This window comes from Trachinotus anak, unplaced genomic scaffold (genome assembly GCF_046630095.1).
Source record: "Trachinotus anak isolate AG129_WGS33_773 ecotype Australia unplaced genomic scaffold, CSIRO_AGI_Tana_v1 ptg000031l, whole genome shotgun sequence".
NCBI lineage: Eukaryota > Metazoa > Chordata > Actinopteri > Carangiformes > Carangidae > Trachinotus > Trachinotus anak.
Genome location: NW_027273882.1, coordinates 968,577 through 1,477,273, shown reverse-complemented (window position 1 = coordinate 1,477,273; position 508,697 = coordinate 968,577). Strand labels below are relative to the sequence as shown.

The window sequence follows — 508,697 nt, the reverse complement described above, 5'->3', positions numbered from 1 at the left end:
AAGTTACTTTGACAAGAATTCCCGAACTAAATTTCTTTCCAATACGAAGCCGAACAGACTTTGAGGCTGCCATCGACTCATACAATGGGGCTACTTTAGTATTCTTCAGTATGATAATAAAATGACTGAATTGGCAATTCATGTCGTTCCAGGAGAGTTTTGTCAAGAGCAGCATGAAGAAAAAACAATTCTCTTATGTAAATCACAGAGACACAAAACTGGGTTTGTCGAGAGCCAACTGCTGTGGGCTTTCTCTTGTCCTCTACTTCAACACAAGTGAAAAATAAATAAAGAACTTATGTATTATCAGTTGATGTATTTTATTTTAAATGGGTCATAAAGGAGCAGTCCAGTGAACCTTCCAAACACTGCGTCTTTGTGCGAACAAACAAGTAACTTAACACACCATTGTATAAAATGGCCCATTTTCATGGCAAAATCAGTTGTATCAATTGTATTGGAGTAAATCCACACAACTTTGGTGAACTGCCACATGTACCATTGAATAATAGCAAGCTGTCTTGGTGGAGAACATTGCAGCTTCGCTGTGTAGCTTCATCCACTTTTATTTAACCTCCTCTGTTATGACAATGCTTCCCATAAGAGGAATGGTTTTCTGACAGATAAGAAATGAATGGATGGTCAATAAAAGACATGTGAACTTAATTTCCTGTTGCAAACTGACGGTAAGCAAGCTTCAATAGATTCTTTATTTCTAATAACAATTAACTAAATCCTTGAGGGGGAGGGGCGTTAAATAGCCCAACACAGAAAAAAGAGAAACTCTAGGAGCTGTTGTGAGTGATTGTTCCAAACAGACCAGTGAATTAGTGGATAGTTTGTTAGCTGCAGTAGTTCACCAACTAACCTTGTGAGCACTTACTGTGACCAAGCTCCTCAAACCAAATCTCTCCCTAAGACGCTCAGATTTCTCTGTGCCTTTTCGTGGTGTGAGCAGACTTTTACTGTGAGTGGCAGCGCGCAACTTCAGCTGTGGCAAAAGAACAACAGGCAGACAGGACATCTGAACTTTTATCCTCATTACATAACTCATCTTTCAAGGCTTTGTTTCCCTCATTAGCAATGGTGTCATCTTACTGAGAAATACTGTAGCTCGAGGTTTTTTTTAAAATTCAAATGGGTTTAAATTTTACTTGAACACATAAACTGTATTTTCACTTGAGCTCACAACCAATCTGTGTCATAGAGAAGCTAGTAAATGTTTTTAGCTTCACAGTCTGCTTTTGTAGTGGGAGCCATTTAAGAGTTGGCACGAGGCATCTGGCAGACAGTGCATCTTCATAATTTGCCTCATCTTGTGCCTGTTTGGCATCTCTCTCCAAAGGAATTAAGAGGAGCAGGCTGGTTGGATCCATCGCACCTGATTCCTGGATTCACCTGACTCCAAGATTTTTCAGCTGCAGCAACAGCAACAGAAAGAGGAGCCTCAGAGGGGGGAGTCAGTGCAAAGAGGTGTGGATAGTGTCAGAGGAAGCTGTGATGGCAGAGAGGGGCTCCATGTCTGTAATGATGGAGAGTGTGATAAGGGCTGCAATGGACAGAAATGCTAAAAATAGTCATTGGACTCCAGGCAGTGCAGACAGGCAAGAGTCAGGGTGAAAGTCGTGGGGGCTGGAGCAGTAAGAACAGGCATGGAGCTAAAAATGTTCACAGCATGCATGAACTCATTGATGGTGGCAGCAGGAGACAAGGCCGTGATGGTGTTGGCAGGCAGCCTCAGCGGCTGAAGGTAAATTACAGCTGGTGTCTCTTAAAAAAAAAAAAAAAAAGTGTCCAAGGAGAGAATCTGCAGGAATTTCAGAGCCGCTGTCGTGTTCCAGCTGCTACGATCACCTGAAAAGAAGAAATCATTTTTTTATTCTCTCTCTCTCTTTAATACCACTCCTTCAGCAGTCAGTAGGTTTTTCCACCTTATATTTGTAACTCATGTGGAAGGATTATCATGTGCATGGTGCTTCACCTCTATGACACTGCGTCCTTGATCACACTGCCTGACTAAGCCCTTCAAGAGCTTTTGAATACACCTGGTGTTAAGTCAAAGAATACAGATGAGCAGCGTGTACACATTGATTGACAGTCAACCCTGGACTTCCCTTTTGTAATTGTACTACAGCTAATGTCAATTTTAGCCTGTTAGCATGCCACTTTTTATCTTATGAGATGTTAACCTGATGAATTGTTAACTCTCTCCAGTAAGTTGCAGGGTTTTTTTTTTCTTTTTTTAACTGAATTCTTATTCAACACACAACATACAAATCATACAACTTGGAGCAGATGCTTATACAGTTACACATCTTTTAACTTTTAAACAATATGACATAATTCATCTAAATTGTCCATAATAGAATTTCTGATACATTAACATGACAAGTATATTATCAAGTTCCACACGATAAATTAACACAAATGAAAATAACTATAGCATTTGTCAAACATTGGAGTTTAAGCATATATTGTAGCATTAAAATAAAACAATGTACTAAAAATAAAAATACAACTAAAACTAAAAACAATGAAGTAAATAAAAGTAATAAAAGAAAAAGGAGTTGTGTTTCAGCAAACCTCTGTGCTCTCATCTGTAATCTCGCTGGGATTTTCTCCATGGTACAGACCTTTCTAACCCATCTCTCCATGCTGGGGGGTGTTGCAGCTTCAGCCAAGAGATTCTTATCATTTTCTTTGATATTAAGACCAAAATTCTCAATAAATAAATCAAATCTCTATCTCTCATATTATCAGGCAACATACCCAGTATGAAAAATCTTGGATCTAGACTAAAGTTAATTCCTAAAATCTAAAGGACATAAGAGGTCATGGGAAGTCTGCAGGGCTTTAAAAAAAGTCTCAAAATACTTAAGATTGCACAGATTTCAGTGCACCTGTTCATGCACCATGATCATGCACCACCTTAATCAATACAATGTGACAGAGTGATTTTTGGGAGCATCAGAGCAGTAAACAAAGTACTTCATCATCTTCAATGGTGACTTTTCTTTTTCTGTATTTGTAAATAGAGACGGAAAAAATGGACAGTCCTTGTTCTTTGCATGTTTTTATTTGGGAGTTTTGTGGGTTTTATACTTTTGTTATAGTTGTTGTGCATTCACATTGTGCATGTGGATTTCATTCCATGTTGTGCTGTTAAACACTGACTGCTGACGGTCCAGGATGTAGCTCTCCTTTTGCTCCCAGGGGATGGATTTGGTCAAAACGTAAAATTATATTTTGTATGTTACTTTCCTTTTCTAAGCTGTTGTCATGTGTTACTGACAGTGTTGTATTCCTCATTTTAACCTTCTTCGGTGCAAATTTTGCCAGTACAATATTCTTAAAGCCAAAGCTTTTTTTCCCCCCATTCACATTCTGATTTCAGTGCCAGTGTGCTGTTGTCGCCAAGATACTAAAGTCACTGTTTTGGCTTTCTAAATTGTATGATTTAAAGCATTACTGTAAAAGACCAACAAGAAAAAATGTCAAAATTACTCATGCAGCTTAGCATAAATAGAACATAAAGTCATGGATGACAAACCTCTTCTGGCTTCTGTCAGAATATTCCGTTTTTTGTTGCTTGTATGCACATGTGATAGATTGCGGTTACATAAGGCTGGCAGAGAGAGAGGCCGGTTCAGTGATTAAATTCGAGTTAATGTACATTGCCATGACAGTACAAGACAATTACACCTGCCATTCTGACACCAGACATCCTCAAAGGTGCACCATCCATTGATCTAACTTACCGCCACTTTGCACATGCTGTCCCTTGGTACATGTGTGATCTCCAATTAGTTGAGGCAATTTCCTTGTCTGGATAACATTAACATCCCTGCATCAATATTAAATGACTTGACAATCCATCTAGTCCCTCATTGCATGGCATACCCATAAACCTCTTAATCAAAGGTTATTTCCTGCCATGAAAATTGTGAAGAAAGTCACAGACTTGAGCAGCGAGTGTTTAAGGTATTTGATGCTGAACTCTGCAGATCGTCCCATGGGGGCCATAAAAATATAACTGCATAACTCTACATCTGTGTGAGGGTGACAGTTGTATGATATCAGCTCAGAACAGAGGAGTAGAGTCGCTCACAGTGATATCAAATGCAGACGCTTTCACTTGTCATATCAAACAACTTGTTTGCAAAACCCGCGGTAAATAGAGACAAACAGCTGTTCATGTATGGAGATAAATTAATTCACCCACTCTGTCTGAAGCTTTTTCTCCCAATGTCACCATTTGTAATTTTAACATTTTTTAAATAATTGTATTTATCCCATGTGATAGCTTAAATGATGGATAGACATTGTCGCCGGTCTACTTCCACATACACACACACACACACACAGACACACACACACACATTCACCCTTGACTCCACTCCAAAGTAATTTACAACTGGGATGGCTGCCATTTCTGAAATAGCCTCTTGGTTTGTTTGGAAGAGAAACGGCATACATACAGTAGCTGCAGCCAGAGGCTGCTTGTCTGTCAACAGTGAGCAAAACAAAGCAAATAATCTCTATTAATCATTTACAACTTATTCTCATCAATTATTTCCACATTCTGTCAAATAACATGCGCAGACATGAAGGTGCTGTGTCAACAATGGACTCACTACAGTCGCACATTCCTGGGAGCTATGACAGGCCACCCCCCTAGCTGTGAGTATCAGTGTTAGCTAATCCATCCAGAGGGGGTATTTATGTCTCTTTCTGAAACATATTTCTGCTGGCTACAATTCTGCTGAACCATTTCTTAGTATTCTCCATCCTGCCAGCCTTCAATCTTGCTTTCTTCCGCAGGAATCACAAATGTGAAGCCTGCTCTATCCACAGGGGGTGGGGGGGATTACAGAGGGTTTCATGCAGAGGAGAAATGTCTAATGCACTCATGTACCTTGCTTTGGCATTCTGACTGAAGCCTGTGTGTGTGTGTGTGTGTGTGTGTGTGTGTGTGTGTGTGTGTGTGTGTGTGTGTATGTGTGTGCTGTGAATGTGTCTTTGCGTGACATCCTGGAGATGTCTTTGTTGCCCCAAATAGCCCAGCAGAGCTGTACTGTACATTAACTGACAAAGTGTCAGGTAATGTACCTCGTCGTTGTAGAAGGGATGCCTTCAGAGATCCCATGCAGCTCTGAAAATCATCTGTGCGGACTTTCTGCTGTTTTACACCCTCTCATCTCACCACTGGGGTTCTCCAAAGCCCTTGTAGTACCCATCACAGTGACTGTACCCCACCTTAAGAGCCTCTTTGGTGACAGAATCAGGACAGCTCCACCGTCAGCAGCATCAAAGCCACAGCAAGACGGAGATGGATTAATAAGTAAAGAAAAGCGTGACAGAACAAGAAAGGCACCCAGATCACACAAAAGGCAGTAAAATCACCCGGGGCCTGGCAAGGAGACGAAGTTTTCAAACCTGTTTGTTTTTGTCGTGCTCGCTGAAAGAGTTCCTATGCATGAGCCTCTACCATCCCCGGAACAGCAGGAGCAGAGGAGGAGGGGCGGACGGACTGCCACTGCCAAACCTGCCATACAGAAGTTTGAAGAGCAGAAGAAGGCATGTGCTTGCATCCGCATTCACCCAGCATGCCGCTGTTCATTATTCCACCAATCTGTCAGCTCCCACTGCTGAGTCATCGTGGTGGCTCAGGAGGAGGGCAAACAAGCCCTTTACAGTAATTTTTGATGTTTGAGGACATGAATGGCTCATTGATTTTAAGAGGATATTTGAACAACACACATTGATATGCATGAGAAAAGACTTAAAGTAAGAACGGATGAAGCTTCATGCTTTGGAATGATAGTCTACCCATGACACTCTGGATTTGAATTTTTCTGATGTTTCGCCCTATTTTCTTCTTTAACACTTGTTCTGTTCCCTAATTCTCTTCCTGTCTGTCCCTCGCTCTTCCTGTTGTTCCTCCCATTCTAATGCATCCCTGTGCCTCCGTGCAGGCTTTGTCTCAGAATCTGAGGCTACCTTTTTTTATCTGAGGCCCTGCTCCCAGTATCAGAGTGGAATGAAGCCTCAGGCTCCGACACTTTATTTCCCCTGCAGTCAATCACACTGAAGTTCAACTCTATTAGTGGGATAAGGTTTTTTTTTTTTTTTTCTTTTTTTGGCATCAAGAATATCCTGCTTGCAGCGAGGGGATTATCAGATGCTCAGAAGTTTATGAGGCACACTGTTTATCAGCTGCTATCTGGTGTTTAAATATAATCTTTATGATATCTGAAAAACAGCTGTGAAATTTACAGAGCAGTGGTAAGGTCACCCTGCTGATGGGCTGTGGCTAACTGCTGCAGGAGTTGATCACCTTTCCTGCATCTCACTGGGGCGAGATCAGCCAAAGCCTTAACCCCCCCCCCCTCCAGTCACTCATGTCACAACAACCCAACAGCCATCACGGTTTATTACCAAATACACGAACAAAAACAAGCACATGGATGTACAAAATCACCCGCCAAAGCTCAGGTGTTTGTGTGCTGTTATGGGCTGGGATCATACCCTGTGCCAAAACACACAAAACACCGCACTCCCACACTTAACTTTCCCTGATCTTGCTTGACCCAGGAGTGAGGGAGCGGCGTAATGAAGCTAGCTCTGCTCCCTTCCTAATCTGGTCTGACAGGTCCTGACTCTGAGAGTATGATTAATGTGAGCTGCAGCTGCAGCCGGACGCATTTAATGTCATCTGCAATATCACCCCGCTCCAACAAATGAGGGCCCAAACGTCATAAATTCCTGTGGCACGTTGTCCATATCCATTAGCAAACAATTTATTGCAGACGCGACGTGAATTTTGTTGTTATTTTCTTATGCGGTTCCTTCGAATCCATCAGTCAGCCCCTGAGCCCTGGAGTGCCACAGAAAGTCAAAGAGTGATAGCCAGTATCCAGCTGCCATGAATCACTGCTCTAGTATTCACTCATTAACCAGGTGGCAGTTTGAATTTTTGTGTGTTTCTCCCCAGAGGAAGCAGCAGGGAGGCAGCCTGAGCATATGGGCTATGAGCATTCATACCAGAGTCAATCGTTATGGGGGCTGGAGTCTGCTAACTTGTGTGCCCACGAGTAAAGACTGTGATTGGTCAGGAGCAACTTGTAATGCGAAGGGAAATGTCATTGGTCAAGGCAGTGATTAATTCAAGGATGCAGCAGTCAGAACAGCTGTACTTGTCTCAGGATTCATGAAATATCATTAAAAAGTCAACACAGGCATAAAGCAGCAATCCCAAAGTTGGATCCGAGCCGTGAATCAGCAGATAAATTCTTATTTGGGAGAAAAACTTCCTTATCTTACTCACCTGTGGCTGACCTTGGCACTTAATCTTCAAGCGTTATGTTTGCTTGTTTGCTTTCTCATTTTCTGAAATCCCACCCCGTGCTGCAATCTTGATTATGTTATGCTCACCGTCAAATAGCCCACCTTGATGTGCTTTAAAGAGTGTGAAACGTTGCTTTTCAATTCCAGTTCTTGACATTAAATGGTTGACTCAGCACAGCTCCGAACGTTGGAGCAAACAAAGGAGGCTCAAATGGATAAAGTAGCACAAATTGCAGCCGAAACTGTCGGTGTTTCACAGTGATGCCCTGAATCTGGCAAGCTCCCACACCTCACGTAGAAACCACTTGCCCCCACCCCACCCCCCCCCCCCACCACCACCACCACCACCACCAACAAACAACTCAGCCTTGAAATATTTTGTCATTCACTGCACGTTCCACAGTAGCATGCATCTTAATCTGAAGAGACGGTTCCACCTCAGCTCGCTCACGATAACCTCCCCATTCATTGCTCCCCACACACACCTTCAATGAAAAGAGGGAAGCTCCCAGAAATAGCAATGAAAGAAGATGATTTCAGTGGCTGAATCATAGATTTAGTGGAAACAACTTGAGAGAAGGAGAAAAAAGGGAGAGGGGAAGAAAGAGAAGGGAGCAAGTTGAGGTGAGAAGAAAGGAAATGTGAAGACGCGCAGGGAGAAAAATAGCTATCGTGTTTGGCTTTGTGGTGTATTAACTTCTTCAGGCTGGGAGTATTAGAACTGAACCTTATTGCTGTTGCCGCCTGTCTGGTTAAAAACACAAGGAAGCCGTCCTTCAGCATTTGGGGGGCGGTGAACAGAATGTTGCGTCATGACAAATGGACTGGTTAAATACTCCACTCCCTCTCTATCATCTTGTTTAAAAAACAATCAGCCTGTTTCCCTGTTTTAAAAGAGAAATCCTAAGGGAGCACTCGGAATTTGAGAGACAAATGAGGTTCAAATCGGAAATGAAATAGTCTAGAGGAAAGTAATGAGTGGATCCTGCTTTCCTGATGAGCTTTATGCTGCTGACAAATTACTGGTGGACTTAATATCGAGTGCTGATAGACTGTGAGGTTCTGAGAAACTGTGTGGAGACTGAAGGCCTGTAGGCTCTTTTCACTTTCTCTATTGTCTCCCTGCAACATATACATAAGGCATGCTAGTAAAGACTGGCCTTGTCATTATGCTGTGTTTTTGTTGTCGTGGAAGTGTATCAGTCAGACTTTGTTTATGTCATGGCTTGTTGATTGTTTCAAGCCGACATAGGCTATATTTGAGTATTGTTGTATTTTCTCCTTATAGGAGGCACAGCAGGGCTTTGGGTCAAATGAAGGGACGCTGTGTTTGTTTAAGACTGAAAAAGGGACAAATAAGAATAACAACAGCTTCTCACCTTTTCCCTACCAGTGGGGGTGACAGAGCGGTGAGATGTGTGGTTTTTGTCCTCAGGCTGCCAGAAATGTCAGCATCACACACCGGTGGTCACCGGCAGAGGTGGCAGGAGGGAGGAGGGCAGAATGCTGATGAGGAAGCAGGAAAGAGCACAACATCTGAGTGGCTGCGCGGCGAAGACTTCGCCTACTGCACATACGTGCCCCCAGAGCTACATGTGTAAACAAGCCCATACGGCTGAACGCACACACATGCACGGACACAAGCAGTTGTGCTCCAGGTTCAAAGGAAATGAAATACACACACACACAGTATGTCCATGCACAAATGCATGCAGTAGCCTCAGTCTGACATCTGAGGCTCCACAGGCTGAGGACCGCCTGTCACAGAGCTGTTGTAGAGAGCAGCAGGAGCAGACAGAGCTTTCTGAGGGAGTTGACCTTTTGGCTGCACCTCTAACCTTTTGTGGATCACCTGCTCGGCTCAGCTTCATCTCCGGGGAGTGTACGCTTTCTTAAACCGCTCACAATCCCTTGTTAGCCTGCTCAAGGAACACAGTGTATTGCTGATGCAGTGGGTAGACTATATGGCTCATGGAGTATAGATAAATCAAATAAGGCAGCTCCAGGATACAAGAACTACTAGCACCATCTCAGATTCGATTACACCTCCAGGGATACCTCAGACTGAATAAATGCTTAAGATTCACATGCTCAATATTTTTAAGCTGATGTACCAGTGGGTCAGTCATTATAAAATCATGTATAGGGCCAAGCATTGTTCAGACTCTCAAAAGTTTTTCTTGAAACTCTACCTGGGATCACAAACTTTCCAAATGTGCAGTTGTGTAAAGAATAACCAATGTTAAAGAGAGGGGAGCAAAGGGGGAAGTTGGGTGATGTAGTATAAAGAATTAAAAGGAGGGTCGGTTGGATGGATGAGTCCACAAAACACAGACCGCTGTTTGTTTCCTGTTTGGAACCAATACTTGTTTGTTTTATCCAGGGCCCTTCCACAGCTTTAACCATGTTTTTATCACTGCAACCATGACGCTGAAAGTCCTCCAACCTTAGGGACATAATTATTTTAAACTAAGCCAGTCCTATGTGTCACATCAGAAGGTAGAGACAAATTATTTATATCCAGGGTCTGGACCCAGACGGTGTCCTCACTGGACCCAGACCTATAACCTATAAATCACTGAGAAATATTAAACTTTGGCAGAGAATTTCTATTTAAACTGGTGCACTTTGTGCCCTTACAGCACTGGTTTCATGTCCCAGGAATCTCAGACCAGTTGCATGCCTTGTAAGTCATCTGTGATGCAAGAGAGAGGAGAAAGGGAAGTGTTGAAGCTGTTCAGTTGTTAAGATGTGTTGAGATTGTTCATCATATGAATGATTGAGACTGTTAAGGTGTGAATTGAAGTGACCAAAAACAAAAGGAAACTCAAGCTACACTTTTTATTTCATTTTTCTAGAATTAAGCACTTTATTTTAAGATGCACATTTTTCAAAAGCTCTTTGTTATGTACTTATTACTTATTACAGCCCTTATTCCCCTTGAAATGAGAAAGGACCATTTAATTATTATTAGAGTACTTATTATTTATAATCCCTCCAGCTCCAGTTCTGGACAAGTGTTCCAGGCTTTTGCTTGAGGAAACTTTGTCCAGCTGCACCTCTTTGAATTTTAATTGAATACCTCTGATCTTCATGGTCATTCAGGCTGGAAAACTGGTTGCTCTGTGAAGATGTAAGAGATCTTATAAAATCAATGTTAACCCCTGATGACCTTCTCCTCTGTTCAAGGTGTCACAACTGAAATTACGTTTCAAATTTGTAAGTTGAATAAATGGAAACCCCAACACCTCACAGTGCACGTGTTCATTATGTGCCCCGCCTCCCTGCGTCCTCTCTGCGTTCATGTCGGCCTCATTGCCCGGGCTATCGCTGCCTTGTTGATCTGTCTGTGTCCCTCTCTCCTGTCTCTCTCTCGCCTTACTCCATCTCCTGTGCTGGTAATAGATGCTGGGACCTATTGATTTTTATCCCAGCTACTTCTCACTGTGCTCTGCCTGTCTCTTTTACTTATGCTGTGAGCAGCGCTGAGGTTTTTTCAGGTCAATGAAGGAGGCTCAATTACACTGCCTATTGGATCTTAATATTGGATCTTAATTTTAAAAATTTAATTCACGAGGTGCGGGTGACATTGAAGCTCTTCCTCTACACCCGCTGGAAGGAGTTTCAAGGTTTCGTTGTGAGGTCTTGTACTAGTGCCCCTGCTGAGTTACTTCAAGGACTAGCTCCTTACTAAATGATAGGACAGTTTGGAAATAACAGACCATTTGTCCCTTAAGCACCTCATAAAAATCCTTTAATGTTGTTTTCTCCCCATTAATCCAAAAGTAGTTTTAAATCACCACAAATTGACACCCTTGAGCAAAAAGGTCCGAGCTGCTCTTTAGAAAATGATGTCTCTCCTCCTTTCCTCGCTGCATGTGGTAATGAGGGGAAATTGAGCAAAATGTGTTTTTAATTAAAAAACAATAAAGCAGCCATATTTCATGCATGAAATTCACTTTGAGATTAACCCAAGATGCAACTGAGAGTGGGCAAGTCAACAAAGTCACAGATAAAGCATGAAACAAAAGGAGCAGGTGCAGTCCAGACATTAATCAGGCTGTCAAGGGGTGTCCAGATAATAATCAGAGACGACACACATCATGCCAGTGTGTAGCATCTAATTACTTGACAATCTCTAACTCTTGGACCCTGAGAGGGAAAGTGGATGAGAGCAGCACGAGTGCAGCCGCCCTGCTGCCTGGCGCCTCTAGGCTCTGTGTTTGAACAGTATGATTTTTCTGCTGCGCTGCAACTCAGTGATCATTACTCAGAATGAGAACAGATACTGTGGCTCAGCCAGGGACTATTGACGAGGGTTATTTTTACTATGGAGTTTGGCTTGAGGGAAAGGATAATGATTACAACGCATGTATTATTCTAAAAGGTTTTTCTTGTTGCCCTTTGCCCTGCGTATACAGTGGAGCAGAGACAGTTGCAAGGTCTAATATAGTCTAATACCCCGCAGTTGTTCAAAAAATCATTTGCACCTCAGTGGTCAATCAATTAGACTGCAGACCTACGTGTAACCGCAACTTAAATATCACATTTTAATGTATTCTGAAGATAAAGAGTACAAAACCAAGGGCCCAGTATGTACTGTCACTGTAATGTAAAATTTGATGCACTTTCTATTTCCGTAAAATGTTGAATAAATTTAAAGACAGGCATTAACAACATTGAATTATGTTTATGTGCTAAGGTGTGAAGAAGTGACATTCTTAAAGCAAATGCATTTGGTTCCATGTAAAATGTTTTTCTTCTGCTTGTTGCTTCCTCCAATCACGCTTGGATGAAAGTGGGTTGCCAAACAAAGTGAAATTCAATTTCAGCTCATATGAAGCAAGGGCAGTAATATTCTCCCTCAGCAGGTGATTCCAGCATGACATGTATCCCACATTTCACTACAATCCAAGGTTGCACAAAATGGGAGCCTTAGGGTTTTACAGTGAACTTAACTTACAAATCTAACGTGATGTAATAATAACACAAAAACCCAAGGTTGTTGTTTCCTCTTATCTAATGATTAAGAGGAGTAGCACCAAGTCTTAGATTTATTCAAAGATAATATTTGTTACGGAAAAATGGCTATCAAGGCCACAAGCTACTGAGAAGAATTAACATTTCATGAACCCAGGTTGTATATTAGAAAAAAAGTGATCTTCAACTTAATAATTCAAAGACGAAGGAACAACTGTAAAATCTTAAGTGTAGCAAATAAGTGTCATTTGAACTGCAAATAGCGTCCAAGATATATATCTGATAGTAAAGTCAAAGCTAGTTTTTACAATCAGCGTTTGTCACCAACACATATTGTGTATATCTTTGAGGGCTAACAAATTAGTTGAATAGATAATAACTTGCGAAACATGAGCAGAGCGAATGGTTTTTAGGCTATTTAAAAACCTGCATTGCTGCCATCCACATTTACGACAGCTGGCTGGCAGTCTTTGTCTTGCCACCTTTTGCTGGTGCATTGCTGCCTTTCCTCAAATCTTAACCACCACCAACAGTCTTCAAACTGTCAGTAGTAATGAGCGTCTGACTGTCAAACAGGGACCTGCTCACCAAAACATTGCTCCATAGCTCCACTGGTTAGAAAAAAAAAAAAAAAAAACTCCGTAAGGCACCTTTAATTGTGATTAATTTAATTGTTATTGTCAACAAATTCCACAGTAGTGTGGCTCATTGATGTGTGTTTTAATAATGTCGACAAAAATAGAGTTCTGTGGCACAGGGCAATAAGCTTTATCAGGATTTGGCTACACAGACAAAACCTGTTAATAGGATCAATTAATTGTTTTAATTAGTTTGGTCCTTTCATAGAATTAGTTGTGTTGAAATATGCATATAAAAGATCACCAGACTTCTCCTTTAACTATGTAAAATGAACCCATAACCAACAAGTTTAATTCAACATGTGGTAAACTTGTACATACACGCACATGCTTCTTTCCTGCTGGACTGGCTCACACTTCGAACAGCAGCGGAAAGTTCAATGACTCCTACTCTTGACCAGCAATATCATCAGTAATTTCTGGTTGTATATTTAACACCAGTGGACACAAACAAGACCAAAGGCATAAAACACATCTCTTCACCTCTGCTCCTTCATATTTCAATAGGACACACAAGGACAAAAGCGTGCAGTCACACACGCCCACACACGCACACATACATAGGTACCCTTCTTGTTATCAGGCTGCACTACAGTGGCTGGCAGAGTGAGTGATCTCTCTGTGTTTGTGTGTGTGTGTGTGTGCTTTTTTCGCTCGATGTCTCCTGCTCAGGCAGTTGGCCATAGCAATTTTGCAGGAGTGAACAGTGACCTTTGACTCCATTACAGCTGATTGGATTGGTCCCCCACCCCCCACCCACTGCTGGCTGACTGCCCAGCACTACACCCGGTAGTGACACAGCCAGGGCCACACACTGCCTTCAGTCCCCTCTATTTGCTCCCTCCCTCCCCCTCCCCCTCTATCCATCCGTGTATCCATCTACCTCACCTGTCCTGCTGTAGCTCCATCCTGCTCCCATTCATCCATCTCCACCTCTCTCTTTCTTCTCCGCGGCTACTCTTTCTTTTCCTCCCCACAAATCATCCTGGGGGCCTCTTAGACTTCTTCTTTTCCTCTCTCAGTGCTGCATCTCTCCCCTTCATCCATCCATATCTATCTCTAACCACTTCCTCACATCTTCCACCCCTCCACCTTTCTTTAAACACTACACGGCCGAAGTATGTGGATAGGATGTGTATGTGATTGTTCAACATCACATACTGTATCAAAAACAGGGACAATATTCTGCAGCTGTAACAGCCCTCTGTGGCGTTTTTTCCACAATATTTTGGCACCTGGCTGTAAAGATTTGCTCCCATTCAGCCACAGGAGCATTACTGAGGCTGAACACTGATTTGGAGTGATAAGGCCTGGATTACTCCAAAAGTGTCAAATGGGGTTGAGGTCAGGGCTGTGAACAAGCCAGAGAAAGGGTGGCTGCAGATCAGTTGGTAGAGCAGGTTGTGTGGTTTAATCCCTGGCTCCATGTGTGTCCTTGAGCAGGTCAGTGAACTACAGATTGCTTCTGATGTATAAATGTAGGCCTACTATGTGTGGAAAAAAGTTCTTACACTCCAGGGGACGCGCTTTACACACAAGATGCTGACACGTTACAACAGAAACGGGCTTTCCCCAGGCTGTCCTCGAAGTTGCTAAATGTAAGTTACAGCTTCTGTAACAAGACAAATCTCTGAGTGAAACTGAATATATGGGGAGGCTATAATAAAATGAGATTTAAAGAGAGACTGAAATCAATAAAATTGGATTGGATCACTTGAAATTATGGAGCAATATAAAGCTGTATTAAGTTTTGGAGCTGCAGACCACTGTTAGCTTCCACACACCCCTCCCTCACCTGCGTTGTCACCTCTGGAGGCAGAGGATGACTGAAAAATGAAGACATTTGACTGCAACCACAATCTTAGCTCATCGCACCATATCACATTTGATTGGATAACTTTATGTATAAAAATGTTGATGTTTCACAGGAAGATAAAAGAAGCTTTTTGATAAAATGGTAAAAATACTTTTTTTATTATACCAAGAGATAACTGAATAATTAACTTGGAGCATTTTATTTTATTTTATTTTATTTTATTTTTGTGTTTTAAATATTTCTGTTAAGGGTCTGAGCCCAAACCATCAAAAAACACCTCCAAACCAAAACACAAAAGTATGTTGACAAATGTGTCCATATAATTTTGGCCACATAGTCTATCACCCTCCTACCCTCCTCTCAATCCCTCTCTCTGTCCTCTTTGCTCTCATCTTTCTTCTTCCTATTATGACTCTCTCTTCCCATCTCTCCACCCTTTATCCCCCTCTCCTCCACTTCCTATCTTCCTTCCTCTATTCCGCTCTCTCCATTATCACTTGATGTCTCTCTCCCTTTCTCTCTCTCTCTTTGTGTTCCAGCTCATAGCCCAGAGCTTTGCTTCCTGGTTAAGGTCACTGTCAGCTTGCATTTATTGTGGCTCAGTAAATCCGTCACCCGAGCTGTGTCCATGAGTTCCAGCACACAATGCTTCCACCAGGTGAGTCGTGCAACAGCCAATGTCCGAAATCATGCTCCTGTGTTTTGAAACTATACAAATGGTTTTGAAGGAGGTTAGAAGTGTTGGAGAGTGTGACCATGGATGTGGTCTTTTGTGAAAAAAAAATTTAATAAATAATGAAAAAGCTGGTTAGCAAAAGTGTGTTAGCATGCTAGCATTTGCTGAATAGAATAGCACTTAGCAGAAACGACAGCTGGGGCTGCTGCGAATGTCATTAGTTTATCAAATATTTGGTTCAAAAAGTCTCGGAAAATGTAAGATTTTAACCTGTTGGTGGCGCTAGATGAAAGGCCAAGGGATCAGCATCGTCATAGGACACCCTGGATCCTGTGAAGGTCGTTGTTGAGTTACAGCAGTTGGGACCGACTGACATTGCTTTGGAAAAGAACAGTTAAATCTGGACATGTCTGTGATCCAGCACTGTGTCCTTTTCAGGTAGAACATGAGCTTACTGTAAGGCAGGCTACAGCACGTGATTACAGTGTTGTTTCTTAAACAGCGATGATGTGATGATGATGAAGAAAACTCCGCTGACACCGTCTTGCTTGTATATAAAGAGGTTTATTACAAAGAAGTCCAGCATCAAATCAAGCACCCTGGGTTGCCTGAGAGAGGAGTCGAAGCCAATGTGAATCTCCTCTGAATAACTGCTCTAACTCCCCATCTATATGAGTTGGTTGTCTTCCTAAACCTAAGACAACGTATGTAATCCATACCATAAAAGGCCTCAGTCAGAAGGACAGTCATCTTCCAAAACCCCTAGACCTAGGACCAAAAAAGGCCACATTCTCCTAAACAGAGAAGCACCCATCTCCTAGTGCATCCTCTGACTTGGGGCCCCTATCTAAACATACCAAACCCATAAAGTTACACATCCTATAGAGCCCCAGACACTACAACAGCAACAGCAATAAAGTGGATTTGTTGTTGCGTTGTGCTGTTAACAGTGCAATCACATAAACCCTGAAGGTACGAGAGTAAAAGAGTTCTCGGTTTTCGAGGCTGCTCATCACTTATTGACACAGTTGCTGCAGCAAGCAGATGCTCTTCAGGAAATGTAAGAATTTTTGTTGTCCAAGCTCTTTCCTACTTCAACAAATACCACTGTGCCACTGCCTAAAATACATTCATTAAATTACTGAAAAACCATTTATTCCTTTAGCCTGTTCAGAAACGTGCATAAGTATAAGGGCTGACTCGCTTCTCCTTCACTGGTGTCAGTTTGTGAATTTCCTACAAAGTAAACATGAATGGAAATCTCCTTCTTTTAGAAAGAGCTTCATGTATACAGGCTCTAAATAAATTACAAAGGAGGCTCTGTCATTGTGTGCAATGTATTTTAAATTAAAGTTTTATTGACCCTGACGCTACTGCGTATAAAAAACAAACACACTCACATAGGACACACGCTCACATAAAATCTGTCGAATTAATTTAACCCTGCATCAACCAGTTGGTGACTTTAAGTGGGATAATTGTGACAGTTTAGCAGCCTGTGCGGGAATGTGATTGAAACCTCACCTCTGCCAGTGTGCATTTACATTATTGTGTACTATACATGCATACTCATAGTTTTGGGCTGTGCTTTTATTTTAGGGAGTGAAGTGTAAGAAAAATAATGGTATACAGAGCTGAATTAAGTTAATGGTGCTGTAAAAGGTAACCAGGCGTTGAGGTAGTGACACTGCTTTCTGCTTCTTTATGTCCTCAAACTGGGATTTTGATGTATTATTCAACAGTGAATTTAAGTAAAGTGTTTCAAATCCATGTGGGTGTTTGAGGAACGCTTCTGTATGTGTATCAGGATCTATTATTCAGCACTCATTTCAAATAAAGCTATTCGCAATATGTCCATGCATGTGCGTCCTTGTTTGTGTGTAATGGGTCATAATACAGTGCACAGAAGTCAGCCTTGAGTTCATCAATCGTGGATTGCGGCTACAAGGGCACCGTTAATGAACCAGGAACTTTGCTGCTATTACTGAAATTAAAAACGCAGCGTGATCTACATGGTAATGAAAGTGTTAGCCGATCTTTGACACGGCTCCAAATGGACAGAAAACAAATATCAATTAGCTCCTTTAATCCTTTGATGTGTTTCATATTCCGAAGCAGTCGGGATGGGGGGAAGGGAGCTCGTCCACTTTGGCCCAACAAACCTTTTGTTGAGAGGATAATAGCAATGATAATGAAGCACTAATGGACAGACGAGGGATTTATTTTTGATAGCTGTCCGGGGATGATGATGATAATGATTTTGATTTGCATGCACTCACTGGGAGAAACCAGGTTACACAGGTAATTGGAAAATTAGCTGACATGCACTGAATTATCTAGTTACTGTAAATTCATTTAAATGCAGCAGGTCAGTAATCAGATTTCCTCCCAACCCCCGTCCAAAATGAGGTTAAGGGTTGGGATGAAATCTGATTATTGACCTTTCTTATTGATTTTAACTGACCTTTAAGTTATTTGTTTATTCATTTTGGTGTGAGAAGTTTGTGAGACACACAGACAGGATTTTACAAGGTTACCATGGCAGAAATATGGCGCCCATGCTACAGAGTAATCCACCAGGAGTGTGCGCTTGCATGAATCCCCGGATGATGTCAATGTGGTGGCAAAACTTGATCCAGGTTAAAATTTTTTTGCTACATGTTGGCAACCCCGCTCCACCACCGCACTGGCTCCATTCAAATGAATTTCTTAGACCATATAGTGGCTGATCTGTTTCAGTTTCAAATCGTTTTAAATATGAAGATGCATCACCATGTGATATAATCTCTTTTCATCTCTCCGATCTGCTGCTCTCCCTGTGTTGTTTGTCATGCACATGTGTACATGTAAGCAACAGATTAGAAACCCATACACATGGCCAAGAAATTGATGTTCTCCATGAGAGAGCTAGCTGGGGAAATCATGGCTCTTGCTGCCATGATTTTTAAGACATCAGCTTACTGGAGAAGGCCAGCCTGGTTAACACACTGCCTGAGAGAGGTGTGTTTGTGTTTTTTCTTTCAACAGCATAGCAGAAGAATCAGACTCATCACAGTAAAATGAGGTGGTCTGCTGAGTGAATAAGACACTCTGTGAATCAAATGGAAAATTAGCCTTGAAAATGCCTGTGCAGTTTGAGGGGGTGTCTGAATGTTTTTACAGTTTGCTTAACTGTTCCCAAACAGCCGGAACCGCTTTGAGAGCGATGGCTGAAAAAAACTGTGTTTGCCCGCACTTTCTATAAGAGCTTTTGTTTGTGTTTTTAGACGAGTGTTTGCTCTCTGTTGAGTGAGTGTGGAGGTTATCTCGAGCTGCTTTTGAGTTTGCCCTACAGTCTTTGACGAAACCCTAACTGAGCTTTGATCACTTCCCTGTCTCCTCTCTCCTTGGCCCGCTCTCTGCCATCCCGCCTTTCTTTTGTTTTTCTCCCCATCTCTCTCTCCTTTTTTCTTTCTCCCTCCCCTGCTTTATCCTGATCAGCCCCTCCTGGACCTTTCTGATTCCTCACTTTTCGTTCCCTCCCCTTTCTGAACTTATTCTCTGTGGTGGATAAGAGACAAACAGAGAGAGAGAGAGGGAGACATCAGTCTAGAAATCAAAAGTGCAGGGTGTTGCGTCTCCACATGAATTCCTACACACCTTGTAATTGCTGTCAGCGAGCCCTCCGACAACTCACTTAATTCCCTGCCATCCAATTTATGGTGAGATTGGGGAGGTGATGGGAAGTTGAGCTAAAAAAAAAAATTTTTAAAAAAAGCAAAGAGATGACAAAAAGAGTACGAAGGGCAGGAGAGGTGGAGCCCACAAGGATGTGGTTGCTAAGCACTGAAAAGAAGAGCCGTTAGTCCATTGTGTCCAAGTGCCGATGAACAAAAAGAGTGAATAATGTTTTGTAAAAGTGAGGATTTTTATGCCATTATTTCCCCCACACTCAGAGAAGAGAATCTCAGGATGGACCTGCAATTAGTGTAGCGCTCATTAATATTAGCGACTTGTGTGGAATGAGGTTGCTGAGGTAATGATTCTAGGTGGGAGGATTGCTCAGAAACTGCCATTGTTCACAGAGTCATTCTGCTACTCTGTAATTGGTATAAGTGCTGTCATTAATGCTCCACTGAGCTATATAATGTCTTTATATAGGTTCTTTTTTTGCTGCTGCTACACCTACAGATAACGCTGTAGCAGAATTAGACAAGAGTACAGCTGTAGTTTGCACGAGCTTTTGACTGTCCGCTCTTCTTGTTGTAATTCTAACAGCAAGGCTTAAAATACCACGGGCTGGAGAGGGATGCTGAGAGAGAGAGAGAAACAGGGAGACCTTTGCACTGGTGCTGGAGTGTGTCAGAGCTCTGTCGGAAAGGTAGAAACGATAAACAAAAACAGTGATCACCAGTACGTGCTGAACTCATAGACCAATCCACTCAAGGGTTGTAGCCCCACAGATGCACAAGCAGAGCCGGGATAAAGTTGGCAAAAAGGTATAAAATCAGCAGTGGTGTGCCTCTGCCAACCTGTCAAGTTACAGCTTACATCCATGTCTGTCCAGACTCATCTGTGTAGTGGAGAGTTTGAAGGAATTTAATGAAAGGTGTTAGTTGTATTTTGTCATAATTAGTGTATGAATTCTTGAGCCATGGCCAAAAGCTTGTTTTGTGAGGTGACAGTGACCTTTGACCATTGACCATCAAATTCTAACCAGGTCATCCTTGAGTCCAAGTGGACGTTTGTACCAGATGTAATCAAATTCCTTCACAGTGCTCCTGATAAATCACATCTTCGAGAATAGGGCGGACATGAGGTGACAGTGACCTTTACCTTGAACCTTTGACCTTTGATCACTAAATTTGAATCAGTTCTTTCTTGAATTTGAAGGAATTCCCTCACAGTGCTCTTGAGATGTCATGTTCACGAGAATGTGACATATAGACGTGCAGAAGGAAGGCCGGATGAACGGACAACCCGAAAACAAAATGACTGTCACCGATGTGGGTGGAGGCTGCTGTGTAGTCACGTATTCACAGCCTTTTACCGTAGGCTCCTCCGGAACCCCTGTTATTGCCAGAAAACTGGAGAAACAAATCAAAATGTATCCTTTGTTGTTTGGTCCTGTTTTTCTCTGCTTGTCAAAGCTGAGTTGACTTTTACAGACTTTGCCTTCCTCTGATGTCAACAGTCTTGAGCAATGATAACTTTGCTTTGGTAACAGCAACAAAAACAGGCTGCTAGCAGCAACCACGAGATCCAGTTGCAACTGTGGGATTATTTTTTACACATACATATTGTATGTACAATGTATTGTATGTACAGAGCATATGTACATGTTCAAAAGTTGCATATGTTCCATCCACTGAAACTGAAAAAATATGTAAACAACAGAACAGAAAGACCCACATCTTAGTTAAAAACATATTTATATTACAGTCGGGATTTTTTTTTACCATTTTATAATCATATTTTATCATATTTTATCATATTTTAGTAAAAAGTCTCCCTGCTTTCTGAATCGCTCCCATTTTAATGTGCTGTTTGCTGTAAATACAAGCTCAACATTTCTTGAACGTTTACCCTGATAAAAGCAAAAAAAGAACGGTTTTATCTGTTAAAAAGAAAAACTCAGGAGTCAAGACTGACACGTACACATTATACTGACTATTGGAGATTGGAGAGAAATTCACTCATTGATGATGACAACCCTGCTGATTTTAAGACAAATTATTTATTGGCCAGTGGGGCAAACTGTACTTATGAACCACATGCTTGTAATACTTTGATAGGTTGATTTTTTTAATGAAATGTTGTCATTGATTTTACAGCATTTGTCCTTTAATAGAAATTTGTGTATAGACATGTATATCACTGCCAGATGAGGTGACTCTGTCATACTATTGAAGCAGTGATGCTGTGAGCTGCTGTAGCAGAGGTTAATTTCACCCCTTTCAATGTTTTAAGAGAATTGACCATTACTGTGAATACTGGCTTTTATCTAAGACTTTCCAGTAAACACACATAAGTAACCAAGTCAACCTGCAGGCAGAAACACGAGGAAAGACACTGCTCCACTTGTATACATGCATGTACAGTTTAGTCAATATGCACACATTAGAGATATGCAAACAAATACACACTAATTGGCAGCAAACATGCAAACTCACACACAAAACACACTGTACTGATCCTGTCTTATAATGAGAGGTCATCACTAGAGTCAGGCTGAGGCAGAGTAGAGGGAGAAAAAACAGCCAGAGACAGAACTAAATCAACCCAGTGTTGTTCCTGAGGATAAAGTGACCAATCCCTGCAGTCCATAAAATGAGTCTCCCCTCTGGGCACTTGCTTCAGCTTTGATTAATATTCATGAGAACAAGCTGGTATAAGGGTGTGGGGGGGGGTGTTTACTCTTGTGAGGAGTCGGAGGGAGGGTGCTACTGTATCAGATGGTGGCTGGCTGCGGAGGTGGTCGGATAGAGGGCTGTGTAAGAGTGTGTGAGTGTTTGTGTGTGTTTGTATCTCTCCCTCTGTGGACTGTGACAGGCGGAACCAAAGACAAATGAAGAGGCTGTTGCCGTGGGGACAGGTGACATATGGATCAGCCAGAGAGTCAGAACACAGGGGTCAGAGGTCACAGATATAAGCTGTAAGCATGTGGATGAATGCCACTGTGTTTGTGTTCATGTGGACTGTGGTGGATGTGGTGGCTTGTAATTTACCCTAGGCTTACACTGATCCCTGTCCAGGAAAAAAAAAGTTAAAGTAGGCAAAGAAAGAGGTAGCCTGTAATATCATGCTGGTGTATTTTATAAGCAGCATGTCTTTAAAGCTGCAAAAGGTGAGATTGTTTTTATGGCATTTTGCTTTTGTTTGACATTTAGCACAAGTGAGGACGAGGAAATGTAGCAAGAGGATAATGACATCTTTAATGGACTCAAACAGGGGACTTAGCAAGTTAAATGGTTTGTATCTTAAAGGCAACAAACAACAACTGTGTTATGATGTGTGTCCCAATAACCCCACCTATTGTTTCCTACGTAAGGCCACACACCAGCAGTGTCAGGACGCTGCATCAAGAAACACTTTATTACATTTTATTACATTCTCCTCGTGGATTTGGCCTCGACGACCTTGCGTACTTCCTGTCTCAATGGCTTATCCATCAAATGACACAACATGAAGGGTGCCCTTTAAACTGCAGACACCCCCACAGAAGAAAAGCTTCTGAAAAACAACAAGTCATACATCCACAATTACAACGTCCAAAGATTCCCAAAGCATTATGATGCAGGGTTAATGACCCAAGTCTGAGTGACTACTTGTTAGTTTCAAACTAGTGATTTACTGAACTGGGTTGTGTCATAATGATTGTATCAACACATATATGTATGTGTTTTACAATCTGGTTATGGTAACCTAGCCTTAGTTATTAGGCTTATATTGTTTTTGTAATATGAGGGATGTTGAATTGAGAAAATATTCCCCATTCACATGATTATTAAATATTATAATCATGTCAGGTCAGATTGTTTACCTAAGATTTTATGTGAAACAACCTGTTAGTGATGTTTCAATCTCAACTTAGCAAACACGTCTTAACTAAGCTAAGTTTAAGCTCATGAAGAGCCAATGCATCTGGCTCTCGCTATATTAGCAAAAGCTGGCGCTGAGACAAGTTTTGTGTCACAGCTTCATCATTAGTGGTTTTCAGGCGCTCTGAAGTGTGAGAAACCTCCTTCTTCAGAATGTGTGATCATGGAGACTGAATGTTGTAGCAGGCTAGGCTGCAGGCTACACACCAAGTGTGCTGATGAAAAGCAAGTCACAGTCGATAAGAGCCCTTCTGTGATGTGGACACCTCGCTGCACGCTGGGATGAGCTTGGAGGACTTAGGCCATCAAATTGTCTTGAGGAATCCACCATCACTATCAGCCGAAAATAAATTCTGGGTACTTTTCTGGATGACAACATTTAAACTGTCTGTAGGGAGTGAGGCCTACATCACCCCCTCGACCAGGCAGTACAAGAAGAGCTTGAAGATATTTGTGGATTAGAGTCATTGTTACATGATTTTTTATAAGCTTGAGACTTGTTGTAAAAGCTTGAGTGTTTAGACTTCATGTAAGGCTCACTACATTTAGGTCAATGTTAAGGTTTTTTTCTTCTAGGAGGAAGAGGTAGTGGATGAACGGAGACAGCTGGAGGGATGGAAAAGAAGGTAGTGGGTGGGAAAGAGAAGACACGGCAGTGATAAAGTTTGAGTAGCAAAAGACGGTAAGGATTATAGTGGATCAAAGAATATTGTTCTAGGCAACGCAAAGATTCAGACCAGTGGGACAAAGGCAGAGACTGAGAAAGGCCTCCAAAATCTCAACACAAGGGAAACAAGTTTCAAAGATTTATTCAGAAGAAACTCAATTTAAATCATGACAGAAGGAAGGCATTGTAAAAACAGCACTTTACTGCTAATAGTAAAAGTGTGTGTGTGTTTTAGCAGGGGAACAGGTGGAATCTAAATGCAGAGGATTGAATGCAGATGCTACCAGCTGCAACTCAGGGATAGACGTCCTTATCCCCAGAAACCACTAGAGAGAGGGAGCTTTAACGGATGGGGGGGTAAAAATAGCCATGTCACTGAAACGGAGACCGATCTATGCTGCCAATATCGGCTCGCAGTCCTGTGGAGGGAACACGAAAACCAAACTGGCACAGCTGCCAACACTGTCTGGTGTCCCTGGAGTGTACAGCAACTTACCTTCACAATCAACTTGGACAGGTTTTTCAATTTGTTTTAGTAAATGCTTTCATTAAGTGTACTCTCTAAGATATGTGCCACTGTACTATCTATCTATCCATAAATTATATATACATCACGTGCTTTTTCACATGTGAAACATAATAAATCCACATGTGAAGCGTAATATTTCCCACGAGTTTCACCTGCACATTTTTGATAAGGAATATGCCTGTGATGCTTTTTAATAATTTCTCTGTCTCTGATTAAAGATGCAACAAAGTCTCATGCCAGATCTTACTTGGATCAGAAATACCTCACCTCCTGAGGACGCACCTGAATAAATAAAGGTTGCATTAGTAGAATAGAAACTAACAAGATTAAAGCCTCCCAGTGGAAATTCTTTTTTGTTCTTGTAACCCAATGTCAGTAATGTAAAACATAAAAGAACCTGTCTTGTATACATATTTTTTTTATTTTTCGTGGAGAGACAGTCAAGATGTCAATTCCGCACATGCTGGTGCAGCTAACAAAAAAATATGATCTTATGCCCGTGGCAGTGTGATGTGGGTCTGAGGTCAGGGCGATATTGTCATAGCACAGACTTCTTAGTTTGATTACCACTGGGGCGACTGAATGGGGAATATATTGACTGAAAATGTGAATGGGCAATCTTAGATATTTATGACCACATCTCACTCATGCATTCCTGATGCTGTGGGAAAAGGCCAGAGACAGATTGTTCGGTGAATGGTCTCGACTGCATGTGAATATATTTCTGTGAGACGAAATGTGTGTGTTGCATTTCTGTGTGTAAAGGAAAGAACTAAATGTGTAGGGGTGTTTTTCTGTACGAACGAGGGAAGGGTCAGAGGTTATGCTCAGTTGGTGTGTGTGTGTATATGTCAGTTTTGGCAACCCCATCTTCTATAAACCATGTATACTGCTAACCTGCCTTGCAAAATAAGTTTAGGAGGAAACATAATTACTGTCTGAACTGAGTCCACTGGTTATGTTTTCTTCCACTCTAGAAAGTGTGAGACTTTTAAGTGGTGGTGAGGATGCACAATGCCACATCACATGTTGTGCTTCAGGGCTGTGCTTCACTGTTGACGTTTTCAATACAATGTTTCCCTAGAGTTTCCTAAGCATAACCAGAAAGCCATTGTCTTGTTAGCAGGAGCAGCAGCGGACTAGTAATGAAACAGTTAATCCAGCAGTCAACAAATCAACAAAAGATTATTCTGCATCATTCTGATAAACGATCAAGGCAAGCAGCACAAGCTCTGTTTGTACAGCACATTTCCTCCACTGAAGAATATAAAGATATAAATGTGCTTTACAGGAAAAAGAAAAGAAAGAAAGAAAGAACAAGAGGAGAGAAAATGAATAATAATAATGTAATAATAATGGGAATAATAATAATTGCCAACAACAACAAGCATACAGGAATACCTGTAGATCTTTCAATTGCAAAGCATATGTTTAAAGGCAAGAGAAATAAGAAATGTTTTAAAGAAAAGATGTTACCAATGTACTTTTTTTTGATTTTGGACTATTGGACAGACAAAACAAGCAAACTGAAGACTTTTGGCCTCTTGGATCATTTGATGTGCATTTGTCTGACAGTGAAAGTAGTCATTAGTTGCAGTTCTAAATGGACAATTCTGTAGATAGGTTAATAACTATTTATGTCAGTACGATGTGTATTTGAATTGGACAGTGTCACTGTGCTTATGTGATGCACCAGAACAAATCTGAGCAAGCTTGAGTTGTAGACTGTCTCTTCTCTGCACACAGAGAAAAGTGTCATGAAACTACACTTATTAAAATGCTGCAGGAGGCTGGGGAGGGGTGGTTGCAGTTTAATTGTCAGCAGTGGATGCTGTGGCAGTGCTGAGCAGTGTGAGTGTTACAGTAAGCAGAACAAATGGGCACGTGAACAGTTTGCAGATGCATTTATTATAAATGCCTCACTATAGCAGTTTAGTTTTATATAAATATAATTCATATAGGAGACTGTTGGTTTTGGGGGTGTATGTGTGTATTGATTAGGGGGTAAAAGGTTTGTCCTGGGGCATCATTCTTGTGTGTGTGTGTGTGTGTGTGTGTGTGCGCGTGTTGGCTGATATGTGTAAATTGCATAATATGTGTGTGTTTGAACAAGGGACCCGAATTTACCGTTCATAACTCATTGTCATGTTTCATGGCGTTGAGAATAGCTTCTGAAAATAGAGGAGGGAAACACGCACCCCTGTTATTTTGTCAGTGTCAGTTGTTAGGTGCAGTGACAGGGATAGGTGGGGAGTTGAGGAAGAAGGGAGTGGGTGGGTGGGCGGTTGGACCTTGAATCCGAGCAAGCAAGCAAGAGACCAGACCCAGCTGAGCAACGGGCTGGCAAGGCAGGCGAAAATAAACAGCAGGCCTGAAGAATCAATTCAGCGTGCCTGTCAGAGGACTGTCAAACTCCCCTCCATGATGGACAGTCTGGATGTTCACAGTCTATTTGCCGCCAGGCTGTGGAGCGGTGAGTAAGTGAACCGTGCCGGGCCGAGCACAGACAATATGAAGAGGGAGTGTAGAGCAATATCTGCTGTTGCCATGCTAGATCAGCATAAACGTCAAGGCCACTCTGGCATGGCCTGAGGGGTCTTCTGGGGAGAGATATGTGTGTGTGTGCCTGTAGGTGGGTGTCTATGTGTGTGTGTTTGCAGTGTGATGCATAATTGTCGGTATGTGGTTGTAAGTGTAAACTGTTAACATAAATCAAGCTTGAAATCTTAATTAACTCAATCCATTTACCTATGTTTGATATGCTCTCACGGTGCATATATATATATATATATATATATATATATATATATATATATATATATATATATATATATACACACACCTACAAGAGCAGCTGAGATTAATGCACAGAAAATCCAAGATAGCAGTGCTGCAGCGAGTAATTAACAGTCGGTTTCTGTTCTCAAAATAATGCCAAACAACCAAAAAACAAACAGTATTATCTGTAATTATTCATAATTATCACCCATGTGGTAGCCATGCTGTGCCACCCATAATGATAACACAATTCTTTTTTAAAACTGTGTCTGCAGCTTCATAATGGAATTCATCCAAGTGCTGGTGCCAGATAATATCCTTCCTCAAATTGTGTATTCCAGTTTTATCCCTTGAGCTGGACTTGTCATCACAGTTCAGTGGTGAGTGGATTTCAATTTAGACTTTTAAAGACGAAACCTTTCACGTCAGCCTCCTGCTGGAGGTTGGTAATGTCAGCGTGGTCACATTTTACCTTGGTTTTGTTCACTTTGCTTTCAAAATGAAAGGCTTTTTTTAGTGGCAGTTTATGCCACTGTCAATTGCCAATATGTAATCTATAACTATAGTTAATAATTATGCAATCTGTAAAATGATAGTACTTGTTTGTAACTCTATTGTCTTTTGTTAAAAACATATGTATTCACGCAACAACTGATTGATCACAAAATTCTTGCTACGTCTTCACAGCTAACAGCTGCTTCTCTTAGCACATAAATCTCTGACATGAGGACTGAAAAAAAGCTTTTCATTCATGATGATGAAATCTGGAGTCACAATGAAAAATGAAAAACTCTCTGTTCTGAAACATCACAAATCTTCAAATCACACTTTACTGCAGACAGACCTGTGTTTGATGTTGATGTTGATGTTTCAAATCTCTAATGTCTCTAATGGCAGTAATGGGGAATCTTTTACCTTTAAAGATCTTGCATGGCGTCCATGGTACATGTGGTTTCACTTATTTTGGCTGTTTGGAGCTTTTCTCAGGACTGAGCTGCCTGTAGTGGAATGAAATATGAATATGAAATATCAGATCGATGTTAGAGATTGTGAAGTGAAAATCACCAGCCAGAAACCATGATTGGTGGCAGAGAAAATGTGATGACATGTCATCTATTTTTGTTCTGTTTTCAGTCACTTCTGTATTCGGAGATAGAGATACGAAATTTTCAGAAAAATAAGATTCTCTCCATCATAATTGAAACATAGGTGTTGATGTGGACAGTACTTACCATTCGGAAACTGTAATTACTCGTGGATGAAGCATGTGCTACATGCCTTGGTGTGTAGAGCTTTTAATGTCGCTGTGTCAGTTGTTAAATTGGTCCTTTCATTTAAGTTAATTAATTCAGAGTAGTATACATTAAGCTACATCTCACAAAACCCACCGGTTTCTATCATTTATGACATGCTACAAAGGAAAAATGTGAAAGAGGAGGACTGAAATCTCTATATTGTTAAATGTACTGATGATTGACTATAAAGTGGTTCTTTAGACCTTTGTCATAACAGACACTGTGATTTGCAACAGCGGAAGTGTAGCTAATAACATTAATGATGGTGTTCTCATGAAATGCTAAGCCAGCGTACTTAATTATTATTGTTTACACCTGCGTTTGACTGCTGTCTCTTCTATTGTATCATCTGTGGGGACTTTCCTTGAACCAGCTCAGCTCAGCTCTTTGTGATCTGCTAATTAGAGAACATTAAAATGTGAGTGTTTGCATGCTGCTTCCAACGTAGCGCCGAGCAAAAGCATGTAAGCTCGAACTCTTGCTGTTTTAATTTTATTTACTTGCACATTTCATCTCCTACCTCTTCCACTCAATGGAGCGAGACATTTTTGCTAAGAATTGAAGTTGTGTTCATAATGTGGTTCTGCTTAAGCACAGGTCTGTGCCTTTAGGCAGAGGTACCTCACTGTCTGACAACCTACCCACCAACTGATTAATGCTTCTATCACATTACTGATCACCTGATCCATAGCCCTCGAGCTCCCAGTACTACATATTCAAACTGCCATTAATTCAGACTAGTATACATTCAGCTACATCCCACAGAACTCACTGGTTTGTATCATTTACTAAGAGTGTTGTCAACCCTAATTTTATAACATGTTACAAAGGTTGCTAAGAAACAATGTTTATCAGTAGAGGAAACTTAGAAATAGCTCCTTTTAAGTTATACTGAGGAGAATTTTTTTTTTTTTTTTTTAACAAAGTTCATTTTTCATTCAGCACTAACAAAACAGGGATCCGCTCATAAAAACATTAATGAGTAGCACTACTAATGATGAAAGAAAACCACAGGGCAGCTTTAAGTTTTGGTTATACATACATATATGAAATAATACTTCATATTAAAAAAAGAAATCGAGGAAGACAGTGGTTACAATCCAAAAACACACTACCTTATGCGGCACGGATCGAATTACTCTGTTTGGGGACGGATATTGGGGAAAAAAAAAAAAAAAAAGAGGTCGATTGTCCTTTCCATTCTCTGTGGACCTCCCTCCCTACTTGTATCACAGGCTCTCTGTGGCCAGGGCGTTCATGCTCCATTGCTCTGGTCTGAGCGCTCGACTTGCTTTGGGAGTGTCTGGGTCCTGCAGCACAAGACAGTAAATCCTCCTGTGTCCTGATGGCTATTGATTAGTTATTCACATCCTACCTCCTGCCCAGGAGAAGCAGCTCTGGCCTCCTCTCTCTCTCTCTCTCTCTCATCATCCTTCTTTCCCTATTCACAGTTACACTTTTACCAGCGGGACCTCGCGCAGATATGACAGCGGACAGTGTATTATGCAGGATACAGGCACAGCCTCTGGCTTTTTTCGTCAGCATCTCCTCAGCTCAACAAATATCTTGCCTCCGCCTTTGTTTATCCGGCAGTATGACCGTCCTCCATTCCCTCTCTCTTTCTCTCTCCGACACAGTGTCTCTTCCACTTCCTCGCATCCCTCATTTTCTCTGTGTCACTCTTCCTCATCTCATCCCTCTCTCCTTCTCTAACCTGTCACTCTCGTCCGGTCTCACTGGGACGTAACGAGCGCTGTGGCTGTAATTACCACCCGCTGAGGGAGTGTGGAAGCATGCTCTGGTGGCGTGTCATCCCTGATCATGATAATGTATGCAGATGAGCCTGTGAATATATATCAAGTGTTTCCCCCCTCGGTGGAAGGCCTAAACTTAGCTGACCAGGCGTTCACCTTAACCACTCGGCGACACCGGTTGCGAAATGCTGAGTGAGCAACGCCGATGAACCCAGTGGCATAAACAAACAAAAAAAGAGGCAACCCTCAGTGGAGACCGAGAGTAGCTTCAGTAACACATAGCACATAAGCACAATAACACACAGGCTACAAACACATGAAAAAGAACAAACTTCAAACACAGACAACAAAGGAACAGGTCGACATGATTAGTGCATTTCTCTCTAATGAAAAAAAAAAAAAAAACAACGACTCATCAGCTTTGTGCTCATCTGCCCAGAAACTCACTTCCTCAGACACTAAAGCAGTGTCGAAGCATGGCAGTAAAGGTAATTTAGGAGACTAAAATTGCATCTAAGCTATTTATAACTGAGATATGAGTAAACAGTACACAACAGTGCAAGTTACAATCAAAACTCAAATACATCATTTTTATTTGCTCAGTATATCTCCATGCTTCAGTTTACTGTGTGTATTTACAACCCCTCCCACATGTCAAATTTCAACACGGCTTTTACCTAAAAATACGAGTGTAATATAGTTCCCAGGTGAAACTGGATTTTTTAAATTTTTTTTTTTTTACTGCTTTGACTCAATCTCAGCAGGATGTTGTGTTTGTGTGTGAGTTGGAGTGGTGTTTATGATTGTGTGTGTGTGTGTGTGTGTTTGTGAGCAGAGAAGGTGTGCATTTATGATTGTGTGTGGGTGAGTATGAACGTGTGCGTGCATGAACGCGAGAGGAGCAGTGTGTGTGATTGTATGTATGTGTGGGTGTGTGACAGAGGAGATGATAGAGAGAGAAAGGTTGTTTATTTAGGATTTTCTGTGTGAAAGTGGTGTTTGTGTATATATATGTGTGTGTAGGGGCGTCAGTGTGTCACTGTGTTTTGTGTGTGTGTCCGTGTGCAGGATGTGCTTCCCGGATTGTCACTGTCACTTTGTCAGTGTGTGTGTGCATGCGTGACAGGAAGAGGGATTACTGTATGTGTGTGTGGGTGTAAGTTTTTCTGCCTGAGCGTGATTGTGAGACAGAAAGAAAGGTATGCATTCTTGTCTTTCATGTGGGTGTGTGTTTACTTGAGTGATACATAAAGATATCTGTGTCCTCAGGATTTGAAGGGTGTGTATGTGTGTGTGTGTGTGTGTGTGTGTGTGTGTGTGTGCATGCGTCGTAGGATCCATAAACCGCCGATCCCTGATCTGGAGGGCTGCCCAGGAGCCTCTGTAACCCTCTCTTAGGTGGTTTAGGAAGCTATCGATTTCATAGCCCTGCTTTGTTTTTCCGCTTTCTCATAAATAGCAGATCAAACTGGCTATCGCCCCTGTTTGTTTTGTTCTCTTTCTCCTGCGGGCTATTTACACTGACATTTCCACCACTATCTTTGTTACATGGTGCAGGAAAATCATTTCATTTTTTCCGCACCTCTGCAGACTACCAGAGGCAATACCATTGATGGTGATGATGATGATGGTGATGAAGAGCCCAAGGACAGGGAAAATATGGAGGATGAAAAACTTTTGATGAGGACATAATGATGATCATAATAAAGTTAATGGTGTATGGGAACACAAACAATGATGCTGACAGTATTAATGTAGGAAAAATGAATATGTTGTCCATTTAAATGATGAAGGGTCAGCTCACCCAAATGAATATATATATTTTCTCTCCTCACTTATCTCTAGTGGTAGCTGTGCAGAAAGTTCTGGTTTTATTTGTCAAGAGTTTGACATATCCTTCTCAGAGATTTCTGCCCCCAACTCAGTACACTGGAGTTGAGTGAAATTTTGTTTGTGGTGCTCACAGCCTTTAAAAAAAAAATGACATTTAAAAAATTCAACAGCCAAGAAACAGTGTCACTGTGTCACTCAACAGAAATCTAAGAGGCAGACCTCTTAAAACTGTCACCAGCTGCTCCCCAGGTCCCCTCAGGCCCTGTCTCTGGCTTTGTAGATTGCCAGAAGACCTCTAGATCCCGCCGTAGACAGGCCTCCTGCTCGACCTCTTTCCATTAGAGCGGTCCTGCCTTCGTCCCTGCCTTCGTCCCTGCCTTCACCAATGCTCACCAAACCAGTTTCATTAGTCTGCTCTGCCTCCCGAGCAGCTCTGACTTTCTGTCTGGCCTCTGGGCCGTCCGCCCGAGGTATCCTGCTCTTTGGTTCTGCAGCCTCCGGGCCGGCCTCTGTCCTGCCTGCAGGCCTTCAGCCTGAGGTCTCCTGCTCTGCTCTGATTCCTATTATTAAAGATACTTTACTGCCTCACCCAGTCTTTGAATCTGTGTTTGGGTCCTCCTCGCCTGTGCTGTTATCAGCAAGTTGTGACAATAACCTGGACAAATAAAAGCCTGCCTGGCTGCGCAGAGAACACAAGATGATTTTAGGGTATTGTGGGTGGACTAACCCTTTAGTGGGTGTTTTAAAAGTTAATTCTGTTTTCCTGGTCTTATGATGTTTGAATTTTGAATTGCAAAAGAATAATCAGATTCGGCCTGCAGCTAAGGATTAATTCCATTTTCAATTCAACTGTCAGTTATTGAATTGCTGCCAATTATGTACATTACAATATACTAGAGCATAAGGTGACATTTGAGAACATGTAACTTTCAAATATTTGGCATTTTGCATGAAAAAATTACCTAAAGGATTAGTTAATTAGTTCATTGATTATCAAATAGTTGCAGATTCATTTTCTGTCATCAGTTAATTGACCAATCATTGCAGCTCAAGAACAGATAAATTAAAACTGAATCTTATGCCAAAGGAGCCCAGTCCACGTGAGCTTACATGCCACTTCTAGGAAAATCTAACTCTAAGCTCAAAGTAAAGAAGACAGTGGTAAATGAAATGAATTTCACTCTCAGCCTCACCCCAATCACACAGGTCACACTCTCCGTCCTCGGGGACTGAACGGAAGCCTCGAGTTTCCAGAGCCAATAATAATAATGATGATGAACCAATGAAGGCAATGACAAGGAGGTTAACAATGTAAACGTTGACTGATGTCGAACGGATCACAGGTTTGTTCATCAGCTGTTTGACGACCAGCTGACTAGACATGTCCAATCATATTCCTGCAGCACAGCTACTTTGACGTGCTCATGTTTGCTGCTGGCGGTGGTGGGGAGGGGGTTGCTCCCAACTGAATCCTTGTTGCTACTCTGATACTCTTGAAACTCCTTCATAGAGCAGAACCTTTTACTTCACATCTTAATGTATAATCACTCGCTATAACTGGCCAGTTTCTTGGCTTCCTGACGATGGTGGCGATGAAGGCAGGAATGATATTAATAGACTGATGATGAGGAGCAAGAATATGATGACAACGTAATGATACTGATGTTATAGCAGGAGTAACGACGTTTATAATGATGATGATGATGGCAGTGTCACTGCCGTTATGAGGCTGATGAAGATGATGATATGCTGTCTGCAATAATCATGACGAATGTGCTGTAGATGAGGAAGGTGATGAAGTTGCCAGTGGTAATAAGGTTTTTAATAATACCTGGTCCAGATAAGAGTTATTTTGGGAAGTGCGGTGTTTGTCTAGCTCACACTGGTTTCTTTCTCACATGTCACCGGTTTGGTATTTTGAGGATTTGACATGAGCATGACTGCAGCGAAGTGAGAAGAGGAGGTGTGTTGTCTTCTGTGCTATTTTTAAGGCTTTTAGTCAGAGCTATAATATTGGATTGTCATATGAGACTAGATAACGTCTGGGACAATTTTCATATCCTGAAATAGCTTAAATGTTGGTGTTTTTTTCTGGCCTCATGACACAGCACAGTTTTTTAACCTTAATAGACTCTTCTGTCTGAGTTGAATTAATAGTTAATGTCGCTGCCTGTTCGGCGACAGAGTAATGTCCTGGCTGATATATGTGATGTGCTCTCACATGACACCAGCATTACAGCCATGGTAGCGTCAAACTCAACGTGATTTCAGTGACGTTTGGATTGATCACAGTTGGCAGCCAACACCTCTGACAGATAAGAGGTACTATATGTGAATATAGAGGTTGTCCAGTCATAAAACATGTTTACGACAGTTGGGTTTCCATCCACCTGTTGTGCCCTCTTCTGAAACGGTTTAATGGCACCTGAGTGAAGGATTACCACCGCCAGCTGTTCATCTTGTCAAGCCAACGTTACAGTAGTGGATGCAAATAAGCATTAATACACATTTTCTTTTGCAGATTTTCTCAAATGTTGGTTAAAATTTGCTCTACGTCTGGACAGAAACTCATTTATAGGCTTTAGGGGAAAAAAATAACACTCGTGCTACTTTCATGTGACAGGACTTAGCTGGTATTACTCTGCGACATTTGCTAGCTTATGGTTAGAAATCAGCAAACTTACAATCAGTGATTTTCTTACCATGTGATCAGAAAGAACAAAAAGAAAAAACAACAGAAAACTTGATTACAAACTTGGTTACGTAAGGATTTCATGGAGATTATTTTAAATGACTGAATAGAGTTTATGAATTTTGTTTTTTTGAACAGTATTACAGTTTATAACAGTATTGTTGAGCGGCAGATAACAGCACAGCCCTGTAAGCTGGTTGGAGTGGTTGAATTTGGAGATTATGCATATCCTTAGTTTCACCATTTCAATGACAACATTTCAAGTCATACTGCGTTATGTCTCCCGTTGAAGCACTTACATGCAGCAGAGTCATCGTGCAGATTTACTTGTGACATGTCTCTGCAGTAACGGTGGCTTGTTTTCCTTGCCCGTTAACCCAGATTAGTCTATAAAACTGTACATGACTTTTCCTCTCAGTATTTTCTTGGGTAAATATCTTCTGAAAGCCTAAAACAACATTACATAATTAAAAGAAACATTTGGCCAAAAATATTGTGACACATGAATCTGTCACTATTACCCATCCATATTTTTGCTGTGTGATAATGATAATGAATTGGTTGTTTCTGATGAAGAGGAGGATGCTAGTGAAAGGATGTCAATGATGTAATGCAGAATATGATAATGATTACTGCTAATGATGAAAATGACTTGGTGAATGAAATACTTAAGAGTAAAGATGCCAGCACTAATCAATTCTGAATCTGAGGAAACAGAAACTACTGGCAGCCTAGAACTAACAGAGGCCATTCTGGATCTAAATAATCCCTGCAACTAAGCAGTAGCTCATCTCAGTGTCAGGGCAACAGCACTGAAAGACTGCTCCCTCATGATGAAACACATAATATGGAAAGTTGAACAGTAACTATAGTAACGATTTATCACAGTGTAAAATCGCTGATAGCATGAGGGTCCAAATCAGTTACAAAGCTTCGATTCATACTTGTATTTAGCTAATTTCCCACTGAATTATCATCCCAATTTATCTCACAAATGGCATCCCAATTTGTTTCTCTTTTTATGGGGTTCATTGGGGTTTTGAAGTGGGCCCTATTCGTTGCGGATATGCATCTCCAAGAACACAGATGCTGTGTTGTTTGCTTCGCCAAGAGCCTCGAACCCCCAACAGATGTGCTCATTTCCCTAGGCAAGGGGAAATGACATGCCTCTGTGCAGAATTTGGACATATTCCCCACTAATGATATAGAAATACACAGCTATGCAATTCTACTGGGGACAGATCCTGTCTCATTTGGCAACAATTTTGTTTATATGTATGCAGCCCCATGACTCAAACGGTGGCCTTATGGTGCTTTCGAATTTCAGAAGTAATTAAGTTGAAATCAGAAGAAAAAACACCCCGTGTTGTTGGATCCATAAGATAAAGTGATAATGAATGTGCAAAATGTGAGCACACATGCTCATAAAGGCACAGAACTGAGTCCAGCGGAAAGAATAACTGTGTCTAATGCACCTCATCTGCCATTGATTGTGGTTCCTCCAATTGTCCGTTGTAATTATTTTGTTGGAGCACTGCAGAGAGCCGCTGACCACAACCTTGCCCTGGGACATGCTGCCAGCAGCATAATAATAAAGCATGGCAAGAAAATTGAGGCCAGTCTCTTCAGTCTCAGGTCTTTTATTCAACATGAGTCAGATAGCAGAATGTGTTTGTATCATTTTGTGAAACCTAAATTAAATCTAAGTAGATGAGAGCAGGCCCCCATTCCTCAGAGGACTTTGTTTCAGTGTGAAAAGAAGAAGGAGGAGAATTTAATATGGCTGAAACGAGCATTTGTGTTGGCAGTGTTGATTGTCTGTATGAGAGGGGTTTAGAAGAAGCTAGGCCAAAATGAACCACTGGAGTGAGCTCTGGGGATAAGTTGAAGGATTAAGGGAAAAGGGGAGGACGGGGGAATGGGAAAGAAGTTTCAAAAAGAGAAAGAGAGAGAGCGAGAGAAATGAAGATGAAGTGAGGCAGAGAGAAAAAGGGAAACTGTCTAGAACATGTTGAGATGGAGGATGAATGTTTGAGGCTATAGCCTTTAAAAACTCCAATAAAGCCAGCTGGCTCCTGGCTGCATTGGAAAATGGAAAAAAAGGAGGCTATGAGTGGTGAGTCCAGGGGCCAGTGGAGCGAGGCGGGGCCCGGTGAGGCCGAGCAGTGGGGCAGCCGTCTATTGTGAGCGAGAACTCATTTACAATAGTTAAGGCGGGGTGAGTTGCATTTAGCTGGGCCAAAAAAGAACTGCAGCTTTCATCTGCAGTCTTCAGGACTCCAATTCATCATATGTTTGTAATAAAAGATTAGGTATTCACAACACAGAATTATTCATCATTCTCCTATGACATGAATATAGGCATGCTTTGTGATGTGCTTTTCCCTTTCACTGGCTATATGCATGACTTATATAAGGCGCAAAGCGTTGCCTTGAAGCAGCATGGGGTGAAGTTGCAGAGGAAATGAGTGTGCTGGGCAATGATATGACTAAGAAGATGCTCCGCTCACAGTAAACACCAATCCTGTCTGGCAGTAATGAATGAAGAATCCTGCTGTGGCCTCCCTGCTTCTTCCTCTGAACCTCCAGTATTAACATCTTTCTCAAAGTCAGGCAAAGGCAGCAAAAGCATCTAGTTGTGTGTTTCTGTTGTCAACCTCGCAGATGGAGATGTAACCTCTAAGCCAGTGTTTCTCAAACTAAAATAGAACTCATGGACCACCTAACTCCTCAAACATCCCCAAAACCTTTAGGGCCTAGTACTTGCCACGATACTACTTACAGTAGTTTTTTTTTTTTGATTTTGGTGGCCTTGCACAGAAGAATGTCACCTGGGACTGTTTTTTTTTGTTTGTTTTGTTTTTTTATCTTTTGGCATTTTAATGTCCTTATTGGATAGCACAGGGCAGCAAAGAGTCTGTTCAGCTGGGGTCTTAACCGGGTCTTAATAATTGGCAACCCCTCATAAAGTGTATAGCAACAAGTGGTGCTATTTATGTGGCATCAAAATTATCACACACATATAAACACTGGGTCATCAAACACACTATGAGTCTCAGTCGTGGTGACAACATTACTTGTAAAACTTAACACTTGCCTGTTGTGTCTGAGGTTTCATTAGATTTTCTTGTAATTCTGTCAACCATGTTTGATATGTTAATAGGTGTGTGGTTACATTGAAGTCCAACATCACTGTAAAACAGGAAATTCAAATTATAATGTTTGAATTTAAGTTGATTTAATAGTGCAAACAATACACATACAATACTCACTTTTGAGAAACACTATTTAAAACATATTATTTAAAACATATTTTAACAAATTGACTCTTTGAGAAAGGCTGCTCTGAGCCAATAGTTCCCATCCTTTTTGGAATGAGGCCTCTTGAAGAAATAAAAAGCATTTTTGGGAAGTGGAAGTGAAAAGACACACCAGTGAAGCTCAATAATCAACATGTTCTGTTTTTTTTTGTTGTTGTTGCTGTTTGTTTAATCCGTGCTCAAACAGAAATATAAAAATGACTCTGGAAGTATTTTTTGACAAAAAAATCCAGACACAATGGGTGTTCACGGCATCCCAAAGTAAGTTGTGTCACCATAGCAACATTTTTGGTACCACTGTGCCTGTACAGAGACCAAAATCAAAGCCTGTGCTAACCACCCATATCTGTTAACTCACTATATAATCAGAGATGCTGCACAGGGCAGATTGAGCTATATGGTCAACAGGAAAAGGACCAAGGACAAAGGCAGTGACTCACAATTCAGTGTTTGATTTCTCTTGTTGACAGATGGATGAAGGATGTATCCTATGTGACCGGACCATATTATTCTGCTTTGATTATATTCTCCACAGCAAATATGTTTACATTCTTTCATTTTCTTTGTGATATAGACCAGTGGTCCATTCTTTCATTCATGATGACAGAGGGCTGTCGTATAATGTTGCCTTCACTCTGAACAATCTCCAATGGCAACAGAAACTTGCAGGAGAAAACACAAGTTGGCCAGTTACACTTCTTGCAGTTTCCACATGGCATCTCTGTGGCTGCCTAACGTAGTAGTGACTTCAGAGCACACAAGCATAGATGCTGTATCTACACTCTAAACCCTTAACACAACACCATAAGTCATTGTCTATGGGTTATGACCGGTTATTCACTACCAGATAACAAAAAAGTTAGGATCTGAAAAATAAGATCACATTTTGTGTACTATAAATATGTTTTTCCACTTTAAAATCCTATTAATCATCTTGTGTTCTCTCTGATTTATCTGAGATTCCTTGAAGGGGGGGTGGGGGGGTCCCGACCACCTGGTTAGGAACCACTGCTTTACGCCACAAGCGTTTCAGGTATCTGCTCTAAAATCACAGTGCCATGATGAGCAACTACTCCCTCAGGAGCAAAAGCTGTTTATTTTTGGGGCAGGAACAACATTATCCAGGCCAAAAGCATCAGGCCTAAGGGTTTAATCAATGTTTGAATATATTTAGCAAAAAAAAAAAAAAGTAAATGCGAACCTATCCCAATTTTCTGATAACGTGACGTGTGGAGAAGTTATCAAGTGAAAACAGAAGAGAGTTATTTCCCTGCAAGAGTGTTCTTCCAGCATCTTCGTCTTCTTGGCAACAGGACCTTCTCACTGTGATCTGCAATTCTAGAGCTGGACGGGCTTCACTGGAGGAGCTGCCGTCACTGGTGCTGAGCAGTGCAGACAAGGCTGAAAAGGTGCTGTATGTGTGACTGCGAACGACCACAGAGAGGGCGTGAGTCAGGGGATTTGGCTTGAATTAAGAGCTTGTGCCGAATTGAGAGATGGGGTTCACCTCGCCGTTACCCATAAATTCCAAATGCTCTCATTATTAAGTGAATTCATCTTGTCAGAGGCCAGGACATGGCTCAATCCAAGCTCCAGATTGCCGTCCAGTTTTATCGAGTGGTGAGGAGGAGGGCGCCTCAGTCAGAGGGAGGAGATGCCCTTGCCAAACGAGGCTAGTGCAGTGACGGCCGCCATCGACATCTTTACAGCTTTATCCTCCACTGACTTTGCATACGCTTTCACCCCGTACCCTCACACTGTGCTGAGTCACAGTGATTTTGGACCAGGGATTTGTTTTGTTATGGTGGGAAAAGATTCGAGTGTGTGTTAATGTGTTTGTCCGCTCAGTGCATCCATTTATCTTGTGAAGTTATGCTTTTGTTCCTCTGTTTTTTGGCACCAGAGTTATAATGAAATGACAACCAGCTAAGTTGCTTTGATAATTTTAATATTATCCTGTTGTTCACTTTCCCTGCAAATGCACAAAAATCAAAGGGCAAACACAAAAACGCACTTTGTGTCGGTGCATATCTGTGGGTGTCTTATCATTAATCTGCGTTGCGTGCTCTTTAACATACCTATCGGTGGGAGAGGAGCCCTCTCTCCAGTTCTGCTGGTTAGCAGACTGAAGCCAGCATGGCCACCGTTGCATCCATGCTTGTCACTCTGGGTGTGTTATCATTAACAGAAGGCAGATAGCAGGGAGAAGCGAAACACGTGGCCACTCGGCCGTTGATTTGGCAGCTGCCCCCCCCCCCTCTCTGTCTGAACCTGTTTGGTGTGGTTTTCGTCTGTGTGCTGCAGAGTTCTGTGTGGGTTTTTTTTTTAAAGGTTGCTGAATGGTCTGTGTGATAAGCTGAGGGCAGGATTTCTTTGTGAGCAGGTTTATCCTCGGCTCTGTGTACTCTGCTAGAAGAAAACCATTTGCCATTTTAGTTAATTTTCTGTTTGTCCAGGCTCAGCTGGCCATTTGGCTGGGTCAGGAGTTTGATACAAAGAATACTGTAGCCAGATTTAAAGGAATAGTAGCTGTTTTTAGTAGCTGTATTTAAGAATGATGTTACTTTGGTTAAAGCATAGGGTGTTATAATGTTTTCATACTGTGAGAGCAGATGGTACCTTAAAATGTAGCCTGTGGAGTTATCATCAAAACATTGTGTGGATCCTTGTGGCCTAACAAGGATCATGGCAAATGCATTTTTTTCATCACATTAGCAAAGCTGACTTTTTTGGATTATAATGAAAGCTGCATCGTGCATTGAGCTACAAGTCTTCAGTTCTTCATTTTCATGGTGCATTGCTGTGTTTCTTGGCAGATTACTGCCAACAGCTGGTGAATGTGTTTTTTGATTTTCACCGCAGGAACTTTCAGGAACAAACCTTACCTGTGTTTTGAACAGGAACTAGAATTCAAATTTAATTTCTCAGCCATAGTTTCTGCTGCCAAAGTTGTCCCTGTTTCGTGTGGTAGAGCTTTCCAGTGGCTCAGAAACTAGGGGGTGGCGTTTATAGTGCTGACTATCTTTGATTGGCTGGTCCAGCTTTATTCAAACAGTAAGCAATTATAAAAGACACCTTTAGCTCCTGAGTGGAGTTCCTGTAGCACCAGTGGTCCTGAAGCAATCTGGCCAAAATGAGTGGAGATGATTTTTAAAATGCAACAAATGTGTTGTCAGAGTGGTGAAGATGTTTTTTTTAATTTGCTTCTGTTTCTTTATGTTGCAGTAGTTTGAGCTCTATGTCAATTTATTTTGAACGTTATCTTCTTTTTATGTTGCTGCAGGATGTTTTAAATTAAGAAGGTTTTAAGTCAAAGTCTCTTTACCTCTCACTCCTTAATTCTTCCACACCTTTGTTACCAAATACAGAGCATTTTGAAGTTCTCGGAAATAAACACACACTCACTACTCTCTGTGTGCCTGCACGGGCTTGCAGTAAACGCTGATGCCTGCCACACACGCAGTGCACACAACATAAACGATATCTCTCCAACCAGTCACTGCTGCTACACCTCCCATTTACAGCAAGAGATCTTCCAGATAACCCACTATCTGAAAAATTAGAATAGTCGCTCAGCCTGCTCCTCTTCAGCACATTCTTTAACGGCTGTAGATTTGTGACAGTCTCAGCCGCCAGGATTCAATTTAAATCTCCACTTGACATGCTGAGTATGAGGTGGTCCTTCAGAACAATCTTTCTTACGAGGGTGACAAGGATTTTCCACCAAGCGTAGGTGCTGAGTGCAGTGCCTGATTTGGAAATGCCCTTATGTACAGAGCTTGACCTTGCGTGCTTGCTTAACGATGCAGTCAAATGACTGGCATTTTTAAACTGAGCGCAGCTACTGATGAGTTTCGTAGTTGCACAGCTTTACTTCGTCGTCAAGTCTAAATGTCAGGCTCTGCCGCAGATGGAAGAGCTGGAGTCATTTAACATAGCTCACGACAGTAAACACAGGTTCTGCCATCAACCATGAAGTGCTACAGGCACAACAATTTGGGAGCAGATGTCAGCTGCAAGTAGAGAGCTCTTAAAATCACATATCATAAACCTTGAAATCTCCCAGCTTAGCTCAAAATACTGAAAGCTGTTGACCTCAAGGTGTAAAGCAGTGTGCAATCCAGTCATTCACCACGTTTGCTCTGCAGTGCAATGGCTGCCATGTGACTCAGCAGCTTTTACGAGAAATAAAGGTGTGAATCACACAACAGAGGTGAAATTGGAAATGCTGAGAAGTGCGCGCTGAAAATGAACAAATGCTGGGAACTCGCAGTAAGTCAGTACGATTAATGAACCCTTGTGAATGAGTGCTGAAATGTCTGACAGGCTGGACAAGTGTGTACAGCTTTTCACTTAACACAGAGGGGGGAGAGAATTTTGATTGTTTCCAATCAAGGCTGCAGCCAACATTATCAATTAATATATTGTATTGATTTTTATCCTTCAGACAGAAAATTGTCAGAAAATTCTTAAGGTGTGTCCTATTGCTTGTTTTCTTGCTTTAACAGCCGTCAACAGCAGTCCAGACTTCAATGATAAAAATGACCAAAAAAACAGAGAAGCAGCAAATCCTCAGCTTTTAAATGTTGGGGGCATTAAATGTCTAGTATTTTTGATTAACTTAAAGTAAAATCAGTCATCAAAATTGTTGCCAATTCATTTTTGTCCATCAAGTAGCAGACTTGTTGTTTCAGCACTATATCCACTACAGTTTCATGTTTTCAGTCAGGTTCATCATGACTTGCATATCACTCAAATCAATGCCAAAAATGTTTCCTAGACAAGTTTTGTTTGGATTAGAAAACAGTTCAAGTCTAACATCAGTAACAAAGAGGACTTTGAAACTCACTACAAAACAGACAATTAGTCAGTGAAGTGATTAGTTGATTGGCATCTATTTGATAATCACGGGAACATTTTCGAGGATTTACGGCTTTGCTTTAGCTTATGAGAGAAAACAAAGTATCTTTTGGTTTTGGACTGATGGTTGGACCAAACAAACAATTTAAAGACGTGATTTTGGACTTTGGAAAAACTAAAAGTGACAGCAGTTTCTCTGTATTTTCTGGTATTTTTTATCAAAATGATTGACTGATTGATTAATCAAGAAAATAATCAACAGATTAACCAATCATGAAAATATGATTACTTGCCACCTTAGACAAAATAAGAGATCTGCAACTCTGCTCCTGTCCTATACCCTATACAACTGTGTGACATCACTTTAAATGTTGGGTTTATTTATAGCGACGCTCTCTGCTTGTCACCACTGTACCTATGTATTTACACCTCAGTAATCCTGCCATCTTTGCACCATATGTATATGCTGTAATTAGGCTATGCTGCCATGCCAAATTCATACATGATTTGGATGATGATGGTGATGATGATGATAGTGGTGATGGTGAGCAATAAGAGTGGACAGAGATAAAGGCACGGTCCTTCAGGTATGGTAGAAACTGCAGTGAGAGGCTCAGCTCCCTCCACTGTGAGGGAACATCAGCGACACCTGCTGGCAGCGTGACAGCCATTAGCCAGCCTCCTGTAATCACAGTCTTGATCTAAAGTCTGCCAACAGTGGGGTGACACTTTCTTTGCTCAGCCGGTTTAACCACCAGGTACATTTACATATCTCCAGAGGCTGAGACGGTGAACATAACATGAAATAGCAAAGCACACAGGGATTACAGAGTGTACACAATGAAAGACAGAACTCCACTGATTGTAGTCCAACACAACATGTACTTTGAATATCATGACCAGCATGTCTGAATGCTGCTGTGTCCTGCTGGATTCACAGTGTTTTACGGGATTTTGATGATGACATGATGTAACACCGCCATCTAGTGTTTAAAAACGAATGATGACTTAAAGGTAGATGCCACTGAATATTTACTCTGTTAAAGGTTGCTTCCTCATCCAAGAGCAGCTTGTCGTACATAAAATGCATTCGGTCCAGATCTTCATATTTAATGTGGCAGCTGTTTTAAAGCTGTAATTATAATAAATGGGGGCTGTGACCTCATATAATTTACTTGGGCATGTAAAGTGAAAACTCTGAATGATTCAGAGGACGAGGCCTGGACAGGGGCTCTGCGACATGACATAGATCAGATATTTATTACGAGAGAACTTCACATTTGTTTTATTGCATCAGACCAACATGAGAAGATTTATTTACAGTACATCAAGATTGAGCAGGTATACAATGTTGTTAAAGGTCATTAAATATTCACATGTTGTATAAACACAGCAACAAAATCTGCATCTTACACCTTAAAAACATTTTTCCAAAGTCACACCATTTATTTAATATTCATCAAATGAACAAGCACTGCTCAGATCCATACATCAAGAAGATAAAAGGTTTCTGCTGAATACGCTCATGAGCTGCTAATGGCTCCCTCCTCAGGTTAAGATTCAGACAGCTGTGTCTTATTTCAGAGACAGAACATAAAGGCTTTAGAAAAAGGGATGGGATGGAGGCTATCTGTGTCAATCGAGAACAACCATTCCCGGACACAAGGACAAACTGTGACACCAATAATAAGCTATTTCCTCTGCCATCCTTACATGACCTTCACAGAAAATTCACAACTTCATTCATATGTTTCCAATGACTCTCAAATGACCTCCAGAGGATGAAAATGCCCAGGAGTGTTCATTTCAAAAGCTTCCTTTTAAAAACTACCTTTTAACCTTAGCATTTATTTAAAATATGTTGAATGCATATTATTTATCTCTAAATAATAACCTATCCTCATCCTCCTCTTAATCCTGTATTTATCCCTGTAAGACTTGACTATACTCTTCCTGTTCTTTTATTGATTTATGATTCATTTATTTTGAATTGCTTTGTCCAAACTCATGGTGACCTTCATTTCAAGCACTTTAAATGTAACATTAGTTTCATTCAGGAATATCATTTCTTTTCTAATTAAATATTGAAATGCAGAACGTGGTTTTGTTGGTGCAGCAAAACAGAAAATGAGACCATATGCGCTCCCAGTGAGAATCATTCAAAGAGTTGGAAGGAATTCAAATTAACCAAACTAAATTAAAATGTTAATTTTAATTTTAATTCTGGGGTAATGGTAAAATGAATATCCTTTCATTACACTGTATTAAATCAGATTTGGAATTTGCAAGATAATATTTAACAGATCTTCTTTTCTAATCGAAAACTGCACTTTTTAGGAAATGAATGCTATAGCGCACAAGTTCCTCTAATAAACTGGAGCCCCTCTGCAAGAATGACCTGCTGCACTTGCACATGTGCACCATGACTTCAGGCATGAAATTCCTGACACGCACAAAATGTGACTCCGTGTCCAAAGTGTTATGAAATGCATAAAGTAAATAAAATGTAATCAAGTGCAGCACAATCAGTGAATCAATACTAAAGTAATTTGCAATGCTTGCGGAAAATTGACTTTTGAGACATTACAACAAAATAAATACAAAATACAATACAACACAAAACAAAATAAAAGTCAAGGAACATAACTGCATTGATACGAAAATCATATTTAAGTCCAAAATTGCCATAAAGCAGTCACACTAACTGATTTACAACACTGTCTAATATCCCCAGTGAAAGGGGCATGGCAAAATGCTACGCTCTAATGGTGTATGTCATTTTGTCAAAACCTCAAATTGCAGGTTTAGTGGCATTAAATCCTCAACAAATGTAATGAAAACAATCAAATACAAACATACAAAACACACAACATATAACTCATCAGTGTCACTATTGTCAAAATATACAAATAGACTATACATGGTAGTCTCGACCTCATCCTATCACACACACAGAAAATTCCTCTTGCTATTAGTGGAAGCCACAGTAAGTCTCTGCATACCTCTCCTTTTATACCCACACCATAGCTGAGCAGTTGCATACACAATAAGGCAAAATTACAGGTAAAATAATGCAACGATGAACTCTGCTCCACTGCCAATCAGACAAAACTTTAATGACCAGTTTTGCTGTTTTCAAATGACAATTTGAAACATAGTTTAAACATATTCTCATGATACAGTTTCAGTAACATTAAATTATTGCCCAGCCCTACATTGCTGATTATATAGTATTACAGGCAAATTACAGGATTTCATCAGCTGCAGGGTAACATCAGTGTAGACACAGCCTTGCACAGTGCACACACAGTGAATCAAGCCTCATACACCTGTGATTATTTCTGATGAATAATAAACAAATTGCTCTGTTTTCCATCCAAATCCAACATTTTCACACCAACATAAAACCATGATTACGCTACTACCTGACAGCCTCAATAGCCACAAACATAACAAAATAGAGACCACTGCTTGCTAACCGATTAGCAAAGCATTGATGAGACGTCATAACAGGCTGCTGCTCTGCTCATTAAACCAGTCATAAACATGGGCCATAACTGAGCAAGCTGCCTTACCTTGAAGCAGGTGTTTGTTCTTTGCCTTCCTCTGTTCAGAATTACTCATCACATTCCGGGGCACTGAGCTGATTTGTCTTGCCTGTTAGTTCACTCTTTTGTCCAAATGTCCCAACCTGAGAACAAAAAGGGTTCACCTCCTTCAGGGACTGCTGTGTCTAGTACAGCTAACCTGTAATTTCCTACCTCTACGCCTCCCTGTTTTCACCCCCGTGACCTTTGAGTAACTGTTGTAGCTGCCTGTTTCTTCATTTGCTTTTTACAATAAATGTGTTGGTTCAGTTTCCACCAATGTCAGGTTTGGTCCTTACTGTCATACCCTAGCTTGGTTAACCCACCTTCTGAATTTTGCATAATGCAGATGTGTGACTTTATCTGTTAAAACAAATTGTCTAAAACTCACTACTCTCTGCTGAATGCGAGCCTCTTTACAAAGGACATCATCAGACCGTTGATGCCCATTCTTAACACACCTCATCACACGATCACGATCATACCCTGAGTGAAGCCAACATCATTAACAGCAGGCTTGGCTTTTGTGCTATTTACACATTTTTATTTATCCTTTTATTAATCCTTTAATTATCCAGGTAAGTCCCACTGAAACACAAGATCTCCTCCTCCTGGGAGTCCTAGTCAAGATGGCAGCACAAGTCGTGCTTAAACAAGTTGTGATAATGCTCCTGCCACAAATGAAAAATTTCATCTGTGCCACTCACATCATCAACGTTAGAGGGGCTTTATTGGGTCTGACCTCATTTCAAAATTCATTATAACTTTTAATTTGCAATTTCCATGCTAGAAAATCAGCCTTCATAATATTCTCATTTCTTAAAAGCGCAAACAGTGCGATAAGTCACCTGAAAGTTTTACTCCACTGGTTTATTTTTACATGAATAATAGAGCTCACTTACCAGCATGCCATTCAAATGTAGCCTTGTTTTCACTAAGGCCAGAACGGTCCAGCCTTCTACTGTTGCTGTTGTTCATTAAATAATGTAGGTAAAGTCTCATCATTATAGTGATATGATCTGTAGCAGCCAATCTCTATGTTAAACAGGGCATCAAGTCAATCTGTGATACGGTGTCTCTTCACTAGCAGGTGTAAAACTGTTTACAGGTAATGAGACTTTACTGAATAGATGATGAATTGTCCCCTGTGATATAAACACAGGTTGAGTCCCGCAAGCTTCAAATGTCATGTGGTTTAGAGTTCATCTCGAAGCCAGTGCCTCGCAACAACCAATGTTACAATATGAACAGATGGCTCACACTTAAGATTCCAGTTTATTGCAACCAATAGAGAGTTCAGATTCACGAGATCTCGCTCTCCTAAACACGTCTTTTGAATGCACAGGGTGTTAGTTACTATCCCCAAAATGCTCTTCACACACAAAGCTCCCCAGCCAGAATTGAAGTAGGCATGCTGCACTTACACGTTGTGAATAATAAACTCTCAAACTGCTCAGCAGTAGAATGCCCATGAAATATATTTTATAATTAAAATGTTCTTGGTGTCACACATTTCATAAAATGTTTTGGAGCACAGAATAGATTTTGGAAAAGCTTTATCAGTGCCATGATCATGCATTCCTTCCCAAGTGTTACAAATTGATGCTGGTAATGATATTCTAATGATACTCTAATCATATTTTAATTATTCTGTTCCATTTTGTTAGTTTCATAGCGTGAGATGCATTTTGTGGTATGAAAAATGACACTTGCCCCGGTGGGCTGCTTACAGACCTCTGAATGCCTGCCCACATCTTGGATTTTTTTTTTTTTCTGAAAATGAAATTGCATTCCAGTCTGATTACCAGGCTACATTTGCATACAACGTGCAGCATCTGGCTCTTTGTAATCCGTGCTGGTTCTGCGTCTTCCCCCTCCACCTTTTTCATCAGCTGAGTAGAGTTCCCATGTTCTCCTTTAGAAACTCTACCTCAGTATCTCAATCTGAAAAGGTCAACAAAGACAAAAAGGTCAGGAGTGATCGAGCTGTCTCTGCCCGGCTGCGAACACCACTGATGATGATATCAACACAGCGGACAGACAAAATTTTCCCGTGTATGTGGTTGGAGAGGTGAGGGCGGGGGCTTACCGGTGGACCACAAAGATGAGTTTATTTCCTCGAATGAGATAAGATTGGTTGATGGAACGAAACTGAAAAGGCTCTTGAGTCGTATTTCTTTGAACCACTGTCTACCCTTCCGAGAAAATGCCTCAGACTGACTCACCCCCTCCCCTCTTGGAGACAGTGCACTGTGTCCTTTGCACCACGCGATGGCAGTACTGCATCAGCTTTAGAGAGTCAGAACCACTAAGTAAGATGGAAAATATTTGTGTGCTAAAAGAAGGTGGGGGTTGTTATTGTGATTCAGCTCCTCGCCACAGGAGTGAGACTTCTCCGAGGCAAGCAGGATATTTTTCAAAGATGGATTTTGAAGCAACAAAAAGTGAAAAGCCTTTGGGTATATGAATTTGATTTAGTGGCTTAATTCTCAAGTGAGTCTGAAAAAGGGCGGGGGATGGGGGATGGGGGGTGGGGGGGTAGAAACACATCCACATACAGTAGTTCACAGAGAGTGGCACAGTAAATTACACGTTCATTGGCAACTAATTGCTACCTGAAAGCCTGTTTACTGTTACACAGCAACCATCCACACACAGGCCCCTGGCTTCCGCTTTTACTCAGAGACGTACGTGACCCCAACTCAAGTCAACAATTTATATGAAGAACACTGATGTTTATACGCACGAAACAGCAGCTGCTGCACTGACGTGCCTCTTATGGTACAGCAAAGGCGAACTTAGACGGAGGAGCATACAAGAGATGTCTTTGTTGAGTCAGTTTGAAGTTAATGAACTTCTGACCATCTCAAATTAAAATGAATGTCATGTAGTCTGAACCATGACAGTGAATTACTGAATAAGCAGGTCTTCACAGGAAGACTGCTGAGTGCGATTATGTGCAGCCTGTACAGGGGTTTATAACAGTGTGACTGATGAGCTGGTCTGAAGCCTTGCACGCTCAGGTACACTACACACAAACACACTGGCTAAACAGATTAGTTTTGCACAGGAATTATGTTTTTTTTTTTTTACAGCATATACATAATCAACCACTCAATAAGCTGTAGTGTAGAGTTGTAATGTGCTTTACCTTGCAAAGACTTTTGGTTCTCCTTTCCCGTGTATTGAGAAATCTGGATCTTGCTGGGACTGCTATTGTTTGATCTGTCATTATGACAACACTTTCACTTTCGATTTTTACCTTTGACCCTTTTTTTTTTTGTTTCCACCTGTACATACAACCAACCCAAAAACGCGTCGTCGGATGTAATGCTCTGCAACACGAAGTAAGTCGTTTTCCATGTTTCATGAAGGTGTTGAGGACGTTCCTCTTTGTGTAATAGATAAATTGTGTAATAACATCATCAGAATTTAGAAAATTGTACCTCAGGTGAGCAAATGAGCGGCGACACACTGCCTGTGAATCCCCAGTCTCCTCCACCCGGTGTAAAACTATATGCAGGATAGTTTGCTTCATCTGTCTAGACATACTCCCACTGCTCCCGAGTTTATCGAGATAGATAAAAACTATCGGATATCAAAGCTATTTGGTTTTTCTTATCGGCCAAATGAGAAGGAATTGAACTGTGCTGATTGTGCTGAGGAAAGTAGACTTGAAACCATTCATCTTACAGGTTGAAAAAGATGAGTAATGAGTAATGCCCTTCCGGGTCTGCAGGTAACGTGGTTAGTTTCGATATCATGAGAGGACTGACCAAACTATGGTATGTGGTATATGTGGCTCTGTCCTGCACTGATGCGGTGCCAGACTGAAGGTCGAACAGGGTGTCATCCTCCGGGGGGGGGGGGGGGGGGGAGTTGTGCCCTCGCCTCGGTGGCACTGGCTCTGTCAGTATAAGAGCCCGATGCAGTACAACAACCCGACACTGGTGAGCGCACTGCAGCTTCTCCCCATTCCAACTCCCGAGCAGGCTCTGGATGAGCTATAGTCAAGCTCCCCAACTACAGCCAGAAACGAGCAGGAAGTCGCGCCACCGTGCCTCCAAAATAAATGACACTAAACAACAAGTGCGAGGTACAGTCATTGTAGTTAGAACGAGACGTTTGTCTATTTAAGTAGAAAATGATTAACAATTGAACAAAAGAAATAAAAGACTTATAGTATAGGTCATTTATTATGTGGTAGCCTATGTTAAAGGCACAACACATATTAAATACCTTTGTCCCCAAGTACAAAACGGGAAACCCAGATTTATTTCCATTAGGCTGAAGAATATCTCACAATACTTAAGGGATGCTCAACTAAGAATTAGTATTTATTTATTTATTTATTTATTTATTTAACATTACTAAATTTCTAACAGAGCAATAAACTTGGTATAGCCTAGTTAGTTACTTAGTTACAACTTAACTAAAACTAGAAACACGCAGGCCATTATTTTGAAAAGTACTGACAGGATGTTAAGTCTCTCCCATCTCTGGTCTGCTTGACACCGGCCATCCAGCAGATCCCCACAGAGCAGCCTCGACTGCCGTACTCGGAGATCCCAGCTCCCCCAGTTCCTGTTTCCGCCGCAGCCTTTCTCCTCAGTTTTCGGGAGCAACAAATTTCGGCTGCCTCTGCGTCAGACCCAGCTTCCGCAAGCCCCGGTCGGATGCCGCTGGAAGCCGGTGTATCATGACAAGGTAGGTGATAATAATAACGCTCATGCATGGCGGAAATGTGGTAGGAGCGACGGAGGCAGGGCTCCGTCCATAGAAACCCCGCTACATCCCGGCCTGTTGACTGCGTCGCTGCTGGGATCGCGGTGGCTGAATAGCGGTCACGGTAGGCAGGAATATCTGGTCCCGTTATATCAGCACCCGCTTTCCTCGGATGTCTCTGCTCTGCCTCCGATGGACGTTAGGTGGGCGCTTACATACGCCGCATCCACATAAACTCACCCGCGTCCCCCTTTTTGCTGCTGAGAGAAGTGGGTATGTTCAAAACAATTTGGTTAACAGTGTACCCGCCTGACCACCAGGTTTAGTTAGCAGGAAACCGGAGCATTACCTGGACCGGGCAGTGTGGATGGGGACGGGGGTTAAAGCGGTTTCGGGTTGGCAGCCTCATTAACGGCTAAAGGCACCAACAGTGCTAGGAGCGAGTAGCCTGTAAGCTAGCTGCGTTTGTTTTCTGTTTGTCGTCGGCATGTGTGAGTTCGTGCGGTTGAATGAGAGAGAAATGCGTTTGACCTCCACCGTCGCACACACACCGTGAAAATAAAGACACATGACACAGGAGGTGTTTGACGTGTGCGTGTGTGTGTGCGTGTGTGTGTGTGTGTGTGTGAGTGTGAGTGTGTATGTGTATCCCTCCGTCTCTTCTCCTTCATTGTGTTTTATGTGTGGTGAACAGACAAAGCTGCCTGTGTTTCAGCCTCAGTGCACCGCTGCTGCCGGTATCAGGATTTGCTTTGTAATAATCACCACAGCCAGGTGTGCGTTTGTTTGCCGTATCTGGAGGTGTTGTTGATGTGTGATAAAGTCCCTCTGATATGTGATTATGAAATGAAACAGCTCAGATTGTCAGAGGAATCTGCCTCCCATCCCTTCCTCCTCCTCCTCCTCCTCCTCCTCCTCACACACGCACACTATAGAGCCCTGATGATAATATGGATGGCGGCACCCACATACACAGACAGTTAGTGTTTGTGGTTCTGTGTTCAGTGTGGCTCAGCTGACTGGTGGTGGTGCTGGTCAGGCCAGAGGTTCACTTCCAGCAGGGGCACCCATCAGAAGATGTATGCATCAGTAGTGCTGAAAAAAGTGCCACCAATTGGCTTGTGATACATGTGCAGCTCACACTGGGTGGGTGTGATATTGTCATGATCTCAGGACAAAAGCCAAAGTGAAAGCATGTCAACGGACAGTATATTGTGAGTCTCTTTTTAATCTCTCTAATATGACAAATTCAATGGAAAATCTTTGTATTTGATGAAGTATAGCTTTTTTTTTTTTTTTTTTTTGCTTAACTGTTGCGTTTCAGATCAAATTAATGTCTGCTGCAGATACAAAACATATTTCAACTCTGAAGCACAATGTGATTTTTCTTTCTTTGACAGCATAATGTCTGATAATAAATGATTGGCTCATAGTGTGGTGAGGTGCCACGATTATCTCCCAAGTTTCGATCCATTTGCAGCCATTGTCCATTGTGTTCTCATTTAAATTGTAGTTGCTGACAAGGGAGAAACTCCACACCTATGGACAACTAATGCATCATTAATGTTATCTAATAAAGTCAGCCTTGGTAACTGGAACCAGATTGATTGAGTTAGTAGCCCTAATCCATTCATGAATAAGTAAACAGGCATATATATTGCAGTGACAGCAGTCTATGCCACAGCAGGGGAGCTCTGTCTTGGATTCCAGTGCCAGGGACTGTGCTGCTTCAGATAGACGCCTGTTTGAATTCAAACTGCTTTAAACTGTCAGGGGGCAATTATTTTACATAAAGAAAAGTGACTCATGCTTTGGCAACAATTTGCTTTGATCTGGGCTTTGCCATTTTTGGAATGAATAGGCACAGCCATGGGTGGACCCATTTATATCAGCCTGAAGCAAATAATAACATCCAAGCAGTTCATTTTAGGCTGCGTAATTTTTGATGAAGCACTTAAATCAAATGGTAGCGATAACACTCAAACTAACCCTGGAAATTTACTTGGCAGGTTTGACGGTTTTTGCAGAATGCCTACCAGATTGTGGTGTTTCTGGTTGTTGAGTTGATTGAATCGGACAAATGTTGCGTTTTCTACCATGTACCTACTGTAACACATGATGCCGCATCTATAATACAGGAGGCTGTGCTTTCTAGAGAAGTAGCACCCCCTCACTTCAGCTGATCTATTTTCTCTCTCTCTTTCTCTCCCCGTCTTTCGTTTCCCTCCTTCTCTCTCTCTCTGTACTTTGTGCTTGCACTTTCCATGCGTCATGCCACTGTCTGTCTTCATTCTTGACTAATGAGTTCATTAAACATATTAGTGTGGTTCTGCCGAAGAGGTTAGATGCAGTGCGGTGAGCGGGAATGGGCGGTGACTTATTTTATAGTTTTATCTGTATTTAACACTGTGCACATTTGTCACGTGGCGAGCACCATTTCTCTGTTTGGTTCAGTGCAGCAATCCACTGCCAAGTGGAGTTTTATTTAAAATAGCACTTGGATTTGTTTTTCATTTCAGTTCTGTCTGCAATAACAGCCTGTCACCTGCACAGCAAGTGCCTCTGTTTGCATGAAAAGCCATTCTAATTTCAAGCATCACAGTGTTTTGGCTCAGTGTACAGTGTATGTATAATGCTTGATATTGGCTTCAGTGTGCTGTGTATACATCCCCTTTTTGCACCCCTGTTGTCCCAGATATATCCTTTTTTTTTTTCTGAGAATGTCAGACGGATGAGAAGAGAAGGCTGAATAGAGCTATGCAGGAAACAAACAACACATTTTGAAGTGAGGAGGCTATGCAAGACACGGCAAGGCTTGTAGCAAGCTGCAAAAACAATGCAACCAAAAGAGGAAGGCTCATCTGGTAGCATTGTTTTTGTTGGTATTGTTAATCTCTGTGCAGTGTATTTGTGCTCCTGAATTCCAGATAAAGTACTGTAAATAGAGCAGAAGTCATTGAAGGGAGGCTTTTGCCTCTGTTGTTCCTGCTTTGAGGAGGGGAAATATTGGAATTATTATTTACGGATACATGGACACCCAGCCATTTCTGAGCCTTATTATGAAAGACTTGGTCTGTCAAGACAAGAAAGATAAAGAATAGCTGGTTCATGCACATGGTTCAGTGAACAATCACTGTATGTCCAGTGTTGGCATTTGGTTGGCATTTATCATGTGAGACTAGAGTTTGGTGTCTGTTTTCTTTCTCCTCTGCCCTCTAGGCTTTTAAAGACACCAGCAAAGAGATATGAAAATATTCATTAACCTCTTAGGATGTTAATGACTTTGTGGAGAATGTTAATGATGTCTTGTGCATTAGGGTAAGGACTGTCGAGCTAACGGACTGCAGGCCACGTGCAGCAACATACCTGTAGTCTCTTAGTTTCTTGTAAGCTTGCAGAATGCAGGCTTTTCTAAAGGGCAAAATCTGTAGGAAAAAGGCCTTTGTGCCATCACTCTCATCCTGCTCTCATCTTGCCGGAAGGCCATTATTATCTGTATTGTAAGACAGAGTGTCTGTCTAGTGATCGTACGAGCCAATCACAGGGCGAGTGTGGGGCAGGTTTCCATGCAGAAAAGCGGGCAGGGCCATGAGGCTGCTGGAGCTCAGCTTGAGCAGGCTAGCCTGATCCAGGCTGATAGCATTCTCCAGCAGCAGAAAGAGAAAAGGCCCCAGCAGGCCTGCCCTGCTCTCTGCCTGTCTAAATGCCTCATTGCTTGTCTACCTGTCTTACTCAGCTGAATGTCTAAAGACAGGGTGGAAGAAGGGGAGATCTGAAAAGGAATTCAGTCAGACAGGCACAATAGGAGCTCGGCCCCATAGCCATGTGGCATCAGATTGGATTTGTGTAGGAACTGGATCTAGATCACATAATGCCTCAGCCACAGCTGTCTAGAGTGGGTTGGGAGGATGTTTGAATGTGTGCTGGGTTTGGGTTGAGGGGTAGCTCTGAGTGCACGCTGTCCCTCTCACTGTTGTTGTGACCAGTCAGAGATCCTGACCTGGACTTCCCCTCAAAGAGTATGTTACCCCAGCTCTGTTTGGCCCTGCAGGGAGGCTGCCCAGCCTGCAGTGCACTCACATCAGAGAGGATGTGTATTTGTGTGTGTGCACACTCACTTATGTGTGCTTGCTTTTGCTGTATCTTGGGGAGTTATTGCAGCTACAGCCTGAGCTGGGAAGTGGGTCTTACGACATTTCTTCTCGGCTCATTGGAGCCATCCAGAAATAGGCATGTACCCATCCACATGCAGCACTTAAATTCTCTCCTTCCCTTTTTTCTCCTTTTCAGTGTGAGGCACTTAACTACCCCTTGTTGCACAACCTCTTGTGTGCCTTTGCATTAATTTGTATCTATGTATTACATTTATATATATATATATATATATATATGTGTGTGTGTGTGTGTATGTATGTATGTATCTTCTCTTTCTGTGTATTTATTCTGTGTCTCTGCTCGGCATGAAGACAAGAAGAATGCAGTGAAGTTTGTGGCGCCTCCTCTCCATGAGGAACTGAATTCACATGGGTTTGACACACAGTGAGAATTTTTAGCTCATCTGAAGTTGCTGAGCGACTCACTGTGGGGCACAATCAACCCCCCCCACAACCTCCCTGCTCCCTGTCATCCAACCACCCACCTACCGACAAAATCCCCTGATGTTCGCTGCTCATGGCCCATCAAACAGCCATGTCAGCCCCTCTGAGTCCACAGCTCAGGCCAGGATCAGAGCAGGCATGGAGGGCTGGAGGAATTCAGGGATGCTGCTAAAAATTGTCAGCCGCCTGACAAGATACACTGTTTGGGTTTTATGTGCCCGACAGTGTCTAACTTAAAACAGGATCCAAACCTACTTCAGTCTCTAAAGGGCTTTTTCAGCATGGGAGCCTCCTAAAAGTACAAACCCACACTAGCGGCATCCACGGATGGATGGGACAGAGATTTGAAATGTAGGAAAGGCAGATGGGTATGGAGGGGAAATTAGGGGAGGAGACAGAGGTAGTAATTGGGACAGCTGTGCTGCTTGAGGCATAAGCAGTCAGATCACCCACCTCTTTCAAACCCCAACCCAAAAAATAAAAAAGAGAGCCAGAGAGCCAGATGCTGGCCATTAGGATCGCAGTGACAATCGCCCAAATTCATTCTGCGGCCAGAACACAGAATGCACAAGCCCACAAAGACGCACACATAGGAATAGAAAAGAACAAGACTGTGAGCTCATCTGACAGAATGGGTGCATTTCCCACTCTTGGGTAGAGAGGTTGTGTGACAGGCCTGCCTCTATGGGGTTGTGGATATTATTCTGTTTTCAACAGGAAGCCCAAATTCCCAGCAGCCTCTCCACCTATACCCACACACATGAGGGTTATTGAATGGGCTCCATTTAGCCAGTGGCATCTGATCCAGTGATGGCCAGTACTAGGTGGCCTGCATGTGACCTTCACACAGGTCCAGAGAGAGTTCAACCCCAGGCTCCTGGAAAGTGGGACCTGGACCATGATGAAAGGCCTGCATTATCATTCTCACAGGCAGGGGGGCTATTTATGTCATTGTTGTTATTCCTGCTTTCTGGAGGGTTTGTTTGTCATGGTGGGGTGGGGGGTGTGTTTGTGGTTTTTTGCTGTTACACTATTGATCCCCTAAGGGGTAAATTCATCTCTGTGACCTCCATTGAGAGGTCAGCATGGAGGGTCAGCTAGTCCTCTTAGCTGGAAGGGATTTGGTGTTTCACATAGTGTCCGCCCCCCCACCATGTCTGTGCCAAGTTCACGGGAGGTGAGGTGGTTAATGTGTGCGTGTCCATCTCCATATCTATCAAGGAGTACATTGTAAGTGTGTGTGGCATGTGCAGTGTGTGTTACTGATGGCTGGCGGCGTGGGGCGGCGGCTGAGAGGATTGTGAGGGATCGGAGAGGATTGGCCTGATTGGATTTCCGTTGCAGGAGTCCTGTCACCTGGCCCAGCATGGCTCTCTGGAAGACAGCAGGGTAGCAATCAGACAGCAGTGACACTGTGAATATACAGCAAAATCTGCATCCAGGCGCCGCAGATACAAACATCCATTGTACTGAACAGAAGGATAGAGTTCCTAATACCAAGTTTCAAATGTCTGCCAAATCCTTGATTCTGTTCCTCTAAGAGCTGTTAAAAAAATATTCCCTGTTTGGAAAAAGTCCACCTTCAGGCAGTTGGGAATTAATGTTAGTGGTTAGTTTCTGGAAGCAATGAATAGCTTGATGGCATTTTTCCTACTTGCTACCAAACTGACCAGATGTAGGGGCTGTAATGTCAAATTCTCTTATATTTGATCCTTCCAGCTCGTTCATATCCACTGCTCAGAATCAACCATAAAGACTTTATTTTCAAACATTTAAATAATGATCAAATGCTGTGCTGGTGGAAATGCATTGTTAACCAGGCAGTGATGGTAATTTCTCTATTTTCTCCAGTAAGTATCCTCAAAAGACCAGAATGCAGTGCAGCTACAAGACATTTTGTGTTCTGACTTGTGCACAATGCTCTCGACTGAAAAAAAAAAACCCTCTGATATGATTCCTTTTTTTTCCCCCCACTACATATAGGTCTATAACCCACAGATGAATAAACAGCTTGTTCCATTGAGTTTGTCAAGCCTTTTTCTCTGGGGGTTGTTGAAAAGCACAATATAGGAAATCACTAACTGGAGTCAAATTAGACAAGGAAGGCTGAGGGAAAGTGGGCACAACAAAATAGTAATTATAACAATTGCAGAACAACTCCTGGAGTGCATTGTTCGTCACATATTGATGATTCTCAACAGTGTAAGAGTATCTGAGGGTGGACTGTTCTTACAGCTCTCCTTTAGTGCTGACGCGGGTTTAATCGAGAACATCGACAGAGGATCAGGGCGGCATTTTCCAAAGAAGGGCTAGAATTATAACCAGAAAACTGAGCTGCTTTGAGTTGGACTCATCTGGTCATTAATTGTGTACAGCAGCACTTTGGTGGACAATTCTGAGGTTTCTAAAATTGTTCATGGAGCACACCCGCCCACAAGAGGCAGAAATATCTGCATGTTGATTGTACATACTGAGGAATCACGGACTACACTGTGACTCTCAGGAAATTGTACCTGTGGACAAAAATACATCAGCATCATTTTGACATATATTGCAGCATCATTGCATTTGAAGAATAAATTTGAGGTTATATTAACTGAATAGATGCGACTTCAGACATTTCCAGGAGCTTCGCCCTCGGACCGATCAGTGATGTCCACTCTCTTGTTGCTAAATAGTATTTCTGTGCATTAAGAAGTTCTCTGCGCCAGAAAAGTGTCATTCCTAGTTATTGATTGAGTTATAAAATGAATTTATAGTCCCCATGTTGCAGGCTTTGCATTACAGATATTGCATTCTTTGACACTGCAACATCAATATGGAATTTCCAGCCCTTGTACAGTACAGGAGGTTATTTGTAGGTTGCCAGGGCAGTTCATAGTGTAATTTGCATGTCTAGTGCAAAGTAACATGTGTTACCATCAAGACCTCAGTGGTTGCCAGGAGTTTTCTCTTGCAAAATGGATTTTTGCTTCTGAAATAGATAATTGTGAAAGTGAAAAAGGCTGCGCATTGCTGTGTACACAGAAGCCATAATGTTGAGGGTAAATTGAGCTGTACATTTGCTGGAAACCTGTGTCTCAGTTTGTCTCATTATGTTTGTCACCTTTGTCTGTTATTTCTCCTGCAATGTCACAATGCAGAACATTTGCTTTATAGATAATGGTCGAAAGAGACAGACCTCTTCCTGTGCTGAGTGCACTGTGGAGTCATGAAATGCAAATGCAAATTCACCTGTGGTGAAATTTAAACCATCCATCTGCATGATGTGGTCTGCCTCAGCATAGAGCTAGTGACTGATAAAGTGGAGGGTTAAGTGTTCATCTGGTGTCTCTGAAGCATCTGTGAGACATAGTGCGGCTGGTGGCTTCTTTTTTTTTTTTTTTTTTTTTTTCTTCATTCCTTTGCCTCTGTTCCCCCTGTTGTCCCTCTTTGCTCTTTCTTAATGTCTGGTGTGTTCAGCTTGTGTCGTAGAGGTCACTGGTTTAAAAGTCATGACAACTATAAACTGTGAACCTGACAGGTCCTCTTATCTGAACAGAATACTTGCACTAACCTCCCAGTCAGATTCATAGCCCACCCTCGCTTTGCCACATTGTCACTTTTCTCTTACGTATCCTGCTGCCTCTGCAAGCTTGTTGATGCCCCTCAGTCCTCCTTGTGCATCTGTGAGAGTGGCAGCAGTGGCATTCACCTATGGCAAAGCCTTTGGCAAATCAGCATGAGACCATTTGCATCTGACATGGCTGTCATGTAGCCCCAAGGCTGTTGTGCAAACAGTGTCATTTCCTCCCCTTCCTCTCTTTTCATGTTGTCGTAGTACCATCCTCCACCACAACCCCACGGCTTCCTGTTGCCAGTGCCATAACTGCAGAAGGGATTTTAAAGGTCCCACTTGGCAGACCCGTTGCTCAGTTTTAGTTGTGGTCTGGGAGAGCAGTAACAACTTGCCAGTCACATATCAGGACTCAATGAGATGACACAGCAGTCCAAGGCTTATAATGCTGTTTGAGCTGTGGGACAGATGGGGAGAAAAGGAGGGAGAGGGCAAGAGCAAGTGACTGACCACCAACTCAAAAAAAAAAAAAAAAGATGAAACATCCCTCATGGAAACAGCAGGAAAGTGCGACAGGGGACTGGATAGACAGGATGGAGGTAGTCTGAACCAGTGGGATGCATTCTGTCTGTCTATGTCGGTGGCCCAGAGCTAGTTTTGACGAGGATGGAGGAGACACTCGTGTGATGCCAGCCACACTACCAGGTTTTCAAATATGCGTCTGTAAAATAGCTGCGTGACAAGCCACTCCAGAAACAGAAAACAGCCTCTCCTAGCCTGTTTTTTTTCCCCCTTTTACTTTTCTTTGATCTTGTGACAACAGCAAAGAATTGAAGTTGGCACATCAAGTCAATGAAGAGCTTTTAACACCCAGCGAAGGCTTTGCCTCCTCGCTTTGATATGTGGAGTAAATTAAGGATCATTATAGATGAATCCAGTGTTATGGTTGTCCTCCGACTCTTGATATTTAAACAAAAAATAAACCAGTGCAGCCACCTGAACAGCCGCTGCTGCCACACTAGATGATGAATGAGGGAAGCCGCAAACCCCGTATGGTATACTGGCTCGTCATATGCATACCATTGAGAACGTGTTATTGAGAGTCATAATGGCTCCCTATAGTCGCTGCAGGGTAACCTACCCTGTCTGAATTTGAGAGCTAATTACATGTTTGCTACCGAACTACTTGTCCCAGTGAGTGGGTAAAGTCTTTACAGCATGGAGAGGGTCAGGCCTGGCTAAGGTCAAGCTGTGAGGGTCAAGCTTCTTCTGTATGCTTGCCCTTCTATTTGAAAGCTGACCCAGCCACTCGGCTGAAATAACAAAACGCCTTCTGCACTCGGTCTCTTTTTCCGTTCATAGAGGCATCATCTGCCTCACTCGGTCTTTGCTCTCCTCTGGCAATTGGCGCCCTAATTGAGGCACTCTTGAGCCATGTTTAGCACCGTGGCAACGTTGCCCTGCAGATAATCATTGTCTTGTGGATTAGCATAACAACAGAGGAGAGGCTTTGCTTTAATTCCACTAACACTGGACCAAGCTCCTTTGTGTCGGCTCGGCTGCCGGGCTTGTCTTAACTGGGATTAGAAGCATGGGCTCCTAGCGCCCACCAGGCCCCCACGTTGCGCTCATGCCCCTGCCTTTGTTCTTGAGTGAAACCTCTTCGTGCCCTTGGATCTCTCTCAACGGCCAAAGCAGAAAATCACGATTTTCACCTCACCATTGTGTTTTGAACCATGCCTGAATGTTAAACTTTGGTGCCCTGTTCCAAAACTTAACTTAAAAAGAGTGGTTCAGCACGATCTACTCATGCCCACTGAAAGCCAGCACATTGAGAATTACCCCCAGGTCCTGCCCTGGCCTTCTCTCGAAGGACTGATGTTAACAAGGCTATCTTTGTGTAGCTAAAGAAAGGTAAAAACATCAGCCAACTTTGTCCAAGCAGCTTGTGCTTTGCTTTACTAACTAGGAAGTAACTTTGTCCTTGAATGTGTGCATGAACCCAGCAGTCCTTCTGAAGTAAATGATGTGTGCAAGCACAGGAGTCACTATGCTTCAGAGAAACACATTCATACAAAGCGTCTTCTTGATGTGTCTTACATTGAAATGATTCATACCAGTTCCGAATGACCACCGTCAAATATGAAGAGAAAAGCTTGTCGTCATAGAGAGGGATGTGACAAGATAGTAGTGCACACTCTCAGACAGTCTCTCCTTGAGGGCATTTATGATGTTGAACTCAGTGAAAGGAAAGGAGTACCTGTGTGAAGACTGGAGGGGAGAAAAAAAAAAAACGACAGCTTGAGAGAGAGAGGTTCAAATCATGCAGACTCTCTCACTGACACACACCTGGCCAGTGTTTGCAGGGAGAGGGCGTGCTAGGCAGATTGCCATTTTCAGAAGGTTACTGAAATTGTTGGATGCCATCCCTCCAATTCTGACATAGTAAAGGTGTGGGGGAGGGGATTTCCAACCCTGTCTGATGATCCGACAAGCAATTTGTTTGAAGATCACTGATGTCTTAATCCTTATTGGAAATCATGAACTATTATACATCTAAAAAAACTGAAGAATATTTTTAATTAAAATCGTGAACATGTAGCTTTTTTTTTAACAAGAGTGAAGTGGCGTGCCTGGCTGGTTTTATGAGAAATGAGTCACAGTCGGCAGCAAGTGGGTTTGGTTGGCGGCAAGTGCAGGGAGAGAAGGCAGGCGTGCAGCAGGAGCGTGCCATGCTGTCCTATCCTGATCTGTTGGCGCAGCGCAGTAGGGGCTCCCATGGGAGACTGGGTGTAACCACTTGTCTGTTTCTGCTGGCAGAGGAGAGGGAGGGGGGGCTCAAGAGAGCACAGAGATGGAGGAGTGAAGGGGAGAGGAAAGGCGTAGGGGGGAGTGGGGGCAGCCGCTGACCCTGTAAGCACACGAGATTAAGAGGAATAATAAAAAGGGGTCTTGGCAGTGCTTCACTAATATGCGTGGTAATTTAAAGACGCTTCGAAAAGAAATGTCAGTGATGTGTGGGTGGGCACATTTAATGCGTGTGTGTGAGTGTGTGAGTGAGAGAGAAAGATGCACACATGAACAGTCTCCATGGAGGATTCCTGTGGTAAAGCGCTCTCAGTTTCTCAAGCAAACAAGTGGTTGAGGCGTGCAAAAGGAATTTCAGGCCCTCTCAAAAAGATGACCACACCATTGCAAAGCAGCTCCTTTGAAAGATTAGCAGAGTCTATATGCTTCTGCCACACACAGACAAACGCACACACACACTCCTTTGTCCCGTAGTTGATTTATTTTGTGGAATGGTGGTTTCACACTTTTTCTTGTGGCTGACATTATCTCAGGATCTTTTCCTTTGCCAGGCTTTTTTCCAGGCTAATTTACTGTGTTTAAGGCGACCAGCTCACCAGCCAGCAGTGTTTAATTCAGTTTAACTCGCGGTGTCAGTGCTTGGCAAGGCCACGGCAACACAACATAGCCGATAGCTCTGGATGGCATTTCTCTTCTTTAATACGAAGGACTCTTGTGGACTCTTCTGATCATTCTGTGACCCATGTTTGAATCCAATTTTTCAAACAAGACAATATGATTCAGTCTAAATAACCCACGACACTGTGGGCTGCTTGTGTTCGCCTCTAGTGTAGTGGGCTGTTTACAAGTGGGCAAGGGGCAGGGGGAGGGCGAGTGGTGTGAGGCAGGCTGCTGGAGCAGGTGACATCTGTGACCCAGCACAACAGTGGTGGATGCTGGACACATGCTCCTTCCTCAAAGGCTCCTGGCACCGTTTCTGCCTCGTTGGGCTCATGCCCCCACACGCACACACACACACACACACACACACACACACACACACACACACACACACACACACACACACACACACACACACGTGCCCTCAAACACACACGTTTTAAATACTTCATCTGAATGAATCCACTGTACATGAGGTTATCTTGAAAGGATAACCTTCAGCCAGGAAACATTTAGGATTAGAGACTACAGAAATCATTTTCACCTCAGTCTTTTTGTCTATCACAGCAACTGGAGAGAATTCTCTCTTTTTTTTTTCCCCCTCCCTGTATTTTAGACAGTTGACCTCCACTCAACAAGCTGCTAACAGCTACTTTGTGAACATGACAGACCGCCAAACATCAGGATCAACGGCTTACAGAAAATGACCTCTCAATGTGTGCAGCGAAGAGCTACTACTAGGTTTTTCGCACAAAAATCAAATAGAAAATAGGGCTGTTGCAGTAACTGCAAAACTGAAATATCGCACTGTAGACAAGGCAACCTCGTGGATGGAAAGCAACCGCCACAACCATGTTGTACACGTGTTGTTGTTTCTCTGACGATCAAACCACAGTACAGGAAATAATGAAGTAAGATAACTCCTCTGTGATACAACAACACAGGAAAGCGCATATCATTTTCAAGACTGAGAATGTGTACACACAAAGGAAACAGGTGAAAACAGGACGAGCCAGGGCGCATTGTTGCTGGCACATGTTGTCCACATATCGCGCACCCTTTTGAGCCACCCTAAATCACTGCGGGCGAAATTCCATCACTGCGACAGCCTTAATACAAAACCCATCTCAGGAATGGGTGCTGCCCTGTGCTCTTCATCTCACAGAGTGCGTACTGTATGTGTATGTGTGCCAGCTGGAACTTTTCCCCAGCTTCACAAAATGACAATCAGATGATTGATCTTGCTTGCTGAGTTATTAACCCATTATATTTACCAAGCCATTAGCTGCCTGATAATTGAACTGTTAATTAAAACAAAGGCTTTAGTTCCCCCTATTGACTCCCTAGCTCCCCTCACAGAGCTGAGGACCATTATATACAATAAAGAGCAGAATATTAACTTTCCATCCATTTTCCCTCCATTTCCATTCCCTGCCGGTGCACAGAACTGTGTTTCCAGAAATCCAGAAGAATCCACACACAGGGTTTTGTCATTACATGTCATGTTAGTACAATCTTACAATAAGTCAAAAAGTATTATTATTTAATATTCTTTTAATGCAGAACTACATGATTTACATAAAATACAGCTCTCCATCAGCTCTCCCCCCTCCATATTACCCATCCCCTCTCCTCCCCTCTCCTCCCCTCTCCCCGGAGGGAGTGCATTTCTCCTCGTGGTTTCTCATTGCGCTCTGATAAAGCAGACTCTGCCTCTGATGTCTCTTATCTCCTCTCATCTCCTGCAGTAAAGACCGTCTCTGTTTGTTTTATGCTTCCTGCCAGTTTTTCCTTTTTCCCTCTTCCCCCTACTCCTCTTAGGTGATGCCCAGTGCCCCGTCCCAGTATTGTATGCAATGGATCAAAACTGTCAGAATAATTTAATGGAGTGCTGACCTGCCACCTGACCCACGCTGTTTATCAAATTCTATCATATACTGTAGCTAGAAACCCCCCCCAACCCCCACCCTCCCATTGTGTGAGAGATATAGATTTGTTGCTCCATATTTCTGGCAGTGCAGCACTCCGCTTGCTTACTGCCGTTGACAGAGTGTGTGTCCAGTGCAGGTAATGCTTGGCTGCGTCAGGGTAATGCTGCTTGCTAGCTCCCATCCAGCAAACAAACAACATATATTATATTGGAGGCAAAGAGAGTGGTGATCACTGTTTAAAAAAAAAAAAAAAAAAAGGTCAAGATTGTGGCAAGAACTGCTGGCAAACAAAAACCATAAAGTTAAGTAAATATCCTAATTCAAATAAAGTGCCAAAATACATTTCCAGAAACTTTCATTAAAGGTGCAGCAGGGAAACATTTTACAGGTAATTCCTGGAAAAATCTTAACACATGATCAAAACTGTAAAATAAGTTTTACTTTGGAAGACAAATAAAAGGTCTCTAAGAACAGATTAAAATCATCTCAAACTTAGCAGTGCTTATGTGTAGATTTAATATAGTAAAGTCATTTTAAAAACCTGCAGAAGTACAATCTAAATACAATATTTCATGATTCAGTTTTTGTAGAATGAATTACAGTACAAACAATAAATGAAATACTACATTTGATATTTAAACTACTGTGCTGATAAACAGTTCAGAGCCACCCAGGAGGAATTGAAAAACTAAAACTGGCACTTCTCCATCTGTCTGTCTTGTCTCTTAGGGTTATTATCTCGATGATGTCACCTTTGAAACATGTGGACGAAGCAACAAATTGTGCTGTTGGGCTGAGCATGTGCGTTGATTAGTTATTACTCACAAGAGTTGTCTTCTGGGCAAACAATGAGGCGCTGGGTGTGATTCATTAAGTGAATTACAATTGAATTGCAATTGAAGTACAGTTGAATTACATCAATCTGACACTCACGCTGAGCTCCTCTGAGCTTTGACGCCGCTGACAGCATTAACACATGCTAGCAACACACAGCAACACTGGCTACTACATTGAATTATGGCTTAATATTGCTACTGTGCTACTTCAGACATTTAAAAATTATTGTTTGTTTATTTATTTGTCTGAAATGAAATTTAGAAATTTTCCTGACATTACCTTCACTCATTTTACTTTTAACAGACACATTGCCATGTATATGCTTGTACTCATTGTGACATCACTGATGGGCATGACCAGAGGCACAAGACGCCTGAAAATTCAACCTTGAGAGCAGCGCAGCAATGTATTATACATATTTTGAAACATGCATACTCTTTTCTGACATTTTAGTCATCAAATGATTAATAATATTGATAATAATAATAATAATAGTAATATAATAAATCCCATTTTAAACAGGTAGGCTCATTGAGATCGGGATCTCTTCACTTCTTTCAAGAGAGACCTGTGTGGAAAAATGCTGATACTGATTCGTTGGTTGCACCACTTCCAGAAATAGCTCAAGTATAAGTCTCTTTTATAGCCACACAGTTACACAAAAACGTAAAGAAAAAGAGCAGCTGTGGCGAAATAGCAACACGAGTAGCTGAATAAATCACTGTACGAGGAGCTGGTTAGCCATAAAGGTGGAGATATACTTTTAACAAGCTAAGCAAATAATGCCTCAAAATGATTAATTTAGAAAAAGCTGACTACAGGATGTTTGCACAGAGATGAAAAAAAGCACTGAACCTGGAAAAGGGAATGGAAAGCAAAGCAACTTTATTTTATATTTAATAGAAGTGCATATAAATCTTACAACCTGAGTATTTAATTAAATGGATCAACCAGTGAAAAGAAAGTCTGCATCAAACAAATGAATTCACAAAAGGTAACTCATACTTTGATACTATAAACCTCATTTCACCTAGTTTAATTTTTATCATTCTTTTATCATTCTCTGCATCGGCTATAAAGAATCTTCACACCAGTCATTTTCCCTCACAATGGAGAAACTGAGGGGGGTAAAGGACATATCAAAGGACACACAGTCTGATGAAGAGCCTTGGTTCTGGTTTGTGAGACAGAAAAATTAATTTTCTGATGCTGAGTGTGAGTATTGAGGTGCCTTATCACCACCAGCTGCTGATGTTTCAGATGCTGATGGTGCACCTGTGATGTTTTAGTCCAGCTCCGCTCTGGTATTGCAGTTGCAGGACCTGTTTGCAAAGGATTTGACTGTCTCCCTGTCCACACTGTGGAGTCTTAAGCCAATTCAAGGCTTTGTTTTCCTTCACTAACCCTAACCCAAATGCCTCCTTCTGTCCCCTAGAAACCACTCAAATTAATTTTTACAGTAAGTTTACCATTGGCTTTAGTATGCATGAACTCTGTTAGAGAAGGGCTCTTGCTCGAAAATAAAGGCGGTGGAGGATTGTAGTAAGTTTTCTCTCCACTTTGCTCTTTTTCCTTTTCTAGGTGAAGAATTGATCCCATTTCGTTTCACATCCTTGAGTTTAAAAATACAGTGTTGGGAAATTTGGCTTCTGTTTCCCCTTTCCTGCTGCATTATTCTATCATTCTCTCTTATCATATTTGTCATTCATTGTAGGGTTTCTGTGGCACATGAACACAAAAGGCTCGGGTCATTTGATTAATATCAAAGGAACAGTAGTTCTGTTTAGAGACACCCCTGTCAATATGATCTGACTCACTTCTGATATCTCATTTTCTCTCCATCTGTCACCGTCCCTCATGCTTTCTTTGTGTCTCAGCCCATTTCCCTATGATATTATCTGCTGTAAACACAGGCGGCTGACGGATACATTGAGTCGTATCAAATGACCACACAATCACCACCTGACAATGTACAGAATATTGTTTGTATTCAATCCCTCTCCGTCTCTGTCTCCATGAACACACACACACACAGACACACAGAGACAGACACTGGCCTGAGATCAGGTGTGAGTATGAGGTGGCAGTCTGCTCTCTCTGTCAGGTCCTCATCTCCCACCAGCCTTCCAGATGGCCATGGTGTCGGCACCGCACCTTCTCCCCACATGACACTCCCTGCATCCTCCCAACCCCCGCCCACACCCCCTGCTTCCTGTTACAAAGTATGCAGTTACAAATGAAGTGAAAAATATCTCGTACAAAATTCTTTCCATTAACCGTTAACCTTGTATTGATTATAGTTAAGGGATTTCTGGCACGGCTTCACCTACAGCACGTCCAAGGTGCACGGAGAAGGGAAATAGTCTGAAGAGGTCAAAACTTGAAAACTCAAGCAGCAACACAAACACAAAACACGCACAACAATGAAGTTGTTCTTTTTACTACAAATGGCCAGAGTCAGATTACAGATAGCTGTCAGTTAAATGGGAACATGAACGCTGGGACAGTGAATATGTACCTAGCCTGACCTAAAAACAGAAGCACTAAGCTATAGTATCTCTAAAATATACACTGATCAGCCACAACATTAAAACCACTCACCTGTTATAATGTTGTGTTTAGGCTAGGCTAATATTAGCTGATACTCTACACAGGCTAATAATTTTTATAAGCCTACGTGCCATTAATTATACACCAATAAATCACAACATTAAAACAGGTAACTGGTTTTAATATTGTGGCTGATCGCTGTGTAATATAATATAGTCTCCATTAACCTTATGACACCTTAATGGCCATTCCTGCATTTGCTTTTTACCAGCAAATAAGAGCAAACTATTCAAAAAAAAACCCTCAAATGGCTTAATTCTGTTTGAATGAGCCAAGCAAATCAATTTCACACTGATGTGACTGACTCAAAGATTGTGTAATTTAATCATAAGCTTTTGTGCTTTTTCTTTCAGTTGCAGTTTTATTAATTTTTTTTTTTTAATGAGCTTAGTAGCAAGACAAACAAAGATATATTTGAATGAAACACAAGGTTGTTAGTGTTGTTTAGGACTGTAACTAAGGATTATGTTGGCAACATAAAACTTTTCTGGCAAGAGCAGCAAATCCTCACAATTGAGAAGCTGAAACCAGAGAACATGTGGCTAAAAGAATGTCAAATATCAGTTATTAATAGACTGATTATTACCTTGTTGATCTTCTAATGAATTAATCAACCAATCATCAGCTTGAGTGGTGTTACCATTCTGTTTTGTTTTCTTTTTTTTTTTGTTTTTTTTTTCACCTCAGAGGATTTTTCAAGGGAAGGACCTACAGTACCACACGCTGTTTGTTTTACAAGAGCAAATGAAAAAGCTTTCACAAATAGTCTACAGATTGAATTGCTGTTGCTTTGGATCACTCAGCGAGAGCAAATACAAAAACAGACTTTTATTTTTTTTAAAACAGATCATTAAATTATTCAGTGGGAGTTTGCAGAGGGGTGCGCGCTCTTTTTCTGCAATGCCCTGTTTCACATTCACACAGCAGCTCAGAGCCGCTCTGGGAACTCTGCAGGAGAACCGCGCGCGCATTTGTTTTCTTCTTCTCGTGCTACAGTACAGAGCGGCCACACCGCAGCAGATTGGACAGCGTCCGCTTTGCTTGTGGATGCATGTGGGTGTTGAGGGAACGGTGGGGGGTGGGGTATTTATCCTCAGCTGGGCAACTTCTGGTCACAATTTCATCTCTTGTGACTTGTTGCTGATTTCCATTTTCCAGCTTTGATTGAGGCCATTCCTTCATCTTTTGATTCTGTTCCCGTCATCACACCTTTCAGTCATTATTGCTGCGAGGCTCAGCTATTCAAAAGCTGTATTCCCATTCACTCTCCGTGCTCCGCAGCATCCCTTTTCATTAACGTGCTCCATTCACTCCATGTTGTTCTCTATTAATACATTCCTTCCTTCACCCCCCCACCCCCCCCGCCCCGGTGAATTCCTCTGTACTGTATCTATAAACTCCCCATTTGTCGTCCTTATCACAATCATCTCCTGCTGCCCCTCTCCTCCTTTTTCTTTCTGTTCCCCTCCCTTTCAAGCTTCTTTATGCCATGTGCTCTCTGTACAACACCCCCACCCCCCACCCCCACCCCCTCCCCCTCCTCCTTGCATTTCTGTCTCTCCCTGCCTGCCTCCATCCTTACTGCAGGGTTGAATCATCCCCATTTCTGCTTGCCTTGTCACGTTTGGCCCCTGTGTGCATCTGTCCGGGCCTCATCACACGGCGATGGCACGAGCCGGGCTGACATCTCGTCGCAGCGCTAAGGGCCTCTGATGTCCATGACGCGAGCCCTGACCTGTCCCTCACTCCTCAAACCACTGACATCATCAAATCGGGACACATTTCTGCCCGGGAGGCTATTAATCGCCAAGCATGGTATGAGCCACATTTTTATCCATGCCATATCTAGATTAGAAGAAGGAAAGAGACAAGGGAATTTTATATCCGTGTCTTTTCCTTTTCTTCTTTTGTATTATCAAAAACATATTCTAGCTGGCTGCAGATTTTATACCTTTTCATGTAGTTCGCATCCTGCCGTCTCCTCACTTGGCATTCTCTGGCTGTTGTCGGAAAGAGGGACCACATCAGCACTATTCTCTTCAGAGCTTTCCTTCGCCGGGGAGCCACCGCTTCCACGCGCACTCCGCTTCAAACGACACACCTCAGATCACACGCGTGCGTACGCTCACATGCGCACATACACATTGGGAACAGCAGAACTTCCATCCTTGATGCAAAAGTGCACACAAATGAAAGCCCCAGCATCCTCCTTGGTGGAAAATTGAGTCATGGTCCTTCTGCTTGCATAAACTGACAGACAAGCCAAGCGAAAAATGGAATCAAAATGTCCCTATATTGGGGGAGTGTGTGGGCATGAGCAGTGGCACTGCGTGATTCTATAACAAGCACATGCAAATCACGTCAACCCGACCCCAGGCTCATTAAATAAAACATGGGCGTAAGGACAAAAAAACCTGCTTCTACTGTAACCTTGCATATTCATAATGAGCGCTCTTTCCCTAATGTGCAGTGCAGGGATGTTACGCAGGGTGACATTATGTGGCTGGGTGCTCATTGGGTGTGTGCTGTTGTTCTGCAGGGTGTAGTGCGAGTTGTGTCTGTTTTCAGATTTCTAATTTGAGAATAGAAGAGTCAGATGAAATTTTAACCCCGTCTTGCCCTGAGCCGATTCCTCAGCTTTTGCTTCCCTTTGCTGCTGATTTATTTGCAGTTACACAAAATTTGGTTGCACCCAAGAATGAGCTGTGGTGTGTATGCACAGCAACTATTTACAGCAACACTCGCTCTTCAGTCACAGCACAGAGAAATAACACTGAACACTAACACTGCACTGAAGAGTTTTCTTTGACGTTTTCAAAGGTTTTACAACTAGAGGTCATTGTGTATTAGAGCATAAAATACACAAGGTTACAATCAATGTTTGGGTGCAGTTCAGCTCTGATTATATCTACTTGGTGGGCTACTTTAATTCTCAAAGCTCTTCCCATGCTGTTTTGAGGTGTAGATTCCCCCCTACATTTTGCTGACTGATCCCAGGATGAGACTCAGTTCAGGATGGTCTTGAGTTTGACTCAAACACTTGCGGGAGGTGGGCAGAGAGGCCAGCGAGAGGCCACGATTAGATGCCTCCACTGATTATGGTGATCCCCCACCAGCCGCGGGCGCAGGAAAGTGAAAGAGAGCCCATTTAGATGAGGTCACGCTGATCCATCGCCCAGAGTGATGGGTGAGAGATCTGCAAAGAGGACTGGGACTGTGACAGACAGTGTTCATTAATGCTCCAGCCTCTGCTGTAGAGTCCAGTCAAGGGGCTTCACACACAAGCCCCCTCAAACACTAAAGCTCTCTCTCACACACCATCCAAGCAATGAGACAGGCGGGCTAAGCGTGGGTACTGATGGCTTCACTGCCTCAATTGATGGGTGCTTAGAGGGGAGTGAAAAAGGAGTGCTGGAGATATGGGCCCAGCGAGGCTGAGCGTGAGAGAGATGCAGCGGCGGGTCTGCTTTGTCGATGACTCTCTGATAGCCTGAGCTTAGCGCCACTTCTTCTCAACATGCAAAGCCATTACATTAACCCACATGCTGCCCAGCTGTTTCCATTAAACGCCTCATTCCTGGAAATCTCTTTAGCCATCACCAGATACACTGCAACCCTAATAAAGCGTCCTCACTTCCAGGTGCTGAATTATACTGGTAAAAAAGCCGTGTTATATTTTACAGATATTAGGCGTTTAGCCAGTGCTTGTGTTCAGAGTGAGTCACAGGGAGGGCAACGATAGAATTAGTTTATAGCCGTAAATTGCCAACATTAGAGAGAACCAATATTGCATAAATATCGTTCTCTAGGAGGAACTGGCATGGCTCTGTTGTGGCAGAATGTGATCGTGAATCTACAGTTGCTGCTGTGTGACAGACTTGGCAAGGCGCAGAGCAGTGTCTGTCACAGTACTGTGCCTGTTTGTACTGTCATTCAAATGTTTACCTCCCAAATACCCATCTGAAATGTAATCAGCAATGTGTGCATTGATTGTGAGCCTGTTTGGCGCTCTGATTGACTCAAACGCTGGACAAACAGGCTGCCAGTGGCTGCGAGCATCTCTCCTTAGATAAAAAAAGGACAAATGCTGACTGCAGGAACGTCACCCCCGATCTGTCCTTGACCCAGCTGGTGGGGAAGACGGTGAGAAAATGAGACTGTGTAAAGCAGGGTGCTCAGTGAGCAGTCTGCTGGATGCAGGTAATAAGAGAATAAGAGTCATTTTTTTTAGATCAATTCCAGTTTCATACTTCTTGATCATTCTCTTCATTCCTGTGCTGTTTTTCAAATCGCACATCATGCATTTTGTATCATTTAATGAGATTTACACCACTTACTTGCTTTAGTTGTTTTTCTCTGTCAACATGCAGGATCAAACTCTGGATAAGCACCACAGCCTTTTGCCACCTTTTGTGGATTTTTTTTTTTTTTAAAGCCATAATCACATAAAATCTATCGTCTGTTGGCTCAAACAGGGGACGTGCCCACAGAACAGCCACAAGACGTTTTGTTTAAAGGAGGGAAGCAGAAAGAGGAAGAAAGTTACTTCCTCCTGTCTCATTTCAGCTCTTGCATTGTTCTCAAACTTGCACATAAATATGACACAGAAGCTGGAGTTTCTCTTACATTTATAGTCTGATGCAATTTTGCCAAATGGATTACTGAAATTCAAAGTCTCTAGCGTTGTTTTATTTGACATTTTGAATTAAATAGGGATGAATAGATTTGGTAATGCAGATTTGGTGCATGCATGGAAAAGATATTTAAACTCATGCTGGAATTCTCCTTTAAGGCAAGTGTGATATTCCCTAGAGAGCACTTATCTGTTTCAAAAGTTGTAGTCTTCCTTCCCTTTAATGAAAAAGAAAAGACTTTCAGCTGCCTTCAACAGCCTTCATCAGGTCCTGTTATCATGGTTCGAAACTGTCATGCACTCACATTCTTTCAAGTGAAATGTACCAGTGTAGATCGCCTGGCTCTGCCTTCCTCTGGTTTGCACAGATCACGCTTCTCCCTCCACAGCCTGAGTGTGATCACATGAGACAGTACGAGGCGGGGACGAGACCAATCAGTCTCATGAGATGAGCCCATGCACGTGTGTCGACTGTATGCATATGAGTAGATTAGTGGCTGCTGGACATGTCACAACCGACATGGCTGATTTAGAGCTCCACTCAGTGTGTTTGTCTTGGAGCGGTCGGGAATGAAAACAGATCGGGTCTTGCTCCATCAGGAAAGCAGGGTAATGAATTCCAGGAGGCTGAGCGTGCTATCGAGTTCATTATTCCAGCTTGGTTTAGGAGTAATTACCATTTTGCATCCGAAGCCATTCAAGACTGGGTTGCTCTTGTCAAATTAAGCCAAGTGTGAACTCAGATAAATATTTGCATAAGCGTGAATTGCACAAGGTGGGACTTGGTGACAGCCAGAGATTGGTAGAGACATATTGGGTTGGGGTTTTTTTTTTTTTTTTCACATCCTTAGTGGTGGTGGTTTGCTGATATCCACATACATGCAGGAGCTGAGGAGCAGAGGGGATGTGTCTAATGGGCCGATGACCTCCAGGTCCAGGATGTGATGAGGATAACATCTCCTAGAGGCCTTATGTGAACTTGTGACACCCTTCTATTCATGCTAGTCTGCTTTCCTTCTTTCTCATAGACTTTTTTTTCTCTGTCATTTCATATCCTTGCATGAGATTGAATATGGCATGATCCTAATAAGCAGCCATGTATAGAGCCTACATCAGATAAGCAGACTCATTTAGGTCTCAGAAGAACATCATTAATTATAAAAAACAGCAGGCCCCTCTAGCTGTCTGTGTTGGTACACTCACTCCCTGACTTCCCTGAGTGCATAGTCACGATGGTGAATGCGCAAATGTATCCACTGCAAGAGTCACAGCCCAAGTCGTGCATTCAATTTTACTGAGAGGATTTATCAGGAACATCCCAACCGGCACCTAGAGAGAGAGAGAGAGACTGATTCCCTGATGCCTCTGATGTCAGTGATTCCCCACCTTTCCCCAGCAGGATTTGTAGTATTGACAGCGAATTTACAGCTAAAACTGGCACATTCTGGCCTTTTCTTCCTCAAAAAGGATCTTCAAACAACTCTTGCAAATTTCAATATCGTCATTTTACAGAGCCTAGCAGATTTAGCTAAAACTATTAATAGTTTGTCTTCCCAAATTTGCAATTCATAACCTGAAATTAATAATTTGTGTGTATTTCTCAGTAATTAATTCCCTCGAATATGTGATTTGTACCCTCAGATTTATCATCTTTGTTTTTTCCCTCTGCCTCTGTTACTGTGGCTTTAAAAGATGTGCGTTACTTAAAAGGAAGTCTTCGATTGCACATGCATTTGAGACATTATGAAGCTAAGAGAAATATGATTATGCCTCATTATGTTTAACAGTACATTATGTCTACAAGAGTTTTCTCTCTATTTTGTATGAAGCCGCATTAATGTTCTACCCATGATTAAAGTAAATAATGCATCCACAGCTGTTATTAAGCACACACGTAATGTAGCGGCAAAGACACATGCTGCTAAGAGGAGTAAAACATGTTTTTCCTGAAAGAGCCTTGAGCTAACGATCAGTATCACAGTATCACTGTGGTAGGAGACACATTCTGCACTGATCAGATACACAACAGACTGGAAATGGTATATTACCACAACGCTGACTGTGTGCAGTGTGAGTCCCCGCCCAATGGTATTTATCACACAGGGCCTTTGTTGTCTTGAATAAATAGACATATTACTGCGAGTCCAGAGTCCAGGCCACACTGCTGGCTAGCCACAGGCACACGCCCAGTGTCTGAGGAGGGAAAAATAACTTGACTGCTTGCAGAGATTTAAGTTAGATGGTACGATGGATTTCCGTCAGTTGAGTTCCTGAGAGGCTGTATGAGATCAATGTAGATCCAAAGGAGGGGGGTGGGTGTTACAAAAAGCCTGGCGGCCCTATATGCTCACTTTGCAAGCTGTGTAGGTTGTGTCAGTGCTTATAACTTCGATGGGAGGGTGAAGTGGAGCTATCATTAAAACGCTTTAAGGATAGCCCCCCCCCCGCCACAATTGGAGAGCAGAGCAGAGCCCCCACCTTGGTCAGAAAAACCATCAGGGTGTTTCTTTACCGGCGCTCTCTGTGTGCCCGTCATACACACATGTTTTTACCGGGCCATACAGGCTAGCTAGCATGGACGCACTCCTGCAGAAGGAAAGCTCTGACTGTCAAAAATGAATGAGACGAGTTTCATGAGCCTTTTAGGCAGTAATGTGGCTGCGTTAGAGAACGTGTGGTGTGGTGCTGAAATCTCGCAATTTTACTTGTTCAGTAGGCGTCAAGGGCAAAGGACGGAACTTACCTTTTTTTTCTTTAAAAAAAAAAAATAATACAGCGCACACACTAATGTAAGGGCCTCCTTTGTAACTCGTTTTAGATGGAGAGTATAACTTGGCCTTCAGTCAGAGGATTTTTGTCTTTAATACCTCTGAGCAGTTGGATGAGAACACCACAAGTTAGCTGAAATATGACTTTAACATTTGGTTCAGTATTCAAAAATCCAGATGGTTACAAAAGGACTCCGAGACAGACATTACTTGGCTTTGTGTGGAAGTTATTGTGAAAGCACCACAAACACAGCAGAAATGAAGAGTTTCCTAACTGCGATGATAGTGATGACACCCGCTTTAACAAAGGCATAACAAGATTTCAGACAAGTGAGTGAACCTTTTTAACCAGTGGTTGGAAGTTAACACATTTAGAATTTATTCGGAACGAGCAGTGGTAGAAAGTGTTGAGTAAGAGCGTACCAGGATACATTCTGCCTGGTGCATCTGACAGGTCAATAAAAAAAACCCTGCAAGTCCAAAACCTCTTTCTAATTAATGTTATGTTAATTTAATCACATTCACAGCAGCTCATCTGCAACATTGTGTTTGTAGCCAGTACATTTGTTTGGCTTTTGTGTTTATTAACACTGTACTAATTTATATATGTGCCCTGGAATACCCATGGAGTTTGTGCAACTGTTTCCCTCTGTAGATGTGACAGGAGGGGGGAGGGCTGTGCATTTCTTTTGAAGAGCATACCACTGCTGATGCACTACTGGGATTTGTAAACTTGAAATCACAAAGATATCTTTTTTCTTTCTTTCTTTTTTCCTCTCAGAAATGTGAAACTTGGAAAGAAATAATAATCTAGCGGATTTCTGCAGGGTGAATATGTAGTTGCTAGGCAACAGTTGTTGGCATTCGACAGGAACCCTCAAGTAGAGGAGATGGTGAAAGAGGCGGGTATGTTGGGGTGTGTTTGTGGCAAAACGGAAACATGAGTGGATCGAAATATCTTGTATGGACAAAATGGCAATTTCCCCAGGCCTGAAGTGGCTATGTTGTTTTGACAAATTGGCCCACATGCAGGACAGTTGTTTACCAAACCAAGGCCATTTGAACAGCGTGGCCCACCATTATTGCAGCCATTTCAGAGAGCACTTACTCCAAGCTCCCAACTTTCGAATCTTCTTCTTTTCATAGATTTCTAATAGATAGATTTCTAATAGTGATAATAGTGCTGTGCATTTAACTGCTGTGATTGCTACAATGGAGGGAGTTTCTACCGAACACACACCTGTAATTCTTTGCATCCTCACAACCACGTGTCTTTAACACCGCGCCCTCACAAATCTCCCCCAGCAGCAAGCCCATGTTCACCCTCTCTCATCACTGTTGTTTTTGTTTGTTCTGTCATCTTCTTTGGCTTGTCGTAGCCATTACCCGGCTCCCTCTGCCCTCTGGCTAGCAGTGAAGAAGTCCATGACATTGATGCAGGATTTTCTTAACACGGTTCCCCATCCAAGCCCATTTTCTTCGTCAGATTGGGAGTTTGGATATTTATAATCTTGGGGCACCAGCTAATGGTATTTGCAGAGCAAAATCAGTTTAGCGCGTGTTTTCTGTAATGGCTTTGACTGCGTGGCATTGCCAGCGGCATTGTCTTGAATGGTGGAAGGATGGCTCTAATTTGGGCTAATGGGTGACTCAGCCGTCATCATCATGTGTCCCTCAGTGGGCTGCAGATGGCTGGTGAGCCATGGGTGCAGCAGAGCCACCGTTATACACACACACACACTCGCACACACAGCACAACACAATGCATCAAGTCAGTGACACATGCAGCCAACGCTGACATTTGTAGAGCCACATCCAGTGAGGTGGGGGAGAGGATGAAATGAGACTGGCTCAGCTATAGGTGCACAAAACACAGAGGAAGAGGTTAATCAGTAGCCAAGCTAATCGAATCATTTGTCATCAGATTAGATTAAAGCACTGAACCCTCCCTCGGGCAATCATCTTGGGAGATAGCTGCGGATGTGTGAGGCACAAGTATCAAATAGCTGTGAAATGATAATGCATGGTAAGTGACTGCTCGCCTTTGTTCATACTCAACTTATCTGCACATGCTTGAAAATAGAGACAGGGCGAGCGAATCACCGTGGCAACTGGAAAGCAAGGTGGGTGCAAGGCAGGCAGTTTAACAGGGACGGCGGCACTTTGTGCTGGATGCAGGACTGTATGAGAGGCAGTGGTGGGGGGTGGAGGGTGGGGGCATCGAACAACATGCTGGATCCCCGGTGGGGCAGCGTCTGACTGAGTGCTGCAGTGGCTAGTTTACATTCCACAGAGTCGGCTAAGCTTCACCAACCTCTGCTCTGCTTAGACATGCACAGACTAACACACACACGCGCGTGCACGTGCACACACGCGCGCTTATATTTTCACAATTTCTCAGAAACATACATATTTATTGTTCCTGTATTCCTCCAGCAGTGTAAAATTCCTATACCGCCATCAGCCCATCACTACCTGTGCCACCACCACACAATCATATTTCCTCTCACATCAACCGTGTATGCAGATAACAAACCACCTCATCTATACTATCTAACCCCCATTCCCTTCCATACCTAAGTAACCTTGGCAACAGCGTCGCTTTGCTTCATTGCAGTGGAGGGCGGAGGGTGGAGGAGAGGTGGGTTGCAGCAAGGGGTAGTCAGTCCCAGAGGAGGAGCCAGCGAGTTTACAACTGTATAGAGCAGCATAGCCTTTCCTGCCCCCCCCCCACACACACACACACACACACACACCCTCCCCCAGCCCCAGAGACCCATTACCAGGGGTCAGGGCTCTGGTCTCGGGGCAGCTGCACTGTGCAGGCCTCTGTGTGCTACCTGTCAAAGATCAGCCGCGTGACCTGAGTACATATTGGTGGGGTGTGGGGGCCGGGGGCTGGATTCTGTGGAGGTAACTGGTGTCTGCCGTGTATCATCTGTGTGTGAGCTACTGAAGGAGAGAGCAGGGTAACAACAGCTGTTTGCAGATTCGGCATTTCTGCACACGTTGGTTTGCACTGGGCAGCTCATCCAGGTAAATGAACGGCCCCTCAGGTAAATTCTGGTTTAATATTTAATCTGGCGGCTGTGATGCCATTAACTGGTATTCACACCTGGTCTTTTTCAAACAAACATCTGAAGCTTTATTTCACAACTTTGCACACTGACAGGGTGGATGTGGCTCAGGAGGTAGAGCAGCTCATCTACTAAGCACCTAGGGTTTGATTCCTCATCTCCTCCTGTCCATGAGTGCACAAGTGTCCTTGGGCAAGAGACTGAAACCCAAACAGCCTTTAATAGTAGCTCACTGCCATTGGTGTGTTTGTGTGTGAATGAGAGATAATAAATAAAAGCGCTTATATAAATGCAGCCATTTGCCATTTATGATGGCTGCTGTAGCAACGAAAATGCATAATGTTGTGTATTTAGAGTGTAAACAAAGTGATGCAAGTAAAACGCTTCTAACCAGCTGCCTTTGTTTTGGTTGTTCGGAGGTAGAAGTTTTGAAATGAGTCATATTTTTTTCTCAAAGCAGTTGTAAATTGCTATTTTGTAGTGGTACGTTTTGTATGTTTGTTAGTTTTCAGTCACTACTCCTTGTTCAGCACCGAACACAAAACATCAAAACTTTATTTGAACAATCAAAAGCATCTCAAATAGAGGAAATTTGATCTGCCTTTTTTTTTTTTTCCAAATGTCGATTTTGTGATCTTTGGCAGCAGCAGTTGTATTTTACACAGAAGTCTGTGAAGATTTAAAGCTAAAAAGTAACTTATTGAACTACAATGATCATAATGCATTGCACTTATGATGCATGGTGCAGGGGGTGGATACTATTACATTAACACATGTAAACTGTAATGCAATAGAATGCAATAGCCTTGCAGAAAATGCCATGTGAAGCGCATTGTGTATAGTGTCATTTTCGACCATTTGATAAAAATCCAGCATAGTGTAATACCATACTAATGTGTTGTTATACTGAAAAATAATGAAAACACTCACAACATAATGTGATCCAGTACAACACTACCACAAACTACAGCCTCAGAAATTACCATAGAGTTGAGTCAACACCTCTCTGACACAGTATTGTATTACAACCTTCCCAAATGTACAATACATTGCAGGATTGTTGCGATGTGTTGCATTAGAATTTATAGATCTTGAAGTGTTTTGTCTACCTACTGTGTGGAGACAGCTGCCACTTAGTCCCATATTTTCAGTACCATGATGATGTGTGGAGCATAGCCTGTGCAAGATGCAATGGAGATAATTGACTGTACAGTATGTTTGTTTCACAAAGCCTCCGACGAGCAGTTGGGAGTATAATAGTCCAGTAAATTTGCCTGAGCAAGTTAGGTAACGCTAGTCTCATTAGCTTATAATAGAGTTAGAGACTCGGGTGCCTGAGCAAAGATGAGATATTGAGCTGACTAAATGAAATGTCAACAAAAATGCTGCCAAAATACTGCCCACTTCAATATGGACACACAACGGAAAATTGATGAAAACAACTGTCAAACAAGTTGTGGGCTGAGGATTTAAGAGTATTTTACAAGTCATTAATAAACATCTCCCACGCCTCCGCCCCCCGTCACTGAAACTGACTGCCAACAGTTGGGGAGTGCTGCATGTACTGCAGGTTTGTGGGCCTTGAGGAAAACACAATGTGCCTCTGTGTGTGTGTGTGTGTGTGTGTGTATGTGTGTGTGTGTGTTTGGGATGACAAATGTCTTTCTGTGAGCACATGTGCCTGTAGATTGGTTGGAGCCATGTACGCTTGAGTACGCATGGGCTCTGTGAGTCGCCTCCCCCCTCCCCTCCCCGCCCACCACCTCCTCTCCATTGTCGCCCCCGGCTCTGACGGAGCCACTGGAATCAAATCAAATCAAATCAAACTCATTTCATGCCCCCCCCCTCTCCTTCCGAAGAATTCCTCTGACGTCCCTGGCACCAACAAAAATGGAAGATGACATTAAGGCAATGTGTAAACATCCAGCTGAGCGCACATGAGGATGACACAGAACACATGCATGCAGGCACAGAAACACACACACACACACATATCACTACGTAAAGATAATTCAAAGCAGTAGCATGTGACAGGTTGTGTACATAATGATCCTTCCCATCTACCCCTGTAGTCCCACAATGCCTAGTTGAAAGGACCTGTAGCCCAGCATGTACATCTTTTTTTCCCCCAAGTCGACAGCATATAATGAGAAAGCACCATTATGGGTCTAGCAGGAGCCTGCGCCTCTATGCTGCTGCTGCTGCTGCTACCACAGTTACCCGTGAGGTCTTTCTCTTTGTTAGTTAAGGGGAAGAGCAGCCGCAGACGTCCCTCGCTCTCTGCTTGTTAGCCAGCAGTAATGACTAGGCTGTGGGGAGCCAGGCAACCAGGCCAAGGCGCTGGCAGCCCGTTCCCCTCTGCTGGCCCTCAGCTCACCGACAGGAAGGGGAACAGAAGCAGACACCACGGAGGACTCACTGGGAGGATCAGATTCGACAGACTGAGGAGGCAAGAAGGGAGCATAGGGGGGGAGGAGATTTCTACCTCCGGACAAAATGAGACCAACCTCGACCATTACCAACACACACACACACGAGCACATGGGATCCAGCTCCAGCTAGCACCCTTGCTGCTCACATGGCTGGCATTAGATCAGTGCTAGCTGAGCAGCGCTAAGATTGATGCATACTTTGTACAAAATGTGCCTCGCAGGTTTGTGTGGTTCTCCGGTATCATGTGCGGTTTCATTCACGGGGATGTGATTAGAATTTCTAAGCTGTTTGAATTGGAGACCTTAGTAACAGACGCCATGGGAGCTGAGGATCTTCAAAGACAATCAAACGAGACTCACTTTTATCTCAAGCAACAAAATGAAATAAAAAAACAAACCCCGCTCGTAGTGTTTTTTTGGTACATGAAAGAAGAAATTTGCAAATGCATTTCACAGTTGACTTGTTTCTGTGCTCTCATGTTTTTAGCAGTTTCCAGATGGTCCATGGTTATCTGTGATAAGTGATCTATACACACACTCATATCCTGTTTGCTGTGACAGAGAGGTATTATCATGTTGATTGTGTTTACGTTACACATGAGCAGATCAATAAATCAGAGGCAGACACATGAGCCATCTGCATTACAAGGCAATAAAGCAGCAATAACAAGGAACGGCCTGTTTGTCACCATGCCCCTTGCATGGCCACCATGAAAGGCGATGGATGTAGCTCTTGTATATGTCATGTAGTAATAAATGCATGGCTACAGATGTTGTATGGATAGTAATATACAGTTTAATGCACTCCATGGGCCCATAAACAATGATCAGAATGAGGGTCAGAATCTGGAGGACTCAAACGATGTTGACTGCAGATTTTTTTTTATTTTTTAACAAGCTGGCGTTTTGGTTTGCGGAGTTGAAGATGATACCATCGACACTGCCTGAGGCGTGGATTAGCCGTTGAGGAAGCATTTTGTTGCTCAGCTTGGTTAGTATCAGTGTGTTGCGTCAGGGAAGCAGTCAAGAGCCAGAGCAAGGGAGCAGGGAAAGGAGTGCAAATACAGACACAGGCAAGGCTAATTTTAGCAGCTCACGTCAAATTCAATGTATGAAATGAAGTATTTTGTCGCAGCGCGAGTGTGCTGGAGAAGATGGCAGTGGTTGTTTTTTTTGTCTTCATTGTTGTCATTATTTTACTATTTACTGCCTCAGCCCTTGGCCACAGTCTCCCATCCCTTTTGGTGGATTGCAAAAGTGCAACGTTGTGTGAAGATACAAACAACATCTGCAGCAGCGGCAACCAGGCACTCCCTCTGTGCCTCGTTCTCCTGCCAAGTCCGCCCACATTCTCTCTCATCTGCCCAGGCCATCATCCCATCTTCATCGGTCCTCGCTGTTTCCACTGTTGCTGCCTTAAAGAAGACCCATCTTTCATCCTGACTGTTGACACAGGCCCGCGCCGGTCCGCCACCGTGGATCCACTTGAATGTAACTGAGCTGGGCCGACTGCTGAGCCGAAACACAATAGGCAGTGCATTATTGATTATGTTTGTGATCCAACCTTGGTGCACAGGAATACCCCCCCTCCCCACTACCCATGCATAATTTCTGCAACATAAGACTGAATTTTTTCACCCTTTAATGGAAAGTTGGGTGAACTATAAGATATTTCCAATAACTCTGAATTCAGCATGCAACTTCAGCTCCCTCTGTTTACCCAGCGGTGGTTTCTTGTTCTGGGCCCGTCAAAGGTCAGCGTGGCAGACTTGAGAGAAACGGAGGGGAGAGTCTGTACAAGAGCAAGAGAGAGCTCTATTATAAATAGATGCCATCAATCAGGGGAATGTCCTTCATTTGGCATGCGTCAGTCCTGGAGGGAGAAATGCATATTCAATCTTGAACAATGAGTGTCATTCACACCGCTTTCACCAGACACATGACAGCTGTGCGCAGTGGATGGTTACACACTCGGAGAATAGGAGCTGCGAGCGAGCGAGGGGGTGAAAGCCCAATCATTGCACAGGGGAACTGAATAAGCATCAAACGAGGGTTCTTGGGGGGAGGGGGGGCAAAAGAAAGAAGGAAGATTGATGGACTTCCCTGTGCTGTCTAGACTAGTATCAGCACCCAGGCTTAAGACAACGGATGAGACACATGTATGATTACATGCATGTAACACTGGTATCATATCTGATGTGCAACATGGACGACATCGTCCTGGGGCCCGGTGATGGAGAGCAGCAGAGTCCCCACAGGTTGTCTCTCACTGATTCTCACAACTGGGCTGAGGGTAGTGTGTTGCAGTGTGTTGTTATTGAAACAAGAATGCAGCTGCTCCCAGTTGGATCACAATGTTCCGCCAGCAGTTGAAGTGTTTAGTCTCTCTCTTCACTTTGAGCTTTTACAAAGTCACGTTGTGCAAAATCCTGCTCTGGCTTTACCGAGCGCTAATAAGGCCTCAGCGGTGCCTGCGCTGGATAGAAGGAAGGGCCGGGAAGAGACGCTCTCCCGTTCGCGGCAAGCAGGCGATATTTATTTCACGATTTTCCTCAGTGAGAGACAGACTAGTAAGAGGTGGGATTGTGTGTGCTCACGTGATTGCATCAGCTCAGCGTAAGCACTGCCGAGGCACGCCGTGTGTTGAGTGTCTTTTCATCTGCTAATTAATTAAAGTGATTTGAGCAACAGTTTAGTGGCAGGGTGTGTGGAGAGCCGGCTGCTCCATTAATAGGGGTCAGGGGAAACACTGGGCCACTATTCCTCTTAAATCGTATTTAGGAAAGTTCATACCTTAGAGGGAAGTACTTTTTTTTTTCTTTCTTTTTTTGCAATCATTCTTGTGTCTGTTTTATTGTTCTCTGGAGGAATGCAGAGTTCAGCCATTTAGGGCCAAGCCCAAATGACTACACTAAAAAAGCCTCCGGTTATGAAAAGCTACAGAGGGAGTGTTTGCTCTGTAGCCTGTAATTGTCAGTTTCATTACACTAACAACCAATGGTATATCTGAGTCAAGCAGATCAAGGCTCGATGTATTGTAGTTAGTCTCTCCAGCAAAGCACTTCACTCTGATGACAGGATTGTTTTCCTACAACACCAGAATAAACTCCTGTTGAACTGCTGAAACAAAATCAGGCCAACTGTCGCTGCAGTGCTGTAGCTGTACCTCTGCCACAAGAAGAAAAAAAAAAAAAAAAAATCAAGCGAGGGTCTACACATGGAGCTGCAACAAGATCTATACGTTAACTACAAAAGACTTACAAACAGGTCACATCGAGTGGAAGGAGCATTCAGGCGGAAGCTGATGGGCCGGGCAGACATGCACACACAGTGCCAGACGTAGAGCCGGAGTGGGAGAGACGGAGGAGAAGTCAGGCGGACGAACGAGTGCGGACCCGAAGCAGAAAACACAACCTGACGGGGACGAGGAGTTCTGTCAATATGGCTTGTGTTGTGACGCATGCAGGCTGCTGTCCCAAACTCCAGTAATATCTGCAGCCAAACTCACTTTAATCCAAGCCGCTTGAATCTCAGTGTTGCATCATTAAGTCAGGGTAAGAGTATTCTAACATTTTCCAACCATCCTGACCCAAAGCGAAGCAATTAAGCGGGAAATTCAGTGCGAGCTTACCCGGGTCTGATCTAAGCAGGTCCCAGTGGGTTTTAGGTTAAAATGTCAAGCTCTAACAAAAATCTGCAAAGATGAGGAAAAGGAAATGGAATTAAGAGGAAGTCAGCGACCAGAATAAAAGCAACAGTGGAGTGGAGCCGCGAGTTGAGAGGAGGACAGGAGCGCGCCCGCGCAGATGCAGCCAGGCAGGAGTGTGGCACAAAAAAACACCCATCTCAACTTGTCAATTATTAATCTCCTCGTCCGCTCTAACATTTATTCATGCCAGTCGCCAGTCCATCACCGGGCTGATCCAGACAGACCGGTGCACGCAGCTGCGGGCAATTTCAAGGTTTCATTTCGGCTCACATGCATGTCTTTGGAGCGTGGGAGGAAAGTGGAGCACCTGGAGGAAGCTCGGAGGGGAGAGCAAACATGGAGGGTGAAGAAAAGACCACAGCTGAGAGTCGGGGGAGTTCTCGCCCGGAGGTGACATCCTGACTATGAACCACCAGGTTATCTTCAATTCTCACCTGCAGCACTGTCTGAAAAAAAAAAAAAAACAAATGAATGCAAGGACGGAGTCATTTTAAACAGCTCGTGCAGCGTTTTCTTTAAAATGGGCAACATTTCTAAATGTACACAATGCTGCTTTATTTTAAGCGGGAGGCCTTTTAAACAAGAGTCTTGGATGTTCTCTTGCAAACAGCTGCTTCCCCGCAGTCGCCGGATGCTTTGTCTGTGTTGTCTTGGAAAAAGCACGATTTTAAGGGCTGAACAGTGGATAAATAAATTTGTCACTTGTTACTGCTGACGTCTTTTCACAGTGTGGGGATTTAAGGTCACAGAGCAAAGGAGCCAAAGGTTGCAGACAAGAGAACGGAGGTAATGTAGCAGAGAGCGATGAATCGGTGGGAGCTGTGTGTTACTGCTGTTTATAGAACTCCTTCTCTGTATTAGTCAGGCCTCGAGCCCCTTGGGGGTACACTCTTCTTTCTCCCCCTCCATCTCTGTGTCTGCAGCCGTCATCTTTCTTCCGATTACCACCTCCCTGGCTCCCACTTTTCCAAGCACACTACTTTTTTTATTTTCCCCCTCTGTCTTTCTCTATGACTATTTTTCTCTTGGTGTTCTTGCTGTCTGGGCTGTTTACTTTTTTCCTCTTCCTTGTTCTCAGTCTTCCTCCTCCTCCTCTTCCTCCTCCCGCTGCTGCCCGGGTCTCTTCTGCCACAGCTCTCCTCTCCATCTTCTCTCCTCCACAGTCATTGCTTTATCATTCATGCCTCGGCCTGGGAGAGGGCACTTTTGCCCTGAGCCAGAGTATAATGGGAGTTAAGCGCTGACGGTAAATTCTGTCGCAGAAGATGAGTGAGGCGGAGGGGGGGTGGGGGAGGGGGTGTTCACGGGGTGGGGCGCACCACTTATTGTGTTGGAAATGTAACTTATTGCACAAGAGACCGCCGAACCCCCTGTTCTCGTCAATCTTGGCTTTTATTGGGAGATTGCGATAGGGGCTGAGGACAATTTTTCTCACTGTCTTCCTCTGTGGCTGGCGTCCCCTAAACTGCTGGCTTCAACCTCAGACACATTCCCTCTCTGTCTGCTCTCACTGCGTTGCCATTTCAGATTTCCTCCTTTTACCTTCCTGCCAGACTTGTCACTTGGACTCAGGTTCCACTCTAGGCCATTTCAGTGTGATTTTTGATACCTGATCACGAGTTTTACCAAAGCTGAGCATTCACATTTAACCTGAAAACGCCTATTATACCTCCTATGCGTGTATAGATACACAAATATATATAAATATATATACATATATATATGTTACATTTTAGACCTTTTTCCTTCTTCATCTAGTGCTCATTGTGGACTGCAGACAAGTTACATAGAATTGTAATCACCATGTGAGTCTGACCACTTCCAAGTCTCGTTTCAAAGGTCTGATTGTAATCTGAGCAAAATCCATATTCAGTGGATGCAGGCGTATCACATTATGCGTCACTACGTATTCAGATGATAAAAATCACACAATTTAGCAGCGTGTAACAGTAGCTGTTCCCTGTCCCTGTCCTGTTTAGTCCTCCGCCTCTCCCTCCCTCCTCTGGCTGCTGGTTCTCTATTATTCCTCCCTTTCGCTCTCCCTTTTCTCTTGTGTATTCCGTCACTCGTTAGGCCACGTTAAAGTGACTGAATGAAGGTTGGCGCCCTCTGTATGGGGTCACCACAGGGTCCCCTCTCTCTCTGCCCCCCCCCCACCTCTTGAGCTCGTCCCTGGCACCCCAGGCCGTGAAAGGTCAGCCGTCATTGGGACTCATTATGAGGAACAGAAACTGGAGCAGACAGGAAGTGTGTCTGCGTGTGCGGATCCGAGCAGCGATGGAGCTCAAGGTAGATGGATAACACGGACCTTGAGCTTCCCCTTTCGTGTTTCTCACACATAATGACGGTCAAGGATCTTTGCAGGAGCGCGCAGCCTGGCCGTCTCAGAGGACCACTGCTGTGCATGAAGTAAATGATCAGTTTGTAATGATGCTTAGTTCCACAATTTCTCTGCAACTCTCCCATCCCCACATAAACATTCACACACACACACACACACACACACACACTCTGACACTTAATGTCCTTTCTGCTCGAGGCATGATACATGCAGCTGCTTGAGTGGCATTGACTCTTGCTCTTTTCCCTTCTCTCTCAAGCAAGCACACACACACACACACACACACACACACACACACACACACACACACACTCACACACACACTCCTTCTCTGTTCCAAAGCCAGTTCATCACCCTCACTGACATGGTGAATTTACATCGCCGTCCTTGACCACATCTGAGCCGTGAGATCCACCTTCACTCGTCAGGAGACAGATTGGGTCGGCAGGTGGGGCCCCTGCCCAGGTCTGCGTTTTGTTTTTTTTGTTTTTTATTTGGACATAAAAAGTAATAAAACAGAGGAAGCATTGGTGCCTTTTTATTGCTAATCACACGTCCCTCCATCCCAATTAAAAACTTGTTTGCATAAACCAACAGCACAAACAAGCTGCACCCAGAGCCAGAGAGGTGCGTGTCATTATGTGTGTGTGTGCGTGCGTGTGTGTGTGAGTGAGGGTACATATCTCTGTGTCACCATGTGAGTGCGTGTGCACGTGTGAAATGCGTGTGCGCGTGTATCCTGCTGTCAGCGAATTCTCCACAGAGATAACCTTGAAGGAGAGGCTGTGTGCTTCGCTCTGATACTGAATGCCAAGCTACAGCGGGCTCAGCGGTTGCGTGGCTGCAACTTCTCTGAGACCTTTAGCCACTTCTGCGAGACTTAATCCCAAAGTTGCGATGAGGTGGGAGCTGCCTCCGTGCTGCTGAAGTGGAGGGAACTGCTCGGACAGTTGGTGCCCGGTGATGAACGTGTGTCGGCCTTTGAATACGAGACCTTCTTTGAAAACAGCTGACAAATACTTGATTCTGTATGGTCTCTGTTAACTGGGTCCAAATGACTCAAGTCCCCATTAGAGTCAGACTCTTACATTATCAGCACATGTTGATTTTCTTTATCTCTATGGCCGATGCAACATGTTAAGTGGCTCCTGGCAGAAAGTTGCTGTGTGGCCCCTACTGACCCCCTACCTACTGTCTTTTGTGCAGTGTGTTGTATCATTTGGATCCTAAGAGATCTGGCAACAATCTGGCTAATAAGGCAAAACCTGCTTTAGTTGTATTAGTTGTATTTTAGTGGTACAAATGGGCAAAAAAACCAATTGACCCCCCCCCCCCCCCCCCCAAAAAAAAAAACAACAAATGCTTCATTGGTCCATTTCTTTAATGTGTGATGTTTCATTTCTTTGACTTTTCTCAACTCCAGTGTGATATACACTATATGTGTAATAACTTTGGTTGCTATTTAACATTCACACTCACTCTCACTGTTTGCTTCTTGTTCAGCTGTAAAATACCTCCAAGTCAAATATATCTTAATGGCACAATGTTTGCTCACATTATGACTTAATGTAACAGAATAGAAAACCTGCTGCAGCGCTGTTAGTGGATTCTCATTATGCTAATTGATGGTGTTAGTATTTCGTTTCTCCCCCAACTTCTCCCCCAGTGCAGGGTTGTTGGCAGAACTTTAGAGAGGACATGCGTCCCAGTTCCCCCAGTACAACCCTCACCACCCTAATAAACATCTGACTAGAAGAAGATACCAGTAATTTCCTTTTTTTTCCCACATTGCACAATATTAATCTTTCATTATAACTTCAGTTGTATTTTCTGTAAATGTTTTCTTCTATTATGCCTTGTTCAACTGGGCCAATAACACACATATAATTCTTCATTTTATTTCAGTTGAGCTTATTTGTTTTACCTAATAACACATTCGTAGACTCTTAAGAATATCTGAATCAGCCCTGAAAAGCTCACCCTGTGTAATTTTTCTGTAATTGTAAAACCTAAACTCTCCCTCAGGATGTTAAACGCCCCAAATTCCCGTAAACAATTCTGGCGACATGACCTCGGTGCGCTAGGTGTTAGCCACGGGCCTTTCTGTGCCTATGTATTAAAACCCATTGCATTTAAGTTTGTGCGTCATGCCCTTTACTCTCCCGGCTCGCCATCTGTTTTCTTCTCTTTCCCGACGCTTGTCCCCACGCCAGGCTTTCTCTCTGCCATTTAGCCTAAGTTAATGGATTCCTGCACATTCAGCTTCGAATTGTTGTGAAGTAAACAGCAGCTCATGAAATATTCACCATTCTCCTGTACGTGTGTCAGGTTGTATGTCTGTCTGTGTCTGTCTGTCTGTGTGTGTGTGTGTGTGTGTGTGTGTGTGCGCATGTGCCACTCACGGGCACCCACGGGCATAGAGAGCACTGGGGGCGCCCCAAAAAGCCGAGGGAGTCTCTGCATCTCGGCTCTGAGCCAGCTGAGAAGCGAAAGAGAGCACTGGTGGTGGGAGCACTCTGCAGCTGAGTGAGTCAGATGTTTGCTGGTATTCATATTGATGATGAAGAAAAAAAAAGAAAAACACACACACACACACACACAGAGTCACGCTCAAAATTTAATGGTAACGTTTTTAGTGCAAATGGCAGGAAACAGGAGAGCAAACATTTAAAGTGGCAGTCCGTTTTCTATCTTTGTCGGATCCACCACTAAGTGTCTTTGGTTATGTTGCTTTCATTTAAAATGTATCAACTCTGTTCTCATGACGCTAGTGTGATGTGTCCCTTGGGAACTGGGTTAGAGGCTGAGAGGTCGCTGGATTGAACCTGCAGACCAGCTGAGAAAATAACCAGAAAAGCTGCTCAGTGATCGTTTATAGGATACTCCGGCCGCGCCAGGCAATAGCCATCAGGGTGAAATGAGTGCAGCTTAAGGCTGCAAAGGAGGCTGTTTCTCAAGAACAGCTTGCTCAGCAAAACATCCCTGGATAAGTAATGGTTAAAAATCGCTGCCACAGTTGGAGTTGATGTTTCTCTTGCTGCCTTTCTGGAGCTCAGACACCTGCAAGCTGCTTCCTATATTGTTCTCATAAGATAATTTGGAGAATCACGTCTCAAGCTGGTGATATGCCTGAGTGGAAAATTTAAAATGTTCAGAAATACATCTGTCCAGCTGTAGGTCACATTCAGCTCCGTCTGTCAAACTGAGATTTCTGCATCACAGCTATAGATGTGTAACCGTTTTTTTTTTTGTTTTTTTTTTCCCATCGGCATTCTTTCAGTGCTGCTTTGCATTTGCTAACTGTCTGCTTCCAGACACATGCACCGTATCTCTGCTACCAGGCTACATGCCATAACATGTACCACACCGTGCTGCGCGGGCCCCTCGGGGCTCCCTCCTGGTTGTTCTCGAGCTGGAGTGGTCGTGTTGGTGTAATAAAAGACGTCCTTAGCCAAGCTCCATGCATAATTCAGTGGTGGACCTCAGCGCGGTGCTTACTGCCTGGAGACCGGAGCCCGCTGATAGATGACCTCTGCTGCGGCCTGAGTCACGTTGAAGACTCACCAGCGGGACTGGAAACAGGTCATCTCTTCCGACCCCCTCAGGCTCCTGCGTGTTGCTGCAGCAGCACACGGGCGTTTTGTGACAGTGGTGACAGTCCGGCCCCGTGGTTCCACACACACCCCACTCCAGCCTTCACTGGCCGAGCCCGCTCGGTTGCCATGACAGCAAGGTGAAGGGCAATGACGATGAATGATGATGTTTGAAACTCAAGGTTGAGAGGAAGATTCAGGAAGCGAGTGTGTATGTTCCATAATGAACAGCATAGGCCCTCGTGTTGCCTCCACTGACAAAGGAGCAGGACTGCACGTTCAAAAGTTAGCAGTTAATTTTGTCCACGCCATCATGTTTCCACTTTCTATAACGGAGGAGGGGCTTGTTGGAAGAAATCGGAATTAAAAAAAAAAAAAAAAAAAAAGCCTCTATATGACTAACGTCTCTAAAACCCCACTGTCAGCATATCTGTCACACAGTCCAACTTAGAAATGATTGTGCCTCAGTGGGGAACTTTTATTTTTTTATTTAACTGACATTATTATCATTTCCATTATTTATGTAGCCCCCTGTTCGTGGCAACTCGAGGGCAGATGTGAGAGGTTTGAGGAAATGCAGAAATCTTCAGCGCTGGGCTCACACTGGGCTATATCTCTGCCGGAATATTACACTGTCAGATCTTCATCAGTGGGATAAATTGTAGTAGAGAATCATTTTCTCTTTAATCACACTACATTCAGCTGACACAGGACTCAATAGATGCCTCCATTCTTTCAGTTACAAAACATGGTAATCTAAAGCTATTGAATGAGGAACTGTGAGTGTGTTTCTATGCTTCTTTGCCACTTCACCGCAAGCCAAGGCTAAGCTGAAAGGAACGTTGAAAATGAACAGTAAAAACCTTCTTCACTCTTTTTCTGAAGCCATTGACTGGATTTCATAACCGTCATTGTGTGCAGTTCGTAAAGATGACTTTCATTTTCAAACAGAATTAACCAATAATCCCTCAGGGTTTGTACGTTCTCAGGTGGAGTACGTCTCTTTAATAACGATTGTTCAATTGCAAGTGGCTGGTCCCAGGTTGTGTTGCCTCACCTCTGCCCACTGTGTGCTCCAAGTAATGTGGCCAGATCAGCTCACACTGTTCCACAACCCAGACTCAAACATTAGGGTGAGTTTGCTTTTTCTATTTATGGTGCTAGACTGTGTAACACATTCGCCTCATGTGTGAGATCAGCAGACTCCACCTTCTTTTCCAACAATCAGAAGCCACATTTATGGCTTTTATAGTGACGGAGGTGTTTGTCAGTGTGCTTGCTCTCTTACATCTGATTATGCTGATCTTTTTTCTTTTGCCCTCGCGCATGATACAATGCTAACATTGTATTTCGGTGCTATTTAAATGTCACATCCATGAAAGTTGGAGCACTTGCAAAAGACAAATTTAAATAGTCAAAATCAAAGCAGCAGAGGGTGAGACAACCTGACTTTGAGTCAAGCTGGATGCTATGGTTCCCATAACAGAATATTTTATAGCTTATATGACAGGCTTTCTGTTAAATATTCACAATCTCTTGCCTATGTTTAGATAAACCTGACAATATCATGAGGTTTATTTGCTCAGACTTTGGACCAATCCCTTCAGAGCCACAGAGGACACTATACAGCTGTTACTACCACTGAGAAATAAACAGACCTTTATCAGTAAAACTGGTGGGCTGCCCCTTTAACTGTTTTAAAGCAAGTTTTACCCTTTACCTCTATTACCTTCACTGATATCCCTGGTAGACCATTGACTTCCTCATCCATGTTAATTTCCGCAAAGTTCTATGAATATACTAGTAATATATTTTAGTATGGGTTGACTTTCAAGTATAAGCACAACTAGCCACAAGTGTTATCTCAAAAAAATTCCCATATCCTATTTGGCAGCAGCTGCTCGCCTCATCCAACAATTTTATATTTATCAGTTTTAGTCGGCTGAACACAAACCTCATTATGGCTCCTCAAACACAGTGACAAGAGTTGTTGCAGTCTGCCTTTTAGTAAAGTCCCAGTCGTGCATTAGCTGGTGAAGTGCTACCCTCTCGCAGCTCTTATTTTCCATAATAAAACACAGCTCAGCACATCCTTGTGCTGCATGCATAAAGAGGAGCAACTCTTGTGTCAACCTGGGTTAGTCGCAACAGGAGCACTGGCAGGGAAGGAGCGCCTGCACAGATTTCACTAATCCCACATCATTCAATAAGAAATGAAGGAGGATAGTTTGCGCCTCATTGTTTCATTCGGGGATCCCAGCCGCCGAGTTCCTGGGCAGTCTGCACCCAGTGAAGCGTGAACCGTCTACGGCGTTACAGAGTGGCACCTTTTATGTCCTACATATCAACCAGTCTGCCATGGCGAACATGATGAGCTACTGTTAACCTACTTCTGTGCTGCCAGGCGAACTCCGGCGGGAACGCTTTTCTCTGTCGCTCACAGGCAGAAACGCCAGAGACGCCGCGACATGTCAATCAAACCCCACCCCACCACCGTCACTCACATATGCTTGGCATAATTCCAGTGTGCTGGGGTACACAATCGGAGATGATAGCACACACACACACACACACACACACACACACATCTGCCAGTCTTCATCTCATCACACTACTAGTCTCAGTTGCGTGGCAGGGCTTTGTTGGGGGAGTTGACAGAGAAGGTTGCATCGTAAACCCCGGCATGCGTCCATCTCTATCTCCCCCTCCGCTTTGGCTTGAAGGGAAGTGATGATCCAGGGATTTTTCCTCCTCTCTGCTCCATCGAGTTTCACCGCCTCACCTTGACAATGTTGCATTCTGCCACCGAGGCTACGGGGACGGCAGCGAGCACTCGGGAAGGAGGAGGAAAATGCTCTGGGAGAAGTTTTGGGGATTTAGTCGTCTCCAAACAAATCCATTAACTGTCGAGGCGTTAACTAAGAGTGAGAGAGAAAGTGTTGGGAGTTGCGGTGTGGGACGTTCCAGAGGAAATAAAAGATGTATTCTTGTTTGTGTGGTGCCCTCTGTAAGTGTGTGTGCGGGAGCTTCTGAGAGACTTAAGTGTGTGTGTGTGTGTGTGTGTGTGTGTGTTTGTGTGTGTGTTTGTGTGTGTGTTTGTGTGTGTTTGTAATGTGCAAGCAGGCAGGTCGTGGAAAGTGGAACATCCCTGTCCTGCCTCGACAGCAATGCAGCATAGCCCGGGGACTGCACATCACTATGTAAATGCAAATTGCAGTGTCATGCTGATCAATCCTGTAGGCTGCTGAGACAGGGTTATGTCGGGACCAGTCAGCAGCATCTTGGCTGCATCTGTCTGTCCGTCTGCTCTGCTCTCAGCTCTCTGCCTCCGTGTGACCCCCATAATAGACATGTCTCATGCTTTGTAATATTTGTCAGGCTTGTCCTGCTGTCCCAGCCCTTGAATGGTTTTAATTTGCTTCTGTTTGACCAACAAGCACATAAAGTATTTGCAAGACAAAACATGGTGCAATAAACTCAACTAACTCCCATTTGTTTCTTTTTTCAACAGGATGCAGCTGCAATAAAAGAATCCTTCAGGACTGGAGAGAAACAGCAAGCCGGTGTGGGACAGACTGGTCAACACGGAGCAGGGTGGAGGGGAGAAGACGCCAATCGAGCCACCAGAACACAGACTTCGGAGCGTGCTAGCCATGCTTTAGCACACACGGGAAAGGCTAGTCGATCTCCGGAGGAACACCCGCTGCCTTTTCTTAAACACTCCCGAGCCACAGACGCACGCACCACCCTCACCTGTCGTTTACCATCTACCATCCCTGCAGAGATGCCGATGCCAAGGTTGGCGCTGTGGCACTTGTGGTGACGGGGCACAGAGTGTGTGCGCACATCCGGCAGGCAGGCCGGCGGGTCGGTGGGTGTACAGGCACACCAAGAGGCATTTACGGGTGGGCGTGGTTGAACCATGCGGCCCTGGGCGGGTTCATGGCGTTGGATTACCCTGGTGCTGCTGGCCTGGGGCACGCTCCTCTTCTACATCGGTGGTCACTTGGTGAGAGACAGCGAGCACCCGGAGCGGTCCAGCCGGGAGCTCTCCAAGATCCTGGCCAAGCTAGAGCGGCTCAAGCAGCAGAATGAAGACCTGCGGCGCATGGCCGAATCGCTCAGGTAACAGCAAGATGCATGTTTTTAAAACTGAGCTGTGCTGCTGTGGGACAACCCCAGCACAGCTCCCACACTTCTTAAAACAAGTGTGGGTACGTGCACACTAGTTAAAATCATATCCTAATGTGGGTATGACACAGCATCTAAACACCTTACCCAGGTTTCTGATCATTGCCTTTCGGTCTGAGCTGCACTGTAGGGAGCCAGTAAAACAAACAAAAATATGATGATTAATTAAAGACATGATGGTTTACGCACTTAATAAAAGTGAAAGTCAGCTAATGTAGTGAACAAACTGTACTGTTGCTCTCTTTCTTACACAAATCCAGCAGAGTGGTGAATGCAAGAAGAATAGCTTTTTCAGTTCTGTATCTGCAGGTCCTCCTCGCACCAGTCAATTCTACATCAAAGATTTTCTCCTCACTGCACAAAACACAGTTGAACAAACAAATATAATTCACCCCTTTCGCTTGCCTGGTCAGTATACCTTTGTTTTTGAAAAGGCCGTGATGCAATGCATCATTACCTTAAGTTTCTGCTAAGTCCAGCAATTAAGTACAGCCTCTGGCTCCCCGGTAGTCCTATCAGAATCAATTTACATATACACGATTGTAGCAGTGAGATGATTGTTTCTTTTAGTTTTTGTGAAAATGTAATCAGCATGCGATTAACTCAGTATCCTCTGTGTGACATACATTTAAACAAATGTTGCTGCGAAGGTTCATCAAAAGCTGATCAGTAGTGTTGGAGGATGGATGCACTGTCACACACTTCACCAGATTTTGTTGTTATTTTGGCAGACAATAGCACATTGTACGAGCCCATTAACCACACAGCATCTTTCACACGTTCGAGCTATGTGTAACAGAGAGACAGATGGTCGTGCTCTTATCTCCGCACGCCGACAGCGTTTCTCTTTCCACATAAGCACTGGGCCTGTACATGGGTGCATGTGCGGGGACTGCGGCAGTGTGCCCTGGTGTGCGCCATATTAACCGGGAACTCAGGCTTCAGATGTTGCCATTGCTGCTCCTCCTGTGATATCCCGATTCACTTTGATGCAGGGCCCTCGTCGGCTCACACAAACATGAAAACGCGCGCGCGCACACACACACAGCGTTGCTTCAGACAGCTGGTCCCTGATTAAATCCCTTGCTTTTGTAATTATTCAAAATTGGCTCAAAAACAAAGGTGGAATTCACAGCATAAAAAAACAAGTGCAGCTTTCAGTCGACCAGTGTCCAGATGGGTCCCCGACACACTGCACGCTTGTTGCTTGTTATTGAGTTCTGTTGTTGATCTGGGACCGAGGCCTCCACAGTTGTTTACCGGGGCAGTGCTACTGTGTCTTCTCAAGTCCCTCTAAGCTTCAGCTAAGTATCTGGCACAGCAAGCCAAAAGCAGGCGGCCGGCTCGCTGAGGTTAAGCTCGATGAGCTATCGACACAGACAGGGGTTGGTGCGTCCTCTGTTCAGTTCTGTGCCTTTGTGCATGTACGCATGTGTGTTGGTCCGATACAGGCCCAGGAGAGAACTCCGCCCCCGCCTCATCCTGTACTGTCTCATATCCTTACACTGGAGCCCAAATAGATGCAAAAAAAAAAGCTGTTAGCGAGCTGCCCATCATTGCTGCCCCAGCCCCCCTCTCTTCTCTGTTCATCGCCTCCTCCTGTTCCTCATTTCGCTCCTTCCTCGGCTCCCTCCTCTTCCTCTGCCTCGCTACCAAACTGCTGACAGAGGCATGGCGCCTGGCCAGCCTCCAGCCTGCAGGTTGTCACAGACCGACTGACTGTGTAACAACTCACTAGCTCACTGATCGACTAGCTCAACGCACACTTTGTGCAGATTTCAGACTGAGAACACGAATCTCTGAAAGTTTTACAAGGTCTTTTTGCAAACACCCCACTGACATGAGATAATGAAAGCAGTATCTTAAGCACCTAACCTCTGCATTGGTGCATTCATTTGATGATGAGAGATTTAAACCTATAAAACTGACACTATTACACCTTTGTGTCGACTTGTTGCGCAGTAGAATCCCACTGCATCGACACTGATTTATAGTTCATAGTAGGATTTAACTTGGTTAGTGTCATTGCACCGGAGCAGCACAAGATGAATGTGTAAGGCATTGTTCTGCATTCATTATATATCTGAAGAGACCTTGTTTACATTGTCTCGTTCGCGTTACGATAGAGAGGGATTGTCATGCTGATGCAGTTTGACAGGATATTGATTTACTTGATCACATATTGCAAATTTCTGTAGCATCACTGACAAGATGAAGATATTTCGTTATTCCACCTGCTCATTGGATTCTGCAGATACTGCTGATCATGTTTTACCTGTTTTTGCTGACTTGGCCACAATTTGTCAAATGGAATTGTCATGTGAAATTAATGAATCCATCAATCAATGACTTAGACTCAAATTAGTTATCGCCCGGCTGGCCTGCAGCCTCACTCTGGTGATTCGGTTATTCAGGCCGCTCGCGAGTGTTTTGAGTGACAGACAGCGTGCCAACCTACCAATCACCCAGCAGCATTAATGAGAGGTGAGCACGAGGTCGAGTTGCCTCGGTCTGTCTGGCTCCGCCCTCTCTGCAGCTGTCAGTCACCTCGGGCACGAAGCCACGACTGCCGCGGAGACAGTGACACGCGCCAGCCTGATGGTGTGACATCGGAGGGAGCGAGGGGTGAGAGTGACAGCTGGGCTGAGCGATGAGGACCTGATCGATCCCCCCCCCTCACACACACACACACACACACACACACACACACACCGCCCTTCCCTCAGCCGTGCCAACAGAGGGATGGAGGGAGGGCAACGACGCAGAGGATGCGAAGAGGAGGGGAGCGTGATGGATGGCATGAGGACTGCACTAAGTAAAGAGCAGCAAGGAGGAAATGGAAAATGAGGGTTGAGGGGATGAGAAGAGTCGCAGAGGCCACAGCCATCGCACTAATCTGTTTTATATGTTGTTCCAGCCCAGTTCAGCATGATGGGAATGTTTGGCCTTGTACAATACCGGTGCCAGTGCAGCACACTGTTCTTCAATCAGTGAGTTACCACTGTTTCCACGGCTGTAAATTCCCAGCTGGAGTGGCCTGCAAGTGAAAACTGATGCAAAGTACTATTTGCATGTACAGTACCATATGACTCAGCTCTAGGACAGAAAGAGAGGAGGGCAGGATAGATGCAAATTTTTTTCCATGCTTCAGTGGAATAGTCTTTTAATGGTGCAGGCCATTGACCATTAGACCTCAGTTACTCTCCTTGTGTGTTTTGTGTAGTTTGCATCCAGCCGTAGTAGCTTGTAAAATCGTATCTACACATGGTGCTTTTTGCATGTCTACCTTATTTAGGTCCCTATCTTTCGAGTTGCTTATAAAATGTAAATGTAAGATGTAAAAATCGACATGTGGTGAGGCCACTGAAGGTAAGAGTGAGAGGACTCATTTATCCTGTAATGGTTTTAGCCCAGTGCGGCCCCACCGAACAGATGCTGCCACCGCTTCCAGACCTGAACTCCCATCGACCTGGCCGTCGCCCAGGCCCGGTGAGCGAAGGTCCACTGCCACACACACACCAGCCCCATTGTTGGAGCTGTCTGTGGTCAGGACATCTCTGTCAAGTAGGGCTCAGAGCGGAGCTGGCTCGCTCTGGATGTACTGAGGCGTCGAAGCATGCAGTGCAAAGAATGCGCCATTTAGAATCAGTTTACTTGGAATTACACCGTAGTCAGTGGACATGGATACAGCACAGGAAGGAGACACAGAGATGAGGAGATTAACTGATTAAACATCGTGCAGACACATTTACACAAAGACAACAGACATGTACACACAGGATAATACACAATAAATACAAGGACTTCATTGTTCCTATTGTTATTTGTTCAAACTCAGCATTCTTCACAGGTCTTTCGAACCAGTTCTGAGGTTTTCATGGTCCTTTTTCCACTCATTAATATTGTTAACTTGCCTTTTCCCACTGCCACATGCCTGTGGTTTATTAGCTTGACTTATTGGAGTCAAGTGGTTTGGTGAAGCACGAGGTGAGTTCCCAGGAAAGGCATGGAGCATGCCAGTCAAGTGTTTGATGGATCACAGCGCAGTGATCCACGCACATGCAGAGTATAGGAACAGTAAATCAAAGCTCCGTCTTAATATAAAGGCAAATTGCGTCAATGTAGTCTCCTTTCATCTACACCTCCCAGAACAGAACACTTTACATCTGCATCCATATGTATGGTTTCCCGGCCCAGCGCAGGTTTTCTTTTGAAGTCAACCAGAGTACATTAAATCTTACCACGGAAATATGTATGCGCCGCAGTGCCACCTAGGCCCCCGCCGTTCAATCTGCTCCGCCCAGCTCTGATCACCCTGTGAACTCCATGGTTACCGGGTGCAGGGGCGGGAGCCAGCCGAGCGACAGCTGGGGCAGCATTTCAGAGGAAACTGGGTTGCATGCTGAACCTCACCTGCTTTCCGGCTCAGTGCTTAGCGCCAGTGGGGCTCATCACCCCTTGCTTTCATAGCTTGTCTTTCACTTCGCAGTATCTCTCCCCACCTTCCCGCCCCGCCTCCCCCGGAGTCAGAGTTTTTCTCATCTGTTACCTCTCCTGTATCGTTTGATTAAGACGCTGTTGAATCCAGCTGCCTTGTCTAGTCTCCGCTTCAGGTCCTCTAGAGATACTGTCAGGGATCAGTTGTGTATTTGTGTATGGTGTTTTCCTCCTTCCTGTGTGTGTGTGTGTCTGTGGGTTTTTGTTACCACTGAGCATTTGGATATATTTTATATCTGCATATCTTGGCTGGGGATGCTTGTGTTTTTCCTGCACCAGCACTGTGTCTCAGCAGTTTATGTCTCTTTGGAGCATGTTAGCTAACCTCTGTACCACGTCTCTTCTCATTAGCCTGTGCTGCTCTGGCCTATTTCTTCTTCCCTGTTCAAGGAGATATCGTGTTGCCTTACAATACAGTTTTAGCAGCACTTAAAACCCCTGGGAAATGATGTCACTGAGGATATAGTCCCACTTCCTGTGCAATGGTGTAACAAGCAGGTTAGGGTGTGGCTTTTGGGAGATCTTGCTGAATATTGTTTGAACAGACTTAGCTGTGAGAATAGAAAGTAGATTTGATACAAGCAGAGGAAATGCACCTGGGTCTTATTTCAAAAGATCTGTGTCAGGCAGCTGAAATGGGAACACCACGGATTTCACAAAGAAAAGAAAAAGACATGCGTATAAATATCCGTGATGGAAAGGTTTATCCTTGTCCATCACACAGTTACATAACATAGGAGTTAAAATATCCTCCCTTTCCTCCTCAGTTATTTCCATGGCTTTGAAGCACAATGCTCAGTTAGTGCTCAGTGAAGTGAGAGGCCAGGGCTTCTCAGGGGCCGGGGCTTGAACATTGAAGGGGGGGAGCTGTGCAGCAAGAAGGGCTGTTGCAACTTTAAAAGTCTCATCTTTATGCCTGCCAGCGACTGATGTTCTTCACTCAGGGAGCAAATTGAGTTTGCATGCCTTGATGACTCATTAACATGGCCTTTGCAGCACTCAACCAATGCCCCTGTGCATTCAAACATATTCCATTTTTAATAGTTTTATGTAGAAGAAGTGATATGGTTTAATGTCAGTAGCAGCGCTTTTTTCTCCTTGGCTGATTTGAACTCAGTTCCGGTCATGTCAGATTGCTCATTTGTGTCTTCATTACATGCATGCAGTTGTTATTCATAGTTCATAGTTCAACACAGAGGTGTGAAAATTCTAATTATATCTTTCTTTCTATTTTTCATGGAGCCATAATTGACAAAAAAAGAAAACATTCAATTTTAACAGATTAGTTTATATTACTAGATTCAATGGACTGAAAATCATTTCAGCTGTAATGCACAATTAAGCTGTAAATTTACAAAGCCAAGTGACTACAATGCTTCTGTCACGCATGTTCACATTTAATCAAGAAATGGCCTCAAAAAGCTGCAGAAACCCTGAAGTGGAGTTGTTCTGCAGCGCAGTGACGAGGAGTGCAACGGTCGTCCGTGATCTGTATGTTTTGTCTTTTCAGTCGCTCTTCACACATCTGAGAAAGAGGAAGAGGTCACGGTGGTCACAGCTGCACTAATGCAGCGCACATTACGTGCAATAATCAGAGGGGACTTCCAGTGCAGCTACTGATAAATAGTCAGAGTAGAGTAACAAATTACACTTAATCTATTTGCTGCACTTGAACAGTTTCATGTAGCTGTAGTGTGTGTGTGTGTGTGTGTGTGTGTGTGTGTGCGTGTGTAATTTCTATTTTTGTACATTCTTTTTCAATCAAAGTCACAAAAGAATGGTGTTTCAGTGATATTCAGTGCGTCTACTATTCAGTGGATGTTGTAAAAGGATGTAGACCTCGGGTGTGTCTCACAGATGTAGATAGGCTGGACTTAACAGACATGGAAAATGATGCAGTATTTTGATCTGGAGCTCAAAATAAATAAACCAGGACAGGGCTCTGGGAAGCTGCACTGTGGTGTCTCAGCAAATGAAATAGAATTTTCAGTGGTGAGGAGTAAAAGTTGCCAGACTTCACAGCTCCGTCTTCACTGCTACTTTTAAGTCTAGAAACGTTCAAATGAAAATCACACCACCCGAGTCAGATACATACCGGACTAGTCAGTGAATGTTTAGATGATAAACACTTCTTCTCCAAACTCCTGCACCTTGTTAACAACTACAGAACTAGGTGATGTCCATATAAAATGGAGCAAAGATCTACAGATGTGTGGCCCACAGTATTTCTCAACAGATTTATCCAGAGACCAATTTCAGGTGATGGTGCAAGAGGAATTTCAGTGTTTGCACACTAACAGCCACCATGTTGTTTTTTTTGTTTTTTTGTTTTTTTGTACCAGATTGCAAATCACAAGCAAAGACTAATTCCAGCCAAGCAGGTGGTGTGTATCCAATCAGTTGTTGGAAAGGTTGATATTGAAGTCTGTATTGTACGGTCTGTTTTGAATGGTGCCTGTTTTGAGCTAGTTCATCCAAAGCTTTGCTACATCAAACTAAATAAAGCCAAAATTGTGGGATTGCTGAAGTCTGACAATTGTCCTCTTGTCTAGTTTGTGTTGCATTGGATAGATCATGTGTAATAACAGTTTTGTTTACAAGGGATCTGGACCAGTTGGTTACAGCGATTTAAACCAGTGTTTATTGGTTTTGAGCAAAGTAGTGTGTCAGAATGGCAAACAGCTGGTCACATTTTAGGATTTTCTGGTTATATAATTGGAAACTTTATGTTTGCGTGGTTTTGTGATTCAGGCAAAATAAGCAACTTGAAGATGTCAGCTTGGGTTTTATAAAGTTATGATGGACATGATTCGTTGTCATTGTTTTTACTTAATTGAGTAATTAAAAACTCAGAAGCTTTGTTTAGAAACAAAATAATTATTTCTTGCAGCACTTTCACTGAGTATGATTTTATCACATTCTTTTTCCTTTTCTTTTACGGGGATAAAGTTTTACAATTTTAGCTGAATATTTCTGCAAAGAATAATATTTTTTGCGCTCTCTTGCTTCAGTCAATGTAGACACACTCCCATGCTCACCCATGACAACCTCTCCTTGTGTCTCTGTCCCTCAGGATACCGGAGGGTCAGGCAGAAGCCGGGTCCCTGGCCGCAGGGAGACTGCGCTCCCTGGAGGACCAGCTAACCAGAGCCAAACAGAAGATCCACAGCTTCCAGAAGCTCACTGGAGATGGTAAGCAGGACAGCCACCTAGAAAGGTTGTGGGGAAGGATTTGGCACAGAGCTTGGACATTTTTTCAAGGTGCGGGGGTTGACTATATTTGGTATGAAAACCAGTCAGCAGCTCTCTTGTGAGCTTTCGCCTGCAGCGGGAATCTCAGTCCAGTCCAGCGTTAAACCTGCTGTAGCTCAGCAGCGACGATGACAGAGGCGTGCCGTCAGGTGGGCAGGGTTATGTGTGTGTCTGCCACTCGAAGCAGTGGTCAGAGGGGCAGGAAAGCTGTTGAGTGAGTGGGGAAATGTGTGAATGAAGTGGAAACAGAGTCAATGCCCCGATGGCAGAAAGGGAGAGAGAGGGAGAGGAGAGAAAAGACACAGACAGAGAGAAAATAAAGAAGGACATGTGAGCGTGGAGGGCAGCACAGGGTCAGTCTTTCCATCTTGCCGCAGGGGAAGAAAAAGCTAAAAATACCCTCCAGCTCTTTTTCCACCAAGGGAGGGAGCAAGGAAAGAAGAGAGTGTGCAAGATAGGAAAGTTTAAAAAAAAAAATTTCCTCTTCACCACCACCTCCTTCTCCTCCTGCTTGAGGCTGTCCTTCCCTTCCCTCGATCTTTTTTGTTTTTCTCCGCAGAAACCAGAGCAGGCAGCTGTGCTATCCATGTGGGTTACTCCACATTGTTTGGCTCGAGCCGGGTGTAGAGTTCCATCCTGTTGTTAGGACTGTGTGAGAGAGTACATGAGAGAGCCATGAGACACAAAAACTGTGATCAAGTGCTCCTTAATGAGGTCAAAGCAGCACCCAGGGACACAGTATGCAAAGGAACGTTTTTATGTTTACACCGAAACCTTGCTTTGTGCCATTAGCCCATTTAGTCTCACATAATCTAATGCTCAAACAATCCTGGTATCCTTTCCTACCCGATGCCTCCCCCAGGAGGGTTGCTGTGATGTTAAAACATCATCTCTTCATTGTTTTAGATCATACCTGTGTGTCAAATGTCACACCAACTTGTGTATCTTTGTTAGGTTTTGTTGTGAGCTGTTCTCTCTTACCCCTGCTGCAGGCCCCGGGCCCACTCAGGAGGAGCTGCGGAGAAGGGTGGAGAATGGTGTTAAGGAGTTCTGGTACTTTGTTCGCAGCGAGGTGAAGAAATTGGCCAACGTTGAACCCAGCGAGAGGCAGAAGTACGCCGACACACTCCTGCAGGACCTAGGACACCAGGAGAGGTGGGCAAATGTTTACTTGAAAACATGAAAAAAAAAAAAAAGTAAAATGTAGAAATATCAAAAATGTTTGTAGGAAACCAGAGTTATCTCACAGCAGGAAGTTAAAACAGATCTGGCTGGTAGAGCTTTTCTGTGTGCCGTTTACTTGTCGTCCGCAAAGATTTCCTCCCACAGTCCACAGTCATGCACATCAGGTCATTATGCCTCTGTGCCAGGGACAGCCAGAGCCAGAGACATAATGTTTTAAAGTTGTCCGTCCGTCCCTCCGTCTGTCCGTACATCCCATTCTCTGTGTAGCACCTTGATGGAACTTTTTCACATCTAGAACAAAGATTCACTTGGATTCAAGGATGAACTGATCAGATTTAATGGTCAAAGGTTAAAGGTTAAGGTCAGTGTGACCTCACAAAACATTTTTTAGCCATTACTCAAGACACAGCAATTATAAATTTCACACAAATGGTTCATATTTTATATGACTCTGGATAAACGGGGATGTCATCTGAAACTAGTCTGAGTGACGGACTCATACAACCACGAGGCGGTTATTCTAGTTTTGAAACTGAATTTCATAGAGGTGTGAAAGTTGGATGGATAGGTAATATTGAACATCATCCTTAGTTGCAGCTGTAGATGGATATTGTTGGTGCTTCTGTACAAGGAAGCTTGTAATATAAATATTAGTGTATTGAATCATCCCTTTGTTCTAGCGTACAGCGTTGACTCAAGAGTCATAGGCTTCTGTTCACTGACACTGCTCACTGCTGATGTTAAAAGATGAAACAAACATTTCCTAGGACGAGGACATGGAAACAACTCTTGCAGGGTTTGCTGAGAAGCAAAGGGCAAAGGTCATAGACACACTCTCTCTGTCATCTGGATGGTGGCAGGTTTCCACACGGCTCAATGAAAAAAGTCCTGTTGTCACTTAGCCAAGTGGTTCATTGTAATCCTGGTGAAGTGGCTTACATGGCCCATTGTCTTAGTCGTTGCTGCCTAAGCAGCTTTCCAAAGACTGATTCCACACCCTGTGCACACAGACATGCGTGTACACACACACATACAGTCTCAGACTTCTACATGCATTCACTTTCATCCTGAGCCGTGCAGATTTCTTTGCATGTGCTGCAGGCAAAGGCTGGGAGAGCCAGCACAGATAGGGACAGAGGTGGAAGGAGCAATGAAATGTTTGACTCCAATAAATGCACTGCTCCTTCATTAAAATTCTGCTCAAGAAGAAGGTAAGTTCCTTGTCTCCAAAATTTCCATAGTAAAATAAAAATATAGCACATTAAAAAAAAAAAAAAAAGTTTGCATTATGAGGAGCTTTCAGTTCGCAAAGTTTTACAGGAAATGGAACAGTGTGAAAGTTCACAGAGATATGCCAGAAAACGAAGTTCAAATTTCAAGTGTGTGCAACAGGAAATTAACATCTCTGCACCTACCAACAAATGCATCACTACACGGATACCAGTCTATCTACTATGTCTATCAGTAACAGAGACGGAAGTAAAAAACTCTACCGCAGTGTGTCTTGATACCAAGACTCAGTAAAACACTGGAAGTGAACTACAATAATCGAGTGAAGTTTCAAGATTAAAAGTTAAGTGCTCAGAACAAATGCAAGTCTTCAACATCTACATATTCATGACAACTGGGTAAAAAAAAAGGAAGTGAGGTTATTTTTTTCAACTACAATAATCCACTTGATCTACCACTGATCTGCTTCTAAAACAAGATCAAGAAAATAGAGAATGAAATATTGAATTATGGGCACAGAGCCTCTGACAATTTTTCATGGCTACTGCTGAGATAAAACTTCATGTTTGCAATAGTGAGGTCTATATATGTACTGTGTGATCTGGACTTTCTTAGAAAATAAAAGCCTGACTAAACACCTACAACTTAAACTATAAACACACTGAGGAATAAAAAAAAATATTCAGAAGAGGAAGAGGAACCATACTGAAAATTACAACTCAACACAATCATGCAACTCGGTAGACAGTGCTCAACAAATGGCCCATGATATGTCACAGAACAGTACATTACAGGGCTATAAATCAGTATAAATGAAATCAGCTGTCAAATAAACTTGAAACCTTGTCATTGCTCCCCCATTGGTGCAGCACTGCACTGCACTGCACTCAGATCTTTTATGCTCTGCTGCCAAAACCAGCGGCTGCAGCCTCAACATCTGCGGCTTGAGACAATGAGAAGCACTGGGGAAGCCCACAGGACCACACATACTTTATATAAACACAGACACACACACACACACACACACACACAAGAGCACACCCCTGATACATATGCAGGACGTCATGGACGTGTGGTGTTCCCCTGTCTCGCTGCCAAATCCCTCGGCGCTTGTCTGTTGATTCCTTCTTGTTAAGTCTTGCGGCCAGCCAGGTTTGCTTTTCCTTCCCACAGTGGGTCGGTGATGACTCCCCCGTGCGCCGCTGGAGGAGAGTTTGACATCCATCACACACAGTGGTTCCAGCTTCAAAATGGGTCAATGAGTAATGACACTGTCTTGCTTGTAGAGAAAGGTGCCACTCACCGTGCAGCACTGTTGAAATTCGGACGCGGTACATCCGTCTGCTTTGTGCGTGTGTATCTTTGCATGCAATACTGAATATATGCATAAGAACTCGAAGTCACACAGGATGTGACTGATTTGGGTCAAAGAAGTGAGTAATAAATTAAGCTTGCATAAGTGTGTGTGTGTGTGTGTCTGTGAGTGTGCGATGTGTTTGCATCTGCCCTTCACTGCATATATCAGAGCTCATGGGCATGTTTGTAAGTGGATGGTCACAAAATTTGGCAGTGTGTGACACGTACACAAATTCGCTGTCAGAGGCTTGCAGATGGCAGACCTAATCCAAGAAGGGGATAAACAACCAGAAAGACGTGGTTGTCATCAGTCAGCGTGACAGAAACAACACATTTTCTATAAATATCCTGAAAGCATGTTGAGCCTTGGTAATGTTTAACACGCAGCATACTGTTAGCATATGCTGTTTATCAAAAGCTTTTGTAGGATTGGGAGTTGGCTTCACAGTCTACCTGCTGGAATACACAAATCTGGATTCATAGCTGGATGAAGGAAGATTTCTGCGCGGGAAGTCACAGAGGCTGAAGTTCATTCATCCTGTGTCGGCACGTCTGGCCTGATTTTGAAGATGAGGCTTCGTGTCTGGACAGAAATAGGGTCACAGACAAGAGCTGCAGATCCGTAATGCGAGATGTATAAAATATGCAAGATCACTTAGTCAAGATCATGTCAACATAACTCGCCTGCATATTCAAGTGGGGCTGGACAGTGTTGATAAAATCTGTCACAGTAGAAACTGTTTATAGAGCCACTGCCCAGGTGGGGATGTCTTTGCCTGATGTTTTTGCCTAATCCAGTTCATGAAATCACTGAAAAAAACAAGGTATTTTATCACATTCATGCAAAAATTTTTGGAGCCCGTCTGAAAAGGACCCCTGGAAAACCCCTGGAACTTAACATGCGTAATTTAATTTTCAAAATAAGAGACCTGCAGCAGCTCGATGGACTAACATGTACTTCACATTCACATGATGTACCACACATGTTCAGAGCTGATAGCGATAAATAGATAAACAGGACCCTACTCAACCCAATCAGAGTGGATATCATTTTGACCGGGTCCTACTTGAGTTGGGGTGGGTTTCTGTTGCCGGGAACCAAGTGAATCCATGGAGACCCACGTAAACAGTATAAAAACACATTTCTGTCATCTCACACTATAAATATTTATGTTCAAGGAAACATTTTTGTCTTCTTCACTATGAATTTTAATTGACTTTATTTTATCCAAACACAGGATTTGGAATGTGTCTGTATACATTTCTGAGTGTGATTTTGTGTGTGTGTGTGTGTGTGTGTGTGTGTGCAAACTGTATGTCTGGCTGAAAAGCTGTAGTTAGTTTTGTATATTCTCGTCCTGATCTAGCACCTACACACCCACACACACAGATTGTAACAGCCAGGGTCGATGCAGTAAATACGAGCACTGGTTTAGGAGTCTCTCAGTCCTTGGTTTCCAACCAAGTTGCACTTTCATTTGCATGTTGATCATTAACATCTATCTGAATGGCTGCTATGGGAACAAAGTGCTTTACTTTACAAGGCAAAGTTATTCATCATTCCTGAGAATGTACACGTATGACCTCACAGCTGTTTGATCATGAACCTTATGTTTATAATTGGCAGCCTGGGCAATGGTTTTCACTTCACACTGATGCTTAAGAAAAAGTATTGGTGGGCTCATTGTCTGCAGTTATTAATGACCACATCTGGAGAAGATGCTGTTTTTGACACATGTAAGCCCAACAGAGTGCATCATTCAATGTCTATGTTCAGCTGGTTATTTGCGTGTGAACATATGTGAGCATAAATAAAGCTTTAAAACGTGTGTGTGTGTGTGTGTGTGTCTGTGTGTGTGTGTGTCTGCAGGTCCATCATGACAGACTTGTACTACCTCAGCCAGGCGGACGGAGTGGGCGAGTGGAGAATGAAGGAGGCTAAAGACCTGTCGGATCTGGTCCAGAACAGAATCACCTACCTACAGGTAACTACAGACACACCTGCTTCTCTCTCGCTCACACACACACACACACACACACACACACACCCACACCCGAATGTAGGCACAGATACATTGTGAGCATTCATGCAAATCTTTCCTTCACACATACAAACGCGCACATACGTTTTTAAGGATGTTTCACACTTGCTAGTCTCATTTGCACCATCCATCCTTTCCCAGAGGAGCAGGTGAGGGGTGTGATAGCAGACTGTTTCAGCAGCCGCATCTGACAAGCAGGATCCTTGTTGCCTGTCAGCGGTTTAGTGACACACACACACACACACATGCACCAAAACACACAGACACAAATGCAGACTTGCAAACTGACAGACATGCATATGCAGAAATGCGGAAACGTCTGTACAGTACAAAGTAAGATACAAATACACACAAAGGCACAAAAGGCACAAACGCACACACACACACACACACACACACACACACACACACACATACTCACTCAAGCAGGCAGATAGATGCACATATGCTTACAGCTCCACAAACACATACACAACCTGAGACCCAGGACACATCCCCCCCCCCCCCCTCCCCCCCCCCTTCCTCCAGCAGCCCCACTCCCCCCTCCCCAGCTCTGGTGCTGCGGGGCTCTCGGGTGGGGCGGTGCGGCGCAGCACCGGGCCCTGCAGCATTAATGAGCCGGTGTGTTTGATGAAGAGGACCCAGTCAGTCTGGCTGGGCGGAGACAGCACCACTAACAGCTGCTGTCACCACTGCTGAGGGATCACACCGCTCCACCAGCTGCCATCACTAATTCATCACACACACACACTCGGTCACTAGATTGATGCACATGCTTGTACACAAAGAAATGCCCTGTGTGTGTCTCTCACTATCTCACTCACACACAGTCCCTCACACATCTATATGTATACACACACACACACACAGAGACTCCTCCCTCCTGTCCTGCTGTCTCTGCCATCCGTACCAGCTTCTCCCTTCATTCCTGGTTTAACTAACTCCATCTCTGCGTCTGCTCCATCTGTCCACCCACAACACTGTGTGAACATGGCTGGCTTCTTCACATGGATTTCTGTTGGACATACTTTTCATCTATTTTTGCACTATGAGTCTTTATATAGTGGGATTAATTGGTAACATGCAAGATCAAGTTTTTCATCCTCGTTTCTTTTACACTTAATTTCCCAGAGATCACTTGTCACTCAATGAGTATGTCTAGTACTTTAAAGCTGCAATAATCACTATTTTTTATATATAGATATAATAGAATAATAATAGAGCGCATGACTATGTGTATTTGAAAGAGGCTACTCTGATGACCCCAAAGAGAATTATCACCAACTCTGCTTCAGCTCTACCAGCACAGCTACAGCATTTAGCGGCTAAAGAGCACAACAAAGCAGAGTTCGATTGTTGAACTAAGAGTCATTGAGTGGCCAGAAATGTAACTCCAGATTAATAATAATGCTGCTCCATTTGTGCTTGATATGTAAATAGACAACTGTTTGCTAAGGCCATATTAACTTTAAAATGCTATGTCAGCGCTTTAATACATCAGTCCTGGTTGATTTGGCAACACCTGTAATAAATGATGTTTATGGCAAGTTAGTTTTGATGATACAGGTCCTACAGTTCCATTCGAAATGGAACTTGGGGCAGCAAGCACATATTTAGCTGATAGTCTGTCAGAAATGTAGCAGAAGGAGAGCAATCTGTGAACACCTTGTGCGACTCGAATCCTGTGGCAGGAAAGAAAGACTTGGCCAGTAGCGATGAGATCTACTGTACATAGAGACAGAATGCAAAAGATTAAATGGCTGCTGCTGAGAAGAATTGCCAGCAGCTGATGGGGCTTGATATGATAAAAAAAAAATCTTGATGAAAAGATAACTCTTCTTGCTTGAAATTCCTGATGATGATATTTGACTTTTTTGGCAGCGGAGTTCTTTGGCAGTTCAGTCACTGTGGATGTTAGCGCTCACGTTAACTACAGGGCTCCTCTAAATGATGCAATGTTGATTCTTAAAGTGTAAAATGTGTCACAGTGTGTGCATTGTAGGTGTTTTTCCTCCATGAGGAAAATATAAAAAAAACTTCAATGAGCTGGTTATAGTGTAAATGTGCAACAGAGGGTAGCAAAACAGACATTTACCTGTGCAAAGTGTAGTCGTACTTTAAACATAGTCAAGAGTGCACAGCTTCCTTTCATCTTCCTCTGCATTTTTTGAATGCAGGCAACACAGTGGATAATTACCTGAGCTTGACATGCTATTTTTCATATCCAGTTGTTCTCAGCCGTGCTCCCTACATAAACAATATCACTGTGGTCTCTCTGAACTGCATCACATCACTCTGCCACTGCCTCCATGTTTCACACTCAAAAAGCACACAATTTAAACAGGCACTTAACCTACAGTACAGAGCGGTACTCAGAGGCTGCCTTTGTGCATGCATCTGCCATCATTATCCTTGAACTGAGTCTCCCAGCGCTTCGGAGTCATTGCAGCTTCATCATTATCAACTGGGGATCCAATGGTGGCCTCTGCGCCACGTGGCTCGTGCCGCACATCGATCTCGTGCAGACACGGCGGCTCGGATGCCGAGCTGTGTCGACAGAAAACAAGCTTTACACGGGTCCTGTTGCCGGAGCGCCACAGTAGATTATTAGTACAGAATGTTACTGTAGCTTACACCTGTGGGGCTAGTAGTGAACCGGCAGCCTGTAACTCCGAGGAAATACCTGTGTGGTTTGTTCTGTCAGCTCAATGGCTGCTCTGTTCATTGTTGAGCAGCAAAGATGGTAATCAGTTTTCAGCACATAAAGGAGCATCTCCTTTCCTTTCCTTTCCTTTCCTTTCCTTTCCTTTCCTTTCCTTTCCTTTCCTTTCCTTTCCTTTCCTTTCCTTTCCTTTCCTCTCATCTCCTCTCTCTTTCCCTAATTTCCTTTCATTGCATCTCTCTTCATAGCCTCCTGTTCTCTTCTTCATTTCCTCTCTTCTGTTTTTTTTTTTAATCCTCTCGTCTCTCTCCCTCTTCGCTTCCCTCTCCTTTCCTGCTCATCCCTCTCTTCCTCTTCCTCTCCTGCTAGTGTGCGATAGGCAGCGTTCACCGGTGGGTGCCGGGCGGCCTGATTACTGTGAACCATCCACAGCTGCAGCAGCCTAATGAGGAAAACACTCCCATCAGCCGGTAATTGCTGTTTAGGAAGCTGGTTGGCACGAGCGTTGTGGAGTCGCTCAGACTGGCTGCCGAGCGAATCACAACCCGCCCGGCGACTCATCGACAACACAGCATGTGTCACTCTGCTGGTTTCCATTTTTTTCTTTTTTTTTTAAATGTTTTTTTTATTTCTTTTTTAACACAAAAAAGAGAAATCCTTGTTTCTTCCCCAGCTTCTCTCATTTGGTATTCATCCCCTCAGACTTTGTATGATATTAAAGCTAATTTATGAGATGAGGAATGAGAGTGAGGTGGTGGTTGGGAGGGGGGAGTGAGGGGAAGTGGGGGGGACGGGCGGGGAGTGACAGAAAAGGGAAAAATAATGAGAATGAGCGCATGGACGGGAAGCAAAAAAAAAAAAGGGGGTTGTGAAAAGTGAAGGAATGAGAGAATGCGAGAGCAACAAAAAATGAATATTGAAGCGGAGGAGGTATTAAAAGATAAGGCCGGCAATATTATTGTCGACAAATCCCAGGAAAACACCTCAGACTGTTGCTTTCTTCTAAAGACTTCAATCTTTAAAAACTGGTCACAGATATATAGTTTATTTAAAAAGTAATTTCCTAATTTTCTATCAAAGGATGCTCAAACAGGAGTAAATAGTGTATTTGTTGGAGACTATATCAGCCACATACTAATATGCCCTATGTACAGCACCATGGTGGTGTATGTGGGTTTGACTCAAAACGGACTGCACTGCCTATGTTTACTGAATTGAAGAAACATGGTGCAGACACAACAAATAAATGAGCAACTGGATGACATAAGACAAAATATGGTAAAATATGTGAATATGTAAGGGCGTCACAGAAGTAGATAAAAGGAAGAAGCTGGCTGGTAAAGAGAGAAACGGAGAAAAAGACTGAGCAGGTAACAAAAAATTAGAGTGGAGTGGCGTATGAGACAGACAGGCAAAGGGAACAAAGAAAACAATATCAGCCATGTGTTATTACAAGTCAGAGAGCAGGGCTTTGAGAGGTACAAGACGAAGGTCAAGCAATAAAAAAATGTTGAAACATTCTTTCCTCTCCCTCTCTCCTCCCAGAACCCCCCAGACTGCAGTAAGGCCAGAAAGCTGGTGTGTAACATCAATAAGGGCTGTGGTTATGGCTGCCAGCTCCACCATGTCGTATACTGCTTCATGATCGCTTATGGCACCCAGCGCACGCTCATCCTGGAGTCCCACAACTGGCGCTACGCCCCCGGCGGCTGGGAGACCGTCTTCCTGCCCGTCAGTAACACCTGCACTGACCGCTCCGGGGCCAGCACTGGACACTGGTCAGGTAGGTACATACACACACGCGCACACACACCAGCACTGTTGTGAACTACACATAGTCATGGCCTCATTGCTGTGTGTGACAAGTGTGATCGGTTGCTTAATAATCAAATAACCCTCAGTCTATCCCAGCTAAAAAAAAAAAAATAGTGCCGGCCGGACCTCTCCTTTGTGCTGCTACAGCAAAAACAAAGTGTGAATTCCCTGCCCTAAGCACGACTATGCAATTCCTGTTAAAGCACTTTGGCAGCAACTGTAGCAGCAGCAGGTTACTGCTCAAAGGTTTAATTGCCAAGAAAGCCTGTGACTGGATTTCAGTAAACAACCCACTCCTCTGACCCACAGTAAGTTTCCACTGATATGCTCCGATATAGACAGAGGTAGTTGAGAATATGATTTACAGAAACTTTTTCTGCTATTTGTTAACCCAGGCTCCTTCCACTGTTCTGATTCATCACTTCCTGTTCAGCGAGAATATCTTTGATCATCGACTGAACAGAGATGAATTTCAGTGATTATAGCAAATGTCTTAACTCAGGACAACTGCACATTTTTCTGTGTTTCAGGCTCAGGTTGTGGCACAGACTGATGAAAACATCTCATATTTTCACTGTAAGAGCTGGTAAACATTTTCCTGCTGAACAACCACTTTGACATCGATATATAACTTAGTGTTTCAGATATCAGTGGTGGCCTCAAAGGAGTACCCTCTCCTTGAGCCAGGCGTTGGAGGGCAGTTTGCAGGTGAGCGCCTGATAGCAGAGCCTGTACCCCATGGGGCCCGGTCAGGCCCAGCTTTAAAAGGACTTGAGATTGCTGTCAGACGTGCCCACCGCTGGCAAGGTTATGTGCAGGGTGCATTGACTACTGGGAAAACAGGCTCATGGGACGCAAAATTTGTCCTTTCTAGTGGGAAAAGAGTCATGGCTTGTAACAGGAGGAGTGGTGACAATTAGAGTTAGCTGGGGACCAAGAGGTCTAGGAGAACAGGAGATTTACCTCTGTGCAAAGGCTCCAACAGTTGTCTGTGCCGATTGGCCAACAAGCAGAGCCATACTGGAGGGTCTGAGTTGGAGTTGCGTTGCCTGGGGACTTTATAGTTCTGCTCAGGGATTTCAGTGCTTAAAGGGGTAATGATGGAAAAACCCGGAGGCAGATGATTGGAGGGAATGGTCTGATCTGAACTAGAATGGTATTTATTTTTAGTCATGCTGGCGACATAGCTCCAGGGATGGCAATCTGGGTCCAACGGTCGATCAATTGGTCAGTCAGTCCAACACTTTAGACTGAAATATCTCAACAACTGTGTGAATGATTGCCAGGGGAACTTGTACAGACATTTATGGTCCCCTGAGGTTGAATCCTACTGACTCTGGTGATTATGACTTTTCATCTTGCACCACCAGTCGGTCATCATATGAAATATCTCACCATCCACTGGGTGGATCAGCACAAAACCTGGCACATACATTTATGGTTTCCCACACAGTGTATCCTAGTTATCTAATGAATTTTATTCTAGCTTTGAGTTAGATGTCACAGCAACTGTTGGATAAGCTTCCATCAAATTTTGTACACTCATGTTCCTCTCAGGCTGAATTGTAATAACACAACATCAGCTGTTCTTTATGTTGAGTGTACGGTAAACACTTTACCTGAAAAAGAGCAGCATGTTAGCATTTGGCGCAAAGCGCAGCTGTGCCTAGAGACAAGCCCGAAGAGTCCATAGTGTAACTGTAGACTCATAGTCTATGTGTAATTAGAATTCTGCACCATAGGTGGACTGTCCATAATGAACACCATGTTCACGCATGAGGTAGTTCATATGTATACCTGCTACCAGAGTACTTGAAAGCAAAGATCGATGTGTTTGTTTGGAGGAAATGGATCTCCCTACTAATGCAAGGGTAGCAGAATCATTTACGAATGCGATTGCATAGAGGTATGAGTTGAAATTGTGATTTTAATATGATGAATGGATAGTCCTGGCAGTATAAGTATGTTTGCCCCTGCTAATCTGACAAAACCAAAGCATTTGTAAAAGGAGATGATGGAGTGTTGATTTGGAGGTTTTTCTGTCGCTGCTCCCCTCCCCCTCCCTCTCTATCACTTTCTTTCTCATCTTGTTCTCGTCGCTGCATCCTTTCAGCTCTTCATTTTTCTCCTATCGCTTCATTTGACTTGTGCTCTCCTGGGGTCTTCTTTCTTATCTCCTGCTCTCCCAGCGCCTTCCCTTCCTTAGTCTTCTGCCTTTCATGTGTCCTTTTCCACTATCTAACGTCTTCCTCTAGTGTCTGACAAATAAGCTCCTATAGATCCATATATGCCATCTGGCTGCTCGTAGCCAACAGCTAACTCGCTACACACATCACTCCCGTCCTCAGGCCTCTTAGCATCCTGAATCCTCGTTCTTATAGAGTCCTGGAATTTGAAGAGGCAGTATTTTCTGTTGACCAAGCCAGCTAACTAGCTAGGCAGAGCTAATGTAAGCCTGTTGGGTACTTGGCTACGCCTGTGGTCATGCCTGTTTTGTTAACAGTGCAGGCAAGAGCTTTCCTCGGGGTACCGGACCACAAAGGGATGCTAAAGCCTTGGATTAATAAGTAGATATACATTGAATATCTCACTAATTAAGTGGAATGTTTTCCTATGTCAGTGGAATTACAGTGTTTGAATGTAGTGAATACTGATCTGCAAGCCCAGAAATTTGCAAGAGTAATTTTGGTCTTTTATTTTATGCGTAATAAGTGTTTGCTAAATACCATGCAGATGACTTCAGATGATAAAGGGTTTTGCACAGTGCCTGGATGGCAGGGACCTTTGCACCTTCAGGACACTGCTGACACAGAAATTCCTTGTTTAGTTTTTTGTGACTTTATGTGTGTTAATGTGGGAAATTGACTGTGTGTTAAGTATTTCCCCTCAGGATGTGACACATTTATGGACACGGAGAGGATGTATGGTGCATGCATCAGCGACAGGGTATTTCTGTCAGGAAAACATATAGCTTTAGAGGAAAATCAAAGATAATGATGAAGTCATCAGGGAACCTGCTGATTTTCTTTCTGCAAATGGGAAAATACAGAAAATAACAAGAAAATCCACATTAATATAGTCATAACATACCTGTTACCCCTCTATGTTTTGCTTTGTGTCTGAAAAAAGCTGTATGTTGATGTTACCAGGAAGAAAAAAATATATTTTATGACATTATCAGTACATAGATGTAGAACAGAAATTGATAAAAGTTAGCTTCAACCTGCAGCGTGACTCTCTTTTAGGTTTGGATATTGCTGAATTTTTTTTTGATACTGCTGCTAATACAATATCCATATTTTTGTTCTGACACCAAAACTATGAAAAATCTTTAGTAGCTCATGATTATGTAATGAGAATATTGTTTTATAAGTTTCACTCATCTTGTCTTTCTCTTGGCACTGGTGCAGATACAATATGCAAATTTTGGTTCTGACACCAAAAGATACTTTTTTGATGCCTGAAAATATGAGCATGTTTTTCTGCAAAGTTCTCAAATGTTCAGCGTCTACATGGAGACAACCTTATGAGACTCTAAAACTTTGCTTTTTTACAACTCTGACTGTATACTGAATCTTTCTTTATTAGATTATAATTATGTAATCAGAATATAAAGCTTGTTTCTTGTATATGACTGGATATCCTATGAAATTTTATATTATATATTGACATACAGTATATAAACCAATATGGACACTAGTACAGTACTTCTTCTGATGCCTTACTTTAAGAAATATAAACATGTCTTTTCTGTAAAACCCAAAAGCCAAAAATTCTTAAATGGGAAAAACAAATGTTCTCCAAGCACAAGCAGCTTCACCAAAACTGAAACTAGAGAGTCTGGGGGAAAAAAAAACTTCAGTGAAAATTAGCAACATTTTGATTTTAATTAGGAATCACAAATACAAATCTGAACCGATGTTCAATGCCAGTTTTTTGCACTTGACAGTTTTGGATTCTCTGTGCTATGGACACATTTCTGTCAGCACCAAAAGAAAGTGATGAGTTTTGATTATCCAGCCCCACTCTCTGTTTAGCCAACTGGTGCTTTTACTACAACTTTAGTGTTCAGTGGACAGCATGAGAAAACTCGGCACCACCTCACAGGCCTGGTAAAAGACTAAATTCTGAAGACACACAGGGGGAAACCAGTCTTCTTGTGGAACAATGGTTCGTTGATCAAAGGGCTAATTTGCCAAAGAGAGTGTATTCCTTTGAGGTTCTCTGTAGAGATATTACTGCCTTATGAGTGAGTCTGAGAGCGGCAGGAGAAACATAATGTTCCCTGCCATTTAAAGACTGGAACAGAATTTCTCTAAGTTCATAAACTCAGTCTCAAATGTATTATGAATGGAGAGGCTCCGTATTTTTTATCTGGATGGTGTCACTCTGGGCTCTCCAGTTTCATAGCAATGCTAATCTGAAATATTTATTAGGCTCAGTATGCATCATGGGTTTAAAAACAGTATAGGCATTCTGTGTCAGTGTCAGTGACCCATATGCTTTGAGTCATGGCGCATACAGGAAATGTATGCAGAGGCTTGAGATGAAATTTAGAGGAGCTTTGTGATCTAATTAAGTAGCTGTGGGAGGAAGACATTCTGCATATCTGTACATTTGTGCCAAGAAGTGCAGGCCTTGGAATATGCCCATTCCCCCTTATGTGAATCATGCCAATATTGTTATATAAGCAAAGACAGGCCTGGGAATATTTTTTCAGTTCAATATTTAATGCTTCTACCAATTTATATTCAGTTCATGCTCCAGCGTACACACACACACACGCACGCACACAAACTGAAGCCTCTGCTTCTGTCCTTGTTTTTTCATGTGTTTTTTTTTTGTGCACCCTTTCTGTGAAAGGCCATTTTTAATGACTCATTATGCCATTTATTTGGAAGTGTGTTGTGGAGGCTGTGTTTGCAGCTGTATTAGAGCCTGTCTGTGGCAGCTAAAGAAGCCACTTTAGTCTGACAGAACACGGACCCTCAAACTTATTTTTACATAAATCAGGGGTTTGCACGCGCTCAGACACACACACACACACACACACACACAAGAAAATAAAAAAAAAAAACCCTCCTCGGGTTTTAAGACTAAAACAGAGTGAAGGTTGTGTCTGCCAGGCATATCCCTTCTGGTGAGATGAGATTAGCTGGGGTTTTTTGTCTGTATGTGTATGTGTGTGTGTGTGTAAACGCATATTTCTTTCCATTGTTATGTTATTTGGATCCCCAGTACCGGACCACTTTTTTCCCCTGCTGTTCACCAGACCCCGTACATGCGCATGTTCTCAAGTGTGTACGCTTTTTCATGTGCGTTTTTTTGTGGGCATATGTTTTCCACCTTTGTTTACACATGCAGGCCTGCATCATGCACGTGTGTTTGCGTACAGATGGTTGGCCTTGATGTGTAGGGAGGTCTGGCAGTGCATGGGGGGCTTTCTGCTGCCTAGAGAGGTGACCTTCGTATTCAGCCCTGCTCAAACCTCTGCCCGGGGCTTCTGCCAAGCAGGACTCAGCCTGAAGGGGCCAATGCCAGACCACCACCCTCCCCACCCCAGCCCTCTCCAATCCAGGTCCCTGCCTCAGCCCCTGGCCCTACATGGCCTTGATTGAAAGGAGCTTACCTTGGCCTTTAAGCAAGGACAGGCAAAGAGCAGCTGTCAGTCACAAAAGCTGGGCTCTCTGAGGTTGGGGGATTTGGATTTATGCTGCAACAGAGCAGCAATGAATATAACAGAGCTTGAAAATAACTCTAAAATACCACCCTGCATCACAGCGTAATATGTTTTTATTTTTGACAATAATACAATGGTATTTATAATGTGAAAAGTCAGTTATGTCAGTTATTTGACAGATTAGGCCTCGTTTTAGACCTGATGTTGGCAGAAACTATGCAGAGAACTTGCTGGTGTCTCAAAAAAAAAAAAAAAAAAAAAGAATACAACATATTTTGTCTTACCTGAACTGGTAAATTGCCCAATAAACCTTTACTGGGCCTGAACCTGGGACATTCGCTTCATCAAGTCATCCTTAAATCCCCAGTAAGTCCCTTTAACCGGGACAAAGAAGTAAAGAAAACCTGCTGCTGTTTTTTACTTGGAATGTTTAGTCAATTGCAGAAAATAAATCACCAACAATTCTGATAATCATTTAATCATGTAGGTTGTTTATGAATTGAAAATGCTCAACAGTCAGCCCAACATTTGCTGGTTTCAGTTTAACAAATGTGAGCATTTGCCGCTTTTTCCTGCATTATAAATGGAATATCTTTGGGTTCTGGACAAAACTAGCAATCTGAAGTCAACTGTGTCAACATTTTAGACTAAACAATTGATGAGTCTTTAACTTGTGGTGCTGTCACAAAGGTGTCTCATTCTGTACCTTTGGCTCCCGTAGGAGAGGCCCATGATAAGGACGTCCAGGTTGTGGAATTGCCCATAGTGGATAGTCTCCACCCTCGGCCCCCCTACCTGCCTCTAGCAATCCCAGAGGACCTGGCCCCACGCCTGCATCGTCTGCATGGTGACCCCTCCGTCTGGTGGGTGTCCCAGTTTGTCAAGTACCTGGTGCGCCCACAGTCGTGGCTGGAGAAGGAGATCCAGCAGACCACCGCCAAGCTGGGCTTCAAACATCCCATCATCGGGTAAGAACACTCAGTTATCACATTTCAGTGCGTGTGGTTCAGGCCTCTCCTTTTCTGAGGTTATAAACACTTCAATAATAATTGCCTTGTTTCTATAGTAGTCTCTACATTAAAGTGCTTCACAATCAAAGCAAACAGAAGGCATAGGAAGAAGAAAACAAAGACATAGCTGCAAGCACCATGGAGGAATACAAACACAGCTTTGGGTGAGGTTAATACGAGGTTAATACAATAGTATTAAAAGTAACTTAATTTGATGGTAGCATTTTGTTTGGTTAATTTTATACCTTTGTTTATGCTTGGGAGGCATTTGCCTTTTCATTACTTAACCGCTTTACGCTCATACAGCTCATATTCATGCAAATCAACTTGAAAGAAACTTCATCACCGTGTTTTTTTCTAATAGCAGTGGTATGACACGGCTGATTCTACCTTGTTTTTAGGAATTAATGTGCCAATGAAGTTGTGTAGTTTCTAGTCCAATCCAAGCCATTTGATACTGAGGGACCAAATACCACTCTGATATATTTTTACAAAGCACTTGCAAAGCTACATACTAAAAGCATCAGTGACTGATTTTTAAAATCAGTAAATCCAAACCACACAAGGAAAAAGAAGCTTACTAGATGTTTACGACAGAATTAAAGATGAATAGCGTGGCAGCTTTTCTTTTATCTTCAATGGTCTTTGTCAATTAAAGGATAAGGATGGCTTTACTCAACATTTTTCTTATTGTCAACAAATCCCATGAAAAGACCAGAAACAACAATGAATTTATCCTACTAACAATTACTGTCTGTGTAGCCCAGGCCTGATGCAGCTCGTTCCTCTGCGCTGTAGACCACCACTGTTGTTCAGAAACTATTAAATAAAACATCAGTGAGCCACACTGTTGCACTGGTTGACATATTCCTTCATTACAGGGAACAGGGGCACTGTAGTTTATTTTGAGTTCACCATGCTGGTGCCATAAATAGTATTAATCCACATCAAAAAATAGCCCCCCCCTCCCTTTCAGAACCGGCATTAGCATGCATCTCGGGTGAGCCCATCACAAGTGGACAGCTCCCGGCACGTCAGTTCACACCTGGCATTAGAATGCATCTCCACATGCGTCTCGAGTGATCACTTGTGATTGGATCTCACTTCCCCCGCTCTACATGCAAATAAACACGTGTGCCGTGTTGTTTTAAGCCCGTCCAAGTATGACAGACAGGTGTGTTGTCAATGTGTTAGAGAGAGAGAGAGGGTGAGAGAGAGGGAGAGAGAGGGGGGGGGGAAAGGAGGGGTTGAGCGATCATTGCACTGCACACAGCTCCAGAGTGAAATAAGGTTTCAGCCATTAGAAACAGTAAAATATTTCCCGTTCATTATGAAACTGTGTTCAGGACTAATCAGACTGTGGCAGAGGACGTCAGTAGAGTAGACGGCCCTTCAGTGTGGCATGCATTCATGCTGAGGAGGACGTGAATGTCTGTAGCAAATAGGGCAATCCGCGCAACTGTTGTTGTGACATTTCGTTCAAAGCCACACTTGTCAACCTGCTGATGGCACTAGATGAAAAGTCAGGCGTTCGCCGAAGTCATCGGGCTTCGTCCTCTGGGCACCATGAGTGTCTGTGTAACATTTCGTGGCAATCCCCTCAATAGTTGTTGAGAAATTTCAGCCTGGACCAAAGTGGTGGACTGACTGAGCGACCAGCATTAGCACCTCTGGAGCCACGCTGCTACTGTGGCTAAAAATATAGAGTGATGAACAGTCGCTTTGCAGTCAGGGCGGTCTCCACTTCCCATGCAATGCAGCTCGCTGTCCTAATGTCTGAGCACACCTCCTAGATATTACTTTGCATGAAACTTGGCATAAATGGTGCAGATGAGCTGATACCAACCGTTCCAAATATGCCATTATTGGATCTTATTTCAGTCTTTGATATCGCCTCGGCTTTTAGTCTGACTGCTCAGTGTTGTTCCGTCCCCAGAGATTCTGCTCTCACCGTTTGAAACCGACTTGGGACTTCTTGCGTCCAGTGCAGGATAATTGGAAAGTGCTCATCAGTGAGAGACCCAGTTCCCATGAGGGCCACTCTTTGTGGAAATGTATGTAGTCACAATAACATAAGCCACTTTTGATAACAGTTTCCAAGAAATAGGTTCGACATGTTTCGCTGTTTATTTACTCGTTTACTTTTCTCTGTATCCCTGTCAGGCGCTCAGTCAACGAGCGTTCATGTGCTGTCTGCCAGCCTCTCTTGACTCATAAATAATTCCTTCCATCTTTGAGCAGCAGTTCAAACCTGGATCAAATAAGGCTTTGCAAATAGGCAAATAGACCCTGCAGTTGTTTTAACCTATCTTGTCTGGCAGATTGGGGGGAATATACCATATTAGGACAATGCACACAATGACACATGCTTTCTCGCACTGGGAAAGTATGTGAAATGACTTTCAGGTGCTTCACTGAGATTGTGTAAAATTTCTGCTTTATCCCACGGGGCCAACTCCACTCGCCTGGTAAAGGAGGTAGTTTTAAAACAAGCGCTTAGAGTTATTTTCTGGTAGTTTGTGAAGAGAGCCTGGTTTAGTTCTGTCATCCGCTTCATAAATCTCACATCCACGTGTTCATAGCCTATGTGCCAGCTTCCTTAAGAACTCTTCTTTTTCTCACCTTCTTCTTTACATTTGGCTGTGAGCCATCGTCACCGCTCTTCTTCTCTCTCGCTGCCCTGCTCTGCTTAGAGCTCACTCCCTCTTGTTACGCTTTCTCTGTCCGTCCCTTCTCTCAGATGCTCTCCTCTTTGGTTTTTACCTCTCGTCCTTTTCATCACCCGAGCAGCTGTCATCTTTCTTGCAGCCCTCTTTGACTCTCCTCCCCCTTTTTTATTCTCTTTTTTTTTTTTTGTCTGTGACTCATCCCAACTTTTTCAATCTCCCCCAGTCCTCTCACATCCTCTCATTTGTGATCGTTCCTCCGTCTTCATTTGTTCATACCGCTCCAAGATTGTTCAAATTTTTATATTTCACACTCACCTCTCCCTCATGTTCCCCAGGCGCAAGTCTGTACCCGCAATCCTCTTGCTCTCATAGTTTTCCACACATCTCTGCCACTGCTCTTTGTGTTTCACTCACACACACGCACACACACACACACACACACACACACACACACGTATCCACGTATTCTCCCTCCATATCACTGGGGAAAGGGTTATTGAAATGAAGTGCTGGGTAGAACAAAGTTTTTATCCCCTCTTTTTCCCTGCCTTTCCTCAGCTCTTGATACATCCACTCCAGTCTGCACTGATGTTTTCCAACAAAGTGCCTGTGTGCTTCTATCAGCACTGTGGGGGGAGGCAGTATATGTGTGTGTATGGAGAGGAAGGGAAGGGTGTAAAAAATGAGATTGAAAGTGATCCACAGCATCACTGCAAGAAAAAGGCGAGAGGGCGGCGGTGGTGGGAGATGCAGGGGTTGATGGAGAGAGTACCATGAGGGACAGAAAGACAGCTTGTCCCCAGAGCACCCAGCAACCGCCAGACGACCCCCACACTCCTCAGTCACCAGCACCACTCTCTTGCTGAGGTTCCCTTAGGACACGAGCGGCAGGAAGGCTGGAAGCCACCGACTAAAAGCAACTATCAGCACAACTCCATCCTGCCACCATTTAATGCTGCCTAATGGTAGCAAAGGCACTCAGAGAGAAACAGAAAGTAGGACTGCTGCTTCTTCTTCTTCCTCTGCTGCTGCTGATGCTACAGCAGCGTTATCACCATGGTAATATGGTTACCAAGAGCTGAATTCACTGTATGTCTTATTATATCTCTTTTCAGATTTATTCTAGGTGACTAGAGTTTGCAGTGCACTGTATTATAAATCACAGAGTGTTAAACACAGCAAAAAAAAAAAAAAAAATTTAAATAATCAATAGCATAAAAATCAGATGTGGGTGCATAGGCACAAAACAGGCTAATTTCACGCAAAAAAAAATGGGGATGGAGTGTCTTAGTAATAAAAGAATGCATCAGTTGTATGTTCTGAAAATTGAAGCTTTCATTAACTGTTTTCTTGGGCCTCCTGCAGGGGCAGCGGAAACAAGATGGAGATATTTACAGATTATCACCTTTTAAGTTGATAAGGGAAACAGTTACTTATTTACATGTTATTCAGGTATGGAGTTACGTTCATATTAATTTGGGTTGTGTTGTGTTGTGTTTAAGTGTAATATTTTACAGGTGAAAACAATTGAGCAACACCATAAGAAGAAAACAGTGAGATGAAAGATGTGAAAATGCTCCATAGAGCTCAGAGGAACTGTAGAGTCAATGATAATTCTTTATCACCACAAGCAACCCCTTTCACATACACTATCATTTTTAAATAGAAAATATTGTTTAGTGCATGATATGACACCACTGGGACAAAGAAAGAAAGATATATGATGTGCATCAGATCTCATGGCGGTTGGAGTGATGTGACAGCGCTCTGCATCACCATCATTGAAACACCAAATGGTGTTCATCCCTCTGGTAGAGTCCCACACACTTGTACAATCTGTACTAGCTAAGAGCACTGAAGCTGCTGCGGAGGCTCGTGGAGGCCCAACACCTTAGGAAGACACTTTTCCTTTAATTTCTCACCAATCTGTAGTTATGAATAGTAAAGGTGAATCAGAACAGTAAGTCTGACATGTTTTAATGTGAAAGTTGATGTTGCACAAGCAGTGATTCTACAGTGACTCATCTTCTGCTAGGAGGCTAGAGTTGCTGTTGCCTGAGTTGCTGCATAGGCACCTGAGCACTGAGGTCACCATCAAACAAATAATTTATTCACTCTATATGCTATTGGCACAATCTGCCAGAATCAGCACTCGCTGTGTCCGGTGTGGGTGTGTTTGATGTCTTTAATGTATGCTTTTACGCCCACCGTGAGGATTGCCCTGCCTCGCCAGTGCTGTATGAACAGAGAGAAATGAATTGAATTATTGTGGCGGTAGTGTGGGAGAGTGCTGTGGCGGGGACTGAGGGAGGGAGGAGATTGCTAAGAACTAAGCAATGCCTCAGCGTGGCCTCTGCTGCTCTGACGGAGAGAGAAAGGGACAAGACAAAGAGGGTTCACAGGAACAAAAAAAGAGAAAGACACAGCAGACATGAAAGAAGCAAGGAAGCAGGAGAGAAGGACCCTGACAAAGGATGGAAAAGCCTGGAGTCGAGACCTCTGTCCGATCAGAGAGACAGGGACTGAATGAAAGACTCCAACACCCCCACCAACGCTCACCCTCCTGTTCTCACCTTCATTCTTTGGGGCTTCATGCCACATAAATAAACTCTATTTCTCTGTCGAGGCCCCCCAATAGTCACTGATTGATCTCTGGCCAAGTGGGAGAAATTAGGTATAGCTTGTTTATTCTCTTTCTCTGAACCCATGACTCTTTCCTTTTTTTACTTTTTCCACATCTACCTCTCACAAAAGAGTCAGAGGCAGCCTGGATGTTAGAGAAGCTGGTTTAATCCCTGAGGCGACTGGGAAATCCTGAATGGAGGGAGTAAAAGACTAATATTCTCCAGCAAAGTGCCTCTAAAACAGCTCCTGACCCTGGATGTTCCGGTGGAGCTGCTCCAGCAGTCGACAGCTGGTTGTACTGGGTAGCTCCCAGGTGGAACTTTCTGAATGTGGAGCAACAGGAGGAGTGTGCTTGTACATGTTCGCTCAATTTTTCCCTCCGCTAAGTGAAGGGTTTTTTTTTTTATATAACCATTAGATTTTTGAAATTTCATTTTCTCCTTGAGGCCAGAAGTCACAATGCAGATGTGGCTGGGTAATTTTGTAATTGAATAGTTCTGGATGGAATAAAATTGTGTCTCAGCATCCATCAGTTTGAGGGATGTGTCAGAGGAGGAAATGTGTCCGCTCTCGCCCATCCTTTGTTCTGTTTTCTAGCTGTGCTCTTTTTCTCATATGTACAGCCGGTGACAGCAATCTCTCTTTGTCCTTGCTTACTGGAAGCGATGAAAAGGACACTGAAGAAAAATACAGTTGTGTTGGTTATTTCTCTTTCTGTCCATCTCTCTACCTCTTGACGTTTCCTAAACTCATTCTCTCTCTCTGTCAATGTTTGCCTTTTTTTTTTCTTTGTGTTTTGTCCCATCATTTTTTTTTTTTTCCCATATTTATACCGACAATGGAAAGATTCCTCAAACATGCTGTTAAAGCTCAAGTGCTGTTGCTTTTCCTGATACTTGCTTTGAAAGAAAAAGAAATAGCCTCCTGTTGGTGACAAGTATTACAACAAGTGTTACAAAAAATGAATTGACCCTTTTTGTCAAAACAGTGTAGAGTTCCAACCAGGTTCTGTCAGTAAGAATAAAAAAGCATCACTGTCAATCCCCTTTAACTTCACCACCATAGGTTTTTACAGAAGACCCTCAGTGTTGTGATTCATTTATCATCTCATTTCCCTCGATTCTGATTCGTTTGTAAATCATCTGCTTTCTAATGTAATGCTTCAGGACATCCAGCAAAATGTGCGCTCTTGTTGCACAGCTGACTCTAGAGCAAGCATCTGCAAATCCTGTGTGAGAGAAGCAAGTTTTACATTTTCACCCAGTAGTCTTTGTGTGACTTAGATTTCCTGAAAGCGTCTTAAACACTGAACAATGCAGAACAGTGGTGTCACTCTTAATTTAGGATAAGAATAGGTGCAAAAACGACAGGTTCTGCATGTCTAAGCTTGAAGGCAGCTCATACCTAAATGCTGTTTTGCTTTACAGGCCAAACAAACTTTGCTTTATCGTGCAAAACGGGAGACAGCTAAAGGAACAAGTATAAAATCTTTTTTCATCAGGATGGAAAATGTTAATAGGACATCTTTTAAGCTGATACTGTAAAACAGAAGCTGACAGTTTTAACTGTTTTTAACCAAGGTATGAAGACGGATTTGTTTGGTGCCTAACTGGTAATACATTTTCCAGAAGTTTAGCACCCAAGCTATCCAACTGGAATAGATAAAACTTTAGGGTGGCAACTAACATTTCTTTTCATTATGGATGAATCTACGGATTATTTTCACAATTAATCAATTACTTGTTTTGTCTATAAAATGTCAGCAGATTATGAAAAATGCCTGTCTAATGTCTTTTTGTGTCCAACCAATGGTCCGAAGAACTCACATTTACTATCTTAGACGCAAGAGAAAAAAAAAGCCTCCATTGGAGAAGATAACGCAAGATGTTTTTCTCTCTTTTTGATTAAAAATGCCTTAAATGATTAATTGATCATCAAAACTGTTGCTGGTTCATTTTCTGTTGTTTGACTACTTGATTAATGGACTAATCTTTGTAACCTTAATACATTTTCTTCATCTTGAAATTGAGAACTGTTCCTTCCACCATCCAAACACGCCAACGAAGTGCACTAGTGCATCATATTATACCAGCACCACCAGAAGCGTGTTATTGCTCCTTTATGGATTGAGCGCAAATGCCAAAAACACAACACTAATGAATAAACAAGCAGTAAACACAATTGAAAAGCTTCTCATTTACAGTTGTTGTTAGATACACTACCAGTTTGTAACCCTATGTGTGTCCCTGTGTGTGTGTGTGTGTGTGTCTGCAGAGTCCATGTGAGGAGGACAGATAAAGTGGGGACGGAGGCAGCCTTCCACCCCATAGAGGAGTACATGCTGCATGTGGAGGAGCAGTTCCAACATCTGGCCCGACGCGTCCACATTGACAAGAAACGAGTTTACCTGGCCACCGACGACCCCTCGCTGCTGCAAGAAGCTAAGACCAAGTCAGTGTCGCGGGGTGTTTTGTGTGTGTGTGTGTGTGTATTGTGTGTGTTAACATTCATTGTCAGTTTGTCTGAATACACTTTTGTCCATATGCATATCTAACCAACCTGTGTCCTCCTGCCTTACTGTCCCCTCCAGGTATCCAGATTACGAGTTCATCAGCGATAACTCCATCTCGTGGTCAGCAGGCCTTCACAACCGCTACACCGAGAACTCGCTGAGAGGAGTCATCCTGGACATCCACTTCCTGTCCCAGACCGACTTCCTGGTCTGCACTTTCTCCTCACAGGTCAGTCCACTCGCCCCAATCCGTATTTTAAAGACAACATACAGTGGTATTTTGAAGTGTTCTTGTGTGAGAGGTTGTGATGTTTGGATGAAAGTAATCCAGGCTAATGTGGAGAGCTGATTGAAGTTATGACGTGTGCTTGTTTGGAGACTAGAAAGCTGAAAGTGGAATAAAATGAATATGTTTTAATATTTTCCTTCATTAGGGGGTGTATATTGTGAACTGGATTTCCATTAGATTGTATATACTCTCATATGACTTCCATTATGCAACTGAATACAAATACAACTCATGGTCTTTATCAGTGGATGGCTAATGCTCAGTTGTCATGGAGATGGCTCAGTTGTTATCACATGACTCAAGTGCCACCACCTGTTGTCATGTGACCAAACTTCCATGCCTAAGAGATGTGATAACAATTTAACCATTAAAATGAATTCTGCTGATGAAGGCCCCCCAAGGAAAATTTCTACTGGAAAACTTCCAGGAAGTAGACCTTAATATAAAATTGTATTTTTTTGTCAAACTATATCTTATGGACTCTTTTTTTATGCCTCCATGCTGGCAACAGCCGTGGCCAGAGGAATTAAGTTTACAGGTTGTCTGTCTGTCCCATTCTTATACAATACAAAATTACACACAATAATTAACTGCAACTGGACTGGCTGGCAGAGGCAGTAATTCTAGTTTGTCCTTGAATTAACATTAATGATAATGGCAAATAACTAAATGACAGTTTATAAAGAAGAATAAGAATAACCAAGTACCAGCAATAAACCTTAATTCAATTTTGAAAGCAGTTGAAGAAGTACAAATAAAACTTGATAAAGCAAAAATAACTTGATGACAGATTCTAAATGGGGCTATAGAAAAAAAAATCAGGTCAAATCCTTTGTTTTAAAATGGCCTGTCAGAGCTGCAGTAAATACAATTATCAGTTGACGTTTCCAGTTTGTCACAAGACTCTCTGATAATCACAATCATGTGACTGTCAACAACCTCATTGTCCCATTTTCTCACATTCTCACATGTTCCAAACCCTAGAAACAATCAGCCCATTTATTACAGCTTTGGCATTACAATGGCATTTGTCATCCATTATTCTGATCATCTCAGCTTCTGAAGAGCTGTTTTATAGCCAGTTACAATGTGGAGTGGATGGGCTTCCTGCCAACCCTAAAAATAATGTGTTAGCCACATAATTCCTATTCACACTCTGGTCTTATTAGTGCACTTCAAGGATCTGACTAGAATGAGCACATTTGATCCCTCTTTAAGCAGGACTAAAATGAAAGGTATATGTCTTACAGTGAGAAGTCCTTTTGTCCCTCTATCAGAGCGCTCACATACCTCTGCAGTCGTCAAGACAAATTCCTCTCATTTATAAATCTGAAAATGAAAATAATCCCTGCTTCCCTTTCTGTCTCAGGTCTGCCGTGTGGCCTATGAGATTATGCAGACGCTACATCCAGACGCCTCCTCCTTCTTCTACTCCCTGGACGATATTTACTACTTTGGAGGTCAAAATGCCCACAACCAGATCGCCATCTACCCCCACCAGCCACGCAATAGCGAGGACATTCCCCTGGAGCCCGGCGATGTAATCGGCGTGGCCGGCAACCACTGGGACGGATACTCCAAAGGCATCAACCGCAAACTGGGCCGCACTGGCCTCTACCCTTCCTACAAGGTCAAAGAGAAAATCGAGACTGTGAAGTACCCAACCTATCCAGAGGCAGACAAACTGCTCAACTCTCAAAAGAAGTAAAAGAAGAAATGAAAAAAAAAATAAAGGAAGAGAAGGAGTGAGGAGAAATGCGCAGACTCCGATTCCAGGGAAGGAGGCTGCTTTTGTACAGAGGAGAGAGACATACCTAGTGCTTAAGCTGAGAAGAAAAGAAAAAGCCTGTACCCAGGGGTGATAGGAATGAGAATGCACTCTGTGTGTTTATGTGTGAGAGCGTGTGTGTATGTATGTATGTATGTATGTATGTGTGCGCGAGCGTGTGTGTGTATGTGTGCACTTGTGTAAATGCCTGTGTCAGGTCATGGAAGACTTGCACCCTACCACTACTCCCCCGCCTGACGCTCTGACGTCGGGTCTGTAGAGATGTAGACGTGAACATTGATTTTAAATAACGCAAGAAAACAATTAAAATCTACACAAACAACCGACCAAGCTCACTCTCCTGAGAAAAGACTTGGACTACTGTAGGACTGGCACACCCCAGAGCGAGCATCGAATCAATGACTGAAGATAAAAAAAAAAAAAAGACAAACTGGAAAAAAGTGTTTCGATTTTTATTTAATTCTTTTCAGTGGTTTTGATTCTAATCTTGCCTTTTTTTTTTCTTTTTCTCCTGTTTTTTTGTTTACTGAATGTACTGTATCCTCCTCTTGCCATGCTCACCGCTGCCCCTCCCCTCCCCCCCTCCTCCCTCTCCACTCACTGTGCTTCCTCCATCTCGTCTCTACACGTGCAATTAATTTTATAATACCATATTGTGCTTTTATTGAGTGTTTTTACCGGTCTTAATTTTGTGTGTATGGGGCTTGTGCATTGTATACTGTACAGTGTGTGTGTGTGAGGATGGATGCGTGCGTGATCAAGTGTGCCTGTGTGTGCTGTTTTAAGTCTAAAGGGGCCATGTCACGACCTGGTGCCTGGTTGTTGGTGAGCAGTGTGTGTTTCTATTTCTGGCTTTTCCTCCCGACTGAATCGTGTTTGTGTGGCCAGCAGGAGACTGGCGGTGACAGTGGGGAACTGTCCTCAGCCCCCCAGCACTTGGAACAATGATGATCTCCAGTCACTGAGCTGGTGACCTCTAGTGAACAATGGTAAGATTATGTGGAGTACGGTGAACTCATGGTGCAGGCACACACTCAGACACAGGAGCCGTCCCGAGGCTCACCAAAAGAAGCACTCCACTGATAATGTCCTACTCGGCATCTCTGCTGTCTCTTCTGTCCATCTGTTTGTTTGTTTCTTTTTTTTTTTTTTTACGTTTAACATTGCTGTTTTAAAATAAATGAGGAAAAATATGCCTACGTTTAGAAATGATAATGCTATGTCATATCAACCTCAGAGTCCCCATCATGAAGGCTTTTTTTCATAACTTATGTTCTTGGGCATTGTCTTTGATAACCACAGATCGAATAAACTTGAGAAACCAACACGGCATTTTTACCCTCAGTCTGATTCTGTTCACCACCTGCTCCTCCATCTCTAAACAGGTGACACCTGCTCGTTCAATCATGCTGAAAATACTTCAGATACATTATTCATATTCCAAACTGAGAATGAAGGTATATATATATATATATATATATATATATATATGTGTTTGAACAGTTGATTTCCTGAAGGGTATCTATCTATTTTTGAAGAGTAAAAGTCATTACCTGAAGTTCATCTTTTGATATTGCCATAAAAAGGAAGACCCTGCTTCTAAAATTGATATCATTTTTGGCATCCTAGGATTAGAGCTACCTTCAAAAAGCACCGGTATTTGTTTTATAAATCATTCAGTAAGAGCGTGAATCCATTTTTGAGTCATTTCAGAGCAAAAGCTCTTAAATCTGTCTTTGATTTACATTTCAAACTGAGGACAGAGATCAGTGCCTTCAACAGAGACATCACCACCCTTCATTTAAATATGCCTCATGACAGCTACATGACATTTCTGCCCCAAATACCAAACATTTTTCCCCATGGAGCCACATCGCAGGTACGTCATTAAAGCACCAGTACACTTCCTGCTCTCGTCAAATGTCCTACTTCCTACTTCCTGCATGTCTAAATCGTTTATGATCTCATTCTCTGTGTCTTATTTAAGGGCTGTCTTGTTACTTTCTTACTCAGGGGGCTCAGGGAGTTTCATTACAGATCCCTCTTTAATTTCAATGCTGATCTGCATGCTTCGTTGGGTACCCATAAGGAAAGCTACGGCAGTGGTAGCGGAGATGAGCTTTTTGGTGTGTGCAATGGAGAATAATAGTTTTATTGCTTCTTTTTTTCCCCTGCCTGACAACAATCCACAACCAATTTAGCTCACATTGACAACACATTCACAATGCGGACGCAGCATATAGCAGTTCATTGAACATCTCCTTTCATTGAGAAAAGAGTCCCTTGTGGGCTTTATAAACTCACGCACTAACTGGAGGACACTTTAATTAAAATACACTCATTGCTGTCACTGTGGCCTGTAACAGTCGTTTAAGAGAGATGTTAGTTCAGTTAATTATTCCGTTAATTGGCCACCGCTTCTGATCGAGAGCATTCAGGCTTTTAATAGGCGAGTTTCTTTCTCTGCATTTGTGCCACAGCGAGGCCTCCAATGTAAAGTTCCATGTTGACAGTTTAAGTGTCCCATCTCAGAGCCTCACCCGTTTCCAAGGTTTACACATTTTCAGGCCTGTCTTAAAACAATACTCACACAGCAATAGGTACATAGTTACTGGTTGCTTCCTCTTTCCCATACTGGTGATTAAGAGATCCCCTCTAAGGTAAATACACTGTGAGAGATGGGAGACAAAATTAACAGTGTTTTCTTCCTGAGGTGCAGTGAAGATGTGGTAATAAAAGAGGGAATTTTGTGCTAACGAGAATGCAGCCACGCTAGCAGCTCTATGAGGCATTACTCAGTCACAGCAGTGCTTTGACCTAAATGCAAACATCAGCATGCTAACACAGTGCCACTGCTAACATGCTGATATTTAGCAGGTTACAATTAATAATAAAACTACAAGTTTACCATCTAGCATGTTATATTAGCATGCTAACATTTTAGAACAGCTTATTTTGCAGGTATCTGTTCACAATAGGGTTGCCAAAGTCCTGAAATGGAAATACGGATTAATTTAATAATATTTTTGAAATAATTATTCTTGTCCAATTCTATTTTTTTTTTTTTTTTTATTCTCTAATTATAATTGTAGCTTAAATTTCTATCAAATTTGCATCAGAAATGAGAGGGTTACTGTCTCCAGGCGAGAAAAGGTCAACCGGCTCACTCATTAGTTAGAAATTCATAGACAGAAACTCTGCAGCCCTCACAGCTGGTGTTTGTTTGTAAGGTGGCAGGTGAATTAACCAATCACATTCACAAATCAGTGGGTGGGACCGAAGATCATTGCCCGGGGCGCTCCTCAGGGCTCAAGGTTGCAGCCCTGGCATGAGGGAAATCGCCATTGGCTTTTCCGAGAGACGCGCTTCCTGTTCTCACTCGAGCCTCCTGGGGTGAAAATTCAACACAACATTGTGGGGACGCTTCCAATTTGTAGGCAGTGAAGTAACGAAAACAATCATACCCAACCCCCCCCCCCCCCCCCCCCCTGAAATTGATTTTCACAACTTGGAATATTTGAATGAAAACCATTTGACAGACAATTGGACTTCACGACCGCTTCAAAGGTAGGGGCATGGAGGTGTCACCGTTCACGACGCGGTACATTTCAATTAATTATACTTTTGTACTCGTGGTTACCGTAAAATGAACTAAACGTTGAATGTGGAGAATTTATCCGAGCTAACGACTTGTTGCATGTCAATGTTGTCAAAAGTGGAAATGTTAATATCTTTTATGCCTGTTACTACTCTGCTTTGCACAAGCTTTCAATTGGTCGCCACTTTTTGTTTTTGCTCCATGTAGAAAACTGTAGTCCATTATTTATCTCCCATACATTTGTATTGAATTGAAGCAGAAAAATAGATGACAGAGTGTATCTTGTACCATTTCAAAATGGGACACGTCTTTTAGTTTTCTGTGTATTTTACTGGGCAGCTGGCAACCCTAGTTCACAAACTTGGCTAAAACCGAGCCTGCTGAGGCCTCATGCTGGCTTTGGATTTAGATTTATTTCCTTTGGATTATGTTCAATATCTCTTTCAGTGGAGCTATGTTTGGAAGGGAATGTTTCAGGGTGTGTATAAAGAACAACAAACAAGTGAACAATAACTCTTACAATGCACATATGGGCACGAGAGTGTCGTTTTAAGGCAGATTAGAAAAAATGTGAACCTATCCTTTAATGCTCTGAGAACACAGACCGACATTTCAATGTGGCTGTGTAAGTCTGATGGAATTCATATTATGCAGAGATAAGTGGGTACGCCATCGCCTTGTGGAAATCCTAATCTTGTAAAGGGCAGCTGAATTAATTCTGACTGACTCATGAAAAAAAAGGGAGAGGAAATGGAAATGATGATTGTAGTCCCGTCCGGCTCCAATCAGTGCTCTGTTGGCGCAGCGGTAACAAGTGAAGCCTGCCCTACGGTACCTGGAACACATCAAAGCTGAGGGGAGGAACTCGAACAAGAAGCTGTCTGGTTTTCACAGGGCAAAGAAGATTGTAGGGTGTCAATCTTTCTCCTCTTCACCTTAAATCAACTCAGCAATCAGCCGCAGTTTGGCTTATATTAGCTCAGTATTTTTAATCCCACCTGTTATCTCCACTCAGTAGAAACCTGGTTCTATAAACCTGATTCTTGGCACAGAGCAGAGCCAGTGTAAGCCGGGGAGAAGCACAGCATCACACGGAGGAACAAAGGCGTTTTGTTTGGCACATGTACTGTACTTAAATGTGATCTCTGCTGTGAATCCAGCAAATCAGTGTTTCTGATAGAGTGCTGACACACCAAAGGACAGGTACATTGTTATTTTGAAAACGGGTACCTCTGCAACAACGTTTTGCTACCACATCATCTGTCTTTATGGATGAAATGAGGGATGTGTCTTTTCTTATTTGCTTCACACAACAAGTTTAACACTTTAACAGCTCAAGAGCAAACTGATTATGTTTGATCACTGGACCTTTGCGATGATTTTGGACATAATATTTTCATCAATTTGTTGCATTACTGGACCTTCAACAGATTGTAGTGAGACGCAGATTGTTTTTACAGAGAAGCTGAAAAGACGAGTCTATTCTATCGATGCTGGCAGTCCATGTTAATCTCATCCTGCAAGTACTAAGTAATAAAATGTGAAACAGATTTCAAGTACCTAATTAAATATCACTCTGTTGAGAGTAGCTTGCTGATTTTTGTCGGAAATGTCAGCAGAACACACTGACAACAATTTCATGAGTTGCATGTACCAACGGTGGAGTTGTTGGCAGTTTCATGAAGAACACAGCTGGTCTGAAAGCTCAGTGATGTCGCACAGATAATAGAGCCGCAGTCACTCGACTCTCTGTAGCTTCCTTTGTTGTGAAACAGACAAAGCGCTTTGTATCACCGTCAAGATGAAGCCCGAGTGTGTTATTAGCACTGGGACTATGATGTCATAATAATGGCACAGTGATACATGGTAATGATTGCAGTGAATGTAGTATTGTGATAGCATGTGATAAGGTTTTAAACGATAATTGTGGTTTATTAGAAAACGTAGGTCTTATTTTAATAGCTATAGGTTTGGTCATTATTCATTATAGTAATTATTGAGATCTGGGAGTGGGCAAGAAACATGAGCAGTCAGACAATTGCGCTTCAAAGCCCCTAAAATCTTCCCTTCAAAGTATTTCTCTGTAATATTAAATATTCATGACTGAATAAACAGAAATCCCCTCCCAAAAAAACTACCACATATATATGCATCGGTAAAAATAATCCAATAATAAAATATGTAATAATAAAACACATCACTGGAGGCATTCTACAGGCACTTTTTGCTAATGATCATTTTTAACTTTTGCTTTACTTAAGTATAATTTTGAGTGCAGGACTTTTACTTCTAAATGATTATTTTTACACTGTGGTATTTCTACCTTTTTTAAAAATCATTTATGGCTGTGATACTTTGCTGCTGAGTAAAGGGTCTCAATAACTCTTCCACCCCTGCTTGTATATGTGTATATAAGTATACACCTCCACACAACATTAATACGGCTGACTGTATAAATACCAATAAAAGAGCATAAATCGTACAAAGTGTGGCAGCAAAAAGTCTAACCAAAAGCTGCAGCTTTGCTCTCGGCTGTGTTACTTTTATTTGAACCTCTGTGTAAACTCAGAGACACCCTCACAACTGCCCAATGATGAAACATCACCTGTCACACACACCGGAGAGAAGACTAGCTTTCTTTCATAAAGCCTCTTTATGCAACGTGAACATCCTCAATTATTGAGTTAGAAGTCGCCAGTCAAAAACTCGGCTTATCTGCTTCGTCAGGATCGTGTAAGTGTGCCTAGATCACATTTGATTGACGGTGACCAAAAAAAACCCACTGTTGTCAGGTCCTGATTCTGAAATGTTGCTAATTCCTGACTTCTCTGCGTAAGCGACATGAGAAGGTTTTAAGGCCCCTGGGATAGGCAAGTTATTTTTGAGAGAAAATTAGGCAAACAGGAGAATTACTTCCCAAAATCGTTTGATATAATTAATCAAACTAATTGCAGTTTACAAACTGACTACTTACTATTTTTACCGACTATTTTTAAGTTTTGTCTGCCACCGAATGTGGTTTCTCGCCTGAAGTGGGAGGTGGTGATTGTTGCTTGGCAAGAGCTTCAGCCATCATTGTCTTTATAATACGAGAGGTTACAATACACCCTGAGAGAAACGCTTTTAAAGGATAATTGTAGTTTATTAGAAAACGAGAAACGCTATGTCTAAACAGCAGATTGGAGGCTACAGTGAGTCGCTATCGGAAAGCGACCAGACTAATGATCAATAAAGTGGTAGATCAGTGGTAAACAGACAGTGCAACGTTTGTTACCAGGCCATAAACAAACAATGTGATTTGGCCAAAATAGCTAAATACTATAACCTTACAGACCAAATAGCTATATTTGTTTAGTTTGTTTTACATCCCATTCGCTCTCTTGTTATTCTCTGTGTTCTTTCTTTCTGTAGTTTGCTAAACAGAACAGAGGATGATCGCACCTGAACCAAAACCAATGTGATTTGTGAACATGCAGATGAACCTGCAAACAAACTAATGAGAGACCCTGTGTCTAACTTTATTTTCCAGTGTGAACAATTACTCTCAGTAATTAGCTGCCACCACTGCTGTGCCTGGTTTAGATAATCTGGTTAAACTCTTGGCTTGTTGACAACTTGTCTGAATGTCTCATGTTTCTTGCCCCACTGGACTTTGCTGGTATCTGGGAGGGCTGTAACAACGGAACAGCAATTAGTTTGTGGAGTGCAGCGTTATCATAACCAATACAAATGATGGCCAAAGCTCTGGGAGTAAGACCGAGTTCTAAGAAACCAGGATATTCCTTCAAAATGCAGTTTTTCATACTGTAATTCTGCCTGGATAGTGATGTCACATTTTACAGTAATCTAATGGGCTGAATGTCGATGGGGCGTCTGCTCTACTGTGCAGCACAAAGACTAATGTCCCTGTTGAGACAACTACTATCACTCTGTGTGCCCAATGTTAAGTCTGCTGCAGCAGCGGTGGAGAGGAGAGCCCACAGCTCCAATCCCCACCCCGCCCCCCCGCTGCTGCTGCCTGCGGGGTTCAGCCCGCTGTGATGACCATTAGCGTCTGGCTGAGGCTCCAGGAGATAACAGGTGATTTAAGGCCCTGTACCCCAACACAGCCAGAGAGAAATGGCCGGCTGCTGCTTATCTCCCCCTCCGCCATACTCCACACACTTTTACATTAGGCTCCCCTATTCAAAGCCATCTGTCTTCCCAGTCAGGGTTTGATAAAACCGCCTGCATACCTCACGAAGCAGGAGGAGCGGGCGACTGAGGAGACACGCACCGGCACTTCGCCTGCATACTTATACACACAGCGATTCAGAGGAGGATCGTGGTGGAAGTCGACAACACCACACTGGCTGAATACTTTATCCACGCTGACTTAGAGCCTGGGGCGACACAGTGGGACTCAACAACAATAGCTGAGCGCAGCACACAATAGATACTGTACCTGGTTGTAAAAGAGAGACCTGAGTGTGTAACATCACCCCTGGACTAATTGCAATTCAATGGTCTTGGTAAGATGAATGTGGTGGGGATAATAATCGCCTACGGCTGCATTACATCAACCATTCATGCACAGTGCCAAACACTAATCACAGCAGGTGCACCAATGAAAGCTCTGGAGATGTTATCATTTCTCAGCAGAAAAAAAGCATTATGTGTTGTGCAGGGCTTTCTGCCTCTGAGCAGTTCAGCAACAATGACAGGAATATCATTCCCACTGATTGCTCAGAAGGCTTTGGCATGTCTATAGACTGGTGATTAAATCTTAATGCTTTAACATATTGGGCAGCCTCCAGCAGGAAAAGGGATTATTTCATCCCCGTTGGATGTGCATATGTGAGGAAATATCCTCCATCCGTAGGGCACAAGAGAAAAATGCTTGTTATCTTAAGGAAAACGCACTAAAGATCCAGAGGAGACTGGATGTAAAGATGGAGACGTGGAGCAGGAGTTGTATAATTGACCTCGTGTTTGCTGATTTTCCCACTGTGGAGGCTAAGTGGGCAGTGGCTGTCTTCCTCTGGTGTCTGCTGTGTAATTATGGTGTCATTGTGTGACAGAAGAAAAGCCTCGGCTGCAGCTAAAGGACTGAAAGTTCTCATGTGTCTCGACATAAACTGAGAGTGGACTCTCTTTACTCTCGCTTTACGTCCGTCTCTAAGCTTTATCTACCCCCCTTATCCCCCCCTTCTCAGTCCTCCATCTCTCCTTACTCCCTTTAACCTTTGACCCCTCAAAATCTGATGACCAAGCACAAGTGAAAAGTGCATATTGCTATTAAGTGCATTGCACAGGGTTAATACTTTCCTCCTGATGGCAGATTATGGCCCAAGTCTTGAGTGCATGTCGTCATTGGCGGAGCTGGGATGCTGTCATCTGAGTGAGGAGTGAATCAGAAGAGTTGAAAGACCTCATTCGAGTCAGTTTGACCCCTGCACCCGGGCGATCAGGCTGGACTGGTGCCAACGTGGCTCAGCGGCTAGGCTGTGAGGCTGTAATTTTAGCTCATTGCTAACATGCTAATGTTAGCAGGTATAATGTTTACCACGTTCACCGTATTAGTTTAATGAATTAGCATGCTAACATTTGCTAATACTCACAAAGTAAAGCTTCTGTGACACCAGAAACAGAAAAACAGCTAGCTGGGTGCTCAGCATGTGGCCAAACATTGATGATCTAGCTTTAGTTTTTTTGTTTTAGTTTTGTTTTGTTGTTTACAGTTTGTATACAGTATGTAATCTGACACTAATGTTATGTTTTTCAACAGACATTTTCCGTCTCACTCATGGATATGGATGTTGACAGAGGATCTGTGAAAATTGGCTTTTTTTTTTTTTTTTTGCACATTAATCAAATGCTCACTAGATATTCAGCTAATTATACTATTAAACTATGACACAGGGTCACAAAGTGAAGGGCTGGTCTATTGAAAATAGTTAATATCAGTGCTTGTCAGTTATTTAAAGAAAAGAAAAATCATTGAGCACTTCACAAGATTGAGCAAATAGTACATGAACACTGCTGTGGTGTCTCTGCTCAAAGGCTACAGGCAGCTACCGGTATCATTTAAGGTGTAATGTTTTCTTTTATGTCATTGCATGAGTAGAGGTTGTGAATCAGCACACCTTAAATATCAATATGATAACTTTGACCATACATACCATACTTTTTTTCTGGGTCATTTGCATTATACTACATAAATTATAGTGATTATTGGATCTTCAAGCACTTAAAGAAATGTATATGAATTTCGACCGATTATTCAAACCTTGAATATTCTATTTCCTCGCTTGCAGAAAAAAGTGGTGGATCGTTCCAGAGTCAGAGTCAGAAAGGTTCCATCCCTAAAGCCGCGCCCGTAGTATGGCTGAAACAATCACAACTCCAGTCCCTGCTGTAGCCAGGCTAGCATGCCCATCCCTGTCTGTGCTTATTTTGGCTGCCTCTCTTCACATGTACCACACATTTGTCTCTGTCTCAAATGAATAATGTAGAAAAGCAAAATTTTAATTGCACAGCATGGAGTATGAGAGTTGAAGTGGTCTTCCATTAACACCATCGAAATGATGGACTGTGCGTGTGGCATTTCAATGGAAAAGTAGCCACTTTTGCCAGATGGCACCCAACCAGCAAAAGCTTTATTCATACATTTCTCCTGCTATGATAAATTTACTGCCAGGCTTTTTTTTTAATAGACCTCCAAAAAATCTCAACTGGCCCGAATTCCAAGAAAAGGTTCAGTGTCAGTTTGATTATGCATAGTTTAATCATATGTTAATTCAGGCACATGTCTCTGACATCACCCCACAATTATCCAGTTAATATTAGAGGAAGCAGGTGTTTAAGGAGCCTTGGATGAAAGGTATTACCTTTAAGCCTTATTATGAATAAGCCCTAATGTTCCCATCCATGTTAGTCATCACAGTAATTCTACAGAGGATATTTTCTCCATCACTTAGTTTTGTTACTCTTTTTGGGCAGGATTAAAGGAGGGTGCTTTTAGCTATTTACACAGTGTAACTCAGATTTTTGCAGATAACCGTAAACCTGATACCTGAGCGTGTTTTGTTATGTTTGAAAGCACAGTATTCTGTCCCCAGCCTCTCCATCCCTCTAAAGTCGGTTAGTGAGGAATGTTCTCCTGTGAGACACGAGCGTGTAGTTGTGGCGTTTGAAGCTTGGCCCTGTGAAGGTTTTATAATAATAATAATAGTCATGGAGTCTGAAGCTTCGATTACACTTGCTGTTAGATTACTGCCTCGAGCTCCAGTTTCCCTGTGATGATGGCCTCGCCCTTGACCCGACACTTACCTGCTTTGCTGTGATCTTAGCCACTGTCATCTCGGGTATAGTGAAGGCTGCAGTCTCTGTGTGTGTGTGTGTGTGTGTGTGTGTGTGTGTGTGTGTGTGTGTGTGTGTGCATACATGTGTGAGGACAAACGCCTCTGCTGGGAAGCATGCAGGTGCACATATTAACACATGGCTGAGCTTTTGTACACATTTGTGGGTTGTATTCTTTTTTTTGATGACCTGAAGAAAATGTTATATTACTTTCTTTTATCCCTGTCTTTCATCCCACCCGCCTGATCCCTCTGAGTTGCCTCGAGCCTGCGGATTGTGCAGTGGCTTGTATTTCATAGTGGCCTTGGTGACTGTTTTCAAGATCGATGGCCGTTTTTGCTCCATTTTTGAATGATATCTAGGGGACATACAGCACATAACTTTCTGTTTTACTCTCACTGTGGTGTAATTTCACTCTTGACACACATTACAGTCAGGGTCACATCACATTTTCAGCCGGTGTTTTTCCTCATAAATTAAAGCATTCAAACCGAAATGTTCTATCGATTAATTAAACATTAAGGGATATCACTTTAACTGCAGTTTCAGTTTGCGTTTTGAATTGAGAGCATAGACAGTAAATTAACCCAGCTCTCACATGTGGCGTTCATGGTGTTTTTATTCTCATGCCCCTCATTCAGATCAGTGAGACCTCGCCAGCCACCCCTGTCGCCCTCTCTCAGCGTGAGAGCAGGGTGAAATTATGAGCAAGTATTTATTAGGATGCCTGAGCACACTGTTCATCAGCCGCACAGCAGGGGTTATTTCATTTCCCAAGTTTAGTGGAAAATTCAGTTTATTCATGTCATCCCAGATGTTTACCAATTTACTTAACATCCATAACGCATCTGCAATACCCTAAAGCAAACAAGCTCCCCGGTTAATCATAGGTTACTCACTGAGAAGCCGGTTCTGTCAGTTTCCGTGCAATATGACATAATCCTAATGTCACCCAGCCAAAGGGGCACACAGCGGAGTGTAGGAAAGTGCACGGAGCGCACACCTTTTTACTCAAAGCTCTTCAAAGGGTTGTTTCACCCACATTACAAAAAGCATATTTTCTCACTTACCTCAAGTGATATCAAGCCATGCAGGTAGCTTTGGTTTTCTTTGTCCTGGTTTTACAGTCATCTCTCTGCAATTTTACCATCCACCCTGACTCGGCGGATGTGAGTGCAATTTTGACTGTGGTGCTTACAGCACTGAAAAACTCCTCCAACTCCTGATATTTTTTATTTATTTTGTTTTTATTTTTTAACTACATTGCCACTTTCAAACAATAGTAGGCAGTTAACGTTACAGAACTGAGCCACCTCAAGATTGGGCTTAAACTCAAGTATATATACCTGTACAAAAGATGGAGTATCACCTTGCAGGAGCAGGGCATTTGTACAAATACGTCTATTTGGATATGCACACAGGTGCATGTACAGGCACATGTTCACAAACATGAGCATACATATTTCCACCTGTTTTAATCCCCCAAATTTTGCGACTAAACAGCACAATCCCCTGTGTAGCAGTTTGAGGATGTTGATTATGCTAATGACCAAATCTCACAAGGCAGCATTCATCAAGTTTGTGCTGTAAAGAGGGAGGGAGTGTTGTGAATCCAACGTCCAACACTTGCATGAGTAAACCTCACAGAAAAAAGCAACAGTTTTTTGTTTTTTTGTTTAAGTAAAATGATACCTTAGTTATATTACCCTGCTTAGTTATATTTTATGTTTAAATATACACCTGGGGTCAGGGGTTAGGGTTATCTAACTAAATGCGCATTCATTCACATACATTTCCTGAACAGAAATCTGAACATTGGATACAAGCAGTTTCAAAATTCTTGTTTCATGTCTTTACAGAGGGGATTTTTGAATCTTACTTTATCTCCCCATGAATCAGAAAATACTGTCATAAAAAGCCATAAAAAACTAAATTTTCCCCATGTTTTTAGGAATAAAATGTTACATAAATCCGAGTATGAATGATATATGATCCAGCCCCTCTCTAAAACCCTTCAGAATATAGACAGGAATCAAATTGGAAGGTTTGATGGATGCAGTAGAGATTTCTGGCTCAGAGTGTAAGAAAAAAACATTTTGAGCAAACTTCCTTGAAAGATATGTGATGTAAAATTTCATACATTTTTATTGGAAACCACTATTTACCACTACTATAAACACAATAGCTGATACAAAGGAAATGACCATGCTTGGATCCAATAACACTGTGTGGCTTTACAACGATGCCTGTGTTGACAGCGATCAACTTTTGGTGAATTTAGGAGAAATCTACAAGTGCAAAAAAAAAATAATAATAATGCAAAGTGCAGTAAAATAAACACCTCCGTGTGTTATTTGGACATTTCTTTCCACTAGTTTGAAAGAAGCAAAAAAGCCCAAAAACTCAAAATTGACTAGTGCATGGAAAAAAAAAGTCTCTCCTCAAGCTGTGTGAAGTTTACTGTGAAATAGTCAAACCCAAGACTAGATGTTTCGTTTATCATTTTATGCACATTCGGTATATTTGGCCATGTTGGGATGTTCACTATTTCTATGAATGTGATAAATATTTCATGAGTTGGTAAGGACTGACTAACCTGCAGGTTTAATGAGTTAAAATTCCCATGAGTGTGTACAATGTTCTGCTAGTTACGCACTTCTTCAAAAACAGGACACTATATATTGACTTCACTTTGGCTTTTGCAGATCAACATAAATATTCTGTATCCCCGCTGTAGACTGCGATGGGCACATACTGTATCTGGCAGTTCGGCTTGAGTAATGAGATGCAAAGCGTTAATGTACAGGACTGTGTCTTCAGATTGTCTCAGGGTGAATTTAGTTGAGGCTTTATTCATCCGGGGAATGTTTTTTTTTTTTTTTGCTGAGCAGGCATGTTCTTCTGCATACTTGTTCTTTTTCAGCTCAGCTGTACTTCGCAGTCCCAGATTCCCACACTGGGAGTTGCCCAGTGCAGCCACAGCGCTCCGCTGTCCGATGCTGAGCGGCTTCACTCGGGCAATTCACTGTCAGATTTGTTGCTTAAAAGCACCTCAGCAGCAGTTAGTGCAGTGAGGTAGAGCCTTATTCACTCACTGACAGGTTTCTCCCCGCTAGTCTGAGGGAGCCAAGAATGGTTTGTCTAGCCTGTGGGGGTAGGACAAGACAGAAAGCAAGCCTCAGCCTCCTTTTAGATTAATAATGCAGTGACACTATTCAGAGTCTCCAGGACTAATCCAAGCCCCTGAGAGCCCCACAGTATGTTGGTCCCTCCATGTAAAGGCTTTTCCTGCTGTGCCTTGTGGGCCACCGAGGTGGCTCACAGCTTCTAACATGGCACTAAAATCCCACTCTAGCCATCCCAACAGAGCGCCTGCTCTATCTGCTGTGTGCTGCGGCTGGCTGCAGAGAAGGCCTGCCACACATAGGTGTCATGATCAATATTCCTGAGCGTGCCCGCCAAGGCCCCTCTCAGATGAGGTAAAGACAGATCTAATCTGCTCTGTGTGTGTGTGTGTGTGTGTGTGTGTGTGTGTGTGTGTGTGTGTGTGTGTGTGTGTGCGCGTGTGTGTGTGTGTGTTTGAAAGAAAGAGTGTGGTGGGGGGGTGAGACAGAGCGAGTAAGCAGGAGAAAGACAGATGGAGTAAGAGTTAGATGGAGAGAGTTCGACACCGACTGAACAGCCAGGCTCCATTGGAGATAAATGTGGGGGGATGCACTCTGAATAATTTATACACGCCAAAAATAAAATCAAAAACCTTGTTCTCGCTCCTCACAGATAGATGAGTTCCTGGGGATCCCAGGAGACTCGGCAGACAAAGTAGTGAGGGTGGGGAGACTGAGCCGGGACGTGGCAGCATGCAGGTCTTACCTTTTATCCAGACACCATTAGTGCACCGTGAATCATAACTGGTTAATGAACATTTATATTTCATCACTGAATTCGCTTTGGTTCATTTGGTCTAACTGGTATGGATTTGGAGTTGAATAATAAAACAACACAGAGGCGATCATGCATGAGCATAAATTACACTAGGTGCTCACACCAAGGTATGTTTTTAATGTGTCTGCGCACAAGCAAATTATTTAAATGTCAAAAACAGCGCTTTGATATCAAGTTGATTGTTACTCAAGAGCATCTATGAAAGCAAATACTTTATTTCATAAGGCTCCTTATTTTTTGTGTTTGACCAATATCAGTTGTGTATACATCTGAATTATTTAGTGCAAATGCAGGATGAATGCAACACACAGTGGCACATAGTGGCAAACACCTAATTTAAAGGGAGGCTATATTCTGTTATTGAAATGTTGTTGCATTTTTTTAAAAGTACAAAACACAGGGAAATTTAATTATCTACATGATGGATAAATCAAACAAAATATAATCGAATAAAACAATGTGAGGCATTGGACAAAATGAATCACATTTTTAAGTGATTAAAAATGTATGTTGTGTGTGTATTTGCAAAGTGGATTCATGTATCTTTTTAAACTTTGAATGAAATTTTACACCAGCTTCATTCCACATATTAACAGTCTCTGAAAAAATAGAATAAAAAAATCTTTTTTAAACCATGTAATATAAATATCCAATGCACTCGAGGCACAAGGAGGCCCTTAGGCAACTGCAGGTCACTCAACACATATCAGCTAAGTGTATATGGGATGTCTTCTTGACCAACAACAAGCTTGATAGTCTCATGAATTTCTAACCACAGGTTCAGACCCTCTGGGCATGCCTACAAGAAATTGATCAGAGTGCTATGATTGTCCCTGCGAATCCAGAAACATATTCGTTTGACCTTGCAGAGAAATAGAAAAAAAGTCCAGTAAATCCTGTTTAACACCTCAAACTGGACCATGTTCTGCTTAGATTCCTCAAACTGTCTCATCATTGGTATATTGTAATAAATCTGGTTCTACTGAATTAATTATGCATTTATACAAAACAAAAAAAGCATAGCATACACATCCTGAACTGTCAAACTATTCCCTTAACAGACATTTATGAGGGATAATGGCTCCAAAAAAGTAATCCCAGTGGAAGCGAACGCCAGGCTTTTTTAGCTACGCCAACATTACGCTGCTGTTCAACTGAAACCCAATGAGAAGGGCAAGAAATATGAAAGGGGGACGCCAAGCTCTTGCTGCTGGCTGAAAAAATGCCAGACTTCCCCTTCTGTTTTACGCTCTTACAGGGAGCATCAGCCGAGCAGCATCAAATCCAGGGATTGTCCCCTGGCAACATGGATGTCCTGTCATCCAGCCTCAGGATTTCTCATTGTGCCCTTTAGTCACTGTCCAAATTCTCTGGTCACAAAAGGCCTGCACAGAACAACTGCGACGTGTCACAGCCGGCTCTACAGGCGGTTTGTGGTGAGACCGCTGCGGGTATCTCTCGTACCAACGCTTTCACTTACACACAGTGGAAAAATCCTGACAATCTGATGGATTATCTTTTATTGTACATTTTACCTGCAGAGCTGGGCATCCAGTGGCGTCCATCCTCATTTCTTACACATAATCTAAAGTGAATCGGCCTCCTCTTCTCTCAGCCTCTCTGTGCCTACCTGACAGAAGGGGATAACAAAACCATAGCTCTTCTCAGGGTTTATAAGATTTAAGTTGGAAAAACTTACACATTCTCATTTAGTGTTTTATTTTTCCATTTTTCTTGTGTCACAGGAACCTACTTTTCCCTTGTAAACTAGCATCAAACATACTGATCAGGCATGAACTATAAGCATTATAAACAAAATCTGTTCTTTGTGAAGATGCATTTTTCATCAAAAAATGCTCAAATAGTTTCACTTTTTCTTTAACTGATAACATGTAATTATTTCTATATGGCAACACCATGTCTTCTGAAATGCACATTTGACGCCTTCATTTACTGTAATGGTCTGTAATGGTTGTCATTTTAAATATACTTCCAAACATGTTTATTATATTTGTCAATATAATATGAATGTTACAGTAAGTGTTATTTATGTAACATCTATAAAAGAAGTAAGGACTAGACTTGGTACTTACTACTTGGAACACCATCAATGATAAATTCTTAAACTCCAACTCTGCTCAGAAATAAATCAAGACAATATTTATGAGGAGAAGCAATATTTTAATCAAACAGAATTTGGCTCCACGGTCAATATTCATTCAATGTTGCAACAGTTTAGTTCCAACGAAAATACTCCACCATCATATGTCAATGTTTTTTTCAGTGCACATGAAAAAATGGGCGTTCAAACATAAAGCTAATCACACAGTGTAGTGTTTGAGCTCTGCAGTAGCTACACTACACTATCAAGGCGAGCTGGGAGTCAAGTACGTAGAGAACATGTTTGTCCTGATTGATTTGCATATTTATAGCAGACTAGAAAAATGCTCTTAAAACTGAGCAGGAAAAAAGATGAGACAGGTTAAAAAGGGGTTCAAATACCAGATCCCTAATTGATTCAAAACTTAACCTTAGGGTCCACACACACACACAGGTCCACACACACACACACACACACACACACACACACACACACACACACACACACACACACACACATTCACACATTCACACATACTCACACATACTCACACATAGATGCAGGTAAACAAAAGTATGCAGACCATAAAATCCAGCAATTAATGCAAAAGTAGTAGGAAAAAAAAACATAACAGGACCATCAGTCTCTCGCCTTGTTAGTGGTCCCATAAGGATACAATGCTCATTACACACCACAGGACTAAACTGATGGTGGATAAAAAATTATTTTTTGATCTTTACCACTACAGGAGCAAAAAAAAAACATAATTGTGGCCTGAGGGGGGCTGATAGAGGAACGGCCATGTGATGTTCCATAAATGAAAGGGTTTGTCGTCTGATCGTTTCAGGACAACTCTCGCTCACATACAGCTCTCAGCCTCAGCTGTGCTTGGAGTTGAACACACAGAGGGCACAGTAACATATCTGTATCTACGAGCTGTTGAGATCTGGACCAAAATTCTGGACCAATTCTAACCAACTTAGGAAAAACCGGTTAAAGAAAATGTCATCAGCTGGTCAAAAATGGTCACATCTTTGGGCTCCATCTTTGTGTTGAATTTACAGCAGCTGCATGTGGTTGTGGAAAACCATATTGGATGAGGAAGATTATCAGGGGTAAAAAGAAGACAAATTTTATTGCGTGAGCCGTGGACAAATTGAGCTGCTCGCATGACTTGACTGACTTGGTACACATTTAATAAACCATTTTTATGGAGCAGAGGTAATGTCTGTATCTCTGGTCTTCAGATTTATTATATTGAACTGCATGGTTCTGCCGCCTGAAGATAGGTTGCAATTTAGATGAGTGCTAGTCCAGACAGAATTACAATAACTGGTAAGAGGATAAAATGGTAAAATATGGGAAAATTGTCTCTCTTGTTATTAGGATGATAACATTTTCCAATTATTTAGCTTCAGCTGACATCACAAACCCGACTACCTCATAAGTGATATCATTACTATCACTTTCGGTTATTACTAAATCCAGGTACAATTTGTGGGAGTGTGAGGAATTTTATTTTATTTCTTTTATGTACTACCCTAATATATATATATGTGTGTGTATATATATGTATGTATGTATGTGACACTTTTACACACCGGGTCAGAGTTCAAATTGACTGAACTGATGCAGAAATGCCTCAAGGCCACTGCAGGCTGGCTTCAAGAGGGTCACCAAAGAGATTCGAAGGAAACAGAAAGCAACAGACCGCCAGTGGTAAGGTTCGTGTCAGGGAGCACATCCTTTGAACATTTCCTAATAATTCACTCCCATATTCAGGCAAATCTGTGCATATTGGAACTGCCTCGCAAAAACCCTGGAGTGATGTCAGACGTGTAGCAGACATACAAGGAGCACAATTAACGCTCTTAAACAGTCATTCGTCTTCCAATTACCTGTGGAATTTACAAGCTACACATCAAATTTGTCTTGATATTTTGATGTGGCACATCCACCAGAGAGGTGGTGGGAAATTAAGATGAATTCAGCAACAAGAAAACCAATAAACGCCGCCGTGAAGTTCCCCCATCTTCCTTCTCACATTTCGAGGTGTGAAGACGTTCCCTGTGGGCTACAAGACAACACTGATTATCCAACAAATCATGTGAACCTGGGTGATTAGGGATATCAGGTTACTGTGAACAATATGAAAGCTTTAATTGAGCTCTTACCTCCATGTGGATATTCACAGTAATCAGGTGCAGTTTCCCCACGTGTCAGGTGCAGGGTTTGACCGCCCCCCCCCCCCCCCCCCCGCCCCCCCCTCACAGAATCTGTATCACATTAGACAGTTTTCCCTTTAGCCTTAATGGGTCACTGAGTCATTTAAATTTACAGATTTTCAATATTGGATTTTTGTCCCTAAAGGAAAAAGGAAAATAATGATTTATTGCAGTGAGGGTTTTAACTGCTGCCTCTACTAGAATCCACTGAAACTAGACCAGTGGCAGAGTCTCACTGAGGCCCTGGCTGTCTTTGACAACACTGAAGGAGTCCTCTCTAAAAGCACCAACATCTGCTTTCTCAGGACTGTTTTTATAAAGTCTACTTTAGAGAAATGTGCTCTAAAAAAAATCACACGATAGGTGAAAGAATTAGTCTGAAATGTCCTTCACGTGGACATTTTTTATTTTTCTTTTTTTTCTGTCAGCCCCTCCATCTCCTCACCCCCTCCTCGCTCTTGCTGGGATCTGCTGAGTGTGGGGGCACACATGTTTTCTGCTTACAAGTGGGAATCCAATTATTTCATCTGATGCTCAAGTGCTGACTTCACAGAGACACAGAGCGGCTGGTCGCCTGCTGGACCCCCAGCCCTGGGGACACAGGGGAGTCCGCCTGCTGGGGGCATGGCCCTGAGGTGTGTGTGTGCAAGTCGGTGAGTTCTCGTGTTAGCTGCATTGTGGGGACAAGAAGTGGTTCACACAGTCACATTTTGAGGACTCAACTCTCGTTGAACTGTTTACATTTGCCGTAGAAACCTCCTCGTGTCATGATGTTGTGGTTTGTTGTACTCTCCTCTCTCGGATGCAATGACTGAAGTAGTGTTTTGTTGTTAAACTTCCACAAATCCTCTTAGAGCTGAGGTCAAGGTGGAGATTGTTAAAGTGCCTGCCTTTGATTGCAGAGATAAATGTTCTTAATTCATTAGCTGGTTACTTGGTTTACCTGCTGTCTGGTGCCGGGCAGGTACAGTAGTGTACAGAGTGTTTTTTGGTAAAAACTGTGCGTCAAAACAAGGCTGATGAGAGGAGTGACACTCAACCAGAACAGCAAAGTTGCCAAAAAAAACCAAAACAGTGAGCTGAAAGATGCTAAAACAGTCTGGGAGAAATTGCAGACTCAGACAATGGTTCTCACTGCTGTGTAACTTATTTGCTGTTATGTTAGGAAGGAAGAAGAGTAGTCAGTGTTTGCAATGTAGTGCTTAAGGTTGAAGTGATAGTTCAGGTTATTTGATGTGGCGTTGTGTGAGGTTATACATAGTCAGTGTATTACCTGCGGTAGAGTTGCATCAGCTCGCTCTCGGTTTAGAGACGTAGTCCCGACACAGAAGCTGAGCAAAGTGCTGCTGTGGACAGGGTCAGCTGTAAATGTGTTTTTAGCCACTTTACAAAAATGCCCACAGAAAAAAGCCAATATCAGTTGTGTAGTTTAGGCTTTGCTTTAGTTTGCATACTTTCATCGTTTTATCTTGCTGTCAAACAGTCCTTTTCCTTTGGATTTCAATTTTCTACGCTTAGCTTGATCTGCAGCATGATACAATGTGCGCTGTAGCTGCGTTTGTGTGTAGTAATACAGTAGTTCAACAATATAAGTACCTCACACAGCCCCATGTCAAATAGCCCAAACTATCTCTTTAATGTAATTTTATGTACACATATGTACTCTGTAAATATTTAAATGCTTTACACTTGAAAGTAATTAGAGTGTTTGAATAAAGAGTTTCAGGTGTGTAAGCGAGCAGAGTATTTTTGCTAAATACGGACCACCACTCACTTGTACATGAGGCTGTTTGTTGGCTGGGCTGGTTGAAAGTTAGATGACTCATATGTACAATAACACAGCGTGTGTTTATTTCTGTGTAAAGGTCTGCATCTGTTTTGGGGGGGGTCACAGGCGACGCCTGCAATGTGGGAATGGTACGGTTCATTAAATCAAACCTACAGAAGTCAATGCTGAAGAGGTGTGATAACACACACCCGTGCTGTATGAATCATACATCATCTTGAGGGTTACTGTATAGGTTATGGAATTACCAGCTGTCTGCCTGTTAATAGCTTCCCACATAAGTGGTTGGGTATTACATTTAGGATGTAGCAAAATGCTTGTGGTTATGAAAGATTTAATGAAAAGTTATTTTCCAGAATATGTATTATTAATACTAAGCTGCAGATGTGGATATGAAACACATCTTCTCCACTTTGCCTGAGCTGCTGTAATCTACCTGTCCTTCCAGTTTGCTCAACCTCTTACAATCTTCCCCCCCGCCCCCGATTTCTCTCGTGTGTAGTGAAAGTGTTTGACTTTGTCCGACCATATCTCATAGAAAGATAAGGCGAGTGCAAGTCAAAGAGCAACCTTTAGTCCACAGACAGGACCTTCATGGCAATTCTGACGTCCATGAAAACTGAGGCTGATTAAGTCTCTTTTGTTCAGGCTCTTTAAACTCAGAGGAGTGTTGGCTGCCACAGTGTTATGTCGTCCTATAAAGGCTCTTCCCACACGACTGTTTTCATTTGTTGTGTCCGATTACACCTCTTCTTCTCTTGACTGTGGGAACATTTTAACACCGTGGTTGATTGACATTTCCCTCACACTCTGTTAGCTGTGTTGCACCTCTCAGGGCAGGGGCACTTGCAACCATTTGTTACACTATAACACTGGATATCTCACTGCATTTAACTCTGTGTTCCACCTATTGGATTTCAGAAAACCTAGTGGATTTCTGCCTGGCAGAAAACAAGCGTGCTAGTTAGTTAGAAATGGAAGAATCAGCTTCAACACAGGAAAATAAAACACCATTAAAAGGGAGAGGAGATCGTTTCAACACGGCAGCACTGTGGACAGACTTCTCTACCAGAGGGAGCCTGGTGGACAGAGTCAGTTTATCAGGGAGATGGGCTACATCTTTCTTTTACCAGTTTTAAGTTAAGGAACTTTCCAATTATAACTCAAGAGTTGTTAGTTTTATAGGATGATGCTTGACTTCAGGGGGAAAAAATACAGTGCTTATTAGTTATTTATCAGTTTCATTTCTTTCTAATTCCTTGTTAACTGCTCAGTATTTTGTACAGCAAAGTTACTGGTTTGGTTTTTAGGTTTGCTTGTATTTGATTAATATTTGCTGCACCGTGTTTTTTTTTTCAGGTTGGGTTTTGCTTTAATTTCACATTTTTCTGGTTCAAATGTTGTTGGTTTTTTTTCAAATTGTGTCTCAGGTGGTGTCTCATCTTTGTTGTATTTTCAGCCTGGGTTATAATATATTATCATTATTTTTTTTTATTATATTATTATTTACTCTCTGTTTCATCCTCACTTTAACCATCACTCTTATTTTGGCTTTTTAAATTGATACATATACACAGTGGTTCATACACACAGCCAGTCTCTTTTCTGTGGATAAATGTGGTGAATAGATGTTGGCAGAACAATGGTAAAAGCCAAAGTTATTGTCCAGCCTGACAGAAGAGTTGTGAGAGCCTCTGGTGGCTCCTCCATCTCCCTGTTAAAGATGGATGACCACGGTTGATGAGTGGGGTCTGTCAGACATGGTGGAGGAGCCTGATGAAAAGTTAACTTCTCTCAGAGCAGTTAAGCTCTTGGGAAGTTGGTGTCACACCAAAAGATGAAGTAAGAGGTGGACTGCTGATTGGCTGTCGCAGCGTCTCCGTCACCGAGCGCTGCAGCGACGGCGTCGTGACCGGTACAGTTAGAGTAGACGACGAGCAGAGTCACCAGTGGAGAGTGGTTAGTGAGAGATGAGGAGGACACAGCTCAGGGGGGGTGGAGGTCCCTCAGGTTTAGATTGGTGATGATAAATGAGGATTTGCTGCGACTCGGTCTGAACACCAGTGGAAACACAGTGGAAATCATTGATCTCTTCACCGTGTTTGACAGAAGCGTTTAAGTTTGTCCTGCAGAGCTTAATCAGAGCAGGACCTGAGGACCCAGCCTCTCTGCTGTGGTTTCCATCCTGGGGTTTGGGACCCCCTGAGGGCTCATGAGATTACCTAAATAAGAAAGAAAAAAATACACAAATTAGGTTTGTTTTTTCATGTGAAATACTGAAGATGTTCACAGCTCAGCAACAGGATGTGAACAACTGCTTTAAGAGGTCAGAGGATAAATCTGACAAAATGATTAATTATCATTTTCTCTCATATGTGCTTTTATTTTGTGAAATATTAGATAGTTTTAAATGCTCAAGCCTCTAAAAAGTATTGAAATAAAACAATGCGGTAAGGTAACGTCACTCTATGGTGATCTGTTCGGCACTCAACAACATGGAAATGTGCAAAAGCTCGCTTATGGCTGATGTACATTTAATACGTTGGCATGTTGGGGCCGATAAACACAGTCTAGCTGTCAAATTAATGCAAATGATGTGAGGAAAGCCATGAAGTAATATTTTGAGGCAAAATGTTTATCTTTGCATTATTCCCTTGAATGTAACACATGGGAATAAACACAGTAATGATGTAAGGGTTGAGTTCAAGTCGTAGTAAATAACAGAATTACATTCTGCTTGCAGCTGCCACTTCTTGGCTTGCCTGCACCAGATATGTGTTTCAGGGTAGTCATCCGTGCCGAGAGGCTCAATGCACCTTCCAGTTCTATATAGCTATGACCTTAGAAGTCAAACAGCTAGGCGATCCGTAAAAATAGATTTGATTCTTGTTTTTTTTTCTCTGCACATACCACCACAGATCAGCGCTGCATCCTTTCTGCTTCAGCCACCGCCCGCTTCCCAGCAATTTTAAGTCCCTCCACCTTCTAAGCCTCTTCCTGTATTAGGATTTAGATTTATGTGAATTCAGCATGTTGCGTCTATTCACTATGAGTATATATATCCATTTAACTGTTGTGGATGTTTACGAGCAGTGAGGGGTGGGGGGGGTGGAGTGGGGGGGTGGGGGTGGGGGGGGGGGGTAAGCTCAGAGGACTTGCAGTATCACGGGAATAGAGTCTTGCAGCAAAATAAATACATGTTATCGCAGAAACAATTGAAGTCGATAGACCCAGAGCAGTCCTTCTCTGCTTTCATATCAGATAAGGCTTTTTATGTGTCTGTATTTTCCCCTCTCACTATAGCTTTTCATTAATTTATTGAGTTTTTTTTTTCCCCATGTCACCTTTTGGAAGGCCTTTGACACTGTTTATGAGATGAAGGGCTTTACACATAAACTTTACTGACATTATCTGTGCTTGTCGAGGTGAACGCAACAGCATCGCATCGCTGCACCTCTCACAGAGTGGGATCATTCAAATTAAGCAGGAAGGCATTCGTTTGACTTTGCCAGTGTTTCTTCGTCCACGCAGTGTGTATGTGTGTGTGTGTGTTTGTGTGTTTTGTTTTTTTTATAGCGGTACACACATGATCTCGTGCTCCTTCTACTGTCACTCACCTGAAACTCGCAGGAAGAGATGGAGGCCTCCACCAGGAAATAATCCCTCATAAACATGTTGCCTCTCAAAACTTGTCACATCCATATTTTTATATTTGGGCCATCTTTGTAGCTGAGACAGCAGTTAACTTCAAGAAATGTTTGACAGCGTGAAGTCAGTTTTTTGAAAAGCAAGAAATAGAAATGCCATAAAATGTAATGCATTTCACACTGACACAGGGATCGTGACATAAGGTACATGTGATTAAATAAGAAGAACACGTTGATGGAAGCATCAGTCCAGACTCTGTTTTGCTGTTCTCTTGGTCCGCGGCTGTATTCAAATGTTAACATTCATCAGTTGTGTTTTGAAGTTCTGTCCCGCAGTCAGAAATGTGAAATCTGTTTTTCCGGCGTGGTTCTGACAGTTGGAGAGTTGTGAAGTCTGATATGAAAAATCTGGAGTCTTTCCACGACAGATCCCCAAGAAATGTTTTCTGTGTGTTCTGGCTCAGCAAGATATACAACCAGGAACTCTGTGCTCAGACCCAAAGCAATAATATCCTCTGTGAGATCACACTGATCACTGAACACGGTGCTGGCTGGGACACATTCTGAGCTTAGACCAGAACCAGACTCAGGAGGAACAGCGACAGAAAGGCCAGATGAACCTCGTGCAAGCATTTTTTTTTAGTATTTTCAGTGTGTGCTCATTTATTCCTCTATTAAATGGAAATATTTTTTTTTACTTTTTATCTGACAGCTGTAGTTACTCGATACTTTGCAGATAAAGATTTCAGATGAAAAACACATGATGAGCTTTTAAATTTCATTTACTTCATAGATTAAATGACCTAAAATCATAAAAAGTAGTGAAAGCAGCTGAAAGCTTTAGTTCATTCTTGATCATGGAAACTCTAATATGGCAAAACACAACCTCAGCTCAAGGTCCACTGAGCAGCGTTTTACACAGCTTTCAGCTGCATGTCACAGATCCTCTTTAATGTATTACAAAATCTAAACTCAATGTCCACTTACCAGCTACATAAAACAAGTATGAAAAGCACAGATCAAAACACAAATACAGAAATCTCTCGTGTAAGCTCATGACTGTGTGTTCGTGTAGGACCCTTATAATCAGAGACTGATGAGGAAAACATTTAAGCTCGGCTCCACCTGGACCAGCTGCAAAATGAAGCTGTTGTTTACACATTAAGGCATCAGTTATGTAACAGCCTCCTTCATAAAGTACAATACCTTTATATATTTTGTTGCAGACACTTTTACTAAAATAGAAAAATAGATGCAAGGCTTTTACTTCTATATCTATGTCTACTTTAGCTCAAGCTAAGGATTTGAATATTTCCTCAGCGCACACGTACGCAGGTGATCTCGCTGTGTGCCAATCTCTCCCTGTGGAGGTGGCTGAGAAGGGAAGAGGCTCCAGCTGCAGCAGCAGCAAAGTGTGGGAGTGAACTGTTCACTCCCACACTTATCAGAAACTGAAAGGCTGCAATGTTCACCTCTCAGGTGTACGCACAGGTATTTCCACCCGGCTGCTTTCCGTCTGTCGTGCGTGACAGGTGCTCAGACGCTGGCTCATAATGACATGGTTGTAGGGCCTGAGCAGGTGACAGAGAATGACGGCCAATCTATCGCTCATCTGTCCCCCCCACCACCCCCAACCCTCTTTCATACACACAAACACATGCACACGTGTCCTCTTCACTGTTTTCTTCACCCAATCATCTCAAGTGCACCACGCTCTCAGATTTGTTCCTTGTGCCTCCTCCTTCTCCTCTTCCTCCTCCTCCTCCTCCTTATCCTGCTACAACCAAGGTGGCTGCAGGATGAGACTCATGATGTTGCTTTATGGCACATAAATCAGCGAGAATATTACAATGAAATCTGTAGGTTCTTGTAAGTAATTTCACATCGGAGTGATTTATAACACAGCGGTGGATTGAGACAGATACCTGGAGGTTCGCAGCAGAGGGTGTCCTGGTGTGCTGTGAATATACAGTACATAAATATAGAGTAGCAAAACGGGAAGAAGGCACTTGTCCCAGAAGTGTGTTGCCCAACTGTTAATTAGCATTTGAAAGATTTCTTTATATAGAAATTTTAATGTTTTCTAACATCGCAGCATGGGAGTCTCAAGGGGAATTCAGCAACACCATAGGATTATGTTAAAGCCATCTAAGTATTTCATCTTCATTTCTGAGAAGTCATCTATTCTAGTCTGGCAATGACTGTAAATGCAGCATCCACAGTAGCCATTTGTATGGTAATTCCTCATTGTTGCAGTTGGAACCAAAACACTGCATTAGATTTTTTAGATTGACCAAACAATCACACACAATCCTAAAGTGCACCGATTGAAACTGCTAATGTGTTATCAGGTTTCTACAAAGTGTAATCTCGAACTTAGTGGCCCAATCAACCGTACATTAGGTTCAATTTGATGTTTTATAACGAAAATGCTCCTTGTGGGTCACAATTTGTGTATTTCAATTATGTAATAGTTGGACATTTTGGGAAGCAGGCGTTAAGTATATAGCTAAGGCTAGGGTTAGCTTAGGTTAGACTGGAAAGAAGGGGAAACAGCTAGCTAATAATTAATAGCTAGATTAATAATTAAAACTTTATGTCTCGTTTGTTTAATGTAATAGCCAGGAAGTCATTATATAAACTGTCTACCCTTACAGATCTAACAACTGGGAAATTGTGTGAGCTTTAGTGGTGTAGGGTAACTTTGGTTTTAGCCAGGTTAGCTGCACCAGGCTAACGTAATCACCTCCAGGATTCAACTTGACATGACATGACAGTGATATCAGTCTTCTTATCAAACCCTCAGTAAGACAGCACATTAATGTGTTTCCCAAAATGTCAAGCTTTCCCTGGATTTTTTTTTTTTTAATGTAGCCTACACAGGCTTTAAAGCATTTTTTTTGTTCATCTTTTGTACTGACGATTCGGCTGTGATAAACCAAAAGTCGGCCACCTTACATCGTCGTCGTGAAAAATGACTTTTACCTGCAGAACCTTGGATGCCTGAAATAACTGCACCCTCTTTGTTACTCTTGGATGTATTCCTTGACAACACGCTTTTTTTTTTTTTTTATTCTCTCTCATTTGATGAGGATGTAATTCTATGAGGAAGAATCCAGTTCTCTCTCTATATATATATCTGGTGTTTGGTATTTGTGTGTGCATCCATGCATGCTTGTGGGTGTGATCTTATCAGTCAACGGAAGCAGCCCGACACTTCAGAGGAACTCCCTGTGCTGATAATCCTTCACGGCCTGAGAACAAATCCTGGATAAAGTTGGCTCTAACCCCCAGCCTACGTTAACCAAAGGTACAGGGAAAGACAAACTGCTTGGCCAGACCACAGCCACGGATCACATTTTACATTTCAAACACAGACATCCCAGACGCCGGCATGAGGAACACTGTTTGCTGTCAGACCTTGCTAAGTTATGGCTGGGGGCGGGGGGGGTGGTAATGAAAACCCTGGCGATGGCCGACGCTTGGGTGAATGGAGGTTTCCTGCGCTTTGGTGCGTTTCATCCAGAGTAATGAAAATTAGGTCCCTCAACACCAAAATGACCCCAAAGATGAGACAACCCTTTATCTTCCCTTTTTCATCCGACAAGGATTATTGATTCATGAATGTAAATGATCGTTCACAGTTTGATGTGCCCTTGAAGGTAGTCTCTCTCTCTTCATCCTTTGAATCTTTTATCGAGCCCATGTTAGCTGCAGTTGGCTAAAAGTAAGCATGATGCTGAGGGTTGGGTTGGGGGGAGTAGGGTGGGGTAGGGTGTCTTCATATTCTGCAATATTCATACCCTCCTGTATTATTTCAGCTTTTTTCCACCTCGGTAGTAATTCCACTTTTGCTTTAAATGACAGTGGGAGCTGGTTCCTCCCTGGCAGCTCTGCAGTGTTGATAGACATCAATGAATCGTTTTTTTTTTTGTTTTTTTTTTTTGTGCAGCCATGGACTAATCTCCTAATAATGAAGCCCATCTGTGGCAGTGACAATAAGTACCAGCACCTTCACTTTGATACTCAATCTCGGTTGACACAGACGGCATCATATTGCTGGACTAATCCACTGTCCGATGTCACGGCATCCTAAATCTAATTTACCATTCCATTTGGGGCCCAGATATTGCTGTTGCCAGTACACCTGTTGATTACTAACACTGCTCTCCTCATGCACCCACCTGACGGTACACACACATGCTCACACATACACACACACACACACACACACACACACACACACCCCTGCCGCCTGCTCTCCCTAAAATGGTTTCTCCCACATAGTTTCCATAGCAACAGTCCAGTTTTAGTGTTCTTTTGTTTTTCCACAGATGAAGAGTGGCTAATTTTTCAGAATGAGGGTCTTTGATGATAAAGAAAGCTAGGTTGTGAGATTTACATAATGAATGGATGCCACGCTAGATCAGTCACCACCTAGCACTGATGATTGCTTTTTGATGAATTTCTTTCCTCCCTGTCCTTAGGTACCTCAGCTGCGGCAGCCCATTGTGTCCAAAAAGAGCAACGCTCACATTCATCTATTTAGGTCACTCTTTGTCTCTTTGTGCCACCGTAGCCTTAAAATTGTAGTCAAATTGCAAATACCCCGAGGGCAAATGTCAGAGTGTCACTAGAAGCCGTACACCATGGTCTTCATAAGAGGAAATGGCCCCATAAGTTTCTGTTTCCGTGTGAAGTAGTGCTTTTGAGGTCACATAGGCAGACTTTGTACCTTGGGCTAAACTTAACACTTCATGCTAACCTTTTTCTCAGGCCTTGAACTCCCTCTCACATTTCCCTTTTCTCATCTGCCTCCTGCCAAGCGCAAAGAGTGCGTTTGAGTGCATTTCTGTGTGTGTGTGTGAACATGTGTACATTCATATATGTTTGTGTGCATGGGGTGGGCGCTGTCCGGAGAATGGGGGACTTTAATCACACTCTGACAGAAGTGTGTGGTATTGATTTGTGGCTGTTTTGTGAGCACTGCTCCGGACCCTATGGGAGGGACATAAACCTCTCTATCAAAGTGATGTCCCCACAGGGGTTGCACTGCACAAACATACTACATCCCATTTGTGTGTGTAAGAGCATATGTGTGTGCGTGTTTGGGAGGAAAAGGGGGTGGGGGTACAAAGGTGAACCCAAGGTACTCGTTAAACCACTCCAGCACTCACAGGGGAAATGTATAGTTCTCTGCAGATGGAAATGGTCGATTCCACCCCCGGAGAAAGCAAACCTTATAAATAAACAAAATTGGGATGAGGTTCGCGTTTCGGGGCACAAAACATTGCCGCATTAGTTAGGTTGCACTGTAACACATCTAGGGAGTGGGTTTCCTCACAAGCAAGCATCCCGAATCTTTTGGCCTGGTGTATCCTCGCTTTGATAAAAGATTTCCCCTTGCTCCAGTCAGATGGCTGAAATTACATGACCCCTAACGTGAACTGGTGCCAGTGTGATCCGATGCTTCTCTGTAGCACTGTCTCTTCTGCCTTTGTCTTCTCCAGTTCGCCACCCTTTCATACACACCCAGACAACGCGCACACACTTTCCAGTCACTCTCTAGTTGTGCTCGCCTCAGCAGCCAGGGGGGCTGGAAATAAGAGCACAAAAGTGAGACCCATCCTTCCTTCACCTCCTCACTGCCAAATGGATGAGAGAAAGGGACTGTGTTTACTGCCATGGCTAATATCCTCGTTAACACTAATCTGTGGGGAGTGTGAGAGACAGAGCGAAGGAGGGAGGCTGCTCAGGAGAGAGAAAGAGAATGGACGTATGGCTGAGGAGTGAAAGGGACTATGGGGAAAGAGTGAAAAAGAGAGCCAGACAGTGAATGACCAATGGACTTGTTTCGGCACTTGATAGCTTCCCTGATGGACTGTGATTGGCTGAGTAACCTCTTCCACTTCAGGCTGGCTATACTGCACACTCCCCTACTGTATATTCAACACAAACACACACACCAGCATGCAGATTCCCACATACATGCAAACAAATGTGCTCATTAACAAATCAGTGAAGCGGGCAGGCATCCACATATAATCTATTTCTTCATTAGACACACAGCCGGTGGATCATTACACTAAGTACGCTCTCTGACAAGCTTGAACCTTGAACAACAGCGAACCCTGAGTGGTGCAGTTCCATGCAACATTCAGGTGTCCGTGCTTCGGTCCAGAAACACAGTCTCCGGGTTTAGTTTTGTGGCCTGAAATAAAAGCAAGCACTCTGTTGGTGCAGAGTGTAAAGATGCATCTGACAGTTGGGATTTAATAGGACACATTAAAACAGGACTTTTAATTTGGCTGAGGTTTGTTTTGCTGTAGGAAGTAGTTCTTTCTGTAAAATGCCTCCGTTAATCAGATAGTTAAAGTCCTCAGTTTATATTGGATAAGTCCAATTCAAAGATGTAAGACGGCTCATAAATGTATATCTCTGATGGCTACAACTGTTTATATTGACAAATAACACACAGCCTGAAGAGTGTTTTGCAGCAACTGTGTTATTTAGTTTCTGCTCTAAGGGGTTTTTTCACATTATGTGATGCCTAATTCTACCTCAGCTGTTCTTAAGCTGCGCTAAAACAGGCTCTCTCACGGCTCATTGCTCAGTTAAAATGATAAATGACATAAACCAAAATGAGCAATACTTAAAAACTACTCCAAACACAGATGGAACCGCACAGGCCCAAGCTTATAATTTCTTGATGCTCTGCAGTACTCAGACTAGTGCTGAACGTCAAACTGTGCATCGATATGGAGGCAGAACGTCAGCAGGGATGAGAACAGTTTGGCTGTGAACTTGACTGGTCCTCCGTCTTCAGCCATTTCTCAAACACAGCCAAACATTTTGTTTTCATTGTCTCCCATTCCTGATCGCATCACTCCTGTCAAAGCAGAAAGCTGCTTTTCTTTCAGCTATCATCCCCACAGATCCATGTCACAATTTCAAATAATAAATTGAGGACTTGGACAGAAAATGTCCCCATGCAGCCGTGTACAATCATAATGTCAACATGACTGTGCCCATCTATTGCATTCTCCACTGTAAAATTCACAAGCAGTGCCCACACGCTGGATCCACTTCTAACAGCTCCAACTTGAACTTTGACAACATGTTCGCCGGTAAAATAACAGAACAAACATTAGTCACACATCACTGCCAGAGCCTCCTCATTTGCTTTGTCATGTTGTTATTGTTGTTATTACTTCTGAGTGGCAGAGGTGTAATGACCTGGAGGTTGTTAACACTGAACTACGGTTGTGTTTTATGGTCACAAATGCTGTCAGATTTATATCGTTCTGCATTTAAGGTCACGTGTGATAAATCCCAAGGACAAAGGTGGAAATGTGATTGCGAGGTTGTAAAACACTCGACGCTGTGCTTTTGTTTGCATGTGTTTGCTTACCGGGTTGTTGATGGAGGCTCAGGTAGAGGGCGAGGGGTGCAAGAGCCACAGAGTGTTTACTAATTAGATGTGTGCTGTGACATTTGGAATTTTAGCTCTTTTTTAGGATAAAATACAAGACATTTGTGATGCAGGAAAAACAGCTACCCACTGCTCTGCTGCTGCTAAAACCTCGGTCGTGGCCAACATTGGAATGACCTGCGTGGTAAAAGCCTCATGAAGCCTGTAAACACTAATTATTTTGTTAATGATTGAGACATCAGAAATGGTTGTGGCTTGAGGAGTCCAATTGACTGTTTGCTTAACCCCTCCCCCGTATAGTGACTGTCCAAGCACTGGCAACCATAAACACACACAACAGGCGCATCAAGCTTTTGGGGTCAACATGTCAAAGTGGTATGTACAGTATGGGACACTGATAAGAGCACAACTTGACATCTAAAAAGACAGAATGATGCTCCTGGATACCAAACGCTTAGTCCTCATCCTGGAAGCCTGTTCTCTAGTAACAGTAAGACATAGCTTTTGAAAATGCTAGCAACATAGCTTCTTAAATTTGCGTGGCTTGTCCAGGTATGTTTCTCTAAGTTATAGTTAGCATCTGATGACGTAACAGTTTGATCTGATGACATTCTTCTTAACCAGCCCTACCCTGCAAATCCATCCCCTCAGCTGGAGAAGGTGCTGACGTTTTACTCAGGACTGGTAGACTTTAGCTTGTTTTTGTTGCATCACTGCTACACTGAGTTAGCATAATATCATGTATGTAACTGTCAAAAGCAAACTAAAGCCAAGAACAGAAGAGGAAACGGGATTATCAGTGTGTTTGTATGCTGTTAATGATAGCATACCCAACTAGCTAGCAAACTGCCTTCGGTACTTGCATTACTTCCATGGCCGAATGGAAGCATTTCATTGGTTAGACAAGACTATGTTTGAAATTACAGGACTAGAAAGTAGTTTTATTTAGCTTTTAATTGAACCTGTTCCAGAAATTACTATTAATTTTGAATTACAAATCTGCCACCTTCAGTGTAATGTGTGGATGCAGACACAGGGCAGGGTTTAGCTGACTGTCACTTCTTTCTTATCGACTGTTTGGAAAAAGTCTCTGGTCTGTTGGAAAAATGGATCGGTCGTCTTGTGTGTGTGTGACTTGTGGTCATGTTGGAGAATTGAAAGCCTTTGTTATCAGCTGACCCTTTTAGAAGATTCACCATGAGCTCATCTTGACGAACAATTGTTTCTTTTACTTATCAGCACATTTACATTAGTGAGTTAGTCAATAAATCTATGGTTGTGTACTCAAACGTCACCGTGCCATACAATCCATCTGTTCCCTATTCATTTCATATTCACTTGTTATTTTTATCCCATGTTGGGGAGCGTTCGATTTCATGTCTCTCACTGATTTATGTTTAATGAACATCATTGATTTATCCTTATCAAATCTTCATTAATCACCATGAACTGACTGTCTCAGCGTGTGTTCATCACGGTTCCTCCACTGAAACATGGTCAGTGGAGGAAATGGATAAAGAATATTTAAATAAACCTTATGGCGTATCCATTATTGGTCATTCAAATCATGTCTTCGTTCTGGTCTCAGTGCCATCAAGGGGTTCAAAATGGAGGTTTGTCCAGCTGTGTGCACTTGCACTGGCTTCACATCATCAACACTGGCATTACAGAGTATGTCTTGTTTTAAAGCATGTGTGGCTGCAGTGTGGCTGAAAAGCCAGCAGACCACAATCACTCTCTGGCTCTTAACAGTGTTTCTCATGCTGCTCCTCTGGGGTGAGAGGCACTCGCAGAATGTGTATTAAGCTCCATCTCTTATACTCTGCATGCTCCAGCACCGGGAGGATGGGGCGAGCATCAGCGCCAGGACTGAGTCAATATTAATCTGCCAATATGAAAGACTGGATTATCACTGAGGTCGATTGCCCAGGCCTGATGTTAGAGAAGCGTATAATGGAGGGGGGAGTCGGAAGGAGGGAGGACGAAATGGACGGGGCTGGTTGAGGGCAGGGAGAGAGATAGAAAACTTCCATTGCTTCTGCATGGTAAACCATGTCACATGTCTTGCAAGTGAAGCGCCCTGAAATTGATTTGAATCAAGAGGAAAGAGTTACAGCAGAGGGCAGAATTACAGGAAGGGGAGGGGGGAATATGAGGAGGGAGCCAAGGACACTGGAAAGGTGGCTGTCATAGCATGAGCCCATCTGCTGGGTATCAGTGTGTATACATTACTTATGTACTGTAGGTGTGTGTGTGTGTGTGTGTGTGTGTGTGGGGGGGGGGAAGGTTGAGGAGGACAAAACATAATGTTGGCCTCAAGGCTTGAAGAAAACAAGCAGTCAGTTAGCGGCTTAGTCTCCAAAGAAGAACTTGGAGGTGAAATTAAACTTTTTGTGAGGTTTTTAAAACCAGTCTTGCCAAGAGCTTCGGCCATCATTGTATTTACAAGACGAGAGGTTATATTATGTCCTCCGAGCAGCGCTACTGTACACAGCAGTGACATGGTAAGTGATGACACAGTGCGATCAAGCTGGGACGCAAAACAGGATGATTGTTTTTCACCACTGAGGACAGCTCTTGGGGAGTTGATGCTGAACTTGTAACACTTCCTCTAGACTTGTAAGTAAACAGCTGTTAATGCTAATGATGGCTATGTAGCAATAGCTAAACAAAGGTCCTTTAAACTGCTTTGTGCATTGTTCAACATAAACGTGTAAAAGATTTACTCATATTTTTTCTTTCAGTATTTAACTTAAAGTGGCTATAATCCATATTTTTGTAATAACCATGGGTCATGTGACTGCTTGTATGTGAAAGATGCCACTTATTGCACGGAGCCGTCCCTGAGGACTGGACTTCCCCTCAGCTCTATGGAGCTTTAGCCTATAGCATCTTTCAGCTCATTATTTTTGGTTTACCAGGTAATACAAAGTATGGTTGGAGAGAGTTGGTGCTTTCCAACAGTGTGAGTGCACAGCTGGGTCTGTTTCTGTGTCCTCTCAGTGTGCAGTGATGGCTCTGAAGAGCAGTAAAATGTTCAGCAGCACAGCCCAGATTGTGACCTCCTCCCAGGCCTTTATGCCTTCTCATCTCCTTCCCTGCTGAGATCACTTCTGACTCTTTGTCCTCCTTGACCTACCGCTGAACTGTCCCTCCATTACCCTCATCCTATACAGAACCCTCCCCTCACATGCACACCCTCCACCCCACAGGCTGTTGTCCCCCTGTCCCAATCCGTCTCCACCTCCCCTCCTCGCGCCTCTTCTGGGCTCAAGAGATCTGGCTCCAGCTCCTCGACAGCCATCTCTGCACTGCGACACTTAGTTTCCGTCCGTTGCCTGCTGCCCGCCTGCTAATCGGGATTGGTGGGGAGGAACAGATCGCTGTGAGACATGGCTGTCCTCTGGAGCCCACATAACCAGGCCAAGGTCACTCACATCACTCTTGCTCTACCGCTGCCCACAGCAAACATGGGAGAAAGAGAGAGCAAGGGATGCTGGAGTTAAAGGAAAGAGAGATAACACTGCTTCTGAGCAGAGCTTAGCAGCTGTATTAGGTCTCGTGAATTGAAGAGAACACAAGTCAATAGCAACGCCGGAGTTCATTTTATTCCTCAAATTAGCAATTTGAAGGAAAACACTGGAATATTATCCTCATATCACATGCCTATTTACCCCTTTTGATGAAATATTCAGGCATGTCACTGTGTTTGAGTGTAAGCATATAGGTAACCCATTTTCTGCTCTCTCCTTGATCAACACTCATCAATAATTCACTCGTGGCCCATTAGTTTTTGTGAGAAATGCCGGGGAGCAAGTTAAACTCGTCAGGAATTCATTATTGAGTGCAGAAGCATATGGCACAAGAGCAGCTCTCATTGAGGATAGTTACACTGCACACTTTAAGCAAACAGTTTGCAGTTAACCTTGAGATAATATTTACATCAATTCCAGTCCAGTGTCACAGCGGATTGTTTGGAGTGAGTAATAGAGTACTCCCAACACTTTTTACACATTTACAAGACACACTTACAAGAGCTATCTCCTCAGATCTCGGTCAGGAATTGTTATGGTATTGTGCCATTCAGCGGCCCATTTCCCCCCAGAGCTGACGATGTGTTTTATGGAATAAGTTGAGAGATGGATACTAAAGTGAGGGCCTCTGTCAGAAAAGCACACAGTGTTGTCATCAACAAGGCTGTTCTTTTTTTCCAGCCCATTGCCTTTGCTGTAATTTGCACTCTCTAGCGTTCTCCCCTCCCTCTCCCACCATTATTTCAGACAATGTTTTAGAAATCACAGCCAGTTTCCCAGCCAGTGTTCACACATTTGTCATTACATGTCAGCAGGGCCTGGGGATTTTGCTGCTTCACTTGGCAAAAAGCAATTGTGTGCGTCAAGCTGCGGCTCTGTCAGGGAGGCTGACACACACCTGGAATGAAAAGGGCTTCTGGGTAAAGATGCATCCGATGTTATTAGGTTGCGTCCTTGGTTGTAGAGTCCAGCCTATTTTACATGTCCCACCTGCGAGTTTGTCTCTTTTGCCTGGCTTTCATCCATATGCTTGTCTCTAAGCCCTCTCAAGGCCTGAGCATCCCCTCTTCCTCCTCAGCTAAAGCTCAAACCTTAACAGGCTCTGGCTCTCTGCCGAGTCCTCAGTGCTGTTTCAGAGCCCAGCTTCCAGGTCCTGTAATCTCCCTTTGGCTGTACGCACTGGATTGTCACAATGATTTCTGATTAGGTGCTTAAAATGATTGTATTTTACCGCTGGAAGAGTGTATAGAGTTACATAATTAAGTACCACTGGATGGGGACCAAGGCGCTGAAATCTCTTTTGACAGCATAATCAGAGTTTTAAAGGAAAACTCCATTTTTTTTCTCTTTTGCATAGTTTCATCTTTATTATTGGTTATATAAACATAGTGCAAAGTAATAGATGAGATATGGGGACAACATGTCCAGCGTGGTGAGAAACAGAAGCGATAAAGCAATCAGTCAGGTTGTAAACAAAGAGCTAGATAATGTAGCCACTTAAATTTGAGGTAAAACCCTAAAGCAAATGTACATAAAATGCTTGTAAGCATCAATATTGGAAGAAGCGCTTGGATACTTCATAGACAGAGGTAGCAATAATACAATGTGAAAATACTGATACAAGTAAAAATGTTGACAATTCTACTTGAGTAAAAGTACATAAGCACACCCAGGAAAATGGCCTTAATGTTCTGTTAAATTATGGAGCCCCTAAGGTCCTGAAAGGCAATAATATGTGCCCACATCTTATTATCTTGTCTAATAAGATTGTTAAAAAACGCATTTTTCAGGATAGCAAGGGCTTTCCTGTCAGATTTATGTTTGAGAGACCCAGCGTAGCTTTGCACAATTCTAACTGAAAAGGTAAAATCAGCCACATTACTGAAAACACCCACGTGGGCATGCAGGGCCTAAATGCATCATTTTATATCCGATGATGTTTTGTAGGCCTAAGTAAAATCAAAATAACTCATTCCTGTCAAATAAATGTTGTGCAATAAAAAGTACAATATTTCCCTCTAAAATGTACTGTAGATGTATACACTGACGAAAGCTCAAGTAAAGTACAAGTACCCTAAAACTGTACTGACGTACACTACTCCTTGTACTTATTAAATAGATACCTAGCACTTATGCTACTGCCAAATGAGTAAATGTAAATGTACTTTTTTACTTTACACCACTGGTAATAATTTCTCATTTGACAGGAAAACTGTTTAAGCTCACAACTACTTAAGGTCCAGTCCTTGTCAATGTTGAACAAGGAATGGATGTTTACTATAGACACTTTGTGTTTCGTGTTACGGAGTACTTTTATTTTGTCCTCCAAGTAGCAGGGGCACATTATTTTTAGGCTTAGTCTTGTACTTTTAGAGTATTTTTTAAAATCAGTCATTTCTCTTTTACCCAAGTATTTTTCACCCAGGTCCAACAAGGTGACTGCCTGGGCTCAGCTGATATTCTGTGACACATTCTGTAAATGTGTAGGTTTGTGCAAGGCGAGTGCAGGGTGCAGTCACACCCGGGCCAGACCTAACATGTGGTGAAAATTCTGTAAAAGTGAAGGTGGTGCCATTATGGGTGGTTGTTTGTACCCTTGTAAAAAAAAAAAAAAAAAAGAAAGTAGTATCTACCTTAATTAATTGCTGACTTAATGCACCACCCGGCCAGCACTGCTAAGTGACCCAAATTAAATCAAGCGCACCTGAGGGGCACAGTGTTACAGGGTCAAGCTAACATGCTCACAGAGGATCCTCCGGTGATGACAGTTAAGAAACCTCTACCTTTAGTGAGGTGTGTGGGGCCTTTCTGCTGTTCCTGACAGTCCTTGTCATAGAGGTTCAGTGGACTGGTTATATTTTGCACTGAGAAGCTGAACCTAGAGCAGACAGTGGAGCACCTCATGAGGCGGAAGGCTTGCAGAAGTGCCTTCATGCAGGTGAGAACAATAACAGACTTTGTATCGAGGCATAGCTGTTGACATTCTCTGGAGGGAGAGAGTTACAACAATCACTGTGTCCAGAAACTGTTCAGGCACTCCTTTCCTTGTGTTTGTGGGCTGCAGCTGCTGTAGGGTTTATATTGTTTATACATCTCCTGTTGTGTGCCTGAGTGATGCCTCTTCCATGGTTTATTTATTAAGAAGTGACAGGTTACTTACTCACTGCATGTTACACCTGCTGCGGTTTCCATATTGCCTACTTTTTGTTTACTGTCAGATGAGTTTGTGTAATGGTCTGAGTTTTGTCTGCTTTTTTGGTTAATTCTAGTAAGACTATACTGAGGAAGGTGGCTGTACATTGTCACTGATAATCAGTTGTGCATAGGCTGTTAAGTGCCACCTGCAGAGACAAGGAATTTATTGGCCTTGGTGAAACAGTATTTACTCTTTACAGAGTTACTTTTTACTTTTTACTTTGTACGCAAGTTATTGTCTTTAAAGCAACAGGGTTTTTAGTTTAGTTCAGTGTTTGGGAGGTTGTGTGTCCCCGAAGCTCATCAATAAACTTTGTAAATGCGGTATTATTTAATATCAGTCGGAAAATTCTCTTCAAGACTAAGGCTCCCAACCTGAGGGTTAAGACCAGACAAGGTCTCAAAAGACTCTGAAAATGATAAGCAAGGTAGGAAAATTTTAAATTAGAAAATTAATTTTTCAAATCTTTTTTTTTTTGTGAAAATCTGAATAGTTTAATCTGTTCAGGTTAAAAACAGTGAAATTCAAACAACTTGTAAACTGTAGACGAATGCTAATATACTTTATCTACATTTATAAAAATGTAAAATGTGTGCGTAATATCTGTATTTTGTGGTGTATGGTACAGTCTGTGCACAAATCCAGTACCTAGCCTGATATCTGACAGCAGTTAGAGTGCTTACTGGAGGGGGAGACTTGATAATGGGGTGCCAAAACAACAACGTGGCCCCAAATGTCAACAACACTAAATAGCTCAGTGCTGACGTTGGGGAAGGGAGTGAGAGCCACACTCCCATCACTGAGACGGGTGCAGCCGTGAAGGCGGTGAGCAGCTTAAAGAGCCCCTACAGGGTGGGATTTCGCAGCAGCCTCTCTTCTTGCTATTTCTCAAACAATACAGCTGTCAAACGGGCCAGGCGAAGCCTCAGTAGATCACACGGCGGGCAGCAATCTCTCCCACTTTGCTATCGCATGCAGGTCCAATCCATTACTGCCACTGGAAGAAATACCAGAGTAATCTGATCACAACTGGAGCTGATTATTTGTGGGGATTACTCAAAGCATGTTTAGTGGAAAAAATGCTATTTTGATTGTGAGCATTTGGACAGGAACATAATCTCACACATCTTGAAACAATAGCTGTAGATAAGACTAATGAAGTTGCAGCTTGAAAACTGAAATAAATTGCTTTTCTGCTTGTGTCTGAGGCAGAGGGGCACCAGGCGTGAGTCAAAATAAGCACATTTCTGCAGCACGTTTGTGCACGAGCGATCACAATTCACACCAGGTAATGTTGGTCATGAGTCTTGGTTGCATCCGAAAAGAGCAGGACCATGAGGCAAGATCACAGACATGCCAAAGCCTGAGAGTTAATTAGTGGCACAGATCTTACATCCACAGTGGACATTTACTCCACCCACTCGTGGCTAAGGCAACACATTAATTGGGTCAGTAGAGGACTTTGTGGTGGCAGGGTGCCACAGCAAATGCTTTCATGTCCATCAGAGATCCGGCTCTCTCAAAATAGTCTGTTTTCACCGCTGGCACCACACGTTCACCTCTGCAGAGCTCAGACTCAGGCTGTTACCTACAGGTTGTATCAGCAGCCACTGACACACGCCGCTCAGTCCACTTTACCCACCAACGGCAACATAAGTGATGACTATTTGATTGAAAAGGTTTGTTTAATTTAGTGCCAGACAAGTAAACATTAAACTGGAGTGATATTAGTCACTTCACACAGACCCATGCACATATGCGCATGGGCCTACTCGATACATATTAATGTGCAGCACCCTTGGCACGATCAGCGGCTGACGGCATTAATATTCCCTCTGATTTCCATGCACACGGGCATTAAAATACTGCCATTAACATCATTACCGCCATGGAAATATATCAACAAGTCATGTTGAATTAGTGTTAATGTGCCCGCTGACAGGGCATGCGCTCCCCTCCACCCAGCTGAAATGCCAGCATGCTGTTTTCTGCTCAGCCTGGCAGGAGGCCTGCTCAGGCTGCCCACTCATGACCCTCAAACACTTGCTGTTGTCAGGGAAATGGATCTGCCTTTCTGGTGCGCTAAGTTCGTCTTTTTTTTTTTTTTTTTTTTCAAATTGGATTAATTGGAGTAATAGGAGGTTGTCTTACGCTCCCTGCCATGCTTTTTATCTCTCACTAATTGCTCTCGCCTTCCCTGCCTCCCTCTGTCTCTCCAACTCCAGACAATATTTGTGCTTGGTGTCTCTTCCCCTTTCTTCCACACCCTCTGTCAACCTTTTACACAAACAATCTGTGATCTCTTTGTATTTTTTTTTTTTCGTACTTCATCAATCCATTGTTATCTACTGAATAACTGCCCGTTTTGTGATGGAAACCGTGCTTTTCACACACTGGTATTCAAAAGAGGTGCTTATCTCACTTCCTGGGCAGAGCGCTGCTCTCGTTCTGCTCCTCCAGCTCTGTGCACAGCGAGCTTTCATACAGGCCTGTTAACATCGTCCAGAATGAAATGTGGACATGCAGAAAGAGACAGAAGGCACAACCTCACATAGCCTCACATAATTTACGATACACGCAAACGAGACCGACTCAAGCATGAGCCAGAACTATTCACACCCTGTGTTTGCTCTCCAGGATGGGAAGAAACTTGTTGCCATGGCGAATGCAGGGATGTGTGAATCACTGTTTGACTTTGGCATTTTCTTGACACCAGTTGAATGCACAAGAACCAGTTGTTTGGTCATAGTCTGGTTTTGCTGTGTTTATAAGCAGAGCGCAAATTATACAGTGACGTGACATGACAGTCGGGGAGGGTGGGGGGTGGGTGGGGGGCTGGGTACAGTGTACACAGTGCAGACATGTGCTTCAGTGAAGTGTTACAGTTCTTACAGTGTCTTGCTTGTTTAACTAAAGCTGTCAGATAAATGTAGAGCAGTAGAAAGTACAATATTTTCCTCTGAAATACAGTAGAGTGGACGTATACAGTATAATTAAATGGAAACTTATACAATTACTTCAGCACACCACATGTTGTTTTCATATTAATCAATTACTCAACCAGGTAACTCCTGATTTCCTGAGTGAAAATAACGAGGGTGTGTCTTATAGAAGCTGGTATCGGAAAGATAAAAGACTAACACCACAGCCACACTAAAGATAGAAAGAATGGATAATTAGCTTCTGCTGCTTACATTAACTTACAGTATCGGCACAATGCACAGGAGCAGAGAATTGAGGATACGAGCCGTTGTTTGGAGTGAGACAGGTGGATGAGACGTTGAGCTAACATCAAGGTTAAGAAATGGTGTGGTCCACTATAGGCGTGTCTGAAATTGTATCACAAGACTCTTCCAGGCATGAATATAGGAAATATATTGTAGTATTACTCTGTTGGGAGGGTCCAAAACTTAATCAGGGAGATGTCAGACCCCTCAAATCCACCCTGTAATTCAAATCATTGATCACTTTGGCAGTTTGGGAAATTTTCTCAAACGATAAGAATAGGTGGATTTTTTTCTACTTTTGGACAGAACCAAGCTACCTGGTCCCCCAGTTTCTATGCTAAGCTAAGCTAATTGACCTCTGGCTGTGGCTTCATATTCAATAGACAGATACAAGGGTGGTGTCAACCTTCTCATCTAACTCCTGGCATGAAAGTGAATAAGCTTATTTCACCCCAAAAGTGTCAACATAGGATAGTAAGTTGAATATTGTCACGCTATTGGTTGGAAAAAACAGGCAATCGAAAGACATCAGCTTGGGTTCTGGGATGCACTGGACAATGAACCAAATATTAGAGAAGATAACTGGGGGATTCATTAATAATTAAAGTCATTGTCAGTTGCAGCCGTATTACCTATACCTGTTTTGTTTTGCACAGACACCTCTTACACAAGCTTTATGTTGAATTTTACAAGCACTGAGCCTTGTCATCAACCAGATTACTCAGCTAATCAGGTTAACGAGGAACTTTGACACCAGCAACAAAAGACAAAGTCCACACAGCAGCAGTTAAATATTTGCGTATAACCCACAGGAAGAGACAGGAGCTTAACAGAATATTAAACTCAAATCAGGGGGGGCGAACCCACAGTGTCACCACCACTCTTTTACTGCTCGGCCCTTTGTGAACTGTATATCTGCATTGGCTCTCTGAGTCTGAAGATGGGATGGGGGAAGTGTTTTATGACTTTAAAGTCCAAATAGGGTTTTCTGTCTCCCTCACACACACACACACACACACATACACACAGACAGCCTCACTCACTTGTAACAGCATGTGGGACAAATTTATGTCCCGAGTATCCGACACTTGCTGATGGTTAAAAATGAGTTATACTCAATGAGTTATAAGATGCCTGCGGTCCACAGGCTACATAAATCCTGGACTAGGCCATGTCACAGTGCCCAGCCAAGCCTGCTCTCGCTTATTAATAGCAATTTACCCACCTTGTGTTTGATGCAGTGCGGCTCTGGCTGGCCGGTCCACTGCAGGCCGCTCCCCTCTGTACTCCACTCCAGGTTCAATCCCCACTCCAGCCGGCTGCAGCCGGGGTTGAGGGCTACACTGACACCTGCTGGTCACTGGTGGTACCTCAGAATGAAACAGCCTCTGTCTCCATTAACCCATGCAGTGATCCTCATACTGGAGTGATGATAAAAATGTTACACGGCTAAAGGCGCACACCACAGCGGCTCCATTCATATGGTGATTTGACCATTAGCCTATGACTCTGGACAAATGGCAGCCCATTATTAAGGTGTGATGGGGGAGGGCTAAGCCTTTAAAAGTGGCTTAAAATCTCCCCTAAGACATTAAATCATGTCCTACTTTCTCTCCCTTTTAAAAAAAAAAACCCCATCGTTGCCTTTAATGAATTACAAGACTGAGGCAGTCCGCAGAGTAGTGTCCTACTCTGGTTATAATACGTCTTGTTCACTCTCTTTCTCTCTCTCTTTTTTAAACAGGGGCTGGCTACTCATTCAGTCACCATTTAAATATGAAGAATCATATGACTGAGTTGCCTTCTCTGTTAACTTCCCCTGCTCTTCCCCCTCCCCCCTTCAACACAAGGTAGTGGGTGCATTAAAATTGATAGTTGGGAAGCTGTGATTTGAATGCATATCTTGTGCGCATATATATGTTTGTGTGTGTGTATGAGTGTGTGCTTGTATGTGTTTGATTCCCCAACTTGTAATGTAAGTACCCAGGTTGTTCAGAGCTATTTCCCCCCTGGGGCCTCTTCATCACCACAATGTCTTTTGCTCTCCCCCATCATCTCTGTGAGCACTCATTTTCTTTCTCTTGTACACACACACATACACACACACACACACACACACACACACACACACACCACACGCGCACACATAGATTCTCTCACACATACACACACACACTCTCCCTCCCACCAGGTAAATTAAAGTTATTGGCTCTGAGGCAAAATAGTAATATCAACATGTCATCACGGGTGTTTTTAATAATATCAGCAGGATTATATTGACAGAGAGGATTAAATTGTTTTACACGGAAGATTATAAGTCCTTGGAGGGGATGTGGCATTGTAAGTTGCTGTTAACACTTAATGCATTCCCATCTCCTACTTAATGCACATCACTGTCTCCTCAGCACACATTAACATACTGTAATGGGCAGTGGTTGGAGGGATCCACTATCACCACTATTTCAATAGGATACCACTTAATAAACATGCTGTATTGATCCTTTTATCAGGCCATGGTGAGAGACACTTGTGGTTTCAGTAACATGAGCTCAGGTTCAGGTCCTAACGCATGGATCCAGATTCATGTAGTGTCGTTTATACTTTATTAATAGTAAATGCTCATCTTACAGTCCCACTGAGTACGTCCTATTGATATATTTAGAACTGCAGAATAGTCACTTTGTTCTTGTCCTCACACCGACCTTCTCAATTTCACTGCAGAATATCAATTTTAACTAGTGATTAATATGGTATTGATTCTCAAAAAGAGCAAAATCTCCTCTCAGTCTTGGTAAAACCACTCTGCCGCAGTGATCCGACCCCCAAGGGCGGGTTTTTAGATTTACTGTAAAGACGATTTAAATAGATTTTTCCCAGAGAGTTTCGCTACTTTGCAGTTTTGCTACCTTGCAGATGCAGCTTTTGTAATTTGAGGTTTATAGAGACATGAGATACTGACAGACAATTCATTTCCACGTAATTGTGAAGGTAAGGAAGTTGTCTAGTCAGTTGTCCTCGGCCATCTGCACAGGGTGAACTGGCGACGTGTGATCGGAATGCAAGTCCAGGCAGAGTCTGGTGACTTTATGAAATAATAACACAAGGTGGTGCTCTTGTCCTCTGGAAAAAGCCATTGTCAACCTGATGCTGGTGCTGTATGTATGGAAACTGAATGGTGATGATTATCACTTACTGGCTTTCTGATGTGTTTAGCTGTTTGAATAATGCAGTGAATATTTATTGAAATAATACAATTAATAATTCAAAAAAGAATTTTATAAGTGAACAATTTATGATTATCTTCACAACTGCGACAACATAGGCTGCAATGTGCTTCTTCAACCTTGAAATGATCAGAGTGTTCAAAATAATAAATAATTAACGATTCAATGAAGAATGGAAAAAAAATTACATACAACTTTTACATAATATGGGGTGTCCAGTGACACATAACCACAATGTCCCCGACAAAGAGCTGAAAAAATAAACTGAAGTTATACAAATGTTATTCTATTCTGACTCAAGCTTTCTTTGGTGATGGAAATGTCACAAAATAACCTCACAAGACCAACTTCACCGTAACAGTTACATTAAAACTAGGGGGAAACATCATTAGGTATTATTTCTGTGGAAGTATAACGCCCCAAAACTTGGATAATCAGCTTCATCAAGACTGTGTGTGTGATTTCATCAGTTTTGATGGACAGTGGTGTCTCCATGGCAACTTAAGCAAACAGCCCCACAACTGCCTGTCACCAAATTTCAAATCAAATATTGTTTAATCCTGATTGGCACACAGAGATAGGTGGACTGAACCAGTGAGAAGTGCTCACAAAAAGACTCAAATCTCTCATGTGAATGAACCAAACCTGGTTTAACTTTGGCAGAAATCCAAAGAAATGTGGGATCCCATCATTGATAGGAAGAAGCTGTTAAGTATTAAATCTAGTCAGTACGATAATAATTTCTCAGGATGAAATAGTGTCAAACCAAACAAATAATAATGATTTGTTTTTTTTTTTTACTTGATGTAACCTTTCCAAACTAACGTGTCTCTGATGAAGTCATCCCAACACAGAGACTGAACACAAAGTCAATGACTTTGGCAGATAAACAATATATTTTCAATGCCCCAAGAAAATGATTGAATGGTGTGATAATATTAGTTAAACAATACAGTGCCAATATAATGTGAGGAGAAAGAAAGTGTTTGCTTTCTCTTCCATTAGGCGGGCAGGGCTCAATATTAGGACACAGTGCGTGATCCGTCTCAGTCGGCACAGCCCTCGTTAAATCGTTTAGAAAATTGCACAGGGCCGTTTTAATGTGATTAAGACACAAATTGAGCGCGCTACCCACCTCCTCCTCATAACTCCTCTGTCTCTGGACGATGCAAATGTCAGGCATGTGTAGTCGGAGAACAGAGGGAGGGGAGACAAGGATGCTGCGCAGCAGTCCCCTGCATCCTTGACCCAGTCGGGTGGGAAGCCGGGATACAGCAGAACAGCTTGGTGTGTTTTATCCAGCAAGGGTGTGTTGATGTGTGTGAGGGAGAGTGTCTGTGTGTGTGTGTGTGTGTGTGTGTGTGTGTGTTTTTTTTTGTTTTGTTTTGTTTTGGGGAGGGCAGGCAAAGCTGGAGCGTCCCATAGATGTGAGTGAAGCAAAGACACCCCCCCACCCCACCCCTCTCCCCTTGCCTCTCTCTTCCTTTCTGTGGCCCTCTGTGGTCTCCCGGCCTTCCCCAAGTCATTTCAATCTAAATGCAAATTTCATCAACCTCCCACTAAAAAGACTGATATTAGTATCAAAGCCAATGTGTTATGGCTGTGTCGTGTGGACGTGTCACTCTCAATAGCATCTCCAGCGCAGAAACCTGCCAATCTCCCTCCACTACTGAGAACGGATCTCAGCTTTCTTTCTCTGTTTTCCCCTTTCTCTCTGTTTATGCTTCTTTCTTCTCACCCCTCCCTCCTCTTCCTCTCTATTACATTCTCACTCAGCAGCGCTCACGCTCCGGCTAACATCTTCCCTTTCTGGCCACTTTGATCACTCCATTTTCCCTTAACTACGCCCTCTTGCAACCCCTCATATTTGGCCTCGTCTAACCTTTCCTCAAGAAGCCCTCCACATAGAACCTTATTAGTCCTCCATATGTTGCGTTTTGCCTCCCCAAGCCCCCTTGCCCCTGCTCTGCACCAAGCAGCTCGATGGGACTCTGCACATGCTTGCAGCCCAACAGAGAAACACAACAGAAATACACTCAGCTCCCCTCTGCAGTCGCACACATCTCTCCCCTCTCCCCACCCCTCTCCCTCCCTGAAAACGTCCATCCTCCATTTTCCTCTCCTTCCTTTTCTGTCCTTTCTCTCTGTGTTTGCACTGAGGTGAGGTGAGGTGGAGGTCCGGGATGGAGGGATGGATGGATGGATGGAGAGGAGAGGGGGCTGAGAGAGGAGGCAGAGCGCCCCAGGGAGGCTGCGCTCCAGGGGTTGTTAACATGCAGGTTGCATATTTCTGAATTGCAGAGCAGCCTTATCGCGCCGTGCTGGGTCACTGAAGCACTTCCTCTCTCACTGTGTGCGTGCCTGAGTGTGCACTGCTTGTGTATTCCTGTGCAAGTATGCTCTCACATGCATGTCTGCATTCGGGAGCGCACGTGTTCTTATGTGCATGTGCCTGCATGTTAATATGTGCATGTGTGTATGCAACTGTGCTGGCAACAGCAGGAAATGTGAAGCTCTGATGGGGTGGGATTCTCTCTCTCTCTCTCTCTCTCTCTCTCTCTCTCTCTCTCTCTCTCTTTCTTTCTCGCACTGCAGCAAGAAACACTCATCAAACTGCAACACGCATCTCACAGAAGCCCTCAGATACAGCGGCAGCAGCAGCGGCAGCAGCAGCGGCAGCAGTAGAGCCTGGGCCTCCTGTTAACACACAGACATGACACAGCGACAGCCAACAGCTTAACACTCTGCTCCCCAGCTGGCTCTGCTCTCAGGTGGGCCACTAAGGTCTGCCAGATAAAAGCTTGCACTGCAGGGTGTTAGGCGTTCTAGCCCGGGGGGGGGTGACTTCCTGTGTTGCTGCCAGTCTCCCCACCTCCCCTTTAATATGTGGTGTCCGTGCCTGTGTGCCTGCCTGGTGTAAGTTAAGGATTCCGGCCTATGTGTGTCCTTGAGAGGTCAGACGGTGCTTTGGGCTGCATTGCATGCTGGGCCCATACATCTTCAACATGCGCCGTGCTCTAAATGAGCCTCTCTCCTTAACATCTTTTTCACGATCCCCTTCCGTTTGTCACAGCAGAGCAGCGACACTATTTTCATACGCGCCGCTGTCGTCATTATCCAATAATGCGATGTCGTGCGGAGGTCAGAGTTTAGACTGCAGGGTGCGTGCGTGTGTGTGTGTGAAAGGAGGATCACGTACTTGTTATGGTGGAGATAGCGTGGCTTCTACTAAATGTTTAATTAGGTCTGTTTCTGTTTTGACCTTAGTAAAGTGTTTTTGAGTGCAACAGAGAGACGGTGTAGGGAGAAGTATGCTTGCAGTAAATCCGCCACATTTGTGTTTTGCATAAATCCTTGAGCAGTAGTAAAAGAGAAAGTCAGTATAGACATTTCAGCACAGGTTACAGGTGGTTATGAGCCTTGAGATTGTTTCATTTTTTACATTTAAGAATAAAATATCATCAAAATCAATGCAGCAGAACCAGACACATTTATTATATTATATTAATATTTGCAATAGTTCTCTCCAAGAGCTGTAGAAAAAAAACTTTGATGTGTAAATTAATTATCTTTTGATCCATTGGAATTATTTTGGGATCCCTTGGGGGCCCCATGCTGGGAGTCAATCACTAACAGAGGTAATTCTACACTACAGGGAGTAGTGCTGCTCTGTGGTTCCAGCAAATGCTCCAAAAATTCAGATTTTCATCCCAAATCATTAATTTCTGTCCCAGTGCGCCTCCCTCCACGTGCACTCATGCGTGTCCGTTAATGTGTGTGTTTGCTTGACCGTGTGTGCCGCAGCGTTTGATGTATTTGCGTGAGAAGAGGAGAGGCCCGGATCGGGGGGGAACGCTGTGACCCGTCCCTGGGGTCTCTCTTCATGACTGAGTGGACTTGCACTTTGCAGATTCAGGTTCAGATACGCTGCTTATAATAGACACACTTTAGATCTTAGCAACCAACATTGCTCTTGCCTTCGATGCGGCTCAAGGTTGAATGGACCATGTGCTTGTTGAGAATATAACATGTCTGTGCTAAACTACGAACATGTGCATCCTGGGTCCTTGAGGAGCACTCTACCAGAGGCAAAGCTCTCTGCTCCTGCCTCAGCTGGCTCCATTGTTGATCTCTGGCCCCTGCAAATGCATTACAGCAATATATATGCCACATCCAGGCCAGTGTATTTTCTCAGAGGAGTCCTTTTCAGCTGCTGATATGGCTTAGCTTAAATCCCCTGGCCCTGTGACGACACACCAACGCAAATGGGCCACACAGAGTCGGGTTCAGGGTTTAGAAAGCAAAGGATGAGCGAGAGGCTGCTAATTATTCTTGCCTCTTCTCTTTGTTGTCAAATCAAAAATAGCTACATTTTGCGATCGCGAGCTTGAAACGATTAGATTCGGACTTTTCTAAAAACTCAAAATGGATTCAACATCGGTGCGTCCGTGCACTTTCTAGACAGCATTCGTGCCTGCATGTTGTTGTTGTTTTTGAAAGCTGACCCTTTTAGGATTAAATATTTAAAAAGATGACGTTGTCCAGCTGGCATGTCACATCTTTAATGCTCAATATCTCAGCCTTTCACCCAGATTAAAAAAACATTTCAATATCGAAGCACATCAGAGATAATTAATGTCAAGAATATGTGTCTTTTGTTTCTATTAGTGTCACAGTGATGATATCCAAAAGAGGATAAAGGCACAATCTGTGACACCAAAATTTAAAACGCAGGCTATTAACCTGCTATTAATTCCAAATGAACTGCAGGTCAAATCTAAGTGCATTTTTACACTGTTTTTCAAGCTGTAAAACGTTTGATTAAATCAGTGATATTTGCTAATTTTCCATATGATCCATTCAAATAAGACTAAATGTATCTTTGCTGATAAGATAATAAATCTTTTCCTGCTGTTCTTCTCACCTCTCATATCGTCCTACATTTTCTTCCACCTCACTTTTCCCTCTTTATCGCCGTTCTTTGAATGTTTTGTTTTTATAGGTTGCGTGTTTTCCCTTTCCTGCATCTTATCTCTTCTGCGTGGCTGGCTCATTTTTCCGACTGGCCCGGGTGTGAGTCAGGGCTCCTGCGGTGAAATGGGAGACCACTCGGGGGGCACCAGGGGTGACGGGGACGAGGGTCCGCACACGAGCCGGACGGCAAGAGAGCAGCTGGGTGTAGAGCGGACCCTGAGGCTGTTCTGGTGGTGTAGTTGTAGGAGCAGAGGATAAAAGGTGTATGGAGGGGGGGGTTTGGGAGGGGTTACCTGGGCTGGGGAGAGAGGGCTAACTGCATGGTTGCTCCTGTGACTGACAGACTGGTCGGCTGATTGACAGGCTAACTGGCAGAACAAGGAGCATGTGGGTTCACAGCTCTGCGCTGCTGCCAGCAGGCATCAATGAGGCTCTGAGGTCCACCAAAGGCCTGGATGAGTAATAAGTCATGTAGCGCTGGCTGCTGTGGACATCCTCCGCTCCCTGCAGCACCTTCACCTGAGGGATGGAGAGAGGAGGAGGAGGAGGAGGAGGAGGAGGAGGAGGAGGAGGAGGAGAGGGAGGTTTACAATTGGAGAAGGGAGGAGACAGAAGAGGACAGATTAAGATTAAGAAGACATAAGAGACTTTGTTTGTCATTGATGGCATAAAAAACAAATTTATGTTTAGTACCTTTCAGAGACCAACAGCAACACACTACAATAAGAAAATAAATTAGATAAGAGTTAAGGGAAACAAGGAGGATAGAGGGAATGTTTGGGTACATGCATACTCGTATTTCTGCACATGCATGTGTAGCTGTATACGTGTCTACGTTTACATGTGCTCGTGTGTGTTTGATGTTTGGGCTTCAGGAGAGAACTCTGTGCAGGAAGGTGTCCGATCTAGTCAGGCTATGCTACTGATCCCAGGCCGCTGACTCTGCTCCCAGGCCTTGTCAGGTCCAGCTCTGCTCTCTCGCTCTCTCTCTCTCTCTCTCTCTCTCTCTCCTCCAACTTTCTTACCATCCCCGCCAAGCTGACAGCTTGGCCCCAACAGCGCGCTAACCACATTACCTGAACTCACCACAGTCATTATCCTGCACTGGATCCACTGGAGCTTGAAAGTCATTCCAACTTCTCTGCTGGTAGAGGTTAATAGGTGTGTGGATGTGAGATTACATCCCAAAGGCCACGAGGCGTCCAGCAAATCCCCAAATTCAATTCTTTCCTGGGAACAACTTCGAAGGACAGGTGCCAGAGGGTGCTTTCCCCCCCCCCTCTTTTCTTTTTTATTCAGTTCACGCTCCCTGGACTTGCATATCAGATTTGATGACAAGAGACAGCCACAAGTGTGCGGAACATTTCTGTGCATCTGAAGGCATCAACAGTGCACCTCCACTGCTGGAAGAGATGATTCTTCATGGACTGAACCTTAAATGACCTAAAAACAGCTTCTACCTCCATTTGAAAATGATTGGTTCCATATAGAACGCGCCTTTTCTAATTTAAACATTATAATATTCAACTATAACTGAATAAATGTTATTCAGAACATTTATTTTAAGTATATGCTTATTTACTTTTATACAGCTAATAGACATTTGTAAAGTAGCCATTGGCTGCTGTTTTGTGAAGATAAACATCTGGTAGTATTGTAACTTTTTTGCCAAACACAGGGTTAACCACTGCACTTTTTCAGTGAAACATTTATCATAGCAATAAATGGATAGTTATGTCAAATATGTGCACACATAAATTCAAATAAAATAAGATTTTATAGCATTTTTATGTAGCTTTGCTTCAGCTGAATCCATCCATACAATGGCAGAGAACAGCACAACTGGCAGGTGTCCAGCCTTTCAAATAAAATCAGTATAGATCTGATAAATTGGCAAATTGAACCCTGTTAGCAAGTTCATGAATAAAATTTGAAGTCTGGTTGGACTCGCATGGTTTGTATATAAAAACTAAATCTTCTGTATAGTCCTAATAAGGCTCAAAGTTCAATGGTTTTATCAAAAAGGGCATCAAAGGCTAACCATTTATGGCTCAATAAAGAAACTCGCTAAAAGCTAAAACTCGCTGGCTGTGTGTTTAAACCCCTCTCTGGCTGTGTATCAGCCGTGGTGCTGCCTCATGTAAAGTTTCATCCTATACTCTGCCAATTTGCCCGAGATTGCGTGTAGCTGTCAGGGCGAGATGTGTTCAGGACGTGGCGTCGACACGATGTGCGAGGCCAGCTGTGCAGCCACGGAGAGTACGGTCGCTTACACAAACATTACATCAGACGTGTCACTACGAATGGGCAGGGAGGCGGAGATGGATGGACGTGTTACCTTCACTCTGCTACAGTGCAGCTCAGACAAAATGAAGGCCAGGCTCGCCAGAGACGTTGCACAAAATGACAACACTTTTTTACAGCCTCATTTAAAACCAATTAGAATCTGCAGATACACACAAGAGGAAGGATTTGATGGATTCAAAGGTGGACGTGGATGTTTTTGAGATCCATAATTTAGCGGCGGCCCCTTCCTAAACTTCACAAAAGTCCGAACTGACTGATAATCACCGGCAGGAATCCGGGAGTGCTGAGCCCATTAACAAGAGGAGATTTTTTTGCTTTAAGGGCAGAAAATCTCTATGTTTAACTCCTCTGCATTAGGAGCCAATTACACGGCTGAAAAAAATGACCCGGGGTAGTTTGGTGTCCAAGGTTGTTTGTGCTGACATTCTGCTTTTCAAATGCCAGTCTGTTAATTATGCAAATGGACTACAAGGCCCCTGTATAAACATATACGTAGGCCCCTTTATGTGTACACTGTGCCATATATCCTGCGAGTTATTAGAGACAGCCAGCCCTTGTTTCAATATTATGAAAAAAAAAATTGAAATATGAAATGACCCCTCCAGCAGCAGCGAGCCTCCCTCTCCAGTATCCCTCTCAGACTCTCAGGCCCTCACTCTCCTCCTCCCCTGTCCTCTTTTTCCTTGTGGTGCAGCTCTTTGCGCAGCGATGCTATGCGACACTGGCCAGCTTTAGAGAAGGCGAGTCCACATTGCATTAATTCTGAGCAGAGAGAAATCCAGTATCAGATGTAATGGGTTTGATTCCAAAGCCCTGGGGCGATGTTCTGCGCTGCTGTAATGGTGGTGGGAGTCGGCAGAGATCCTGCACTCATCAGAATGCTGCCTAACGCACGCACACACACACACACACACACACACACACACACACACACAAACGCCTTTCCTTCTCATGTCTGCTCTCTCATTCTTCCCTTCTTGTCTACTCTCTCTTCATCTCTATCCCTCCATTTCTCTCTCTCCTTGGATGACCAGAGGTGTACTCTTCCCCGCCTCCGACTCTTCCCAGCCTCCTCACCATGTTGTTGCCTAATTACTGTCTCTAAACAAGGGACTTTGTCCCCAGCAGTCCTGAATTAAGTGTCTGCTGCTCATTCACAGATGGATAATTGTTTTGTTTTTTTTTGTTTTTTTCCTCTTCCCTGCTGACTTCTCCTCTTCAGCTGAGGCCAGATTTAGTCAGGTATTCTGGAGAAGGCATCATGGGATAATGTCGAATAAGCCTCAGGGTAAGTTTCCTTTTTCTTATTTTGCTTTTTTTTTCTCCTTACTTTAATTGAGGAGCAGCCTGCCATCATGAGCAGGGCACCTTTCCAAGACAACATATGATTGGTTAAAGGACTAACAAGGCTAATTGTCGCCTCTGATCATTGTCATCACATTGTAAGAACTCCTTCAAAAAAAAAAAATGAATATACTCTTTGGTTAATCAAACGCACATCAAGTGCAGTTTGATATTCAATTAAATATTTGACCCATATAAAATGATGCGGTACAACATTGGAGCCATAAAGAGGTGTTTAACTTAGTGGAACTCATGCTTTATCATGCATTTAACAACTTTAGCCTGGTGTTTTCTTTTTAGGAATCGGGCTGGCTCGGGCTCACTGGGGTGGAAGTAAAGCTTTATGGCTCTTTGGCGACCATGTCTTGCATGCTTTATGACAATGGATGGATGTGCACCTTTTTCCGCTCTCTTCACAAGTCCAGAGAGTTCAGGGGAGAGTCATGAGATAGAAGCAATAAAACAGCATCCAAAAATATCTCCTGTAATCTTTGCTGTTGAATAAGTTATCCTCTGTGTGGTGTGTTCACACTGATGCAGAGTACGGCTACTGGCCTGGCCTCGTTTCCATATCGTTTTTTGGGGGGAGGTTCTCCCCTCTGCCACGTCTCAGCAGCCTGAAGACAGGGCTTAAGCACCTCTAATGTTGCATAACACACACACACCCAGAAAAAGATGCTGTCCTCTGGTCGCTCCACCCCTTCCCCCACTGCAGCTGGAGCCTTTGGGGAAAAAACAGGGGCTTCCCTGGGATCACCACAAAGATGAGGAAGCCTACGTTTACAGCTCCCTCCGTCTGCTGGGGCTCCCCTTATTATTGTGATGGATGGCGAGGGAAAAGGGGAGAGCGGTGGCCCTGGCCTCCTCATCACCTACCCATGAACAGCGAGCAGCTCCACCGATGGTGAGGTAATTACACCGTCATTATAATACGCACTTGTGCACAAGCGTACACACTCTGGCACTACATAAACACAGTGCTCCACACACCAGATGGGGTCCACAAAGTCTTCAGCCTGATGCCTCCCTCCCTCCCTTACTCCATACATCTCTGCTTCTCCTCAGCTCTCTCTCTCTCTCTCTACACCAACAAGGGAATTCCAGCCTTCCAGGAAAGCTTGCCAGCTCTGGACCATGCATGTGTGTGTGTGTGTGTGTGTGTGTGTGTGTGTGTGTGTGTGTGTGAGAGAGAGAGAGAGAGAGAGAGAGAGAGAGAGAGTGCTTCTGTTTGCTCTGTATGAAGAAGCATACAATGCCTTGGTGCATGCTGGTTCTCACCATTAACAGGGCCTGCTGAGCACTGGGCTCTCTCCATCATTGACAGGCAGACAGATGTGGATGCTGTCATGATGCCACGGAGCAAAATCTCCTCACATGTCGTGGTCCAGCAAATTAGTTCCTCTCCACAGACACAACAAGGCTGGGTCAACTTATAAGAACAGTTGTTGGTTTGACTTAACATATTTAATTTTTTTTTTTTTTTTACAAAAAAACGAACTGAACCTTTTCAAACAAGTGATTTTTAAAGCAGCTGAAAATCTTATTTGTGTTAACCTCCACTGGTTTAACTTCTCACCTTGGAGCAGTGTCTGTTAGTACTTTGTGGCATCACCACGGGGTGTGGTTACAGGTTACTGACACACCCCTTTTCAGCCTGGTGTTAAAGCAGTAGTTTGACATTTTGGGAAATAAATTGATTCACCTTCTTACCTTGAGTTAGGCCTCACTTATTCTTGCTTGCGGACATGTACACGCACAGCTGTGGAAACCACGGACATGAAGTTCTTTTTAGTTATACTCCACATGAAGTTTGTGCACTACTGATCAAAAATCGAAACGGCTACAACCATGCAAGAAGAATTACACCACATGTGGTTGACTTTGTGTTCTTTTAAAGATGATTTGTAGAGGTGAGGGTAGCGACGGACCTCCTCACAGCCTCTCCTCAAACTCAGCGTCCATGATTGTTCTCCGGCTGATGCACATCTGGTACGCGTCCACCCTCCGATGATGAAATTTAGGTTATGCGGACCCTCGTGTACTCGCAGATGTGGAAAGTACAACACTGGCTTTAGACCACTCTAATTTCTGTGTGGTAAATATGACGCTCCAGCCAGGCTAGCTAAGCTTAGCCTAAAGAGTGAAAAGTGAAAAAACAGCTACCCTGGCTCTGTCCAAAGTTTGAAATGAATTCTAGCTACACCTCTAAAGCTCACTAATCAACATTTTATGTCTTGTTTCAAAAAGAAATTTGAGGTTTTACCCAAATTTAATTGGCTGTAACTGTTCTGGTGCGAGCAACAGCCAGCTTCCGTCACAGTGAACTCACCCCAATGGAGACGCTGCACAGTACCGCGTGACCAGATACATGTCTACACACTCCTCCGTGTAAAAGCTTAAAATTTTCATTTTACATCGTTTGTGTGCAAATAGTAGGCATATTTTTATAACTTTGCAAGAAGGTTGTTTGCAGTTTTTATGCTAAGCTAATCTCCTCTGAACACTTAACACACATGCCTGGTGTCAATCTTCACATCTGACTTTTGACAAAAAAGCAAATGAGCTTCTTTCAGAAAATATGGAATGATTCCTTTAATTTTGCCAATTTCTGCTCTGTTGCTAATGCTCATATATTTATCTTAATATGCATTATATATGTGGGTACCTGTTTGATATATTATCTGTGAAGATAATTGGAAAATGTCATTTTAAATTATTTGCATTATAGGGACATTATTTCACTTTGTTCCTCATGTTTATGTAAAGATCAATAAAATTATGTTTGAAACAATTTGCTGTGACTGTGTCTGCGTGTGCAGGACTGCGGTAACACAAAAATATGACTTAAAACTTTTTTTAAGCTCACAATTAGCAGTCAGGAGAGCAGCAGTCACAACAACAGTTTTTCTTAGCTAACCTGGGTGGAATTCGCATTGTGTCATAAATTTATGAACAGATGAGTCGTTGTCCACCTCCTTACATTGTAGTGATTTAGTGAGTGAATTAGTACAGTAGGACAAACAGTAAATGGGAAATAAGGGAAATACTGCATCAAAATACAGCTCAGGTTAAGACATCAGATAAGCCCTGAGGGTCTATTTCATGTCCTTGGCAGACACACACCTCTTGTTGCTAATTGCAACACAATGGAAGAGGGAATTGGTGACTATATAAAGTGTGGAAATGGTGTCAGTTCTTTTGGTGAGGTCATCGGACACAGACATGGCATTGAAGTGAGCCAGTCAAGCTGGAAGAGTTGCCCCATTTCTTGCCACGGTTGCTGGCTTACTCATGTACGTGTGTTAGTGAATTATGCATATTGATAGATTCCCAACTGAAGCTGGAGGATGGGCATTTTTTTTTTCTTCCATGAGAATAAACAAGAGAAATTATACACCATGGAAGTGTGCAGCCAGTCTATAAATAGCAGTGGTGCTTTTTTTGCCCGGGGATGTAGATGCGTTTTTACAGGTCAGACTGTGATCTTCTCTTAAGCCTCTGCATTGAGACGTAGCCGACACATCTCTGGGGTGCTGTCGCCGGCTCTTAGAGGGGTCCCTTTAATCTCTGAAAGCAGGGGTGCATCTCATCTAGGAGAAATCAGTGGGTGGGGGTTGAGGGACTTTTATGGGGCCCCAAGATGATGCTTTCCAGATTGGAGAACTGATACTGTTATTCATCAAGGGGTCAATTTAGAGGCCTCTCAGCAGAGGAGATCAAAAAATTCCAGCTTCAGAAAAATGGCATCAGATGAATGACATGAGAGAACTGAGTGGCATCTGCAGGCGGACTGCTAGTCTGTCTCCCCTAAAAGCCTTCACAGGAAATCAATAGTGGTCTCCATAAGAATTAATCTGGGATCCACACTACTACCATGGCAGGCGGCCAGCTGAGTGATGTGTGCGGTTTAAACGGCCCCCGCATCCTGCCCGCTTATCTGTAGGTGTCCCGATGATCGCTCGGCTTTCTACTCATCTCGTCTGGCTGTTTTATTTATTTCTTTCTACATATATATATATATATTTTTTCTTTTTTTTTTTTTTCTTCCCTGTATCCCAGCCCTCCTCCATCGCTTCCTCCTCTTCCTCCTCCTCCTCCTCCTCCTCCCCTCCCTCTCCCCGCTAAGTTCGATGCGATCGGCTCTGGGCCCTGCCGTGAGTCCTCGGTGCGGGCGACAGCGCTGCTGAACATGGCGTCAGACGGGATGATTTTAACGAACCACGACCACCAAATCCGGGTCGGAGTCTTGACAGGTAAACGCAAAGAAATCCCCATCGCCTCTTTTACACATTTCGCTCACATTTTCCACGGCTTCATTTTCCGCCGGCTGCCCGCCCGGATCTTCATACATGTCGGCTGGTTTTCGCTTGGTGGTGGCGGCGGCGGCGGCGGCGGTTCTCGGTCTCGGTCTCTCGTCGGCTTTTGCAGCCTCTTGAAGGCGAAGCTGATTTTAAAGCCTCGCTTTATTATTATTATTTTTTTTGCATACCCCCCCCCCCCCCCCCCCCCCTCCCTCTCTCTCTTACCGGTATGCATAAGTGTACATGCTTAAATTACACCCAGCGCTTATGCGGTGGAAGCGGGTAAATGTGAGCTCTGCATTGGTTTGTGTCCGCTCATGTAGCCTAGATTTCTTACCGAGCCGTGTTTTTTTTTCCCCTGCTGAAGAAGAAGAAGAAGAAGAAGAAGAAGAAGAAGAGCTCAGTTTATGTGCATTGAATAATTCATGTCCCTATCTGCGTGTCAGAGCTGAAAAATGACAGCTGACCGTGTGTTGTGTTCGCTGCCGGAGACGCTCAGGATATAGATTATAGATTACATTATTGACACCCAGCTGACCACAGCGATTTTTGTGAAGTGTTGCTCACGACAGTTGCTGCTGAAGGTGGATGTGGATGTGGTGGTGGTGATGATGATGATGATGATGATGATGATGATGATGAGCGCATCCTTGGCCTATTAAGAGCACTGGGTGATGTGGGAAAATCAGTGGAAAATGCGTGTAAGAGGTCGGATGTGGCTCATTTTGTGAATGACAGCGCGGACAGAGGAGTTTACACGACACATGACCGCGGCCCCGGCTCGGTGTGGCGGGGCTCCGGTGAATCCTGCTCACATTCCTCTAAATGCAACGCGATGACGGCGCGTCTCTCACTTGCTGGGGACGTGATGCGCTTGCATGCAATGTGCGGCTGCGAGGCGGCGGATGGTGTTAGATCTGGTCGCTGCCGGCCTTCATATTTTTTTTTCTGTCTGTGTGTGTGTGTGTGTGTGTGTGTGTGTGTTGCCTATTGCTTTGTCATGTTTCTGATCGTCAACCATCAAATCCAGCGGTGGTTGTCATGACCGGAAAGTAGATGAAACAGGATTTTTTTTTTTTTTTTTTTGTGATAGCAGGGTGGTGATGGTGTTGGGGTAGATGCATGTCCAGAGGAATATCCCCCTCCCTCCTTTCCTCACACCCCCCCCTGTCCATCCTGTGTGAGGCTGGGTCGATCAATATTTCATGAAAGCCGTGATCTCACACATACGGTATTCCTCCATATGGAAATCCAGCACGGAGGAGGTGGTAGGCGATGTGTAGCGATGGAGGAATGACTGTGTAGACCCTCTCTTTCTCTCTCTCTCTCTCTCTCTCTCGCCTGAAATCTGCCAGGGAAACCCCCACCACCACCAACAACACCAACACCTCAACCACCCGTCGTCTCCTTCAGCATGCCTCCTCCTCCTCCTCCTCCTCCTCCTCCTCCTCCTCCTCCTCCTCTCCTCGCTGGAGGAGAGAGGGAGAGCGCTGTCCGTGGTGCTGAAATCCAGCGTCACTCACAAATCAGTGCGGTACTGACCCTTCCTCGGTAAATACTGCATCACATAGATACACCCAGGCATGTCGAGGAGGATTAACCCATCTGAAGTCACTTTTTCCTCCATCCATCATCTCCATTATTCCGTATTTCGGGCTGACACCACTGTGTGGAACTTGGGAGAGTATGTGAGAGAAGATAGGTCACTAAGCTTTGGTGTTTGATGGGAGAAATAAACATGCTTGCCCACTTGCTTTTAGTTTAGGTAGGTGGTTGTTTGCCTAATATTGAGAAGGGGAGGTCAGAGCGTAACCCCAACCCCGGTTTTTTTAACACTACATCAGTGCCCACACCATTATCAGAGGGGGTTAATTTCTCTATGTGTCATCAGTCACTTGAACCCCCATCTGTATCCTCAGCAAAATGACAGATTGCCAGTTTGATCTCACTGTGCGGTGTTGACAATCCGCGCATACATATGCCGATGTTGAGACGCGCAGAGACACAACCGACAGGCTTATTTGTCTTTTTGATGTATTCGCGTGTGTATATAGAATAGGAGGGCTGGCACTGTCAGGGTTACAAAGCAGCAGAGAAGTGAGGGTGGTGGTGGTGGTGGTGGTGGTGGGGGCGACGTGCAAGTTGGCATTAAGTTGCCATGTTTTACATGACCTTTAGCCTTTTAAGAATGTAATCAGGACAGGATTACTCATGGCTACAAAGATGTACTGTGTGATTCCCTCATTAGAGGGGAGGGGGGGGTTGTGATATGATGTATTTTGACAGCAAAAGCTCCCCTGCCGAGCTGCCGAGAGGAAGCAAAGCTCCAAATATTCAAGTTGACTGGATCTTTCTTACAACGCAGAACCTTGTCGCCACACCTCAGTCTTGTACATCCACAGTGTTCAAGCCGTTAGTCTGCCGTGGTGTGGGGCCTGTGTGAGCAGAATGCTAATGCAGCCTGAAGCAGTGCTCAATCTCCCTCCCTGCCAGGGTCAAAGGTCATCCGTCCACTCCCCGCATTCGGTCACAAGGGAGCAGATGAGACCTTGGCTCACCCTCTCTCCATCACTTAGCCCCACATCCCTCTAGACAGGTGACAGAGCCCAGGGGACAGCTCTGTTTAGACCCTGGACACACAGTGCAAGGGAGGTGAGGTTGGTGTGTGTGTGTGTGTGTGTGTGTGTGTGAAATAATGTATGTGTGGAATGTGTGAATTAAGAGGTATAGACCCCTATTTGCAAGAAGAGTGAGGTACTTGAAACAGGATAATTGGGGTGAACATACTGTCACTTGTCAAAGATGTCACACTGAAAGTGTGAGCTTTGTTAGGAGTGGATGAAAGCTTCTCATGCTGTGCTCAGCCTATTGTGAGATGTGTTTGTATTTTCTTATTTATTTATTTTTTCCTTCCACCTGTGCGTACGTGCCTGTGTGAGTGTGTGTGTGTATTTTGATGCATGAGTGCTCAGTGCCCAGTTTCTAGCTGTCAGTGTTTCTTCCTGTTTAGCATGAGTTTTAATTGTCCTATGTCTCTCTCCCTGGGTCCGCCTCAGGGTCTGGGCACTCAGCTACACACTCACTCACTTAAGCTAAATATGCGTGCCTGCATTGCTTGATGCACGTGTATTTGTGTGTGCAGAAATACAGCCGTGAGTTAAGGTGATGGCGAATTGTTCCCTCAGGTTTGTGACCACACAAACACATCAAAGATAAACTGCGTTTTCAGACATATTCATTTCCTTTCTTGTAGAGATGCTGGTGCAGCTTGGCATGATATATAATATGAATTTACATAAGCACTTTTATTGCTTTTAAAAGGTGACTAAAGAGGCTCTGGGAGGAAAATTTGAATATGTTTTTTAAAACTAGACTTTTCTAGGAAACTGTGTGATGACTGTGCCCGTCTATGCCGCACTCTAATATTTGCGCACATATGAATAGATAAACATTGCCGAAATGTAACATGAACTGTGTGTGTGTGTGTGTGTGTGTGAAATGTGTGTGTGAGCCTTTTGCATGTGCGGTATGTGGGTATGCATGTGACTCTGCTCTGCTCTTTGTCTTTGTGCACAAATACTGAGCTCTGGCTGGAAAACACAGCTTAGCAAATCCCCCTAGCCCCAAATATAGCTTCTGTATGTATACCTCCCATGATCATGCGCCGAGAGAGAGAGAGAGAGAGAGAGAGGCTGGCAAAGGGAGAGAGAGAGAGAGAGAGAGAGAGAGTGCTGCAAAAGGCATTCAGTGGCTTTTAATCTGTATAAAGCCGGTGTGTATGTGTGGGACCATACAGTATTATTACACGGCAGCGCTCCATGCATGGGCCACGGATGCTCTTGGATGTGTGGCTTGATTCACAGCCCATAGAAAGCCCCATTGATGCTGGCTGCTGAGAGTGTGTGGGTTAACTCCAGCCCTTCCTCAAAGAGACGTGGACACACACTCTCAGCACAGAGCTTCCAATGAGGAGCTAGGGCAGGAAAGCTCCACTCTGCGACAGACAGCACACATTTTTCCTCTCTCCCTCTCACCCTATTCCCCTCTCTCTCTCTCTCTCTCTCTCTCTCTCTCTCTATCTATCTGTCTCTCTCTCTTCCATTTTTTTTTTTTTGCTCTTTTTCTATCTCCCTTGGTTGTAACAACTGAGAGAGGCTCAGGGATGTGTGGGCGGCTCTCCAAACTTACATGTCTATCAGAAAGACACGAATCGACAGCAGACAGGCTTCCCAAAACAACCACATTTAGATCGGTCTCTCAATCCCTCTGTTAAGTAGAACTAATTCTGTGATTCCCCACAGAATGGGTGGAAGCTTTTATTTTGGCGTTGTGGTGGTCCATTTCTTACTCATACGTGGTCTGCATGTTGTTGGTGTGTTAAAGGCATGAAGGGTTGTCCTAGACAGCAGCCAGAGAAAAGGTTTTTGGAGCATCATTTTCAGAATATGCACATGTTGTGTCTGCAGTGACTCCAAATCTAAATGTGTGTTCATAATCCTTTGGTGTAGATCACATGCGTGTGTGTGCGTCTCTCTGCGCGCGTGTGTGCGTGCACGTGTGGGTTTGCGAACATGTATGCGTGCTTGCTCATGTTTTCGCTTGTCTGGCTGCAGATAGGATAATAACTATTTAATCTGCTTTTCCACATGATTTGATCTCTGGAGTTGGTCCCAAGCTCACCTTAACAGCTCAGGGGCTAAAGAGGCTTGCTAGAGAAACAGGAGTCAAGTCAGCGAGAGGCGGGATAGCGTGCCAGAGACACCTTGACCAAAACTAGGAGACGCCGTCATCTGTCTCCGAATGGCGTGGGTGGCTGCCAGGTTATGGAGCTATCTCCTGTCAGCGTCTCTGCCTGAGTGACTCAATCCACTGTCTACACTGCAAGTCAAGCGTTTTACAATTAAAGGAAATCTACAGCCACTGATACCCTGTGACATTTTGCGTTGCTGAAGATATTTTGTGATTGTATTGTGATTTGGTTCTATTTTCGCCCCCCCCCATCCTGCCTTGTCCGCTTCTGTTCTCAATGAGGAACCTACTACATTTCCCAGAATACCTTCGCTCCACTAGTGTTCAGGGAATGTGTTTCAGCTTTGGCTTTTACATTTCAGTGGCACTACAGCAGAACTTGAGCTCCATTCGATAAAAATTGAACCTTTTGCTTAACACAATGTGCAACATGTCTGATGGCTGCATTGCACTCTGATCTATTTAGGCCTTTGTTGTTAGAGAAATCAGATATCATGGATTCTGTTTGTATTATTGTTGCAAAGGACACCATAGTGAGGCTTATTGTAGATTTTCTATATAACAGAAATAGAAATGGTGCCTCCAGCTTGGCCTCACGTCGCAACAAACACTACTGGCTATTTTACCTGGGGGGAGGCCAGTGAGGGATCATGTGGGATTATTGACTATTATTATTAATGGTTATAGTTTTAATCAAAGCTAAAAACAAAAAAAATTAAGGCAAATTGCGATTAAAATGGAATGAAATCGGTTATTGAGGTTCTAGTTTTAAACATGAAAAATATTTGTAACACATTCAGTGAATATCATTCAACATCAAGTATATATTTCAATATGCTGCCATGCTGTGATGTTTTGTTGATACTAAAGAAATGTATTCTTGTTAATATCGTGACGTTGAACCCTCCTGGTTAAGATCCTTGCTGTCTTTTGAAAACACTTCACGCTCTTCAGGCCGACAGAGCAGTTGACAGTGGCAGTGACCACAGCACAGATGATTTTGCCATTTAAACCGAGTGAAAAACAAAATACGCCTCAGAAACATTCTGCACTCAAACTCATTTGCAGCATTTGTAACATCACATTGTCTGGATTCGGCCTGTTATCCAAACGGACAAGACAAAAATACACTGAAACTCCAAAGCAGACAGAGGATGGACATCAAATGGATGTTATTTTGACAATCTTTAACTTTTTTTTACTCAGCAATGTGATCTTGAACAGAACAGATTGAGAGATCAGGCAGGAGTTTCTCGTTTAAAGACACAGTCCCACCTGTATATCTGTGAAGTCATAGCCGGCTCCCTGACGGCCACCAGTCTGTCTGAGTTCCCATTAGCATCACAACGCTATTATTCCTCCACATTTTCCACTCTGCTGACGATGAGACAGCCAAACGTAATATCCTGACACCGCTGACATCATGACTCTATAACAAAAACACAAAATAGATGTTAACATTCGGTTCACTGGTGATATAAAGATACGTGGTTTGGATGGGAATCAGAGAGCCCCCAGGCGTGTGTCTACCCACTAGCATGATTTTATTCCTCCTTTTTCCTGCTTTGACCCAACTGTGTGTGTCTGTCTGTGGTTGAATCATCTCTAAGCTGCTACTGGGGTGTTCCCATGCAACAATATGTGGGCATCTGTTCAACAATATGCTTGTTTGAGAGGGATACATTTGGAAGACAGGACCTAAATTGGGGGGGGGGGGCACACAAATTGGGCATACACTTGGGCATTTCTGATCCAGTTCCAATTTTTTAGATAATTTTAAGCCAAATCTGATTGATTCTTTTGTACTTTTGCAGACTTTCATGGTTTTTACCTGCATCAGCATTGATAATGTTGGCTTTGAACGGGCTGTAAAATTGGAAATGTTAATAATATTGTAATCCTGAGGCCCCAAAAAGTGGAATTGGTGACACTGTTAGAGAATTTTGAACATTGTTACGCAAAAGCCTGGATGATTTGTCTGCTGTTATTTGGACTCTAGAAATGTCTGAGCTCTTTGTTCACATGTGGTCAGACAAGGATTTATCTTTTGTATGGGTGGGGCTCACGCTGTACCAGTTAAAACACGGGCTGACTCCTCTCTCACTTGCTTTTTCACTCTCTCTCTCTCTCTCTCTCTCTGCATCACACACACACACACACACAGCTGTCACAGTGGACAGCAGTAAGGAAGGCAGACCATATGACCAGAATAGACAATACGGGATCAGGGACACGAACACAGAATGAGAATTAAGTCTTCACTGCAAAGGAATTATTTTCAGCGTCGAGTAGTGGGGAGTGGAGAGTGAGTCGGAGCGGGGGGGGTGGGGGGGGTGACACTCCTCCCCTTTGCACACACCCCTTGCTCTCTCTCTCTCTCTGTCTCACTCTCTCTCTGCTTTCATAGCCCATGGAAATAATCCTCCCTCACTGTAAATAGTCTTTAATTGGGATGCGAGTTACAACAAGAGGCAGACGGTATTTGGCGGACAAGGAGCAGAGTCTCCTCCGCTCTCGTACGCTCTTGTCAACTCTCCAGAGAAGAGCTCCATCGGGGCTGCCTGGAAAGCTATTCCCAGACTGGATGCGTAGGTGTAGGAGAGTTGGTCGGTTCCCACTCCCTCCTGGCCTAAAGCAGTGTTACAGTCTGTCATTCATTTGAGGTGATAATCACAGGAGGCTAGCGTAGCCAAAAAAAAAAAAGAGGAAGATTGCGCTCAATATTTTTTGGGAGTAAGCAAAAGAGCAAGAGAAATGCTGCTGCTTTTTAGTGTCAGCACTTATCTTGTTTTGACAGAAAAACAGGCATTGGACATGCAGAGCTCGAAGCTATTGTTTTCTATTTTTGTATTGGTGATAAACAGGAAAGACTGTTCTGAAATGAGTTGTAACCCCCTTCCAGCGAGCCGTTGATGGGCGGAGAGGTAGTTACACCCAGCCTCTTTATATATGATTTATATGTGCAACTTCTTTTTACAGCCAAAAAGCTATTGAGAAGTCAAATATTTGTAACCCAGTGGAACTGCTCCAAAATGAGGCGTCTCTGTATTCCTCTTATGCAAATAATGTTATTGCTCTTAAATGGACGACTTGACGCTTGTTTAGTTTAGGCAGCATTGTTTAGAAGGTTTTCCGCACAGGTTTTCTTCACCTATGCTGATAGCGCTCTTATGATTTGCATGTATATTGCGTGCAGTTAGCCTGCGTCGTCTAGCATAAGTTCATACAATGTTTCCATTAGCGGTTGGTTTGTTTGGAGTGGACACAAAAGCAAAAGTTGTGCTTATAAAAACAAAAGGTGTATCGGAGAGAGATATGCTGTTGAAATGGCTCCTGTCTAAACAAGTCTTCACCTGTTCATGGGACTTTGGCGGCTGCTGATTGAAGCGGCTGTGTCAGGGTCTACCACGTCCTGACAGACCGTCCCTGCTGAAGTCAAAAGAAATGATTCCGTTTTTAGGCAATATGTTATTAGGGTTATTGAGCTTTGTGGAAAACGAGCATCACTTGCATTTGTAGAATTTTTCGTCTTACTTTTTCGTTTCTGATGTTACCACTGAGAGGTGACAAAGATGGAAATTTGCAAATGCTACACATAGTAGCTTTAGATGCACCTCCTCAGAGAAGTGACCGCATGTTGGGGCATAGGAGAGATACATCTGCACTTTCTGTAGTTTCCTGTGAGTTTCTGCTGCTTTCTGGTTGGTTGACAGTGAAAAGAAACATGGAGCTGTTTAAAGAAACGCTAATTCATCTTCTCCTTTTCAGTAACGCTGGACAGATTTTCAGTTTGTGTTCTCGCAAAGCCATTCCCTGTGAGAGGTTTTCCCTTCACAGTGAATAGTTTGCGTTTATATCGTGGCTGTTCTACAACAGTAACACTCAAAGCTTGTTTTTCTTTTGCTCCAACATTTTGGGAAATATTTTGGGGTTTTCAAAATCTTTCATTCTCTTGTTATTGTGCAACGTCTATTCAGCGTTAAAATCAAATCAAATTCTTTTATGTTTTTCTCAAAATTGATACATTAATTGGGAAACTTAATCTCTTAATTACACAGCACCTACTGAGACATTTCAAAGAACCTTTTACTTTCGAGACAAAAGGCATTTCCTGGTTTGTTTTTACCCTGGAGAGACAGCGATTGGGTCCCCCCTCCTTTGCTCGGGTCGCTCCATTGCGATAACCTGTGCAAAGAGAGAAGCCGCTGAGTGATGGCGATAGAGATCGAGATAAAAGATACAGCGGTGGGTTTTAACTGATGAGTCACTCTTGTGGTCTGCTGCCACTGGATCCCGTGTCCTGGCTTGAGGTGTTAATTAGGGCTGGAGGGACGGAGCGAGCGAAGGATGCAGGAGGACGAGGGAGCGGAGGAAAAAAAACGTAAAAAGGAAGAAAAAAAAAAAGAAGTCATTGATTCATCAGTGGCCTCGTGTGCTGCGGTGCTGCCTCGCGTCTTTATCAGTCCTCATCTAATAGGTGTCTGAAACGTACACCTCTCTCATGTTTCACTCAGGGGAGGAGGTCAGCTCGCCTGTATCCAGCATCTATCACGGGCTGACTGGGCGCTGATGTCACAGGGGCGCTATTCATTGAGAGCAGTGGCAACACTAACAATGTGAGCAGGCTCAGCATTACAGTGTTTCCCTTTTGTACCATTTTAAAAGTGAACTTGACCTTGTATTTAAACTGTATCACCACACAAATGGCAACAAATCGAAATGAACGCATTAGTTTGCCTACAGTCACACCATGAGGGCCTGGGATGTTTCACCTGGCCGCTGTTGCTGTGGAGATAAAACATTGCTGAATTAATTAATTAGACACATGAAACTTTTCTTTTCCTTATATATAAATGACAAATCAACTTTTTTTTCCCAAATGTGATCAGATTGTTCTTTAGCCTGGGGGCCCCTTTGAGATGGGTTACATTTACTGCTCACTACTGAGTAATTGAGTGTTGTGTACAAAGTGATGCATGAATGAGTGAGCGGATGGGGTGATCTTGGACTCTGGATCTGTTGTGGTCTTTAGTACATAGTTTATTTAGAGATTTAGTTAAAATCTTTCAAACATTAAAGGAGCTATCTGTAAGTTTTGCCATTGCTACATAGCTAACGTTAGCATTAGCAGCTGTTTACTTAACAGTTTAGAGCTAACAAGTTCAGCATCAAACTTCATTACTTCGCTCACCAAGAGCTGTCTCCAGCAGTGGAAAGCTATGCTAATATTGTCTCTGTAGCGTCCTTTCTTCTACTAAAGTTAGCCCCGGCCCATCTTGTCGCTTTCTGATAGTTACGTAGCGCTGCTCAGAGGGCGTATTATAACCTCTTGCCTTGTGAACACAATGATGGCTGAAGCTCTTGTCAAGTGACAATCATCACCAACCGCTCCAGGCAAGAAACCACATTCAGTGGCAGAGAGAACTTAGAAATATCCCCTTTAAGATTAGTCATCTGATTTTCAGCAGCTCTTGGGTGCAGTTTGATTTTATGTCTTAAAGTTCAGGTAATGGCAGACGGAGACACAGGTTAATAAATTGCCCAGTGGAAAAATGTTGATCTGCGTTGTTCAGAGTTAAATGAGCTGAATTTTTTACATATGAATGAAAATGTACTTGTCATGGAGAACAGAACAGTTGTATAATGTCCTCTGTGGCTCTGAAGATCATGCCTGTTAAAAATGACTCAGAAGGGTAATACTAATCACTGGAGTACTCTTTTTACATATATAGGCTTCTGTTCTAAATGAGTGGTGGAACACCTTGCGACTCTAACTACTGAGTGGTTAAATGTTACAGAGCAGAGCGGACAAATGGGTTTTGGCAGCATATTTTCAACTTGCACAAATCCACCAGTAACTGAATGATTATAATATTAAATGTGGATCAATAAGATATTGAAGCTCTTTTGCGCCACATAGCATTTCTTCCCCCACCTGGACTATCATCAGTGACAGAAGCTGGAAGGGGTGGAGGGGTGGGGGGCCGAGAAGCAGTGCTGCTCAGATCTTCTATGTAGTGCAGGAGCTATTAAATCTGCTTCACTGCAAGAAGAGACGGGGAACTTCATTTATGTCAACATCACTCAGGTTTTCAGTATTTCGACATTTTGTTGTTGTTTGCCAAACAGAGAAACAGTGGGGTGTAGTTTGAAGAGGGTCGAGGTGGAATACAACAGACAGAAGAAACGGCACAAGTCAAAGTGAAGTTATGACAACTAAATAAATTGCACAATAAATGTAACATTTTTCTCCCAAAAGGTGTGTGCATGTTTGCAAAATATATCCCCCCTCATATTCATTCATACACGCACATATAACACACAGTAGAAAAGCTTGAGGTTAGGAAGCTTCACTCTGCACAACTTAACATGAGCCATTCATAAGAGCGAAGATGAGCGGCTCCACCAAGGAAGTGGAAAAGCATCGCCGGACTGAGGCGTAGCTCCGTGTGACTTCTGGCTGTCACCCTTGGCAACGACCCTTTCGCTCCTTCTTGACACGCTGCCAGGATGTCCATTGGCTTGACACTTGTTCAAACCTCCTCCCTCCATCCATTACTCCCTCCTGCCTGAGGCCACGAGACCAGCCACGTCGAGGTGCGACGCCTTGATTGATGTGTGTGACACATGCTTCTGGGAACCACCGTGGTCTGAATTGGGGAGAAATGTTTCTATTTTTGAACCAACAGATGCAAAGGTGACACACTGAGGAGGGAAAAAAAGAGGCCAGAGTCAACGTTGTTTTTTGATGGTTCTCAACTGAAAAGGCTTTTCCCTGCAGTGTTTACAGTTGCTATGGAGCAAACTCAGCGATAGCATTCATAATTGACAGTAATTATATCAGTCATTGGCTTGCTCACACATTCATATTTACATCACTCTCACTAATCAATTCCATAGCAATGATGATTGAAATCGAGTTGGACGAGTGTGACACGACTTGGGACTCGAGGGATAAATATAACGCATTCGCTGTCCTCTTTCCTATTCATATATCACATTTTATCTCACGCCATCTCCCTCTTTCTCGCTCGCTATTTTTGTCACAGTCTCCTCACCTCTCTTCCTCTTTTTCTCAGTCCACCTTTCTCACTTTTTTACCTCTGCTGTCTGTCTGCACTCAACTCGCTCCATCTCCCCGGCAAAGTGAGGGAGCGAGCAGTACGAGGGGAGCATGTACATGTGAATAATGGAGGAAGCCAGCTTCTCCCTAACGAGGTGTGTTTGATGGCCGACCTCGGCCCTGTGTGTGCGTGCGTGTGTGTGTGTGTGGTCAACGTGTTCTCCCATTCCCCTCCTCCATTATTCAGCGTCATGCCTTTCCCGTTTCTACCACAGAACCCTTTCAGATCATAGCACCTGGGAATCAAATGTTAATAGACACCCGTCCACACACTCACACATCACAGCCACAAATGCTCAACACATACGCACGAGAGCCAGTTTGATTGACATGAGTTGGCATGGCTCGACAGCTTTGCTGCCCTTTTGCATCATTTATGGTCTTACAACAGGCATGACTGGTGGTTTTTCAATCTCAGCACATGACTGTTTACATTTGAAAGAGTGAGTCAGGGAGTTCCTCGCTCACTTTCCTCTGTTCTGCTTCATTGCCCCACCTGCTCTTTTTTTTTTTTTTTTTAAATTTTGTCTTCTCTTATTGTGGCAGCAGATTTATGGAGAGAAATTAGTCTCGATGCTAGTGACCCACTTGGAAATTCCACAGGAAAAGCCTGATGTCCAAGTTAGCTATCAGCACCTAAACGCGAGATCCAATTAGCCAATCGGCAGCAGCTATTTCAATATTTGATTGATCATAAAAAATGACAACCTTTAACTCGTTCGAGCGGCACATATATGAGGATTTGCTGCTATTCTTTGTCAAGTAAATTGATTATTTTTTGAGACTCTTGGTCAGTCAAAACAAGCAATTTGAAAACATCACTTAGATGATGAAATTATAATTCACAGTTTTACTAAATGATAAATTCTTGCTTATTGGGGAATTTTATGCCCTTATTATATCGTCGACGATGGAGAGATGACTTAGAAATGAGTGGGAGAGAGGTAGGGAAGCTGGACACAAACGGGGGGATGTTGCAGTTTTGCATGTAAATATTTATATTAATATTATATTAATAATAATATATTCATTATAAACAAAAAATAACAAGCAGTTTAAGCAATAATGAAAATAATTGGTAGTTGCAGCCTAGGGGGTGGAAAGATGCATTTGTGATTGTACCTACATATCACATACATTTGTACATCGTTGACAGCGGAAATGGGACTTATTTATCGCCATGCAAATTTGCCTAATGATTAGAAGTCATAGGTTTCAATTCCAACACAACATCACAGTCAAACCAATCCCTGCAAAAACTCCCTGAATGCTCTGACTCCTCCAGGGGCTTCCCTCTTGGTTGCCCCCGCACTGACATGTACATGTATGTGTGTCTCAGTGGAATAAGTGATGAGATGTGTGAAATATGGCAAGTGGAGCACTCTATTAGGCAGCTTCCCCCCCTCGCCTCCAGGCTTCCCTCCCGCCTCGCAATCCACAGAGGCCGGGATAGAGAGACGTCACAGAGGCTGCGTTGATGCGGTGGTGGGACGGAGTTAGATGTATTGAGGGGTTTAGGTTTCAAACAGCTGAGCCTGAGCCAAACCACCCACCGCCGAAGAAGAAGAGGAGCAGGAACTCCTCCCTGCGTCAACCAGCTAGCATTAGCCCTGAGAAGAAGGACGAGTTTCCAACTGACTGTGTGTGTATGTGTGTGCGTGTGCGTGTGTGTACATGTGTGAGCTCTGACAGTGGGAAGCTGCAATGTAATTGCTGACACTGTCCAGAGGATTGAATGTAATGAAGGTAGCTGCTTACAGGCTGCTTCATTAGTACAGCCAGGCCCGGGGCACTCCCTGTGTGTTTGTGTGTGTGTGCGTGTGTGTGTGTGTGTGTCTGTGTGCGTGTGCGTGTGTGTGGGCATGTTAAACTCAGCATCCTGGGAAATAAGGAGAGTCGAATGGGTCGCGCACACACATACACACATGTTATTACCACCCACCCACTCGCACATTAACAAACACATCAACAAGCCCTGGCAGTGTGTGGAATGTGTTGATTGTAACTTTAATCCATAGGAGTTCATTTCCTCTGTGCGTTTGCTGCGTAAGGTATGTCTCTCTCAACAAAGGCACTCTTCAAAAGATATTACTGTGGGGTAATATAGCAACACTTCCCGTGTCAGGCCTTGTCTACCTTTATACAACGCTGCATGTTTGAGGTCATGCAAGGTGTATTAAGATGTAATGGGATTAGGGATGTAGGGCTGGAACTAACAATTACTTTCATTATTCAGTCAATTATTTCCAAAATTGACTGATTAATTGGTTTGTCTATGACAATGCCCGCACAGTTCTCCAGAGCCAAAGGTGACTTCTTCAAATTTCTTGCTCTTCTGTTCAACCAACAGTTCACAGCCCAAAGATATTCAATTTGCAATTTTTCTAAAGAAGCTGAAAACAGCAACCAGATCAGATTTGAGAAGCTGCAACCAACAAATGGTTACCATTTTTAGTTGATTAAGATGAAAGAATAATTGTAAAATTTATCAAATTTTGTTAGTAAATTAGTGCTAGTGGGATATGCAGCACATGTTATATAGAGATATACTCTAAAACAAACAATGGACGTGGCATACAGTTTGGCACGCATAGGTCGATGTGTTCACACGTGCAGTCTGGGCATTCAGTTGACAAAATATATGTCACGCATATAATTTGGTCTGAAAATGACTTCATCACTCATTTCAGCTAGTGCCCCAAAACAACGTATACTTACTTTCAAGTGACACAGTCTTCCAGCTGCTGGAGTAATTATGACAGAAACAAAGGAGGAAGTGAGGTCACATTGTTGTTGTCATTGTTATGTTATTGTCACCTTGATGAGGAAGGTCCCTGCACCAGATTTAACCCATAAATCTAACAAGTTGTTTTAGTGCTTCAACTGAAACAAACATGCATTGACCAACGTCACATTTTATTGTTCATTCTGGAGGATCTGTTGCACTGACGTCACATTTGAATCAGCTGATTGCCTTCATTCATGCTTTACAGTTACTGGCTGATTGATCAGGTATTTGACTACGATTTCAACCATGTTCATGCAGCCATTATAACCTTAGCTTAGCTCAGTGCTGCCTGGTGCACCGCTGCATAGTTTTGGGTGCTGCAGAGTTTCACTTTGCTTTGTTCCACTGATTTCACGATGATTGTCGGGCACAATGTGCAAAAGCCGCAGCTGTGCTGATCGGGCTTTTGTTTTGCCTTTTCAGAAGAGGGGCTGGTATGAAATGGGATTTATGGGCAGAGAGCCGGGGCTGGTCATGGGGAGGTCAGCCCAGTAGACCAGACGATGCCGAGGCTGCCATCTTCGCCACATGGGGACCCTGTGGAGATGCAGTTTAGATTAACTTTCCACTTAGTGAACAATGTGTCACTTACAATATGGTGGCGTCTCCTGCTCCAGAAATCGGCTTGACAGCTGCACCTCTTGAGACGTATTTGTCCCATTCAGGGGTGGGGTTGTGGGTGTGCATTTGCCTTGCCCATCAAACGATTCCCCTGGTCAGCATGAATGTGGTTCTTAACTTTGATCAGAAAACTAGCCTTGATTCTAAATGGCCATCTGTCAGCCTTACCTTGACCCATGAGTGTGACTGCAGTCACACCATAAACCTTGACCTCAGTCTATCACCGTCTCTGCCTCTGATCCTCCCTCCCATCCATCCCTTGAGAGGAAGATCACAGAGGAGCAGGGAGAACATTAAGCTTCCTCCATGAAGACCAATCAATGCCTGATCTGATTAGGCCTCAGCACACATGTTCCACTACATACCCTAAAAGCCAACAGATAAAAAAAAAAACATTGCTAATGTTACCCATTAGCTATCCATTTCAGAGCTTTAGTCATATTGAGTGAAGTGAAATGAATGAGCTGAGTGTTTTCCATGCAGATTCATGCAGCTCGCCCAAGGATGCAAACACTGGAATGTGCAGCTAAGCTCTGGTTGTACTGGTGCAGCACTGGGTTTCCCTGCATCAGCAGCTTGGGAGGATGAAGGAGGAGGAGGAGGGGAAGGAGGAGGGGAAGAGAGACGAAGGGATGTGGAGGCAGGAGGGGAGAGGAGGGAAGCTTCTAACGGGAGGTATCAGAAGTGTGCAGCTATATTGATGCCAGTGTAAGCACATTTCTATTGAAATCAATAGAGCTGCTCTCAAGCTAATTTTGGCGTCTAACAAGACCTGGCTCATTAATGGAGCAGCCGTAGATAACACACACAGAAACCGAGCTAAGTTGGGAAAAAAAGGAAAAGAATCTGCCAGTTAGGTGTGAATTCATTTATTTATTTGTAATACTGTCAGCCTGTAATGATTCCAACCATCTTGTCTTTTACATATGTTGTTTCCTCAGCTGCAGAATTCTACAAATCAGTCAAGAGTAAAGGGTTAGTTCACACAAATTACACAAAAACATATTTACGTACTTACCTGTAATGGTATGTAGCCATGCAGGCAGTTTTGGTTTTATTTGCTCAGGTTTGGAGAAACCTGTTTCTGAGACTGCAATGGAGGTGGGTGGAATTTAATCAGTGGTGATTATAGCTGTGAAAAGTTGCGTTCAATAAGGTATTTTTGCAGAAACAAGGGTTACACTTAACAATCCACATTCACAAACATAGTTTTAATTCAAACTACTTTCTGCCGTTTAAAAATACTATCGACAACATTTTCAGTGGTTTGTAACCAACATTTTTTTCTGAGGGCGAGAGTCTAATAACTGGTTTCTTTTTCAGATGTAGCTACGACACTGACAAATCTCTCATCAAACCTTTCATCTTTCCTCCCTCTTAACGACAACAATGAGCAATGTAGATATCACTGATGTAGCAGCCTTCTCCGATTTAAAATGACAGATGTCACCAGTGGTACATTTATATTGGATGTAACTCATTAATGTCAGTTGTGTAGCAGCTAAAATGAAACTTTTACCTGTTGTCTACAAGCTGTACGCAGCCAAAGACTGTTTGTCAATTGTAAAGACGTATCACTCTATGACCACCCCAGTGTTTTTGTAGTTCAACAGGACCATCTGAAGTGTGGACTCCTCTCTAGAGACATGATGCTGTCACATCAAAAACAGGAGAATTTCCAAGTGAAGCTTTTTTTGCCGATAAAATCAATGTTTTAACCATGTTATGCAATGATATCTTCATTATTTATGGTTGCCTGGGAAAACTGAGGTGTAAAAGCATGTAGTCTGCACCTGTAATTTCAATGGGTCAGATACATACATTTAATCAGCACTTGACATCTTCTGCTGCTAATCTTATTTTCAGGTTGTGAACATTAATAAGGCTGCAACCGAAACCCATAGGTGTCTTGGCTTCTCAACCAGCAAAAGGTGATTAGAGGTGATAGATATGGTTAGAGTAAAGACCTTGTGTTTTAGTATTTACAAAACCTTAGTTACTTGTGAATGTTGAAATCTAATACGAACCACAGGAGTGTCTCCTGTGATAGCGCCCCGTGGTAGCAGGCATACCAGATCTTGGTTTTCATATGTTATAATAATAAACGAGACGACTGTATCGAGAGTGGTGTATCTACCTTTGTCGCCATGGTTATCATGATAACGGTCATGTCTTGGTTAGGTTTAGGAAAATCTGGATTTGGGTGAAGGTTACAATAATGGGTCATGGTTACAATAATAACAACATGGTTAACTTTGTCAAAAGGTCATGGATAATAGAAATGTGGACTTTGTTGCTCTATATCCCACGTCACCGCACTTTTCTCTTTGCTCATGTCACAATTACTTCGGCTGCTTGATGTCGCCTAACAACAAACTGTAACTATGGGTCATAATAACCAACTGCACCTATAGGCTCTTCTTATTTTTTTTTTTTTTTTTTTTTTTTTTTTTTTTTTTTTTTATAGGACAGTCTCAATTTCATTCACTTCAACAATATTGGGGTGAAGGCAGAGCACTTGGAGACACATATTCCAGCATGACTAGATACAATTATAGAATATATAAGTGAGAAATTCTATATTTTCGTAATGTAGTGAACTGATCCTTTAATTATTTTGAAATTCATATCCTATATCTATCCTTTATGTACTGAGGTGGCTCACGTGCATCCCTACTGAGAACCACTGTAGCATCATTATCACTTACATGCTTCTTCTTCCAAACTCTTCTTTTCTCACTTTCACCACCTTGGTGCCTATTTAACTATGTGCTATTAGTCAAATGCTTCTTCTGTCTCGCACACAGATACTTCTAACGGCATCCACTGGTGTTTAAAGCACTAGATGAATGACTGCACTCATGCATTGCATATACAGTACAAGTACTCGTGCTCAAAAAAACACACAGTGCACATTGGTTTTGTGTGCATGTGTGTGTAAACAGCTGTTGGAAATGCCACGGAGAGCTGGCTTTGCCGTGGGCCCTCTGCCATCCAAATGTCATGCTACATGGGGGAAAAGCTGCGATACCTCATCCACCCGCAACCACACAACCTGCCCAACCTTCACATACTGCATGCACACACTCCTGAATGGCTATATGATAATGCCGCGCTGCGCCACAGACACATTCATCACGCCCGTTGTCATTAGAAACAAGCCTCATTATACTCAGAGCCTGTGATTTATGATTAATATCTGCAAGGGGTGTGGCGGATCGTCAAGCCCCCCCAATACATTGATTCCATTGAACAAGAAAAACAGTGAAGGGGGAAGAGGATGGGGTGGGGACTGTTAAGGGGAAAATGCGAGTGTCTGAGCGGGGGTGATGTTGGGGCTGCAGGGGCATTCTGGTCATGGCGTGGGAAATGAGAGGAAGGAGAGGTAAAATAGAAAGAGGGGTGTAGGGTGCCACATTCAAGGTCCCTGTATTCCCTTGTGCCGTAAATTGTCTCTGGAACTTCTCTCCGTGGCTTCATTAGTAAGTGTCTTTTCAATATTTATGGCAGTGTTAATAAAACATCAATACGCGAGGCCGTTGTGGAAGGCTGCAGGCTGTAGGGTGCTGCAGTCTCAGGCTTTCCACTGATATTTGGATGATAAAGAGAGGTTCAGGTGAGTGCTATGCAGAGTGTGAGAAGTGACTGAGAGTGGGCTGACTGGGGTAGATCACTGAAAGCAGATGGCGGATAGTTTTTTGGACGTACGTTGCATAGTTTAGGGTCGTACGTAGAGCGGGTGAACGCAATATTCTCTGTTTTGACAGCTGGTGATTGAGATGCTGATTTAGGGTGGGTCTGTCTTATTTGATGGGGGTGTTTGTGTGTATCACTGGGTCCTGTGCCAGGGTGCTGACCACTGTAACTACACTGGTATTGGAGTACAGCCTCTCATGTTTTATTTATTGCAGCAGAAAGTGACAGTAAGAGGAGCTTGGGTGAACGCTCAGGGTCAGCACAATCCTTCCTGTTGTTCTCACAACTCAGAGCGCAAGCAAGACTCAAATGATCATCATCAAAGTGAATTCACTTTTTCAGTTAATCACTTTAGTCAAAAGCAGTTTCCACAGCCCAAGGTGATGCCTTAAATTCCTTGTTCTGAGCAATGAGGAGGCCAAACCCCAAAGATATTCCATTTATGATTATATAAAAACTGAGAAATGTAAGTGAAAGGGCCCCTCTCTCACTGCCACTACTGAGGTGCCCTTGAGCACTCCAAACTGCTCCAGCAGCTGCTCAGTACCCAGAAGACTAGATTGTGATCGTACTGGGCAGCTTCCAAGTGCAAATGTGTGTAATTGTGTGAGCGTGAACTGGGTATTCCTGAAACAGAGCGTTTCAAACAGACGCCAAACAGAGCTCTCACTGTGACCGGTGAATGTTTGAGGTTTGCGCTTGCTAAATGACTTTGTCAAAATCATTCTCAATCAGCTTTCTGTTGATTGACTGATTGATTAAGTGACTAATTGTTTTAGCATAAGTCACACACACACAAACACACACACACACATCCAAAGGCTTAATAAAGCCTGTGTCCATACACACCTAGTATTAACATGCAGAATGCATTTGGATACAATAGCTGGGTAAGGAAAAATGTTACTGTGTGTATAAATGCACACAGAGCACAGTGCAATTAGAGTGTAATTCGATCTGCAAAACAATATCTGAAGCTGGCCAACCATGTGGAAATATAATGTACAGTTAAGCCACAATTCTTTAAAAAAAAAAAAAATCCATCCAGGAAGTTGATAGGTCACCTAACTCCACCTCTTTCTTCCCTCTGAAGCTGTTTGTCAAAAAGCTCCAGATGAGCCCTTCCTCAGCAGAGGAAAAGTGGAGTCCGTAGAGCAGCAGCAGCAGCAGCAGCAGCACTTTCCTTGGTCAGCGACACCCCGTGCTTTTTGACTAGTCCGCCAACTGTGCCTTCCTACTTTGGATATTGAGATCCGATCACAATCTAGACAGAGCTGAGATAAGGAGAACACTTATTAGGTGTTAATGCAGAGGCCCATGAGCAGATGTCATTATCCAGATAACGTGTCCAGATGAAGATTGCATGTTAATACCACGTGTAAATGGGGTCTTAATGATTCTTTCTCATACTTTGCATATCTAAATTTCTGACCCTTATTACTCTCCTCCAACTTTTGCCCAAATGGGCACTGATAACAAATTAGAGAAGAATCAATCATTTTGTGATACGAGAAAGACCGAAATCTCCCTCTTTTCCTCTCATCTGCTCCCCAATGATTATTATTTTTTCCCCTGCATCTCTCTTTTCTTGCCGCCTTCTACCAGTAACATCCCCATCTTCCCATTTTACCTCACTACTCTGTTTCCTATCCTGCTCTCTCTCTCTGCCCTCCCTCTTTGCCTTCAGAGTATTCCCACCACTGCCCCCCCCCCCTCTCATCCAGTGTGAATTGCTCTCTTAATCCTGTCAGGGTTAGGCTCCAACTCACCCTCCCTCAACTGCACATGTCCATCCTACCACCTCTCCTCCTCCTCCTTTACTCACCCTGGGATGGGGCTGCCTCTGCTCTCCAGGGAGACAGGGAGGGTAGGGGGGGTGGTGGGGGCGGGACCAGGGATGGGCCCAGCCTGTCTGCCTGCCTGGGACACAGCTGTGAAGATCAGAGCTGTCTTTCCCTCTCTGTCTTTCTTTCTCTGCACATCTGGTGTATGTGTGTGTGGCGGGGGGGGGGGCGGCCAGGCCATGTTGTGCTGTGCTGTTTTGTCCTTGGCTCAGTATGGTTGCCGGATTTTGGCCTGGCTACGCTGGAGTAGGTTTGGATTTGGGATGCGGATCGGCCCACTGCTGTACCCACACGGATGAGCCATGCTCCTCTGGTGTAGTAAGCGATGGTTATTAAGCCGATAGAGTAATTATTAGCTGCAGTATTAGCGTGGGCCCGGTGCATTTTTTTTGGGCTGTTTCCCTCCGTAGTGTTCTTCAATGGCTGGCTCGGCAGTAGCAGGTGGAGTGTCGCACTCCCTGCATTATGTAACTTCACCCCAATTTAGATCTGACTTCAAATAAATGAAAATCAAGCCGCTGGTTGGCTCCTTTCCCCGCGGATATAAATAGCATTTTCAAATCTTATCTAGAAAAGTGTTGTAGAGGGGAGATGCTTTGAAATGCAGCCCGACGATTAGGATCCCATTGTTCCGCTCCACACCCCCTCCATTCTCCCGGCTGCTTACAGTAAGCCTGAGGATCTGTGTGTATGTGCCTGAGCGTGTGGCTCTGCACATGTGTATGCATTCATCTGCATCACAGTGTGATTGAGATAGTGGCTAATGGTGAGATAGCAGTTGCATGTGCATAGTGTTTTTGGGCTTGAGAGTTTGTGACTAACGTGTGTGTATGTGTGTGTGTGTGTGTTGCTGTTGGGCGTGTCTTTGATGATGGATGCTGTGCTTCTGCTGCTTACCCCACTGCTCCTCTCAGAATTAACAAGGTTGCTAAGATACAGTGGGTTTATATTAGATTAGGTTATCTGCTGTTATTTCTGTTACTATATTTTACCCAGCACTGTGAAGCCTTTATTAATTTGGAAATTTACCCTGCCATGGAATGAAGATGCTGGTATTTGTGCACCACTGCTCCTTTCCTCTCCTATCATTTTCTAGCTAGGAGGGGGTTGTAGTACCAAAACCCCCCTAGTTAGATGTCTACCCCACCCCATTACAATCTGGAGGCGGATCCATACCTCTATTCATCATTAAGCCCATTTAATCCGAGGCCTGGGGCCCAGTGTTTCCATTTAACACAGAACAAGCCAGTAAAATAGGAGACAGGAGGCAGTGATATCACTTTGGTTGAGGCTTATTGGTGTGCAGAGGTGTTGTCCCTCCCACCAGCAGATGTCAGCCCAATCCAGTGTTTGACCTCCATAGTAGCTTCTCCAGGGCTGGAGGGCCATTGGCACTGCTGTTAGCAGATAAAGAACAGGAAACAATAAAGATGCCAAGTGGGCTGCTCAGACGGAGAAGGCAATGCTCTGCAATCCCTCCACTGGTGGATTTGCAAATTTCCCGTCACACGTGTAGATGCACTCATCCATTTCTTGGACAAAGTGAATTGAGCATTTCAGTCAGGATGAACTACATTTAAATTGGTAAAGCATGCTGAAACATGTTGATGCATATGTGACAATTTGAGTGAAATTGAGATTCACTAGAACTTCACAAAGTGCCCAAAACACTCAAGACAGCTAGATTTGCGTATTTTTCAGGAGGGTATAGTGCCACAATGACAGATATGCAGTGTTATAACTGGACTGGAAGCAGACTTGGGCACAAGAAACTCCAGGCACTACGTCTCATGCTCTGATTTGTAGTGCAAGTTGTGTCAAATTGCTGATCCATGGCAAGGTGTCCAAGGCTGTGTGTGTGTGTGTGTAAGTGTAAGTGTGTTTGTGTACCTGGAGAGAGTGCATGACACTGTCTATGTTAGCTGTGGGACAGTTTTTTATATATGTGTGTGAATGCATACACAGGCAGTGTGTTGGCTGTGTGTGTGAGAGAGTGTGTTTGAAGACCTGCTATAAGGGAAAACCCCATTAGCGTGGGATCCCAGGGAGATAATGAGTGCTGACTGCTTTATGTCCTGGAAATGATTGAGTGGAACATAGTAGCAGTTTATGAATCCCCTCTGCTAGTGGCTGACAGAGTGACAGCACATAACTTGCTTGCTAGCTAAGCTCCTGTATTACAGATGGGCAGCTCTAGCCTGCTGGCTAACTTAGAGTATACCTGCATCTGAAATAGATGCTTAGAGTACATGCTAACTGTACCTGGATCACATACAGACCAAATTTAGTCTGCTTGCTGACCTTGGTATCTGTTTCACTGCACTTTGCCTGCGCAGACAGCATCTGTCCTACTTGTTAGATGGACTGTAGCCGTGTCCCAATTCCATATCACACACTAATTCCAGTAGGTTGTAAGTACATAATGTCTGTAAACTAGAGTTCACTGAAATGCACAATGCAAATGGAAGAGCTACTCACAGCTGCAAAATATCAAAACCCATTGTGGATGGTGGTCAAACAGCCGCAGGACGAACATTTAGTTTTCTGTTTGTTAACTGTACTTGTCAGGGTCCAAAGTCTCAGTTTGATTTACTTCAGTTAAGTATAGTTTACAGTTTATGCCTAAAAAGTAATACATTCTGTATCCAGTTATTATGTAGTGTGGACTGTAAGTAATCTGGCTATAGTAGCTTTAGCCAAGTTACCTGTATCAGAGAAAAAACTATAGCTTTCTAGTTAATGCAGCTACTTTTTTTTTTTTTTTTTTTTAACCGTTTGGGGGCAGTAGAAACAAACTGTGACAACACAATTGTTTATGCAACATGCAGCAATTATTGAGAAAGATTATCATCCATTTGGAGTCATGCTTCTGGCCTTTTAGCTCTGTTTTTGGTCTCCACCACCTCCTGAAGGCAATATCTGGTTCTCAAGCTTCCAAATACTCCATTTGTTTACCAGCTAATCAGTAACTGTGTGTTTTTGAGCAGATAGTGTACAGTGGTTTTTTTTGGGTTTTTTTTTAGAGCTTTATCATTGAAAACAGCTGCCCGCTGTGGTCAACAACAGCAATATGAGAGCGGTGAGAGTGCACCAAAAGACAGTAAAAGTTGTGTAGCGGACGGCTGAACAATGGCCGGAGACGCACTAAATCTCCTAAAAAGCTGAAGGGAGCTGCGAATTCAAGTAATAATTATCGAAAGGTTCGTCACCACGAGCTGCCTCTTTCACACTGTCACACTGTTTTCACACTCTCATTTGATATTTGATACAGTATGTGTTGTTATTATTATACAGAATCTTATTCAAGGAAGTCCCACCTTGAAGTGACAACACAATTCATGTTGCCACAAAACACTATCACATGCACTTTTTTCTGCTCTCATCATCTCTGCAGTGAACGGACGTGTGGACAGTGAAACAGAACTTCAGCGTTTGGTCGTGTTGTGCAGACATTGGCCGTGTACACGTTACACTGTATTACCTCCAGGAGAGCCAAGATGTGGAAACAGTGCCTTTACCTCTTGTCCTCCCTATTAGGCAATATTTCCCTCGGTGTGTTCTTTTTTCATTTTTGTTCTGTATTGACATTTTTTCCTCCCTGATCACCTCTCTTCTCTTTGGTCTCTTGATGTCTTCCCCCGTGTCCTGATCTCCCCTGCTCTGCCACAGCTTAGCGATTAACCCTTTAAGAGCACGTGTGTTTGAGTTAGGATGTGCACGTCCAGATCCCATGTGTGAACAGTGTTGCCCTGCATAATGCTTCTGAAGCACGGGCCTCCCGCTCTCTTCCCACTGCTGTAGCCCGGGGACATCCAGGCTTCTGCACACACACACACACACACACACACACAGGTGGAGGCAAATATAAGATGACAGGAGTCAATACAGGCATAGGCGCTGGAAAATAGATTTTAAATTGACAAATTATCACAATTACAAAGATGCTGGTGTCTGTATGAGATAGTAACTGTATATCTCAGGCGGGTAACGTCGGTCCTCAAAGTGTAATTATCTCTCAGCAGTTTTTAGTTGTTTTTCTTTGTTGGATTTTTATTTTTTTTATTATGTTATTGCAAAGTATTTTGTATTATTGTTTTTGAAAAGTAAATAAGGATTGTGATTTGCCTGATAGAGCAATAATGAGTCAAAGTTTATTTTTGACCTTGGAAATAGTAGAATAACAAATGCAAAAACTCTTAACTCATGCTCCCCTTACTAGCTTATTTGCAGAGCTTTCACTCACTTCTTATTATTATTAATTAGCCCAGACAAATACAAGCTGATGAAGACATAGAAAAATGGACAAAAACAAAAAGGTACTCCCTAGAAACAAAATAAGACACACTGAAGAAAGACAGTGCAGTTACAACCTTTGGCTGCACGTAATATCAGGACTATCAGGTATGAAAATCAGATGCACTGGCTCGAGCCACAATTGCATTCACGCGATGTGAGCGACATAATGTGAGGTGTTTCTGACCACAGAGCAGCAGCATGATATACTGGTGGTCTAGAGTCTCAACCGGTCTCATCTCTGACAACCGTCTGTCTGTCTCCCAGTGACTGTCCAGCCAAGTAGAAGCATTGACCTTTAGCTTGCTGTGTACAGTGGGGAAGAGCGCCCTCTGGGGCGGCACAAGGGTCACTGCATTGCGTCTTGACTTCCGTGGTGACCTGGGAATGGCGCAGTACTCGCTTGCTGCTTCGCTTTGATTCTAATCCATCGGAAGGGTTAGGAGGCAAGCCCAGTCGCCCTCCACTGTGATGAGGAAATCCCACGTCGCTCCTACATCGCAGCTTTCGGGGACACCAGAGATGGTGCAGTGCACAGCGGCATTCTGGGGGGTGGGGGAGTTGTTGGGGATTTGAAAGCTAAGCTGCTGATTTACCTGGAGAAAGGTGCATGGGTGGAGCTTTGGAGATGGGAGGGAGCAGCGTCATGAATTCTTGCGCACCTTTTTCCCCTCCCCTCTCACTCTTCCTCCTCCATCCTCCATCCTCCCTCCCTCTTCCCCCTTCTCCTCCCCTGTCTTCAGCTCTTGCACAGGATCACATTAATATTCCTTTGAAGCCTGTTTCAACTGCAGTCAGATCTCCCTCTCTCTTCCACTCTCACTCCTTCTCTCCCTCTTTTTGTTACCCCCGTTTTTCTCCCTCTTGCTTTCCGTTTCTCTTCCGAGCTATTGTTTTCTAGAAGGGATCGCTTACCCACCATCTCTACCAACCAGTGCAGCAGGGAGGGGCATTTTTATTACCTTCAGTCAGGAGTTCCCCTTGTTGCACACATGCACGCACGCACACACACATGCACGCAGACACACACACACACACACACATAGAGGGGTGGTGGGTACCGATGCCTTTGACAGAGCGTGTTGATTGGTTCAGAATGGTTGCTGCCTCTTGTAGGAGAGTGGAACGGCTATTTTTAGATCAAGGGGTAGCTGGGAGAGAAAGACTGAGGAGGGCTCTGTGTGTGTGTGTGTGTGTGTGTGTGTGTGTGTGTGTGTGTGTGTGTGTGTTAGTAAGGAATACTGCAGTCTTGAAGGAAGTTCCCTCTTTACACACACACACACACACACACACACACACACACACACAAACACACACATGCACTTTTGCAGCAGTGCCCCTCTAAAGCCATGGTGGTGTGTATTCCATGTGCTTGCTCCCCTCTTCCTCTCTTCCCTCAACCTTTTTTCTTGCTGTAAACCGCGCGCAGTCTTTCTGTCTCTCTCTTTTTTTTCTCCCTCTCTTTCTCTTTCTCTCTCTCTCTCTCTCTCTGAGCTGGCTCGGTGTGCAAATGTCAGCACTCTCCCATTTATTTGCCAGAGCCCAGAGCAGCGTCCTGCACCCTCTGTTTACCTCTGTCTCCACAGCGCTGCCCCCTCGCTGCTGCCTCTCTCCTCATCACCCTTTCCTCCTCTCTCTCTCTCTCTCCCTCTCTCTCCCTCTCTCCCCCTCTCTCCATCCTACATCCTTTCCTCTACCTCAATCCCCCACTCTCCTCACTCTCATCCTGCCATCCTTCCCCGTCCCTCTCTTCAGCTCTGTTGCATTCCTTCCCTCTCCCTTCCTTTTCCACCCCGCTTCCATTTTTTTACACCATTCTTGCTTCACCCATCTACTCACCCTATCCCTCCGCCCCTCCTCTCGTTCATGGATCATGGCACTTCATCATGACATTTCCAGTCTTGTCTACAACTAGCGCATCAAGTTTTTGGGATTAAATCCACTGCACCACAACCACAACCACCATCACTATCACCCCCCCTCCTCCACACCCTCCTCTGGCGCGTCATTTTGACTCTATTTTAAGACACGAGTGTGTCCGTTCACGTTTGGCCCCGTCAGATCACAAAACACCTTGTCCCTCTCTTCATCCTCCTCGTCTTGTCTCTTTCTGTCTCCTCTCACTTTGTTTTTTTTTTCCCTTTTTTCCATTTTCCTCTCCCCATGTCTCCGTCTTCCTCCCTGTCTCACTCCATCCGTCACTCTATCTGTCTGTGATCACCACGATGACTCATGTGGCTCGCACCTGCTCTGCAGTCGAGGGGCCGCCATGGGTTTTTCTTTTTTTTTTTTTTGTAAGGAGAGGTTGGAGATGATGAAGGTGTGGCCTCACATCGGGCTCAGTGTGATGGCAGAAAGTGTGCAGGGTGAGGGTGGGATATCAGCTTATTCACATAGTGGCTATATTTCATTTGCAATATAGCCGGTGTTGAAAACATGATGCAGAAGAAATGTAGCAGTTACACCAGGTGTAATTTCTATACTCAGGCACACCTGCCTTACAACAATTGAAACTGACAAGTGGAGCTGGAACAAATGAGAGCATTCGATTCTCCCTAATGTAGAAACAGCGGACGAGCCCTGTATTTTTAGTCAAGTCACAGATGTGAAGTATGGACCAAAATGTAAGAATGAATTCAGAGATGTTCCCAAAGTAGCACTTGGAGTGGAGCCTCTTGGATGTTGTTCCTCTAGTTTTCATCATCACTTCAAACAAGGATCAGTTTTGGTGTGTTTCGTCATCTTCTGCATTTGAAGATCAGATCGTGTGGCTAACCCTGATACAGATTAGAAAATAAGGAAATGGCAGTTCCTCTTAGAAAGTGATTTCTTTTTTTGGAAGCTAAAAGATTTCAGTTTCAATTGTATGATACATTTTCTCTCGTTACTTGCATTCATGAGAAAGAATCATTTACCTTTTGGAAAATGCCTGTGATGTAACAAAAAGCAATTTGTGCTTAAACCCCTCATGTATTTCATTTTAGATGTGCACTAACTTTTTTTTTTTTTTGCCTCTCTCTGTCTCTGTCTATCCAGTGAGTGACAGCTGTTTTCGAAACCTTGCAGAGGACCGCAGTGGCGTCAACCTCAAAGATCTTGTGCACGATCCCTCCCTGTGAGTATTGGCTTTTTTTTTTTGCTTTTTTTTTTTTTTACAAGATAATTTAACCTACAGACAGAATAAAAATGTTTGGTAACACTGTACCTTCATGCTTGTTTAATCCAGAGCAACGTCCTTTGACTTACCTTCAACCTACCGCACAGCAAAGATGCACAGGCTCTCTGCATGTGTGCGTCTCTGTGTGGAAGCCGTCTTCTTTTTGTGCTAGAGCGTAACTAAGAAACTAAAAATATCTCTTCAACACAACATGTCGGGGCTCGGTGTCGCCCTATGGAGAGAAATTCCCAGCATGCATGGCAACAACAAAAGAGCTGCAGCACTCTTCTGTTTAAGGATGACTCTTGGTAGCTGCAAGAAGTCATTATTTGCTCAGAGAAGCTAAAGGAGGTGAAATCAACCATTGTTTTTATTAACAGGGATGAGATCAGGGACAAAAGTGCATGTAAAACACACAGGAAAACAATAATCTCCATCACAAGTGAATGTTAAGAATGTGTCCAAATGTGCAGAGTAACATAATTGTGATTGGCCCCAGTGCAAATATTTTTCTCGTGCCCTCTAACATCCTCCCCCTGCACACAGTGTGTCAATAAGCATAGAACAAATGGTAGAGCCCAACAACTCATTATAGGTCTGCACAGTATGAATGAATGAATGGATGACGGCACCTGATCACTCAATCACTGCATTTATAGAATTGCTCCATAAAGAGAGAAACCTGTACTCACCCATTAGAAGTTCATCCGCCAGGCTTCACGCTCAGCGCTCACTATGGATACTTACACCACTGGTGCAAACAGGCACATTGAACTGTTCTCTGGGCACCTTTTCTGTAGCTTTAAAAAGGATATTTTAGGTTTTCTGTTAGCTCCAGTCATAAAAACACAAAATCATAATATCATAAAAATCACTGTTCACATTTATCCTTAAAGCTTCAAAGGTCAGGGTTCAGCGCAGCCAGGTCTTTCTCACCAAATACAGAAAACTATTTGTGTTCCCCAAACTGCACTGAACTATGGTTTTCTGTTATAGCATGATGATTTCCTTTGACTGGTACTAAGTGGCCGAAACAGTACCAGACCATAAGTACACCTCCCCACATGCTTTCGGCCATATACTATATATATTTCAGCTATAGCGGACCACAGATTTATAAGTCGAGTTCAAGTGATGTTAGCAATCAATCAACAAGCAATCAATCAACAATCAATCAATTATAATCTTTTTATATCACTGCACATATCACATATCACGTATCACACATCGCCTTTCAAGATGCCACCTCAGCCTGCGACTCAAACACTGCAAACCGTGACCCCAACATGCAACCTCAGACACGCTTCTCTAGACATCCGAGCAATTCTCCGCACAGCCATTGATTTGCTGGAGCTCCCCCGCTCCCCTGTCACAGCATTACACCAGTCAATATCACTGGATATCACCCCACCCCACGCCACCCCACCCCCCACTGTGGGACCCCCGGACTGATCCACACTTGTCATGTCCTTTACGGTATGTTTGTTTTGAGGCTGATGTGTAATGCGTGTGTCAAGTCTGTGTGTGACACAGAGAGCGAGTGTGAGGGGGTTTGCTGCCGTGTCACGGATCGTCGTGTGTTTATTTGTACGGTGGGGTACACTGGAGAAATTGAATAGGCAGTTGATGTTTACTGTCTTCCTTATGTATCTGTTCGTGCACACATGAATCCATGTGTGTGTTTTTTGTCAGTTTTTATACACAGTTTCTTTACATTAAACGGCAATTGATTGGCAGTGGCTTTATTCACTTTATTTCTTGAGCTATGATTACTCAGTTTTTATGCTGTGAGCAACTTGTTTTAATGTTGGGTTGGTCTGTTGACTTACAGCATTGCCTTAAAGAATGGACATACAGTAGCTGTTTAAATGTTGAAACCAAGCAGACAGTTACAATCCTGTTCTTACTGATTTCCTAAGAGACGAAACACACCAGCATTCAGTTTGTTATTTGGCCGTCACCATCTTGCTTTTTGAAACCAGAAGTAACCATATTTGGACGAGAAGGTGGAGCTGAGGAGGAGTGAGGGGTGGATCTGACCTGCTCTGTACTCTATCCTGATTATCAGGCAGGTCGACATGTGTGGTGCAATCACACAGTAGTCAAACCTTAATGCATACCCTTCTTTATCGTCTATTTTCCTCTAATTGGGACCATAATTTAAAAAACGAACATCATGTTGTATTGAGGAAGACTTGAAACTAGTGATTGAGACCATAAACTCATTAGGAGTTTTTTCATTTTGTACATTTTGGTGTTGCTCCTCAGATGAAAATCAAAGGCATACATGTACAACTTTGTCCATAAATTGTCATGATACATCAAGATCTCCATCCTCATTTAGATTTATGGGTTACAAATGGACTCCAAAAATATGAGAAGTTGATTTATATGATTGAATATTTGGATATAAGTCAAACAAAGCCTTTTAATTCCACTTTAATGACACTGCTACAAGTGATCATCAAATCAAAGTCACATAAGAAAAGGAGATGTGATCGGCTGTTGACAGTTGATGAGAGGTTCAGTTGTCTCCTACTTAGAGTTTGCTGATGTAAGGTTTGTTGGCTTGGCTTCATTGTTGTTGAGCTCGACAGGAAATGAATGGACTTCCAGTGATTGCTGATGATGTTGCTCAGTGTGAATGCACACTTAGGGGCTCTGTGGTCCACTCGTTCCACTGAAAAGACACTTTGGATGAATGCGCTGTGTAGCAGTGAACTGATAGGGTTACGCTTGGATTAAACAACGTGCTGTTAGACATTAAAACTGGACACCAGGACAGGCTGTCAGTGTTAGCGTCCCTGTCTGCTCTGCCGTGTTGCGGGGATGGTAGCTGATGCAGACGCGCTCTGGCTGACCTCCTCTGGCCTCGAGATCCTCCACGCCATGTTAATCCACGCCACACCACGAGTCAGCGGCTCCATCAGGTTGACCAGCTGGAACGCTGTGCCCTCAATGTGCCACTGCTGCTGTGACAGAGACACATAGGCGGAAAACAGAGAGAGAGAGAGAGAGAGAGAGCGAGAGCGAGAGCGGGGGAGGGAAGGAGGGAGGGACTGTGGGGCCACAGCAGGACACGTAACATAAACTGTAATCATAGCATCTCCCAGGCACACAAACAGGTATACACACACTGGCACACGCAATCAATCAGCCTGCCCAGTTTGGCATTCAGGAGCATCCAGAGGTGTGTCAGGTGGAGAGAAAAATGATATGTGGCAAAAAAAAGAGAACGAGTAACAGAGGGGGGTCAAACAAATGATACCTAGACTCAAGGACACACAGATGAGGCAGAGGTGTGTGTGTGTGGTTGTGTGTGTGTGTTCGTTTTTTGTTTGTATCGCTACCTTTCCAGTGTGAGTAAGTACTTTTGCTTAGCCTCATATATTTTTGTATGTTTTTGTGTGTGTGTGTGTGTGCGTGTGTGTGTGTTGAAGGTTGAGCGAGCCTCTCTCCTGGGCTGCGGAGCCAGCTCTGTGTCTCTGCCCTCCAGCTGCTTGTGCTGCAACAACCTTTGTCAATCTTACAAAGTGTCATGGCTAACAATAGTCAGAAGTCAATCAGATGGACGACAGTGAGGACACACACAAACACATTAACACACAAGCGTGTCAACTTTCTTGAAAGTATTTATACAGTGTTTAATGCTACGTTAAGCAATCTTCCAAATGCACATCAGTAAGTGCTTACAGTTGCATTCTTAAAGCTGCTGTAATCAATATTTGTGTATTAATAATGGATGTAATGACTATGTGTAATGTGAAAGTAACAAATCCATAGAGAATCATCCCCCAACTCTGCAGTTCCCCTCGTCTCTACAGAGCATTTTAGCATTTTTCAGCTCATTGTTTCGGTTTTACGACCTCAAACTTTACTTTTTACTGTTCTGTCTTTTTTTTCCTGTTCTGTTCTGTTCTTTTTTTTTTTTGGTTTGTTTGTGTTTTTTGCTCACTTTTACCATTCATGTTGATGTTATTTCCCAGTGCAGCAGGCAGCTGTTACCTGCTGCACGCACACCAGGTTAGCAGCTAGCAGGCGAACATAGCGGAGCATTTAACAGCATTCAAGAGCCAGGAGTTGATTAAGTAATAAATGATCTTCCTGTGTATCTTTTGGATATGTAAATAAGAGAGTTTGCTTATATCAACTTTAAAAAGTGATTATATGTGAGTGTTGTATCAGCGAATGCGGACATATAGCTGCCTCTGACTGAGTTTCATTCTGCACAGGTTTAAAAGGTTTTTTGAACTAAACAGTGCAACCTGATCATATACTATATGATTATACAACAAAAGCTCTTTGGTTAAGGTTCGGGAAAAATTCTGGTTTTGGTTAAATGACGATGAACATGTTGTTCCTGGAGTCTCTGTGAACTTCAACTGTGTTGAACCAGACTACAGTCTTTTCCTAGTGCTGTGGGTGTCTAAACGTAATGATAAACAGTTACTACAAGTGGATATTGCACTGCAACATTGGATATTTTGTTTGAAAACAAATGCATAAGTGCAATAAATGCATCATCTGTGAACATTTTCCTGATTCCTTCAGTATCATCATATTTGCAACTTGCCAAATACATTAATTAACATCATTTCCTTATTATTTCAACAGAGAACATAATCTGGTCGCAATTACGTTTCCATTAATCTCTATTGAATCACCACCCAACAGGTACTCAGTTCAGCCTGGAGATTTGGTTCAAGATTCGTTTGTACTTACACTACACGTGCATGTAAGAATGAGTCCGAAAAATACAGAATCTGAAACTAAAGTCATTCAAAGCAAAGACTGGATTTTTTTACTCCCTGCAAAAAAACTGATATGTTGTGTGTCACAATAAAGTGTGAGGTTCTGCCTTCAGACCTGTAGTTTACATTGCAAGTGAGTGAAGCACACATATGAGCCGTGTTTGTTCTGCCACAGTTGTTAAGCTTGTTGTTTAGATATACGAAGTTTGTTTGATGTGTGGTGTAGCTGGGATGGTTTAGAAAATGAAATGAGAGAGGCGATGGCGGATCTGAACCAGGATGACATTTATTCTGTAAATAAATACAATAGAATAGTGGAGTGGTCTGCAGAATATTTCATGGTGTGTGTGTGTGTGTGTGTGTGTGTGTGTGTGTGTGTGTGTGTGTGTGTGTGTGTGTGTGTGTGTGTGTGCATGTTGTTTAGTGGCTGTGAGTGGAATCATGGGAGTGGAACCCCTCACTGAGCACTCAGGGCTCTCATCACAGTAGGGGTTTGAAGAGGTGGGCTAGTCCCCTCCTCCTCCTCCTCCTCCTCCTCCTCCTCTTCCTCCCCTTCCTCCTCCTCCTCCTCCATCCATCCCTCTATCCATCCTTGTACTAGCTAACATGTTGAGAGGTGACCCCTTGAGAGCTTTCCTACATACGGACGAACCAACAACTCAGCTGTAATGGGCTCGACTCCACGCTACTACTGGGAGTGTGGAGATGGCCGAGGCTCTCGCCTCCTCCTGGATGGAGTGTGTGTGTAAGACATCAGGAGAGAGAGGGAGAGAGTGAGATTGAGTGCCCTGTACAAAGAGCTTGTATTATTAATGAAATCACCCTGGCAGATGGGTCTCATCTTGGAAGTGTCCCACAACCACTGAGATTTGCAGCTGGCTCGCATGCGCACACACACACTTGCACTTTTCCTCTCTCTTGCTAAGTGTGCCTCTGACAGTTTATCCCTCCTTTTCCTCGCTCTTTTCACTCTCTCCCTCTCCCTCTCATTCTGCCTTCCTCTCTTTATCCTCTTCTCTGTGCTCGTCTTTTATTCATAGAAAGATTTGGCCGTGGCATCCGGGCTTTCAGGCCAAAACTACTGTCATGCCCACCCTCACCCCCGCCACCTTCACCTCCCTCTTCCCCCTCCCCTGCCCCACTCTTTTCCCTTCCATTCCTTCCTCCGCCCGCATCAGGATTTGTCCACACCTCGAGCAAAAAGCCTTTATTCCAGGCTGACTACCTTCGGCCGGCGGTTTGAAGAAGAGCTTTATATGTCATAACCCCCTCCACCCGCACCCTCCTCCCCCGCAGCAGAAAGAGACATAGATGGGTGTTTGAGATTAAAATGTTGCAGGCTCTTTCCCCTGTAATAGGCTTCCCTCAATTCAGATCACACCCACCCAAAATACAGCCAAGCACTCTCTCTGCAAAGAAGCCAGTCATGCTGAAACACACATTCATGCACATACTTATTTACAGTATGTATATATACATTGTAGAATATTTCATGGTTTATGCATGTACACTCATATATATATATATATATATATATATATATATATATACACAGATACAGTAGATCTGCAGTATTTATACAGATACTGCAGATCCTTTGTGTTTATATATGCATGTACTTGCATATATATGTGTGTGTGTGTGCGTGTGATCTGCCGTTTCATTTCACTTCATTCGTTCAGGATGAAATGGTGTACATTGTTAGCAGGTTTCTATATTATGTTTTGTCCCAACCAATCAAGTAGAGAGTGACATGTCCATCATAGTGTAATGTGTCAGTTAAAGAGTTGTTTCCTTTTTTTTTTTTTTTTTTTTGGTGTTTTCATCCTTTTATTCCACAGATGACAGTGAAATGTGGAACGAGGTAGAGGCATGTGAGTTAATTCTGTTAATGTACCACAACAACCTGTGTTGATGGCATCCATGTTTGTTGCCTTTTTTTTTTTTGTGAACACAGACAAACAGAATATTCACAGACAGTATATACACATTTATGTGCAAACATGCATGTGTACACACACACACACGCGCGCGCGTACATTTCCACATACAGCAGTCCTGCAACAAATCCTCCCTCATGAAGGTTATAATGTTCAGTGTTTGTCGAAACTGTTGGAGAGAGGTGTTGATTCAGTTGTGCGGTCATTCTGGAGACTGCAGTTTGTGTTGCTGTTGAACTGGGCTGTGTTGTACTGACGAGTGTTTCTATGGTTTTGTCCACCCCATGTGTATCAATGAGAGTCGGCTAGATAACAGACACAGGACAGAAACACATGTGTGAACACATACTGTATGTGTGCACATGTGTATACATAAACAAGAAAACACACACAACACTTACAAGTATATCTACAATTAAACACATGGTACATATGCAAAGATACATGCATATAGAAATGCATATATAGCCCAGATGTGCTGTAGTTTGTGTATAAACTACATGTGTATCAGTTTGGAGCCCCATATGTAAAACTATCTGTAGTTCTAGACAATACACGAGAGCTGTGCATCCATATGTGTGCACTCAACATGTGGTGCACACAAATAGACACAAACATGAACATATATTTCAGTTATATACTACTACACTTACCTACACACACTCAAAAATGTCCAGTCAACAGCACATTGCTGCTTTCGCACAGAAATGGCATCCCCCGAAAAAAAAAGGAAAAAGAAAGAAAAACAGAAACACAAACATTCGCTGGCACACACAAACTCTCACTCACTCTTTCACGATGAACAACACAGCAACTAGAGGCTTCAGACAGGAGGGGTTGCCTTGGAAACAGTGGGAAGGAACCCTAGTTATTTGTGTTGAGCATATTTTCATTTGGGCTGAAACAGAGAGGCATAAAAACCCCAGGAGAGGGAGAGAGGTGATTTGTCCTGACAGCTCCTTTACTCTCCCGAGGTGTAACACAGACACACACACACACACACACACACACACACACACACACATAATCAGACGAATGCACATGCATGAACACACATACACACAAACACATACAGAGATGCCAAACCCCCCCTCCCTTCCTCTCTTGCACATCAAGAGAAGTAAATCACTCGTGCCATCACAAGAATGTCAGCAGGGGAGTGTGTGTGTGTGTGTGTTTGTGTGTTTGTGTGTTTGTGTGTGTGGATGTTGTGTGTGTGGATGCACAAGTTAGTGGATGCTCCGAGTAACCCTGCATGTGCAGTGTTTCATGAGAAAGTACTTCTTCGATGATTCTTTCTGACTTCTCTGCCTCAGAAGCAGACAGCTTCTCTCTGAGTTGCAGGCTTCGTCTCCGTGCATGCTTGCTGCTGCAGTATTTTGGTGTTGTCTTGCTTAGTGCGTCTCTCTGCTGCTCCCTCGCTCAGTTTGAAAAACTGGTGTGAAGCTGATTGATTTTTTTTTTTTTTTTTAGTGAATGATATTTCCAGGGTGCAGAATTTACTCTTTGCACCTGAGTGTGTGAAGAGTTATCGTCTCCGTGTGGGTTAAAAAAAAAAAAGCATCTGAAAGGCAGAAAAATAGTGGATGCTTTAATGTTCATGAAGTTCATGGGTATTTGTCTGAGGGAGGGTGTTTAAGTGGCTGACGCGGAGGGGAAACATGATGCAGTAGTCTCCCAAAAATAGCACTCCTTAAAAAAAAGAGAGAAAGAGAGAGAGAGAGAGAGAAAAGGGTTACATAAGGGGTGTCTGTGCAGAGCCTTCACCTTGAGCCTGGGGTTGTTGTTTTTGGGGTGTCATACCCAGACTGGCCACAGGAGGTCACCATGGCTCTCTGTTCAGCAGCAGCTGCAGCGGCTCTGTCCTTGTCAGAGCTCCCTCTTCACTGGGCCATCCTGTGGAAAATCCTTTCAGGAGGGGATGTTCAAGGGCATTCTCTCTCTCCTCCTTTTTTGCTGTTGTATTTCTGCCTCTCACTCCTTCCCATCACTTTATTTCCACTGTTTCTGTCACACTTATACTCCCTGTCGTCTACTCTCTATTCTCTCCATCACTGTCTTCCTAGGCCTGCATTTTCTGACATATGTAATAATGGTGTAGGGTTTGGTTACAAGGCCAGAGAGGCTGGAGGGCAGAGGATGCTTAAGTAAAAGAAATCCATATGTACACATATTTTGGGGTGTGTGTCTGGGATCAGTCAGGATTTTAGAGGGGTATTTTCTGCTGTATTACTCTGACAAAGTTAGAGATGGGCAACAGTATCCTAAGCCTGCACCTTAACCCGCTGATTCACTTGGACATTCCACTTGTGGCAGCAGGGTGGTGTTTGTACTGTACAGACAAGAGAGACTGTCCGTCAGCTGGTCTCCCTGTGTTTAACTCCACTTCTCCACTTCTGCCAAAGGGCTGACTTTTGACGACATCCACTGCTCCTTAGCTGATGGTTTTGACCGCCCTGTTTCGGGGCGTAAGACGAGAAGATTTTCTGTGTTGTCTGGAATCTCATACATGGATGGCTCTTGACGAGTGATCTAATGACTTCCTTCCTTCCTCAGGTTGGGGGGTATGATCGCAGCCTACAAGATAGTGCCAGATGAAATAGATGAAATCAAGGTATGTGTATTTTTCTCTCTGTATCTATCTGTGTACAGTGTCTGTCTGTCTCTCTGTCTTTTTATCTGTACTGATGATTTTCAAAATTAGAGTTAACCATGTATCCGTGTGTGTGTGTGTGTGTACGTGTGAACCTACAGGAGACTCTGGTGGATTGGTGTGATGAAAAGGAACTTAACCTCATCCTGACCACCGGAGGCACAGGCTTCGCCCCGAGAGACGTCACACCAGAGGTGGGTTTAAACGTTTCTCTTAAGGATGTGTCAATCATGAATCTATCCATAGAAAGACAATGAATGAGCTGAAATGTGACTGCGGGCATTTTGAAATATGCTCTCTCTAGTATACAGTGTACTGCTCCAATATATGAAGTAGGTCTACCTGTCATAGAAAATCACCTGTTGCATTTTGATGTTGTGGGAAAAGTACTGACCGAACATGTTTTGCTGATGTTCAGGGAATCTTTCTGTTCGCTTTAAACCAGCTCATGAAAACATTTCTGTGCTGTCTTTTTTGTGTTTGCTGTGTTTCAAAAGATTGCAAAATGAAGTTTGAGAGTTGTATTTAGAAAAAGCCAGAAACAGGTTACATAAGGACACTATCATATGAGGGAAGTGAAACCGCTATGATAGAAGCATGATGACAGCCACAGCAGAAAGGTAGATCCCTCCTGTTACCTTCTGGGCTTTATTCAGACATTACACACATGTGTTGCCGCACTGATTAACACATATTGTAATTAGCCCCACGGTCACATGGGAAATAAAGAGGCAGAAGTTTGGTCTTTATTAACTTTTTGGGAAAAAAAATATGGGATTGTGTTGCAAGTAATTCAGAGATAATTGGTGGCAGGCCTCAGTCTGGGTGTGTTTTTTGTGCGTAGTTCATATTTCAACTGCCAAATTATAAAAATTGTGTACACTCGTCTGAGTAATGGGAGAAACACAAGGGTGCATTCACTTGAACCATTTCATTTGACAGTTACATGAAACAAATGAATTGTCATTGCAGGCTTCACAAAGTTGTTTAATGCCATTGTGGTCACCATCAGACACAACTGGCTTTGTGTCAGACAACATAGACAGTTAGAAAGATAGATTCTGACTCTATGTGCACAGTTTATATGGATGCACACATTCTGTCATGCACATAGACAGTCTACTACAGCACCTGTCTCATCACACGGCGTTGTTAACCGTACAACATATTAAAAGATTAGAACCTTTATTGGATTTACACGGCTCCACTTCGCTTACATGTACTCAACCAACCTCACTCTCACACACACACACACACACACAATTTGGCAGCGGATGAGCTGTGGTTCTCAGTAGTATCATTGGTCCTCATCAATCATGGCAGACAGCAGCAACCTTCCTGGAAGGGGGAAGACACGAACACACTGTAGTCACTGATAATACCTGCTATCTGATCCAACCCTGTGTGCTGGAGACAGCGATATCTCTCTGTCTGCCTCTGCGTGTTTGAGGGCTGCACAGGACACAGATGACTGTATTGTGTGTAGATGAAGGCAGGACAGAAGCAACAGATTACACTTGTCTCCTGATTTATAAGATTTATGTTTTCATGTCATTATTCATTCTAGCACTTATTCATTCTGTCATGTGGAAATGTGTCTGTTACCTTATTTTTCTGTGACAGTAAGCACTACATGTTGCTGTGTTTCACATTGCATCCGCTAACATAATTGAACAAACCATGTCTTGACTTTCTGAAGGCAAAAAAAATCCTTATCTGATCTGACCTGTCTCCTCCCTATTTACTCCCCCATTAACAATCAAGATTGATTTAATCTTTGTAATCAAGACAGGAATATACCTCTTTCTTGGTCATCCTGGGCAAATAAACAATTTATTGTTGATTGACAATGAAGAAGTGGTGGTTTTGCTCTCTTTGCAAGGACATTACTGCCTCAAATGTTACTAAGTAACTGATTGCTGTTGCTGGAGTAAAGACTACTCATCATAATGATGCATATTCCATTCAGTCCTTACCCTCAGGATCATATGAGATCATGCTGGTTTACTTCATCCTGAGAGTCATTTTATTGGTCATGTGTTTCTCTGTAAAGTGGTTGAAAACCCATATACAGGAAATGCATTACCAAATTAAAAGTTGAAATAGTGTCAGCTCCTGCCTGCGTTGTTTTTGTTAATCTGAAAATCTTCTTAGTGTCAGGTCAGAATGGTTTTTAAGAGTTTAATTCAAATTTTACTCCGCTGTGATTTCGTATTGCAAAAATGTTATTCTGTTTTGGTTACACACTACGGTAATGCGTTAGAGCTTACAGATGCATGCTCAGGTATTTGCTTTCCTCGTGTATGTACATGGATTTCTGGTGAGTAGCACAAGAAGCATCATGTATGGGACTAAATTTTCCCTTAAAAGAAAAAGGAATTTTCAGTGCATTCATTTAATCAAGGCACTGATCTCAGGCTCTATTTAAGGCCTCTGTAGATTTCATCACATACCCTCTATGAGTGATTCTCCTGCCCTTGAGATACAAACCTCCACTGTTAACATACACATGTAATTAAGACGAAACCTCACCCATTTTTTCCTAAACATGAATCTGAATGTGAACTTCGTCTGAACAAACTTACATGATGCATGATGAGGTATAAATCCAGCCTCATTCCTCCCTCCTTCTCTCTTGTCTCTCTCTCACCCCTCCTTGGTCCCACCTACGCTTATTCCCTTCTCCTCATCCCTCTCTCCTTGTCTCCCTCTCTCCCGAGTCCAAGCCCACGATGCTCATCAGTGGCTCTTCTGCTTTGAAGTCTTCTCTCTCCTCTCTCCCTCGCTAATGGTGCGTTTGAAGTGTCACTCAACTCAAGGGCACCCAACACACACAGCTGGAGGAGAAGGCGCTATCTTCTCCGCTATCTCTCTGCCAGGAACGTGCCACATCGACTGCAGTCCCACAAACGTATACGCACCCACACATAAACAAATACATGTATTTCACATATCTCTGCAAACTGACAACACCACCGTCTCTGGAAACCACTCGTATCCCACTTCCAAATCCAAATCACACAAGGGCATACAGCATACACAGCACAAAATATGATAAAGAGCCGGCTTGCCCTAAAAGGCCCGGCTGTAGGAGAAACTCATTCATCATGAAAGTGTTTAATTGCACAGAGCCACCAAGAAAAAGACATATTCCTGCATTGATTTCAAAGATTAAATCAATCCTGATTGCTAATGGGGGGAGTGAATAGGGAGGAGACAGGTCAGATAAGGATTTTTCAGCCTTCGGACAGTTGAGACATGAATTGTGCAAGTGGGATTGTAAATCAATACTTGAAGGGCGGTCCTGGTGTTTTGAGTCAAGGCATGCATTCAGGAGGTTATTGTAGAAGTGTGAGACTATTATCTACATGATTTCTATTGTTTTATTCATATATAGTTTTTTATTCTTAAATTTATCTTTGTAACGTTGTTAAAGGCGGAAAGAGGAAAATTGTTTGGTTTTTTTCCCAAGTAAAAAAACTTGTCTAACATAAATTCCCAACAGTTACAGTATTTAAAGCATATTATTTCTGTAGTTATATTTACTTTAAAAGCTGATGCTGGACTTGAATTGACTTGTTCCTTTAAAATATATTGCCTGTTTTTCTGGGGGGTTTTTTTCATAATGACATTTATAGTGTACTGACTTTCAGTTGCAAATATTTTTTGTTGTGAAGCATAAGCAGGCTTTGTACTGCAGTTTGTGGAATGGACATATTGCTTCATTTCAATTATAAAACAAGTAGCACACCCAGTTTTTTCAGTTTTCTGAAGCCCCCAGTATAACCAACATTGGATCTGGTCTAATATGTGTTTTGAAAATCTAGCAACCCATAAATGTATTGTAATATAATGTAATGTAATTTAGGGCATACAGCATAGCTACGAAGTTGATTGGCTTCTGCTTGACCATGTTTGTCACCTATTGGCGACACATCAGGGCATATATGTAATGTAATGTAATTTTACCTTTGAGTAATACAGTCTGTGTAGAACTTGAACTGAATCAGACGGAGCCTTGCATTGATGGTACATGCATTTACGAAGCCCAACCTTTTGTTCCAGTGGTCATCTGCTGTTTTCGTTTCCCAGTTCTTTCTCCCAGCATTTTTCATACCGTCCATATTCACTTGTCCAAATCCTTGCAATCTATATTATATATATATGAATCTTAATAAGTCTTCACAAAGTGTCTCAACTGCAGGTGCCTAAAGAAATCCATCGTTGGTAGCCCATACTTCTCTTGAAGCTGCTGGAACTATGCAAATGTACCCAGAATGTATAGATCCCCAACACTTTAATTCCCTTCAAGTATCCATCCATAGTAGTGTACCAACTTTTATTCAGAAGTAGTTGGGTTTTAGTTTCTAAATTTCTCTGATTTCATTCAAGGAAAAATACTAAATGACCTCAGAACACTCAAATGTTTTAATCATTTACTCCCATTTGCTCAGCTTCTACAAAGAAATAACCTTTCTAGTCAGACAGAGTGGTATGTACCACCTACAACTGCTTTCCTTTAACCCAGCAGGATTATGGAAACTTGGTGGAGGGTTGAATCCATTAAATTTTGAGGCCACTCTGGATAATTTCCTATAATTTTATTTTTTTTTCTCTGAAGTTTGGTTTCTTTGGTTTGACAGTGGCCTCGGCGGAGGCCTGAGCTCTCTCAGTGGCCTTCTGGTTGGAACATTGATTTACAATCAGGCTACCTTATTACAAGTGAACCAAATTTTCAGTCAAGACGAATATTTCTGTGTTCATTCTGTTTTTCTGTGTTTGAGGAACAAATGTCAACATCCTTCCCTTTACAAAATCTTTTTGTAGTTTGCATTGGATTATACTCTCACCTCTAATGAACACCACCCTGCTTTTCTTGGAGGAGGAATAGCGCAGGCATTTTTAGCTCATATGGCACGCCTCTCACCTTCCCAAATAAACCGAGCTGAAGGCGTAAACTCTCCAGTGTTTGGATAAATAGGTCCAAAGCTGAGTTAGACGCTATGATCAAACTCCTCACAACCCTCCTCTCCTTCTCTCCTTTTTTCTCCAGGCCACAAAGGAGGTGATAGAGCGCGAGGCTCCAGGGATGTCTCTGGCAATGCTGATGGGATCCCTCAACGTCACACCACTAGGCATGCTTTCCAGGTCAGGAGCACAAAACACAACCAAAACACATACTTTATACATTACATTTCATTTATTTCTTCAATCCCTTTATTAAGACACTGACATCTAGTCCTCAATGAGACAAACACAAACACACAGGAACTCACAAAAACACACACTTTATGTAAGTAGTATGTGTTGTTTTTCGATTTTTGTAACTCTCTCCATTTGTAAGGAGCATAGCATTTAAAACCAGTGAAAATATCCTGTGACCTGACATTATCATTCCTGTATTTACATGTTATTAAGCTAAGTTTTTCAAGTTGAAACTTGTTGATTATTAATGTACAGTCCAACTCCTGTGTGTTGCTGAAATCCTGAGGTGTTTATCACCTGTAATTATCTATAGCATGCTGGAATACACTAAACTGAGGCTTTAAGGTGGAGGGAGAGGCATGTGTTTCTATAATATCCCTGTAATAGAGTGTATTCGTTTGCACTGACTCACTTTTTTCTTGCTGTATTCATCTAAACGTTCCTCTGTGTTTGTGTGTTACAGACCTGTGTGCGGTATCCGAGGGAAGACGCTCATCATTAACTTACCAGGAAGCAAGAAAGGCTCCCAGGTAGGAAACACTGCAAACTGCTGCAACAACAGCTTTCTCCTCTTAGTGTTCGGCGTAGTTGGGCCTGCAGTGCAAACTGAGGTAAAAAGAGATTCCCCTGACCACCTGTGTGTTTGGCGAATGGGCGGTTTGATCCCTGACTCCCGTCCCCATGCCCGAGTGTCCTTGAGCAAAATGCTAAACCCTGATAGCTCCTGATGGTTAGACGGGAGGCTACCTTTCTCTGCTGTTGGTGTGTGAATGGGTGAATGAGAGGAGATTGTAACGTGCACTAGATGAAAGTACTACATAAAAGCAGTCCAGATAGAAAGTGGACACGAAACTTAAACACAAAATCTAGGAAAAAGTCACAACATCATCTGTGTACAAACAAAAAATGTGGATACACACCAGCCCCCCCCCCCCCCCCCCTCCATCTGTCTCTCTCTCTCTGCTGTGCTGACCTGCACATCTGTCTCTGTCTCGTTACGCGCCCGCTTCTCCTGATCGATTTTAGTATTTCTTTTAATCAATTACGCCACCTCTCCCCCATCTGCTGCCATATTAGTGTCTCCCTCATCAACCCCCAGTTAAAGTTAACGGCACAAGCAGCCCATTGCAGGCTTTTATTACGATGATCTCCTGTCATAAAGATAACAGGGAAGTCCGGCTGAGCCAGCCAGACGAAGCCCCTGATGTCAGAGTGTGGGCTATGCATCTTTTAGCTGCTCATTTTATCTCTTTGGTCTCATTTACACTGCAGATACAATACGGAGTGTATCTGCATATCGTATCTGGGTCGTACAGGCTTCAATCACACCCTTGCATTTACTCTAACTATATCTAATGATGTGATGTTGTTTTGTCCTCTTTGTGAGGCAATAATTAAAAATGATAGAAGTGAGGATATGATTTTAGCCTGAGGGATAAGAAACCTTCCTAACTGATCGACCAACATCTTGACTTTGAATGAAAACTTTTAGTGTTCCATGACTATGTAAATTGTAAATTTTATGAATAAATGTCAGGAGGGAACACTGAATCCTGTAAGTTTAGAGTTTGTTTTGACGTGACAAACATGTTTAAAGGGTTTCTACAGCGATTTAGCACTGTGCTTTTATCAAGTGTCAGGAGAGTCAGGAGAGACAGCTTCCCACAGGGACGAAGACTCTTTGACAAGGTAGAGTCTCCTGCAGGGAATGTTAGGGCATGAAGATGATGATGGCTCCTTGTCAGGCTTTTCACAATGCTAATCACAGCAGCACAAGCAATAATAATAATAATAATAATAATACTTATACTTCTAGTTTTTAATCCACTTGGTCCAGAAAAGCATGTCAGCCAGAGAGGGCCGCTGTACTCCAGCTCATCCTCGCTTCCTTACACCTCTAATAAGTGGCATGATGATGATGATGATGATTATGACGATGACTTAACAAGCAGCGACGGTATTTCTGGTTTTCCCTGCACCGGTGGCTTTGCTGCGTCTCTCTGTTATGGAAACAGATTTTTCATGTGATGGTGACTCCATCACAAAACATTTTAACTTTTGGTGATGATGCTTCCGCCCGCAGTGCTGATATTTACCTGTGGGGAGGACGTTTATACCCACTGTGATGACATTTCTACACACTGCAGTGACATTTCTGTCAAGTGGGACAGATTTTTTATTTTTTCATTAGCATGCACTGAAACAGCAATGATTGCAGTTTCACCCTGCTGACTGTCATATTTACATTGCTGTGGGTACTAACGTGACTTGTTAATGTGCATTATTATGTACACACTTGAATTATATTCATATCCTTGTTTCAGGACATTATCTGTCACTAGCTGAGAACTCATCTATTCAAACCCTTTATCTATTTGTCTATGTATGTGTCTGTGTATGGTGTATATGAAGCCTACGGGGATGTTTCTATCTGTGTGTTTCTTTACTGTGAAGATATTTCTACAATACTGTGGCATGAACAATGTACACACCGTGGGAACAAATCTCCCTTTTGGGACAAAAACTAAATGCACAGTACAGCTCAGTACATCTCAGGCCACCATAGCCCATATCTACTTTCTCTAAATGCTCTGTTATCGCACCCCCTCACTTTAAAAATATGCTTCTTTTGTCACAGGATTAATGAAAGTTAGTGGTTACCAATCACAGAGCTGCAGACCAGTACCAGGCCATAGAACATTTCCTATGAGGCACTGGGGAAAAATATGATTTCAAAAAAATGAAATATGAAACAGAAACAGTGTGTTATAATATCTTAAACACTGTTTGAGCTCTCCACACACCATCATCCAGTCCACAAGTACGTTTTCAAAATAAAAACATCTTTTGGGGTTTTTTTTTTGCATGTGATCTGGTTAGCTATAAACTGAAGCATGTCCCCCTGTTGTACCAGAGAGGTGTCTAAAACATAAATGTTTCTTTCTCTCTTATTCCTACTCTCCATCTGTTATTATTTACTGTCCCTGCTTCTGTTTTTCTCTCATCTCTCCTTCACTTTTTTTGTCGGTCTCACTATATTTTCGATTCACTCTCTTGCTGAATATCTGTCTCTCTCCTACTCTGTCTCTCGTAATCTCTCGATCTCCCTCACCCTGTGTCTCTGTCTCTCTTTTTCTCTCAGTCTGTCGTCCTCTCTTCCCCTCTTCCTGCATCCCTCTCTCTTGCTTGTGTTTCTCATCCGCTGGCAGTATATCCAGGGATTCTGCTCTTTAGTGTTCTTGACAGTTACTCTCCTCCAGGACAAAACAGAGAATAAGAACAGAAAAAAAACCCACTCCTGACGTACCTAAAAAAATTTCCCCGGCACGCAATGAAAGTAGAAAAATGGGAAAGGAGGAATGTCTCCAGGCTCCTTGACACCATCCTCACTCCTTCTTTTGCCCAATCCCTCCCCACTTCACCCTGACCCACCCAGCCCTCCTTCCCATGTCTCTCAAAAACGCTCAGATGTGGGCTTCAAACACACCAGGGAAGAGGCATATACAGTCTACTGTGTGCTGAGGGGTTTGAGCTGTGTGTGTGAGGGAAGGAGGGGTACGAGGTGGAAAGGTTAGCTCGCGGCTACACAGCAGGGCTGGCGGTCAGGTGGTTGACCCCTGAGATTAACCCATTCGACCTCTTTTATCTGCTGGTCTGAGGAGTCCATCTGTTCCCCTTTTTGTATTTTTTATGCACGATGGTGGAGGATGCTGTTCCAGTCAGGCATGCATCCTCGTGTGGATCCATGGGCCTTAGATGCAGTCAAACCAAGGTTAACATCGTCATATCTAATCCAGCCTGTGGTGTGCACACATTAAAAAGGGGGACATGGAGCGGAGAGGTTGCTCCAAAAGCCCATCCGCAGCCAGCGTAGATACTGTAAAGCGTGGGGGCGATTTTAATAATGTATCTTGTCAATGCTTAAAATACACAGGAAGATAAATAATTTCACAGATTAGCGCTTGTCTTGGGAGTGAGGAGAATGGGGCGTTTAGCATAGCCGAAGAGCCCACAGGCACACTGACACACAGAGAGACACCGGAGAGGGAGACAGGGATGGAGGGAGGAGGCTGGTATAAATGTGGCCAGAAGGAGGCGCTGTCATCTGCTGAGGTTGAGAGGGAAATCTTTTCTTTTGATTGTGCTGTCTCAACCAGCGACACCCACTGTAATAGTAACACAGAAGCATTCTTCTTCGTAATAGTGTATCATAACATCTCTTCTCTGATCTCCTCTCATTTTATTTTGATGTAGATGCTGTTTCTTGTTAATGCGAACTCATCTCTCCTTTCATGTTTGCTTGTTGCCTTGATAAATTCAGGATATTCTGCATTTCCACAGCACCGATTCAGCCCATACTCATGTCACACTCAACAATCTGTTGCTCTTCCTTTTTTCTCTCAGAGCAAAATTTGTTTTTGCTCACTAATTATTTCCAGTTCTTCAATTCTACTTTGCCTTTTTTTTTTTTTTTTTTTTTCACGGATGTTTCACATTAAAAGCCTACCAGCAGCTCAAAGGGCATAATCTCTCCCGTTCCTCTGAGGCTTTTAATGTGATGCTCTCTAACTTTGAGAATGCACACACAACTCCTCTGTGGTGCACCGGGCTTTAAGATGTTTGGTGAATAAAGCATGGTGTACTTGAGATAGGCTGTGAGGCTTTTACTCTGAAACAATTGCAGGAGCTGAGTTTCAATGGCAGGAGTTAGAAAAAATGGCAAAGTAGAGGAGATTAGTGAGTGAATACAGTATTTCTGTCAAAAACAGACACTGAGAAAAGCAGCGTGGTGAGTATTATATAAGTCTTTTGTTGCACTGATACAGTTAGTGCTGCGGAACAGGTAGTAACACCGCCAGAGTTATTTTACTGGCCGTCTTTGGGGATATTATTTATCCATGCTGGCCACTGCCCAGCTATCATTTGAGACTCTGCCATTATTTGAAGATCAGCTTAATTTGAGAATTTAAGGTATTTATTATTTACTGCTTTTGAGTCACATCAGTGACTCTCCAGGAGAAAATAGCCCATCTTCTTCTTGGCTGCAAGACAAATGTCCATGTCACCCATAGTTTATCTCACTGATGGTCTTTCTCACCTTGCACAGGAATGCTTCCAGTTCATCCTGCCGGCATTGCCGCACGCAATCGACCTTCTGCGGGACGCGGTGGTGAAGGTAAAGGAGGCGGCAGACGAGCTGGAGGACTTGCCGTCACCACCGCCACCCCTCTCACCGCCGCCCAACAGTTCGCCACGCCGCCAGACGGAGGACAAGGGCGTGCAGTGCGAGGAGGAGGACGAGGAGAAGAAGGACAGCGGCGTGGCATCCACCGAGGACAGCTCCTCCTCCCACATCACCGCCGCATCCATCGCCGCCAAGGTATCAGGACGGAGGAGAGGAGAGAGTCCACGGATCTGTCTCCATCCATTTCAAGCTGTCATCTTTACACGTCCACACATCATTCACACAGTACAAGCATGTTTTAAAGGTGCTGCATGTGGTATTTTAACATCAATGAGTCATTGCTGAAATAATTACGAATATTATTGAAATGAACTACCAGGATACTGAGAGTGTCAGAGAGGAAAAAAATCTGTTCTTTTCTCAGCACTGAGACATTGAGGAAACAAGCAAAATTAACATTGCTGTTTCTGGGAATGTGTTATTTTTTTAGGATTTATACAATTTGTCCTTCTTTTATAAAATGGGACAATCTGACATATGCATTTTATTTCAGCTGTGTGCAGTTGGAAGATAGGAAGATGGGAAGACAGGTCGCCCAGTGAGATTAGTTTAATTTAGTTTTGGGACCTGCCCAAAAGGAAATTGGAGTAGGCTTATAATGCAAAATAGAAAAAATACACAGATTATGTTGCTCTGTGGATCTATGGCAGATGTTTTTAACGTGGCTGTCAATACATTTAAACACCAGGTAGTGTACTGGTTGATGCACTCCTTGATAAGACTGAGATTAGAGAGAGCATAAATTACAGGATGTACCGTTGTTAGATGTGTGATTAAGGTTTGAAGAATTTCATGGCAGAGATGGTCTCTGCTGAAGGACTGTCTCTTATTATACCAAAGGTTTACAGTTACTTTGATCATGATATAGTGATGTTTAAAAATGCTACAGGTAGCACCTTTAAATGACTGATTCACTGTTTTTCAACCCTCACCTTAATATAAAGTCTCTGCTGTTGCTTTCTGCTGTGCTTAACTACCGTCCAGCTGAGCAATCATTAACACCTTCAGAATCTATGATTAATCTGTTTTTCAAAAACAGGAAGTCACAGTCAAACATTTTTCTTGCTGTGTCTCATTATTGGTGCTAGCTGCTCAACCTGCTCCACATCTGACAGTCAAATGGGACGGTCCATTCTCAGAGAGACCAGACGTATTCAAGTGCTCCACATGAGCTTATTGAGTTTCTTCTTAAAAAGCTGCCAAAGTAGAAACTTCTGTGATATATTAAAGTTACAGTGTGAGTTGTGATATTTTAATTAAACACATGATGGACAGTTGCAGTGTACCAGGTCAATGGCCAATGTGGTAAATCCGTAAATAACCTCAATCTATGAAGCCCCGTCATTAGCAATGTGTGCAGACAGCGCACAGGATCAATGCCTTGGTTGAGTTTATCAAACCAAGATACAGTATTTTCCAACTTTACAAGTTGACCAGAACCACCTTAATGACCCTCAGTATTTATCTGGTGCACAGTGGATTATGGATTTTTCTGACGCCAAACGCTGCATTTCTCGGCAACATTTGGAGGAGCTGTAGACAGGGGACTTGTCTTGTTGGTCCATTATGACGTGTTTATTCCAAAAATGTGGACTTGTGAAACCACCACCCCAGCACCTAAAGCAGGAACTGAGCTTTCTTTCAGATTTTGTTGACTTTATTTCATGCATCTGCCAGAAGCAGATGATTGCTTCCTGTTATTAAAAAATGAGATTCATTATAGTTATTAAAAGTAAATCTTGAGTTTAGAAAAAAACCCAAAACTAAACATATCCTTTTACATATCATCATCGTGTGTGTCTGCTCTGTCCACTCACATGTAACATCATACCCATCATCCCATCCTGCCCCGGTCTGCAGCCTGGAACTGCTTTAAGGCCCTGTTGTCAGGGTAACATCCCACCTCACTGTCCAGTCACAGATGGATGTTGGTAAGACTCAGCACCCCGAAATCTCAACACCTTTATTTGTCTTTCATCTGCATCAGCTCATTCAATTTTAACAACCACATTTCAGAGATGATGAAATATTTGTCCTCAGGCCTGGTTTGTGAGTGTGTGTACTATATACTGTACACAAGTTTGTCGTGTGTGTATATTTTCCCGTGCATATTTGTGTCTCCCTGGATCTTCAATATCACCATGTGCATGTGTGCCTGCATATGGGCATATGGTATGTGTGGTGTTTATATGCACGTGTGTCTGTGTGCGTTTGTGCGTGTGATCTCAGATCCCAGACTCCATTATCTCGCGGGGTGTGCAGGTGTTGCCCAGGGATACAGCCTCTCTCAGCACCACGCCCTCGGAGTCGCCCCGCGCACAGGCCACCTCCCGCCTCTCTACGGCTTCCTGTCCCACGCCCAAAGTGAGTCTGTACACTCACACACATTCACACAAACACAGATTCATCACTGTCACACTTATATCCTTGTGAGGACTTAAAGTTGAACCCTGGCCTCAACTTCCATCATAAACACTTCCTGTAACCTTTCTCCTTAATCAACGCTTCCCAGCCTGGTTGCAAGCTAAATCAGATGCATGGCAACAAGATTTATCCAACAAAAACTGCATAAGAGTGAGGGGCACACTTCCAAACAAAGATGTTACATGTTCAGTTGTCATGGAGATGATTAGTTTAAAAAAAAAATATTGAAAAAATCTTAATGTTCACTTTTTTCTAAGAGTTAGATGAGAGGATTGACACCATTTTCATGTCATGTAGCTAAGCTTAGTCTTAGTATAAGTTTACGTAAACAAGGGCAAACAGGTGACTGACCTACACACACCTCCATCAACACACACACATGCACATACAGTACACACACAGACCTACAAACCCTGCCCGAGTCCATTTCCCCACAGCTCAGCCCTTCAGCTCAAAAGTATCTCTGCAGAGCATTGTTATTGTATCTATACAGTTTGCTATAGCATGTACAAACACGATATAATGCAGAATCACCATAATAATCACAGGATGTTGTGTTTATCCATTTACTTTTTATTTTATTTTTTATTTTCATTTATTTTTACTTTTACTTATTCTACCTGCTGAAATGTGATTTCATTTCTATTTATATTCTTAGTTTTAGATGAGATAATCTAATGTAGAATTTCTAAACAGCGTCCCTACATGCTCACACACACACACACACACACATACACACACACACACACACACACACACACACACACACACACACACACACTAACACACATTACACATGTCACACTCTGTCCTGTTCTCTTTCAGTGTTTCAACTTGGCAGAGTATTTTTTGTGTTTGTTTCAATGTGTTTTATATGTGAAACCCCTGTTGTTGTTGTTGTTGTTGTTGTTGTTGTTTGTGTGTGAGTGTGTGTGTTTTTGTATGTTTATGGAGACAGCAGGTTGTGGGTTTTATGCTTGGATGCATATGCTTACAGTATTATTCCCTAGGGTTTAATTCAACACATTGCAGTGTTTGTAACTATGTACCCTCAGTCTGCTTTGTCTGTCCCCGCTTCAGTGGGATACTTCAACATTTTGTCCACTTGTGTCCCTCCATTTTTCCCTAAAATTGTCTTAATGCTCAGTTTTGTAACCACAATCCACCACATGTTGAGACCACCCAGTTTACTTTGGTGCCATTTGGTTACAATGAGGAGTGTTAACTTGTTTCCTGTTTAACTGAAGTACACAACTCTTGATGCCAAATACGACAAACTGTAATATGAAATGTCCAAGTATCCTTCTGTGTTTTAACTGATCTCTCCTGCAGGTTTTTAAAATGCCGAATGGCGTCATCTCTCTCTCTCTCTCTCTGTCTCCCTTTCCTCTCTCTTTCACCTCATCTGTAAGTGTCACGTCTCCATGTGTCTCCCGGACAGCAGGCAGGTGCCATGGGAATATATGAGGGGGGTTGCCATGGGAACAGAGGGATGGGATGTTACTGGAGGAGGGAGGGCGGGTGCATGGGTGGGTCATGCGACAGAGGAAGCAGCCAGAGCTCTCTCGCTCTCTCTCTCTCTCTCTCTCTCTCTCTCTCTCTCTCTCTCTCTCTCTCCAGTCTCTCCCTCCCCTCAGTTTTTTGACATTTGTAGAGCGGTGAAAGGTCAGTTAACCCTGGCAACACATTTTTAAAAGCCTAGACAGAAATGTAAATATTTAACTATTTACAGTAGCTCAGCCAGATATGAGAATAACGTGGATGTGGAGGACAGAGCCGCAGGAAGTGAGGTGGCACCGTGAGTTTGAATTCTCAGGTTTGAGCCAAAACCGTGGTGAGGCTCAAACCTTGTGAAAATTTCCATACAATAGAGTAAAGTACTCTACAGCTGCGTAACGCAGTATCATTCTGAGACATTACTGTCGTATCTTACTGGCGATCTTGTGCCCCAGTTTGGTGCTAAGCTCTGTTTCTGGACTCCTCAGTTAGTAGATTCTTGTGATTTCGTCTCTGTGGTAACTGCTGCTGGTTTATTTTGTATTGCATTAAATGCACATTGATGATGATGATGGCAAAATATGAAGATTTTTCAATGCAGTACTGCTTTCTTTCAGCTCTCTCCCATTGTTTTCCTATGGTGAGAGCATAGTTATCAAACATTGCAGCAGTGCTACTTTATGGTGTCATATGCAACTTCTCAGTGCGTTCCTGCTACGTCATGTATGTTGTCGCAATGATTGCAGTTCACTCCACTGATGGTGGTTAGAAAGCCTCAGACTGAGCTGAGAAGTTTTTGACCTCAGCTGAGCTACAGAGTGTGAAGCTGTAAATAATTGGACAGTGGGGAGCTTTAATGCTGCTGCTGTTGTCCCAGAGCTGCTGCTGGGTCCATGGATGCAGTGAGATAGACCTCTCCCATCACCCCTCCTCCCTCTTCCCTTCCCTTCCTTTACCCCTACATGCAAATACACACAAACACCTGTCTCTCCACTGAAGCCCTTCTTTGTCAATGACCCACTTTGAGCGTCGCCAGCCTGTCAAGATCACATACCAGCCACATTAGTCAGCGCTTGTGTGTGACGTGCTCGTCTGGACACGTGTGTCTTTGTACATGTGCAGATAACAGACAGTTAATGGCTTTTCTAGGTATAGCTCTTAGCTTGTTTGGATACTGACACAGGCTGTTTCCCAGCGACAAGCTGCCATATGTTCTTTGAAATTCCCACGTTGCAAGCGGCTGCCGACAGTATGTACACAATGTCCCCGGAGCCAGAGCCAGAATGGCTCTCTTCACTGATGCATTTCATGTGCCACTGTGGGCTGTGTTAGTTTGTTAGCTGGGTCTTGTTGGCAGCGCTGCGTGGTGGCTTTGAGAAGAGAAGGTATGGAGTAGGTCTTAATCTTGTCACCGCCAGAGCTGCTGCTGCTGCTGCTGCAGCTCCCAAACAAGCAGGCCCGACGCCACGGCTCACAGAGCAAAATGCAAGCGAGGAAACGCTCTTCTGCCAATCAGAAACATGCATAAATACACACAAGTGGCATTTGTCAAGTCCTGGAATTGGATGTGTGTGTGTGTTTTCAGGTGCATGGCATGTGTGTTCAGCAAAAGTGAAGAAACTATTAAATGTCAGTGTTTGCACCTGTGTCTATGTGTGTATTTTGCACTCATTCAGATGCATTAATGTTGTGTGTGTACATGTCAAAGGAGCTCTGTATGGTTTTGCTGTTAAGCATAACGCTTGTATGCAACACAGAGGAGTGCAGACTCAGAACTCATGTCCAAACCTGTCTGTCTGCAATGACACACACACACACACACACACACACATACTTGTACTTCCATCTTTGTGAGGACACTCATTGACATAATGCATTCCCTAGCCCCTTACCCTAACCTTAACTATCAAAACTGAGTGCCTAACCCTAACCCTGACCCTAACCTTAACCTAAATCTAATTCTAACCATAACTCTAAAACCAAGTCTTAACCCTCAAAATGTGATTTGAAGGTGTCTCAAAAAGTGAGGACCGGCCAAAATGTCCACACTTTCCCAAAATGTCCTCACTCTGTTAGTAAAATACTTTTTTTGTCCTTACTATGTAGCAAGTACAAGTACACACACACACAGTAAATTTGGATGCACAAAATCATCCTCAAGGGAGAAAGTGTCTGTCTTATTCTCATATGCAATGCGCGCACGCACGCACACACACACACACACACACACATTTACAGCCCACAAATGCAAGGAGATACAAAAGGATTACAAACTGAGCAGCTCTACAACCATTCATGTAACCAGATTTTCTTTCTCTGTCACACTGTCTCTTACTTGTGCACACACAAGAAAGCACACACAGACAGACACACATATACACACACACACACACACACACACACACAAGATACAGAGAGGGTAGTTGTACCCTTCCACTCTTGTGAGCATTTAGTACAGTTATGTAATGGTGAGTTTGGATTAATGAAGCATATGGGAGAAGGGGGTTTGACTCAGAGAATGGCTGACGGTGTGTGTCTGTGCGTGTGTGTGTGTATGTGTGTGTGAGTGGGGTTGTGTCTCCTGCTCTTATTCTCACTGGAGCAATATTGGTTAGGATTTCTGTGTGCACTCATTTTGCCTCTGAATTTTATTACTGCGTTGAATGTAGCATGTTTTTCATCAGGTAATGTGTCATGTTTTCACTATAAGAACTATTTTATAAGCTCAAAACATCATTCGTGGTCCTGCATTTTAAATGAATATCCCAGAGTGGAGACTCATTTTATATCTAGTGAATAAAAGGTGCCACTTAAACCTCTAGTGAGCCTCATTTGGAGAAAATGAGTCTATATTCAGTGTCTGAGCCAGCTTTATCCTTAGTGTTGGAGTTCCTGTCTGAAATAGAATTAGTTTAGGTTCAGATTAGACTCCCATCAAAGGGCATCTTTCATATTTCTGTGAGCCTGGATGTTACTCTTTTATTTTTGTCCTTTGTCCTTTGTCTGTTCTTCATAGTAAACTAGTCGTCCTGAAAGTGCTGTCACACTCAAGTTGTTGTAGAAGTGAGTCCACTATGTTAACTACAACTACAACTACAGCAGTTTCCAGGGGACTACTTTCTGTGCTAACTTTTGGTTAAACTTTGTTTAATGTGTTCAAAAAATTATTTATGATAAATTGAAGTTTTTTGGAAAGGACCTGATTTCTACTTTATCCTGAGGCCCTGTTTAGTAGAAGGACCACTTGTCAAAATCAAGTATTAATACCATTTAATAATATATTTTAGTCAATATTATGAGTTAATTGTGCAGATTCTTACTAAACTAAGTTGGGGGGCTCAGATCACATGTAACGCCTGCCAGCAGGATAATCCAGCCACAGACTGGAGTCTGTGTTTCCCAAATCTTTAATAGAGTTGATGAATAAAGTGTTGTTACGATCAATAGTTGAAATGGACAAAAATATGAGAATAACACGCAGGCTGACAAATACTGGCATGTCCCTTTAAATCAAGCTTATTTACTGATTGAAACTATGTAGGACTGACACCGTTGTGCTGGGGGTGTGAAATTGCAACAAACAAATAATTATTTTAGGTTATCAGTATTTCTTTTAGACATAGAAGTTATTCAAAGACATTTGCTCAATTAGTCAGTTAATAATCAGTTAATTTAGACTCTAAATAAACTCATGGATTGAACTTTTAATGTGAGTTCAATCCATGAAAGCCGGTCTTCTGCCCTTTCATCTCTCCCCTCTCTGTCAGAGTTTTCACCTTGATGCATCTGCAAGTGCTCATATTATTTATGCTCTGTGTGTTGTATACTGTTCCAAACATCCCGTCAACTTGACTGATATTGGCATTTATTTTGATGAAAGTATACATTGCTCTCGCTCTCTCATGGTGCCTTTGCACAAACTCTTTCAGGCGCTGGGTGTGCACCTAGAGGACACTGCCTCACTTTGCACTGATCCTATAGCTTTTTTTTTTTTTTTGATTAATGGCTTGATGTATGGCTGTGGAGCCAAGGCTTATGGAAATCGACTCCTCTGAAATGTGGGAACTGAGTCACAGTGCAGCAGTATTCATTCAGCCCACGCCACGTGCATGACCTTCACCGTGGACGTGTTGCCTCTCCGGTCACCGCCACAAGCCAAAGCAAATCCATGTGAATATGCACATGTGTGCGAGCAGTCAGACTCATACACAAATATAAACACATGCGCACCAGGCTTGTGATAGCTGTGCTGCTTTGACCATGAGTTGGGTTTGCTAGTAAAGAACGACATTGTTGCTTTCTAGTTTATTATTGTAGTACATGTAGATATTTTATTATTAATATTTTAGTCTATAAAATGTAATAAATAGAAATAGAAATAATAAAAATTGCCAAACACCCAAACCTCACCCTCCTGGCGCTTTAAGCAGATACAATCCCACTGTTTGTTTTAAAGTTTGCATTGTTGCAATTCAGTATTTGGTTCATCTAGATTCAGACTACCTAGTTAAAAGAAGCAGCACAAGAACAAGTTTGGCTATTGAACAGTCTGACCCCTGCAGGATTTTGACAGCAGTCAAAACAAATGTGACAGTCAGGGTGTGTGAACCAAGCATGAAAAAAAACGTACATGTCATTTGGCCTAGGCCTGATCTGCACACTGATCAGAGAACCATCGCTTCCAAATGAGTAGTGACAGAGGATCATTGACAAGAGTGAAGTGATCAGACAGAAGGAGATGAATGAGATGGCCCGGCTGTAAGCGTAAGCACCGCTCCAATGTCAGATCAGCCGGCCGTGGTGTGACGGATCAATCATCCACTGCCTGTACAGAAGACATGACTCCACACTGTCCATAACTATCAATCTGCAGTAGAAAGTGAGTGTTTGTGTGTTTGTTTGTGTTGTGTGTGTGTGTGTGTGTGTTGTAACCTTCTGTTCCTTTGGTCCCACTTTTGAGCTATGAGGATGAAACAGAGTGTGATCTGCTAATGTCTGCTGGGTGCATGGCTCTGTTAGGCTGCACTGTTAAGGACGTTTGCTGGCGATGTGTGTGTGTGTGTGTCTGTCTGTCTGTCTGTCTGTCTGTCTGTCTATCTATCTATTTTTGGGGGAAATCACATATAGGAACTCCAGTCACACTACTCACCAGTCGTCACCAGACGTCTGCCTTTACCTCCCCCAACCAGCTCCATGATATAGTCCTATATTCTTCCGCGTGAGCAGACCATATAGAGAAGATGACAACCACCGCTTTGCAAGCTGTGACCTTGAAAACCTCTACTGCCACATAAGTCACATTAGAGAAGAGGGGAGCAGATAACAAATGTAAATATGTTCATCGAGTTTTCTGTCAGTTACTCCTGCGCCTACAGCAACTAATCTTTATAGGCAGAAGCAGGGGCTTTGTTGATTTTCTTTGGCCTTTATTTCACCTCTTGGGTTACACACAGGCTACTTCCCTGCCCTCTGATTGGTGGATGTTTGAACATGCAGCGTGAGAGGAAGACTGCAGGCAAGATATAGAGCTGGGATATAATCAAACTCCTCTGCAGCTTATTCATTCAGTTTATATTTTTGTTTCGAGTCAATATTATCATAAACAGATGCTAGAAGTGAAGATCACTCAAAGATGAGGCAGTAAAGACCTTTTTGCAGTAAAAGATACAAATGTAAAGTATAATTCTCTCTTGACAAAAACCAGATGAGATTTTTTTTGTTTTAATGGTCTATTAAAAATACCACAATGAAGCACAGCATAATTAGAAATAGCATTTTTAATTATTAAAGCCCGATAACCAGTTTAATAATGTGCATGTGTTTATTGATTAATGCAGGAAACAGAAATCTGATATTTTCTTTCTTTTTTTCAGACTTGTGAAATCAAACCTACATCCTTGCAAACAGGGTAGTGACCAGGAATAATTACAGTCTACACAGTCACGTCACTTGAAAACTAGGGGAGATTTGGAGCAACGTGTTCAACAGCTTTCTCTGCCACCATCATGCAAACAACAGACGAGGGACTATTTTTTTGGTAGAGTTGAGTTTATCCATGAGTGGATACCGCAGTGAAGCACTGAAGCTGATGTGGAGGCTCACAGTGGACCTACACCCTACTAACACACTTTATATTTGTTACCTGTTTAATAGGTAATGGAACACATGGTTGTTTGCAGATGCTGCAGGGTCTTTTCTCCTGTGTTTCCACGACACTCGACTTTGTGTATGTGCAGGTGTACAGTGCTGCATTGAGTGAGTGAGTGAGTGTGTGACTGGATGTTTTTGTTGGCCAGCTTAGTTGAGGACATCGAGACCTGGCACAGTGTGATGCTCCAGCACTGTTTTACAGCCTGTGTCGTCATTCCTTAAAGGTTTATTCCCCTGTGGAAACGATAGATAGGACTTGTTATATGCCTTTGTGATCTACTGAAATTCTTCAAGCTCGGTTTTACCTGACACTATTGACCGCTTACGTGTCTGTTGGCGCGCGAGTACTACGAGATATGTGTTATTGTCCTCCTCCGGTGCAGTAAAGCTCATAAAAGTGACTCTTCGTCTCCTGGCCTGCTGGAGGTGTGGAGGATTTATGATGGAGTGAGTGAGAAAGAAAGGCGAGGAAAGAGAGAAGAGAAGGAACAGAGTGGGAGGGAGTGAAAGAGAGAGAAAGGGACAGAGAGCTAATGAGTTAGAGAGGACAAGGAACTGAAAGGGAGTGGGAGGTGGGGAAGGGGAGATGGATCTAAACGAAACTGAAGAAAGTGGGAACAGAGGACAGTTTGGCCGGCTGGGCCCACGTCTTTGTCCCACGTGTTTGTCTGTCTGTATTCATCTGTCCATCCCTGAGGGCAAGTCCAGTATAGCTCACCTCACATCAGCCTTACACCTCTCCTCCTCCTCCCCTCCCCCCTCCCCCCGACTCAATCATCTTAAATGAGTATGAAAACGACAGAAACAGAAAGAGAGAGGCAGAGTGAGGAGGGAAGGAGTGAGAAAGAGCGAGGGCTGAGAGGGGGAAAGAGTCACATCCGTTTCTATCCTCAAAAAAAAAAAAAAACGCTTGTGGGAAATGCTCACACGCTCACGCACACACGCTCACACGGGCGCGCGCACTCACAGACCTCAGTCATGCGTGTATGATTTAGCGCAGCACACAGCACCGTATGTGCAACCATATACCCTCCTCCTCCTCCTTCTCCTCGTTCTCCTCCTCCTCCTCCTCCTTATTGTCTCTTTGACTGTTGCATCTCCTCTCTGCTCTTTCGCTCTCTTGTGTGTCTCTCTCACTCCAGCCTTCCCTTCTTATCTCTCTCTCTCTCTCTGTCCTTCTCTCTCTCTCTCTCTCTTACTCTCTCGCTCACCCTTCCTCACTCACCCTCTCCCAGTTAGTGAGTGTGTAAAAGTGTGTGTGTGTGTGTCTGTGTGTGTGTGTGTGTGTGTGTGTGTGTGTGTGTGTGTGTGTTCTTGTGTGCATGTGCCGGGGAGCTCATTCTGTTCCGACTCCAGGCAGAAGATGGTAAGTAATGTCTTTCCTCCTGCATTTCTGAGAGAATGTTTACAGGTTTTTGAGTGTAGAGGGCTGTGTGTGTGTGTGTGTGCAGAAGTTATTTGTGAGCCTGTTTAATAAGTGAAGGATTTTGTATTATTAGCTGAGTGGGCATGGGGGTGGATGTATTGCGAGTGCAGTGTGTGTTTTGTAAACATAATATGTGCTCTTGCATACATATCTGTGCATGTGTGTGCTGCTGCTGATGTTGCTGATGGTGCCTGAAGGAGGTGTGCTGTCAGGCCATGGATGAGTTTAGGGGGTGAGGAGGGTGAGTAATGTAGCGATGGGACTGCTGACTAGCTTTAAACTAGCAGGTGGAGGGGGTGCACGATGAGGAAGAAGGGGCGGACGATGAAGGGGCTCGTGCGCCTGATATTGTGGCCGTGGTGTTTCTGTGGTGTTAGGAGGTGGCGGACACGGTTACATAAAAAGACAAAGAAGAGAGGATGAGCGTGAGCGAGAGAGACACTGGAGCAATCTCACAGGACTCCACGCTCCCTCAGTGTTTAAGTCATGCAGTCAGCCAGTCACTCTCTCAGAAACAGAAGCCACTCCATCCACATGTCCCCTCCTCATTTAGCTTCTGCTTTTATCCAGAGCTCCTTAAAATTTATGCAAGAGCAGAATAAGAAGCCCCTTGATCCCAATGCCTATGCTGTTATTCCTTGTCCCTGGAGTTATCATGCACTTCCCTCCAGTCACCAACGTAGCAGCTTAGCTGGAGCACTACTGTAAATGGAAATAGGGCAGTATGGATGAAGAAGTGTGGAAACAGCACCTTCAAAATCCATGACGGCTTTAAACAGCTGACAAGGAGAAGTAGCAGGGTATTGATGTAGCTGTGGCGAATGACTCTACCGATAGCTGAATGTCAGGTACAGCGATAGATTTGCAGCTTTATTGATGCTATGTTACACACAGGTTCCCACAGTGTGGGGAGAGCAGGTCCGTGCAGGCCAGTTAATGCCTTTTTATGTCTAAGTTGTTAATCCCTGCTATTTTACAGAGACAGTAAAACGCTGATATAGTTTATGTCAAGACAGAAAAATCCAATCTAAATCCAAAATGATATTTATTATATTTCAATTCACCAAAAACCCAAACAAGAATAAGGATGCAATCAATAGTAGTTAGCTTAGCTTAGCACAAAGACTGGAAACAGCTAGCCTGACTCTATGCAAAGGTAACAAAATCCAAATATAGAGCCATTAAAGCTCACTAATTATCTTGTTTACTTGAATTGGTACAAGTGTGAAAACATTTAGCCATTAGCCATTTTACAGACGATCATATGCCAGACTGTTTCTTGGAGGTAATGACTTCCTGGAGTCTCTGCACGTTGTCTGGTGAGCCCACTGAGTGTCTATATGTGCAGTGACATTAGACAAAACATCATCCGGCTGCTGCTCTAGAATTAAGGAAAATGTGAAACAACTGAAAATACATGACACAGGTTTTCTGGCATTGGAGACACTAAAATATTCATTTTGCACTGACAGATTTTTCTTTTACTTCTTTTAAGAAAATAAGACTTTAAAGATTCAACACAAGATGATTTCATAAGTTTTCTTTTTTTTTTTTTGGCAGAGCACTAAATCTTTTTTAAAAATCTGCTTCGTCCAATCTTTACGTGGCCTGAGGGGAAATTATAACATGCATGTCAAAGCTGGAGCACTTACCCTCCTCTCTGTTAACAAGAGAGACAACAGCTTTCAATAAGTGTATGGAAGAGACAGTGTGATATAAATTTAGCTGTGAAGAATGATTCGAGCCCGTTAAATGTCAGGTGTATGGGGACGGCGAAGGAGAGACATGAGTCATATAGAAAACAGGATGTATTATAATATGTGTGATGTATTGTTGCAGAGACCGGATGAAAGTAGCTGCAGCCAGAAGGAAAGTGCTCTTTTGTCTCTGATTAATGCACACATATTGAGCCCCCTCGCTTCCTTTATTTGGCTCGCAGTACCCATAGACCATTTGGGTCAAATTGCTTTAGGCTTTAAGTCAAAATCACTTCTGCTGAGTCCAGTGTGCTTGTTCATGTGTGCACGGAGTGTGTGCATTAGATGGGGTTTTTATTTTTTTGTTGTAAAGTCTAATAGATATGACAAAGTGAGAAAGAGTCATTAAACGTGTGCTCACATGAACACGCAAGCATTACGGACATGCATCTGTATATGTGTGAAGTTTGCGTGCATGGTGTGCGATATTATATTTGTCTTGAGTTACTCACGCCCACTGACTCTGAGAGTTTGCCTTGAGGGCGATGGAGAGAGAAAGGAAAGAGTACAAGAGAGCTTTGAACAGCAGAGAGACAGAAAGAGTCAGACAGAAAGAGAGGGAGCAGGGAGAAGACAGACAGGAAATGAAAGGAATGGACGAGACCGTCCGACCAGCTGTACTGAGCGTGCTCAGTCACCATGTGATGAGAAGCGGGGGAGACTGGTGAGCCGCATAACATGGGCCTGTCAAATCAGCTGTGGTAGTGCTCACTCTCCGCCACGCCGCCAACTCACTCAGTAGCTCATTAATTTCTAATACATGTAGACATGGAGACGGCCACGGGAGGGTGGTGATGAATGACCGGGGCTGGACGAGGGAGCACGCAGCACATGCTCCCGGTCAGCTGGGGTGGTTTGGCTTCTGCATTGTGAATTCCTCCTCACCCTTTATTTATTCCGGGGGGAGCAAGTTTTTGTTTTCAATAATCCGTTGTTTTCAAAGCGTAGGCACAAAACTTAAAATAAGTTGAAAGCACTGACAGCACTCACATTTCATTTGACAAGCAAAGACGGCAACTCATCAGAATCCTGCACAGTCAAGATCTGTGATACTATTCAAAAGATGTTTACATTGATCAAACTGATTCTGTAATTCCGTTCAGATACAAGAAATGTGTAATCCAATAACAGACCATGAGTTTCTCACATAGACACTGTAGGTCAAAGGATTGCAACGTCACTCCATTTCTCAAGACTGTTGGTCTGGTTTTCATAATTGAGGTTAATAGTGAAAAGTAACAAAGTGTTTACTCAAGTACTTTAAGTTAAATTTTGAGTGTTATATCACCTCCACCTCTGCCTATTGCAACATCACAATTCTGCTTACACGTCAATGCATCAGTGATAATAATCCAATATTATTATATATAACAACATAACACTGATTCAATTCAATTGATTAAATTTTTTTTGTATAGCGCCAAATCATAATATACATTATCTCGAGGCACTTTACAGGGAAAGGTCGAGACCTTACTTTGTTAAAGAGAAAAACCCAACAGTTCCCACAAAGAGCAAGCGCTCAGCGACAGGGGGGAGGAAAAACTCCCTTTTAACAGCAAGAAACCTCCAACAGAACCGGGCTCAGGGTGGGCAGCCGTCTGCCTCGACCGGTTGGGTTTAGGAGGAGGAAAGGGGGGGGGGGGGGGGGGGGGGGGGGGGAAGAGAGAGAGAGAGACCAGGAACAGCTGGGTTGGTAATGGTGTTATCAATAATAATGACAGATTACAGTGGTTAATAGTAATGATGAGAGAGAGAGAGAGAGAGAGAGAGAGAGAGAGAGAGAGCCCAGTGCATCATGGGAATCCCCCAGCAGTCTAGCTCTATAGCAGCATATCTGATGATCTGATCAATCTGATGTGTGAATACTTTAACTACTGATTCGTTTGGTAATATTTGCTGTTAATATTTTGTGGCTTTCACTTAAGTAACGTTTTGAATGCAGGACTTGTACTTGGTGTTTTTAAATTATGGTTACGCTACTTTTATTTACAGTAAGTAAACTATCACATCACTACCAATGCTCTGAATGGATCACACTAACTTTGCTCTCGCTGCCTCTGTCGGCGAGGTTTGGAAAACGACATCACAACAAGTGGCAAACTTTTCCAAATAAACTTCCGTTTTCCATAAATCGTTTCAAATGCTTGTCTCATTTGGCTTTCAGTGTCGTGAAACTATTTTGTGGTTTGAAGTTGTTTTTTACATTCGTGAGGCAGTGGTGGACTTTGCTATGTATATTTCCTCCACATTTTGCATCACATTAGAGAAGTTTCAAGTTACAAGTTACAAAACAGCAGTACAGGCCTGTATGCTGTTTTAACAGAAAGCTGCAGTCTATTGTACAATATTTATGATAACCACCCCTTTGGCAGAAAACTCACTGCAGCAAATATAAGTGATGGAAGTGAAGAGGACAATAATGTACATTCAGTGTTATTGAGCTGAGATTTCTCTCAACAGACTGTTTCCTTGCTGCTACAGGATTTAGCAGAACCTTGTTTAGTTCACTCCTGAGTTTCAATATGTTACCGCCTGTGGTTTCCTGCCAGTGTCCATTATCTGAGTAGTGAGTCTGATGAGGGCAACTACTGTGAATCTGCAGCATTTCAATTAGGAGGGATGGGATGACACTCCCCCCTTTAAGGAGTCAATTTATCATTTCATCTAAAATCTTACTGTTTGACGAGGAAAGGTCGGGAATCGTATAATGAACTTCCTCGAGCTTGGTTTTAATGCCAGCTATTATTTTGTTGTGAATAGATGTGATATTTTTATAATGGCTGTCCGAGTGATATGTCGTATTTTGAGTTGGAAGGTTTTTGGACCAGCAAGAAACCTCTGCTAATTCAGAAAGCTAAGCTTGTGTGTGTTTTTGTTTTTGAAATTTTGACCGTAGCGCAGCTGTCTTGGGCATAGCGCATGAACGGCATAATGGCCGCAGGTAGAAAAGAAAAAGAGAAATCCAAACTCTGATCACCTCTAAAATTTGATATAACCACATCAAAATGTCAGGAAATCTATGGGCAACAAGAGGCCGAAACATAACCTCCTTCCAGCCTCATTAGTGGAGTTAATAAAAGTCTTCATGTGCCTTTTGGTGGAGGCATTGTTATTAAAAGTGCCTTACCACAGCATGAATGAAAATGGTCCAATCATAGGTGACCCCAGTAGAGCAGTTATAGGTGATAGAAATAAATTATGTTGCATTTTCCTGCCTCATTTTATTTCCCGTGTGATTTCGGTTTTACACTGCGCCATGTTTGATGTCTTCTGTGTGCAACTCGATGGGACGAAGGGATATAAAGTTGGGAACATTTTGGATTAACAATTGGTGCCTGCGCTGATTGTAGGGCTCACTTACAGAACTGTGTATGGTGGGGTTTGCATGTTTTACCAGTTACAATCGATTGGACACTGTTAATTTTTCAGTCAATGTATGACCTAGCATAGCGTTAAATACTGGTGGAAGACTGCAGGTTGTTTGTGATATTGCAGGTGATTCCAGCGGTGCTGTTTTAAGACTCGTCAGACAGATAAAAAGAAATGCATACGTGTGAGAAACTGATACATTGATACATCAAATCAAGACTTGAAACTCAAATTAGCTCTGTGTTTTCTTCATTTTTTGTGTTATACTTCAAGCATAAGTAAACACTGTACATATGTCTCCCACACTGAGACATTTGCGCTCACACGGAGTGCTTACATCCTGGATTAAGATGAAGTGCATACGCAGGAGTGGAATAGTATACTGGCAATCAGTCAGATCTCAGGAAGGATTTACCAGGAGGATACTATGAACTAGACTGTTTTAAAAAGTGTTGACGTGCAGGTATAGACAGAGGACATGTGGATTCTCTTTAGCTGTCAGGTCTGTTGAACATAAACACTCACACTCCACAAACACACTTTAATTTAAGATGATAAGAAATTGACACAATGTTCAAAATGTGTGATGTTCCCTATGAAACCTGTTCTCCTATTGTTCTGATGGGGAGTGAAACCCCATGCAACTCCTACCTGCTGTCCTGACCTGACCTGTCCTGTCCTGTCCTGTCCTGTCCTGTCCACCATGCCCTTGGCTGCCCCCGGCCCATCCGAGATAGTCACACAGAGACCTGATGTCCTCCCGAAGTCTGCTCCACCCGTCAGTCTCTGTGTGCCTCTGTCTGCCTCCGCCCCCTCCTCCCCCCGCTCCCCTCTGCTCAACCCGGCTTTGGCTCTGGTAACCCTCTTCTCTTCTCCCCTCCTCTCTCTCTCTCTCTCTCTCTCTCTCTCGTGGCACCAGGCGCGGCTCCCCTCCTGTTCATCCACCCTAAGCATTGCTGAGGTACTCCTGCATGTGTTCTAATGCACCGTTACGGCCGTCATCATGGCATTGGTTTCTACTCCCTCCCTTCTCCAACCGCACCTCTGACCTCCTGCCTGGCATGATTGCTTCCCCTCACTAAACCTCCTGTCTTTTCTCTCTTGTGTGTGCTGTCCTGCCTGATACACACCTGCTGTCTCTCTGTGGGTTTTTTTTTTTTTTTTTTTTACAATCCTTTCTGTTCCTCCTCTGTTTTTGTGTGGATGTGTTCTTGTTATGTTTTTTCTCTGATTTTTGTCTTGTAGTTAAGCGTCCCGTTGCCCTCATCCCGGTACAAGTTCTGTATCTAACCCTTGCCTTGTTTCCACACTCACACACCCTCCAAAAATAAACACACCTCCATCACTTGGCATATTCCTCGACTGCATTTCAACCTCAGAGCTGAAGTTGAAAGATGCCTGAATTATGTATTTGAATGAAACTGATATTGCTTGCACAAACAAAGTGCGTTTTTCTCCCTCTGTTAACACACCTCAGTTCCTTTAAAGGGGCCTCTCTCTCTCTCACACACACACACACACACAGCAGCTTGTAAGCAGAATAGGTGCTGTATATGTGCAGTAAGCCTTTACAGCAGTCTTGTGCTTGTTACTCTGGTCATGGCCCAATGACTCTGATCTGTGAGTGATAGAGACATGGTGTCAGTCCAAGGGCAAAGAGTAGTGCTGACACTTGTCCAATTGATTACCTGTAATCGTGCAGTAATGTAATTTGGAAAAGAGTTCGGTAGCGAATTTGAAAAATAACGGTCATGTTCACTTTAATCTCATTTCATGATATTTTAGCTTTATTTATCTTTTTCCAAATTCAAACTACAGCAAAATAATCCAGTCAATTGCCTCTTTTCCTCAAAGTAATTATAATGTGATTACTATTTTCTTATCTGTATAAGTTACAGTTCAAAACTAGCTCATGAACAAATCAATATAATTGGATTACTGTAGTCTCATTACCTGTGAACTCTGTGAGTCTCACTGATGGGCCAGTAGTTCCAGCCAATATTAGCTTATCATTGAAAATGCATCAGAAACACCATTATACTGTGCAGTATGTTTGAGGTCATTTACAAATTTATTTTATGTGTATAATGCAGGCTTACCTGGTTCACTGTAGTTCAATATATTTGATTATTGTTTGGATTTTTTCAAAGTTGAAAGGCTTCATTTTCATATTTTTGTTTTGTCATCTCAATTTTGACATATTTTTGTAATATTTATCTTGTTGTTTATAGCTATCATCAATACTAACATTATTTTCCAATGAGGTTTATTGTTTGAAATTTGAAATATTTTACGTGTAAAATGCACAGCTCAGCTTATGTCTCGGTTACCTGGTTTTGATAACCAAATCCATATGAGTCTTGGCAAAAATGGTGTTTTTGTTTTCAATTCATTGGTTGTGCTGTCATTTTAGTGTAATCACCTAAGTTCTTATATAAATGAGATTTATTTTTGCTTTATTGTAAATGTGAATCATAATGGTTAAAGTACAGCAAGAAAAATCCAAGCATCACTTTCTTTCCTTAAAGCGACTGTGATCCAGTTACTGTGCTGCTAGCAGTATGATTTAAGGTTCAATACCAAACAGGTCACTGTAACTGGATTACTGTAGTGACATTACTTGTAATCTGTTGCTCCCATCGCAGCTCGTCACATGTAGCCAGAGAGAGGCCTTGGGTAGGGCCAGAGGGGTCAAGCACTCACTTGGATTAACTTCCACCCAGCTTCCACTTGCACACACACACTAACTGAGAGACGTGTCCACAGTACTCCACAAACTGGTTCTGTTCTTCATCCATCTTTAGTTCTGTTGTGTTGATGGTGGTTAGTGTTTTCTAGAGACTTGTTTGCCACATCTTTTTATTTTTACATTTCCTTTGATCCGATTGCAGAGTGTATGTCAGGTTAGTAATGGTTTAGTTCTGGGATGTGTGTGTGTGTGTGTGTGTGTGTGTGTGTGTGTGTGTGTGTGTGTGTGTGTGTTTGCATTTGGGTGCTAAATGAGGAGACTGTGTGTGCAAATGTTTTGCCACTAACTGATATATTGTGTTGATCAGGGTGGGTGTGCATGCTTTGTTACCTGCACATGTGTGAGTATGTGTGTTGCATGAAGGTGAGTGACTATCCTGTGGCTTCCCTCAGGCCTCACGGAGAGAATTCAGGGCTCACCTGGATGAGGTCATCACGCTCAAGTCAAGGTACTCTACCTTGGACCAGGTAAACTCGCTAACCTTCTACCAGCCTCTTCTCTACCAGCATGCAGGCCACTGGCATCCCACAACGCACCTCACCACACTAGTGACAAACACCAACACACACAACAAGCAGGCAGAGAGGCAGCGGAGGGAGAGAGCACCCTGCTATAACACGTAGCACTGGAGCGCATTAGCTTGCTTAAGTTCATTGGCTTTGCTGACAGTCAAAGAACAGTTACTACATACACAGAATATTGTAGCAAGAGATACAAGAGGAAAAAAAAAAGTTAAAATCCAGATAAGTTTAGATGTCACAGTGCGATAGTTCACAGTGGGTTAATATTGCAAGCTCATAGACCCGGTTTACACCTGCAGTCTGTATCTGTGCATCTTATCTGGATTAGAATGAAAGGTGTAATTGCAGAAAGCATTGTAATGCTATCGGATCATCTAGACCACATTTGGAGGGTGGTCTGGCTCACATTGTGTTGAGATCTCAGCCAGATGTAGATGCCACATGTACAGTTCTGTACATTCTTAGCAAAAAAAATAAAATAATGCACAACATACCTTGCAAAGCTGCAAGGTCACATAACCATTTTCCTCCAATCTCAAGCAAGCAAAACACTACAAATAAATAATTCCTCTGCAAAACAAGATTAGGTAGGGATCATGATGCAACAATACTTTTCTTGACTTGAGATTCACTGGTCCACCAAAGTCCTCCCACCTAATTTGCATATTGAAATCTGATCACAATGTGGATGAACCTGAGATAACAAGAACAGTTATCAGCTTTTAATGCAAAGGCCGGTGATCTGATATTGTTATCCAGATAACTTAAGCAGATACAGACCATATGTTAATACCAGGCATAAATGGGATCATAGTCTTGTTCTATAAACCAAAAAACACATATTTTACACTTTTCCATATAGCGGATTTGTACAGGGGTAGATGTCTGTTGCATTATTAATTCAGAGCTAGGTTTAGAAGGGCGTGGCGGTACACATAACAACACAGAGGGCGAAAAAACAAAGATGGACATTTGATCACAAGTCAGGAGAATTTGGATATTGTTGCCCCTCAGAAGTTGCCCTGTGTATCACCACGTTTAGAGGTCAGCAATATTCCTCCCCATTGCCTCTCTCTTGAGATCTCCACCAGCACTCATTCTCTCATCCATCCCCCACCAGGTCATTTGATGTGATTTGTGTATCGGTGGCTGGTGATGTTGTGTTGTTTTCTCTGCAGAGGATGTGAACGTATATGTGTGTACTGCACATATGAGTGTGTGTTTGTGTGTGTGTGTGTGTGTGTGTGTGTGTGTGTGTGTGTGTGTGTGTGTGTGTGTGTGTGTGTGTGTGTGTGTGTGTGTGTGTGTGGTGTTGGGTTAACAGATGAGACATTGGGCTGCGATTGGTCCAAAAGAAGCCTGAGTGCATCACAGTCGGTGGAGAGAGCAGAGGCCTTTGTCGAAACACACACACTTCCTCGCCACTGTGTCACTCTTTCTCTTTCCCACTGTCGCCCCTCCCTCCCCGCCTTCCTCAGGCTCCTGCCATCACTCCCCAGGGAGGAGGACTTGGCTCTGGATTGCCACAGTAGCATTTTGTCCTGCCCTCTACCGCTTCCCTCTGTCGCTACCACTCCAGCATTTTGTCCTCTGCCATCCCTCTCCCTTTCCTCGCTCCGTCCCACGGCACGAGGCAGTTGAAGCCGGTTGAAACAAGCCTCCCTGCCCTGTCACAGCCCTCTCATCCTCACGGCAGACGGATAAATCTTCCTCTTTTTGCATAATTTGTCTGACAGCTCCTTTGTTTTGTGCTGAGCTCAGCACTGCGGAGGTTGCATCCCATCATTTCCTTGAGCGTCTCCTCAGCCGGCCGGTTATTGGCCCCATCGATTTCCCCCGGGGTGGCTCGCAGCCCCTGGGCTATGTGCCTCGCTGACCTGGCCACACTCACTATTCTGTGTCCGTACACACCGCCACCGTTGCCACCCGCTCCCCAGCCCATTGATCTTCCTGGCAGATCTCCATGACAACCCGTCGTCAGGCTGTTTCCGCGGCGACAATTGGGTTGGCGTGTAGAGTGATTAGTGTTTCTGGCATGGAGGCTGGTGCTTTTGGATTTGTGTGTGTGTGTGTGTGTGTGTGTGTGTGTGTGTGTGTGTGTGTGTGTGTGTGTGTGTGTGTCTCTGCATTCCCAGCATACTGCAATGTGCCATGAAGACCAGTGAAGGGTTGTCTGGTCCGAATCCTCAGATACACACACACTCAAGCACATATGTCAAGAATGGCTTTCACTCACTTTATTTCTATTTTGTTTCTTTATTTTTGCTCACTGAGGGAGTTTCCAAACCTGTTAAACCTGCTCTCTTTGTGTTTGTGTGTACGATGTGTGCGTGTTAACATTTGCATCCCTCATCCTCTTCTCTCACTTGGTTGGTCTCTCACCAGCAACAGGGGATTGTAGCAGAGGGTAGATTAGAAATGAGTGTGAGAGTGTTTGACAGTCTGCTTTTTTGCATTTCCCGACCTCCCCCTCTATATGTCTAAATCACCCCATTCTGCTCCTGAACCCATCCTCCACATATTCTCCTCACTTCCCAACACACCCCTCCTGTAGTTTTTCCACTGTGTTCATCTCCATATGCAAACTGTCTCCCCCCATGGCTCTCTGATGGTATGATCTTTTCTACTGAGCTATTTTTTGCCATACTGACTGAGGTCCTGTTTTCCACATGTGTCAGTCTTAGTGTCATCACTCCACACTGCATCAAGGTTTTTAGCTGTGTCTTAGTTTATGGTGACTGTGTATTTACTGCATTAATCCTAGCTGCAAGAGAGATTAAAGATACATTACTATAAAGGAGTATGTGAAACTGGATGAGGAACTGGAAAACTCGTGATTCTTGTGGTTTGTCTGTGTGTTTAAAGAGACCAGCTAGGTAGAGAGATTCTGATGTAATTGTTCTGCGTTAATTGTGTCATTTAAAAAAATTTTTTTAGATGTCCTCTGTAGTTCTTTTTAGCAAGGTACACCTTGTACGAAAATCTCCTAGCTGTCGATCGTTAGTTTTCATATGTGCTTTTCAATGTCTGCAAGTTTGATCTGTGTCTTGCTGTAGCTGTATTTAGCTCCCTTAATCCCCACCTTTGTCTTTTTTCTGTCTTTTTTTTTTTAATCATACCTCTCGCTCTCTCTATATACGAAGGCTCTGCAGTTGTGGCAACCACAGCTGGCGCCATCATGGACGTCCACTGGAAAATAGGTTGTGCAAAGAACAGCTGAGCTATAAAAACAGATAACACTGTCAAACTAGTTGACACAAGTCTTAAACTGTCTTGTCTGTTAGCTGTCGTCTTTTCTCTGCTCTCATGTGTAAAAGATTTGTAACATTAGCTTGGGAAGGGAAAGCTCAGTTGAACAAACGGGAAGGTGCCTCTTAGCATCGCTAGGTAGGTCACGACAGCTACAGGAGAGCTGCGTCCGTGCTACATAGCTTATGATAAATGCGTCAGCCTCTCTCATGAGAGAGCAGCAAGTCAGCCTTGCTGTAAAATCGTCCCAGTGGCCACTTCCAATACTGCAACAGAGAGTTCACCTGTGGCCAAAAAGCAAAGCAAGAAAAGACACATTTGCAACATAACTGTTGATAGGACCCTTTAAACCATTGAGATTTATTATATTTGTCATGGCACGACCCTAATGCACATAAGCTCTAATGCACATGAGCAATGGGCCGCACAACTAAATTAGCATTATGAGCAGCTTTGATTGTAATGAGTAGACATCATCTTGGAGTCAGATTTTATAATCCAGCCATGGCTGTAACATGAGGTGGAGGTCTCAGTTAAATAGAAAAATGGATGAAATAGTTCTATGAGCAATGTATATAAAAGTATGATCAAAATAATTCAATATTTGGATTTAACAGTGATAATAAGCTGATTAAATACTTAGATAACCTGATAACATTAGCTCAACCTAAATAACTGTTATAACTTCACTTTGTTGTTGAAGTTATTACCTCAGGGAAAACTGTTCTTGCAGCAGCTAGTAAAAATACAACAGAGGACATGCCATGCATAAATTCATAAACACGCAGTCACAAAATATAAAAAAATAAACAAACCGGACCCAGAGGCAGGAGTCAAAACAATAAGATCAACAAGTTTGCAAAGTTCGAAATGTGAGGTAGTGAGGTACAAATAATTCACTGACATTACATCCCAGTCAAAACTAGCACAAAAACATAACACCTGTAACTGAATTATTTTAAGTTGACACTCTAAGTCAAAATGTGATCAGCTGTTCATCATCACAGCCGCCCAAGACCTCCAGTATGGCTGCCGCGGGTTGGGTTAGGCCGCCTGAAAGCCCTCAACTCTTTCTATTTATCTCTCCTTCTCTCTCTTTCTATCTATCCCAGTTCTCTCCTCGCTGCTCCTCTCTCTTCTCCTGCTAGGGCTGCTTGTTGCAGTGGATGCCTGTCTGTCTGTTTGTCCTACCGTCCGTCCGTCTGTCTTGTCTTGTCTGTCTGTCTGTCTGTCTGTAGTGTTGTGGTTGCCGGGACAGATGCACTGATGCCTGTGATTCGATGCTTTATCTCCACTAGCTCCAGTGTAGGTTGGAGGGGCTTAAAGATGATCGCAGGAGGACCTTCAGCTCTCGAGTAACTATCCCGCCCCCCTTTCCCCTCCCCCTCCCCACCCTCCCTCTTTGCCCTACCCTCACCCTCCTCCGAGGAGCGCGCAAAACAATCGCCCCGCTCTGTGCCCCCCTCCCTCCCCCCTCCTCCCCTCCTCTCTTCCTCCTCGCTTGCCCAGCTTTCTCTCCAGCTGTCGCTCACTCTCTCTCTCTCTCTGTGTGTCTCTCCGTCTGTCTGTCGCCACTGGTTCTCAGACTGTCTGTCATTCACTCTCTGTCCAGTCTGTTAGGATTCTTCCTTTCTCCGTCTCCCACGCACACTTCTCTGTCCCTCGTTGTTCACTTTCTCTGTCCGTCTCTCTTCCTCTTCCTCCATCTGTCTGTCTGTCTCTGTTTCTGTCTCTCCGGTTAACATGCTCTGCTTTTCAGTAGCTATGTCTGGTGTGCTGGATGTCTGTTAAGTAGATGCCATCAGGCCGCTCTAGTGGTCTTTATTGTTTTTGTTCTTTTCTTCCTGTTTTCCCTCCTTTCTGCTATGTCTCGGCTCTGTAGTTTAGTGAAGTCTGTCTAGTCCGTGCTTCCTGTTTTTGTTTCTTTTCTTTCCGGGCTGTGGGACCACATCACGCTGATCCTCATCCTTCCACCCCCTGTCTCTCTATCTGTCTAACTACCTGTCTTTTTCTATCTCTCTGTCTCTCCATCCCTCTTCTCCCATCATTCCCACCCACCCCGCCCGCCCCACCTCCCATCTCCCACCCTCTCACCTTGGCTGTTTGGTGCCCAGTGGTGTCGCAGTATTAGCTTAGCTAATGGCGGTGAGGGAGGGGAGGAGAGAGACAAGGGTGGGTGGGCGGGTGGGTGGGTAGAGAGACCTTCACCTTCACCATGGGTGTTTTGGTTCTCCATACACCACACACACTGCCCACACCCAACTGATGCGATACCTCCAGGTCACAGAGGTTATTGAGATGCAGCAGTTGCAACAAAGGAAGGGAGGACTGTCAGAGCTCGCAGAGAGTGAAAGAGCAGACAGATAATGACTGAACAAGCAAAGCAGTTATTTCAGTCGACACATCTGGACATAAAGGTAAACAGACAGTCAGGCCAGCGAGTGGGCAAGAAGACAAACAGAGAGCTAAAAACACCCTAGCCATGTGAGAATCATGCCCAACTGACAGCAGATGCACTGGCTGTAGCTTTTTACAGCTCAGAGACGAGTAAATTCAAGTAACTGCCCTCAAGTCTTACACAGACTGTAAAATTCTGGCACTGAAGTTCATTTTGGCTAAATTTATATACTTTCATTGCACCCAGCTCATCCAACTGGGCCTATATTTGTGTAGGTGTATAAAGGATAATGATACTCTAATTCTGTGCCAAACTTACAGCCCGATAAACTGCAGCCTGTGATTCTCTTTTACTTATTTAGTCTCTCCCTAAGGCTGAGCTTCCCAAAAGCATGTTGATGCCGTAACACAGCATCTCCTCTACAAAGAGTGTTAAAACTGTCGTTGATCATCTTAACATCAGCATGCATCAATGCCATGTTAGCTTTGTGTAAATACCCTGATTGAAGCAGGAGGTTGGCATTTTATCCGTGTACCACTTCTACTTGGCAGTTGCCACCTACTGTACGGCCTCTTGCTTTCATTTGCCACTAACCTTTTGCACTTGAAGAGTAACTTGATGCTCGGCTTTAAAGTGTTTCACTGCTCTCTCTGGCTGAAAGCCTCAAATCTGTTTCCACACACCCAGCATCGCTGATGAGTGTGGTCAGAGGTGCACGAGCACACCTGCACATCACTGCAGCAAGATGAGAAATCTTACCTGGTCAAATCTACATTACAATTTTAAACAGGAAGAGGGTGCTGTTCTTTCAGTACATTTAAAACAAAAGCTTTGATATGGTAGCTGTGTCCAAATTCCAAACCATACGCAAACATTTTTGAGTATGTAGTGTGTTCACAGTGGCAACATTAATTATACTGAGACACTATTGTCTCGCTACACATTGCACAGAGGAAATCAAGCTGGTCACAAGCAGGAAAAACTAATTAAGAACAGAGGTAAAATAGGTCTAAGAGCATCTCAGAAAACAAAGGGAAATGTTTTTCTTTCCTTTTGTAAAGTTTAATTGACAGTAACTCTCCAAAGTCAGTGTTTGATTGTTGACAGCAGAGAGACAACAAGAAACATGGAGCTACAGGGGGAACAAAGATCCCCTGCCGGAATCAAACTGGGAACACTGTGGTTCAAGACAAGGACCCAGAACCACTGTAGGCCATCAGGGAGCCCTGGTTACTTTTACAGTAACTGCAAAAAACATAATACGATGACAATTCATGCTGTATATGGTTAGTACAGTAAGTGCTGTGGAACAGGGACACAGCAACCCTGGCAGATGACTGTGGCTCAAACCACTACCACCCTCACAGAAAGAAGCAGGGTTTATGGGAAATGTGGTCATAATTTTAAGAAATAATAAATGTCAGATCACTACTAATTGTCCGCATTATGTTCTTCATTTGTTTTCATAATTATACTGAGGTGTTGCCCTTCAACTGGCGGTTATTAATTGGTGCTACTGATCTCTGTTCACTCACTGTGGACGTCACAGAGCTGTGGTCTTAAGATGGTTTTGGGAAACTCAGCCCAGTTTTAACCCACTCTGCTCTCCTCCCCTCCTTGCCATAGATTATACAGAGTTAAGCGCTAGTGCAGCTACCATGCAGCATCAGCGATTTCCACAGAAACCTCACCGTTCTGCACCACATCTGAACAGCCACTATCTATACTCGACACTACATTTCCACTACATTTGATGTTACACTGTAGCACAGTTAATACATCTGTTATGACCTTGTGATACAATATTGTCACTCTGTATGTTGTTGCCTTTGTCCGTATATTCAAGTGCTTTAATCTAACAGTAGCGTGACCTGTCAAGTGTATTTTATCAGTGTGAATATCACCTGTGATACGATGACGTAGTGTACAGTAAGTGATGATAATGGTAATGCAGGAGATGCAGCCATCTCCCAACAGCAGGACAAAGTGCACAGTGTAGTGTGACACGGCTCTTGCCAGTGCTTCTGACTTGTTGTTGTATAAACAGCTTCTCATCTCAAGCATGTCAAAAGAGCAGCCCGGTTTATCTCAAATTACCACCACCTCTGCTCTCTCTCTCTCTCTCTCTCTTTCTCTCTCTTTGTCTTTGCCCTTCGTCTTTCGCTCCCAATCGCTCCCTCCATCTCTAGGTGCAGTCACGATGCAGCAGCAAAGAAAATATCCTAAGATCAAGTGAGTACTAAGCTCCCGATTCAAAAGCGCTCCCTTTTCTGTGTGTCGTATCTGTATGTCACCAAGTGTACTCTCAAACACACAAAAATAGATTTTAAATGAGCATGTGATGTGACAATGCGAGCATGGTTTGTGTGTTCTGCTGTGTGTGTGTATGTGATGTTTTGCCAGAGGTTGTTAAGCCTCATGTTAAGCATCAGAATATGCTGTTGAAGCGTAAGTGTATGTTTAAAGGAGAGAAATTGGGTCAAGGGAAATCAAAGCACAGCGCCCATTCTTCGCTGTGAGGCAGAGAGGCAGAGGCAGAGCGAGGCAGAGGGAGATAAAGAGAGAGAGGGAGAGAGAGCAGATTACACATTAGTTACACCTTGCTTTGTTCCTTTTACCTTTGGAATTATTAGAGAGGTATTATTAGACCAACATGGCTGCTATCGAGCACCTCTATCATCCAGCTGGTTTCCACATCTTCTGCAAACAAACAGGACTATTTCTTGCCAATCCCTCTTCACAGCGTTCAAATTGTGTCATTACACATATATACGTATATGCACCAAAAAAAAAAAATCATGTTAATCCAGTTGTCTTGGTGATATTAGTGTAGAAACACATTAGATTACATGTGTTTATTTATTGTACTATTTGTGCATATCATGTCCTGGGTTTGGGAATTTGCCCTGTACTGCTACAGCTGCAAATCCAGTGTGCTCAGATCAGTTTGAACGCCTTAGTAGATTTTTTTTTTTTTTTTAGGTTTTCTGGTGGCTCTTGGGCTAAAAGAACATTTTTTAAAATGCAGTTTTTTGTCTCCAGAGATAGTTGAGTGGTTTAGTTCCCTGCCTTTGCAGCCACATGTATGTCTCCACTGTCTCAGGATTGAGTCCCAGCAGATTTCTTTCTCCTCTCTCTCATCTTTGCTGTCAACTTTCAAAATATCTAAATTAAGAATTAAAATGCTAAAAAAGGGGGGGGGTAAGTGGCCTGCCCAAACTCCTGGGGGAGAAAACAGCACTGTTCAGAAATCTCAAATTACATGATGTAGTGCGTGTCCTCTTTTCATCAAACTCAGTCAAGATTTTCTGATTCTGAGAGTCTACGTCTGAAGAAATCACACACTGTCCTCAACTTAGTGCGCTGTGTTTACAGCATTTTATTTCAGTGTGCTGTATCTATGTCAGTTTTTGCTAAAAATTGTACACTGCAATTCCTTTGATGGAAATAACACAAAAAATACCTGCTAGAGAATAAAATATTGATGATTCCTAAATATCCAACATCATAAAAATATATATTAAAAGAACAATTCTTTGGGATCTATGTAAAAATTATTTTATGCTATTCAATTACATAGAAAATGAGCTCTCAAATATCAATATCAACATTGTCCTTGGACTCTATTAAGTGTTTATTAATTAGACAATAATATGTGAATCACAGATGGAGTCATATTAGACAAAGTATGTGCACTGTCACCATTTTGGGATATGGTTGATTTTATGACAAGCATGTCATGCCTGTGTATGTAATGTCACATGTCTTCTCAGGTCACAGTGCAGTGGACATCACCAAGGTGGCCCGGAGGCACCGCATGTCCCCCTTCCCCCTCACCTCCATGGACAAGGCCTTCATCACTGTGCTGGAGATGACCGCTGTCCTGGGCACTGAGATCATCAACTACAGAGGTGAGGAGGACAGATGTTTGGTTCCCCTTTAACTGTCATCCTGTCTGAGCAAACAAGAGAACCCCAAAGAAAGATTTCCCTGCAGACAGACCCTCTTCACACCCACACAAATGCCCCACATTTGTTAATCTTGCCCCTTGACATCTCCAATTTACCTTCCCATTGCATCCGCTGACATCAGCGACTGAGCCTGCTGGGATGTTGAGGTGTCACACCTTTCAGATCGATGCAGAAAAATGCGCTCGCTAAGTTCACATGACAGCGTTTTAAGCGCTCTCTGTCCACGACCGGACACTTTACTGAATCAGCAGCCTCTGTTCTGCAGGCCACAGTGTCAGTCACACACAGTCAACTGCAAAGATCTCATACTGTACATAACAAACAAACCTTCCCTAATGATCCATAGGCTATGTCCTGTGTGAACCACCCATGCATGCCTCTAGTTCACAGCACACAGATCTCTGTGTATTTAAGCACATTTTGTCACACAGCAGACACACATTTATGCTTTTCTAAAGCCCCTGTCTGGTTTCAGCCTAGAATCATTTACATGTTGGAAATGAAAAGTGGCCCATGGTCTGTTCACTTGGTACATTTACTGTTCCCTATGATAGGTTTCAGGTTTCTTCATTGTTGAGGAACATTTATGGAGCAGAGTGGGAGTTCTGCTTAGCAAACCTTTGGATTCTCCTGCACCTATAGTGATATCCAGCTTTACACCTTAGCCATAAGATTTCCGCTGTGTGTTGTCTGAGTGCAGATGCAGCTGAGCCTAATTGTATTTTCAGAATTTTCTACATCATTACAAACAAACGTCACGCATTCTGTAGCTAATAGTGCCCCTGAATGTCACCAGAACTTACTGATTGTGTCTCCTTCATCTCAGTGATATTTATCATGGTCTACATGATAAACTAGACTCTCATCAGTGTTATTCTCAGGAACAGCAGGCAGCTGTTTTCTGTGAACAAACGTTCCCAACAAGCTAGTGAACATCATGCAGAACGGAAGAGCATAAATATTGGACTTATATTCATTGCATGGCTAAAAACATGAATCCAGTTGAATGTTAATGGCTCATATCTGCTGGAGGGGCATTTCACATTAATGTTTAGTCTTTGTAGTCACATGTTTAAGCTGCAGGTTATTCTTTTGTTTTTATAATTACCTTTGATTCAGTAAAATGTATTTTAATGCATCTTAGTAGTTAAATCTTTGCTTTATATATACAGTATGTAAGTCTAAAAAGACATACACTCAGAGGTTAGTTTAGCACCTGAGGGTCTAGTCATCCTTCTGGTAGAGTGGCCACAGCACCAGAGGAGGATGACACACAGTCAGGCTTCGGGCCAGAGGGGAAAACATGCACTCTTTAATTCACCTCTGAAGACGAGGTAGCAAGGACTGGGGGCAATAATGGCCTGTGGCGCACATGACTTCTAGATCAATGATGGTAGAAGGAACACTCTGTCTTTTCCCAAGTGTAAAGTGATGTTTCATGTTCTTGGAAAAGGGGAGTCAGTTGCAGGATTCACAGGCGCACAGCTGGAAGGAGGATGGAGGGGTAAGGACGAGAGGAAGAGGGGATTTAAGAGATGAAATATTTAGACAGACAAGAGCTGGAGCAGCTCCCCTGCTGGATTAAGAGGGGTCTGCACATGTGTGTGTGTGTGTGTGTGTGTGTGTGTGTGTGTGTGTGTGTGTGTGTGTGTGAAATGTGTACTTTGTCATAGTGTGTTAATGGGTGTACATGCTGTATGTTTTGCATATCATGAAAGTTTTTTGAGGTCAAATATTTAAAGAAGTGTAAGTTCTTGACAGTTGTGAGACAGGCAGGAAAGAAAATAAGTGTATTTCCCAAAATGTTCCTTTAAATCCCATCTATCTTTATGCAAGAGAACAAACATGGGCGTTGCATGCATGGTGTCAATGTGCAGATGCACATGCATGTATACGTTTACGTCATACCTCTACTGTCTTCTTACACGTTCAGATTTGTAGTGGAGGATCATTTGGTTGGTCGATGTCGCCATGCCTTGTGCTTCAATGATCATTTTGTAACCTTTTTAAAACCTGAACATACTGTAAGCGATGTTCTGCAAAGCATCTGTTCAAACACACTCTGCTTCTGCAACAAGACATCACCTCTGTTCTATTTTTATGCACGACTCAGCCTCAGCACATGGTTTTAACAAGCTGTTTAAGTGGCAGCTTGGAAGGAGTAAAATACATCTCAGATGAAATGCTGTTGACTTAAAAAAAAAAAAAGAAAGATGTAAGGATTGGACATGAGCACGTGTGTCTTCCTCTGTGGCTGAGATGCATTATGTACAGCAGCTCGTTATGACTGGCAGCTGATGTGTGTGGGTGTCTGTGTGTGTGTGTGTACATGCATCTTTTTTTTCCCTTCAACTCATTGATATCAAAGCTTAGATCTTCATATTAACACCCACATAATCATAGCATAAAGGCTCAGAAAAATGCTATATATAGCCACACAGCAGCTTAAGGTATTTTAGAGCCAGGATTTTTCTTCTCCACCCACTCTACCCCTGTCTTTTTCTGTCTTTCTGTTCTTCCCTCACTTTATCTGAGCTATAGTTTCTGTGCAGAATCTCCATAAGTGTTCCCTGAGTGTTTTTAAGTTGTCTGGCTGGTGGAAGTGGTTAAGAAATTTGGATAGGGACACTTGCAAGACTCCACTTGCTGTATATGAATCAGTGAAGCTGAAATAGAAAAGGAGAGTGTGTGTGTGTGTGTGTGTGTGTGTGTGTGTGTTCATTTGTGCTGGTCAGGTGGTGAGTCACGCAGAGAGATCCTGATGCATGGTGTCACACTCTGTCTCTCTTTAAAACGCACACACATACACATATACACACCTCGGGCGCGTATGTCTCTCTGTATTTTAATCCGAATCAGATGCTCTGTCTCCCTCAACTCTCTCTGCCTCTGTCTCTCTTTGTCTCTTCAGCTGTTGCTCTCTCTCCCTCCGCCACCCTCCACCCGGCTTCTCCTCCTCTCCTCATACCCATGTTCTTCCTCTTCTCCCACAGATGGGATGGGTCGAGTCCTGGCTCAGGACGTTTATGCCAAAGACAACCTGCCACCCTTCCCTGCTTCTGTCAAGGATGGTTATGCTGTGAGAGGTGAGTGCCAAAGATTATGGCAGGTGATGTAAAACATGTTTCTCACTTCTTCTTCTTCACTCTTGAGCTTTTCCAGTCTGTCTGTCTCAGATCAGTTTTTTGGGGGGGTATTGGGGTCAGCTTTGCTGAAACAAATGTAGATAAGATACAAAGTGTTGATGTGAAAGCTATGAAATCCAATATAATATAAACCCATATTCAAGTATTGAAATGGTTAAAGTGGTTTCAGTACATGGGGTCTGGAGCAGGCCAGTCCAGGCCAGTCCAGGTTAGTCAGAAAATCTGAGAAGGATGTCTAATAAGTAAAGCCCATGTTCATATGGTACAGTCATTGTTCAATCCAGCACCCACCCGTTTTAGGCTTTAGTCCAGTTATAAGTTTGCTGTGTAAAGATTTACGTATCACCATATTAAAATGAGTTGCTCTAAACAAACTAGGTCTCATGTAGATATCAATTATTATGAGATATTCACAGCCATTAACTGTTAGAAACAACTTTTACCCAGCTATCTGCTAATGAGCATGAGCTGACACACATATTTCTCCATATATAAAAGCAAACTCACACCTACATTCACAATAATATATTGTTTCGTCCCCTAAAACTATTAGTTTATTAGAGCTGCCTACAGCTTGTGATGCTGTACTTCCTGTTTACGTAGTTGAGCTTTACTTGCTGGGCAAGCTAAGTTTTCATGGTGCAACCCAATCCAGTTTAGCATTTCTTTTGAATGGATACATATGACTATCACATTATCCATAGAGTCACTGCTGTAATTTCTTAGGAGGAGGTTGCAGAGCATACGGCAGATTCAGCTGGAGGACTAACCAGGCCAGTGTGTCTTTCTTCCTACTTAAATGACCCGACTGTCCCAGTTAGACATGAACAGGACACTGGGGCAGTGGAGAACTGCCTCAGGAGCAATGTAAGGGCTTCTTCTGCCAGGTCGAACTGGAGGAAGACCGAGGCTCTGCACTGTGGGAAATAGAGGGGGGCTCTGCTCCATAGCCGCCAGGTGGAGATGAGTGACAAGAGGCAGCACTGAAACCGCTTGGGCCTCACCTTTGTTCAGAGAGATGGGTTTCATTCCAGTGTCTGCGCTGTCTCCTTAGAGCGGTTTTCTAGGTGAGATCCAGGGGGGAAGTTGGTTGGCTTGTCTTGGTCAGTAATTCAGTGGCTGGGAGTCCTGGAGAGCAGAGAAGGCCCTGTTACCCTGGAGAGCAGGGTGGCAGCTTGTTGGCTCCAGGCAGCTCAAAAACTCTTGCATATAACATCTGCTGTTGGCTCTTGCTGATGGAGTAGGAGGAGCAGAACACCACAGGTCTCTCTGGATTTTATACATGTGTCCTGAGGGCCTGGCGTCTGCTGAGGCATACATGTGCAGATTTTAAAGATTTTAGGGCCTGGCCTGTGGGTGTGGAAGGAGCCAATAACCTATTGCTTTCTACAGATATAGTGCAGGTTTTGTGCTCTTTTACCAAGCTGCAACATCCACATTTCTCAGTCTGTGGAATTTAGAAAAAACTTAAACTCTGAATTAACTAACTTTGGTTAGACTACTAAATGGGTGAAGTGAAGCCCTGAGTTGATAGCTGGAGGCCTGGTGCAGCCAGAGAGTGTGTAGGTTCCCTTTATTCAGAGTGTCGCCAAAAATGAAGGAGTAACAGCAGAAGAGAAGACTGGTGTCTTCCTGTGAAGAACGAAGCAGTTTGGACCAGTGAAGGAGACACTGAGGGTTTGAAATGGTGAAAATCTCACATTTCCTGTCCTGGTTTTAACTAAATAGCTGATGTTTGTCATTAATGAGATTTTTCAAGTGTTTCACCAGGAAGAGAGCAGCAGATTTTTAAAAAAAATCCTTCATTAAGATTCTATGTTAAACCATAAAAGTCACAGTTTTTCACTCAACAATGACATGTTACAGTGTCAAAGGGTATTTTTAAAGTTATGTGCCTTGTGATGATCGTCTGTAAAAGAGCAGGAAAAATAAAGCTGTTTCTGTTTTCCCGTTGGCTGTTTGGCTGTAGCAAAACTAAATATATGGTCTCTGCACACATGATTTAAAAAATGCATACAGAGGAAAATGGTCTAACTGTTTGATTGATGATTTAACCTGTGCCCGTTTTTGAGATGTTTGATTTAAAGCGCATACGACGTCAAAGTTTCTCACTCTATTCCCTTCTCCTCCTGTTTTTTCATTCTGTAGCCCACTGAAATAAAATGACTCAACTCAATGACACACTCCTACGCACACACGCACATTTTCAGCTGCACACATGTGTAATGTTGTTAAATCTTTCTTTTATTTTAGCGGCTGACGGCCCAGGCGACCGCTTCATCATTGGAGAGTCCCAAGCTGGAGAGCAGGTGCGCGCCCACGTTGACACTTAGACACACATCCTCTCTCTCACTCACGAAAAGACCCTCACACACACACTAACAGAGTCACTCTCATGCATACACAACCTGTATATGAAAATAAAGTGCTTCCCTTTTGTCCTTCACCTCATGCCTTGACCAGCTGTAATTGCACACCACTGTTTGTCCTTAGAAGGTGATGAAAAGCTCTTCACCCCAAAGCAGGGATTGAAGGTTAAAGTGCTGCCAAACTATAAAACAGATTAGACCTCTGAGACAAGAGTGGGCTACAGAGATTCATCGACTGTCTTGACATCTTATCTTGGACAAAATCAGCACAAATGCAAACATGCACTTGATACATACTGGGTCAAATTTTTTACATACAGTTTGTGTGTTCTCACTTGATCTGTTTAGTTACTGTCCAAAGCTGTTATGACTTTTGGGAACTTCAGTGTGTTGTTTTAGTATAATTATTCATTTTACTCTATTCTACTTTAGCTCCACAGCTGAAGAGAGACACCTTACAAAATTTAGAAAGCCTTAAAGTGTGTCATGATTTATCCTTAATTTTCATTTGAATTACAATTCAGTCATACATTTTGTCTGTTCTGTGTCCCTGTACAGCCCACCCACACAGTGATGCCTGGCCAGGTGATGAGGGTGACGACGGGTGCCCCTATCCCCTGCGGGGCCGACGCTGTAGTCCAGGTGGAAGACACCGAGCTCCTCCGAGAGTCTGAAGACGTAAGTGTGGCATTTCACCCGACATACAGGCTGGAGGATGTCAGAGTCCAAACTCAACCCAAACACAAGTTAACCTGAGGAGGGATCAGTAAAGTTTGCGTCACATTTACCTACACACATATCTTCTAAACCAACACCATAGCAACGGAAAATGGGTTGTGTTTGTTTTGAATTTCACAGCAAGTGAGTTTAGCCCAGAGATGGATGGGGTACACAATGAATCATGGTCTAGTACAGTCACTTGGGCCTGATAGGAAACTGTCATTGATCTGACAGCTGGTTCCTCTTTCAGGGCACAGAGGAGCTGGAGGTACGAATCCTAGTACAGGCTCGTCCAGGGCAGGACATCAGGTAAGTGTCTTCTTGTGTCAGTTGCTGTTAAAAGCGCAAAATCAGAATCACCATTTTATTTATCAGACACTGTAAATTTTGTGTCAAACTGATAAAAGTTACAGTGTGAATAGATTATAGATTACTGTAAGCAGCATAGTTGCTGTGAGTTTCATTAAGGGTTTAATTGTGCAATGCTCATTACTCCATAGGCCTATTGGTCATGACATCAAGCGTGGGGAGTGTGTGCTGGCAAAGGGCACCCATATGGGCCCATCCGAAATTGGTCTCCTGGCCACTGTCGGAGTCACAGAAGTGGAGGTCCAGAAATTCCCTGTGGTGGCCGTCATGTCCACAGGAAATGAGGTAAGAGTTAGAACAAAACATTATGTTCATTTGGGCAATTATGCCCCTTTGCATTCAACCCAATAAAGGTACAGTACACTTATCATTTCTATGTTTGCCACAAAGGTTCGGCCTCAGCTGCAAAGGGCACAGCAGTGTACACCTTTGCCGACAGCGTACCTTGTTCATATTTATGCACAATCAACATTGTTTGCTTTGACTGTGGACACAACATTCAGACGTGAACACGCAGTCATCTGTTTCATGTGTGCTCTCATTTGCAAAGAGTGGGTTCATCTGTGACCAGATGATTTACATTTGTGCATTTTTTGTGCAGTTGATGTGCAGTTGAAATTCCATGGGGTGTGTAACCTTGATGGAGATCCTCAGCAGGCTCTAGATAACCATTACACCTTGTTCTCGGTGATGTGCAGATATATTTAAAGTATATAAATCAGCCATGAGTCACAAATTCCGTGGCCACATGCCAAACCTACGAAGTGGAATATTGTCCTTGTGTCTCCTTCTTTAATCAAGTCTAAATCTAAAGTCTAAATACAGGATATGGTTCAGATATGATATATACGCACAGTAACAGAAACATCCAAGCCGCTGTTTCCAAATGAAAATATATATGTAATACATCTGCCCAAAAAACCCAGTACAAACATGCTGAATTAGGTGTCTGTTACTTTGTGTGGTTTTCCTTTAATAATTGTAGTAATTAGGAGTGCTTGTTGGAGTTTCTTCATTCTGACGTCTACTGATGAAAGAAACGGAGTTCAGATTCGTAGTTCTATTATAAAAAGTAAGAAAGTCAGGATGCATGAAAGAAAGTAGAAGACATCTATTATACTGTGGGATGATTTCCATTATTTCAAAATATAACAAAAGCACATTACACCATACTCTTTTTACTCATGTATCAATGAGATCTGCAAATAAATGATTTAGCAAGTTGTTGGTTTTGTCAGAAAGTAGGGCTGCAACTACTGATTATTTTCATTATTGGTAATCTGTTTCTTTTTTTGATTGGTGGATTGATTGATCAGTTTACCCATTTAGTCTATAAAAATGTTACAAAATAAAAGGAGGAAAAAACATCACAGGTTTCCAGTGCACAAGGTCTGAAATTGCTTGTGTGTCTTACCAACAGTTCAAAATCAAAGGTTAGTCACTTTACAATGACATAAAACAGAGTAAAGAAGCAAATACTCACATTTGATTGTCAAAGTTAATGAAGATTCATTTCCTGTGAATGGACTAATCAGTTAATGGACTAATCATTCTGAAAGCACCAGCAACACTAAATCGGAGATGTTAATTTAAAACGTCAGTGTTTACTCAGTCAGAAGTGTTGTATGATATTTTTAAACTGAGTAACATTTTTGGCAGTCGCTGTATTGGCCTATTTTTCAGAATCAGTTGGTTCCAACTGCAGGCTAGATACAGAAATAATGTGATAGTAAACTAAAGATGTTTTTGCCAACAAGGGTCTTAGCCCCTTGTCTTCCAGCTGAACAATTATTTCATAACTCACCAGATTTCTCTTCCACCCAAAGAGATACTAAGAATATTTTCTGAATAATGTCTAAGCCAGATCTGGTTATTACTGTCTTCAAAAAAGGATTGGCTATTGAATGTATAGTCAGTGTTTCCAATGTTTTGATTTCTCCATTTGTGTTTTGGTAGCTGCTGAACCCAGAAGACGACCTCCATCCTGGGAAGATCAGGGACAGCAATCGCTCCACCCTGCTGGCCACCATCCAGGAGCACGGCTACCCCACTATCAATCTGGGCATCGTGGGAGACAAGTACGCCTTCACAATTATCCCCTAAATGAGACTCCTTTAGCCATCAACATTTCCACACCTCCAACATCATGCTCATCATCTTTTTATACTTTATCTTATCCAAACCTAGCTCTTTATTTTCTTTGACCTTCTATTATTTCCTTTCTTGCAAGTTGGTGGTTAACATCTGTGTGTGTGTGTGTGTGTGTGTGTGTGTGTGTGTGTGTGTGTGTGTGCGCATGTTTGCTTGTGCCCCACAGCCCCGATGACCTTCTCAACGCTCTGAATGAAGGCATCAGCCGCGCTGATGTCATCATCACCTCAGGAGGAGTGTCCATGGGAGAGAAGGTATGTGACTGAAGAAAGTGCACACATTCAGTCACGGCATTGTGTTCCACTGACACCTTGTGGCACAGAGTGGGACGACAGCCTGTATATTTGTAAATGAAAAAACTCAGTCACAGATACTTTTTATAGGTGGCTGGTGTTAACCAATTTATGAGATTAATGGAATTCTTTTTAAAAGTAGTGCAGCATTATTGTTTGGTGAGTGTCGGATTCTATGTGTTGTTATGTTTTGTTTTTTGTATTACTTGTGTTACTTTGATTAATTTTCTCCCTTGTGTCAGTATTTCATTAGGGTTTGTAATGTTGTGTTTTTCAGGACTACCTGAAGCAGGTGCTGGATATCGATCTTCATGCTCAGATCCATTTTGGTCGTGTTTTCATGAAACCAGGGTAAGAAAAAGAGTCAGCTTTATTCTAATGCAACTTTTCTCACTCGTCAGATGCTTTAAAGACAATTGGAAGAGAATGAGTAAGAGTCAACAAAATACTCTGTTTAAATGTCAGATGTACATTTAAAGCGGCAGTGCACAAAATAGACAATTATACTGAAGTAAGGTTTAAATGTGAAATGTAAGAAAGATTTAAAATCTTGTTTGAAGTTAATATATGTTGCTGTTTTTTTTCAGTCTCCCAACAACATTTGCCACCTTGGACATGGACGGTGCTCGCAAACTAATCTTTGCCCTCCCAGGTAGTGTGTGAAGTTGAGAGAAAGAGTGATTCACTCAGCTGGTTCTGAAGAGATGTTACTCATATATTTCTCTCTTCTTGCTCTCCCGTCTCTGTCTGTCCGTCTGTCCTAGGAAACCCCGTGTCCGCCGTTGTCACCTGTAATCTTTTTGTCATCCCTGCCTTAAGGAAGATGCAGGGCATTTTGGACCCTAGGCCCACCATCATCAAAGCGAGGGTAGGATGCACAGGGCGACCAAAGCATCCTGACTCAGTGGCCAAGACATACAAAGTCAAAGTTGATCATGTTGAAATGAAGTACTGGTGGTCAAGAACAGTATTTTTTTCCTGTTTAACAGTCAGGTACAAGATCTACACTGAGACTTAGTGTTAGATTGCAATGGTGTTCTGGTTGAACAAACACGGGAAATTATATCAGATTTCATCTACAAAAGGGTGCAATGTTGATGTAATTTTTATCAAAGACAAGTCTCCGTTTGTGAACATTCAAGTGTAGATAAAACAAACTGTAGCAGAAAGGAAATACAAAACACCCTAATATTTACAATTATATTTGCACTAAAGTTTCACATTGGAATATTGCAGTCCATTGCATCTTAACTTATGATTTTATGCTATTTTCATCATCCGCTTGATACATATTTATGACCACTATGTTTTGCTCTGACTTGGCAGAGGAGGCAATCACAGCCCACACTGACCTGAAGGCCTGCTCCCCAGTCATGAATATTCATAATTGTTGAGCAAGACAAATCATAATAATATCATACATACTGAGCAGGCATAGCCTGTGTCCCCAAGTAGCATCATCAAGTAAGAGGTCTGGTCCCCTGCCATCATGGGTGCTATCCAGAGTGCTACGCTACATCACTTGGTGTTATAAAGCAGTTAGACATCAGCTTGAACGCATTACTGCCACTTAGTGGTGGAACTGATGGCTTTAAAGTGCAGATGAAGCCAGATAATTTCCCTCAGCAGATGGCATCAGACCCAGGTCAAATAGTATTCTGGAAAAACCTTCATGTCTGCCAGCAAAGTTGGAAGAGCTTTCCACTGCTTTCTGTTTGCCTTTTGCCGATTAGCAAATATATAAAGTTTAAAAATGTACAAAAGTATTTGGCAGAATTTGGGTTGGCAGCTAGACTTTAACCTAGTAATTATATTCTGGTGATTTCCCAGATCTGGGATTTTTGCCATTAGAAGTATTTAATTTTTGGGGGGGTTTTTTTGTTTTGTTTTTTTTGTTTTGTTTTTTTTTTGCTGTAATTATTGTGCTGCATTCATGTGCTAGAGGAAAGTTGGATATCAAGAACTTCCCTAAGTTTGGCAGAAAACCAATCCTTGAGGACAAATGCTAAATAAACATAAAATGTTACCAAGTCCAAAGCTTTGTAGGCATTTATGGCACAACTGCACCTATTTCCAAGGTGCATGGAGAAGCAAAAAAAAAGCTGAAGAGGTCAAAACTCATGCAGCACTTGTAGAATAAAGAACAACTTTATTGTGAGTCCAGTGCGTTTTGAATTGTGGTCCTCATCAGGGCCAGGAGTCCATAGCTTTACCAGTCAAGAACCCCAGTGTTACTTTAGCCTTTGTAGGCACCACAATATTGGGGTTTGCGTCACAGGCCAAAAAAGTGACTTACATCATTATAATTTGTGTTGTATGTTTTTTCTCCAGTTGTCTTGTGATGTGAAGCTTGACCCTCGCCCTGAATACCACCGCTGCATTCTGACATGGCATCACCAGGAACCTCTGCCGTGGGCACAGAGCACAGGTACTAAAATAATAACCTCCAAATAATCTGTGGCTTTGTAGTAATAACAATCTGTAGGAGTATGTATGACAACCACATACTGTATGTCTGAATTTGATAATTTAACTTTCTCTGTCAAGCAGGGAATCAGAGGTAAGAATACAAATAAAAAACAAATTAGCTAGACAGGATAATTTTGAGAGATACATTTTTTAAAATCTATAAATCCATCCATTGTTTAAATAAACACATGCACTGAAGTGCGTTTACTACACATATACATTTATCTCACATTTTCTTTTTTTATACAAATATGTGGTGCATTTTTTTTGGCATTTTAAAGTTCATATTATACATCTTCAGGGCAAAGAGAAAAGATATCTTAAAAGCCTTTTTCACTGCCACTTCACTGGAATTATTGCATGAGAGCACCTTGTGTCTATGGTGTCTTAACATTAGCCTGGCTGGCAATGAAAACTAAGACAATTAACAGGTCTGAAAACTTAATTAATTTAAGTTTAGGTTTCATTATGGTGGGATGAAAAACAAACATTCCCAATTTCTCCTCATGCTCCAAAGCTGTGAGTTAAAGCGTTTTGTCCCCTCTGTCTCCCCGTCCACTCTGCTGCAGGGAACCAGGTGAGCAGCAGGCTGATGAGTATGCGCAGCGCTAACGGGCTCCTCATGCTACCTCCGAAAACAGAGCAATACGTGGAGCTGCACAAGGGCGAGGTGGTTGATGTCATGGTCATCGGCCGGCTATGATGTCATCACAGGGACGGAGAGTTGGCATCATATAGCGAGGGTTGGAATGGGTGGTTCACGGTGCATGTCCACATATCATTGACTATTCTGTAATATGCAACGGCACAGCTAGTTTTTATTGATTTGGATAACGTTGAGGTAGAGTCAACATCTTGATCACAACCTAGATACATATGAAAAAATTAATTTAAAAAGATTATAGTATTTCAAACAAAGAAAATATAACTTTTAATGAAAAAATCAAATTATAAAAAGAGATTTATTCTGTAATATATTATTATGATTATTCTTATTATTATTATCATTATTCTTCTTATTATCATTATTATATTAAGGCAACTTCGTTCCTTTCATTGCAATTGCTTTGTGTGTTCAATGCTAGACCTTATCTATAGCAGTAGCATTTTAATAGACAGCTGTAGGTGCCTGCCAGGACAAAAAAAGAAAATTATTATTTTCTCATCTTTAGTGGAAAAAAATAATCTGTTTTTTGAAAATGAAGAAAACATTGAGGAAGACTCCAGATTTCCCATGGTGCTCAGCTAAGAGGAAGAGGAGGCACATCAAGGCCACTTCCTCTTTTGAGCGCCCATCAAGGTGACACTTCTGTTTTTCTCTCATTAGTATGCATCATAATGGCTTCACAAAGAGCTTTGCTTGTTGTTTATCTTGTGAGTCTTGTTTATGTGCGCAGTGCCAAATGCCTGGGCAGGGAAGAGGTGATGTTTGGAGGGGGAGGTGGGGGGGGCACGCCCCAGTCTGCCCAGACCCTGAAGCTTCCTTATATTCACGGTGACCAGGTGTAAACTCTGCCCCAAACCCCCCCCAGGGGCGAGCTGAACCTGGGGAAAATAATCTTTTATTTGATCAACTATTTAAGAAAAAAAAAGAAAGAAAAGAAACAGCTTCTTTAAGTGCTGACAGCCTTTTTAACCAACTTCACAAAAAATGTACAGAAAAAATAAGAACCATATTGTACAGATATATGTGACCAGCACTCCTAAGGAAATTATTAAGCAATGAGGAGACATTGAACAACGCTGTACTATAACATTTTCTGTAATGATATGAAACTGATGAAAGAGACTAAAATAATAAAAATCCTTGATGATTATGTAAAAAAAAAAGTTCTTGTTGGGTTTCCTTTTTTAATAAAACATATCTAAAGAAAAAGCAGTGATTTTCTTCTTTGGTACTAAAAGTTTAGTAGGTGGCGCTGTCGCCTGAAGGTTAGAGAATTGCATGAATTTTGAGTGAATGAGTGGTCATACGTCCCCTACCAACCACTGACAAGGTCCACGACCAAAGCACAACAGCAGATACAGTTCCCAAATGTGAATGTGTTTAACTGCATTCATATGAAAGTTTTCAGAAAAAGTAACTAGAAAGAGCAGTAGAAAATAGCAAAAACAATTACTGAAGTACTGTACTAAGTACCATTTTTAGAGACTTGCCATTATATTTATTTGATACCTTCTGATACTGATGAGAAGATTAAATCGTTATCAGTTCACAGTGAAATGCTCCAATTAACTACACCACATTCTTCAATATTAAAAGAGCTGCAAGTTTTGCTCTTGCTAAATAGCCACCATTAGCATTTACAGCCGCTTAGAAAACACATTGCAAGTTCAGCATCAAACTTCATGCCTTTGCTTGCCAAGAGCTGTTTCCAGTGGTGGGAAGCAACATGAATGTTTGCTTGTTGCTCTTACATCTTTTCTTCCACTGAAGCATGCTAACCAGCTAGTCCCGGCACCGTCTTGTCACTTTCTGACAGCAACTCACTGTAGCCTCAAATCTACCTTGAAGACTGTGCTGCTCAGAGGGCGTATTATAACCTCTTGTCTTGCAATGGTTGGCTGAAGCTCTTGTCAAAACGACAATCGCGACTACCCGCTCACAGCAAGAAACCACATTTGATGGCAGAGAAAACTTACAAATAGCCCCTTGAAACCATGGGTTCACAATCTTTTCAGCTTGTGACCCTGCACATAAAGCAGTTTCTAGTTAGAGCCCCTGGTCATATTCCAGACGTTTATGAGTTGCAGTTTCACCGAAGAGACATTCCCATCTAAACTTCTCAAATGGTTTCATTTAACTGTTCCAAGTTCAAGGGGTCATCCCATACTTTACAAAAAGAGGCAAAGCTTAGCAAAAGTCCAGAAATAAATACAGATTTGTAAAGGAAAACTTCTTTCCTCTTCCATTTACCTTCTCATGACCTGTCAGATTTGTCTTGTCACAGAGGCCGAACAAGTACTTCTACTTTTGCTATTTTAAGTGTATTTTTGCTGACAATGCTTCTGTACTTTTATGTAAGACTTTTAATTCAGGACTTTGACTTGTACTTGAGTATTTTTACATCGTTCTGTTGGTACTTTAAAGTAAAGTATGTGAGTACTTCCTCCACCAATGCTCCTTCCATATACAAAGAAAAAACAGCTGCACTGGAATGAATCACTGTAAAGAAAGGAGGGTTTAACTGTCTCTCTTTCCAGGAGGGTAAGTATTTAAGAATCAGGAACTGGCAGGAAAGAGCCTAATGAAGAAAAGAGGTTAAGCACAGAGGTGTCTGAAAGGATTAACCTAATAGAAAATGCAGCAGGAAAAAGGCGGCTTCAGGCTTTGGTGAAGATATTTCTGAGGCAGTATGAGATTAGACAGTTTCTGTTCTGCTCTGCAAGGTGAAATGACAGTAGATCCCATTAGCTGGTGATGATTAATAGTGCTGTGACAAGAACTTAGTTAAATTCATTTATGTGAATGTGTATAAAATGCGTGGAATGTAAGGGGATCAGTGTGAAGATGACTGTAGAAAATAACGACACATTTTTCATGCCCTCAAGTGCAATAAGTGTATCTTTATTAAAAATACACTGACAGAGTAACAAGAGCTTTACTGAGCATTTCATCTTTAAGTTGCTCCATGAGTTTATAATTTTCCTAGATGTACTTAAACCTGTTTAGGCCTTAGGGATAAAAACTAGTGGCAGGATGGTTTGTGATTATTGAGATGTGTACAAGGAAATAATGATCTGAAAGCTCTGACTGTAGACGAAAAGTCTGTATTTTGTGTGCACTTGCTGTTTCCCAGTGGTGGAGAGAAATTAAGTACTTTTATTTCCAATTGTATTCCAGATTAAACCACAGTATATACTGTAAAGGGGTTAGCCCCATCACCTACGTTAGGGTGCTGCTTATACATTAATACATACAGTGGCGTCAAAGTAGTCAGACCCCTTCACTTTTTGCACACTTGAGTGTGTTGCAGATTAAAATTTAAATTGATAAAACTGCTCCTTTTGCTGATCAGTCTAATCTCAGTAACAACAAAGTGAAAACATGTTTTTAGAGATTTTTTCCAAAGTTTATAGCAGCATATTACAGAAATAAATTAAATTATCTCTGAAGGACAGTTGTGTATCTATAATGTGTCTGAGAACTTGATAGTGGACTACACAGTGTGTAATTGTCTTACCTCTTTTTCCACCACAGCCCAAATGGCTGGTGAAGCTAACCAGACTGTACCAATCATCAGTCTGAAAAGGAAAACAGTTACAAAGGGGTTAGCCACATAAAACTGTTTGCTGTGATCTTTGTTCCTGTAGTTTTTGGAGTGAAGCACAAATGATTTGGTTGCAGCATCAGCAGTCTGTTGCTAGAAAATAAACAGAAGAATTAAACACAAGAGCTAGTACCACAAACTTACTTACTACTTAAAAATTTAGATCAGTATTTCAATCTTATCCTACTTTATAATTGAGAGGGAAATATTGTACTTTTTACTCCACTACATCAATTGACAACCATAATTAGTTACTCAGCAGATTTAGATTATTGATACAAAATATAATCAACAAATAAATTGTAATGTATTATTACAGACTAGCTACCCATGAGTATCAGCTGCAACATAAAAGTGATACTTTACAACTGAAATGCAATCATATAAGATACAGCATTCTGACTCTTCTATACAATGAATACTTTTACTTTTGGTATTTACTGCATTTTGAACACTTAATTACTTTTACCTCTGTAAAAAAACTGAATTCATAACTTCTCCATGTAACAGCGCATTTCGACATTGTGGAATTACTCCTTAAGTAAACGATCTAAAGTAAAAGAGTAAAAGATCTGCGTATTTGTCCCAGCAGGTATCACGTGTTGGCTGCAGCTTGGGAAACGCTAGTTCCGGGTCTGACAGAGAGGGGGCGCGGTAGAGACGCAGTGTTGCCAGGGAGACGACTCAAAACACCAGGCGCAGTTTCTCAGCAATGGCTACAAGTGTCCCGACTACGCCTGGACAAAACTCACTGCAGCGGGTGAACACGGTCCCGTTAAGACCGACCGAGAGAGAGATCTTGTGCTGTAACTGACCGCCCTGTGTGAATAAAACCCACATTTTCACTTCGTTGGATTATAAAGGAATAACCGGTTCTAACCCAAACCCATTCAGGTTGCTATCTTTAAAGTGGTGAGTACACGCAGTATGTTGTTGTGGGACAGCAGCCGTTAAGCTACGCAGTTAGCGGTACCAGGCTAGTAAGCTAGGTCCCATGCTATTGTTACGTTGATACTAGCCCAGGTCAGTGTTTTTCTAAATGGTTGTAATATTACTCGGTTGGCTGTTGTGTGTGAATGTGCCACACCGTTGCTGCTTTCGTAAAGTTGGGCAAGATAGATTAGCGTTGTTAATTATCCTGTACAAAATGAAAGACAAAGTTGTTGTAGTTCCTCCAGTGACTCACATTGAAATACGCCAGCTTTAAGATGATTTTGTTACCACAAGCCGAGCCAGGGGCTCCTTGTTGTTAAACCACAGAACTGTGACTAATGACTTAGAATATCTTCTGTTTTCTCCCTCTGGATATAAGCATGTAGCTAATTATAGCCAGAGATCTGGTTTTGGAGAAAAAACCCACCAAAACTCTTTATACATCATTTAGCAAGTGGCTTTCAGTGAGTAGTTCAAATACAGCAAAGTCTTCTAGACATGGACAGTAATTAATGACAACTAATCTAGGTGCTGTAGCTGACCTGCAATGACATATGTGGGAAAACTATCCTAATGAAAAGATGGGTACCACTTTGAGGCGCATCACAAAATCTGAGCAAGATTGGTTTAATTGTCTCTATATTAGAATGATTATAGTAAGTATGCGAGTGTAGACCATGCCATGTCACAGCCAACTATAGTAACTGTTGTTCACCTAGAATAGCCTTGAGCAAGTACATGTTTTTGTCTACTGGAGTGTCTCTGATAATGTACTCTAAACTTAATGTTCACTTATAAGATTTTACTAGCGCTTTCAGACAAATCTCGCCACCCTCCCCAGCAAGAAAACAGAAGAGTTTTCAACACACATTACTTAAACATTACTTCTGCCGAACCACTGTTTTACATAGAAGTCAGTTAACAGAACTGCTATCAAAGGAGAATATTCTAGTGCTACATTCACATAAATAAATTCTGGATTTCTTATACATCAGAGAGAGTAGCATGAAAGATTATGTACAACAACGTGAAGAAGGACAGGTCTATTCCTGAAAATGTGATAGCCTACAGGTCATAGTTTGCACAATTTTAATTTGAACTGCTAAGTACCTGTGTTTCTGGAGGATTTCATGCCAAATCCTCTTTATTTTGTAAGTATGTTGTATTTTTGGCCTTCTTTTGTCACCTCACCCAGTGTCAGTTAGTGGGCTTGCTGATGTGAGCATGTCACTGTCTTATTTGACATCACATGTCTGTGATCATGCAGTGGCCCTAAACTTGATCCACATAGCTGACTGTCACCAAACTTTTCACATTGCCTCATGTGTTTATGTCTGGTTTGGTGTGTGCACTTCCAGTTAGTCTCATTCTTCTACCCACGTCCCTCTGTCTCTTCCCAGCATCGCTCCAAGTGCTGTTGTGGCTACTGAGCCAGAGTAGAGCATGAGATCCCAGGCTTAATTAAGCCCATAGGAACAGATGGCCCACTGGCAGTCTCTGCTGTTTGTCAGCCGTACACCGCCACTCTAAACAGAGCTAAATGCTTCTGCAGGGGAGGGGTTTGGAAGCTTGGACCAAGAGCCAAGGGGATAGACCTGCCAGACGTAATTAGCTGTGGGAAGTAGGTAGAAGAGGGGGAGGGTCGCCATGCAGTGGTAGGTGACATGAGTGTATGACAGACTATGACATGAGCCTCAAAGGTGACTTTCAGTGACAAAGCTGTGTTTATTATTATGGTACCTGAGGGGTTTTCTTTATGCATACAGAAAGGTGTCTTTAACAGGTTAGCAGCACTAATGAGGACTGCTTAATGTGGGAATTATGATCTTTTTCACAAATCTGGTTCCAGGACACGTGCAGACAGGTATGTGGCAAGCCTGCAATATATTTAAGCCATGACAAGTTGGCAAAACAGAACCTAAGATTCTGCATCGTATTTAGCTAATGTCATTATGAGAAAGATAAAGTCATACTTATGGCTTTCTAGCTATATATGCTCCTGTTTTGGCCTGCAAAAATCACTTTGACCCTTCACTCTATGACTGTTCTTTCAAAATATCATTAAATATAGATTGAGCTTGGGTTATTTTTTTTCCTTTATAAATTGAACTAACATAAACTCCAAGTCATACTACCAATTTGCTAATCCAGATGAATACACGTAGTATCCTTAAAATAGATTATAATCCACACCGATAACAACATGGGCAGGTCAGGTGGTAGTAGTAGTAGGTGTGTCATGCATCACATTGCAATGCAATAGCTTTATGTGGCCACCCGTACATGGGCTACAGATGGATATTTCGATTAAGCTGTTCATAAGGATGGGACAACTGGGGACAGGTGTACCCAAGCAAATGGCTGGAATGAGACTGAACTGAAGGGATTTCAGGTGACTGAGGCCAGAGAGCTTTCTATGTAAGGAGTTAGATTAGTGGTGTGCTAGAAGAGTGGAGGTAAGAGCAAATGTTAGCCCTGATTAACAGGCAGCCAGCTACAAGGAGGGAAAAAGGTAATATTGACATATATTACAATAAAGCAACTCCTTAGTGTGACTGTGAGTTTGTCAAATACGTTAATTTATTGGTAATACTGAACACCAAACTGATGTTGACACAGGAAGTGAGTGTCAGAATGCAAACAAGTTACTTTTGCTGAACAGATTTTATTGATGCACAGGGAGAAAATTCACTTAACAACAGAAACACTGAAATAAATAACTTTGAAGAAAAACATTAGGCTGCAACTAAGGACTATTTTCATTATCAGTTAATTTGCTGATTATTTTCTTGGCTATGATCTATAAATCTTGAGAGTACAGTGAAAAATAGTTCAAAACCAATTCTGAGATGTCCAATTCAATGTGAAATGAATCGATAATAATCAACTAATCAAAATAGTTGCTATAATTTTTATCGATCAATAAACTAATAGTTTTATCCTTAATATACAGTGAATTACATTGCCCTAGACTATATAAAAGGATCCCATAAATATTTATGCAAATATAAAGTATAGGTAAAAAAGTTATGAGTAGTGCTGAAATTTAATAATGCTGATCATTGTTCTCCAATAGCCTTTTATATATACAAACAACAAATAAAGTACATATTTTGGAAAATAAAATAACCTTAGATTCATCATTCACAGCCTCTAAATTATAATACAGACTGTGAATGTGATGACAACCGAGGTGAGTATTTAATGAGCTATCAATCACTGTCAGAGTAGCAGCCAAGTATCTTATCTGAGAATTTAACCCTTTAACCCTTCTGGTCCTGTACCCTTCTGTCTATATTTTCCTAAGAAAGTGATAATAGTGACAGTTAATCAGGGATTCTTTCATCTTTATTTTTCACACTTCCTAAATTTTGTTGAAAATAATTTTTGCTGTGTCCTCTTTAAAAAATGGTAAAACTTTTTTTTTTCAAATACTTGACTTTGTTTACCATTAAAACTCTCAAAAAAAGTTGTTTGAAAACAACTAAGGAAATCTATTTTAACTCTGTTTGTATTTCAGGATGACAGATCACAGAAAGAACATAAAGGTCTGCATCCTTGGCTGGAGAGCTATGGCTCCTGAGTTGAGCAGTCTCAGCACCAGTGCCTCGTAACACCCAAGCATATCTCAGTAAACGCTGGTGGTGGTGGTGGTTTGAGCTGTACGCTGCTGCAGCAGGGATGATCACATCCCATATGAATGGTTATGTGCAAGAGGCCTCTGGTCAGGCCAAGAGCCACAGGGAGAGGGCCGTGGACTGTCCAGGAGAGGAAGGTAGCCTTGTCAAATCTCCACACTCCGGTGCCCACATGGAGAGGATCCAGCACTACCAGGAGGAGCTGAGGAAGAGGAGAGAGGAAGACAGCAGGGGGAAGCACGACATCGATCCCAATGCTTCACTGAGGCTCAAGAAGCTGTCACAGAACCCCAAGGTGGGGATTGACAATCCAACCTTTGAGGGAAAGGAGAAGGCAACTAAAGACACATGCTCCCAGGATCCTGTAGCCGGTGAGTTGAGAGGAGCAAGAGGTTGGGGGTTGGAAAGTCTTTACGAGGTCAAAGAAGGTAGAAAGAGGAAGGGAGGTCACAAAGGAGGGAAGAAATGCAGATAGAGAAGAATGGGGAATGGTGAGGTTTTACAAAAATTCAATGAAAACAAAAGGAGTTAAAACAATGACTATTGAGGAGGCAGAGCAGAGGGCAGCAGTGGAGGAGGGTGATGTGTTATACGGGTTGTCTGCCATCTCCACTGATTAGTGTCTTGGTCCCAAATCTGGACTGTGAAATACAGAGCCCGTTGATGGATCTAGGAAAATACAATAAATCCACTATGCTGATGTCTTACAGTACATAAGATGAGCCTGACCACCGTGGATCAACATGTTGCTTTGTTTGTGTGCACAAGATACGGCTAATCGTCCACTATTACAGTCACAAACAGGATGTTATCACTTGAAAAGAAGAGTTTCCTGAAATGATTTGCCATAGCTCCAGAGTGAAAAACAGTAATTTTCCTGATTAGAGCATTATGAATTTTTATGAATACATGGGTCTGACAGTACTTGGCTTTGTTATTAAAAGAAATGGTAAACATATATTTCTGTATGATTACTGTACAGTTTTTAGTATACTGTTTAATTACTACAGTAGGTACTGATGTTAATTCATCTATGAAATCTGCACTTCACAATATAATAGATAGTGAACATTACTGTAGATTACTGGAGTGTAAGTTGTTATATTCACTTAATACAAGCAATACCACATAAAGAAAATGCATTTTCAAGTAATATTTATTCATGATAAATCTCCAGCAATCATTGAATTGACATGCAGTTAACATTAAACAACTGAGTTTAGCAGAGATCCAAGAAAAGTTCAGTTGAAGGCAACTGGACTTGGTTGTAGATACTTGAGGATGTTTCACTTCTCATCCAAGAGGCTTCTTCCATTATGACAGTTTAGCAGAGAGATATACAGTGTTTACATGAGGTCTATGGCTTAGCTGTGGGATTATCGCCTGAAAGCAGTGGAGCAAAATCTGAGTGACTCAACAGCCTAAATCCAGTCTCCATTCAACGAAATGGGAAAGTGGTCTCAGACCTCTGGACCCCACATATGAAGTGACTTTCTTTTAGAAAAAACATGGTTCTAATAATAACAGAGAAATTGCGCCATTATGGAACTACATTTGTATATCTAGATCTTGTGTAACATGACTTTAGTCTTCGATGATGATGCTACGGCAAATCAAAAGCAGGTAGAATGTGCTGGTGGAGTCTTTCATATGCAAGTATATGACTTCAGATTTGAATGTCATTTCATTCAGAAGCTTTGCTTGTCAGAAATCCTGGTAGGCAAACAATACACATCCACGCCTTAAAGAAGTAAAAACTTCCTGACCTCTGTTATTTTGTCTCTGCCTCTCTATCACTCCTCTCACTGTCTGTGCCTCTTTCTCAGAGCTGGAGGAGTTGCTGCAGGCTCTGAAGAGTATGCAGCACTGCCTGACTGATGCACAGAGCCAGCAGGATGTGGAGCTGATAATGCAGCTCCTCGTCAAGGAGGACTTCAGGAATGCCTACACAATCTACAGTTCTGTTTCTCAGCAGATGAGCAGAGTCGGCCCCACCTCACCCCTCACAGCACAGGCACAGGATCTCTGCCAGGAGGTACGCATACTGGTCATTTTGAAACAGCTTGTTAAAGCTAAAAACAAAAATCATGTGGAAGCATTTCACTTTGCTGCAGTATGAATAAGTAAAAGTGATGACAATTTACATTAGGTCAGTGGCAACCTTGCTACTATTGCGTCTGTATTTATTAACTTGTTTATACTGCTGTGTCTTATAGTTTTGTTAATGTAAGTGGTCTCTGTGTCCACAGCTGCAGGAGAAACTGAATCAGGGAGAACAGGCTGACTTTTTCCTCAGAATAATGAATAACTCTCTTTAATTTTTTACATATTTTTAACCATGCCACAAAACCAACTCTGTACCTCATGAGACTAGCAGTGGTCTCCAAAGAAGAAGCAGCTTGTGCATAAAGGCGCTTAGATTGTGCTCGCCAATTTGTGGTTTGGACCCTGTTAAGCTTATATTTAGAGGCAAGCACCTCTATGACTAAAGTAACTGAACAAACTCAGTGAAGCATGAAAAATCTTTGCCGGTGGTGATGATTAATTCAACAAAGCTGCCCAAAACATAGCCATGCCAGTCTAAGTAATTATAAAATGCAAATTGTCTGGTGGTTAACTAGGTGAGTGAAAACAAAAATGAGGTATTTGTGGGATCCAGGCAATGCGTGAAAATTGAGTGAGCTGGAAACAGGTACGAGGGTGCAAAATTTAAGTTTCAGAACTAGGGTGAAAAGGGGATAAGATGACATTTGAGACAAGAAAGGGACAGGATGAGAGAATGAAATAAAATGTAAACCTGGGGTTTGGTATTCTACTACTTCGCAAATGTATAAAACATCAGTGGGTTTTTTTTATTAGATTCCCTCATCCACCAGTTGCTGTTTCCTCTTTAAACAAGTTGACATTGCTGTCTCCTGAGCCCCAGTGCAGAGAGTGACAGAGAGCAAGAAACCATTCCAGTACTCACGTTAGAGAAGGTGGAAATCTGCCACACCTGACTTCCTCGTTGACAAAACACAAGCCAGTTGGTCTCTACTGAAGCGACGCGACAGTAATTGACTTGTATTCCTTCCAGAGCCAAGCCTCCGCACACTGAGAGCTCAAATGCAGCCTGTCACCCAGAGCCCAGTCCCTGTAAAAAGACATAAATTGTGATATGGTTTTCTGTGAATTAGGTAGAAGCTCTATACATCTTTGACAAGCTACACCCACAATAGGCACTTCATTAGGATTAGTGTCGACTTTTGATAGGTGTGACATGAGAGAATGTAATACAGGCTTTCAGCGCAGTCAGACTGGTGCAGTGTGATTTTTAGCTGATGGCTAGATGTGTAAGAGTCAACCTTGTTTTGATAAAACAGGCTGCTATGAGCTGTGTAGAGTTCATTCAAAGGGCGCCAAGCAGCACCGCTACAGAACTGCTATTCCACTCCTGACAGCAGTGGTTTCAACATACAGGGGCTGGGTAAGATGATCTGTTTTGCTTCACACACACATCACGTTGTCTCCCTGCATACAGTAAATCGGTGTGGGGACTCAGCTTCCGAAGCGCTTAACAACGTTTAAGAGTTTGAGCCACAGTGTGCCTACACTAAGTGGCTGTGCTGTGTGGCATTCAGATTGGTTGGTGGGTAAACTAATCTCCCAGCAGCCCTTGGTGCTGGCTGAGTGGTGCTGCACACCGCAGGAAGGATCTGGTCGGCCAGAAAAAGAAACTCCAGAGGCTTACAGCAGAGTGGGCTGAGGCACTGCACTGCTAGGGGGGAGGGGAAAATGCGTCACCTTGTTAGTGAGAGCTTTGATTAGTGTAATGGATGAACTAAGCTGTAAACAGGACGAAGAGGAAGAGGCAGAAAGACGGAGTAGCAGAGCACCAAAATGTCAGCTGTCACAATTCAGCAAACAGTGCAAGCCACAAACAATAGCATTTCCCACCGAATGACAACACAAGAACCAAATGATTAAAATAGAAACATCTAACGGAGAAAAGAAAGACAGGAATAAAAATGGAGCAGAATGGAAACTCTGAGAAGTCATGGAAGAGAAGTGTAGTGTGACGTTGTTTAGGCAGGTGCTTTCCAAGTTTGTGCTTGTTGAATTTGGTCAAATATAAGTTACATGTGTGAACACACACAATGAAAAGAAATCAAGTGGTGAATTTTGTTTTAGTTTTTCCAAGTTTAACAGCCAGCACTTAAGATGTTGCTTTACAGCAGAGTGAATAAGGAGCACTTTTTCCGTCTGGAATGTGAAATCCTACTGAGAGTTGCTAATGGAGAGCCAAATACTGTGTGTGTGTGTGTGTGTGTGTGTGTGTGTGTGTGTGTGTGTGTGTGTGTGTGTGTGTGTGTGTGTGTGTGTGTGTGCGTGTGTGCGTGTGCGTGTGCGTGTGCGTGTATGTATGTCTGTACACATATGGGTTTTTATTTTCCTCACAAATCTGTGACAATCCAAACTTCTTATCATGCAGTTTCCTCATTACTAAAGTAATAACACAACATGACGTTTTTTTTATGTACCATATGTAGGTTTAGTCTCTGCTTACAAATATTTATGCAACCTCCATTTGGTGGTAAAGTGTTTGTGTCAGTAAAATGCACAACACACTGTATGAAAATCAGTACCCAAACTGAGCAAGTACAAGTACAAACAAGTACAGTAAGATCAAAAGATGTTCTGCACCAATTGTCACTAAATGAACTTTATATGAATTGTGTGTTTCTGTAAATTAGAGAATATATTATACAATTAGAAAGTAAAGAATACAATTAGAAAGTAATTTTAGGATATTTATAGGATTTTAGGGGTGACTAAAGGAAAAGGTACTATCATAAGGCAGTGAAAATTTCGGATATCTTGATACTAGGATGTGTGAAAAGCTGACAGCCTCCCCTGAGATTTGCACCGGGGAATGGGTCATTGAGTAACCAAAATCCTAAAAGTTTATCCTCTGAGGAGCTTTAATACATTCATCAAATATGTTTGCTTTCTGCTTTTCAGATTGGAAATTTGGAGAATTGGCATTAGAACTTGCTTAACATTAAATAATGCATTATTTCTGCTTTTTAAAATGTATGATGAAGAACAGTCAGAACAGAAAATTGTCAGAAATTAAGGCTCAAGTTGCATCATTTTTACTCACAAAGTAAAAGTTTTACTAAGTTGTCTTAATTTTTTAAGGAATATTAGACTGGAGATCATGATTGTAGTTTTTATTATACAAAAAATATTCAATTGAAAAATGTACTGTTTTTGCTAATAAACTCTTTCTTATCATACAGTTTACCTCACCTTAGTGCTGTGTGTCTGTGTTTCTCTACAGGTACAGAAGATTCTCCAGTCCAGCCAACAGAAGGAGGGTTTGGAGCTCAGGGCTCTGCTCACAAATCCTCATCTCCAGGTCAGCGATCAGCTCACCAGCTGTGATTTATCATAACTCCCTTTGACTCACAATATGATCATAATCTAACAGCAGTGGGGCTCAGCAAGCCTGCAGAGATTTATAGGCCAACTCATTTTATTTAACTAATATGCTGATAATTGAAATTCTGGAATACGGATTGCAGTGGGGAAATTGTTTCTCTTGCAGCTTCCTCTTGGAGATCAGAGGTCAGGTCAGTATAGAATAGTCCATATACTATCAGAGGAGAGAATAGGACGCACCGACTCACCAGCTTACCAGCTTAAAGACAACTGAAGGACAGTCTGCCACCTTATTGCCAACATATGTACCTGTGATTCATATGGTATGGTCGTGATACAGTACACTGCATGTACACACATGACAGATATAGAAAGCAGCCACTTCAAGAAGGAAGTCATAAGGTCATGTCGTGTTGATAGCCCATGAGGAATGAATTGTTTTGCTCAAGGACATCTGAGCAGGTCAGATGCTTGTTTTACAAATTAAATATTTTATGACACATTAATTTTATTATTGGCTATTATTTTAGGGTGTGCAAAAGTCAAAATTTTCAAGGTCATCAGGTTTTTTTGCTCTAAAGATTAATGTAGTTGGTCTCAAGAAAGGCCATTATGTAAATTAGGCTGTAATGTGGGTGAGCTCTCTTGGTAATGAAAAAGCACAATCGGTGTGTTCTTCACAGCAGAGTGCTTGTCGGTTTCCTTTAGATTAATTAAAAGGCAGCGTAAAAAGTACGAGATTTGACCGGTTTGTGTGTGAGTGTTGAACACATCATGCAGCTGTGTAGTTTACAATTTCATTGCATCGAGATACAACGGTTTAGACTGATGAAGGCTTTAGTAAGGTTTACGGCTATGGGTGGAAATACTGTCCTCATGGCAAGGTGAATTCTCCTCCTAATCTCATAAAGTAGATTAAAGATGATGTCAGACAATAAATTACAAGATGTACGTGGTTTATCTGTGATACAAAAAATATCTAATATAGAGGGGTCGAAACGTCGGAGACACCTTTAATTTAAAGTATATGTAATGAATCGTTTGCAAAGACCTCTCTGTCCACTTGAGGGACATGCCCTTGGTTGCGGTTTAAGCAGGTTCAGTGTGGCAGTAGCCTATTTAGTAATGATCTTACTAAGGCTGCTGTGGGTACAACTGATGAACTTTACAATTAATATGTTCCTCTTAGGTGTGCCACATGCTTCATCCTCATGGAAATGATTAGATCACATAGAGAGATCACAGGCCACTTCCACAGCTGTGTAAGGAGTCACGTTATGAAAAGCCTCATGCATTTGTTCCTGATTATCTGTGCGTCCATTTAATGGCAAATCTGTTTAGCATTTTGTACGTCAACATGAAAAGAATCAAACAGGTATTGAAGTTGCGTCACTTTGAAGTGACTCCAACTGCTGATGCTCTACATTTGTCAGCTTAAGCTTCAGTGATTCAGGTGTAGAAAAAAATGTAGTCACATTATCAGACCGTCATCCTCCATTAGCGAGTCAGTAAGGTGAGAAAAGACCTCAGGTGGATGTCTCTGTTGTGATTTTACGGTTGAGGGTCCTGACAAGGGAGCGCCACGGGGTCTGATGTTTGACCCATGTGACCGTGTGAACTACCAATTCTCCAACTGGCCTGTTTAACCCCTCCACTGAGTCGGAACCATGTAGCCAGTGGGGGCAGCATGATGTGATGTGAGCCCGCCTTGTGGCACAGAAAGTGGAACAGATTATGTTGGTTTCTCTGTGGGGAGCCAGAGGATCACATGAGTCACCCTGTAAACTGCACAGGTAAACAGCCTCATACCCAAAACTAACGGAGACAGGTACATGTGTGAGAGGAATAGGTCCCCCTCAAGTCCACCCCTTTCACCATTTTCTAGGACACATTATCCTCACGAGCAGGGAGGCCAAAGGTGTTTGATGATTGATGGCAGTGGATCCCGACTCCTAAATGCAAGGGGAGATTAAGACGGATTGCGTGTACGCCAAAGCTTAGCCTGGCCTCTGGTCTCTCAGGTCCCCTCTGCTGCAGCACAGAGAAACTAATTTGGACGGACGGTTATTAATTGTGAGGTACGGAGCGCTTGTCACATTAAATGAAGTGAAGGAGCAATCTCTGTATTATTTCTGGCGTAGAGGTGGGTTTGCTGACTGCTCTTGTTAAAAAAGATGGGTGGTAGGTAAGTTTCTGGTAGCAGGTGCATGTCTAAGGGAATTTGTTATCACTTCTCTTTCATTGAACAAGCACAAACCATGAACATTTTGACTGAAACTGTACTAGATTTACGATCATTTTATTTCCATGCCAACCATAGCTGTAACAAAGAACATTTCCCACTCAGTCTCTTTACCTCACACTGCCCTCTCCATTATTTCTGTCTGTCTGTGTTTCTGTGTATTGTGTGTCTGTAAAATTCCTCTGTGTTCGTGCTGTTTGTCTCTATGTGTGTCTTTGTATTTGTTTTATGTGGCAGGCACTGATGCAGGCCCACGACAGTGTGGCGGGGCAGGAAATGGAAGAGGAAAATGTGACCCAGTACCTTGGAGAGACAGTGAAACTGGTGCGGCTAGAGAAGGCCCGTGACACTCCACTGGTAAGACACCATCAATAGTCTTTTTCAGCTGCTCATGCCTAATGTTTGCATATGTCTTTCTGTGTTTTCTCACAGTTAATCAACCATTTAAACTGGTTAATGCTTTATAACTGACTTGTGAATGCTGTAAATCCGCATTACAGGGGGCAAAGTAAAGCATGAAAACAAGAAAATATTGAAAAATGTCACACAACATTCACAGTGAGCTATTTTAATAAAGCAGCAAAAAAGCTTTGGCATAAATGAAACACTGAGGTATATATGGGTATTTAGCTTTTGTGTATTGTGTGTAAAGTCCAGTGAAACGGTGTCAGTGTCAGTGCACAAATGAACAGGGCAGCAGAATGCCTGTCAGTATGTTTGTTTGTGTTAAAGCTGTTCAGCGTCAGTCTGCAGAATATTATCAGTTTCAGGTGTTTCTTTTCATTTACGTTAATAATCCAATGTGTTGGTTATCTTGTAAGATCATATAAGAACTCTGTGTGTGTGCGTGTGTGTGTGGCCATCAGGGTGCGACAGTACGTAACGACATGGACAGTGTAGTGGTGAGTCGTGTGGTCAAAGGCGGAGCAGCAGAGCGGAGCGGCCTCCTCAGCGAGGGAGACGAGATCCTGGAGATCAACGGGATCTCTTTACGTGGGAAACACGTCAATGAAGTTCACGACTTACTGGTGAGGGGCAGGGGCTTTCCATACAGTGCCCAGATATTTCCGGTGCTGTTTTGATTCTTCATAATAATTCATGGGAATTAACTCTGTTACAAGTTTATTTTAATTTCATGGGTATAGTTAGAGTTCACCTAAAGGTTATTGAGATGTTTTAAAATCTAAAATGATGTACATTTGAAACCATAAAAGGCATTAGAATTTATTCATAATGGGTCGTCTGTTTGTCTATAGCTGGTGACATTAAGTATTACTCACACAATGCCCATCCACTTATAGCTTAGCAGCAGTTGTTGGATGCTCTCTCTTAAAATATAACATACATCCATCTACATATAATAAAAAGTGCTAAAAGTTTTAGCCACTAGGTAAATATAGTCAGTAAGAAATAATCTTCTATGGAAATGAATTCCCTGTCATGTTTAATTCATTGCATCTCATCTTTTCCATCAGCAACAAATGCATGGCACTCTGACCTTCCTCCTCATCCCGAGCTCTCAGATTAAACCTGCTCCACACAGACAGACTGTGGTAAGTCTCTAATGATGTGGTTGTGTGTGTGTGGGATCGCCTGTCGGCTTGCATGTAACGCCAGCCTTGACATTGTAAACCCTGTCCTCAGATGCATGTACGAGCTTACTTTGACTATGACCCTTCCGATGACCCCTTTGTGCCATGTCGGGAGCTGGGCCTGTCCTTCCAGAAGGGAGACATCCTCCATGTTATCAGCCAGGACGACCCCAACTGGTGGCAGGCCTACAGGGACGGAGATGAGGACAACCAGCCTCTGGCTGGACTCATTCCAGGTAGGGATGGGACTTGGGCTGAATATCAATATTTAATGTACTGCTTCATCAGGGTAGATAACAACTACAAGGACATCCTGCCCCCAGTGCAAAAGAAAATCATATATAAGGATGCTAAAATGCATGATAATGTGTTTCACATTCTGTTTTTGAATACAAATGACATATAGATGTGGTGCAGCAAACTACAACACACTGTTCAAACTGTATTAAAACTAAATTATATAATACATACAGTTGTATATTTTACAGTGTTTGTCCTTATACATGCTTTTTTCATTTGGCCTGTTAGGTATTTTCACAACCTCTGCAGTGTATGTGACTTACAATGTCAGAAAAGGAGCAACACAACTGGAGTTGCATGCAAACAGGGGTTGTGGGAATAAACATCAGCAGATGTAGTGGAACTGAAAGAAAGGCTGAACTGCCAGAACAGACAACAATTCTAATGTTTAACAGTCTGTAGTAGAAGACGCATCCTTGTCTTTTAATCTTGTTAATTACCTTTAACTAAAAAAAAACTAAATGTGTTATGTATTCTAAAAATATTAGTAAGTAATACTACTAGCACACATAAAATAAACAGTAGTAATTGATACCAGCATATCAATTAATGTATAATTCATAAACCACACAAGACAACTTGTCATGATATCAGGTCTGGTTGATTATTAATTGGAGCCCTAGCAGCACGTGAGAATACAGTCACAGAGAAGTGCTTGAGACTTGGCTGTGACTAATAACTAACCTAGCGCTGCATAAACCATCCTGGCAGGAAACACCACCCATCTGTCACGTCAAGCAGATTAAAACAAACACCTAAGAATTAAGAATTATTTGTGATTACACTCTGACCCAGGTCTGCTGTAGGTGGAAGAAAATTAGGTTAAGCACGTATGGAAAGTCTAGGAAGAGTATGAAAAAACATTTCTAGTTCTACAAAAGCTCTGGACCTGTAAATGTTTGCAATTTGTAGCCACTTAGTACAGTGGTGCAGTGCATTCAGTGGTGCATGTTATCCATCAACTACCATGTGATACATTTAGTTGAACACAGACCAAAATGTTGAAACACATTTTTAAATAAACAGGGGCTTTTGAAATGGAAAACACACTGAATCTGTGCATCTATATTTGCAGTGTTGGGTAGCTGACCTGTTTCCATTTGCTTTTCTCAGGGAAAAGCTTCCAGCAACAGAGAGAGTCCTTGAAGAAAACTATAACAGACAGGAGTCGAGAGCAGCAAGGTGAATGAATAATGTTAAAAACAAAAGATATGATTTGCAAACTGAAACATTTTGCTTCCTCTGTGACTCATAAAAATAACATTTGCAGTAAGTGAAAAGATAATCCACACTGACGGATAAATTCTTTTCATGTGTAATTATGTCAGGGAAACTTTGGTATGCAAAGAAGAGCAAGAAACAGAGGAAGAAGAGCACATCCAACTTGAGCAAAAACACTGGTAAGACTCGACCTTTTCTTTTTTTTCTTGCTGTTTCTCATCAGCTGCTGGACAAATTGAGAAGTGGGTTGCTGGTTTAAGAACAATACCACTGAGGAGCTACACACTTAACCCACAGAACGCCTCCCACTGTCTCTCTTCATTTTCCCACTTGTGACAGAGGGCTTCCATACTGGGCAGCTGCCAAGTGTCCACACACTGTCAGTATTAACCCCACACGTTAGCTGGAGCTGACACGTCCTGTCGTTCTCACAGCAGCTTGTCCAGACTTGGTTTGTCACAAGTCAGATTAGTCCTGTCTTCACAGACGGGATCAGAGGTGGCACCAACAGGTGCCCAGCAGGTGCCTAAATGGTTTGGAGGGTGTTATTACTTCACACATAGAAACACATTTATACACAGACACACACAGCTCACTGGCTGATAGACTGTGGTTGTGTGTTTTATGTGTGTAAAGGTATAAATATGAAGCAGGGTGTTGCTGAAAAAGACTGTGGATGCACTGAAAATCTTTTGCACTAAACCACAAATAATAAGAAAATATTGTGACATTTTCTAGATCTCTAAATCCTCTCACCTCTTTCCTGCCTCCACAGGTAGGTCAAAGGTCAGAGTAAGTGACAGAGCAGAAGAGCTAGAGGGGATTTGGTATGTTGGTCTGGGATGTTTCATTAACCCTTCCCAACTGTCTTCTCAGACTACGATGACATCCTGACCTACGAGGAGATGTCCCTTTACCACCAGCCTGCCAATCGTAAACGCCCCATAGCTCTGATTGGTCCTACAAACAGCGGTCACGATGAGCTGCGCCGGAGGCTTCTCTCCATTGAACCAGAAAAGTTTGCTGTTGCGGTGCCACGTAAGTCCACACTTTGTCAAGGGTTGGGGACATGGCAACGTTAAATACGCAACCATTTTTTCAAATGAGGAACAAACATTTGTGATTGAGTAAAGAATTCAAATCAAGACCAGGTTTTTTCAACTTTTACTGCGCAAAATACTCTATACTCAATTCTCAATTAAATTACTCAACACAAAATTAGGTCTAGGCGCACCTTTAGTTTTTAAATGCCAAAAATGGTGTAAGGAATGTTGCAATAAGTCAAAGTCAACTATTTCCCATCTTTTTCATGACTCAGACACAACCAGAAACCCGAGGATACATGAACGAAATGGGCGCGAGTACCATTTTGTGAGTCGGCCTTCCTTTGAAACTGACTTGGCGGCAGGGAAGTTCATAGAGTCAGGGGAATATGAGAAGAACCTGTACGGGACCAGCACAGACTCAGTCCGACACGTCATCAACTCTGGACGCATCTGTTTGCTCTGCCTGCACACGAGGGTAGGAAACCTGTCACTGTCGGGGCAACTGTCAACATTGTTCCTGTCGAACATTAATTACAAGTCTCGTTTTATCCATGATCATTCATGATAACAATCTTTGAAGTGATAAAACTCATTCCTGCTGACTGATACAGCAACTGTTTTGTAGCCAGTAAAGAATATAGTGCTTGGTCAGTTTTCAGTCCTATTTTTTCTTTTCATTTCATATATTTGTCTCTGTTCTTCCTCTTGTCAGTCACTGCGAGTGTTGAGATCCTCCAACCTCAAGCCCTATGTCATCTTCATCGCTCCTCCTTCTCAGGAACGACTACGCACCCTGCTGGCCACAGAGGGGAAAACACCAAAGGTACCCACTGTGCATCCATTATATATACAACTCATTTGTATCATTTGTATCATTTGTATATGATGCAGTTATTTGCATAACAAACATCTTTCAGCAAAAGATTCACAGCTGAAAAAAAAAAATCCTTTAGGCACCCTGAGGTAGAGCAAGGCAAGAGGTTATACTTTTTTCTTTTTTAATCTGGACATGTTGCTTAAAATGCTGACTGGGTTCAACCTTCATTAGGGCAGAAACAGCAATAACAGATGTTAATTTTGTTGCTCTAAATATACATTACACCAGAAGAAGAAACACAGCATTATATAATGAAATAACCGACAGATACAGAGAACACAGCTATCGTGTATATATATATAAATATCAAAATCATAAAAATAAAAAACAAAAATGGCTTTAACATTAAGCCTCTGTCACTGTCTTAAACTGGTATGTTGTGGTTTTCTGTGCACAGCCGGAGGAGCTGAAGGAGGTGATTGAAAAGGCCCGTGAGATGGAGCACAATTTCGGTCACTTCTTTGATTCAACCATCGTGAACATGGATCCTGACCAGGCTTTCCACGAGCTGCGCAGGCTGATAGACAAGCTGGACACTGAGCCACAGTGGGTGCCCACCTCCTGGCTGTGCTAGAGGTCACAGGGTCTCACTGTGACGAGTCTCAGGGCAGAAAGAGGTAAACCGAGAAGATTTTAAAAATGAAGGACAGACACTGGTAAATTGTCGCTGGATTTTCACTTGTGCATTCTCCTCGTTTGTAGAGGAGGTGGTTGTTACCACATGTCGCAGGGACGGACTCTTTTTGCTGATGTGTGTGTCTTTGTGGGTGATTCTTTTTTTTTTCTTTGTTTGTTTTATTAAGGTTCTTGATCTCCCAGTTTTATGCAAAGTCATTTATCAAACAAATAGAAAGATTTCTATCTTATTTGTAATAGTTATTTATAATTGTAAATATATATTTTCTAGACAAAATATTTTATTGTTGCATTTCGTGTGTGTGTGTGTGACATCTAAAACAGTACACTCCACTGGAAGAGTGTTGATGTCACAATTATTAAATGGCTTCCTGATCATGCAGTAAGCCAAAGATCTGGTACAGTAGCAAACAGAGGAGAAACTCGTGCTGAAAGCGGCAGCAGTGTAGCGTCTTCCACACAGAAAAACTAAGGTACAATCTGCTGTAACCTGCACAGTTTTGGGCAACGTCCTCTACACCAATATCAGTATTAGTTTGTGTTGTCTCATGTCTCATTTACCCCGTGATAACAGACCTTAAATCTAAGGGTTTGCCTCTAGCTGGTATCATTACTATCAGTATATCATACTGAAAAGTACTGCTGAGATTTTTTTTTTTTTTACCAGTATTGTAGCAACAAAACATCATATCATTTAGTGAACAGTAACTTCAACAAATGCTGTATTGCAGGGTACTCATTAAATTATAAGCACAATTCTGGAAAAGTGTTAATAAAATCTGATGCACATGTGAACGAGTGTTACATACTGTATGCATTGATTTATCTACCCTGGAGGAACTTTTATTTTAAATGTTTGCATTATTGCTCTTACAACAAAGATACTAATTCAAATCTTGCAAATACCTATTTAAAGATTCTGTTACATGTAGCATTCTGGTGCAAAACGGCTGCCACTCCTCACAGAGCTGAGTCACCTCAACCAGTGGACCCTGACAACTGACACAAGTTAGACCACAGACCCCCCATTTGATAAGATTTTTTCCCCTGGGTCCTCCATCTGATAAAATTTTGGCTTTTAGATGTTTTATTACAGAAAGTGTTTCATCCCATGATGAAAATAGTCATACATTCGGACATTGTGTTACTTATGGATGGAAATAAATTTGTTTGAGAACCACTGACCTAAACACTACTCAGCAAAGTTGCAATCTTAACAAGAACTCCAGGCAGTGGTTGGTTGGATATTTAGAACATCTTTATTTGGGCCGTGTTGACTTGCACAGATTTTACAGCGGGGTCACATTAGGGGTTCTGGTGCAATGGTAAACATCCTCATCAAATGAGGTAACAACCACCCCGTGGTACGAGCTCAGCAGCGGGACGGGCCTCCACGACACAGACTCACACACTCACACTTTTGAAATCTACAACCACTTTAAGCTTTACAGCATGCAATGGCTCTAAATGTTGTGAGCAAACTGAAGTATCTACAAGTTGATCAGTCACACGGAATGCTTCTTTAATGTCACTCACAAACCCTGTGTAAACACACTTATATTCTTTAGATTATTTTATAACAGTTAACTGACTCCCTTTTGTGTAACCGCCAAGTGCGACAACACTTTGGTTCTGTACGGTGACACATATGGAAACACACACAGTACCTTCCGGCACTGAAACAATAGAACAAATCATCACGAGTACACAAAAAAACAACTTTCATCACTTGCATGAGAAGACAAAGACTTGGCCAAAGAGGCACAGAATAAATAGGATGATGGGTGAAGTCGGTGACCGTCGACCTGAAGAAGCGCGTCACTCGAACAGCAGGTCCTCATCCATCTCCTCTGTCAGCATGTTGGCAGGCTCTGCGATGGGACCCAGCTTAGCCAGGCGGGCTGCAATCTCCAGCTCTGTCCTTTCCCTGAGCTGCTTCTTCTTCTCTTGGATCTTTTTCAGCCTGTAGCAGGAGGAAATGTAAGTGTGACGACAACAACAACAACAAAAAGATTGGATGGCTAGTACACGGACTTTTGTGATCTTTGTGATAGTGTAACTTGGTGGCCAGCTTGTAAAAATCTAAAACAAAAAAAAATTATCAACCGTGCAACTGCTGCAACTGAGGTAGTTGTTGAACCAGAAAGCAAGGCACTTAATCTCATGCCTAATCAGAGAAACCTCAGAATCTTTAACAAAATGTTTTTACCTGTAGAACTCCTCTCTTTCTCTCTCGTCCAGTTCTGTGATGATGTAGGTGAGGGTGCGGTCAATCCTGGGGATGATCACTGAAAAACGGTACAAAGATGATTTTAAACTACAATAACGCTCTTTCTCTAAGGGTGGTTGGAAAACAATGATAGCAATTGATAAACAATGCTAATTTTACCATGCTCAATAGCATTCACGCGGCGGTTGGTAATTTTTATGGCTTCATCCAGAGTGACAAAAGATGTCTGCAGACAGAAAGCACAGGGAAGTTCTGGAGATTTTCACCACAGTCTCAATAGAAAATTGTGATACATCAAATAATCAAAAATACTCGTCTAGCATTCACAAATTTAGCGAGTCATCTTGTAGTATGAGTATTATATTATTATATACAATACAATTGGTTCAATATTATTGATGTCAACATGTAACCAAATACATATAGTGGGGTAAAAAGTAAAAGACTTCCCTCAGAAATTAAGGGGAGTAATAAAGTAACATAAAATGTAAAATACTCATGTTAATTACACATAACTAGAAATTCTGTAAATAAATTACTCAGTTTCCCCTATGCATCACATTTGTGAAGAAGTAAGCGAAAATAAACGTGACATATCTGTAACAGCACCCCCTACCTGTAAGGAGGCCAACTCCACCAGCAGCTCCACAGCTCTGGCATAGTTCCTCTTCAACCTGGAGAGCTGCTCTCCTCCTCTGGCCAGACCAGTCAGCTCATAACCTGACAGACACAAGGAGGGTGAGAGCTGGCCGTTCCTCAACAGTCACAAGAACTGATTTTATCGAAACACAATGCAGATTCATAGCAAACTGACAACTGAAACATGACTTACTGTCCCCGCCTTCTTGGTAGTGCTCAAAAACTGGGAGGGTAACACCTGAAAGATGGTCAAAGTAAGCATTAGAACTTGTCCCATCACACAGCAGCGATTTTTAAAACAGAAGAAGGGGATGGTTGTTTTTTTTTTAAGCTCACCTGCCACGTTGTCCTTCTTGGCTCGGACCTTCACTTGAGCTTTGTTGACATTCTGGATAACAGTTGTGCTGTGGACAGGATTACAGGAGTCACAGACACATCCGCACTAAGCATAACACCACATCACTTCATCCTGCTCCGATTCTTACCTGAAGTCTCCAGCTGCAAATTTGGCTTCAGCCAAAGAAAAGGCCGCCTCTCTCATCACCTCTCCCATCTTGGTCTTAGTCTAAAGGAACAGAGATAAGACGACAAAGTCCACATTTAGGAAACTCGTGAGACTCGTGAGATATACATTAAGCTGCAAATGTATTCATTAGTACACCTATCTAAAACTAATGCAATCCAACACAACACTGCAGAAAATCCTGCCTTCATGAAGGTACATTACTCAGTTTTTCTGTATACTGAGAGGTGTTAATGCAACTGTTGATTAGAAACACTTCTCAGTCTAATTATCACAAACCCGAGCCCCTGAAATTATCATCCAGTTGAATCAACTTAAACATTTGAACATTATGACCTTCATGAAGGGAGGATTTATTGCAGGACTGTTGTACAACGCTGCATTAGTTTTATCTTGGTGTACCTCAGTAACTGTACTCTGCATGTGAAATGTAAGGAGAATAAAGTCTGTTAACTGTTATCTTCAACTGACTTCAATAATTTTACGAAGGATCTGACGGAAGCGCATGGAGAGGGCGTCAGATTTCTTCTTGAGCAGGTTGCGGCCAGTCTGCGCCCCTTTCAGCCGAGCTTTCATGATGGTCTGAGCCCTGCGACATCAAACAAAACACATGTTTTAAACGCTTTATCTGAATCTTGCTTTAAAAGTATTGAATTGTTATCCAGAGGAATTCAATTTTTTTTACAGCATTCTTGCTTTTTTTTTTCCAATCTGGCCAATCTTAACTCACTAACAGTCAGTTTGGGAATTTGCCCAAGGCTGAGAAATGTCAGCATCGCCTTTTCTACATCGGTGGTTCCAAACCGTTGTGTCCGAAACATTATTATGATAATAAATGTACTAAAGATCAGTATCACAATATTGCGTAATCCTAATTGTGTATTTACTTTCCTCTAAAACACAAATATGGATATCTACTATTGAATCATGATTGTTTTTGCTCGAAAGAGGCTCATCTGCTCCACAATCTTTTCATGTGCCTCCTGGAGTCCTCATCCTCCTGGACTGGGAATCACTTCTCTGTATTCATACCACAGCTCACTGAGATTTGCAACCAAGGCCTTGTTCTTTAGAAATGTATCAGGAAAAAGGCATTTCTAGGATCTCCTCTCTCTCTCTCTCTCTCTCTCTCTCTCTCTCTCTCTCTCTCTCTCTCTCTCTCTCTCTCTCTCTCACACACACACACACACACACACATGATTCAATCAATGTTTTAAAATGATTAGACCCTGCAAACAACACAGGAACCTCCACTGATCAGTTGATACCCAAGTTACACAACGTTCAAGTCAAGACCTTTACTGTCTGGAGGTCAGTAGGTTTTTCAGTCACCACCTCAGGCTGACAGCTCACACTGGGGTGATGTTAGATACATCACATGACAACAGATGAACTCTTCCTCTTTTAAACGGCAACCGGGCACTATAAAATAAAACCATGTCAGATACATGCAGATGTAAGCAGGACGCCATCGATCTGGGAGGCTGAAAAGAAACAAATCAACAAAACAGCATCATGTTAGCTATAGTGGGTTAGCAACTAGCTTGGAAACAAGCTGCTTACATTCTGGAGGGGAATATGTCGATCCTGTCTTTTGCAGACATCTTCTCGTCTTTTGGTCGATGATTTCTGTCTTCTGTTTTCTCAAACAAATACTGAAACGTCAGATTTAGTCCCGCTGGATTAATCTGTACATATAATACCAGAGAAGCAGTTGTTTTTCGTGCAGGATTAGCCGCATAGACGGAGCTGACGGTCGTGATCTTGTCCGACTGCCTGTCCGTGATGATCAGCTGGCCCCTGGTCATGTGACTGAACCGAGCCCGTTCTGCACATGCGCGGGTCGTAAAGCTCGGACGATCTTTTCCGGGTCGAAAAATTAGCACACCCATGAATGTGAGCTAGCGGGCCCGAGTTCTTCATTTAAAAAAACCCCGAAAGAAAACATAATCGGAAATTTAAACACTGCCAGTACAGAAAATCCCAGTGTATCGTTCTGTAACCATATGACACAGGTGAGTTGTTCTTGATAAGGGACGTTTTTTAACGGGGAGTCGGGAGCAGACGAGGGGGCTAGCTGGCTAACTAACGGTTAGCCACGGCAGCGGTGCATGTGCCGCATGTGAGCTGGAAACCAGCTGGGAAGCTAACGGATGATAAAGAAACCATTTTATCCGTAGTTAACTGTAATAATCGTTACCAGATACAGTTGTCGTTATATTGCTATACTTTTATTTTTATTTATTTTTTGTTTCCATGTTTTGTTCATGTCAGTTTTCGCCCTTAACTTTAACAGCAAGGGGCTTCTCGTTTGTCTGCATTGCATCATCCCATTCACAGCTAAAACTGTGAATAAAACCGCCGGCGCCTACACTGCTAGTTCCCTTCTTGCTTCTTCACTTCCCCGTTGTTACGTTTTCCAGCCTAAACTCAGTTATTTGACCTCTTACACTGAAAACCTCCGCCCTGAAAATGAATGAACAAACGTGTCATTCAAGTGCTTCCAGACTGTTCTGGTAATATTTGAGAGGTGTTCCTAATATTTTGTCCCCTGTATTTCTTTAACTGAGTGCTAAAAACAATCTCAGTAGAGGAGAATACAATTCAGCTGCGCCACAAGTCAAACATTAAAACCCTTCACGAAGGTCAGAAGCTGAAGTCATTTCCAAACCATCTTTCTCAAATAAGAGGATGTTCCCAGATTCTGAATCTGTTGTCATCATTCTGTAGCTTCTCTGGGTTAACGTGGTCCAAATGTGGCTATTGTGGTTTTTGATGTAGCCCACAGTATGTGTTTTCACAAACTCTTTACATAATCTTAACACCCTTCCTGTTAATCTGGTCCAGAATTGATGTGGTCTTTGACAAGTGTAGAGTAGTAGACCTGGTCCATTGTATTGTGGTTGGAGAATGCTTTGAAATTTGTTTTGTTTGGGTTTTTTTTTTCTTTGCTCTCACAAATCTGAAAGTGGGCTTTAAAGAGCTTTAAGTCTTTAATTAAAATGTCTTTAACATCCCTTGACAAAATGAAAATCGGTCGCTCGATTTTATCATCTAAGTTTCCCTTAACTATAATTCTGTGTAGCATATTTTGAAAATGTAGAGGGAAAAAAACATTAAGAAATCTGTTTAAATGCCATTTAGCGTTGGACTTTGATGAAGTGTAACTTGTGAGGCACAGATTTTTTATATCCTGATAAAAACAAAAGCAACAGAGGCAGATGTATTCTTACTTTTCCTAGTCTAAGTCCAAAAACAGTGGATCCTACAATTCCCATGATACAGCTCAGTAGCATGTTTTTGTTAGTTCCCATGTCTTTCCACCTCCACACACTCAGGCTTTCAGTTAAAGGACATGTTACCTATCAAGTCAAAACAACATAAGCTTGATTCTTCCAGAGACACAGAAGACAATATACTGTATGCCACAAGTTCCCCTCCAAGGAGGATTTGTGCCAATACCTGTAACACACCGTTTGCTGTAGATATTTAACCCCCATCCTATTGTTTCTGTGCTCGCAGCAATGCCGGGGCTCAGCTGTCGATTTTACCAGCACCGGTTCCCAGAGGTGGAGGATGTCGTGATGGTGAACGTGAGGTCCATCGCTGAGATGGGCGCCTACGTCAGCCTTTTGGAGTACAACAACATCGAGGGCATGATCCTCCTTAGTGAGCTGTCACGTCGACGTATCCGCTCCATCAACAAGCTCATCCGCATAGGCCGCAATGAGTGCGTGGTCGTCATCCGAGTAGACAAAGAAAAGGGTGAGTGCAGGCTGAGGTGTACACACCAACAGACGTGGAGGCTGGTGGGAACCAAACCTCTGTGTTTGGGTTGGATGTGTTTTTGGCTGCTGGTGGAGTAGAAATAACGGATCATCCACGGTAAAGATTTGTGCCTTCCATGGATATAATAACACTATATTGAAAGCTGGAAAGAGACATGGCACCTTTTCGTGATATGGTTGTATCATCCCTCATGGTAGCCATTATTACAGATATACTGCAGGACGGCTTTGTAAACTTACAGCTTTCAACTAGAGCTGCACCTCATGATATTATGAGTAACTATTCATTTCTTATGACATTTGTTTTGGTGGAGAAATAAGACTGTTAGTCATGACAAATGCTTATCAGAAATTTCCAGAAGAAAAACTTATGTCGTTAAATTTGCCGACTTAACAGAGGAGATTAGATAAAAATTGCTTATTTAGTCCAACCAGCTGCAGCCAGTATTCAGCTTGTAATGACAGGAAAGTGGAGAAAAGCAAACGATTAGTTAAGCTTTACTCAACAAGTGACGATAAATGGACTATTTATCATATACCTGTTCATCAGTTAATCATATCGACAGTTATAGTGTCACAGAGTCACTGCATCTTTTCACTCCTTTCTCCTCAGGATACATTGATTTATCAAAAAGAAGAGTTTCCCCAGAGGAGGCCATCAAGTGTGAAGATAAATTCACCAAATCTAAAACTGTAAGTCAGATTGTTATTGTATTATATTGTTCTGTTTTTTTTCTTTTTGTTTTTTTGGTTCCTCATTAACATTAAAATCATCTGAACTTTGAATTATAGCATGAATGTGAGCAATTTTCCTTCATTCATGCCAAACATATTACAGATACAGTTGAAAACATCTAACATCTAACCACCTGTCCTCAATAATGTTCAGTCTCTGAATTATTAAAAACTGAAATCTCCTTTTTAAAGTTTCCTTTATTTGTAAACCTATCAGCGTTTTTGTAAATTTGAGCTGAGCTGATGCCGGGTGTTGTTTTTGCAGGTGTACAGCATCCTGCGACACGTGGCTGAGGTGCTGGAATACAGTAAGGACGAGCAGCTAGAAAGCTTGTACCAGCGCACCGCCTGGGTCTTTGATGAGAAGTACAAGCGGCCAGGATACGGAGCGTACGATGTCTTCAAACAGGCTGTATCGTAAGTCGTCATTTCAAGCGCCGCGCACCTGCGTGAGGCTCGGCACAAAAAGTCTCAACGCATGAACCTAGATCGCGTGTTTACTCTGTCTTTTCATCAGCAATTATTTTCCTTGAGGTCAAATATAGTGGTGACTATCTTCCCTCTTCCAGAGACCCCGCCATTCTGGATGGTCTGGACTTAACGGAGGAAGAGAGGAGCGTGCTGATTGATAACATCAACAGGCGACTCACTCCACAGGCTGTCAAAATCAGAGCAGGTAAAAGGCCACCAACCATGTGGCAGCAGCAGCTTTAATTATGCACCAAACAGTGAAGTTGTGCGTTTGTGTCTGTTGGTTGTAAAATATGAGACAACGTTTTTTTTTTTTTTTACTTTTCCCTGCCCTTCCTGCAGACATTGAAGTGGCGTGCTACGGGTATGAGGGCATCGATGCAGTGAAGGAAGCTCTGAGGGCCGGGCTAGGCTGTTCCACAGAGGTCATGCCCATCAAGGTAATCTTCTTCCCTTTGTCACAGGTGAAGTGACTCTGTCTCCAGAACCACTGTCCTGACCATGGCACATGGCCACAGACAGCCGTTTTAAGCGTGAACCCACTGCATTTGTTGTCATGTTGTTTGGGTACGCGCTGCTGCTGCCGTCGGCGTCTGACGTGGTCTTGTGCTCGACAGATCAACCTGATCGCCCCCCCTCGCTACGTGATGACAACGACCACCCTGGAGCGCACAGAGGGTCTGTCTGTCCTCAACCAGGCCATGGCTGCTATCAAGGAGAAGATTGAAGAGAAGAGAGGCGTCTTTAACATCCAGATGGAGGTGAGCGACAGTAAAGCCTTTCCTTTGTGTTTGTGTGTTTGTTTAAAGTTTCTTGAAGGTTAGCGTTTTCATAATTGTGTATTAAATTGCAGTAAGGCTGGGGTGTACAATGAGCATGATGATGGCATGATTCAGAGCGTTTTTGCTGCTGTTGGGAAAAGAAAGAAATATATAAATAAATATATACTTTTTTATAGCATTTTGAGTTATTATGAGAGCAAACCTGTATGTCAGTGTCACACTTTAATTCATGTTATTTTCATGAAATATAATACTTTTTTTTTAAAAATTACAATATTTTTTAAACTTATCTCATAAAATTATATTTTTCTTCTCATTTAATTACAACTCTTATCACACATCATTGACAGTTTTCTCAAAATTATTACTATAATTACTATAACTTTTTCTCTAAATACTTCATCTTTACTCTCTTACTTTTAGTCTCTACTTTTTCACCTGCACAAGTAGCCAGGATACTTTGTATCTGTGACTGTGCAGAATTTCTCTTTATGTAGAAATGTTCCTAGCTTTTCTTATTTTTTTGCATACAAATAACTAAACTGTAAACTACGTCCTTCAGCCCAAGGTGGTGACAGACACGGATGAGACAGAGCTCGCCCGGCAGCTGGAGAGGTTAGAGCGGGAGAACGCCGAGGTGGATGGAGACGATGACGCCGAGGAGATGGAGGCCAAAACAGAGGACTAGAGTCGCTCCTGGGAAGAAGGCTGGTGGGAAAAACATCGAAGGAGAAAATGTGGACAGACCTGGCCAAAGTCGCTCAGTCCAACAGATGTTAACTTTCACATTGCAAACATTAACTGGCGTTAATAGTTCATTGGCAAACATTCAGGTTTGTTCATTAGCAGGTTTTGTCTCAGAGGATGGTCACTCAAAATACTGTCTTCTTATCCAGACACGGACACAAGGAAAAGTTAAATTACAAATTACACATCAATATAGTTTCTATTTTTAAGTACACCGATTTGAATAAATAATTACTCTAAAACAAGAAAAGCTGTTTACAAGCGGTGGCCTTCACTTGCGTCTTGCTTTAAGAGCCCAGTGTCTTCAGTATCCATGGCGCTTCATCTCTGGCTGGTCACTGGATGTGATTGATTTATGGGGAAACGCATCACAGGTGACTTGATTTTGTGCTGTTTCTCTTCCAGTTTAAGGGTTTTTACTGACAAGACCTGCTTCTTGTTCAGCTCACATGGCATCAATAAAGCTCTGGAAGTTTTGATCTCAATGCGTCTCTGTCAGCTGGTGTGAATAGACTGAACTGAGTGGCATTAGGCCTGAGCTTTCTCTCTGATGGGTAAAGGAATCAAAAAACTTAACACTAATTGTAAGCAACAGTAGTAAAATTGGTCCAAAGCATGCCTATATTCTGAATGAATCTAGAAAGACAAAATGCCAATACACCATCTGTAAAGCTTTGTTTAAAAAAAAAAAAAAAAAAAAAGACCTAATAAAGTCTCCAAAAAAACAGCGTAAAAATTAAAAGCTCCGAGAATTTTCTATTATGTTGTTCTCAATGTATACTGATTTATGCTTGTCCTAAGACTAATTTATCATTTTTGCATGTTCACCTGATCACTGCACTGACCATTTGACTCCATGTGCTGTTAAAATGAATTGAATATGCATCAATTTTCTATTTCCCCTGTAATTAATACCAAATGACATGGTTCTTATTAGAAACCGGTTAAAAAAAAAAATGAGGAGGGTGAGGAAGTCAAAAGCTGGTTAACAAACGGTTATAAAAATCAATTTTATTCAAATGTTCACCAATACAAAAACAAATGGAGAGCATCTTCACAACTTCAAATCATTTTTTCCCATTCTTAGCTCATTTTCCTATAGTGGTCATGATGTGTGTGTGTGCTTTTACAGCTGTAGGGATGCCACCACCCAAGTTATTCTGTGGGTGTTGTCAGACGCACTTCAAATGACAGCTAGGTGTTTCTGAGATGGTCTGAGGACAAGAACATGTCAACACGTTTATCAGGAATGTGATAAGGAAAAATGAAGGAAACTCTTAACTTGACAGAAATGAGTTGGAGGTGAAACCCTGAATAAATAAACCTGTAAAACAAAAAAGATCAAAAATCACTTCCTTGTAGTTCTGCATACTCTGAAGTCTGTCCGTGTAACCAACCCACATTCAACTGCAAGCCAGATTTCACACCTTAAATACTTGAAATAAAGTTCTTGAGACTGGCTGCTCGTGGCGATCCTGCAGACTGACTCTTCGCAAAAATGTGTTGGCATGTGAACAAATAAAAGTATAGGACCAAGAGACATTATCTGGCAACACAGCCATGGTCCTAGGTGCCTGTCAGCAGCTTCGTCTCAGAGTTATTTTGTCATCGCCAAATAAGGACACTGTATATACACAAAAGTACACAGATACAGTCAGCACCTGCAAACAGAGGGGAGGTGAAGGTAGCCTGAGTATGTTAAGACAAAAAAAAAATGACAAGACCTGAAGTGTGCAAATGTGAGAATGAGCAGAATCTGCGGTTACAGTCTGTACTGGTATGAACAAGTCGCTTTGTTTGGGGTGACATAATTGCACTACACTAATATATACTATGTATGGGGAAAAAAAAAAAAAAAAAAAGATCTTCATTCAGTGGTGGTTTTGCTTATTTCACCAGTCCAATCTTCTTAGCCTCTGTTTCATAAATGAGTAACCTCCACATCTTCACAATGAAGACCTCAGCTTCTTCATCAAGAACCTGAGCAGGAACAAAAAAGAGAATTTAATAAGTTGCACATGAACAAATTAGACGAGAGAAACACTGGACTGTCTGCAACTCATCAACTCCACAAGGGTCCTCCAACAGGGGCCCACAGAGACCACCTGAGCTGCAGAATTTGCTCAGAAGATTACTCAAATCATAATATGGATGCGACAGTGTAAAATACAGGAATAAAGATGGCAATGGGGGATCTACATAGTCAACATGAACATAAAATAAAAGCACTCAACAATGTGACAGATTACTTATCCACTCCATTACTCACCATAGCAACATCATCCAAGATACTCTGTGGCATACTGTGAGCCATCACCTGAGAAAAAGACAAACACATCAGGATCATTTTATTTTCATCGTTTCACGTTCCTACCAGGTCTGAGTGTAGCTGTATAAATATCACATGTTCAATACCTTGGAGCAGACAAAGTCCACTAACGTTGGCTCTTCCTCTCCAATGTACTCAATGATCTTTTTATTGATCCAGGGGCGAACTCGTCTTTCCATTAACGTCTGCAAAGAGTTTAAAAGCACAAGTTGTTTCATGAGTAGCAGCTACATATACCTGAATGACTACTACTGTTTAATTCAGACCAGCATGAAAAACAAGAAAAGAGAAGCACATAATTTTTATTTTCTGTCTCCTCGCTCAAAAATGTCATAAAGCATGAAGCTGCTCAGAAGTGAGGAATGCAGAGTTTGTGACTACACTCATTGTGATCTTTTATTGAAAACGCATCACCCTTACTCCTCAAGGCCAATATTGTAAACCATAATATTCTTAGTTAACTTGTCTGCTTAGAAAGAGATCGAAAAGGACATGAGATGCATGAAATGCATCAAATTGCTCCTCTTTTCCTCACCACATCAACCATAGACCAATCCAGTGGGTAGGAGAACAGCTCAGGTTTTGCTGTGGGAATCTTTTCTATCAGGCTCTTGATGTGTTTGCGTTTCTCTTCAGCGTTGGCTCCCTTTATGCTGGAGAGCCCGGCCCCGTCCACCCCGAGGCTCTTGTCGTCATCGTAATCCAGTGGCACCAGCTTCCTTTTGCGGGGCTGTTCATCGGCCTCCTCGTCATCAAACTTGTCAAAGACACTGTCCACGGGCAGCTTCTTCCTTTTACCCGCGTTGGGTTGACTGGGACTTCCTGTGGCACCTGGAGAGGACAAGGAGTTTTAAAAATACAATTTTCATTTACAAATGATAAAGTTATTTCAATCTATACAGCACTTATTATATATAGCTTAGACTGCTATGTGAAAAAAAAGTACTATCAAATCTGATGTAATCTGAATTTGTCATATTTAGTTTTTATTTACATTTGTTTTTCTCCATCTTATCTACATCTTCTCCTGTAGGTGATTTCCTACATTATCCAGACTAAATTTCAATGTCCATACATGAAGGTGGAGAGAGTAATCATAACAAAGAACACTTTGTAAATTTTCCCAGTCGAATGAAAGTATGAGTGTAAAGACAGCAGAACTGTGTGGTGGGCGGTTGTTAAAATGACAAAAATGCATTTCATAGGATGTATCGCACAAGCCACTGACAACAGAAAGTGTGCATTGTGATCCATGTAGGCTACTATCAGTGCAGACATTTTTATTGCATTTTGGATCTTGAGGATTTCTCCCTATTTGGTTATTTAACTTCCAGTTTCCTTTAACCCACACCAATACATTTACATTTACAACAGAATGATTACCTGTATTTAGAGGAAAAGCTGGCAACATTATGGTAGTTTAACTTCACATTTCCTTGAAGCTGTGGTGCTCTTGCTGTATTCAAACTAAACCCTGAAATTAATTCTCCAAAAATGTGCTGTGAGTGGGGCTGGAATTGACAATTATTTTAATTCTTGACGTTCCACAAGTGATTTTCTTGATTAAGCAATTAATTATTTTGTCTATAGAATGTCAGAAAATAGGTGATGTCTTCACATTGCTTGTTTTGTTGTCCAACAGTTGAAAACCTAGACATTTTATTATAATGATGTAAAACAGAGAAAAGCTGTGAATCTTCACATTTAAGAAGCCAGAACAAGTGAATGTTTGTTGGGTCAGAAAAGAAAATTAACATCCACTAATACTAAAAATGGTTGCTGATTAAATTTCTGTTTATCGACTGACTAATAGTTTCAGTCCTCTCTGTGAACACTGACACTCACCTAGTTTGAGGCTGAGGCCGATCTTTGGCCGGTGTTCCTCCTGAGGCAGGGCCTCTGGGGGCGAGTTCTCGTGGGGGATGATGATGCCGCAGGGCGACTCGTCCCCAGGTGTGTTGGGGGACACGTTGCCGCTAGCCGACGACACTGAGGGTGCTGCTGTGATGGGCCGCATTGTGGGCTTCAGGCACGGTTTTACGTCAGGGTTATCTTCATCGTTGTCATAATCATCCTCCTCACCCTCCTCCACCTCATTGTCTGAGTGGGCGGGTCGTGAGCAGGCCTCTGATCTGTCCTGTTCCCCTCGGCGGTCCCGGTGGTCCCGGTGGTCTCGTGAACCCCTGCGGCGCTCCCGTTCCTCCTCGGGCTCTGGCTCTTGGACGATGGGAGGTTGTCTCAGACGCTCCTCCTCTTCCTCCTCCATCTGGACCAATAAGAGGCAGATATGCAGGAAAATAAACACCCAATTGCTGTGTTTTCCAGAAAAGAAGGTCAGCAGACAATGAAAGCTGGACACCCCTGATGTGCAGAGGTGCAGAGAGACTCAGATGATAAAGTGACCTTCACAAATACAACAGACAGCATGCTCATTCACTGCAGATATACAGGCAAACACACACTATCATGATTATAGACAAGCATACCCTGCGTAGCTCTGCGTCTGGGTCTGGATGTCCCTCGTCTAGCAGCCTCTGTCTGATTTCCTCCAGCTCCTCCTTCTCCCTCTTCCTGTCACGCTCGTCCGCCTCCATCTCCTTCTCTCGGTCTCTGAGACGCTTCTGCAGTGCACTGCCCCTAGGGGTCACACCAAAAATAACAGCCTTCAGAACAATGGCCGTAGCTGCAGTATTGCATCGGCTGCAAAAAGTCAGATCTGGGTCACACAGCATCTGCTGCTGCTTCATGCCATTTTTTCACATGTTTAGGTGCCATGTGGCTGAGATCTCTCACACACAGCAATGAAATAAAAGCCTAAATGTTTAGGAAAATACCTTCTATGTATGTTTACCTACAAATCACAGCATTTCTGATACTATTAGTTGATTATATGAAAACACATCTGTAAATTCAAGCTCTTTAAAGGCTGCACGTCAGATGCAAATCCTTTTTTACCAAAGCAGAGGTGTGGATATGTTATTGTTTGGCCATCTACTAGGCCCAAGTAAAGACAGCACAGTAGCATGTTTTTTTCATTGCTCACCTGTAGTACTTCGGGTCATCTCTGTCATCATCATAGTCTTCAAGAAACTCTTTTAGCCTTTTGCCCTCTTTCACCTGAAGACACACAGGGCCATGCTTAACTTTTTTTCAGGACAAATAAACTCAGATTCCCTTGTCTGACTCTTGTGGAAATGTATTTATGTGAATACATAACACCATATTAAAGCCTTCTTCATGAAAACACAATAACATACACATTAAATAGTGCTGTTTAATTGAACGGGCCTTGAGATGAGTCATAAAAAATATCAAGGACAATCAATTTCAAATGTAAACTCTAAATTCAAATAGGTTCCATACGAATACAGATTAATGAATTTTGTAAAACTGAGTAATATTCTGGATCGTTGAAAATAGTGAATAGTTGAAAAAAGTAGGACACATCTATGAACATCACTGCTTATTCAGCATCTTCTCACCATTTCTCGTCGGCGCTCATCTTCCCTCTCACCCTCCTTGGCATAATCCCGTGCCTTCTTCCTCTCTCTGAGCTCCCAGTTTTTTAGACGCTGTAGCAAATACAGTGTCAGGTGAGCCACAGGCAAATACAAACATACCCCGTAACATCAAGCAAAGAGAGTGATACACGAGATGTTACTCTCTGTTAAAAAAGACAAAGGAGTGAAGTTGAGGAGTGAAGTTCTAATGGGTGTGTTTTTGGACATCTCTATCGCTACTCTTTCTTGGGGTTCCCATTTCTATTCTTGAACCCAGTAATTGTTATTCTTTATGTTTAGGATGTGGGAACTGTGACCCCACCACTGAGTGTCTTTCTCAAAGACACATTTCTGAAATTAAATTGAACCTGTGACCGTTTAGTTATGCAACAGCCTCCAACCCTCCAGGTAAACATCTTGGCTTCCCCTACCTCCTGATAGGCTGCTTCTTTGTCTCTGAGTTTCCTCTCCAGCTTCCTGCGTTCATACGCCTCCTCTTCATCCTCTTGGTCTCGCTTCTTTTCTCTGTCTCGGTCTCGACTCACCTCCCTGCAAAATCAAGCGTAAAAGTGTTTTATCACTGAGTCACAGACATTTACACAGCTCTACTGTGTTTCTGTTTGAAACCTTCAACATGGAGGGTTTTCCCTTTACCTGGATCGGCTGCGGTCAGTGCTCCTGTCCCGGCTTCTGTCCCTCTCCCAGTCTCTGTCCCGCTCTCGTTCTCTGGTCCTGCGGTCCCGGTCTTTGTCTCTGTCTCTCTCCCGTTCTCGCTCCCTTTCCCGTTCCCGCTCCCTCTCTCGTTCTTTCTCCCTCTCGCGGTCCCGCCGCTCTCTTTCCCGCTCTCGCTCTTTTTCCCGCTCCCTCCTTTCCCGTTCAAACTCCAACCGCTCCTTCTCCCTCTTGTCCTTCTCCTCTTCCAGTTTCTGCAGAGCAAAACACAGACTGGTTCAGCCGATGCCACGTGTGGTCCAGTGAGACAATTTGCTACTGTGCACAGATCAAGTGGTTTCCAGATTTTGAGGATAGACTAAGAAATTTCATATGATGGCATGCCCTTCGCTAGTCAGTGCAAGGCTTGTAAGAGAAGCTGGAACCCTAAAACTCAAACTGGGGAAAACCTGGAAGGATCAAAAGGCTCTCCCTCGCAGAGAGACAGCTTCAACATTCATCTAAAGCAATATATTGAAGTGTTTTTTGCTTCCAACTTGCATTATTAACTACAGATTAACAAGAACATAACTGGAAACCACTTTAATGGTCAAAAAGATCTGTGAAACATGTTCAGCTTGAGGCATTCATAACGAGAAAAAGGCGCTGCAAAGACAATGCTTTTTCTCTCCTTAAGAGTCCTCCTCTCAGAACAAGGAAAACAAAAACAGAAAACAGGCGTCAGTCTTTTGTTGAACTAGGTGTTTGTGACTTACAGGTGTTGAACTATGGACTCAGCCCTTCGCTGCCCCTACAAGCCTTTTAAGTTAGGCCTGGGAGGAAAGCAGGTCACACGGTATACAAGGGAAAAACGTTATGGGATTCTGTCTTGCTTAGGCATCATCATAATCATCATCATTATCATAATCAACAATAGCCTTTACTTCAATGTCACTCAGGAAAGTGCTAAAATCAAGAAATGAACATCATTAACATCAGTTACATTTCTGCACAGATAAATGAAATTGTAGAAGCGGTCTTACCCCTGCAGAAGTCTTCAGCAGCTCTTCATGACTCATTACTCAGACTCACACACACGCAACACAACTTTGCCTTTATGGGGCATTACACACAAGGCTTTGAGTGTATTTTGGTAACATTTATAGCTATATAAATATATAGGAACTTGATACAGAGAGAGAATCCTGAACATGATAAACTAAAGCACTATGTTTAATGTCTTGCTTTTCTATTGCAAGTGCAATGGCAGAATGAACTCAGTTTAATGTACATTTTATGTATATGTGTTTAAGAGTCACCTGAAGCCACAGGAAGTCAATTGGTCTTCAGCAAGAAACACAGACAGAACTAAAAGCCTTGGGTGTAATGCAACTCATGAGAAGGAGAGAAGGAAAGACGGGAGATGTTAGCAATAACTTTAACACTTATGTACCTCAGGTTAAGTATTATTATTTATTACTTTTATGCCTCGACTCTAGTACAAATCTGTTCAATTGATTTAATGTGCACGATTCTGCATCTGCTCTAGTTTGTTTTACTTACCTCTGTACAGTGTCTACCTGGACTTCTTAAACAAATACTTGTCCGACGGCACCGTTGTGAGCAAATAATGATCTTAACATAATTTTGCTATTAGAATCTAACAGTCTATCAGACAGTGTAGATTTTATTCATTGTTTGTAGTAGTTTTGAGGTTTTTTTTGTTTTGTTTTTTTACAGCAGCTGTTTTAGTAGAATTGTTATAATACAAATTCTTACAAGCAATGGCAGCAAATTGGAAAAGTGAAATCATCTTTTTCCAAGTACAACAATATGTTTACTCGAGAATACAGTTTCATCCTCTTCATTTATGTATTAATATGTGCATAAACTTACTGACCTATCTTATTGAACAGAAAAAAGTGTCAGATAGTGATGGAGAGGGAGAGACAGAAGAGAAGAATCACTCAACACATACAGAGAGCACGTACCTTGTCAGTCTTCAGATCAGCATGCTGCTGTGGACAGGGCGCCCCCCACACTAGCATAATAAAGGCTACAGCCAAAGTCACTGCAGTGGTTATTGACATGAGTCTTTGTGCTTCAACATGAACACCATTAAGACAGACCATAATTTACAGAGGACTCGCACAGGTTTACTGACTTTCCAGCTTTTGGGGGAACAGCCAATGCTAACATGAATTCAGAATCATAAAGTAGGTAAGTACCTTTATAGTTTCAAATGGTTAAACCCACACACCCAGGCTAACACACACAAAAGTGCAGTGCAGTTGCCCCTATGCAAGTCCTCAAGAGGGGGACGCCCAGTATATGTATATAGTAAATGAAGGCTGATACTTACATCCTATCCTCGCAACTTTTTCCAAAGCTCTGAGATTCATCTTGCTTTAGTCACCATATGATCACTATCATAATGGTGGGGTTTAATGAATAGATTAGCTTTTAAGTAACTTTACATTGTCTCCATGCATTTTTGTGTGATGAATGAAGAATGGATCTATAATGGTCACACCTAGATAGTTTCACTACGGTGGTCACAGGTGTCAAATCAGGCCTGATAAAGGTGACAAAAACACTAGCTCTCTGCCTGCTTGTGGTGTTTGAACACTGAACATGAAACATTTCATATAATATGGGGCAAATTAAGGTGTTTGGTGGTGTTAATTTTAAGGACTGCCAATTTGTAGCGCAGTATGCATGTTACTGAGATCAGGAAAAGTTTGGTAAATGTGTCAACTAAATGTGCAAGCTCTAGGAGTGAACTATGTGAGCAGCTGCTGTCCAAAACCTGTAATGTCAACTACAATATCAAAGGAGCCACTTTACCTTGTGAGTGTCCCGAAATTTACTGATCTCTCTGGAAATCAAGTCTCTCTTGTCCTCCTCCATATCAATTGTGTTGATGTCATCCTATAGGAAAAGGAAGGAAAAATCAGTTTTCAGGGTGAAATAATGATGCTAACTTTCATGTTCAAAGAGAATGGTGGTACAAGTTGAAAAAGAATTCATAAAGGTTAGTATACCTCTTCTTTTTTCTCCTTTTTTCTCTTTCGTCGCTGGGAGTCCTCATCCTGTGAAGGTGCGTTGAGTTCGGCAGCATATTCCCTCATCAACCCATCGATAGCACCTTTAATTATCTGATCCTTCTTCTTTGTCTCCTCGTCTAGAACCTCTTCCTCATCATCTCCTCCATCTTCAGTCTTTTTATTCTGCCAGTACAAAAAACTTTTATTTATCATCTAATTTAGTCAATGCAATGGATACACATACATGTATATTTGAATCGCTTAACAAATATGTAAGAACGAGGTGTGGCCAGGGATTAAGACATCTGGAACGAGGCTAGGTGTATGATCAACTCCTGAGACTAAACTCGCAACCAGTAATTCCCAAAAACAGATTCATACCCCATTGGAAGTCTTCTTCTTAGCCTTCCACTCGTCTAGCTGAGCTTTTGTCTTGGCATCCACCTTGACCAGGAGATTTTTATCTCCAATCTGAAGGTCATGAAGCAGCCGCAGGGCTCGTAATGTAGACTCCGGCTCCTTGTACTCACAAAACCCAAAAGCTGCAACAGATATTGGCACAGGAATACAAATTCAGGCAGGTTAAAATGTGGTCATCTATGGTTCTATTGGATAATTAATTTAGATTAATTTTGTCATGATTGATTGATTGGTTTAAAGTGAAAATGTCTTGTATATTTAGATCTGATAATCCAAGGTAGCCATGGATTATATGTATATTTTCTCACCTCGCTTGATGTGTGTATTAAGTATTACCTTGAAGCTTGCCAGAGGCTCCTTGGACTCTCTTCCAGCTCAGAACAATCCCACATTTCTACAACATTAGCACAAGGGGAAAATGAGTTAACGAGTCAAATAGAAGTGGATTTTTTTTTTTTTTTTTAAAGTGCCATAGCACAAAGTGTAGTCTCCACAAGATGCCTTCACAGTTTGGTAAATAAATTCATCTATAAACATGAATACACCAGTTTATGCAAATAAGATATTTGTTATTGATTAGTGCTCCTGTAAAGATCTGTAATATAACTACATCTATTAAAAATTAACCATGAAGGTTGCAGATTTGAATGCTTATAAAGACAATAGTAGAATCAAATCAGAATCATTTCAGAGAAATCTGGAATGTAGTATTCATGCCCAGAGGGCAATTCTTTCTGGATTACAAAACTATTCAATAGGAAATATGCAATATTTGTAAATCCCTATCTGTCCCTTACCGCCAGCAGCTGTCTGATCAGCATATCTGAAGCTTTCTCTGATATGTTCCCCACAAACACGGTGGTGGTGGGGCCACTGCTCTCATCGTCTTTGGCTTGCATGGCAGCAGCTTCCTTCTTAGGAACTGGAGGCTTACTGACCACTGCCACAGAAGGCACCATCACTGTAGGGGTGGGGGTCATGATGCCCATGTGAACTGGGATCATTGGAGCTCCTGCAACCATCAAAGGAAAAGTACATCAACTAAAGACAAAACTGTCTGAAGTCAAATACTTTGATTGAAAGTAGTTGGCTAATATCCATATTATTTTAACTTCCAGCACTGTTGATTCAACAATCCGATAAAGCAAATATGAAACCTTTCAGTAACATGTCCCCTTTTCATGACCTGGAGGCTGCTTGTGTAACTTGCAGAAATACTATTTTCATCACTAAAGGAAAGAAAGTAAAAGAGAATATCACACACATTTAAAGTGGAACAAGCAGGTGCTTACCTGAGGGGAAGCCAGCATACTGAGGGGGAATCCCAGGAGGGGGCAACAGCGGCCGGTTTAAGTGAGGGGGGAAGGACATTATGGGTGTGAATCGCACCGACCTGAAGGAACAGTGGAACCCATTAGCACTGTATTTATGCCTAATATGCTAAACCCAAAACTCTGATTGAGTCCTCCAATCAGTGTAACCATATTAGAAATACTGTTCAACTTCAATAAGTAATATCTTATTTCATTAAAAGGACACTGAGAAAAACACTGGTCTAAACAGATTGGTCTAACGTTACAAATAAAGTATCGATTTAAGCCTTTTAGTGTCCAGCTGTTCGCTTAGCGGGGTACAGCTCACTAACAATACAATAATACAATTTGATTTTATCGCCGTGCGTTGTGTTATAACTAATTAACTCATTCCCAAATTGTGTTACCAAGAAACTAGCAGCTTAGTTAGCTAAAGCTAGTAATAAGCACGCTACCTTAACCGGCACAGCCAAATTAGGCTAAGCTAACATTAGCTACAGCTGGCGTTACCTAACGGGCAAAACTCACTTTTGGAGGCTAACTATGACTTCGAAATAAATGTGAAAATATGTACATATACATACCCCGAATAAGGTGGCGTATAACGAGATAAAAACAGCTATCTGAAGGTTATTAATTATGGAAATCTTTGTAACGTTCCGTTTGCTGGATTAGCACGCTGGCTAGTCACAGGCCTCCAAAAACATTGACGCAAGCGCTTTACGTACCAGATCCCCAGCGCGCTTGTTTTGTGTATCGGGACGTGGCCGCTGGACGGAGCTGGAAAGTGTGGAAGGACGTCTATTAGTTGGAAAATAAAAAAAATAAAAATAAAAATAAAAATAAAAATAAAAATAAAAATAAAAATAAAAATAAAAATAAAAATAAAAATAAAAATAAAAATAAAAATAATTGCGCTATTAACATGCTAACTACTAATTGTATCAGAGTTCCTTTTACTGTAAAAGAATCATCACTCGGAAATGATTGGAATGATTAATTGATAATCAAAACAACTGCCGTTTAATTTTCTGGTCATTGACTAATTGAGTAAATTAGTCAACTAAAAATTTCCCATCTTTTCGGGATTATGTAATACTAATATAGTCACACAATGCAGTCTACTGTGTGTGTGTGTGTGTGTGTCAGTGACCTTTAGCTTTAAAATGTGGATTTACCAGTTGTGTCACCCGTGCTGGGCCCTTTATTCCTAAAACATCTGTAGGACATCTTTATTTTAACGTTTCACCGACGTCGGTCAACGTTTCGCACTTGTTTGGTGTAACTGACGCTACTTCATGTTTCCGTGGTCGGTTGCCATGGTGCTTTTTGTTCTCCGTGACAGCTGCTGTGCCGCGAGGGATGCATCTGACAAGTCCGTGACGTCACTTTAGGCGGGTTTTTTTTTTTCATGGAAAGTGCTAGAAGAAACGAAGCACACCCTCCGGGTTTTCAAATATTCCTCCATCCGATTAAAAAGATCCCCGCTGTTTATCGATTTTCGTCAAATTAACGACGTAATGTACATTTTTACTGGCTGTATTTCTCAGGTTGGTGCACATGTTTCTGCCTGAATGTTAAACGGAGGCAGATGTGCCGTCTTGCCTGTCACCAAAAAATGTGGTCTCTGAGTAAAACTGTAAACAGTCACAAGGTGGCGGCAGTGGTGCGCCAGCTGCAGGGGCTGACTTCAGTACTGTGCATCTTTACTTACAATGCAGTATTTTCTGAAGTACAAGGTTACCTTTACCACCAGCTTCTGCTTCATGAGAAGACGGATGGCTGGACATGCATGAAAAAGGCCCTAGCCCTCCTCCACATGCAGGGCACACGAGAGACACTCTGCCTGGCTCTGGCGATTTCGAGTCTCTTTGCAGCTTTTTAAAGTTTCTTTGCAGTTGTGTATCTCTGAAGTGGCTTTTGTGGTCATTTTGTGTCTATTTCTTGTCATTTTGTGTCTATTTCTTGTCATTTTGTGTCTCCTTGTGGTCGTATTCCACTTCAGACAGACACTGTGGCCCCTTACACCTGGGCCCCTGTGTCTGTATCAAGGCCCGCTCAGTTATCCATCAGTGGCTTTTGTTTGCACTGGAAAATTGCAGCTGTCTTGTAACATGTATGAATTATTATCGTAGCATATATTTCTTATGGTCATCACTTCCAACAGCTGCACATCAACTTTCAGTCAGGGATTTTAACCTGTGCTCTGTCACTGCACAGGTCCTTCAAGCTATATAACTGTCCATCCAATATCCATCACGATATCTTTATATGCCCATGTCAACAATCCCAATATATTGTAAATATAGTTGTTTTTCTTACATAAAACTGTAATTTTACTGACAGGCTTTTACCCACAGACTAGGTTTAGTGGTAGGTGGTGCGCCGCGGATGGATACGGCCGCACACTGAAACGCATGTGTATAAAGATTCCGGTCTATTAAAAGGAAGTCCCTTTCCATTTCCCTGCGTCAGAGAGCAGAAGGGACAGCACATTGGTTGCATTTTATTCAAGAAAAGTCAACACAAATAAACAAGGTATGTACACGAGTGTTTTCCTTGCGAATAAAGCACATTGTTCTCCGTTAATATTGGAGTTTTGTCAACCCGTCTCTGAATTATTCCAACGGATGTATCCATGAGAGCTCAAGAGCCACACGGTAACCTTAGCATCATCACTGTGTTGCGGGCTACAGTTAGCTCATTAATGTTATCACTTATCTGTCTGCATACATGTTTAATGATAACGTTTAATCCTTAAATCGTGAGATTGTCGTGTATCGATGGACGGTGTGTGGTGCTGAGCGGTGTAAATGCGGTACTCCTGCCGCACTGCTAGGCCAGGCCAGGCTTGGGTTGCACCAAGGCAGGTGTGGTGGAGATGACAACGCTGACTCGGTTAATTTCACGGAGCTAGTCGTGAAAATTCACACTCATTCCCACTGGGCCAGATCGTAAAGCACGACCCTCTTGAAAACCCTCTACCCTCAAAAAAAAAAAAAAAAACCAAAAACGTGTTCGTGTAATATCCATTTATGTAACGATTTACTTGCAGTTGTTGGTGATCGTAACGGCCCGTTAAGTTACGTAACCAACGGAAAACAACGGCTTTGGTTCATGTTAACGTCCGTGTGTGTTCAGATTCATTTCGGTTATTGCAGTTTGTTGTCGCTAACGGCCAGTGATTGGTTTGGTTTCGTCTTTGATAGCGGGGACAAAGCTGCTTTGTTGTACCGTCAGGTTGGTCCTAGTCGTTGTCACATGTGGCTTTTAACTCCTACTTATCAACGTTTTGCTCACAAGTCACCGTGTAGTGCCGCATTTTCCGGCGTTGTCGTTATTTTAATCACGGGCTGCTCGTAGGCACGTGTTTGCGGAGTCCATTGTCTGTAGGTCGACGCCATGTTGGTTAACGGCTACTTCCGCCGATATGTAGTAACACGATGGCTGCGGTCCAGTCTTAGGAAACCGGTTTGTGGCCTTGGATCAAATTATTATCGCGTTTTACGATTAACGAAACTGAAAGCCTACATCTGTCATTAACACACAAGAGCCTTTCAACTTCTGTGGCAGTCCTCTTCGGGTTGCGTTCAGTTTAGTTCATCACCCCCTGATAATGTACATGTGTTTTTTAATTTGTACTGTTTCAAACCCAAAGCAATTTGCTAAAACATTATCCGATTTGTGTTTGTGCAGATGCCTGAAGAAATGCACCAAGAGGAGGAGGCTGAGACCTTTGCCTTCCAGGCAGAGATTGCTCAGCTGATGTCCCTGATCATCAACACCTTCTACTCCAACAAAGAGATCTTCCTCAGGGAGTTGATCTCTAATGCTTCTGATGTAAGTCTTCAGGAGTTTGGACTTGTTTTTTCTTGTTACACCATAAGTAAAATGATTTCAAGTGCCTCTGTTATGATGAGGTATTTAATAATCAAGTTAATAATATAACATGATGTGTATTTTTGCTTATGTGTGTTTACAGGCTTTGGACAAAATCCGCTATGAAAGCCTGACTGACCCTTCCAAGCTGGACAGCGGCAAGGATCTGAAAATTGACATCATCCCCAACAAAGCTGACCGTACCCTGACCCTCATCGACACTGGAATCGGCATGACCAAAGCTGACCTGATTAACAACCTGGGTACCATCGCCAAGTCTGGCACTAAGGCCTTCATGGAGGCCCTGCAGGTACAACGAAACATGATCCAGATTGCAGCATGTGGAAGATGAAGCCAAATGGCACATAAGACAAGAGCACTTCTATCTAACCATGCATTGTCAAAGGCTTAAATTGCAACACAAAGAGCAGTGATAATACATTTGCCTTCAGAGTTATTAAAGGATGCTCCAGACTGTTTTGAATGCCATATTAAGTTTCAAATAATTGTGTTCCCTTTAGGCTGGAGCTGACATCTCCATGATTGGTCAGTTTGGTGTGGGTTTCTACTCTGCCTACCTTGTGGCTGAGAGGGTGGTTGTCATCACCAAACACAACGATGATGAGCAGTATGCCTGGGAGTCCTCTGCTGGCGGTTCCTTCACCGTCAAGGTTGACAACGGTTCGTGTCCCGGCATCATTACAATATCAAAGCAGCTGAGATGGCAACGTTTGACATAATGTGCCAATTGTTCTGACCATTTTTGACACTGCACTTCAAAAGTTTGACATGCTCGTCCCATATTCATCATGTTGGTATAAGAGCTGCAATGATCAACGGCCAGTTGAGAAAATTAAAGGACCAGCTATTTGGAGAATTGTTAAGTAATTTCTTTCCAAGCTCAAACATGAGTATTTGGAACTGCTTTCCTTGGTTAGTCATGTTGTAGTAAACTGAGTTTCAGCCTGCACAAGACATTTAAAGATGTCACTTTGTGTTTTTGAGTTCAAGGCCCCACAGTCAAATAATTGAAAATAATGGACCACTTATTCTAATGTAAATATTGGTTAGTCGTAGCCCTGGTTTGTATCTTGCACCTTGTTTACTTTATTCAACTAACTGCAGTTCTTGTTCAAAGCCTTAAACAGGAACTCGAAGAAAACAATTTTTTTTTTTTTTTTTTTTTTTTTTTTTTTAAATATTTGGACTTGAACAGCACTGTTAAATAACAGTATCTAATTAGTGGTGATTTACAATGTAAATGATGAAATATGAAGCCTTTGGTGGTCATATGGCTAGTAGAGGGTAGCTGCTCCATCTTCCAACAAGTGCGAATGGCTGTACAACTTTGTCAACAGGTGAGCCCATTGGCCGTGGAACAAAGATCGTCTTGTACCTGAAGGAGGACCAGACAGAGTACATTGAGGAGAAGAGGGTCAAGGAGATTGTAAAGAAGCACTCTCAGTTCATCGGCTACCCCATCACCCTGTTTGTAAGTATTTTAGTGTTCCACTTCCTTTTAGTTCAGTCAGGTTTACTGTTGCCTGGTCAGTGAAGTAACTCTAGTTGTTTTGATTTGCAGGTGGAGAAGGAGCGCGACAAGGAGATCAGTGACGACGAGGCAGAGGAGGAAAAGGCAGAGAAGGAAGAGAAGGAAGAGAAAGAGGACGGTGAGGACAAGCCAAAGATTGAGGATGTGGGCTCAGATGATGAGGAGGACTCCAAAGACAAGGACAAGAAGAAGAAAAAGAAGATCAAGGAGAAGTACATTGACCAGGAGGAGCTGAACAAGACCAAGCCCATCTGGACCAGAAACCCTGATGACATCACAAACGAGGAATATGGCGAGTTCTACAAGAGTCTGACCAATGACTGGGAGGATCACCTCGCTGTCAAGGTAAACATTGAAAGGCTAAAGCAACTGTTGCATTTACATATGCTTCAGCCAGCTGGGTGCCTAAAATGTAATGGTAAAATTAATAAATTCTTTCCCCTTCACAGCATTTCTCAGTGGAGGGCCAGCTTGAGTTCCGCGCCCTGCTCTTCATTCCCCGTCGTGCACCTTTTGACCTCTTTGAGAACAAGAAAAAGAAGAATAACATCAAGCTGTACGTGAGGAGAGTCTTTATCATGGACAACTGTGAAGAACTCATCCCAGAGTACCTGAGTAAGTTGGTGCCTTCCCCCTGGGATTATAGAAATATTCTCTCAGCTCTGCACTGACTATTTGTCTATAACTACAAAGCATTAATATAATACTGCAACATGTCCAACTAAACCGTGATTTGTAATTTTTTTTTTTTTTTTTTTTTTTTTTTTTCTAGACTTTGTCCGTGGTGTGGTGGACTCAGAGGACCTACCCCTCAACATCTCAAGAGAAATGCTGCAGCAGAGCAAGATCCTCAAGGTCATTCGCAAGAACATTGTCAAGAAGTGTCTGGAGCTCTTTGCTGAACTGGCTGAGGATAAGGAGAATTACAAGAAGTTCTATGAAGGATTCTCCAAGAACATCAAGGTATCAAAATAAACTTCTTGTGCTCCATATTGTTTTTAAATTACACAAATCTTTTTAACAAGCTTTTAATCAAAGTTCCTCCTCCATATTGCATTCTATGTGTCTTCAGTGCATCTCCATGGATTCATAAGGTTCACTTTCATTGTTGTGGTTGCTGCTGTTCCAGCCTTAAACGCAGTGTAGTCATAGTTTAGTTTTGCTTTCGGTCAGCTTCAGACACAGCTGAAGAAAAGTTGTTATATTTTTCTGAATTCTCAATCAACTCAAATGGTATGTAATGGAGCATCAGCTAGTGCACAGAACTTGTACTTTACAAGTCTTATGTGCTGTAGACTAGAGTCATGTAGCGCTGTAGATTAGTCAGTCAATTAGTATTGTTAAATTGGTAACTAGACATTCACCCAGTTACCCTAAAATATTACTTGCCTGTGACATGGTGTCACATGCCAACACAATCAGCTTGTCCTACTGTATGCCTAATTTAACAGAAAAGGTAAAAGTATCATTGCATAGTCAGCTCTGGGGCCTGTATAAAGAAGCAAGTTTAACTTGGACTCTCTGCTTACCTGGCTTCACTGAGCCTCACCTGTGCAGTCCTGTGTAAACATTAAGAAGCTGGGCTTAACAATGAAGCTATGAGTGTATTCATGTGAAATGATTTGAACAGGGTTGTCATCTAATCGTGACTTTGTCTTTTATGTTTTTAAATGGAGCCATCTTTGAGTTTTCAAAAATCCTGAGTTAAACCTGGAGTGTAGGTGGGGAATTGGTTAGCCTCACTTGATACATTTTGGGTGTCTTTTGAGTTTTGAACAATTGTCCATTATCGTGTCTCTGTAGCTGGGTATCCATGAGGACTCTCAAAACCGCAAGAAGTTGTCCGAGCTGCTGCGTTACCACAGCTCCCAGTCTGGAGATGAGATGACCTCCCTCACAGAGTACCTTTCCCGCATGAAGGAAAACCAGAAGTCCATCTACTACATTACTGGTGAGTTGCCTAGAATATTGATTTTTGTGATAGTCTGTAAAAACTTCAGTGTGTGGGGGGGGGTGTTTTAAGAAAATTGTATGTATCAAGATAAGTAAAACTAATGCTTTATTTTAAAGCAAACCATATTTAATCTGCCAGAATAATACTGATCCTCATATTGTTATATCTCTAGGTGAGAGCAAGGATCAGGTGGCCAACTCCGCTTTTGTCGAGCGTGTCCGCAAGCGTGGCTTTGAGGTCCTGTACATGACAGAGCCCATTGATGAGTACTGTGTCCAGCAGTTGAAGGAGTTTGATGGCAAGAGCCTGGTCTCTGTCACCAAAGAGGGCCTGGAGCTGCCAGAGGATGAGGAGGAGAAGAAGAAGATGGAGGAGGACAAGGCCAAGTTCGAGAGCCTCTGCAAGCTCATGAAGGAGATCCTTGACAAGAAAGTGGAGAAGGTCAGTGATCCTTATGAACTGTTTTGTATTCTTACTATATTTTCCTTCATAATGCAGGATTTAGGCCCATAAAGTTCACAACTGCATTTGACAGTGCTTTGTTTGGTAACAGGTGTCCTAATTCATCCCAACTTGTATTGTGGTGAGTTCATGCAGACTTGGTCTCCTTAGGTTTTCTGTGTTCAAGCGTACGTTGAATGATTTGCAGTTTTTCCTAAATGTTTGACAAGTTACGGGTTCCAGATGATGTGTGGAGACGCTGAGAGTCCAGAACCCTTTGAAAAACCTAACTGATTTGTAATACTGGTCTAACATATGCCTGAGTTTCAGTTTGCATACTTGGATTTTATAGAATGGGAAGTTACAACTTCTGAAATTGGTGAGCGCTTAACCAATTGTTTTATGTATGTATTGGCCACTGTGTTAACATGAAGGTCTACAGACCAGATATTTGAAGGTACCGTAGAACTGGTAAACAAATGGTTGCCCTTGACATGCTGGTGTGTTATTCCTAACAAGACTATTCTGCATGTGTTTATTAATTTGAATTCACCCCGTCTTGAATTTTTATGTAGGCTAACCTGCTGTTTGGACACTATGCATGTTGTGGGTTTTTTTGTTTGGTCCCCCCCCCCCCCAAAAGTCTTAATGTCCCCTCTTTGGCTGTCTCATCCAGGTGACAGTGTCCAACAGACTGGTGTCTTCACCCTGCTGCATTGTGACAAGTACTTACGGCTGGACGGCCAACATGGAGAGGATCATGAAGGCCCAGGCACTCAGGGACAACTCCACCATGGGCTACATGATGGCCAAGAAGCACCTGGAGATCAACCCTGACCACCCCATCGTGGAGACTCTCAGGCAGAAGGCCGACGCTGACAAGAACGACAAGGCTGTGAAGGACCTCGTCATCCTGCTCTTCGAAACCGCCCTGCTGTCCTCAGGCTTCTCCTTGGACGACCCACAGACCCACTCCAACCGCATCTACAGAATGATCAAACTTGGGCTGGGTGAGGACGCACTGCAGATAAACTTGAAACTTAGGACACTAGTGCTTTGTTTTGATCTTTAACAAATAACAATTCTTGTACCTCTAGGTATCGATGACGACGATGTTCCCACAGAGGAGGCCACTTCTACATCCGTCCCAGATGAGATTCCTCCCCTAGAAGGCGATGGTGAAGATGACGCTTCCCGTATGGAAGAAGTTGATTAAATCTACCCACCCCCCTGATTTCTAACACTTAGCCTCACTTTTCAATTGTTCATCCTTTAAAACTGCAGTAACTGCAAAACAAATAGTCATTCATGTTGTGTGGTGGACCAGTGTTGCTCTTGTGTCTAGAGCATTACTCTGCAAGACCTTTTAAGAAAAGCAGTTTTGGTTTTTGCTGTAATAAGTTCATGGTGACAGCACATTTGTTTTAACAAGTACCCTGTTGCACTGAGTTTTAAATGTTGGAGTGGTAAATGTGTGAACATGGGAATGGTACATTCCATTATCAGGTCTGGAGGGTTTGGGAGGTTCTGCTCATGTGCAACACTGCACGCTGCATGGAGAGAGGGCTGTATGATTCCTTTGCCTGAGTCCAGGCTTGTCTGTATTCCAAGTCTTGTTTTGCAAAAAATAAAGATGTAATACTGTAAATGTCCTTGTGTTTGTGAGATTAAATGATCCAGTTATCTTACATTGGTCTAATCAATATGGGGGATGTTTGCTCTGATTTGGAAATTTTCCTGCAAAAGTTAAAGTTCAGAGTGGCCACTAGGTGGAGATATGCTACAGTTTCAAGTAGTATCAGTCATTTTAAGGCAAGGTTATCTCTGGGGTAGACACATCAATCCATAGTTGTCCACATCGACTTAAGATTCTGAAACATGCTCTTTCAAAACAAATGGCTGTCTCCTGTCCCACTATATATTTAAAATCAGCTGCACAAGATTCCCTTAAAACAGCTTCAGAAAATAACATTTTTTACTAAAGTCTTACAAAAATGTCTTCAGAAATCCATATCACGATATGCTTTGTATTTCCTAACATGTCTTGAGTGTTCACATTGACAAGATACCAAAATGGAAAATTGTACATACTGTGAAAAAATGGTATGGCACTTAGGCAGACTATAGTCTAAAAAGATTTAAAATTGCACCCATACTGTAGGTTGGGTAGATCCTTTTTTTTTTTTTTCTCAGACATTTCCCCGGTCACCTCTGTTTAAACTGAGTTTCAGTTTGTGTTTCATTCACACAATTGACGGTAAATGCAGTCCCATGACACCAAAGCTGCCTGAGGAAGAAAAAATGCTGTACAGGTAGTCTTGGATCCTAGTATGAATCCGCAGGCACACATAATGTAACATGTTGTGTAATAGTTATCAGAAAATGTTTAACTGGCTGTGTGGTTGCAAATATTTTATCAGAGATTTCATCAAATGTAAAACCAGCAAGATATCATATAGTAGAGTAGATAATAAACGGAGCTTTTAGAAAAGGAAACAAATACAAGAATCCTTCCTCCTAAATAGTTAATCAGCATGGCATTAAAAAAAAGCAAGTGGACAAAACTACATTGTAAGACACAAGAACACGCTGAATGCACGAGTTTCTTGAAAGTGTGAGACATCATCAGCTGAACTCTTTGGGGGAAATGTAAAGCTTGTAGTTTTCCTGGAAGTCATGTGTTTTGTACAAGTTTGAGGAGGCGGCAGCTGCTTTTCTGCTCTCGTCGGTAAAACAGTGATGTGTGGGTGTCTGTCCCTCCTGAACACACACTCACACACACACTGGCTTCAGTCAAAGTGATAGCGGGGGAACTCTGGCTGTGTCATTCAGAAACACGCCGAGGACTTCATGGTTTTTGTGATGGCTTCCTAACTTGACCACCTTCTTACATTTGCTTCATTAACAAATCCTTTGCACTGCAGAAAAGAGTTTAACACATAATACCCACGCAGCAGTGCTCACTACATAATGGAAATAAATGTGAAAATAAATCATTTTAAATGAGTGTACATTATAATTCCATACTGGGCTATAATTACAGAGGTCTATCTTATAATATTGGCAGCTGCAAGTGCTCAAATATGTGCACTCTTGAACATTACACCTTTATGTAAATCCATGGACAGTAATCTGCTGCTATAACAGCTTCCATTCTTCTGTAAAGTCTTTCCAGAAGAGTGTGGTTTGCTGATCATTTCCGGGCTCTTGTGTAGATGATTCCAGTGCTGCCACAAACTGGGAAAACCCGTTTTTTATGGACCTCACTTTGAGCCTGGGCATTGGCAGGGGCGCTACTATTTCAAATATCATTGTTTGCATTGTGTACAAGACTGTCCACATACTTCTGGACACATATTGTGAGTTTAATTTGGGCAAGTCTCCAAACATCGGTGTAACAGTGTTGGTTTTTTTGTTTGTTTGTTTTTCATATATGAAGAACACATTTGCCAAGAAAACAAGGCTGTACCTTTTATCTCTGATCTCTGGGCCACAAGTTGGCAGTTTCTGCTTTGTGACGGAGGGATTTTGATTCGATGGAGGATGCCAACTTTTGTTAAGAACGAAAAACCCAAAAGCTAGTGACACCTCACCATCAGTTTCAGCTTTACTTTGTCTTTACTAATAATTAGCAAATGTCACGCTTACATCCAAGATGGAGAACATTGTCTCTGCTCAGCATCAGCATGTTAGCAGGATGAGATTAGCATTTAGCTCGAAGCACAGCCTCACAGAGCTGCTGGCATGGCTGTCGACGTATGTTTCCAAGGTCAGGGACTGATGCAATCTTGGTGTTTTCGTCAGGTAGTGATTTTGGTTTTATGCAGGAGGCTGATGTGTGACCCAAAAGGTTACACAGGATGACAAGTGATCCAATAAACGTGGGTGTTGGTTTTTTTTTAAAATTATGCAACTGATTGTTGTGCAATACCTTGAAAATCTGGACATTTTTTTTCCAATTTTCTTTCCTATAGCAATGAGTTTGATCAAAAGTTGTGGAGAAGATGATTGTCTTTTCAAGAACACAGGGTTCAGTTGAAAAAAACCCAAAAAACATTCAATTCAAATTAGACAACTAGGAAATATCCTGCCAGATGACTGAACGATCTGTCTGACACTATAGTAAGGTCTCTATTTGGTTCAGCTGGTGGAAATTTCTTGGTGAAGTTCAAGAGTTAGTTCCCTCATGAAGTTGAAAGGCACATCTGATCTGACTTGCCCTCCCTTTAACAAAAGACTTCCTGTGGAAACATTTGAGTCTCTTGTGAAAATCTGCTTTCAACCCACAGATGCTGAGTGCATTAATTGGGGGGGGTTCCTGGTGATACAGTGGGCTGCGGTGCGTAACAGTGTCACAGTTCTTCATGCGTATTGTGACCTTTGCAGCCCGTCATCTCCTCTTCCTTTTGTGTGTGTCTCCCTCCAGTGCATGCTGTCAGTGCCAATACCATTTCAATACCAAGAAATCGGCTTAAAATGTGTTGACTGGAAGACTGCGTGTCCTACGTAGAGTTCTTGTTCAGTCGCACAGGCGTGAACATTTTCTTTCATCTGATCCAAATGATTACGGACCAACATGAGAGTTTTGTTTAGATACCTTGGTGTAAAGGATCCCAACAGATGAGGGTGGTTTTTTTGTATCGATGAATAACAAGATCTATAGATAACCTGAGATTAAAAAAAAAGGTGTGATCATGGCATTACAATATATGCAACCACACCATCCTGCAGACCTGTGTGCAAAAGTATAAGTTGTGTAATATAGTTTCAATGACATTTACAATACTAAATGCCAGAAAAAACATAACTACTACTCATGATCTGAGACAGTTTTGATACACGCACACATCGCACAAAGTGTCACTTCTCATATTTGACAGCACATTGTAAATACTAGAGACAGGAACAGGATAACACCCACACTGAGTAGGAAGGAAGCGAGATACATAGATAAAAGACCTACACGAGACAAATAAAAACCTCTATCTTGAAGCATAAAATACAGCAACCCACAAAAACGATAACCTTTATGACGAAGTGTAAGAGAGTGGAGAGTCACACATGGTCTGCCTCATTGTGTTTATGTTCCACATGTGCAGTAAAGGAGTGAGGGGTGAGTGGTGGTGGACTAAAGGTTAGAAAGGCTGCCTCGCCGTCACACTGCTACTTGTTCACATCCCAAGAAACAATTGAAATTCTGGGAAATGCACTTGTTTGGTTTATTGCCGAGAGTGTGATACTGCTCTTCTGTCCGTCACGCTAAACATGAAGCTACCTCTAGCTGATTTAGCTTAGCACGAGGACTGGAAACAGGGGAAATAGCTAGCCTGGTTCTGTCCAAAGCAAACAACATCCACCTACCAGCGCTCAGAAGAATCACAAATTCACACATTTTATCTTATTTGTTTGATCCATACAAAAGCTGAATAATAAAAAGGATAATTTGAGACAGCAGATATGAACTTAAAGGAATATTTATGTTTAAAAATGTATGGGTGAGGATGAATATTAAAAAATGCATTTCAATAAAGAGAGTGAATTTATGGAGCAACTGAATGAATCAGAAATGCGTTGTACAATTCATAGATTTGAAAGGCTTAAAAAAGTAAGGTGATGGATAAATAGAAGACACCTGTTTGATATCCCATCATAATCTGTTTGATCTGTTTGAGACAATGACATCTGGTAAATATAAGGATATGTGTAGTCATGTGTATATGTTGTTATGATCCGGATAGTGCAGTGTGAGTCCTGATAAAGTAAAGAGTTGTTGGTAGCAATGATAACGCATCTTTGGAGAGAACCCCATTTCCAGTCTTAATGCTAAGCTACGTTAGCCAGCAGTATCCTCATATTTAGCATACAGACATAAGAGTGGTGTTAATGTTCTCATATCTTCTGGAAAGAAAGCGAGCAAGCAGATTTCCCAGAATGTAGGGCTCTAGTTCGGCATCTCTATGAGGTATCGACGGAAGACAAAGACAGTTTCGGGAAGCTCCCAAGTGATGGCGGGAATAGCTGAAACAGTCAAATGTTCATGCTAGCTAATAAAGGTTCCAACAAAAACACTCAGCCTGTGTCATCCCTGCAGTCAGAGCGAGAGCCCAAAGTGACTGGTCCGACTGGGGGCTGAAAGTGGAGGTCTGCATGTCTCCCCCCCCCCCCCCCCCCCCCCCCCCCCCCACCATCACCTTTCTTGTTTGCCATTTGCAATTTTGAAAAGAAGATTAGAGACGCTGACATTGTGACGCACTGCTCCAAACCAGATGGGGTGTAGGATGCTGTGAAATGAGAGGTGCGGGGAAATTCCCCCATTCAGCAGCTGTGAGATTGATAAACCTGGGGGAAATGTTTTTGTCATTTCACAGTCAAACCCAATCTTCATTTTGATGTGCAGTGAATCATAATAGTGGTCTAGTTTATGAATCTGAGCACCAACAGCAGTTCAGATGTTTCGAAAATAATGTATGCTGACGTCATGAGACTGGAGAGTGGAGGGCGTAGGGTGAGACTGCCAGAAAGAAAAATGCATTCGTGATTTGAACTCAAAGTCTACAGTGCGAGATATCCTCATCAAGGCACAGGGTAGCTGCAGGTAAACCTGTAACACAGTAACAGTAGCAAGCATGAGATTGTGTACTTGAATAAATACTTGTAGATGAAACCCAACTCTCTTTAGCTGTTGATGCTGTTCACCTGAGCCCCTTAAGTTAATGGTCCAGAGGAAAGAAGGAAACTGCACCTAGACATTTAACTTTCCAGCCACATATAAGGAACATAACTAGAGCAATAGTATAGCTAAGTTCAGACCTGCAGAAAAGCTTTTGTCATCCTTTTATTACAAGTAGCCTGGAGTACTGCAGTTCACTGTTTACAGGTCTCCTAAAAAAAGTCAGTAAATCAACTACAGCTTATACAGTTTACAGAACACAGTGTTTGAACTGGCTTACAGTTACTTTAGGATGGGAGTATTGTACTTGTCTATAAGAGTATTCATGGTCTTGTCCCAACCTTTTGGCTCATATGCAGCAAATGTGTGGATCTGGTAGAGCCTTTAGAGCCACTGACTGCTGCTCACTGAACCGAAAACTAAAGACAAGAGACCTGTGATGAAGCTGCCTTCTATAGTTCAGGATCCAAAACTGGAAAAAAAAAAAAAAAGTTTCAACTGTTGTTTCAAATGCCTCCTCCTTTCTTTTGTTTTTGTCCCTTTGAGCTGCATTTCAGGTACAAATAATCACTGAGAATGATTGGCATGTATTACCTGCAGAACAGCACTGACCACGCAGCAAATCCTTTGGAAAACCGTAAAATCAAACCTCTGCACTTCATAGATTTAAGTTTATTTAATATGTTTTTATTAATAATCCAGTTACCAGAGGAAATAATATAATGATAAAAACAAGGTACCAGTAACATTGCATTTCCCTTGTATGCATTCTCTTATGCATTTTATCTTCACAACCTTGTGATGGCCATGAGCATCATCAACATCCATTCAGTATTCCTCCAAACATTCACATGGAGCGGTGTTACACGCGAAGCAGTCCTTTTACAAAAGTACACGACAAGTTGGTTGGAAATAAACAATGACCTAAAGATTTATTTACATGATTTTTTTAGCCCAATTTTAAAAACACTGAGTAGAATATGTGTTGTGAAGACAACAACAAAATTACCGTAAAATAATGCAGAGCAAAAAATACCAACAGCAGCATCTGTATCAGCGATGTCTGGGTAAAACTATACAATTTGTAAGTAGTGCGCTCTTTATTACACAAACTGTTGTTTATCACCCTCTATTTCAGAAGGTAGCCTCTGGAAAATGTTAATATACCTTAAATTAAACAGTAATGTACGCACCGTGTGTTCAGGTCATGTTTACAGCTGTACAAGATAAAATCCAACATGAAGACACATAAAGGCCCCTGCACTCCAACATGGAGGACTGTGAGATAAGTGTCTGGCTGTTGTGACTGAAAGACAACCTAATGAATAGAAAGTGTCGTCTTTATGAAAAGTGACTGTTTTTTTGAAATGCAAGGGGCATTGTCATAAAATCTTGAAAATTACTGTTAAACTGTGAAATAGCTGAAGAGGCAGTTTGTAGTTTGCAGTTTGGGACTCTTGTATTAGACAATCTTACAGGCACTCAAATCACATGGACCCCTTGGGGGTATCTTGGTGTAAGAGTCAAAACTGCAGAATCCCTTTCTGTACCATTGCTAACAAAAATGAAACCCAATGGAAAAGAACAGAACAGTAAAAAAAAACCAAACAAAAAAACAAAACAACAGACCTAACAGATACACGAATACACAAATAGACAAAAAGCACCACAGAAAACGTGGTCTCAGTTCCCAGTCTGGTGTGACTTTGGAGTGCTACACCTTCTGTGCAATTGGCTGCGGTGGCCGTCGGCCTGACTTCATGCGGCTACGTGCGTACACCCGTAGGAAAAGTGCCAGGAAAACTACGGCAACACCAAATCCACCTACTATGGTGACGGCGTGACCGTAAAGGAAACAGGAAAGCAGAATGGCAATGGCCTGCCTCAGGGTCATAATGATGGTGAAGACGGCGGCACCAAATTGGTTGATAGTGTAGAAGATGAAGAGCTGGCCACATGCTGAGCACACGGACAGCAACACGGCATGAAAGGCAAACTCAGAGTGACGCGTCATGAAGGCCAGCGAGTCGAAGAAGGCACCCTGCTCCAGTAGTGAGCCGACGGTGAAGAGGCAGGAGAACAGGTTGACTCCAAACATCATCTGCACTGACGACATCTTGTACTTGAACAGGTTGTCCTGCCAGTTGGAGGTGAAGCTGTCGAAGACGATGTAACCCACGAGGATGACGATCCCGCTGAAGGTGGTGACGGTGGACGGGTGCTTGCTGGTCGTACTGGACAGCAGGAACATGCTGACGCCCACTGAGATCAGCACAGCAGTGAAGTACTCCCAATATTCATAGCTCTTACGGGAGACAATCTTACCCATGAGCATGACAGGAATGACTTTGGAGGCCTTGGCCAAGACTTGAGTGGGGAAGCTGATGTACTTGAGGGCTTCATACTGGCACCAGCTGCTCATGATGTTGGAGAGCGAGGCGAAGGAGTACTTGTACATGGGTGCTCCGTGGCGAGGTTGCTTAAATAGGATGCACCAGAGGCCCGACACTGTCAGGGCCAGGATACGGTTCATGAAGACCAAGAACTGAGAGTCCTTGAATTTCTCTCCCTCGTCCTCTGGAGTCGTGGCTCCATAGGAGCGAGTCATCACCCTCTCCTGCAGTACACCCCATGTCAGGTACGATACCTAAGAATAAGAATATTAACTTAAGCTTCATGTTAGACATTACTATATACTGAAACTAAAACTGTTGTATTCGTCATTTCTTTCAGTGTAGTCACATTAGGATCAGTATTACCTGTAATCACTAACTCCTGTAATCACTAACTTACGACATACATACAGCATGTTAGTACTGTAATTACCAGCATAACCAATATTTTCAGTCACTTTTGGGCCCTTTTTAAATGAGATGTATTGACAAACAGTTGCCTATTTACACATCCAACAGACATGGAGGGCCTTCATTGCTAGGCCTGATATTGTTTTCACATTGTGAGTCTGTGTGTGTGGCAAAATGTGGTCCTGGAGACACCTACTGTAGTGGGAACTACAACAGCTTTGGCAGGTGTTTATATGTCTCTATTCGTCTGTGGGCAGATCTTGTCACCATGATAGGGTTGGTGTTAAGGTCATGAAATTTAAAAAGGTGTGTAGTTGAGATCAAAATAAAGGTCAAGTTCAAGGATGTGTGTGGTCCAACCAATGAGTACTGAGTAGTCATATAATAATGTAGTAATAACTACTGAATACTGTTATGTCAGAATGTCAACATGTTGACAGCTGTTGTGGCTGGTGTGATCCCATTGCAAAATGGTCTCTTGTTTTTTATTTTGGAGTCATGTTTCTGGCCACATTCCAAATGTCAGTTGAATATTACCTCTCCATTTAGCTCTGTTTTGGTCTCCACCAACCTCTGGGGAAAATATCTAGCTCTTTAGCTGCTAAATGCTAGCCACTAACACTGTCTGTCTGCTGTGAGGTAACGTAGGTTAGGTAGAGCTGAAGGAAGTGCAGGGTTGGGTAATAATTCTCTGAGTTTGTTACTACTAGTGACACCTTTCACATAACACATAATTGTTTGGTCCATTGTTAATATAGAAATATTGCTTTAAGACAGACTTATCCTTTTAAGTAGAGCTTGATTTCATTTCATGATATTCTCTTAACTAGCACTTAACAAACATTCATGACGCATCTTTTAAAATAGCCAGTGAGCTGGGAGCAGACCAGACTATGGCTATAATCACACTTAAGTAAAGCAAACATAAAACAACCCTCCCTGCGGATGCGCAAACACAAAAGACTCAACGTGGTGGTATTACAGAGATTAGGGCAAATGCAGCTATATGTATTCAATGACTGTATTTTCTAGGAGGATCCCCACCTGAAGTCCAGCAGCACAAAACATTAATTTGATGGCCTGTCTGACTGACGAGCCTGAATCTCCTTCGTTCCTGGGTGCCACTGACACGTCATCCAACAGACCTGTTTTGGCATCATTGCCAAACACGCAGGTTCTTATGACAGGGTAGCAAATCCCACTACCTGAAAGTAAGGGAAATGTAAAAAAAAAAAAAAAAACATGAATGAACCTGATATCAAGGTAGTTCAGATCTTTCATAATAAGTATACATTCCCAAATTAGGTGTGTTTTTTCATGAGCCCAGACCTGTTTCCAAGTAATTGGTGCGCTTGAAGTAGCTAATGAGGAGGTAGCCAGGGATGATGATGGTGGAGTATCCCAGCATGTTGATGAGGAAGCGGAAGAGCCAGACATCGTGCCAGCCATCCAGTATTGATGACTCTTCTGCAGCCACAGTGGAAGGGAAGAGAAGCAACACAAGTGCGGACCAAACCCTACAGGAGTAATACAATGAGATATATTAGAAATATAATATAATTATAAATCCTAAACTAATATTTAACAAGCAAGACATTTGTGTGTTTGCTTCAGTGAAGGGGTGGATCAACACAACAGCGAGAATGTAACCCTCAGGATTGGCAGCAATATGATGTGTGCAGTGTAGGGCAACTACTCAAGACTTCCAAGACATCAACTAGCAAACTCGGACTACTTTATCTCTGTAATATGCAGTTAATATTATACATATTACACCGAAAGGTATCCAACAGAGGAATGTTGTGTTATCTTGCATCTTTCAAACAGACATCTTGAGGCAGCTCTACAACAGAAAATACATGAAGCAGAGGCCAAAATAGCCAAACCTTTGGTCCCAAGGTTTAGTCAAGCTTCAAAAACACTGGATCCTACACTTTCCATAATGCAACACAATAGCATCTTTCATTAGACCCTTCCTGCCTTCCTGCCATGTCTTTCTAACTTAGCCCAGTTTGTAATGTAGACTTTATGTTAATGTCTCCATGTCTCCAAGCTGTAGTTGACATGACCCTGATGAAATCATTTGGGTTTTTCCTCAGAACACTCCCTCAAAGTACACTACACAACTGTTTTCACAGGCTGAGTAGTACTACCCATGATGCGCAAACCAACCTTCATGCACAATGTAGGCTGGCTATTGGTGCTGTGTTTAAGGTATGGAATCATGTAAAACAAGCATTACCTGTTAAACCATCCACGGATAAATTACATGACATTCCTTGCCCACAGAACTTAAATAACTGGTAACTCAAACACACCTATGGTGAAACCCTAGCTTCCAGTGAAAGAGGTGTGGTCCTTGCTATCGTGGCACTGAGTGTGTATCCCATTCGGAGCGAGGCTGGGCCTCCTCCCAGGGGGAGCCTGACTCACACAGAGCCTCTTTGTGTGGGACTCTGCTGTGGCATGGATAGCCAGTAGCCCACTGCAGCAAGACCTGGGCTCTGAACAGGCAGCTTGTTACATGGAGGAATGCACTGCACTGGATGGGCAGCCAACCCACAGGCTGCTACATCACAGGCACACAGAGAGGGCACTGCCAAAATTTACCTGAGGGGAGAATGAGTGCTTGTGTCCTGTATGAATATATGACAGCAAATGATATGGACTGAAAGTGAAATAACACAGCTTTCCCTTGATAAAAAAGACAACAACAGCCTCTCATAGAAACTAAATAACTATTATTCCCTCCCTGCTGGAGAGTGTGGTCTGGATAAATTAACATATGCACAGTAAACACAGTGGGAAAGCAACAGGGAAAAACAAATTATGTGACTCATCAGATCCTGTAAGAGTGTAGGAATTTCAGGCATACTGCCAACCAATAAAAGAAAAAAACCCCGCACTTAATAACATACTGTACTTTTAAAAGAGTTACGTAACATTTTGATCCCATAGATTTAGATGTGGTTCACTATATGATTTTGTGACACTAGAGTAGAGGATCGACTATTACATGAAAAATACCAAAATGTCTACCAAATACTGTCAGCTCTTCAGACAGACCTTTACAGTTGTGCTGTTGAATTATTTGACAGTTCTTGTCTCTAATATCTGAATATTATAGTTACTTGGTTTAATTGACAGCTGTCATCATTATGAGCCAAGGGATTGGCTCATAATGGGGTGTTTTTTTTTTGTTTTTTTGTTTTTTTGGGAACACCTTCCAGAACAAAATACCAATGTACGATAAGAAGAAATGAAAAAGATAAAAATACTTGTAGCAGCACTTGGTTAGCTTATATTTTACTTTAGCCAGCAGGTCGTTTGCAGACTTCAGAAACACACAGACAGCCACATAAACCACGGATACCGGTAATTTAGGGTTAGCTGACTTCATTACACACTGACAGTCAAATCAGCGAACAGTCCGCCGAGCTTGTCCACGCTTAAACACCATCTTTAGCCTGATTTAATGTCCAGTTAGCTCCCGTTGGTGTCCACCGTTACCTCCATGAAAAAGATGGCATTTTCCCCGCACTCCGTGTCCCGATCCCTGGCGCAGAACACACGCCGACAGACTCAAGCGTCTCCGCTGTAGCAGAGCATGAAGCCGCAGGGGCCCCGGCAGGCAGCGATATTTTAATAATTAGAGGGTGTCTTCTTTTGGGCTAGCCAGCTTTAGCTCTGATGTCTTCAACTTATCCTCCGATGTGTTCACTTGAGCAGGAAAGGGCCCCTCTTCTTCACTCGACAACAAAGGACGCCTTCCAACGGCCCTGCTCCCTGTCGGCGTGGAGGAGAAAATACCAGCATTTTTTATTTCTTTCTTTTTTTTTTTTTTTTTTTTTTACTATATTACAATGCATCATATTTTATCCTTTATGTAAGTATTCACACTTGTAAACTAAACTATACGAAGTGTCTTTTACAGCTGAAAGATATTCAAAATGGCGACGGTCAACGGTTCAAAAAGTAAAGACGTTTGAAAACCCCTTCGATGAAAACACGACTATTAAGATGAAATGACATTCAAAAACACGTTCAAAACTTTAATTAAACATTCACAAGAATTACAAATTTCCTTCTTTCAACCGAAAAGTTTAGATGTGGTTTCTTAATAAGGCATTTTTGCAGTTTCTCTACTGCTTAGTCCAGTCTTAATGTGAGCAGCCATTGTTATGGACGTTCAATCAGCGTCTTCACATGGTCGGTGAAAAAACTTTTACCTTTGAACCCACTTTTAAGACTTTTCTCAGGAGAGTATAATCGTTTGTTAAACATCTTTTCAACAGAAAAAATGTTTTTTCTTATATTATTAATATTGTATTTATTCAGCAACAACAAACAATGTTCCGTAACTAAAATTGCAAGGAAATAGAAAAATTGCAAGGTCTAATTGTTGCTATTAGGGGAATAGCATGTTTGATTACATTATATTATGATCAGTTTTCAACTAGAAATCAACGTTGAAATCCTGGTTGGTGTTCACTGGGTAGTAACTTTGGCTGCCATATGTTTTGGTAATGGTTTAAAAAGTACAATAATCACCACTATATAATATAGTGAAATAAAATTATCAAGTGGCAGTGTGAATTTGATGTACCCTACTAATCTTAAGTACAGCTACAGTACTTTAACCTTTCTAAAACCACGGGGATCACCGCTGACACCGCCGCGCATGTATATTTCAAATTACCGTAGCTAGTTTGAATTAGATTTTTTGCAATCTCAGAAATGTTCAATCTGCACTTTTCAAGAATGTATAAAAAGAAAGTTGAAGAAAATTCAATTCCGTTTTTGTCCTTTTCTTCTTATAACACACAGTTTTAGGTATTGAATTACATAAGAATGGTTAATACTTGACAGATTTTGAAAGTTCTGCTTCTCCTGGAAAAAGGGTGTAAATTATTTACACATAGGGCATTTTTTGACACAATTATTGACAAAAATAGACAAAAAAGACCAGGCGTTTTAATAAATATATCTATTATTATGGTGCTAAAAGGGTTAAAATTCTTTGTATGTACAGTACTGGAGTAAATGTAAAAAGTTAACATGTAAGCATTAAATACTGCTTACATGTTAAGTCATACAATAATAAAATCAATGTTGCAAAAGTATGAAATTAGTCTTTCTGCATAATGAGTTGTTTTAATGTCATTTGAGCACATCTCACTGAGAATACTTGTGTACTTTTATACAGTATACGATTGTAGTAGTTCTACCATTACTGAAATAAATTATCTGAGCACGTCTTTCACCACTGCTTTTAAGTAATAAACCGAATAGTCTGGGGTTTGTCTTGTCCTAGGGTTATTTAGGTAATAACAAAGGGAAAATGCAGACAAATTACACTGCATAAAATAGCATAAGAATCAATGTTGTGGTTAATCGTTAACTAAACACCTTTGGATATGTGTGACAAATAGGCCTACATGTTACAGCAATAGTATTTCACGGGATTAACATAGCAGTTCCTCACTAACAACATTCCCACAGTACATGATATTACATTTACTAAAAACATTTATTTTGCTATTAATTGTTGACACCCTGGTCCTTTTAATCTCTCTACTCCTCCACGGTGCATCCCTGTAATGGTGGAAATTCTGACATTTCAGTACATGTTATGTCATTTACAGGCAACATTTGATTCTGCATGGCATTCTTGTAAAAGCAAGAAACTGATGAGATGGTTGAAGGTTTTCAATTTGGAACAATGAAAAAGATTTAATTATTGCTGACTGACAAAAGTGCAACAAGGTCCTACAAAAAAACATGTATAATTTCAGTATTGGACAGTAATTAAGGCCTTAAATGACAGTATTTATTGTGTAGCATTATTAAAACAATACCCAACTCTTTACGAGAAGGAAAATATGTTGTTGCACAGTTATTGGTAGATGAAACTTGCTTATCTAACTTTTTCACCCTTTTTTTCCTATGGAAAAACCAGCAAGACCTATACTGAAGATAATAGAAATAGCGTCAGGATTTCCCAGACCATAGACTCAATGGGGAAGTAAGTATAGTTTCACAACTCTGTGTTTTAGCTGAGAGAATGTCTGTTTACCAGCTGTCACCATAATAAGTACCACACTGTTACACCCTTGCACGACTGTTTGTCTGACCAAGAGAAAGCTATGTTTTAGCTAATATTCTGGCTAATATCCCTATATGTTCATGAAGTGAGGACTTATTATTCACCTTGTTGCGCTGTGGGTATGTGTTTATAAAAGAGATACAGCTAAGTGGAATTTCCAGCCACTTCACAGTCATTGTATCACAGAGGCCATCAGGAGGAAGCCACTTGAAAGAAAACAAAAGATATACCTTAAAAAAAAAAGCAGCTGACAGGAAGCAAAGAAAAGAACTGGGTTGTTTTTATGAAAGAGCTTTGTCATAAATCCCGCTCATTATAATTTACTGCATGAACTTATGATACCGGCTCTAAGTTCTGGTCAGTCACACGAATGACAAATAGTGATGTTTATGCATATCTATAATGGAAAAAAGCGAATAAAAAGAAAAGTTTTTAAATGTGACCTAAAAGGGGCTCAAAGGGCTCTCCCTTCACTCACACTGTTATGAAACTCTTTGATAAATCTGCAGCTACCAGTGCAGAACAGAAAGAAGATAATGTTCATTATCTTGAGTTTGGGTGCGTACAGATATCATATATATCACTGATGCCTGTGAACAACCCCTCCCCCCTCAGAAAAATCCCTTTACCAAGAAAGATACACACTATGCAGTTAGTTTTTTTTTTCCATTTTATTACAAAATACATGAACTGCTTATGTTAACTAGACAAGCCAGTATAATTACACACCAAAGATCAGATTTCTGCAGATGAAGGCTACAATGAGATAAATAGAGAAACCTGTTTCACAAAATATCCTAAGAGATCAGAAAGATGAAGCTGCATTTTGTGTTTTATTACAGATAATGTATATGGGTTATCAGTTTTATAACAAAAAGAAAGGGTGTAATTAGTTTCTCTTCTGTGGATCGCAGGCCACTTTTGGGCACAGTTTGTTTTTCATTTTCCTGCTTTTGATTGCACTCCTCAAAAAGTCTCTTTGTGGCTACAATGAAAGGCCAGATTCCCAGAGTTTAAAACACAGAAATAAATCGTACTTCCACTACGATACAAGGGCAGTCATAGCACTGATAAAGTTTGAGAAACTTTGAAACAAAGCAGTTTGCATGTTCCTTCTCTAGCCATTAGAACTAGATGAATATGATGAAGAGGTAGAATATTTTTATGGACACTGAACATGCTGATAGAAAGTCTGGCACTCACATTGAGGTGGCCTTTGTAGCAATACAACCCCTCCAGAGGCATATGAAAAGGAGCAAAACAATTGAGCCAATGACTCAGAAACATTGATTTGTTTTACCAGTGCTCAATTAAGCAGAATCACTCTTTGTCAGAGGGAAGTAGGATTTATATGGTGCACATATTTGTCAACACAATAGATAAATATAGATCAAATCAGAGTGTACTACATATACAGGCACTATTTAATAAAAACTTCTGCGAAAATACAGCTATTTTAAATCAATTCCAGCCGCGGTGAAGCTCCAGACACTTTCAAAAATGTCGTTCAGACTATGAATTAGCTCAGAACTTCACACCAACCACAGACCTCCCAGAGATCTGGATGTCATCAAAAGGAAATAGAGCCAGAATCTGAAAGACAAGAATACAAAACGTCAAATTTTATTACTGCCTTCTCTAACAGTCCATTGCTCTCCTTGCAAAATAATAGGAAAAGCAATATATCTGACACTCAGTATTTTCATATTGTATTGTAGTTGAAGTTATGGAAGTACTACTGTTCAGATCTTATACTTGTAGCACACAATCTTTTGGCACAATAAGGAGTGGGAACTTTAAGGATAGGGCTTGTATCTATATTTTACCTGTCAACACATCTCATGAAAAGAAACAATAATGTGTTAGTGTGTCTGTGGCACTCAGCACCAAGCAAATTTCTTTCTACGGGATCCGTAAATCTTTAAACTGAGTTACAAATATGTATACCTTTATATTAGTTGGGCACTTAATTTTTAGCAAACATTACTCAAACAGGAGAAAATAGTGAATTTGTTGGGTACTATTTTTAACCGTGGATTAATACACAATTGCTGCTCTAGTGAGTATTTACTGCAGCAGAACAGCACATGTGCAACTGACTTTCACGTTTTTCACCGGCCATAATAATAATAACTTACATCATCATTGCCATCAGCCAGATCCAGTGCTGTTTCGTCCTCCATGTTTCGCAGCATTGTGTCGGCACCAGATTGGCAGAGGAGGTTGGCGATGGCGGCATCCTGCCTCCCCACCGCGAGATGTAGGGGTGTGCAGCCATTAAACATGGCAGCATCCACATTGGCTCCCCTGCTGAGCAGCAGGCTCACTGATGTGATGTCATGTAGCTCAACTGCAAGGTGAAGAGCTGTTTTTCCACTGGTTCCTTCCTGCGAGGGGTGTAAATAGAAAAAGACAATGAGAAAGGCTCTAAATAAAGCCAGAGCTACACGAATAGGATAACAGTATAAAGTAGGTCATTTTATTTTTAATAATTTTATTAGTTTGATATTTTTCTGTTTGTAAGTATGCGCAAAATGCTATAAAATTTTGTATTCCTCAAGCATGGAATAAAAGGTTGCAGAGAGCCACATAATAATAATAATAATAATAATCAGAATCAGAATCAGAATAATAATAATAATGATAATAATAATAATTCAATACACCACATGTGAGGCAGAGTGTTAAGTGAGGCTGGTGAGTTAAACTGAGAGGAATGTCTGGGGTAGTTTTGGGACTGACCACCATGTTCCCTTCCTTCAATAGAAAGTTAAGAGTGGCTGGCCAGTCCAACGTTATCATATCCCATATCTAATTATGTCTGCATGAATCCTGCAGGAAGCCCTGAGCTCAGCTTATATCACTATCAGCATTGCACAGGTGCAGCAGATTTATAGACATGAACACAACATCAGACCAGGAGCAGTAAACAGAGTCTGAAAGGGATAAGTGTGATTATAAATACTGGCACATTACATGATGAAACTGAGTATACAGGCGGGTAACTCTACACAGAGATTAATTAAACTTCTTTCAGACATGTAGCTTAAGCCTTATGAGTAGCAGGTCAGAGTCTGTGTCAGAGGCAGGAAGAAGTTCATCATAATTGTCAATGACAATTTGAAATTTATTTAAAGGATTATTTTATGCCAAATTATATGTGAGTTGAAAAATTCAGTGTGGATTCACCCTTTAAGTAGTAAAAAAAAAAAAAAAAAAGTCACTTGACAGACTAACCTGGATATTCAGATCAGCTCCCTTTTTCATCAGGAGCTTCATAATCTGATGTTGCCTGTTCAGTGCAGCCAAGTGAAGACAAGCAAGACCTGCAAGTACACATCTTGTTTGAAACATGGGGCTCATTTTAGGACAAAAGTGAATAAGAGATACATTGTAAAAACCACCTGGGGGGGGGGGGATCAACATGGTATTGCTTCTGCAAATTCACCATATCTGTGATATAATCTTCCAAGTATTGTAGCTACATCTATTGCTATGGTTACTGCTATTTCTTCTTTTCCACAATGGTCCAAGATAAAAGGGACATATTCAGCAAAATCAAATTAGATTTGTTTCCAAATTTAATGTTTCCTTTAATGCTATATTGATTGAGCAATGACAACCTAGTTAATTATTCACTTTAAAGAGTGAGCTACATTAAAGACAAGTCTTGGCATAAAAGCACCAAAGGACCTTGTTATATTTGGACAGTGTAAAAAGTCTGAGTTGCATAATCTGGGAAATTTAATCTCAGCAGAACCCATTGACAAATAATCACACAGATGATGCAGACACATAAAATGACCCTAAATGACAACAATAAATTGTTGGCTGATGAGACCCTGCAGCACTTAGTTTCCTCACCTCTCCAGTTCTGGGTCTCGAGGATCGGTGCCAGCTTGCTAGGGGAAACATCTTTGGTCATCTCTCTGGCACAATCTGTCTGTCCATGCTGGCAGGCCACATGGAGTGCTGTGTTCCCATCCTGGTCCTGCAGCTCCAGGCTGACCCCTTTCTCCACCAGGCTCCTCACCACATCTGTCAGGTTCAGATATGTGGCCAGGTGCAAAGGGCTCTGAGGATCATGAAAAGACAAAAGATGTGTAATGCAATCAAAACTGCATGTGTTAAATTTAGCTGTTTTTTGTGTGGTTATAAGCAGTGCATGCCAGATTTTGTTTTTAATTATTTCATTTTGTTTTTAATTATTTGTTGAGGTGACACAAATAATCAATTTATTAGTTAGTGAACTGGTAAACAAATTGACAATTATTTCAGTTATTTATCATGGAAAAATGAGGTTTTGATGTTTTTTATACTGATTTCTATCACTGTAGACTGAATAACAATCTGAATACATTTATAAACATTTTCTGACATATTTTACACACAATTAACTAATCACTAAAATTTCAGTTGGATTATGTAATAATGAAAATATTGAGTGGTATGTTTTGTCTTTTATCCCTCCCACTTCCTGCACTTCTCAGAACGTCTTAAACAATCCTCAGAGAAACAGGCCTGTACCTGTTGCATTCAGCTGTTGGTTGTACATATGAATGAAGAGAAATAAACACAAAACTTTCCCAACTGATAAAGTTGCACCTTTTGTCCAAAACAATCCAGTTTTGTGGTTGCACTGCATTGTGGTGCAAGGCACCACAAGACTGCAAAGATGCATCACAAATGGCTGTTTAATCAGCGCGCAAATGTCTGAGGTTTTTTTTTTTACAACCTTTAGGGCTAAACAAAAATTCTTCTTAGCAATGTCTCCAGAGAGGAGGTCTTAGAATGACTACTAAGAGGAAATTAGGCAACCAATCTGGTCTCTAAAAGAGCACAGGGCTAACTGAGTCACTGCATGAAGTGCTGACTCTTAACTTCAAATGTTTCTTTATGACACTTCTGTCAGTTTTCTCTGACTTCACTTTGGTTTCTACACTAGCAAGACTCTGGTCTGACATCTTGAATAACTGGAACAATTCCTCCACCCACATCCACACAAGGATACACTCCACAGCTCCCTGTGGTTCTATTTCTACAGGAGGTAGAGGAGGGGAGTTTCCATTCTAAGTCCCTTATGAGCTAACACTGGAACCACCCACAGTGACGTCCCTGAGAGAGGACGGACTGCAAATAAAGAGGAACAACTGTTCTCTGGAAGTACAGAAATATACATAATGCCACTGTTTCCACAATCAAGATACTGATAATGGGGAAGTCATTTGGATTGAAAAATTCCAGTAGAAGCTGCAGCATGCTTAGGTAGTGGAAAGAGGAGTGGTGCATTTACCTGGTATAAATTGTTCTGGATGTCCAGGACTTCTTTAGGGAATAGCTCTATCAAGTGCTGAGTGATGATATCGTCTTCATGGATGATTGCTAAGTGCAGGAATCTACAGGAGTGGCAAAAAAACCCCAAACATATTTCTTCATTATGCTTGCAAAAACTTGCAGGTGTACTTTCACTTATATTGAGCAATTGATCAAATACAGTAGAAATGACTTGTGGAGAAAAAAAATGCATTTCAACAAGAGAGAAAATGTTGCACAATTTTCCTCAGTATTCATTTCAAGAGACTACCTCGAAATGTAACACTCAGTGGGCTGAATGGCAAGATTGAGTGGTTGGGATATTGATCAATGCCAAAATTTTTTTTTTTTTTTTGAAAAGATAGCACGGGAAGCGTTGAACTAAATGAGCGTGTTGAAACATGTATCAGTAGGCACATCTTTGTAGGCTTTAGTGAAAACATTTAAAGCAAATGACGAAACAAAACAAACACACACTAACCTCAAAACCTGAGTGGGAAGTTGTAGCAATCAAGTGTGTGCAAAAAAGCAGGAAATGGAGCCGAGCATTTGTGCTTAATTTAGACTAACCTTGAATGACACAGAGAGGGTCCCTACTGTAAAAGGGCGTAAATTAATTTACATCAAAGTGCAGCTTAAATTTGTCAACTCAGTTATGTGTGCAAATTTAAATTCAACATCTGGCTATAAATCAAAGGGTTAAACTGATATCTAGTCACAAAAAACAGTATGAAGATGTTCTACTGTACTGTCAAATGTAAGTTACTGTGATCTCTTAAAGATCAGAAGTGATGCTCATCTTCTTTCAGAGTAAATGTCATTTGGCACCTCAGTCTTGCTCACAGACAGACAGTGTGGGATCAAACGTTCGAACAAAATTTCACTGCACTGACTTTTCATTCAGATTTCTGCTCTGAACAAGTCACTGACAATTTCAGATTTCCTGTCCAATGCTGCGCACATTAGTATCATTATTGAATTAGTATCATATGAATTACCTTAGTTATATGTTTAAATTTGGTTGTTATTTTCCATCAGATTCCATCATTACCAAAAAAACACCAAATGAATAACAGTACAGTGTGATTGATTAAATGTCTGTTTGCAATTACTGTGAAATGGTTGACATATTACTGCTGCTTTTTAAAGTGGTTGATCAATATAACCTATTTGTGTTATATATGTGAGTCTCCTTTGCAATTTCTCACACCTTGAATCACCCCCCCCCCAAAAAAAAAAAAAAAACTAGGTCATTAGCATTAGTGACTGACAAAATGGAATTACATACAACCTTGTTTGAACTTTTAAGGCAAGCTCGTTTTTAAGCACAATAGAGTTGCTGTTCGTCATTCAAAATGTGACACAAAATAATTATAAAGAGGTTGGCTTCAGGCAACTCACAACATGACTCATTCTAGGTGTGTTGCAGAGTTTACTATCAAGACAAAGATGACTATAATGATGATAATTTTATCGCAATGGTTGCAAATAAACCACAACGACAAAGCACCTTTTCTGTGTAAGTGATTGGGAAACATCTCTCTGACATGGCAAAGTGTTTTGTAAAAAAGGGAGAACTGGTCACATAGATCATCTGTGCAGTGCATTACCAAATATAACTGGAGATGAAGCAATTAATCCATCTAGGACTTCAGTCATTTTTCAAGCAAAAACACCAAACTTTAGTTGGTTCCAGCAGAGGATATTCTGCTTTTTCTTCTATGAAATCATTATAAACTAGATATCTGTGGCTTTTGCACTGTTTTTCAAACAAAACAAGTAATCTGAATATGTTACTTTGAGCTCTGAGAAACTGTATTGGATATTTTTTTTACACTATATTTTAAAGTTTTGAACTAATGGAAATATTAGTCTTCTCATTAAAATACCTGTGGTAGATGACGATTAATCCATCAATAATCAATACCAATATTTGTATGGATAATGCATCACGCAGTAAAATATCATGATGCATTGCCAAATTGCTTTTTTTTGTCCCACCTGTAATTGTCATCACTGACTAATTTAAATGCTTGCATGCTAATGGATCTGCACTACCACTTCATCAACTCTGTGAGCAAACATCTTAGTGTGAAAGGGACTTCCTGGTTTGAGTAAGACTTGAATGAATAAGATCTAAAAAAAAAATCCCACAGGGGAAAATTAATGTTTGCATGATTCTCTCAGTCTAAGCAGAACAGTGTGGTGTGTTTCAGGTGTTTTTCCCCCCCTCTCAGGTATCTATAGTTAGGGTGTGAGAATGAAACCATGTGTCCCCAACAATCAGCAAGCGGAAATGAAAAGAGGTCAGAGACACAACAACACTTCTGCAATGCTGTGACTGCATCAGTTGCTGGATTCCACTCATGCACAGGAGTCATTAACAAGGCTGCTTGAAACAGACGTTGAAACAGACTGATGACATAGCAACAATAGATGAGTGGGTCACAAGTTCTACATGGGCTGATAAAGCTGTGTGTGGAGGTTGGTGTGTTTGGGTTGTGTGCAAAAAGCTGCAGTTTCCTTGACTCAAAGTGAGAAATGAACATTAGAAAAAAAAGCTACTTGCAGGTAACCAACAGTTTTAGATGTCTGGTTTGGTTAAAAAAAAAAAAAGCAAAGATAGCAGCTGCAGCTTGTGAATTGTGGGATCCTGCAATAAAAAGATACCATGTGTGCACAAACACACTATGCAATCCTGATCAACAAGTTTCTTGGATCAAAAGCAGGCAACACTGCTGCCTCATAGCATGTGCTTTGTCTGTGCAGCATGGGGAAGTCCAGGCCTATCTGTTTCACTTCTGTTTTCTGGCTGAGAGACGCCTCACAGGAGTCCATCCACATTCATGACAGGGACAAAGTTCATTAAATCGGAGCATGCAGTATCACACCACTATGAAATCCCCTTCAAAACCAGAATCATGGGAAAAACTGTGTCTCAAATTCAATGTGATTTACCAACTACCCCTTATGGGTGTTTTTAAGTTCGTCATCTTCACTGGAATAAAAAAATAATAATAATAATTTATTAGTTGCTTGAAGCACCAACAGGGCTGAAGAGATCAGTTGATTAAGTGATTAGTCAAAGATAAATTAATTGAAAGCTATTTTGATCATTATCTCATAATTTAGGGTCATTTTCAAGGAAAAAAGCCAGATATTCTCTGATTCCAGCTTCTGAAATGTAAAACATTGCATGCTTTTGTTAGAGTCGGGGGGTGGGTGATGATGAATCAAGGAAAAGGATCAGCAGATTAAATAAGGATTACAATAATCATTAGTTGCAGCCAACAGAGCTGCTGATGCTAAAGTTAACATCACCTGGGTGCTAACAGACAGTAATTACAGGTAATATAATTATGCTCAGAGAGAAGGGGCTGGACTTAAAAATACTGTGAAGGCTGCATTTCATCTTTGTTCCAAGTACTTCATGAGAGACTAAGCAAATGTTATTGGTGAAAAAAAGTCAAAGCCAAAGATTTAAGAGAAATACTTAAAATGTAAGGCACCATGTTTGAACCTCACCCACCAGTGTGCAAAAACTGCTTTTCAAGCTGAGGAATGGTTTTGGTTTTTTTTTTTTTTTTTTTTTTTTTGAAATGAGAAATTTAAATAGTAAACAAAAACCTACGTGTCTCCCTCTTCAGTAATAGTTGTTAGCAAGTTTTCCTCCTGTTCAGAGAGTTCAGAGCTGTTTGTTTGCTCCTCCTGGCCGCCGGAAAGCGTGCAGCTCTTCACCAGCTCCGTCAGGCTCTCCCCCGTGATGGACGAGGAGCCGTAGGCAGAGTCCAGGCGCTCCTCCCCGGCGGAGAACTTCTCCCTCGGCCCGCTGAGGTCGGTGCCGGGATCCCGGGGCTCCTCCGACTTCAGGATGGAGCGGTACGAGTCGATGCCCGAGTCTGTGCGGTTCTCCCCGGCGAACTCCAGCAGCTCATCTTTACTGCAGTCGTCGCCCGACATGGTGGAGCTGGCGGCGGCCTCGCTGGGTTTCCCCCTCCCTCCCTTCCAGAGGACTCACAGGCTACTGGCGGTCGTCGTCGCCGCTCGGTGCTCGGTGATGTGCCCGGACTCCGGGGACAGCCTGCTGCGGACACCTGAGGAAACCACTGCTCCTTTGTGAAACCAGAGGAGTGAGCCGCTGCGTTTCATTACACTAACCGATTATACATTACCATCCAGCAACAGACCTCCAGTTTTTAAAAAAAAAAAATAAAAAAAAAATCGATTATAGACTTTTAAAAAAAAGTTTTAAAACATGGTACGGTCATCACAGGCTTGGTGAAGACGGGTCGTTACGGCTGTCCGTCGTCTAGATATCCGGTAACAGCAGGAGCTCCGGGCGCAGAGCATATGAGCAATGAAAGGTAATAAGGGGAAGAGCTGACATCTGAAAGGGTAAGCTGTTTTTGTCAAGCGGGGGAATCCCCAGTGCACACACACACACACACACACACACACACACACACACACACACACACACACACACACACACACACACACACACAGCGACAAGAAAAACTCGTCAAGGGCTAGTTAAAACCGGAATTAAAAGCGGAAGTGAGACTATTTTCAAAATAAAAGTGTACAAAAATCCACTTGAGTGGTCAATATACCACACCATTTTTATGTTTTAGCCCTTTTTCTAAAAAAAAAAAAAAAAAAAAAAAACTTATAGTTCACATCAAACCTAATCATTCTGCAATACATTTTTGGCAGTAATGTATTTCTATTCATTTCTGTACCATATGAAAATCAATTAGCAGGGACTTACAACTGCTGTATTTGGAGGGGGTACAGTCAGGCTTTACTTCACAGTCTACAATTCTACAGTAATGCTTTACCTGCTGATTCCCCTGTTTTTCTAGAGGTTCCCTGCAAAGTTTTCTTGTAAATGATCAAAAGTTATATTTTATGCCGGTGTCTCGCTGCAACCCTGAGTTTCAGTTTCTTCCTATAACAAGAAAGTTATAACATGATGCCAACTTATTATATTATAAAGACAAAAGCCAGTTTTAACAAGATGTATTGTTTTTGTGAAATAGCAAACTTTTTGTGATGTAATGAGTTGCCATAATATTTACAGTCAGTGTTACTCACCAAAATGGATTGTGTGGGACCATGAGCTCTAGCTCTAATGTCCAATGTGGGTCCTACCAAAAGCAGAGTTTTAAAGTATTTTCAATCCAGCACTGTTTACATTCTTGTTTACTAGCATGCAATCTTCTTTAGCATCCTAAAGCACTTGCGTGAGATAAACAAAATGAGGACCCATGCTTAGAAAAACAGCTCCATAGTGCTACAAGTTCAAAAACCCCAGAGGGAAACTTTAAATTCGACTGCTCTTAGGCCAACATTCCTGTCTGTGTGAAAACGAAACCGTCGTATTCATTTTGTATGTTAATGAAAATGCAAATAAAACGGGGATCACATACAACACAATAATAACTGTAAAACAAAATTACTATAATTCCAGAATATGACAATGTGAAACGCAAAAAAATGTCATTTACTAAACTTGCAGTTTCAGTGTGACTGTATTGCCTGTCTTTTATTTTTGGTTTGTAATTCTTCTTTTTTCTGAACTAGATCTTTACTGTAAATAGATAAATGTCCCGGGGTACAATGAAGAATTTAGATCCAAACAGCTAAATGAGTAAATAAAACATTGATAAAAATCCAGATAGCATAATAAAACTATTTTAGAGACTATTTTAGAAGCTCATGAGCTCAGGGCACCAGCCCTACTTGAACTGTGTAATCCACCACAGTGAACATCAAGTCTGCATTAATGTTTGTCAGTTATATTATTGTTATCATTCAATGCAGACCTCCCAAATCAGCCTGTGCCCAAACTGCATTATCATTCAACATTGATCTAACAGTGAGAAATATGACTCAGCTCAAGGCCAAAATGATATGGTTCTTTGAGTTTTTGTCCAAGTCTTGAGTCTTCATATATAAATTACACGTTAACTGCAAGTCTTACAAATCAATGAATGCATGTGATGGTTTTTAGTGTTTTTTATTTATTTATTTGTTTGTTTTATTGACATAGACCAATACATTTTTTTAAATTATTTTTTTTCTGGCTTTTTAGGCCTTTATTTATTTACAGTGAGAGAGAGACAGGAGACTTGGGGAGAGAGAGGGGGGCAGTAAAGGGCCGTGGATCGGATTTGAACCCCGGCGTTTTGCGGTTAGGACGAAGCTATAATGGTAAACGCTCTACCAGGTGAGCCACCAAGGCACCCCAACCAATATATTTTAATGCATATGCACCATAATTAAATGCTTAATCTGTGCAGTAACACTTGGTAAACTTGTCTTTTTTTTTTTTTTTTTTTTTAATCATTCTGGGATTTTACCAGGCCAGAACTTGAAACTTGCTTTTGATGTCAAATCTCAAGTTAGTCAAGTCTCAGAGCAGCCATCTTCAAGTCCTCATTTTTATTTATTTATTTTTTTGTGACTTGAGTCTTATTACTTTCCTCACCAAAATACCACATCAAACTCTCTTAAACGTATCTTTGCTACACTGTATTCCTCAATAACACAGCTTCAACAGATGTGAGTTTTATTTTTAAAGTCACAACAGGAAGTCATATTCCTCACTGTAGCAGGCTTGTCACTGGCAGCAGCTAGAAACTGCAGACATTATTATTCATGAGATTTTTGGCCTTTGTCTGCCAGGCAGAAAAACCTGAACTCGATTCACGAATATCTGACTACTTTAATTTGACTGTGACACTGAACAATCATCAAGGCTGCAGTCTACGCTATGGACTCCTGTCTAGAAGCAATCGCCATGTCAATCTGCACTTCATATTACAGTATAACAAAACACCGCAATAGTTGTTGTACGTACTGGTGTAGCAGCTCTAGTGTCTTTTCACTGATATGTTGACGCGGTAACTTCATTTATTTCAGTCAATAAGGGATAAATTACTCCTATTTGTTCAGTATTTTGCGTCTTGGGCCGAGGCCTGCAATGCCTTTAGGCAAGGTTTAATGTTATAATTTTGACCTCCCAAAAATTCAGGAGTAACCCAGCTATCACTTCTTGTTTCCCTGTTCTATTTTGGAAAATGCTTGTTGTGGTCTGGCCTTTAGAGGGCTCACTCACACAGCTACTGCTCGCTGCTTTGAGAGCTAGATTCATCATAAATACAGTTGAACAATAGTGACTGTCCGGGAGAAACCTTTACTGCTGCCAAGAGCTGCCATCTGTTTTTATGTCATCTAATGTTATGTTTACTTATTGCATATTGTGTCAGCAGTCCAGTCCAATGTCCATACTGTGGGCTATGATAAATAAAGGCTTGTGTGCCAGGATTGTAAGGTAAATGGTTCTTGTTTAAACAGTGATGTTTACAAAGGAAGGAATGGAAAGAATGTAAAATATTCTTTTGTACAGTCTTAATCTTATTATCAAATGTTATTTCTTGTATTCAAACATTATGGCGGCATCACCTTCTGCTTTCTCATAACAACTTGTCAAAGCTGTGCCAGTTGTTGCCACTTGCCCCTCTGGCCACAGGAGGGTCAATCATACGGAATAAAATCAGATAAACAATAAATTGGACCATATTTCAGTTCTTTTGTGTCAGGCCGTTTGTGGAGGGGTGAGGAGATTTAGATTGACTGAAGTGTTTCCATAAATGTGTCTCATCTTGTTAAGTGCTTTTATAACAGGAAAATTCAGCCTGGATAACTTGTGCTCAAGGCTGATAATAACTGATTAACAGTTGAACTTCAATAACCTGAAGGATAAAATATATTACTAAAAGAAAATATATACCTTCATCTCATAAACCACTCTAAACCACCATACTGTAAATCTTCCATACTTAGACTATAATTTGGTTCTGATGATGCGCAGTTGGAATCAGTGACAACCAAAATATTCTCAACATTTTTTATTGCACTGTAAATTATTATGTGCATTTAATACTGAATGTATTAATGTCTTGTCTTAATGTCATAACGCACACACTACTAAGTGTTTCACCTCTTGCATGGTCTCACCCAAAACAATGAGCATCATAAAATTCACAAACCTGTTATTGCACTATATGTATCACATTGTTTTCCCCTGTGTAGTGTGTTTCACTGTGGTGAGTTTGCCGAGGAGATTTGATATTATGTTTTTATTTTAAGAAATAAAATATCAAGAATGGGCATAATTACCTGTATATTTCTCATTCTATCTCATATATATGGATATAATAATCTTTTGGTGCATAGAGACAAGGTCATGCAGCTAATGGGATGCAGGGGGTGGGTTCCTCTGTGCAGCACCGCCTCTGTGTGCTGTTGTGGTTTACTTGAACTGGGATGTGTGTGTGTGTGTGTTATTTACATTGTTGTGTCGGGGTGGCTGCTCACATGTGCCGCTGCCTGTCGTCTTTGTCCTGCATCACAGCTTCACTGGCTGCCATGGGCACTGCCAACAGGGAGAGGAGCTGTCTTCCTGCCTTTGCTGTCTCCTAACATTGCATCCCTTGCAGCAGTCTTTTATCCGCATCTAGGCATTGCATATCGGGAGGAGTCTCTCAGCCTATTCTGCGGGTCTTGCGAGGCACAATGAGTGGATCCCCCTAGGCTACACCCGGCGACGTCTGCCCACCTGGAGGACGGGAGGGATGGTGCGTCTTCTGCGCGTTTCCATTTGGGCTCCGGGTGAACTGGTTTGTTTTGGATAATGCGCAAAGGGGTTCTCGGTGCGTTTGTGTTTCAGTGTGATTTGGAAAACCCCCATCCCAACAGGAGATCCATGCCCCGGTTTTTGCACCGCTTTCATCACCATGTCCCCAGCATCGGCTGCGACGGCCAGTGAAAGCAGCACCGCCACCACCGTCCCCGAAGAGGAGTCGGACAGCCCCAGAGAGGAGGTAGGGAAACATGTTTACTGGGTGGAGGCCAATTTTCTTATGTGGGGCAAAAATTCAGCCTTTAATTAGTGGGACATATTTCATTGATATCACAGTGGAATCCCAATAATCTCACTATAATAATCAGATTTCGCAGAGTAGGGTCTAATTGGATTCGATGCACACGCAACACTTGGGAATTGGAGTGGATTACTAATGTGACAGTAATTGTTTTAGTGGGCTGATATACAATAATACATATGAACCTGTGCGTCCGATCCCGCAGCCCAGAGTGTGGACGTGCATGGATGTCTTCCCGTTTGTCTCTCCTCCAAGTGGTTTCCAAAATCGGGTTCAGGGACCTCTTGTGTGTCCTGGAAAGGGTCCAAGCGGGTCGTCAGGAAAATGAAAGTCCACTATCAGTGTTACTGTTACACTGAGAGAGGAGAAGAATGGGCTGTTTTGTTCAACTGTTGCCAGAGTTATTTTCCCACAAGAAAACTCACAGGAACTAAACCTGTGTGGGTTTGTTACAGAGAAACCTTGTTTCAGACAGTGAGTTATAAAAGGGCAGATGTGAAACTACCACTGAAACAGACACACACGGATATATATATATATATATATATATATATATATATATATATATATATATATATATATATATATTTTTTTTTTTTTTTTTGTGTAGACTTCCTCTACAAACACACATGTTGGGCAAGTTACATGTCCATTACACAAGAGGGTTTTTATGTAACCTAGCTGTTCTTATTATGTCAGGAGAAACTGTCCATGAGTGTGAGAGGCACTTAGTTAAAGGCGCCACAGTGGTCCCATCAGTTGTGAAGCTTCTCATCTCTGAAATATTCTGACTCCAACATTTACTTTCTAACTCATCTAATACTGATCACGTTTCTTACCTCTCTGTTTTAAGGATTTTATACTTCCAGCAAAGTATTGCCTTTTTCTTCATAGATATTTTTGTGTTCATGTGCCAATATACTGTATATGTTCTCTGTATGTTTATTGTTCCTTTCTAAAGCCCAAATCCAAATGATTTGTGTTGTTAGGACAATAAAATACAAACACAATTGCAACCAACTGTCAAAAATAATAACAGAGCCTCCAGCTCACTGAACTTCAGAGGCCTTTTATACCATTTTACAGCATATTTGAGAAGAATACAAATCTGCATTGTTTCAATTTAAAAGCAGAGTTTACATCCCGGAGAACATGTTAAAAATCACACTGTAACAAATAAAGTGATATTTTTTTCTGCTTCACCAAATCCATGTTTGCAATCAAAAAATTCTGGTGGTCTCTCCTCTCTCTGCGTCCCTGTATGACAGATATATGAGGTATACCCTACCTTCTAAATAAGGCCAGAGGAATTTGTTTGTCTAATGTGTCAAAGGCGTCAACACCACTGTGTTCACGTGATGACTTACTTTTCTGCTATACATAGACCTAATGAACAGCTGTGTTATGATCTCAGCAGGGTCTTTTCAATTGAAATGTCATATGCTGCAATGAAACAATAATAATATAGTTAGCCTCCAACTAACTGTCCCTGGATCAATTGTCAGTTGTGTATTTGCCATTTGTTTCCTGCTACACAACTGTTCATCATTATTCCTGCTGCTTAAACAGAGGCTGTAAAATGTAACATGAGTCACAAAGTATGTCATGTTGTATTGATTATAGTTGTCAAGCGTGCACAGGATACCAGTGAGTAAATACTCCTTCTGCAGTAGGTTCGTCTCAAAGGGGAATTTCAGTGTTAATCCCTTTTGCGCCGTGGGGTGTAGCCTTCGGTTGCTAAGGGACTTGGTGGGGGACCATGTGACCAAGGTGGGGAAGATAATTATGGAGAAAAAACATCTATTATTTATGCTTGTCTGTCAGAGCTGACATGTTGAATTCAATATGTCAATGCAGTGATGCTGGTTGTGTGACTGATGTGGTCACTCATATGTAGGGCCTGACCTATGGGCTGTCCTATGTGATAGACGGAGAGGATAACCTTTGTTTTTTAATTGAATTAGTGCTGCTACAGTACAATCCTAAGTGTTCAATGTCTATACATGACAGTCTCTGCCTTGGTGTGATGTGTTATGCAAATTCTTTTGAATGAATTTTGTTATAATCCAACCTTCCTGAGGCTTTTAAATCTCTGCGAGGTTTGTGTAGCAGTGTTCCCAACAGGCGTGAGTAGCTCTTGATGCGGGCAGTGGGGCTTGCTGTGCCCGAGGTGTTAAAGGATGGCACTAGCTTTATGCTGCCAGAGTCAAACAACTGCTGTTTTCTGGCCAGCTTGACATTAAATGTTGGGGTCTAACCCTCAGAATATTTCCATTCTCTTACCCTTTTTCTATTCTTAGATGTCATATTTATATAAACAGATACCACGGCCATATGCACACCCACACACCAGTCAAACAGAGGCTCACAGGGCTGTTTACTGAAAACAAGATATAGGCTTACCATTGTAATTTTTGCATTAATCAGACATTTTTCTTGAATTTGATTATAAATGTGGGTGAGTGTTTTGATTTTAACAAGCACCGACCAAGACTTGAGGAATTGGCTCACAGCTCATGCATAAACTATGCAAAAGCACTTACAATGCAGAAAATTTACTTAAATATTTTATATGTGGGAGCCACTGCTTTTTAACTCTGTCTAACTTTATACCCAACCAATTTTAGGTCATACTTATGTTTATCAACTGAATTACAATTTTATATCAAAAATGTGTAATCTTTAGGTTCATTGTTGCTTTGATGTTACTAAGTGTTTAACACACACAGTGATTGTGTTAATAATACACAAAGATGTGCAAGATGTACAGTATTGTTCTAGTAACTTATTGCCATTCTCTCATCTTGTAGCAGCGGCCCCAGAAACAGTCCCTGACTAAATCCCTGTGTCAGGAAACCCACTGGAAATGCCTGCTGCTGTCCCTGCTGATGTATGGCTGCATCGGGGTGATGGCCTGGTGCCAGGTGACCAAGGTCACACGCCTCTCCTTCGACAGTGCTTACAAGGGAAAATCCATGATGTACCACGACAGTCCCTGCTCCAACGGCTACATCTACATCCCTCTGGCCTTCCTGGTCATGCTGTATGTGGTCTACCTGGTGGAGTGCTGGCACTGCTACACCAGGAATGAGCTGCAGTACAAGGTGGATGTGGACACTGTGGCCGAGCGCCTCCAGCGAATGCAGCAGGCTACGCCCTGCATCTGGTGGAAGGCCATCAGCTATCATTATGTCAGGAGAACACGGCAGGTGACGCGCTACCGTAACGGAGATGCATACACCACTACACAGGTGTACCATGAGCGAGTCAATACCCACGTGGCTGAGGCAGAGTTTGACTATGGGAACTGTGGGGTTAAGGACATCTCAAAGCACCTGCTGGGCCTGGAGGGCTTCCCTATCACCAGGCTGAGGTTCACTAAGTGCTTTAGCTTTGCCAGTGTGGAGTCAGAGAACTCCTATCTGACCCAGCGGGCCAGGTTCTTCACAGAGAATGAAGGTCAGGATGACTACATGGAGGCCCGTGAGGGAATGCATCTGAAGAATGTAGACTTTAAAGAGTATATGATTGCCTTTTCTGACCCTAATCACCTTCCCTGGTATGCAACTCACTCCACTTTTTGGGTGGCAGCTGCTTTTACCCTCTCCTGGCCTCTGCGGGTGCTGACAGAGTACCGTACTGCTTGTGTACACTACCATGTAGAGAAGCTGTTTGGCTTTGACTATGTGCCAGTAACACCATCTGAGGAGCGGCCGTATTGCCGACACATCCCAAGAGTCAACACAATCGACAGCACAGAGCTGGAGTGGCACATCCGCTCCAACCAGCAGCTGGTGCCCAGCTACTCAGAGGCAGTTCTCATGGACCTGGCCCAGCTCTCAGGGAGCTGTAACAGCTACTCCATATGTGGAGGCTATGGCAGCTACAGGCAGAACTGTGAACGCTGCCACCGTGCCATCAGCAGCTCCTCCATCTTCTCTCGCAGCGCCCTCAGCATCTGCAACACGGGGAGCCCTCGCATCCCCTTCAGCGCCAGTCGCTTCTCACTGGGCCGCTTGTACGGCTCCAGGCGGAGCTGCCTGTGGAGGAGTAGCGGGAGTCTGAATGAGCAGTCCTGTCCCACAGAGAGCACGCGCTGTCTGTCAGGCCAGCAGACCAGTGAGGAGAACCCTCCAGCCTATCAGGATGCTCTGTACTTCCCAGTGCTCATTGTACATCGCAACGAAGGCTGCCTCAACCACGACCACCACTCCCTCCACAGAAACGGCTCCTGTGTAGAGACGTCACTATAACCCACGGCTGCCACACTTGTCTGAGCAAAGATGTAATGATACAGAGTAAGGAGCGTCTTTACACCTGGGTTAGGATAATAATGACTACTGCTTCTCCCTTTTACAACTACAAACTACCACAAATAAGGATTTGTTCAAGTTTCTAAAGCTACTGTAACCTCAAACAAACATGGAGCAAAGTACGTCTGGGAAAGTCCGTACAGTACACATAATATGTCAGGGAAAATAGACTTGATGGGTTTGATGAGACTGTTGTTAACAATACAATGCGGCTTTAAAGGACCATACTGCCAAAGTATCACGTACAGCCCTACAACGTCCATAAAAGACTCAATAACCAAGGAATGCCAAGTGGAATCACATCCTACTGTAAATGTCATACTTCTAGATCTTAGTCACAGACAGTTTCCAAGGACATGAGTCAACACGTTCTAGTATTTGGAGCCTAAAACAGGCTCTGACTCAATGGTAGCAGGGAAATTACTAAGACTTGAAAGGGATATGACAATTAATGAATGAAAGAACAACTGAAATACTGATAAGTGAATTAACACACATCATGTGAGTCATGTGAATTGGGCAAATGAGGGAAAATGCAGATTTCAGCCTTCTTGTCAAAGCATAATTCACAAAACTAAACAGTTTTGTTAAAATAAAAATGTGTTGTCTTACAGCTCTTATAAAGTGAAGTTAAGTTGGGCCCAAGTGTAAACAACTGCATGTAAAACATTTTGATACTAGGTGATTTAAATCTGTTTACTCAAAGTCAAGGCTCATGGAAATCAGTTGAAAAAAGGAAGACATCTCCATAGCAGAAAAATAAGTGTCTGATACAGACACCAAAATAACCAGATAGCTGAAATCGACTTGGTCGCAATGACATTATACTTCTTGGCTTGCTAAATATAGTAACATAGTCGATGAATAATTTAGCACAGGAAGGCTAAAGGACACGAGAACATCAAACTGAATGAACAACACTTCTTCAAACTGTTTCTTAATCACTGTAAACTGTACATTTTGTATAATGGCCAACTAGATAGTACTATAACTCACCATAATATTGATAGATCTGTGTCACCTCAGCTAGTTTTAAATCTCCAAAACCCATCTGATTTCATATTTGGCAATATTTTTTAATTCAGCCTACCTCTTTATTTAAGTGCCTAGCGATCAACTGTTACTGACAAGCATAAGCTACCATAACTTAAATCATCTCATCTCTACACCATCCTATTTAAACATAAGAAAAATTTACACTCATAATAGAACATGGTATACAATGTATAGGAGAAACATGTTGTATTACCTGATCTCATTACTGTAGTTAAGAGACAACATGTCCTAAGAATCAGACCCTAAATGTTCTGCAGATGATTTTCTTTATAATGTAACACAGCTCTTTTATAGCTGGCTCTGTGCTGCTACTGATGCTGCTGCTGATGCATATCAGAGAGACAGCCAGAGAGCTGGCCATCAAAGACGCTAGAAATAGGCAGAGGCCTGGATTCACTACTGATAGTGTCAGATTTAATAATATAACAGGATTACTTTAAAGAACTAAAAAAATACTTCCTCTCAGCTGAGTGCATGCACTTTCTTAGTCATGGTGAATTTTGTTTTACAGCCAAGCCATGCACAAGAATAAATGTTTAAACAGAGATGAAAATCAGGCAGGCTAGAACTTTTGACAGAGGTATTGGTGTGAATTTGCTTCCAAAATGCAACAACTCAACCCAGTGAGACACAACTCATCATTCAAAGTGTGCTTCATTTCCTCCATTATTCCTCAACATTTGTAAATGGTTGTTTAGTGCTACTTTAATGGATAAAAATAAGCACAGAGCTCATTCACGAAAACAGAAGTATTTATTTACGAGCCAGTCATCATCTCGTAAGACCTGCAGTGAAAGTTGAACTGGCATGGATCGTTGGCAGATCACTTTCTGCCAGTAGGACCATCAGCATCATTGAATTTCTAAGAATAGTGTGAATCTTGCCTGTGGTCAGACATTTTGTGTTTCTTCCTGTTATGACTTGTTTTCACAATAATGGGCTTGTACTGTAAATTGTGACTAATTAGCCATACTCATTACATTCCATGTGTGGTGTTAGGTTGGATTTGTGGACTATCTTTATAGCAATACTAGAGAATGCACTGAAAACAGTCAAAGGGGAGTAAGACATGTTAAAAAAATACAGATTCTATCAAACCTCCTATGTCATTCAACAAATGAGTTTCAAATGAAAACAGTCTGTACTGTTTTCACCTGTTCTCACAACTCACAGGTCATCTATGCAAGCCCCTAAAACTCAGGATCGTATTCAGGGCAAGGATTGAGCTTGCAACAACATCCCAAAAATCATTGCTCCTTTTTCTCAACTTTAGATGTATGCAGTTATGCAGACATTTCACTTTGCTCTTCAAAAGCTTTTGCAAGGATCAGCTGTGGGATAACTGGATCGAGGGGTTTGCAAACAGAGCACCAAACTGTCATAACTTTACTAATGTTCTCATTTCAAATACAGGAGCAAAAGGTAGAGAGGCAGGTCAGATAAACCTGAGAAACATGTTAGAGATCTGTTCCTGGGGTGCCTCTCCAGGACTTTGTTATACATTATGGAGAAATAGGAGTTTCAAGCTTAGTAGTATTCATGTACTTTACAGTGAATTTGTGTATAAGAACTACTTTATATGGTGCGATCCATTTTAAATTAGGGAAATGTGAACCTCCATTTAGTGAATACTTGCATAATAAATAAACACAGCCACATTTGAACTTACAAACAGCAGGTGCAAACTGCTCATTGTCCTGGTGTTCATAACACTTCCTGGATATATTGACATTCCTTTTAGGATATGAAATCATTTAACAGTTTGGGAACTAAGCTAGGGAACTAACTAAACAGGGAAAATACTAAGCTAGCTAACTTAACTGGCTGCTGGTCTTAGCCCTTTAATGGGCAGATTTAAAAGTGGTGTCAGACTTGACATCTAATTTGTCAAGAAAGCAAATAAGAAAACAATTTCAAACTGTTCCTTAAATGGTTAATAAGCGGTACACTACACAGCCTTTTTTGGACAACATTTTTTCAACTGGCAGGAAACCAATGAGACACAGACTGAAATTCATTCATTAATTCAGTTTCTTTAGCTAGTTCTTTTTAATTATGAGTCATGAAGGGCCAGAAGGCTGAGAATCAAGAGGACTCGCCTTGTCCTTGTATTGTGAAACCCAGAGGACACCACAAGCAAGAGCATGCAAACTTCACAAGGGATTAAAATTTACTGAAATGTCCATTTACTATCCCACTTGTAGGAGGCGGAGGTGGAAGATCAAATGTTTCATACTGAAGTCATCACATATTCTCATTCATGATTAACCAACAAGCCTTTCGGATGGCTTCACTGTGATATTCATACAGAACAGAAAAATGTGTTTACCAGTGCAATGTTTACGTAACAGTAGTCACAAAAAAATTATTTGGTGTATTGAAAATGGTTATAAATCTGACTGGAAGTTTCATAACGACATTTTCCCTCCATAGAAGACTGTTAGCATAAAAGCTTTTGTCATGCGAAGCACTCAACCCTTTATCATGTCTATTCAGTAGGTTAGTTGTTATGATATGTAGTCTTTCACTCAAGAATGCTTTGGGGCTCTTTTTTATATTTAAATAATTTTGTGAATTTTTAAGACTGTAGTGCAGAAAGGCTTTGTACTGTAAATAAAATAGAGACGAGAGGTTAGAATGACTGTCGATGTGGATCTTGTGCTTAGATGAATGTGTCACACACACTTAGAGGTAACCGGAGCAGGGACATTTCTGATGTGCAGATGTTAAAGGATGAGTTTGTTAAGTCATAAATGGCAATGCAGTCCCTTTTAAAATGCTACAGGCAATGCAGCCAACAGCATCTTTGTGCTGCTTTTAACTGATCTGTTCAAATGATTTTTGTTTAATTTAAAACCCATTTTTACATTTTTTAAATTATATTTGATACACCTTTAACAAAAATGCACACAAACATGCACACATGCACACATACAGCACACACACTTTTTAAGGGAAGGTGAATGATTGTTGAAAGTCAGTAATCACAGATTGATGTATGTATTTTTTGCTGAATTAGTTTACCAAGAATCTACAGAAAAGCTTTGCTTCTCTTCCCATGATTCAACAGAACTAGTGATTTTTGCAAGGTTAGAAATTGGAAAAAAATATTGTGACATTAATTATACTTAAGATTTTTTTGTTGCTGCCTAGCGAAGGTGTTAAACTATAAACCAGTAGATATAGGTAAAAATAAAACAATGCCAAGTCTGTATGTATTCCAACACCACCACAACGTTGCCTTGATGTTACATAACGACTGAATACCAAATCTGTGTATCAAAATGGAAAAAAGCTCCTCAATAAACTGAAATGCTCACTAAAATATGTGTCAGAAATTACTGTGAAGCTACACATTTTGCAAACTGGCAAAATGAAATTAATGGTCTTAGTCTTAATGTGTGACAGACAGCTGAATGACTGTTCTAGTGCTTGTAGTTTTTTCACGTTTTGATCAGAGTTATGCTTCACTAATTGAACATTTAATATTTGAAAGGATAAGGTTGGCAATATTATATATGATTGTTAATGTCAGCAAATCCCATGAAAAGACCAAAACCAATATGTTAGTCAGTCTGTCACTACTGTCTGACATGCCTAACCTGCCTGTGGTACTCACCAGAAAAACTAGAAACTAGAAACTAGAATCTTAACAGTAGAAAGATCTTATACCTTTTGTATTTTATATTAAATTTGGTTAAATTTAGCTATGAACTTTGGCATACGGTGCTTTTGAATGACTACACAGGTCAGGGATCAATGACTAGTAAAGACCGGTTTGTATTACAAAGAGGAGCTGTTGGTGTCTACTTGGTTTTCTTCTCTTTAGCTTGTTTCTTTTGCTCTAAACTCTGGTTGGTCCAAACCACCTGGTTAATGAAGGAAACGATGTGCTCATCAACCTCTGTCAGGCGGATGTCACATTCTGTTATGCTGGTGTTGTGAGACATCGCCTCCTCCAGAGCTTTACCTCCATCCTGCACACACATGCATGGAGACAGAGAGAACAAACACATTTGGCACTGATGCATGTCTATGTTGAATGTTTAACACGTCCCAGGATGTTGTTTCTAAAAGGTCTGACGACAGTCCTAGTAACCTTGAAAAAAATCACCCCTAAGCAACTTTTGAAATAGCACTTACTTTCTAAACTGCTTATTGTGTCAACAGTGTTTAATGTTATGTCTGAAACAGGCATTTCTATTTTTGTGAAGTGTGGATCAAGGTCAAAGATATTGATGGTACTGCACGTTGCATTTCTGCTATGTGGGTGATTTTTGATCCTCTACAGTGTATTCCAGTCAGAGATACAGTATACAGTGAAATCTCGAAGAGAAGAGAGCATGAGAAGGGGAAACTCAGATCTGCCTCTCGCGGGGAAATAACACTTACTCAGCTTTCCATTATTGCATGTTTTCCACACACATCTCTGAATAATTGAAAATCCTTGTACTTCAAAGCTTCTATATGTATTTGCTTCACTGTGTTGTGTCTGTACAGGCACTAGTATGCTTTGTTAATGCCAGAAAGTAATGAAAATGTTTACTATCATAGAAGACTAAGAAAAACAGCAAATATTCACATTTTAGAGGCCTGTACCAATGGATTTTTTTGCATTTTTGCTTAAAAATGTATTTAAATTATTAATAATGACAATTGTTGCAGATTAATTTTCCATTGAATGACAAATCGACTAATCATCTCAGCCAAACATTGTTTCACAATACAGGATTCTTACAAAACTTGTGACTTACAAAACTCCATTCCTCTGGCACCACCCTCAGCTCAAGCTTAACATTTTTTGCCCAACTAGAAGTAATGATCTAAGAATAGTGATACTGTTTTTCATTTTTCATCAGTCCAACAGTTTGTTTTCTGTTGTGTCATGAGCATATGGATATGTGACTGCCTTACTTACCTCTCCTAGCTTGTTGCAGGAAAGATTGATGCTCTTCAGGGTGTTATTCTGAGCTAGCACTTTAGACAGAGCGACGGCAGTAGGCCCTGTTACCTCATTGGCTCCCAAGTGCAGGTGACGGAGGGTGGTGTTGTTCAGTAAGGCTTTACCTATGGCCTGGCCTCCCTCATCTCTCAGACGATTGAGACGCAGATTGAGGGACAAAAGAGTGGAGTTCTTGGATAAGGCATGAGCTATGGCTTTGGCCCCTGGGTCTCTAATGTCATTGTCACACATGTTTAGGATCTCCAGTTTACTCCTGGTGAGCAGCTTGCCGATAGCTCTGGCTCCTCTGTCTCCGATCAGGTTGTGAGAAAAGTCGAGCTCCCTCAGGGATGGGTGGTCCAAAAGGTATTTCACCAGCAGCCGGCATTTTTTGTCGTCAATGTGGCTTTCATGGAGCCTCAGAAGCTGTAGAAACAGCATAGTAATTGGATTAACAAGAACTTAACTATTAGGAGCACATGTAAGATGTCAAAGAGAATTAGCCTTGTAAGGAGCTGGTCTTGTTGATTTTTTACGCAAAGAACCTGTGACCTGCATAAATGCTATTTTTCTGCCAGCGCCACAAAACTCTGAGTGACTCTGCTTTATATAATGAAAAACAAAGTAAGTAAATGAAAAGAATATCAGTTAGTGCTGAAATGATTTGTAAATTATTTGACTGATTGATTATTTCATTAATTCCTTGCATATTATAGACTAAATGATTAATAACATTAATTGATTAACCAATCATCAGTTGCAGCCCTAACATCAACTCCAATAATCATGTGTGCAGTTTCCTTATCATGCACAGAAATCAGTAGCAGATGATTACCAGGTTTTCATGCAATAATAAATTCATGTGACAGAACTCCTGTGTCAAAAAGTGACTTATTTAGGTTGCAGCCAGAGGCTCTGCTTTCATTTCTTTGATGTAAATAGAGCATGCATTTAAGGTTGTGCCAACAACAATTTTCCTGTTTCACAATTTTTACGTTTCTGTAAATAATGCTTTGTAACTGGCAAGAAAGCCAGGAGTGCTGAATTACAACACATAAACATGCAAGCTCCATACTTGGCAAGGATGCAGAGCTATGAAGGGTAACATGACATAAACAACTGAGGAGGAATCAATTATCACCTTCAAAGTTTTACAGGACTTGAGGGCCTTGGAGAGAGACTCACAGTCTTGGTCAGTCATCTCAAACATCTTCCATTCAAAGTTCATTCCACATTGTTTGACCCTGTATACCAAATGGAGTTCTTCCAGGCTGGTCAGCTTGTCAAGCAGGATGCCAAAGTCAAAGTGGTCCATAGAGGGTCCATCATACTCATTGTCACTTGCCAACTCTGAGCCATATTCCTCTCCCTCCTCCTCGGGCTCCTTGATAGGCGGCAACAGCTGGGAGATATCCAGCCTCTTGACATAGTCTTTACAGAGTGGGACCATCCTTAGAACTGTCTTTGGCTCTGTTACATATGGAATGAAAAGCTCAATAATGCTCTCCACGTGCCTCTCAAAGAACATTCGTTTCCAGCTGTGGCCATAATGTGAGACATCACAAAGGTCCCACCGCTGCTCACAGCACCGCTTCCAGTAGACGCCATCACTGATAAAGTTGGCTGTCACATGCAGAGGCAGTGAAGGAGATAGTCTCTCCTGTATGAAGTCTCTCTGGATGGCTGTAAGTTCTTTAAATATAGGCTTTTCTGTAACAGGTTTAAGATCTACAGTCAACTTCTGGTTATATAACAAGTGAGTGTATAAAGGGATATATAGTGAGGTAGCTAAAAAAAACAAAACAAGCATACCTTTAAAGTTTTTCACAATGCTTTGCAAACAGAGGTTTGATAGATATGGCACTGTAGCCAGGGACCAGTCTGGATCTTCAGCAATGATCCTCCTTGCCTTTCTGCATTCTTTAGGGGCCTTCTGGTTGGGCCCTGGAGGATAAGGGGACTTGGCCATTATTGCAGGGGTTGTGTAGACTATTTCTGCAGCTCCTCTGTTTAAAAAAAAAAAAAAAAAAAGACACATTAAAATCACATATCAAAAGTTTATAGATAGATTCTTTGTTGCTGATATTCTACGTGATGGTAATGTGTTTCAAGAAAAGACGGAAAACCCATTAAAATATGTTGTATATGTTTTAGCTAACATTAACAGCCTCTAACGTTAAATCGAGCAGACCCTCAATGCTAATGTTAGCTGGTAACTACGACTACGACTATTATAACTATGTAGTGAATACCTGGTGAAAAAAACTCTTCGACGAAGCTAAACAACAAACATTTAATATGTTTTCTCTCGTTAATTTGACGTTATTTACGATGTTTCCGGCTCTTCGTTACTTCAGGCGACCTGCACTGCGATAGACTGAGCTTCACTTGTCTCCATGGTGACGGAGCGCTCTCAGTTTAGTTCACGGTAGTTAGAGATTTGAGTTCTCAACGTCTTACAACAGGATCGGTGTACGTCGAGGATAAACATGCTGTTGCTAGTATTTAGTGCTTATTTTTTTCCGTGTGTCTAACTGGCTGAATACTGGAGCACAGGGTCGAGAAATCTCGTTTTCTCGTCAGAACTGTGACTCGCCAATATCTTTGCATACATTGTTAGCAGGTTGGAAATCGGAATTTTCTACATTCCGGAACTTCTTCTCTAGCCCTTAAAGTATCCAGAGACTTACTAAGACTTTGTAAACACTGTTCGGGAATATGCTCAAGCTTCTTGGCAGGTAGGTTTATTATATATATATATTTATATATAATAAACCTACCTGTTCTAGAGAACAGCTGTGACAAAACTGTATATCCAGTTGTCTGACAACACACAGCTACATTAAGAAAAAGTTTAAATGAGAATATCACAATGATACATTATAAGAGGGGCACCTTGATATGAGTGCACAGGGAGTGTGTTTCTGGGTGTGTGTGACATCCGTGTTGCAGGAGGCTGTAGGCTGGAGCTGCTGCACTCTTCACTAGGACCATGCTGCGAGGAACATTTGGATTCCACAAAGCTGGCAGATGGGCCACGGACATGGTCCATGGGCCTTTTGGATAAGAGCATGCTGGAGTGAATCCATCTATCTTACAAACAACACAACAGAGCAGGTGCACGGCTGCAGTGTAGGAAATCTGTAAATGCCACCTTTAGAGGGAGCGACTGATATTAAATAACAAAAATGATGAAAACCTCAGTGTATATATCCTTCACTAACCCTCTGACAAATCTGCTGTAAAGCAACTCTGAAAAAAATGTATTTATTTCATTTTTAGATGAGAGATACATTAAATTACAAGATTTACTGCCTCAACATTTTATTTTTAACTTATTTTGCATGTGGTGTAAATAATGCATCTTAGCTCAGACAGAGAAAAATCACCTTGGCTAGCTTCATTTGTCTCAAACTGTGCTCGGGAATCCTGAAATGGATTGAATCCAGATTTGTGGTGTGGTATCATCAGCTGCAGTAGTAAGTACCCTGTGTAGGTGGAGTATATGAAGAATGTTTGCATGTGACACCACACTGCTCTGAGCGGGCTTATTTTTCTCAATGACTGCCCCCACACGCAGTTTACAAGCAAAGGGCAAAACTAGTCAGAGATTAGATCTGAGGAAATGTGATGTGTGAAGCTGACATTTCTCTCTTAGTATAACACCACACAAATCAAATTACATTGTACAACTGTCAGCTGCAGAATATATGTATTTATTTATTTATTTATTTACATACACACACACACCCCCTAACTAAAATACTGAAAAATGCTCATTATGACCCTCTAGAGCCCAAGAAAGCATCAGATCTGCACATTTAATTAAGCCAGTTAATATTCGTGATTTTTGCTTCAGAAGTTATTTTGATTTTGAGTTATTTTAATTATGTAATAATCTGGGTAACATTTTCATATGACCACACATGGAAGGAGTCAGGTACATGATGCAGCAAAACAAAGTCTTGTACACACGTGGCGAGAGAAAGTGTGTTTGAGAGAGAGAGAGAGATGGCCGTTACTGACATCGTGAGGATGCTCCAGGAGTCGGATGGAGGTTTGGACGGAGGAATGAGAGGCTCCAACTGTAGCCCTGAGGCAGTCCATCACTGTCGTCCTCATGTAATACGGCCTGACAGACACACGCTTCCCTCGTACTCTGGCTTTAATGGACTGGCGTGACATCAGCCATCCACAGCACAGGAGGCAAACTCACTCTGTGAGCTGTTGTTCCAGTGCACTCTGGGAAGAGGCTGATTCACGGTGTTGGTTTTTCCTGCAGCTGCATCGAACAAGAACTGCACAGGTTCACCGATCGGCTTGACATGCCCATTGTTTCGGCATGAGTTTGCATGATTCAGCTGTCAAACAATATTTAGGATTGATTAAAAGAAACATAACCCGCTTCTTCTCTCACAAGAGAAAGGTAATAAAATAATGATACACATTAGCAGCAGTAGTTTACAGGTCCCATAGATTCCTGAAATTTCCTGGAAAATAACTCATACCTGTGCAGAACTGGAAAATAATTTAAAAGGTTCCTGGAAAGGAATAATAAAATATTACACCAGTTACACACAGGGCCTCAGCCAGAATTTTATCCTGCAAGCACTGAGGTCACAAGTCCAAGTCTCTGCAGTGTCCCCCTTCCACAAACTTGGAACAGCCACCAAAAAAGAAAATCTTTTACTTGCTGACAGGCCCTCAGAGGAACAAACTTTAACTTAAGTTTGCTTTGCATTTCATTCCAGTAGTAAGGTGTATGGTAGTGGAAACCAGTCTTTCCTTGGTTAGTTTAACCCAGTTTGGTTTAAATGGACCAGCTCTTTCCAATAAACAGGCCCTTTTCACAGCAGACATCTTGACTTCTTTTTAGTAGGAAAAGCACAGGTGCTACTAAGAACACCTGTGTTTTTCCAGCTGTGACATGTTCAAATGTCTTCTGTGAAAAATAAACTCTTACTGCATCAGAACACTGTCTTTGTTTTTTCTCTTTAGAGCCAAATTACATAGTTATTTAAGGACATTATTAGGATATAAAAAGGTTTGACTGTTTAAATTCTGGCGTGACACCAAGTATTCATAGCACTCCGGTAGTGCACCAGGATATCGGCTCATACATCTTAATGAGTGCAGCGTGATTCATATGATTAAGAGCTGTGGTATTGGAGTATTGAATACATGCAGTGATTATTTATAGTACAGTTAAAGTGTTGAGTTGTCTGGGGGAGACCCTCACAGAGGTACAAGCAAGCACCTACACTGTCCCTCTACAACATCACGACTCGCAAGTGCTATTACAAAAAGATGCAAGGACTTAACAAAAGGAAGAGTTTGTTTGTTTCCAAGATGAATATCTATTCTTGAATGTGACACCCACTCCAGCAGTGGCTGTTGGTATACAAATGTTAATGTGCAACACTGGGTTAAGTATCTCTGGCTTTGTTCACCAGTTACTATGCCTTTACAGTGTATTACAAAATTACAAACCTTTTAGAAAGTGGTGCCCCTGCTGTATTTTACATGAAACCTAATGCTCTCTTGTACACTGATTATTAGTACACTTAAAAGGCACAGAAAAATAAAACATTTTACATGCTTACAACTCAAAAGCTTTTGCTTACTAGTGAACTTGACGCGACCTAACTTTGTCACACCATCTCATGACGTTAAGTCATTCAGTTGTTTATGTAAGTCAGGACCAGTGAGAGCTGAGGTCAACTCTGGAGTGATGCCAGTGGGAGCGATTAACGCTCTTCCTTTTCTGCAGCCCTGAAGCCTTTCAGCAAAGTGCTTCAGCTTGTGTGCCAGGCAGGCAACTCCCAGGTGGGCATGTGGATGAATGGAAAGCAGGGCATCACTATAGAGAACATAAAATAACAATAGAAAAAAAAAAAGTCACCCTTTTTGGTGATGCTGAGGGTTTGGCCATGTTTCAGGAATCACACTACAGTTCCTTTTTTGTTTAACACAGTTGTTGAAAACGTCAGATCAGCATAGTAGCACAGCTAAAAACAAAAACACTGGTATGGTCCTTTCAATCTGAGCATACAACTATCACAACTTCAGGGATCGTCAAAGAACTTTTGTAGTATTTGGACTATTGACAGTAGTTGAGACCTCTGACTCTACAAGGTTTACCCGTTCCTTAGAACCATAAACATAATGACGAGGTTAATACGTGCGTCAAAACACACAGACAAGAAATGATTATGAAAATGCATAGCCATAAACTTTATTCCTTTTGTTGAAAATGAAAGACAAAAGACAACTGATCATGTTACAAAAAGAAAAAAAAGCTAAATCTGTTTACTGGACTCATCATGAGACCAAATTTTATGTACTATCTTAAAGGTCCCGGAACATTCCAGGGAAATGCAAACACCACCAAAAAGTCCAATTCACATTCCAGCCCACAGAAGAAAACGGGGCTAATCATTAACCTCATCAACACTTTCATCAGAGTAACCACTGTAGGAAGAACTGGAGCCCAAGTGGATGCTACTGTCTGTATCCACTGAGACTACGGAGCTCAGGCTGCTGTCTATGGACACCATGCTGTCGTCGCTGTCGCTGCTCCTGCTGCTGTCGTCGCTTTCACTGCTCCTGCTACTGTCGTCATCGTGGATCACCATCACCTCTGCTGGGGCAGCTGCTGGAAAACACATAAAAAAAAAACAAAAAACATTGTGAGTTTATAGTTTCTCTTTGGAAACATTTGAAAAAGCAGCAACTTCCCTCTCAGCCACTTAAAAAGTCCTTCACATGACTTTAAAAAAAACCAAAAAAACGCTGACATTATTCTGAATTTTTATTATTGATAACAAATCCCGCAAAGAGACTAAAGCCAACATGGCATTTGTTCATATCTCATTACTTTTTGATTTCCCTGCCTTGTCTGTTGCTCTCCGTTCAAAACCTATTTGATCCCAGTAAACACAAATCTTTAGAGACAGATCACAAATATGTAGTCTCATTTAAAAAAAAAAAAAAAAAAAAGAGTCATTTCCTAAAACTGCTGGACATTGCAGTTTTTAGAAAATGCTACTCAAACAGGAGTAAGTAGTGCATTTGTTGGGGCCTATTTTCAGCTGTGGATTAACACGCACGTGGTGAGTTTTTCTGGCCGCAGGATGGAGTATATGAGATTGATTCAAATTAAGAGGCTGTGATCCCCTGCTCTCAGATTTTTCAATAGTTTCTGGACAACAATTAAGGTCCATGGTACATTAGCTTCATTATTGGTTTTGGTCTTGAAACTGAATATGTTGGTAATATCAAAAATATGCAACATTGCCAGGCTTTGAAATCCCTAAAATCTGTGCAGTTCTCAAGCATTTGGTTAGTAGACCAAATGAAGCCTGGTCAAGGGAAAAAAACAAAAACAAACAAAAAAAAATCTCCCTCTGTATAACATTTTGTACCATGTGACATGTTTAAAAGTCTCTATGTAATGAATATTATTCATTACTTTCACATTGTATTTTAATTCTCCTTGTTTGATCTTTCCTTAATTTTATTTGCTTACAACTGAACTTTAAAAAAAAACTATATTCTGAACAATAAGACTAATTGTAAGTGCAGGACAGGCATGCTATTTGTCCACCTGTGCTTCTTTGGGGAATGGAAGCTAATTTTCAGTAGCACCCTGCCTGATCTGCATGGTTACACAAATTCAGTGCTACATCATTTTCTTCATCTGTTTATGTTGAATGAAATTTTATTATCTGTTGTTGTTCCAGCATTCGTAACACGACAGAAAGAAAAGACATAAATCGGCCTCTCTGTACTGCCACCTTGTGTTTGCAGTGTTTACTTTGCTCCACATTCTGGACCACCCACCCCCACCGTCTTCCCTCCTCCCCTCAAGCCACCAACAAGCATTTTGTCAAAAATAGTGCAGTACCCTGAGACAGGGAGAGCGTAATCACACTTTCAACACCTTGAAAAACCACATTTCCTTTGCAGAGTCAGAGCCTCTGAGTGGCTTCACCACACCCACTGAGGGTCGAGCACTTCGCTCAAGGACACTTCAGTGGTCGCTGCCATGGACGAGAGGAACATTAGTCACTGAGCTCACCCACACATGTCAAAGTTCCCCAGTCATTTGATCTGATGAATGTGGCATTGCACACCATTGCTAATAAGTATGATACTGCCGTCATAAAGTAATTCTATCTGGCTTCTCTGTGTGCATGACTGTGATCCTGACCGAGGAGGCTATATCACTGTCACACTCTGTAGTTTTATGTGCTATGTAGGTGAAATTTGAGGGAGAGTTCATCACAGTGGACAGCAATAGGCAGGAAAACCCATGGGAAACATGATATAACTGCTGCAGTTATGAGGCTGGAGGAAAATTATATGGACAAAACTTACTGTCTATCATGATATCATCACTATATCAATATGTTGTGAAACGTTCAAACTCAGATGTGTTATCAGTTTTTATCTGTGTCAATTCCATTTGATATAGTTCCCTGCACACATAATATATCATTGAACTTCTCCCTATTAAATCAGACTGACTCGTCTGTTCCTGTACTCACTGTACAAAACATTCAAAGGCTCTCCACTCACCTGATCTGATGACATCACGGTCACAAGCTTGTTTGTCTGAAACAAGAAAAAATGTATTTTAAATGGTTTGTGTTCTACATATTTTTTTCTGTGAAAACTGGGAGAGTAACCTTTGAAATTATGTGTCTTTCATGTCCTGTTCACACTGCTCCTTGAAAACAACAAAACATGAATAAAAATTAAATGCCTAGTTGTCTAGTGTATCAAACTGTAGGATACTAATGACACTGTTGATAACGCACCTCTCACCTTTCCTCTCTGTGATGAGCGTCTGGCGCCTCGTCTTCATGTCCAGGCTCAGGTTTTCCACCATGCCGTCGATACAGTTGTCCAGGGCCAGACAGCGGGTCTGAGACTGGATGACTTGTCGACAGATGGGACATTCGTTTTTCTTTTTGCGCCACTGCTTGATGCAGTGACAGCAGAAGCTGTGAGCGCAGTTCAGGATGACTGCCTGTAGAGGACAGTAACACAGATTAAAACTTCGCCAAAACCGACCAAACTAAAAACATTGATTCAGTCTATCAGACCAACCTCAATGAAGAGCTCGGAGCAGATGATGCACTGAAGCTCGTTCTCCAGAACTTCAGTCACTTGTGTAACTACTTCCTCTTTTTGTGCCCTCGCCTTTTCTTTCTCCTCCTGCAAAAATATTCAACATATAAATGAATAAAGCTGCAGTGATTCTATGTGAACTATGTGAAAGACCAATCCTAAATGAATATAGTCATACCTTTGTCACTTCCAGCTCTTTGTTTTTGGCCAAAAGAATCTCCTCGAAGCCTTGCCGAGAAAGGGCAAGTTCGTCAATGACTTTCTTTTGCTGAGGATGACGTACAGAAAAAACTTAAATGTTGAAAAAAAGAATTTTATGCATACATGAGCACTCTAAAACACTAGATTTTAACATGTTTTAAAATCCCATTTTTACACTAAATATGCTGTGTCTGTTTGGTTGTATTTATGCTTGTAAAACAAGAATTGAAATCTCCAGTTTTGTGTTACATACCTCTTGCAAGGCCTCTTCCAGCTGTTTTTTCAAAAGCTCCTCCTGTTGCTGTGTTTTCTCTGCCTAAACACACAAAAAGTTACACTGTCATTTATTTTGTGTATATTTTGTGTCTGGCAGTCATTCATACCAAAATTGTGTTCTCACAGATTATATACAATATGCATCCACCTCAGAACATAATGTACTGTAACATTTTTTTCATTTCCTGACAATCTATTGACCACACGACAAACAGAACAGAAATCTCAGGCTGTAGCTCAGGGGAAAAAAAACAAGTTACTGTTCTCACACGCAGCCTTCTTTGAAAATATTGCAAAACATTCCTGTTAAGGAAGTCTAACATTCTCAAACAGCTGCAATTTCTGGGTAATTTTGAGTCAAAAACCCGTTTCTGTAAATGTTCCAGGATGATATGCACGAGAAGGAGAAAAAACACAAGCAAATTGAAATTTCTGCTGTACGATGTGGCAAAAGCAATGTAAAAGTTTTGACACAAAAATCACAAAAAATATAAAAGTTGTCCGAGTTTCAGAGTTGTTAGAGGGTTGATTCACTCAAATCACCAAAATCACATTTTCACACTTACTACAGAAGCTGTCTAGCTAAGCAGTTTCAGTTTTATGTGCCAATGTTTCAAGATATCAGCATTTCTCTGAAATGACTGTCACCAATAAAAAAAAAAAAAAAAAAAAAAAAAAGAGAGTTACATTAGATGCCCCCAAAACTATGTGCTCAGTTAGTTTCCACTGGGGTGGGCAAATGTTTTTTTGTGTCTTTGGGTGAAGAGACACTTTAAATGATCATTATATTTATCGATCAATATTTATTCAGTTTAGACTTTTCACTATTCTGTAATGTTAAAAGTTCTTTTGAATTATTCAATTTTCAATTGATCAGATTTAAAACGGTTATCCTATATATCATTAATAGACAATGATGCCAAAGTAACCCACTACACTGATTCAATAACAGAAAGGAAAAAAACTCTCACCTCCAGCTGCCTCTTAGTTTCGCTGAAGGACTTCTCTAACGTCTCCATCCGGTGCATTTTGGCTCTCAGCGTCTCCAGCTGACCCTGCAGCCCCCTGACCTGCTCCTCTCTCAGAGGGTCAGCCTGCCGGGGCTTGCCCTCCAGCGAGGCTACCTGCCTCTGGGTGTCGTCCACCTGCTCCCTCAGCAACAGAATGTTCTGGCTGTACCTGCAAAAACACATAAATGGGGAAAGAAAGACTGAGATCTAACCTCATAACAAAAGTAAGTATCTTTTACTCACTGGTTGCAGGACAAAATAATATAATATATAATATATATAATATTTCCCAGTATTAAATATTTTTCTAAATAATATGTTTATACTTTTCTTGTGGCATACAGAGCAATTACAAAGTAAAGTTTAAACAATCCTTTAATCGATTAGCTGGTTGACACAGAAAATGAATCTGCAACTATTTTGTTAAGAAATTCATTCTTGAAGTAATTTCTGAAGAACAATGCTAACATTGATTGGTAACATCTTAATAACTGTGAGGATCTGTGGTTATATACGACTGTAATTAAAAAATCTTTGTGTTGTATATGGTCAGACACAAGAAGAAATCTGAAGACATAATCTTGGGATCTCATAACTTGTGATAAACTACTGTGAAAACTACAGCCCTAGAGTGATTTGTCATCCAGAAAAATCTGTAAACAATAGGAACTATGGCAAGGGTTGTCAAACCACCATTAGGGGTTTTGAAAGGCTGCATTAGATTTATCTTCCACATGAACTGATGTTTAGCTCTATGACTCAAATGCAGTATCACATGAAAGGCACGAACTGGGGCTTACATCTGCAAGTTATCCAAGTCACAGGGATTGCCGGAGCCATCAGAGGGCCGGTCTACTTCCCTGGCTTGTCTGCTGGGCCCAGTTTCCTGTGGCTGCGTGTGACTGAGCCTCTGCTGGCATTTCACTTGAGAAAGAGGGCAGGGCTTCGCAAACGACTTATCGGCAGAGGAGCAGCGGTAGAGCTTGGGCTTTGAGGTAGACGGCTCAACTTCTTCAACAGACAACTTCCTCTTGGACTTCTTGGAAACGTGGGCTGCTTTAGCACCCTCTTTGTGTCCCTTTGCAAGGCATGGTTTAATGTCTTTGAGGGGCCGCTGGACCAGGATGTAGTCAAACTCTACTTTGGTTCCAATTACAGGAACCCCAAGTTGTATGGAGTCTCCGAGCCTGACCTGATGGGCTTCTTCAGCAGGAATACGGTTTCCATTCACCCACACACCGTTGAGACTCTGAGAAAGAAAACCACACAGTTTTTAATATCTGCCATTGAATATAATATTCATATATCAAGAACATAAAGAACATGTCACTAGATTTAAAGATTGAACAGATTCAATTTAAGATTCTAAATTCTTATTATTGGACCCCCATCTTAAAATGTTTAGATTTAAGTTTAAACACAAATGCATGTGATGGAAATGTCTTTCTGTCCAGGCGACAGATTTGATAAATGCATTTGTGATTTTTCAAGTCATCTTTTTTTTTTTTTCAGACCTACATCATATATATCAGGCTCTCATTACAGTGACTGTAGAGCTTCACATATGATCCAGAGTAGCATAACAGCGGGGAGACAGGGATCTGTAGAAAGCAGGTCAGTAAGTTATTGTCTGTACAGGTATGCATGTGAGTCTATGTATGTATATGTTCCTGCCGGTTTCTGAGCAGTATCATTGTGAGATGTACAGTAAGCAGGAGGCAGCAACAAGTGAAAACGGGGAAGCCTAAATGAGAAGTTGTTTCTGTTCCATGAACTGCACTAACTGCAAAAGTAATCGATGGAAACTCCCCTGAGAAGAATCCCCCCTCCTCCCTTTCAGCTGAGAGTGCAGAATTAGCTATTAGCATCCAGTTATGTGGTCAGAGCTGTGGATCCAATGAGGAACAAACTCCTGGTTTAATGCATGTGTACGGTTGTTTAATAATTATTGCAAAAGTTTATTAGGCTTCACCTTCCATGACAATCTAATGAGTGAAGCTTTGCCCGTATACATCGCAGTCATTTTGCACTCGCGTAACACATCTGGTATGCAGCAAATGTCTGGTATAATTTGATGGTAAACGGGAATTTCACAGATGCTGACAAAATAGGGGAACAAGTTCCTAGAAAGGTCAAGGCACACTGCTTTGATAAGGTTACGAGGTTTTAAGGCCTTTACTTAGTGGCTAGATGATAAAAACCAAGACCAACGTGGAACAACCACACTCTTGGTCACATCATGTGTTGGCCTTGTTTCATCATGTAGCTACTACAATAAAGGCTTTTTAACTCTTGTACGTATTTTGTGGACTTCTGTTATCACTTGAGCGCCCGTCGAGAGCACTTGTTTTGTGTTACATTGCTGTCAGATCAAAGAATTGCCTCCACATTTGTGTTCTTTTCAAATGTTGGTACTATACTGGACTGGAAAACTGGTTAAAAAGGCTGGGTCTGTGCTTGGTGGGAGTCTGAACTCACTCAGGACTGTTGTGGAGAGACGCATGCACTGTAAGATGCAACCAACCTCTCCACAACATCCTTGCAGACCAGAGAAGCAGGTGCAGCAGCAACCAGCGTCTCATCTCGCTGCACTGCAGGACTGAAGGGTTCAGTAAATCCTTCGTTTCCACTGTCATCAGACTGTTCAACAATTCGGCCAAAGGCAGTGGATCATGACAGACTTTAACCTTAACTGAATACATTAGAGAGCTACTGAACAATTTGAATTTCCCCAAGGGATTAATAAAGTATTCTATCTCTCTATATATAATATTAAGAATGATGGGATTTCTCTCTAGGACAGCATACGGGAATATAAGAGAAAACTAGAGCTGCAATGACTAGTTGATTTATTGCTCCAAAGTACCTCTGAGCTTCTTTGGATTTTGGACTATTGGCCGAAACAAGACACTTGAAGCTGTCTCCTTGGTCTGTGGGAATTTATACTTCACATTTTTTCGTTTTTGGTATTTCATAAACGATTAAATGATTAATCTAACAGAAAAAAAACCTTCTTGTCTGTCACTGTCCACTGGCCATCTTCCCTCTGCTTGAAAGTACAGTGCAGTCTGGAGATCATGAGAGGACAGGTTGGAGACAGCAGCTGGTAGGTTACATCCACACCACGTCCGATGGTGATCTGGACAGCCAAAAACAAAGATGACAAACGGCTAGTTAGCCGTCCACTGTGCAACTCTTCAAACTAATTAAAAGATGCGGAAGACCACAAGGTAAAGAAAACTAAACAGACTAAGCATGTACGATAAATACATTTAACGTGAAAATCTGCCTCTACGGTGAACTATTGCAAGGTTTAGGGTTAATGTGAGGTACATTTAGCTAGTTAGCTTGCATTAGCAAACTGCACCTCAGTGTTTTCGAACAGGCGAAGCCAGTCTGAATTTCTTCCGACTCTCATCAAACATAAAACCTCTGAATCTGAACATTCATCCTCTTCGGCCACTGGAGAATCCGTCACTACGCTATCCATCTTATCTCATTGTGTCAGCGGCTAAAAAGCCCTCAAAAACGTCCCTTGCCGTGTTGTTTTAGACCTCAGTGCCATTGCTAACGGTGCAGCACAGCGGCAGCGACAAGCTAGTGACTGACGGTGCAAAACCGGAAACCGTTCGGTTCGTTTCAAAATAAAGGCGTCACACTCTCAACGATGTTAAAAATCACTCATTTAAAATCAATTATTTACTTTTATTCACTGAGTCTGTACTTTCAGCAGACTTTAAAATGGGGAATTAACTCTCCTACAATCTAACTTTTTTTAACTACTTTTATCTACGGTGAATTTAGAGAGCACACTTAAAATGTGAACAAGCGCATTTAACATTAATTTATTTTAATTCGCCAACATTATTTTGTATATTGACTGTTCAGACCTGACATACATTAGCAATAATAATAATAATAAGGTGAGTTATATAATCTAGAATGATGACGCCTGATAGACAGTATTTATTTGTCTCCAATTGTATCGATAAATATTACCTGGCCTAAGACAGTCGATCATGATATTGATATTGAAACATTCAATTTTACAGCTCAAAGAACAAAATCCCTCAGACTTTGGTAAAGAAAAACACTTTCCTAGTCCTCATTCTTTTAGTGTGGCTGAAAATATTTAAAATACTGTATGAACAAAAACAAAAACAAAACAAAACAAAACAAAACAAAACAAAAAAGATGTTACCAAGGTGACTAACCCAATAAGACTCAAAAATATACCATTCCGGTTTAATTGTCATAAAGTCACTTTGCTAACATCTGTCTTTATTCTTGTATTTGTTCAAATGAAAATATGGTGGAATCTGCTTTGATCCAAAATGTAGTGACAGACATTGGCCACTAGATTTAGTTGTTGTGACACTTAAAATCAAATAAATCTATTACAATTCTTTTTTAGTAATGTTTAGTCAAAAAAAAAAAAAAAATCTAAAAAAATTACAAAATTCACATTAAAGAATTTATTTTTTGCTGATGAAAAATGTAAAGATATAAAATGGTGTAAATAAAAATTTGATACTGAGAGGAAAAAAGCTAGTTTATCCAGATATTCAGAAAGAAACAAATCTAAATAGAATAAGGTTTTTAACAAATCATTAAAAAAAATACAGTTATTACATCATCATTTAGCAATGCTCCTTGAATGTTCTGTTAAAAGATTACTTACATCAATAATATCTGCAAACAAATGAGCAATAGATTTATTGATTAATGTAGAGCTGCACCGACGATTATTTCCATTATCAATCTATCTGCCAATTATTTTCTCTATTAATCGATTAATCACTTGTCTTTAAATGTTTAAACAGCTAATCCTCACGCTTGAGAAGCTGAAACCAGAGAATTTTGGGGCATTCTTACTTGAAAATGACTGAAATTATGAATCAATTATCAAAATAGTTGCTTGATAATCTTTCTTCACTTAACTAATCTATTCTTTCATTGTTGCAGCTCTAGATTTACAGTTTTCAGTGAATTCCCATCAAGGTGATGTCTTAAAATTGCTTGTTTTCGGGCCAAAATCCTAAGATATTCACTTTAATGTCACATTAGACAAAGAACAAGGTGGTGTTTGGCATTTTGAATGATTTTCATTTGGTTAGACAATTAAGTTGCTACTTATTTCACCTCTAAAACGACTATGATCAGCTTGAAACAAAAAAAAAAAAAAAAAAAAAAAAAAAAATCAGAGTGCACCTTTAAATTAAACATCACTTCTGCAGCACAGGCCCTTTAACACAAACACACAAACATCCTGTTGCCGCGCGGTCGGGCGACCCCGCGTCCCAAAACGAGCGCACCCCGGGCTCCGGGCGGGACTTCCTCTCTCTTGCGGATGCGATACCAGGGTGAGCAGGCAGAAAGGGCTTGGTCGGGGTGTCACCGGTCTGTCTCTGTGCGCCTCTGGACAGCAGATAACCTGGATGACGACGCTGCAGTTGCCGAAGCCCCGTAGATGAATCTCCTGCTCGGCTATGCTGCCCTGAGAGCGCCGCGAATACCCGCCCCGCCGAAATGTCTGATGTCAACAAGACTGTCCAGAAATGGCACGCCAGTTTTAAGAAAGGCACAGACTTTGATTCGTGGGGACAATTAGTGGAGGCTATAGATGAGTACCAAATGTAAGTTGCATTCAACATGTGTATCCTGGCTCTCCACACAAGCTGGTTCATCCTGAACACATGCTTCTTCTGCTCTTCCTTTTTTTTTTTTTTTTTTTTTGTTTTGTTTGTTTTTTTTTAAACGAATCTGTCCTTCAGTCTGCAGAGAGGTAACATCAATGTAGAGGAGACAGTGTGTGCATTATGCAGCTTCCCAAGAAGTTAGCCTCTGGGCCTGTCAAGTCCGCTCCCAGGCCAGTAAATAAACCCTAACCCATCCGTGGCGTGATGTGGCAGTTGTTGCAGAGGGAGCAGAGCCGCTGTGTGCATGTTGCATCCCCTGAGTTGAGGGAGAGTCCTTCCATGAGCCTGTCATGGAAAACCATCCCGGGCTGCTGCGTGCAAGTAGGTTTCATTATGTGTCATGCAGCGCAGAAGCGGGCCAGTATCCCTCAGGAGTATTGAGAAATAGTCAGCCACACCCTCTCATTGTTATGGGTGGGTTTCATCTGTTTAGTGAGGAATGTTTCCTGCTCTCAGAGAAAATCTTTACAGTCTTTATTTATTTATTTATTTATTTTTTTCACAAATATGTAATCAAAATGTCATCAATGCTTTGTCAGCTAATGAATGTTTTATCTGAGATGGCACAAATGACACAAAATCTAGGTCCTCACACCTCATCTGCTTGACCGCAAGGGGGCGCAGGGATACGTACTGCAGTCAACCCAGATGCATCCTCCAGAGTTTTGTGTTGAGAGGCATGTATGCACTTCTGTGTTCTTGTTGCTTGTTTCAGTCTAGCAAGACAACTGCAGAAAGAGGTCCAGTCAACAAACTCGTCAGACTTCACAGAGGAGCAGAAGGTAATCATTACACCTCTTTGACCTGCGGACAGAGGAGTCAGGTGCTTTGCTTAAACTAACACATGTTTTTTTTTCTTCTTCTTCTGTTTTTTTTTTTTTTTTTTTTTAAAGAAAACTTTAGGAAAGGTTGCAACATGCCTGGAAATGAGAAGCACCAGTTTGCAGGTGTGTCATTCCTCCTGAGCTTGTATCGAAGCCATATCCACAATTTTAGCAGTTCTGGGATCTGGGGTTCAAACTCCACCAGCGCAGCCACACATGCTGAAGAAATCTTTGACAGGTCATCTAAAAAAAAGTGTGCTCCATTCTGTGATTACTAAAAAAAAACCTACAGCTCTTAGTCAGTGCACCAGCTTAAAGCATTTACATTATGCAACTTGTTTTAATTTTGATGGACTTGCACTGAAGCTTACACTAGTCTGCACCTCGCTGTGTGTCAATTCTGTAAGTTAAAAATAATATTAACATTTTTCTACATTTTATTTTTTAATTTTACTGTTTAACCAGTTTCTTTATGCCAACTATGAAGACTAGGACTAAGTACATTCTGTACTGGAAAGACCCACAATAATGATACTGTACACTGACTATAATTATTATACTTTATCACCCTGAACATTGGCCTACATGCTGATTCAAAGCCTCTTCACACACACAGTATTATAGGAGCTTTTATTTGATTTAACCTGTATTAATTGTTATTAGAAACATCCCACTTTGAATGTACTGAGTGGTAAAACATACCAGAGTCTGCTTTAAAAATGTAATTTGTGTATAAATCATAAATCCAGGCTGTTAAAGACCTCAGTGTCATCACTGCCAGCTGCAGTGTGGGCATAGACTGTTACTGACGGCTCAGAACGTCACTAATTATTATTATTGAGAATATGATTCATGTTAAACAGTTGCCTGCTCTCCCAAAGCTCAAGTGCCTCTAAAGTCACCTAAGGATGTACACTGTTAACGTGTCCTTTGTCTTCTGTCCTGAAGTGCACACAGTCAAAGGACGAATTCAAGTTAGAGGATCTGAAGAAACTGGAAGCCAGTAAGTGCATGACTGGGAATCAAGAGCTGCTTTGTTAATCCTCTTGCCTTCCCTGGATATTCTGACCATTTCTCTTACACTCGACTTTCTCCATTTGTCAACAGTAATTAAAAATATACTGACCTATAACAAAGAGTTTCCTTTTGATGTCCAGCCGGTGCCCTTAAGGTAAATATCCATCACTTTTTTTGCTATTTTGTGTATTTTACAGTATAATTTCCCTTTGTGCTTGAGCCCAAACTGTAGAACCGTAACTGTTATTTTTATTATTGCTTTTTTCTTAATAATTTTTATTGTTTAGTCTATAAAACTATTGTTTAAAATGTCCATCACAAGTACTGTACCCAGAGTCAAAGCTGATCTCATCATAGTGTTTATTTTGATGGAGCAGCAGTCTATAACATAATCTGTAAGCTCTACTTCTGTGCTGTATTCTCACCATCAGAGCTCAGAAACACCCAAAAGAGTCAGATCAGTCATTTTATTGATTGCAAGATTATTATGAGATAAAAAGACTTTTAAAAATTATCTCTATTACTCAAAATTATATTTACTTTTTAACTTTTCTCCCTTTTTTTTTTCTTGTTTCTCTTATGTAACCGGATTATTTTACCCCTTTGGGCCACTATAGGTGCTTCAAATAATAAGAAATGTTATGATTAGTTAGAAAAAAATCACTGGTTGGTGCAAATAGACATGGTTTTGTTTTTAGTGCTCACAAGCTGAAAAGTTTGGGAACCTCTGTTCTACGTCTCTCTGCTGCCATCGTGCGCTTGTTTTCTCACAGGGATATTTAAAGTTTGATCTGATCTCCTCTGTAGACCAAGTGCTCAAACTTTGTGTCTCTCTCTGTCAGGAAAATCCTTGCTCCAGGCGAAGAGGAGAACCTGGAGCTGGAGGAGGAGGAGGATGCGGCAGCAGGAGCAGGTTCAGCAGAGGCTTTCCCCCCTCGAGCCCCCGGTACTGTCGCCTCGCCAGTAACAGCTTACCAAACGCATCCGCTGTTTGGGATGTTTGCCTGGTTGTGTCATTTTGTCCCGTTTTTTGAGGGCTGTTTGACTGTGTGTCTCCTTGTTCCTTCTGTCGGTGCTGTGCATGGCTTCGCCGCTCATTCCTGCCTGCTTCACTTGCAGCTTCGCAAGGTACTGTACGGCTTTGATGAGGAACGGCATCTGAATTTGTTCTCTGCTGCATGACAGACGTGTTTTTTATTACAGCCTGACAGTGGAAACACACAGTTTGTTGCTGAATTGACAAAGAAAAACGTGAATGTAGAGCTTGCCTATTAATTTTAAAATCAAATGCTTCTTTTTGTCTGTATGGTAAAGGTTCGTAGGTTTAGATCCCTAAAGTAAGTTTTTTTTTAAGCTTAACAGCTATTTCAGTAGCTGTACCTACATTCAAACAGCAATTTTTAAGGTCAGTATTATCAAACATTCAAGCTCAAACTATTATTTTATTAGGGCTCAACCACCACAGCTTCATTGGGGATTTGACACTGCACCAGCGCCTCAAAGACTCATGGGTGCTGTAGCTATTAAATTCTAACAAAATTAAACAGTCGTTTCATCTTGGTTCCAAAACCAAGATGCTCAAAATGTACAGCTGAGCACAGCAGAAGATTCCAATTTAGATTAAAGCTGCTCTAATCAATATTTTTATATTAACAATGGATCAAATAACTACATGTATTGTAAAAAGGAGTCACTCATAGTTACAAACAAACGCTTGATTATCACCAAACTCTGCAGTTCCCCTCATCTCTGCAGAACATTTTAGCGTCTTTCAGCTCATTGTTTTGGTTTCACAACTTTAGTCCGACACTAAACAGCTGAAGTTAGCAACTAATATGCAGTAAGACCTAAAAGCTAATGGAACAGATGCTAACCAGGGAGTGTAGTGTTTAATTATTAATATTTAAATGGTGACTTAACACTTAAGCCTGTCATCAAATGATTAAACGCATGCAGCTAACAACATTGTTGGTTATCGGTTACTCCTTAGTCCCAGGTGATGTCACCATCTGTTGTTATGGTAACTGTTAACACCTGTAACCTTTGTCCTTCACAGGTACCTTGTTGCCACGGTTACCTTCTGAGCCAGGGATGACCCTACTTACAATAAAGATTGAAAAAATTGGCTTGAAGGATGCCGGCCAGTGCATCGATCCTTACATGACCATTAGTGTGAAAGGTACTGACGCCGTAGTGACCCTGCACATGTGGAATATGTGATGTCTGTAGGCAGCTTCAGTTTGGTGAAGTGGTGAGGATCTCCACAGCTGCTGGTCTCAGATTACAGCCACACCCTTTGTCTCTGCTGTGGTGCTTCCTCTTCTCTCTCACCATCTTTCAGATATAGTCTACTTCAGAGTTGTGGACTGTCTGTGTTTTTTTTGGTTTTTTTTTAATATTGAAAATCTTCAAAAAGAAGAAACAAAACCCAAACCTCTTTACAAAGCTTCTTATGCCTGTGTAAAATGCCTTTATGCGAACAGAGTGTCCTCTGTCTCTGTCCCTGCAGATTTAAACGGTGTAGACCTGAACCCAGTGCAGGACACCCCTGTGGCCACCAGGAAGGAGGACACCTACATTCATTTCAGTGTGGACGTAGAGATCCAGAGACATGTGGAGAAATTACCAAAAGGTAATTCCCAGGTTCAGTGCGTGTCTAATGGTTTCGGCAAATATATGAATTGCTTATTTCTTAGGGAATTAGCATCACTAAAGAACGATATCCACTAAGGTGGGTCCTGCATGATTATCTAATGGTGTGGCCCTGTCCTCTAGAGCCCCCAGTGTCATAATCTAGTTTTAAGGGCTTATGTTGTGCTCAAATGGTGCATATTCCAAAACAAGTCTGGTGTGTACACTGTAGCTAATGGGAGCGTGGAGAGGACAGGGGATTTATACAAAGCACAGAGGGCAACAGGTGGGAGGTGACGGGACAGCAAGGATCCCCAACCACATGCTTTTTGCCCAGGGCTGTCTACCAGATCAGTCCAGCCACATATTATAAGTATAGCAGTGTAATTACACTGAATTATTCTTACTAAGATCTCACAATTCCTCTCATCATTTAATGTTTGAAAGATTTTTTGAGATGCAGTTTCATAGAAAGTTTTGTTCTAAAAAGGAAAACGGGCTGGAAAGTGAATGAATCCTATGTCAGTCGTTCTGTATTGTCCTGTAATATTCGTACAGTTTAAATCAGCGCTGTAACTCTTTCCAGGAGCAGCTATCTTCTTTGAATTCAAGCACTACAAACCCAAAAAGAGGTTTACCAGCACAAAATGTTTTGCCTTCATGGAAATGGACGAGATCAAACCGGGGCCCATCGTAATCGAACTGTGAGTCAACTAATGCATGTTTTTTTTGTTTTTTTTTTTTTTTCTTAATATAAAAAATTTCATAGGAGTCTTTCATGTGTGTTGGATCACGAAGCAGATCCTGTACCCTCTTGAATTTCAGGTACAAGAAGCCCACAGACTTCAAGAGGAAGAAATTGCAGCTTCTAACAAAGAAACCACTTTATCTCCATCTTCATCAGACACTACACAAGGACAGCTAAGTCAGAGCACGCCTTCAACTTTGCACCTCCTCTTAGTCTCTTACATCCACATCCAGCAAAATGTGGTGTTCCACCTCCTCACATCTAGCAATACTAAACCAAGGTCTCTGCCACCCCCCCCACCACCACCACCCCCCTCGAGTTTTCCAGAGTATATGAAGAAAGTAAAGGGAACTGAGCCAAACATTAATCACATTAGCTCAAACCACCATATTGGTTTTTCCTTTTTTTATTCGAAATATGAAATACATATGCCATCTGTTGCAGGGAAGCCTTCTCTGAAATGGTGTTTTGACTACCTGGGTTTTCATATGACAGGTGATGGTATGAAACGATTAAACCACCTCATCTCTAGTCTTCCTTAGTGCACTGATTTCAGGAAATGGGACACAATGTGAGTCATTGCAGGTGCTTAATTTGAGTTTAATACTTTATAGAGTTGTTGGACGTTGAACCTTGGACTGAAGTGAAATTCAGATAAACACTAAAAGCAACAATAGTTGCCAAAAAATATGGTATTGTTTGGGAAAGTCAAAGCAGAGTTTGCGATGCCATTCCCTGAATGAGTAACATTTAAACGCTTTGTTTACTTCATCAAGACACCAAAAGTGCATTCTACGATAGTCCATGATGGTTTATGGAGTCTCGAGTGTGCTAAAATTATATTCAAATAATAAATCATTACATTTAAAGACACTATTACAAAAAAAGTTAATTAAATGAGTATTTAAGTTGCATTACAAGAAAAGGTAAATGATAATAAAAAGATTATTAAATTCATAAATTATAACTAACTAAATAACTAAATTGTATTTACTCTCACTTAAATGATTACTATTTGAACTGTAAAATGGAATCACCAAACTACTTTTAAAAAGGTTATTAAATGATACTTTCCTCTGTCTGCATATCATATTCCATGTCACAGTTTCCATTTTGTGCTTTCTTTAATATTAACCAACATAAACAGATTTTTTTTTGTGTGTGGGCAGTGGATATAGGTAGTAAACACAATATCGATATATTATCACCTCTCAAGTTGATATGGAAATTTTGTTAGCAAAAATGTCTTTATTTACACATCCAGCAAAATGCAGAGCAACATTATCATTCATGTGTCGTGCTTCTGGCCTAATGATAAATGTAAGTCCAATATTCACACTCTGCTTTGGTCTCCACCAGTGAGAGAGACTGCAGGGCTCTTTAATGTGCTCCACTATTTCCACCAGCTTGTCGCTAACTGTGTCCGTCTGCTGTTTGGTTTTGAGCAGGTAGTTTACAAAGGATTTTTAGTGCTGACACAGCTCCTGACGTGACTAGAAACAAGTTGATGAGAGTGAACTGAAACAGTAAAGTTGCGGGCTGTAAAATCAGAAAAATGTGTTGAAAGACACTAAAGGACACCTTTGACACCAAATGTAGTCATTTGACTCCCTGTTGATATGTAGTAAGTACGTTGATTAATGCAGCTTTAATTTAAAGCAGCAGATGCCCTAATTGTTATATGTTGGCAGGAGTCGTCTTTAAATTAAAGCACAAAAATAGAAATGAATGAAAATTAAACAAACAAAAAAACACGTCTGCAAGTGGTGGCACGCTCCAGACTCCATAATGGTTTAGTGTTAAGTCACAGATGGTATTGGATTCAGCAGTGGCATTCATAATGTTACATGGTGCAATTATACACTAAATATAAATAAGGTGTCTTTGACCAGAAGCCTCTACATTCAGCTCAATCAGTTGTTATTTTTCGTTTTTGAAAGTTGTGTTGGTCTTTCTCAAATTTTCTTCCAAATTTGGATTTAAATGTCAGATTTTCACACTCTGAATAATTGTCTCGGTCCAGAATGAATGAGATTACGACCCAGTAGCAGTTCAATTAAATTCTGACAGTTGCTATGTCAGTGTTCATGCTTCAGTACGTATTGAATTTATGTTAAAATACTGTTGCATAAAGTTTTATAAATGCATAAAGTTTAAAATAGGTGCAGCATGGTGTGCATGCTGTAGATGTGTATTCTGTATACAGTGTGAGTCTTTTGTTGAGGCTCAGATGTTTAACACCAACTTTTTTCTAAGCAGTTTTTTGATGGATCACAGATGTTTATCACCTGCCAGGAAGTGGTTTTTGACTGTGTTACTTTGCAGATGAAATGTTTTATGTATACAGTTATATTTGAATGAAATTCTTACATGAAAATGTGTTTGGAGGATGCATCCTTAATGGCAGTCAAAAGACAGATTTGTGCTCTTGGACTGACTTTTGAAGGATTGTTTTTCTATTCAGTTGTTACTAAGAAAAGCCCACCACTCTTATTTTGAAATTTAACATCACCTTGTTATAAAGGGCTTTTTCAAAAATGAAGTTGCATGTAACTTTATGTTTCCATTCTGACTCTGCAGATGTTCTTATTCACTAAAACATCTACATTGTAATATTTGATTTTAGATTTTATTTTTGTAATGTCTCAATATTCAGGACTGTAAATTAACTGTAAGATACACTAACTGATGAATATACAATTCACTGTATATATGTATGAAGTGCTACAATGTGGTAGGACTGAGAACTGATGAGTGTTTTAGTTTTGTTGACAGATTAAGGGGAATTGTATCAAACATTTACAATGCTTTTAATTTCTAATAAACTACAAATATGGCAGTTTGTTGGAGGATTTCAGCTAAAGCCCCTAAATACTTCTGTCTCATTATATTGTTGCTCTATTAAGGACTGATTAATTAACACCCACATTAACATGTAAATATGCATTCAAGGCTTTAGACAGTCCTTTAAAAACAGCTATGAATTTTGTTTTTCATGCTCTCCAAGTTACTGTATTCCTTTCTCAAAAGACAATATTTTTACTTAAACATAAATGCACGCAAGGGATGAGCCAAGACGACAAGGTCATCTGCCATTGTTGTTTTACAACATTTTCATAAATTCCAATGCTGTTTGCGTTCTTCCTTAACCAAACACTGCTTATACAACATAGGAAATAATACCATAAAATAAAATCATAGATAAAAACACCAAAATGTAGTTCTATGATGTTTTTATTTTATGGGCATTTGTTTCCTATGGTCTGTATTCAACATTTAATTTTCATGATTTTATGAATGAATAAATTGAACCTTGAATATTAGGTAGGTTCTGAAATGCCCATCTCACAGATGTCTACCTGCACCTCAGCACAGTGGAGATAAATGGAATTTATTCTGTGGTGCTCACAGGATTTTAATTATTTAGCAGCAGCTTCTCTTTCCAAAATCAGTGTCTATTATTCAAGATAATTCAGACCACACAATATAGTTTACAAAAACTTTTTGAGACATTGCAAAGTAAAGATTATTTAGTAGACAGTGATTCAGCAGAGATGTTGCTGTTCAGTGTCTCAAACGTCATTTTCAAAGTTCTGTGAGCTCCATAAATTAAATTCTGTTCGCTTCCACTGTGCTACAGTGCAAGCAGAAAATCTCTGACAAGTTATCTCAAAACATGGACAAACTAAACAAAAACTACCTGCGTAGCCAGATGCGACTAATGACGGGCAAGTAAAATGCAGGGTGAACAGACACCTTAAGCTTCTTTAGTGCATTTTCATTTGGAATTTGGGAAAACTCAGCACCAGACATTTGAAACACCACACTTTACACTGCCAATAGTCCTGAGGCAGAGTGTCCTAATGAAACAGATGTAATGGATGTGTTCTTGCCTTTTGAGAAGACGAGGAGAGCTGAATCTTGTTGAGTTGAGGCAACATTTTGATCTGTTTCGGACATACTTTGTTTACATTATACAAAAAATGCGAAAGTACAGACATGAATTGTGAGGCAGCGAAACGTTCAAGCTGTGTCTCTGCCAACTCAAACAGGCACATTAAGCAGAAGAAACGAAATATGATACATGCAGTGTTTGGGTAAAAAAGCACGACAACACCAACAGTCCTGGAATGAGTGCTTCATCTCAGTAACAGCACAGATGTATGCCTTATTTTTTTTTCTCAAATGAAGACCATAACACATGTTGCAAAGTATCTAGAGTTTGTGTCAGACACATCCTCTGTAAGTGAACTGTAACCAACACTGTAACATAACACCGACAGCTTTTACATTCTTTATTATTAAAAGTTCTACCAACATAGTAAAATAAGTTATACATCTGGCCATCAAATTACACATTTGCTTTAAAGTTCGCTCTAAAGCAACAGCTTTGGGAAAATTATGGTATTCTTGAAACGCTAGAAGCTAAATTCTCTCCTTTTTCTCCTTTTTTTTAAAATAATTTCCACAGGAAATGACATTAAAAAAATTTGCCCCTTAAAAATCACTGCTATATGTATTTTTCTTTTAGAAGATCAACACAAAAAGAAAATTGTCTGGCATATTGTTATTGCACAATAAGCTGCTTAGAAAAGTGGTAACCCTTTCAACATATATCGATTTCAGACACATAATTATTGATGGTTTAATTGAAGGACCATGTTTTTTTTAATAAACATCATTGCAGTTTTTTTTTAATTTTATTTTATAACTGAAAAATGAAAATAATCATGACCTATGTTTGGACTGGGTCTGGTTTGTTAATGTGATGGTTTGGGGAAACAGGGTGTTCAAGTCCTCTGCTGTAGCTGGTGGCATTTTTAAGGCTTGACCATTGCTGGCCTCGCTGAGTCCTGAGGGGCCTCCTGCTTCACATGCAGATCCTGCCCGGGGCCGCTGCGAGCTCCCGCTGAGTTGTGGAGGGCATTGGGTGGAGCCTGACCATAAGCATCTCCAGGATGTGCAGGATGGGGCGGGATGCCTGGGGGCAGGTCCATTGGTGGGATTGTGTGGTCACGTGGTCCTGGGAAGCGCATGTCAGGAGGGACGGGTGGACGTGGTCCAAGAGGCCCACGGACACCTTAACAGGACAAATGAGGGGGGGAAGTGTTAGAGAAAACATACAGTGGCTGAAAATGATCAAATGAGTCGTTCCTTATAGGGCATTTATGAGCTCAGTACGTGTGGGTCTATTTCCAGGAAATAGCCACAGCCTTGCACTCTAAAGCAAAAGCTTTTGTATTATTCCACTTTCTTGACTTTTAAATATTACCAAACTATCTGCTAATGTTTGAAATGGAAGGATTATGACCTTAAATAATATATACACACTAAAGTACTGTGTGACATGTAACTTTTGTCTACAATTTCTTATTTCTACTACTGTCATGATACAAAATACATATTTGTCGGTATATTTTTGTTTATAAGCCAAATCAATGATGATGTGCAAAAAAGAATAAGCTGAACATACCGTGTGGTGGAGGCATCGGTCCAAAGTGATGAGGTGGAGGGGGACGGAAATGTGGTGGTGGTGGACCCCGGGGATCATGACCAGGGCCCGGCCTGGCGTGGAACGCATGTCCGTTGGTGGGTCGAGGTCCAAACTCTCCCCCCACAGGTCCAGGCAGAGGCATACCTGGGTGTCCGTTAGCTGGCAGTGGAGGCCCGTGAAGAGGAGGAGGTATGTTTGGAGGAGGGGGACCAGGTGGCAGGTGGTAGGGGCCGGGTCGTGGGGGTCTGTAAGGTCCAGGTGGTGGCAGACGGCCGTGGGGTCCAGGAGGGAGGAGCGGGTCATGTGGCCCAGGGCCAGGTGGAGGTCCTTGGACCATGGGGCCAGGTGAGTCTCTGATTGGAGATGCTAGGAAGGATCCAGGTCCCTGACAAAGTACAGGTAAAGGCAGGAAATCAGCAAATAAAATGTGCTGTGCAGTCACAAGAATTTTCCTGTGAGTGAGCACAGATGAGTGAGCACTAAAAGTTTAGTCATGCAGTGAGGAGATCCACAAACCACACAAGTTACTTCAGTTTACTCCCAACATTAAGCGCATTTAGCCAGGCTCAATCACAAGACCAGTAACCACACACCATGATTCTTTGGATGAAAAATAAACCCACTGTCACAAATATTTCACCTCTGACACACATACTTTGCGACTTTCGCAGACCCATATATTTCCCAAGACACATTTAACTGAAGTTCAGTCCTGGTGAAAAGAATCACAGTTTTTTTTTTTCAATGCTGTGAGAACAGGTGAAACCACACACTCAGCCAAAAAGTCAGTCCCAGTGAAGCAAAATGCCTTAAATCTCTTCCCAAATCCAAATCCGGCTTTAGGGGAAGAGGGAGTGGAGTGCTTGCCTCAAACCTCATACCTCACACCTGCACTGGACAGCCTCTATACTCACTGCCTCTGGACTCTCTGTGGAGGCTTCAGCCTCAGTTTCTGCTTTAATCTGTGGATCTACTTCCTGTGTCTGTTTTAGAGCAAGGACATACACAATGGACATGTAGGTAGGAGATCTACTGCTACAGAAGGAAGGTGGGAGGATACCGTATAAATATGAGTCTGATCTTATTAGAAAATGACTTACAGATGCATCCATGTTGGCAGGTGATGAGCTGCGGGGGCCCATCATATCTGAAAGAGGGCAAAAAATCAGCAGCGTTAAAAGCAAATTAAAAGATATGGTGAAGCTTTTAAGATTAAGACACCACAGGAGACATACCCATCCCAGGAATGTGTTTGTTTTCAGAGAAACGGCCATGAGGATCCGATGGAGGTCGAGGACCTGAGAGGAGACGAAAACAAGAGGCAATGAAGAATGAAAACACTCAGGATTCTATCTATAGCACGTTTCCATGGAAGACACAGTTGAAAGAAAAAGAAAGAAGAAAAAGCATGGTGAGAGCAAAGACTGGTCATCTGTATTCCATGAAGAAGATGGTAAGAGGAACAGAGCATTTTGGATGAGTTTAAAGCCCCTGAAAACGTGGTTTCAAATTTATTTCTTGACTGATAAACAAAATCAGCTTATCTGCGTTATCATGACTGTTTAGGTGTAGGACCCCTGTTACTCATAGTAAGAAGCTGATTGAGAAAATGTTTTCAGGGCCTTTGAAGATGCAAAAGGTGAATTTCATTTCAACAGCAAAACAAGAATAATCTTCCTCAAAAGGAAACTTCTGAACAGCTCAACTAAAAACACGCTGGGAAGAAAGAAAAGGAAGAACTGAAGGTGAAAGAGCTGAAAGGAATAAAGTCAGGAGTGAAAACAAGAAAGATTAGAGGGGTAGAGGTCGTAGCAGAGGGATGATGTCCAACCGTGGTGAAAATTAAAGAGGGTGAAGTAATCCACAGGGACTCACCATACTGGTCAATTCTTCGCCCCACAGGGGCAGAGGGAGGGCGCCTGGGACCCTCTATCATTATTGGAGGGGATGGTGCACCCCCACTCACAGGAGAGGGCCCATATGAATCACCTGTTATGATCAAACCATCCATTTACTAAAGGAAAAGAAGCAGCTAGCAAAACATCACATCACCGGTGCAATGAAGAGGTCCTCATGTCAGACTCTCACAGTCAGGGAGAGTGAAATGACAAATATGCAACCACAATAAATCCAGTAACTTGAATCCATTTCTCATTTAGTAAAAATAAAATACAAGAAAAGAAGAACTGCAGAATTTTATTAGCAGACAGCATCACGTCGCCCGAAGCTCTGCAGGATGGGAACTGTCCATACAAGAACTCAGCAGGCATGAGTGTGGGGGTTGTTTACCTTGGCGAGGGCCTGCAGGTTGTCCAGAGTTGGGTCTGAAGAGAGGAGCACGGCGCTCATTCAGTTGTGAGGTTAGTACAGCCAGCCTGGGAAGAGGTGAAGAAACAAACAACTCACGGTTATTGGAAATATCTCTGAGCTGTAACAGGCAAGGCTGCAACTAACTATTATTTCTGTTACTGATTAATCTGATGATAATAGTCTCAATTGTTGGTTTGTCTTTTGAAATGAGAAAAGTGAAAAATGCTCATAACATTTTTCAACAGGCCATTATCAAAAGGTGGCTTTATCAAAAAAGCAATTCAGTTTCCAATTAAATAAAACAGAGAAACATAAGAAATTCTTCCATTTAAGAAGCTGTAGCCTGTGAATGTTTTGTTTTCCATTGCAAATTAAACTTCATGTCAGTTGATCTGTAAAACAACAAAAACAACAAAAGCTCCAATACTTACTTTTCACGAAGCTTCGATGATTCCAACTTCTCTTGATTCAGAGCTCTCTCTGCATTACGAGCATTCACCTGCAGGCAAAACAGAGAAACGAATAAGCTACTTCAATCATGTCTCAGCTTATTATTAATCTTAATCAGGCTTTAACATTCATGTGTAGTATTTTTAATGTGTGAATACTGTGCCAGTCAGTGCAACATACCCAGTTTGAGTGAGTTTTGTTTTCCTGTTCTTTTATCTAAAAAGGAAAGAAAGAAAAAAAGACAATCAGTCAGTTCACGTCCTGTAAGATTTTTCTCTTTACTTGCTCATTTTAGACTTAATAAAGATAAAAAGAGTCTACCTGCTCTTTGTAGACTTCCTCAGTCTTCTTCATCTGCTCCTCCATTTCATTAATACGTTGCCTTAAGACTTTAACCTGCTCCTCTGCCTCCACAGCTTTTCCTCCCACCTCAGACAGCAGATTCTCTTTGCTGCGTCGCTCCAGCTCCTCCTTCGTTAATCTCCTGTGAAGCCACAGAAACAAGCTCACATGGCTCATAAACATTTTTTTCCAATTTAAAAAAGACATGCGCTTTTATTCATGTGATGTTTGAATGGGTTTGGTTGAAACTGCATAATTTATTCTTCACATCGTCATCATTATATTGAAATGACAGCAAAAATACTTCCTGTTGCAATGTTTATATCACAAAATTTCTAACACTGGAAATCATAAAAACTCTTGTGAACTCATTTGAAGCCTGACAGACCTGCAGGAGAAATGTGACAACATCTTGTTGCCACATTTTTGAAACAGTTCTACTGAATGACTGCTGCAGGCTTCACTTACTGCTGTAGAGCATTTTCCTTCTGTTGGTACATTTCAACCATGATCTCATTTTTCTGCTGGAGGATCTTGAACTGGTTTTCAACATGGCTCTTCTCGCTTTTTAGGGTTGCAATCGAATGTTCCAGCTCCTGGTGTTGTTCTGTTACAATATACAACAACAGGTTCAGTGAGAGGCAGGGAGTCAGATTCAAAAGTTACACATTTATGCCTTTTTTTGGCAAAAAAACATTTGTTTCAAAAAGAAACACAGTCAACACACCTTCCAGGGCCTTTCTGGTCTTTTCTTCATTCAGTAGTTTAGTCATGAAGCGATCTCGCTCTTCTTCAACTACTGTCAGAGTAGTCTGGACCTGGGAATAAATCATGTAAAGGACAACTTAAAAAAAACTGCGTAACACTTTGAAACAGTAGTAATAACATTTGTTTGCAAGGTATGAACTTTTAATCATTATGTTGACATTTTACCCGGGAAACATCCATCATCTGTTTGATCCTGTTCTTTATGGCTGTCTTCTTATCTGTACAAGACACAGGAAGACCATCACACACTTGGTTTTCTAAACACAGTCTTCAATTGTGGACTTCAAAGACAACTGAATCTATTTGCAAGTGAATTAGTCTTTTTCCTAAACTAGTGTCAGAGTTGGACTTACCAGGTGCTATTTCACCATTGGCTAAAACTTTGGGGTCACCTTTTTGTAGATCGCAAGCGTCCAAATCTGCCAGAAGTTCAGACAGCACCTGCCAGGAAACATTTTTGTGTGGAGTCAGCCAATAATGTGATGGGAGATAAGGACTAAAATGTACCAAGAAAAACTATAACAGTAGCAAAAAAAAATCTAAAAGAATCAGACTGACCTCCACGTTGTGATCTTTGAGCACCACAGAGTCCTCCAGCTCTTTCTGGGACTTTTGATAACTTTTAATCTGCTCGCTCAGGTCCTTGTGTTTGTCCTCCCAGCCTTTAATAGCAGCCTTAAGCTGTAAGAATGAACAAAATCTTGGTGTGCCTCAGGAAAATAGTTTGTGTCTATATTATCCAGTTTCTATTACATATAACATTTATCTGAGTCTGATTTCCTTTACAAATAAGAAACAGAATATTATTTATTTATATTAATATAAATAAATATAAAATTTAATTACTTACAATAAAACGTATATTTGTTTACAAAATCAGACTAACATATCAAATTAACAGGTCTCACTGATGGACAAAGTATTAAAAAACTCTGCAAGTGATCTCACCGTTTTGTTCTCTTCTTTTAGAGCTGTATAATCTTTCTCCAGACATTTGTGCTGAACATTTCGGGCATCTTCCCGAATCTTCGCTTCGTCCAGGAGAACAGTAGTCTGTGGAAAAAAACTGCTTATTAGACACAATGAAACCAAAAGCTTGTACGGATCCTGAAGAGTCTTGTAATGTGCAAAAGATTGTGCAAGAACTTGTACCTTTGCAAGGGCTTCCTGAATCTTTTTTCTGCTGAGCTGTAGCTTCTCATTTGACTTTCCCAATTTCTCAATCTATCAAAAGAGTCATTGAACAACAATGAACATCTCAGAAGACAGTGAAAGTAATAACAGGAGGGGAAAAAAGGTTTAACAATTACCCTGATTTCATATGCTGCAGAGTTTGTCCGCTCTTCTTCGAGTAGCTTTAAATATGTGTCCTTCTCCTCAGCCATCCGCTCATTTCGTGATTGGGCCTCTGAAACCTTACTCTGCAAAAAGGTAACAGAAACTTCACTGACAGTCGAGAGAGAGGCTACTTCACTTGCTGTCACAGCCATTTACAGATACAGCAGGTGCACTTCCTCATGAAATAAAAAAACTCAGCACGGGCAAATACAGAATAACAAAATCAAATCCTTAGTCCTTACCTCCAGATCTTGCATCCTTTTCATTGTGTTACTAACTGTTTCCTTTGACTGCTTTTGATTTTCTTTCAGTTGCTCAGTCTTTGAGGAGGAAAAAGAAAAAACTATTCAAAAGTTCCAGATAGAATAAATCATAGCTCATAGATAACTGATCACATTTTTCTTTTAGCTCACCTGCTTCTGAAGCTCAGACATCTTTGTTAGAGTGTCATTCTTTTCTTTTTTGAGCGCCTCAATTTGCTCTGTGAGCCTTTTTTCATCCACTTTTTCCATATAGGTGCAAAACAAAGCACATCATCAGTTTTACAGGTTTTACACATCTGCATTTTGTGCAAATAACGAGATAAAAACTTACCAAGATATTCTCTCTTCTTTACCTAAAAAGTTTTAGAAAAGCAATAAGTAAACTCAGTTTGATGTCTTATCAACACTGATTAAAATAATTGTCACAGCAGTATGACCATGTACATGTAGTGGTATAGTGTATCAATATTGTACAAGTTTTCCAGATGAGGAAAATATTAAAATAATGCCAAACCCAATCCATACATAGAGAAACCCAGGAGGAAAAAAAACTAATAAACCCCAATTTAAACCTAATTAAATCTAAGTTAATACAAATACTAGTAATATTTTTTTCTTCATTATTGTCAAAGCAAAAACACATAATTGGAAAACTGATGAGAGCAGCAATATCACAACACTTACTGCCAACACAGTCTTCCAGAAGAAAAGGGTGAAGGTCACTACTCCAACAAAGGCAGTGATGACAACCGCTTCCCATGGACAGCCATACAAGGTTTCCCCGGGTTTCCACTCTTCTGGCAGGAGTGAAATCATCTGAAGACACAGAACCACACAATGTTTAGGCAAAGAATCAGGAGGGATAAAAAGAGCTGGTTAAAAATAGTTGATGCAAAAACACTTAAATAATCAATGCACAGTTACAGGTCAAATAAATGAAAGGGTAGAAGAAACTCTTGTTAGCATTATTACCACGATTAAAATGTTAAATGAGATTGTGACAAGACTTTTGCTAATAGTATAATTTTCACTGTAATAATAAGAGACATCAGCAACTCAACAGACTAAAACTGACTTGTAATATTTACATGTACCCCAGACTTAGATACTGTGTAATCATTAACCAAAATCCTGATGAGTGATCCGTTACTCTGTTACCACTGAGAGGAAAGGTTACCAAGATATTAGAGCATCACCATGAAATAAACAACAATAAAACCAAGTACTACACACATAAAGCAATGTCCTTATGAGTGTTGGTTTATTAGCAATAAAATCAAGGGCAGCCCCAGGAGAACATAAAGGCAGAAATTGCAAAACAGCTCTTTCACAAGTTTCCTGCCACTACCAGAATCATTACAACACCACAAGAATTATTGAGAGTTTTATAAGGGATTGCCGTTACAGTGTTTCAGCAAGGCAGGAAACCAATTTCTGCACCTGCTACCTTCAAATTCAGACACCTACAGTTTACATTGAAAAGGCAGATGCAGTGTATTTTCCAGTTTATGTATTTAAAACTCATATTAATAGCCAAAGTGGACCATAATTTTACCAGTGGACCACTGGCGACAGTTTTCATGCCGTCCAGTCATGAGCTCTGTGTACTGCTCCAACCACAAAGAAACCTTTGAACTGAGCATGTGGCAGTTCAAACAGGAACAAACACACACTCTGTGGCTCTAATGATACACAGGGATTATAATAAATGAATACACTACATTGCCTGGAGGGATTAGCATCTTTAGCCTTTTCAGCCAGTTGCACTTCATAAGTATACCTCTTCAGTATGGCAATGCACAAAGGCAGGACTGTGACTCTATACTATTTTTGCAAGCATTCAAACTATAACCTACATAGAAAAAAAGATATAACAGGCCATTTTGGAAGCAGGAGAGCCTGTGTCAACAATCAAAGCGCATTTACAATGTAAGTCACAGTGTATCAGCCATATGCTCATTAACACGTCAGCAGGCCATGATAGCATGATAAATAGTTAACACGGGGGGTCAGACAAACTCAGTTTTTCACTTACACGTTGAAGCTCCTTTAGAAAAAACATGTAAACATGCTCCGGCTCCATTACAGGTCGGGTCAATGTAGCACTCTCCATGTCAGTGTTGGAAACAAAAACGGAACTAGCACAAGTAACGTTATGCTAGTTTGACAGATTATTAGCTAGCGTGCTAGCACATTAGCTACCCTCAAAGTGAACCACCGTTAAGCTAGCGTTAGCCGTTAAACCCCTGCGGTGTCTGACAAATTAAAAAAAACACGTCCTTACAAACACTGACAACGTTTGATAGTCGAGACAGGTGGTGGATATTATTTGGCAACAACAACCGGCTAATGGTAATTACAGATGAGTCGTCGAATCCCATTCACTGCCAAATAAAAAAAAAAAAACAACCAACAAGCAGGAGACGTTAGCGGAACTGAAGGCTTAATTGTAGATTACGGTGTCGAAACAAAACGATTAAAAAGCTAAATTAATTTGAAAGCACGGAATCTATCTTACTTCTACGTTTTATGATAATTATCTGCCTTTCCATGCCGAAATAAAGCCAGTTGGATGTGCTAGTAGCCAGCTCAGCACCGGCTGTGTTGAACTTCAGCCTACAGTCAACACGACAGGGGGAGGGGGCCGTGGGACGTTCAGGTGACATCGGAAATACGAAGTTTATCCGACAGGGATACTCAATTTGAAACCTCATACTTAAATTGTCATCCGTGCTCTGAATTGCTTGAAGGAATACGAGGCCAGTGAAATGAGGCTTGTAGTTCATTATTTTGTTTCATTACTGTACATTTCTTTTTAGAAAAATCGATACTTGTAAAACAGTGATTATTACACCACCAAATTAATTTCTGGAAATTGTCAAAGCATTCCATGATAAACAACTTTATAACATTGCACATCTTTGGTGGCTAGCAACTGATAGAAAGCAACTAAACAGGCTACATTTATTCATGTATCAAAAATAAAGAGTTGGATATCATAACACATACATTAGGGCTTTTATAGTCCTATCTTCCTCTAAAGAAACTCTGGAGCAACATTTAGTTTTTGTTAATTTTTTGTTAGCTAGTTAAGAACTAAGAACAGGCAGGCGCAGGCTGATCAAGTCGGTGATGTTAGACTAATGGCCTGCAGTAATGATGATTTAGTTTTGTTCAAAATCCCTATTCTATTGTTGTAGCTGTGAAATGACAAGGTGAGGAATGATGCAGAACAGCTTCTGCCATTAAGTAATTACTGCACAAACAGCATGTGATGTTATTTAATTATTCAGATTTTTTTTGCCAAATGATTTAATTTCCTCATGTTCTGTGGCCCTGTAGTAGTCCACTGCCTGGTAGTTGGGAACCACTAGTTTAGGTTATGGTTGAAGTCAAGGAGAATGAGAGTCAATGTTTACAAAAGTTAATAAGCATTCTCCTCCATTGTTGATTTAATGGATTGAAATGTTTCAAATATAACAAACACAACACAGGTAAGAAAAACTATTAAGCTGACAAAGCTAATGTATACATTGGAGAGTGTATACCATAGCTTACAATTCTTAGACTTACCACAGTGGTCCACTCTGCAGTTTTATTGTTGATGACAGAGAGGATGCAGCCCATGTAAACAATTCCAGTTGAGAATAATCCCACTTCTTCTTCATGAATTTCAGACACTCGTTCCAATGGGTCCAAAGATCCTGGAGAAACAAAAGTGACCTATTACTAAATGTATGTGTGTTGGACAAAAGTAAAATTCTCTTTTGAGTTTTGTCATCTCGTGCATTAGGAACAGTTAAATCCTGTGATTATGAAACAATTCTCCCAAATCAGGAGACATCATCTAGTGAAACTTAAACATAACACTTTAACATAATAAAACCTCAAACAGCTTAACGTGCAACTGATTTGCTGACCTCAGGAATAAACTTTTGAACCAAACTGTGTTACACTTTACAATAGCACAAGTCCAACATTGTCATCGTTATACCACAAACAGTGAGGAGTTTTGAACAGAAATGTCCAATTTGGAAAAAACAAATGATTTCTGTCATGCCAACTACATTACCAACCTGAGGGTGAGTTCTCCACCTCGACACCAAGGCCCATGTCTATAGGATTTTCCAGAGTGGCTTGAGGAACCTTCTGCATCTCATTCGATGCGCTGAATCCCGGCTGATTGTCTTTGTTTTTATTAAAGTGTCCACCATCCTCCTCCACGCTAACATCTGGTCCAGTGAGCACTTCTTCCACAACTATCTGCTCCTCTTCAGTCTCCACTGGCCTTTCCTCATGACCTGTTACTGTGAGGTTGTCTTCACTCTCAGTCTCAGGGCCACCGTCAGCCTTGTGTTCTTCAACAGTGTGAGGCATTTCTTCTGTAATATTCAATTCATGTTCAACTAGAGTGAAAAGATTGAAAAGCAGAACAGCAATAGGGTGTTACACAGGACAGCAGTTTTGCAAGTAGATTGTAAATATCCTGGTTACAAAAACCACTATTTCCACAATTTGTAGACAGAATTTATTTATTTTTTTCTAGAGTGAGAGGTGTGTCCTTGTTTACATTCACACATAATGATTACAGTGGCAGAAGGTGTGGTCTATTGCTTTGTCAGAAGCATGGCATTTGCCAAGACTGAGGTCTATGTGATTCTCCTTAAAGTGAAACGTTGAAATAGAAGGCGAGCAGTACTAGGACCTGAACAATCACCTGGAACCAAACTGTTTATAATGTAATCTGTAATTGGGCTGTACACCACATGATATCTAGGAATGTACTGATCTGACTTTATCATTATCACCTATTCAAATACCCCAACCCATAGGTATTTGCAAAAAAAACAGTCTTTCTCTAAAATTCAATATCAGTGTAGCTCACTGCATTGACCTCATCAGGGTGATGTTTATGTAGGTTAGCATGAAGCCAAAGAAGAATCTGGTGGCCCACCATAATTTCAGTAATGTAACAGAGCAGAAACACTGAATTTTGAAAAAGCATTTAATCCTGGATCGTCGTGTTTTTCCGAAACCTGATCCACTTGATAAGGTAGTATTACCCCAAGATCAATCTAGTGGATTGAGGTGGTTCATCAATGACACCTGCTAATAAAGATTTTCTACTCGGGAATTACAGACATATGAAAGAAAGGGGCCCCTCGGTGTGTAAATTAGGCTCTGTTCCGACTCTGTACTAAATTCTGTCTTGGGTGGTCCAATTACAAGCGCAGGTCAGACGTCAGGCAAAGCAACCCTGAGGATACAGTTGGATCAAATAGCTGAAGGTACATACTAGCTTCCAAACTAATAGTCCACATGTTCAACTTCGCAGAGTGCACAGAACTAGAAAACACAAATCAGTTGAGCACAGTTGTATAGATTATGTCAAACAAGTAGGACGAGATTACTTAAATCAAAAAGGACGAGGTGTCAAATAGCCAATGCAATCACCTTCTTTGGCCCAACACAAATGTCTATCTTGTCCCTCTGGCAGAGGCTGCAATTCAGTGTTGGCAAGGAAGTGAAATTCTATCACAAATGGTCACTGAGCACACTTTCAGCTGCCAGGTGTGAACTGCAATCCCTTTAACTGGATGGGGACACAGCCTGAATGTATCTGGAAACAAGACACTGGTCTGAACAGGGCCTGAATGGTCAGTTCAGGTTTATATCTGCTATGGCACAGTATCAAATTCATAAGTGATAGCTCATAAGCTGATTGACTATACCTGTCCATAAGCCTGCCTGTATATAAAACACCTGTCTGTGAAAGACCCATATTAGTCCTTACCTATACCCGATATTACATGAAAATAATGAGAACAGAACCTACCCTGGTTAATATGTGATGCTTCTCCTGTTGCTAAAGGCGTGCTGTCACTGGCTGTTGAGTACTTCTGACGTAGGCTGAATGCAAGCTCCTGGAAGTCATCCAGTATTTCAGTCTCCTCGTCCAAACTACTTGTGTCCATTTGGTGGTCATAATCCTGCTTTGTGTGACGGCTGTCCAGCATCTTCTCGATCTCATCCAAGATTGTGTTTTCAGAGGCTTCCAGGATGCCCTCGAGTGCATTTTCAATGTCTTGCATAGTGCCTTCTTGTGACAGACGGGCAGCCTGCAACTCCATGTCCAGATCAGAGAACATGGCCTCCACTATGAAGAGATTTTTGAGACCTAGGAGCCTTTGGATCCGCTGCATGTTTTCCTCTGTGAAGTGTTCTCGCAGCAGAGTCAGTCTCATCACGCTATCGCTGTATTCTGGCTCTAAAGTCGACGCAGTGGGTGGGGTTTCAGTTTCAAGTGAGGGTTTGTTATAGTCTGTGTTATCTGATTGAGAGAATAAAAGTGCATTTTCATCTTCGAGTAATTCCTCTCTCACCTCAACGTTTTCTTCTTCCAGCTCTGCATCTTTCTCATCTTCCCTCTCCTCTTTATGTGGCTCTGCATGAATCTCCAGTTCCTCAACAGATGAACCAGGTTGACTGATGTTCTCAAAATCTGTCTTTAAATGGTCATGGATCTCATCGGGCAAGCTTTGGCTTATTGTCTTTTCACCATCTTTGAGATCTAAATCCCTTGATTGCTTCTCTTCAGTGGACAGGTCTTGATGTTTTTCAGTTTCACTACTGACTAATTCTTGATCGGTTGCTGTCTTGTTTTCCTTTAACAAACTGTCTAAATCCTCTCTATGCTCCATTGCTATGCTACTGTCCTGTATATCTGCATTGACCTCTGACTCTTCCTCTTCTTTGTGCTGTGGTGGTTCATTTATTGAGAATGATTTTTTAGAAGCATCCTCTTGTGATATCAGATCCACTGATGTTGTACTTGCTTCTGTTTGTTGGTGTCCCGGCGGTGTATCATCTATGGGTTTTAACGTTTCATTCCAAGCTTCCTCGTGTCCGATGACTTCTCCATCACTCTCATCTTCACGATCAAACAAAAGTCTCTCAGAATCACTGAGTGTTTCTTTGTTATCTCTTTGTACAGAGCTGGAATCAGAAGGATCTTGAAGAGTGTGTTCTATGTTTTCTGGCTCTTTTGGAGATTCAGCCGTTAGTGGCTCTTCTACATCTTTTACTGCACGCTCAAAAATCGGAGGGGTTTTTGTAGCAGCTCCTACCTCCTCATCCTCATCATCATCTTCGTCTTCCTCTGAACTCAAATCCTGTGCTGTCTTCTCTCCTCCAGTGACAACTGAAAAAACGGCATCTCCAAATGATGTCCACATGTTCTTCTCCTCTTCAGCCTGTGGATGATCATCAAGTGTTGCCGGAGGAGCTTCCTGCTGTTTGAAGGAATCAGATGCTGGAGAGTTCACAGCTTCTTCAGAGAAAGACAGTAGCGGAGTTTTTTCTGTAACATCAATGTCGTCTTCAGGGCGATTTTCCTCATCTTTGCTTTCCTCCTCTTCGTAGGGTGTAACATTCTTGGTGATTTCGTCGTCGGTGGTGACAGCATCAAAAGTATTTCCAAGGGTAGTTTTCAACTCAGGGATTTGCACCCCTTCAGAAATCAAGACTGGTTCATTCTCTGAAGCAAATTCATCTTTGGATACAGATTCCACTTCAGATTTTGGGAGTGTATCTTTGGTTTCACTTCTCTCTGACTCAACAATTTCGACAGACGCTACTGTGTTTTTCAGCTCAATTTCTTCCGCTCTTTCAGTAACATTAGGTGCAGCTGCTGTATCAGACTCTACTACCTTTGTAGAGAGTGATTCAGTTGGCATGTCAAGCTCAGGTAAAGAGGCACTTTGATCATCTGGGACTTTATCAAGATCCTCTGAGTAATCTTGATACTCAGTTTGTTTTTCACTGTCACTGACTTCTTCTGGCTGTGGTTCTTTCTCAGTGTCCTCTGTTGCTTGTATTTGATCAGACATTCCCTTATTTTCACTGTCATTCTCCTCTGCTGAAGAGCCTAACAGTAAATCTACATCATAATTGTCAAACTTATCAAATCCAGTGTCAAAACAGACAAAATCTGTTTCCTGAAGAAAGACCAAAAAAAAAAAGAAAAAAAGAAATTACAAAAAAATATTCATGGGAATTTATAAATGGTACTATGATGATAGTTTGAAAGCTGAATTGTATTTTAGCCTGCATTTTTACACATCATATTAATTCAGTTAGTCAGCAAAATATTTTCATACCTCAGCTGGAACTTCAAGCTCTTTATCAGTATAAAGGTGGTTAACTGCAAGAAGATCCTTTGGGAAATAGCCAAATTGACTTCCAACCTATAGACAAAAAACAAGAGGATATGTTAAGGATTATAACTACATTGGCCAACCCAGATGTTGACTGAATAAGCACTTATACTTACACTTCCAGCCCAAAGGTCAGCCCTTCTACCTGCCAGTTTGTAGTATACATAGACAGTTTCTGATTTCTTAAATGACAGGAACCGACAATCTGGTCCTGAGAAATCTTTCACTGCTTTTCCTCGACACAGAAGCACTGAGAAAGCAAAACATCAAGCATTAGAAATGTTTCTAAAGGGTAAGCTCTGATAATATGCTACTTCTCACATGGTGCTTAATTCAGGATACCGACAGCTACTTTTCCAAGATGCATTCAGACAATATTGTAGGTTTTCAAGGTTTGTTGTTTAATATAATAGAAAATGAAAGAAAAATCAGCACATATTCACTTTTGCAATTCTTCCTTAAAATGACTTAACCAACTGATTGTTGAGCAAAATAATTTTCTGTCAATAGCGCAACTGTTTCAGCTCCACATTTCTGCATGCAACACAACAAGAGACTGAAACTGATGCCACTAAAGGCGAAGGCAGACTAGAAGAAAAGGTTTACTGCATTGTCTGCATGACAGGCCACTGCTGGCATTAAAACCAAAATCCCATGGTTTTAGTCCTGTCGTTAGACTTTTGATTTCCTCAAGTGTATCACTAATTAGAAACTGATCTGAACTGAACGACTTGAGCCTGGGCTGTGTTGCTTTGTTTTATGTGTTAATATGCCAAGCTTTTATTGTTTTATGACTCAACACTAAAGTTCCCCGATGCTATGACTCCACTGTGATCATTTTCTTATCATACAAAACAGGATTTTGGGTCCTGGTAAACACTAGTGACATTTTCAGGTGATTACAACGGTAACAGCCCCCTCAAGATCCACATATGTAGGATTAAATCTTACACAAACTGGAATGGAAAAACAACCTGTGCTTACAATAACAGTTTATTTGAATCCTGTCAGTTCGTCGTTTAATGATTTTGCTACGCTAGTAACAGTCTGTCAAGTATCGTTGTCAGCAAGATGAGATATATATATATATAATAAAAAAACAAAGCTAACGTGGCTAACAGTTCAGCTGGTACGGCTTGTCCATTGTTAGCTCACATTAACTATTGTTTGTCGAAGTGTTACGTGTAAATTCGCACAGCTTTTAGCCCAAGCCGGCCGGTGGCTAATTAGCTGCTAACGTTAGCCACCTAGCAAGGCAGGCCCAAGCTGCCAGGCAACCGGCCAACACAGGCTGCGTCCGGGCGAATAACCCTCTCAGGTTAACTACTAATATCAACATTGGCTCGCATTGATTTAAATGAGCTGCACACCGCTACACAGCATCACAACAACCGCAGCAGGCTATCCGGGTCGTGAATATCGACCAACAGCAGGTCAAGAGATAAGGCGCAGTTTATTGCTAGCTGGAGTCTCGGGATGGGGATGCATCCTTGAAAGTCCTCATGAGCGATAGTTACAAGGCAGAAAACTTACTGCTGCACTCCTGATCGGCGCATCTTTTAAAGTCGGAAAACCTTTTCTCCAAGGCTGCGGTTGAAATAAAATTGAATAAAAGTAATAAAAAGCCTTGTCGGTAAAAGTGTTTTGCTGCCATGCTGGCAGTTTTGTTGACGGTCTCGACTCGGCTGCTGGAGCATGAGCACTGGGCTGGAGGAGCCGACACGTCAGCACATCCAGATCCGGCTGGGTGTAGGCACGGGTAGGTTTTCACAGGATGTCGGGTCCAGATTAGGCTTCAGGTGAAAGTTGGAAACCACCTCAGATAGATGATGCGATAAAGGAAAGACTGCACAAGTATCCAGCCTCATCATTTAGTTTCAGCAAGGAACATTTGTATTATGATGTTGAATAAAAATATTTTAAGAGACTGAAAACCAGGTCTTTCTTATCATACATATTTTAATATTAACATGTGTTTGGTGCGTGATAATGCCCTGCACTCCTCCTCCCCAGATCACCTCCAGCTGAAAGACCCTTGTCAGCCAGGGAAATAGTTAATGACAAAAACTTAAAACTAAATATCCACCCTTTAGGGTTGTAAGGAATGACAAATGGGCATGTCGCCAAAAAAAAAAACAAAAAAAAACAAAAAAAAAACATAACCAGTGTCAAATATCACTACTCCAAATTAGGCAGTGTGAAAAAGAGAGATAACTGTCATATCATTAAATAGATAAAATGTTTGCACACAGTGTTGTTTCAAATTGTAACATAAGATAAACTTAACTGATCCCATAACTCAGGGCATATCACCTTCACGTTATTATCAGAAAAAAAAAAATCAATGTATACTGTATTTATAAACATCAACAAAAACAACAGGTTTTTATAAATACTACCATGGGAACTGACCTTGTATTGAAACTGGTTTGCCAACTGAGGTAAAAAAAAAAAAGAGGGTGTGTTCACTGAAGGTCCTGGTATATACTATATCAAATTCATTTTGCAGCATGACAACAACCACACACGTACAGTCAGAGTAGTAATATCTCCAGAGACAAGAGGAACAAGGAGTCATGCAGAAGCTGGTCTGGCCCGCACTATATCTCAACATCATGGAGTCAGTCTGGGATTACATGAGGGACACTAAGACAGCCTGAATCTAATGAAGGTCTGTGCATGGTCTCCGAGAAGCTTCCTCACTTTGTAATTTTGATAAAATAAATTGCCTTTTAAACCTCCTGCCTTCCACCAGCAAGTCCTGCCAGACCGATAAATGATTTATAAACATCATTTCAACCCTTGTCTCACTGTGGAATAATAGTGGAATAACATCTTAAAAATTAAACAAAATGTTTCCTCCTAATTCATTAATCAGAGCAAATTTTCTGTTTGTTAATTGTCACCTATGCAACACAAATGTAGAAACAACAGAGCACCTGTTTTATCCTTGTGACATAATCCAAAATTTATGAGGATTCTTGTATGATTAGCTAAACTCCAAATCCATATATAGACCTCTTCTCTTTCAAAAATACTTAGTTGGGAGTAATCCTGAGGAACAACCATACTAAATTACTAGTTAATATCATCATAACAAAAGTCTAAATACACAAATGTTTCTGTGCCAAATCCCTCACATTGTGGAATGCAATAAAAATGAATTTTCTTTATCTAACAAATTGATAAAAAAAGGTCAAAAGCCCCCGCTCTATAGACTTATGTCTGAATATAATTTATTCTAAGTTACTTTTATTAATTATTGTTTTAATGGCTCAAATTTCGTTGCTTGTATATTCCTGTTATGTTATGTTCTAAGGAGGTATTATTCTGTTTTGGTACCTTACCTGAAATGTACAGCATTGAGGTTATCACTGTACCTGTCACCAATGTGTTATAAATAAAGTTACTTAAAAAAACAAAACAAAAAAAAGTAGCAGCTCCGCCTTTTCCGGTTGCATCAACCAATAATCTGGTAGCTTTTCCCTCCACTTCCTCAGCCACCAAACAGAAATAGTTAGAAACGTTTGTTCACTAATCACATTTAGCATCGGCACAGGAGGTAGGAGACGAGTTTACTTTATAGCTTGCGTCTACTCTATAGTTTAAAATATCTCAGTCTGTCTATAAATATCTATAATAACTTTGTGGGCAGTTGTGTAAAACTGTTTTAGCTTCAAACTTAACTAACAAGCTAACATTAGCTTGTTAGTGTGACTCAAAAGTCAGCTAATTGTGGTCTGCCAATGCATGTTTCCTGTTAGACCTTCATTACAAAGCAGTTAGCCATAGCTAACTGTCAGTGCCAGGTCTGGATGCAGTGTTTCTTCAGACGAATGACGAGCTGCAGGTTTTCAGGTTTAGTGTGAGCAGTTCAAGGAAGTGTAGAGGCTGACTGATGCTGCATACACACTAGATGTTTGTTTTTCTCAGTGCGAGAAGTAAGACTCTGCAAGATGTTTGTGTCTTGTGAGCCTATGTGCTCCTTCAGACTTTCTCCGCAGCTACCTTCATGGTTTGTAAGTAAATACTTATTTTGTTCCTAGAAGCGCCCATTTGAGGGAGTGATAAAAGGCAGCTGTCTTACCTGAGTCTGACTGCTGTGCTGATCATGGATGACTTGGAAACAGAGCTGGGGCGTCTTGAAGATGTGGAGGATGACAGCGACTCTTCGGACAACAGCTCTGCAAAAGGACAGAAAAAACCCAAGCTCCCTTTGGTTAATCCCATGTGTGTAGGTGAGTTGTGCAGTATCCATACATATGCTGTTCTTTTTCAATGTAAACCTATAAGAGCTACACCGATAAACTGTCTGGGCTGATATATCAGCCATTATTAATGTATCGCAGATGTATTGGTATCACATACTGTATGATAGCTGCTGAAGAACAAATAATTCCATAACAGAAACATTTAAAGATAAAAACAATTCCACCAGTACATAGATTGTTACAACTTAATGCAACTTAGTCATAATTTTTAATAAAACAAATTTACAGGTTTCCATTTGCAAATATCGATATTAGTATTAATGCTCCAAAAAATCAAAATCCAGTGTCAGTCAGCCTATAGAACCTATAATGGATAATAATATGTATGGCACATGCATCCTGTTCATCAAATAATAACTTTGTTTTTTACCTGTAGAGACACCGTATGAATCTGGGTTTCATCAGAGTACCAGGATCTGTTTGGAGCGGATCAGAGAAGCCATGTTACATCATAGATGGCAAGAGGCAGCAGAATATATGGCATGTTACCCCCAAATGTTAGAAGATACAACTCAAGGCTCCAGACAGCAATATAAAGAGGTAGGTTTTTTCTGTAGCTTATTTTGTATCATATACCCAGTGATCAGCCCATACGGACATATATGACACAAAAAAACATACATCACTACACATAATTCTACATTCATTCCACCCGACAATGTGAATAAAACCTGTCCCAAACTGTAAAATCCCTGTTTCTGTTTCCAAAAACACAGCCTCATTATTTTATACTGATCCAGCCAAAATACATTTGCTGGGATTGCAGATGTTTTTACTAAAGAGTATCCAGTATGTATAAATAAAGTGTCATGTTATGTATACAGTACTGTATGAAAGTTTGATATACACATGTTGGATATTAACTCTCTTTGTAGCTTATTTGGAGACTCAGCATTGAGATCCTTCACCATCACCCCAACTCAAAGCTGGAAGACTACAACAACATCTATGAACGAATGAAACATTCAGGATTTAAGAATTACCTCACGGTACGTTAGCTAATCTGACTGCACAGTGCACAGTTTGTTGATTTCCTTATCACATTTGAGACAAATTGTTTTTTTTTGGCTCTCTAGATCAGTCTGGAACATGCCTTCCACCTGCTGCTCCATGGTCACATTGAAGAGGCAAAGCATCAGCTGTCTGTGGCGGAAAGCTGGAGGCATGGGAAGGAGTCAGCAGCTCAGCATCAGAAGACTAAACTGATCCAGGCTTACAGGAGCCTGCTGGATTATATCATCTGGTGCGACAAAAGGTTCACACACGCTAGGACTGGTAAGGCAATACATGAGTCCATGCCCCACAGCATTTATTATTTACTTGTCTCTGTTACATTGGCACGCTGCAAGCTCTTGTGTGATGTCATACTGCCACCTACAGGGCAGACCTAGTAACTGCAAAGCAAAATAGAGGAACTTAAGAGCTGTTATGTTGTGAAAAATGTGCGTGTGTGTGCTACTTAATGCCCTCTGATGTGATTTAGTGTTTTAAAAATGCTTCTTCTTAGTTGTTTCTAAGCAGACCTTTTTATATGACGCCTGTTTTCAGACTTCCCTGACTCTGGTGACAATCAAGAGATGCGTAACTACTTCAGACAGGCCTCTGTGAATATTAAGGAGATCTTAAAAAATCCTGGTGTCTGGGACCCCTTCATACTGAGTTATGTTGAGGTAAGCAAGCAGCCCCAACTGCCAGATTTCATTTTTACAATTTGCTGACATTTTGTAGACCAACTGGGTGAGTCAATGAATCGGGAAAATAATCAGTAAATTCAGCCCAAGAATGGACCTACTGTACATTTTGATATCACCAGTGTCAGTTTCATGCTCTTGTATTAAGAAAGAACATTTTTGTGCTCCATGTCTTCGAATGTTCCTGTCAGGCCGGCTGTTGTAAGGAACTATCCGGACTCACTGTACAACCTTTGTGTTATTCTGGCAGATGCTGGAGTTCTATGAGGATCACAAGGAGGCTCTGAGAGTCCTGAATGACTACGCCTATGACAACAGTTTTCCACCCAATCCCAATGCGCACGTCTATCTGTACCAGTACCTAAAGCGACATGATGCTTCAGAGAGGAAACTGATGAAAGTGTTGAAGGTGGATATTAAAAACACTGTAGCTAGTACAGTGTTGAAGTATTGCTTTGTTTTGTCATTAATGACACTTGAAATGGTATTTAAGAAGATAACTAGAGCGTCTTCATATATTTCTTTTTGTTACTTTTGGAGAGCGATTATGAAACTAATAATCCCCATGAAACTGCATATAGTTGAGATTTTAACTAGAACTTATCTGATTGTTATTAGATTCAAAGTAACGCACACAAACAACACACAGTTACTAATGCATCTTTAAAACTTCACCTTTTCATGCTGTAGATCCTCCAGGTGTTGGTCCCAAGCCACGAGTTGATGTTGGAGTACAGCTCTCTCCTGCTTCAGTCAGGTAAAAGCAGGCTTCAGTTAAATATCTGCCATTTGGCAAGTTCACAACCTTACCAGATAATTAATATGCACAACTCAAGTTAAACAAATTCATGTTAAGAAAAGTAAAACGTTTGCTAAGTCATGACTTTGTGTGTCCATAGTACTTCTCAGTTGTGACAACATGGAACAGGCCACATCAAGAGTTCATTTTATTGTCTAGTTTTTTAAATATATTGTCTGTTATTATAGACATTTCTTCCAGTAACCTTTTCCCTGTTCAATAGTATCCATCACTATTGTGTTTTTGTTTTTTTTTTTCTTCAAGAGAAAACAAGTGATCACCACAAAGCTTTAGGAGTCGTCCTGGAAATGCTGGACTTCGCCTGCTGGAGGAGCAACCTGGATGCGTGGAAGTGTTTAAAGGCCATTATTCAGAAACTACAGTTACAGTACGTAAAAAAAAAAAAAAAAAGTCTGGAAAAATTGGGAAATTTAATTTTTGATTACACTTTTAAACACATTGCAGTTTTTTTGAACAGAGAAGACTGGAGAACGGTTGTCCATGAAAAAATGGTTGGGAAAAAGGACTATTGGCCTGCGCTGCACTTCACAAGCTTCCACGCCAGTAAAGACTCTGAGGAGAACCCAGAGCTGATGGAGGTGAAGGCGTCACTGACAAAAGTCCTTTGCCCTGGTAAGTCAGTGCACGTTTTTATACAATCACTCGTGGAGGTACTTTCATCAGATGTGAAACGATTAGTCAATAAATCAATTAGTAGAGTCAAAAAAACAATAGTGCAGGAAACTGCATTTTAGGTCGGGATGGAGGTTGGCATTCCACTGTGTAAATAGAAACTAATTTAAATGACAATATTTTGGAAGATTTACTTTTTATTTACAGCTAAGTTTTTTAATTCCCTGGAGCTTGCATGGAAATAGTAGCCAATATTTTACCAATGACATGTGGCCCATAATTCAGAAGAAATTAGTGTATTTATTTTTCATAAGAGCAGACAATAATCCTGTGTTGTGTGAAAGAGATGAGATCCATCCCAGTGCTGACAGGGTTTTCTTGCTTCTGTGGCACCGTTTTTTTTTATGAACTGGAACAGTCTGAAAACAGCTGAGAACATAAATGAAACTTTGCTTTACAGTTCACTGATGTCTTTCTTCTTGCAGATCTGACTCTTAAATACACTGCTGCAGGGGAAACCAGTGAAGAGTGGACTTGAGAGAATGTCAAACTGTCTCTTCAAGATTCAGAATCAAGAACGGGGCTGCGATGCTGAGACTGAAAAACCCCGACAAAGGTTTCTTGATGAAGAGCAAGAGTCTTTGCATATGCACTTTTCACATGAAACAGGGTTTCTTTCTTTTTTTGGGGGGAGGGGGGGTGGTGAGAAAATAGTCTTAATCTGAGTTTCACTGACACAGTGTACATGTGTGTGTTTCCAAGGTCTGTATTATATGTATTGCTGTATTATGAAGGAGCAAACTACGTCATCCACTATGTGGAGCTCTTGTTCTGTATATTTGCAGTGAGTATCTGGAGGGTATGACCACCTAATTTTGACAGAAACTGAGTGTAGCTCTGAATCAGCATTTATGGTGCTTTCATGGTTTCTGTAAACATTTTAATGAGAGCGGAGTCTCAGTCTGCCCCCAGCCGACCTTTGACCGCTGCATGGAGGCCTTTTAAGGTCATTAGTGAGTGTGCACCACACACACAGCCTGAGGGATTTTGTCTCCGTCAGCTCTATTGTCATGTGAGAATAATCTACGCAGACCTTTCAGCAACATGACGAGCAGAGGTTTAAGTCAAAGGGACAGACCACTGACAGGTGGTTACTGCTAATAGCTCTAAAATGTTATTTCCCTTGAATGCCAGAGCTGCCTGCTGTAAAAGATGATAACTGACTTGTGATCAGCTTGAATATGTGCTAGTATGCTACACAGAAATATATCCATCCCTGTCAGCCTTTTATGACACAAATGGTGCGGTGCAGTGCAGTGTTGCTTGCAGTGAAGAAGCTCATCATTGTTGATGCCATCTATTCAAAAAGAAAGAAAGAGGTTTTTGCACTAAGAATGTTTCTAATGGCATGAGCGGATCCTTGGCCTTCAAACACTGTTTACTCTCCTGAGTCCTTTGCACCAAACTATGAAAATAAAGTCTTGCATCCAGCAGCATGCCAATTTAATAAGCGAAAGTGTTTGTAACGATTCTGTTTGGGCTTGCTACAGTGTTGGCCATGCAGCAGCTCAGTCAGCCGTACTGTATGTGTGTGTTGCTTTGCAGTCATTACATAAACCAAAGCCCACAGCACTCGCCCGACCACAGGAGCAGCTGCAGAAGGGATCTGGGAATACATAACACATGTCGCTTGAAAATTCAAAACTCAGGGAGCAGTGGAGAGGATCAAGTCAGGAGCCGGTCACTGCGTTGGATAGTGTCCTGGTTGTGACCTTTTTTAAGGTTTTTTTTTTTTTTTTGGTTTTGTTGGAGGGGGGAGTGGGTTGAATTGTTTAAATCACCTGCACAGATGTTCACAGTTGAGGCGATCGTCCTGCTCATGAACTGGCTCTGTTGGGAGTTTGGTTTCTTCCTCAAAGACACTTTGACAGATAGAATTCAAAGTGAGACTCTTGTGTCTCAGGTCCTTTTGAACTCTAACTCACTCAAAGCTCACTAACATCCTGGGCCATAGTAGTTTGCTGTCAGAGCAATTTGATTCTTGTCATTTTTTCTCACCTTCTCCAAGAACAACAAGGACCTGGCTTGTTTGGATGTTAATTTCTCCCCGACTGGAGCAGACAAACTGGAGAACAGTTCGACCTTAGAGAAAGGTGTAATCACCTATTGGGGATCATCGAAAGGCACACACACACGCAAAAAAAAAAAAAAATGTCCTTGTTACAACCATCAGCTCATTGTTGCCTCCTGAAGCAGCAGCAGGGGTTGGGACAGGGTGTCCTAGCTGGTAACACGACAGTCTGTTTTTTCCCTGTAGCGTCCATGGTTGGATGATCAAGACACAGAGACACAATTTACAGTGTATGCGATACCAGTATAAATCAAACTATAGTCAAGGTCATAATTTAAACAAATTATACCAAACAACCCAAGTAGCTGTCGTGGTAAATGATTTGAAACTTTGCCAACAATGCACAGTACAACCAGAAATATAAGAAGCATAAGCGTGTACATGTGACAAATGTTTATTATCTCACTGCATGTATCATCGTAGCCCACCTTACCCTGCAGCCTTTAATGAGTTCACCTCATTTCAGATAATAGTGGATTAAAGGATACACATAAAGCTTTGTTGAAAATAAACACCTACGTTCAGTATATGAAGTGAATTTATTGTGCTTTTTGCTGGAAATTATTGCCTCGCTGTGCTTAAAGGGTTTAAAGGAGATAAAGTAGCGGGTTTCAGTATCTTGTATTATTAATGTAAATGTTCAGACTGGAGCCCAACTGGTAAAATGCCAGCATGGATGATTCTATTGGCCATTTTACAATATGACAGATGCTGGATATCAGGGTTGATGTGTATTTATCGGCCATACGTGAGAAGAAACTGCTGTACAGGGAAGTGATAGAGACGTTGTTGCCATTGTCCCCCAAAGGGCGCTGGCAAGTTTAAAAATAAAGGTGAGACTTATCACAGTACAAGTCTTAAAAAAAAAAGCGAAGAATTTGTTTATGCCAATATTGGCTAATCATGGAAGATTGGCCAATACACATTATATACCATCATATCTACCTTGGGGAAAGCCACCTGTTAGTACCTCCAGAGCTCACGATGCTACACGTTGTAGCTCGTTTGTTTACTCCGTACAAAAACTGAAGTGTAAAAATGACAAGCTGTGGTTCTGTCAGGGTGTTTATGCTAAGCTAAGCTAAGCTAAGCTAATCAGCTGCTGGCTGCAGCCTCAGATTTACCGTAGGGACATGAAGAAAGAAAGAGAAAAGACATCTGTCCCATTTTGAATGATTTCTTCCAAGTCTCAAGTACTGTCACCATTTTAGGAGATAAAGATTTTGTACCATTTGGACAGTTTAGTATCAGAAAATGCACATAGCTGCTTGCTCTTTTCCTCAAAGTGATTTGATTTAGCCTTTGCTGTACTCATCCTGTTGACTGAGAACATACTGTACGTGTTTACATGGGAGAATAATGGTGGCTAGAGGAATTGTTACACATTGACCAGCTGCTCACTGCATCCACTGGTGCTACTGGCATCTGAGCAGCACCACTGGTTCCACCAGCTTGTTCAGCGCACCGTCTGAGTAAAGAACAATGATGTATGTTCATGTGGGAATGCACCCCAAGGTTGTTGGGACATACTGTGCTGTAAAATCTATCAGGTAAAAAGAAAAAAATAAAGAAATAAAAATCCTGTCTCTGTAGGCTCATCTGACGACTCTAACAGGCGCTTTAAAACCTCCTCTAGCCCAGGGAGAAATTTACTGACGTCTTTGGCCTAACCCCACTGTGAACTGACAGGCATAATAATTGTTTGTGTAATTAATCATCAGTGAAGGTTGCAGGCTGAATCCATTTGCTGCCGAGGAAAAAAAAAAACAACAAAAACCACAAATCGTGTAAAGAGAGATGTTTCAATTTTAAGCCTGGCATAGAAAAAGGCCCTGGATGTTGCTTTGCTGTGCAAGGTGACATTAATTGAGTTTTCCCTTCTTGTACAGTTTCACTCCCTCTTCTCTGAACACCAGAACACACACACACACACACACACACACACACACACACACATAGACACACACAGACACACACTGCAGTTGGTGACTCAGGGTCTCGCTTGGTTGGTCTGCAGGGCTCTGAGGATTTGTAACCTAAAATCCAGACTCGCACAGTGACAGTGTAACATCTCAGTAACTCTGTAAGACATTTGAAGTCTGGTATGGCTTGAGAGTCGGGGGGTGGGGGGGCATGATAATTCAGCCATGCAATTTGGACTTAACATACTGATGTGTTTGCCAGTGCTGCGTGCTACAAGCAAGATAAAACAGAAAAACATGAGGCTGAAGTCAGAATCATCTTCAAAATACGAGCGAAGATCAAGCTAAGAAAATGAAAGGGAAATAAAAATCAAGCTCATGAATGAAAATCCTGCAGAAGTCAGCTTTAAGTCTTATCATAATTACATTTGCCTCAGTGCAGAATGGCCAGCATATAATGGGTGTATTCCAAACCTATGATGGCCCTTTTGAAAAGCGTGATAACAAAAGGCTTTTGACACACTCATGATACTGGCAGATGCTAAGACAAAAATTGCTTGAGGGGAGTCAAGTCTTGTGGTACTTCAGGGAGAGGAAAAAAAGCAAAAAAAAAAAAAAAAAGATTCCCAAAATATCCTACCCCTTCTGTCTGTGAAGTTGAAAGTGACAACTGCAATACCTTTGTTCTCAGAGTGCAGCTGCAAAAATAGCTTTCAATAATGTATTAGGAGAATAAAGACTGTGAGCTGATTTCTGGGGAGACGGCGCTCAGCTCTGTGTATGTGCCAAGACCAGGAGCTTTCTCTGCTGTGCACTGACTGTGAGAAAAGAGCAGGCTGGTGAACACAAACTGATCCTCTTGACTTCTAAGATTGCTCTACTTATCCAGGGTGGAATGAAATCTTGGCCTTGGAATAAACAGCTTAAATCCCTCTACATATATTTACATCTGATCTCATATCTTCAACAGGGACTGGACAATTACTGAAACAGGATGATTACACAGAACTTGTTCCTGACATGTTGTCAGTAGTATGGACCACCACTGCCCCCCCACCCCCGAACAGAAGACAAGCAGTGCAGAGCAGCAATGTAATGACTCTGAAATGCAAAGTACCTTGACCAGCAGAGCATTCACCTGAGGCTATGGAGGTTTAATTTCTTGCGTGCCTGAGTGTGATAAGTGGCTATCCAAATGCTGTGACTTTCCTTCAAGCTCTGCGGAAGCCAACCAACTGGAGCACCAGGGGAAAAAAAAACCCTGAATGATATGAAATTTGAAAAAAAAAAGAAAAAGAGGCATAACAGAATTGCAGGCAGGCATCAATTATTAAGACAAGCAAGACAAGCTGTGGCACAATCTACAGATGATACCTTTGGAAGGCTGTTTTTTTTTGTTGTTGTTTGCTTGACAGTATCTTGGGTGGTTTGACTCAGAATGAAATATTTCATCTAGAAGTGTATAGAGAACAGGACGGAGGCGAGTCACAAACCAAGTCGAGTTTAAGATTCATGGTGACCGAACTTTCGCTGGCCTCAAGTTCAAGCCAAGATAACCCTGGTGACATCATCAAAGTTGGTTTTTAAAACCTGCGAAAGCCACATCCAGAACCACAGAGGACATCATACAACTGTTGTCATATCCTGAACAGAACTCCCCATGATGAGTAAACTAAACTGTGTGTGTGAAATCAGAGGACTTCCCATTTAAACTGCCTAAAGATGCGTTTTTTCTCAACAGCATTTTATAATAGGGTTTTTTCATGGAAGACATTTTGACTCTTCACAATAGGAAAACCACAGGTGTCAACAGTAAAAGGAATGATGACTGAACTCCATGTATCCACTTGAGCGTCAGGGTCCAGGTGTTGTCCACGCTGACTCACGGGACACTTGAATATAATGATGCCATTGTTCATGTGCTTTTCCCACTATATCAAGTCAAGATGTCTGCTGTGAAAAAGGCCTTTTGTTTCTACGCCTTTGAGGCGATAAGCAGAGAATATGTACTACTGTTTCATTTGTAACTGTGAACCACTTTGTAGCATGTTCTATATACATTATATTCTAATATACTCTAAATAAGGTTTGTCTTACTTTGAGTTATTATAGCCCTCTCCTGCAGGGGGCACTCCAGCTACCTGCACCCTACCACATGTATTTGATGTAATGTGTCTGTAAAGCTCTTTTTACACGGTTGTTTTGAAGTCCCATCTCTCTCTCTCTCTCTCTCTCTCTCAGCCTTAAAAGGTTTCTTATTTGAAATGGTTATGTTGAAAGGTCTGAATGTGTGAATAGAGCATCTGGAAGATCAAATTTGCTTTTATTCAACATGTGGGCATCTTTTGTGTGGATTCACATGACGTAAGCTCCTAATTTATGCCCTTCTCTTGTCCTTCTGCTGAGTGTTATGACTATACAGGGGAGGATAATGCCTCCCGCTTTCAGTAAACATGTAATCTTAGATTCTCACTTCCCATTCTATTTCTGCTTTTTTTTTTTCAAAAATGAATAAAAGCATAATGGATATTTATACTACTTGAGAGTTGATGTCATCCACCAACACACCCACACACTTATCAAACTTGCAGTCTGTACATGAGGCTTGTTTTGCACTTGGTGAAATCCTGTGAAACTCTACAGGTATAATACTCGGTAGGTTGAATGATTCTTTGAAATGGTTTTTCTGAAACCAACCTGTTAACTAAGAACACCACACTGACTCATACAAGCATACATGTGCCCACTGACTCATGCTGTGCCCACTAATCTGTAACTCTCTGAGTTCAGTGGGCAACGAACAAACAGTGAGCGCGACCTGACCCAAAGAAGCCTAGTTTGTCAGTGCACCGGGGCTGCATAGTGGGTGATTGTGTGGTTGGAAAATACAACAAAGCCGAGTGCATTTTGAATCAATGTGGGAGCTGGAGAGCGTGGCCTGTCTGCCTGCCTGCCTGCCTGTCTGCCTGCCTGTCTGTCTGTCTGCCTGTCTGTCTGTCTGTCTGTCTGTCTGTCTGTCTGTCTGTCTGTCTGTCTGTCTGTCTGTCTGTCTGTCTGCCTGCCTCTATACTTCCGCCTTTACTCATCATTCTCTCAATCGGCACTTCCTCTCGTCCCCTGTGTGTCTGGATGGCTGTTAGTGAAGATACTGCTGTTGAACGTTTCCATATTATGTAACTTTGACATCACAAAAAAATGTGTCATTTGGATGTTTAATGCCTAAATGGTGACAGGTGATTAAATGCGTTAGTGCTTTTAGCTTTTAACCCTCTGTAAGCAAACCGTGGAAAGGATGGATTCAAGCTGATCCGGTATTTGTCAGCCAGAGTTTTCACTTATTCAGTGAAACATCTAAACATCCACCAGATGGATTGGCAAAAAAAAAAAAAAAAAAATGTACAGATGTTCATGATCCCCAGAAAATTAATTCTGTTTGATGGATTGCCATGAAATTTGGCTCAGACATTCTTATTGCCCCCATCGGCCTCAGCTGTACTTTGTGTTTAGAGCCAATTAGAAAATGTGGGCACGCTAAACTAATTCAATTCAATTCAATTTTATTTGTATAGCGCCAAATCATAATATACATTATCTCAAGGCACTTTACAGGGTAAGGTCAAGACCTTACTTTGTTACAGAGAAAAACCCAACAGTTCCCACAACGAGCAAGCGCTTGGCGACAGGGGGGAGGAAAAACTCCCTTTTAACAGGAAGAAACCTCCAACAGAACCGGGCTCAGGGTGGGCGGCCGTCTGCCTCGACCGGTTGGGTTTAGGGGAAGATAGAAAGAGGGGGAGGGGGAGGAGAGGGGAGAGAAGAGAGAGAATGCAAACATTCTAAAATAATGAATGCAATGAGGCAAATAAACCTGAAAAACACAATTTCTCAAAAAGATAGTTAAAATAATTAAAAGTGGTGACCAAACATGGCCCTATAGCATTGCTGCATTATCTTCCTGTGTTTCTATGTTGAAGAACTTGAGAGTGTCATCAAAAGAAAAATGTAAAAAGGTAAACAGAGTGGGGAAAAACACGTCAGGAGCCCGCAGCTTCTCCCACTTCACTTCTCTATAGACTTATACATAGTTTAAACCTGACTGTATTTGGTGGATATTTTTGAAATGGCAATATTAGTTTTCTTTTTAAATAAAGTGGATTATGATTTCATACTGGAAGAAGAAATCTGTGAAAATGTCCTTATTTTAAAGAATAGGTTTGATGATATTCTGTATGTTTCTTATTGTCAGAAAATCCCTTGAAAAGACCAAACAAACGATGGGTTTGTCTGTCTGTTAATTTTTCCTGACTGTTGCTCTCAACCCCAAGGCCATTTGTTTCCTCTGAAAAAAGTTTATTTATACTGTATTTTTACTTGTCGTAAAATAAAGTAATTTCCTTTAACAGCTGGACACTGTAGTTTCTAACAAACATTACTCAAACCGGTGTTCAGCCATGGATTAAGGCACATTTGGTTTTGATTGACTTTAGTGAGTATTTATGGCAGCGGAGCAGAGCATGTGAGACTGACTCAAAGTTCATTACAGTTCTCATGTTGATGGTAATGAAGAAATATGTCACCCAGAGCAAATATGCGGCTCATTATGTTTGTTTAAATAGTTTTTGGACAACATTGGAGCTCTATGGCACAGAAGAATAAGATATATCGGGTTTTACAGAGCCATTAGATTTAAGTAGAATTAATTCATTACTTTTTTTGTTGACATTAAAAAAAAAAAGACTATCACTGGACTTATCCTTTACACTTCAAATTCAACATTAGTCTACATGATATGGAAGCCAAACAGCTAAACAATTCAAGCTTTGTGACCTCCACTGAATCTGTCTGCTCGTAAATTTTCATTGCCTGACCTCACTCAAAACTGTGTCCTTTTTCTTTTGTATTCAAAAAAGCTGTGATGGTGTATTACAGGCTGACATTACACCGCTGGCCTTTTTTCTATGCTGGCCTTTAAATTTGCTGTTTGTGTGTCTTTGTCTTGTGTCTAACTGTGTGTTAGGTCAGATTAACAAATGGTAAGGCCGGTGGCAGGCTGAATAACAGCATTAACCAGAGAACAATGGGAGCGTGGGACTAAGCCCTTTCACAACCTGTCTGACAGCTTGTGGCGTTGATGTCATCCTCTGACTCAGGCTGTTACCTCCGCCGCTGTTACCCTGGACGTTTGGATGCATGACATCACCAAATGACACATATCACTCTCCACTACTGCCTCTCTGCCCCTCTTCGTCTCCAGCCATTTGCATACTCATCAGCTTTCCCGCATTGAAGGCTTCCACTTTGACAGTCTGTGAACAGGGAGGAGAGGCATCAAAGGACATCATTGGTTTTCCAAGGAAGCTCAGATAAAGGGAGAGAAAACACAAGAACAAAGACTGTCGGGTCATGTGATTTTTTTTTAAGTAGTTTTTTTTTTAAAGGAATTAGTGATGTTCACTGAAGATGACAGAATAACAAAAATATGTAACTATTACGACTCTTTGTTACAGTATGAAGAACAGTAAATGGTTGACAGCATGTTAGAATCCAAAATAGGCAGCAATAGTTTGGATTTGCTTTTCAGTGAAAACCGTGCATCTCTATATTGAGTGATTCTGAAGAAAAACTGAAAAATTAAGTGTGCGTGTACGGGTTGAAACAGTTCTGTTAAAAAACATTTGTGATATCGGAAAAATACGTTGTCACAGAACAAAAAACAGGGCTGTTTTTGTTATCTCGTGAAAAGCAGATGTTTTGGAAATATATGGTTTTCACAAAGCAGAGATGACACATAGTTTATACCATTAAACACCTTTTCTTTTATGAACTGTAGGAAAATGAGATACACAACATCAATAACTGATCACTATCAACCATGGAAACAATAGTTTCACCACCACCCCAAACTTCTGGCAAGCTTTTTCTTGAGAATATAAACATTTCATACATGGTTTATGTTCTATGACACCATAATGTAGAGCAGATTTAAGTGTTTATTGATACATTTATCATCATCCTCCAGTGGACACCTTAAGGGTGGCTGTTATATAAACAGATAATGAAAAACAATATAGAAATTCTACTAGAATATGTATGTTTATGCAACATAATATGTATAAAATGTCTTCATGGGAAATGTTGTAATTGTTAAAAAATACTGTTTAATAAACAGCCTGTGAATATTCTCATTTGTCCAGGTCATAGTATCTCAAAGGAGTTTTGAATCGAAAGCAACTGGACTTGGTTATTTGTCTAGGAAGACGTTTCACCGGACCAGTCCCAGCCTGGTCAGGTGCGAGAAAGAACTGATGAAGCCTCTCGGATGAGAGGTGAAACGTCTTCCTAGACAAATAACCAAGTCCAGTTGCTTTCGATTCAAAACTCCTTTGAGATGTTTAATAAACACCTAACCATCTGCTCACAGCTACATTATTTATGTGTTGTAAATAATTGTGTTAGAATCTATATTAGTTAAAGGTATGAAAGGCAAGTTTACTCTTTCTAGTCCAAACACGCTGAACAGGAGTAACAGCAACTACTACTATCATATAACTGCACAATAATTTTAACAAAGCCAATCTGTGATGCTTCACAGTCGACCAAAGCAAACCAAAGGCCTGAGAGATGCAAAATACCAGTTGCAGGTGTGTCTGCCGATCAAAGGAACCATAACTGATTCAATGAGCCACCCGCAGTTTCACCGTACCGGCCGTGCGTTCTTAGACACTTGTCAGTTTGTTTTTCACTCCTTGTTTACGTTTCACGTTTACGTTTGTCACATCCTGTTCGTGACTTCCTGTTTGCATAAAAGTGTAAATGGCAGACACCAGAATTTAATACATGATAACCTGGAGTACACTGTATGTCACTGTCAGTGTGATTTAGGTTGACCTGTTAAAGGGTCAATTTTCACACAATCTATGGTGATGATGTTGATAAAGGAAGAGATTCCACTGCACACAAATGAATTTTCATATAACACAGGCGAATAACAAACACGTTCGACTTCGGAATGAAGAATAAAGCTTTGAAAACTATTATAAAAGAAATGTTAGTCAGTGTTAGTTCTAGTCCACAAAGTTCTTAAATGTAAAAAACATTTAAGTCTCAAAATATTCTACTGATTTAGGATTGGGTCTCACATATTAGCTGTGCTCGTGGCAAAAGGTCAGACAGTTAAAAAAAAAAACAAACAAAAAAAAAACAACAACCTTAAATTCACTGAGTCCCTGTGTTTAAGTTAAATGTCTGTTTATTGTTAAAGGGATTATTCGTAAGTTTTCTCTGCTGCCAAATGTGGTTTCTTGCTGAGAGTGGGTGGTGGTGATCGTTGAATGCAAAGAGTTTCAGCCATCGTTGCATTTACAAAACAAGAGGTTATACAGTACATGTCCTCTGAGCAGTGCTGCTTCTTCAGGGACAACTGGATGCCACGCGGACTTGGATTTAGAAAGTGAGGGGACTGTCCGGGTGGGCCGGGGTTAGCTGGTTAGCATCCTAACGCCAGTGGAGGAAAATAGGTCATAGAAATGGAAGCAAAACAAGAGTTAACACTGGCGTTGCTTTCCATTGCTGCAGACTGCTCTTGGCAAGTAGGGGAATTAAGTTTAATGCTGAACTTGTAACATTTCTTCCAGACTCCTGTTAATGATAATGTTAGCTATGTAGCAATACCAAAAACACACACACATAGCTCCTTTAGCTTAGCAGCTCTATTATTCAGCAGCTAATTCAGGAAAGGTTTTGGATTTACTAGTCCATACACCTGGTGTCTGAGTCTTTCCCTGCAAGATCTTTCCCTTCCCTCTGTCATTCAGGAAGTTAAGCGTTTTACATTTTTGACAGCCTCAACAGCTTGTGTAGAATAACATAAGGAGGAGTTATCATGAGCAATATTAGCTACTGTGGCTCTGAGGAGATTAAGGAAAGAGCACTTAACACAGAAACACAAACTTCATTTGAAAGTCTTTTCAGACTCAAAATCTAATCGTTTCACACATAAACAAAGCCAGATAATTGCGAACTGGTGTTTCAGCAAGAGGTCCTGTGATTCCAGACTTGTTTTACATTGTCACTCATTAATTTACAGCATGATTATTACTGCAGATATAGTCCAGATCCATCCATTCCCAGAGCACAGAGACAGCTGCCAACAGAGGGTAAACCTCAGCCCCCTCTGGGACAGCCATGCAGAGCTAAAAGGCCCTGGCTCCCACACAGCCATGCAGCAGGTGACCCCCCGTCCTAGAAACAGTTGCTATTTAGATGTGATTAGCAACGGGTGCAGAGAGAGTCATTGTTATTTATATTGTGTTATCCCTGTGTTTGTTTCAGAGGTTGAGGGCAGCGAGTACTTCTGATAAGTTGCTCTACTCAAGGGTCACGGCTGAGAGGTTTGGTTTATAACCTCTAGGAAGCGGTTTAATAAACAGACACTCACTGTGGGTGATGGGTATAAATATCAGGGGGACATCATCTAATACCCTCAGTCGTGCAAATCCATCCATGTGTATGATATGCTTCCATTCTGGGATAAGGTCAGAATTAAATTGGGCCTCCACTGCAGGCAGAATGACAAAATTTGCTATTCTTGAGATCATTATCTCACATTTCATCAAAGCATGAGGTAAATCAAAATTGCAAGCGCACACACAGATACATATCAAGCGCTACAGTATATCAGGATCAGTGACGCTTCATCACTGGCTTTATACACTATAAGTGCAAGTGTATACGTGAGCAAGTAAAAGCGAATGTTTAAATTTTTTCATCGTTAACTAAACAATATTTGGTAGTTGCTAAGTGACCGTGAGGATGAGTCACCCCTCCTCAGGCGAAGGGACATGCCAACTTGAATGAATAATACTGAGCAGACGAGCCCAACTCAGAGAAAGTAGGGTTGTTATGAGTTCAGTGATGGAGCTGTTATTGTTCGGTGTAAACCATACTTGTCTTGGTAATCTGTCACAGCCAATGGCCTCCTCTCCCAGGCAACACTAAAAGAGACTCGTGCTTTTAGCAGATGATTTTTATTTTTTAATTTTAATTTTATTTTCACTCCTCCTATCAGCAATTAATTTCAGAAGTTCTAAACCTGCAGCTGGGACTCCCCTTAGGGTTGTGAGACAGTTTTTGAGGAGGTGTGTATCACAAGGAGACCTATGAAATGTTTTACAAATGTTTTTCTATCACACAGGTACATTGGTGTCAGTAATTTTATTTTATGGTTTTAGACAACAAATTACTATTTAGGTTGTATCTATAATGCACTCTCTTTGATTTGTTTCAGATATTTTTAGTCTTCATTTACTAATCATGTCCGTTTAATTCTGATTCTGTGACATATTTCTAGAAAAAAGACATCTTTCTGTCCTGTAAATTCTAAAGTTAAATTCAATTAAAAAAAACAAGAATTTCTGAGAAAAAATTAACATGTACTCTCTGCTGATACGTCACAGAGCCGGAGCGCTGTACTAGCTGAAGTTACAGTCAAAATACAAACACTGAAAGAAGTTAAAACAGCACATGAAACAACAGTGCTGAGAGAAGCTGAATTGCAGACACTAAAAGGAGATTCCAGCTGAAGTGTCGGCTGAAAGAGTAAATTCAAGACAGCAGCTGGCATAAATTCTGTATAAACAGTGGAAGTCAGACGAGGTTGTCTTTTTTGCTGTTGCTTAAAGGTTAAGACTTGAGACCTGAAGGGATTTGAAGTGTCAGTCGAAGTGTAAACATTGAAAGGACTTGAAATGTCAGTCGAAGCATATGTGATGAACTGACCCGTAGGTGTCTGTTAAAGGGGAAATCCCGCAAGAAATTAGTACTGGCCACAAATAAGATATCGGTGTAAGCATCGAAAGCAGTTGGATGTTGGAGTTGGAGCAGTCAAATGTGGAGACCTGGGGCCTGAGAGGTTTTGAGGTGTCAGTCAAAAGGTGGGCACTGGACGGATCTGAAATGCCAGAAGAATGGTAAGAGATTTCAGCTGATTTATAGCCACTGAAAGTAGTTAAACTGTCTGGTGAAAAGTGCTGCCTATCTTAGCCAGGATCTTGAAAAAATACTTCAATATCAACCATATAAATACCTTTTTAATTGTTAGGTAATAATTGTCCTAGTGCTCTGTAGTCCAGTATCCAAACATGCAACACAACATGGAACATAAGCAATTTTGAAACATTAGCAAAGTTGCTATTACTTCATAGTTGGACACATTTTAAACATGATTTATTTCTCATATGTTGGTGTAAAGACGACCAGTAATGACGTCTCTGTAGTTCGAATCTGAGAGGTTCTTACCAGCTTAATTTACATGTTGGGTACAGTTGCAGGTCTTATCAGATCTTCCGATATTACATAACTAGTTTAGGGTTTTCTCAACATGTGATGTTTCCAAGCCTAAAATGTGCATCACACTCTCAAACTCACGTTTGTCACATCTTGTCAGTTTGTACAAAAGTTTGGACAGGAAATCCTCTTCCCGTTCAGTAAATCAAAAAATAAACAAAGGCAGTCGTGGTGTGACAGTATTTCAGAGGGAGGCACCATAATGCATCGACAGACTGGGCTGACAGTCTTTTTTTTTTGGGGAGGGGGGCTCTCAAAGCTCAGACAGTTTGTACAATGATAGTCAGACAGCCCGAGCATTAATGATGAACAGAATGTCACTTTGGAAAGCTGTGTCATTGCTCAGTTAAGATCTCGCTCATTCAATTCAATTGCCTAATGAAGTGAATGAAGAAAGATTTAAAATGACACATAGAGAGATAATCAGCCCATCAAGTTTCCAGAGGTTAAACATGTTTGAAGCTGTGTGTTGTCCTGTGTTACAGACTAACGGACTGGAAGCTGATAAATATGCAGAAAGTAAACGGCCATAGGTCGACGGGCTGTTCAATCTTTGGCAGTGTCCGTCCTTGCCGTCGCTGGACATGTTGCTTTTCAAGCTGTTGAGTCTGCAGTGGGCCCATCTGTGCCATTGCCTCTTAGAAAACCATCAGTAGCAACATTTTTTCGTTTCTTAAATCCTCAGCATTGAAAGAGAGATGAACTTCATGGCCAGATGGGATAAAGTTCGGGGAGCGAGGGGGAAGTCTTTTGCATATTAAAGACTAAAAACAGCAATTAGTAAATGGGCTAATTTGTAATTCAAACACAGTCTCCCAGGTCTTGTCTACATGAATGTATGTATGACAACTGGTTTCTAAGGTTATATAAGGTTAAGCTCTTCCTGTGCTGCTCTAAATGTGACATTGAGTCTGCACCTTGCTGAAGACAGGAAGTGGTTTGGGTCTTTCATCTGGGCCAGCGAGTATCGCACCACGATCAGTCACATTTTCCATGCTGAGCAACAACCAAAAAAAAGGGGCTAACCACTTGACTGTGTTCTACATCAAAGTTCTCATATCATGTATGTGATCTCTAAACAGACACACAAAGCCTCACCCTGTCATGTTTTCCATGGGCTGACATTTATAAAGGAAGAAAGTCAACGCAATCCAGTTCAAGATCTTGCAAAAGGGTGAAAATGGTGGTAAAACGAGGTTTCTTATCTGTTGAAGACTCTAAATGAATAACAAAAAGACTGTAACATCTATTAACATTAACTAACATAGATAATATGACATCCGCCCACTCCCAGTTTCATATGACAACATAACTGAGAAATTGTCCCCTAGAAATTACATTTCTATGCCACTAATTTGCAATATGTTTTGAAAGAGACATAATGGCAGTTGAATAACATTTAAGCCAAGCTAGCTGCAAGGCTGTGGGGATGGGAATTTTGGTCTGGTTGAATCCACCACTTTGGTTCCAGCCGAAATACCTCAACAAATATTGGATGGATTGGCACGTTCATGTTTGCACAGAGGACATATCGTGCTAACTTGTTCATCTTCTGACTTTGACTCTTGTGCCACCATCAGATCAAAATACGTCCTTTGACCTATATTTATAAAAACTAATTAGTAATGTATGAACATCATTTCTCAGAGACAGGGTTGACATGAGGCTGTTTTGGTTCAGAAATCTTTCATCTATATAGTAAGCGCTGAGTCCTTCTAGGAACCAGCACAACTTCCAGGTAATTCTGCTTCATTGTTCCTGATCATCATCACTAACATCACACAACAACCACAAACTCCTAATTGAAACACCAATCTCTGATCTAATCATTTTCACAGTTTTGATAGTGTATACTTGGTTCTTGGTAATCCCTCCAGCCTTTTGTGGTGCAGTCAACTCAATCACTTTGTACTGAAAAAGAGCGTCTTATTACTGTAGATCCAACAACTCTCCGTAAAGAGAGAGAATCTTCTGCTGCCTGTGTGACAAACATTTGGCCAGATAAAACCAGCCACACAGGCAGGACTGGTTGAATTTACATAACTGTTTGGGTCATGCTGCATACAGTGTTTGAATTCCCAACAGATCTCTGAAATGTTTGCTCGAAGTGTCTGCTTCTTATTCATCACCACAGGTTTCTAGCCTTACTACTGTATAACTACGTATATCTAAATGTTTACTGATGTTAATGATGTATGATTTTTCCACATATACATATACTTTCTATTGTTATAACACTAGTTGCCTTGTATGTTATAAAACTTTTTATGAGCAAAGAAAAACAACCCTGACCGAAGTTTTGGGTCAGGCCCTCTCACGGGTTCACAACTAAAATCTGAGGACTGGGGTTAATTTTATTTCCATATACAAAATAACAGATTTGCCTTGAAAATAATTCATTCTACATTTACCTTCTGGATTTTATATGAATAAACACTGGATTTCTAAATCATGTGGTGGTTAGAAATCACAAAATCAAAAACAAGACACATTTTGTAGTCCTGGATGAAAAAAGAAACAAACTTTAGAGTCTCCTCTACAGGCATGGGGTGCTTGTTCACTTACCCTCTATCACACAGTGAAACAGGAGTGGCTGGGAATCCAATCTGAATAGGCTTTGATCAGCCATGTCCATTTATAAATAACTGTACAGGGGCCTAATAATAGCAGCAATAATAAATGCCCTGCATTGTTTCTGGTTGCCAGTGAGGATAAATAGAGAGCTCAGATTATATTTGGGGTCTGGAGCCAGCGAGACCCTTTAACCGCAACATGGGTCCTGTCATATGGGACTGTACAGTCAGCCAACTTGGCACTTGCTTAATAGTGCTCCTGCCAAACACACCTACTTATTACCACCAATAATGTTACTTCTCCATCCAGCACACAGGTCACTTGTGTTGTCTTACACAAGCAACAATCTCTCTTCACAGGTCATTATGCATTTCCACCAACTTTAAAAAGAAAAATGAGTCATCTCAAGAATAATGAATGACTGAGGAGGCTGACTGGTCACACTGGTACATGGCCTTAAATGTCTGATGGCATTTAACTTAATGTCATTCATCATTACTGAACCGGTTTTAATGGGAATAATTACAAGAACTGGTATTGTCAGGTGTGTTTCACAGTTCTGTCATACAGGCCTGGTTAATATTTAAGTTAGACTGAATCATATTCAGTGTAAACCATGCTCTCACTGCCTTGAAGAGTGCTGGGAAATATTAATATATTACTGTCAAAAAAGCTGTGGGTCTGGATTGCTCATCAATATACACTCTTTGCGAGTGATTTAAGTGGTAACTATAACTTGGGGAACCTAGAAAGACACAATCTTGGGACAGCAATATCAGGACAAAGATAATGAGGAAATATGAAAATCTAGGGGTGGTTTGTTTGTTCATGAAGGTGCAGATATCATCTATCGAGCTCAGCAGGGTTTCGAATGATTCATTTGGAAAAATCTGACCAGAAAGATGTGAAGAAAATAAATCAAAGACAACAAGGATTTACGAGAAATTAAGATGCCTTAATACAAGGAAATGTAATACTGTTGACAAGCTATTGCAGGAAGTGTTTATCGCTGCTCAGAAAAAGATGTTTTTTGGTCCTTGTCTGCCTGTTTCTTTGTCTATTATATGCTATACTATAAACTTTATATATGCTGAGATTTATATTTGAATGATGGCAATATATAGGCTACATGTTAAGGCACAGTGGGTATTTATAACTGGAAAACATATGATTTATAATTTTAGTTACAATAGATGTTATAGTCACAGGGTGACTACACAGGGATTGTTTTCTGACGTAGGATTGATTTAAATGTTCATCAGAGTGATGGTGTGTGGAGAGAAACATGTCAGTTTATCTTGTTCATACAAAATATCTTGGTAACAGAATACTATGCAAAAGTTTTAGATGTTTAGATTATTTTCCAACATCCAGTAGGCCTGCCATCAGGGAGGTGTGTGATAGGTCCCACTTTCATTCTGCAGCAGGACAACGACCACAAACACACAACCACTCATAAAGACCTATCAAAAAAAAACACTGACCTGCACCAGCAGACAAAAAATAATTTCATATGTAGTAAAAAAAAAAGTGAAAATCACATGTCATCTATAACATATCAGACACATGTCTAAGATGCTTTGACTTTATTTTTATTTATTTTCTGCCAATACAGTATGGAGTAGCTCTGCCATGTTCCTGTGAGGCTCCGTTGAAGTGTACAAGAAGAGTTTACGAGCAGCACTTGAAGGCACCGCGGCTTCTTCCTGGAGCCTCCTGGAGAGATTTTTGATTGGCTGCCAGTGACATCATCCCTGCTCGTACGTAGGACTGAAGGCAGTTCAAGCGACCCCCCCCCCCCCCACACACACACACACACACACACACACACCAGCCACAGAGGCAGACGGCTCGGCCAAATCCCTCCCACCAGAGGGCCGGACCTCACTGTACAAAAAGGATCAAATTTAATATTAATGAAGTCGCGCATTGGCTCAGAGTCGCGTCAATCCCGCTGCGCGACTTCTGTAGGCTGGCAGACTTCCTTCAACATTATTTCTGGGGGAGCAGGGTAAAAGTACAAAAAAATGTTGCCGATCCACAACACTGGGATGGACTGAATGGAGGCAACGTTGACAGCGAGCGGAGACAATAAATCCGTCTACAGGCAACCGCGACACACACCGGTAAGCAGAAATACAAGGCAAGTTTGGTAATTGGTGTCCAAGGCACAAGTTGCTGTTGAAATGCACAGTCATAGAGATTTCACACGATTCTATAATTAATGAAGAGGGATATCAAATTGCTGCGACCATTTCGGGGCCGGTTCGTGTTTATTATTGCTGTTATTATTTTCACGACGTGACTGAAGCGGTTTATTATAGCGTTTATCGTTCTTTTATCCCGCCACTGAGATAAAGTTACAATCTCCGCCTTTAAAATGCAGCCATGGCATATTTATTTCATTTTTTTAATTTTTATTTTATTATTATTATTATTATTTTTTTTTTTAATAATTCATGATGGTGTGAAATTGGATGTTCGGCTCATCCGTTCAGTTCGTCTCGTCCGAGAGCCATATCACATTCACGACACGTCCTCATGCCGGTTTCTTCAATGAATGTGTCCATGAATGATTCCTGCTTCAGCTGAACCTGCACCGCGCTGAGAGGACGGCGGCGGCTGGGACAGGCGATGCTCCGCGGGTGTCTTTGCGTAATCTGCCACGATGACATGCTTTTAAAACGCGCAGGCTGGTGATCAAAAGGAAATGCCACCCCTCTTTTTTTTTTTTTTTTTTTTTTTTGTACCCCGACTTTCCATTTGGGGGAGAGACCAAACTGCGGCGTAGCGTTGATGCAGTATTTTATCTTTTTTTTTTTTTCTTGTTGTACAAGAGCAGAGTTGCTGTGAAAATTCAGTATCACACACATGTACAATATCTGGAGGATGATTCATATTAATTACATTCAAAGTGATTCAGTTACACAAGACTGTGATGATTTCACTGTTTATTATTAGTGGCCAGTCTGTCACACCTACATTTTCCCACCAACTTGGGTGTTGCCCTGCGGGTGTTGACACTACTAATATTTGGCTTCAGCAGCCGTTTTCTAGTTTGCATGTTGATCAAACAGACAAGAGGTTGGCCTGTGTGCTCTCTGCTTGTTCATTCACAGCCTTGGTCTCAGTCAGTGGGTGCAGAATTTATTGAACTACACTGGTTTTTGGAAAGACTGTCTCGCTCGCCTCACATTTTGGCTTGTTCCTGTCCTCCAGAGAGCGGCTTGTTGAGTTCTCCATAAACGTCCAGCCCTCGGCCTCCCCATGCCTCCATCTCCCCTTGACGACAGAATTGTGGTGGCGCTGCCAAGGCCGATCCGACCTCAGGAACTCCAACTGCGCCTGGACACCAGCTACCTGGACTCCATCGCCACCACCAGCAGCAGCAAAACAGTCATCAGCACCACCGTGGTGAAGATCCGGGCGACGGCCAATCTTGTAACGTATATGCCCTCATCCAAGGGCTCCACGCGCTCATTGTCGTGTGGATGCAGCAGTGCCAGCTGTTGCTCTGTGACTACCTATGAGAAGGACAGCCAGAGCCTCAGCCACAGCCAGGTGAGCGCCAGCAGCCCCAACCTCAGCTATGCCGGGCCCCCCACCCCAATGGTCAGCAACCATGAAGCATTAAGTGCCCCCAGTCTCACTCCGGGCACTCCAAAAGCCGTATCCACCGTGAGGGTCATCCATCCCAATGAGCTGGCCAAGAGGATGACCTGCTGCCCCATGGGACACCCTGTAGGGCCTGTGCCGGTCATCATCGACTGCCGGCCCTTCATGGAGTACAACAAGAGCCACATCCGGGGGGCCGTGCACATCAACTGTTCTGACAAGATCAGCCGGCGGCGGCTGCAGCAGGGCAAGATCACTGTGCTGGACCTCATCTCCTGCCGTGAAGGCAAGGACTCTTTTAAGGGCATCTTCTCCAAAGAGATTGTGGTTTACGACGAGAGCACCACAGACCCCAACCGGCTGACATCCTCGCAGCCTCTACATGTGGTCCTGGAGTCACTGAGGAGGGAGGGCAAGGACCCCATCATCCTCAAAGGTAACATTTAAGTAGGTTTATCAAAGCTTGGGGTCACAAATGCCTGGATGACTGAAAAAAGAAAGAAAGCTTTCCAGTATGAAAGGGACAGAAAATCACAATATCATGGGTTTTAGTTTAACTCTGGGGAGAGTAAATCAGTTTAGACATCTGAAAGCATGGTCTGATGAAGCAGTGGTACAAGTTTAGTGACAATATAAACTAATATGAAAGTGGTGTGGTAGCACAATAATGTGTGGTGTGAGTAAAGCCTCTGACTGTTATTGTTTTTTGTCAGCTGATATTGAATGTTAACACACTGGCTGTAGTTGTATCATCCTAACAGCTTTGTAGTGAAGCATTACAGCCGTTATAACACCATGTACAGTTTGTGCACATAAAATCAAGCCTATGCACACTCTGTCTGCGTCATCTGCATACAAAAACATATGCACACACTCTTCAACAGCTTTCTATATGACACATATTCCGCAATTTGCAGGCAGTGAGAAGCAGCTGTTAGTAAATAAGGCGGCCTGTTGAGATAGCAGTCCCTGGGTCGCTGCCATGTTTTCTATCTTTGGTGTGTGAGAGTGTGTTTGAAGCTGGAGCAGCATGTCGTTTAGGGGGCTGGGCTGTGAGTGTTTTCTGAATGCCTCCCAGTTGCCGTCCAGCCGTAAGATCACGGCACCTTGATATCTTCTCTTCTCTTCACCCTCTGGTCCTCCTGTGTACTTTGATGGACGAGGCTCCTCTCCAGCGTCTCATCCTGCATCAGCGTCTCTCTCTGAAGCTCGCCCCACTGGGAGGAACAGGCAGACTGTCTTGTTCTTTTTGTCCCCTGGTTTAATTCTTGTAAATTGCAAAGCCATCCTCTCTGCTGATGGGATCAAATAGCTCAGCCTCACTTTCATTTACATTACAAATACTTTTCAATACTAGCGATGGCCACTATCTCCCATGTTTCCCCATTTATGTTTATTTGCAGCATGGACTTCCTACATGTGATCAAACATATTGTGTTAATGATTGAATGGACTAAACCAGCCCTAAGCACAACATTTATAATGTTTGAGCCTTGATTCCATTATAATTAATACTTCTAATTATCTTTTTTATATACATCTTTCTGAATGTAATGGTGATTAATTCTTCACTTCCTTAAAATATCTGAGGGCTTTGTAACGGGGGAAGCAGGCAGGGGATTGGTGTTATTCTAAGCAGCAGTAATAGTGACATATTTGGAACATGTATGTTCAGTATGACTGCTGCTGAATAATTTACTCATACTCTATTATTTGCTGTTAGCAGGAGGTCTTAGTCATGATTTATTGTAAATGTGGTCGTAGCATGATACTCTGCTCCAATGGAAACACAAAATCTTCTGTCCCTGCCTTTCTGCAGCCCTGAGCAGGGATAGGTTAAATTTAATCCGTCAGAATTGCCATAAACAACATGTCAGTGGTGTCGGAAGGTTTAGGGTAAGCTTTGGAAACAGCAGGTCTGTGGTGTGAGAGGCCTAGCGAGGCAGAAGCGGTGATTTCTAAGCAGGAACTGAGCCACTGGCTTATGAAAGTGATAGAGACACTTTTTATGTTTTCCTCTGTGAGTTTAGTCAGAGATAATGACAGACGGTCACACTCGACAGATTTCATCTGACAGCAACGTGCTGCTTCTGTTATTCTCAGTTTGCTATGAAAAGTGTTGTTTATCGGTTGGATTTGACCTGAAAAGAAAGATGCTTGTTCAGTTTGAGCCAAAACAGTTTTCACAGTTCACTGTGTTTCTAGCTTAGTCATTAGACTGTTTATATGAGCTTGATAAATGTTTTGCAACTATAAAAAAGGCATCAGTTTATTAGTGTCAGTATATACTGGTTTGTAAAGTTTATATGACTAACATGTGACCAAACAGTTTCCTATTTACACATCCAACAGACAGTAATAAAAGGAATTATTTGGAGTTGTGAGCAACCTGACGAATATGAGCCTAATATTCACTCTTCTAGTGCTGTTTAGTCTCCACCATCTCCTGACAAGAAAGTCTGTGTTTACTAGCTAGTGGTTAACTTTGTCTTTCTGCTGTTTGGTGATGAACAGGTAGTGTACAGTGTGTCTCTCAGAGCTTTTCAGCTGGAAACATCTGCCTGCTAGTAGCTTGAAAACTTTGAGAGTAGTGTGAACTGGACTAAAACAGTGATGCTGTGCAGTAAAAACCAAAACAATGAGCTTAAAGAGGCTAAAATGCTTCGTAGAGCTGATGCAAACTGCTGAGTCAGGTAATAATAATTAAAGGCAATAATGTTGAAATAATATTTTTAAATGTTGGCCTCAAAAATCCATCATCACCAAGGTTGTACTTAAATGAGGGATATCATTCATGTTGAACTACACCACGAGTATCTAGCTGATGGCTTTAAGGCTGGAACAAGGTCTGTGTGGTACTGTATTGAAAGATAAATATGAAATCACAGACAAACAAGAATTTTAAATGTCTGTAAAATGGCTTTCACTAATAGCTCTGTCCTTTGAGCCCAGAAAAAATGAAAATGTAAGAAAAATATTAATGCCAGTGGAACTTCCCCCTTGAATTCCCCCCATAGCTCCTCCTGTATATACTTCCCTTTCTTTTATTTACTGTAGTGTAATTATGAACACAGCATCCCACCACAGTGAGGGCCGGGCCAGTATCACTGTAACATCAAGTTAATGTCTTTGTTCATGGTTAACGATCACGCTATTTTCTGATGAATAGACTGTCAGACAGTTGACAGGAGATCCCCACCTGCCCAGTCATAAAGGGGAAGTTGTGTGATGACCTCACATGCCGTGATGTCAGCTCTTGCAATATGAACAAGGCATGAACTGATACAGTGTGTGTTTGTGTGTGTATGTATGTGTGTGTGTGTGTGTGTTTGTGTGTGAGACACTTTCCACCCCTCCCCACAACTCTGGGCTGAGGGGAAACTTTGGCCGATGGCATCACTGGCAACAGGTGCAAACCAGTTATTTGGAGAAGTGCAGATGTCCAGTGAGAAGTATATTAAACATTTAGTACATCTATTTACCTGCAGATTAACGAGGGGGATTTCTCATGTTGGTTAGCAAGTGGAAACTGTCTTGGGAGGTATTTTGGCCATGTCTCTGCTTCTCAAAACAGAGTTGACTGGGACAGACAGTGGCTGTTAGTGGAGACAGTGCTGATCCCTCCATACTGATTTAATATCCAAATGGAGACATTCAAATCGCAACCAAATGTTACGGTGTAGTCATGGGACTTGGAGATTTCTATACTGTTTTAGGGCTTCAAATCTCTTTAAAACCAGTTGTCACAGCTTTTATCAGGTGCGTATGCAAAGTTGTCCTACTCAGTTGTAACGTGTGCCATGTGGTGGACAGAGGCATGAGTGCATGTATTTTTAGCATGGATCACACCAGTGGGAATTGAACCTTTAACCCTGACACTGTTAGGTCCACGCTCAAGAGACCGACGAGGGCTAATTTGCATTTAGAAAGGGGCTAAAGAAAAATAAAGTAATTAAGAAAATGATGTTTGACAGTTTTATCCATTGTTCCGCTTGTCAGCCAAACTGTATTTGCCTTGAGCTTACATCACACTCTTTGTGTTTGTGTTCACAGGAGGCCTTAGCTGCTTCAGGCAGAGCCACGAGAACCTGTGCGAGCACTCTCTGCACCTTCACGAGGGCTTGGACACGGGTGCAGCTGCTGGCCTGACGGGGGCGCTACCTCACTCCCTGCCCTCCACCCCGGACATAGAGAACGCAGAGCTGACGCCAATCCTGCCCTTCCTCTATCTGGGGAACGAGCACGACGCTCAGGACGTCAACCTGCTCCAGCGCTTGAACATCGGCTACATCCTCAACGTGACCACCCACCTGCCGCTCTACCACTACGACACGGGCCTCTTCATCTACAAGCGCCTGCCTGCCACCGACAGCAACAAGCAGAACCTGCGCCAGTACTTCGAGGAGGCGTTTGAATTCATCGGTATGAAAATTTGAACTACTGACACGTGAGCTAAGACAGCTTTTTGTCTCGTGACCTTTTGAGACAAAACACGGCCTATGTGAACTCCTCGTCGCAGGTTCCGCAGAGCTGCGAGCAGTTAAACCACAGACTAATATTTACCTTCTCAGATTGTTAAATGTGAACACTCTCCGGAGGCTGGAGGAGATTGAAGTATCTGTTGTTTCAAAGGAAAACAAGCGAAAATGAGAGAATAGTGAGAAAAATAAAAATAATGCTGTGCACTATAACCAAATTCTAGTTTGGGAACCACTAAGCTGAATGAAGGGTGTAGGAAGGAAGAATGATGATGGATCATATTGTGACGTATCATCTTTAGGAAATGAATTGTGTTTGAAGAGTGTCTCTCTTCACATCCTCTGAATACAGCTGACTTACTTTTTTAGAGGTTTATGACAAAATTGAGGCTGTGGAGACTGGCATCCCTCTGAAACTCAGGATTTTTGACACATATATTTAAAAGGCTGTGTTCATCCACCTTTTTCTCTCCATACTTCAGAGTCTCTGCCAGTACCAAATACCAATCTCATACCAATGGTCTCTTTTCCACCCAATTCAAAATGACCTAATAGATGTGACTGAGAGTGGAAACAGTGACTTTTTTTTATGTCACTGATTAATAAACTGTATTTGAAGTGGATAAGACACATCAGGCTAATCACTCATTCGATAACTGATAACTAAACCACCGAATAAGGTTTGAATCGAGGCAGATACTGATCTGGTGTATCTGATCTATGAATTCCTAATTGTGGCTCAGTGGTTTGCACTGTTGTTGGATGACAAGCAGGTCTTGTGTCTGATTCCTTGGCACTGGTGCTTTCTACAATTTGAAAGTTATTTTGTAGTTGCATAGGTTTCTTTTAAAAATTAGATTTGCAACACGGTGCTTTTTTTGCTGATGTATGATGAGATAGAAAATGGACAGATGTCGCTGGGGTAGTGTAAGCTGGGTATCATATGAAATGTTTTGAATCAGAACAGATACCAGAACTGATGTAAACTGATGTTTTCTACGAAAATTTAATTTGTTTAAATTTAACAAAAGCAATTGGATAAATTATAATATCTGATAAAAGAACAAGTGAACCAGGTGGTCAATCTGAGGAGGCACTTGATGCTAAATTACAGCACTTTACAGTTTCCAATACTTGGTGCTACAGCTGCATTTTGTTTGGTCTGGGTAAAAAATACTGAAAAATATCTTATCATGTATGATGACTGAACTGCCCCCAGGGGAACAAATTGTTCCTATTAATTTATTATATTGCGTTTTAATTGTCTCAACGTTCCTCTCTGCAGAGGAAGCACATCAAGCGGGTATGGGCCTTCTGATCCACTGCCAGGCAGGCGTGTCTCGCTCAGCCACCATTGTGATCGCCTACCTGATGAAGCACACCTGGATGACCATGACAGACGCCTACAAGTTTGTCAAAACCAGGAGGCCCATCATCTCCCCGAACCTCAACTTCATGGGCCAGCTGTTGGAGTTCGAGGAGGACCTCAACAACGGAATAACGCCAAGAATCCTCACACCAAAGCTGATCGGTGTGGAGACCGTCGTCTAAACGAACTCCTTCGTCTGACTCGACGCTCAGACGTGTGCTCGCTCTCGCTGTTTTTCAAGAGAGACCAGCTGGTTTGGAGCTTGAGAGAGAGAGAGAGAGAGAGAGAGAGAGCCGCTGTATTCTTTTTGAATCTCCTCATGCTCATCTTGGACTCTCTGGAGGTGCCAAAGCTCTGGGTCAGTGGTGATGTGAAATGCCAAAAATCCCTACTGTTTGGACCTGGCCGATGTCCCGGAGGAGAAGATGAGTTAGAGAGATAGAGAGAGAGAGAGAGAGAGCAAGTGGTCGGTGGGAAGATTTCCATTGGTGACCGCAGAGGAACGAACATGAGGGTAAAGAAAATTGGTGTGGAAAAGATATTCAATGTGCTTTGGGGCAATTACTGACAAGAGAAACTCTTAAAGCTCACACTGTGGCACACAGTTTATGTTTGCAGACTCAGGCGGGGTTGGCCACGGCAGTGCCTGTCAAAAAAAAAAAAAAAAAAAAAAAAAAAAATTGATGAAGACATGTTTGGTGTGTTAATGTTGTTGTTCTATTTTTATACGGGGGTTTATGGGGGTGACCATGACGAGCCCACAGCGGCTTACTGTGCAATAATTTCAGAGTGGAATGCAACTGAGACCTTGATCTTTATGTGTATATATGGGTAATGATTACGAAACATTTCCAGCTCTTTGCTGAAATACCATTTTGATGTTAATGTAATTACTGTTGTTCAGTTCTATACGATTATGTTCATGGTGCAGACGGTTATGCTGTAATATTTGGCGCAGAGACAGAAAAAAAAAAAAAAGGGGGTTTATTGTTTTGAGTGCAGCTTATGGGTTAATGTCAGTTGAACCACAAGTTCATATTTCATGTGTTTGCTTCAGTATTTTTGTTTTGCCATTCCTGCATCCATATATGCATACATTTTAGCAATATATATTAATTGATATATATTACCAGACAGCCATAAGAGCTTTTTTAATGCATGGCTGCTGGCAGAGGAAAGAACACTTTGAAATAATCAGTGATTATTGTAAAACAGGGCTAGTGGTGATGTTTAATGTAACAGAGCAGAGGAATTTCACTGCCTGCTCCTGTCTCCTCTGTTCTCTTTGCTCCAGTTCATCCATAAGCCAGCTCTGTTGTAATGTACTTCACTGTTTTGCCGTCCCTGTGTAGCTACACATTATGTTTTTGTCAGTGCCCTACTTTCTGAGCTATGATTTAGTCCATTCTGAAGTAGCAGAGTTGAGGTTACACACTTCAAACAAAGATGCACCTCTTTTAGTTCGACAGCGGTTGTACAGTAGAGCAGTGTGACCCTCGTCTAATCTTTTGCAACTCCCTGTCGCTGACACTAAGCTACAGTTAAGTGAGCTCTCCTCTGCCTCACGAAGGCAAGAGCTGCTGTCACGTGCTGTTCTAGTGCCTCTATCAATGCCTTAATTCATGTGTCACCAGTGGGCCTGCGCATGGTACAGCATCACGTGCAGACGAATGCAGATCACACCGAGGTCAAATTTTAGCTCCCTGACAAAAGCAACCTGCTCCTCTTTGTCTCTGTGTAACGTGCACATTTTGCTAGATTATTTCTGCAAGTCCTGATCGATATGCAGAATTTTAATCGGACTGCATTTAAAGACGCTAAAAAGCCTTGAGGTGAAAATGCTCATTATGTAACTCTGATCTCGTGGTGGCATTTGAAGGAGAAACTGAGCACCACCGTGAATTGTTAATCAACTTGGCGCTAAATAGTGGTGTAATAAAGAGTATATGCACACACACAAAGTTCTCCCTCATCCTGTTGCATCTGAATATGCTCACCTCTGACTCATATTACAACAAATTTACATAGATAGATACGAAGAGGAAAGGCTATAAAAGAAATCTTATCCAGACCATAGATTTCTGAAGTGTCGTTGAACAGAATCTCAATTTTCCATATAAGCCTGGGTAGTTTTTACACATCTGGTCCTCTCAGCCTTTTGACACTTTTAGTGGAAATTATAAAAAGGGACATTTTTATGTAGCCAGGTTGGATGCATGTGTTTTAAGGCGTAGTTCACTTGTCTTTTTGACCACTTGTATACAACTGAGCACACAGTATAAACACCTTGTGTTTAAAACACCTTGTGTGTTGTTGTCTAAAGGCCTAGAGTGCCCAGAACTAAGAATAGCCTTGTTTTAGCCTGAAACTAATGCACTTTTGATCTGATTGGTTTTGATTTGACAAACCCAAGGGCTGATTATGTTTTTCCAAGATGTAACAGAGCATGTGGTCCTTCACTTGAAGTTAAAACACAAAATTCAGACCAAAAAAAAAAAGAAGTTACAAGTTACCAAGCTGACTTGAAGCAGCCTCCTCACAAATGATGGTTCCTCCTCTGTTCACATGTTCTTTTGGTTTTCTTTCCAGCTCCCCATTCTTTGCATGAAAATAAAGTGAAGCACAGGGCTAACAATCTCATTGTCAAAGTACCAACACACCCTCATTACATCTTCAACACCGAACCCACAAGTCAGTGAAATGATCACATGTCTCTATGAGTAAGATGAAGGAGAATGAGAGGAGTTGTCGCAGCGTCATGAAAACAAACACACACAGTGCACTCAGTAAGGCTTTACAACACCAACATTCACAACAATAAGCTTCAAAAATCCCTCATGTGAAAATTCACGCTATGCAAAATGAAATTGTAACATTCAACGTTTCTTTACCCAACTGTCACGAAATCGTTTTTTGTGAGGTCTCTGCGAACATCTCGAGCATGAATAACAAGTTTGCGGCCTCAGACTGAAGTGAGTTTTAAGTGTGACAAAGAAGTTTAAAAAAAAAAAACACGTTTGTGTGGCGACGTGCCCTCACTTGTATTTTTGTTGCTGTTGTCATTGGTGTCTACTGGTGCTCCACAGTATATTTGAATATGATAAAAAAAAGGTATATAATAACCATTTAACACACGTTTGTAGCTTGTGCATTTATATTCAGTGATTACCATTTGCAAAAAAAGAAGAAAAAAAAAAGAAAAAAGAGAGTGCTTATCATCTGAGCCAATGTTATATAAGAATAATGTACCTTTTCGTCCCATCTGCCGGTTCCTATGACCGCAGCGGCACATGGCTTTTGTATGTAATGATCTGTTTGACTGAACAATGTAACCATCGTACTGTACGTTACTCTCTGGTTGGAAAAGAAGCATGCTGTGTGCTCCTTGTCTGTGAGGGACACTCGCAGTCATTATGGTGCTGCCTGTCTTTCCCACACTGCTCTTTCTGTACAGGTCGCAGTCTGACTGACAGCTCCAAGAGGCATCTGGGTCTGTTCCCTTTTATTTGGAAACACGGTTCTGTATTAGAACAATATCAAGCTGTCATGTTCTTTACGACTTATTTTAGAGTCTCTGCTTTGGGCTCAGAGGCTCTGGTGGAAACGGGCTTCGCTCTACAAGTCTGTGTATCTTTCTTTGTGTCTGTCGTCAACGGTCAAGTATATACAGTATATAAATATATATATATATCTATTTTCTTTGTATGCATATATTCATTACTATTTTTGCACTGACCTACGGACAGATGGATTTATTTTTTTCCACAAAGGGTGCTATTATAACGGAGGCCTTCTCCCACACCTTTTTTGCATGACTTGCTCAAAATTCCTCAACTGGTCTGTCATCTCTCCTACTCTTCTCCTACTACTCCTTGAACTGTTGCAATTGAAGCACTGTAATTTTGTAATCCCTACTTGTGAGCTTTGAAATAAACAGGGAGGCTTCAAGTTTGGTTTGGCGTCCTGGAAGTTTGTTTTCTCCCGGTTACATCCTAACGCAGAAGGATTTGTTTCTTTAGCTACTTGCAGACTGAAGGAGAAATGTGTTTCTGACTGTGAACTGAAATATTTTACTCAGCCAGATGTTTCCTGTTGCATTGACGTGTTTAAAGCTGCTGTAATGAATGTGTTTAATGCATCGCATGACTGCTTAATGTGAAAGGGGTCACTGGTAGTGATGAACCCACGGAGCTTAATTGTTTAGTCTATAAATCAGAAATGATTGAGTTTAAAGCTAAAGGTGACAACTTCAAATTGCTCGTTTTTCACTTGAAAACAAAAATATGTTTAACTTACAATGATAAAAAAAGCAGTTTGAAAAGCTAAAAAGAGCAAATATTTGGCACTAAAATTAACAATCAAATCTGTCTATCGATTAGTACGCTGCTGCAGCTATACAAGAGACGAGCTACCTTAAACAGGTTTGTGTGAAAACATCCTGATATTAAAACAGGAACAACAGATAAACAGGGAATGGAAACGTTCATGTGACCAAGGCCCCATGAAGCAGTCGAAGCCGGGAAACAGCAGACGCTCCGAAACTAATTATCGGGATCAATAACAACAAAACAAGCCTTACAGTGTGTATTTTAAGAGACAGCCTCTATCAGCCTCTTGACATTTGAGCATCCAGTGGAGTACACAGCCAGAGTTGTGAATTATCTGTGCTCCCCTCCATTGAACCATGTGTCACATAGCTGCAGGAGTTATGGGCCTATATTTACTCCAACTTTGCAGGCGTCTACTGCCTCATGGATAGCAGGGAAGGGGTGTGTGTCTGTGTGTGTGTATATTTGTATGTGGAGGGGAGGGGGGGGGGGTGGGGGTGGGGGGGGGGGGGTGGGCGGTTTGCCTGGGGGTCAAGATCTCTCCATAGGAACAGGCACAAAAATAGTTTTTAGCGTTGTTTCTAATTACGAGTGATGAGTGCCCCGCCTCATTAATCCTTTCCTATCAGCACTGGGCAGGCGGGCAGCACCAGAATAGCCCTGATCTTTGTGCCGCTGCACGCCACTCTCCAGCAAACCCTGCATGGACGTATTAGGCAAAGCAGGCCTGAGAGGAGGACCTACCTTTTCTACACGCACACACAAACAGGTGCACACACACGCACACACACACACACAATCAAGTGTGTACATACTTTGCTGAGGAGGCGGTGAAATAAAGCAGAGGATCTCTGAGACCGAGGACTGCTGCACTGGTTACCATCAAAGCTGTTCCCGTTGTCACAGGAAGATGCACTCGCACGACACCCTGCCCCAGCTTCACTAAATGTCACTACAGCAGCACTTTGCACTAACAACTCATGCATAAAACAACACTTCTCATGTTAACCAAACGCTATTACAAAATATGCCAAAGGATGATATGGAGTGAGGTTAATGAGAGGAAAATGGGAACACAGAGGACAACTGCGTAACGGGGAACCTTAAGGTGCTCTTGAAGATGACTGATGGTATTAATGGTGCAAGATTATACAGAGTTATTTGATTTTTATGGCCATGTTTTTTCCCAGTATATTCATTTTTTGGCTCCAATGTGACACTACCTTTGTATCACTTTACTTCCAGTGTATCATCTGTGTCAGTGGCTCCCAGGCTCGGGTTTGGGATCACCAACATTGTCTCAAGAAAAATAATTAAAGGCACGAGAAAGGAAAAACAAACAAATTCTTTTACACAAAATTATACATTTTTGTTTTACTTTCATCCAGTTTTTTTTCTTTGTGAAGTAAGTGCTCACAAGATATAGCAACCTGTGATGAAGGGCCACAAGTACTCATTATTTAATTTTAAAAGCCCACAGTCTTTCATAAGGCTTCTGTGCATTTAAAAGAACCTAAGGATCATTTCTTTTCTCTGACAATTAAAAGTCAGATCAGTAGATCAGTCATAGTGAGACCATATACCTTTCTGTACTTCTGGGGTGGGGCTCTTTTTTTATGGTTTGGGTCAAACCAAAGGCCCAGGAGCAAAGGGTTTGTGTGAGGTACCACGCTGAATGCAGGACATAATCCTTCAATACAGTTGACAATGATACTACAGACAACATTGCAATGTAAGTAGTCTGTATTTTTTTTCTGCCATCCTTGAGATTTAGAAGAGTAGAGTTACGGAACTGTGGGAATTCAGCAATGAACAAACAAACTACTACAACTTTCTCACAGCCAGAATCTCCTTGGACAATGGATGTCGTGGAGGTCAGCGTTTTCAAGATCAAAACAAACTTTCTCTCCGTTGTAAATAACGGCTTGTGTGATGCTCAGAAGCAAGATGGCACAATTGTACTTTTTGCCTAGAGGACAAGTTTCAATTACAGAATACAATGATATTTTCATGGTTTGCTTACAACAAGAAAAAGTTTGAAAAACAGCCATTCTTGTTTTAAAAATCACAATAACTCTGTGCACAAAGTCAAGCCCATGAAAAAAAAAAAGAGCATGGAGTGGAAGAACACTCCACAGAGCTTTGATCACAACCCCACCCACCACCTTTGGGATGAAGTGGTACGCCGACTGTGAGCAAAACTTGTCCAACATCAGTGAACAGCCTCACTTAAGATCTTCTGGCTCAATGGGAGCAAATCCCTGCAACCAGGTCCCAAAATCCTCTGGAAAGCCATAGAAGAAGAGCGAATGGTGCTGTAGCAGTGCATTGGTTGGGAATAAGATATTCGATAACATATGAGAATTACGTTTGGGTGTCCACATACATTTGGCCACACAGTGTGATGTAATAGTCAGTAGTCAGGATGAGCTGTATCTACTGTCCCACTCACTGTAATGCATTTCTAATGTAAATGAGATCTGGCCTGTGATTTCTGCAGTCAGCTCTTAGTTGGTGAGCATGAGTTATCCTTCTGCATCACAGAGAGAGAGACGACAGGAGCGTAGGATAGAGCAACAAGCAGAGCACTGATGGAGTGAGATAGATAGATAGATAGAAGAGCGGAGCAGAACAGGTCATGGCCCATTTCACTCAGCACACCAAGGAGATTACAGCAGGTCTCCAGGCATGACATGGGCGCCATGGTGATGTCTCTGCAAATACACAGATGCAAATATGCCACCTACAGTGGATGTGAGGACAGGGAAGGACAAGGAGTTCGGAGGGAGAACACAAATGAAAAAACTTTTCATCCTGGGAGATCGAAATGATAAAAAACGACGACGTGGGCCCCGCACAGAGATGAGATAAAAACGCTGTCAGCTGGAGCTGCTGAGTCCACAACCTTGCTGCGTTAGCGTAGCAGCGTTTTGTTATCGCTTGTGGCACATGTTGGACTTTTGAAGTGTCATGTCTCGTTACATATTAGCCCCACGCTGGCCACTGCGCAAGAGACAGGCCAGGGCTCAGTGTGGTGACACCAAACCATATGTCGCACCATCTCTGCGAGGAGCTGTTTATGTCACAGGCCATGTTTGGGATTTATTTGGTGGTTTGAGGCGAAGCTCCCTCTCCACCAGAGTCACTTTATCAGAACATAACATGTCGTGGTTATCAGTACTGTAATAATTCTAATTTGCCTCATGATTCATATACAGTGATGGTGTAATGTACTCAGGGACACTTGAGACACCAGATACTAAATGCAGACACATACACGCTTCGACTGAAATAACAGCTTACCTATGAGCATACCATGACATACAGTCAGAAATCCAATTACACCCCAAATACATTCAGATATGACTTATCTACAGGAGACGTAAGCATCAGCTGACCTGTGAGATGACGATGAGAGAAAGTCCCAATCCGCCAAATGACCTCATGGGCTTCTGTCATGTCCTTTTTCGGTCTTGTACATTAATTGTGAAAATGATTGGATGAAATAAATTAAATTTTACAAACTTCATTCTTGAGCTTGGAGACAGTAGTTTAAACGATCCATGCTCCATGGTTTTTCTGGAACTTGACTCGTTTGTGTGACCAACTCAACTACTATGTTATGAGTAAAAACATGTATTACAGCTTTGAAAGGACCTTGAGTTGGGATGTTTTTGTCAAAATACAGCAGTGGTTGTAGAAGTGCACCTGTTGGAATGAAATGCGATGTGAAATCATCCCTCGCACTTAAAAATATTTATATTGAACATTTACAAATTTTTTCTCCCTTTCATATTGAGATGAAACTAAAAGAGGTGGATTTTGTTCCCCCATCTATCAGTAAATGCTGTTTAAAGGCTCCTTTACTGCTATGTATTAAAATCTCACTCATGGGGAAATACACTCATTCCTTCCTTCTAAGTATGTTTTTGTCTAAAGTAGTCAAATGTGAATAAATAAAAATAAATTCAGTCTAAAACACACTGGAATCAGTCTATAAGATAAACAACAAGTTTTAGTTTTTAATTGTAGAATGTTAATCACCGCTACAGTAGCTGCTCTGCACAGCTGTGGGATTTCTTTCCACTGGAACCTCAAAGAGCAGAAAGTTAGGAAGGTTTTTCAAAATACTGCAATGATAATAACATAGACATTGCAGCAAGAAGCAGAGCTACGCCAGTGAATCTGGGTAATGTGTGCAGCTGAGCTGCCTCTTATTTCTTCACTGCTTCTCTTCTCTTCTGCTCCAGATAAAGTTCTTTTAATTGCTGCCCTCATTTTGCTATACCCCCACAATTCACACGTGCGCGCGCACACACACACACACACACGAGGAGCGGTGGGTTCAGGCTGGTCACACCACCAGCCTGAGGGGGAATCATTTGGACGGTTTTCAATTGTGTCATGACACCAGACTGCAAATAGGACATAAATGTTACATACTAAAAAAAAACCCTGACACAAAACACTTATTTAAAGAAATCTGCCACACTCACATTTGTACTCATCTGCTTAAACAAGGACTTCCTGACCTGTATTTATACCATGTGAGGAAAAAAATGATGAAACTTCCCAGATTGCAATTAAAATATTTTAAAACACTTATTTTCAAGTATTTAATTAACATATTTTGAGGGTATTTCTTTGAGACTGTCATCTTTTATCACCAAAATGAAAAACTTCAAGACAAGTTACATGATTCTTCCTTTTATAGTAAGTTTACCCATTTAGATGCCCCCAGACAACTTCCTGTTCTGCTACTACTCATCTAAATGAAGCCAGTGGGGGTTTGAACCGTCACTCTCTGTACTGCAGGTGTCATAAAAGCTGTCTGGTCCCGCTCAGCCCCTCCTCACCACTGGAGAGAGATAGCAGCCCCCCTTTTTTCCTCCTTCCTCCTCATCTTTCCATCTCTTTTCTACCCTGGGAAACCCCCCGCCACAGTCTCCATGACACATTTAACCCACCTATTATATTGCACAGTGGGGGGCCCAGAAAGCCAAAACAATAATTTAGACCCCATTTTACTGGAGCACTTATCTGCTAAGTGCTCGCACAAGTAGTCAAAGCCACACATTGTTCTAATGTTGACGAGTTTTGATGGATGATCGAGTCTCAAGTTCAGTTTGCAGTCATTTTTACACAAAGGATCTTAAACAGTTGTCAAAACTGACGTGAACTTTGTTATTTTTACTCCTGAATGGTATCATTTTTTTTTAACACAGCCTTTTGATGTTGAAAAATACATAACAGTCCATCACATTTTCCCACATCAGAGTCAAACCCTTGATACTCTTTTATACTCAGTGCAGTGAGAAAATGAGGAACTGTTCAGGCCACTGGAGATGCTGCACAGAGGAACTGGGCAGACTGATGAACTGTTGCTTGCCAAGAAAGTCTCACTCCAAAAATCCTAAAATCCAGATTGTTTTATATTTCTGTTCGCGTACCGATTACACTGATTAGATATAACCAACATGTTAACTTCTTACTTTTAGAGATGTTTGTAGGTATGTTCAATGTTCAACAGCGCCAGGCTAGTTGTCTCCCCCTGCTTTCAGCGTTTATGCTAAGCTAAGCTACCTACCTCAAGGCCCTTAACTCCATAGGTAACACAAAGACATGTTAGTGGCATCCATCGTCTCATTTAACTCTCAACAAGAAAGCAGGGAAGAGAATATCCCGAAATTTAAAATTATTCCTTTCGACATTAGGATGAGTACTGTAGTTACTACAAAATGAAGAGTAGATGAGTAGATGAAATTCCCGCTAGATTTTCAGACACCCCTCTTACTGTTATTATTATTATTATTATAAGCAAAGGTGAAATCATAAAATAAAAGATTTGAATTGGAGGTTTTCCTCAGTTTTGCTTTATTCATCACATCTGACTTACATATACATGAATGATGAGTGTTATTTCTCCCCTGTGGTGATACCACCTGATACACCTCCTTTTGGTGTTAAGAGATACACAACAGTGCATCACAGTTTCCCCCGGTGGGAGTCAGATATTAAATGCTCACTGCGCTGAGAAAAATCCAACTCCCAGCTTGTTATTCAGGCAACAGAGAGTAACTTCAAGAATCTAAGTATTAATAGAGTCTGACCTTTTAGTCAGGCATGCATGGGTGTGTACATGTGTACACATGAATATACGGTACACGCACAGGAGCGCACACACATGCAATAGCCCATAACAACTTTGTAGTAACTCAGCTCGTCACTAGCCGCTCTGTGTGCAGACAGTGAGCTAAGGAGCAAAGCTCATATTAGTATCCTTGACTTTCTGAGCCATGGTGGTTTCATATGCAGCGAGTGTAACTCAATAGGTCCATCAATTACCTCTGTTTCCTAGGTGTCTTCACAAACAACAGCTGCAGAGTTTAATAAACTAGCCATGCAACTCAATCACACGGGCTAAAATATCATGAAGCCTGAAAACCAGCAGGATGATGAAAGTAGGCTCTTCTTGTTGTCAACACAATCCATCTGCCTATCTGATAGGTGCATACTGCCTGAAAAATGTGTCCGTATTCTCAACCCTTTTGTTATTTCGATGGAGGCTGTCCCTGTTCTCAGAATGACGCGCTGTAACGTGGTATGTTGCTTGGCATCGAGGCATGCTGTCGCTGTATTAAGTTGCCACAGGCTTCATTTTTGGTTGTGGGACAGAGGTAAATTTTTTCCATGGTAACTGGAACCTCATTCAAAACTCTGTCCTTGAATAGATATGAGAACGTCTCTCTTCTTTTAGATTGAATTAGAGCCACTGGATCATACTCATGCGGCTGTTCGGGTCCTCCTTTACTTTACTTATCTGCAGAGACAAAAAAAAAAAAAAAAAAGAAACATAAAAATAAAAGATGAAATGGAAAATAATTTCAGTGAAAGTGTAACTGTGTGTGTGTGTGTGTGTGGGCTGCAGAGGGTGTTTCCCAAACACCTTCAGATGTGGTGCAGAAGGTGAGCCTCAACATACTATAAATCTAAACTTAGACTGTGATGAAACAGATTAGACTCATGCTCTTTCCATAACTCTTTGTACCAAATTGACTGAATTTGGTTTCCTTTGAGGAAAGTTGAAAATTTAGAGATGAAACTAAATTTTGCAGATTGGTGCCATATTGTCTGGGTGGATCTGTGAACTTATTTTCTTCTCATCTTACCTTTAAGAAAAAGAGATGTTGGTCTGTAAAGGTGTCTCTACAGTCAAAACTAGTTTTGTCCTGAGTCTCATCTAACCCATGGATGTACTTTATTACCAACAGGCTGCTGGGCCAGAGCCTCCATATGAAGTAACTGTTAATATTTCTCATTTGAAAATCATAGAGCTCAGTTAAAAGACACAAAACAACCAAACAGTGATGCAAAATGAGCAAAAGGAGATGCAAAAGCACCAGAACGAGACACGAAATGACAAGAAAGATAGATAAAATAACTACAAAGAGACAAAATAACTATAAACAGAGAAAAAAAAAAAGACTACAAAGACATAAAAACCTACCGCAACAAGATACAAAAAGAACACAAACAGACACAAAATGATCATACAGAGTTTGTGTCGTTTGTTTCTTCCAGCCTGGGGTTCCTGTACAGCAGGGGGTGACTTTTACCTGTGTCTCCCCAGAGGCTTATTTTCTCATAATCTGTCACATCTGAAGTACACATACAGTAAGTCTTCACAAGTGAATCTGAACAACTTGTATTTGCAGCAGCAGGATTGGTGCACTGGTGAGTATCTAAAGCAGCAGGATGGTTTCATAGGATTTGTTAAATATAAGAAAAATACAGAATTGCTTCAGATGTGGAGAAGAAGAAAAATAACGTTAATATGGACATGCTTTTGAGAGAAAGGAAAAGAAAAACTGGTGATGCTCATAGATCACATCCAAAATGTAACAAAGTCTGTTGTGCTCACAGGTTCACAGGTCAGTGATGTGCAAGAGAAAAATGCTGAATTAGCCCAGACAGACACACAACTCCCAGCGCTCTCCTGCTACAGTGACTCTTGAGAAACACACATGAAAAGGAATCTTATTTTACTCAAATTCATTTTGGCTTGTTTCGTTGCTAGTTACTCCAGTATTGTTATAGGCCTACACATGCAGGGAGACTGTAATCATTACAAAATAAACAACAGAAGGCCTTTTTCTCAACACTCATTCATGCCCTGTGTGGTCCCAACCTTTTCACCACACTGTGGCTCTCTCACAGCAGGAGGGCAACAAAAGCTCACACACAGCGTAAAGACGGATGACACATAAACACCACATTGTACTTTGAACATCCATTGTTTCTTTAGGTTCCCATTTTTTTATTTTATTTTATTTTATTTTTTTAAAGAATGGAAACATCAGTAGAGCTGAATCAGGACTTTTATAAATAGCACAGACTGTGATAACACAACAGAGCTTCTCAGTGGGGCCGCTGAAGCTCCCTGCAGCAGCTCATACTGTAACAGGCATGAAGGAAGAGGCTGCTGCACTCTGGTGGACACAAGAGGAATCTATGACCGTGGTATTTATTTCCACTGTGTATTGGGAGAAATTTTTTGAGTTAAAATGTTAAAAAAAAAAAACCCAAAAAACAAAACACCAACTTCGCAGATTTCATCTTGTATTTCCAGTGTAACTGTTGCATAATTATCTCAGCTCTGACAGTACAAACGCAGTTCCGGGAAAACACCCACAGAGGCTCCGATTCTTCTGAAGACTTTGCTCTGGTAGTTTGATAACTGCCGTTTGAAACACACACACTTTCATGTATTTTATGTGGTTTGTGTATCTCCATTAAGTAATGAAAGACTCTTCTTACAGTAAGATAGATCAATCTGAAAATAAATAATTCAAGAACTCACATGTAAGAGATTCTGGGCTCAGACTTTAATCACTGTAAATTAGTGTATTAAAGTATTTATTTGGGAAACAGCTGACAGAGTGAACAAATCAATCGACGGTCTTGGCCTCACTGAAGTGGATTTTAATATATATTAGAATAGTAGAACCCAGTCATTTTTAGGTATCAGATTATATTGCAGATTTTTTTACACCATGTATAGAAGAGCTTTTGTCTACAGACTATTTCTGACTCAGTTTAGTAAAATGTAAAATATTAGTGCCTAGAAAACGTTATAGACAGTAAACAGGCCGTGGCAGTGCAGAACGAGCATCGTCTGGAAAAACATTTCTGATGCTTCTGTTTTGTTAATGGAGAAAACAGCACAAAAGAAACGAAGGTTTTCTTGTTATAGCAAGATTAGGGCTGCAACTAAATCATTTCCTCAAATAATCTGTTAATTGTTTGTCAGAAAGTCTTGAATAAAGCTCAACACATTAGTTAATTATAAAAATGCCAATCAAATTGATTAATGGACAAATGGTTTAAGCTCTTAATACTTTGCTATTTCCACGATTCTTTCTTGCTATACTGATAAAGTAATTTTAAATGCTGGTTCGGCACTGCTCTAACTATTTTTAAAAAGACTGACATTATTGTAGGTTTCACTTTTTCGAGACATAATTTTGCCGTTTTTTGTCCATCCAGTAGATCAAAGCTGATTAATACAATAAGTTTGACTAAAACATGTCATTTATCTCAAGGGTTGTTTGAAACAGTAATAATGCTGCTGCTGATGCGTGTTGTCTCTGCTGTGCTGTACTGTGAGAGTCTGTCTCAGCTGTCAGAACCACACTAGCTGACTTTGGATGAGACACAACTTGACCTGAGCTGAATCACCTGTCCACCAGTCGCTCCTTCTCGCCCCCTCTCTGCCTTGATTTGTACGCCACAGCAGCTGTACCAGCCCTCTGCTCTGATGAATGCATGTTTATGAGATGCTGCATTAAAGCAGTCATTGTCCAGATTCTTTTGTTCGTATTTCTCTCTGTCTCCTTGCGGACTTCTCTTCTCTAAGAAGTGCTCCACTGACATGACAGGACAAGGTAGGACAGGCCGGGGCACGGCAGGACAGAGGGACGCAGCGTCAGGCAATAAAAGTGTCATTTTTCACCTCGTTTATAAACAGGTCGTAATGTTGAGATGAGCCATTGCCTATTATGGGCTCGGTCCAGCCTGTGACATCAATAAACAGAGCAGGACAGCTCTCTGCGAGTGCCTGGGCTGAACCAATGAGGAGTGTGTTTTAACAAACCAGCGTGGGATGTTGGGAGTCTGGACTAGCTCGTCCCATGGTAACCCAGGTAGACAATGTACATGTTATGGTTGAGCCTGGGAACAGACTCGGGTCTAACACTTATCAAGCTGTCTTGTGAGGCACAAACTTTGGATCATGAATATTACAGAGGTTATGGGGTTATGGGACAGCTTTATTACTCTGACAAACACCATTTCTCAGGAGGGCTGAGGTGGGAGGACAAGACAGCCATATTGCCTGCCTCTTTTGCTTTGCAAAACAGGCTGTTGAACTTTTTAACTCCCCTGCGTGACTTTTGATTCACCTTTATCCTGCACCGCTTGACCCATGCTGTTGCTGCAAATGAGCATCTATCTTTAGACGCCATGATTCAGCGCGCTGTGTCAGATCGCGACAGGACCGAGGCTGAAAGGCTGCAGGAATTTAGGGAAATGTGTCTGATGTGACTGAGATGAGAGTATGAGCTTTGTGAAACGCGTCTCCTGTGCTGTTTCTACAAACCCTGCTTGTTTCTGATGCTTTTTTTTTTTTGTTTGTTTACATGCTGTTAAAGTCAGCACTCACAAGAGCTCGTCTGCTCTTTGGACAGTGATGCAGATTTTTGTCATAATGCAGGTGGCTGGCTTCAAGAGGAGGAAAGGACAGAGGGAACAAGGAACAAGGAAGTGAAAGAAGTAGGAGGAACAGATGGAGAGACATCTCCCCTCCGTATGTTCAGTACGCCTCTAGTCCATATGCATGCAGCTCGTGTCCTCCTTGTTCTCTCAGTTCACATAGGCAGCAGTGATGCATTGTGAATTTATACACCTCTCATTAATCTCCTGCACAGAGAAAGCAACAACAGGCCTGTGACTGAATGCTTTGCCATGACTAATAGGTAAGAAAGGGACACACCACCCTCTTGTGCACAAAGGAAGCACTGCACTTTTGCATTACTGTTTTTTTATTACCAACATACACGATTGTTCCTTTACGTTCTGAGGTGCCAGGAACTAAAGTAATCTGATCTTTTCACTGTAAATAACAATGACAATAATAATAATAATAATAATAATAATAATAATAATAATAATAATAATAATAATAATAATAATAATCATCATCATCATCATCGTCATAATCATAAAACAGTTAACCACTGCAATTTTAAACAAGAAGATCATATTATGGCTTGTGGGGAAAGAGGTAAGTGTAAGCCTCTCATTTGAGTTCTACATTTTCATAACCACAGGCAACACAATTAAACTATTTAGTAAATATTCATACACTGCTAATGAATTCAATATAGCTATTTCCAATGACTGGTTTTTGCTGTACATTTGCTATACTTATTTTACTTATAATCACTGATTTGTTAGCTATATAGCTTGTTAGTTTTTATTTCAGTGTCACGCCAAATGTTTGGCTCATTTCACAATGGGACAAGATGCCACTAAATAGCAAACGTCTGAAATATAAAATATTCCATTAAAACATAAAGAAAAGATATCTATCACAACAATATATACACATTTACACAATTTCAGGGATGTGTTTACGTCCAAAGTTTCAACAACAAAGAGCAGAAAACAGGACAGAAATACTATAATCAAGTTTTAGCCGATAACAGGCTTTGTTCTTCATTTTGGGCTTTTTTCAAACTTCAACAACTACATGAATATCTTAACGGTTTTGTGTTCAAATATACAGTAAGGGCTGGGCATACTGCTACTGTAATCAAAATGCAACAGGCAAAGACTCACTTCATATTATCTGTAGGCCTAGTGTTTTAGGTTGTACCTGCAGCACGCATTTGCTCAGGTCTTTAAAGAAGCAAAACAGTGAATCTATTAATCCAAAAGAGAGCACACACATCAGTACTGTTGTGAAAGAAAGACGTTTTTTTTCTTACTTCAGTCTCAAATGGCAGAGATGTATAACACTGTTGAAAAATGACTGAACAGGATGGAAAAAACAGGATTGTGAAAGCTCCCAGGGTGATTTTATGAGGGTGTGGATACTTTTGGCTCCAAACTAGCACAGAAACCTACATAAATTAAACTTCATTTGGCTATCAGGAAGTTAGACTACCCTGAAAGCTACTTATTGTACTGCATGAGGGTGTAGAGGATATGACTCTTCATCTGAAAATCAAATAACTGTCACAGTGGATCCTGAACAGTGAGTAGTAATAATGGCCCTCTGATGGATCAAGTGGAAATCTATAGGTTCAATAATATTATGATTGGTTTGATGATTGCTCCCATAGATACGGTGTAAGAGCCAAGAAATGTGATGCCAGGTTAAGGGACCCGCACACCCTAAAATGTCGATGATGTTCCAGTCTTTAAATATGGTGGTGAAAAATAAGTTGCTTCGTGAACATAGGATAATTTTTCTTTTTTGTTTTTAACTTTCTTTTTATTGGTGTTTTGGGCCATACATTAGTACAATCAAGCATTTTTCAATCACACAGTAGAACCCATGGACAATGCAGTCCATTTGTTCCAGTATTTAATATATTGATCAGATCATAGTTAGTTTTTGTCAGTTTCTCCAAACAGTGTATTGGGATCCAGTCATTCTTTGATGGTGGGTTTGCCTGCTTGCAGCCAAAAGTACTTTATAAAGATATTCATCCTGGGCCATGAGTTTGCCTGGAATTTTTCCCAAGCTAGAATATGAGAAAAGAGAAACCTACTTCTATTGCAAAAATGTTCCTTATTTCTTTCAATCTCTTGCCAATATGAATGGATTAGAGGGAGGTCCCAAAATTATGAAAATGATCTGGCATTGGCTTACCACACTGCCTCCAATGTTCATCCTGTCCCTGAAAACCCCACTGTACAAATTTCAATTTTTGAGTAAAAAAAATATTGTATTATGTTCTTGTGGGAAAGTTCACACCAGGATGTAGAGCTGGTAGTCCCAGCTTTCCAATCATCCACAGATATCTCCAGGAACGTTTCCCTCTACCATTTCTGTTTGGCCTGAAAAGCTGAATATCTGGAGATTTGCAGTCTATTATATATTTGTGATCTTAGATGTTTATCTAATTATTTATCTTTAGTGTAGTGCAGTTGGAGTTGGGCTTGGTTCTCCATCCTGGACAATGGGAAACCCCATCTTCCGCAGGTCATCTGCAGCCTCTTTTGCATCATTGTAGATCCAAGGTCCAATGTCTGGAAACACCTTAAGCTTGACGGGTGGTGGGGTCGAAAACTGTACTCGTCTCTCCTGCAGTACTCTTCCTTTCCTCACCGTTAGATTTGACTAATCAAGTAAAAGTCCATGCAGTGGAGAGAATCTGGTCTATGGTTTCGCACTTGAGAAAGGTTGTCACCACGGACCTTGGCAGAGTGACATGAGGTGGCTGTAGGCTGGGAACTCTGTGGTAGCACTTTATATGAAAGTTCACCTAACAGCAAAAAATAGTAAATAGTAGTTGGACAGTTCAGATGTCTTGTTTTTTGTTGAAAAGATAAAAGTGGTGATGTTGGTCTTATATGAAGGTGATAAGCTACATACTGTCTTACTCTGAGTGAGCTTTACAGTTTTCTTATAACAGTTATATACTTACATCAAACTTCTTCAAACCTACTTCAAAGATCCAGACTGAACATAATAACAATCAAAACAGTCTCTGTGTTTTTTTTCAGGGAGAGTGACACAACCTCAGCACTACCCTACGTTAGACGTCAATGATTTAGTTCCGCACTGATTGGACTGCTACTAAATGGATCTATAAGGCTCAGACTCTACATAATGTTGAACTGGCACTGACACACTTTCCCCAGCTCTCTCACAGCCATTAAACTGTGCTTTGTTCCTGGTGTCTCACTTGCTTTATTCTTTCATTTCAGGCCTCTCCTTATGTTTCCCACTCCCTCTCCCTCTCTACATCTCCAGGATCCTCGGTGGGCTTGTAAAGGAGCTTTAATAGAGAGGAATATAAATCTGCAAGTGACAAACTCCAGTCATGGCAGAGCGGGGGCCGGTGTGTAAGTTGTGAACTGCTGCGCAGTAAAACCAGGACCTCCAAGGCTCCTGTGCCCCCTGTGATTCCCGCTGGCACTGCCGTGAGACCCCACAACCTCTCGGTCTGAACCACAACACACAGCCAAGACGCTCTGCGCTTTTTTTTAAAGCCTAGACTGAAAGTGAACAGTCATTGGGCCAATGCTGCCTGGAGGACTTTGGAGCTTAGGCTGGCAGAGTTAATGCAGTCTTTAAAATCAGTTTTTCAGGCAAACTTTTATTAGATTTATTACTTATTCTGTCTACATAGTATTTCAATTTCCTTTTATTTTCCAGGATTTATTAAACGCTGCTGGCAAAGATTTTTGAGACATGGTTTGCAATATTCCGTAAAAAGATTTTTTTTTATTTAAAAATCTCACAAGAACTTCATTATCTTAAACAGGTCCAGTAACAGGCTCGTAGCCCAAAGGAATACGATACGGCCATGGAGGAAAGTCACAAGTAAATAGATTTAAAGTTATATCCTTAAGATTTCAGCCCTGATGGATTTTGGAGACACCTGTGAATTCTGATGGCCGCTAACCATGACAATAAATAATATAAAAACAGGGTTTGATTTCAATTTCAAATACTGTAAGAGAATAACGACTGTAATGTTAAACCCCACCAGTGCAAGGGAAACTGTTTTTCTGCCCACTGTTTAAGCCGCTTGCACAAAAAACTGAATCCTGTATCAGTCAACATATCGATTCTTCTGAAGTTCTGGCTCTTATGAGCAAATATGTTCATGTTTAGTTTCAATTCATCTTTGTGTCTTATGATCAAAGCAACATGTGCATTGATGTTGAGGGGAAAAGGATGTACTAAATAACTTTTAAAAACTGTACACCATCACATTTTCCGCCCACGACCACTATGAAGTCAGAAAGATTAGTGACATGGTTTGATTTGAGTAAAACCTGAATAAAAGTAGCTTTGAATTACAGCTGCCACAATCATTTGGCTGATCAATGAAATTTGGTTTTCATAATTTTTCTAGCAAAAAAAGCCCCAAATTATCTGGTTTCAGCTTGTCAAATGTGAAGATTTGCTTTCTTTTCTTTGTTGCATCGGATATTCAACTGAATATCTTTGGGTTTTGGACTCGTGGGAGAATAAAACAAGAAATTTTAATATGCAAATTGGCCTGTGGAAAATTTGAGTATATATATTTTTTAATTTTCTGTTACTCTATAGACAAAATGATTAATTCAATAAATAACTCCAATAATATTGTTGGAGAATTTTCAACATAAACTTAAATAAATAATAAATAAAATAAATCATAACTAGGACTTGCACATATCTGGATTAGATTCCAACAAGAACCACCTCTCTTCGATTAGGATGTTAGCACTACAATTTCCATCATTTTATGGATGAATAAATTGAACCTTGAACCTCCTGTGGCTCTTTTATTCAGCCTGCCAGCTTGTAAAAGGAACAAAAAACTGCTAATAAGAGTGAACCGTTTCCTTAAAAATGATGATGAATATGAGGAGGAGGAAAAGACGTGACAGAAAATGCAGAATGCCAGGAGTGATCTAACCCAACACTGAGGTGTAAAAAAAAAAAAAAAGGCAGATATCAAACAGTTTGTGAGCTTGTTAAATCTTAAAACCAGAGATTCTGTGTGTCTGATGCAATGTGACTGGATGCCATTGTGGTGATGATGATGATGATGATGATGAAGGGGGGAGATGCTATTAAACATCATGACATGCTGTAATTCCCACACAGAGAATTTACCGAGCGTCCATGGGGTGGCACTGCAAAGTTTCCAACAGAAAGCAGGCTGTACAGTACGGTAACACTTCCTTGTCTTAAAATGGAAGATAAACCGACTTTTAACTGTTAAAACAACAGATCGGACTCACTGGCTGCTGAACTGGAGGCTGCAAATGTCCTTTGGATTTCTGTTAGAATAATGGAATGATAGATTTAACAGGCCCAGCTCCCAAATTAATAATTCTGTTCCACATTGCAGAGCGTAGCGAATCTGTCAGATAGTTTTAACAGCTTTTTGACTCCACCTTTTTCCATTTTGCTTGAGTTGAATTTGGCTCTCTGTTTTCCATTCCCCAGCAGCTGTGTTTTGAGTCATTTACAGCTCAGCTGACATTGCTGCTCCATATAATGGATTAGAGGACAATGAAATCATTTTTTGAGAAATGCCTTTGGGGAAATGATGGATTCAGTAAATACAACAGCTGATAAAATCTGACTTTGACTTCATATTGTGTTGAAAATCTTGACAGAGATGTAGTGAGGTGGAAAATCACGTTTTCATTACTCATTTTAGGGTGATCACGGTGAAAGAAGGAAAGTGTTGAATTCCTGCATGGAGTGAAAATGCAATGTTTCGATCACAGACCTTCATCAGGTATCTAGTGAAATAATAATAAGAAAAAGTTAAAGCAACTGGGGTATGACAGTAAACTGAAGGAAAAAAAAAAACAAATTTTCTTCTTCTTCGCTATATATATATCTGACGCATGCCGCCATTGTTGCATTTTCTACTTTAAATTCACAACAAAGATCAAGATTTGAAACTTCTGAACAATCACCACAACTAATATAAAACTTACTGTGCATCCAAGCAAAATATTACAAATGCGTCAGAGTATGTGATGCAGAATCTTTTATGTGACTTTTGTTCCACTGTTTACGTCATTGATCATCTGAATACCTTTTTAATGAATTCATTTTATTATGTGAAACATGGCCTACCTCACAGCCCTCCACAATTGCAAATACATTACATGATTATTAATTAATTGATTATAAATTACCAGAGGGTTAACCTAACGTACCATAATAAAATGATTATTTACTGTTGATAAATTCATATAAAAATGCTGTAGTTTTATATTATGTTGTCAGCAGCTTCAGTGTGAAACTTCCAGGAAAATATTCACCCACTGTGAAATAACTGGGTCTACATGCTTGATCACACTGGGTGGCAGGACTGGCACAGCACTGGAAAGCATTACTTCTGCATAGTGTTAATGGACTTACTTAACTCCTGGGTCCTGACTTGTGTTTTCCAATGAATTAAAGTGTCAGGGGCCACAAATCAGAGTCTGGGATAGGTCATGTGGGTACTAGAGGAGGAGTGTGGGCCTGGTCGGCTCTGTGCTCTCTCTTAATGGTTTGTTCCCTGAACACATAAAACTGGAGCCTTAAACCCGACCTGTTGTTACTGAGGCCCCATTTATACTCCCATCTACCCGTAACACACACCCACATGCACCCACAACCACACATGCATGCCATTACATGCTCATACACAGACTAACGCACTCGGTGCTGCCATCTCTCCCTAAGACAGATCTACTCCCACATGAAAACACACACACATGCTAACTCCACATCCCCTCTGTGCTTTGGCAGACCTGTTACATTTACTCAGCTAAATGAATTAAGTAATCGCACAATCCCGCAGCCTCTGCATTACAGAGGAATTTCCATATTACAGCATCTGATACTCCCTGTTCACAGCTCTCCTACGCCACTAATGCAAGACCCCGGCCAGGCGGGCTGTAACCAGATAGCCGATGGGATTCTGCTGCAGCAGATGCAATGAAGTACAGAGGACGTGTGTGCGTGTGTATGTGCGTATGTGTGCATGTGTGAAGGAGAAGAAGAGAAGGGTGGTGGAAATGTTGTTAGTGGTGGTGGTCACCCATGCTATATGGGTTCTCCTTCTTTTTTTATTTTTATTTTTATTTTTATTTTTTATTAGAGCTCATTAGGACAGCAAATAACTCACTACTCTGTTTTCATTTAAGCAACAAGCCACCCGAGGCTGTGGCTTGCAGTGATTTAGAATAGCAATGACGCATTGTCAACCCATGCAACTCAGAGAGATGCTGTGCTAAAATTACTGTAAACCACTGTGGCTTTGCTTTTTAACAATGACATTTAAATGAGTACCCCACTGATTTAATGTTGCACACAAGAGATGCTGTCTGTATTATTCCTTTCTTCTTCCTTCTGTCAAAATCTGTCGCCTATATTACCCACAATGCAACTCTTATATGCTAAAAGCAGAGATTCAGGTGTGTTATGTTAGTAGTGGCTGAACCGCAAGCTTTCAGCAAAGACGAGGAGCGGGCTATGGAGGTCTGGTGAGCTCACTTCCCCTCGAGTGACATGACTTGAGGCAATCTAACAAACTGCACAGAAGGCTTTACACAAATTTTTTTCACAGAGGCAGTAAGACTCCACAAGACCTGCATCAAGAAAATCTGTGGATTTCACCTCCACTTGATTCGGTGACACCTGAGGTTTCTGGTTGTAACAACACGTTGATAATAAAAGTCACAGAGATCTGTACAAAATGACACGTTTATCGATCATGTTCTGAGAGGCTGCTCTGTCAGAAATACCACAGAAGAAGACAAGTAACTCCTGTATCTGTTTACATTGCACTCAGACTGCGGGCTGAGAAGATTCATCACATTATGTTAGAGTGAGAGTAAAGAAGACGATCAATATGACAAAAAAAAAAAAAAGATTCAGTCCCTTGTGCAGGTGCACAGCGTTTGAATCTAGCATGAGGATGGAGGACTTCTCCACTGACAACACAGACTGTTATACAAAGAGTAAGGAGTCATAAATCTGTTTTAGATTATATCATATATATATATATATATATATATATATATATCAAACCATCTAAAAATAGTATTGTAAGGGCTAGGGCTAATAAATATGTAACATTGTACCTTTCAACAAACCCCTTTATCTAACATTTAATATTAAAACAAACAACTAAATTTAAAACTACTGCTAAACTCTTTAATATTTACCTGCCATTGTGACTGAAAGCGCAACTGGAGATGTGGTCTGTGCTTCATAGATGCCTCTTTTAGTTTTTATCTCATTTTACCTCTGAACATGACTCAACCATCAGACTTAAGTGTCAAAACTAGCTGCGCTGAATTATAACCAATGGCTAAATTCCTAGTCCTCTCTTCCCATAATCCCCTGCCTGCCCACCTCCTGCCCCATGTGGCAGGCTAATTAACCAGTTGGTAGGCCCAGCAAGGACAGAGGGCCACACACAGCTGCCCTGACCTTCTGCAGCGCTGGGGGGCTTCGGCTTGGCGATGGCTACGAGCACATTTGGATGAGCTCAGAGAGATGGGGTGGAAAGATTGCGTCAGAGCTGAAGCTGGGTGCTGTGAAGCTGTCAAAATGGTGCTGTTGGCAAACAAATGCATTTGCATGTCCATTAAATATGCTTTTCTGTTTTGAGGAATGCAGAAAAAAAGTCATTCTTAAATTCCTCAGGGACTCCTCATGTATTCTTGGCATGCTTTAACTTAATGTTCGAGTGCCCAGGGGATGTGAATTTCACTCAGCACCTGAAATGAAAAGTGTTTTTTTTCTCGCAGAAAAGTTTAAAAGGCACCGGCCAGTGCTGCAGTCAGGTGTCGCAGAGAGAACTTTAGAGAGAGAGAGAGAGAGAGAGAGAGAGAGAGCAAAAAGTCACCCAGTCAGCATACACTTTTACTCACCCTTTAAATCTCTCTCTTTTCCTCTCTGCTTCCCGGAGTCGTGTTTCAGGAGCTCTCTGCAATTGTAATCAAGAGTGTTTTTACATTTCTGGCTTCTTTCAAAAAAAACGCGCACACAGAGGTCCTGATATTTTCTTCATAACGTATCAGAAATATGACCAAAGCTCACTGATGTTTCACACCATCGAACATAAAAACTCTTTCATGTGTGCCACTGGAGTCTCATTAAAACCACAGTTAGTCACAGAAGGTGCTTTTCTTTTTCATAAAGAATAAAGAAGGAGTGTAATTATGTGGGAGGGATATATATGCAGTGGTGGAACAAATGTGTAAGGATACACAACTACAATAAAAGTATGTGTAAAAATACTCCATCACAAGTACATGTGTGCATTCAAAACTTGAATACACTCAAAGTACTTTAAATATGATAAGTTATTTACTGTGTATTACTCTACTACATCATATGAACAGGATTTTATTGTTGGAGCTGGTCAAGGTGGAGCTAGTTTAACCACTTTATATATACCGCTCGGTTGGGTTCCAGTTTAGGGTAGAAAAATGTAGCATACTTAATAAAGTTAAATATATGTGTTGGGAGAAAATTTAACTACAGTATATTTTTAAAATAAATGTAACAGAGGGAAAAGTAGAATATTTAATAATATAACTGGGGTAGAAATACTCAGATACACAATGTCAGTTTCACAAATATTTAAATAAAATGCTCACACGTGAAGATTCACTAACAGTGGAAATATAACCAGCGCTTGTGTAGTAAAAATCCTCCACACTGTGCAAATGGCTACATCTGCATTAAATCAGCACATTGTAATCTGTGGCCAGTGTAACACACGGCTGCATGACCTGCTGACAGATGCAGTGGCTCCTCAGAGCCACTAGGAGTCAGTTTATCTTATCACATTTATGAATCCACATTTCAGAGGGGAGAAATAAAAAACAGTGACTGGTTTGATGTCCTGGTGACTTTTTGAGCATCGTTGGTCATGATGATGATGAGGATGATGAGGATGATGGTGATAATAAAGAGAGGAGGAGGTTGTGTGATGATACATGATACAGTTTTTATTTGTACAGTAAAAGCTTCCCCTGAATACGGTTAAGTCTTCATTCGGTATTTGAGGAATGAACAGCTGACTTCTCCTGGCTTAATGCACTCTGCTCTGACATTGTGTCTGGCTTCCTGTGTCTCATTGTTGATGATCCTGCTCTACGTTAATAACGCTCCGATTGTAATCTTGACATCAGCGCCTCCAGTTGGAGGCTGGACAAACAAAGTAATAATCAAGAGCAGTAAACAACATGCTGTCTTCCTGACTGCCTCCAAGGAGCCAAATGCGTGATGATGGAGCAAAGCTACAGTGTGTTTACTCTGCAGAAGAATTTACTCAGGCATTTCCAAGTATCTTTATGGCTTTGATGGGGATATGACTTACATTGTTTACAATGGGTGTGCTCCTGTTTCTATAAGGTCACTTGCTGTGTCAATTACCAAGACAATACTGTGCTGTAATGTCACCAGGGGCCTAAATGAGCAAATTGTTTGTTAGTCATGATAAATAACTCATACAGGCTAATAGACAAGATGGTTAATACTGAATGGAATTCACAAATAACATGGACGATGGTAATATAGGAAATAATCTGTGGTGGAACACAGCAGGATATTTACTCAAGTACTGATAATTTACTTCAATATCTGAATTTGATACTTGACACTATTCTGATACATCTCAGGAGGAAATGTTGAACTTTTCAGATGTGCGAAGATTAGTCTCCTAATTGATTAGTTGACAGACAGAAAATGAATCAACTATTGTGACGATTGATAAATTGCTTTGTGTTTTTTCAATTAAACATTATACTTAACATTACAACAAACATTTTTGTTGTTCAGACAGAAAAAAACAACGTGGCATCATCTTGGATTTTAGAAAAACAGGTCAACATTTAAAAAAATATATTCTGACAGGTAGTAGTTCAAACAGTAACTCTTTTATACACACATTGTAGTTGTTACTGTTACTTCAGTAAAGGATTAGACCCCTTCCCCACTTGTAGAAATAATAATGGAATAAAAGAGTGATAAAAAATATGGGACAGCACTACATACATAACCTGTTGTTCATGCCATTTTTGATTTTATTTGGACAAAAATACAAACAAAATAAAGCTAATCTGCATAAACTGAAGATCACCTGAATGTTACAAATGAAGAAAAGCAGGTAAAATGTCCTGTCTCTCCATTTTTCTGACAAGTCTCACCTCTAATACACGTACTGCACATACACCACAGGCTATTTTCATCTATTGAAGTGAAAGGAAGCAAATAACAGTGCATTAGCACAGGCTGCAAACACACACACACACACACACACAGAGACACAAACAAAGGTACTTGGATTATTTTGGCAAGCGGCAAGTTTATTATTTTGTTTTATGGGGCTGGGGGGTGGAGGAGGTTGTTTTGCGGCGCTGCCTGTGATACGGCGGCTCTGTTTGTGAGCTTGTGAGAAAGGAAGCACCAGTAAGATCAATACATCCTCTACGCAGATTTCCAGCAGAGTGTGACGTGTGTGTGGGGAAATGAGCTGGGCCGAGGATACTTTGCTTGTTATGGATTTGACATGAACTTGGCCCCCGGCCTCTCAGAATGTGATGGATGTATTATTTAATCTTCCTGTCTTTGTTAACCTCCTTTTGGCCAAAGGCACGGTGATTCTCTCTCCCTGAGTGGATGAAACAACATCTCCAGTCTGGCCTTTGGATTTTGATGAAGTATAATAACGGCTGTAATAATAGAGCCTCTCCACAAGGACCTTTCCCACTGCAGACACACTAATGTGCTGTATTTTAAGCACACGTGAGTCAACTGCACATCACGGTTTTAAATGAGGCGAGGTATCACTGAGGACAGCACTTCAGCAGCTGCATCCACGGGGCCTTGACACCTTATCAGCTTCGATATTCTGGGTTGGACGTCTTTTAGAAATTTAGAATATAATTTTAGAGTGAGGACGTTTTGCAAAGTAAGGTCATAGTGGTTGGGTAAAGTTAAGGTTATAAGGGTTGAAGTTCTGCATTTAGACGAATTAGTTTAGAGCTAAATTTCTCAACCTTGGGGTCAGGACTACAAAAGCAAAATAAATCTGAGAAACACAAACCAAATGTTGGGGAAAAATGTCTTTTCTCTGCATTTCACATTTTAGCTCCTTGCTACATTTTGCCGTTATTATGTCCCATATGTCCTTGCATTTTTATACCTGGACAATATCAACTCCATACAGGACACCATAGAATCAATCGATAGGCAGACTGAGGCCCTGGATGATTTGTAACATTTATTTAAAATGAAACATGTTTGAAATACAGGCTTGTTATTATTTCCATTATTATTCATCCAAGTCTAAATGTAAATGAGGGCTGCAGCTAAGAATTATTTTCATTATCACTTTTTATTTTTTATCATTAACCAATTCATTGTTTAATCCACAAAATGCCAGAAAAGATTGAAAAATTCCAATCACACTACCAGACCAAAACACAAAGATATAATATAAAGTACAGAGATATAAAACAGAGAAAAACAGTAAATCCAATGTCTCCTCTATTAGTGACTTTAAGTAGTATGAGTATTAGACTTTAAGACATGGCAAAGTATTAATCAATTATCAAAGTTGTTGCAGGGTCATGATGATGTTGGGATGTAAAGACGTCAAGAAGATGTTCAGACGCTGTGGGTCAGTGGATGGTTAAAGGTGGGTAATGGATAATAATAATGACTGAGGGACAAGGATGCGTGTGTACACGTATGTTCCAGAGTTTGCGTGTCTGCTAAAAATAAACGTCTTGCCAGTATCTTCAGACAATGACAGGGCAATATTCTTTGGAGGCTGAAGACGTCAGAGCTTTTGGACAGGATTCAGACACAAAGACAAAGAGACAAATTTAGACCTTTGGTTTGTTGCCTGTCAGGGAATGATATTTGTCACCTCTGAGTCGAAGATATTTCAGCAAACGTCGACAAGTGCTGAAAAAAGAAACAAACATGCAGAGGAATGGCGCGAGGGAACGAGAGGTTCACACACCAGTGGGTTGTGTAGGAAAATATGTATTCGGTTTTCTCACAGAGCTCAGCTCTATGAGGAGGGTGGAGGTTAACACATCATCAACAGCTGTATTAACTGCAAGTTAGCATTCACATGATGAAGTATAAATGACTTAACGTTTTTGTCAAACAAGTGTGGAGAGACATTTACACTTCACATTTACATTTTATGGATTTTATTGCCGTCCAGTGAAAATTAGCTGTTAGCTAACTCCCACACATACATACATTTAAATGCCAGATTAAACTACTTTGCACTGTCCTCTACAGACAGCTCTCTATAAACAAACAACTACTACTGTAAAATAAAATAAGGAAAATATAACATTTAAACACATTTGCTCTAGAGGCAGAGCATAAATGCATTCTCTACCTCAATAACTTCTTACTGCATCCGCCCTTGACTATTTCCTCTCTCTCTCTATCTCTCTACTACACACACGTGGACATGTATTGTGTCCACATGGACATGATACATAGAAGTGTGGGAATGTTTGGTCTGATCTCGGTCTGTCACTTTTAATCTAAAATTTAAACTACTGATTAAACCTGCTGAAAATGTAATATATAGGGCGTGTTCGTAAAGTGCTCTCTAACTCATGGTATGTCTTGTTGCACTATCAGTAAACTAGGCAAGGGTTGGTCTCTGCTTTTACACACTATGGAAGAAACTAGAGTGGTGGGCTGGACAGAAACTTGTAACTCCACACCATCAGTGTGTGGACTCAGTCTGTTTTCACTATAGATGTTAATACGTGAGTGAAGACGAGGCTGTTTGCCAACTTTTCAAAACATAAACGCCTGATGTAACGATACCACAACAACAAATCTGACGTCACCCGTTATCTGTTCTGTGATGTATTTTAAAGTGCGCTGTATTCAAATGAATTCAAACAAATTATATAATTTCTCATTAATTCAAACTTGGTTTATAAAACCAGTGACTGCTTACACCTGGTGATGTAGAAGAAATTTCTAATGGAAATTCATACATCAAAATATGCTGAAATACTCAAGCAAGTAGCAAGCCAAACCAGAAATTTTCTATCAAGCAGTTCTGAATGAACATCTCATGTTTCATGTAACCCAATAAACTGTAGTTGTGTAAAAAAAAAAGTAATATAAACGACTAGTTATTTGCTTCATTTAATTTCATACAAAAATCCTCGATGCGATCCCAGGGTCTGTTTGCACCACTTGATCTCAATGCTTCAAAACACAAATGTTAGATGCTCAATGTGCAGTGCAATGGAGCTTCACAGCGGCTCTATAACAGCCCCCGTGACCTGAACCAGCTCTGCCACCGACAAAACGAGCCAAGATCCCTTCATAACGGGAGAACACATGGAGGAGAAAAGATTCTTTTGGAGAAGCGAGGAGGTGTGGGGAAATGTCCTGGAAACATTTGCAACATGACACTAAAAATACTCCACAAAGTTGCAGGCTATTAATGAGAAGCTCTATCACAGCTCTTGTTGTCTCAAAAGAGGTGGATGACCTGTTGTCAGCTGTGGTGGGCAATCAAACAAATATAGTGTTGGATTATAGACCCTGAGTGTTGCCAGTAGGAGCTGATGTCTTCACCAGTGGGCAGCCTGTTGTCTGCTGTCCTGTCTTCACTCCTCTGAATGCTTTTCACCATGTTCCTCCGTCCAAACATCACTCAATTCTTAAACTTGAGCACATGGTAATTGTTACAAAAATATCAAATCCTCACCACCAACAGGCGGAGTGACCCAAAGGTTTGAGGACGTCACTTCAGGCAACCCAGTGAAAGCCCAACTCCCCCACAAAACACCCTAAATCGGTTTTCACTTTGCAGCGCCAAACCACAAAGAAGGAAAAAAAAAAAAAACTATATCGTTTAAAATTTGCAATCATAAAACTTGTTTTTTCAACTCTATTTAAAGCAAGGGTTAGGCTTTAAGCCTCTGATGAGAGTAAGATTAGGGTTAAAGTTAGGGTAAGCTTTAAAAACAACTTGCTAGGTGAAAATTATAACAAAATCCGGCGTTGCAGCTCGGCCAGAAAGGATCAAGCTCCTAAATCTGGAGCTTTGCCTCCGCAATCAGCTGGACACAAGCGACCGCAAACCAAGCCAGGGCACTAAGAGCCTTCTGGATGTTTTACTGTATGTTCTCCTTGGTCACAGGACAGACCATCAGCAAATCGGCCATCCACAGAGAAATCTAGATAATCACACATTTCTGCTCGACAGGCCGTACAAATTAAAAAGGCATTTGAAGGAGAAAATGAGCATTGTCTACTGGCCTGGATCTGTTCCGCACATTTCTGGGAAGGTAGTAAATTTCAATACATGCATCATTTTTTCTGCTTCTTTTTGCCCCAAATGATCCATTATATGACAGTGAATCAGGAGCCTGGAGTTGAGTGGTCTCCAATGTCTCTTCACATGCATACCTCAACAGCACAGCCCCTCCACCCCCCCCCCCCCCCCCCCCCCCCCCCACCTCTCTCCCCGCACAGGATACAGGAGATTTGGATGTGCAGAGCCCCTGATGTCAGAGATGACTCAATCCAGAGGCTTGTAACTCCAAAACACATCTTGGAGATCCTGAATGAAGGCGGAATGGGAGGAAAGGAGTAGAAGAAATTTGTTTCCATGCCTCCATAAACATGTTTTCCCTATTAGATAAAAGTGTTCTCATGCACATGTCAGTCACGGAGTAGAGTACATGAGCAGGCTGTTCCAAAGAATACATGAGGAAGAAAAAATGTAAACATTTTTACCAACAGTGTGTCTCTATTTAAGAGGAGTGTCAACTTTCTTTTGCATCAGACTCTAAAACCCACTTGAGTTAAACACACTGATGTGTTTTCCTTTACCCTCTGTGAGGCTGGCTCTCACTACGAGGTTCCCAGGGGAGGTTGAGATTAGCTAGAATGTGATGAGATGGTGACAAATATCCAACACTCCCCCGTATCAACAATCCTGAATGCAACCACAATGGAGGAGAGAGCAGCTCTGATTGGACTGGAATACAAAACAAAACAAAAAAGGAGACGCGGCCAGGAAGCGAGGTATCCATTTCATGCCCCCGTCTGTTTGCCTGCCACCTGTTAGACATGATCATTACCACGGAGCAAGGGTGTAGGGGGCTAAGCCAGCCACATTTACATCAACAAGCTGGGATAAAACTGTCTAATTATCCCCTACGGCCCCTGGCCTGGCCCCTAACTCTCCTCACTGAGCTAGTGCCATTTGCCAGCCTGGCCTGCAGCCAGACTCTGCAGGCTGGTATGTGAAAGCACATCCTAATGACAGCTCTCTTTCAATCCCAGGTCTTTGTAATTGCCCTGGGTAGCTTATACACATTATGTGGCACTAGTCCAACTTAATAGTTAGAAGGTCAAGGAGAGGTTTAATGGAGTAAGTATGTGACTTTATTGCTGTACCTGGTCTGGATAAATTATCGTCATGTGAAAGTGTTGAGGTTGATGATGACAACTGCTGCATTTTGAAAGAAAATATAGGTTTGGTGATTTAAAAATTGTACTGAGTAAGGACGGTGGTCTTGAACACAGCAGTAACACAGCTCTCATACATGTTTCAGTGGTCTGATGCAGGGAAATAACTAATTTTCTTAAACAAGTGTAACTTTCAAATAACATCTAAGCAAATTTGACACTTGTGAGCAAATGCCTAAACCAGGGAGAGCTATGCTTTGATGATCACCCGTGATTGAGAGCAAATGTAGCCTAAATGTAAGCAATCTGCACCTGTGCAAAGCTGACTATTATCGTAACAGTTTTGATGGCTGCAGAAGGAATGGTCTGGGTGGGAGCCGGGCATCCAGCTCCCCGTGGGAGGTAGCATTAAGGTCTTAATTAGGACGCAGGGGGAAAGATTCAAAGTACTCCAAGATGACGAGGGACGCAGCAATGGGAAACCAGAGCTGATCATCTTTCCTAGTTCAAGGCTAATTGCTGAAAAGGGATCTGACGTGGATGTCCAGGGAAGCAAAGACGGTATGTAATAAGATGATGTGAGGTCATATCTAAAAGCTGTTGGACTAACTCTGTATATCTTTGGTAGCTTGTCGGTCTGTGTTGTTAAGACATCACAGACAAGATAAGGCCATACAAGTTACTAATGTTTCAATTTGTCCAAAATTGATTAAAAATGACCATACAATTCAACGTATTTCGGTCTAACAGCTTTTTCTAATAAAGATTATGGTTCTCTCTTTTGGTCCTAAAAGGTATTCTGCATTCTGTATGAGTACTTTATCTTTCTTAAATGAATACAGTCTCCGAATAGACGTCCTTTACACCACTTGCAACAGAACTGTCACACAGCAAAAGCTGCCACAGTGGCCAGTTCACTTCCAGGAATCTATTTGTCCTCAAGATCTCTGATTAAGTGGCAGCTGTAGCAGATATGATTACTACAACTGGACACAAATTGGAAGCTGGCCCAATTTCCTGGACCTAAGATTTGCCAATGTATTTACAGTCCAGTCACATGACAGAAAATAAACAAAATAAAAAAACGGAGTAATTATTCCGAAAGAAAACAAGGAAGCTAGGTGACATAATTTTAAACGTTTTTTTCAATACAGTTGACTCAATATGAAAGCGGATGTGTTATAATCTAGGAGAAAATAAGTGTCTGGTGCTCCTGCTGTTGGGACACTCCTGTGGGTTGTATCCAAGGGAGAGGACGAAAGACTTATACAGTTGTTTGGGTTCAAAGAATGGTTGTAGTTAAGAGATAAAAAACAAATATATTCTCTGCCGTTACGCCATTACTCTCTAAATGTGTTAACTCAGCCACCTTACTGCTGACTTCCCACCTAATAGACACGTCAGTTTCTTATAAAACATGTTAAACACAGGTTTTTTTTCCCGTAAAACTGCCATCATAACTGTATTTCTGTGGGAAAAAAAACAAAACAAAAAACACTGGTCTGAATGAACAACTGATGCATCACATCCTCAGTATATTTGTTTGATTTGTCGAAACTGTGGTATTATTAGTGGGATTTACTGTAACCTCCACATTCCGGAAGTGAATTAAAATTCAAGGAGGAAACATAAAACAGTTTCCCAGAAAGCAGCCACTGATGAGTCAATAAAGAAAAAAAAAATGAAATCCCCAGCAGGAAAAAGAATATTCAGTCAGAGAAATGCAGTAGTTTGGTGACACAGGGGGGTTTCTGGTTAATTAGGTCAGTTCCCTAACGCTTATATTGACTTACTAATTATGGCTGGAAAACACAACCACAGTGGTTCACTAAACTGTTTAATCACAGCACTCAGTATTGTGGTTAAAGTTGTTCAAGGCTTTTGTTTTCATGTGCAGGTACTAATGCTAAGTTTGCATTTCACTCTCAGGTTTCGTTGGTCTTGTTACAAGCGTAAGTCATTCCAGACCAGACATGGGGTCTGATTTGGATACTTTTCTTTGCTGCAACCTCATTTCATGACGTAGACGAATATGAGATATATATTTTATGTAGCGTTTGCCTTGTTTAGCTGTTAAACCAGAAGAAAAGTCTAATCACATTGGGAATACGGCTGCATTTAACTCTTTATGTTACTGTTTCTGCTTTGAGAAATCTGTGAATATTCACTAATAAATGCCACTTAGAACAACTAAGCGGTTAACACATTTGTTATAGTTAAAGGATTATTTTCATTAAAGGGCCACTGCAGAGAATTTCTATGAAATAAAATAACTATACCTAATTGCCCTATCAAGTGGATTCTTTTCACTGACATCATTTTCAAACATTTCTTCCAGATACAATCTGTTCGGGCCAAATTTGTGTGAAGTAAGGCGCACTGCTGTTCTAAAGATCATCAGAAACGATTCCCCTGGTAGTGTCCAAACTTTATAGAGTGGTATAAGGCAAGCCTGCACCAATAAAATACAGGTGCTTTACTTCCTCTTTCAAAGACTTTTGCAGACTTCTGTTCAATTACAGCTAAACGGTGATATATCATTTATTTATTCTTTGACTGGTCTGGCTGAGGAGAAGTCAGTGATGGACAGACAGTGTTGGGACATACACTCCAAGTCTCCTCCTTGCTATTTGTAAAATGATTTGCCAATCTTCTCCAAACATTAAAATGCTAGCTTGTACATCTCCCTGGTGAAAAACAATGATCCCCAGCTTTGAAGCAGCTGAAAGTGCACAGGGATAAAAACTCTATACAATTTCCACATGAAATGGGAAGACAGGGGCCCACCGGGAGATAGTAAATTGAAACTAAGGCTGTGCCTGATGGACCACAGGATATGCCTGCAAAATTTAGACATATCAAAATGGCGAAAAAGTCTGTTAGTGCCCATTCATATAAACTGAATGGCTTGTAATGTTCTCAGGCCCTTGGAGGATACTTGCAAGGTTGAGGAAAGACTACAGGAAGAACAGAATGGTTTTGACATAACTTTATTTTAGTGCACTACAGGTTTTCTCTCCTCCCTGCAGTTTAATGTTGTATTCCACTGGGTCCCGGAAGGAAGCAGCCCAGTAAATCCCTACTGCTCAACTTAAAAAGGAAACGGTATCTGAAGACAGGTGAAAAACTGAAAGATAAATACATCCAGGCCTCTCACCCGTAATGTTTCTCACCAGAGGGTCATCTTCCAGCCACACAATATAATGGCAGAGGCGTTTGGTTTAAATTTAGCCAGAGAGGAAGCCATAACGATGAAATAACACTTGCTCACTTTTGAAAACATACATCATTTTGATTAAAAACTTGCCTTACATGTTATAGATCACTGGCTGTTTTTTAGATAACCCTGTCAGGTGACAGAGGTATCTGGGTTTTCGGGCCAATTTGCAGCATTTAATTGGGAGAAAGTAACTGGGAACTTTTAAAACCACACAGGAGATACTCTGGGGGGTTTGTGGGGTGGTGGGCGAATTAGGAAGTCTTCACTTAACTGGGTATAATGAACTGAGCCGATGTGCACCCCTGTAAGGTTTAACATTTTACCTTTTATTTGGAGGAAGGAGGTTGGGGGTTGAAAGGTAAACAATAAGAAGTTCTGCGGCGGCCTAAACTGCTCCCAGTGCGCTTCAGAAGGGGGTTTTTCCATATGTTTTCGAGATTTGAACCAAGCTCCGGTATCAGCATTTAAAGAGATTTAAGTTAGTGGGTTTTTTTTTCTTTTTGCCCGTTTGTTATCACTTTGAAGTGCTGAGGGGAGAGAAACATGCTATTGAATTAAAAATGATAAAAAAGTAAATAAATAAAAATTACATACCATACTTTAAAAAAAGTCCCTGGGGCATTAAAGTTTCTTTCCAGGTCTATGTTATTGTGTTTCTAAGACAGTCCTGTTGTAGGTTAGTAATCACTATCAGGGTGTGTCTGTTAAAGGGATAAAACATCCACCATCTGCTGCGCTTCAAGTGCTTGTCATGGTAAGATGAATACTGCATGGTGTAGTAGTGTGTAGATGGTATCCAAAACATCATTGAGTGGTTTATGGAGTCATCTACTTAGACTCCAACTGACAGTGTAATAAATAGATAAAGTCAAGAAATAAACTGTTTCAGGCAAGGTTTTTATTTATCTAACAGGCAATTTTCAACAAGTTGCTTACATATGTATGATCTCTAAACTGTATACTTCCTGAAATGGTGCCCATCTGAGGCTCATTTTAATTTGATGAAGATAGTATGAAATATTTCTGCATGGTACCAACGTATTTGCTTGTTAAACTGTTGCCACTACAGCAGTATTCAAACCCATAAAAGGTGAAACTTACAGCACAGGCTGTACGTTTCTGCTGCAAAACAGACCCGTGCACAGATGCATCAATAGAATAGTTTCATTGTCATTTTAACTTTAAGCTGAGTTCATTATTCTTTACTTAAAGGTAATCAGTGGGGCTCCTAGCTCCATGAATTGCACGACACAATATTTACATATCTGCTTTAATCATTGCGGTTCATTTATTTTTTCCCTATTAAAATAAACATCCTGGAGTATTACCAGCTGGCTAATAGAATGGGGAATTAAAAAAACTGCAGTACAAACTCAGAAATAGTGAATTGCTTTGGTATGAGGAATTTCCACCCTACAACTGACAGTAAGCACTCTGGTGCATAGGAGAGCAACGTATTTCGACGTATATCTTCAAGAGGGTGTTACATACATTTTGCAGGGAGTCAAAAGATCATGATTCAGAGGTGTCACAGGACAGCAGCGCTCCTAAAATCTTACAGAAGTTTAAAATAACACTATGACAATATATATTTAACATTTTGAAGGACAAAAGGAGGTCTGCCATAATCTCAGAACAAGATGTAAACCAAATGTTCAGAAAAGCATAAAAAGTACCATGAAACCCAAGTGTTTCAATGTCCAAACATGCCATGACTGCCGACCATCTGTTTTTCCCTTGTTACATTGGGAAGCCAATGGAGAGGTCCACAGTGATGTGTAACCTCAATAAATATCGCAGGTCCACAGAGACATCTCCCAATTTGTCCACTCGTGATTCATCTGGGAACTAATATTAGAAGACAATAACCAGCGAGAGGAACCATCTGAAAGACATCAGTAAACATGCGCGTAAATCACACTGACCCAAAGCGATGGTAGGAAAAGTCTGTCTCCACAAAATCATCTTGTGGTTAGACGAGTACAGGGCTGACGGCAGGACGATGTTAAGGCTATTCCCAGATTCTTGATGTTTTGGTCTGTATGAATGAGTGCTTGTCCTTTCAGTGACCTCGCAAGTAATTATGCATTTTGTCAAACAAGCAAAGCATTTGTTCACACAAAAGTACAATAGGCATAATAACCGTTTCCTGTCAACTGAGGCTGAGTCTCTACCCAGATTCACCTGTTACACACCTGGATTTCTTTATAACTGCTGGATGTAATTTTATATCACTTTTTTGTCAAAGTTTAAATTTTTTAAACATGTTTTCAGTTCAAATTGGAGTTTAAATGTGGTGTGATATTAGATCTCTCACTTTTGGCACTGATAACTACAACTGTCATAACTTTTCCACCGACAGCAGCTTGACCTGCCAACTGACATCTGAGAGGACAAAAGGCCGTAGTCAGCTTTACTGTTATTTAGTGAAAATGGCAGCTGGAATTAGTTTGACAAGAAAGATGGACTGTGCTATTGGAGATAGAAATGTATAAATAACATTGTTGTGACCCCCGCAATAGACGGATTTTCATTTTGTAAACTATCAAGGATGTGTGTACAGCACATTACATTTTCAGTATTTTGAAATAAAGCAGAATGCTGGAAACTGGTAAAATTCTGTTTGATACTGAACTTGCAACATTTCTTCTAGATTGTTAAGTAATAAGTGTTAATGCTAACTGGCTATTTAGCAAAACTTACAAATAGCTTGCTTTAGCTAACTGGGATGACACATATCCTTCTGAGAAACCACACCTGTTAGCAACTAGTTTGAAAAATAAAAAAACAAACAGAACAGAACACGTAAAAGGATCTTGAATATACCCTTGATGGTTAGTTAAAGCTAAAACTAATGCTACATACCCCAGGCAAAAAGTCAATATCCACTACAATTGAGGTTGCACATGTTAATTCAACACCCTGAAGAAAGGTCAAAATACTTTAAAAAAAGATGACAAGTATAGCTAAGAAACCTTTTTTGTAACATAACCTCTCCCCACACTTAACGTATTTGGCTGATGAGATACTGTTCCGCTGCGGATGTAAATGTAATGCTAGGTTGCTGCTGTAGATGGTATTAAGTTTGTTAGCTGGACATGCTATGTTAGTTATGTTAGAGCGGACAAACACATTGTGTTACCCATCCTCACATTTCAGTTGATGTGTTTTTGACACCACCATCAAAACACTATTAATGAGTATCACTCTTACTCTACCGGTTAGAGTAAGTGTGGAGACAGGCCTGCCTTGCCTTGGTACATTTGCTTAACTATCATTAGACCACCCCTGTTTGGGGAAGGCGTTTGGCGAATGGCCAATTTATATATGCAAACTTAATACTCAGTTTACTTTTAAGATCTACATCTGGATTTTAAGCAGGAATGCTTAACCCCATATATATATTTCAGGGGTATTGCTGTTTTTTTAATCAGAGATTATGATTAATGCCATCGAGGGCTAAATCTGAATAATTTCAGCCTACAGTTACTCCTTCAGCAGCACACATATTAACACTCAGCTGTAAACACCCATGAAAACCGTCATGCCCGTATATCAAAATCCATCTAATCCATATGCAGTGACAATTTTATTGTGCTCATAAAATGCTTGCAACTGCCCTTAAGCACATTGTATTTTCAGCAGGCGTTTTAAAAAGGCTTAAATTACACTCAAACAGCATCAAGATGAATGGATTGGCAGCACTAATGTGAGTGCAATTTTTTTTCTGTTCAAGACAGGGAATTTTCCTCCCTGCAGCCGTGCCAAGAGCAGGAGGGGAAAGTCAACTCCATTCAACTATTTGTCAACTCCCTTTAGAAACATTTAATAGTAATAAAATTTATGGCTCTAGTTTCCAAAGGATACTGCCAGTGAAGTTCATCTCTACGAAAGTGGCTGTAAATGCTACCATTGTTTCAGATTTTGATTTATGATTCAACCTTTTGCTGAGGTTTTAAAATATAAATATTGAAGCCTGTAGGCAGAGTATGAATCTAATGTATGTATACATTTATGCATCTGTCATCTATTTATCTATCTGCTACTTGCCTGTCTATTCAGTCAATTCCATAATGTCCATGAGGAATAGAGGTTGGGGAAGATGCACTCTCCTGTCTGTACGATGAGCAACGACAGTACCAGACAACTTTGAGGAATCCACTGAAGCAGCGCTTCCAAAATCGAGTTGCCATATGGCAGCGGTGCTTAAATGTTGCCTCGAGACAGGTTACAGCATGAACTCATATGTCATGTCTGTCAGCTACATTGAATTGCTATTAAAACTTTGATAAAACCTCCATCCACTGGGTTAATATAAGAAAATGAACAGAACAATTGAGATGACCAGAGTCATCATTGTGGGATTTTAGGATGAAGTTGACTCATTTTAGGCTGTGCGCAATTTCCCCATTCTCTCCATTTCAACAACTTTTAGGCTCTTTTCTCCGTTATTCCATTACAGTGTAATTCATGAGATATTATAAAATATGTTAGTCATACCATGGATCACAGTTCAAAGTGTAAACCTTTTATTGGACAGCATAGAATTGCCTATAATAAGGTCATTAAAACATGGCGTAGTGGATTGTGAATCCGACAGTATGAAGGGGAAAAGGGAATCATGGTCAGAATGAGTTATGGACCATCAAGGAGCAGTAAAAGCCAATGATGAATTAGTATGTAGTTCTATTTTTTTTCCTTTTACCTTTTTCATCCTGACACAGGGAAGGAAATGCTCTTTGTTTTCTTAAGGATGTGCAATTTTCTTCTCTTCATCCCTTTCAAATCCTCCTACCGAATCCTCAAGCCATCAAATGGAGGATTTAAAGGCCTTTGGCGGCAGTTATGGCTCCCTGCAGAAGCTTCCTCATGATGCCAAGTGGCGACTCTGTAAGGTCAGGGAGGAAAACCATTGCGTAGAAAAAAAAAAAAAAAGAAAGGATATTCCAAAAACCTTGGCAAAACTTCCGCAATTCAGTTTCATATGGCGCATCAATCAAGCCTCTTGCTCTCTTTGCTGTAATTACTAGGAAATGTTATAAATTTTGTGCAGATTCTGAATCAAACGTTGAAAACATTGAGGGATAAACACGTCTTTCGTAACAGGAGAGAGTGAGTCACTTGATAAGATGAATTCCTTGTCAACGTTTAGACATGATAAAGCACTGAGCTTGCGTTGGATTATTATGATTATAGTTCTACTTTGGAATAGATCATTTTGATAAATTTCATGTTTTATACATAAAGATTTTCAGTTTCTTATCAGTACAAAATATTTTGCGGTCCATTCATTATGGAACATTAAACGTACATTAGTTCTGCTGAATGTAGTGAGGATAAAAAGAGCAGCAACATCATCCACACCCTCACATGTGTGCACATGTGTAGATTACATTATGCTCTGGGTCCTTCCACAGAAAACCTGTGTAATTTATGGGGAAATAAATCTATCCCCTTCCTGACAATTAAACCTCAACTCTAAAGGGTGGCACAAAAGAAAAGCTCTCATTTCAAAAAGAGGAAGAAATAGAGCGAGCCTCAGCTCCGTCCTAAATCACTCACCATAACACCGCTGGGCTCTTTGGCTTTTTTATCGTCAGTATTGAACACTGAATAGGCGCGACTCTGCATGACAACTATGTATCAGCATCAACATTAAAGCATGCATCTGTCATATCCCCCAGTGAATGAGGGGGTTATTTGTGAGCCAAGTTCAGATGCTGATGGTGCTCAGCTGACAGGTGGCTGAAGTGATGATGGAGTTGTGGAAGCCATATGCAAAACAGAACATTGTGACACTGTATACTGCCCAGCTTTATAAGGGCTCTGGGATTAAGTTCATAGATGTCAAGTAATGTTTTTTACAGATAATATCAGGGTTTTTGCACGTTACCACAAATCACACACATATATAGTGGAATTAAACACATTTGGATATAGATTACATTACTGCCAACCATTTTCCAAAGCATACTGAGGAGTCTTGAATTTCTCAATCCATTATTCCTACTTTCGAAAACAGCAAATTGTTTCTGTTTTTTTCCCTGTAAAGTATGAAAATTAAGTTTTAGAGGCTTTAAATGTGTTTGACATAAAAAATCCCTCACTGTGAGCACCATGTCAGCTTTATTTTCTTTAGCAAAATTACATTATGCATAAGTGATATTGCAGCTGAAAGCACACGGGTGTTCATGTATGGCGTTCACATTATCCTTCTCACACAGTCTGCTTGATGCTTGTGCTATGTGTTTGACTTTTCAACAAGATACTGTAGCTTATGAAACCAACGGTGTAGAGCTGGAACAACAGTCAATTGATTGGTTAGTTAATGGACAGAAAATTAAAAGGTGGTATAGAGATTTTGAGAACTAGTAGTGTTATGGAGCAATGTTTTTACCAGTCAGACCCCGTTCTGTCCGGGTGACACAGTGCACGTCCTGCTGCCACTTTTCTGACGACGGTTGGCGGCGGTAAAGAGCCAGAAAAAACCCCCCAGCAATTTACCAACAGTGATGAGGAAGACCGCTAGCAAGTAAACAGAGAAAACAGTTCTTAAAATATAAAAAAAAAAAAAAAAAATCTTTGCAAATGTTTTATGTAAAGATTAACTTCTTGTCCTTCTTTTATATCACTGTAAAGTAAATATTTTTTGGTTTTAAACTATTGATTGGTCACCGTATACTCTGGAATGTGCATTTTTCAGGATTTTCTGATATAAAGAGTAAATAATTAATCAATAATGAAAATGGTCATCAGTTGCAGCCCTACAGTGGTGTTCTCGTGCTGACTCTCAAGTCAAAGATATCAGGTTTCCAGCAGCAAAATCTTTTGAGATGATTTTCATACAACACTGACATGAACAGAAACCAGGGGATGTCAGGACAAAAAAAAGAAAAAAAAAGAAAGGAAAACCCTGACAAGAGGTGCATTGTAAACTAAAAATAATGGAAATCTATTCTACTTTCTAAATGTACAGTGTATCCTGTCTCATTGCTTTCAAAATTGCCACCAGCTGTTAGGTTGTACAAGACCATCATTTGCTGAGACAATTAGTTTGGTGTTACGGTGATGAATCCTCAAATGGTCAGAAGGTTATAGGTTCAAATGTATTGAAGTCTATGTGTTCCAGTAACCTGGATGTTTAATCCAGCTGTAAGCAGTTGACAAGGTTATGTTTTATGCTTCTCTCTGTGGTCTGAGAAGCCTTGAGGCTAAGCGGCAGAAAATTCAGCTGCTTGTTGGGGTCTGCCAGTATGAATTATAGGGTAACAAGCTCATTTTCTGCTCTCACACTAAAAGCCTAAGAGAGGCTCAACAATTACAAGTTTTGGATTCGTAACCGACTGAATTTCCTGAAATTAAGTCATTACATCCAGCAGAGCTGAGGAGGTCACACCTGACAGGAAAGCCTGAGGCAAGTGACTCAACAAAAACACAAAAGCCCTGTGGCTGTGCTCCCAGCAAACCTGGGTCATTTGTTTCATTTCTAAACTTTTTAATCCATGTCTTTGATTTTTGTTTAATTTTTCTAACTTGAAAGTGACATTGTTATCACTTAAAAGCAACGTGCTGCATCACGCCCTAAATATATCAGCTCATGTTATGATGTTGGCTTTCATCGACTTGAATTAACTTCCTTAGATTTCAATGAAAATGGACGCGAGACATCAGGCAGTGGTCTCTCACATATGGTATACAGCCCACACTACATCTGTGCAGCCGAAACCCACATTGTTTTCTGAAACACGTAATATCCTCCATCCTAAATGTCCGTCGGCATATCTGACACTTCAAAGTCAGATATGATGGTCAGTCTTGTCAGTGGAAAAAGTCATTTTCTCAGGTGGCAGACACTAACGCACAAATGAAAGGATTCTTTTGGCAACTGTTATTCTGACTTTGCCAGAACAGCTGATTTATGCTCTTAAGTGATCCCTGTGTGAATTCTGTACCACAGAATCCAAACAGCCAGAGGAGTGTTGCTCCTGGCCAGCACAGGGTCATTTACTTAATGGTGAATGAATCTCTAATCCTGTGTAAACGTCAGGTCCGTGTAGCGAGAGCTCCTGCAGACAGAGAGATTTTTGCTGCCTGAGCTTTCAGCCAAAAAGTCTGAGCTGTTCCTCAAGCTGGAGACAAGGTCAAGGAAATAATGTTTGATCTGTTATGGCACTCTTATAATTATTTGGACCCTGGAGGAGGACCTTTTCTTTGGCTTGGCTACTGCCATCTAATATTTCACTTGAAAGATGTGAAAGCCATATCACTACTTGTGGTGGAAGTACGCTGCTGGAAATTTCTCAATCATCTTTTAAATTTATTCCCCATTCGCTGTAATTTAATTAATTACCATTAATTTTAAAGCCTCTATTAGAGTGCAAGCTTTGCCTTCTAATTGTAGACAATCTACAATTGTCTGTATCGTAAAATGGGACACATTTCTCTCCCTGATAATTGTTTAGCTGATGAGAACCTGCTTTTCTGAAATCTTTCTGCTGAATGTGAATGATGACCCTGTTCCTGGAACCAGTGGAGTCTGGATTACTGTGCCCCATTTAAGTTCAAAACTAAATTATAAAATGTTCTGGCTCAGGAGGTTTGAAGTACATCTGCAAATTACTGTCTATTACAATAATATGAGGAAAAAAGATTTTTAAAATCAAAGTGAAGCTTTAAACCATAGCCTCTTATACTGGTTTGACATGGTTGCATTTATGGCTGCAACTAATCATTGTTGTCAGTGATGAATCTGACGACTATTTCAATTAAACAACTAAACATTTGGTCTAATTAATGCCCATCACAGTTTCTCAGAGCTCCGAGGAACATCTTCAGAACCCATAGATTTTCAATTTACATGGCAATGGCATGTTTATTTGTATGGCACCTTTCAACAACAAGGCAATTCAACGTGCTTTACATAAGACCTAAAAGGCATTAAATGATATTAAACAGAGAAATGCAGCAAATCCACACACATTACAAGACAAATGATCAATTATAAAAATAGCTGCTGATTAATTTTCTGTCTAATCCATTAACCAAATAATTGTCTTAGCTCTTCTGAATTTAACATACCTCTTTTAGCTCAGTGAAATTTGAAGATTTATACAGTAACCTTCTCACAAATGACTTTGATTCACTCACAGATCTAAATTCTGCCCTGTTACTTACGACATGCACAGTATCAGCAAAAGACTTTAAAATTTACACTTTCCATACGCCTCAGTATTTCTCTGGCCATATCATTTCCACACTTCAGCAGAAAATGCAGAAGTGTGTCCAGGACAAATAGTTTATGATAATGTTTGAATTCTTTTATCATGTTGAATCCTCAAAGAGATGAAGGCCGCACCGTGACCCTAACAGGAGTGTAGGAGGAATTCAAAAGTGCTGCTAAAACAATATATATATTCATAAAAGCAGGGGTAAAAGTTAAGCCAGTGTTATTTCATTCAATAAATCTCCCACAACAGGAGGAACTGGAGAAAAAGTGTCTAGCTTATATGATCCAGTGAACTAGAGTATTTCTTTACAAGTGATGACTTATACAAGAGTTCAGCTGCTCAATAAGATGTCCCATTTGGTTGGAAGAGCTTACACGCGTGGTCATTTGAATGGGAGGAAGCGGAGGAGTCCTGGGAGTCTTCAGCAGGTACTGAACTCTGAGGTGAGCGACTTCGCCTCGCCGCGATCTGAGATTTAATTGTTCTGAATGCAGCTGGAGGTGAGTTACTGCCTGCACAGACAAGAGAATGACAGCATGGCAGGTTTACGGGGAGGAGGAGAGGATGGTAAAATGAAGGCCTGGCCAAAGAATCATCTGCGAGCACTGGCTGACGTGTCTCTGAAACACTTCCTGCTTCTCAGTGACGGTACATACACTGTCTACTCAAACCGACAGTCACATACTCCCATTACTGATTCATACTGAAAGTGTGTGGCAGTCATATGAAATCACTGGTACAAAAACCGACACGACTGTTTCATTTTTTCATGCAGGTTTAAATATATCACAGATAAAAATAAATACAGACAGGCCAATTACTTTTTAATTATTACATAACTTATTTAATACAAAACATGCGTGTACATCAGAATAAGTCTTCTAAAACTAAGCAAAAACTTTTTTTCACTCAATCCATGGTATTGCCAAGCACACAGTTTTGGTTTTATTTGACTTCTCATCAGTGTCCATGTTATTCTGAATAATCCAAATGATGAATACAAATAATCCAAATATCACTTTTCATTGGAAATACTTTCTACTCAGGAAATAATCCCCATGAAAACTTCATGTGCCACTAGAGGCAACAGATATAACATGTGTCCTTGTTTGTTTATTTTTTGTATTTTGGGTGAACCAACACTTAAGTGAAAATGAATATCAAAATTGCAAAGTACTAGTGAGTGATTAATTATTATGTAATGAGTAAAAAAAAAACGCCTGTGGTCCAGGCAGCATATGGTCTAAATTCCTATTGATAAATAAGCTGGGCTTAATGCAGATATATCTGTATAAATGTTCATGTGGGAAAATAAGTAACAATGTCAGTACTGAAATGTCAAAGATATGTGCCGGGGAGTTAGGAGAATGTGTCAGTATTGGTTTGTCCTTTCTATTCTTTGAATAAAAAAAAAAAAAAAAAAAAAAAAAAAAAAAACTTATTTAAGCAATACCTATCAAAAATATTTATTTACGCTCAGTTTTACTGGTCAATATTCTATGATAAGTAAAAATCTCAAATATCAATCTCATATATATATATAATCTGTAGTATACAGTGTAGGTCAGGTTGTACCTCATGTGCTGCTGCTGCATAGTTTAAAATATATGAATGTATCACATTTGTGAGCTTACTTTACATGTAGAATCTACAGCTGTCAGATGGTCCCATAAAAAGTACAATATTTCCCCCTGGAAGGTAGTGGAGTAAAAGTATAAAGTTTCCCCAAATAACAAGTCCTTCAGTAATGAGTAAATGTATTTTAGACTCAGCCACCTGTCTATATTTGGAGACATTGTTAGCGTGTGTGTTTAAATTTGGAGCAGTTGTAAGGAAGTCATTATCTCTCTGCACCCAAGTGTGAGACAGGAACTACAAGATTGAACCATCCATTTCAGCTCAGAAAAATGCACTACAAAAGATCACTGAAAGAAAAAGTGAACATCATGACTGTGCAATATGCTATCACTCATCCGAAACGCCTCACTATTTTCTTTCTCTCCATCTTTTGCTCCATTTCTCCCTTTCTCAGTTGCTCCCTCGCTCTCTCGAATGCCGTGCATTCCTCTTTGTTTGCTCATACTGAGCCCTCCCTGTGGATCCCGGGCCTGACTTTCCCAAAGCCGATATTAATATCACAGGCCATTGTAATGGAGTTATTTTCATGGAAGCCCCGGAGGAAGTCACGTGGCTATGATTAGTCCCCTGAGGGCCCAGAGTCTCCATTAAGCTCGTTGTTTTAACTCACATAACCATCAATGAAGTGGAAAAGCTGAGGAAGTAGCTATCACTCTGGGCCGGCTGGGGTGTTTTCTGAGCACCTATTTTGTTAATGGGGCCAGAATATTTTCCCTCCTCTCTTTTTTGGGGGGGGGGAATTATTCTTAAACTGTGGCTTACAGAAAGAGCCTACACATGTGTGCGTTTACATTGACCCACCACCATTAAGATTGATAGCGATGGGATCTGGTGGTTAACACACTGTTTAAGCCCGGAGAAAAAAAAAAAAGGGGGGGGAAAAAACAACATAAGGAAAAGCACAAGGACTCACACACACTCACCAGCTACACGCAAGGGTGAGCTCCAATGCATCTGCCATCAGGAAGACAACTTGAGTTAAGATGGAAAAAAAGAAACCCTGGAATACATTTACTTTGTCAGGTTACTACTTAAACACACACGACTGAGAAAAGCAGACGCTGCCACATGCATGCTTCCTCTCATAATTCTGTTCACCTCTCTTCTTGACCTAAAAGCCACTGGGCCACTTCCAAGGAAACAGGAAGAACTGGGCCAGGGAGGTAGTTGACAGCTTTCAGAAGGGCTATTGGTGATATCTCCCATGTTCAGAGGCTTACTGTGAGGAAGTGAGGGCTGTTCCCACTCTGCAAAATGTAATTACCCAGACATGAGCCTCAGAGAACTGACCTTCAACAATAAAAAAGGAACTCGTCTGAATTATGAGTTTGGATTTTTCTGGCGATTTACTGACAATATCATTCACTCTTTTCTGTCTTGGAAAAATATACAACGACCATTTTTATCAATGGAAATATCAGATTGTGAAATAAATGGATCCCATTTTCAGGCGGGAGGATTTCTGCCTGGTCTTCCACTCAAGAAGTTGATATAATGAATAAAAAAAACTAAACAAAAAAACCTCTCTGTATTAGATATATCATTTTTTTTTCCTTTAGACTACTGACAGTATGTCTATTAATGAGTTCTGACAGTGAACCAGGTCAAAGAGGGTTCATGAAATAGCTCAACATCCATTAACACTTGAGGAAACATGCATGGCTGAATAAAAGCCTGCTGTCTGCTGTAAAATGGACATGGTGCACCTGAATAGCGAATGTTACCCAGCAGGCCTTGGGCTTCATAGGTGCTCACGCTGCTGTCCTCACCCACTACCCAGGATCGCAATACTCCTGTGTTTCCAACATTCATCTCCATGTTACTTGTCATTGTAACTTGGATCCCAGGGTAGGGGTTTTCATAATAAAACTCAGTTGCCAGCAAATAAATCTGGTGATTTTATTGTTTTTTGTTTTTTTTTTGATTTTGGAAAAATGTAAATACCAAGCAGGTCACATCATCGTGCAAATGGAGGATGGCTAAGACCTTCCACTCAGTCACATCTGCATGTCGTCCAAAATGATGTAAGCAAGTTCCCATCACGTTCCCTTATTAATGTCAGCTCCATGTTGGGTGCAGAGCTACATAAACACCCACACACATGTTAATAATGCACACGCAGCAAGACTCTATGTGGGCCCCATTTGACCTGCGTGTGTTAAACTGACACACATATTATACGCCATCTACGCCCTCCCTCCCTCCTGTTCCCCACGCTGATCGGTCCCGACTGGGCCGGTCAGTGGAAATGGAAGATCCACATGGAGTTTGTGACACCGCAGCTTTTCCCAAGTCACCGAGACCAGAGGAGGCCGACCGGCCCGCTGCACATTAACTGGAACAGGTGCAGTGAGCGGGGGCTTGTTTTTCTTCATTGGCTCCTCAGGAAATCATAAAGCAAATATATTGCAGGAGGACGGTTTTTGGGGTGCCCTGTGAGCAAACTGAGAGGGGAAATGGATCAACGAGCGGCCACCGGGGACAGTAAATCAACAGGCTAAAAGGAGAGCTGAATGTACTGTGGAGGCCCCGGGAGCCCAGCCCAAGGCCAGGGCCTCTGTCAGTCAGAGCCTGGTGTTAATGTCAAAGCCAGCTGGACCTGGCAGCACACGCCTATAAGGAAATGATTGAGCTGTCCGTGTCAATCGGCAGCGTACCACTAGAGGCCATCATGTCACAGGCCAGCATTTTGGGGAACTTCAAGGTTGAGTTTTTTTTCCAGCCAAATTTCTCTTTCTGTGGCCTTCACATCAGGGAGAGGATCAGATGTTGCTGCCTGCTCAAAGGCATCCCAGAAGCTGTTTTTTTTAGCCGTATTTTTATGACACAATATAAAAATGACTCTTCTTTCAGAATACAAAGTTGAGACAAAGTCATGCACAGTGAGATTTATGTATATCCGTGTCAAAAGCATTTTCCAGGAGAGCAGTAAGTGCAGTTGAAAATGTATGAGCCTTTCCACACACTCTTTGGAGTAATGGGTCATCACTAATCGATTTGTCCTGCCTGTTTAAACTGCAGCGAGATCTCCCCGTCCCTCTGTCAAATGCCTCAGCGAACACAGATTTCTCACTGGCTGGAAAACACTTTCTCTCTGCTACTGCACTTGATTCAATCATCGTCAATCAGGAACATATGGTGTTTCTTGCCCGGCTACCCCTCCTCTCCCCTGCTCTGCCCACCGCTTCTACTACCGCCGCCGCCACCGTATCTAGTGCCACACACACACGCACACACACACACACGCATTCTCCGAGCCCTTTTCCTTTCGCCTAGTTTACAAATTATAGCAGCTGACGTTTACTGTTACTTCATAAAGGCCGCCGCTGCCATGGGAGGCCCGGTTCAGACTGGTTACCTTGTGAATGGGGCAGTATTATTAGCTGGAGACACGAGCTGGTCCAGCCCAATTTTTCTGATCGAGGGTTTCAACACATCATACAGGGAAACAGCTGTACTACAAATTAGTACCTTCTCTGTGACATTGACAAATGTGCTGCTTGGACTCTGTAGAAGCCCGACAGTTTCCGAAGCCCTCTGTTCTTGCCCACCTTCCCAGCACAGACACCTTAACCACCAAAACACACACACACACATTAACACACATCTTGAACCCATGTACTTGCCAGAAGAGGCAGGGTAATAGAGGCTCTTGTGTGTGATCACTCTGCTTAATCATCTATCTGTCATTCTACTTACTGTTGCCAAAGTAGAAATGCAGAGCGTTGTGCAACACAATATCTATTGTTGAGAGACAGCTGTCAGGTGTCAAGTGACCAGGCATGAATTAAACTTAACTTCATATGCTGACTGATTTAAAAGCATGTTGAAAACTAAACTTAAGTGTTTGCAATGGAATGAATTCATATTTGGTTACTTTTGACTATGTGGGCATCTATTTTCATCATACATCATGAACTATGGTTTGCGACACCAGAGCCCTAGCATGAGGGAACTACCTACAATGCGGTAAAAATGGTGGGGACGTGTAATTTCAGGTTCTGGTGAGACAATGAAAAACAAGGAAGTCCAGTTTGAGTAATAGATCCATGAGTTTGAAGGCTTATTAGATGTTCCACAGCAGTATATAGGATTTTACAACTATATAAAGTTACTTACTTAGTTAAAGTTAGTTACTGCAGCGACCATTTGATCATTCAATCCTCTTTTGTGACAATCACGATACTGCAGACATCCCTCGTCAAAGCAAACGTGGCCTTAAGTTTATGCTTTAAGTTTGGAGAAATTGTCATTTGGCCACATCTAAAGGCAAGTGTTTGTAGCTGTTGAGGGCGGTGTCAAAGCTGTCATAGGGAAGGGTGAGAAGCCATATTTGTTCCAATATAAAACAACAGTGCATAATCTTGGGAAATCTCTCCTCCAAGGCTCTCAAAGTGTTGCACTGTAAGCTGTGCATGCAAAAAATGATGGAAGTAGTTGAGTGAAGAATGAAAAAAAGAGAGCATGATGGAGGAGTTCAAATCCTACCTACTGGCCAATCGCTGTGCAAAGTAAACATAATTGTCAGAAAGTTATCAAAATCGCTGGATGTAGTTTCCCCATTTCCATAGAAATGTGGGACAATTAAATCTTAAACACTTGTTAGATGATCCAGCACAGATCAAGTATATTTAGGCCCTTGGGAGTGATATTTAAAAAGAAATGCAGGATTAATCTAGATAGTTATATATAGATGAACACCAAGTCAAGAAACTCATCAGCAAAAAAATCTCAGGATAAACACAGATCAGAAGTGGAAAACAGCAGTGGTTTAAGGGCTTAAAAGGGTTTTTCACTTTAAGCATTCCAGGTAATTGAGGACTTCCCCTTTAGGTATTACAGGTAATTGGAATTTCTGTAATGGAACTAAAACAGAAGTTCTGTTCATGTACATTTACACTGTAATTCTTTGAAAGCACTTTGATTTGAACTCCTGCAGTCAACGTGGTTTAGGAGAGAGTGATTATACCAACGCTCACTAGGTATTTTGCAACTTAAACGAAAAACTTGAGAGAAGTGAGAAGTGAAACTTCTTTTGGGGTTGAGCTGCTGGAGCAGCTGGAAGGCTGCGTGTTCCAAGGTTCATGTAACAGGAAAATAAAAATGGTACTTCCCCATTTTAATGCTATATGTAATTTCATACTTAATAAAAATAAATAAATGTCCGCCACAGAGGTGGATGGTGGAAGCATAATCCGCAACATGGCGAGGGGTCGGTAATGATGGGTCTTACTTTTAAAATGTTTCCCCTCACACTCTGTGTCTGCGATAAACCAGGATCACTGTTTAGGTCACTTAACTGACTAGTAACTCATAATTTCTCCAGAAAACTATATTGATACCGCAGCATCTTTACTTCCTCATTCTGATAATGACACATTGTCACCGTTTCCTGTTTTATTATCATCAGTGTTACAGGCTGCCAAAGACTGGCAAAGAAAGATCAAGGTAAATTATTTTTTGAAACTTTATCTCAGTGATATATTAATAATCATCAAAAGGTTATGTTGACTCTTTAGGCATACACAAAAATCATTTTGCTCTGATCATTGCTGGCTTGATCAGTGGGACAACTGTGTTGTCACCATGGCAACTGAGTTCAAAACTTGTGTCTTACTCTCAGGCCTAATGATAAAATGAGGCTACAGACCACATGCTAACTCTGAAGAGGAGAGTAGTGGGGTGTTTTTGACATTTTCAGTTTACTCTCAGCAGACCTGTGATGTGCAGCCAGGCTGGTTCCTCTGCGGGGGAAATATCAGCAGGCTTGGAGCACAACCAGTGAAAAGGCCTGATGTTATTCTTTCTGCCCTGCAGAGTGGCAGAGACAAGCTAAATATCTACTCATAAATTTGACCCGGTGTAGGTCGGGCTGCTGGCTGAGCATCAGTAGGGTGTATCTACTGTGTGCCAGGAAGCCAAGCCCCTGTTACCACAGAACTGCTCATATATCTGGCTTCTCACATCATTCTGACTCACTCACCCCATGGTCACCGCACCTGAAATTGACATTATGAAAGTGTATTTTAAGATGGAATCAAAACGCTGAAACATCAGCTTTTAAACATGTCATTGTCAAATTCATTATGATACATTGGTGCTGTTAATGTAAAAAGATACGGCTGGTGCTGATGGATGTACACCCCAAGATGTTGCTACTTGACCCTGATGACCCTGCCTAATGCTGGCTTGTATTCACCTGCTTTCTTTCTCTTTAGTAAAGGAAATAAAAGAAAAAAATCTGATACTGTTTTTTTTCTATTTTCTTCGTATTTGTTTCACCATATACTGGTTTGAGAAATTAAAACCCTCAGTGGAAGAGAAGGGTCCTGTTTTGTGTAAAGCAAAATGACATTTATTGTAACATCTGAGCTGCAGAAAGTTATGTCAAATCCATGTTCTGCCAGTTCTCCTCCTAATCATCTGGTTTGTTCATTGGTGTAATTATGCTAATATTACAGAATTAATGGAGTAAAAATTAATTGACTTCAAACTGCAACATGAGGCACCTTTAATCGGACTGAATTGCCATTTAATTTCACATTCATCACATTCATATAAGGTAATTTCTGAATGGGTGCAGAGGTTATTTTGTTTGCTCTAAACAATCAGCAAGTGACATATCCAATCTGCCAACGTCAGTTTTAGTTGATGTTATGGTAGCAGCTGCTAATGGCAGTTGGACTAATGTGCTCAGACAGTAAAATACATATTTAAGAGGAGTAACTTCACAGCCACAACAATAAACAACAAAGGATGTTGATTATTAATCCTGCCTACACAGCTCTGATAGGTTGACTGTTTCTCCACCCAGCTGAAATAGCTGCCAATAAGCACAACATCAGGACTATATGAATCACTGGACAACTCAGAGATGTGGGCGAGGATTCAGAGGTCTGGGACCGGGCCATGTTTATGTGTTTAGATTAAGTTACAGTTGCTGGTTTAGTTTTGCTCAGCCTGGCGATTTCATTTTGGATGACTGAAGTCCAAATGTTTATTGTGATTAAGGGAAAAATGTATGTCTTATATGCAAAGCTGTTAGTTTTTACAAGTAACTGAGAACTGAGATTAATGTGAGGGACAAAAGGATATTTTCATTGTGAATTTCCATTTTAAAAAAGCTCCCAAATACTGAAACCTAAAAACAATAATGGCTGAAAACCATATTCAAACAGGTCATTGTACTGGAGAAGTCTCAGTAACTTTCCACCCCTCATCACAGGAGTTTTATTTATCTTTTGGCTTTAGTGTATATGAAAAGCGCTGCACTAATCATTCAGCACATTTCACTGGCTGGGTAACCTCCCTCCGATTTGCAGAGTTTTATGTTGACACAACCGCCATCACCATCATGACAAGGCACATGGTGACTGGGTTGCGTCCAATTTCTTCAGACCGAGTTGACAAACAGTCACAGTCTAGATTATACACTTTCAAAGGAAGCGAGGGCTGGGAACTATTTTAGCCAATGCAAAACCACATATTTCATACACATTTCTGCCAAGAATGTAACACAATCTCACATCCCACTGGCAAAATTAATGTTTATGAGTATTTTAATGGGCTACCTCAGACCCAAGCTTTTTAAAATTATGCCAGCACTACCAGAGCCTGTGAAATGATTTCAGAGCTATAAAGGAAGCGTTATGTTCTACCACCTTCACTATAACAGAGCAGCTCCCTTCAACAAGTCATGTGAGTTATAGCAATGATGAAGAGGCCTCATTATTGAACATTTAGTAAATCAGAGCTGAAGTTTCTACAGTAAAGTCATTTAAAAGTGTAGAAAGTGCACCGGTCTAAGTGTTCACTGAAGACATTCAGTGTGATAAACTCTGCCTGCACAGTTACACAGTTGTTTGCACTAGGAAACCAAAATATGAATTTAAAGATGGACAGACATATGGGCCCATATGTGGAATACTTATGCAGGTAATGAGGTTATTTGTAATTAATCTCACGCCTTTAGCCTAATGCTTCAAAGACTTGTTAGCATGTTTCTGGTGTAAACCTTGACCTGAAGGCTCACTGAGTTCCTTGGAGGTGACGAAAGGAAACGTCTGGATCCTGAATCCAGTTCCATTTTGAACGCAGCTGCAATTCTAATGCGCTAAAGGACTTTATCTGTTTGAAAAAAGGTAAGGGGTTCTGCTCAGGCCTAAGACTGAGACCCAAGGCTATATTTTTACTCCATTTCAACTCGCATTGGCTACTATTGGCCCTTTACCCCTTCCCAATGGGTGATGCATATCTATTTGCAACACATGACAGGCAGGGATTCAGACAATTGACACAGTCAGAGAAACAGTTACATTTCAAAATAACCTAACCTAAACCGTGGCTCAGGGTAAGCTACAGGGCAAGCAAATGTAAAATGTATTCTTGTATATTAAGCTATGCTAACATAGCATAGACCATAAATGCAGTTGTATGAGTAAAAGTGAAAAAACATAAATGGGTTAACTTTGTTGCATTTAAAAAAAAAATTAAAAAAAAAAAAAATCTTCCACTTGGTTTCACAAGCAGTTTGCCAACAATTGAAATCTACACCACCAGAAACCTCTTGTAAGTGACTCATTTGACTTAGCATATAATCCTGAAGCCAAAATAAGACAAAAAGAATAAAACCATGAGCAAGTTTGGGTCCTGCAGAACTGTATGCATCCAACACTGATCGAGACTAAGAACTGCTCCTCACTGTGAAAGTATTTGCACTTGTTAGTAGATAGAGGGGAAGTAAAACTGGGCTACTAGTCATAACAGGAATCATTCATTTTAATCACCAAGTACAAGAGACAATAGAGTTTGTCTTGTTGTCACTGGTGCTGAGCCATTTTGAAAATGTTCAGACTTTCACTGCCCCTGCTGACAACAGAATGAGGCACAGTTCCTGCTGTTGCTGACCTTAAGAACAGCATCTTCAGTTTTTGTTTTTGTTTTTTTTTTTGCAATCAACCTAAAAATTTAATGTCTAACTTGCTTTTGGCCTTTTTGTTTTCACTGTTCTACAGATTGAGCTGGTACGAAATGACTGGTTGGAAAAATATCAAATCTCTCTCACTACGTCGTCTATATGGCTTCCTTCTTTCTGCCCTGAAACAATATACAGTAAAATCTTACAATTACTCCAAAAACTATATTTTTATTAAAAACACTATTTCATGCTAAAATGAATTTTAAATGTTGCTCCTGGCAGGTTGTTATTAAAAAGACAAAAACTTAAAAGTATTAACACATCAAGGAGTAGAAAGAAAAAAAAAAAAATTACAACAGTATACCACCAAGGTCCGACTAACACTCACAACAAATGGTGTGAAGAGGTGTTTGCACTGTACTGTAACCTTTTTCTAATATAATGCTTTCAAATGCCACTACATCCAAATATCTGCAACGCTCAGGTATCCCTTAAACCCATTCGGAGCACAAATTAAACTCCACTGATCTGAATCAATAATGTAAAGACAACAAAAATGCAACACCCTTAGGACAACTGTGGGTCCTATAACTCAAAAAGGTAATTATAAATAACTGTTGCAGGCAGTGTTTGGAAGCCACAACAATTACTCAAGTACTGTACTTCAGTACAGTTTTGAGCTATCAGAGAGACATATATGTACTACACTACACAGTTTGATTAGTAACTATGCTAGTTACAACTAACCCACAGTACAAAGCGGTTCAAACTAGCTAACTAGTTACTCACAGTCACAATCTAATAATGTAATTTGTTATAATATACAAGTTACAGAAAGCATTTTACTGCAGAATGGGGCTTTTACTTTGATAGTATACACATTTTGTTAATAATATGTCTGTACTTTTACTTTAAGTAAGACATAATGCAGGACTTTTACTTGTGATGGAGTATTTTGATGCTGTGGTATTTAGGTCCACTGTCAGAATCAACAGAGTGAGGTCAACAACAATGCAACACACCTGAGATAACAAAGCACTAAACACAACATGGCTACATTTCATGACAGTGGCTTGTACTCACCTCTCAGCAGCGGCTCTCTTTCACTTAGGCCCTTGAGGATGGAGACGGGTGGGGAAAAGAAGCCGCTGAAAAGGCTGTTTTAGCGTTAGCTCTGCGGCTAACTTCGCTCAGAAACGGTGACTCATTCACCTCTGGGTTAACCCTCAGCACACAGGCTGCCGCGTTCGATGAAGCGCCTCTCACACACCTGTTTGTACCTGTGCCCTCAGCCAATCAGCATTTGAGTTACTCTCACCGGGGCTGTGGCCAACCCGACCACTGTAGGCCTAATGCCTGATTCATTTCAAATATTTATTTCTCTTTAAAAAAAAAAAAAAAAAATTTTGAAATGGCTGTCAGCACCGTTTCTGTGAACCTGTTGATTCTGCATAAAAAAATTCAAGCAGCCTGCACTTGTAATTGTTTTTGCTCACCTTCTCTTAAATATGTGGAAACAAAACAGGCTTTAATGCTTACAGCAGGACTGTGCAAGTTACTTGGACCTTTTCCTTTTTAAATCAACATGGCTACCATCTGTTTTGTTTTATTTAGTTTAAGCCCGACTCTGAATTAAACTCTGCCAGAACTCATTTTATTTATTTAAAGCCTATTTGTCTGGGGACAAATAGTATGAACCAAACGCGACATACCACAGCATTTATAGCCTAAGTGTTTTACCGTGCCGTGATAGTTTAATAAAGATGTGAAAATAATTCTTGGAGTGCATATAAACAACATGAGCACATGGGGGAACATGTACTTTCCTTAAACACCATACGACCATTAAATCTGCATTGAAAGTTATCAGGTTTTACTGCGCTGACTAAATAGTTATAATGATTCATAATCACTGCACTTTATTCACTATAAACAGGAAAAAATGTGACCGGACTGTTACAAGAACATCAGGACAAATTTTCCATTTACAGACACATTTAATATTCATTACTTTTTAAAACTCTCCACCAACACCTCTGTCTTTGCCAAGTGATGCTATCGCGAAGACATTTTTATAATGACATGGGATGTGTGTAGGCAGCTGTGTGTTTCGAAATCTTTTCCTCCTGACCTCAGTCAGGTCGGCCATGGCCATGGCCTTGTTTTAAGGGTGAAAGGCAGAGAACCCCCTTGTAGTTGGGGAGATGAAATGTTGCGTCAGTGTAAATGGATGTGTGTGTACCGCTACACCCCCTGTGAGAGGATCTGGGAGCCCTTTATCACCTTCCCGAGCTGTTGAGCAAAAATAATGCCCCCTCTGTTATCCTCATTACCGATGCAGTGAGCAAGTCTGAGGGGATATCCTGTTGGCGAAGTGAACGCATTCATCCTGCTTGCGGCGGTTTTGGTGACACAAGATTTACAAAATGTTCCACCCGCCTCCACTTACCTCTTTACAATACTCTGTATATAGAGTAATGGGCCTTAGATCCTCTGTTATTTCAGAAAACAGGGGATTCTCTAAATGGTGCCAACTTGAGCAGGGTTAACACAGAGACCAACACCAGCAGGACTGTTCTCACTTACTTTGACAGCCAGGGTTTTAAGTACTCACTGCACTTTTTGTAACCAGAGCAAAACATTAAGGGCTTAATTTAAACTTATTTATGACCCTTGTAAAATATATGTACACTATGAGTTTCACGTGTTCATTTCAGTGAAAATTAAATACCGCTTTTTGGGCTGAGAAAATCCCGTGACCTCCTCTGTAACGCTATGGTTAAAAACTACATTTTTACAAAGCTAAAAACGAGGCTGTGTTTTCTCGTTTTCTCAAAAACCTAATATTTTATATGCGGGATTTTAACCTCACGGCAGTAATGTGTTTTTTGCCTTTAAAGTTATGTCATATTAAAAATGCTGTAGCCTTAAAATGAAGTGAACAGCCTACGTACTTCAATGTGAAGGGTAGGTTTAGAAAGCAGATTACTCAATATCCAACTCAATGACTTAAGCAAAGTTTTAAAACCACTATGAAACAATTCTGTGGGCTGGGTAAGGAGGAACCATTAAGTAGCTGAAGTAATTCAAAACATCCACTAACCATAATGCACCGTGTGGTTTCTGATTTCTGGAAAAGTGAAGTACTTAAAAACAATCGGATTTGAAAAATTTCATCCTCCTCTTCATTCCTTCCTTTTCTGTGGCAACAATCTCCACCGTGGGACAAAAATACTGCGATAAATGCAGAGTGAATTTTTTTTCTTTTTTTCTTTTCTGTTATATGGAGCTGTATCCTGCTATCACAGCTTGTCCCTTTTGTCTGACCCAAACCACGTTTGTGGTGAAGCCCCTGTCATACCAGCAAAAGCAATGACATTAACATCAGAAACCAGAGGAAGCCCGGTTGCAGGCCACCCAGGTTTTCCAGGGGTCTGGAGAGCCAGGGAAAGTATATCTTGGACAAGTCACTGGACTACCCTTGCATTTCCTATTATTAATTTTACGCAGGCGACCAACCCTGCTCTGTAAATCATACCTGTGGTTTAAAAAGGGCCGATGGATCTCGTCTTTCTCTTTTCTCTAATTCATGATGAGTTCTGCTCATTGTCTGTCTCTTTCTCTCTGCCTGTCTGCTTATCTGTCTCCAAGAGATTATGCCTGTCACTTACAATACAACACATACACGTGATACAACCCTGAAATGTTATTGAGATTTCAGCTTGTGACATTTGGGTTCAAATTTAATAAAAAAAAAAAAAGGTCTGGGCAATTTGAAAGTGTCTTTTCTCTTTGAGTATCTTTTTGTTTTTTGGCACGTTTGTGTTATTGCAGCATCAGTTTAAGAGAGGAAACTGCGGTGACTACTGGCAACTCATTTCACCCTTTGCCCTTCATCTTAAGTAGAGGAGGCACACGGAGTATTACCCTCTCAACTCAATATAACGCAGACACACACGGTTTAACAGCAAGGTCAGGGAGGCTGTCATAGACGCACTCGAAGGTACAGCTTCTACTATATATGTTCAGATTAATGCAGCAGATATTTTTATTTTGAGAGAAAAGGACAGGATAGCACTGCAAAATAAATAATAAAAAATAACTTAAGAACACAACATATTTCAGCATTTTTTTTTTTTTTTTTTTTACCCCTTTTGTTCTGTCAGATTCATGAAGCTTGGAGGAATTTCAAGGCCGTGAAAGATATTTTTGCCTTGAGCTTGTCAGTGTAAAAATAAAGTCGATTGAGATAGATATTTAATGCACAAATTAAAGTTGAGCGGTCAGCTATCAATACATGCACACAGCTATATGTTTCATGCCAGTAAAAACTGTATTCCCCTCAAAATATTTTACCCATTGTGGGCACTCGTGTCTCAAAATAGAGACTTATATGCCGACAATCATAAACAGTAGCTTGGCCCACAAATGACTAATCCTCCTTCAGAGCTAAATGGATCTACATTTGAGGCGTCTCCAGGCTATCCACCATTTATAGAAATATGTTGAACAGAAACCACACAGGGACTATCAGGTACATCTTTTGTTTAATACAGTAAGCCCATTCATTCCTCTTTTTGTTATTGTATGTGCCTTAATCCCATTTGCAAAAATTAGATTTTTATCTCCCCGGTGTGTTAAGTCCTGCCACACAGAGGGAGGGAGAAACTGCCTGTGAAACCTCAAGTGATCGCTGGAGTCATTCATTTTTAAGTTTTTGGCATGCTCACGGTGAGGATGTGGCAGCTCCCGCTGTGACGCATTTACTTAACTGGAATCTATCAGAGCACAACATGGAGAGTTAATAAGTGTGGAGCTGTAAGGGATCACAAGAGGGATCACTTGTGCAGAAAAATAACACTTCAAAAAGAAAGCTGTTCAAAGTAAACACTAAATGTTAGTTGTGCAATGTAACTAAATACATTTACTCAAGTACTGGATTACAAATTTGAGGTAGCTTTTCCCACCAAGCACCTTACGTCCATAGATGATTTTTGGGATAAATCGGGCCACCCAGTTTCTATCATTATTTAGCCTGAATAACAGATGTTGAAAGTTCAGCTTTGTTTGGTTAGCTAGTTTAACCAGAAATGACAGTTGAGTCATTTTGGATGACATTTAGCCCAATTATAACCTACCACATGAACTACACTGCAAAATAAACCTTGATATATAACTTGGTGGAAACTGGTTGTGTGTGTAAATTATGCCCAAACTCCTTGATGTCATGCAATCACTGAACACTAGTGTAACTATGTAACGTCTTATGTTAAATGACATTTTTTCTGCAGCAGTTTGTGTAACTGTCACTTCAATATTTTGGCTTGTTCACTTTTCTTTGGCGAAGTTTTGATATCAGTTTAGTTTTGCAGCATTCGGGGAAAAAGTGGTCCAAGATGTAGATGTGGATCCAGCTTAGTGCAGGAAGACTGCGACTCCTGGTAACGTCAAAGCTTTCTAATCATTGGCTACCATTAGCTCTTGGAAAGCTTACATTCAGGAGTCACCAGGGCCAACATTACGCCAGCGTGTTAAAGGCCTGTTAATAGTGATTTGCGAGTATAAACGTGTTGTTTAAAGGCACATGTGAGAAATCTGAGAAATGTAAGTATAATTAATTGCTTTTGCTGTTGAGTAATTAGTAAAGTAACATGAATACATCTTCAACAGTCGGGTTCCCATCCAAATGAGGTACAAATTGTGCTTGCATCCACAACCGCAATGAGAATACTAGGAGTTGAGCACCAGTCAGACCTCGAGCAGTGGTGAACCACATAGAACCCGTGATGGAAATATGGCATTTCTGTTTGTTGGATATATTCATTTGAGGACGGTTACGGTCTCGTTTGCCACAATTTCTTCATCTCTTCAATGGAGCAGAAGAATCAGTGGACGTTAAAGTCACATGCTTCATGTATATGAAGATTTATTTGCTCTATTTCCACTTGGTTGCATTTTGTTTTTATCAATACACCAACTTTCCCCCCTCAGCAAAGCATAAAAACTTTTTCCTATTTTTTTTTTTTTTTTTTTTTTTTTGGAAACACACCTAATGAGTATTGTGTAATGGGTAATTAATTAAAGTTTTTTGTAATTTTCTAAACAGTGCTCATAAAACATGATTAGAAGCTACCTCGCAGTATCATTAAAATTATCCCCATATCAACCAACTGCAACATAAAATGTTACTTACACATTTGTATTAGCATTATTATCATTAACAATACAATATGTAGCAATATAACACTCACAGGTAAATTAATAATGTAAAATATAACAGTATATCATAGCCACTATTTTTCTACCTTCTGTAATTTTACTGCTGATACTTCTGTAAATTGTACTAACAATGCCTCTACTTTTACTGAGCATTTTCAATGCACAACTTTAACTTATGTTTTTTTATTGCAGCTTTTACATAAGTAAATGCGCTGAATACAATCTCCACCATTGCAATATACTCAAACAATAAAAATTCTTTCTTTTAGAACTGAACATAATTCAAACCTTTGTTGACTTAGCGAGCAACTGCTTAAGTTTAAATGCTAGTGAGAAACTTCGGCCTTGAGACAGCTGGACTCATAAAGATGGACCTACTTGGAATGTGCCAGTAAAGCTGAGCAGTGCAGAGACGCTGTGTGAACATGTTTAGATTCAGTGTCATCTGAGTGCATTAGTTAGAATGTAAACACACAGCAGACATTTACTGAAACCAGCCTGCATACTTACTCGTGGAGCAAACAGGCAGCAATGGCAGACGCATGCAAACGTTGAATCTGACCGTCCGTATTGTTTTAAACACTATAAAGCTTTTGTTCGCCGAGGGGGTGAATGGACCAACTGTAGTGCTCAAGTCATCATCTCCTCGAGACTCCAGACAGACAGCTGAAGGAATTTTTAAACAAAGCCGGAGAAATCCATCATATCAAAAACGTTTTAGGTTTTATTTGGGCCTCTGGTATCTCTCATCTCTTTCGGAACATGACAGTAATTACAGCCATCAAGGTGCTTGTCTGGAGCCATCAGCCAAGAGTGTGGAGACTGCTTCTCCTCAGCTGGTCTGACATGGACTTCTGACATCACCGCCCCGTTTGTTTTAACAGCCCCTGAAGTATGTAATGGCGATAATCGCAGACAGGCCAGATTTATTCCGAGTTGTCGCCCTGTTCTAATTCATACATTAAGTTGACTGTGACTGAGCGGATAATCTTATAAACAAGTTAAAGTATTAGCCAGAGGAAGGAATGTGTGGATAAACTTAGGTTGTGAAATAGTGAAGAAGGGAGTTCTCCTGCTCCGTCTGAAATCATATTAGTGATATGTGGAATCATTTTAAAGACACCATTGATTTTACACATGACGTTCAGCTCACTCATCATGAGAAGTTCTACATAAAACAGTTTTATTATCTCATCTGTGACTCTGGAGGGAGGGCAGTCTGCTGCTGCATCAGGCCTAACATCTTAACAGAAGGCCTGTGTTCCAAACTGTTCAGCGTTTAGGAGGCAAAGTCTAATGAAAGACTGTGTTGAGTTGCATTATGGGAAATGTAGGTTGATCTGTCTCTTGTGAGTGCCCCAATTTCACAGGTGTGTGTTAAAGCTGCACTACACACATACATATTGGACACAATTTGCCCTTTATACTGAAAAAATATTGACATAGCATGCAATGAGATTATTTCATTAGCCTGGAAAGATAATTGAGGTGTATTTTAAATGATTCTTTGTGAACATATTGTTGAAAAAAAAGAAATAAATAGAAATAAAAAGAAAAACATCAGCTACTTTCAAAAAAAATTTAAACTACACCGAGAAGATCTATTGGACATGCATGTTTAGCCTTCTCTCTGTGCGTTGCCATCTGACCGCCACTGCCGGACTGTTTGAGGTTAAGTACCTTGCTCAAGGGCACTCTGAAAGCAGCGCTGCGGGCAGCACAGAGCATTAGTCATTTGGTTTCCCTGCCAGATTCTCTTGATCCAGTCCAGAGCTTTGAACTGGCAAGCATCCAGTTTCTTGCATACTGATATACAGTAGTGTGGACAAAATTGATGGTTATTTTGTTTTATGGTTGGATTCATGAGGGTCAGATTACCTCCATAAGCAGCATTTATCGACCGGGCCACAAGAACTGCAAACACAAATTTCCAAACACAAAAGTAGGTTTGATTAATGTCAATATTAATTGTTGTGAATGACATGTTTTAATCAATTCGTCAGCAACGTGCTGCAACAAGAGAACAAAATTATCGGTGAAATAATGTAAAAAAAGAAAAAAAAAAAAAAAAAGAAAAAAATGAATAAATAAAATGAGACTTGGAAACTTTTGGTCAGATTCCCTGTTGAGGGCTCTTGTTGAAAAACAGGCAAATATGTTTTTTCTAGAGATGGGAATTAATTCAGGTGATAAATGTTGCCTTTTTGGTTACAGCGGGACAAAAAAACACAGCCAAGCGGGACTTGGCAGTGTTTCCCCACAATGTTCCATGAGTGCTGAACTGTGCTCCAGTTTCATGCTTGTTTGACAATGTTGTCACCCTTTTTCCTCTTAAATATGAAACACTGAACACATGTGTAAAAATTATAGCATTTTAACAGCTATTAAATGAAAAGACAAATTATTTTTCTGCATAAAAAGAGTTGATTGATTTGTAGTGCTCGTTACTTAGGTGTTACTCTATTAGGTTTCAGGGTATTATGTCTAATGATGTCAACTTTTCCCTCATGTGAATGTGCTCCACTACATATTCCTTCAAAGAGAAATGGTGCAGCTAAATCACGTATAAACTCTTTATAATGCTCCAATAAAACACAGGCCCAGATAGAAAAAAGTCACCTCTGGAGAGGGAAATGTGCATAACATCAACAATCTGCTGTGAAATGTGAAATGAAGAAAGTGACCTCTAGTCCCACTGCTCTTGCCCCACTCCCATTCATCAGCTTCTAGTCTCTACTAAAAGCAGGCTTTACAGCCGGTTGGCGCTCCTACTCTAAAATATGTTCTACTGGATGGACATAAGTGTCGATGAGGTGGTATTTCTCAGGCCTCTTGTCTTTCCGTTATCACAGGATGTGGAGCTGAGGAGAGTGAGAGAGCAGAGCAGGGAGGACTGGAGCCCTAAAGCATGATTTACTTGACCTTGCAGAGCTGGAACTCACGGCCAGAACCTCATTAATTCCCAGGGTCATTCTGTTCGGACATAAATTGGTTAAAAATCAGAACGCGTGGATGACTTCCAGACATACACAAAGAATTATGAAATCTCTGGCCTTACCCCGCCCTCCCTGACTCTCCCCGTACCCACTCCAAAACCAAAGCATTTCCAAATCGCCGGATGTAAATCACGCAGGTCTGCTCGGAGGAGTCGCCTAATCCTGATCGGAGGGAGGAGGCAGATGGAACGTTTTGTGCTTATTAGGCAGCAAATATGGCGTTGTTTTATGTGATTATCCACTGTGAATGATTTTTCACTCCCATCCATTCTGGAGCCTTGGCCTGTCTTTTGTTTGGGAAAAAGGAGGTGGAGGAACAGCAGGGCCGAGAGGGAAGCCCAATAAATTACACTAATGCACACATTTAAAGGGGTTCATATTCCCTCTGGCCTGTTATCAAGACTACTCCACTGAGAATGTAAACTACCTCTTTCTGCCTCCCTCCCCAGGCCCAATATTTAATGTTATCATCCTTTAAAACAACCCCACTGTTTATGTTATCACAAATAAAGGGCAGATTATTTCAACTTTTTCTCACTATTTCATATTGGCTCCAGATTAGTCAGGCAAATAGTTGTCTAATGGTGCTTTAGGGCTCATTAATTCAAGAAGATAGACCCAGAATTGTATAAACACAGTGAAGTCAGGGCTGGTGAATCACACCTTCAGTTTATAGAGCCCGATAGAGGGGGAGGATGCTCTATTTGAGCCCACACAAGGAAAGCCCTGGAAAGGAAAACAAGCGTAATCCTGCTGATAAAAGCAGGATTGTTTCAACGTTTATTTGGACACACAGTGCCTGGCTGAGGCTAGATCCTAATGAGACAGCAGCCTGTCCAGAGTGGATTCATCACTGCTGGATCGGGGTTATCACCCTCCGCCGTGCTCCACTACTTTTAATCAGGCTCCTCTCTGGTCACTCCCTATCAGCGGCAGTCCATCTCTGGAGCCGTCAGCATCCATCAGGAGCTGCAGACAGGCGCAGGGAGCACGGCTGAGGAGTGCATTAGTAAATTATTGCCTTGCAGTTTAGCTGTCGTGTCTGTCATGTAGCAGAGTGCACGTGAAGCCAGTGCAGGCATGCACACACGTATGTACGTGCACTTACACGCTTGAGACATTTATTTGTGATGAGACACCAGCAGTCTGATATATGCAGGAGGAATCCTTGCAGAGCTATAAGTCAGCAATACATAAAAGCAGCATCTGTAGAATATAGCGCAAGCCAGGACAAAATACCTGCAATAAATAGTAATTGTGATGCTGAATAAATCCACACACCTATTGGCTACCACCTCCAATCTGGGCCTGTCTTGTTGTGCAAACTTATCTCCTGCACTGTTTGTCTGTGTGTGTGTGCTCTGTCTGATTAGCTTGACTTTAAAAGTGATTTAGTGCTGTTAGTTTTACTCACCACCATGACATGACCCGCTCCCACCTCATCAACGCGCCCCCCCCACAACCCCAAACAAGCACGTTAAAGTCACAACAGCTTTTCGTCTTGTTTCGTAGCGATGACACGATGTGATTGTGCAGCTCACGACCGGCATCTTTGTCTGAAAGGAAAAATAAAGACAGTTTTTTTTTTCTGTCTTCTGCCTCTGGTTAAGTAAAATACACAAACCTCAGACACTGAGAGGGGGGGCTTTAAATCACTCATTGTTGATGTTTGGACCAGTTAAGTCAATAATCCCCATCTTGCCACAGTGATAAGTAATATTGCAGGGAGACTCTTTACCATTACTTCTCTCTGGCAGTTTGAGTTTGCTTATAGCAAAAACATCAGTCAGAGCATGTGCTCAGAGTAACTGGCCCTGTGGGAGAAATAGCCTCGGACGTAAAAGAACAATGTGGCAAATTGCATTTCACTTTTTTTTGGTCTTTTTTTTTTTTTTTTTTTTAACATTTTGAGGTCACAGACGACAACGTTAGTGCCGCCAGCAGAGATGTTTGCAGAAGATGCACGGTCTGTGTTGCAAGAGGAGGGCAACACGACCGTGAGAAACTGAATGAGCACTGCTGGTTAAAGAGAATGCAGACACTTTGGTCAAGTGCACAACAGTGGTTAATAAGGCAGTTAGGGGAAGTATTTCCCCATTCTACAAATACACTTCACTGCCTTGCCACAAGAGCAATGTGATCAGATTAGATAAAGATGCCACTGTACTGCTTATACCTAAAGGTCAAACATAACATACACAAATGCATAAATAAATCTCTGTCTAACTGCCCTTTTTTGGTTTTAGATAGAGGAAACCAGGTTCTAATGTGGCGAAGGTCCCGAGCTGGATTTGAGCAGTTATACAGTGTGCATCTTAATT

At 41.7% G+C, this 508,697-nt stretch overlaps 16 protein-coding genes and 2 long non-coding RNA genes across 50 annotated transcripts; 10 read left to right on the top strand and 8 right to left on the bottom strand.

Moving 5' to 3' along the window:
* Positions 1-45,857: 45,857 nt before the first annotated feature.
* LOC139612196 (uncharacterized) lies at positions 45,858-49,574 on the bottom strand. Its single transcript, XR_011686458.1, has 2 exons — positions 49,504-49,574; positions 45,858-48,296 (listed from the first exon to the last, which is right to left on the bottom strand). It is a non-coding gene; the product is annotated as an uncharacterized lncRNA (long non-coding RNA).
* A 40-nt stretch (positions 49,575-49,614) lies between these two features.
* On the top strand, positions 49,615-130,766 carry fut8b (fucosyltransferase 8b (alpha (1,6) fucosyltransferase)). 4 transcript variants are annotated; one of them, XM_071467511.1, is made up of 11 exons: positions 49,615-49,699; positions 50,879-51,059; positions 94,142-94,755; positions 102,392-102,510; positions 103,563-103,725; positions 108,212-108,326; positions 112,591-112,828; positions 119,262-119,508; positions 127,119-127,295; positions 127,435-127,585; positions 129,015-130,766. In XM_071467511.1, the coding sequence occupies exons 3-11, from the start codon at positions 94,553-94,555 to the stop codon at positions 129,351-129,353; spliced, it is 1,752 nt and encodes a 583-aa protein (XP_071323612.1). In that variant the 5' UTR covers positions 49,615-49,699; positions 50,879-51,059; positions 94,142-94,552; the 3' UTR covers positions 129,354-130,766. The 4 variants fall into 4 exon arrangements, with proteins under 4 accessions (XP_071323612.1, XP_071323613.1, XP_071323616.1 ...); XM_071467512.1 differs by lacking the exon at positions 50,879-51,059 and having other exon boundaries at positions 49,622-49,699; XM_071467515.1 differs by lacking the exons at positions 49,615-49,699; positions 50,879-51,059 and adding an exon at positions 51,095-51,350.
* A 2,181-nt stretch (positions 130,767-132,947) lies between these two features.
* Positions 132,948-278,309, top strand: gphnb (gephyrin b). Of its 8 annotated transcripts, none has more exons than XM_071467721.1 (25): positions 132,948-133,001; positions 215,763-215,841; positions 225,131-225,188; positions 225,329-225,421; positions 230,281-230,375; positions 230,896-230,962; positions 235,540-235,812; positions 237,907-238,041; positions 253,223-253,264; positions 255,445-255,519; positions 260,121-260,177; positions 263,410-263,452; positions 264,994-265,131; positions 268,185-268,277; positions 270,591-270,646; positions 271,265-271,384; positions 271,677-271,735; positions 271,927-272,080; positions 273,752-273,873; positions 274,113-274,200; positions 274,517-274,590; positions 274,827-274,894; positions 275,004-275,107; positions 276,571-276,667; positions 277,278-278,309. In XM_071467721.1, exons 3-25 carry the CDS (start codon positions 225,141-225,143, stop codon positions 277,409-277,411), a joined length of 2,235 nt encoding a protein of 744 aa, XP_071323822.1. In that variant the 5' UTR covers positions 132,948-133,001; positions 215,763-215,841; positions 225,131-225,140; the 3' UTR covers positions 277,412-278,309. The 8 variants fall into 8 exon arrangements, with proteins under 8 accessions (XP_071323822.1, XP_071323818.1, XP_071323817.1 ...); XM_071467717.1 differs by lacking the exon at positions 132,948-133,001 and adding an exon at positions 187,453-187,564 and having other exon boundaries at positions 274,827-274,891; XM_071467716.1 differs by lacking the exon at positions 132,948-133,001 and adding an exon at positions 187,453-187,564.
* Positions 278,310-281,681: 3,372 nt separating this feature from the next.
* Positions 281,682-299,683, top strand: pals1b (protein associated with LIN7 1, MAGUK p55 family member b). Of its 3 annotated transcripts, none has more exons than XM_071467728.1 (14): positions 281,682-281,891; positions 285,433-285,921; positions 287,377-287,585; positions 290,874-290,951; positions 293,466-293,573; positions 294,083-294,244; positions 294,692-294,769; positions 294,861-295,044; positions 296,222-296,290; positions 296,437-296,508; positions 297,206-297,367; positions 297,648-297,850; positions 298,088-298,198; positions 298,650-299,683. In XM_071467728.1, the coding sequence occupies exons 2-14, from the start codon at positions 285,594-285,596 to the stop codon at positions 298,824-298,826; spliced, it is 1,941 nt and encodes a 646-aa protein (XP_071323829.1). In that variant the 5' UTR covers positions 281,682-281,891; positions 285,433-285,593; the 3' UTR covers positions 298,827-299,683. The 3 variants fall into 3 exon arrangements, with proteins under 3 accessions (XP_071323829.1, XP_071323827.1, XP_071323828.1); XM_071467726.1 differs by having other exon boundaries at positions 293,454-293,573; XM_071467727.1 differs by lacking the exon at positions 281,682-281,891 and adding an exon at positions 281,910-283,776 and having other exon boundaries at positions 293,454-293,573.
* A 441-nt stretch (positions 299,684-300,124) lies between these two features.
* atp6v1d (ATPase H+ transporting V1 subunit D) lies at positions 300,125-304,078 on the bottom strand. Of its 2 annotated transcripts, XR_011686499.1 has the most exons (10): positions 303,844-304,078; positions 302,752-302,869; positions 302,243-302,322; positions 302,094-302,161; positions 301,951-301,995; positions 301,735-301,838; positions 301,278-301,344; positions 301,098-301,176; positions 300,512-300,851; positions 300,125-300,475 (listed from the first exon to the last, which is right to left on the bottom strand). XR_011686499.1 is itself a non-coding variant. In XM_071467751.1 (9 exons), exons 1-9 carry the CDS (start codon positions 303,882-303,884, stop codon positions 300,707-300,709), a joined length of 747 nt encoding a protein of 248 aa, XP_071323852.1. In that variant the 5' UTR covers positions 303,885-304,078; the 3' UTR covers positions 300,125-300,706. The 2 variants fall into 2 exon arrangements, 1 of the variants encoding a protein (XP_071323852.1); XM_071467751.1 differs by having other exon boundaries at positions 300,125-300,851.
* A 54-nt stretch (positions 304,079-304,132) lies between these two features.
* eif2s1b (eukaryotic translation initiation factor 2, subunit 1 alpha b) lies at positions 304,133-309,288 on the top strand. Its single transcript, XM_071467750.1, has 8 exons — positions 304,133-304,295; positions 305,803-306,045; positions 306,682-306,761; positions 307,069-307,220; positions 307,373-307,479; positions 307,617-307,714; positions 307,892-308,035; positions 308,619-309,288. Exons 2-8 carry the CDS (start codon positions 305,805-305,807, stop codon positions 308,742-308,744), a joined length of 948 nt encoding a protein of 315 aa, XP_071323851.1. The 5' UTR covers positions 304,133-304,295; positions 305,803-305,804; the 3' UTR covers positions 308,745-309,288.
* A 511-nt stretch (positions 309,289-309,799) lies between these two features.
* rbm25b (RNA binding motif protein 25b) lies at positions 309,800-320,785 on the bottom strand. Its single transcript, XM_071467714.1, has 17 exons — positions 320,648-320,785; positions 320,043-320,143; positions 319,548-319,762; positions 319,087-319,144; positions 318,712-318,872; positions 318,328-318,513; positions 318,131-318,214; positions 315,287-315,558; positions 315,064-315,181; positions 314,615-314,704; positions 314,176-314,249; positions 313,619-313,769; positions 312,978-313,398; positions 311,668-311,963; positions 311,219-311,317; positions 311,073-311,120; positions 309,800-310,783 (listed from the first exon to the last, which is right to left on the bottom strand). The coding sequence occupies exons 2-17, from the start codon at positions 320,119-320,121 to the stop codon at positions 310,691-310,693; spliced, it is 2,445 nt and encodes an 814-aa protein (XP_071323815.1). The 5' UTR covers positions 320,122-320,143; positions 320,648-320,785; the 3' UTR covers positions 309,800-310,690.
* Positions 320,786-322,441: 1,656 nt separating this feature from the next.
* On the top strand, positions 322,442-329,541 carry hsp90ab1 (heat shock protein 90, alpha (cytosolic), class B member 1). 2 transcript variants are annotated; one of them, XR_011686496.1, is made up of 13 exons: positions 322,442-322,601; positions 323,760-323,903; positions 324,046-324,252; positions 324,464-324,623; positions 325,301-325,434; positions 325,525-325,839; positions 325,944-326,109; positions 326,267-326,457; positions 327,298-327,445; positions 327,621-327,889; positions 328,002-328,031; positions 328,566-328,899; positions 328,987-329,541. XR_011686496.1 is itself a non-coding variant. In XM_071467724.1 (12 exons), the coding sequence occupies exons 2-12, from the start codon at positions 323,760-323,762 to the stop codon at positions 329,103-329,105; spliced, it is 2,187 nt and encodes a 728-aa protein (XP_071323825.1). In that variant the 5' UTR covers positions 322,442-322,601; the 3' UTR covers positions 329,106-329,541. The 2 variants fall into 2 exon arrangements, 1 of the variants encoding a protein (XP_071323825.1); XM_071467724.1 differs by lacking the exon at positions 328,002-328,031.
* Positions 329,542-335,220: 5,679 nt separating this feature from the next.
* On the bottom strand, positions 335,221-341,135 carry slc35b2 (solute carrier family 35 member B2). Its single transcript, XM_071467740.1, has 4 exons — positions 340,874-341,135; positions 338,693-338,880; positions 338,408-338,568; positions 335,221-337,206 (listed from the first exon to the last, which is right to left on the bottom strand). Exons 1-4 carry the CDS (start codon positions 340,891-340,893, stop codon positions 336,274-336,276), a joined length of 1,302 nt encoding a protein of 433 aa, XP_071323841.1. The 5' UTR covers positions 340,894-341,135; the 3' UTR covers positions 335,221-336,273.
* Positions 341,136-344,121: 2,986 nt separating this feature from the next.
* nfkbie (nuclear factor of kappa light polypeptide gene enhancer in B-cells inhibitor, epsilon) lies at positions 344,122-353,287 on the bottom strand. Its single transcript, XM_071467743.1, has 6 exons — positions 352,414-353,287; positions 348,763-348,865; positions 347,334-347,544; positions 346,707-346,795; positions 345,608-345,856; positions 344,122-345,062 (listed from the first exon to the last, which is right to left on the bottom strand). Exons 1-6 carry the CDS (start codon positions 352,740-352,742, stop codon positions 344,994-344,996), a joined length of 1,050 nt encoding a protein of 349 aa, XP_071323844.1. The 5' UTR covers positions 352,743-353,287; the 3' UTR covers positions 344,122-344,993.
* tmem151ba (transmembrane protein 151Ba) lies at positions 353,047-366,427 on the top strand. Of its 3 annotated transcripts, none has more exons than XM_071467736.1 (3): positions 353,047-353,177; positions 357,205-357,673; positions 360,544-366,427. In XM_071467736.1, the coding sequence occupies exons 2-3, from the start codon at positions 357,587-357,589 to the stop codon at positions 361,984-361,986; spliced, it is 1,530 nt and encodes a 509-aa protein (XP_071323837.1). In that variant the 5' UTR covers positions 353,047-353,177; positions 357,205-357,586; the 3' UTR covers positions 361,987-366,427. The 3 variants fall into 3 exon arrangements, 2 of the variants coding, with proteins under 2 accessions (XP_071323837.1, XP_071323835.1); XM_071467734.1 differs by having other exon boundaries at positions 353,055-353,177; positions 354,880-357,673; XR_011686497.1 differs by lacking the exon at positions 353,047-353,177 and having other exon boundaries at positions 353,565-357,673; positions 360,544-364,967; positions 365,007-366,427.
* On the bottom strand, positions 366,409-371,086 carry tcte1 (t-complex-associated-testis-expressed 1). Of its 3 annotated transcripts, none has more exons than XM_071467739.1 (5): positions 370,940-371,086; positions 369,857-370,050; positions 369,186-369,754; positions 368,021-368,470; positions 366,409-367,079 (listed from the first exon to the last, which is right to left on the bottom strand). In XM_071467739.1, exons 2-5 carry the CDS (start codon positions 370,011-370,013, stop codon positions 366,909-366,911), a joined length of 1,347 nt encoding a protein of 448 aa, XP_071323840.1. In that variant the 5' UTR covers positions 370,014-370,050; positions 370,940-371,086; the 3' UTR covers positions 366,409-366,908. The 3 variants fall into 3 exon arrangements, with proteins under 3 accessions (XP_071323840.1, XP_071323839.1, XP_071323838.1); XM_071467738.1 differs by lacking the exon at positions 370,940-371,086 and adding an exon at positions 370,407-370,545; XM_071467737.1 differs by lacking the exon at positions 370,940-371,086 and adding an exon at positions 370,297-370,437.
* Positions 371,087-374,251: 3,165 nt separating this feature from the next.
* Positions 374,252-382,812, bottom strand: rnf8 (ring finger protein 8, E3 ubiquitin protein ligase). 5 transcript variants are annotated; one of them, XM_071467731.1, is made up of 10 exons: positions 382,666-382,812; positions 381,677-381,805; positions 379,467-379,915; positions 378,628-378,835; positions 377,634-377,696; positions 377,358-377,447; positions 377,159-377,266; positions 376,874-377,078; positions 376,625-376,660; positions 374,252-374,699 (listed from the first exon to the last, which is right to left on the bottom strand). In XM_071467731.1, exons 2-10 carry the CDS (start codon positions 381,743-381,745, stop codon positions 374,476-374,478), a joined length of 1,452 nt encoding a protein of 483 aa, XP_071323832.1. In that variant the 5' UTR covers positions 381,746-381,805; positions 382,666-382,812; the 3' UTR covers positions 374,252-374,475. The 5 variants fall into 5 exon arrangements, with proteins under 5 accessions (XP_071323832.1, XP_071323831.1, XP_071323830.1 ...); XM_071467730.1 differs by lacking the exon at positions 382,666-382,812 and adding an exon at positions 382,034-382,293 and having other exon boundaries at positions 374,252-374,696; XM_071467729.1 differs by lacking the exon at positions 382,666-382,812 and adding an exon at positions 382,034-382,292.
* Positions 380,190-392,442, top strand: aida (axin interactor, dorsalization associated). Of its 5 annotated transcripts, none has more exons than XM_071467744.1 (11): positions 380,190-380,280; positions 385,081-385,147; positions 385,259-385,312; positions 386,138-386,192; positions 386,297-386,360; positions 387,049-387,152; positions 387,326-387,334; positions 388,263-388,385; positions 388,716-388,838; positions 389,424-389,541; positions 389,663-392,442. In XM_071467744.1, the coding sequence occupies exons 1-11, from the start codon at positions 380,231-380,233 to the stop codon at positions 389,760-389,762; spliced, it is 867 nt and encodes a 288-aa protein (XP_071323845.1). In that variant the 5' UTR covers positions 380,190-380,230; the 3' UTR covers positions 389,763-392,442. The 5 variants fall into 5 exon arrangements, with proteins under 5 accessions (XP_071323845.1, XP_071323846.1, XP_071323850.1 ...); XM_071467749.1 differs by lacking the exon at positions 380,190-380,280 and adding an exon at positions 381,846-381,896; XM_071467746.1 differs by lacking the exon at positions 380,190-380,280 and adding an exon at positions 384,010-384,302.
* A 1,423-nt stretch (positions 392,443-393,865) lies between these two features.
* On the bottom strand, positions 393,866-410,493 carry mia3 (MIA SH3 domain ER export factor 3). 4 transcript variants are annotated; one of them, XM_071467713.1, is made up of 28 exons: positions 410,300-410,487; positions 408,883-409,016; positions 408,710-408,796; positions 406,387-408,547; positions 404,627-404,956; positions 404,124-404,254; positions 401,235-401,366; positions 400,882-400,903; positions 400,701-400,789; positions 400,530-400,607; positions 400,260-400,370; positions 400,102-400,173; positions 399,898-400,002; positions 399,508-399,630; positions 399,303-399,390; positions 399,115-399,167; positions 398,909-398,999; positions 398,650-398,788; positions 398,161-398,323; positions 398,020-398,055; positions 397,821-397,888; positions 397,369-397,454; positions 396,955-397,068; positions 396,315-396,377; positions 396,180-396,226; positions 395,994-396,062; positions 395,059-395,464; positions 393,866-394,665 (listed from the first exon to the last, which is right to left on the bottom strand). In XM_071467713.1, exons 1-28 carry the CDS (start codon positions 410,418-410,420, stop codon positions 394,406-394,408), a joined length of 5,379 nt encoding a protein of 1,792 aa, XP_071323814.1. In that variant the 5' UTR covers positions 410,421-410,487; the 3' UTR covers positions 393,866-394,405. The 4 variants fall into 4 exon arrangements, with proteins under 4 accessions (XP_071323814.1, XP_071323812.1, XP_071323811.1 ...); XM_071467711.1 differs by lacking the exon at positions 396,955-397,068 and having other exon boundaries at positions 410,300-410,493; XM_071467710.1 differs by lacking the exon at positions 395,994-396,062 and having other exon boundaries at positions 410,300-410,491.
* A 1,697-nt stretch (positions 410,494-412,190) lies between these two features.
* taf1a (TATA box binding protein (TBP)-associated factor, RNA polymerase I, A) lies at positions 412,191-416,925 on the top strand. Of its 3 annotated transcripts, none has more exons than XR_011686498.1 (11): positions 412,191-412,339; positions 412,816-413,004; positions 413,414-413,577; positions 413,913-414,026; positions 414,114-414,312; positions 414,586-414,707; positions 414,979-415,137; positions 415,419-415,485; positions 415,792-415,915; positions 415,993-416,160; positions 416,646-416,925. XR_011686498.1 is itself a non-coding variant. In XM_071467741.1 (11 exons), exons 2-11 carry the CDS (start codon positions 412,878-412,880, stop codon positions 416,696-416,698), a joined length of 1,284 nt encoding a protein of 427 aa, XP_071323842.1. In that variant the 5' UTR covers positions 412,191-412,339; positions 412,816-412,877; the 3' UTR covers positions 416,699-416,925. The 3 variants fall into 3 exon arrangements, 2 of the variants coding, with proteins under 2 accessions (XP_071323842.1, XP_071323843.1); XM_071467741.1 differs by having other exon boundaries at positions 416,006-416,160; XM_071467742.1 differs by having other exon boundaries at positions 412,220-412,328; positions 412,813-413,004; positions 416,006-416,160.
* An 18,193-nt stretch (positions 416,926-435,118) lies between these two features.
* On the top strand, positions 435,119-443,273 carry dusp10 (dual specificity phosphatase 10). 2 transcript variants are annotated; one of them, XM_071467822.1, is made up of 4 exons: positions 435,119-435,257; positions 436,351-437,182; positions 440,800-441,168; positions 442,510-443,273. In XM_071467822.1, exons 2-4 carry the CDS (start codon positions 436,399-436,401, stop codon positions 442,773-442,775), a joined length of 1,419 nt encoding a protein of 472 aa, XP_071323923.1. In that variant the 5' UTR covers positions 435,119-435,257; positions 436,351-436,398; the 3' UTR covers positions 442,776-443,273. The 2 variants fall into 2 exon arrangements, with proteins under 2 accessions (XP_071323923.1, XP_071323924.1); XM_071467823.1 differs by having other exon boundaries at positions 435,137-435,274.
* A 14,184-nt stretch (positions 443,274-457,457) lies between these two features.
* LOC139612413 (uncharacterized) lies at positions 457,458-462,480 on the top strand. The gene is made up of 3 exons (XR_011686534.1): positions 457,458-457,785; positions 457,907-457,954; positions 460,920-462,480. It is a non-coding gene; the product is annotated as an uncharacterized lncRNA (long non-coding RNA).
* Positions 462,481-508,697: the final 46,217 nt, after the last annotated feature.

What these genes read in the sequence shown, in the direction of transcription:
- hsp90ab1 (XM_071467724.1), top strand. Translation starts at nt 323,760, where the DNA reads ATGCCTGAAGAAATGCACCAAGAGGAGGAGGCTGAGACCTTTGCCTTC. An exon ending in TGATCTCTAATGCTTCTGAT is followed by an intron (nt 323,904 to 324,045) that starts GTAAGTCTTCAG and finishes GTGTGTTTACAG; the next exon opens with GCTTTGGACAAAATCCGCTA. An exon ending in ACTCATCCCAGAGTACCTGA is followed by an intron (nt 326,110 to 326,266) that starts GTAAGTTGGTGC and finishes TTTTTTTTCTAG; the next exon opens with ACTTTGTCCGTGGTGTGGTG.
- tcte1 (XM_071467739.1), bottom strand. Translation starts at nt 370,013, where the DNA reads ATGGCCAAGTCCCCTTATCCTCCAGGGCCCAACCAGAAGGCCCCTAAA. An exon ending in AGTCCTGTAAAACTTTGAAG is followed by an intron (nt 368,471 to 369,185) that starts GTGATAATTGAT and finishes CTGTTTCTACAG; the next exon opens with CTTCTGAGGCTCCATGAAAG. An exon ending in CCTGCAACAAGCTAGGAGAG is followed by an intron (nt 367,080 to 368,020) that starts GTAAGTAAGGCA and finishes ATGTGTGTGCAG; the next exon opens with GATGGAGGTAAAGCTCTGGA.
- nfkbie (XM_071467743.1), bottom strand. Translation starts at nt 352,742, where the DNA reads ATGTCGGGCGACGACTGCAGTAAAGATGAGCTGCTGGAGTTCGCCGGG. An exon ending in ATTACTGAAGAGGGAGACAC is followed by an intron (nt 348,866 to 352,413) that starts GTAGGTTTTTGT and finishes CCACTCCTGTAG; the next exon opens with ATTCCTGCACTTAGCAATCA. An exon ending in CGAGACCCAGAACTGGAGAG is followed by an intron (nt 346,796 to 347,333) that starts GTGAGGAAACTA and finishes GTGTACTTGCAG; the next exon opens with GTCTTGCTTGTCTTCACTTG.
- dusp10 (XM_071467822.1), top strand. Translation starts at nt 436,399, where the DNA reads ATGCCTCCATCTCCCCTTGACGACAGAATTGTGGTGGCGCTGCCAAGG. An exon ending in GGACCCCATCATCCTCAAAG is followed by an intron (nt 437,183 to 440,799) that starts GTAACATTTAAG and finishes TTGTGTTCACAG; the next exon opens with GAGGCCTTAGCTGCTTCAGG. An exon ending in GGAGGCGTTTGAATTCATCG is followed by an intron (nt 441,169 to 442,509) that starts GTATGAAAATTT and finishes TCCTCTCTGCAG; the next exon opens with AGGAAGCACATCAAGCGGGT.
- rbm25b (XM_071467714.1), bottom strand. Translation starts at nt 320,121, where the DNA reads ATGTCCTTCCCCCCTCACTTAAACCGGCCGCTGTTGCCCCCTCCTGGG. An exon ending in AGAAGAAGACTTCCAATGGG is followed by an intron (nt 318,514 to 318,711) that starts GTATGAATCTGT and finishes TTGTACTGGCAG; the next exon opens with AATAAAAAGACTGAAGATGG. An exon ending in ATGAGCGCCGACGAGAAATG is followed by an intron (nt 314,250 to 314,614) that starts GTGAGAAGATGC and finishes GTGTGTCTTCAG; the next exon opens with GTGAAAGAGGGCAAAAGGCT.
- atp6v1d (XM_071467751.1), bottom strand. Translation starts at nt 303,884, where the DNA reads ATGTCTGCAAAAGACAGGATCGACATATTCCCCTCCAGAAT. An exon ending in TCCTTCGTAAAATTATTGAA is followed by an intron (nt 302,323 to 302,751) that starts GTCAGTTGAAGA and finishes CTGTTCCTTTAG; the next exon opens with ACTAAGACCAAGATGGGAGA. An exon ending in CTACCAAGAAGGCGGGGACA is followed by an intron (nt 301,839 to 301,950) that starts GTAAGTCATGTT and finishes TGTGTCTGTCAG; the next exon opens with GTTATGAGCTGACTGGTCTG.
- mia3 (XM_071467713.1), bottom strand. Translation starts at nt 410,420, where the DNA reads ATGGCAGCAAAACACTTTTACCGACAAGGCTTTTTATTACTTTTATTC. An exon ending in TGTCTGAGCTTCAGAAGCAG is followed by an intron (nt 400,608 to 400,700) that starts GTGAGCTAAAAG and finishes TCCTCCTCAAAG; the next exon opens with ACTGAGCAACTGAAAGAAAA. An exon ending in ACCTGCAGGCCCTCGCCAAG is followed by an intron (nt 397,069 to 397,368) that starts GTAAACAACCCC and finishes TGATCATAACAG; the next exon opens with GTGATTCATATGGGCCCTCT.
- slc35b2 (XM_071467740.1), bottom strand. Translation starts at nt 340,893, where the DNA reads ATGCCATCTTTTTCATGGAG. An exon ending in ATGCCATCTTTTTCATGGAG is followed by an intron (nt 338,881 to 340,873) that starts GTAACGGTGGAC and finishes TTACTCCTGTAG; the next exon opens with GGTTTGGTCCGCACTTGTGT. An exon ending in TTTGTGCTGCTGGACTTCAG is followed by an intron (nt 337,207 to 338,407) that starts GTGGGGATCCTC and finishes TCTTATTCTTAG; the next exon opens with GTATCGTACCTGACATGGGG.
- gphnb (XM_071467716.1), top strand. Translation starts at nt 187,501, where the DNA reads ATGGCGTCAGACGGGATGATTTTAACGAACCACGACCACCAAATCCGG. An exon ending in CCGCATCCATCGCCGCCAAG is followed by an intron (nt 235,813 to 237,906) that starts GTATCAGGACGG and finishes GTGTGATCTCAG; the next exon opens with ATCCCAGACTCCATTATCTC. An exon ending in TCCTCCGAGAGTCTGAAGAC is followed by an intron (nt 271,385 to 271,676) that starts GTAAGTGTGGCA and finishes TTCCTCTTTCAG; the next exon opens with GGCACAGAGGAGCTGGAGGT.
- taf1a (XM_071467741.1), top strand. Translation starts at nt 412,878, where the DNA reads ATGGATGACTTGGAAACAGAGCTGGGGCGTCTTGAAGATGTGGAGGAT. An exon ending in GATTTAAGAATTACCTCACG is followed by an intron (nt 414,027 to 414,113) that starts GTACGTTAGCTA and finishes TTGGCTCTCTAG; the next exon opens with ATCAGTCTGGAACATGCCTT. An exon ending in CTCTCTCCTGCTTCAGTCAG is followed by an intron (nt 415,486 to 415,791) that starts GTAAAAGCAGGC and finishes TTTTTCTTCAAG; the next exon opens with AGAAAACAAGTGATCACCAC.
- rnf8 (XM_071467729.1), bottom strand. Translation starts at nt 382,156, where the DNA reads ATGGATAGCGTAGTGACGGATTCTCCAGTGGCCGAAGAGGATGAATGT. An exon ending in GACTTGGATAACTTGCAGAT is followed by an intron (nt 378,836 to 379,466) that starts GTAAGCCCCAGT and finishes GTGTTTTTGCAG; the next exon opens with GTACAGCCAGAACATTCTGT. An exon ending in AAGAGCTGGAAGTGACAAAG is followed by an intron (nt 377,267 to 377,357) that starts GTATGACTATAT and finishes ATATTTTTGCAG; the next exon opens with GAGGAGAAAGAAAAGGCGAG.
- fut8b (XM_071467511.1), top strand. Translation starts at nt 94,553, where the DNA reads ATGCGGCCCTGGGCGGGTTCATGGCGTTGGATTACCCTGGTGCTGCTG. An exon ending in CGCATGGCCGAATCGCTCAG is followed by an intron (nt 94,756 to 102,391) that starts GTAACAGCAAGA and finishes TCTGTCCCTCAG; the next exon opens with GATACCGGAGGGTCAGGCAG. An exon ending in CTGCAAGAAGCTAAGACCAA is followed by an intron (nt 127,296 to 127,434) that starts GTCAGTGTCGCG and finishes TGTCCCCTCCAG; the next exon opens with GTATCCAGATTACGAGTTCA.
- aida (XM_071467746.1), top strand. Translation starts at nt 384,196, where the DNA reads ATGTCTGATGTCAACAAGACTGTCCAGAAATGGCACGCCAGTTTTAAG. An exon ending in TGAGAAGCACCAGTTTGCAG is followed by an intron (nt 385,313 to 386,137) that starts GTGTGTCATTCC and finishes TCTGTCCTGAAG; the next exon opens with TGCACACAGTCAAAGGACGA. An exon ending in TGTGGAGAAATTACCAAAAG is followed by an intron (nt 388,839 to 389,423) that starts GTAATTCCCAGG and finishes AACTCTTTCCAG; the next exon opens with GAGCAGCTATCTTCTTTGAA.
- eif2s1b (XM_071467750.1), top strand. Translation starts at nt 305,805, where the DNA reads ATGCCGGGGCTCAGCTGTCGATTTTACCAGCACCGGTTCCCAGAGGTG. An exon ending in GTCTTCAAACAGGCTGTATC is followed by an intron (nt 307,221 to 307,372) that starts GTAAGTCGTCAT and finishes TCCCTCTTCCAG; the next exon opens with AGACCCCGCCATTCTGGATG. An exon ending in CAGAGGTCATGCCCATCAAG is followed by an intron (nt 307,715 to 307,891) that starts GTAATCTTCTTC and finishes TGTGCTCGACAG; the next exon opens with ATCAACCTGATCGCCCCCCC.
- pals1b (XM_071467726.1), top strand. Translation starts at nt 285,594, where the DNA reads ATGATCACATCCCATATGAATGGTTATGTGCAAGAGGCCTCTGGTCAG. An exon ending in TCACAAATCCTCATCTCCAG is followed by an intron (nt 290,952 to 293,453) that starts GTCAGCGATCAG and finishes TTTATGTGGCAG; the next exon opens with GCACTGATGCAGGCCCACGA. An exon ending in CTCCACACAGACAGACTGTG is followed by an intron (nt 294,770 to 294,860) that starts GTAAGTCTCTAA and finishes CCCTGTCCTCAG; the next exon opens with ATGCATGTACGAGCTTACTT.
- tmem151ba (XM_071467736.1), top strand. Translation starts at nt 357,587, where the DNA reads ATGTCCCCAGCATCGGCTGCGACGGCCAGTGAAAGCAGCACCGCCACC. An exon ending in CGGACAGCCCCAGAGAGGAG is followed by an intron (nt 357,674 to 360,543) that starts GTAGGGAAACAT and finishes CTCATCTTGTAG; the next exon opens with CAGCGGCCCCAGAAACAGTC.